A 576716-nucleotide genomic window follows, 5' to 3' on the forward strand; every position below is an offset into this window, starting at 1 on the left:
GTTGATGGTACCACTGTTTGTTTGCTGGTTTTTGTTAACGGTGGTCTGTTCTGCGCAATATCTGTATCGGATACTACGCTTTCTTGTGAGGATGTAGTTGCTGATTGTTTTTGTTGGGGTTGTGGTTGCCATTTCCTTTTGTTGTATATTTCAGCCCAAGAGTAAACTTCTTCCAATTTCTAGTCTAACGTATTGCGGCGATACTTTCGGATTTTCCTTTCGTTCACCTCTTTCGCGTATCTATCAAGTTTCGAGTTGACCTCCTCCAATAGTTTGTCTAAATCAGGAATTTTGTTCAATTCCTCTTTCAAAGTTTTGATCTCTTCTTCTATTTCTACCAACACTTTTGACAGTTCCTCCACTATCAGCAGTATCAGGTCAAGGGAACACTTATTCAGAATTTGATACCACTTTTTTCAAAATTTTTTATTGTTGGAGCAAAGCATTGGCTTGAGCGCTATCCTGAGTCCCCTAGGGATCCTTTGGTTTCTGTGGTAGTGTATTAAAGTGGTTGCGTGCAACCGTTGATTTATTTCTTTTTTACTTATGTATTCAAATTGCCTGAGAATTTGCGCAGTAGTGGTTTTTTGAGGGGTGATGCGTTTGGTCTCCTGGATGAGTCCATATATTTCCTCGGCGGCTTCTGTTGTATAGACTAACGTTTCAGCTCTGTTAGTAGTAGAGAGTGCTATATTATCCAATTGCATTTTTCAAAATTGGTGCTCAAGGATATGAGAGGCTGTAGTTCTGTGACAACAAATAATGTTATCCTGAGCACTCTGTGAACTTTTTAAACAAATTTTGCTTTAAATTTACTGGTGGGTGCCCTCGTCGTCGCACGTAGCCTGAACGTGCCTTTGAAAATCAAGCAAGTATTGAGGTTAGGGACGGTAGCCTCTAGACTGGACTCTCCAATAATAACGAAAAACTAAGTTTTCTCATTAAAGATCATTCAAGTTTATTCCATTTCGAACATTTCAAATCCATTAGGTTGTTGAACGTAGTGTTTATTACTCTTGCCAACATAATTGAATTCTTATGTTGTGCTATCAATCATTACATTAATCCATGTTTTGAAAATACCCAATGCATTTCGGGTCAAACAACAGCCATGACCCTTCGTCAGGGGTCTATAGGAAGGAAATCAAACAGGACCAAATTAGTCACCCAACAAAATGACCAACAATCCTAAATTATGCAAAGTGACATCGCTCTAAATCTCGCTAAATGAGGAAGAAAAAAGAAGGAAAGACGGAAAAGTCGTGATCAACCATGAACCCAAATGCACCAGATCAAGGGTACATTACGCCTAACATAAATCTGAATTGCTGAGCAGAAGAGTGCTCCACCTTAATACTGTGAGAAAATCATAGCGCTGGCTACTGCCCCAAAATCAAAAACGCAAGCATTACAGGACAAAAGTGTAAAAACTTACGAGCTTACACACGCGATCGCGCTTCCATGGACTTCAGCAAGTTGCAACTAACCAACTACAATCGTTCTCATAGGATTAAAGGTGTATCACGTGATCGCGGTTGCAACCAATCGCGTTGCGGAGCCGTGGTCACATGAGTGGAGTACACTGGCTTCAAAATAAAGATGCGATCGTCAAATCGTATCGGAACTTACATACGGATTGAGTCTGCAACTCCGAAGTTAGCGCTAAGACTAAATTGTGACATGTTGTAAAACAAAATAGGAACTAAATTGAACGTAAAAAATCAAACATAAAAAATCAAAACTTTGCTACATGCGAAATTCATTCCATTGCATATTTTTGTGCTCTAAACAATAACACATGTTAAGGGAAACAGGACCTTGGAACAAGTCAATGTCAGTGTTAAGTGAGTCATAAGACCCACGCATGCTCAATGCGATCGTTCAAACCCATGGGATGGGAAGAGTTCAGTTTTTTAATCCAATGGAACTCCGCTTTGAGTCTTTGTTTCATGGGATCCATGTCGGGGCGCTGATGGATAACCTCGATCACCATGAATTTTAACTGATATTTGGTGATTCATCTCTTTCCAATGGCACGCTATTGCTGACTTGAGATTACTGAGTCTGATGTTGCTTTTATGTTCCGTGATACGGATTTTTAGTTTGCGTTCAGTTTGCCCGACGTATACCTTGCCACATGGGCACTTTATCAGATATATACAATTTGCGGTGTCACAATTACCAGAATGCTCCAATTCAATGGGGAAGCCTTTAGTTGGATGCATCATAATGTTTCCACAGATGGCGTTATTGCAGTGGATGCAATTAAAACATTTGAACATTCCTTTCCATGTTTTTTTCTCTTTACTTGGAGTGTTCAGCACTTCTTTCAGATTTTTCGATCTTTGATATGCAAAGGTAATATGATCATTATATATATCTTTCAAATCAGGTTCAGATTGTACCAGATGCCAATGTTTATTAATGATTCTTTTGATTTTCTCTGAGTCTGATGAGTATTTGAGTACACATACAGTTTTTTGGGTGGTTAGTTTGATTTTGGGTGTCAATAAATCAATCCTCTGCATTTTGTCGACTTTAGCTATTGCTTGTACTAGGATGTCATCCGGATACCCTCTTCGTTATTATTGGAGAGCCCAGTCTAGAGGCTAGTGTCCCTAACCTCAATACTTGCTTGATTTTCAAAGGCACGTTCAGGCTACGTGCGACGACGAGGGCACCCACCAGTAAATTTAAAGCAAAATTTGTTTAAAAAGTTCACAGAGTGCTCAGGATAACATTATTTGTTGTCACAGAACTACTCTCATATTCACTCATAAAGATAATGGCTAAATTTGGAGCAAAACTTGCCCCCATAGCCACCCCCTTAGTTTGAATATAATATTTACCCTGAAACATAAAGAAATTCTTCGACATGGCAATTGAGAGTAGATCAACAATAAACTCGGTCGGGACTCTATGTGGGCCAACTCTCCTGTTCAGAACACATTCAATACATTTTAGTGCGGCTTGTTGGGGGATGTTCATGTACAATGCCGTAATATCCATTGTAGATAGCAAACACTTATTGTCATCATATGGGCGGCCCTCAACCAACTGGATGGTATGCGTTGTATCCCTTATGTATGTGGGTGTGCCGATGGCAATGGGTTTTAAAAACACATCCACAAATTTACATAATGGTTCCAACAATGAACCGCAACCAGAAATTATCGGTCTTCCAGGGGGTGCCTCCAGATTTTTATGCACCTTTGGGAGGGTGTAAATTGTTGGCATTTGTGGATGCTTGTTATTAAGAAACTGATGTTCGAGTTTCGAGATTATCCCATCATCCAAGGCTTTTTTTGTCAATTTCACAATGGATTCAGTTATCTCTTTTGTGGGATCTTTTTTGAGTAAAGTATAATTCCCTTCAACTGCTAGTTGGGCGAGTATTTCTGTTTTATATTTATCGAAACTCTGAACCACTATATCCCTGCCCTTATCGGCGGGCTTTATAACAATAGTAGTGTTAATTTTCAGGGATTGAAGGGCAGCTTTCTCCTGTCGACTTATATTGTAAGCGACGTACTGGCGTTGGGATAGTGCATTTTCCACGTCCCGAGAGACCACCTGTTCGTAGGCCAGAATCTTATGATCAATCAGATGAGAAGGAGGATTGAACTTAGATGGGGGTCTTAGGCCACTGCCTGAAAAGGTAGCGTTGTAAGGAACTTTCAGAAAATTAATGTTTTAGTCGAATCTTTCGGAAAAACTGTTGAAGTTCAATTTTTAAATTGAAGTTATTAGGTACAGATGTCGGCACCAAGGATAGCCCTTTTGCAAGAACCTCCTGTTCAGTGGGCAACAACTGGTAATCCGAAATATTGATTACAGGGTTCTTCAGCGTATACACTACCACCTGTAGTGCTGACGCCTCGTCTGGATTTTGTCATGGGAGTCCTGTTGAAAACGAGTTTGCTTCTTCCCTCTCGCCGACCCTCTGTTTCATTGTCCAGACCGGCCCCCCCTGGGTCTTCCCCAGGGGCGTCCTCTCCCGGGCGGATACCACCATTGGTCCTCGCCTAAAAAAGGTTGCTGTTCTGGGTAGTTTTGGGCCGAAATATTGGAACTGGTGCCGGCACTTGTGCTGGGACGTTCAGTATCACTGTCTGAACCACTAACCAACGAAGAACCACAGAAGGTATTATACCTTTTATAGCCCCCTCTCCCTCTACTTGATATTCCTCCACGTTGGTCTCTAACAAAGTAACCCTCCTGAAGGTAGGGGCACGATGTTTTTTCACCATATGTTTATATGTCTTTAGCCACTTTTTCTAATTTAGTACTCTGTGTATATATGTCAAACTCCTTGATGGTCTTTTCAAGTCTCTCAAGGGCCTCCTTGGCATTCACCAAGGCCTTATCATCAATAATCTCTTTCCTTAATTCAACTATCTTTCGTGTCAATCTTTCCACCTCCTCTACTGCAGTCTCGATGCCCAGCACCATCCAATGCCTTGAACACGTGTTGGACACGAAACTACATTTTTCCTTAAATTTAGGATTCTCCAAAAAGATCGCCGGCTCGTTACGTACCTGCAACCCAAACGGAAGTATTTCGCTAGGGTGTGACCATGTAGCCGTGTTCGAATTAGCTTCTTCTCTAGTCTCTCTAGCTTAGATATGTTCCCATTTAGAGATAGATCACTGGTAATAGTATTACTCGTAGTAAATGTACCACCTCCTTCCTCAGATAATAGTTTGTCTATATAGTCGTCGCTATATGACAAAGTCTCTTTTTCGGACATAATCCAAAGAATCCAATAATTGAACACTCAAGACACAATAACTAAACAGTTTACACAATTATTCAACAGTGGTTACAATAACAATAGACATTACACAAACATTTTTACACAGTAAGAAAAAACAATGGTCCGCTCCAAATCAGTTATTTCACATAGTCAAACAATTGACTCTGTGAAATAATTGATTTGGAGCTGATCCATTTGGAACGCCAAGGAACATTCGCATTGTATGAATTTACACTGATTGAATCAGGCAGAATAGAATTAGGTCTTGGACCATTGTTTTTTCTTACTGTACTATACCCAGGTCCATACCGTTTTGGGTTGTCCCATTTTTATTAATGGATACCTTGGTGCAGCATGTCTGCGAGGGTTGTATTGTGTAAAAATGTTTGTGTAATGTCTATTGTTATTGTAACCACTGTAGAATAATTGTGTAAACTGTTTAGTTATTTTGTCTTGAGTGTTCAATTGTTGCATTTTTCGGATTAATTCGAACACGGCTACATGGTCACACCCTAGCGAAATACCTCCGTTCTAATGTGATCCTGATTGGGTTGCAGGTACGTAACGAGCCGGCGATCTTTTTGGAGAATCCTAAATTTAAGGAAAATTTTAGTTTTGTGTCCAACACGTGTTCAAGGCATTGGATGGTGCTGGGCATCGAGACTGCAGTAGAGGAGGTGGAAAGATTGACAAGAGAAATAGCTGAATTTAGGAAAGAGATTATTGATGATAAGGCCTTGGTGAATGCCAAGGAGACCCTTGAGAGACTTGAAAAGACCATCAAGGAGTTTGACATATATACACAGAGTACTAAATTAGAAAAAGTGGCTAAAGACATAAAAACATATGATAAAAAAACAACGTACTCCTACCTTCAGGAGGGTTACTTTGTTAGAGACCAACGTGGAGGAATATCAAGTAGAGGGAGAGGGGGCTATAAAAGGTTTAATACCTTCTCTGGTTCTTCGTTGGGTAGTGGTTCAGACAGTGATACCGAACGTCCCAGCACAAGTGCCGGCACCAGTTTCAATATTTCGGCCCAAAACTACCCAGAACAGCAACCTTTTTTAGGCGAGGACCAATGGTGGGATCCGCCCGGGAGAGGACGCCCCTGGGGGAGACCCAGGGGAGGCCGGTCTGGACAATGGAACAGAGGGTCAGCGAGAGGGTAGAAGGAAACTCGTTTTCAACAGGACTCCCATGGCAAAATCCAGACGAGGCGTCAGCACTACAGGTGGTAGTGCAGACGCCGGAGAACCCTGTAATCAATATTTCGGATTACCAGTTGTTGCCCACTGAACAGGAGGTACTTGCAAAAGGGCTATCCTTTGTGCCGACATCTGTACCTAATAACTTCAATTTAAAAATGTAACTTCAACAGATTTTCCGAAAGATTCGATTAATACATTATTTTCAGAAAGTTCCTTACAACGCTACCTTTTCAGGCAGTGGCCTAAGACCCCCATCTAAGTTCAATCCTCCTACTCATCTGATTGATCATAAGATTCTGGCCTACGAACAGGTGGTCTCTCGGGACGTGGAAAATGCACTATCCCAACGCCAGTACGTCCCGTACAATATAAGTCGACAGGAGAAAGCTGCCATTCAATCCCTGAAAAGTAATACTACTATTGTTATGAAGCCTGCCGATAGGGGCGGGGCTATAGTGGTTCAGAGTTTCGATAAATATAAAACAGAAATACTCGCCCAACTAGCAGTTGAAGGGAATTATACTTTACTCAAAAAAGATCCCACAAAAGAGATAACTGAGTCCATTGTGAAATTGACAAAAAAAGCCTTGGATGATGGGATAATCTCGCAACTCGAACATCAGTTTCTTAATAACAAGCATCCACGAATGCCAACAATTTACACCCTCCCAAAGGTGCATAAAAATCTGGAGGCACCCCCTGGCAGACCGATAATTTCTGGCTGCGGTTCATTGTTGGAACCATTATGTAAATTTGTGGATGTGTTTTTAAAACCCATTGCCATCGGCACACCCACATACATAAGGGATACAACGCATACCATCCAGTTGGTTGAGGGCCGCCCATATGATGACAATAAGTGTTTGCTATCTACAATGGATATTACGGCATTGTACACGAACATCCCCCAACAAGCCGCACTAAAATGTATTGAATGTGTTCTGAACAGGAGAATTGGCCCACATAGAGTCCCAACCGAGTTTATTGTTGATCTACTCTCAATTGCCATGTCAAAGAATTTCTTTATGTTTCAGGGTAAATATTATATTCAAACTGAGGGGGCGGCTATGGGGGCAAGTTTTGCTCCAAATTTTGCCATTATCTTTATGAGTGAATATGAGAGTACACATATCCTAAATCAGCTCAACCCAATCCAGAACAACATCCTATTATGGGCTAGATATATTGATGACGTCCTTCTCATCTGGGAGGGAGATGGGATTGGACTAAAGGAATTCCATATATGGCTTAATGGTTGCTCAAACGACATCAAATTTACCACAGACTTAGATACCTCCTCTATCCATTTTTTGGATCTACAGATAAAAAGCCAGGCAGGACTACTGTATAATAGCCTCTATAGAAAGAGTAGTGAGAGAAACACACAGTTGAGGTACACGAGCCACCTTCCCCGCAATCTCAGGGATAACTTGCCCTTTGGGCAATTTCTCAGGTTGCGAAGGAATTGTTACAGAAAGGAGGACTATTTTGACGAGTCCGCCCTCTTGATAGCAAGACTATTTGAACGAGGTTACCCACTGAGGCTTTTGAAAAAGGCACGAAAGCGTGCCTGGCATAACCATCGCGAACATCTGCTGGAAGTGAAACCAAAAACCACTGAGAATAGATTGGTATGTGTTACAACATTTAACACTCGTAGCAATGCATAAAAAAGTGCATAAATAGACACTGGCACTTAATCGTTAAAGAACTAGGGGGAATTGCACCCCCATTACATGCTTTCCGGAAGGGAAGGAATATCAAGGAGCATGTGGTTAAATTCCTGTTAACTGTAAGGCAGCCAGTAAATCAAACTGCCCTGTGGGGCCTGCCACCTATAGTGGGTCACACAAAATGTAGCAATTGTGAGGCTTGCCCTTTGAGAATTGAAGGGACTACGTTTACCCACAATGACCATACTTGCAATCTGAAAGACCATAGCAACTGTAACACCTCAGGGGCAATATATGCCATCCATTGTCCCTGTGGGTACCTGTACATAGGACAGACCATTCAGAAGGTAAGGTGCCGGGTACTGCAGCATATGAGTTGCATTCGCTGTGGTACCACTGGTGCCCCCCTGGTGGAGCATTTCACCAGGTTCGAACACTCTGAAAATAGCCTGAAATGGTGGATTGTGGAGAAAGTTTTGGCAAACCCACAGGGTGGAGATTTCCACAATACCCTCAACAGAAGGGAATATAAATGGATATATGCCTTGGACACTGTGAATACGGGCCTGAATGAATCGGAGGAAATTAACAGACAAGTATCACTCTTGGGGATCTAATCATCTGACCATACTGCCATTATAATTATGGAGTATTCCATAATTTGGTTGATAATTATGTGTATCTCACGGTCGTAGTGATACCATTTCCATATCTGTTATGATGCTACTGTGTTAAGTTTCAATGAAGAATATGAAAAGTGTCTATTACAGCCCACATGAATATATACTTAATGTTTTGGAGGATGTATGAGGGATAACTGTTATATGTTGTTGCTCCAAAACAGATGAATCCACCAGTCTGAATCGGCTGCATTGAACACTGGTGGGCAGCCCAAAAATCATGTATTACTAATGGTTTATTGTATATTGTATTCATGTTAATGTTTTTAGCGCAGGGTAATTGAATGTTATCACATGATACAGTAAAAACTGACCATACTGGACCGACCTATTACTCCTTGAGAATGACACGTTAGAGTCCATGAAATGTCAGGACCTACTGTACGTTTGAGACAGACCCCTCCACTCCAATATGGCGCTGCAGCCCCTAGCGGTGTGATCGCTATTTTTTCTAAAATTTCGTGGGCCCCCCGATTCTCGGTGGTGTGCTCACAAGTTGAAATTAGGAGGTTTCGGCTCCGGTCCGGATAATTTAAATTTAAAGTAATGTACCTAACTTTATTTGATAAAATGTAACCTCTGGATGCATAGTCTGTCATCCGTTTTCATCACACTAATGCATCTATAGCCTCCCTATCCAAAATGGCGCGCACGTTCCTAGCGATGTTTTCGCAATTTTATCATAAGGTTGTGCCCCCCCGTTTCTCGGCGGTGTGCTCACACGTTGGAATTAGTAAGATTTGGAAATCTGCCCGTATAATCAAAAACTCAATTTTACTCGCTAAATACATATCATCTGGACGCATAGTCTGTCGTCCATTTTCACTACATAACCACAGAGAGACTGAGGCACCGCTTGATGCGGAAGCGTTTGGGAACCTCAAGATCATTATTAGAAGATGGGAACCACGCAAATAGGGTAAGGAATCCCCCTTCTCTCCCTATGTGTGTTGATGCTAGGGGGTGAAACGCTCAGTCAATTTGAAAATAAAAAACCCCTTTTGTAACCACTCCCCCCCCCCCTTTTTTGTCATACAGCTCCCTGATCGGTGCACGACAGGAGCCCCTCTCGATTGAAGTGTTGAGTTTAAGGTAACTTAACCTATGTTTTGAAACTAATAAATGTCGGAATAGTGCGATTAATAAATGCCAAAACATTGTTTCTGGCTGATTTTATTACACATATTCCCCCCCACCCTGTTTTTAAACAGCTCTACGGCCATTGGGGACAGGCACTGTATCGAATTGGAATTTATTTCTGCGACAATAGATTGAACTACAAGTTGATGGATGTTTGAATCTCCCTACTCAAATAAGGTAAACTTATGGACAGACCCACGCGATTAATTGGTGCATATGGGTCTCTAACATGAGTAGTCCTTAGTTTACATTTTTATATATTGCAGGAATTTCTCCTACTTGGCTGATCCGAAGATACACTGGGTTCGGCTTCTTGCTCCCTTGGGTAAGCATACTGCCTGCAGGGGAGGTTCCATTTAGTTTTAGTTTATAGCACTACAACAGGGTAATCCTCCCCCCTTTTTATTCTTTATAGGGTCATCCTTAACCCTTGGTTACCCAACCAGTTGTCCTGAGGAAGACTCGCACGGTCCAGGTCTAACTTACCGGCTGACCATAAGTCGAGTCGAAACGTCGACGATACTTTCTTAACCTAGGATCCACACTCGCCAAAAATTGCACAAATAATTGACTTGGTTGTCTGAATTTAATTTATACTGACATCATTTGGCATTAACATTATTTTGTGGACCAGGTTTCGACACGGAAAGTTGTGAGACCGTGAATATAGAATTAAAATGTGAACAGTTTTATCCTATTACTTTGAATTCTTTTCTTTTTCTTTTTCACTGTACACTCTTTTGATCACTTCTTTGTGCACGCCTTTTTGGGCAACCTTCATATTTCAAAAAGTAAAAAATATTTTTGTATATTACCATCCACTTGTGTAGAGACAATAAATTAATATTGAACTCTGAATTGCTGGTGTAGTGTTTGACTATGTGAAATAATTGATTTGGAGCGGATCCATTTGGAACGCCAAGGAACATTCGCATTATATGAATTTACACTGATTGAATCAGGCCGAAAAGAATTAGGTCTTGGACCATTGTTTTTTCTTACTGTTTTTTCTTACTTGTCTGCCAACAGGCCTGCTTTCATCCAGTAGGCTCAGAGCAGGTAGTCACAGCTTTATTAATCAAGTGTTTCTGTGTGGTCTGTTGAATTTAGACATCATTTAGGGCATGGAAGGCTTTGGATTGAGTTGGCAAGTGCTTTTTTAAGGTGGGCTTTCTGATGTTGGGCGTCTTAAAGACATGCCTTTCTTGTGTGTGTCTGGTGTGTGTTGTTGTGCAATGCATGCACCCTGCAGACCTCTTTGGGTCCTGTGAATTTTCGTATTTGCATTTTGTTGCATTAAAAAGGCAGAGCAGGGTGCTTTAACATATATCCTTTGCCTGGCTTTTCCCAGGCCCACTGCTTGTTTCTTGTGATTTGTGAGTGTTCATGTGGCTGGTGGCCATTTTTTGTGTTGGGAGTTATTAGTGTCCTGCGTTTGCCATGTAGGCCTGCGTGGTTTTCCTATTGGCTTACTGCTTCCATCCATCCACCCCCTTTGCCAGCAGCAGCTCCATGATTGATGTGAAGCTCAAATAATTTAAAGGCAAACAGGGTCCACCCCACTTCCATTACATTTTTATTTTGGTGGTTCTTATTCTCTTTCCTATCCTTCCTGTGAGTGTAGTGTGTGTACACAGTAGTATAGCATTGCTCTTGTTGACAAAGTCTCAGAAATGGCTAGACTATGTCTTTTGTTTGCACTAGTACAGTAAGTAACTGAATCACAGCAAAAAAATGCAACATTTCACTGATGTTCTTCTCCTGGTTTATTTGCTTTTAGGTGCACAAAAAGACAGAGGAGGAGGTGTCATCGACATCACCCTTTGTACTGCCAGACAGAAGTCCTGCTGCTCACCACATCACGTCTTTGCAACTTGTACACCTGCGTCCTGCCTGACATCTGAAGAATATGGCCCCAAAGAAAGGTACCAGGTCCAGTACCAAGAAAGTTGCTGGTGAGAAGAAGGAAAAGAAAAAGAAAGCGCCATTAACCACGACTGGTGTGCCGGCTAATGTTTTGTTTGGGTCCCAAAAAGTTACGCCTGCAGCAGCATTGTCCGGGAACCGAGCTGGGAGCAGCACCTCCGCACCAGCGGTCCAACCCCACCAACCTAGGCCCAATCCCTTGAGTGTCACAGAGGTAGCCAGTGTGCTAATGAGCAGCAATGTTGAAATGTCATTATCGCAAAGTAGTATACAATCAATGCAGGCGGATACTCAGCAGATAAGTGTGCAGCCGCAACAAGAGCAGCAGCTGCAAAAACAGCAGCAGCAGCCACAACAACAGCAGCAGCAGCCACAAGAACGGTAGCAGCATTCGCAAGAACAGCAGCAGCAGCCGCAAAACAGCCCACAATAGTAGTTCTTGCTCCTGAAGTTTTCAATCAATTCACACACCCCTTTAAGTCCAGATAAAGAATGCTTAGACTAGAAGAGAGAGACTGACAGTACTAGTAGCACAACTCAATCAGTGAGGGGTGTTGCATCTATCTGTTTGTGTCTTACACAGTCAGACAATTATTTAAATCAAACACTGGCTATGGGCGGACCTGCACCAGCAAGGAAACAGTGTGATGTAAAACTGTAACCCCAGCTACAAAACATTAACAGCATTGTATGTAAAGTAAAAATATAGATTTAATATACCCTAACATAAATAATACTATGTAAAAAACATACAAAAGCTGAGACCCTAACCAATGTCTGTAACCGTAATGAGAAAGTCCAAATGCTATCCAAAACCTCAACGCCCAATTCTAACCCACCAAAACAAGAATTAAAAAAGGAGCAATAGACAGGGTCTATGTGTGGCGGGATTGTCTCTGGAGGACATGTCGCATTTACTCTTCGAGTTTGGCGACACAGCGCTTTAGAGCGCGGCAGTTGCAGCCACAGTGGGGGGGCACCAGAGATCGTAAGGCGGCAGCGGGAGGCCGCCAGACGATGGCGCCATACCACTGGAGGCCGGTGGCTAGGGCCCAGGGCACTGGAGGAGGCTTCAACGGCTGCCATCTCCTCCTCCTCCTCTTCCAAGACCACCAGCCACCGATATTCCCGCTGGATTGCCTCCAGCTTGCGGTACCGTGCCTTGGCAACGAAATCCTTCCGATCTGGTTTGGAAGGAGTTGCTGTATATTAAAAAGAAAAAACAAGACAATTGTAAAATATACTCTTAGAAAAACAGTAAGTCAAGTTAATTATACACTCAAAGGCACATGCATCAATATTGCATTTTGCGATTCCTTAATTGCGAAAAATAAGGAATCGCACTTAAGGAATTGCAAACTGCAATGCATCAAGAAATCGCTATAAAAATAGCGATTTCTTAAAATTCCTTAATTGCGATTCTCTAATTGAGAATCGCAATTAAGGAATACTTCCCCATCCATTCCTATGGGCTTAGGGGCCCATAGGAAGAATGGAAAGACATTCTTAATTTGCAATTCACCATTAAAATTTGCAAATTAAGAATGCAATTTCAAGGGTGCAGGGGTGTCCAAAGGACACCCTGTTGCACCCCTGAAATCTTCTTAGGAGTACATATTTCACACTCACATGCCCCAAGGGCATGTGTGTGTGTAAAATGGAACTTAGTGCATTTTTCAAAGTTTTCGCAAATTACCATGAAGATCAACTTCATGGTAATTTGCTCCCCTTATTTGAGAATTCGCAAATTTTTAATGTTTGATGCATTGCATTTAAGGAATCTCAATTTGAGATTCCTTAAATGCAGTTGTACTTTAAGAAATTCAAGCCAGCGAAGGGGATTAAGGCTATTATGCCCGCACCGGTGACCAAGTTCCTGATGTATACATATGTGTGGGTGCAGATGGTCTGGGATACAATCCCCTAGATCCCAAAATTAGAAAACAAAAAATCCTTTTTGTTTTACACATCAAATTGCACAAGATGACCCTGCACATCCCAACAATTAGTTAATACAGTATAAATGCTTAATATGCATGTGTTCACAAAAAATCCAATTGTTCTCCCAAGAATATCCAAAGTCAGTTTTCTTCTTTAAGCAATCCTTTTATTCACAATTGAAGATTAAAACCAATAGCCAACGCGTTTCGTCCGTGACCGGACTTCTTCAGGGCTACATTTAAAAAAATACAAAAAATATATATAAACATATGTACATGATATAGGAAATTTGTCCACAGAAAAATAATTCATACTGTTTAACAGAGAGTAAAAGTTACAGAGAACCAGACATTTTATGGTAGACACTATTCAGAAATAGACTTTGATTTTATCTCTTTTTCTTCCAGGGAGAACACACACAAAAAACTAAATTTCAGTCATGTCTCTTTAAAATATTCATGTAACAAGAAGACAAAGCCAAGTTTACACTGGTTTAACACCTAGGTTTTTACAGGCAAACAGAATGCCCATTGGAAATTTAGGATAAGTCAGGAGAATCTAAGCAGATTTAATTTAAAGCTAAGTACACAGATTATACAACATATTTCATAATTTGAAAATTCAGAATACCTTAATTTAAATATATCTGTATGGCACAGCTTCAGATTGGTCTTCACACTTGTGTTTCAAAAATAGTTCTGTAAACAGATATATGCGAGTTTTAATATTTCATACATTGATCATATCATATCCTTGTTCAGTGTAATAAACCTCCATTATTCCTAAAGTTATCACATATCATTTAATTTTCTTGAAATCATTTTCTAATTCGGTATTGTGATCTACTTTGTCCATAGAGATAATTCATGTTTAATTTTGACAGAGACAAGAAAGCCCTTCTATTTTGGACACTTGCTAAAAGACAGAATTATGGTAAACTCAATAGTCAAAAGGAACACCTATGTTAAACACTTACTTCAATAAAAAAGGAGATCATATGTTAGAGATGTGCCAAAGGTCCGAATTTTCAATGAGAGTAAAGAAATGAAGTAAGTGCCTGCAAGAAAGATTTTGAGGATGTTTACACAGGGATAAACAACTGTCTATTACAGACATAGGTGCATATATTATTTTTATGAATAGAACAGCAGGATATTTATTTTTTCGGATTCTATCAATCCAGAGCCACTTAGTAAGTGGTTATTCATATGTAGCATGCAACATCGCATTTTCAGTTTGTATATCCCTTAACTGGAATTCTATCTGTTTGAACAAGAAGATGAAAAGAATGTTTCTACTCCAATGTGAATCATAGATCTAAAATGCGCTATTATAAATTTACTTTATCCTTATTGAGACATCTGTACAGAGAAAAGCCGGATAATAGAAGATATGCCCTTCTAATTCATCAGTTTTATGTAAACTACATGTCCATAAAATACATTTACTAAGACACTTTTCTTAAGGTCCTACTTGTAAAAATAATTGGCCCCATCATGCTGAACATGCTATTTGCATTCCTGATTTATAAGCAATCCATAAAGAAGGTAAGAGCCGAAAGTTCGCCATCTATAAGTACGATATTATTTGGCATCCCGCTTAAACTCCAAACAATGCATAGTGTCTCTGATGGAGCATAAATATCACCTTCGTATTCACCAGTCATAAGAAGAATACACAAACAGTAATAACTTTCCCCAAGACATATTTCTTAAGGTCCTGTCTAGAGAATTAGTTAGCCCTATCTGCTGGCATTCCCCCTACCGCTCCATCGGCATCGGCAACTGCCACATCTCTCCCTCCGCGTCGCCTTCAATGCTGGACCCGACAATGATGGTCGATAGTGTGCCTAGAAAACGTTACACATTTTTTAGGTGTCATATACACCTCCCCTTATTGGTCATTAGCAAGATTAAAAAATGAGTTAATAGTATACAACATACATCACTAGTACAAATCAGCTAGTAGTAGTGTAGACACTAGTAGTTATATTTGGTCCCTAGGGTCATTCTAGCCTTTGCTTAGTTAGCCTGAGCCATGCAACCATTTTAACTTTGTGTCTTTTATTTTTGCACATGTGACGTTACCTTACAGCTTGTTGTATAATAGACATTTGAGCCCAGTGGAAGAGGTGTGGTGCAGCAGCCAGGGCGACTGACGCTGGATGATGGGGATCATGGTTCGATTCCTGGCTCCGGCGGCAGGGGTCTGCCCAGCACCATGTGACTCTGGGCAATGGGTCGCTTATTCTTCCTAACGGCCCCCAGCGCCTTGACACCTTCGGGTAATTGTTTGCGCTTTACAAATACTGGACATTTACATTTACACATGACCTCATACTGCTACTGTCTAAGCGCTGCGTACAAGGTGTCAACCAAAACATTAACAAGTCACTTTTTTATGAAGTTCTTGTGTACTGTTAGTCCATATTGCTTATCCATAAATGCTACACTTTTTGGCACGGCTGAGAAATGCTTGCAAGTTGCAATATACTAACGAGCACCATTTCATTTTTTGCATTACAGACTTAAGATTTCCTTCTACGAACCAGAGCTTTGCAGAGCTTATGATGCGACAACTACCAGTACTAGGTTCTTCTAAGGTGAGGGGTCCCCAGAATTCACTCATAGATCTTCATTAATACATTCATAAAAACTACAATCCTACCTAGGGGATTGTGGTGCTTCTACCACTGTTCAGTTATCATGATTTATTTCCCAACTGTAAGTACGTGTAACAATGTTTATTGTTTTAATGTTATTTATGTTCCTGTTGGTGCTGCATTATAGAACAATGTACAAAGCTTGTCAATTCAAAATAAAAACTTTGAACTTACATAGACTCAGTGATATTTGGTGTGGACTTACACAAGTGAGCGAGCAAAAGGAAGGGTGTGCATGTGCATTGCTTCCACGACTGAGAGGTTGGGTGTGTTATGTTCTGGGTTGTCTACTTGTTAGGTATCTGGGGGGGGTTAGGAGAGCTAATATTTATGACAAGACACTACTATAACTAGTCGGGCAGGGGATTGTGGTGGGTTCTGAGCTTCTGATTGAAGTGTGTGAGGAAGGTCCAACCTCCCATCACCAAAATCCTATTTTCTTGTGCAAAGTTCTGTATGTGCAAAATCCCTACAACAGTAGTAGTATGTCCTATCATATCAAAATATAAATACATCTGGTTGGGCATTTGTTGGTGTGAATTGTCAAAGCCTCAAGATTAACAAAGACTCAAGATCAATAAGACTAGAAGTAGTACAAGAGGACGACCCAAAGGACTGGACTCAATGGCTAGAGCTACTGGTGAATCTGAGTTTTATTTAAAACTTTTTAAATAAATAGTGGCCATCTGGGTAAGCTTAGCTACTACAGTACAGGCAGACTAATAGTAGTAGTACAGAGAGTTATCATAGCAGAGGCAGGGATAACAAGATTTTTGAATCAGTACAGATTGAAGGATAATTGTTGGTAGAAAATTGCATTAGGAAACAGAAACTATAGTTCGGAAAGAATATGGTGCAGTAAAAGTTATGGAATAAGAATTATTATCAAAAACAAGAAGACTTACTAGGGCCGGCAGAAGAGCTCGCGTTGGTGTCCTCCTCTTGATGTTGGTAAGGGTATCCCGCCGACTGCGCCCCTGTCTGCCTGTCCCTGGGTGTTTAACAGGAAAGATATAAGAAAGAGACAAATATTGATGGATGGTGTCAAACGAATAAAATATTGTTAAAGAACGGTAAAAAAACACTTATGTAAACAACAATTACAATAACTAAATTGACCGATCTCATCTGGTCAACAAGTAGTATCGGGGGATTAGCGGATCGACTACTTACTATTTATCAACACTAATCCAGTCTTCCATTCTGAATCCAGAATAATAACTAAGCCTGAGTACGATGAACCACCTGACGTAGCCCACCTATTCCAGGCATGCCAATTGTACATTATGTATGCATTTCCACTTCTTTTCGTCCTCAACAATGCATATGGTCAAATGAAGGACACATGACTACATTTTTGTATACACCAAATTTTTGGTTGATTGATTGATGCTGATGTTCTGCTAGTGCTAAGCCTATTACCACTCTTTGAACAAACTAGGTTCTAATAAAGACTAGGGTACTAGCAGCACGTGACGTACCAGGGGGCATCACGCATACCACGAAAAAATTACAAACTCCTACAAAGTAACTAAACCTAAGTATCAATCCATTCCTATCTCTTAGTGACAGGACAAAGTAAGGACTAGAGTCACTATAGCATTACGTAACTTAATTTCTCTAAACAAAAGTAGTAGTCAGCATTTTAGAATGTGCGTATCAAAGTTTACATTAGAGCATCAGTATGTGCATCAGATTGTCACAAGCATGATGTCATGAGGGATGTCATGATTGATTTCATTTGAAATGTCTTCAGTGATGCCATTAGTGATGTCACTGACCATGTCATGAGTGATTGTAATATGTGACATCATCAGCAGTGCATTGCAGGCACGCAAGTTATAGTTAGCTCAACTAACTATAACAGGCAAATTTCTCTGGTTTTATATGAGTCAAATGTTCAACCAACTATAACGTCCCTGAAACCTATGTTTTTTTTAGTGGATGTCTAAGGTTTTTTAAATGCTAATTCCTAATTATAGCGTGCCTAAAACCTATGGTTTTTTCAGTGACTAATTATATTTTCACATGAAACAAAGAATCTAGAAATATATTTGGTAATAAGCCTCTGCACCATATTGGATTAATTTACAAATGGTCTACAACACTGGAGAGCCCTTTCATTATCACTATTAGACAGCGATGCCAATACCATCATCAATCTCTCAAGTATGAATCTAGATATAGCAAAACAACAATTGCTAGTGCTAGGGCTCTCATACTGTCCAGTGAGTGATTTTGACTATCTTCAAACAAGAACTGATATATACAAATTTATCAGAAAATTGAAGCTGCAAACGTATCATCAATTGTAACAAGATAAAGCATTGACAAAAACATCAGCAGATACCGCTCAAAATACAAATACATCATTGGAAGCTTCAGATGTCAGTTTATCCTCTTCAACTCTGCTGGAATTCCCCTGCTGTGCAGGAAAATTTCAAACCTACGAGGAACAGACGGCCCCGGCCGGCCTCAGCACATGTTCACAGTGATATTAGTACGAGACCTCTATGCCCTCCAAAATGATGAATCAGGGCAGGCGAATGAGGAGTCCACACAAATATGTGTGAAACAGCAAGGAATAAACATAATTGCTGCTCCACTCACAGGATTCACACATGAATCAAAATATGTGCCTGTTATGCCAAGGTACTCTATTGATTCTTTTAATGAAATCATCAGAAATACGAAAATAGAATTTCAAAACACAAAAGAATCACACTAAAAATAATGCATGAAATTATAAGTACCAACAACTTATCAGAAAACTATTAGATAATAACTCAATAGTAGTGCGAAACTCGGATAATGGCGGCAATGTTGTCATCTGGCTGAAGAAACAATACTTGGAAGAGGCACTCTTACAGTTGGGTGATCGCAACTGCTATAAGCTGAGTAACAAACTGGCCTTCAAAACAGCACAGATCGAACTGTTTGCCAAACTTTTAGCATGGAAAAGTATGGGCCTAATTAATCAAGAGGAATTAAAATATGTTAAAAATGTTTATCCAACAACACCGGTGATTTATTTTATTCCCAAAATTCATAAAGATAAACAATGACAGCCGGACAGACCATCATTTCTGCTAAACAGAGCTTATTAGAAAACGTATAAATATACATAGACTAATTCCTCCAAGACACTACAGATTTTGTAAAATAAATGTATGATTTCCATTGGAACGAAGATTATTTATTGATATCGATGGATATCTCTAATCAGTATACCTTGATACACCACCATGATGGAATAAGAGCCCTTAAACATTTCCTTGGCACAAGACCCACTGAACTGTATGCACATAATAAGATGTTGATAGATCTTGCAAAATTCTCTTTAGAGAAAAACAATTTTTTCTTTCAGCAACAGGTCTATCATCAAGTAAGGGGGTGGCTATGGGAACAAGCTTTTCACCAAGATATGCTTGCCTCCACATGGGATAGTGGGAGAAGAAAATTCTTAAAACTCAATATGAAAACACAATGGCAAACAACGTGATAAGATGGGTTTGTTTCATAGATGATTTGTTTGTGGTGTGGAGGGGGTACAGACAAAGTGCAGAAGAGTTCATAACCAAAGCGAATTGTAACAATATAAACCTGAACTTTACATTTAACATCTGTGAGAGCACTATCTGTTTCCTAGATGTAGAAATGCATGTGGCAGATGGGAGGTTGGAAACCAAACTACATCAGAAACCTACATCAGGCAACACGATTTCACATTCTAGCAGCATTCACCTGAGACATACTATCTGCAGCATCCCCTATGGAGAAATGCTGAGAATACGCAGAATTTGCAGTAATGAGATAAACCTCACAACAGCACAGGAGGATTGTAAAAATCGTTTCTTGGCCAGAGGATACCCAAAATGCACTATTAAGGAAGCAATAAACCGCACTAAAGAATTCTCCAGAGAAGACCTACTGCTAAAACCAACACGTAGAAAGAACAAAAAGGGAGAAGAAGCAGAAAATGTTGAAATCAGCCCTAGACTGACTTTAACATATAACAAACAAAAAGATGAATTGAGGAAAATCATTCAAAAGAATGAAAATCTAGTGCGTAGAGATCAGATCATTAGAAATAAGCTTCCAAATACTCCAATAATCACATATAGAGAGGCTTCCAGTACAATCGATTTTTTAGTTAGTAGCAGCCCCGAGATTATAACAAGGGGCAACTGGATGACAGACCGTAAAGGTTTTGTCGGGTGTTTAATGTGCAAGGCATGCAAATATGGAGTGAGCAAGACTTCATATTTCACCCTTTTTAGGGATGGACCTGTTGAAATCAACAAGTTTCTAACATGTAAATCTGAATTTGCCTTCTATGTGCTGGAGTGCTCTTGTGGATAGGCTGCACAAAGCTGCAGGTCCACAAGAGAATTCTCCAGCACCTTCGGCCCATCACCAATTCAGATATTACATATCTGGAGGCCACCACTTTAAAGAGGTCCATGCTCACAACCTGGACCGTTTAAAATATTATGTGGGGGATGCTGTCGCACCACTAAGGCAAGGGGGTAATAGGGAAACAACACTTAGAAGGTTGGAAACCAGTTTCATCTTAGAATTGGACCGTAAAAGCCCACATGGGCAGAAACCAACAGAAGATTTGTACACCTGGCCATAGCTCTGCTTTAACAACATAAATTTGCTTAGGCCCAAAGAAAACTTAAATAAACCCAATTTTGGGGTCTTAACAAGGCTGCTCTCCCTTCCCAATAGATGATAACCCCCATCCCCTTTTTCCCCTTTTCTTTATTTTATTGTGACATCTCACAACAAAAACAATAAACATAACAAAAAAACGTGTTTTATGTATCAGCACTTTAGGCACTTTCAGTACTTTATTTGCATGAAAATGGTCGGAGAGTAACCAGAACATGTAAATCAACAGTTTTTTTTGTATCTTTGCACATATTTCTGAATTAGTCAAGTAGTGGGGCATGCACCCATATGGGCAATATAATTATGTGTAGGCTTAAGACATAACAGTTTCTAGCAATCACTTAACAAAAGACATTTATCGGACAATAATCAGAATAATAGAAACAGATTAGGCATGTCCTGACATAGCAAACATATTAGGTGTCAGAGATATGGAGAACACATGCCAAAGAGTCTTTTTGGGATTTTGTTTGACTATGTATAGAGTATATTCTATTTTCAATTTATTAATAATAAATGTATGTTGCGTAATTTGTACAGGGCTTTTAAATGTCATGAAATGTTGCATTAAGGTTTTATGATACTTTTTAAACCATGTATTTATTAAGTGAGCAGGCCTAGGGGGACAGGGTGTTTCCACCCTGCCCCTTTTTGCTTTCTGCACATTTTTTCTTCTGTTTTCTTGTACCTCGGTTCTACCGAGGCACAAGATAGCTGCCAACACTTCCTGCTTTGGAGTGTTGATAGCCAATTAGCATACAGCTCATGCTCGGCAGGGTGCGCTTAGGGTGCACGGATACAACCGCGGCCATAGATATATATGTGATTTTAATTTAGATTTTCTCAGCAACTACTGAACGGATTTACACCATTTAACTAAAAGGCAAGACTCTGAACCAAGGGCTACGTTTTTGCCAAATTTGGTGTAATTCCGTTCAGCAGTTCAGGCTGTAGCTGCGACTATGGAAATTTTCATGGGAAAAACATGTTTTGGGTAGCCCCTTTTTTCTCGGCCCCCGCTTGACGAATCAGGATAGGAGCGGACCAGAGCTGGCCAAAAGTTTTGAAAATTTTGCGAAGATTCGTCAACCGGCATCAAAGGTATTGGGAATAGAATGTTGCGGATTTCCATTTGAGATGTCATCAGTTATGTCATCAGTGATGTCAATGATTATGAGTGATTTAATATGTGTCTCATCAGCAGGGCATTGCAGGGGCCCGAGTTATAGTTAGCAGAACTAACTATAACGGAGGAATTTCTATGGTTTTGTATGAGTGAAATGTCCAGCTAACTATAACACCCCTGAAACCTATGGTTTTTTCAGTGAATTTCAAAGGTTTTTTAAATGCTAATTTCAAACTATACTGTGCCTGAAACCTAGAAATGCTATTTTCTAGCGATGCCTGCAGAGGTAGGAGATGTGAAGAAAGAATATAAAAAGGTACAGAAAGAAGCAAAATAAATGCAGAAAGAAGCAACAGAAGTCCACAAAGACGAAGGAAAGTGCAGGAAGAAGCAAGACGTGCAGAAAGATCCAACAGAGGAGAGAAAGAGGCCTTGTTACAAAATCCTCCTGTGTCCACAACTTTTTCAGAAAGGTACTGGTGGTAACTGACTCTGACTAACCAGGCCTAGAGCCAGTGGTATGCTAAAATACACTTAGAATACAGTGAAAACACCTACATACACTCGGGAACACTATGCATGTGATTAGCATGACCTTCTCTGTAAGGCCCTAGTACATAATAGGGCAGGGGATTAAAACTACCTCTTAAAAAGCGCTACGGGGTGCATTTGCACTGCGGTGAAGGGAGGGGGGGGCCTGAGGTGACATGTGTACAAACACGCCCTGTGGCCGTTTTAAGTTGGGAGATTAAGTCCCCTTAAATCCTGACAGTCCCTGGGGTCCAACTAGCCAACCAGGTACCTCCAGCAAGCTTCACGGAGCACTAACTGGAGGTGCCTGGTTGGCTAGTTGGCCCCCAGGGGCCCTCAGGATTGAAGGGTAATTAATTCCCCTACTTAAAAGGCGCAACAGGGCGTGTTTGCACACATCACCTCAGGCCTGCACTCTCCCTTCCCCACTGTGGAAACACACCCTGTGGCATGTTTTAAGTTGGGGGATTAAGTCCCTTTGAATCTGGAGGGTCCCCGGGGTCCAACTAGCCCACAAGGTACCTCCAGTAAGCGTCACAGAATTGCGTTGAAGAGAGGTATAAAAAGGGACATGTCCTGGACCACCTCTCTGCAACAAAGGCCTCTGGCGCATACAGGAGGTACCTGGTGGAGTAGTTGGCCCCAAGGGGCACTCAGAATTGAAGGGGAATTAATTCCCCAACTTAAAACACGCCACAGGGAATGTTTGCTCACGTCACTTCAGGCCCAGCCCCCTTAATTCACCTCTTGCAAACGCGCCCGTGGCGCATGTTAAGTTGGGGGATTAAGTCCCCTTGAATCTTCAGGGTACCTGGGGTCCAACTAGCCCACCAGGTACCTCCAGTAAGTGTCACAGAGCTGCATTGCAGAGAGGTGGTCTAAGGCCATTCCCCTTTTTACACCTGCCTTACTGTTTAAGTGGCAAACGATCTATCAGAATTCAACTGTGCTACTGCTTAGCATGTTCTAAATAATTTCTACATTTGCACAAAGTGCCTGCAGAAATATCTGTGACAAACCTTTGAAAAAGGACTGAGGTCTGAATGGAGGGCTCAATTATGTGACATAGCTCTAGCGAAATACTTTTCCTCAGTCTAGAGGCATGGAAACAAACTATGCTAAAAGCCAACCCGTGAAACTGCAAACAGACATGTTTGTAAAGGAGGATACTAAATTAGGCACTGTATAAATTCCTCATCCTGTAGGGGGGTCGTACTGGGGTAGTGTTTTAGGGTTTAGGATAGCGTAGAGGTGTTTGGGTAGTGTATGGGGTCATGCTGGGGGTAGTGTTTTAGGGTTTAGGGTAGCGCAGTGGTGTTTGGGTAGTGTAGGGGGTCGAGCCGGGGTAGTGTTTTAGGATTTAGGATAGCGTAGTGGTGTTTGGGTAGTGTAGCGGGTCATGCTGGGGGTAGTGTTTTAGGGTTTAGGGTAGAGCAATTGTGTTTATGTAGTGTAGGGGTCATGCAGGGGTAGTGTTTTAGGATTTAGGGAAGCACAGTGGTATTTGTGTAGTGTAGGGGGTCGTGCCTGGGGTAGTGTGTTAGGGTTTAGGGTAGTGCAGTGTTTTTTGGGTAGTATAGGTGGTCGTGTCGGGGGTAGTGTTTTAGGGTTTAGGTTAGTGCAGTGGGGTTTGTGTAGTGTAGGGGGTCATGTGGGGGTAGTGTTTTAGGGTTTAGGGTAGCGCAGTGGTGTTCGGGTAGTGTAAGGGGTCATGCTGAGGGTAGTTTATTAGGGTTTATGGTAGCGCAGTGGTGTATGGGTAGTATAGGGGGTCATGCAGTGGGTAGTTTGCTGTCTGCTCCTGTTGGTGGCTGTTTAAGCTGTCTTGTTTTCCTGCAATAAATTTACTTATCGGATCCATTGCTGTCTGCCTCTTGACCACATAGATTTGGCGAGGAGCGGGAGAAGGTCAAAAGAAGGCAGCACTCACCAATATTTTGAGCTTCCTTGCATTCTGCTGAAGACTCGTTTTCTTCGTGAAGCTGTTTCTACTCATCCCAGGGTCGTTGGCTCATCGAACTATGTCATCCGACCTCTGGTAGGATTTATATTTTATGATTTTGGGCTGCCGCTTCACTATACTCTGGTTGCTGCAATGCACGTGTGCAAGTAGTGTTAGTATGCGTTTATACTAATTCTGTAGTTATAACGAAAAGAACCAAAAAGGGCCAAGGCAAGCTGCTGCACCTAATATTATAAGTGGCTTTGTAATATAGCGATGGTGCTAAAAAACACAGGATGTACAATCCTTTTTTACTTCCAATTGGGCAAACGCCCAAAACACAAATAGAAAAAGATTGGATTTAGCACCCATCAAGAAATATCATAACCTCATTATACAATTAGTAAGTCCAAAAGGATTTTGTAATAAGTAGGTCCAGGATCCACTTGTGGTCAGGATATATTCTTTATTAATTGATCCCAGAAAATTCTTAAAATCCAGATAATGAAAAAAACTGTTCTCTTTTAGCCAACGAAAGTTGAGACTTCTTCAGGGCTCGAAGAACAGAATTTGAAAATTTTAATATGTCACTCTTTATAATGTAGAGTTCGAAAATAAGCATTGATTGTACTTCTGTGATGATCTGTAGTGATCGCAATAAAGTATGACAACAAGTTCTGGCGTGGTGGCCAGCAGCAGAAAAAACAGCGTCTCTGCTTGTTAGCAATTCTGTAGTTATGCAGTAACCAATGCATCATGGCCCTATGGAGCGCCAACTCCCAGGTGCAGCTCGTACAATGACCCGGGGTGAGCATCCGCAGGACATTTATGTTTGCTATTGCACACCCTGTGATAGCAAATCCTTGTTTGCCTCATTGAAGTGAGAGGAGGATAACCATGTAGCGCTTCAATAAAAAGTGGAGAAGTGTGGCTCACTGGTTAGAGCAGGCAGACCCTGAAGCAGAGGTCAGACCCGGGACCATGGTTCAATTCCCGACGCGGCAGGGTCTTGAGCTCAAATGTCCATGGACTCGATAATTCTCGCTTCGGTGCCTGACCGATTCATGGGTTCACACTCTGCAACTCTGGGCATTAAGCTTGCTTAATCTCCACAACGGCCCCCCGCGGCGGGATGCCTGGCTTTCACCTTGGGGATGCCCTGTAGGGGCTATCTCACAGGGAAAAGCCAGGACGAGTTCCCAAGGCAAGCGCGGAGATACCCCTTCGGGGGTCGATTCAGGCGCTATATAAGAAACATAATAATAATGATAATAACGCGGATCCGATGGTAAAAATGGAGAAAAAAAATGAAGCAGGGTCTCACCCGTTCATTTAAATGAGCCCCCTGGTGGGTAATGTTCCGGGGCCAATCATATTATTATATTGCAGGGTCTCTGCAGCACACGGGACCTTAATCTCACATGTTCATTAGGCGCGAGAGACACAGAAACATTTCGAAGCCTAGGAGATCGTCACATCCCCGGGTATTGTTTACTAATTGTTCACGGGGCTTCGAGGCCAACTCAAGTCCGGGGATCGCCACCCTCTGGGGCTTTATTTAAATATGCAGTGTGGGCCTCGCCAGTCCCTGAAGCCTTGGTGGCCCTAGGCAGTGCCTTATTTGTTCTGTAATCACACGGGCAGTACTCATAATGTTATAAAGGATACACTCATAGAACCCTTGCAGTTGTAGAATTACCCAGGTTTCATTTATGTAATAGTCTGTTGATTTATATTTGGTAGGTGCACCACAAAATTACAAATGTTTTCCCTCATAACCTCCTATCAACCGCCGATTTTCACAATAAACTACAGACAAGTATTGTTAGAAAAAGAAGACCCATACACTCACTCATTTATTGGTAAAAAAATAACCTTTATTAAAAGAACACAAATAAATGGAAATGCAACTTTATTCGAACAAACAACATTATACCATGAAATAAGTGGGTGGGACTCCTCCAGAAGCAGTGTACAAAACCTGCAAGACAAAAAAGAAACATAAGTATGGGTGCCAAGGCCCACAAGAGAAAAAGAAAGGTAGACAGAATGAAAGTAAGAAAGTAAGAATGGGACAGAGAGCGAGTGGGTGGAAGAGAGAAGGGGAGGGAAAGTCAAAAGAACAGAGGGAGAAGGAGACATAGCGTCGGCCTACTGCACCCAGCCCTTAGTGTTCCCCTCCCATCATCCGTGTGTCTGGGACACTGGGGACAGCGAGAAAGAGTGCGGTCCAGCAAGTCCTTAAAAATGAAACAGAGATATAAATGAGGCCAGAGATTATTATCTACGGCAACATCTCTTGCCTGCACCTGTGCACCCAGGCTGTTGCACCCCACCCCCTTCCCCCACACTATGCAAATTTGCAGCTCCTTTGCACCGAGGCTTCACTGCTCACCTGCCACCACTGGTGTGTCCAACGACATGCTTGTGCAAGCTCTGACTCCGGGGTGCCTCTCTTAGGGTGGCACAGCAGGTCTCCGGTCGAGGACGGTGTCTTGATAACATAATGGAAGGCGTCAGAAGGTCCAGGGCATCAACACGGGATGAGCACTGCTTTGCTCATTTTGGCGCAACCAGCTCAGTGTCTAAAAAGGGAGAAATAATATAATGCTGGAAAAGTTTTGAGGTAAATGAAGGTTTATTTCAAGGTTAATAGAGAACACCAGTTGAGTGCATCCTTCCAACTGTTAGTGGTAATTGTGGTTCTAAGAGTAGTTGGAGTGCACGAGAATACACAAGGTTAAATAATAATATGTTATGCCAACGCTCACATACAAAGGAACAGAGCGCATGCTAGAAGCATAATGTGCATGTGTAGTGCAGTGGCGCAAGCCTGTGTGCATGTACACTTAGTAATCAGCTCTCTATAAAGCCTTAAAAGCCAATGCCACACGTCTCTAGGGCAGCGCTGCCCGCTGGCTCAGGCCTACAGTATGGTTCAGCAGGTCCTTAAAATGAGAGAAAGATGTGACTGAATGAGGTCAGAGATCACATCATTACGCACGGCAATGTCGCTTTTTGTACCTGCGCACCCAGGCTGATGCACCCCACCCCTCCGCCAAACCGCTCTCAATTGCAGCCCCTGTGCACCCAGGCCCCACTGCTCACATGCTGTCATTGTTGTGTGTCTAAACACGACAGCCATCAGGGTTCACAATGCAAATCGATTTTTGATTGCCAGGGTGGTGTACCCCCCATGGATCCCTTTATTTTATTGCGCATTGTGATATGGGAGGTGGATGTGGCCATATCACCTGAGGCAGTGTGGAAGAACTGGGGCATGTGGCGTTGTTGTTATCCTATTATATGTATGCAAAGTGGGCTGGAATGGCATAGGCCTGGCCAGCGTAGGGCTGTGAAAAATTTTTTTCTGGGGACCTGGGCATTTTTCAGTTCCTGCCTGGCCAGGAAGTGTACTTATGTGTGTGTCCCTGTTGCATCTTTGACGTTGCACAATCCGCAATTTATGTTAATGTAGCATGTCCTGGCTTGTCCTGGGAGGGCGGCAACTATCACTAATGAGATGCTGTCCGAAAACATTGAATGGCCAACATCACATGTCATTGTGAAGCTTGTGGATATTATGCAGACACGCATGTCAATGGTGTGCTGTATTATTGAAAATGTTGCTATCGTGAAGCGTACACATGTGAATGTGCTCAGATGAAGGGAGGATTCGCAGTGAGCCTACATCATACACAGTGATAATGCTCATTACGGTCAAGCAATGCATGTCAAACGTGAATCTGAAAGTCTCACACATGACACACTACTATACTGGTAAAACCTGACAACAGAGCATACTGCAACACAAATCTACACACTACTCTTTACTGCTTGTCACATATGATCTAGGATGTGCACTCTGCCAGTGGCTGATGATATCCTTTCGAGCCACCAATATCGAGGCCGAAAGGCAGCACAATAATGTGCACACACACACACACCAGGGGCATCGTGTAACACCCATTTGTTTTTTGATGTAACGTTTCAGATGCATGTGAAGGCCAACATTTGTAGATATTTGGAGGCAAGTGACAAGGACAGATCCACCGGGGAGCACCACAGGCAGAACAGCCATAATGAGCCAGTTTGCAGTAACACCAGTGATCAGCGGCTCAAAGCCCAAATTCCACTGTATTGGTTTCATGAACCCTCCATCAAAGGGTGGCCAAGCTGTTATGTGCCTCATTAATACTATAACGCCCAATAGAATGCCGTCCACCTATACGAAGGGCAGCAATATACCATAGTGAAAGGGTAAAATTCCAATGAGTTTATGTGCTTCTTCCATGCTACTGCCATTGCAGCCAGGATCTGATTCAAGGCAATAGTCAGATTGGTAGTTGAGAGATATGGGGGTAATGAAAGTTAAGAAAATTACACTCCAGGCATGTGTCCGGGGTGCTGGTGGGTGACAAATTGAGAGTGGTGGAATGCCAAGCCATTGGAAGACATATGGAAAAACATCAGACCTTCCACCCTCAGAACATAGGTGAGATGCACAGATTCTAGGTATTAATCCAAGCCAGACGTGGGATCTGATCCGTGCTTCAATGTACATCAGAAGCAGCTTGGGAATCCCAAGGAGCAGCATACCAAATATAATTGAAGAGTGGGTCTTTGGTCATCTTTACCATTTGAACCTACCCCCCCAGGAACACGTTATGGTGTGACCACTTCAGAGAAACCTGCTTGGAGCATTCAGTCAGGGGGATGAGAATATCCTCCTCCTCTGGAGAGAGCCCCCTGTTAATCTGTATTCCAGGGTACCAAAGTCCTTCCGACACACATTTCATATTGTGGCCATGTGTGCAAGCTCAAGTGGAGAGTCTAGTCGGGGGAGGGCCATACTCTATGACTAGTTAAACTTATAGCCCACAAGCATGGACAAGTCCTCAATGATGGACATCACTGCTGCCATGGAAGACCACAGGTGGGCCGCGAGAAGCACGATATAGTCCGCATAGAGCAAGAACTTGATCTGTGTCACTTCAGTGGAAATCGCCTTCCACCACCTGTGCTCTGTAGATGGTGGCCAGTAAAGGTTCTATGGCAATGACAAAGAGCATTGGGGACAGTGGATAACTTGGTGAGTGCTAATGCAGGCCCGGAAAGGGACCAAGAAGAAGCCTCCTCAGGACACCCGTGCCGTCAGGGAATCAAATAAGAAACACACCTTTCTGATGAAGTCATTGCCCATTGCCATTATGGACATGACCTGGATAAGGTATGGTGATTCCACAGGGTTGAACACTTTTTATTGGCAGGGAGAGTACCAGCATCTCCGACCGGCCATTCCTCACATGCAAGAGAAAGTGGGCATAGGTCCTGAGATGTTAACAGGATCTTTGGCCTGGAACAGATCAAACCTGGTACTCATGAATAAGTTTGGAGATTTCCTTACCCAAGAAGGTTGGCAAGATTGTTGCCTTGATTTTGAGATCCAAATTGAGGAGGGATATTAGGCAAAGGGTGATTACAGCTTTGTTAGATATGGCCTCCAGGGATTTAGTCTCTGCTGCCTTACAAAAAGCCTGGGTCAGGTGTAGTGAATTCAGATTATTTTCTGTTTTATAAAACTCACTGGAAAATTGTCTTAACCGAGGCATTTGCATGTTGAAGGTGTTGCTATGACCTCAGACACCTCTTTCTCCATGAACTCCCCGTAAAGTATGTTGTAGCCCACCTTGTTAACAGTGGGTATGTGCAAAGGTCCCAAGAATTCCTCTATCTGGGCAGAAGTGGGCCCTGATTGCAAATAAGCCACACAATGTACATGATGTCCCTAAGATGGACCAGGGGAATTCCAAAAGAATCGTAAATTGCAGCAATAACTAATTGGGATTCCCTTGGTTGCAGCTGGGCAGCCAGGAGTCTATCAACAATTTCCCCGCAGTGTCAGCGGAGCTTGACAAAAGGCTTTTCGGCAGCATTCGAAAAAAGGAGTTCACAACTATTTTTGCCAGGTTCAACTGGTTAAACTACATCGGTGTGGGGTGACTGAGTAATGTGCAATTAGGGTTCTACGCACGGGTTCCAAGGTAATAATTCTGCCTGTGTCGTGCGTTTTGCCACAGTGGAGCCCTGCATTAGTCCCCCTCTCAGTACTGCCTTTCATGCTTCCCAAAGTACTTTTGGGAGCCAATCTAACTGCTTTTGTCAGAGAAGTTTGTTTGGATGTCATTGCAGAGCTGTTGTTTGCCCCCCAGGTACTTGTAGGTAAATGGTTTCATGCGCCACAAGATTGAAGCTGGTGGAGCACACCCAGGTCCAGACCCAAGCTATCCAGACTATGGTCACCAAGGCACCCTTCCAGGATATCACAATGCATGAAGTGAGGATGTAGTCTGCCATGTTTGAGATAATAATCAATATGGGACTATATCCCATGGAGACAAGAAAATCAGATGTAATCCCTTTGGAGAGGGTGTGGCAGACAACAGACCTTTACCAAGACATGGTATTTCCGTAAATCCTTCAACAGGGTCCGGTCAGGCTTGGGATTAGTGTCTACATGACCGGTTTGGTGTAGAATTGGGTCTGGGCTAGATTTCAGTCGCCCTCAGGGGGACAGAATATGTCCAAAACGAGCTAAGGAGCCTAGACCCTTGGGTAAGGAAGCAGGATTTATTGGTAGTGGGGACATATATAAACCCCACAACCATTGATTGCCCCAGGAGACCCATATTTTTGTGAAGACCCACTGATCCTCAATGTCTATCCATGTCTTGAGGACTTGCATGACAGCTGCTGCCCAATGATTATGGTCACTCCACATTTCGTGGAGAAATTGTTTGCAGTAGAAGGCTCCCTTTGATCACTTACTGTCCTGCTACTGCTAAGAACTACTGCCACACAGCCTAACTTAAGTTTCAGTGACATATGTAAGTTTACTGGAGTATTGATTTGTCTGCCTGCTTTGAGTAGGTAGGGTAGAATCTTCTTGCACTTAATATTGTTGGCTTCGCCATTAACCTTAAAGGACAGTATTGTTAGTGGCTTGGACATTGTCAGAGGCAGTGTGAATTTAAGCTGCCTCCCCAAGTACAGTGATACCTTGAGAGACAAGTGTGACCTCCAGAGAAGTGTCAGTATCTACCAGATGATGGGTTTCTAAAGGTGAGGGAAAGAGAAGAGATGGAAGTGTTATGCCACTCTCAGAAGGGAAAAGGGAAACTAATCCTCAAACTTTGGGTCACACGCTCAAGCCTGTGCCATGCCATTGCCCTCCCACCAGCCAGGCAATGAAATTAGGGAGATACATTAGGGTCTAAAGAGGAAAAAGGAAGTCCACAAAGCGAGCATACCAGTCGGGCCCCTGAGGCAATTAGGTCAGCCAAGTGGGTATCCAGGGAATCTACAGAAGCCACCTTGGAATGTAAGTACCAGGGTTGGAAACTGTCTTCCTGGTCATCATCCCATTATTGGCTGTATTGTATTGTATTCTAATTGCATTTCTATAGCACTACCATCCCCCTATGAGGTGTCAAACTACTTGATGTCATGCTGGAGGGGTGCAAATAGGGTCATTAATTGCATACGATTAGGAAGAGAGGTTGTGAAAGTGACCAAACCTGCAGGGTGAGGAAGCCATAACAACAATCAGAAAGGTGGAAACCCAACATTCAGCAGAACGCAATAGAAATGTGTACTGAGACAACTGCCCATAATTAACATGTATACCACAGCACATTTCAAAACATAGTAAAAGTATATAGTCAGCCCTCTGCAGCATCACCAGGTCCCTCGCCTGGCTGCTTCAACTAGGATTTTACCTTGTCAATGTCCCTGTCTTTTTGCAATGCCTCTACCACCTGGTGCTGATGAGCATTGTCTGACTCTCTTCCAGGGACAGTCCCAGTTACTGGTGGTGAGGACTGGAGTCAGCACTGTCCATGTGCATCATGTCTATTAAATTAAGGAACAGTTCCAAGTCCCCCGGATCTCAGAAATCTTTGACACAGCCGTCCACTGTGACCACTGTCTCCATATTTTATCTGGCGGTGAAGCCAGATAAAATATTATCTGCGGCCACTCGCGTACTGTCAAAAAAAACCAAATTTGCACCTATTTCAGATACTTTGAAAAACTACCACTGGTTGTCCATCCACAACAGGATAAAATTCAAAGCTTTATGCACAGTCTACAAGACACTACAGGATCAAGGACCTCGGTTCCTAAAAAATCAACTGATTCCCTACAACCCATCGAGAACCCTCCGATCCACCTCACTCAACCAACTAGTGGTTCAACGTAGTCGAACAGCTTCTTGGGGTGATCGCCGCTTTTCAATTGCGGCCCCTAGACTTTGGAACACCCTTCCAAGTCATATAAAAACATGCCCTTCACTTCTTCAGTTTAGAAAAAACTGAAAACGTGGCTATTCAATCAGTAATTCACATCTCCGTACTTCCTGATCATGGTGAGACAACAATGCATTTTAGCGCCGAGACGCCCACGGGTAATTGCACGCGCTCTATAAATATCATTAATAAATAAATAATAAATAAATAAACCTCCTATGTTTAGAGTTGGAAGTTGGTAAGTAGTCTGCCAAGAAGAAGTTCCTGTAGCCTTTGAGGAGGAGGAGTCCCTTCACTTTCTGAGTCAGCACTAAAATGTATCTGGTGAGTTGATGACATAGTGTGAAAGCAATCATTCACACAAAGTGTTGGAGACCGAAGCCTGGAAAGACCGGACTCGCTGTGCTCTCTGACATTCCAAGGCCTCCATGAAGTGCTGAAGAAAGAGCTCAGGGGTTATTGTGGTTAAGAAGGCTATCATATCTGACTTCTCAGCAGCCTCTGGGACTCCTGAAGCCAAATATTGTCCCTCCTTGCTCTGTCTTCCAAGTTTGAGACTTTCCGGTGCAGGAAATCTATGTTGCTTCCCATGTCTGGTATCTCATTTCACTGAGATGAAACCATATCTAGCCATCGGTCAACTTTGTCCAGTCAGGTGTGTACTGTAAACATATCTAGCCAGGTGGATTTTACCTCAGAAGTAACGTCCATCCTTTTTGTATCCATGGTGATGAGCATAGCCCCTATGGATGAAATCTCTTTAAGGAGCGCCATCATGGTGGAATCTGCTTGGGATGGAGGAGGCACATTTAGAATCTGCTGAGAGCAACTCACCACCTGCGAAAGAACTAAATTGATGAGCCAGTTGACATGTGGGGACGGAGACAGTCACTTGGAGCAGGGGGCCATGCATAAATTCTCATGGGCTCTGGTGCATCAAGGGGCACAGGGAGATCTCTCGCAGTCAAAAGTGAGCAGCAATGCACGTTCGGGCCAGCACAAGAAGAGATGGGTGATGGAGCTATTGGGCACTGGGGCTGACTACAGTAGGGTGGAGCTTAGGATGCAGCAGACATGCTCATAAGGGAGAAGTCCACCCACAAATGATTAGCCACACAGAGGAACCCTCATCCACCAGCTTGACACTGAAGTCAAGTTAATTTTTGTCCAGTATGGAGAAGCACTGCTCTACAAGTTGGTCTCATCCAGTTATCAGAGACTGTACAACTTTTCTAGTGTCCTCTTATATAGACGCTGAGTCGTGATGTATAGTTGCAATACTCATTTAATAATCCATTTTGGCAAAAAACACCAGCCAATGCGTTTCGTTCTGAAACCAGAACTTCTTCAGGGCGCAATAGTTGTGTTGAGGCGTATTAATTTCCAATCTCAGTAATTAGCGGAGTCGGCTGAAAAAGGAGTTATTTGTCTTTTGGCTTAGCTTTCTAATCTTTGTATTGTCGCTTCCCAGAAAATGGATTTCCAGCAGGGATTATAGGTATCTCTCCCTAGTCCGCTTTCTTTTTTAAGTAATTCGGAAAACCGAAAGTACTTAATTTTCCAACAAGTTTTTTGTATGTTTAATGAGGCTTTATCTTAAGTGAGGAAGATCTGTCTTGTGTAACTGATATAATATGCCTCTTATTCGTTCCAAAATCAATAAGTATCCTTATGGTAGTTACCTCGTGTGTTGATCCCGATGCATCGACCCTTCGGCGTCCTGCTATTTCAAAACGCCGCCATCTCTGCTGCCTCTGAAAGAACTAAATTGACGAGCCAGTTGACATGTGGGGACAGAGACGGTCACTTGGAGCAGGGGGCCATGGCCAAATTCTCATGGGCTCTGGTGCATCAAGGGGCACAGGGAGACCTCTCGCAGTCAAAAGTGAGCGGCAATGAACGTTTAGGCCAACACAAGAAGAGATGGGTGATGGAGCTATTGGGCACTGGGGCTGACTACAGGAGGGTGGAGCTTAGGATGCAGCAGACATGCCCATAAGGGAGAAGTCCACCCACAAATGATTAGCCACACAGAGGAACCCTCATCCACCAGCTTGACACTTAAGTCAAGTTAGACTATCACCACCTTTTATGTCCTAGCTGACCCCTACACCAGTATAGAGCAAAGCCCAGTGTTGAGGTGGGAACACGGTGAGACCCAGATTCAGGTTATCGAGCAAATCAATCAGGAACAGATCTGGGCCTCACTTTCTGAGGGGGCACATAGGAATTTTCCAAGACCCCAGCGGTGCGAGTCTGTCAGTACCCACTCCGAAAGGGGGTCATTGGGCAATAGCTGTGGCAGCGTGCATCAATGGGTATTGGTTGGAAAGCTCCTGGAGAACTCTGGATGACACTGCCCTCCAACCCCAAGGGAGAGGCCAGGTGCCAACTCCAGCTCTTCTCAGTCATGGAAAGGATAGGCCGTCAACCCCTGGTGTGGCTTGCCACAAAGTAGCTAGAGGGATGGTGTCAGCACAGCTCTTCTCAGTCGGGGAAAGAATAGGACATCAACCCTGAGTGTGGCTTTGACACAAAGAAGCTAGAGGGATGGTTGCAGCATGCCCATAGCACTGGCCAGCTCAAGGGCAGCCACCTTTAACAATAGAACCCTGAAGGCCATAGTGTGGGCAACAGCCTCCCACCGGTGGGAAATAGGGCAAAAGGGTTCCATGGATCGTGAGGTCTCAGGCACGTAGGCCAAGAAGATCTGAGTACCAAGTCAAATCCATATACCTAGCTGGCCAGGCTAGGGGTAGGCAACTGACATAAATGAGACTGTTCAGCTCATTATCTGAGATGAAGAGGAGGTTAGCGATGTGACCAAACTGTGGACCACTACCTCCCTCATTGGAAACCTGTGCATGCCTCGATCAGGTCCAGAGGGATCATGAATCTGCAGCGCACCAGTTCCTGATGAAGAAGATGTGGCCTCTAACGAGCCCTCCATTTAGTCCTTCAGATGGGGGGGTGATGTGGTGGCTTAGATCCGTGGGGCAGGGGACTCAGGTCAAGGGGTCGGTTTGTTTCAGGCTCCATGGCACTTGGCAGCTCCCATGTAATGATTCCTTCATACAGTCTGTATGCTGTGGCAACCTCAAGTTAGTTCCTGGGAGGTTAGGAGTGAGCACAAGCAAGGGTTTAATGGGACCTGTCAATATTAAGAGGAACAATGCTGCAGGGTCTGGTGCTGGTCAGAAGGTAAATGGAAGCTAGCTTCTTGGTGGGGCAGAGTCAGGGAGTGACCATATTGATTGGGTCCAAATTCCACTTACTTAAAATATGCGTTAATTGATAACCCTTGGATGAAGCCATTTCTATATTATAAAGGGCAATATTTTTATAAATCAATCAAAAAAGACGAGTGGACTAGGAGGGAGATAAAGGTCCAGTACCCATGCTCCCTTGAAAGCAATATATGGATAGAAAGTGGGGGGTTATCTGTTTCCATAAGAAGAAATAGTGTCTGATATGAAGTTTAGGTGGAGATTTATCAGTTAAGTGGAGGGTCTTCCTAAATGGAAGATAGAGCCCTAACTCACCCAGATGGGTGCCATGCTTAATTATTGGGCTTTTTCTCCTCATGGAGCTGGCACTGCAATGCCCCAGGGTCCCACTAGAGGTCTCTTTGTCAGAGATCTTCTCTTTAAGCTGTGTGGGTGAGTGGGGGGTCTGTGAATCTAGGGTAGAGTGTATGTGGTTAAAACAGTGATTTAAACTACCTACGGAGTATTAAAACAAGGTTTTAATATATGATACCCTTGACAGAGTGAAAAGGGTAATGCGGAAAAGCTGTCTCTGGTGTATAATGGACGGGGACAGTTTCCACACGTGAAGTGTACTTAAAAGGTCAACATTTTTCATGCCTATTGGTCCAGGAGGAACCCGTGGTGTTTCTTCAGGATCAGAAAAAATTAATTATTGTGGCATCTACCCTGCTCTAATGCGGGTTGTGCTTCTTTAGGATACTTCTTAGGTCGTTTTATTTACTTTTAACACCATGTATGCGCTACCCTAGAGTCAGATTTTTTTTATAGACAGTAAATATATTTAAATGTGCTTTATCATTTCATTCTGTTTAACTTACAATAAACATTATCTTGAAGCGAGTGTACATTCATGCAGGTATAAGCAACTGCAGACAAGAAAAAATTTGAAAAACTAAAAAGAAAACACATTTCCAATCAGCAATTTGTTCAGGGGGGTCTAACTACCAACTTTACTCATCTCTAAGAAAAACTACTAACATAGACTTAAGTGCAAAATTGGAATAAGTCCTTAGGGACATATTTATTATCATAACATGCAGCGCAGCAAAGCACCTTGTGCACTGACTGTTAGGGAAAGGGCAGGAATGCACCGTATTAATTTTATTTATTTATTTTTATTTATAAAGTTTCATATAGCGCAAGCAAGATCCCGAAGGATATCAGAGCGCTTTACATGGAATAGTAGGAAGGACATAAATCCAATATTGAGCATCAAGTAAGAATACAAAGCAGGAATAATCGCATAATTTCCAGACAAATGAAACAGGGAGAGTGATGCAAAAAACAGGTATATAGCAAGCTCCAAAGTGGGCAAATCATGGGGAAAAGAAGAGCATAGATCCAATATCGAAAACAAGTAGGAATACACAACATGAATAGTCGCATGATTCCCAGACAAATGAATGAAGGAGAGAGATACAATAAGCAGGAAAAAAGCAGGCTACAAGAGGGGCCACAATGCAGTACAGAAGAACAGCATCTCATGAAGGTTCAATGGATGTAGGATCAATAATTTCGAGCCGTTGATCCTAGCCCAAATTAAGGTAAAAATGTGTTCATTAGGAATCTTTTGGCTTTGAGTTTGAAAGCAGTCATTGAAGAGATTCAGCGTACTTCCAGTGGGAGAGAGTTCCAGTGACCCCTGACCCTCCTGGTGGGTCGCTCCCCCTCCACACAGCTCCGCCTCTGTGCCCCTGCTGTTGCGTACCTGCTGGTAAGTGTGCTCTATCCCCGTTTCTGTGCCGTTTGTGCCCTCTGTTGCACTGTTTTCCCCCTCTGTGTGCCCCGTTTTTGCTCTCTGTGTCACTCGTTTTCCCCTCTGTTATGCCCCGTTTTTGCCCTCTGTGCCACTATTTTTGCCCCTCTGTGTGCCCCGTTTTTGCTTTTTGTGCCACTGTTTTTCCCCCTCTGTGTGCCCAATTTTTGCTTCTGTGCCACTCGTTTTTCCCCTCTGTGGGGCCTCGTTTTTGTCCTCTGTGCCACTGTTTTCCCCCTCTTTGCACCCCATTCTGCTTTCTGTCCCACTGTTTCCCCGCCCCCCTGCCCACTCGCTGCTCCCGCCTCCTAGCTGCTCCTCCCTCCCACCTCCCCATATATGCCGGACTCTGCGCGGTGAGATGAGTGACCCCTGACCCTCCTGGTAGTTCGCTCACCTTCCACACAGATCCGCCTGTGTGCCCCTGCTGCCGCTGCCGAGTACCCGCTGGTAAGTGTGCTCTACCCCCGTTTCTGTGCCCCGTTTGTGCCCTTTGTGCCACTGTTTTTCCCCCTCTGTGTGCCCCGACTTTGCTCTCTGTGCCACTCGTTTTTCACCTCTGTTGTGCCCCGTTTTTGCCCTCTGTGACACTGTCTTACCCCCTCTGGTTGCCCCGTTTTCACTTTCTGTGCCACAGTTTTCCCCCTCTGTGTGCCCCGTTTTTGCTTCTGTGTCACTCGTTTTTCCCCTCTGTGGTGCCCCGTTTTTGTCCTCTGTGCCACTGTTTTCCCCCTCTTTGCGCCCCATTCTGCTTTCTGTACCACTGTTTCCCCGCCCCCCCGCCCACTCGCTGCTCCCACCTCCTGCCTCCCAGCTGCTCCTCCCTCCCACCTCCCCACATATGCTGGACGCTGTGCTGCCGCGCCTAAGGCAAGCCCATCTGCGCCCAATCGCGCCTGGACCACGCCCAGCGCCAGAACCCCTGGACCCTCGAATGCCACAACACCAGACTCCGCTACGATGCCAGCACCCTCCACGCACTTAACGCCGGCCGAAACCACACCTGCTTCCAGGCTACCCCGAAACGGACCCTTGTACCCTTCTCCTGCCGCACCTGCAGCTTCACCTGCGACAGAGCCACCAAATCTCCAAGGACTGGGCCCAACCACCTCTGCTGCATACTCCTCAACACCCGCTCAGCACGCAAACATGCCTTTGAGCTCTGGGATCTGCTCAAACCTCCACCCCAGACGTGGCCTTCCTAACCGAGACCTGGTGCAACAACTCCTCGGCGCCCAACATCACCATAGCCATCCCGGACGGCTACAACATCACTCGCAGGGATCGCGCCAACGGAATTGGAGGAGGAATAGCCATTGTCCACAAGTCCACCCTCAAGGTCGCCACCCACTCAGACGATACCCTCAACACCGCCGAACACCTGCACTTCTGGATCCACACCGACCCCAACACCACCCTCAGAGGAACACTCGTCTACAGACCCCCCGGACCCCGGGCTCAGTTCAGCGACTCCATCGCGGACCTCGCCAGCAGCCATGCACTTGCCTCCACGGACTACATCCTCCTCATGGACCTGAACTTCCACCTCGAGAACAAGGTCACCGTCAACTCAGCCACGCTGATCGACAACCTCGCCAACGTCCGCCTCAGACAACTCATCACCGCACCCACCCATGCCGCCGGCCACCCGCTGGACTCCATCTTCTCCACAAGCACCCACGTCGCCTTCAACCACACCATTGAACTTCACTGGACCGACCACCGCTGCATCTATTTCACCTTCAAGAAACCAACCACGCACCACTGCACCCAACAGCTGCCTTGCCGCTGCTGGAGCAAAGTCACCGAAGACCAGCTGATCACCACCCTCGCCCAGAAAGCGCCCACTGACCCCACCAACCCAGACGCCGCAGCCCACAACCTTAGACAGTTGATCGACGACTGCGCCAACACCCGCGCCGAAATCAACGCCCTCCTCAAGAAGCCCAAGGCGGACCCCAAGGACCTCAAGAACTTCCGGCCCATCTCCCTGATCTCGTTCCCGGCGAAGGTCATCGAGAAAATCGTCAACATGCAATTGGCCCGCCACCTCTTGGACCCGTTCCGGTCCGGATTCAGACAAAACCACAGCACCAAGATAGCCCTCATCGATGCCACAGTCGACATCAGGCGCCAACTAGACAATGGCGAAACATCAGCCGTCATCCTCCTGGACCTGTCAGCCGTCTTCAACACGGTCTGCCATCGAACTCTAAAGACACGCCTCCAAGAAGCTGGAATCCAATAGAAGGCCCTTAACTGGACCACGTCCTTCCTCTCCGGCAGAACGCAGAACGTCCGCCTTCCACCCTTCCGATCCGAAGCCACCGACATCCACTGCGGCAATCCCCAGGGCTCATCCCTCAGCCCGACGCTGTTCAATGTCTACATGGCCCCCCTCGCACAGGTGGCCTGCCATCATGACCTCAACATCATCTCCTACGCCGACAACACCCAGCTCATCCTCTCCCTCACCAAGGACCCACACACCGCCAAAATAAACCTCCACGAGGGAATGAAGGCCAGCGCCGACTGGATGAGGAGAAGCTGTCTGAAACTGAACTCAGACAAGACGGAGGTCCTCATCCTTGGACCCACCCCCCTCAGCCTGGGACAACTCCTGGTGGCCGACCACACTGAGAACAGCACTGACACCCAAAGACCATGCACGCCACCTAGGATTCATCCTCGACTCCTTCCTCTCCATGTCTAAGCAGGTCAATGACGTCTCCTCCTCCTGCTATAACATCCTCTGCACGCTCAGCAGGATCTACAAGTGGATCCCGACCGAAACAAGTAGAACGGTGACACAGGCCCTCGTCAGCTGTAGACTGGACTACGGCAATGCACTCTATGCAGGAATCCCAGCCAAACACCTACGACGACTACAACGCATCCAAAACGCCTCTGCCCGACTGATTGTCAACGTCCCCCGCCGCAGCCACTTCACCCCCCACCTGACAGTCCTACACTGGCTCCCCGTCGACAAGAGGATCACCTTCAAGTTCCTCACCCACGCACACAAAGCACTCCACAATGCCGGACCAGCCTACCTGACCAGCAGACTCAGCTTCTACACCCCCACCCGCCAGCTCCGCTCTGCCAGCCGCGCCCTCGCCGCTGTCCCCTGCATCCAACAAACGACCTCCGGCGGCAGATCCTTCTCCTACCTTGCCGCCAAGACCTGGAACGCACACCCTACCCACCTACGGCAGACCCAAGACCTACTCGCCTTCAGAAGACTCCTCAAGACCTGGCTCTTTGAGCAGTAGCGGCACCCCCCCACCCCCCTCAGCGCCTTGAGACCCTCACGGGTAAGTAGCGCGCTTTACAAGTACTTTGATTGATTGATTGATTCCATATCCTTGGGGCAGTGCCAGAGAAGGCTCGGAGGCAGGTTCTCTTTTTCCTAAGGATGGGTGGTTTCAGGAGGAGAGGGATGGCGCTTCTTGAGTGCCAGCACACAATATGCTGCCTACGGCCAATGCAGGTACTCTTGCACCATGATGCAAGGGTGCCTGCTTTGTTAGCAGAATTGTCTTTGTGCACAAAAATAAACTCCTGAGGCATTTTCCTCTTTTTTACAGAGAAAGAAGAAAAAACAAGGAGGAATAAAAATATTTCTCCTCATTATGCCTCTCCTGGGGAGGCATGTCAGTTATGGGGCATTCCTAGGTCTACTACTTATGGTAAATTTAGGAATGCGTCAAAATCCTTGGGTATTGTGTGGGAACACCTCTGAACCACCCTTGCGTGGCTTGAAAAATCGCATGTCAAGGGTTGCATCACTTTTACACCCCATTGTCAGGTGCAAAAGCAACACGACCCTTTATAAAAATGGTCCTTAGTAACTATTTAAAAGTTACTTTTTAAAAATGTATGAGGTAGTATGCGACGGACAGGGTGGGTAACTTGGGTAAACAGATGTGGGAAATGGATGCTGGACATAGAGAGGGATCTCTCTCATTAATTATTTGTAGCCTTTAAGAAATATATTTTGCCATAAATAACTCAAATCCGACACTTCTTTTGCACAGATAGTTCTTTTTCTGCATTAACACCTCAATACTCATTTATTGCGGCCTGCTCCATACAAAACATTTTAAATTCAACAGCTCCTGTTCCAGTACAATGACGTTCAGGAAAACTTCACTTTAGTCTTGAATACAGAATGCTCTCAATCTAGTAGTTCATTAGAGATTCATGATGAAGCCAGAATAGAACAACCGGAAGTCAACTGACATTGCTGCCGGAAGCACATCTGCTAAGCATGCCAGACTTTTTTCTGACATAGATGAGGACAATATTTGAGAATCTATGCCCTTAGGTTCACTTTCTATGGCAGTAAACATAGGGGCAGATTTATGTTGGGAATGCGCCACGTTTGCGTCACGCAACTGCGGCGTAAACGTGGCACATCCCTACGACCCATTTACAACGTGACGCATCTAGGTAGATGCATCACGTTGTAAAGCCCTGCGCCACTTGTGGGCGTTCCGGCGCAGGGTTGGCGTTCCGGGGCAGGTGCGCCTCGCAAAAGTGGCTGAGTGAAATCTATAAGATTGCACTCAGTCACTTTCAGGCCAATGCTGCATCAAAACCCTGCGTCTGCTTGACGCAGCACTGTAAAGATGGGGCACCCCTGAGCCTTGCTGGAGCTGCGTCACGCTTGCGGCGCAACTCCAGCAATGCGCCACCTTTACCGCACAGATGCGTTTTTGCCCCATTTACAATGCGGCGCACCATGGGTGGCGGAGCAGCAGCGCAAAATAACTGGTGCCTCCCTGGGGATGCGCCAGTTATCATAAATCTGCCCTCAAAGTGTCTTTGCAAAATTAAGCCCCTCATTTTATTTATTCACTGTAGACATCCAACAGGAATTGATTTTACTGCTTTGATTCTAACAACTTGACATTCAAAAATGCCTCACTTTGTCATGACTTTAGATTTTTAGGGCTTTAGTTGTTCATTAGAACACTAGTAAAACTGCAGTTGAACACTCAGGAAACAGCTTCTGTTTGAAGTGCATGTTTTAGCCAGCATGTTAGACATCTGAATTATTTAAAAGCTGCCTGCATTTTAGCTTCTGAAGCACCTTCCATGGGTTCCCTGAAAAAATATAGATGTTTTTCTCTCAAACATAGTTCATCATAATCCAACATAGGATCAGTATTTTTCACAGGCTAAAACCACCTTGGAAATCACCACAATTCCTAAAATCACAATAACACCGCCATCAGCAAATGATATTTATTGTAACTAAAATCACCTATCACCCTTTTTATATCATCTCACCCCAGATCTAGGCATTTAGTATGATGCACTTGAGTTAACAAAAAATGCAGTCTTTTCACCAAGAAATGCATATTTCTTGTACCCTTCCACTTACATAGTCCCATGAAAAGCACATCATCAAACAAACCATTTCGTGAATTTCGTGAATTTCACCCCCAATTTTAAGGGTCTGATTTCCAATAGCAATATTATCTAATGGTGAGAACACTCCCAGGTACATATTGACTGTGGTGGAGTGGGACCTTCAGCTTCACCTTGGGCCCTTGAACGTCACTAAGGTCACCAACTACCTTGGAGTGCCATGCCCTATGAACAATAGCTCTCAAATATTATAAGAGATGAACTTGTATGTGCTCCTGAATCGAGGTCTAAAGGATACTCTTAAAAAGTTACAGCTACCTTTTCCATAATGAATGATTTCAGATGCCATCTGAATGAATTACCCCTCTATGATATAATTGCTTGGCACTTTATAAAGAATATTCTGATGCATAGGTTAAGTGATTACAACGGGAGGGCTCCATGTGGTTTTAAAATCTCAAGAAGATAATGAAAGAGACTGCCTACTGTTTGAAATGTTGAGACTGCCAGGATCTGTTGAACACCTAGCATTTCATAACTGCTTTTTAGCATGACTGTTGTTGGAGGGCCATCAGATTCCATCAGGACCTTTGCAGTACTTATTCAGGAGCTAGTAAAACAACTAGGGCCAGGTAATGATTAATTGGCATTATGAGTTTGTTACCTGATCTGTTCCCATGTATTCGATTTTAATCACTGTCTTCATTGTATGACCTTATGTCACAAGCAGCTCCTAACATAATGGCTAATAATAATAATATTAATAATAATAACAATAATAAAGAAATGTATATAGCTCACTTCAACCTCCAACGGAGGTTTCCCAGCGCTAAAAGCGGATTCAGCAGTGAGAGAAAGGGAGAGCTATGGGAGGCTGAAAAGCCAGGTTTTCAGTGCTTTCCGAAATGCCAGTTCTGACTGTAATTTACGAAGATGGACAGGCATAGAATTAAGTATGGAAGAAATTTGCGAATTTGAGGTCCGCGAAATCCACGAATTTGTGCGAATTTGTGGATTTTTTAAATTTTGCGTGTTCACGGGGCGCTTTGCGTGTTTGCTGGGTTTTTTCAGCGCAACGACCACGAAGTTTCCCATGCGGTCATACATGGGCGCGGCCGTCTTGTTTTCAGTGTTCGTGTTGCGTATTTCCGTTTCCGGGCACCAGTTGCATGAGTCTATGTAAGTTTTAAAGCTTTATTAAAAGTAAAACAAGTAGCTCTGTGTGTACTCTGTAAAAACTTAAATTGTGCATTATATAAAAACATTTATTGAAATCAATGTCATATAACAAACTTAGAACAACTGAAAAGTGGCTGATTTGACACATTAATTGTGGGAGAGCCCTCACCTGGTTGGAACTTAAAGTCTTGGTGGGGATGATTCGTTGATAACTCCGACTAAGAAATGATGATATTCTTGCTCTTATTTGCAGAAGGGAAGCTTCTGTCTGTTATGAAAAAAATGGTGTGGGTTAAAAAGCAAGAATTCATCAGCTGTGTCAAAAAGTGTAGCATCACATGTTATGGCAAAGCATAAATAAAAACACCCTTCCCTGAAGAAAGGGAAATTTTTAGTTTAGACTAGAGAGTCACAAATTATTACATTTGTTTATGTAGTACTAGTAACTTTTTTTCATACCTAGACAAAATAGGGAGTATTGTATATGGCATCTAAAAATATTAAATGTTTTTTCTAGGCGTAACACCATCGGCACAGCCAACCATCAGTGCCAGGGCCAGCGCGGAGGTGGGCACTCCTAGGTCAGATGCGGTGCCACAGCCAGCAGGAACTGCTGTGGGGGATGCCACGGTAGTGGCGGGCATTGGTAAGCTATTATATTCCTTACTTTTTGAGATTGCAGAGTGGGCTCTCTGCAGGGGTGTATATGTTGTACACTACAACTACTCTTTACTGTTAAGAAGACTTACACATTTAGACCTAAGTTTTTGTCAACCAGGTAGAAGACAGTCACCCTTGACTTCTCATTAGCAATAGCGGTGGGCGTTGACTAGTAACCAACGGCCTCCTCTAAATTTGACTTCAACTCAGCTGTGAAAAATTTATTGAAAAGCAAAGTCAAAGAAGGGTGTAAGGAAGGACGAGCGAGTGAAAATTAATGACTGGCAAAGAATGATACTTGTTTTTGAATGCTGCCCGAGGTGGCTGGGAATCTGATGCATGATCTGATGCATGGCCGTTTGATGGCTGAAGCAAGGATGGGTGGGAGGGGAAAGAAAAGAGGACTGCCGGGGTAGGTGAAACAGAAACCTGTATGTGTGCGCAGTATAGTCTTTGGTTCAAATTCAAATGCAAGTCAAGCACGGATGCATGGCTGGCGTTTTACAAAAAGAAAAGCAAAAGGTTGTTTTTCGGTGAGAAAAAGTAAGGTTTGTCCAGTTGAGAGTCAGACATTAAGAATAATGATTGGCCTGCCTGCCTGGATGGTATCTTCCTCATAGTTAGCATAGGTGTATGTAGACTGAGTAGACGGTCACTGGATGAAGAAGAGTGTTACTTTGAAGAGCACGTAACACCGCACGTCCATGCCAGAGTAGCAAAGCCGAGGAAAGTAGAAGTTGTAATTTTTCAGAATACTACCATGACTAGTAACAGTAGTTTGCAAGCACAGCATATATAAGGCGATTACGGTGACCACTCACTCACTACCTCTGTTAGTAATGTTTTTTAGAACTCTGTCATTCATGTGTGGCCTATCAATCAAAAAAAAGCACCTAAATGTCATCCCATATGTACGAAAATATCCTGTGAAGGGATAGATGATCATATTATTTATCTTCTTCATTTTCCTTTTTATAGTAGTCAGGGGCAGGGCAGGGTGAAAGTTAAATTAATTAAGCAGTAGCCCTTGTAACAGAGTATGGCCAATGCCACCCATAATAGAAAAGTACGAGCTTCACTACCTGTATGTACTGGACTGGTAACAGTAACGCAAGTCTTTGTCATCATGGCTTGCATCTGTTTTTTTCGGGTGCAAGTTGACAGCGCTGGCATTATGCCGGCTTCCACAAATATAGGTACCAATTTCGCTAAACAAGAGAGAAGAAGAAAGCTGGTGTACTGTCTGAGTCTAATGTAGTGAGTCCATATAGTACTAGTAGAATTCCTGAAACTCCCACTAAGTTAGAGCAGAGGGCGACGAAGTGGGAGGTTAGATAGATACGTGCCACAAATGCTATGTACTGTGCTTGCAAGTTGCTAGTGCTACTGTGACACAACTTTCTGCTGAATTATTTTGTGTTAATCATAAAGAGCATTGGTTACAGTATGTTTTTCTTTCTTCATATAGATGCTCCTTCCAAACTAACAAGGTGGAGTTGGCTAGACGGGCACGGCTACGGAAGCTGGAGGCAATTGACACAGAATATCGGCAGCTGGTGGCCCAGGATGAGGAGGAGGACACGCAGTCGCAGTCAACTTCAACATCCACGACAGCTGCATCCTCCTCCACCCACCCTGGGTCATCCAGTCAGTGCAAGCCTTCAGCGGTACAGAGCCGTGGTCCCACAGCCACCTGCCACCGCCAAGCAACAAAAAAATCATCTGCCCCCCACAGCAGGTGCAAGGCTCGTCTGTACCGCTTGACCCTCAGAGTGTCCAACCTTGAGCAGGAGTTGGCGAGGCTGAAAACCCTGCTCAAGGATCTCCGCAGAGAGCATCGTGACCACCTGGCCAAAGGACACCGCCGGCGGAAGTAGAGGAGAGACTGTCCCTTGCCCCTTTTTTAAAGACTTTTGGGGAGGTGGGATTTTGGCGTTGGGGTTTTTAGACTTTTGGGGATTGATTTGATTCAATCAATCAATCAATCAATCCATTTCTAAAGCACACTACATACCCGTGAGGGTCTCAAGGCACGGGGGGGGTGCTACTGATCAGAAAGCCAGGTCTTGAGAAGTATTCTGAAGGCCAGCAGGTCCTGGGTCTGTCGTAGGCTGGTGGGAAGAGTGTTCCAGGTCTTGACGGTGAACTAGGAGAAGGATCTGCTGCCGGTGGTGGCTTTCCGGATACGAGGTGGCAAGGGCGAGGTTGGCTGAGCGGAGGCTTCGGGGGGTGTGGAAGCTGAGTCGGTTGTTGAGGTATGTAGGTCCGGTGTTGTGTAGGGCTTTGTGTTCATGGATGAGGAGTTTGAAGGTGATCCTCTTGCTGACGGGGAGCCAGTGCAGGCCTCTCAGGTTGGGTGTGATGTTGCTGCATCGGGGGACGTCGAGGATCAGTCGTGCCGAGGCGTTCTGGATTCCTTGTAGTCGTCTTAGGAGCTTGGTTGTTGTTTCTGAGTAGAGGGCGTTCCCGTAGTCGAGTCTGCTGGTGACGAGGGCCTGGGTGACGGTTTTTCTCGTGTCGGAGGGATCCATTTGAAGATCCTGCGGAGCATTCGTAGGGTGTTGAAGCAGGACGCGAAGATGGCGTTGACTTGCCTGGTCATAGAGAGGGTGGAGTCGAGGATGACTCCCAGGTTGCGTGCATGGTGTGTGGGTTCCAGGGCTGTGCCTAGTGATGTGGGCCACCAAGAGTTGACCCAGGTCAATGGGGTGGGTCCGAGAATGAGTACCTCCATCTTGTCTGAATTCAGCTTCAGTCTGCTGTCCTTCATCCAGTCGGCTACGGCCTTCATTCCTTTTTGGAGGTTGGCTTTGGCAGTGTGGGGGTCTTCGGTGAGGGATATGATCAGCTGGGTGTCGTCTGCGTAGGAGATGATGTTGAGGTTGTGTTGTCGTGTGACGTGGGCGAGCAGTGCCATGTATATATTGAACAGCGTCGGGCTGAGGGAGGATCCTTGTGGGACGCCGCAGATGATCTCGGTGGTTTTTGAGCGGACGTGTGGGAGGCGGACATTGGTTGGGTTTAGGGAGGGGGGTGGCTTAGGTCTTCTTGTGGGATAGTTTATTTTTGTTAGGGCTCCAATAATTATTTATTTCTCTACTTAAACATAGCACACAAGTTTTTTTTACTGTTTTGTGGGGAAGGCGGGGGGGTTAACTGTACGTTTGTTTTCCTGAAACTTAACTGGCTGGTTGATTCAAATTAGCTAATCGCCCAAATTTGTACAAAAGTGCCACTGACAGAGTTAGTGAATTCAATTGTCCTACTACTTTACTAGTACTACCATCAGTCTCTCCTCTCCTCCTACTCCATTATTCTTCCTCTCCCAAATTGCTTATCTTACCTGTGATTCGTGTTTGAGGATAGGGCTAGGCACAGGGCTGGCTGCATGGCAAATGGCGATTAAGGTTGGCTATGGGATCCTGGACAGATGAAATGTCATTGCTGTGGTGGTGGTAGTAGTAGTGGTACACACTGGCAGTAGCAGCATATGAAAAAAAAGGAAATTAAACATTGAGTGGCCTGAGCGTAGCATTAGAACAGTATGATAGATATTACAGTACACAGTAAGAATACATCCTAAGATTCCTTCACCAGCCTTGAACTTGAGTTTCTGTTGCTTTGACCTTATCCTGCGCAACAAGTGTGTGGAATTATTGTTGTCATTTAGTCACACCTCAATGAAAACCACACAGCCTGGGGGAAGAGGGTTAGTGTTTGAAAATTGGATGGGATTGGGGTTTTTTGGGAAAGTTTTGTGGAGAGAGGAAAAAAAACACAGCATGGAAAAACAACAAATGAAGGAAAAAAAATCTTTGGATACGAAGATATCCATAAATCCTTAAGGGACATAAAGGAAGTGCACTACTACATGCATGAAGTTGTTTGCTAAATGGATGGTTAGGCTACTGAAAAGTAGTACTTACTAAAACTTACTAACTATGAAGAAACATTATTTGACAGTAGAGGGCTGCAGTAATCATGCAATTTCACTTGCCAATCTGCCCTCAGAGAGAATAAACACTTATTTGCACATTAAATTAGTTTTAAAAATAGCAAAGAAACTTAACAAATAGATGGTGGGATGAATTTGAAGCAGAGGGCAAACAAACGCACAGAGTCACACTCATAGAAGTTCACAAAAACAACATTATTTAAAAGATAAGGAGAAGTGAAGAGGATACTGTAACTGTATGTTGTAGTTGTCCTGTTCAATTTGGGAAGTTGCATGCATCCAGCCATTCCTCTTATTCGCGGTACTACTCCATTCCATCTGACGCTCCGTCGATCAATCTTGGTGACCAGACAGACACACTGTCCACTGCCTGCCTGGCGAATGCGGAATTGCGGATTGCTAATGGTAAGTCTGAGTTAATCGTTTTTCCCATTGCACAGGGTAAAAGCCGTCCTGTAATTGTTTTTTTTCCTTTTTTTGTTGTCCTGATTGTGCAATAGTGCTAGTAAGGTGTTGTCGGCCCCCTTCCTTCTTTATCCTCTTCCTTCACTGCCTTGGTTCTGGGTCTGGGCAGTTCCCCTATGAAGTTTAGAGAGGATGGGATCCCCTTATTACCATTACTTCACAGAAGGTTTTACTGAGGGGGTTGAGCTAGCCATCCTGGCTACTCTGGTAGGCCTTCACCTGATTTAGTATTGCTATCGTATAATCATTGGACAGTGGAATATTGAACCAGCCTAGACCATTATAATTTCAAACATTAAGTGGGTTGACTAACTTGATAGTTTTCCCATATCTCCCAAAATGTATATTTTTTACTAGGTGGTCTTCTTCTCTCCATTTTATATATTCCTAATACAGAGGCCAGTCATTCTCCATGGAGAGGTGGGACTGGGCTTACCCACTTCACGCAAATCTCTCTTCTGGCCAATAAAATCAATAGGAATAATAGATTTTCTTGTTTTCGTGATAACCTTTCTGAGATATTAGAACCCATTACCCCAAAAATAATTAAATCAATACTTACAGACAGATGTCTTCCTAGCACCTCATCTAGTGTCTTACCTACATAATTCCAGAAACCATTGAGCTGGGGGCACTGCCGAAACATGTGTAGATTGTTCTCTTTTTCCAGTCTGCACTTTGGGCAGTTCTTCACTGTGGCCCCATTGAACTTGGAAAGCCTCTTCGGGGTCCAGTAAGCTCTATGGGCAGTGAATAAATGATTCCTCTTTAAGGCAGCAGAAGTTACAATAGACCAACATTTATTCATAGATACTTGCCAAGAGTTATTTATTTTTATTTATTATATCCAGAGTCGGCAGTTCATTCCCCAATGTTCTCTCTGGAATCTGGAAATTCTCCTCCCCGCTGAAATGAGGGCCCAGTACCAATGGGAAATTTCTTTATGGAAGGGTTCCTTTTTCCTCATCTCGGTCTTCTGATTTCTTTCAGTGATTTTGCCCAACTTGAGAGTTGGTAAAATTAAAATGTTACTAAAGAAACGTTTGTTGTTACTGATAACGTCTCCCAGTCAATTATTTTGTTTTGTGACATTAGTTGGCCCCACTCTTCTATTCCAGCTGTTTTTAAGGGGAGAGCGAGTCTATCTTTAAGGCGGACCGGTGTGCCTGGAGACTCCCATATTGGGGCCAGGTCGCTGAAATATGGTATGTCCCAAAGTGCACCTTATGTGATGCCATAATTTTGCAGCAGATTTTAATGTCTTTAGCTTCACTTTTTTAAAATATTTCGGGTGACCGAATTTGTACAAAAAATTAGTAGTTCCTTTAGTCATTACTTGGAGATATGGTGGGTAATTATTGGACATGTTTAAAAGTGCTCTACTAGATTTAAATTGGAAAGCTCTACAATACTCCAGGGTATCAGGGCTGGCAATTCACCCCTGTTCTTTTCTTCTTATTATTTTACTCCATGCGATTCTGGATCCTTTCGAAGACCATATGAAACTTGTCAGTTCTCCCTGAATTTTCTTTATTGTATCTCTCTTAAATTCCAACGGGATGGCACTGAAGGCAAAGGTGAATTTTGGAATAATTGTCATTTTTACTATATTAGACTTGCCCAGCAGTGTCAATGTTAAGCCCCCCATACTTTTAACAACTTTCTTACCTCCTCTTCAATCCTGTGGATGTTAATTTGTGCCACTTTATTTAGATCTTTGACAATATCAATGCCTAGGTACCTCATTTTATCCTTATTATAAGGACTGGTTGTAGGCTCATTCCAGCTCATGGTTTCAGTTTTGGATTGATTGATTTGATAACCGTATATTTTCCCAAAGTTGTGCAGACTGTCTTCTATTGCACTAAAGGACCCATTCAGGTCCCTAGTGAAGATCATTAAGTCATCTGCATAAAGGGCAACCTTTTTGTGCCAACCTTGGTAGAAAAAAGGGGATATTGAGAGGTGGTTTCTAAGACTTTCTGCCACCGGTTCAATATATAAATTGAAAAGTAGGGGGGAAAGGGGGCATCCCTCCCTTGTTCCTCTTTTTATATTTATATTCTCCGTGAAGTTGCCATTGATTAAAATTTTGGCCCTGGGTGAGCTATAAATCTTTTTAACCATGCCCTGGAAATTTTCCCCCCGATTGAATTTTTCTAACACTTCGTTTAGATAGGCCCAATTAACCCTATCAAACGCTTTGGCTGCGTCTATAGTTATTACGGATAGGGGAAGATTTTCGTTAATAGCTAGGTCAATTGCCCCGATCAGTTTGTGCATGAGGGGCCATATGTATCAAGCCTTTTGCGATTCGTTAAGGCTGAAATTCGCAGAATTTCGGCCTTAGCGAATCGCAAACAGCCTTTTTACCAATTTTGAAATGTATGAAAAATTAGCAAAATAAGGAATAGCAAAAAATTGCGATTCCTTATTTTCCTTAAGCATTTAAGGAATCGCAATTTTGCGATTCCTTAAATGCTATGTATGAAGCTTTTCAAAATTGCGAATTCAGGTTTAGAAATCGCAAATTACCACCAACTTGTAGTTGGTGGTAATTTGCGATTTCTTGTAAATATGCACAAATGTGCATTTGTGCGGGTGGCATATGACGCACATACATGCCCATTGGGCATGTATGTGCGCCATATGCACACACATGTAATTTTCAGGGGTGCAGCAGGGTGTCCTTGAGACACCCCTGCACCCTTGAAATAATTCTCAAATTGCGATTAGCAAATTGCGAATTCGCAAATTGAGAATTATTTCACAGTCATTTCTATGGGCCTCCTGGCGAATTCGCAAATAAGGAATAATTGGAAATCACTAAGGGCCAGATGCATCAAGCATCCATTTTGCGATTCCTTATTAGCGAAAAATAAGGAATCGCTAATAAGGAATGGCAAAATGGAATGCATCAAGCAATCACTACAAAAGTAGAGATTCCTTAGAATTCCTTAATTGCGACTCGCAAATTGCGAGTCGCAATTAATGAATACCTCCCCATTCATTCCTATGGGCCTAGAGGCCCATAGGAATGAATGGGAAGACAATCGCAATTTGCGAATCGCAATTAGCGATTCGTAAATTGAGATTGCGGGTTCAAGGGTGCAGGGGTGTCCAAAGGACACCCTGTTACACCCCTGAATGTGATCTGTGCACATATGTTGCGCACACACATGCCCTTAGGGCATGTGTGTGCGCAACATGAAACTTTGAAAAATGCACCAAAGTGCTTTTTTCTAAGTTTTTGCAAATTACCATGAAGTTGTACTTCGTGGTAATTTGCGTGCCCTTTTAGCGAATTCGCTATTTTTGATACTTTCATGCATTGCATTTAAGGAATCTCAATTTGAGATTCCTTAAATGCAAACAATCGCAATTTAGCGAATTCTCTATTTGCGATTTTTGCATTTGGGATGATGCATCCCAAATGCAAAAATTGCACTTGCAAAGGGCCAGATTCTCAGAATCTGGCCCTTTTGCGAGCGCATTTCGCTTGATGCATCTGGCCCTTTAAAATAGCGATTTTCTACATACATACCATTTTGCGATTTCTAAATAGCGATTCCTTAAAAATCGCTATTTAGAAATCGCAAATGGTGATGATGATACATATGGCCCTAAATCTTGTAGGTGTCTTCCTACCACAAAGCCCTTTTGATTGATGTTAATCAAGGAACCCGCTATTTTCCCCAATCTTTTTGCCATAATTTGCGGATAAATCTTATAATCGCAATTCAAGATATAGCTTGGGTGGTAGGATTCACATTTTCTGGGGTTTTGCCTGATTTTAGGAGAATTGATATTGTGGCGTTGTTCCACGAATCCGGAAGTTCCCCTTTTTTCTAAGAAAATTGTATTGAAAAGAGCTGTTAATGACAGAACCAGCGAGTCACTCAGCTTTATAAAGAACTCATTCGGGAGAGAGTCTGGGCCTGCTGCTTTACCTCTCTTGAGATTTTTTATAGCTTCCTCAACTTCTAGATTTGATATTTCTGCATTGAGATCTTTTCTCCCCTCATGATTTAGGATTGGGAGGTTCTGAGATTCTAAAAATAGCTTTATCTCTTCTTTTGAAGGGTTGCCATCTTCCTTATAGAGATGTGTAAAAAAAATCTGAGAATTCTTGTTTTATTACAGCCTCCTCTGAGCTGGAACTTGAGACGTTACGTGAGTTGATGCTAGCTATTTTGTTTCTGGACTGATCCGTCTTGGTGTTCCATGCTAGCATCTTTCCACATCCTTCCCAGTATTCATAGTCGGCCAGCTTGCTAGCTTCCCATTTTCCTCTGACTCTATCGTCCAGATTTTCTGTTAGAGATTCTCTTTATTTTAATCTGTCTGCCTCCAGAGGCCCTTTTCTAGAGGGAGTAGTTTCTGCTGTTATCTGTAGGTCGAGGGCTTTAATACTACTTTCTAATTTATAGATCTTCTGTTTAATCCTCTTAGATTTAAATGCTGCCAGGCTAAGGATTTTTACCCTGCTCACTGCTTTATACGCATCCCATGCGGTTTGCACTGAGACGCCCATTTTGTTGTTTTCAAAGTAGAAATCCGTCTCCTGCTTGAGCTGCTCGATGATCTGGGGTTCTGAGAGGATAGTGCTATCCATTGTCCACCTTGACCTGAGGTGTTATCTTTAAGCTGTATTGTGATCTGAGCAGCTGAATGATCAGAAAGGTGTGCAGCAATATGTTCTACCTTCTGTGTGTTCTTTCTACTAGACCCTGATCTACCAGGAAGTAGTCAATTCTTGATTGCACACCCAATTTGTTATTGTGAAATGTGAAATTATATTTCTTGTCGCCTTTTTCCTTCCAGATATCTGCAAGACTTAAATCTCTTATACATAGCCCCAGCCATTCCCTCATTTTTGGCAGGCTTGTTTGTTTCTTTCAAGGAAGTCGGTCTACTTTAGGGTCGAGAATAATATTAAAATCACCTCCTACGATTATTGGGGAAGAAACTGAGAGCAATTGTGTGTATAAGGTTTGAAGGGGAGATGGATCGTCTGTATTTGGACCGTAATAGCCCGCCACAGTAATAACATCATTTTGTATTCTTACTTTGGCCACTGCTCATCTGCCTTTTGGATCTGTTTCTGATGATTCCACTCTTACTTTGAGAGATTTTTTAAGTAAGTTGACAACCCCCTTAATAACATCGTTTTGGTCTGTGCACACATATGCATCTACCCAATGTAGTTTTTTTATTATTTCCTCCCATTTTCCTTTTAGAAGGTGAGTTTCCTGGAGGATTATGATTTCACTGTCTATTGTTTTTCAGATACTCCTTCTCCTACTCTTGGTTCATAATCCATTGACGTTCCATGAAGTTATATTCACGAGCTTCGGATCATTCTTCATTTCTTTTTACCTTTTGCTTACCTTACCCACTCGATCTGTCAGCCACCTCCCCCCCTCCCCCCTTTTCTTGTATCATATAGAGGACATTTAAAAAAAAAAATCCCCAACTTGCCACCATCTCCCGTGCATATTTTTGTTTTACTTTTTATTCTGTGCAAGTTAAAAACTTTCCCTCCCTGGAGAAGCCTCCCTTTCTCTTCCTTGGGCTTTGTTGATAGCCCACTTCGAACTCCATGTTTGCATAGTTAAACTTCACTCTGTTTACTATATTCTTGCGATTGGTCACTCATTTGATCACGCATTTGTTCCAGGAACAGCTCAACTTCCATTGGGTCTCTGATGTTGTGCATCTTATTCCTCCACATAATCCTGAGGGAGGCTGGGAATTTCATCTGTACAGAGACCCCAAGTGATTTTAACTCTGGCATCATTCAGAGCGAATTCTAAAGTACCAATCATCTTTGTTATAAGACCCTGTTTTTAAGGCTTCACTAAGAAACCTCTCCTTGAGCGTGTATGTTCTGAAGTTAATTAATAATTTCCTTTGGGTTTTTTATTTCTTTGTTTCTCCCAAACGGGTCTCGATGAACCCTCTGAATGTTTTCTTCTAATGCAAGAGTCTTACACCAAGGGAAGTATTCTTTTAGAAGTGCGACAATAAGCTTCTTTATGTCCGTACCTTCTCGGCCCTCTGGTATATTCAAGATTTTAAGATTGTTCCTTCTAAATTGATTTTCCAATGCTTCAATTTTTTTGTTGATACCTTTGTCTTTTGCCCTCAAAATTCTAATTTCTTTTGGATTTGAGCTGCAGCTTATACTGCTGTCACTCTGTCTCCTAGGGCATTACGTTTAGTATCCAGTAGCTCACAAGCGTCTTGTATCTTGTTTTGGTTCCCTTCTGATATTGCAAATTTTAACCTCATTTCTTCCAGGATTGTTTCTAAAAAGACGTCAGTTGAGATTTGTCTTGGATTTTCTACAGGCATAATTACAGGATCTCCTGGTGGGTTTGTTGCTATTGTATTGACTGAGAGAATGGGAACTAGTGAATTATCAATCTTTGTCTGTGCCAATCCTGGATCTTTTTCCTGTTGCTTCTGCACTTGCCTTTGCCCTTGCCCTTGTTCTTACCGCTGACTCTGGGCCGTTTGCTGTACTTGCTGTATTTTAAAGAATGACCTTAAAGAAGGGGTTACCTTGATTTTAGAAATTTCTGTTCACCCAGCTGTGTCTTCTTTCTCACCTGCCTGCTTTTTTCTGCTTTGTTTCTATTTTTGCCGCTTTTCTAGGCTTTCTCTTAGTGCTGCATGGAGTAAGATATAGGCTGATTTAACTTAAAACATTGTCTATTTCTCAAGCAGTAGGAGGACCTCCTTTCCTGTTCAATATTTCCAATTTCCCCCTCCTCTGTAAATTTAGTCAATCCTGTGGGGCTAGCAAGCTCTATGGTCTCTAGAAGCCCTTCTCCTCCTTCTTTTAAATCTGTGGCTGAAGCTGTTTCTGCCAAGCCTGCACCATTAGCTGCAGTTTCTTTCTGCTGTCTCTCACTGATGCCTTGAACCCCTGTAGCTTTTTCCTTCCCCCCTCCACCCTTTTGCCACCGAAGACCTACTTACCCTACCCATGTGCTGGTTGGGAGGTTTCTCCAACTCGTTTGTGCACCAAACAAGGTTTTCTTCTCTTTTTGCTGGCTCAGAGGATGCCCTGCAGCTTTCCAACTCCGATTTGTCCCCGCTTGTGCTGGCTCTGACTCCCCTACCCCGGAAGAGGAAAGAGATCCTTCCGACTGCTCTCCGGAAGTTCCTCCTAGCACTGGACGCCGCCTCCCACCTACCAGCGTGAGCTCGGACGGCGCCACCTCTAGAATTCTCCCCGGGTGCGGCCGCTTCCAGCAACGGGTAAGTTCTGGGCATTCTGGGCGTTTTTAGCATTGCCAGCCTGCTATGTGTATACTTTCAGGGCGTTGCCGGCAAAGAAAGCAGAAAAGGCCCCGGTTTAATGTCTTTTGGTAGTGCACAGCGACCGGCTAGGCTTTTCCGCTCCCAAGAGGGCCCCGTATCCTTAGAGCCACATTTTTTAAACGTCAGGTGGTAAACTCTGGTTTTTTAAGTTTTTTAATCCGCAGTCTTTTCGGAGAGTCTGGGAGAGTCTGGGATGAATGCCCCTCCGAGAACTGCTTCTAAACCTCTTCTGAACCGCCTACACTGGCTTCCAATACGACAGAGGGTCAAATTTAAAATATGTTGTTTGATCCACAAATGTCTAAACTCAGAGGGACCTATCTATCTGGAACGGAAATTTATTCCTTATGCTCCAGTACGGTCTCTTAGATCTAGTAGTAATCTCCTTCTGGTGGTCCCCCACATAAAAAAAGTAAGACATGGAGGCAGAGCCTTGTCTGTTACTGGCCTTAAGTTGTGGAACAAGTTACCTTTGGCATTAAGGCAATGTAAAGAACATCTGACTTTCCGCAAACTTTTAAAAACAGCTCTTTTTAAAAATGAAGTCTAACTCATCCCCTCACTGTTAATATGCTGCTGATCCCTGGTCAAAAGCGCAGAGATACTCCTGTAGGAGTGATTCTAGCGCTATACAAACTTATAAATAAATAAATAAATAAATTAGCCTCCTGCTTCCCTTACGAAAACCTCTCCTGGAACTTTTCACAGCATTTCCATTTCGTTTAAGCATATTTCAGACACATTTTTTTGAGAGCAAACACAGAGCTCCCGACCGAACTCACTGACCGGCCGCCATCTTCTCCCACATCTGTCCCGGCCTGTAATTGTTGATGGAAAAACAGGAAGTGATATTGAAAAACACCACGGAGAAAAAAATATAAGGTATGGTGTATAGTGCAAAAATAACACTTTCAGTTTCAGAGGCAACAGTAGTATTAAATACAGGCATCATTTCTGGAGTGCGTACTCTGAGTCTCCTTTTCAAGGATAGTAATTAGCACACAGCACAGCAGGCCAGGGTCATGCAGACGGTCAAGGCAGGCACCACTGAGTGAAGCAGCCTGATGTAGCATACCTCTTTGACACAGACAGACAAAGCATATCTAATTGTATGCAGCAAGCCACATAGCCATAGCCGCAATTTTACATGAAGTGCTGTCTGGACTCTGGCATCACAACACTACACTGGCTCGACCACTCCATACCATGACAAGACAGACATGTAGTTTTGCTGTAGTTGTTGTTGACTGGTTTACCTGTTTGCCACTCACGAAATGGCCATAGTTCTTCTGTAAACCGACGATGATGATCCATCCATCCCAGTGAGTGACTGTAAAGAAAAAAGATATTATGTAACTTTGATCATCAAGACTCATTATCCTCATGGTATATTGGCAAACTCAATGTTGTTCATGCAGTTGCAGTCTACAGACACAAAGAGTCCAAGGATATTTAGCATAATAAAAAATGCAATGTAGTGGCCCCAGCAGCAGAAGTACAATTTTAATTAAACAAGGTAAAAAAACAGAGTAGACTTGAGTTACATTTAGTGTGTAAAAGATTAAATAATAACAGAAGACAAATGATGATTCATTTCATGCACAATAAACAAACAACAATTGCTTTCATCAGAGCCAGACAGCCAGTGCTGCCCACTACATGCGATCTCATTATTCATTACCTGTTCCACTTTTTGTCCGCATTTTGTTCTTAAAGTGAAGGCCCACAGGGCAGCCTCTTGTGTCAATTTCAGAAGTAACTGTCAGCAATCAGCATATAGTCAGTAATTCCAGTCCCACTTCTTTTGAGGGGACTCGTCTATGAAGCAACAGTTTCTGCATTCTGTGTAATCCAGCCATCTGCCTTGATGGAAATAGATAGGGGGAGTCTGGAGGAGAAGGATAGAGGAGCATGACTGAGTTGGGAACTTGTGAACTTCAGGTTTGCAGACAGCGGCACCTTCAATAAGGAAATAAGATGAAGAGAGTGCTGCTGATGGATTTGTTGTGATTAGAGTTTTTTGTGGTAAAAGTTGGAAAACAAAGAAAGACACACAGGAGTAAAAGTGACTAAGGAGTCAGGATGAAAAAAAGGTAGTCAGTTTCAGGCCTAGGTGTCAGGGAAGTAAAGCTCATCCTCAAACTCTGTGAATTGAGACGGGAGTAAGTCAGGTAACAGAGAACAACTTCCGTCACCTAAGTAGGCGTGCTCTTCTTCCTGCGTGGATTCACGTATTTTGTAATCTGTTGGTATAAAGTGCTGATTCATCTTGCTCATTGTTAACCTCTCCACATTTTTGGGCAAGAGGTGGGTCCTTTTTGAAGGTACAATGGCACCAGCAGCACTGAAAACACATTCAGAAGACATGCTTACGAGTGGGCAAGACAAATAATTTAGAGCCAGCTTGGTGATCAGTGGCCATTGACCCCTTTTCCCAAACCAATACAGCAATGGGTTGTGATCAATGTAGACCACTGTTGGGTCATCAACATAGGCCTGCACCATCCACTCAAGGTCATCCAGGACTGCTCCACTTTGCGTACCATCTGTGGCCCTTGCATCAGCAATGGAATGAGCAAACCCTTGATGAGTTATCCTATCCACTTCAAACAATATTATGGCTGGGCCTGGTGCAGGTGAGGATGATGATACGGTTGCTGGTGTAGGTAACGGCTGTGAGGGAAAGTGACTGCCTTCGGCCACAGAAGTGGAACTTGATGCCGGCTGGCCTGCTGATTCAGTAGTACTTATGCTGGTTCCTTCAATTTCCTACCGCTCTTTTTCAAACAGAGTAGCTGACAGAGCTAGCCAATTTCTGTACTTTGTAACATCTGCTTCAGTTAAAGGAATGAATGCTTTGCTGGCCAGTGCCTTTTTGTACCGTGGATCCAGAATAGTGGCTCAAATGTAATGTTGTTCTGTATGTATTTTTTAAGCCTTTCATTGTCAACTAGGCAGGTTAATAAGCTCCTCGCCAACGGATATGCGTCTTGCTTGTCAGTATCACCTTTGAACCTTGAAGACATCGCCTTAAGTTGGTGCTCTAGCATGCGCAACAATGGGATAACTTTGCCCAAAGTACAGTCCTCCCTGCTGACTTCTCGCATGTAGACCTCAAAAGGACGAAGCATGTCTGTCCTGTCAGGCTTTTAACTAGGTCCCATACCTCCAACTCTAGCCTCATGTCTTTCATAGAAGAACCCAGTGAAAAGACATACTCATTGATTACCAGGCACTGCTCAGACAGACGCTTAAGCATGCAGAAGGTTGAGTTCCAACGTGTTACCACCTCCTGGATGAGTCCTCTGACTGGCACTCTACAGTTATGTTGAAGTTTCCTCAGCTGCTTCCGGGCCTTAAAAGAATGGCTGAAATGTGTGCAGATTCATTTGGCAGGTGGTCAGTAACTTTTTGACTGTGTTTTTTTTATTCAAGAAATCTTGAACACCAATGTGAATACTGTGCACCAAACACAGCACTCTGAAACAGCCACCCTCATTCATGGCCCTAACTATATTGCTGACATTATCCGTGGAAACATAACCAATAATGCGCTTTCTTGGATGCAGCCATTTAAAGACCTTACTGTTAAACTCCTCCAAAATGTTTACTGCAGTATGAGATTTCTCCATGGCAAACATGCCTATTGTTGCATGTTTCCGACTAGCTTGAAAACTTGTGGCAGTGTCAACACCTGCAGACATCTTTTCTCTAACCACTGCGAGAAAAAAAAACAGTGTGCAGTGATGCACATGTAATCAAGGGCTTGGCAACTGGTCCACATATCTGTTGTCAGTTGGATAGTGTGAACAGCACTCTTCTGCAAAGCTGGCCCAATCACCTCCAGCACATCTTGATGTAGTGCTGGAACCGCAACTCTGGCAAAATAGGACCGGCTAGGAACCTTCCGTTTAGGGCAGACTGTTGCCACAAATTGTCGAAAACCCACCCCTTCCATGAAAGAAAAAGGGAGAAGGTCCAGCGCTAACATTTTAGCCAGCATTGCATTATAAAGATATGACGTTTGGTGATTGCGTTCCAATGGTGCCTCCGACCAAAGCATGCTTTAAATGGTGGTCTGGGCCGTTTTCATATGTGATGAGGATGTAGACCTCTTCAACCCAGTTAGGCTTATTGATGTACGTTTTCGCATTGGTTTCTCTACCAGACTGCTGTGCCTCCTTGATGTTGCTGGGGTATAGGAGGGTGTGGGCACTACCACTGCAGTGCTGCTGCCAGGGGTTCTGTGTGTACCAGTGTAGTGACCGTGTTTTTGGCTCTATTTTTGAGTGATGGTGACTTTAAGCTTGCTACCATCCTGAATCTCTATTCTTGGCTTGTGTTGGTCCTTTTCAGGCCTTTTTCCAGACCTAGAAGCATAAACTAGAGGATAGCTGCTTTATATGATGATAGATCACTTATTCTTGACTCTAATCCATCTATTGCCTATTGGCAGTGACATAATTATGTGTCCTTTCATCATCCTACCTATAGTAGAGGGTGGATCCTGTAGTCCTGACTTTATATTACATATTGGTATGGTTTGTGTATGTACTCTGATAGAGCTAAGTGTTATTTCATCCTTTTCGGGCCTACAAGGCCCAAACTAGAGAGACTCCATTTTGCTTTCTGTTCCTGCAGACTGAGATGCTTGTGGTGTAAAGGTGATTTTTTAGTTATGAGGTGTTGTTCGCTAGGGGAAAACCAGCCGAGACTGGTTCTTATCGGAAGAATGTGTTTGTCTCTTGGGCCTAGAAATAACATGCAGATGGTCACTGCAGGCTGCGCAGGAGGCCTCGGAACTGGCACAGGAATTTGGTGGGAGGCAGCCCTCTGTTGGAAATTTCCATGAGGGGAGAGCATTCCATATTAGCGAAGTGCAGAAAAGGAGGAGTGTCAGTCAGTTAGTTGAAGCCGGGGAGAGAAGAAGTCAGTTGATGCTTGGAACAGAGAGAAGTCAGTCAGTTAATGCTTGGAGGGAGAGAAGTCAGTTGAAGCTGGAGAGAGAAGTGAGTCGGTGTTTGGAACAGAGAGAAGGCAGATGATGTTTGGAGCTGAAGAAAGCAGTCAGAAGCAGTTACTTATCAGAAGGAGTTGTGATCAGCTGGAGTCTGAAGTGATGCCTTTTGGAAGAGACTGAAGTTATATCGTGGATTAGTCTGTGGGAGCAGCTGGAGTGAATTGGACATTGGAGCTGGGATAATCTGACAGATTGAAGAAGCTACTGGAGCAAACGGTTATCAGAGCGACAGAAACTTTATCATTAGACTGAAGCTGGAAAGTGAAGACAGTTCGTGGGGGAGAGGAATCCAGTGCAGAGTGATCAGCGCAGATGCGTGTCCAAGAGTGCAGGGGAGAATCTGAGACGAGCTAAGGCACAGACGAGAGAGGAACCCAGATGACAGCTAGAGCAAGACTTCATACTAATCAGGTGATATCTGTCCTGTTATATTAGTGCTTTTATTTCCTATGCTAGATTCCCCTACTGTATTGCTAATCCTTTTTCTTTCAGCGGTGTGCAGTATAATCCATTCCCTCTTTAGCTTTCTACAGTCCCCGTCAATTACATGTGGATGTGTTATAGTAATCTGTGTATGTGTTTATTCCCCTTTTACTTTTTAGGCTATGTGTTATAGTGCAGTATTATATTGTTAATATTGTTATATTAAAGGAACCCCAGTTCTTAGTGAACCAGTGTGTATGTGTTATTGTTTTATGATAGGGTTAACCTTTCTTCTAGTCAGGTGCTATTATGTAGACGGATGCGACTCCCGACCAGGTAAATCGTAACTGAATAATGAGGGGGAGAGGAGAACTTGTATTAGATAATAAGCTATACACCGTGTAATTCCGCCATTCTTGTGTGATCCATAATATTGTAGTATTGTACCTCTAGTGGATAATGAGAGATTCCCCAACATGAAGAGTTAAAGGTATTTATAGGAAAGTGATCGTCGTTGTAAGGCGGCGTTAATGAGAGCATCGGGAGGGAAACCGGTGTGTAATGAGATCGCCTCTAGAGAAAGAGGCGTTAATGAGAGCATCGGGAGGGAAACCGGTGTGTAATGAGATCGTTTCCAGAGAAAGAGGCGTTAATGAGAGCCTCGATTGAGGTCGATGTGTATACCTACAGGATTATGGCTCGAGAGCGCACTGGTTGCAGCCAGTGTGTAATGGTAAGTAATCAGAACTGCCCCAAGGTAGATTAGTCTGGGCCCATGTGGTCGCGAGACTACAAGGTATGAGTGTGGTGTAGGGCATGGACGTCCTCAGTAATAAGTGAGTATTCCTAGTAATCCCTATAGATTTAGTGGTGTTTTTGATGATATGAGCTTGTATATTGCTAATTCCCCATCCTCAGGTAGGTACCCAGGTGCCTGGATAGATGGGTCCTGCGGAGGGAGGTGGTTACGTTTCGGCTGGGTTGGTGGTGTCTTGGTGAGCTGATCCTATCTGGTCCGAAAATCCGGTTGTTACATTTGGCGTAGTCGGGCAGCTTCGCACAAGATGCTTGGGAGTGGCCCTTGGCATGTATTTGGACTTGGAACCCTTTAAAATTTGACATCTGGGAACAGTCTGTGAATTGCATGGTGAGGTGTAGTCCCTGACCTATGGGCTTGAACAGTTGGAGTGTAAGGAGATTGCAGTACATCATGGCATCTGACTTATGCAGTGTGGAAGAAATGCTTTTCATCTTGGTGTTTGAACTGACAGGCTTGAAGGGTGACAGTACGTGAGGGAGCCAATTACATCTTGGTGTTGATGCAGTTGTACATATGTGTATGAAAAATGCTTGTAAATTGCCCATTAAATGGCTTGCTGCATTTGCTTATGCTGTGAAATGTGAAATGTATTCAGTGTAATATGACTTGTTGAGCTTCTTGTAAATAGTGCCTTGTAAATATGGCTTGTGAATAGCATGTCATTATTATGAATTGCTGAGTTCCTTGTGAATAGCTGTTTGTAAATATGGTTTGTGAACTGCATGTCATTATTATGATTTGTTGAGTTCCTTGTGAATAGCTCCTTTTGAATATGGCTTGTGAATAGCGCCTTGTGAATATGGCTTGTACATAGCATGTTATCATTACGTTAGGCAGAAGAGAGCTGGATATCTTTCAATTGCTTGTAGAACATATTTTGCAGATGTGCGCACGTGTTATATGAAAACGTGGAGAGATAATTTCCTGAATTTCCCATGTATCTGCAGACATTGGGGAATGATTGTGTTTGAGCTGCCAAAGGGTTAATATCTTGAATTGAGACAGCAGTTTTTATTTCAACATGCTGTTTAACATGCATTGTTACGTGAGCTGACACTAAAAGTCAGTGACTGTTTGGATTAATGATGGTTTGATTTGAATTTTTAATTAGTTACAGGGTTCGCCTATGTACTTTGACAGCTAGCTGACGGAAGGGTAACATCTTGGACGAAGAAGAAAGCAGTGTTCATTTAACATACTGTTTGAAATGCGTCCACGAGTTTGTGTGGGTTTGCCTTAGAACACATGATTTAATGTGACTGACTCGGAGGTCGGAGTGTTATAATTCAACCAGTCGGACTGTGAGGAAGTGTTTTAAAATGAGTCCGCTGAGCGTGGCACGGATGGTGCAGACAGATACATCTCAGTGTTTTAGAATTAGTGTTTACCGGTTGTGGAAATAAAACAGACCCATCATAGAATGTGCTTTAATCAGTGAAATGCAACTGTGTGCTTTTAAAAAATGTTCTGTAGTGTATTTTGCACATCTAGAAAATATAAGTGATTATTTCCCTAAAGCAAGCTGCCCCTTTTGTTTAAAGTTCAAATGCACATTATTCTGTATTTTGCGCTGATATGAAGCAGACCAGCGTGAGAGTGAACCCACTCAGTTAGGAAAAAAGGATATCTGCAAAAAATAAATCTGACCCTCTTAATAATTAGAACAGAAAAGCTTGTGCACCAAATTATGAATTCCTGGTTATGCAGTGCAAAATTACATGTATAACTTTTTTTTCCCCTTGTTTAAATTGATGGTGTTTCACATGTTATTTTAAGAAATGTGTCGTGATTTCCTATGTTGCTGCTTAATATTTTCCTTTTCAGCAAGTAACAGTCCATTATGATATATAGTTTGTCTTATATTCTACAGAATTATTTTGCTTCTTATTTAAGAATGCTAGCATGTGTCTAGGTTACAAAAAAAATGTTTTTATTAATTCCTGTTTTTAGGATGCTTTTACCATGTCTAAATTTGATTAAATTAGTTAGAAATAATGGTGCAGTGTTTGAAGCCTGGGAACGAGTATGTTTTAAGATAGAAGGAATTTGTCTTGACCTTGGCTGATATGATAGCTCATCCAGGCTCTCAGACTTGCCCTTGCCTTGTTTTTTTTTTTTTTGGGGCAAATATTCAGCAGTTCTCGGCTCAGAGTTTTGAAAGGGTGGAGGCGCCCTGTGGGTGACATCACAATGAGGTGAAGGCAGTGTAGAGAAAAAACTTGGCAGGAGCTTCGCTCCTGCAATGAGATCAGTATTTGGCAGTGATTCAATTTTAGATCGCAGTGTAGCCCGGCTCCTGCTTATTATGGTTGGAGCTGATTCAAAACTCTGAGCGCGGACATCTTTCAGGAGGGATGGGCTGTTTCTCATAGGAGTGAGAGGTAGTTAGCCTCCCCAGCCCTTCTGGCAGTGTATGACAAAATTAGATTTTGCCCAAACAAATTTAAAGAATATGGTATAGGTAGAATGTTTAAATCATTCCTTGGATTTAGAAAAGTTCTTTTCAGGAATTAGGAGGTTTCTTACAGAAATGAAAAGCACTTGGGGTGCTTTTTGAATGGAAAATGTGTTTTTGCAAGATTGATGATGCGTGTTTCTCGTTTCAGATGGCTGTTTTCTGTGGGGGCCCTGTATGAGTGTGGATTTTCTTATTTTGGAGTGATGTGTTTTGTTATTTTCGGATGAGTGCCCCCCCCCCAAAAACCCCCGAGCCTGGACCCAGACCGGAAGCTGACGTACCTGGACCTGATGACTGATGACCAGATTGGAGGGCGTGCTTCCTTGGCAAAGGATACAGATGAACATGGAGTTTCATGGCCTATACGAATGAACTGTTTTCCTAGGAAGAAACCAACTATGGATTCCTATAGAAGAGAACTTTTTATAGTGACTGAACTTTGAAACTTGGCATGACAATCTGCAGTTGGCTGCCTCAGCAGTCAGGTTAAAACTATTCGTGGATGATTCTAAAAAAAAATGTCTTGACAAAGCCAATAGTTCTATTTTTGAAAAAAAAAATATTAATTGACTTTTGCAAGTGATGATCTAAAAGAACCCATTTTTATTTGGTTATAATGATGTTCCTTTACGAAAGGAGTTTGAAATGTAATTCCTTGGCCTGCATTCTTGAGTCTTGCATTTTTTCCCATGTTTCTATTTCAGATGGACATTATGCCACTTTTGCAATTACCACATACAGGCCCCAATTTAAAATTTCTCAATCCTGTTCATGATCTTGATTTTCCAGTTTAAAAGATGCAGTGCCACATTTATGATTTAGCCTTTGGTTCAATGATGCAAATAATGTTATTTGAATGTCATAGGGTGTAGTATGATTAGTGAGCTGCTTTAATAATCTGATGCCCTGTGATACATGATATTTTGATTTTAGTATGCTATGCTATTTCATTATTGATATAGATTGACTTTACACTTGTTTATCTTTCATCTATTTCATAGTTTTCCTGTTTTCTCTAAAACAGTCTTGCCAACAAAGGGAAAGCAGTGTTTTAAATGATGGTGCACACATGTGTTCCACAGATTGATACAGAGGGATTAGGTGCAAACTGTTTCCTGAGTTAGATGACTTCTGATCTTTGCCTATTGACTTTGGCATGGTCTACTATTACTCAGTTTCCCAAGTTTAAGTCTACGATTTAGCTATTTTAGCTATAGGGATTTCTGTACAGACTATTTATGTCTGAATTATCTTGTAGAAGAATATATACACCACACTTAGATAACTTTCTTTGATTTATTGCTTGATATGCATAGTGCTACACCAGCTATTTTGTAGAGATGGGGTTATCCTTGTTTTCCTATTATTACACTTTCACTTTGATCCATCAACTCTCAATTAGAACAGTGGGATTAGTTCCAAGGGTGGTCACCTTATATTTTAAGTTGTCCTGGGAGGTGTGTCTTTTAGTCAGGTTATGTCCTACATCTATTAGCAATAGTTGCCCAGACTTTGAGGACCCTTTGTCATCTTTATTTGTCAGATTTTACCAAATCCTTTCTTAAGTTGACCGAAGTAGGTAGGCCTCATTTAGGCCCTTTGTTGTTTTCATTTCACAAACATGTCCCTACATCAATAGATTTCATGAGTTATCACTAGAAGTTGAGGCACATTTAGTTCAAGGGTGCTTTGGTTAGTTTCTGTTATCAGATCAATCTTAGTTACATTTCATTATTCAGGTCAAGGGTGCTTTGATTTGTTTTCAATTGGTTGTCAGATTTACATTCCCTACATCAAGTTTTCGGTGGTATTCTCCTTAGTTGTCATTCATTTTATGGAGTTTTTTTGTTTTTGATTTTGTTGATAGATTATGTTGATGTTCGTTTATTTGTTTGTTTGTTGTTTACGGATGTTAGCAAATTAAAGTCAAGGGTGCAGTGTAGTGACCGTGTTTTTGGCTCTATTTTTGAGTGATGGTGACTTTAAGCTTGCTACCATCCTGAATCTCTATTCTTGGCTTGTGTTGGTCCTTTTCAGGTCTTTTTCCAGACCTAGAAGCATAAACTAGAGGATAGCTGCTTTATATGATCATAGATCCCTTATTCTTGACTCTAATCCATCTATTGCCTATTGGCTTTGACATAATTATGTGTCCTTTCATCATCCTACCTATAGTAGAGGGTGGATCCTGTAGTCCTGACTTTATATTACATATTGGTATGGTTTGTGTATGTACTCTGATAGAGCTAAGTGTTATTTCATCCTTTTCGGGCCTACAAGGCCCAGAACTAGAGAGACTCCATTTTGCTTTCTGTCCCTGCAGACTGAGATGCTTGCAGGGTAAAGGTGATGTTTTAGTTATGAGGTGTTGTTCGCTAGGGGAAAACCAGCCGAGACTGGTTCTTATCGGAAGAATGTGTTTGTCTCTTGGGCCTAGACGTAACATGCAGATGGTCACTGCAGGCTGCGCAGGAGGCCTCGAAGCTGGCACAGGAATTCGGTGGGAGGCAGCCCTCTGTTGGAAATTTCCATGAGGGGAGAGCATTCCATATTAGCGAAGTGCAGAAGAGGAGGAGTGTCAGTCAGTTAGTTGGAGCCGGGGAGAGAAGAAGTCAGTTGATGCTTGGAACAGAGAGAAGTCAGTCAGTTAATGCTTGGAGGGAGAGAAGTCAGTTGAAGCTAGAGAGAGAAGTGAGTCGGTGTTTGGAACAGAGAGAAGGCAGATGATGTTTGGAGCTGAAGAAAGCAGTCAGAAGCAGTTACTTATCAGAAGGAGTTGTGATCAGCTGGAGTCTGAAGTGATGCCTTTTGGAATAGACTGACGTTATATCGTGGATTAGTCTGTGGGAGCAGCTGGAGTGAATTGGACATTGGAGCAGGGATAATCAGACAGAGTGAAGAAGCTAGTGGAGCGAACGGTTATGAGAGCGGCAGAAACTTTATCATTAGACTGAAGCTGGAAAGTGAAGACAGTTCGTGGGGGACAGGAATCCAGTGCAGAGTGATCAGCGCAGATGCGTGTCCAAGATTGCAGGGGAGAATCTGAGACGAGCTAAGGCACAGACGAGAGAGGAACCCAGATGACAGCTAGAGCAAGACTTCATACTAATCAGGTGATATGTGTCCTGTTATATTAGTGCTTTTATTTCGTATGCTAGATTCCCCTACTGTATTGCTAATCCTTTTTCTTTCAGCGGTGTGCAGTATAATCCATTCCCTCTTTAGCTTTCTACAGTCCCTGTCAATTACATGTGGATGTGTTATAGTAATCTGTGTATGTGTTTATTCCCCTTTTACTTTTTAGGCTATGTGTTGTAGTTCAGTATTATATTGTTAATATTCTTATAATAAAGGAACCCCAGTTCTTAGTGAACCAGTGTGTATGTGTTATTGTTTTATGATAGGGTTAACCTTTCTTCTAGTCAGGTGCTATTATGTGGACGGATGCGACTCCCGACCAGGTAAATGGTAACTGAATAATGAGGGGGAGAGGAGAACTTGTATTAGATAATAAGCTATACACCGTGTAATTCGGCCATTCTTGTGTGATCCATAATATTGTAGTATTGTACCTCTAGTGGATAGTGAGAGATTCCCCAACATGAAGAGTTAAAGGTATTCATAGGAAAGTGATGGTCGTTGTAAGGTGGCGTTAATGAGAGCATCGGGAGGGAAACCGGTGTGTAATGAGATCGCCTCTAGAGAAAGATGCGTTAATGAGAGCATCAGTAGGGAAACCGGTGTGTAATGAGATCGTCTCCAGCGAAAGAGGCGTTAATGAGAGCATCGACTGAGGTTGATGTGTATACCCACAGGATTGTGGCTCGAGAGAGCACTGGTTGCAGCCAGTGTGTAATGGTAAGTAATCAGATCTGCCCCAGGGTAGATTCGTCTGGGCCCATGTGGTCGCGAGACTACAAGGTATGAGTGTGGTGTAGGGCATGGACATACTTAGTAATCAGTGAGTATTCCTAGTAATCCCTATAGATTTAGTGGTGTTTTTGATGATATGAGCGTGTATATTGCTAATTCCCCATCCACAGGTAGGTACCCAGGTGCCTGGATAGATGGGTCCTGAGGAGGGAGGTGGTTACGTTTCGGCTGGGTTGGTGGTGTCTTGGTGAGCTGATCCTATCTGGTCCGAAAATCCTGTTGTTACAACCAGAAAAAATGTCTCTCAGTTGTTCACCTCCACCCTCACGATCAGCTCCTCTTCGTCATCAGATGCAATATCAATGTCTACAATTGGATTTTACTTTTGGCTTTCCGGATGTTACTTAGGTGCGCCTTCCACTAGATAATGTGGTGTTTTATTAGATTACCTCTCTGGCCTCCGGTACCATAGTTGGTACCAAGCTTACCCCGACTAACTACTTGTTTACAAATCGAACAAATTACTAGGTTTTCCACCTTTTTGCTAATACTAAAGAAATCCCAAACTGGGGACTGGAGATTTCTGGTGCTTGTGGTGGCGGAGGTGCTACTTTCAATACCAGATGAAGTGGAGGATGGGCGTGGCTGAATTTGACTTTGTTGTGCACTTACAGTTACAGCACCACTACTTGAGGTAACGTAGGTCAAGCTGGATGGAGGTCCCTGCCGGCCCTTCTGAAGAAAAAATATGGCAGCTGTAGTTTGTGTTGGTGTAGTAGTTACCTGTGTTAGTGGTGGTACCAGTGCCACGCCGCCCACTTCCCGCAAAGCAGCAATTCAGGATAGGGTAAAAATGTCTGTCTGCTGCATGCCCGCTGGGGCTGGAGTGACGACTGTAATAACTGGGTCGTCATCGTCAGACTGTTCATCAGCAGCAGAATCCACCACTTCTACTTCTTGTTCTTCATCATCACCCATAAGTGAAAGCCTTGCGGGAACCTTCCTTTTAGGCTTAGCTACCTTTGTCCGCTCATGGTGTGCCTCCCTCTCAGACTGCATTGGTGAGTTCCAATCAAGATCAAGATCATCAGAAGGAAGGGGGCTTGAAGAATAACTTGTAATAGCCCTCCTTGACCTTTTTCTTGCTGGGGATCTGGAAGACAATGGATTGTCAGGAGGAGTGGCTTGCTCGGATGATACCTCCGCTTGAATCTCGATTTCCTGATGTGCCCCTACTTCTGGAGGAAAAAGCATTGTGGGCAGTTGTGCCTTTCCATGCGCCTCTCCATGTGCCTCTACATGCACCTCTACTTGCACCTCTACTTGACCCACTCCTTGCACCTCTACTTGCGCCTCTACTTGCGCCACTACTTGCGCCTCTCATTGTGCCTCTACTTGCGCCACTCCTTGCAACACTCCTTGTGCCTCTACCTGCGCCTCTCCTTGTTGGACCTGTGGTTGTCGTTGCGGCTGTGGTTGAACATTCATCAGGTGAGTTACACCCTGCGTTGATTGGATGCTACTTTCTTGCGATGAGGCAGCACCAACATCACTGGTCGATGGTGATTGAGCAATTAAAGTGGCTGCCTCCGCGGCACTCCTGGCCTTGGGCCTAACTTTGCGTGGTGGCACTGAGACCAATGAAGCTGAGTTGCTGCTCCCAGCTTGGTCCTCGGTGGACACCGCTGCTGCAGGCGTAGTTTATTTTCCCCCAAAAATGTGTCTGTGCGCACACCAGTCTCCTTAGTAAGTGGCGCCACTTGCTTCTTCTGCTCCTTCTTACTGGCAGTGGCACTTGCAACTTTCTTTGTAGAGGAGCTACGGCCACCTTTCTTTGGCCCCATCTTCTTAAGATGTCAGAACAGCAGGCCGCAGTTGCACGAGTTGCAGAGTTGTCTGTGGCCACATGTGACGTCACGTGACGTTGTGCTGCACACACCGCAGCAGAACTTCTTTCCTGGCACTGATGGTGAACGATAAGGATGGTTTGTGGTTCTCTTTGTGCACCTAAAAGTAAAGGAAGCCAGAGGAACATCAGTTAAATAAATGTTGCATATGTTGTGCTTCAATTAATCAACACACCCAAAAACGGAAAGACAGAAAATAAAAATTGCAATTATTTCTAATCAAAAATGGAGGATTACATTTATAGAAGAGAGACAACACAGGGAGAGTTGTTTCATTCACAACTGAGTACCCCTGGGCATAATGGATGAAAGCAGGGCAGACTTGCCTTGAGACCCTTCCGGGTGAGTAGCGCGCTATACAAGTGTTTTGATTGATGGATTGATTGATTGATTGACTTGGTGCAGGCCTATGGCACAAAGCACACTGCCTGGCTTCCAAATGGCCCCCTGAAGCCCACCCACATGGCCCTGCCTGGACCAGGCCTCAAAATGGCCCCCATCCACAAGGCAAGGCCCCAACACCACCCCAAAAAATCGAAAAACACACAAAAAACACCACAATCCAATGCCATCCATGCCCTAAATGATGTTTAAATTCAAAAGACCCCACAGAAAGACTTGGTCCATGCACCACTGAGTACCCCTGGGCATAATGTATGAAATCAGGGCAGACTGGGTGCAGGCCTATGGCACAAAGCACACTGCCTGGCTTCAAAATGGCCCCTTGACCCCCAGCCACATGACCAGGCCCTGCCTGGACAAGGTCTCAAAATGTCCCCACCCACATGGCCAGGCCCCAACACCACCCCAGAAAATCGAAAAACACACAAAAAACACCACAATCCAATGCCATCCATGCCCTAAATGATGTTTAAATTCAAGAGACCCCACAGCAAGACTTGGTTCATGGACCACTGAGTACCGCTGGGCATAATGGATGAAAGCAGGGCAGACTGGGTGCAGGGCTATGGCACAAAGCACACTGCATGGCTTCAAAAAGGCCCCTTGACCCCCACTCTAAGGGCAAGGCCCTGCCTGGACCAGGCCTCAAAATGGCCCCTACCCACATGGCCAGGCCCCAAAACCACCCCCGAAAAATAAAAATAAATAAAAAAAAACACCACAATCCAATGCCATCCATGCCCTAAATGATGTTTAAATTCAAGAGACCCCACATAAAGCCTTGGCCCATGCACCACTGAGTACCCCTGGGCCTACTGGCTAGTGTGGCTTTACACACACCCCAAAATTAAAAAGAAAATCCACATATAACAGTGAGCTATTCAATTCCATGACATAAATGATATTTAAGTTCAACAAAACTCACAGAAACAGTTGTATCATGCACCCATGACTAACCCTGGCCCTACTGGATACTGTGCCTACCCACAATATATTTTATAAAAAGTTGTGAAAAAGTTTAAAAATTGTAGTTGCAGCAACTGCAATGCCCCAAACAAACAACACCAACTTACTTGTAAAATCTCAAATCTAAAAGTTATCCAAACAGAAAGTCCTCAAATACAAATATCCAGCAGCAGCCACAAAAAAGTAATCCTTCCAGCTACAGATCCAAATGAAAAGTGACAAGGGCATGGACAAAGCACTGGGAGGAGCCTGCTGGACAGGAACAGGAAGTTGGAGACTCTGGGGCACTTCCTTCCTCCAACCCCCCCCCCCCCCCCAAAAATGGACTTCTTGCACAAAAAAGTGCATCCAAATGTCAATCTGAGGAGTTATTCTGATCCAAATCATCATTTTCAGAAGGTTTATGCTTCCTGCGGTAGATTTCTTGTGCAGAATTGCAATTTTTGCAAGTTCGGGAAAGTGAGCTGTTCAAATCTCCCGTCGGAAGTCAGCTGCGCGTCGCATCTACGTATTTGCAATTGTTTACTCTCGCGATGCGTGATCGCGGGCCCTTAGGACGTATTCGCATTCTCAAACTCTCGCAGTGCAAGATGGTGGGCCGCTATGACGTACTCGCGGTCGAAAAGTCCAGCGTGATCACGCAGCCAGATCCAAAATGGCACAGCGAATGCAAACCAGGAGGAAAAACAACTCAGCGAAATCAGAATCACTGTAAGTCAACTGCGCACGCGCAAGATTGTATTTTTGAAGCGCAACCATGCAAAAAATTCCGCCAGCTTGCGAATTGCGGATTATGGGGCAAATTTGCGCGATTCGTGGACTGCGAAATTGCTAAAAATCCGCAAATTCCACGCGCGAAATGGATTTTCAGCCCACACTTACATAGAATTTCAAAGTGAGGCAGTTCTCACTGAACCATCATAATGGCAACTGGTTCAAAACTTTCTCTGCTTTCATGCCTTTGTTCGTAACTACTTTTATGTCCTATCTGGTCCTTTTAATCATCTTTTTATTAATCTCATTTGATCAAATTCTCCCTTATTTATCTTCTCATCAACCACATTCATCACGCAAACTTGTCATCTTTAAACTTCTCTTTCAGACCCTCAATAATTATTTTATGCATTTTCTGATTACTCTTTTGACTTCCCTCCAACTCTGCGAGGTCTGGCCTCCCAGATTTCATTGGCAGATTATCATCCTGGACTAGGTGATCTCCTGCTCGGCTAGTTCCGTTCCTCCTGTTCATATTGTCTTTCCACTTTTATTCTGCTTTTGACTGCTACTGAGTCCATATCTCCACAATCCATTGAGCATTAAAAAGGTTCCCAAATTTATAGAAAAAAGAATGACAATGAATTAATATGCTTAAAAACCGACACATCTATTTCCAGTTCCCACAATGTGGCCTATAACATCATCAGTTTTCGTATATGAGCAGCTACAGAAGTCAATTGCATGACATGACATCTACAATGGGGTGGGTCATTGTAGTGCTCCAGGAGATATACTGTCTGAGTCACACTTGCATTTTAAAATTAGTTTTTTTCCCATTTTATTAACCGAATGTAGAAGTTAGTAATTATGCCACTCCCACTTCATCTCTACTGTTTTGTTGACTTCTTCAACTTCCTTAATTCTAAGGCCTATTTTCTGCTTCTCCTAAGCTTCAAGGACTAACATTTCCTTTTTGCTAAACTCTATAAAGTATAAGGGTATAATTTTAGAATTCGGGGTTTCATTTTTTTAAAAAAATACATCTTAGTTAGAAATCTTACATATCATTTCTTAAATTAGGAAAAATTTAAAAAGTCTAAAAAAGAAAGCAATTTCAGGGGTCATTTAGAATTTGCTGGTAGAAATTGTCAGAGTGATCATCCTACAAAAACTTGTATTTCCCATGCCTCCTTTAGTGGTGGGAGAATGGGTAGGTTTCAGACAGTGGATCCTCAACTTCATCCGTCATTGGACCTCCTTGACCCACCCAGTGGTCTATCAACCAAAGTGCGACAGGTCTCAGTGCAGTCGTCCAGACTATTTAGGGCCCAGTGACAGTCACTGATTTTTTCTGCCCTGGTCCGCAGTACAAGCCATAGTGGACTTGGGCACGGAAAAGCAACAGTAATAAATACCATTGTGCATGGTGGAAATTACTTGTGCATCAGGGCTATTATTATTTTTCTTTTTAGCAAATAGCACATTTCCTTCTGGGATTTTCAGCAAAATATCAACGCCTTGTTTTTTTTTAGCTTTTCAGCAAAAAAAACAAATATAGGCATGTTTAGAGGGTTGTTTCTGAAAAGCAAAAGAGAATGTGCAGCAATCTGAAAATATGTGGTGGTCCCACTGGTCTTCAGCAGAGAAGAACTAGCATCCACTGCAGCGGCAGATGCACTTTCATCACAGAGATCTTTGATCAGCAGGCAAAGCTCTCTAGATATGATGACCAGTCATCTGCCAGGGGTTTTAGGCAATGGCCTTTGCCAACTCAACAGGATAGGGGTGCACCTGCAGATTTATAAACAAACTTTCAGTTTAGAAGAAAAAATAAGACAAACAGTCTATCATAATAAATTAAATGAGTTTTGTTATCCTTAATACAAGAAAATGTTCATTACTAGGCTCTACAGAAGGGTGCAAACTGGATGAATATGGAAACATATTTAAATAGAAAGAAATGTCTTCACTTAGTAATGACAGCAAATGAATTGATATATTGTCCATCTGGAATGTATCCTTGGTGAAACGATTGTAGTTTCATGCAATTGCTTTTCAGATATCAACACTCATAAGTCAAACAAAAATCCTTTACATTTGAGGACAATGCATTTCTTTCAAATCCTTGAATGACCCTGGAATGTGAGAAACAACCTGTAAGGCAAATATAAGATGCACGTTGCATTTGACTGTGATCTACTTGTAATGAAACTCAATTCATGTATTTTAAGTCCTTTAAAGTTTAGGGAAATGAACTCTATTAAGAGACCTTTTTATTTTAGGTTTAACCTTTTTTCTAAAGTTCTTGACTGCTGATATCTAAAGTTTGTGCTTGCTGAGATTGGTATTGTATGTGATTATTTCCTTCTTCAAGGGCATTTGTCTTTCCAAAGAAATACGTGTTTATCTGCTTCCAATCCCAGCGGTGTGATACTCAGTTTTAAATGTAATGTTTTTCTCGACATTGATATACAAACACCTAACGCACCTTGACACCTATTTCTTTGAAGCCGCCTGACATTTTCAGGACATATGTTTACCCTAGAATCAGTTTGACAGTTTGAAGTCCACTTCTCATCCTATTGATGGTTCTATCAATAGTACACTGTTGAGTAGTTCTGAGAGAGTTTGTGAGAAAAACATTTAGCAGTCAGCATGAAGCTAGCTCAATGTTAATGGAAGGGCAACGGTTGAACAATGGCTCCCAATCTGATGAAATCAACAGACTATAATGATAAATGTTTTATTGATTGATTATTTAAAATCTTTACCAAAAGAGAATGCACAATATAACATTTCATTTATAGCATACAGTAAAAGGGCGATAATTTTAAAAATAAGCGATAATTTCATAATGTTAAAAATTCTGAAATATAAACAGTATAATAGTTAATGGCTGTCCGTATAATTTTCAAAAACAGCTGTACCACATACAAAGCCATTGCTACCACCACCCAATGTATTCTTTCCGATGGGTCATTTGCATTGAGGTCCAAGAGCTTGATGTCCTTGACTAAAAAACAAAATAGGTGTTATGAGAGGTGCTATAATTCTAATATTTTTTCTTTAGCTTTTTTAATCGATTTCTTAAACTTTCTTCCTTCATACTAATACTTTATGTATTTTGATTTTCTCACTCATTGTATCTTATGTAGTCTATCTAGTCGCTGCCATTGTTCTTCGCCTCTATATCTCTGTTTTTACTTTTCTTTTTTTCACTTCTAGCACTTCCTTTCAATAGGCCTCCTGACTCAGACCTTCCCTTAATACAAATACCTATATAGCAAGATTTGATTCTTTCAAGTTTCACCTATGATTTTTTTCCTATGCTGTACAAATCACTCTCCCGCATAGGACTACCATACAACTTAGCAGGTGACAGCCCATGCTTGGACTACGAAAGGGGCTAGATGGTGTCCTCCTCCTCTTGAGTAGCTGTAGGAATCAGCAATCAACAACCCTTGCTCCATCCTCATCAGTGATTTCTGTATCCTCTGATCCTCTGGTAACCAGCCACTGAATGTTCTGCCATTTGCTGCCAACACCAACAGTGTTCTCAGAATTCGATTTCATTTGTTTCCTGTTGTCTACACCACCCTCTTTTTGGGGTCTTTCTATTTTGCCGTTTCACTGGCATTTACTTCTCACATGGACAGGCTGCCTCTTCTTTCTGTGTTCTTCCTCTGTGTCCTGCTTCCTCCCCTGGTCTCCATCCTGAAATACCTGGCTCTGCTGTCTCTTCACTTGTATTACCCTATATAGATGGAAGAAGCAAACTGCAATTAGGTACTTCATCAGGTCCTATGTTCTATGGTATTCTAGAAGAACATATGTCAACAAAGTAAACAAGCATTAAAAACCCAATCGTTCTGGCTTTTTCACCAAACATTTGGCAAATTTAACTTTGTTTTGTCAATGTTTTTGCAAAATGTTATTGTTTGGAAAGCTGCTGGGTGTTTGTCAATTTAAAAAAGAAAATTGACAAGAGGCAAAAATGTCTTTTGGACCCAAAAAAGCCTACATTACCATAGTGCTCCCTGGCACTGAAGGAAAAAACTTTGCATGTGGATGTGCTCCATCTGAAAGGGCTAGGCTAACAAATGATGGATGGAATGCTGGATAAATCATATATTCACCCCCAGTCAAGATCTCGGTTAAATCCATTGTACTTTTGCTCACCATGCCACCCTAGTTTAGACCCAGCCATATGTGTCAGGTGCTGAGCTGATGCGCCTACAGAAACTCACTGCCTGCCAAAGACTACATCTCCCAGAGTTCTTGCCGGTTCAGTGGGAGGAGCATTTTAAACATTACCCAGCATGAGCGTACAGGATGTGTGCTTAATTCTGTTCCTGAAGTCGGTCGGGTGGATACTCGACTTCTGGTTTCTTCCTGTTGTGCCCCTGGGATTGTTTATTCCTGCTCTTGGTACTCAAGGCTTCTCCTCGAGGTGCCAGCTTGTTTCTAATCCAATGCGCTGAAGCAAGTGCTGTATTTTCGGTAAACCGCGGTGTAGGAAGCGCAGACCATCGGACACCGGTTCTTATCTGCCCATGCTGAAGGAAGCGCTGTGGTTTGGTAGTCGCGCTGACGTAAGCGCCGATTACCAGACAGCTGGTCTTTTTCGTCCACGCTGAAGGAAGCGCCATCTGTGCTGGCGATACTTTGCAAAATGAGATCCACACTGAGTTAAGCGCTAAAGTTTTACTGAAGCTTTTGACACTGATTCTTTCCCGTAAATTCTAAAGAAAGCTTGCTGACGTAAGCGTGTTCTAGTATTTTGGCCTCAGGAGGGGTTGTTCTTCCTTTTGGGATTCTAGCTCATGCTTTGACCTTTGCTTTCCCTCACGGAGAGGACACGTTTCCCAATGACTCTGAGTTTGTTATTTTTTCCTTCTTCTTATTCATACCTGGAACAAAGAGGCGTATTGTGAATTTACTTGTTTACATTCATTATTACTGACTCTATTATTCGTATTCTATGGAAGGGTAAGCATCCTGGGACTGCTGATGTTATGTTGCCTTTAAAGTATGACAGTTAGTACCTTAGGTATGTATGGACATGTGTCTAATGTTTTTTGACTGGTAGTATGTATGGTTGGGTATCTAAACTTCTTGTTTTCCTCATGTACGATTTAGAAAAGGGGGTGGTGATGAACAGAGTGTCTGAGTTAAACAGACCACTCTTACCCAGTCCAAAGATCAGGGCTTGATCCATCACCGTTATTTATCTCACTGCCCCATCCCAGCTCAGAACCTGGCTATATGCAAATCAGTCTGTCCCTGGCCCAGTGCATCATGGGAACAGGGCAGACTAAACTACCAAGCCAATTCTTCACCAGAAAGGAGACAAGCTACCGGGGACCGGTTTCTGGCATTTCAGCCTTCTTCGGCCCGGCTTGCTTGAATCCTGATGGAGCAGTGAGAAAGGGACTCATGTCTGAGTATACCCTGCCACACCTATAGTGGCCAAAAACGATTTACAAAAAGGGGGTGGTGATGAACAGAGTGTCTGAGTTAAACAGACCACTCTTACCCAGTCCAAAGATCAGGGCTTGATCCATCACCGTTATTTATCTCACTGCCCCATCCCAGCTCAGAACCTGGCTATATGCAAATCAGTCTGTCCCTGGCCCAGTGCATCATGGGAACAGGGCAGACTAAACTACCAAGCCAATTCTTCACCAGAAAGGAGACAAGCTACCGGGGACCGGTTTCTGGCATTTCAGCCTTCTTCGGCCCGGCTTGCTTGAATCCTGATGGAGCAGTGAGAAAGGGACTCATGTCTGAGTATACCCTGCCACACCTATAGTGGCCAAAAACGATTTAGAAAAGGGGGTGGTGATGAACAGAGTGTCTGAGTTAAACAGACCACTCTTACCCAGTCCAAAGATCAGGGCTTGATCCATCACCGTTATTTATCTCACTGCCCCATCCCAGCTCAGAACCTGGCTATATGCAAATCAGTCTGTCCCTGGCCCAGTGCATCATGGGAACAGGGCAGACTAAACTACCAAGCCAATTCTTCACCAGAAAGGAGACAAGCTACCGGGGACCGGTTTCTGGCTTTTCAGCCTTCTTCGGCCCGGCTTGCTTGAATCCTGATGGAGCAGTGAGAAAGGGACTCATGTCTGAGTATACCCTGCCACACCTATAGTGGCCAAAAACGATTTAGAAAAGGGGGTGGTGATGAACAGAGTGTCTGAGTTAAACAGACCACTCTTACCCAGTCCAAAGATCAGGGCTTGATCCATCACCGTTATTTATCTCACTGCCCCATCCCAGCTCAGAACCTGGCTATATGCAAATCAGTCTGTCCCTGGCCCAGTGCATCATGGGAACAGGGCAGACTAAACTACCAAGCCAATTCTTCACCAGAAAGGAGACAAGCTACCGGGGACCGGTTTCTGGCATTTCAGCCTTCTTCGGCCTGGCTTGCTTGAATCCTGATGGAGCAGTGAGAAAGGGACTCATGTCTGAGTATACCCTGCCACACCTATAGTGGCCAAAAACGATTTAGAAAAGGGGGTGGTGATGAACAGAGTGTCTGAGTTAAACAGACCACTCTTACCCAGTCCAAAGATCAGGGCTTGATCCATCACCGTTATTTATCTCACTGCCCCATCCCAGCTCAGAACCTGGCTATATGCAAATCAGTCTGTCCCTGGCCCAGTGCATCATGGGAACAGGGCAGACTAAACTACCAAGCCAATTCTTCACCAGAAAGGAGACAAGCTACCGGGGACCGGTTTCTGGCATTTCAGCCTTCTTCGGCCCGGCTTGCTTGAATCCTGATGGAGCAGTGAGAAAGGGACTCATGTCTGAGTATACCCTGCCACACCTATAGTGGCCAAAAACGATTTAGAAAAGGGGGTGGTGATGAACAGAGTGTCTGAGTTAAACAGACCACTCTTACCCAGTCCAAAGATCAGGGCTTGATCCATCACCGTTATTTATCTCACTGCCCGATCCCAGCTCAGAACCTGGCTATATGCAAATCAGTCTGTCCCTGGCCCAGTGCATCATGGGAACAGGGCAGACTAAACTACCAAGCCAATTCTTCACCAGAAAGGAGACAAGCTACCGGGGACCGGTTTCTGGCATTTCAGCCTTCTTCGGCCCGGCTTGCTTGAATCCTGATGGAGCAGTGAGAAAGGGACTCATGTCTGAGTATACCCTGCCACACCTATAGTGGCCAAAAACGATTTAGAAAAGGGGGTGGTGATGAACAGAGTGTCTGAGTTAAACAGACCACTCTTACCCAGTCCAAAGATCAGGGCCTGATCCATCACCGTTATTTATCTCACTGCCCCATCCCAGCTCAGAACCTGGCTATATGCAAATCAGTCTGTCCCTGGCCCAGTGCAGGTATGGGAACATTGCAGACTAAACTACCAAGCCAATTCTTCACCAGAAAGGAGACAAGCTACCGAGGACCGGTTTCTGGCATTTCAGCCTTCTTCGGCCCGGCTTGCTTGAATCCTGATGGAGCAGTGAGAAAGGGACTCATGTCTGAGTATACCCTGCCACACCTATAGTGGCCAAAAACGATTTAGAAAAGGGGGTGGTGATGAACAGAGTGTCTGAGTTAAACAGACCACTCTTACCCAGTCCAAAGATCAGGGCTTGATCCATCACCGTTATTTATCTCACTGCCCCATCCCAGCTCAGAACCTGGCTATATGCAAATCAGTCTGTCCCTGGCCCAGTGCATCATGGGAACAGGGCAGACTAAACTACTAAGCCAATTCTTCACCAGAAAGGAGACAAGCTACCGGGGACCGGTTTCTGGCATTTCAGCCATCTTCGGCCCGGCTTGCTTGAATCCTGATGGAGCAGTGAGAAAGGGACTCATGTCTGAGTATACCCTGCCACACCTATAGTGGCCAAAAACGATTTAGAAAAGGGGGTGGTGATGAACAGAGTGTCTGAGTTAAACAGACCACTCTTACCCAGTCCAAAGATCAGGGCTTGATCCATCACCGTTATTTATCTCACTGCCCCATCCCAGCTCAGAACCTGGCTATATGCAAATCAGTCTGTCCCTGGCCCAGTGCATCATGGGAACAGGGCAGACTAAACTACCAAGCCAATTCTTCACCAGAAAGGAGACAAGCTACCGGGGACCGGTTTCTGGCATTTCAGCCTTCTTCGGACCGGCTTGCTTGAATCCTGATGGAGCAGTGAGAAAGGGACTCATGTCTGAGTATACCCTGCCACACCTATAGTGGCCAAAAACGATTTAGAAAAGGGGGTGGTGATGAACAGAGTGTCTGAGTTAAACAGACCACTCTTACCCAGTCCAAAGATCAGGGCTTGATCCATCACCGTTATTTATCTCACTGCCCCATCCCAGCTCAGAACCTGGCTATATGCAAATCAGTCTGTCCCTGGCCCAGTGCATCATGGGAACAGGGCAGACTAAACTACCAAGCCAATTCTTCACCAGAAAGGAGACAAGCTACCGGGGACCGGTCTCTGGCATTTCAGCCTTCTTCGGCCCGGCTTGCTTGAATCCTGATGGAGCAGTGAGAAAGGGACTCATGTCTGAGTATACCCTGCCACACCTATAGTGGCCAAAAACGATTTAGAAAAGGGGGTGGTGATGAACAGAGTGTCTGAGTTAAACAGACCACTCTTACCCAGTCCAAAGATCAGGGCTTGATCCATCACCGTTATTTATCTCACTGCCCCATCCCAGCTCAGAACCTGGCTATATGCAAATCAGTCTGTCCCTGGCCCAGTGCATCATGGGAACAGGGCAGACTAAACTACCAAGCCAATTCTTCACCAGAAAGGAGACAAGCTACCGGGGACCGGTTTCTGGCATTTCAGCCTTCTTCGGCCCGGCTTGCTTGAATCCTGATGGAGCAGTGAGAAAGGGACTCATGTCTGAGTATACCCTGCCACACCTATAGTGGCCAAAAACGATTTAGAAAAGGGGGTGGTGATGAACAGAGTGTCTGAGTTAAACAGACCACTCTTACCCAGTCCAAAGATCAGGGCTTGATCCATCACCGTTATTTATCTCACTGCCCCATCCCAGCTTAGAACCTGGCTATATGCAAATCAGTCTGTCCCTGGCCCAGTGCATCATGGGAACAGGGCAGACTAAACTACCAAGCCAATTCTTCACCAGAAAGGAGACAAGCTACCGGGGACCGGTTTCTGGCATTTCAGCCTTCTTCGGCCCGGCTTGCTTGAATCCTGATGGAGCAGTGAAAAAGGGACTCATGTCTGAGTATACCCTGCCACACCTATAGTGGCCAAAAACGATTTAGAAAAGGGGGTGGTGATGAACAGAGTGTCTGAGTTAAACAGACCACTCTTACCCAGTCCAAAGATCAGGGCTTGATCCATCACCGTTATTTATCTCACTGCCCCATCCCAGCTCAGAACCTGGCTATATGCAAATCAGTCTGTCCCTGGCCCAGTGCATCATGGGAACAGGGCAGACTAAACTACCAAGCCAATTCTTCACCAGAAAGGAGACAAGCTACCGGGGACCGGTTTCTGGCATTTCAGCCTTCTTCGGCCCGGCTTGCTTGAATCCTGATGGAGCAGTGAGAAAGGGACTCATGTCTGAGTATACCCTGCCACACCTATAGTGGCCAAAAACGATTTAGAAAAGGGAGTGGTGATGAACAGAGTGTCTGAGTTAAACAGACCACTCTTACCCAGTCCAAAGATCAGGGTTTGATCCATCACCGTTATTTATCTCACTGCCCCATCCCAGCTCAGAACCTGGCTATATGCAAATCAGTCTGTCCCTGACCCAGTGCATCATGGGAACAGGGCAGACTAAACTACCAAGCCAATTCTTCACCAGAAAGGAGACAAGCTACCGGGGACCGGTTTCTGGCATTTCAGCCTTCTTCGGCCCGGCTTGCTTGAATCCTGGTGGAGCAGTGAGAAAGGGACTCATGTCTGAGTATACCCTGCCACACCTATAGTGGCCAAAAACGATTTAGAAAAGGGGGTGGTGATGAACAGAGTGTCTGAGTTAAACAGACCACTCTTACCCAGTCCAAAGATCAGGGCTTGATCCATCACCGTTATTTATCTCACTGCCCCATCCCAGCTCAGAACCTGGCTATATGCAAATCAGTCTGTCCCTGGCCCAGTGCATCATGGGAACAGGGCAGACTAAACTACCAAGCCAATTCTTCACCAGAAAGGAGACAAGCTACCGGGGACCGGTTTCTGGCATTTCAGCCATCTTCGGCCCGGCTTGCTTGAATCCTGATGGAGCAGTGAGAAAGGGACTCATGTCTGAGTATACCCTGCCACACCTCTAGTGGCCAAATACGATTTAGAAAAGGGGGTGGTGATGAACAGAGTGTCTGAGTTAAACATACCACTCTTACCCAGTCCAAAGATCAGGGCTTGATCCATCACCGTTATTTATCTCACTGCCCCATCCCAGCTCAGAACCTGGCTATATGCAAATCAGTCTGTCCCTGGCCCAGTGCATCATGGGAACAGGGCAGACTAAACTACCAAGCCAATTCTTCACCAGAAAGGAGACAAGCTACCGGGGACCGGTTTCTGGCATTTCAGCCTTCTTCGGCCCGGCTTGCTTGAATCCTGATGGAGCAGTGAGAAAGGGACTCATGTCTGAGTATACCCTGCCACACCTATAGTGGCCAAAAACGATTTAGAAAAGGGGGTGGTGATGAACAGAGTGTCTGAGTTAAACAGACCACTCTTACCCAGTCCAAAGATCAGGGCTTGATCCATCACCGTTATTTATCTCACTGCCCCATCCCAGCTCAGAACCTGGCTATATGCAAATCAGTCTGTACCTGGCCCAGTGCATCATGGGAACAGGGCAGACTAAACTACCAAGCCAATTCTTCACCAGAAAGGAGACAAGCTACCGGGGACCGGTTTCTGGCATTTCAGCCTTCTTCGGCCCGGCTTGCTTGAATCCTGATGGAGCAGTGAGAAAGGGACTCATGTCTGAGTATACCCTGCCACACCTATAGTGGCCAAAAACGATTCAGAAAAGGGGGTGGTGATGAACAGAGTGTCTGAGTTAAACAGACCACTCTTACCCAGTCCAAAGATCAGGGCTTGATCCATCACCGTTATTTATCTCACTGCCCCATCCCAGCTCAGAACCTGGCTATATGCAAATCAGTCTGTCCCTGGCCCAGTGCATCATGGGAACAGGGCAGACTAAACTACCAAGCCAATTCTTCACCAGAAAGGAGACAAGCTACCGGGGACCGGTTTCTGGCATATCAGCCTTCTTCGGCCCGGCTTGCTTGAATCCTGATGGAGCAGTGAGAAAGGGACTCATGTCTGAGTATACCCTGCCACACCTATAGTGGCCAAAAACGATTTAGAAAAGGGGGTGGTGATGAACAGAGTGTCTGAGTTAAACAGACCACTCTTACCCAGTCCAAAGATCAGGGCTTGATCCATCACCGTTATTTATCTCACTGCCCCATCCCAGCTCAGAACCTGGCTATATGCAAATCAGTCTGTCCCTGGCCCAGTGCATCATGGGAACAGGGCAGACTAAACTACCAAGCCAATTCTTCACCAGAAAGGAGACAAGCTACCGGGGACCGGTTTCTGGCATTTCAGCCTTCTTCGGCCCGGCTTGCTTGAATCCTGATGGAGCAGTGAGAAAGGGACTCATGTCTGAGTATACCCTGCCACACCTATAGTGGCCAAAAACGATTTAGAAAAGGGGGTGGTGATGAACAGAGTGTCTGAGTTAAACAGACCACTCTTACCCAGTCCAAAGATCAGGGCTTGATCCATCACCGTTATTTATCTCACTGCCCCATCCCAGCTCAGAACCTGGCTATATGCAAATCAGTCTGTCCCTGGCCCAGTGCATCATGGGAACAGGGCAGACTAAACTACCAAGCCAATTCTTCACCAGAAAGGAGACAAGCTACCGGGGACCGGTTTCTGGCATTTCAGCCTTCTTCGGCACGGCTTGCTTGAATCCTGATGGAGCAGTGAGAAAGGGACTCATGTCTGAGTATACCCTGCCACATCTATAGTGGCCAAAAACGATTTAGAAAAAGGGGTGGTGATGAACAGAGTGTCTGAGTTAAACAGACCACTCTTACCCAGTCCAAAGATCAGGGCTTGATCCATCACCATTATTTATCTCACTGCCCCATCCCAGCTCAGAACCTGGCTATATGCAAATCAGTCTGTCCGTGGCCCAGTGCATCATGGGAACAGGGCAGACTAAACTACCAAGCCAATTCTTCACCAGAAAGGAGACAAGCTACCGGGGACCGGTTTCTGGCATTTCAGCCTTCTTTGGCCCGGCTTGCTTGAATCCTGATGGAGCAGTGAGAAAGGGACTCATGTCTGAGTATACACTGCCACACCTATAGTGGCCAAAAACGATTTAGAAAAGGGGGTGGTGATGAACAGAGTGTCTGAGTTAAACAGACCACTCTTACCCAGTCCAAAGATCAGGGCTTGATCCATCACCGTTATTTATCTCACTGCCCCATCCCAGCTCAGAACCTGGCTATATGCAAATCAGTCTGTCCCTGGCCCAGTGCATCATGGGAACAGGGCAGACTAAACTACCAAGCCAATTCTTCACCAGAAAGGAGACAAGCTACCGGGGACCGGTTTCTGGCATTTCAGCCTTCTTTGGCCCGGCTTGCTTGAATCCTGATGGAGCAGTGAGAAAGGGACTCATGTCTGAGTATACCCTGCCACACCTATAGTGGCCAAAAACGATTTAGAAAAGGGGGTGGTGATGAACAGAGTGTCTGAGTTAAACAGACCACTCTTACCCAGTCCAAAGATCAGGGCTTGATCCATCACCGTTATTTATCTCACTGCCCCATCCCAGCTCAGAACCTGGCTATATGCAAATCAGTCTGTCCCTGGCCCAGTGCATCATGGGAACAGGGCAGACTAAACTACCAAGCCAATTCTTCACCAGAAAGGAGACAAGCTACCGGGGACCGGTTTCTGGCATTTCAGCCTTCTTCGGCCCGGCTTGCTTGAATCCTGATGGAGCAGTGAGAAAGGGACTCATGTCTGAGTATACCCTGCCACACCTATAGTGGCCAAAAACGATTTAGAAAAGGGGGTGGTGATGAACAGAGTGTCTGAGTTAAACAGACCACTCTTACCCAGTCCAAAGATCAGGGCTTGATCCATCACCGTTATTTATCTCACTGCCCCATCCCAGCTCAGAACCTGGCTATATGCAAATCAGTCTGTCCCTGGCCCAGTGCATCATGGGAACAGGGCAGACTAAACTACCAAGCCAATTCTTCACCAGAAAGGAGACAAGCTACCGGGGACCGGTTTCTGGCATTTCAGCCTTCTTCGGCACGGCTTGCTTGAATCCTGATGGAGCAGTGAGAAAGGGACTCATGTCTGAGTATACCCTGCCACATCTATAGTGGCCAAAAACGATTTAGAAAAAGGGGTGGTGATGAACAGAGTGTCTGAGTTAAACAGACCACTCTTACCCAGTCCAAAGATCAGGGCTTGATCCATCACCATTATTTATCTCACTGCCCCATCCCAGCTCAGAACCTGGCTATATGCAAATCAGTCTGTCCGTGGCCCAGTGCATCATGGGAACAGGGCAGACTAAACTACCAAGCCAATTCTTCACCAGAAAGGAGACAAGCTACCGGGGACCGGTTTCTGGCATTTCAGCCTTCTTTGGCCCGGCTTGCTTGAATCCTGATGGAGCAGTGAGAAAGGGACTCATGTCTGAGTATACACTGCCACACCTATAGTGGCCAAAAACGATTTAGAAAAGGGGGTGGTGATGAACAGAGTGTCTGAGTTAAACAGACCACTCTTACCCAGTCCAAAGATCAGGGCTTGATCCATCACCGTTATTTATCTCACTGCCCCATCCCAGCTCAGAACCTGGCTATATGCAAATCAGTCTGTCCCTGGCCCAGTGCATCATGGGAACAGGGCAGACTAAACTACCAAGCCAATTCTTCACCAGAAAGGAGACAAGCTACCGGGGACCGGTTTCTGGCATTTCAGCCTTCTTCGGCCCGGCTTGCTTGAATCCTGATGGAGCAGTGAGAAAGGGACTCATGTCTGAGTATACCCTGCCACACCTATAGTGGCCAAAAACGATTTAGAAAAGGGGGTGGTGATGAACAGAGTGTCTGAGTTAAACAGACCACTCTTACCCAGTCCAAAGATCAGGGCTTGATCCATCACCGTTATTTATCTCACTGCCCCATCCCAGCTCAGAACCTGGCTATATGCAAATCAGTCTGTCCCTGGCCCAGTGCATCATGGGAACAGGGCAGACTAAACTACCAAGCCAATTCTTCACCAGAAAGGAGACAAGCTACCGGGGACCGGTTTCTGGCATTTCAGCCTTCTTCGGCCCGGCTTGCTTGAATCCTGATGGAGCAGTGAGAAAGGGACTCATGTCTGAGTATACCCTGCCACACCTATAGTGGCCAAAAACGATTTAGAACAGGGGGTGGTGATGAACAGAGTGTCTGAGTTAAACAGACCACTCTTACCCAGTCCAAAGATCAGGGCTTGATCCATCACCGTTATTTATCTCACTGCCCCATCCCAGCTCAGAACCTGGCTATATGCAAATCAGTCTGTCCCTGGCCCAGTGCATCATGGGAACAGGGCAGACTAAACTACCAAGCCAATTCTTCACCAGAAAGGAGACAAGCTACCGGGGACCGGTTTCTGGCATTTCAGCCTTCTTCGGCCCGGCTTGCTTGAATCCTGATGGAGCAGTGAGAAAGGGACTCATGTCTGAGTATACCCTGCCACACCTATAGTGGCCAAAAACGATTTAGAAAAGGGGGTGGTGATGAACAGAGTGTCTGAGTTAAACAGACCACTCTTACCCAGTCCAAAGATCAGGGCTTGATCCATCACCGTTATTTATCTCACTGCCCCATCCCAGCTCAGAACCTGGCTATATGCAAATCAGTCTGTCCCTGGCCCAGTGCATCATGGGAACAGGGCAGACTAAACTACCAAGCCAATTCTTCACCAGAAAAGAGACAAGCTACCGGGGACCGGTTTCTGGCATTTCAGCCTTCTTCGGCCCGGTTTGCTTGAATCCTGATGGAGCAGTGAGAAAGGGACTCATGTCTGAGTATACCCTGCCACACCTATAGTGGCCAAAAACGATTTAGAAAAGGGGGTGGTGATGAACAGAGTGTCTGAGTTAAACAGACCACTCTTACCCAGTCCAAAGATCAGGGCTTGATCCATCACCGTTATTTATCTCACTGCCCCATCCCAGCTCAGAACCTGGCTATATGCAAATCAGTCTGTCCCTGGCCCAGTGCATCATGGGAACAGGGCAGACTAAACTACCAAGCCAATTCTTCACCAGAAAGGAGACAAGCTACCGGGGACCGGTTTCTGGCATTTCAGCCTTCTTCGGCCCGGCTTGCTTGAATCCTGATGGAGCAGTGAGAAAGGGACTCATGTCTGAGTATACCCTGCCACACCTATAGTGGCCAAAAACGATTTAGAAAAGGGGGTGGTGATGAACAGAGTGTCTGAGTTAAACAGACCACTCTTACCCAGTCCAAAGATCAGGGCTTGATCCATCACCGTTATTTATCTCACTGCCCCATCCCAGCTCAGAACCTGGCTATATGCAAATCAGTCTGTCCCTGGCCCAGTGCATCATGGGAACAGGGCAGACTAAACTACCAAGCCAATTCTTCACCAGAAAGGAGACAAGCTACCGGGGACCGGTTTCTGGCATTTCAGCCTTCTTCGGCCCGGCTTGCTTGAATCCTGATGGAGCAGTGAGAAAGGGACTCATGTCTGAGTATACCCTGCCACACCTATAGTGGCCAAAAACGATTTAGAAAAGGGGGTGGTGATGAACAGAGTGTCTGAGTTAAACAGACCACTCTTACCCAGTCCAAAGATCAGGGCTTGATCCATCACCGTTATTTATCTCACTGCCCCATCCCAGCTCAGAACCTGGCTATATGCAAATCAGTCTGTCCCTGGCCCAGTGCATCATGGGAACAGGGCAGACTAAACTACCAAGCCAATTCTTCACCAGAAAGGAGACAAGCTACTGGGGACCGGTTTCTGGCATTTCAGCCTTCTTCGGCCTGGCTTGCTTGAATCCTGATGGAGCAGTGAGAAAGGGACTCATGTCTGAGTATACCCTGCCACACCTATAGTGGCCAAAAACGATTTAGAAAAGGGGGTGGTGATGAACAGAGTGTCTGAGTTAAACAGACCACTCTTACCCAGTCCAAAGATCAGGGCTTGATCCATCACCGTTATTTATCTCACTGCCCCATCCCAGCTCAGAACCTGGCTATATGCAAATCAGTCTGTCCCTGGCCCAGTGCATCATGGGAACAGGGCAGACTAAACTACCAAGCCAATTCTTCACCAGAAAGGAGACAAGCTACCGGGGACCGGTTTCTGGCATTTCAGCCATCTTCGGCCCGGCTTGCTTGAATCCTGATGGAGCAGTGAGAAAGGGACTCATGTCTGAGTATACCCTGCCACACCTATAGTGGCCAAAAACGATTTAGAAAAGGGGGTGGTGATGAACAGAGTGTCTGAGTTAAACAGACCACTCTTACCCAGTCCAAAGATCAGGGCTTGATCCATCACCGTTATTTATCTCACTGCCCCATCCCAGCTCAGAACCTGGCTATATGCAAATCAGTCTGTCCCTGGCCCAGTGCATCATGGGAACAGGGCAGACTAAACTACCAAGCCAATTCTTCACCAGAAAGGAGACAAGCTACCGGGGACCGGTTTCTGGCATTTCAGCCTTCTTCGGCCCGGCTTGCTTGAATCCTGATGGAGCAGTGAGAAAGGGACTCATGTCTGAGTATACCCTGCCACACCTATAGTGGCCAAAAACGATTTAGAAAAGGGAGTGGTGATGAACAGAGTGTCTGCGTTAAACAGACTACTCTTACCCAGTCCAAAGATCAGGGCTTGATCCATCACCGTTATTTATCTCACTGCCCTATCCCAGCTCAGAACCTGGCTATATGCAAATCAGTCTGTCCCTGGCCCAGTGCATCATGGGAACAGGGCAGACTAAACTACCAAGCCAATTCTTCACCAGAAAGGAGACAAGCTACCGGGGACCGGTTTCTGGCATTTCAGCCTTCTTCGGCCCGGCTTGCTTGAATCCTGATGGAGCAGTGAGAAAGGGACTCATGTCTGAGTATACCCTGCCACACCTATAGTGGCCAAAAACGATTTAGAAAAGGGGGTGGTGATGAACAGAGTGTCTGAGTTAAACAGACCACTCTTACCCAGTCCAAAGATCAGGGCTTGATCCATCACCGTTATTTATCTCACTGCCCCATCCCAGCTCAGAACCTGGCTATATGCAAATCAGTCTGTCCCTGGCCCAGTGCATCATGGGAACAGGGCAGACTAAACTACCAAGCCAATTCTTCACCAGAAAGGAGACAAGCTACCGGGGACCGGTTTCTGGCATTTCAGCCTTCTTCGGCCCAGCTTGCTTGAATCCTGATGCAGCAGTGAGAAATGGACTCATGTCGGAGTATACCCTGCCACACCTATAGTGTCCAAAAACGATTTAGAAAAGGGGGTGGTGATGAACAGAGTGTCTGAGTTAAACAGACCACTCTTACCCAGTCCAAAGATCAGGGCTTGATCCATCACCGTTATTTATCTCACTGCCCCATCCCAGCTCAGAACCTGGCTATATGCAAATCAGTCTGTCCCTGGCCCAGTGCATCATGGGAACAGGGCAGACTAAACTACCAGGCCAATTCTTCACCAGAAAGGAGACAAGCTACCGGGGACCGGTTTCTGGCATTTCAGCCTTCTTCGGCCCGGCTTGCTTGAATCCTGATGGAGCAGTGAGAAAGGGACTCATGTCTGAGTATACCCTGCCACACCTATAGTGGCCAAAAACGATTTAGAAAAGGGGGTGGTGATGAACAGAGTGTCTGAGTTAATCAGACCACTCTTACCCAGTCCAAAGATCAGGGCTTGATCCATCACCGTTATTTATCTCACTGCCCCATCCCAGCTTAGAACCTGGCTATATGCAAATCAGTCTGTCCCTGGCCCAGTGCATCATGGGAACAGGGCAGACTAAACTACCAAGCCAATTCTTCACCAGAAAGGAGACAAGCTACCGGGGACCGGTTTCTGGAATTTCAGCCTTCTTCGGCCCGGCTTGCTTGAATCCTGATGGAGCAGTGAGAAAGGGACTCATGTCTGAGTATACCCTGCCACACCTATAGTGGCCAAAAACGATTTAGAAAAGGGGGTGGTGATGAACAGAGTGTCTGAGTTAAACAGACCACTCTTACCCAGTCCAAAGATCAGGGCTTGATCCATCACCGTTATTTATCTCACTGCCCCATCCCAGCTCAGAACCTGGCTATATGCAAATCAGTCTGTCCCTGGCCCAGTGCATCATGGGAACAGGGCAGACTAAACTACCAAGCCAATTCTTCACCAGAAAGGAGACAAGCTACCGGGGACCGGTTTCTGGCATTTCAGCCTTCTTCGGCCCGGCTTGCTTGAATCCTGATGGAGCAGTGAGAAAGGGACTCATGTCTGAGTATACCCTGCCACACCTATAGTGGCCAAAAACGATTTAGAAAAGGGGGTGGTGATGAACAGAGTGTCTGAGTTAAACAGACCACTCTTACCCAGTCCAAAGATCAGGGCTTGATCCATCACCGTTATTTATCTCACTGCCCCATCCCAGCTCAGAATCTGGCTATATGCAAATCAGTTTGTCCCTGGCCCAGTGCATCATGGGAACAGGGCAGACTAAACTACCAAGCCAATTCTTCACCAGAAAGGAGACAAGCTACCGGGGACCGGTTTCTGGCATTTCAGCCTTCTTCGGCCCGGCTTGCTTGAATCCTGGTGGAGCAGTGAGAAAGGGACTCATGTCTGAGTATACCCTGCCACACCTATAGTGGCCAAAAACGATTTAGAAAAGGGGGTGGTGATGAACAGAGTGTCTGAGTTAAACAGACCACTCTTACCCAGTCCAAAGATCAGTGCTTGATCCATCACCATTATTTATCTCACTGCCCCATCCCAGCTCAGAACCTGGCTATATGCAAATCAGTCTGTCCCTGGCCCAGTGCATCATGGGAACAGGGCAGACTAAACTACCAAGCCAATTCTTCACCAGAAAGGAGACAAGCTACCGGGGACCGGTTTCTGGCATTTCAGCCATCTTCGGCCCGGCTTGCTTGAATCCTGATGGAGCAGTGAGAAAGGGACTCATGTCTGAGTATACCCTGCCACACCTCTAGGGGCCAAAAACGATTTAGAAAAGGGGGTGGTAATGAACAGAGTGTCTGAGTTAAACAGACCACTCTTACCCAGTCCAAAGATCAGGGCTTGATCCATCACCGTTATTTATCTCACTGCCCCATCCCAGCTCAGAACCTGGCTATATGCAAATCAGTCTGTCCCTGGCCCAGTGCATCATGGGAACAGGGCAGACTAAACTACCAAGCCAATTCTTCACCAGAAAGGAGACAAGCTACCGGGGACCGGTTTCTGGCATTTCAGCCTTCTTCGGCCCGGCTTGCTTGAATCCTGATGGAGCAGTGAGAAAGGGACTCATATCTGAGTATACCCTGCCACACCTATAGTGGCCAAAAACGATTTAGAAAAGGGGGTGGTGATGAACAGAGTGTCTGAGTTAAACAGACCACTCTTACCCAGTCCAAAGATCAGGGCTTGATCCATCACCGTTATTTATCTCACTGCCCCATCCCAGCTCAGAACCTGGCTATATGCAAATCAGTCTGTCCCTGGCCCAGTGCATCATGGGAACAGGGCAGACTAAACTACCAAGCCAATTCTTCACCAGAAAGGAGACAAGCTACCGGGGACCGGTTTCTGGCATTTCAGCCTTCTTCGGCCCGGCTTGCTTGAATCCTGATGGAGCAGTGAGAAAGGGACTCATGTCTGAGTATACCCTGCCACACCTATAGTGGCCAAAAACGATTTAGAAAAGGGGGTGGTGATGAACAGAGTGTCTGAGTTAAACAGACCACTCTTACCCAGTCCAAAGATCAGGGCTTGATCCATCACCGTTATTTATCTCACTGCCCAATCCCAGCTCAGAACCTGGCTATATGTAAATCAGTCTGTCCCTGGCCCAGTGCATCATGGGAACAGGGCAGACTAAACTACCAAGCCAATTCTTCACCAGAAAGGAGACAAGCTACCGGGGACCGGTTTCTGGCATTTCAGCCTTCTTCGGCCCGGCTTGCTTGAATCCTGGTGGAGCAGTGAGAAAGGGACTCATGTCTGAGTATACCCTGCCACACCTATAGTGGCCAAAAACGATTTAGAAAAGGGGGTGGTGATGAACAGAGTGTCTGAGTTAAACAGACCACTCTTACCCAGTCCAAAGATCAGGGCTTGATCCATCACCGTTATTTATCTCACTGCCCCATCCCAGCTCAGAACCTGGCTATATGCAAATCAGTCTGTCCCTGGCCCAGTGCATCATGGGAACAGGGCAGACTAAACTACCAAGCCAATTCTTCACCAGAAAGGAGACAAGCTACCGGGGACCGGTTTCTGGCATTTCAGTCTTCTTCGGCCCAGCTTGCTTGAATCCTGATGGAGCAGTGAGAAAGGGACTCATGTCTGAGTATACCCTGCCACACCTATAGTGGCCAAAAACGATTTAGAAAAGGGGGTGGTGATGAACAGAGTGTCTGAGTTAAACAGACCACTCTTACCCAGTCCAAAGATCAGGGCTTGATCCATCACCGTTATTTATCTCACTGCCCCATCCCAGCTCAGAACCTGGCTATATGCAAATCAGTCTGTCCCTGGCCCAGTGCATCATGGGAACAGGGCAGACTAAACTACCAGGCCAATTCTTCACCAGAAAGGAGACAAGCTACCAGGGTACCGGTTTCTGGCATTTCAGCCTTCTTCGGCCCGGCTTGCTTGAATCCTGATGGAGCAGTGAGAAAGGGACTCATGTCTGAGTATACCCTGCCACACCTATAGTGGCCAAAAACGATTTAGAAAAGGGGGTGGTGATGAACAGAGTGTCTGAGTTAAACAGACCACTCTTACCCAGTCCAAAGATCAGGGCTTGATCCATCACCGTTATTTATCTCACTGCCCCATCCCAGCTCAGAACCTGGCTATATGCAAATCAGTCTGTCCCTGGCCCAGTGCATCATGGGAACAGGGCAGACTAAACTACCAGGCCAATTCTTCACCAGAAAGGAGACAAGCTACCGGGGACCGGTTTCTGGCATTTCAGCCTTCTTCGGCCCGGCTTGCTTGAATCCTGATGGAGCAGTGAGAAAGGGACTCATGTCTGAGTATACCCTGCCACACCTATAGTGGCCAAAAACGATTTAGAAAAGGGGGTGGTGATGAACAGAGTGTCTGAGTTAAACAGACCACTCTTACCCAGTCCAAAGATCAGGGCTTGATCCATCACCGTTATTTATCTCACTGCCCCATCCCAGCTTAGAACCTGGCTATATGCAAATCAGTCTGTCCCTGGCCCAGTGCATCATGGGAACAGGGCAGACTAAACTACCAAGCTAATTCTTCACCAGAAAGGAGACAAGCTACCGGGGACCGGTTTCTGGCATTTCAGCCTTCTTTGGCCCGGCTTGCTTGAATCCTGATGGAGCAGTGAGAAAGGGACTCATGTCTGAATATACCCTGCCACACCTATAGTGGCCAAAAACGATTTAGAAAAGGGGGTGGTGATGAACAGAGTGTCTGAGTTAAACAGACCACTCTTACCCAGTCCAAAGATCAGGGCTTGATCCATCACCGTTATTTATCTCACTGCCCCATCCCAGCTCAGAACCTGGCTATATGCAAATCAGTCTGTCCCTGGCCCAGTGCATCATGGGAACAGGGCAGACTAAACTACCAAGCCAATTCTTCACCAGAAAGGAGACAAGCTACCGGGGACCGGTTTCTGGCATTTCAGCCTTCTTCGGCCCGGCTTGCTTGAATCCTGATGGAGCAGTGAGAAAGGGACTCATGTCTGAGTATACCCTGCCACACCTATAGTGGCCAAAAACGATTTAGAAAAGGGGGTGGTGATGAACAGAGTGTCTGAGTTAAACAGACCACTCTTACCCAGTCCAAAGATCAGGGCTTGATCCATCACCGTTATTTATCTCACTGCCCCATCCCAGCTCAGAACCTGGCTATATGCAAATCAGTCTGTCCCTGGCCCAGTGCATCATGGGAACAGGGCAGACTAAACTACCAAGCCAATTCTTCACCAGAAAGGAGACAAGCTACCGGGGACCGGTTTCTGGCATTTCAGCCTTCTTCGGCCCGGCTTGCTTGAATCCTGATGGAGCAGTGAGAAAGGGACTCATGTCTGAGTATACCCTGCCACACCTATAGTGGCCAAAAACGATTTAGAAAAGGGGGTGGTGATGAACAGAGTGTCTGAGTTAAACAGACCACTCTTACCCAGTCCAAAGATCAGGGCTTGATCCATCACCGTTATTTATCTCACTGCCCTATCCCAGCTCAGAACCTGGCTATATGCAAATCAGTCTGTCCCTGGCCCAGTGCATCATGGGAACAGGGCAGACTAAACTACCAAGCCAATTCTTCACCAGAAAGGAGACAAGCTACCGGGGACCGGTTTCTGGCATTTCAGCCTTCTTCGGCCTGGCTTGCTTGAATCCTGATGGAGTAGTGAGAAAGGGACTCATGTCTGAGTATACCCTGCCACACCTATAGTGGCCAAAAACGATTTAGAAAAGGGGGTGGTGATGAACAGAGTGTCTGAGTTAAACAGACCACTCTTACCCAGTCCAAAGATCAGGGCTTGATCCATCACCGTTATTTATCTCACTGCCCCATCCCAGCTCAGAACCTGGCTATATGCAAATCAGTCTGTCCCTGGCCCAGTGCATCATGGGAACAGGGCAGACTAAACTACCAGGCCAATTCTTCACCAGAAAGGAGACAAGCTACCGGGGACCGGTTTCTGGCATTTCAGCCTTCTTCGGCCCGGCTTGCTTGAATCCTGATGGAGCAGTGAGAAAGGGACTCATGTCTGAGTATACCCTGCCACACCTATAGTGGCCAAAAACGATTTAGAAAAGGGGGTGGTGATGAACAGAGTGTCTGAGTTAAACAGACCACTCTTACCCAGTCCAAAGATCATGGCTTGATCCATCACCGTTATTTATCTCACTGCCCCATCCCAGCTTAGAACCTGGCTATATGCAAATCAGTCTGTCCCTGGCCCAGTGCATCATGGGAACAGGGCAGACTAAACTACCAAGCCAATTCTTCACCAGAAAGGAGACAAGCTACCGGGGACCGGTTTCTGGCATTTCAGCCTTCTTCGGCCCGGCTTGCTTGAATCCTGATGGAGCAGTGAGAAAGGGACTCATGTCTGAGTATACCCTGCCACACCTATAGTGGCAAAAAACGATTTAGAAAAGGGGGTGGTGATGAACAGAGTGTCTGAGTTAAACAGACCACTCTTACCCAGTCCAAAGATCAGGGCTTGATCCATCACCGTTATTTATCTCACTGCCCCATCCCAGCTCAGAACCTGGCTATATGCAAATCAGTCTGTCCCTGGCCCAGTGCATCATGGGAACAGGGCAGACTAAACTACCAAGCCAATTCTTCACCAGAAAGGAGACAAGCTACCGGGGACCGGTTTCTGGCATTTCAGCCTTCTTCGGCCCGGCTTGCTTGAATCCTGATGGAGCAGTGAGAAAGGGACTCATGTCTGAGTATACCCTGCCACACCTATAGTGGCCAAAAACGATTTAGAAAAGGGGGTGGTGATGAACAGAGTGTCTGAGTTAAACAGACCACTCTTACCCAGTCCAAAGATCAGGGCTTGATCCATCACCGTTATTTATCTCACTGCCCCATCCCAGCTCAGAACCTGGCTATATGCAAATCAGTCTGTCCCTGGCCCAGTGCATCATGGGAACAGGGCAGACTAAACTACCAAGCCAATTCTTCACCAGAAAGGAGACAAGCTACCGGGGACCGGTTTCTGGCATTTCAGCCTTCTTCGGCCCAGCTTGCTTGAATCCTGGTGGAGCAGTGAGAAAGGGACTCATGTCTGAGTATACCCTGCCACACCTATAGTGGCCAAAAACGATTTAGAAAAGGGGGTGGTGATGAACAGAGTGTCTGAGTTAAACAGACCACTCTTACCCAGTCCAAAGATCAGGGCTTGATCCATCACCGTTATTTATCTCACTGCCCCATCCCAGCTCAGAACCTGGCTATATGCAAATCAGTCTGTCCCTGGCCCAGTGCATCATGGGAACAGGGCAGACTAAACTACCAAGCCAATTCTTCACCAGAAAGGAGACAAGCTACCGGGGACCGGTTTCTGGCATTTCAGCCTTCTTCGGCCCGGCTTGCTTGAATCCTGATGGAGCAGTGAGAAAGGGACTCATGTCTGAGTATACCCTGCCACACCTATAGTGGCCAAAAACGATTCAGAAAAGGGGGTGGTGATGAACAGAGTGTCTGAGTTAAACAGACCACTCTTACCAAGTCCAAAGATCAGGGCTTGATCCATCACCGTTATTTATCTCACTGCCCCATCCCAGCTCAGAACCTGGCTATATGCAAATCAGTCTGTCCCTGGCCCAGTGCATCATGGGAACAGGGCAGACTAAACTACCAAGCCAATTCTTCACCAGAAAGGAGACAAGCTACCGGGGACCGGTTTCTGGCATTTCAGCCTTCTTCGGCCCGGCTTGCTTGAATCCTGATGGAGCAGTGAGAAAGGGACTCATGTCTGAGTATACCCTGCCACACCTATAGTGGCCAAAAACGATTTAGAAAAGGGGGTGGTGATGAACAGAGTGTCTGAGTTAAACAGACCACTCTTACCCAGTCCAAAGATCAGGGCTTGATCCATCACCGTTATTTATCTCACTGCCCCATCCCAGCTCAGAACCTGGCTATATGCAAATCAGTCTGTCCCTGGCCCAGTGCATCATGGGAACAGGGCAGACTAAACTACCAAGCCAATTCTTCACCAGAAAGGAGACAAGCTACCGGGGACCGGTTTCTGGCATTTCAGCCTTCTTCGGCCCGGCTTGCTTGAATCCTGATGGAGCAGTGAGAAAGGGACTCATGTCTGAGTATACCCTGCCACACCTATAGTGGCCAAAAACGATTTAGAAAAGGGGGTGGTGATGAACAGAGTGTCTGAGTTAAACAGACCACTCTTACCCAGTCCAAAGATCAGGGCTTAATCCATCACCGTTATTTATCTCACTGCCCCATCCCAGCTCAGAACCTGGCTATATGCAAATCAGTCTGTCCCTGGCCCAGTGCATCATGGGAACAGGGCAGACTAAACTACCAAGCCAATTCTTCACCAGAAAGGAGACAAGCTACCGGGGACCGGTTTCTGGCATTTCAGCCTTCTTCGGCCCGGCTTGCTTGAATCCTGATGGAGCAGTGAGAAAGGGACTCATGTCTGAGTATACCCTGCCACACCTATAGTGGCCAAAAACGATTTAGAAAAGGGGGTGGTGATGAACAGAGTGTCTGAGTTAAACAGACCACTCTTACCCAGTCCAAAGATCAGGGCTTGATCCATCACCATTATTTATCTCACTGCCCCATCCCAGCTCAGAACCTGGCTATATGCAAATCAGTCTGTCCCTGGCCCAGTGCATCATGGGAACAGGGCAGACTAAACTACCAAGCCAATTCTTCACCAGAAAGGAGACAAGCTACCGGGGACCGGTTTCTGGCATTTCAGCCTTCTTCGGCCCGGCTTGCTTGAATCCTGGTGGAGCAGTGAGAAAGGGACTCATGTCTGAGTATACCCTGCCACACCTATAGTGGCCAAAAACGATTTAGAAAAGGGGGTGGTGATGAACAGAGTGTCTGAGTTAAACAGACCACTCTTACCCAGTCCAAAGATCAGGGCTTGATCCATCACCGTTATTTATCTCACTGCCCCATCCCAGCTCAGAACCTGGCTATATGCAAATCAGTCTGTCCCTGGCCCAGTGCATCATGGGAACAGGGCAGACTAAACTACCAAGCCAATTCTTCACCAGAAAGGAGACAAGCTACCGGGGACCGGTTTCTGGCATTTCAGCCTTCTTCGGCCCGGCTTGCTTGAATCCTGATGGAGCAGTGAGAAAGGGACTCATGTCTGAGTATACCCTGCCACACCTATAGTGGCCAAAAACGATTCAGAAAAGGGGGTGGTGATGAACAGAGTGTCTGAGTTAAACAGACCACTCTTACCAAGTCCAAAGATCAGGGCTTGATCCATCACCGTTATTTATCTCACTGCCCCATCCCAGCTCAGAACCTGGCTATATGCAAATCAGTCTGTCCCTGGCCCAGTGCATCATGGGAACAGGGCAGACTAAACTACCAAGCCAATTCTTCACCAGAAAGGAGACAAGCTACCGGGGACCGGTTTCTGGCATTTCAGCCTTCTTCGGCCCGGCTTGCTTGAATCCTGATGGAGCAGTGAGAAAGGGACTCATGTCTGAGTATACCCTGCCACACCTATAGTGGCCAAAAACGATTTAGAAAAGGGGGTGGTGATGAACAGAGTGTCTGAGTTAAACAGACCACTCTTACCCAGTCCAAAGATCAGGGCTTGATCCATCACCGTTATTTATCTCACTGCCCCATCCCAGCTCAGAACCTGGCTATATGCAAATCAGTCTGTCCCTGGCCCAGTGCATCATGGGAACAGGGCAGACTAAACTACCAAGCCAATTCTTCACCAGAAAGGAGACAAGCTACCGGGGACCGGTTTCTGGCATTTCAGCCTTCTTCGGCCCGGCTTGCTTGAATCCTGATGGAGCAGTGAGAAAGGGACTCATGTCTGAGTATACCCTGCCACACCTATAGTGGCCAAAAACGATTTAGAAAAGGGGGTGGTGATGAACAGAGTGTCTGAGTTAAACAGACCACTCTTACCCAGTCCAAAGATCAGGGCTTAATCCATCACCGTTATTTATCTCACTGCCCCATCCCAGCTCAGAACCTGGCTATATGCAAATCAGTCTGTCCCTGGCCCAGTGCATCATGGGAACAGGGCAGACTAAACTACCAAGCCAATTCTTCACCAGAAAGGAGACAAGCTACCGGGGACCGGTTTCTGGCATTTCAGCCTTCTTCGGCCCGGCTTGCTTGAATCCTGATGGAGCAGTGAGAAAGGGACTCATGTCTGAGTATACCCTGCCACACCTATAGTGGCCAAAAACGATTTAGAAAAGGGGGTGGTGATGAACAGAGTGTCTGAGTTAAACAGACCACTCTTACCCAGTCCAAAGATCAGGGCTTGATCCATCACCATTATTTATCTCACTGCCCCATCCCAGCTCAGAACCTGGCTATATGCAAATCAGTCTGTCCCTGGCCCAGTGCATCATGGGAACAGGGCAGACTAAACTACCAAGCCAATTCTTCACCAGAAAGGAGACAAGCTACCGGGGACCGGTTTCTGGCATTTCAGCCTTCTTTGGCCTGGCTTGCTTGAATCCTGATGGAGCAGTGAGAAAGGGACTCATGTCTGAGTATACCCTGCCACACCTATAGTGGCCAAAAACGATTTAGAAAAGGGGGTGGTGATGAACAGAGTGTCTGAGTTAAACAGACCACTCTTACCCAGTCCAAAGATCAGGGCTTGATCCATCACCGTTATTTATCTCACTGCCCCATCCCAGCTCAGAACCTGGCTATATGCAAATCAGTCTGTCCCTGGCCCAGTGCATCATGGGAACAGGGCAGACTAAACTACCAAGCCAATTCTTCACCAGAAAGGAGACAAGCTACCGGGGACCGGTTTCTGGCATTTCAGCCTTCTTCGGCCCGGCTTGCTTGAATACTGATGGAGCAGTGAGAAAGGGACTCATGTCTGAGTATACCCTGCCACACCTATAGTGGCCAAAAACGATTTAGAAAAGGGGGTGGTGATGAACAGAGTGTCTGAGTTAAACAGACCACTCTTACCCAGTCCAAAGATCAGGGCTTGATCCATCACCGTTATTTATCTCACTGCCCCATCCCAGCTCAGAACCTGGCTATATGCAAATCAGTCTGTCCCTGGCCCAGTGCATCATGGGAACAGGGCAGACTAAACTACCAAGCCAATTCTTCACCAGAAAGGAGACAAGCTACCGGGGACCGGTTTCTGGCATTTCAGCCTTCTTCGGCCCGGCTTGCTTGAATCCTGATGGAGCAGTGAGAAAGGGACTCATGTCTGAGTATACCCTGCCACACCTATAGTGGCCAAAAACGATTCAGAAAAGGGGGTGGTGATGAACAGAGTGTCTGAGTTAAACAGACCACTCTTACCAAGTCCAAAGATCAGGGCTTGATCCATCACCGTTATTTATCTCACTGCCCCATCCCAGCTCAGAACCTGGCTATATGCAAATCAGTCTGTCCCTGGCCCAGTGCATCATGGGAACAGGGCAGACTAAACTACCAAGCCAATTCTTCACCAGAAAGGAGACAAGCTACTGGGGACCGGTTTCTGGCATTTCAGCCTTCTTCGGCCCGGCTTGCTTGAATCCTGATGGAGCAGTGAGAAAGGGACTCATGTCTGAGTATATCCTGCCACACCTATAGTGGCCAAAAACGATTTAGAAAAGGGGGTGGTGATGAACAGAGTGTCTGAGTTAAACAGACCACTCTTACCCAGTCCAAAGATCAGGGCTTGATCCATCACCGTTATTTATCTCACTGCCCCATCCCAGCTCAGAACCTGGCTATATGCAAATCAGTCTGTCCCTGGCCCAGTGCATCATGGGAACAGGGCAGACTAAACTACCAAGCCAATTCTTCACCAGAAAGGAGACAAGCTACCGGGGACCGGTTTCTGGCATTTCAGCCTTCTTCGGCCCGGCTTGCTTGAATCCTGATGGAGCAGTGAGAAAGGGACTCATGTCTGAGTATACCCTGCCACACCTATAGTGGCCAAAAACGATTTAGAAAAGGGGGTGGTGATGAACAGAGTGTCTGAGTTAAACAGACCACTCTTACCCAGTCCAAAGATCAGGGCTTAATCCATCACCGTTATTTATCTCACTGCCCCATCCCAGCTCAGAACCTGGCTATATGCAAATCAGTCTGTCCCTGGCCCAGTGCATCATGGGAACAGGGCAGACTAAACTACCAAGCCAATTCTTCACCAGAAAGGAGACAAGCTACCGGGGACCGGTTTCTAGCATTTCAGCCTTCTTCGGCCCGGCTTGCTTGAATCCTGATGGAGCAGTGAGAAAGGGACTCATGTCTGAGTATACCCTGCCACACCTATAGTGGCCAAAAACGATTTAGAAAAGGGGGTGGTGATGAACAGAGTGTCTGAGTTAAACAGACCACTCTTACCCAGTCCAAAGATCAGGGCTTGATCCATCACCATTATTTATCTCACTGCCCCATCCCAGCTCAGAACCTGGCTATATGCAAATCAGTCTGTCCCTGGCCCAGTGCATCATGGGAACAGGGCAGACTAAACTACCAAGCCAATTCTTCACCAGAAAGGAGACAAGCTACCGGGGACCGGTTTCTGGCATTTCAGCCTTCTTTGGCCTGGCTTGCTTGAATCCTGATGGAGCAGTGAGAAAGGGACTCATGTCTGAGTATACCCTGCCACACCTATAGTGGCCAAAAACGATTTAGAAAAGGGGGTGGTGATGAACAGAGTGTCTGAGTTAAACAGACCACTCTTACCCAGTCCAAAGATCAGGGCTTGATCCATCACCGTTATTTATCTCACTGCCCCATCCCAGCTCAGAACCTGGCTATATGCAAATCAGTCTGTCCCTGGCCCAGTGCATCATGGGAACAGGGCAGACTAAACTACCAAGCCAATTCTTCACCAGAAAGGAGACAAGCTACCGGGGACCGGTTTCTGGCATTTCAGCCTTATTCGGCCCGGCTTGCTTGAATCCTGATGGGGCAGTGAGAAAGGGACTCATGTCTGAGTATACCCTGCCACACCTATAGTGGCCAAAAACGATTTAGAAAAGGGGGTGGTGATGAACAGAGTGTCTGAGTTAAACAGACCACTCTTACCCAGTCCAAAGATCAGGGCTTGATCCATCACCGTTATTTATCTCACTGCCCCATCCCAGCTCAGAACCTGGCTATATGCAAATCAGTCTGTCCCTGGCCCAGTGCATCATGGGAACAGGGCAGACTAAACTACCAAGCCAATTCTTCACCAGAAAGGAGACAAGCTACCGGGGACCGGTTTCTGGCATTTCAGCCTTCTTCGGCCCGGCTTGCTTGAATCCTGATGGAGCAGTGAGAAAGGGACTCATGTCTGAGTATACCCTGCCACACCTATAGTGGCCAAAAACGATTTAGAAAAGGGGGTGGTGATGAACAGAGTGTCTGAGTTAAACAGACCACTCTTACCCAGTCCAAAGATCAGGGCTTGATCCATCACCGTTATTTATCTCACTGCCCCATCCCAGCTCAGAACCTGGCTATATGCAAATCAGTCTGTCCCTGGCCCAGTGCATCATGGGAACAGGGCAGACTAAACTACCAAGCCAATTCTTCACCAGAAAGGAGACAAGCTACCGGGGACCGGTTTCTGGCATTTCAGCCTTCTTTGGCCCGGCTTGCTTGAATCCTGATGGAGCAGTGAGAAAGGGACTCATGTCTGAGTATACCCTGCCACACCTATAGTGGCCAAAAACGATTTAGAAAAGGGGGTGGTGATGAACAGAGTGTCTGAGTTAAACAGACCACTCTTACCCAGTCCAAAGATCAGGGCTTGATCCATCACCGTTATTTATCTCACTGCCCCATCCCAGCTCAGAACCTGGCTATATGCAAATCAGTCTGTCCCTGGCCCAGTGCATCATGGGAACAGGGCAGACTAAACTACCAAGCCAATTCTTCACCAGGAAGGAGACAAGCTACCGGGGACCGGTTTCTGGCATTTCAGCCTTCTTCGGCCCGGCTTGCTTGAATCCTGATGGAGCAGTGAGAAAGGGACTCATGTCTGAGTATACCCTGCCACACCTATAGTGGCCAAAAACGATTTAGAAAAGGGGGTGGTGATGAACAGAGTGGCTGAGTTAAACAGACCACTCTTACCCAGTCCAAAGATCAGGGCTTGATCCATCACCGTTATTTATCTCACTGCCCCATCCCAGCTCAGAACCTGGCTATATGCAAATCAGTCTGTCCCTGGCCCAGTGCATCATGGGAACAGGGCAGACTAAACTACCAAGCCAATTCTTCACCAGAAAGGAGACAAGCTACCGGGGACCGGTTTCTGGCATTTCAGCCTTCTTCGGCCCGGCTTGCTTGAATCCTGATGGAGCAGTGAGAAAGGGACTCATGTCTGAGTATACCCTGCCACACCTATAGTGGCCAAAAACGATTTAGAAAAGGGGGTGGTGATGAACAGAGTGTCTGAGTTAAACAGACCACTCTTACCCAGTCCAAAGATCAGGGCTTGATCCATCACCGTTATTTATCTCACTGCCCCATCCCAGCTCAGAACCTGGCTATATGCAAATCAGTCTGTCCCTGGCCCAGTGCAGCATGGGAACAGGGCAGACTAAACTACCAAGCCAATTCTTCACCAGAAAGGAGACAAGCTACCGGAGACCGGTTTCTGGCATTTCAGCCTTCTTCGGCCCGGCTTGCTTGAATCCTGATGGAGCAGTGAGAAAGGGACTCATTTCTGAGTATACCCTGCCACACCTATAGTGGCCAAAAACGATTTAGAAAAGGGGGTGGTGATGAACAGAGTGTCTGAGTTAAACAGACCACTCTTACCCAGTCCAAAGATCAGGGCTTGATCCATCACCGTTATTTATCTCACTGCCCCATCCCAGCTCAGAACCTGGCTATATGCAAATCAGTCTGTCCCTGGCCCAGTGCGTCATGGGAACAGGGCAGACTAAACTACCAAGCCAATTCTTCACCAGAAAGGAGACAAGCTACCGGGGACCGGTTTCTGGCATTTCAGCCTTCTTCGGCCCGGCTTGCTTGAATCCTGATGGAGCAGTGAGAAAGGGACTCATGTCTGAGTATACCCTGCCACACCTATAGTGGCCAAAAACGATTTAGAAAAGGGGGTGGTGATGAACAGAGTGTCTGAGTTAAACAGACCACTCTTACCCAGTCCAAAGATCAGGGCTTGATCCATCACCGTTATTTATCTCACTGCCCCATCCCAGCTCAGAACCTGGCTATATGCAAATCAGTCTGTCCCTGGCCCAGTGCATCATGGGAACAGGGCAGACTAAACTACCAAGCCAATTCTTCACCAGAAAGGAGACAAGCTACCGGGGACCGGTTTCTGGCATTTCAGCCTTCTTCGGCCCGGCTTGCTTGAATCCTGATGGAGCAGTGAGAAAGGGACTCATGTCTGAGAATACCCTGCCACACCTATAGTGGCCAAAAACGATTTAGAAAAGGGGGTGGTGATGAACAGAGTGTCTGAGTTAAACAGACCACTCTTACCCAGTCCAAAGATCAGGGCTTGATCCATCACCGTTATTTATCTCACTGCCCCATCCCAGCTCAGAACCTGGCTATATGCAAATCAGTCTGTCCCTGGCCCAGTGCATCATGGGAACAGGGCAGACTAAACTACCAAGCCAATTCTTCACCAGGAAGGAGACAAGCTACCAGGGACCTTTTTCTGGCATTTCAGCCTTCTTCGGGCCGGCTTGCTTGAATCCTGATGGAGCAGTGAGAAAGGGACTCATGTCTGAGTATACCCTGCCACACCTATAGTGGCCAAAAACGATTTAGAAAAGGGGGTGGTGATGAACAGAGTGTCTGAGTTAAACAGACCACTCTTACCCAGTCCAAAGATCAGGGCTTGATCCATCACCGTTATTTATCTCACTGCCCCATCCCAGCTCAGAACCTGGCTATATGCAAATCAGTCTGTCCCTGGCCCAGTGCATCATGGGAACAGGGCAGACTAAACTACCAAGCCAATTCTTCACCAGAAAGGAGACAAGCTACCGGGGACCGGTTTCTGGCATTTCAGCCTTCTTCGGCCCGGCTTGCTTGAATCCTGATGGAGCAGTGAGAAAGGGACTCATGTCTGAGTATACCCTGCCACACCTATAGTGGCCAAAAACGATTCAGAAAAGGGGGTGGTGATGAACAGAGTGTCTGAGTTAAACAGACCACTCTTACCCAGTCCAAAGATCAGGGCTTGATCCATCACCGTTATTTATCTCACTGCCCCATCCCAGCTCAGAACCTGGCTATATGCAAATCAGTCTGTCCCTGGCCCAGTGCATCATGGGAACAGGGCAGACTAAACTACCAAGCCAATTCTTCACCAGAAAGGAGACAAGCTACCGGGGACCTGTTTCTGGCATTTCAGCCTTCTTCGGCACGGCTTGCTTGAATCCTGATGGAGCAGTGAGAAAGGGACTCATGTCTGAGTATACCCTGCCACACCTATAGTGGCCAAAAACGATTTAGAAAAGGGGGTGGTGATGAACAGAGTGTCTGAGTTAAACAGACCACTCTTACCCAGTCCAAAGATCAGGGCTTGATCCATCACCGTTATTTATCTCACTGCCCCATCCCAGCTCAGAACCTGGCTATATGCAAATCAGTCTGTCCCTGGCCCAGTGCATCATGGGAACAGGGCAGACTAAACTACCAAGCCAATTCTTCACCAGAAAGGAGACAAGCTACCGGGGACGGGTTTCTGGCATTTTAGCCTTCTTCGGCCCGGCTTGCTTGAATCCTGATGGAGCAGTGAGAAAGGGACTCATGTCTGAGTATACCCTGCCACACCTATAGTTGCCAAAAACGATTTAGAAAAGGGGGTGGTGATGAACAGAGTGTCTGAGTTAAACAGACCACTCTTACCCAGTCCAAAGATCAGGGCTTGATCCATCACCGTTATTTATCTCACTGCCCCATCCCAGCTCAGAACCTGGCTATATGCAAATCAGTCTGTCCCTGGCCCAGTGCATCATGGGAACAGGGCAGACTAAACTACCAAGCCAATTCTTCACCAGAAAGGAGACAAGCTACCGGGGACCGGTTTCTGGCATTTCAGCCTTCTTCGGCCCGGCTTGCTTGAATCCTGATGGAGCAGTGAGAAAGGGACTCATGTCTGAGTATACCCTGCCACACCTATAGTGGCCAAAAATGATTTAGAAAAGGGGGTGGTGATGAACAGAGTGTCTGAGTTAAACAGACCACTCTTACCCAGTCCAAAGATCAGGGCTTGATCCATCACCGTTATTTATCTCACTGCCCCATCCCAGCTCAGAACCTGGCTATATGCAAATCAGTCTGTCCCTGGCCCAGTGCATCATGGGAACAGGGCAGACTAAACTACCAAGCCAATTCTTCACCAGAAAGGAGACAAGCTACCGGGGACCGGTTTCTGGCATTTCAGCCTTCTTCGGCCCGGCTTGCTTGAATCCTGATGGAGCAGTGAGAAAGGGACTCATGTCTGAGTATACCCTGCCACACCTATAGTGGCCAAAAACGATTTAGAAAAGGGGGTGGTGATGAACAGAGTGTCTGAGTTAAACAGACCACTCTTACCCAGTCCAAAGATCAGGGCTTGATCCATCACCGATATTTATCTCACTGCCCCATCCCAGCTCAGAACCTGGCTATATGCAAATCAGTCTGTCCCTGGCCCAGTGCATCATGGGAACAGGGCAGTCTAAACTACCAAGCCAATTCTTCACCAGAAAGGAGACAAGCTACCGGGGACCGGTTTCTGGCATTTCAGCCTTCTTCGGCCCGGCTTGCTTGAATCCTGATGGAGCAGTGAGAAAGGGACTCATGTCTGAGTATACCCTGCCACACCTATAGTGGCCAAAAACGATTTAGAAAAGGGGGTGGTGATGAACAGAGTGTCTGAGTTAAACAGACCACTCTTACCCAGTCCAAAGATCAGGGCTTGATCCATCACCGTTATTTATCTCACTGCCCCATCCCAGCTCAGAACCTGGCTATATGCAAATCAGTCTGTCCCTGGCCCAGTGCATCATGGGAACAGGGCAGACTAAACTACCAAGCCAATTCTTCACCAGAAAGGAGACAAGCTACCGGGGACCGGTTTCTGGCATTTCAGCCTTCTTCGGCCCGGCTTGCTTGAATCCTGATGGAGCAGTGAGAAAGTGACTCATGTCTGAGTATACCCTGCCACACCTATAGTGGCCAAAAACGATTTAGAAAAGGGGGTGGTGATGAACAGAGTGTCTGAGTTAAACAGACCACTCTTACCCAGTCCAAAGATCAGGGCTTGATCCATCACCGTTATTTATCTCACTGCCCCATCCCAGCTCAGAACCTGGCTATATGCAAATCAGTCTGTCCCTGGCCCAGTGCAGCATGGGAACAGGGCAGACTAAACTACCAAGCCAATCTTCACCAGAAAGGAGACAAGCTACCGGAGACCGGTTTCTGGCATTTCAGCCTTCTTCGGCCCGGCTTGCTTGAATCCTGATGGAGCAGTGAGAAAGGGACTCATGTCTGAGTATACCCTGCCACACCTATAGTGGCCAAAAACGATTTAGAAAAGGGGGTGGTGATGAACAGAGTGTCTGAGTTAAACAGACCACTCTTACCCAGTCTAAAGATCAGGGCTTGATCCATCACCGTTATTTATCTCACTGCCCCATCCCAGCTCAGAACCTGGCTATATGCAAATCAGTCTGTCCCTGGCCCAGTGCATCATGGGAACAGGGCAGACTAAACTACCAAGCCAATTCTTCACCAGAAAGGAGACAAGCTACCGGGGACTGGTTTCTGGCATTTCAGCCTTCTTCGGCCCGGCTTGCTTGAATCCTGATGGAGCAGTGAGAAAGGCACTCATGTCTGAGTATACCCTGCCACACCTATAGTGGCTAAAAACGATTTAGAAAAGGGGGTGGTGATGAACAGAGTGTCTGAGTTAAACAGACCACTCTTACCCAGTCCAAAGATCAGGGCTTGATCCATCACCGTTATTTATCTCACTGCCCCATCCCAGCTCAGAACCTGGCTATATGCAAATCAGTCTGTCCCTGGCCCAGTGCATCATGGGAACAGGGCAGACTAAACTACCAAGCCAATTCTTCACCAGAAAGGAGACAAGCTACCGGGGACCGGTTTCTGGCATTTCAGCCTTCTTCGGCCCGGCTTGCTTGAATCCTGATGGAGCAGTGAGAAAGGGACTCATGTCTGAGTATACCCTGCCACACCTATAGTGGCCAAAAACGATTTAGAAAAGGGGGTGGTGATGAACAGAGTGTCTGAGTTAAACAGACCACTCTTACCCAGTCCAAAGATCAGGGCTTGATCCATCACCGTTATTTATCTCACTGCCCCATCCCAGCTCAGAACCTGGCTATATGCAAATCAGTCTGTCCCTGGCCCAGTGCATCATGGGAACAGGGCAGACTAAACTACCAAGCCAATTCTTCACCAGAAAGGAGACAAGCTACCGGGGACCGGTTTCTGGCATTTCAGCCTTCTTCGGCCCGGCTTGCTTGAATCCTGATGGAGCAGTGAGAAAGGGACTCATGTCTGAGTATACCCTGCCACACCTATAGTGGCCAAAAACGATTTAGAAAAGGGGGTGGTGATGAACAGAGTGTCTGAGTTAAACAGACCACTCTTACCCAGTCCAAAGATCAGGGCTTGATCCATCACCGTTATTTATCTCACTGCCCCATCCCAGCTCAGAACCTGGCTATATGCAAATCAGTCTGTCCCTGGCCCAGTGCGTCATGGGAACAGGGCAGACTAAACTACCAAGCCAATTCTTCACCAGAAAGGAGACAAGCTACCGGGGACCGGTTTCTGGCATTTCAGCCTTCTTCGGCCCGGCTTGCTTGAATCCTGATGGAGCAGTGAGAAAGGGACTCATGTCTGAGTATACCCTGCCACACCTATAGTGGCCAAAAACGATTTAGAAAAGGGGGTGGTGATGAACAGAGTGTCTGAGTTAAACAGACCACTCTTACCCAGTCCAAAGATCAGGGCTTGATCCATCACCGTTATTTATCTCACTGCCCCATCCCAGCTCAGAACCTGGCTATATGCAAATCAGTCTGTCCCTGGCCCAGTGCATCATGGGAACAGGGCAGACTAAACTACCAAGCCAATTCTTCACCAGAAAGGAGACAAGCTACCGGGGACCGGTTTCTGGCATTTCAGCCTTCTTCGGCCCGGCTTGCTTGAATCCTGATGGAGCAGTGAGAAAGGGACTCATGTCTGAGAATACCCTGCCACACCTATAGTGGCCAAAAACGATTTAGAAAAGGGGGTGGTGATGAACAGAGTGTCTGAGTTAAACAGACCACTCTTACCCAGTCCAAAGATCAGGGCTTGATCCATCACCGTTATTTATCTCACTGCCCCATCCCAGCTCAGAACCTGGCTATATGCAAATCAGTCTGTCCCTGGCCCAGTGCATCATGGGAACAGGGCAGACTAAACTACCAAGCCAATTCTTCACCAGGAAGGAGACAAGCTACCAGGGACCTTTTTCTGGCATTTCAGCCTTCTTCGGGCCGGCTTGCTTGAATCCTGATGGAGCAGAGAGAAAGGGACTCATGTCTGAGTATACCCTGCCACACCTATAGTGGCCAAAAACGATTTAGAAAAGGGGGTGGTGATGAACAGAGTGTCTGAGTTAAACAGACCACTCTTACCCAGTCCAAAGATCAGGGCTTGATCCATCACCGTTATTTATCTCACTGCCCCATCCCAGCTCAGAACCTGGCTATATGCAAATCAGTCTGTCCCTGGCCCAGTGCATCATGGGAACAGGGCAGACTAAACTACCAAGCCAATTCTTCACCAGAAAGGAGACAAGCTACCGGGGACCGGTTTCTGGCATTTCAGCCTTCTTCGGCCCGGCTTGCTTGAATCCTGATGGAGCAGTGAGAAAGGGACTCATGTCTGAGTATACCCTGCCACACCTATAGTGGCCAAAAACGATTCAGAAAAGGGGGTGGTGATGAACAGAGTGTCTGAGTTAAACAGACCACTCTTACCCAGTCCAAAGATCAGGGCTTGATCCATCACCGTTATTTATCTCACTGCCCCATCCCAGCTCAGAACCTGGCTATATGCAAATCAGTCTGTCCCTGGCCCAGTGCATCATGGGAACAGGGCAGACTAAACTACCAAGCCAATTCTTCACCAGAAAGGAGACAAGCTACCGGGGACCGGTTTCTGGCATTTCAGCCTTCTTCGGCCCGGCTTGCTTGAATCCTGATGGAGCAGTGAGAAAGGGACTCATGTCTGAGTATACCCTGCCACACCTATAGTGGCCAAAAACGATTTAGAAAAGGGGGTGGTGATGAACAGAGTGTCTGAGTTAAACAGACCACTCTTACCCAGTCCAAAGATCAGGGCTTGATCCATCACCGTTATTTATCTCACTGCCCCATCCCAGCTCAGAACCTGGCTATATGCAAATCAGTCTGTCCCTGGCCCAGTGCATCATGGGAACAGGGCAGACTAAACTACCAAGCCAATTCTTCACCAGAAAGGAGACAAGCTACCGGGGACCGGTTTCTGGCATTTCAGCCTTCTTCGGCCCGGCTTGCTTGAATCCTGATGGAGCAGTGAGAAAGGGACTCATGTCTGAGTATACCCTGCCACACCTATAGTGGCCAAAAACGATTTAGAAAAGGGGGTGGTGATGAACAGAGTGTCTGAGTTAAACAGACCACTCTTACCCAGTCCAAAGATCAGGGCTTGATCCATCACCGTTATTTATCTCACTGCCCCATCCCAGCTCAGAACCTGGCTATATGCAAATCAGTCTGTCCCTGGCCCAGTGCATCATGGGAACAGGGCAGACTAAACTACCAAGCCAATTCTTCACCAGAAAGGAGACAAGCTACCGGGGACCGGTTTCTGGCATTTCAGCCTTCTTCGGCCCGGCTTGCTTGAATCCTGATGGAGCAGTGAGAAAGGGACTCATGTCTGAGTATACCCTGCCACACCTATAGTGGCCAAAAACGATTTAGAAAAGGGGGTGGTGATGAACAGAGTGTCTGAGTTAAACAGACCACTCTTACCCAGTCCAAAGATCAGGGCTTGATCCATCACCGTTATTTATCTCACTGCCCCATCCCAGCTCAGAACCTGGCTATATGCAAATCAGTCTGTCCCTGGCCCAGTGCATCATGGGAACAGGGCAGACTAAACTACCAAGCCAATTCTTCACCAGAAAGGAGACAAGCTACCGGGGACCGGTTTCTGGCATTTCAGCCTTCTTCGGCCCGGCTTGCTTGAATCCTGATGGAGCAGTGAGAAAGGGACTCATGTCTGAGTATACCCTGCCACACCTATAGTGGCCAAAAACGATTTAGAAAAGGGGTTGGTGATGAACAGAGTGTCTGAGTTAAACAGACCACTCTTACCCAGTCCAAAGATCAGGGCTTGATCCATCACCGTTATTTATCTCACTGCCCCATCCCACTTCAGAACCTGGCTATATGCAAATCAGTCTGTCCCTGGCCCAGTGCATCATGGGAACAGGGCAGACTAAACTACCAAGCCAATTCTTCACCAGAAAGGAGACAAGCTACCGGGGACCGGTTTCTGGCATTTCAGCCTTCTTCGGCCCGGCTTGCTTGAATCCTGATGGAGCAGTGAGAAAGGGACTCATGTCTGAGTATACCCTGCCACACCTATAGTGGCCAAAAACAATTTAGAAAAGGGGGTGGTGATGAACAGAGTGTCTGAGTTAAACAGACCACTCTTACCCAGTCCAAAGATCAGGGCTTGATCCATCACCGTTATTTATCTCACTGCCCCATCCCAGCTCAGAACCTGGCTATATGCAAATCAGTCTGTCCCTGGCCCAGTGCATCATGGGAACAGGGCAGACTAAACTACCAAGCCAATTCTTCACCAGAAAGGAGACAAGCTACCGGGGACCGGTTTCTGGCATTTCAGCCTTCTTCGGCCCCGCTTGCTTGAATCCTGATGGAGCAGTGAGAAAGGGACTCATGTCTGAGTATACCCTGCCACACCTATAGTGGCCAAAAACGATATAGAAAAGGGGGTGGTGATGAACAGAGTGTCTGAGTTAAACAGACCACTCTTACCCAGTCCAAAGATCAGGGCTTGATCCATCACCGTTATTTATCTCACTGCCCCATCCCAGCTCAGAACCTGGCTATATGCAAATCAGTCTGTCCCTGGCCCAGTGCATCATGGGAACAGGGCAGACTAAACTACCAAGCCAATTCTTCACCAGAAAGGAGACAAGCTACCGGGGACCGGTTTCTGGCATTTCAGCCTTCTTCGGGCCGGCTTGCTTGAATCCTGATGGAGCAGTGAGAAAGGGACTCATGTCTGAGTATACCCTGCCACACCTATAGTGGCCAAAAACGATTTAGAAAAGGGGGTGGTGATGAACAGAGTGTCTGAGTTAAACAGACCACTCTTACCCAGTCCAAAGATCAGGGCTTGATCCATCACCGTTATTTATCTCACTGCCCCATCCCAGCTCAGAACCTGGCTATATGCAAATCAGTCTGTCCCTGGCCCAGTGCATCATGGGAACAGGGCAGACTAAACTACCAAGCCAATTCTTCACCAGAAAGGAGACAAGCTACCGGGGACCGGTTTCTGGCATTTCAGCCTTCTTCTGCCCGGCTTGCTTGAATCCTGATGGAGCAGTGAGAAAGGGACTCATGTCTGAGTATACCCTGCCACACCTATAGTGGCCAAAAACGATTCAGAAAAGGGGGTGGTGATGAACAGAGTGTCTGAGTTAAACAGACCACTCTTACCCAGTCCAAAGATCAGGGCTTGATCCATCACCGTTATTTATCTCACTGCCCCATCCCAGCTCAGAACCTGGCTATATGCAAATCAGTCTGTCCCTGGCCCAGTGCATCATGGGAACAGGGCAGACTAAACTACCAAGCCAATTCTTCACCAGAAAGGAGACAAGCTACCGGGGACCGGTTTCTGGCATTTCAGCCTTCTTCGGCCCGGCTTGCTTGAATCCTGATGGAGCAGTGAGAGAGGGACTCATGTCTGAGTATACCCTGCCACACCTATAGTGGCCAAAAACGATTTAGAAAAGGGGGTGGTGATGAACAGAGTGTCTGAGTTAAACAGACCACTCTTACCCAGTCCAAAGATCAGGGCTTGATCCATCACCGTTATTTATCTCACTGCCCCATCCCAGCTCAGAACCTGGCTATATGCAAATCAGTCTGTCCCTGGCCCAGTGCATCATGGGAACAGGGCAGACTAAACTACCAAGCCAATTCTTCACCAGAAAGGAGACAAGCTACCGGGGACCGGTTTCTGGCATTTCAGCCTTCTTCGGCCCGGCTTGCTTGAATCCTGATGGAGCAGTGAGAAAGGGACTCATGTCTGAGTATACCCTGCCACACCTATAGTGGCCAAAAACGATTCAGAAAAGGGGGTGGTGATGAACAGAGTGTCTGAGTTAAACAGACCACTCTTACCCAGTCCAAAGATCAGGGCTTGATCCATCACCGTTATTTATCTCACTGCCCCATCCCAGCTCAGAACCTGGCTATATGCAAATCAGTCTGTCCCTGGCCCAGTGCATCATGGGAACAGGGCAGACTAAACTACCAAGCCAATTCTTCACCAGAAAGGAGACAAGCTACCGGGGACCGGTTTCTGGCATTTCAGCCTTCTTCGGCCCGGCTTGCTTGAATCCTGATGGAGCAGTGAGAAAGGGACTCATGTCTGAGTATACCCTGCCACACCTATAGTGGCCAAAAACGATTTAGAAAAGGGGGTGGTGATGAACAGAGTGTCTGAGTTAAACAGACCACTCTTACCCAGTCCAAAGATCAGGGCTTGATCCATCACCGTTATTTATCTCACTGCCCCATCCCAGCTCAGAACCTGGCTATATGCAAATCAGTCTGTCCCTGGCCCAGTGCATCATGGGAACAGGGCAGACTAAACTACCAAGCCAATTCTTCACCAGAAAGGAGACAAGCTACCGGGGACCGGTTTCTGGCATTTCAGCCTTCTTCGGCCCGGCTTGCTTGAATCCTGATGGAGCAGTGAGAAAGGGACTCATGTCTGAGTATACCCTGCCACACCTATAGTGGCCAAAAACGATTTAGAAAAGGGGGTGGTGATGAACAGAGTGTCTGAGTTAAACAGACCACTCTTACCCAGTCCAAAGATCAGGGCTTGATCCATCACCGTTATTTATCTCACTGCCCCATCCCAGCTCAGAACCTGGCTATATGCAAATCAGTCTGTCCCTGGCCCAGTGCATCATGGGAACAGGGCAGACTAAACTACCAAGCCAATTCTTCACCAGAAAGGAGACAAGCTACCGGGGGCCGGTTTCTGGCATTTCAGCCTTCTTCGGCCCGGCTTGCTTGAATCCTGATGGAGCAGTGAGAAAGGGACTCATGTCTGAGTATACCCTGCCACACCTATAGTGGCCAAAAACGATTTAGAAAAGGGGGTGGTGATGAACAGAGTGTCTGAGTTAAACAGACCACTCTTACCCAGTCCAAAGATCAGGGCTTGATCCATCACCGTTATTTATCTCACTGCCCCATCCCAGCTCAGAACCTGGCTATATGCAAATCAGTCTGTCCCTGGCCCAGTGCATCATGGGAACAGGGCAGACTAAACTACCAAGCCAATTCTTCACCAGAAAGGAGACAAGCTACCGGGGGCCGGTTTCTGGCATTTCAGCCTTCTTCGGCCCGGCTTGCTTGAATCCTTGATGTAGGCATACAACTGTAGAATTGGAGAGAAGTATCTCTGATTGGATCTATATTGGTATACAGGCGCACAGCTATCTTTCACATTATGTCCACAGGTGCTGGTCAGTCATAGTGAGAATATATGAGCGTAGTAGAAGATATCACATTTTGTTAATCCTTGTATTCTTTTGTTGCAGGTCTCCCTCTCCCCACTGTTCCTTCCCTAATACATTTCCCTCTCCTGATTGTTACAATATCCAGAGTTGGGGACATCGGGAGGTGGACCCGTTTGTGCATCATCCGGAATCTAAGGAGTACACGTGGATCTTACAATGTGCAAATCAGTCTTTACCCTGTGCTTCATGGGAACAGTCCAGACCAAACTACCAAGCCAGGTCCTCTCTGGATCGGAAACAAGCATCCTGGGACCGGTTTCTGGGGTACACAGACAAAATATTGAGTTTTAAATTTCGATATACAATTATATCGAAGTTTAAATATCGATGGGACATAATATAGAAGGTAAGTAATATCGACAGTCTTAATATCGATATTAGTAATATCGAAGTTTTAAATATCGATTTCAATAATATCGAAATAAATAATTTCGATGTTACTAATATCGATTTTTAAATACATTTTGTGTATATTATATTGTATTTATTATGTTTTATTATTTATTTTTAATGTCATTTAATTAAATATTGTCTTTTAGTACTGTACCGGGTTGTTGGTTTATAGGGGAATAGGGCGGGAAGTAATTTAATTTTGTTAAATTAATTATTAATTAGTAGGAATTATTAATTACTTAATTGAGAATTAATTTTTAATTAATTTTAATTCATTGATTAATTGATAAATATGTTCTGTAGTGGGTTATGGGTTTATAGGGGAATAGGGTGGGAAGTAATTTAATTATGTTAAATTAATTATTAATTAGTAGGAATTATTAATTAATTAATTGAGGATTATTTGTAAATAATTTTAATTAATTGATTAATTGATAAATATGTTCTGTAGCGGGTTATGGGTTTATAGGGGAATAGGGTGGGCAATAATGTAATAATGTTTAAATAATTATTAATTAGTAGGAATTATACATTAATTAAAAATAATTGGTAATTATATTTAATTATTTTGGTAATTATTTATAATTACTTGATAAATATGTTCTGTAGCGGGTTATGGGTTTATAGGGGAATAGGGTGGGAAGTAATTTCATTATGTACAATTAATTATTAATTAGTAGGAAGCATACATTTATTTCTATTAATTGGTAAATAAATGTAATTAATTGGTAATTAATTTTTAAATAATTAATTAATTGATAGATGTAATTTATAAGTATGTAATTTAAACCCCTACGCTATCCAACACTTTCCCTACTGTTGCACTCTCTGGAGTTGGAATAGTAATTGTTACCCCTATGCTATCCAACACTTTCCCTACTGTTGCACTCTCTGGAGTGGGAATAGTAATTTTTACCCCTACGCTATCCAACACTTTCCCTACTGTTGCACTCTCTGGAGTTGGAATAGTAATTGTTACCCCTACGCTATCCAACACTTTCCCTACTGTTGCACTCTCTGGAATGGGAATAGTAATTTTTACCCCTACGCTATCCAACACTTTCCCTACTGTTGCACTCACTGGAGTTGGAATAGTAATTATTACCCCTACCCTATCCATCACTTTCCCTACTGTTGCACTCTCTGGAGTTGGAATAGTAATTTTTAATCCGACGCTATCCAACACTTTCCCTACTGTTGCACTCTCTGGAGTTGGAATAGTAATTGTTACCCCTACGCTATCCAACACTTTCCCTACGGTTGCACTCTCTGGAGTGGAAATAGTAATTTTTACCCCTACGCTATCCAACACTTTCCCTACTGTTGCACTCTCTGGAGTTGGAATAGTAATTGTTACCCCTACGCTATCCAACACTTTCCCTACTGTTGCACTCTCTGGAGTTGGAATAGTAATTGTTACCCCTACGCTATCCAACACTTTCCCTACTGTTGCACTCTCTGGAGTGGGAATAGTAATTTTTACCTCTACGCTATCCAACACTTTCCCTACTGTTGCACTCTCTGGAGTTGGAATAGTAATTGTTACCCCTATCCGTCACTTTCCCTACTGTTGCACTCTCTGGAGTTGGAATAGTAATTTTTAATCCAACGCTATCCAACACTTTCCCTACGGTTGCACTCTCTGGAGTGGAAATAGTAATTTTTACCCCTACGCTATCCAACACTTCCCTACTGTTGCACTCTCTGGAGTTGGAATAGTAATTGTTACCCCTACCCTATCCGTCACTTTCCCTACTGTTGCACTCTCTGGAGTTGGAATAGTAATTGTTACCCCTACGCTATCCAACACTTTCCCTACGGTTGCACTCTCTGGAGTGGAAATAGTAATTTTTACCCCTACGCTATCCAACACTTCCCTACTGTTGCACTCTCTGGAGTTGGAATACTAATTTTTAACCCTACGCTATCCAAAACTTTCCCTACTGTTGCACTCTCTGGAGTTGGAATAGTATTAGTTACCCCTATGCTATCCAACACTTTCCCTACTGTTGCACTCTCTGGAGTGGGAATAGTAATTTTTACCCCTACGCTATCCAACACTTTCCCTACTGTTGCACTCTCTGGAGTTGGAATAGTAATTGTTACCCCTACCCTATCCATCACTTTCCCTACTGTTGCACTCTCTGGAGTTGGAATAGTAATTTTTAATCCTACGCTATCCAACACTTTCCCTACTGTTGCACTCTCTGGAGTTGGAATAGTAATTGTTTCCCCTACGCTATCCAACACTTTCCCTACGGTTGCACTCTCTGGAGTGGAAATAGTAATTTTTACCCCTACGCTATCCAACACTTTCCCTACTGTTGCACTCTCTGGAGTTGGAATAGTAATTGTTACCCCTGCGCTATCCAACACTTTCCCTACTGTTGCACTCTCTGGAGTTGGAATAGCAATTGTTACCCCTACGCTATCCAATACTTTCCCTACTGTTGCACTCTCTGGAGTTGGAATACTAATTTTTAACCCTACGCTATCCAAAACTTTCTCTACTGTTGCACTCTCTGGAGTTGGAATAGTATTAGTTACCCCTATGCTATCCAACACTTTCCCTACTGTTGCACTGTCTGGAGTTGGAATAGTAATTTTTAACCCTACGCTATCCAACACTTTCCATACTGTCGCACTCTCTGGAGTGGGAATAGTAGTTTTTACTCATACGCTATCTAAAATGTATTTCGCTTTTTTATTAGTATTATGTTATTAATAATTGTTATTTATGTGAATATATTATGTAAATAAATATATTAGTAATTTATTAAATTTTTATTTGTTTTTAAGTTATGACAATAATTAATTTAATTATTATTAATGAAAAATATATTATGTATTATATATGTATTAATATTAATTTGTATTACATTATGTATTAATTTTAAATATTATAGTACATTTTTAAATATCTTTATTATATTTATAAGTATTATTTTGTTAATATTACATTTTTATTATATTAAAAAACCGATATTTTAAAAAAAACGATATTTTTGTCATTCTATATTTTATTTTCCATATATTTGTACTTACCTTGTTAGGGATAGGATTCCTATATTTTTGACTTCAATATTTTTGTTCCGATATTTTTGTATATCAATATTTGTGTTATTGATATTTTGTCAGACATTCGGTTTCTGGATATTACCCTTCATCAGCCAGGCTAGCTTGAATCCAGTGACACAGTGAGCAAGGGACCCAAGTGTGGGCATACCCATCCTATTTAGGGTGAAAAGTGCTACGCAAACAAATGATGGACGGAATGTTGAATAAATCATACATTCACCCCCAGTCAAGAGATCTGGGTTAAATCTGAAGGAAAAAACTTTGCATGTGGATGTGCTCCTGGTGAAAGGGCAGCATGATGTAACTCATGGTGAACTCAACCAATGGCTGAAGTGAGGTGACACATTGATAGTTGATGCATGCTTGAGTGGGTTGGAGAAAAATGTGAATGTCCCAACCAAAGACAAATGGATGAAGCGTGACTTAAACCCCTATATTCACCTAAGTCATACACAGAGGTTTAGTAAAATCAAAAAAGCCTGGCTATTACAGTCCTAAGAAAGCCAATTTATGTGCTACTGGCTACCATGCTCTTGCCTTTGAGAAAGAAGAAAAGAAGGAAAGAAAGAAAAGAAAGGAAAACAGAAAGAAAAGAAGGAAAGAAAGAAGGAATGCAAGAAAGAAGGAAGACAAGAAGGAAAGGCAGGAAGACAAGAAAGTAGGAACGATAAAGGTAAAGAAAGAAAGAAAGATGGCAAGAAGGAAGGACAGAAAAAAGGATGGGAAGAAAGAAGTAATTAAGAAGGAGGACTAGAACAAAGTAAAGGAATTAAGCAAGTAAGAAAGAATGAAGGATAGAAGGAAATTAAAGACAGAAAGCAAGAACAAAGGAAAGAAGCAATGAAACCAAGAAAGAGGAAAGAAAGAAAGCAAGAAAGAAAGAAAGAAAGAAAGAAAGAAAGAAAGAAAGAAAGAAAGAAAGAAAGAGAGAAAGGAAATCAGAAAGAGAGAAAGAGAGTAAAAGAAAGAGAGGGAAAGAAAAATAGCATAAAGCAACAGAAAGATATGAAAGAGAGAATGAGAGCAAAGAATCATGTAGGGCTCTTGCCTCCCATAAGGAGCACTTGACTCCAAAGCTGATACATTGCTGCCATTGCATTTCCATTTGTTACTGCTCTAATTGTATCATCTTGCAGAGGTCTACTGCACTGGAGTTGCCAGGCTCCATACTTTCTGGAAGCCATCTTAAGTTAGGCAACCCACACTGTTTTTAATAATTTTATTTTTTCTTTCGCAAATGTTGTTTGCTTTTAATGTTCTTTTGCCATTACTCTTCCATGGTGGGAAAGCCTTCCAGGAGGGAGTGGAGCTGCTTGTCTACGGTTCATCTTGTTTTGCTTCCCACCACCTGGCTTCTGCGTTCGTCACACCATAGCCACGCCCCCTTCAGAGGTGGCCTGTTTTTTTTTTTTTGATTTAAGGATTTTTATTGAAAAAATAAAGTGGCATATACATTGGCAGTTTTACAACAGTGCTGAAGAGAGAGAGGAAGAAAAAAGAGAGAGGGGGGGGAGGGGGGGGGGGGGGGGGTTAGTGTGGCTTCTTTAAATGTTCGTCGAGTTGTTTCCACATGTGCTCTTGGGGCGTGTGTTCTTTCGAGAGGTTGCCCGTGATGTTGTCTGCTCCTCTTAGGAAGGTGACCCAGTTGATCCATGTTTTGAAGTTTGCTTTCGCCGTGTTCTTCCAGTTCGTTAAGATTATCTTCAGGGCTGCTGTCAGGAGCAGGTCTAGGAGGTCTCTTTCTTCCCTGCCGTTCAGGTTTGCTGTTACATGCCCTGTCGCTAGTGTCACATAGTTTAGTACTAAGTCTGTTTGGAGCATGTCATTTATGAATGCGTTTATTTGGGCCCAGAACCTCTTGACTTTGACGCACCCAAAGATAAGGTGTTCAAGTGTGCCCTCCTCTTTCTGACAGTTCCAGCACTCGCCTGAATCTGCTATTCCGCTTTTGTGGAGTCTTGATGGGGTCCAGTAGGCTCTGTGGAGAAGCCAGTATTTTGTTTGTGCCAGTTGCGGGGTGATCTTGCTTTTTGTGGCTGAGGCCCACATTTGCGCCTGTTCCTTTTCGTTTAGCTGTCTGCCCAGGAGTGTAGCCCATGAGTTTGTTGTCTTCTTGTTTAGAGACAGGGTCGTCGGGGCGAGCAGTTTGTAGATCTTGGCGGTCTGGTGTCCCGCCGAGTTTAGCATTAGCACGTACTTGACGATATCCGGTTCTTCTCGGGTTAGGTTTGCTCTTGTTATGGCAGACCTTATTTTCAGAAATGTGTATAGCTCTCTGTTGGGGAGGTTGTGTAGTTGTTGTAGGTTTGAGAAGGTTAGCTGCTTCCCCTTTGTTTCTATTTGTTTGGGAAGGCTTATCCCTTTTTTGATCCATGCATCATAGTCTATTACTGCCCCTTGGTATGATATTTTTGTGTTGTACCAGATGGATTCCCATGTTGTACCTCTCAGTTTCTGTGCCATTCGCTTGTCCACCTTCATCAGCGCTTCTCTGGTGTGCTTCAATATGGTGTTGGACCATAGGGGGTGTTTGTTTGCAGTTAAGATCGCTATCGGGTGTAGGCCTCCTAGGAGCTCGCTTTCTAGTTCCAGCCAGACTGGTTTGTAATGTTGTGTTCCGTCGATCCATGCGAATCCTTGTTTGGCTAGGCAGGCTGTCTGGTAGGTTTTGAAGTTTGCCAGGTTGAGACCACCCAGTTCCTTCGCTAGCCTCAGTTTGGGTAGGCTAATTCGTGGTTTTTTGTTTCTCCATAGGAAGGTGTTGATCAAGCCATCTAGTTTTTTGTGGAAGCCTTCCGTCATTTGGATCGGTAGCATGTTTAGCGTGTAGTTTATTGCGGGTGTGATCATCATTTTTATCGTCTCTATCCTTCCCCACCAGCTGATGTATTTTGGCGACCACAGTTCTAGTCTGTCTTTGACTTTTTTTAGCAGGGAGTCTTCGTTGTGCTGTATCGTTGATGTTAGGTCCCTTCCGAACTGTAGGCCAAGGTATTTGAGTGGTTTCGTTTGCCAGGCTAGGCCGGAGTCTCCTAGTACAAGTTTGGTGGTGTGTATGTTCATTGGTTTGCATTCCGATTTGTCCTTGTTGAGTTTGTATCCGGACGCTGCTGCATATTCCCCTATTGCCTCCATTAGTACTACGATCGACGTTGCTGGCTTGGTGGTGGTGATGAGGATATCGTCCGCGTACGCTGCCAGTTTAACTGTCTTCTCTCCGATCTTGACACCCGTTATTCCCTCATTGTCTCTTATTTTTGCAAGCAGTGGTTCAAGTGCCAGTAGGAAGAGACCAGGTGACAGTGGGCATCCTTGCCTGGTTCCTCTTTCCAGTAGGAGCGGGTCGGATGTGCTCCCGTTGACCACTATTTTTGCTCTCGGTTTGTTGTACAGGGCCATTGTCATTGCTATGTACTTCTCCCCTAGTCCAAACTTTGTCATGCAGTTCCTGAGGAATGGCCACGAGACTCTGTCAAAAGCCTTCTCCGCATCCAGTGCTATCATGACCGCCTGTTCATTGCTCTGTGTTGTGTGGTTGATCAGATGGCATAGTAGCCTTGTGTTGTCTTGCGACAGCCTGTGTTTGATGTAGCCCACTTGTGAGTTGTGTATGATGTCAGGTAGAATTCTATTAAGTCTGTTAGCAAGCACCTTTGCATAAATTTTGCAGTCCACATTTATGAGTGATATGGGTCTGTAGTTTTGCGGGTATTGGTGGTCTTTGCCTTCTTTGGGTATTATTGTGATGTTTGCCTCTCGCATGGTGTTCGTCATCTCCCCTTTCCTTATGCAGGCGGCGTACGTTTCCGATAGTATTTTCTTGATGTTGGGGCAGAAGGTCTTGTAGAACACGGCGGAGTACCCGTCTGGTCCTGGGGCTCTGTTCCGTTTTAGCTGATTGATTGCGGCTTCGATTTCGTCTTCCGTTATATCCGCCTCTAGGGGTGCCTTCTCCTCCTCCCTGAGTTTCGGTAGGTCGATGTCTATTAGGAGGGAGTGGCCCCCGTCTTTGCTCAAGTTCTTGTCCTCGGAGTATAGCTCCTGATAGTACTGTCTGAAAACCTCCAGTATGCCTTTGTTTGTTGTTTGCGATACGTTGTTTTTGTCTGTTATTGCTGCTATTGTGTGCTTCCTTTGCTTCCCTTTGAGGTAAGATGCCAGTTGTTTCCCTGCTTTGTTCGCTCTGCATAGATTCACCGACTTGAACTTTGTTAGCCATGAACCTGCTCGTTCGCTTAGGATTCTGTTTAGTTCGTATTTTTTCTTTGTGAGCGTGGTGAGTGTGTTTTTGTCCGTTATGTTTGCGCAGTGACCTCTTTCCAGCTCTTCTATTTCCCTCTCTAGCTCTGAGATCTGCTTATTCCTGCTTCTGTTCATTCTTGATTTGATGTTTATCAGTTTGCCTCTTAAAGTCGCTTTGAGCGCTTCCCAGATGGTGTCCTTCTCCACCTCACCATTGTCATTGTCTTCCAGATAGTTATTTAGTGCTTCCTCTATTTCTTTTACATTGTCTCTTTTCTGTAGGATGTCATCGTTGAGTCTCCACCTCCTCGCTATGCTTTCATTGTGTTTGCCGTTGAGGGCGAGGGATATATGTGCATGGTCAGAGATGGTTATTGGGGCTATCTCTGTGTTCTCGATCAGGTGCGTGCGGTCGCTGGACATCAATATATAGTCGATTCTGCTATATGAGTTATGCGGGTGTGAATAAAAGGTGTATTCACGCGCTGTGGGGTGTTGAAGCCTCCATGGGTCTTCTAGGTGGTGTTTGGCACAGAGATCTTTAAGGGTGTTGCTTCCTGGAGCGGTGTGGCTTGGCCTGCTTGGGTGTCTGTCCGTGGCCTGGTCCATTGTCTTGTTCAGGTCGCCGGCTACAATCAGGAGGTCGTCCTGTGGTAGCTTGCTGAGTTCGCCGTCTACCATTTGCCAGAAGTCTCTGTCTTCGGTGTTTGGTCCGTAGATGTTTGCTACGTGTAGCTTGTCGGTTCCTCTTTGGACACTTGCTATCAGCAGACGTCCGTCTTCATCCGTGTTTGTCTTGTGTATGGTGAGGTTGGCTTTCTTGCTTAGGATGGTTACCACGCCCCGCTTCTTCCCCTTTGCAGGTGAGCATAGGATTTCACCTATCCATCTTGCCTTCAGTAGTTTAGCCTCTTCCTCTGAGAGTTTAGTCTCCTGTAGCGTGTAGATGTCCCCCTTGAGTTTCCCCAGGTGTTCCAGTATTTTCCTGCGTTTAATTGGGTGGTTTAGGCCTTTGACGTTCATGGAGATTACCTTTAGGTTCACTGAGAGGTTCGCCGGTGGTCTGTCTGTCATGGGACTTTGTAATTGTCGCTGGCTGCTATGTCGTCTTCATTGCTGGGTCTTGAGGTGCCTGCTTTTGTACCTCCTGAATACTTGGGTCTTCCCCCCCAGGGATTAAGCGGGTAGGGTGGGAGGTGGGAAAGAGGGTGGGTGTAGAGATCAGTATAGAAAGAAGAGAAAGAGAAAGAGTAGTTATACATTGCACCACTGTCCGTTGTCACGCTGGCCTTCATGCCCGCCTGCCCCCCCCGCCTCCTCTGGCCGCCCTCCTCCCCCCCCTCCCCCCTCCCTCCGCCTGTAGAAAATCGGGTGTGTGACAGCAAGGTTCCTCACACTCCCCTCCCCCCCAAGTATGGCAGTGTCTCTGTGGACAGAAGGCAAAGGATATGTGCTTCATCGGTCTTCATAGTCTCTATGATCGACATTGGTGATTGAGGTAGCAGCGATGATCATTGGCGGTATTGAGGTAGCTATGTTGATTAGTCTGTGCGTTATCGAGGTAGGTTTGTTGTCTAGAGTTCAAGGTTGGTCATCTTGTTGTGTGCTCGAGCTTGTCATACGCCCTCTCCTTCGTTCTCGTCCGTTGAGGCTCTTCTCTTGGCCCCTGGGCTTTGGTGTTCCATTTCTTCTGGGGGTGGCCCTCGTAGGTACCTGTGTAGGTCGTTGGGGTCTTCGAAGATTTTGCTACCGTATCTGTCTGTGATTCTCAGTTTGGAAGGGCCTGCGAAAGAGAAGGTGATGTTGTTTTTCCGCAGGGTTTCTCGTTGAGCTAGGAAGCCCTTCCTCACTTCCACCGTTAGCTTCGATAGGTCCTGTGTGATCGTCACTTTTTTCCCGTTAATTGTCATTGGCTTGCCTTTTCTGGCAACTGCGAATATCGCCTCCGTGTGGTCCTCTCGCAGCGGTTTGCATATGATTGGTCTCGGTGCGCTGCTGTTTTGTTGCTTCTTTGCTGGGATGCGGTAAGCTTTGACCAGCTCAAGTGGTCTTTCAAAGGTGAGCCCTGTTATTTTGGGGATAATGTCCTCCAGCATACGGGCGCATGCTCCCGGGGCGTCCTTCTCCTCCTCGGGTATTCCTAGTAGTCTTATGTTCCCCTTGCGGCTCCTGTCATCCTGCTCGGCCATTGATCTTTGTAGGGCTGATGTTCTTTTTATGACTAGGCCTAGATCATTGTGTGTTGTGTTGGCCCGGTCTTCCAGGTTGCTGATTCTTTTTTCCGCTTCGTCTATTCTGCCGTTGGCTCTGCTCTGCTCCGCTCTTATGGCTATTAGCTCCATTTGTATGTTGTCCACTATCTTCTTTGTCGCCTTTGCGAGGTCGTTACCCTCCCTTATCTCTTTCAGTAGTGTGTCCAGACTGGTTGTTTCTCCGCCCGTGTCTCCGCGATCTTTCGCGGGCGACGCGGTCAGATCGTTTTTGTTCTTCTTCTGGGCGTTTGTCACTAAGTTGCCTTCTTTATCCGCCATTGTGTCGAAACCTCTCCTGACCTGGTGCGTTCTGGGTTTGACTTCTGTTGGCTGCTGCTTTGTGGGTGTCTTTTGTTGTTTTCCGTCGTCCTTTTTCCTTTGGGCCGGCCCCGTTATTAGGTTGCAGTCTCTGAAACGGGGTGGCCACTTGACCACTCTAGTCTTGGTCCTGGCCTCCGCCAGCCTTCTGCAATTCTGCGGGGTGGTGTTAGCCCTGGTTGTGTTGGCCCCTGCGAATTAGTGTTCTCTTGCTGGCGCCTGTTTGTCACTGGTGACTGTTTGTCTACGTGCTCTTTCTGCACGACCTGTGGTGAGCGGCTGCTTGTGCCTGTGTGTTCAGCGGGTAGGTGTGCTTCCTGTGCACTGCCCTAATTCTCGTTGTTCCCCCGCCTCGCCTTCCTCGCGGTCCTTCAACACCGCCGTTTCTGCTGCCAGAGGTCCCGCTGTTCTGTCGCGCCGGTATCACACTTCGCACTGCACGTTTCTGTGCGGCTATTTTGACCGCCGGCGATTTGGCCTTATTTAACCTCACTTCTGGTTGTGGGCTTGTTGTGCACCGGAGCGGCGCTTCACCCGCTGCTGCTGCCCCTCCTAAGATGGCCGCCACCTACTTCGCCTCAGGAGTGGCCTCAGGAGTGACCCATGGGCTCCGTGGCTTCAGTGATCTCGAGCGTTTCCGCACGCTTGGCCCTGTGCTGTTTGGCCTTATTTGACCTCGTGTCTAATTGTGGGCTTGTTGGTGCACTCCGCTCTGTTTCGTTTCGCTGCTGCTGCCCCTCCTAAGATGGCCGCACCCGTTTAGTTTCCTTCGGTCACCGTCGATTACACCCTCCCTTCTTTCCCGAGGATCTGCGCTCCTGTCTTCACCGCCTGTGTTAGAGTGTGGCACTGCCTCTTTGTCTGGCGCCTGCTTGGACCTGGGGGTATGACTGCGGACTTTACTGATATGGCCGCCTCGGTTCCCAAAGGGCGGGGTCCTCTTTTCTCTACGCCTTGCTCCTAGCACTCGCTCTGCTCTCGGCCTCTCTCTGCTCGTCGGCCTGCCCGGTTTCGGTGAGCTCACTGTCGGATGGGTGAGATACTCGCCTGGCGCCCTCTTCACTTGGCCGCGTCCCCCTCTCGTGCTTGTACTACACCAAGATGGCCGCCCTTACGCCTCCGTCCCGGCTCTGCTCCCCTCCGCCCTGGCTCCGATGATCGTTAGCTTTAGGAGCTCCTTCCTGGGGATCGGGGGCTTCCCCGGGGGACTGGGAGGTGGTACGCTGCTCAGGGGCGGTGCACTCGGTAGTTCTTACTTGAGGCTCCGGAGTTCTCAGCAGCCCGCCGCCATCTTGTGCTTCTGTTCTTCCGTTTCCTTCGGTGGGTCTTTTTTGTCTCTGGCGGCTTCCCTGCGTCGTTTCAGGGCTTGTAAAGGGTCGCGGTTTGTGCTCCTTCAGTTCATGCACCTCTCCGTGTGTTCGCTTCGTTGCCTATTGCGTTCTGTCCTTTCGCATCGCCGTTATTTGACTTGGGGGATCGGGAGCTCCGGACTCAGGACTGCTGCCTCCTTGCCATCCAAACCACGCCCCGAGGTGGCCTGTTTAAACATGCAAGGAGCACGTCTGTATTACGGATGTGCACAGTGGGCTCGTCGGTTGGGCACTGGAGGTGTGCCAAAGACAAGCCTGTCCAAGCCCATCCACATCAGGATGACACCAAGGGCTAAGACCCCTGGTTGTTCTGGGTTAGGCTGTATTTCTCTACTGAGCTAATGAATCTGGTGACAACCCTACCTAACGCTTGTCACCATGCGCTGGACCTCAGCCAAATGGCAATTCGCTGTGGTAAGTGTGGGTTTGCCCCCATGACTGCGTTGGCCTTAAAAGTGAAGGGAAGCACTACATCTCAGCCTCTGCATGCTACTCAGTTCATTTTTCTTAATTATCCATCATTGACCAAGCACAAACTTGAGATCCACAACTTCTTGGTAGACCACTTGCCTGATGCGATCTTTTTGTTAGAAACCAGGCTTACTGAGAACTCCATGCAGGACATTCTTTCAGGCTTTCGTCAAGGCTTTGCTATTGCAAGAATGCATAGGCAATCTCAAAGTGGGGGTGGGATGGCCATTATTTATAAGAAGATTGTAATCTGCTCTTTCTCCAAATTGTCCATTGTGGGGTGTGAAGCGGCATTCTTTTCTTTAACCTTTTCCATTAATGTCAACCTATCAGAAATTCTTATCTACTTCCCTCCAGGCCTGGCCTCTAGTTTTAAAACATTGCTAGCCAATGTACTATCACCACTCGTTTTGTGTTGTTCCAACTTTGTTGTCATCGAAGACTTCAATCTCTACTTTGATAACACTATGGGCCCAATTTCGATGTTGGACAGTCCTGAGTCTGTCCGGCTTCGGTCAGGAACCGTGACTGACCGACCTACTAGCGTAGGTTAGGGCCCTGCAAGTCCGATGTAACCGAACCCTGTTTGGTCGCAATGGTATGTCACACAATGGGAGCATGCATTCCGCCCAGAATGCATGCCCGCATTGTGAAATGGAGGGGTGCAGTTCATCCCTGCACCCTATGGTCGGCACCCCAAGGTGCCTGCCACCGGGTGCAGGGATCAACAGAGTGGCATTTTAGGTGCACCCAGGCTGGCATTCGGCGGTCTTGCTCCCATGGGTGCCCTACTGTGGGCCTCCAAAGATAGTTTCCGACTGCATTTTCATGCCACAAAAAGGCAGTAGACCCCCAGCCGCCCCTTGGTCATAAAGGAGCGGCTGGGGGAGTACTGAAGGATTTACGGATGGCGGACGGGAGCCCGTCGTAAGCCATCCGGAAACCCTAGTCGTATTTCTTTCCGACTGAGTCCATCAGAATGGCTCAGTCGGAAAGGAATCCGGCTAGCACATTTTGATGCGGGGGAAGGGCTACGGATATCGTTTGGAGCCCTTCCGTCTGGAATCAGAATCGGCCCCTTAGTGTCCATTGACAGCAGCTTTGGTTGCAGATTTGAAGTGCCTGCAGCTCTCGAACACTGTCTCTTTCCCCACTCATAGACTTGGACATACCCTTAATCCTATTGTTTTCCAAAGTGTCCAATTTATCTAATATTTAACATCTTCCACTTCTGTGGTCCGACCACTTTGCTATTTCTTTCTTGGTCCCCCTTGATAAACCTTCACCTGACCTCTCCTCTGGGCAGAGAGTCAGGACATTTAAGTGGGCGTGAGTGATCCCTGCCTGCCTCAACCAGGTGTTGGGCTTGAGACAACCCTCCCTCGACAGTTGTGTCAACACAGCTAAACTTCAACTGGACAGTTGGATCTCAAGTGCACTGAATCAAATGGCCCCTTTGAAAAAAATTGGACTATACAAAGAAAAAAATCTTCGGCTGATTGGTTTAGAGACAAATTTCTCTCACTTAAAAAGAGCTGCAAGTCATAGAGCATTTGTGGTGTAAAGATTATGACCTTGTCAGCAAAGCCAATTATCAGATGGTCCTCAAGTGATACCACAGCCACATTAGGCACATACGTTGCGATTTTATACCAATGAAATCACTGCTGCCCAGATCTCATTTCAATAATTTCTTTCTATTGTCAAGTCTCTATCCTCATTGGCCCAGGTTTCAGCATTCACACTGCCTTCAGAGGAGGCCTGTAATACTCTAGCCCAGTTCTTCTTTGACAAGGTGGCATCTATCTATGTTTTCTTTCCGGAGATTTCCAGGGACAGTCCATGTCTCAATTCATGTTTTGAAGCTTCAGTTGACAGCACCAGGCTGTTACATTTCAAGCCTATTGAATTCACCAAATTGTCTCCTTTGATCACACAGGCCACGTTTGGTTCTCCACTTGATCCAGCATCTCCCTCCATTTTGGAGTGAGGGATGGAAGCTGTGCAGACTGTGCTCTGTGAGCTACCTAATAACTCCTTCACACCAGGCCGGGTTCCACAGTGTTGGAAGCACACTATGGTAGTTTCGCTCCTCAAAAAATCTCTGCTAGAACTGACTAAGCCTGAAAATTATCGGCCTATCTTTCTGCTCCCTTTTTCTTCAAAGGTTGCAACTCTCAATCTTTACTGAGGCTAAGGGCTTACTTCACTGGGCATAGTTAGACTGCTGACCCTCCTATAGTACAGAGTCTGCCCTGTTGCTTGCCGTAGACCCCATCCACAAATCCTTGACAGGGCGATACCACAGCACTGCTTATGTTGGATAACAGTGTGACTTTCAACACCGCGTCCGACTACCTCTTAAATGAGCATTTGTGAAGTGGCTGAATCAGCTACAAAGCCCTGTCATGGGTTGCCTCATTGCTGTAGGAACACACCTTTCAAGTGTTTTAAACACATTTCTAATCTCAGGTTTTTTCACAGGAGCTGGGAGTGCCTCAGGGATACTCTCTTAGCCTAACCCTATTCAACTTATGTATGCTCTTCTTGGCTGAGACCATTGTGCGTAATTGCTTTAAGTCATTACGTATGCTGATTATACTCTCCTGGTGGTCATCCTGTCTCAGAACTCAGTTAGCATGGCTATCTCATTGAGTACATGCCTAACGACATGTCACTCAGTGTTTGGACCTCAACTGTCTTAATCTGAATGCAGGTAAAACAGAGGGCCTCATTCTAGGCAAAAAACAATATATTTAAACCTCCTCATGGTGGCCAGACTCTTCTGACCTCTACCTCCTCCTAAGCCTAGGATTAAGAACCTATCTTTTTCGTTTAACGGGAAGCCCACCTTTGACAGCTAAATCACTTCCCTGGCAGGAAAATGCTTTGGGATTTTAACAACCATCAAAAAAAACCTTTCCTTTCTGCCGGAATCTTCCCAAAAAAATAGTAGTCCAGCCACTGGTTAAATCCAGGCTGGACTACTGTAATGTCCTGGCTGATGAGACTTCAGGTTGTGCAGAATTCGGAAGCCCACCTTCTGTTGAGCCTTCATGGGGACTGAGCTTTCTAAGCTGCATCAGTTGCCTCTGAAGATGGGAATTTCTATCAAAGCCCTGTGCTATTGTTACAGGGCTTTTACAAACTGGGGTCCTTGCTACCTGCATCCCTTTATCAAGCCGGAGATTCCCATCGGGAGTCTCAAATCATTGGGGCTATGCTGGCTTGCATCCCCATTATAAAGATAGTATGCGCTCAAGGCAGCTCTTTCAGCTATTGAGCATCGAAGCTTTGGCACTCTCTACCCTTTCAAATACAACAGGCCTAGATGTAATCACTTTTTCGTAAAAAATTACAATGCCAGTTATTCAGTGTGGGCTGATTTTCTGTACATGACCTCGGGGAGCTGGACTTTTTGAACTGGGACACTTCGTCTGAAGTAGCTACACACTATACAAACTACGCGATTATTGCTAGAGAAAGAAAGAAAGAAAGAAAGAAAGAAAGAAAGAAAGAAAGAAAGAAAGAAAGAAAGAAAGAAAGCAAAAATAAAGGAAAATGGAATGAAAATAAGAAAGAAGAGAAGAGGGAAAGAAAGACTACAAAAGAGAAAGAAAGCAACAAAGAAGGAAATAAGGAGTGAAAAGTAGAAAGAAGGAATGAATTAAAGACAAAAGAAAGCAAGAACGAAGAAAAGGATGAATGAAAGAAAAATTAATCAAACAAGAAGGAAAAAATAATAGAAAGAAAGAAAGAAAGAAAGAAAGAAAGAAAGAAAGAAAAGAAAGAAAGAAAGAAAGAAAGAAAGAAAGAAAGAAAGAAAGAAAGAAAGAAAGAAAGAACGAACAAGTGTTATAAGTGCTACAAATTAAACACTATAAACACTTGTTTTCTTCCTGGGCAAAGTTTATTGAAGAACAATTGTTGAAAATAAGCCCAAAAACAGTATCTGAAGAAGTGTCTACTTACAAATTCACATATATACTATTGAAGCTTTTGAGAACTTAAGACTGAACAGTTTCAGCTGGATGCAATCTGTTATGTTGAGAAATGCCAGCAGTCATTTAAACGATACTCCAAAAGGAATTTACAGCAGCACTGGCCAGAGACAGGACTCACACATTGTGGAATGTGTGACCTATGCCATCACTTTGCTCAATAGTATAAAGCATCCTGCTGTCACATCAGATACTAAACACAAAGGGAGCGTCACAAGTAATAAATCAGAAAAAAAAAACATTGAAACATTGCCACACAAGGTAACTAGCTTTTTTTGTGGGTGTGCTCTTTCTGAAAGAGCAAAATGCAGTCACTCAAAGTGAAGTTAATCAGTGGGTAAAGTGGGCTGACCCACTTGCCTGTGCTTTAGTGAGAAGGATCAAAATGTGAATGACACAAAAACAGACTAATGAATGAAGAAAGCTGACTGAAAGCCACCTTGAACAAGTATATTGTACATATATTTTTTTTTAAATCTAAATGTCTTTGCTAATGGCAGACCTAAAAAAGAAACAGTTAACAACATTGAATGTTGTGTAGCTGTTTCATACTGTGGTAATTAGCAAAGCCTACTAACTTTTTAAGTACATTGTACTGCCTATTAGATTGATTTAGTTTGTTGGAAACAACTCAAAGCACGCCGCCCTGTCTTTTATAGCACACATCGGAAGTTTATATTCCCATTAAAATAAAACATTAGAACTTTATATTTAGAACATGTTACAGGACCTGAGACGGATGCTCTGTTATTGTACTCACCATTTCATTTTTCCTGATTATGCTCGAGACTCTTCTACCAGGCATATTTGGCACTTTAACATTTGTCATTTTATGCTGTGCTTTCATGTCTGCGGTTCATTTTGCAGAGAGAGCGCTTTAGGGCAGACATTTCTACTCTTATGAGCCATCAGAAAGCACCATTTGGAGGGTTGTGCACTCTAGTTATCTGGAAATCTAAGCACAATTTAAAGCAGGCCATGATGTAGATGAACTGCCTAGATGAAAGTACCCTAATTTTATATTTTTAATGCTGTTCAATGAGGCAAGTCCATCTGCGCCCATCCACATCTTTCGCACACCAACCAGGCAGCTGCCCTTTTTAAACCAGATCGAACAAGTAAAAACTGCTACAGGTCGGATGAATATTTACAACTCAAATATTGTATTTAAAATTCTGCTAAACAATCTGTGGGTGAATGTCAAGGCAATTACACATCTCGTAAAGGCCGTTGGACTTTGAGATAGACATTAAGGGGCAGATTTATGTTAATTGGCGCATCCCGAGGGATGCGCCAGTTAACGTGCGCCACAGTGCGCCACAGCTACGCCACCCATGGTGCGCCGCATTTATAATGCGGCGCACCATGGTGCAAACACGGCACAGATGCGTGATGCATCTGTGCCGGAAATGTGGCGCATTGCTGGAGTTGCGTCTCAAGCACGCCGCAGCTCCAGCAAGGCTCGGGGGTGCCCCATCTGCCCAATGCTGCATCAAGACCTACGCCTGCTTCAAGCAGGCGCAGGGTTTTGACGCAGCATTGGCCTGAAAGTGACTGAGTGAAATCTCATAGATTTCACTCAGCCACTTTCAGGAGGCGTTCCTGCGCAGGAACGCCCCTCCCTGCGCAGGAACGCCTCCTTATGGCGCAGGGCTTTACAACGTGATGCATCTCCTAGATGCGTCACGTTGTAAATAGGGCGCATTGTTTGCGCCGCAGTTGCGTCAAATAAAGTGACGCAATTGCGGCGCAAGGGCATCATAAATCTGCCCCAAAGAATCTAAGAGAAACTTGGTTAAAAAGCTCCTCTAAGCCAGACATTGCACTGTCAGGGCCTCATTTACAAGAAAGTGCTGCAGCACGGCACGGAACGGCAAGCCCTTTGACTGTGCCACGCTGCAGCACTTTTCAAAGCACAGAGATGCAACATATTTACATTAATATGTCGCATTCCCTTGTTCTCCCCTGGGCTGGCATGCAATGATCTGCCATGCGCTGATGCAGGCACTCTTGCACCATGGTGCAAGGATGCATGCATCAAGGGGATAAATATTTATGTGCAGGAAGGGTTCCCTTCCTGCACGAAGGGTTCCCTTCCTGCACTTAAACAATCTGAAATGGCGTTTTTCAATTTCTATGTGTGCTGCATTAACACACATAGAACTTGCATTACATCGTTTTTTAATGATTGTTTATGTGCAGGAAGAGATACCCTCCTGTACATAAACAATCACCAAATGTGATTTTCTCGTTTTATGTGTGCTGCAGAATGCAGTACACATAGAAAGAGGAAAAAAACAAGGAAACAATAATACCTTTATCCTATTTTCACCTCCCTACGCTACCCCCGGGGAGGTGTAGCATTCAGACGCATTTCCAGGTTTACGATTATTCCTAAAACTGAGAATTTGTCAGGTTACATGGGTGTTGATGGGAAAGCCCACTGCAACACCCATGGAACGCCCCTTTCACCAAAGTGTGAGTGTAATTGGGACATATTTATAAGGACCGGAAAAGCCACACAGGGTGGCTTTTTGAAAAGCCACACAGGGTGGCTTTTTGAAAAGCCACACAGGGTGGCTTTTCCTGTCCTTCTTAATATGGGGCAGTAAAATGTGCCACCTATGCATCACAAACAATAATGCACCCATGGCTCAAGGGGCTTGTAAATAAGCCCCTCAGTGCCAGCTGGATATGTGTAGGCAACCGAAAGAGGAAGAGATAGGTATTACTATTATTTTGAGAAGAAGTCTCCAATGCTCCGCTTTCAGTTGGACAGACTTAACCCGTTGCGTGCTCGTGACGGAACCGCTCCGCCATGAGCCTCGGGTGGGCTGTGCTGGTGACGGAACGGTTAAGCCACCAAAGATAAACGAAATTATAAATAAGTGCGTAAAAATTACCATAAGTCCATTAAAGCTGCACAATCCTTTTATTTTACAGAAAGTTTTTGAATCAGCCAAAAAAATGCTCCTTGATAAATATTTAAGAATGCATGTAATCCAGACTTCCCTGCTTTAGCTGAGCTCTTTGATAAGCTCTCCTCATTCTTGCAGGAGAAGCTACAAAACACTCAAGCCAGCTTCATTCATCCAGGGTTTTACCTGAGTTACGGATTGCGTGACACTTGTCCATTCCGTGCAATTGCTCTCCACCAGAATTCGGTCCTGTTTCAAGGGGGCAAACTAGACTGGCCCTACAGTCTTGCACGTCCATTTCGCTAAGTGACCTGTGTCCTCTGGCAATTCTATCTAGCTTAGCAGAGGCCATCATGCCTCTTTTTAATTGACTTTTCAATAACTGTATGGAGTTGTTGGTGGTGTTACAACTCTGGTAGAAGGCTAAGGTGGTTCTTCTGCTATAAAAACCAACACTTCCTCAATTCTGTTCAATTTCAGAATGACTTTTATTCACTCCTGGCAGCAGCTCATATGTTCGACTGATAAACATTCAGCGGTCAGCCAATCCTGAAGATAATAAACTGTTACTTCCTCTCCAGCCTGAATTCTGCCACTGCAACAATACAGAAAAAGCTTACTGGAAGTTTCAGAGGCACATGTCAGAAAACTGACGGTCTTCAGGTGTACAGATGGATTAAAAATATCTCTAGCTAGGAGCCCATTTGTTGGGCCTGTTGGACACTTCAGTGCCAGCCAATAAGGAGCACGACCCAAAGATGAACTATGCCAACCCATTAGGTGAGAGCTTGTGCATCCTAAGAGGGATTCTCTATGACTTATGACAAGTCCTGGAGCTTGACTTGAGTCTACTAGGTACTTCTATTTCAAGAACTCCTTACGTTTTTTAAATGATTTTTTTTATGTGTCTCTTTAATATGCCTGAGGTCTGCCACCATTTCTTTGGTGGTCTTTCATGAGATCAACCCCTCTAGCAATGATAGAGGACCAGTCACTATAAACTGGTCAGTTGTTCTACCACCACATCGATTAGATTTAACCCCTGAAATCAGTAGGGCTGTGGATGAACCCCACTGGGGAGATGGCTTTCAAGAAGGGTACAACAAATACTGCAGTAATACCACTTGAGGGACAAATGGGGAATCCGCTGTATCATAGGGTTATTAATTTTGAATGTTTAAGGATCAAGATATTAATAACTACCAGTATACAGTTCCCCGAACTCGAACAAAGTGGTGTTTAGGTCAAATGTAATGGAGCATGGGCCTGATACATGACCAGGTTTTCCCTGCAGGATATGCACCTTCTGAGTTCGATTCGATGACTTTGTAGTGCAACTCTGTGGGCCCTACGTTGCCCTGCATCACTTTGCCCTGGACTCAGTGAGGCTTTCAGCCAGGAACTGCATGCCTCTGAGTGGCTCTGTGTCGTTCAGCACTGGCTCCAGTGAAGCATTTGATGAAGAGTTGTGCAGCTTGTCTCTGCTGGGCCGTGTGTTACTCAGCATCACACTTCAATGGATTTGGTGAGGCTTTCAGTTGGGAGCTACATGGCTCTGTGGGCCTCAGCATCGCTCTGTGTGACTTTGCGTCACCCCGGGTAAACTTTTAATTGAGCAGGCAAAAGTGTTCTCTGCATCCAGTCAAGGGTTCAGGACCTTGAGGATAACACTTGGGTCAATACTGACTTCCACAAGGGCAGAATAGGTGACCGGGTCATGTCCTGTTGGGTCTGGTCAGCTAGAAGCTTGTTGTGTCACTGTAGCTCAAAGAAGAGATCAGTCAACTGACCCTTTGAGTCACCTATGGGGTTCTGGGTTAAAACATGGATTTCCAGTCTTCCTTCGGGATCCTCACAAAGCAGGACAGTTCTTCTTCTGATCTTCACAGGCCCAGGAGAATTCTGATGAGGTTACTGGGGATGCCACATTTATACCCAGTGTCATCCTGTGGTTGGGAGAAATTCCTTACCACTCTCTAACCAATGGGGTTAAAGTGCGAGGGGGGTCCAACCTACTTTTGCAGCACTCTGTATTTACAGTGCCATTCTCTACCTAAATCCAACAAGGCAGAACATATCTTACCCTGATCAGAACTCCTATCCTCACCCAGAGGTGTTACTATAATAGTTAACAAATCCCTGCCTTGTGGTTGCTCAAAACTGGTTCTGAGGGCAGAACCTCTTTCAATGGGATTGTTACCTTACTGGCAAGCAAGAAAATAATGGGGAAAGATGTAGGGGTTATTTACATCTCCTTGTGACACTATAGGCAACATTTGAAGTGTAATTAAGTTGTTCAGCATAGCACAGGTGGCCATCCTTTTGGGTTAATAGTATCTCCCCACACCCAAGCCCCTTGTCCACTGTTTGAAAGCAATACACACCTCACTACATAAAATCCATTAACTGTCAGCTCACACTGAACACTGGCAGAAGGGCACATTAGGCTTTGTAGGAAAATATCAACTTTCTAAATGTGGCATTTTCAAAATAATAGTTTGAAATCTGACACTAACATTAGATTGGATTCTACATTATTATTAGTTTGTGTCCTTGACTCATGGTTCTAGTTATTCTCAAACCGAGGTTACGTATTATAAATTGCTATATTTCTAAATAAGTGCTTTTCTGTGGGAGAGCCAGCCCTGCCTTTGTAAAAATCAACTTTGAAGGTTTTTCACTGCCAGGACATGTTAAAATTTAAATACACTTGTCCTACTATTTGAATACCCTGCCCCCGCCCCTATTGGCATTGCGGTATATCCTGGGTGGACATAAGTATAACAAAATAAGGTTTAGGCCTTACAAAAGGTTTATTTTGTCAGGTTGAAATGGTAGTTTAAAACTGCACACACAGGCCTGTAGACTTCTATTCCAGGGCTACTTTTGTGGTCAGCACAATGGGTGCTGCAGCCCACTTGTAGCCTTTAATTTACAGGTCAAGGGTATATAAATTACCATTTACTAGGGACTTATATGGAAACTAAATGTGTCAGGTAGGAGTATTCCATGTTTAGCATGTTTAAAAAGGAAAGCACAATCACTCTACTACTGTTTAGCAAGAGTAAACTTCCCATAGTTCTATGCCCAACAAAAATGGGTTCAGGCAAAGAAGGCAAAACATCTGGGGCAATACCATGCAAAAGAGGGTACTTTGCATCACGTCTATTATGTACAAAGTAAGTATGGGTACATTTTATAGGTAAATATAATAGGTAATAGGGTTAATGAGACAATATGGAGACATAAAATAGGAATAATGTCATTGCCTTAACAGAATAGTAGTACTGTGATGTACCGGATGCACCATTATTGTAGGCTACTATTTTCATCCTCAAACATTTCATATAAATAGTTTGAAAAGTACACATTCCCCTGCATGACTGACCACTGCTTTTAGACTCTCCTCCCAAACTCCTGCTCTGTTAACTTTACCACTGCAAATTGACATAATACAGAGTGACGTTGCTTCAGTGATACCATGATGTTGTGATGCTCATTACGATGCTATAACAGTTTAGCGCTCATTAAGAGAGTATCTTGAATCTGATGGGGTTGTAATAGCAGTTATTAGCCCCCCTGAAGTAATGAGATCCAGGGGGTCACTGCACATTTCCTTACATTCACCAGTAGTTTTTGGTTCTGAATAGAAGTGAAATTTCAGTGTAAAAATAAGAGGAAAAAGAGGGATTACTGGGAGAGTTGCACTCAGGATAAGTGATTCATCTAGTAATTTCTCATTTCTTAGAGGAATGTCAGGATGTGATTAAGAATGGGAATGCGGTACCCACCCCTAAAGTTCCAGTACCACAGGTATCAGTGTCTCCTGAGTGGGGAAACAGGCTACGTATACCTGATGAGTTTGGCAAACTGATTATATGTAACAATATAAAGGGTGCAATTTTAAGTTGACTTTGTCAAAAAGTCACCTGTAACTATATTCAAATGTATATTTCATGAATTCACACATTGCAAAGGTAAATAAAGGTGACTGCCATAAAATATTTTGAATAAAAAATATTTTTTAATTCTTAATATGCCTTTCAGTTTTTCTTTTAAACTTTCAAGGCACACAATGCACCCATAGAACCAACCACTTGAGGTCTCTGCATTCCAGCTGAAGAACACAGAGCTCCACCTCAGAGCGCTTTTATAAAATATGGTAAGCATCCACAGCCCCATCACTGAGTCAAAACTAGCCCTGGGGATCCCTTCTCCGGACCCAAATTCCATTTAAGTGGAGCTAGTGTGTGGCCCCCCTCCTGAGCCAACACTGACCCCAGGACACCCGTCCCCCTAGGTCAAAATACTTTTCAAGGTAAGGGGGGCATGTGCTCCCCCTCAAAGGGCCAACATTTGTGCCAGGGACACCATCCCTGGGAGCCTAAAGTGGGTGCCCAGGTCCCACCTTGAGCACCCTCAATATATACATTGGGGGCTGTGGAGGGAGAGTCATGATCACTGTGGCCCAAATGGCTCCCTGCAAACCCCCTTTCTGGTGCAGCGGGAGGCGTCCCAACTCCCACCAAATAGGGCATGTTTTTTCTCTGCTCCTGCCGGGCAGGAGCAAACTCTGTTTCCCGGCCCGTAAGAGTGCAGATAGGGAGAAAATGTGTGCCCCCACCCAGTAGGAGCATTTTTGCTGCTCACGCCAGGTGAGAGCACACATTTTGTCCCCAGCCTGCAAACTTGTGGGCAGAGAAGCAGTGTCCATGGGGTGGGCTCCCCTGGACACAAGGGCAATGGATATGAGGGTTTGGAGTCCCAGGACCTTTCGAGGAACAGGGAGGGGAGGCTGCATGCCCCCTACCCCTTGGAAAATAGAACCTCAAGGGTAAGGTGGCCGGACGCCCTTCCTGTTAATTTTATGTGTTGCCTCTTGAGATGGGGCCCCTGGGGCCTGTTTGAGGCTCATGAAAGGGGGGGGGGCACAGGCTACTTGGTAATATTTATACATCTGCTTATGGGGAGTTAAGAATAGTAAAGCTACACCTCCCTCTGTGCATTTGTCTCCTCTAAATTCACTTATGCCAAATTCTGGTCACAATATTATGGTCACTAAATATTCCTTCCGCAATAATCCTGATTACTAGGCTACAACCTATATTTAACGTTTAAATATGATAAAAAGTGTGAGGTAAGTGTATTCTTATTTTAAATTGTTCATGCTCATAATCTGCTGTACTCTACTTTAGAATTAAGGTTTAGCAAACAATTTTTAAAATGAAACACTTAGGGCCTGATTACCAGTTTGGTGTTTATAGTACCGCTGTTGAAACCGCATGGGATTCACTGCCTCCCAGTTGGCGGTCCGCCCCGAAAAACACAATGTTGGCTGGTTGCTGGAGGGAAGACTGCCAGAGTACTGCCCATGCCATCAGCCTTTCGCAGAACCCAGCGAAGGCAGCCGGGGGAAAGCAGCTGTCAGAGGGCAGCACAGACAAGAATACCGCCTTCCAGATTACGAGTTGCCTTTCTGTCGAGCCAACTGTGTTGTGAGACTGCCTGCATCAGGGTTGACGGAATTAAAGGAAATGAGGTGTAAACTCACCTATTTCCTTTTTCCCGTTCAGGCTTTCAGTGTGGATCACTTCCTTTAGCGCCCCCCACACAGCAGAAACTTCACCCTGAAAAAAACAACCCTGTTGGCGCTGAAATCCAGGTAAGTCTGTTTCACACTTGTCACCCATTGACTTGACTTGGCACATTTGGTCAGGACCCGAGCAATGGCAAAGTACTTGTATTAGGTATTTTTACATAATGGTCATGAATATGTGTACATTTAACACTTATGAAGTCAAAATGTAAACACCTGCTTTGACATATATGTAGGAATATTGGGGCATATTATCAAGGGGGTTTATCTCCGCTTTTTTGGCTTTAAAAGCCAAGAAAGCGGAGATAAAATTATCTCCCTATTACCAAGCTGTCGCTAACACCAGTTAGCGACAGCTAGTAGGAGATAGCGACCATCTTGGGCCCCACTTTGCATGTCAGTGATATTTATCACTAATGAGATGCAAAGTGGGCGTGCCAAGATGTTAGAGACTGAAAACAGTCGCTAACATCGCTATCTCCTATTACCAACTTTTGGAGATATTCGCGCTAAGCGGGAATATCTCCAAAAGCTAACACCTGCCCTGAGCAGTTCTTAGCCATGTTATCCAATGGGAGGTGGATAACATGGCTAAGAGCATTTGCTCGATAATGCATGAATATCGCTGACTTTTCAGCGATATTCATGCATTTCGGCCGTTTTTTATCGCATTTGCGATAAACCTTGTTAATAGCAAGGTTTATCTGCGATAAAAATCGCTGATGTGCGGCGATAATTTTTGTCTCTAAACAAGTTAGAGACAAAAAGTATCGCTAGTTGTTGGTAATATGCCCCATTACTCGCTGTCAGAAACGGCGCCGCTGGGCCAGCAGGAACATCATAATACGGAAGGTGAGAGACCGCCGACTCAACTGTGCACTTTGGATGGCCTCCACGGCAGTATGGTAGTAAGACCACCAAACTTGTAATCCGGTTCTTAATATTGCATACCTACTGTTTTCTAAGTATTTTAAACTAGCTTTGTTATAATTGCTCATTCTAATTTTACATACACTTACTATCTTTAGAAAGATAGAACATTCAGTTAGCCTTTCCCTTTTCAAACTTTTAATCTCATGATCGCAGCGAATGTTTGCAGCTACCAGCAGTTCAATGAGCCAGTGCTTTTAGGTAAAGCATGTGTTTCAGATCTCTGACATGTGGGCACTTTAGCCATGATGGATAGAATGCCTCCAGGATTTTAAAGAGAATTTACCTTGTATTAGAGTAAATGAAACATAAAAGAACATCATCAAAAGATATATCAAATCCATATTTTAGGGCTCAGAGTAGGGTGAATATTTTGTAGAAATATTGTGTAAAAAAATAACTTCCAATTGAAAAAAATACTATCTATATCGAAAGCACTCTGACACAAAAGTTAAAGAGCATTACAAATACGTTTTCCCATGGTTTTTGGAAAATGGTGGCCTCTCTGGAATGTTTTTTTTCATATGATTATTATTATAATTATTATTACAATTATAATTATTATTAATATTAAGTGTAGTATGAGTAGTAGCAGTAGCAGCAATAGTAGCAGTAAAAGTATTAGTAGCATTATTACTGTGAGACATTACACTAGTAAAGTGCTCAACTTACATACTTTTAAATTTATAAAATAAAACAAAAAATGTACTATGCTGAGGCTGATTTAAAAGCTTAATTAAAAAAGTAAAATAGATGATTGTCATGGGTTTCTTTATTCCTATCAGTTGATCACATTTTTCACTGGTGAGAGTCAGAAAAATTTGGAATGAGAGTACATTTTATTATGAACTTGGAATCTTGCGAAAACCATGATCATTGGGTAACCTATATTTCAGGTAATTTCGGTTTTGGTGCCTGCATAACTTTATCTCCAGAACACAGGCTTTGAGCAGTAAATATTTTGTTGTTACTGTCTGCTACAGCAGTATATGTTAAGAACTCTTACTGCATAACTTACAAAACTGAATGGGGTTTGATATTTTGCATAACAAAGTGCATTTTTGTTTAATATAAAAAAATTAAAGAGAGAGTCAGAAATGTGGCAATCAAACTCCAGTTTTAGATTTAGGTCTCTTTAATGTAGACAATGCTAATTTATGACTTTCTTGTTCCATAGACACTCAGGGTTCGATTTAGATCTTGGCAGAATTGGTCCAGCTATCGCCTTTCCGTCATGTCAGATTCTACGTGCACCTTGTTGCCAGTCTGCCTGCTTTATTTAGATGTTGACAGATCGATGGACGAACGACCGTCGGAGTGTCACTGTCTGTGCCAAATATTTTCACCCAAATGTAAATGTAAATGTATTGTATTGGCATTTATATAGTGCACTACTTACCCGTAGGGTCCCAAGGCGCTTCGACCGCTGCGAAACCCTTCCTGGCTTCCCTGAGAGATGGTCCCTTAATGGGTATCTCCAGGGTGAGACCAGGCATCCCCGGCGGTCTGGTGGGGCCGTTAGTGAAGATGAGGCAAGCTAATGCCCAGAGTTGCCGAGTGTGATCGCTGATCAGAGTGGGCACCGAGGCGAGAGAATTATCGAGTCCGCTGACCCTGGTACAGAAACCTGCCGCGCCCGGAATCGAACCCTGGTCCCGGGCCGTCCTCTGCTCTTGGGTCTGCCGCCTCTAACCAGTGAGCCACACTACTTCACTACTACCCATGTCAATGGCTCCACATGAAAAGCGGCTGTCAGATGGAGTCCAGCCAGTTTGTCTGCCGGGCCAATCACGATGTGCCTTCCAGTCTATGTAACTGTGGCAGGGTGACCACCACAGTTGGTAATTTGGAAGGGATATAAGGTAAAAACTCACCATTTTCACTCTTCTCACTTCCATTTTCAACATGAACCTGATCGTCCTAGTCCTCCCTTTACTGTTGCTACTTGACCACAAAGCAAATCAACCCTCTTGTCACTGGAAAAAAAGGTAGGCCTCTTTTTTTACTTCTTAGCTTTTGAATTGTCTGTCCATAATAGCATGGAATCATGCATTTTTTACCCTCACGTACAAGCAATGTTTTAGTAATGTGCAATGCATATGTGTGTCATGTTGTCATTTAAAAATTGTAAAAAAAAAAATAGCCGTGTTTTTTCCTTTTAATGTTAAATTTGGTGAAAGTTGCCTTCTTGATACAGTACATGTAATCAAAAATAGGCATTAAAAAAGCTAAATGTATCCACTCAATCAATCAATCAATAAATAGATCTTTATTAGAGTTGTAAAAATGAACATCCATTAAAGTGCAAAATAGATTGGTACATTTCATTTCGCTATCCAGTAATAAATAACACTTCTTACAGTATAAAATATGAGGTCCTCTTATAAAAACTCTCCTGCAGTTTATTTTATTTTATGTAAATAAATGAATATCATATAACTGTAAAGATAACCCCGTCTTGTTAAGAAAATTAGAGTTGTGATTGCCTTCTACTGCAGATTCTTCCTTTTTTATACTTGTTCTTTTGAATATAAACTAGGGGGTAGGGACTAGGCTGTTTTCTTTCCTAGCATAAAAAACAGCCCATAGGAATGATGACATTCTAAAGAACACCTCTAATGCTGGCAACGTTTGTAAAAACAAGTATGCAGGGCGACATTGTAGATGGGACATGTGTCTAATAAGCGGGAAAACATACCTCATTCTGTACACAGTATAACATTTACAGAAAAGTACCACATGCGTAGTATCCTGCGGCATCCTGTCATCACAAGGGCAATTTGGGAGATTTGGAGACCAGTCATTCATAATGGGAAAGGTAATTCGCCTGTATATCTGTCTAATCCTAAACAGTTATTTAAAACACATTTAAGATATGGTTGTATATTGTAAGTAGTTAAATCAGTAGATTTCTTAAAACGCTAGGTTTACAAAGTTCGGTGGTCAGTTTTAATGCATCCAGATATACCATGGGTTCTGTTTTTAGTGTTTTTCTACTAATCGTTCCCCTTGATTCCGGTTTCCCAAAGTACTCTGGGTGGGCCATGTCACAAAAGAACCTCTGGACATACGCCAACCATGCACTACGTGAGTACGAGGCTGATTTTAAACAATCACCAATTAGTGCACAATTAACATTTGTGTGGCTGATGTTCAGATTTTGTGCCACAATAGAATTGGTTCTATCTTGATCATGTCTGTGACAAAGGGAACATCAAGTTCGGTGTGAGATGCATATACTGAGGTGCTTTTTGGGGCTGCCAAAATGTATCTAAAAAAGTCAATTTCTACTACCTGCACACCTTCGCACTTCTATGTCCCCATATACCCACCCCATACATTGCTATTCTGCAGCACTTTGCTTTGTAGATCTTCAACTCGGGGGTTAGAGCCCAACTTTATTGCAAAGGTTCTAAGAGCTCAGCATGCCTCAGTGAATAGTTTATGTCTGTTGTTGATTGCATTATTCCAAGAACTGGCGTTAACGAATAAGATCCCGAGGTAAGAGAAGGTGTCAGTGAACTCAATCTTAGAACCAGATATTAATATGTCCTTATATTTAATGGATTTCTTCCCGCATTTCATAATGTATTTTTTTGTTTAAAAATCCCCCGGTTAATGGGCGTGGTCGGGGGCAGAGTCACATTGCTGACATCTCGACTAAGGAGAGCATGTGCTCCCATCCAACATCTACCCTGCAATGGGCATGGACAGGAGTGGAGTCACGTTACAAGCGCACTAGGGGAGCACATGCTCTTCCTAGTCGAGACTTCAGCAATGCGACTCTGCCCCTGACCATGCCTATTGACCGGGGGATTTTTACTAAGGGCACACACAATTTAGGAAGGAAGCAGCGACTTCACAATCTCGGCCGATACACCCATAACCAGGCAGTCAGGCACCTCTTCACGGGGATACCGAAACCCGCTCAGGTGCTACTAGTACACTGCTAATTGGCACCAATTACAAACACGAGAGTACTACATCAGACCCCAACATACCTGCTTCCAGTCAACGGTGGGGAGGCGAAGTGGACACCACTAGGCTACACGACGGAAGGCGCACCCAAAGACAGTAAGAGTGTGATGTAAGAGCATGCACAATGCCCTGATTTAGGTAAATGCCTTTACTTTTTCTTTAAAAACCTGGGGGCATATTATCAAGGGGGTTTATCTCCGCTTTTTTGGCTTTAAAAGCCAAGAAAGCGGAGATACAATTATCTCCCTGTTACCTAGCTGTCGCTAACACTAGTTAGCGACAGCTAGTAGGAGATAGCGACCATCTTGGACCCCACTTTGCATGTCAGTGATATTTATCACTAATGACATGCAAAGTGGGCGTGCCAAGATGTTAGCGACTGGAAACAGTCGCTAACATCGCTATCTCCTATTACCAACTTTTGGATATATTCACGCTAAGCGCGAATATCTCCAAAAGCTAACACCTGCCCTGAGCAGTTCTTAGCCATGTTATCCAATGGGAGGTGGATAACATGGCTAAGAGCATTAGCTCGGTAATGAATGAATATCGCGGACTTTTCAGCGATATTCATGCATTGCGGCCGATTTTTATCGCATTTGCGATAAACCTTGGTAATACCAAGGTTTATTTGTGATAAAAATCGCCGCAGCTTTGCAGTAAATTTTTGTCTCTAACCAAGCAATAGCGATAATTATCGCTATTGCTTGGTAATATGCCCCCTGCTTTTTACCATGTTTTCTATTGAATACCTGCATTTTTAGATTTTATGTCATGAACATGACCTAACACCTTCAGGCTCTCATGCTGTGTTTTCTCCCACTTTTTCCCAGAATGTCATTGTAGGGGCCTTCCCCACTCAACCTCCCATGGAGAAAGTAGGATATTTACCTAGGGTAAGTCATGCAAGACAGTCTCTCATTATTCATGAAGAGTTGTAAACACGTATGAATGACACGTGTTCTGCACCTAGGCACCACCATGCACGATTAACAGTGTGATGATGTACGGTAACTTGTGTTACAACCAGCAGAAACCCACATATCATGTCTGTCTTTGTTTTCTGTTTCTCTACACGTGAAATTTGGAGTACTACACCAGTGGGGATAGTGACAATACACACCCCATACAATGGTTGATCTTTATTTACATTTCTATTTAAATATAAAGATGGAGCCCCATAGATACATGGTCCTTATGAATGCTACAACCCTGTTTTGAACATTGAGCAGAAACATGTTGACCACAGCCATCACCGTGAAGGGATAATTAGTTCCTCAGTCACCGCTCACTTCTTTTACCACCATACAGTTGCCCCATTAATTAAAAACTAGTCTTTCTGACAACTGTAATGATTTTTAGATGACTTTCACTACTCACGGCCCCCCACTTAGTTTAGAAGAGCATCCCTGTCACCAGGTGTATGCCAGCCCTCTATCAAACCGAGTTTTTAGAGGAAGAGAACGGCCTATGATGAATCATGACACCAGGTGGTGTGTGAGGCCAGTCCTACACTTTTTATGAGATGCTCCCACTTTACATGCATCTAGAGACCTGTAGCAATCCTGGCCAGGGGCAGCCCATTTGTGTTTACATTCCGTGTTGGAGGCTGGCTAGCTCCTAGGGCCCTGTGCCTCTAGTTCCCATCTCTGATTATACACCATAGCTAGTGTATTCGATAAGTTGTATACAGCCATTTGCTTTTTTTGCACCCTCCCCTTTATTCTTCCTACTAGGGTTCTATGCTTCTGCCTTAACTCCAAGGTCCCCAGGGTCATTAGCCAGGACCTGCGCTGTAGGATTATACTGTTGGGCCGCTTCACCTAGGGATTCCTATACTGTTAAAATCTGCTTTTCAATGGTCCCCATAGCCCCTGTGATGCATTTCAATAGGGAAATTTGTGCTTTATCTGGAGTGCATGCTTCTCCTACGATAGCAGTGTGCTTTCTTTTACCCATAGTAAATCTACTTTAGGTGGTGTATACTATTTATTACTGATATTTTTAATTTTCCAACTGTTTGTACACTTTGAAGACGAGTTCAAGCAAAAGATACAAAACAGTTGCTCTAGTCTCATTGTTCCTGCCCCTGATAAGCTCTGAGTCTTTGAGGGCCTGCTGAAGAGAAAACAAAAAGTACCTTTGGGTGTTCAGGTCCCACTGTCAGGACTAGCTGGTGGCTCGCAGAGGAAGTTCCTAGGAAATTAAATTAAAGGGGGTAGCCCCCCTCCTCCTGTCGCCGACGGGTGCAGTACGGGTCCACCCTTGGCTCGGGAACTGCCCGCGCATGTCCCGTGCTGCAGAGTCCTGCAGTTGACTTTATGCACCTCCTGGTGCTCCCGATTACGTCAGCAGTATCTCCTCGTCCTGCTTTGGTTGCTGGGGGCTGTAGTTCTGTACTCCTGTGCCCCTCGCCTTCAGGGTCTGCAGCTTGGCTGTGGCCGTGGCAGTAGCTGCAAAAAAAAAATTTTGGGGCTATCCACTCTGGTGTGTTTAATTTCATTTCGTAATATATCAAATCATGTTAAACATACTTGGAATATTTTCATTTCTTTAAAATGTAGAAATAACACTAGACAAGGTAACAAATTGTTTTTCAATAAATGTAAAATCAATGTTACTTCTAAACTCAAACCCAAACGAAACGTATTTCCCCATATCTAGTGCATATTCTGTATATAAATACATATTAATTTACTATAAACATTTTTAAGGTGAAATGCATATGTGTTTATTGTGATCACTTATCAAGTTAAAATAAACACACCTGTGTTAACACAATCAAAAATAGTTTTGAAAGTGTTATGTAGTGTTCTAAGTGTCCATTATTGTGAAGAATGCTTGTACCAAACTCCCTACGTTCATAAAAGAATTTCACAAAAATAATTGCAATGTACAAATATATCATTCAAAATAGTTTATGTCTTTATTGTCTGGAAACTTAAGTAAGAATAGGTATCACACATTTTCATCATTAACATTGTTAATAATCAATGACTTGTAAATTAATGATAATGCCAGGACAAACTTAGTACAATTTAAACATGTATTAATAATTGAGATAGTTCCTCAAACATGTTCTTTTGAAAAAATATCATAAAGGGAGGAGAACCATGATACACAGCAACAGCCTGAGGGATTGTTGCCCAGAACATGCCTCCTAAAACAGACTGTCAAAGGGTAACCTCCTCAGGAAAGGGCATAGCTTGGGAACCGAGTGGGCACTTCAAGGATCTTTCTTGAGAGATGTGAGTTTAGGTTTGATAGGGCAAGATGTCTATTCTTGGGAGGCGTATGGGTAGTAGGGCTGGGAGAGTATTGGATTTGAGAGGTACAGGGAGTGGAAGTTGGTGATGAGTGTGTATCTGTATGTTTTGCAGGTGTATGTGGGTCTGGTAGATGTTGTGTATGTTTGGATGTGTGTTTTTGGCAAGTGTGTGGTGTTTGGGGTTGTGTTAGCATTTTGGTTTGGTGTGTGCTGTTTTTTGGTGTAGTGTGCTGTTTTGGATGAGTGTGCTGATGAAGTGATTGGAGTGGTTGTGGTGTGTGTGTCTGTATGTTTTGCAGTTGCATGTGTATATGGTGTATGTTGTGTATGTATGGATGTGTGTGATTTAACTGGTGTTTGGTATTCTAGTGAGTATGTGCATTTGGGTTAGTTGGGTGTTGTTTTGCATGTAGGCATTTTTCTGTGTGAGTGTGTTGTTATGGATGAGTGTGCTACTGAGGTAGTTGGTGTTGTTGTGGTGTTTGTGGGTGTGGTGATGGTTGTGGGTGTGGTGGCGGTTGTGGATGTGATGGTGGGTGTGGTGGTGGTTGTGGTTGCATGTGTTGTGGTAGTTGTGGGTGTGATATTCATTTGGACATAGGAAGAAGAGATACATAAAGGCTGAGGTGTTGTAAAAGATGGGGTAGGAGGTGTAGGTGTAGGTATGGTCTGACTCTGACACATTATAGCTGTCTGCCCAGACAAACTAGATGGACCAGGTTACTCTTCCTCAACTGGACTAGCAGGAGAATAGTCCTCACTGAAAGCTTGATCCTGGTCTAGAGTGGAGGCATCCTCAGTGGTAAATGATTGTCCGCGTACTCTGGCTGTTGGACCCATCATGAATTATTAAATATAAACATTTTAAAAATCTGGAATATACATCTAATTATTTTGAAGCAAAAATATGTAGCAATCTAAAACTAAAACGTAAAAGATTATAATGATTGCACCTTTCTATGGTATTATAGTAGGTTACACAAACAGTTTAAATGATACAGAAAACTACTTCAAAAAAACATGTGAAAAGATGTCCTGAAATTTGCAATAATTATTGAAAAGTATACTTAAAATATACCAACATTTTCATGCAACACAGTAGAGAGGTGAAATGTAAATTAAACCATTGCAAGTCTTAAGGGCTAATATTTTGACATTAACACAACTTAGGGCCTGATTCTGATGCGGTTAGGAAGGCCTCCTAATGGCATTAGCTCCTTCCAAATCAGATCGGGAACATGTCTTCCCGACCCAGGGCCCAATTATGATGCGGTTAGGAACATATGCTCCCATTGAAGTCAATGGGAGTTCAAACAAATCATATCTGGAAGCATCCGGATGCATCGTACTCCGCCGGTCGAACTCTCCCGATCCAAGTGGGTCGGAAACCATTTCCAAACCGATTTGGTCGAGAAGCTTTCCAACCCGCATCAGAGTCAGGCCCTTAGAAGGATATAAAGCATTAGTAATCATATGGACAATGACAGAGACTATTTTCACAAAAATAACCACTGATATTCAGCATACAAAGTTACATACCTTAAAATCTTTTTGGAAATAAACTTTTATTTGTGAAATAAATAACATCAGTTTCATCAAGTAACAGGAATAGGACAACATTCAAAATCATCAGTTGACGGCGGGTGAGTGTTTGATTTGTTCAAACGCTCCATCCATCATCCCCTTTTGTATCGCTTTGTTCGCTTTAAGTTGGCAGGGTATGTTCAGACGTGAGTCCCTTGCTCACTTTGCCACTGGATTCAAGCTAGCCTGGCTTATGACAGCTGAAAAGCCAGAAACTGGTCCCAGGATGCTTGTTTCCAGTCGAGGGAAGACATGGCTTTGGCAGTTCGGGCTGGACTGTTCCCATGAGGCACAGGGTCAGACAGATTTGCATATGGCCATGTCTGAACTGGGGTGGTGGAGTGAGCTAAAGAATGGTGATGAATTAAACCCAGATCAGTTGGCTGGGGGTGAGTGTTTGATTTGTTCAAACGCTCCGTCCATCATCCCCTTTTGTATCGCATCATTCAAAATGAAGCACAAAACATGTCAAAACATAGCATGATATAAAGATTGAACCAATACATAACAATTTCATATATATGAAAATGTGATAGGAAAGCGATAATGCAAAAGATAACATTGGAATATTATCTTCACTAAACAAAGCACAAGGCATCATAGTAGTAGTAGTCATTTCAATTAAACATTGACAATACTTGCAAACATGTTAAGTTAAACATACCTAGTGAAATGATGCTGTTAAAAAGAACAGATATTTACAATATAAAAAGATATATGCTATATGTTATTTGGTGTAAACACATTACCAACGCATTACATCATGTGAAATATTATGCAGATTGAATCCTTCAAATCTAATATACAACACATTACATTCAAACAAACAAATAAGATAACAAAAGAATGCTGGTGCCAGCATTAGGGTTTAGACCGCATCCTTCATGATTTTGCATGCCAGAAAAGATCAACTCTGCACTACTGGAAGCTGTTTATGATAACTTCATTTAATTGCTAATTCTGATTGTCTCAGACACCACAACGAGGTTAGACAACCGTTTTCTTCATAGTGGTTACATCTTTTAACACTAATTGTCAAAAATCATCTTTACTGATATACAGTTTACAGGCATGCTTGAAAATGTAGTCCAAGCATAGTTCCACCTGAGAGTCAATTCTTTTATCAATGTATATGGCTTGCATTTTCCAAAAGGATAACGAGCTCCAATGGATAAGTTGCATATTTATTATTTCTCAGCACAGTGGTGGACAGCAAACAGTCTAATTTTCAAGCATAATCCATATGAAACACTTTTTAAAACATGATGCTATTAATCTTTGCCGGGCAATGCTCCCGGTACTTTTTGGTTCCATGTAATGTATTTTCTCAATGGCTTTGAAGTTAATCACTTGCTTTAGGGCCCCTTTTACAGTCAGGGGCCAAATCAACCTATCAGTAAGCTGAACAAAAACTCTCTTCTCCCCCCCTCCCTCCAATCCACAGGGCAGACTCTTTTTTCAATTACAGCCCGACCTCGTAGATGTCCCTGAACAGCCTCAGACTAAGACTCTCCACATTCGCACCTGCTCTACTTCCGGCTGGTGGTAATCTGAGACCAGCGATTCTCCAAGGTTTTGTTAGTGAGTAGCAGATACCTTAAACTCTTTCGCCCGTGTCACTATGATAGTTACTCTAGCCTCTAATTCACTTTATGCTTCCTTAGATGGACACAGCCGACCCACTGAAGAGGCCTCTCATGAACCACTGAAGAGACCATGTGCACTCCCCTAACCAAATGAGAGTAAGTCCACCACCATGAGTCCTTGTGCATGACTCCCACCTTCGCTTCCAAAATGCGACCCAACCACCCCCCACCCCCTCTTTTGAATACCTGGCGCTCTGCGCTCACCACCCTTCAGTGGGCCTCCACATTGACCACATTAATTGTCTACTTTGTACCTCATGCAACCTAGGAGGTTAAAAGTTACGGCTATAACCACTGGGAGCTTGTGAACATTTTCATAAGTTCCTGTAAAGAAAGCATTGCATGGTTGTCACCAACCGCCAACCACTACTCACCATTTTTGCCAATCCTAAAGCCATGACGACTCCTTGCATTGAGAGGTGAGGATTGTGACTGTAGCAGTATGATTATACGACAGTGCATTATGCAGGAAAAGAAAAAAAACCCTGCTGACTCCTGCTCACATGTACCAATAGCGTGTCATGGCACCACTTCTAAATGGGCTAATGTTTATGTTAACTTTATCATAATCTCAAATACCCCTGCTGCCATATCTGTGGAACAAATCATTGCTACCACAAGTACTGACAGAGATTTGCTAATCCTCAAAGACATTAATGCACATCAGTCTTGGAGAAAATATACTCAACCTCTTCATGTTGACCTTGAATACCAGAAATTCAAATCAGAAATTTGCAGGAAGAATTTTCGGCTACACCAGAAGGGCCTTATAGTACAACAATTGAGAACTGTCATTTGAGAGCCTAAGACAGACATTCATTGAACTGGCCCATGAGGGACATCATGGAATTGTTGCTACTAAACAAGCTCTATGGGACCAAGTGACCATCTTGATGAAACAATTGAAAAGGAATAAGGACATGTCTTTTGTGCAACTGCTTGTCATCCAAAACATCCCCGCATTTGTTAAACATGGCTGTTCTTCCAAAGCATGCATGGGAGAAGATTGCAATTGATGTAATTCCACCCCTCAACAAAGGTCATCATTTACTAGTGGTTGTTGATTGATTTCACCTTGTGGAAAATCTGTCGTCAACCGCTCATGACAGAGTCATTGAGAGGCTAAAACATATTTTTGCAATCTGGGGTGTTCCTTCCTGTCAATGGCCCTCCTTTCAATAGTAGAGAATTTATAGATTTTCGCACTCACCTAAATGTCAAGCATAAGAAAAGCACACCTCTCTGGCCTCAGGAGAACATTGTTGTCGAGTGATATAGGAGCATCCTGAAGAAGAATGTTCAGCAGACTGTACTTTAAAGAAATGAATTCAAATCAGTTCTTTACTCTACTTTTTGTGAATATAGGTCAGCTCTCCATTCTACACAGGTGAAAGCCCTGCCACCTTAATCTTAGGGAGAGTCATGGGAACCAAATTGCCGCAATGGACCACATAAAGACCTATTGACAATGATAAACTTTGCACTACTGATTAATTTCACAAAAACAAAATGAAGACCTATACGGATAGATGCTGCTGTGCTCAGAATACTGTGTTCAAATGAAGACAAGTTCTTGTCAACAAGAAACGGAAACACAAGTCTGATGCTCCTTTTGATGCTGATCCACTGAGGGTGTGACTAGCAAAGGACACATGGTGACTGCTTATCATTCTGGAAAGTCCATTACAAGAGAATCTTCTTATTTCAAATACCTGCCTTGAGATTTATTGATCCTTCCATCTGGGAGTCAAGAGAGCCCAAAGACTGCACCTGTGCCTGTGTACCTGTGTAATGCCTCTCCTATGTTTTCTCAACCTTAATCAACAAGATCTCAAAGATTGATTTGAGCACCTTGAAGACTTATTGAGGATGTTTATATGTACCTTTTAGCACTTTCTATTTTACAAGATCAAATTGTAGTGTTGTGTATATTAGAGTTAGAGGAACCCATCTGGTCTCTGATGGACCCTGTAGAATACTGACATAAGCGATTGGTTGTGGTTAAGAAAATTCATGACGTGTTATGGGCAGTTAACGGTTAAACTTTGAAGACTGAAGACATGTAATACCAAGGTCGATGTGTGGCATCATCATTTAAATGTACCCGAGCTGTCGAGGATGCACCAGTCAGTATATCATTTTTCAATGCATTGGGTGGGAAGTCCATGGAGACTCAGGGAAATAGTTTGTGTTGCATTGTTTTCTGTTCTCTTTATATATCATCTACCTGGATGGGAGGTGATTGGAGAAGGAAGGAACCATTTGCATCAGGGGTGTAGATAGTATTGGGTGTATTGGCATGGTGTAGATCCCACTATCTATGAGAACGGAGGGGATATATTTTATGGAGATGGAGAGCAAGAGCAGTTTTTGTGAGAGGTAGAGGAGTCAGAATTAGGTAGTGCCATAGGGCTGATTCTGCTATCTGAGACAGAAATTATCATTGCAAATATTGTGTCCAACTATGTCTCGTGGGAATTTGAGGCTTACATCGAGTTTTTTTTACCTTAAAAAAAACAAATACCTTTTTGATTAGGTTTTTTATTTCAAACAACAGCAACATCTGACATTTTACAGCATAATGCAATAAAGGTAAAGATTCAGTACATACAGGCATAAACACCGTACATAAAACCATGTCTGCCATGTTTAATGTGCCTAGTGCTCATGGCCTGCCAATGGGCTTGGACCATGATATTTCCATTATTATAAATGGAGAACATCACATGCTGTGGAGGAGGATGATGATAATTTGTGACTCCAAGTGCAGACTAGGTGGAGTGTATTGTTGAAGATCTCTAACAAGCATGTGGTATTATTCTTGAAAAATATAAGAATAGTTTTACCAGCCTCTTCTCCTGCAGAAATTCTGACATTTGTAAGACTTTCAGAGAATTCCTTGAGGTACCCTCATTTATGTCTCATAGAACCATATGTATCAAGCCAATTTTCATTTGCAAAAGCAGCGAATCGCAAAAAACAGAGTTTGCAAATGAAAATTCGCTATTCGGAATGTATGAAGCAAAAGTGCCTCGCAAAACGAGAAATCGCAAAAATGCGATTCCTTAATTTGCGAGCATGGAAAATCTGCGAATTATTTGCGATTTCTTTATTTACGATTTCTCAGTGTGCGAAATTCGCAAACGGGAAATCGCAAATCAAGAAATCGCAATGGAATGTATGAAAAAATTGCAAATTGTGAATTTCGGAAATTCACAATTTACAGAATCGCAATTACCACCAAGTAGGAGCAGGTGGTAACCAGGTGCAAACTTTTTAAGGAGTACCAGAAGGCAACAGAGTTTTTTCCACAATGGCAGGGCTTTACGTGATAGCCAGTAGGATGCGACTCAGAGCTGCTGCACAGAGGAGGAGACGCAGGAGAGGATATTCTGTGCACGCATTACCATCTACCAGCACACTGTGGAGGACATCTACACCCACTACAGACTGTATGAAGACAATATCCATGATATAATTGAGGAACTCAGACCCTTCCTTGAACACCCCACGCGCAGGACACATTCCATCCCCACACACATCCAGGTCCTGTGCTCACTACACCTCTTGGCATCAGGTAGTTTTCAGGGGGTGATAGCCACAGCAGGAGGGGTGTCACAAAGTGCACCTTCGTGCTTTTCCATGCGTTGCTTGATGCCATGGTACAGAGGATGCAACACCACATTTACTTCTCAAGCACTCCACAGGCACTAGACCATACCAAGCAGGACTTTTACCAAATCGCCCAATTCCCCCACGTGATAGGTGCATATATGGGACACATGTTGCAATATACCCTCCCTCCCACAATGAGTACGTGTTCAGGAACCGCAAATGCTACCATTCACTGAACATACAGGTGGTGTGTTATGCCAAACACATCATCACGGATATAGTTGCAAAATATCCTGGCAGCACTCATGACACTTTCATCTTCCTTCACAGTGGGATATACCGTATACTCATTAGTGGGGAGTTTGGCGAGGGATATCTACTAGGTAAATGCATTGAAACATAGGCCACATTTGTTCTGACTACCATGTGCAGTACAGTGACTAACTATATCCATCCCACCCCACAGGTCACAGTGCATATGCTGTCCTGGATTTCATTCTGACGCCCTACCTGAATCCTGCTAATGCTGGGGAGCGGCGATACAAGAGAGCACACATAGCAATCAGAGGCACCATTGAACGCTCATTCGGGATACTGAAGAGCAGATTCCGATGCCTCCACAAGGGTGGACTTACACTGCAATACAGCCCCCAGACCTGTTGCAAGATAGTGATAGCATGTGCCATGCTGCACAACATCACCACCAGGAAAGGCACACCAGTGGAGGTCAGTGAATAGGAATACTCAGACGTGGAGGGGCCTGGCCCAGAATGTATGGCAGCTGGACTAGCTGGTGCAGCAGCTGGGCGCCAGAGGCGAGATGAGATTACACGCAACAATTTCTAAGTAAGAAAAAATGACACAATGCCATGTCTCATGCGTGCAACTGTTTTAATTCCTTAACTGCAGGAAAGATTATGTCACACAGCCTGAATGCCAACTAGTCACACTCCATTTTTCCTGCACATGTTACTCTCACAGTGCAAGACTGTAAACAGGAGTTAGTGTACAAGTGAAGTCTGTAGCTGCCCTCTTCCAGTGGTCACAAACTCTGCACCTCACATACGGCGCTGGCGAGCTGAAGCCCCTGTTGGTGGTTGCACAGTGTTCTCCTCATTAGGCATGGTAAGCCGACTGTTCCGGCTTCTACAGCGCCTCTCCATGATGGGTGGTGGGGTGGTGCTGCTCCCACCTGACAGTGCGTACTCTTCAGTGGGAGTTAGGACTCCTGGTCCAGTAGTACGAACTGCCCGCAGCTCGTCTACAGCAGATGTAACCTGCACCAGTGCCCTAGCTACATAACGGCTACCGTGTGCCATCTCGCGCTGCACATGTATGCTGCGCCTGGAGAGGATATTGGTGGCAGAGGCCAGGTGGTTCACGGCCCGTGTATAGAGGTCCAGGCGCTGTAGCTCTCGGCACCTAGCAGCAGGGTCTGCTCTTAGTTCTTCACAGAGTGCCTGCATTGCATCCTTCAGTTCAGCCCTCATGGCCCTGAAGCCTGCCCTCACTTCTCCTTGTAAAGATTTTATGTTTTTTGCTTGCAGGCGCTGCACCTGCAACATATGCATTTCCAGGCTGGCAAAGACTGTTCCCTCACCTGGATCTGCAGCACTGCTGGTTGTGCGAGGTCTGCGCCTGGTTGTGCCTTGTGTGAGTTGGTGAGCTGTGCACGGACTTCTTGCTGTGGCTGTGTGGGCTCAGAGTGCACATTGATATCGCTGTCCTCTGCCTCACCCTCCAATGGGGGTAGTTGTCTGACTACGTGTCTTCTGCCTTGCTTTGGAGAGATGACGGGGCTGTCCTCCCCATCTGTGTTCTCCTCATGCCCTGCGTCTCCTAAGTTTTGACTTTCGACCAGTGTCCCACTGCCTGTAGGCTGTGTTGGATATGGTGCTGTGGACGTAAATGCACACATTTATTAACTGTACTCACTTGCCAATTATTAAATTTCAAAGTTTGGGATTACATGTGTCATGTACTTTCCTTTCCTGACCTGCACATGCTATTGGGGACTGGCTGCCTAAAAATGCACCACTTTACTGTACATGTGACTACATCTCCCATAATGGATTGCTGTGTGTGCCTGTGTACCTGCTCTGGACTACAAATCTTTTTTCTTGCCCCTAGGTCGCTGATGGGGTGTTTTTTGGCTGGTGTCAGGGGTGTGAGAACATGCTTCTTACCTGGTCCTGGTTGCTAGGAGCTGCTGTCGAGATCAGCCACGTCCATAACACTTTCTAGTTGCAGGGTCCCCTCCACCAGTTCCTCCAGAGGTGTTGAGTCTGAAACTGTTGAGGTCCCTCCACCGGTGGCCCTGGACTGCTCCAGCCTGGCAGCCAACTTCTCCTTCAAGCGCTGGCACAGATCATGCCATCGCTTTCTAAGTTCATCCACACTCCTGTGTGTCACCCCCACTGCATTTACTTTCTGCTGAATTTCAGCCCAAATGTGCCTTTTGCGGGTCTCAGGCACCCTCAAAGATTTTTTTACCAAACAGTAGCTCATGATTGAGCACCATTTCCTGGATTTTTCACCTCCATTCAGCCTCTGGGAATTTCAGGTTTCTCTTCCTTGAACCTTCACCCTGCTGCTGCTGTGTTTTCCTGGCTGGTCATGTCTCCAGTTTCAGCCATAATGTAATAAACTTCCATCTCCACCACTCCTTCACTCTGACTTTGACTCAGCAACTCAGGTGCCGCATGGGTAGTCACACTTCCTGGTTGTGATATCATCAAGCTGCACCTGAATTTCCGATTAGCAGATTCGCTTAGTCAGGCAAAACATGGCCGCTTACTCAAGCAAAATTTTCTCTCAAATTAGATATAAGGGGTAAAATAAGTTTCCGCTCAGTGCTAGGCAGGTTTAGAGGGGTGGAAGGCAGGAGAGAAAGGATGAAATGTGTTGCCTGTGGTGAACATTAAATGCTCGCACCTTGCAGGAGAAGAAGGTCAGGCCAAGACAGTGGCAGAAGCCTGGCTGCTGGTTCAGCAAATCTAAAGCAATGTTACCAGTTGGAATTTCCTCTGTTACTCTTTTTTCCAATGTTTGTGCACCTGTGAAGAATTGGTGCAGGAACACCAGACCATTCATAATCGAGCAGAGCCTAATTTGGCATGAGGATTCTGCTCCACCAGGTTCGTATTCAGGGACTAAGGGAGTCATTAGGATGATGGGCGGATTTAGTCCGCCCGCCATCCTATTGGTCAGTGGGACCGCCCGGCTTAAGGGTGGGGGTCCCGTGGGGGGTATTAGGATGCGCATGCCACTGTTGCCGTGCATCCTGCATTTTTAGCATTGTGGTGGGAGGTGCTCTCAGCACCGTCCACCACAATGCTTAAAATACATTTGCATCAACAAAGCGGCAGGCACTGCCTGGTGCCTGTCGCTTTGTTAATGCAAATGCCACCCCACCTCTCCTTCACTCCGGGGCCCCGCAGGGTGCCCCAGAAGTCAAGACTGCATGCCGCCACGGAAAGGCATCTGTTTTGGCCCATCATAATATAGCCGGCGGTGTCTAATAGACACCACCACCATATTAAACCTTTTCTGCCCCGGCCGAAAGGTGACCGGGGGCGGAAAAGCCTCAGACGGTCTTTCCGTCTGCCGCGGAACCCCCGGCCATCCTAATCCTAAGTTCGGATGGTGGGCGGATTGCCCCCGCCAGGCCGGCGGTGGCTACCGCCAGCCTGGCAGGGGCAATCCGCCCGCCATCCTAATGGGACCCCAAGTGTTCACCATGACCACCACGATTTGCAAGTCTGATGAGAATCTTGTGGTTCTATGTCACATGTAGTCTTCTTTGGCTCAGACATTTAGCACATCCTTCAGAGGCCAAAGCCACTTTCCATGTGGTATCCACACTCTCAACACTATGCCAACCTCTCATAGTTTTGAAGTGTTTTTGGAGTATCACACTTCCATGCAGAACCAGCCCAAAGAGGTAAGCACAGGCCCTGGAGCATGACAACTTCTGTGCAACTTCAGCAATGACTACAAATTTAAACTCTGGAAGTATCCGAAGTTCCAGCTGCAAGAACAGAACCCCAGCACGAGCTACATATGATGTCCAAGCACCAAATAATCTTCCTAAACATAAGCTGCAGCTGGCACAATAGGCAATAATTACCACCAGAGAACCTTTTGGTTGTATTGAATGGAATGCAAAACAAAAGAGCAGGATCACACGGCTGGGAACAAAATAAGTGGCCACCATTATAGAAAATTACGCAAATAAAAATGTTCAGGTTTATAAGAGTCCAGTTCCCCCCATAGTTGCACCAAATTATGGTTAAAACCTCAAAAAGCCCTCAAAATTGCCCCCTCAAATAAAAAATCCCAAAAACCTAAAAAGGCTCTTTATAGAACGATCCAAACACTCACTGAAATGCACCACTAGAATTTTTCCGCTCAAGGCCTGACTTATGGAGAGGTCCTGCTTCTAAACCTTGCTGGGCAAAGCAAAATGTGATTTCTGTGGCTGGCCGCCAATGGTGAGATAGGAGTTGTGCTTGGCCTTCACCAGGCACTGCGACCAATCCCCGATACACATGCCAATCCGGAGATTCAAAATGTCTTCTAGTTTTATATCTTTCTAAAATTCCTGTCACAAGAAAAGAACGTGATCCACTTCCTTTTTAAAAATAATCCATTTTATTTTCTATTGTAATAAACATTTCACATTGACCTCTTCTAATTATGTATTCTTACAGGTAAACCAGGCAATTGAAAACCATCTGTCCATATCAGATCCATTGTTGTTGTGCTGCTGAATATGGAATGCCGCATAAATATTCATGAATTTTGCTCTCATTTGTACCTGTTCAATACTTTTCACTTTATAATTCGAAAAGAGTTCCATGAATACACTTGAAATGCATGTGAATATTTTTAAAAAGTGGTACTGTGATTTATTGCTTGTTTTCTTTAAGTAAGATATAATGTTGGTTTATATCCAACAACTGTCGACGAGTCTAAATCTAGCTTGCATTAATGGACTACAGAAGAATTTAATAGAATGCCCTACAGAATGGATTTTTTAATTGTATTACCAGTAACAGCTACCAACAGTAAGTCAGACTATCTATTAAAGTGTCATTTACCATTAGTTTAATAACACTGGCTTTGAAGCATCGCTCCGACATTACCATAATAGTCAAAGGATTAAGAACAATGCAAGTGGGATGCTTTTTGGGAGGGGCGCAGGGATTTCTTTACAAGAAAATTACCACTTGAAAAACTGCTTTGTTCATATCTTGGTGGTAGTCGTGCAGCTTACTCGGAGCGAAAAATGTGTATATATTTGGAGTTGTGTTTAGAGTTCAAAACCATTTGTACTTACACAATATTGCTGGTTTCTGCAAATGGCCATAGTGCTAAAATGATGCGTTGTCAAAACTAGTAGGTGGTATTTGTTTCTGAAGGTGATGTGCAAAAACATTTGAAACTCTGCTAAAACATAATTAACAGGAGAAAATAGGCAACCACTCTTTTTACTGTCAATTTGTGAAATAGAAATCTCTGACAGTAGTTTAAAGCAGATTTTTCCTGCAATAAAAAGATCAATTTAACTCTTAATTTCAGCCTGTCATGGTGCTCCGTTGAGCATATAATGTGGCCTATTCCATTTATATAGTGTTCATCCTTGTTTGCATTAGTGATGCGATTAAGGCACCATTTTTCTTCGTGTCAAATAATTAGTTGATAGTCACCTATTTATTTCTGACTGTGAGCCTTAGCAGGTAGTATTAGTTAGGGGCATGTTTAGGGCATCCCTTCTTAATACCAAATCACAATTTTATGAGTGACTGTTTTGCAACTGAAATGTTGTTACAAAACATTTGCATTTTACCATCTACTTCAAGTAGGTGGTAACCCATTCGCAAATTGGAAGAGGTCTCTAAGGGGCCCCTTCCCCTTTGTGAATGTTTGTATAAACATTTTTAAAGACCAGGCAGTGGTCCGACAAACCACTGCCTGCTCTTCAAAAATGAAAAGAATTTTGATTGTCATGCACGATATGTGGTAACAATTTTTATAAAGAATATTAGAATGTGGCTCAGCTTCTGTATGAATGTATTAGTGAGACTGTAGAAAAAAGCTACAATGACAATGAAATACATAGATATGCAAGTGAGACGTGCATCCAGAGTCCGTGGGCTCAGTATATCAGACAGAGAGTCTAGATTGACAAATGAAAATGAAGGGCCCGAATTAAGAGTTTGGCCGAGGGGATCCTCCATCCCAAAGGTGACGAATATACTGTTCACCTTATTATAAGTCTTTTAGGCTACAAATGACTTGCAATGAGGAAAAAGGGATATCTGGTGTATGACACAGATATGGAATCAACTATATTGTGTTGCCTTAATACTGTGATAAAAACATAGGCCCTTATTGCGATGTTGGTTGGTCGTTCCACCGATCAGCATTGTTTCGGGCAGGTGACCTTCGCCAATGTGTCGGTGGTCCCACCTGACTGATTAGGATAGGACCACTGTGCATGCTTTTTCCTACTGCAGCTTGTGCTGCGGCCCAGGAACCGGAATGCAGGACAAGCCACAGTGGAAAAAGGCCCTTTGTACACATCCATGCACCGTGTGCCAGGCACCATGTGGTGCCTGTGCCTGGCACATGGTGCAGGGATGTGTGGTGGGGCACTGCATGTCCCTCTCAGACCACTTAGCAGTGGCCAGAGGGGGCAGGGCCCTGCTTTTTGTAGTATAGCTTGTAATCTTTAATATGTATTTCTTTTTAATGTGATTAATAATTTATGATGTAGTAGCAGAGTATTGGGTTTATAGAAAAATAGAGTGGGAAGTTATACAAATTATAAATTATTTTTCATTTCACAATTTATTATAAAAAAAAATCATAGATCAATTGTTATTTTATTTATTTTATTGTATTTTGTGATTGTTGATGTGCAAAGTCCAACACTTTCCCTAATGTTGCATAGGGTTTTATTATGAGTCTGGCAGTCAACGGGCATAACATGTGCCTCACTGTGGGCATGCACACCAGTAACTGCATGGGATGGATAGCAGCAGTCCATGCCGTACAGGTACTGCCTTTGATGTTCCCATTGTGGTGCCTATTTCATAGGCACCGCCCAGGGAATGACAAAGAACCGCCTGCTCGGCAGGGAAAAACTCCTGATCTGGCAGGCGGTTTGTACATGGGTTTGGCGGCGCGAGAGTATGCCAGTCCCACTCCTGCATCACCAAAATCTTAATAAGTCCCCTAACCTGGAATGGGAGTCTATCCCTACCAAAGTCCCATACTTTCCCTGATTTTGCATACTTTAGAGTAGCAATAGTAAATGTAACCCCTTCAAAGTACAACATTTTCTTCACTGTTGCCTAGATTGGGCTGGGATTGGTAAATATAACTACAAAGTCCACCAGTTTCTGTACTAATGCTTATATTGGACTGATATTAGTAAATGTAGCCTGTCCAAAGCCTAACACTCTCCCTACTGTTGTCTAGTTTTAGTGAGAATGGTAAATCTGATCCCTTTCAAGTCCAACACTTTCCATGATTTTGCTTATATTGCAGTTACACTAGCAAATGTAACACTTTAAAAATCCAACACTTTACATTCAATGGAATGAGAATAATACATCTAACCCTCAATAGTCCAATACATTCTTACTGTTGAATACAATGGTGTGTGGGATCTAACCCCCTCCAAAGTATAACACTTTCCCTACTCTTGCATAGATTTGAATGAGAATGATACATCTATCCTCTCCAAAGTCAAGCACTTTCCCTACTGCAACTTAAATTGGAGTAATAATAGTATATTAAGCCCCTCCAAAATACAAAACCTTCCCTGATTATGCTTTAATGTATTAGAAATAGAAAAAGGAATCTCTCCAAAGTCCAGCGGTATCTCTGTTGTTCTTAAATTGAAGCGGAAATAGTAAAACTAGCCCTACTGAAGTCTTTCAATTTGCTTAGATTGGAGTGGTAATAGTAAATGTAACCCTTTTAAATCAAACACTTTTCCTACTTTTGCTTACATTGGAGTGGGAATTGTAAAACTAACCATTAAAAAGTTCAACACTCTTCCTGACTTTGCTTATGTAGGAGTGGGAATAATAAATTTAAGCCCTTCAACATACAATACTTTTCCAACTTTTGCTTGAATTGTAGTTAATTTTGTCAGTTTTGCAAATGTTGGCTATTTAGCATTATTCTCTTTTTTAAGTTTACATTTTTTGTTTAGTTTTTACATTATTTTTTAAAAGTAATGTGTTTGATTTGAATTTAGATTTTTTTTAATATTCATTGTAATATTTATTTGTGTTATGCTTTTTTATATGTGTTAATTGTAATAGTTTAGTTATTAATTATAAATTTAAAAAGTGTGTACATATTGTTTGCATATGTTTAAAACATGTAAATATGTATATATATATATATATATATTATGTGTATATGTATTTCATAGTATTATATAAAACAGTTTTTCTATAAAATGTATTTATCTGAATTAGTGTGAAAATATATATATATATACATATATTCACTAAAAGAACCAAAGGTTGTAGGGGTGTTATAGTTAGCTGGACATTTCACTCGTACAAAACCATTGAAATTTCTCCGTTATAGTTAGTTCTGCTAAGTATAACTCGCGCGCCCGCAATCCACTGCTGATGATGTCACATATTACATCATTCATGACATGGTCAGTGACATCACTGATGACATCTCAAATGACATCACTAATGACATCACTGAAGATATCATCCAGTGAATGTGGTTTGGTTCGTTATTTACATATGTATATATATATATATATATATATATATATATATATATATATATATATATATATATATATATATATATATATATATATATATATATATATATGAACAAGAGATTCCTCCCCACCTTGCTCTGCGCTCGCAGACACCGCCTCCACGCCAGCAAGGAAGAGGACCGGACCAGCAAATTCAGCAAAAATGGTAATTTATTGATCGATTAAAACAGAACCAGCGACGCGTTTCGGGCCAGAAGCCCTTGATCACGCTGCAACATGTTAATCATCATTATGCTCTTTTTATACGTATATGCAGTGATTTAGACGCCACCCCCTGGTGACGCCCACCATGATCATGTGATAAGTGATAAACAGTAAAAACGCACTGTCGCTGATACATTGTTGTCATTGCAATCTAGTTTACAAAGAATCATAACTGGTTAAATCCAGGAATTTATCAGAATAGATCATATAATAAATAATTATATTAATACAGCAACACATTTCATCCAAGTAAAAAATACGGATCAGATAATATATCTATTCTGTGCAAAAAGGCAATCTCGTATATGTAGCAGCATAAATATAAAGTGCGTATCGAGAAAAGTGCATAAGTGAAGAAAAAAGTGATAAAGTGCAAGGGTTAGCGGAGACATATGGAACCACCACTGGAATAGTTATCAGTAATTTAAGCATTACATCTCGATGTTTGTACAAGTGAATTCGTTCAAATCATCCTATTCCTTAATGGATTCTATTAAAAAATTCAAAATAGAAGAAGAACCATTTTTACTAGAAGCTAAAAATGACAATATGTAAAAATAAGACCATATTTCATATATATACACACACATGCACACACTCTCTCATCCACCACCCCACATAGCCAGCCCTTTGCGACGTGCAGTTAATCCAAATGCAATGTAAAGCATAATAAGTTTTGTCTAGAACAAAAAGGAATGACCGTAGCCATATACACAACCATATGTGTATGTGTGTGAATACATATACACACACACATACACACACACCCACACACATACACCCCCATGCACCCCAACAACCCTATACAACCCTCACATAAATATTTACAAGTATTGATATCTGCGTAATACCCTATCTATATACACATATAAGCACCCACATCCACGCTTTTCTTTGTACAGTCCTGAGTCAAAAAGTCAAAAACAATGTTATCGTAATTCCATACAAAAAATCCACAGGATAAAATCCCTGTACAATTAAAAAATTACCACAAGATTGTCATCATCACGAAATTGTACATGAAATGCAATAGGAATGTATGAAAACATCTATATATTGATGCGATATGCATGATAACTGTCAAATAAAGTGCGGAATTGTGTCACCATGGGTGAAAACTAAGATAAGATTCACCAGTTGTTACTACAGATTATGGGACAGGTGCAAGGAACTTCTAATAGGGAACCTAACTAGAAGAACCAGAAACTAGGGCACAGATAAAAGTAATACCAGAAGCTAACAAAACCAGAATGTATTTACAGAAAATTATGCATTTCCTCAATATTGTTGAGCCCGTTAGGCCAACGGCTATCGAGCTCCAATATAAATCTAGACTCCATTTTTCTGAGTTGGGTCTCACGGTCACCTCCTCGTCTTAGTTGGGGAACTGCCCCAATCACAAAATAGCTCAGACAACTAAGGTCTTTGTTGTGTACTCGCTTGAAGTGACGGGCAACTGGGTAAGTGGGGTCACTATGTAGAATAGCCCTCAGATGCTGTAGAATCCGGGCGTGCACCTGGAGCTTAGTGCTGCCAACATATCTAAGCCCACAGGTGCACGTCAGAACGTACACAGCATGGTCAGTCTTACAGTTGTAGTTGCCATTAATGGTTTTATATATATATAGCAATCTGCATTGAAGAATGAGTGGATATATAAATATAGATATATGGATGGAGGATTTAGTAGCAGTGTGATTAACTGTTTACTTGACTAATTTATAGTGTCTCACTAAATATATTGGATAGTGACTAAACTGTGTGAATATCTATATCACTTGTCAGTTGTTGTGTAAACTGCTGCACCAGTTGGTTACCAGGTATCGCAAAGTCTATCTTAGTTATTGATTAGTTAACTGAGTATTTGTATGGGAGAATGAATGTGTGGGTGGTTCGGTGGGGTGTGTGTGTCACTGCCCAAAGATGTGGGAATAGTTGATTCAGTAGGTATATGAGGTTAGGACTACATGTTATAACAGTTCTTTGGGTGAGTGAATATCTTTATGGGTGAGGTGATGAGCAAATATATCTCTCATGGTACATGTCCAACAAACTAGAAAAATGAAAAATGAAAGGCAGTGCATATGACTCAGTGATTGTAGCAGTGACTGCATGGATAACTGTCTACTTGTAATAGTGATTTTATAACACACTAAATATGAATTACTATCCATTTGAATACATGAAGTGGTGTTTGTATAAGTGTGTAGCTGAGTAAATGTAAGTATGATCCATTGTTTGCATAAGTGAATAGGACGTGTGCTGGTGTGTAATGTCGATAAAGGTGTATAAGTATATTTGATAGTGTTCTATTGATCATTGACAGCATGTATGAGTGAATCTATAGGTAAGTGATTACATGTGTGTGTAGATCTAGGAATCACTGAGTGGGTTTTTAGAAACTTGTATTGGTGTGTCCATGGATTGAAATATGGTACTCTTTATTTTACAGTGAGTGATGAAAGGTTATACTAGTGTATGATGAGGTGTATCTGATTGTCACTTGGATGATGTCATCAGTGATGTTATTTGAGATGTTATCAGTAATGTCATTAGTGATGTCAGTGACCATGTCATGAATGATGTAATATGTGACATCATCAGCAGTGGATTGCGGGTGTGAGTTATAGTTAAAGGAACTGATTATAATGGAGGAATTTCAATTGTTTTGTATGAGTGAAATGTCCAGCTAACTATAACACCCCTAAACCCTATGGTTTTTTCAGTGAATTTCAAAGGTTTTTTAATGCTAATTCCTAACTATAACATGTTTGAAGCCTATAGTTTTTCAGTGAATTTCAAAGGTTTTGTAAATGACAATTTTTAATTGTATTAATTGTTATATTTATTTTTTATACTGATTTACTACACTTTTTTAAACTATTGATTTTTAGATATTTATTTTCTTTAATTACATTATAAAATACAGTATACATTACATTACAAAATGTACTTTCTCAGAATAAGTTACTTTAGTTTAAATACTTTGTAAATAGGCAATAGACTTTTAAGTACAGTATTTACAGTTGTTGCAATGGGCAACACAATTTCAAACACAATGCAACATTGAGCTCAATGGGAATTTCTAGTTAAAGGCCATTAGTTACTTTATGGATTACTTTTCTAACCACAGGACTGGATCCTAGATTCAGTCCTGGGACATCTCCTGTAAACAGTTGAGTAAAATCGTTTTGGTTACAGTAGTGACGCCAGCACTACAACACGAACATAAGAACAAGTGGATTTTTCACAGCCTCGCGCAGCACTGGCATACGTTAGTCCAGCCCACTCCCCTTACTCTTCCAGGAAACCACAACAAATTTAACAACCCCTTCTTAACGCTAAAACAATGATAATTTTAATGCTGTCCTTGTAAATATGCCCCCTATATCACGAGAAATACAGCGAAAATGCATATTTGCAAGTGAAAACCTTGTTAATATAAGACTATGCACTTAACATATCAATCCACCTCGCATATTAAATATGCTTAAGTCTACTTTAGAACAGATGTTAGGATCCAACGTAAACTGCAATTAGCCGGAGTTTTCCTATTGGTCCTCAAATTCAGGGCCGCCTTGTAAATACAACGCTATTGTCATACCTCCCTCTTCCTTTTTATAATCTCATAGAAACACCTACCTTGCCACTGAGAACACCTACATTGTAACTCATTGGATACACGAGGCGAGCCCTTAGCAAACCGCCTGCTAACATGCATTAATGCATCTTAGTGTCACCTAAAACATGGGGCGATATCATTTTCAATGTATTTTTGGCTTTTTTTTAAAAAATTGCGGAGAAATGCCACTTGTTAATATGCCCTCAAGCTTGCTATATTAGAGAAGGAACCTCGACTTCCACCCTGCCATAGCAATCGGTACAAAAGGGGGTGGTGATGGACGGAGCATCTGAATCAATCAAACACTCACACCCAGTCAAAGGATCTGGGTTTAATCCATTACCGTTCTTTAGCCCACTCTGCCACCGCAGTTCAGACATGACTATATGCACATCAGTCTGACCCTGTGCCTCATGGGAACAGTCCAGCCCGAACTGCCAAGCCATGTCTTCCCTGGACCGGAAACAAGCTTCCGAGGACCGGTTTCTGGCATTCCAGCCATCTTCAGCCCGGCTTGCTTGAATCCAGTGGCAAAGTGAGCAAGGAACTCACGTCTGAGCATACCCTGCCACACTTATGGCGGCCAAAAGCGGTACAAAAGGGGGTGGTGATGGACGGAGCATCTGAATCAATCAAACACTCACACCCTGTCAAAGGATGTGGGTTTAATCCATCACCGTTCTTTAGCCCACTCTGCCACCCCAGTTCAGACATGGCTATATGTGGTTTTTGCAATTGTCACCCCGAGTGGGATGGGTATGCTCAGACGTGAGTCCCATGCACTCCACACCACTGGATTCAAGCAAGCCGGGCTGAAGACGGCTGGAATGACAGAAACCGGTCCTCAGAAGTTTGTTTCCGGTCCAGGGAAGGCATGGCCTGGCAGTTCGGGCTGGACTGTTTCCATGAGGCACAGGGTCAGACTGATTTGCATATGGCCATGTCTTAACTGGGGTGGTGTGGAGTGCAAAAAAACAATGGATTTAGGCCCAGATCTCTGTACTGGGGTGAATGCATGACACTGTTGACACTGTTCTGCATTCTGTCCAACAACTGTGGTTTTTGCAAGTGACAATGACTGCAGCATGTTTCTGTGTGGTGTGGCATGCATGCACAATATATGCCCTCCGCATGCACCTCAAAGCGCAGGAGTGGCAGGGGGCCCTTAGTTGCATTACTGCCACCCTTCTCATGACAGGGTCACTGCCATGAAAGGGGCGGTGCACAGGTAAATTGTAATATGCACGGCAGTGCCAAAGCAGCACTGACAGCATATTGCTTCCCCCTTAAGCCATGCGACCGCCATTCATTGAATCTTGGGGTGGAGTTGTTGTGTTGGTATGTGTTTCGACGTGGCAAGTGGACTTTGTTATGTTATTTGAATTTGTAACGCGCACAGATACTCGTGAGAGGATGATAAATCGTTTAATCTTAGCAACTTTGTCAGTGAAGAAGTTGGCAATTTCTTTGCAGCGTTCCTTGGTGGCTGTTGTTTTGTGTTGGGGTTAGCTTGTTATTTAATTATGTTGAAGAGCTCTCTCCGTCTGTTCTTCCTAAGGTCCAGTTGATTGCGAAAGAAAGTGGCTTTTTCCCTGAAGATGTGTTTGTTGTAGGAGAGATGTTCTGATCTGAGGATTGAGAGGGGTTTGGTGAGGGTTTCTGTCCCCATCGCCTTTCATTAAGTCTTAGTTGTTCTTTCTCATTTGTCAAGGTCTGCATTGAACTAGGATCTAGAATATGTTGTTCAAGATCTCTTTAGTTTGAGTGGGACCACTTTGTCAAGGACTTCTGTCATCACTGAATTATAGTGGGAGGTGAAGGCAACTATCGTGTGGAGATAGGTTGGGAAAGTAGTTGAGCACTGATCCTGGGTTCCAGCCCTGTTTTTGAGATTTGTTTGATGTTCCTAGCCCACTGCGTGGAATTGTTGTATTGGGCTGTGTCCAATCTGCGATAAGCCTTGAGATTGAACAGCATTAGGTGGTGGTCCAACAAGTCGAGGGGCACGATGGAAGCGAGGGCAATTATTTTACTTCCAGTAATTATCACATCAAGAGTGGAGAATTTGTTTGGGGTCTCTTCGTTACAGAGTTGTTTGAAGCTATTGATTTCACAAAGGTTTGCTCATTTACAGACTGAGGCATCTTCAGTGTTGTCCCAGTGCAGGTGAAAGTTGCCTAAGAATAAGTCAATGGAGTAAGTTTGAGAAAACGGTGTTATTAGGTTGATGAGTTATTCAGTGAAGAGTTAGCAATCTTTAGGTGGATAATAGATGGCTTTTAGAATTAATAAAAGGGATGCCTTTTGTCACAAGCTCAACTCCAAGATATTCTAAGGTCAAGTAGGTTGTGGACTTTAATGTGTAAAGCTGAGATTCTTTTTTCTGTATGATCGCTTCCCGTCCAGGTCTGTCCCTTCATATTAGGAATAGCCAGTTAGTGTGGGCTGGTTCCGAATAGGGCTTGAGTGACCGTTAAGCCAGGTTTCTTTTAGGAACACAATGTCGATTCCATCAGCTAGTATAGATTCTGCTATTTCTGTGGTGTTCTAAACCGCTGCGCTACAGTTAAGAAGCTTGCAGGTTAAGAAGATTGGCATTTTTTTTGTAGGGTATAGTGTCTGGATAGAGGCATATTGAAATCGAGTTCTAAGAGATATGTTAGCTTGAGAGATCTTGTTTTTTGCTCATGATTACTGGGATTCTGGATGGATTATTTGCTTCTAATTCAGCTGAGAATAGTGGGTTGACAGCTCAGTAGGGTCTGTGGGACAGGCGGCGCATGGGAATGGATGTCGGGCCAAATCCCATTAGGGAACCTTTATGGGGTGTCCATTGCTCCATTTTCGGGAAGGATTTGGGAGTTAACTTGGCCTGGATCATGAGTTTGTTTTTTATGTGACAAATGTCTTTGGCGAGAAAGTCACGTTTCTGTTCAATTCAACTTAGAAACTGGGCAAGTATGTCAAGAAGGGTTCCTGCTCTGTGTGTGGGTAAACATGGAGTATGTCTCATGTCAACAAAACACATATGATTTTCTTTGAGTGGGGTTGGTGTCCTTGAGGTTGGAGAAGGTGAGGGTTAATTTGGGCTGGGTGTGTTGACATTGAGAGTCAGGGATGTGTTTGAGGGGGCTCAGAGGTAGATGAACTTGGTTTAGGACTAGTGCTGTTGTGATCAATGTGTACATCAAGGAGGGGTGTTTCATGTGTGTCTGTTATCTAGTGTGGTTAGACTGGTAATTTCCTTACTAAGGTGTGTGTTGTGGGAGGTGCTAGTGCACTGTGTGGTAGTGGAGTCGACAGGCGGATTGGTTTTCAGTTCATGGTCTGGTTAAGAAGGGAGGTGATTGCCTGGGGAACAGGACCATCTTTTGACAATAAGGCAAAAAGACACGATTAGTGTTTGTCAAAGATGGTGAGGTAATGGTCTGTCACTTGAATTCGGATATTCCTCATTCTGAAGAAGATAGATATGTATATCTCCTCTCTAAAGCTTTGGGAGGGAGCTGTTGTGAGTTTAGTACTCTAAGGAATTGTGATTGTTGAACATGTAGATAGAGAAGGAAGAGGTTCCTTCATTTTGCAGGGCATTTTGAGTAGAAAATAAAGTCAGTTATCTTGCTGCAGTCGCTCATTTCGCAATAGGTTTCAGCTATTAGCTTCTCTGGTTGTTTTCTTGAGGCGCTTGTGTTTGAACTTTTTCATTGCATTGTTTGAGAGTTATTTGAGAAATCTTTTTCTCCAGGAGTTGGGGCTGTATCATTCAAAAGTGGTTTCATTGGGTTTAGGGTAGGGAATTATGACTGTTCAGTTGTGGTTGAGCCACCACAGGGATGGGGGCAAGTTATTTGTTCTAAATCAATGTTGGTATCTAATGTTATTTAGCTACTAGTGTCCTTAGGTCTTTCCTGATGTTAAAGATTGTTGGGAGTGAGGGTGGTAGGTTCCCTGAGGGGTGGTGTGAAAGTTATTTCTATTTCAGAACCATTACTAGTCATTTTTCACTACTTACTTTCCAATGTTCTAAGTGACTAGAGATTCCTATCCCACTTCATACGCTCCTAAGGCTGATCACTAGACAGTAGTCCTTTGCCACTTTTCATGATTGATAAAAACAAACGAAATGGTGGTCAGGTACCTGACACAGATCCTACTAAGATGGATGCCATGGGGTAGGATCTCTGCAATATCAGTAAGACTGTCCAGAAAATGTTGAATTCCTTCCTTACTTATAGTAATAGATTCATTTCTTACTTCCAGAGGCTCCTTTAGTAGCGTCCTTCCTTCCTTTCTGTGGCTCCTTATTAAGTGTTCAGATCAAATTTTGAGCAAAAGGTCTGTCTAAAATGAAAAACTTATCCTGGGAACGAGTTCTCTTCTATTTTTGTTGGCTCCTTCATGCAGGAGACCATAGCATATGAGTCGCAAAATATCCAACAGTCAAGTTTCTGGGAGAATATGACCTGTGAAGAGCAGAATCATTTTAAATTACAGCTTTGGTCCGAGGGAAGCAGGGGGCATTGGGTCACAAAGGCTCAGCTCCTTTCTATTCTATTGGGCATTAGCACTAGGCATCATTAGACCACCGACCTCTACCTGTGGATTCCCAGGGTTCGGTCAGTTCTCTGGAAAGTGGATGGGTGGAGGGAGCCAGCTGATGAATAGAAGTTTCAATGGTGGTTACCAAACAGGACTCTGAGACTCTCTGAGGTATCTCACTAGATGTTGTGGTGAGATCTTTAAAGATCAGGTAATGTTCCAGATTAAAATGATATTTGATGGAAAGTTGCTGAGGAAGTAATAATTTGATTGTACAAGTGGCAGGTCGAGGATGGTTGGCTAAACGGAGAATAAAATTCCAAAAATGTATCCCAAGCCTGGCAGCCTTTTATGGGCGCGAACTTGTGTTGACCATCTAGCTTGCTTGTTGTGTGCCCAACTCTGCATAATATTGCTCTCAAAGATTCCATAGATTGGGATGAAGACATTTTGGCTCCACCAGAAGATGTATAAGATGCTGTTGAATCATAAGTAGTAATGGGTTCTCAGGAAAGAAGTGGTAGGAGGAATTATTAAAATGAAAATCTTTTCACATCAATGGGTCATAATTCTGAATAGTGTCCTTGAAAATATGTTAACATACTCAGTGTTGATTCCATATCTTCACATTTTCATTGTTTACCTAAAGTAATCATACATTTTTTGTTGTTGTGTTATGTGTCATTTTATTACTCATGTATGTTAAAGTTTATATATATGTGATTCATCTTTAGTTTTGAAACAGCTTTTGGTACTTGTAGATGCACATTTGTACATTGTGTCTGTTTTAAACTGTGCATCTTCACCCTTCTAATCAATGTTATAGTGCCTATGCTACCTCTTTCACCATTATGCAAATGTACTAATCTTATTTTAAAATGTTCTATGTTTTAATGCATATCATATGTAATTTATTATACACTTTTAATTTGTGTTAAGGCTCATTATTCTCATTCTGCATATATTGTGCCATACACTACAGTTACACTGTAAAACATGGTTTGAATTAGGGCTAGACAATGAATTCTGCTTCCCAGGCAGAGTTTATCGTGTAATGGCAAAACTCTGCCAATCCCCAGGTGGTGGAGTATTTTCTTTGGAGCAGCTCGCCAACATTAAGTTGACGAGCGAGAATTTGTGTCAGCTAGCAAGATCTTCAGGCACTAGGATGGCACTCAGGAAGACTTTCTCAATGTGGGTGGCCGTGGCCACTTGCAACTGTTCACATTGAGAAACCTGCTTGAGCAACAGCAAAGAAGGAGCCCCCTATGGCGCACTGCGTGGTGCAATTTGTACTAATTTAGCAACTTGGAACAACCTCCCTGTGCTCAAAATCTGCACAATGAGTCAATTCCACCCGCTCACTGAACTCTAAGGAATCTTGCAGGGTTTACATGCATCACATTATTTCTTCCCAGCCCTGGTATGAAGCCTATTTGGTGGGCTCACATTGCCACTTTCAATTCTGCACTTAGATCTGCCAATAAAATACTTTTTGATAAATGGCAACCATGACATTCTGTCTGTGATTTTTGAACAGGGCAGAACAGGTGTATATTTTTTTTGATATACCTCATACTAATAATTGACTCCAAGGGTAATTGGCCCTACCTACTCTTCAAGCTATAGAGACAGAACCATGTACAAGGGATATTTTTATTAAACACACAGCTGACACATGCTAAATTAATCAACCATTATTCCCTTTAATGCTATGAAAAGTGACCATGTTACACCCACTACAACTCCATGCTACCAGTTGGAAGCATGGCTATCAAAATCACACAATATGTGTCACACAATAGTTGTGCCTTACCTCAACATATCAGTTGTTCCTGTTTTCAGGAAAGACCATTCTAGTTAAATAATTTAACACAATCTCAATCCGTGGTTATCTGACATTATGAGGGCATACTCACTCAAAAGCTGATGCTTAGTCCACAGCAGAAATATGTGATAATATTTTTAAATTACACATCATCTGACCTGTTTACTGATTGGTGATGTCTTACAGTTGCAATACATTCTGTTAGTGAGGTAATACTGATAATCCACAATACTTTTACCTTTATTTTCACTTGACCCTTTTACAGTTGCCTGACTGTTTGGAGATTTGCTTTTCTACTTACTGCTAAAAAGTATTTTTTTGTGTTTTCTTTTCTTTTGACTGAAAATGTTATTATATTGTTTATCAGATCAATGTTGTTCAATTGTGGCAATATTATCCTAATTTCAGAATCTATAACCCCTTTTCAGCTTCCGTTGTAGCTCAATGTTAATACAGCCTGTTTTGTCCCATACCTACCACAGGGTGTTGGTTAGATAAAGTTATGAAATTTATTATGTCAAATTAACAATGATAATGACACTTACTTGAAGTGCCCCCGCTCACGTAACAAATATATTCCAACCATATGGATGACATAATCTACATGATAATGAATATTATATAATAACATCTAACATGTAATGCACATGTTAAAATTAAATGCATTATGCAGAACCTTTCTTTTTAAGCAACTGTAAATGTTTAGTGACAGTTTGTAATGATAAAGAATTTGGAAATTAAAATAATATTTTTTTTTAGAAATTCACAAATATGAAGACAAAAACAGACACATTTATACCATATCTCAGTGTAAAACTGACAGCTATTCTACAAACCTACAATATAAGAAGTAAAACTGCAATATAAAATTTAGAACAATTAGAAAGACTACATAATATATAACAATCCCATCTTTCCCTTCTAAAAATATTCTGAAAAACCTACTACACACTAAAAATTACCTAAAACACTCACTAATGTATATAATATTCAACACACATTAAATATTTATTCCCTACCCCTGAAAACACATCTTACATTTTTAAATTAACTATTTCCACAACCTCCAACTATACTACGTATAAAACTAATCAACATTATATATGTAGATAATCAAAAAGTATTAAAGTAACAAATGTATCAATAGACAGTAAATACAAAGGGCAAGATTCACAAAAGCAGTCTGAGACAAAAGTCTAACTTATCAACTTTTGGTATTCACAGAGGTCATTTATGAGTCGTACCTTTACATCCGCAGCCATGCCGGAATCTCCGGCTCAAACCCTACTCCCTGGCTGGGGTCTGAGTCTCCCGCTCAGGCCATGTGAAGTGTAATGAATGGGTTGGATTGCAATTTTTACAAAAAGGAACATTTCGAACAAGGGATAAATGTAGAGGAGGTCATGAAAATCCGTTTGTGCAGGGAAAAGGGCATGGTCAGACACTCCAGAAAAGTTTGCTCTTTTGCATCATGGTACATGCATCCACAATTTGGGCTCCCCTCAGTGTTGGCTGTAGTGTTACACCACACTCAGTGGTGATTGTAGTGTTTCACCAAACTCGGATGTGTGAATCGTCTACTGGTTGGAAAGAAAATCTGAAATATACATCATACCAACTACTATTTATAAATGTATGGCATAATAGCCATCTATGTGTATATAAGTGGAGCTGGGAGCATATTTAAGAGAGCTTTATGTGATGCTTGCACCATGCATCGAGGGACATGTGTGACAATAACCTCAAAGTCTTAGTTTTGAAGCTACGCATAGTCACTTTGTGTGGCTTTTAATAGCTTCACAAATCGTAAGTATTACATTGCAGTGCAAATAGCTGTGTTACATTCTTAGTGCAATTGAAGTGTTCCATGGGTGTGGCAAGTTATATCCATGCAACACCCATGGTTTATGATTCCCAGATTTTCTACACCTGGTAAACCTGGGTATGTGCAAAAAAAGATATGCCTCCCCAGGTGAGGTGTAACAAAAAGAGAAATATCTTATTTTTGCCTCATGACTTCATCTTTATGTGGGTGCTCCATTCTGCAGCACACATAGATGGAGGCATTTGCATCTATGGATTGTTTTTTGCAGGAAGGTGCCCCTTCCTGCTCAAAAACAACCCTGAATGCAACACCGACACCCATGCACGATGGTGCAAGGGTGTCAGTGTTGGTGCTCGGCAGCCCGTTGTGAGCCAGCAGAGGGCAACAGAACAGGAATGAGACATATGCCTCAACTACTGTCCCTTTCTGTCCTTCCCAAGTAATGCACTGCAGCACAGCAAGGTGACTTGCTGCTCTGCACTGCTCCAGGTTGCCTTAAATGTGACCCCTAGTGTCATTTGCACATAGTCTGGACTACTTCCAGCAATATGTACACAATGATGTTCCATTGTGTCATTCCGTCACTAAACCAGTAATGTCAGTAGCAACATAACATCTGTGGGTAGTATTGTTTCAACTCACACTCTGTGAATGGACAGAACCACATCATGTGCACGGGTCAACTAGTCAATAGGAAAATCATGTGGTACACAATTCAAGTTAATATGAGTACAAAGGGTACATATAAGGTAAGTGTGAGATGAGTGTTTGTTCAAAAATGGACATAGTTTGCTATCAGTTAAAGTTCTTCCAAAATAATAGTATGTGAACTACTCAAGTGTTCACAAGTAAATGTGTCACACATGGCAGTAAAATTGTATGTTGACCAAAGATACAAGAGCAACAATGGGAGAAGTAGTTGTAAATAACATTTGTTCATGCAATGTAAGTGTTGGCCAAATTCATGGGTAAATGTCTACAAATATGTCTCAGCCATAGTAACAGTTTAGGTACAAACATCCATATCAGTATCGAGCCAGGTTGACAAAATTAACAAATGTGGTAGATCACCTCTTTTGTGGTGCAAGTTGCTGACATTTCCTGTGTCTGAGTCCATCAGTGTAAAACTCACAAACTCACATAATACGCTGTCAAACATGTCATACTCCAGTAACTAACATACAATAAAATACAACCAGGGCAAGGTCCCAATCTAAACATTCTATTGGCACATAAATTATGACAGATCCAAGACATACAAGTACAGAATAAACTACAAGTCAAAATTACATACATATATGTGAAAACATAACGTTTTGTGCCCAGGTATGTAGTTGAAATTTACTTGTATCTACATCAGTTTGTCCTACAGAAAAATGTCCCACATTGTCATATCGATGTGTCAATCTAAGTTCAACATGATACCTTATTCAACAAAAAGCATTAGCTGTACGCTGACCACAAAAAAATAACTACCCATATCACATTTTGGAAAAGCTCCATATGTACTAAGCAAATACCTTTCAAAAGTAAATGAACAAATCAAAGCCTTTGCCAATGTCAGATAGGCCAGCAATAACATCAGAGGTTTCCAAAGACATTTGCATTTGTGTGTGTCAATCATGTTGGCACTGTCACAACCTACCTAGGGCTGAATATAGGCCTAGGAACAGATCATAAGTTTGTCACGTTGCTCATATAGTGAGTGCACATAACATTTCAAAATACCTACCATAGTAAACTACTCCCTGAAGAGCAAACTCTGCTTGTCGAAGTGTCCAAAGTATCAAGACATGGTCAACATTTGTAATGACACATAGAACTGGAAGTGACAAGTGTAAACCAATGGTCAACAGTATCTAACCCATATTGTACCATACAGCATGAAATGTTTATACATTTTCCAGTATACATAACACACATGGGCAGTTATATTTCATGAAAATGGTGCTAAATCTTTATAGATGTATTTTAGTACTTTCAGCTGACCACGGTTATGGATTGCAGTCGTGGGTCCTGACCTTAACCATCCATCTGTAGATGGAGCTAGAAAAACGCTGCAATATGGCACTGATCAAGATGAGGAATGTAGTGGAGATGACCTTTGCAATACTTATATACCAGGTTCAGATGCTCAAACATGTCAGGGGAAAGACTCTTGGACTCCCCCGATGGTCTGAATAAGTATCCTTGTCTGTGCTATTTTACGCAATATCTGTGTTAAAACAAACGTTCAGAGCGATTCCAAGCCAGAACATGCAGAGCAAATTTGTTTCCGTAAACCATAACACATGATGGAGGTAATGCCAGAAATTATGACACCATTTCAAAACAAGAAAAAAGTTTTTGAACTCCTTCATTGTGTTCTCTTCATGTCAAAATCATTGTAAAAATCAAATCTCTCACAGCTTATCAAATAGATGCAGGCCTCCATGTGTGGCAATATTGTTGTCTGAGCTGTTGAGCAACACAGGGCCATACCTCAAATTATTAAAACAACTAACGCAGCAATGAAATGTGATGCAGTGTTTTGCATAAAAGTGATAGGCCTGGTTTGCCACATATCTGCATATAAATTTTCAATTTCTAGCCTCACGCACTTAAGCAGTTCACTGCAGCACAGCTAGCAGTATTTCAGTGTTCGGCGGCAGCAGAGTGTGTTTCATAGTACACTCATAGATCGATGGAACACAAACAGGACAAATTTGCTCTACTTGAGGTAAACTCCTCATTGTAGGGCGTCTCAACATTGGACACGCATGCAAATTGTGATCAAGTTGCAAGGGCAGATATTGTTGCAGATACCATCACAGACCATGAGTGACATTGCTCAAGGTTGAAGGCCTAGTCACAGGTGTTGATGTCAAAATCTCATATGGTAAGAAGGCATACATTTATGTGTGAAGACCCACTAAACACATGTGACACCTTTTGGGCCCTGTTTGTTGTCAAACCCATATCTTGGCACAATTGACAAATTACTTTCATTTGCACAGCAATGCAAGCAGGCCCCAATGTCTCTAAAGGAACACAACAACACTTATGAAGTAGCAATGTGTGGCATTTGTAGGAGAGTAGGGTCTGCTATCCCATGGTCACCCCAAATTTTTGCTTTTTGCTTCACTGGTTTATGACTTAATGTGGCTGTGGGCCTGCTAATCAGACCCACAGCCTGCTGTTCTCTCTCTAAATTACTGCCAATGCACTCTAGGTGCATTACGAATTGGATACTAGGTGCATCCAAGGCCTACCAGGGGCTGCAGCTTGTATTGTGCCACCCCTGGCCTGGCCTCCATATTTGACACAACTGGCTGATCACTCAGCTGGGGTAAGTTGGTGTAATCACCTCTTACTTAGGTATAGTATCCCTATACCTGACCTTAAACTGGACACATATGTTCCTATCAGCCACTCCTATGGAAGGCCTCAACAATCCTGGAGGCAGAGTGCTTGGAAATATGTGAAATGGTGCTCTAGCATGAGCTGGGTCCCAGTAGCATAGGAACAATAAACACAAAGATGAAAATAAGTCAACCAAACAATAATTTAGTCCACATTGTTTTAATCACAATGGGAGTGTATATTGGATATACAGTTTGTCAGAACAATAAGTTAGTGGTTTTCACAGTGCCCCAAAACAGGAAAAAGGGGAGGGTGGTGAGTGATAGTGTGAGGATGTAGTGAAAGAAAGAAGGAAGATTCTTAAGTGACAGTATAATCAACAAATATAACTCATTTGTCAATGTTACAAATTATGTACAAAGAACAGGACCGTCAGGTTCATACACTCATCTCGAACAAAAATCATACTCCACAAAGTTCAATAAATGAAAACAATGGGGCGTGGAGTTGATATTCAAAGGCAGATGGTTGTCGACGTTTCGACCCTCATATGTGCAGATAGTAGTACTAATCTTGCTGCGGGGTCTTCATCAGGACTGGAAGGTTGGGACACATAACCTATTAGGTATATAAATATATATTTTAGACACGGGAAAAAGTATCCCTAGATATATCAAAGACAAAAGGCACATCGGCCCATGGTGTGATCGGTAGGGGTTATAGGTTAACAGGGTCCCGACAAAGTTACTGGGACAATGTCAATGAGGCATTTATGCAATGGCTTAAGTTGCGCTGAAACGTCACAACAATATAATACACATTGGAAAGCATGAAGTCACGAGCAGTTGAGGATGAGCAGACCCGACATGGGTGGACAAGGCCATGGATTACTGAAGACGACTGCTAATTGGGACATGGTAATACACCTGGAACCCGAAGGATCAGGACCAAAGTGCAATCACTGAGTCGCGTGTTTATCGTGTCAGAGCAGTTTAATACAAGTCATAAGGTCATAGGCTATTGAACTTACCACTGATGTGGTATATACAGGACCCGGGTGCGGCTCTATTCTTGAGCCCCTTGGAAAATATATTGATTTCTTTTTAAAACCGATGGCAGAGGCCACTCCTGCTTATTTGTGCGACACCATGCACACCATAAACATCGTTGAAAATTCAACCTTTGATCCACATCAGCAACGCTTGGCCACCTGCGTTGTATCTCTGTAAACGTGCATTCCCCAACACGAAGCATTAATGGTTGTCACACGTTGCCTGCATCAGCGACCAGCACCTGTCCAAGTACCGACTGAATTCATTGTGGCCCTACTCCGTATAGCCATGACCAAGAATTTCTTTATATTCAAAGATAAATTCTACATCCAAACATCAGGAGTAGCAATGGGGGCACCCTTTGCTCCGGATGTTGGCATCCTATACATGGCAGCCTTTGAGCAGGACACTGTGCTCAACCAGGTCAATCCATTCAGAGACCACTTGGGCCTCTGGATGAGATATATAGACGATATTTTACTGATTTGGAACAGCGGTCTGGAAGAACTAATGTCGTTTTTCAGTTGGCTGAATGAGCAGTCTCAATATTTAAAGTTTACCATCCAATCTGACAACCATCAAATAAACTTTTTGGACCTCACCATCTATGAAAACTGAAGACACCTATTAACCACGCTGTACCGCAAACCTGCTGAAAGGAATTCGTTGCTGCACTACAACAGCCACCACCCTAGAGCCCTACGAGACAATTTGCCCTTCGGGCAATTCCTACGAATCCGTAGGAATTGTTCGAACAAATATCACTATTTCATGGAATCGGAAGAACTGAAACACAGACTTTTGAGTAGAGGATATCCCAAACAATTGATCAAGCGAGCAAGGAAGAGGGCCTGGTTCTACCCCCGAGATGAATTACTTACCCCAAAGACTGATAAAGATCAACCGGAACAATGAATAGTATGCGTTACTACTTTTAACACGAAAAGTAACAAAATAAAACGCATAATCAATCACCACTGGGAACTTATATCGGATGACATCAAGCAAACTGACCCACCTCTACATGCTTTTAAAAAAGCAAGGAGTGTCAAAGACCATGTGGTCCGCTCCTTCCTAAAGACACCAGAGGATCTCACCGTCACCACCCTTTGGAACCTACCTCCGGTAGTTGGTCACTTCAGATGTGGCAGCTGCAAAGCATGTGACAGCACAATTCAGACCAAGAAATTTGTATATCGTCATCAAAAAATTCCCCTCAAGACACACACCAATTGTAATTCCACAAACATCATTTATGCCATCCTATGTCCATGTCTAATGATATACATTGGCCAGACACAGCAAAAAGCCAAAGTGAGGATACTTCAACACATGTGTAGAATCAGATGTCAAGCAGGGCGCACCAATGGTTGATCACTTTTCTACAGCTGGGCATTTACCAGAAAGTCTCAAATGGGTAATTATTGAAAAAGCCACACTGGGACCCCGGGGTGGGAACATTGCCAACATCCTCAATACCCGTGAGTTAAAATGGATGTTCACATTTGATTCGATTGAGACCGGGCTCAATGAACAAGATAGCTCCTTCTCTCAATTAGCTACCCTGTCTTGAATACTATCTCATTTACACTCTATGTGGCCTTTACCCTCATGCGAGTGGAACACCATAACTCTAATGATGTCACATGACTTTCCCTTTCTTTGAAAAGTGCTTAACAGGTATTACATCATGTTCCCAAATGTATGAACTCTTTGGTAATTACATGCTTAGTACAAGAATCATCTGTTGGCATTGTGATGTGGCCTTTACCCTCCTGTGAGAGGTACGCCACTCCCGGTGTGAATGTGCTATCCATAGGGAAGTTTGCGCATTGAAAGTTTTACTCACCTAATCACGTGAAGGTTTTTCAACATTTATTGTTAATGTGTCACGTCCTTTTCGCTATCTGAATTTAACCAACCGCTTACAACAATGCAGGTCCATGCCACGCTGTCTTTAGGATTAGATCATGCGTTCAACTCATATGCTGTCCATGGAATTATGAGTCTCGGGCTCTGTCCATTGTTGAATCACTAGGTCCATTGTAACCTGGCAACGCAAATAGTCTTTCCACCATGTCCATACGGGTGCTTCGCACCACGTGACCACGTTCCCATGGTGATATTACCAAACCCGGAACCCAACCTCGCCATTGCGATTTGGAGCGGTGATCAGGACGTGATTCACTCCGTGCTTGGTAAGCATTATCCCAACTCCGAGGGCGCCTACCTACTAGCCAATGCCGATTAACCTCTCGTGCTGGCTCAGTCTCTAACTCCACCTTGCCCTCTTTTTCAGATACTTCGTGAATAGTTTCCCAACCAGATTACAATTGTACACGATTCCCGTCGAATGTGTTTTCTACACGGCAATTGGGTGAGTGCTCTCCCCTCCAGTGCATCAATATGTCCGATGCCTTGAGGTTTTTTAAGGTTCCCTAAATGTCTACTCCAATTATATTTGATAGATTTCACACTATCGTTGATATACCGGACCACGACTGGCTTCTGAGCAACTATAATCAACGTATGTTCTAAATTACGGTGAGTCATCCACCACTTGCCTTCAATCTAGTCCCGCGACGCCCCCCTTTTACTGAAAATTGTACCTTCTAATTGTCCGTTAACATTCTAACCCTATAGATCCTCCCTCACTATCGGTCTGCTGGACCTTGAATGTAATCAACATCGGGTCCTGTATATACCACATCAGTGGTAAGTTCAATAGCCTATGACCTTATGACTTGTATTAACCTGCTCTGACACGATAAACACGCGACTCGGTGATTGCACTTTAGTCCTGATCCTTCGGGTTCCAGGTGTATTACCATGTCCCAATTAGCAGTCGTCTTCAGTAATCCATGGCCTTGTCCACCCATGTTGGGTCGGCTCATCCTCAACTGCTCGTGACGTCATGCTTTGCAATGTGTATTATATTGTTGTGACGTTTCAGCGCAACTTAAGCCATTGCATAAATGCCTCATTGACATTGTCCCAGTAACTTTGTCGGGACCCTGTTAACCTACAACCCCTACCGATCCCACCATGGGCCGATGTGCCTTTTGTATTTGATATATCTAGGGATACTTTTTCCTGTGTCTAAAATATATATTTATATACCTCATAGGTTATGTGTCCCAACCTTCCAGTCCTGATGAAAACCCCGCAGCAAGATTAGTACTACTATCTGCACATATGAGGGTCGAAACGTCGACAACCATCTGCCTTTGAATTTCAACTCCACGCCCCATTGTTTTCATTTATTGAACTTTGTGGAGTATGATTTTTGTTCGAGATGAGTGTATGAACCTGACGGTCCTGTTCTTTGTACATAATTTGTAACATTGACAAATGAGTTATATTTGTTGATTATACTGTCACTTAAGAATCTTCCTTCTTTCTTTCACTACATCCTCACACTATCACTCACCACCCTCCCCTTTTTCCCGTTTTGGGGCACTGTGAAAACCACTAACTTATTGTTCTGACATACTGTATATCCAATATACACTCCCATTGTGATTAAAACAATGTGGACTAAATTATTGTTTGTTTGACTTATTTTCATCTTTGTGTTTATTGTTCCTATGCTACTGGGACCCTTTCCTTCCACTACTTAGATAGCCCAGGTCCCAGTGACTCTAACTGGGTATACCCCCCTATTAATATCCTAGCATGAGCTGAGCCTGTCTGCAGCTGTCGGGAACCACTCCCTAAGCTGTTCCGGGATATTGCCATACCATATACTCTTAAGTGCATTATAATCCTCGCGGTTATATGCTATCTTTGGTTTGGCTTTATCAAAACATGTTGAGTAAGGTGTCATACGAATTGGAATACTATCCCCTCGACAATTCTGTCGGCAGGGATAGCATTCCACCCTTCTAGAGGGACACGACATGTGTGTAGCCTTAACCCCGGTTAAAGTTAACCAGAGCCTCAGCATCACAAAATGGATGCTGCCACCACAGACACAAGTCTGACCTCCTGCTGCTGGGAGTCCTTCCAGTGAGGGAGGCTTGGGCAAAGGGTTTCCTGCCTTGGGAGGTGCGAGCACCACCCCAGACAGGGTTTTGTGTATTGGGTAGGACAGGGCTGAATAGATTGAGACATGCCCGGGGCACACAAGGTGTCCCCGTGCATAAGCCAGTCCAAACCGGTCCTGGGACTTTCCAGACCCAGGCCTGGCGAGGAGCTGGACAAAGGAAAGGGGGTGTAACCGCCCCCCTTCCTGGTTCCACCCAGAGGAGGGACCTAGTAGGTGATCCACCCCTCAGATTGGGAATAAGAGTGGGAGCAGTGCCATTGCACAGCAGATCATCCTGAATCAACTTTACACGAAGAAGACGACTGGACTTCGACATTCTGCTGCACAGAAGACTGAAGAGAATCTCCCTTGTGGCCTAGGAGTGGCCACCCTGTGAACACAGGTACCAACCAGCGAATTGACGCCTGCTTTGCCGCCGCCTCCCGCCGGAGCCCGAGCCCAGAGCCTGACAAGACCCAAACTCCCAGACTTCTCACAGCCCGATCCACAGTCCCTGCAAAGAAGGGACCCATGGAGGCACCGAGAGACGTGGGACCAGACTTCTTGGAAGACACCCGAAGAGCTGACAGCGCAGCACCAGAGGCATCCTCGACATTGTGCTTTGGGGACTGAGAACCCCCACCACCGAGCAGCCCTTGCACCGAAGATCAGCCCCCCAGCATCTCCACGATCTGCGTGGGGCCCTTTTGCATTGTGCCACTTGACGCGCCATCCCGGCCACCAGCCACGTGGTCAGCGGCCATCTTGGCGACAAAACCGAAAAACTACACTGCGGATCTGGTTGCTCCAGACTTGCCCTAGCTCCTGTAAAAAGGAGCACCCGCTCTGACCTTGCTGGTCCGAGTGTTAAGCCTTTTTTGACTCCTGCGTGGCTTGCATTAGCCAAGGCCTGTTTGCTCTGATCAAGTTGCCGATACCGCCATCAGCGAGAAGCCTGTGTGGGACAGTTCATGACCAACTCCTGAATATCCTCGACCCCCGGTGTCCACGTGGCTGCAGAGAGAAGCTACACTTCAATGCCTGTTTGCACCCGACATCGCCTGGTTCCAATCTGGTTCCACGGCAGTCACTGGCTAGTGACTTTGAACATTGTCCCCTCTGCTTTCAGGTCTTCACAACTTCAGATCCACCCTTGGGTCCACCGGAACTCTTCACCTCGAGCCGCCTGCAGCATCTTCAGCTCCAAGCACCATCGACCAGCGTGACAAAACCCGACACTACTTCGACCCTATGCACCCGCTTCCTGTGGGTGAGGTAACTCAGCTCTGCCGGTGTTCCCACACTGGTACACATCTCTAGGGCCTGTGTCTCAAGTTTCAGCTTTCTAGGTCACTCGGAAGGTTCCGAACTTAATAACTTTGTACTTTTTACGCACCATAGACTTTGCATTGGTGAGTGCGTGCACTTTAAACACTGCACCCGAGTCCCGCTGGCCTTCCCCGACTTAGTCACTGCTAGTCCCGAACAGCTCCAGTGATTCCCAAGTCCCTAGGCCTGTTTCCTTTCAGATTGGTATCTCTTATACCACTTTCTTAGTATATGGTTTAGGTGGCCCCTAGAGCTCATCCCTATTGTGCAACTTTTGTGTATTTTAAACTGTCTTGTGTTTAACGCTTGTGCTTCTGTGCTCATAAAGAGTCCAGGGGATACTTTTAGTTAATAAATCAATATATATTTTCAATATATATCTGTGTGGTGTCCTTTCATTTGGTATTCAAGGGGGTTGTGTATGGTAATACAGCTGGCTTCACATGTCTTTCAGAGTTTAGCCTAAGACTGCTTTGTCCACGTTACCACTAGGATAACTGGTCTATAAGGTTGACTTACAACCAATCATCATAAGGGTTGCTTGGCATGGTACAAAGTGATCACTAGAATTAGTGAGCATTATATACCAGGCCAACTTCTCACATTGGTGAGCAGCGGATTGGGATCTGAGCTTGCTGTTGTTTTACCATTACAGTCTTTGATATTATCATTTGAAAGATAATACAGGTACCTGCTAGGTACATATAAAACAAGACTAGTATACTTAAGTTTTACTGAACTTAGTTGTTGTAGAGGAGAGGGAGTAGCACACCCTGACTACAACTACTAGATAGGTTTAGTAGGTAAACACCAGTGTAGGTAGATTGCAACATATCCACCCACACTAGAGCAATGTCTGGAGCAGAGGGTTCCACTGGGAATGTCCCTGTTGAGAGTGACCCTCCAAGGGCATCATCCACATTTGCTATTTTTTCCTTTAAGGAATTAAGACAGCTTTGTGTCTTAAGGGGTCTGAAGACAGGGCCTTCTCCTACTACAGACCACCTTAGAGAGCTCCTAGACCAGTCTGAGACTCTAAAGACCTCTAAGTCAGACCCCACAGGGAATGCTGAAGGAGGCCATCATTCTGAGGATGACACTGCAGAAGCCCCTGTCCCTATCATCCTGGTAGATGAGGAAGCCCCCATCACTGGAGCTCCTCAGACAGATGAGGAGGAGGAAGAGGAAGAAGAGACAGAAGGGGGGAGCAGTGAGGCAGATGATGACAGAAATAGTCAGGTACTGGTCAGTAGACTGAACCAGACTAAATTAAGCCTATTTGGGACTGATTCTGGAAACAATCCATTCAGACCCCCAGGTGGACTTAACCAGAAGCCTAGGAGGAGAAGGACTCACTCAGGTGACTCTAACAACACCCATACTCCTAGAGGTTCTCATGGTCACTCCAGAAGGGAGATGACTAGCCCTCAGAGAAGGGAACATGAGTCCAACATGAGAGAGGCTGAATAGTGATCCAGAGACAAGAGTTAGAGGTTGCCCTGGCCCAAGAGAAACTTGCTAGAGCAAGACAGCCTAGAGAGAGTGGGTTAATAGAACCCACTGGTGGCAGCAATATCCACAAGGATAAAGACAGGTCTTTTGATAACAGAAACCTGAGTAAGATTGTGCCCCCCTACAAAGCTGGGGATGATATCCACAAATGGATAACTGCAATGGAGAGAGCCTGCAGAGTACAGCAGATTCCTCAGGAGCAGTGGGCAGCAATCTTGTGGCTCTCCTTTGAAGGTAGAGGCTGAGACAGACTCCTCACAGTTAGTGATGGGGATTCTAGAAACTATCTGGTCCTGAAGAGTGCTCTAATTGATGGGTTAGGCGTAACCACTGAACTCTACAGGTTAATGTTCAGAGATACCCAGAAGACACAGACTCAGGACTGGTCTGAATTTGTTGAGTGTGCCACTAAGGCTTTGGAGGGATGGTTGCTGGGAAGCAAGGTTACAGACTATGAAGGATTGTATAATTTGCTGATGAGAGAACACATTTTAAATAATTGTCAGAACCAGCAGTTGCATCAACATTTGGTTGACTCAGATTTGACCTCTCCCCAAGAATTGGGAAAGAGGGCAGATACATGGGTTAGAACCAGAGTTAAGCAAAAGAACCAGAACCAGGGTGGTGACCAGAAGAAAACAGACCAGAAGGGTGGGGAGCAGAAAGCTAAAGACCAGAAGTCTTCAAAAGGGCCCCAAACTGATACAGAGGGTGGGTCCCAAACTTCCAAGAAAAAGAAGAAAGAAGGTCAGGAGAAACCCTGGTGTAAAACTTGTAAAAACACCTCTCACTGGACAAGTGAGTGTAAAAAGGGTGGAGCCCCCAGCACTGCAGCCCCTAAGGCAACTGCACCCACTAGTACAGCTAGCAGTGCTGGTCCACAAACCAAGGGGGTAGTGGGTATCACCTTGGGAACTGAAGGAGATTCCGACCTAGTCAGAACCCTTACACAGGCTGTTCTGATTTGTGAAGGGGACATAGATTTGACCCCTGACATAAGTCCCAGTAACCTGGGCAAATACAGACAGACACCTTTGATTAATAACAAAGTGGCTCAAGCTTACAGGGACACATGTGCCAGTGTCACCATGGTGACACCTAACTTTGTGGACCCTGGACAGTACATGCCAGGTGATAATTACCTGGTGACCAATGCCAGCAATGTCACTACTACACATAGTGTGGCACTTGTTAACTTTTCCTGGGGAGGGGTAACTGGCCTAAAAAGAGTTGTGGTTAGTGCTGATCTCCCAGTTGAATGTTTGTTGGGCAATGACCTGGAGAACTCTCTATGGTCAGAAGTTGAGTACAGGACTCATGCAGAGATGTTAGGGATATCATCACATGTCCTTGCTGTGACCAGGTCACAGGCCAAAAAGTGCCTCTCTGAACCTCAGGTCTTGGATCCTGGAACAATGGACCAAGTACCTTCCAAGAAGAAGAACAGGAGGGTTAAGGCTGTGCCTTCCCAACTGCCTACAAGTGAGGATCAAGCTTCACAGGAAGCTGGTCTTGAGACCCCTGAAGGAACTGTCTCTGAAGAACTTGCACCTGATCAGGTTGAGTTTCTGGGGACAGGGGGACCTTCTAGGGCAGACTTGGGGCAGGCTCAGTTAACCTGTCCTTCTCTTGAACCCCTCAGACAGCAGGCTGCTGCTGAGGCTGCTGGGAATGCTCAAGGTGCCCATAAGGTTTATTGGGATGAAGGACTCCTTTACACAGAGGGTAGAGTCCCCAAGCCTGGTGCAACCAGGAGGTTGGTTATACCTCTGCAATTTAGGGGTTTCCTTCTTACCTTGGCCCATGATATTCCTTTAGCAGGACACTTAGGCCAGAATAAGACCTGGGACAGGCTTGTCCCTCACTTTCACTGGCCTCACATGTCTGAAGACACCAAGGAGTTTTGTCGCTCCTGTGAAACCTACCAAGCCAGTGGTAAAGCAGGTGGCACCACAAAGGCCCCCCTGATACCACTACCTGTGGTGGGGGTTCCCTTTGAAAGAGTGGGGATTGATATTGTAGGTCCAATGCATCCCCCTACAGCATCTGGGCACAGATTCATACTGGTGGTGGTGGACTATGCCACCAGGTACCCAGAAGCAATCCCACTTAGGACCACAACAGCTCCTGTTGTGGCCAGGGCCTTACTTGGAGTTTCTCCAGAGTGGGGTTTCCTAAGGAAGTAATATCTGACAGAGGTGCCAACTTCGTGTCAGGATATTTGACAGCTATGTGGAAGGAATGTGGTGTCAACTACAAGTTCACCACTCCTTACCATCCACAATGTAATGGGCTTGTTGAAAGATTTAACAAGACCCTAAAGGGTATGATCAAAGGATTACCTGAAAAGCTTAGGCGGAGATGGGACATCCTTCTACCCTCCCTTTTGTTTGCTTACAGAGAGGTCCCTCAAAAGGGGGTTGGCTTCAGCCCCTTTGAATTGTTGTTTGGGGACCCTGTAAGAGGACCCCTGTGTCTGGTGAAAGAAGGATGGGAGTTACCTCTCAAAAAGCCTAAGCAAGACATAGTGGACTATGTTTCCGCTCCAGGATGGCTAAGTACATGGAAAAGGCATCCAAAAACCTTGAGGCTAGCCAAGAATTACAAAAAGCTTGGCATGACCAAAAGGCTGTCCTGGTTGAGTTTCAGCCTGGACAGAAGGTATGGGTGTTGGAGCCAGTGGCCCCAGCAGCACTCCAGGACAAATGGTCTGGACCCCATACAATTCTGGAGAAAAAGGGAGAGGTTATCTACTTGGTGGACCTAGGAACTCCCAGGAGCCCCCACAGGGTGCTCCATGTCAACAGACTGAAGGCATATGTCAGCAGGGCAGACATGGGCTTGCTCATGGCTACAGATGAGGGACAGGAGGAAGAGAGTGACCCTCTCCCAGATCTGCTCACTCAGAACCCTGAGGATGGCTCAGTTGATGGTGTGGCCTTAGATGGCAGCCTCACTGAACATCAGCAAAATGACTGTAGACAAGTTCTGCAGGCATACAGGCATATGTTCTCATTGACCCCCAGTCAGACTAACTGGTGTACCCATGTGGTGGACACTGGTGACAGTCTTCCTGTAAAGAGCAAGATTTACAGGCAACCTGATCATGTCAGGAACTGTATAAAGACTGCGGTGCAAAAGATGCTGGAATTAGGTGTCATTGAGCCTTCAGAGAGCCCCTGGGCTAGCCCAGTGGTTCTGGTCCCCAAACCTCACACCAAAGATGGCAAGAGAGAGATGAGGTTCTGTGTGGATTACAGAGGACTCAATGCTGTCACCAGGACAGATGCACAGCCTATTCCAAGGGCAGATGAGCTCATTGACAAGTTGGCTTCTGCCAAATATTTGAGCACATTTGACTTGACAGCTGGCTACTGGCAAATCAGGTTAGCTGAGGAGTCTAAAGCCAAGACAGCATTTTCTACCCCCAGTGGGCATTATCAATTTGTGGTGATGCCCTTTGGTTTAAAAAATGCACCTGCCACCTTCCAACGGTTGGTGAATCAAGTCCTTACTGGGTTGGATAAATTTTGCGCAGCATATCTGGATGATATTGCTGTCTTTAGCTCCACCTGGGAGGATCACCTGGTCCACCTGAAGGAAATGCTTGAGGCTCTGCAGAAGGCAGGCCTCACTATCAAGGCAACAAAGTGCCAGATAGGGCAGAGCAAGGTTGTATACCTGGGCCACCTTGTAGGTGGAGGCCAAGTTCAACCACTGGAGAGTAAGATCCAGACCATAAAGGACTGGTCCCCTCCAACCACCCAGACTCAGGTCAGAGCTTTCTTGGGCCTGACTGGGTACTACAGGAAGTTTGTTAAGAACTATGGGTCCATTGTGACTCCTCTTAATGATCTGACATCTAAGAAGATGCCCAAAAAGGTTCAGTGGACAGAAATCTGTCAAAAGGCATTTGGAGACCTGAAGAAGGCCATGTGCTCTGCACCTATCCTGAAGATTCCTGACTACTCAAGAGAGTTCATTGTCCAAACAGATGCTTCTGAATAGGGAGTGGGAGCAGTGCTTTCACAGCTTAATGTAGATGGCCAGGACCAGCCCATTGCTTTCATTAGCAGGAGGCTGACCCCAAGAGAGAAACGTTGGTCAACAATTGAGAGGGAGGCCTTTGCTGTGGTGTGGGCCCTGAAGAAGTTGAGACCATACATATTTGGCACTCACTTCAAGATTCAGAACGACCATAAGCCCCTCTTATGGCTTAATCAGATGAAGGGTGAAAACCCCAAACTACTCAGGTGGTCCATTTCCCTACAGGGGATGGACTTTACAGTGGAGCACCGCCCAGGGACTGACCATGGCAACGCAGATGGTCTCTCCAGGTACTTCCACTTAGAACATGAAGACACAACTGGTCAAGGTTAGTCTAATGTCCCTGCGTTTGGGAGGGGGGGGTTGTGTTGGAGAGTAGGGTCTGCTATCCTATGGTCACCCCAAATTTTTGCTTTTTGCTTCACTGGTTTATGACTTAATGTGGCTGTTGGCCTGCTAATCAGACCCACAGCCTGCTTTTCTCTCTCTAAATTACTGCCAATGCACTCTAGGTGCATTACGAATTGGATACTGGTTCACCTTATAGGCCCCTGTAACAGTGTACCATAGGTACCCAGGGCATAGGTGCATCCAAGGCCTACCAGGGGCTGCAGCATGTATTGTGCCACCCCTGGCCTGGCCTCCATATTTGACACAACTGGCTGATCACTCAGCTGGGGTAAGTTGGTGTAATCACCTCTTACTTAGGTATAGTATCCCTATACCTGACCTTAAACTGGACACATATGTTCCTATCAGCCACTCCTATGGAAGGCCTCAACAATACTGGAGGCAGAGTGCTTGGAAATATGTGAGATGGTGCTCTAGCATGAGCTGAGCTTGTCTGCAGCTGTCGGGAACCACTCCCTAAGCTGCTACGGGATATTGCCATACCATATACTCTTAAGTGCATTATAATCCTCGCGGTATGCTAAGGTGTCATACGAATTGGAATACTATCCCCTCGACAATTCTGTCGGCGGGGATAGCATTCCACCCTTCTAGAGGGAAACGACATGTGTGTAGCCTTAACCCCGGTTAAAGTTAACCAGAGCCTCAGCATCACAAAATGGATGCTGCCACCACAGACACAAGTCTGACCTCCTGCTGCTGGGAGTCCTTCCAGCGAGGGAGGCTTGGACAAAGGGTTTCCTGCCATGGGAGGTGCGAGCACCACCCCAGACAGGGTTTTGTGTATTGGGTAGGACAGGGCTGAATAGATTGAGACATGCCCGGGGCACACCAGGTGTCCCCGTGCATAAGCCAGTCCAATCCGGTCCTGGGACTTTCCAGACCCAGGCCTGGCGAGGAGCTGGACAAAGGAAAGGGGGTGTAACCGCCCCCCTTCCTGGTTCCACCCAGAGGAGGGACCTAGTAGGTGATCCACCCCTCAGATTGGGAATAAGAGTGGGAGCAGTGCCATTGAACAGCAGATCATCCTGAATCAACTTTACACGAAGAAGACGACTGGACTTCCACATTCTGCTGCACAGAAGACTAAAGAGAATCTCCCTTGTGGCCTAGGAGTGGCCACCCTGTGAACACAGGTACCAACCAGCGAATTGACGTCTGCTTTGCCGCCACCTCCCGCCGGAGCCCGAGCCCAGAGCCTGACAAGACCCAGACTCCCAGACTTCTCACAGCCCGATCCACAGTCCCTGCAAAGAAGGGACCCGTGGAGGCACCGAAAAACGTGGGACCGGACTTCTTGGAAGACACCCAAAGAGCTGACAGCGCAGCACCAGAGGCATCCTCGACATTGTGCTTTGGGGACTGAGAACCCCCACCAACGAGCAGCCCTTGCACCGAAGATCAGCCCCCCAGCATCTCCACGATCTGCCTGGGGCCCTTTTGCATTGGGCCACTTGACGGGCCATCCCGGCCACAAGCCACGTGGTCAGCGGCCATCTTGGCGACAAAACCGAAGAACTACAATGCGGGTCTGGTTGCTCCAGACTTGCCCTAGCTCCTGTAAAAAGGAGCACCCGCTCTAACCTTGCTGGTCCGAGTGTTAAGCCTTTTTTGACTCCTGCGTGGCTTGCATTAGCCAAGGCATGTTTGCTCTGATCAAGTTGCCGACACTGCCAACAGCGAGAAGCCTGTGTGAGACAGATCATGACCGACTTCTGGACATCCTCGACCCCCGGTGTTCACGTGGCTGCAGAGAGAAGCTACACCGCAATGCCTGTTTGCACCCGACATCGCCTGGTTCCAATCTGGTTCCACGGTAGTCACAGGCAAATGACTTTGAACATTGTCCCCTCTGCTTTCAGGTCTTCACAACTTCAGATCCACCCTTGGGTCCACCGGAACTCTTCACCTCGAGCCGCCTGCAGCATCTTCAGCTCCAAGCACCATCGACCAGCGTGACGAAACCCGACACTACTTCGACCCTATGCACCCGCTTCCTGTGGGTGAGGTAACTCAGCTCCGCCGGTGTTCCCACACTGGCACACATCTCTAGGGCCTGTGTCTCAAGTTTCAGCTTTCTAGGTCACTCGGAAGGTTCCGAACTAACTAACTTTGTACTTTTTGCGCACCATAGACTTTGCATTGGTGAGTGCGTTCACTTTAAACACTGCACCCGAGTCCCGCGGGCCTTTCCCAACTTAGTCACTGCTAGTCCCGAACAGCTCCAGCAATTCCCAAGGCCCTAGGCCTGTTTCCTTTCAGATTGGTATCTCTTATACCACTTTCTTAGTATATGGTTTAGGTGGCCCCTAGAGCTCATCCATATTGTGCTACTTTTGTGTATTTTAAATTGTCTTGTGTTTAACGCTTGTGCTTCTGTGCTCATAAAGAGTCCAGGGGATACTTTTAGTTAATAAATCAATATATATTTTCAATATATATCTGTGTGGTGTCCTTTCATTTGGTATTTGAGGGGGTTGTGTATGGTAATACAGCTGGCTTCACATGCCTTTCAGAGTTTGGCCTAAGACTGCTTTGTCCACGTTACCACTAGGATAACTGGTCTATAAGGTTGACTTACAACCAATCATCATAAGGGTTGCTTGGCATGGTACAAAGTGATCACTAGAATTATTGAGCATTATAACCGGGCCAACTTCTCACAGCATTAACCAGCAAATCAAGAAAAATTTGATATTTGCCTAACATCACATCACCTCATGAATACAGAGATGGTAAATGTGTGAAGCATTCATATCAAATGTCAAGCACAAACGTACATACACAATCTAAAAGAATGTGGTGCAATGGAAATATATCATATGAAATTAACTTTGCCTGTGTAGATCACTGTACCCCTGTCCTCAAGGGATGTGCCAGAAAATTAAATACACTCCACTCTGAAACAAAGCTCTCAAGGCACCAAGCAAATGAATGTAAGTCATCACAACCCTCCCCAAATGACCTTGCAAGCTTGTCTCTTCCAGAAATCTATCCATTCACCCTTTCCCTCGTCCAAATCTCAATCTACCCCTTCACTCACCCATCCATTCATCCTTTCAGTCACTTATTCACCCACCCTTTCATGTTATTTTTGAGTCTTTGATTGACCCCCCTGCTGTAGCTGCTAAAGTAGGGGTTTGACCAATGCCCTTGCTGCCCTGAGTTTAGAACTACATAGTTGTGTGTCTCACCAACTCTGGTATATACCCAACGGGGAACTAGACATAAAGATGTGTGTTATTACATAGGCCTGTTTCAAAGATTGCAGTCAGCTTGGCCCAGGATGGTCACAAACAGACCTGCCCTCATTAGACGCTACTGCTTTAGACAGGATTACAGCAGAGCTAATGTGGGGATGACCACATGTTGTGTAGTGGACAGAACTAATGCAACTTAGCATTCATCCCAGGGTCACTGCACTGAGGCCAACTGGAGCACACACATACTCAAAAGGGCTGGCTTGTGTGTTACAGCCCCCTGCACAACAGCTGGTTGTTCAGGAATTTTAAGCAAGACAAAAACATTAAACACATGTGGGATCCCACTCCTTCACCTCCCAGCGGGTTCGCCCCAAAGCATTATGCTGGATGCACTTCATCAACCATGTGTACTTGCACAAAAGTTCTTTTGAGTGTTTCACCAGGTTGGTGCAGATTAATGCTGGCCATCTCTAAACACGTGTTTCTGGATTATTATCCATCACCAGTAAAGATTATGCATGAAAATATTTGGGGTTGCTGAGCAGGCTGCCAAAGTCTTATCGGGTCACAGTACCTCTCCAGGCGCGCAGGTGCCTCTCCACAAGCTCGTCAGCTCAAAGAGGCTCGAGAGCCTTTTAAACAGGAAACAAATGCATGTGCCTTTGCAAGGCATACACAACATTCTACATAAGATATACAGCAGTCTAGAACAGAACAACAGATGCCCCGGGACACAGGCCCTCCTCACCAGGCAACTGGACTATGGCAACACACTTTATGTAGGAATTGCTATACATCCCCTACAGAGACTTCAGACAAAACTGAATACTGCATCCAGACTCATCCTCTACTTTCCCCGACAAAACAACATTGCACCCCACCTCAAGCAAATCCACTTCTCCCCATACAGAAGAGATGCCAAATCAAGCTACTGACCCACGCACACAAGGCTCTACACAAGCAAGGACCCGCCGGAATGAAACACCTCCTGAACTACCACCAATTGTCTGAACCTTTGCTTCACCCCACTCAACTCTGGACCATCACCTCACCTCCAGAATTCCAAAGGGGCCTAAGACCTTTCCATTCAATAGATCCTACAGGACCTGCAAGCACCTGCATACCCTATTAGGTGAATAGCTGCACTTTACAAATCCTGATTGATTGCTTGATTGTTGAGTTGCATCTAAATATGCCCCTAAGTGTCAAGGACCTGAAGTGGAAAAAACAACCCGTCTTTAGCACCCGGATACTGTCACCTGTCACACTGACCTGCCAAGTGTGTCCACCCCAGTGCAGGAACCGAGATGTACGATCCAGCAGAATGTATTCTACTGTAGATGTCGCTCATTCTCACTGTTGCGCAAGTCCGGACTCACGCATTTTCCGTGTTGGGCTGCACACAACCCATGCATTGCACATGTTGTTTGGGTCTGATTACTGAGTAACTGTAACGCAATGCATCCGAAAAATTAACGCATTTCTCTGAAACAGGCGAGACACACACAGAATATAACTAAGTGGGTTTGGCATGCTGCATACTTGGAAGGCTTCACTTTATATTACTCTGTAAGTTTGTGCTGAGTCCTAGGGGTTTTTTGGAGAGTGTCTGTGCTGTTTGTGGATATTTGGTTTGGTCAGTGTCTGTTTTGTCTCTGCCCTGTGTGTTTATATACCTTTTGTGCTTTTTAATATAGTTTTGTATAAGTATTTGTCTTTGTATTGCTGGGTTTTTATCTTCTATGTTGGCTATATCTGAAATACTGGGATAACATGATAACATAGGTGTACACTTTGAATGTAAACCACGTGTAACTGCAATATGTACAATTAAATGTGTATTGGGGGTATGGGAGATGTCTTCTAGGTGGACATCTTGCATACACCCAGGGTGAGCTGGACTGCTTCTGGGACCCCACTGTTACCAGTAAGTGTAATAAGTACATGTATGTAGCTTGCTGATGTGGGTGTGTAATTTATGTGAATTGTAACATGATGCTGTGTTTTGGGAGGTTTCAATCATTTACTATCCAATTTACAGTCATTGTGCCAACACAATAAAACTAGGCCACCACTCATTCATAAGGAAAAAGGAGGAACATCATTGTGGGTGTAGAGTATAAGTCAACAGGATAAAAGCATCTTTACATCTGTGGTGATGTTGGCATACCTATAGTATTTATGCTTTTGGCACAGTACCATCATCTGGTGCACAATCTGCAAGTGGCCTGCACAAACACTTTAGGTAGTGCCACAAACCATATAAATCATGCATCTACATATGTAGCTGCAAAGTCAATTGAACATAGCTGAGTTAGTCTGTGCAGGTTTCTATTAAACATGTGCAATAATGTGTATGGCACAGTTACTGATGATGTGCAATAAGATTACACTGACACTCTTACCAAGAATGAACAGGAAAGTATAATGAAATCAGAGGTAATATATAATGTGTGCCACTATGCAACATATTTTCCACATACATGCAGCATCCTATGCTCATATATGCTGCATACATTCGACCTCCCTTGCAGCTTCATTTCCGTGTGACTGACAATAGGTGTGGCTAAACATACCTGCGGTGTAACACTTACAATGTTTGTAGACTCATATCTGTCCCTGTAACTGTGTGTCAAATCAAAATGTAAATTGGAAATTCATGTAGGACATTGTCAGCAGGGTAGACATCCCAAACTACTAATTTTGACTTTGATTGATGCTGTGAATGATGTTGTGATAAGGCAACCTTTGCTTACATCGTGTATTTCAATCATGTTGAAAAGAAAAGACATAGCGACATGTGTTTCAGCAAGGGTTTTAGTACATCACACCAAGGTCCACAAAAACAGCTATTTCTTACCCTATCCCGAGGTGTGGCTGTTGTAATCCTGCCTCAAGTGTACCTGAGCCTCCCTCATAGTGGATCATGTAATCAATATGTTAAATGGTGTGACAGAAGTATTGACACTGATGCCCTGGAAGCTGTAGGGCTGTTGGCCTGCTAATCTGGGTAACAATGCTGCTGTCTAAATCATTACCAGAATGACTGACTGTTGCACATTGTGAGTATGGATGTACACATTGCAGGGTTTTGGGCATATTGTTTGCAGATCTTAACTGGATGTCCGCCTTAAGATCTCTGTGCAATGTTCAATTTATTAAGGACATTGGACTGTTGCAGTTGCTGTAAAACCTATGAAGTGCCAGTAGGCCCCAATGCATGGAATAGTTTTAGTTGGCACGTTGTGGTCAGCTGGTCAAACGCACCAGTCTGCACATGTATTGGCATTAAAATGCCAGTCTCATGCCCTGTATATCCCTTAGATTACATTTCTGGGAGGCATTCATACAATGTAAGGTATATAGTATTGTTGCTTCACTGTGTAAGAGTTAACATGCATGAATACACAAACTGGCTGGTCAAGTTTGACTGGCTTGCACCAATGTAGTCAACCTGCATCATGGTTCAAGGATCCCTATATGATATGCCAAATTATTTGTGTACAGATGAGAACCCCATCATACATATACACCTTACTGAGATGTACTGTCTCATTTGAAATTTGCACAGATGAGTGGAGCCCTGGAAGAATACATGTACTGAAATATGTTAAAGTTAAGCTCAACATGATTTTGCTACAAGTATATACCAGAAGCTATATGTCAATTACCAGTGCATTTGGCTGAGGTTAAATTGTTGAAATGTACTCCACTAATATTTTGCAGGAGATAAATAATACCCTGTATCCCAAAATTGGCTACCTGACACTGAGTAAGTAAAGTCAGCAATGTATACTGCCTTTTGTGACTCCAAATGAGTAAAGCAATGCAGAGGCACATTACCTGGATTATCTTGCTTTATCAGCTTTGACTTACGTGGATGAGCAATTTTCAGCCCACTTATATGATGCAATACCAATACTCAACGCTTCAAATTCTGGAAAATGTGTCCAATTTCAAACACATACATCATCATGAGTGTGACTCATTGTTCTGAATGATATGCTTGTCATTATAATGTGAATACATTACCATATTTGTGCACCTACACTAACCGCACTTGGCTCTGTTTGCCTTGTTCAAGTAGGAGATGTCTTTGTACTGAAGGAAAAGTGTCCATGTCTACATTTCAAAATTAATGTTGGTCTGAACAGGCACACATGATTGTGTAACAATGTCAGCCTATTATCACACATATCGTGTACATTTGCAACTTGTGCTAATCTTTATTAAATTTAATTCCCTAGATAACATGACAGCTGAGCATATGAAGACATTTGAGGTGCAAATGGATTGCTACCGTCCGACCAGGTGCATCTCTAAGGTGTATAGAAAGATGGCAAAGCTATGTAAGAGGGCCATGGTTCTGGGTTCTAGAAGCACCAAATTCATTCCAAGACACCAGCTTCTGGTGGTTCTACGAAAACCACAGAGGTCCTACAGCGGCAGCATCCAGCCTAACGATAGGCCACGGCCAGTACACCAGCTGCCTAATAGCCACCAACGGCAGGGACCAGGAGGCTCAGCAGAAACAGTAATTCAGGGATTAAGTACTTTATACTCACGGAATTGAGGAAACTGAATCAGAGGATTGATGGCTTCCAGCAGGAGCAAGTCAGCCGGCATGAACTTGTGTTGATCTTGCAGGCGGTCATGGTGCAAGTATCAGCACTTGTATAGACTCCCTCAGCAATTATCCTTCCCTTTTTTAATTCTGTTGTTTTTTTCATTTTTTTTATAATATAAGTTTTAGTGTAGTTTTTAGGTATCTAATTATGTAGTTGTTTTTAAAATTTCCAGGTTTTAAAGTGGGTATGCTGTTGATACATTCATAAAAAAATACCCCAAAAATATATATTTGTTTAACTTTACATGTATAGTTAGTAAATGTTTAGGTATAGTTGCGGATCAATCTATGTGTTTTAACTCCTAGCATGCGTCAGGCATCTCCACGTCGTCCTCACTCCACTATAATATTTCAATCTGTTTTATTGCCTTTGATTTCAGGTTCCCCACGGAAATCATTCCGATACAATTAGTTTGGAGAATTTACTGAGAAAGGTACCTACCCTCTACCCCTGAATCAAGGAGGTAGGGCTTGAACCCAAGGGATCTTTATATGTTACTCCTGATGAAAGCTGTTTTTTTTTACTTTACTGGCTGAAACATGTCGACATTTTTGCAGAATGGAGGGGCATAAGACTCATAATAGCCTTCCATACCACCATCCACTGGTCACCTATTTGACCTGTTTTACTCTGGGCAGGGAATACATGATTAAAATTGGATTGAGGATATCCCATGTCCAGTTTTAACTACTATTTCTGCACCTGTATTCACATGTGATCTCTTGTTGGGTTTATGTTTCAGTGTTGTACTGTCTTCCCCTCCTTATTACTCCACCTCCGGTGTTGGCTTGCACAGAGGAGTGTAAGCAGCCCTATGATGAAGCATGACACAGTGTACTGTGTGTGAGGGCAGTTTTAAAACTTTTGATGGTTTTCCTGACCCCGAAACGTGGACACGTAGTCCCTCTTCTTTGTGCGTGTATCACATACACTCTGGCCCACACTAGCTCTCCTCAAGGCCGAGAGCCGCCTATGTCCTTATTGCAAGCACAATGTGATTGATTTAACACTAATATGCTCTTTTGGAATGTTTAGAAAATTTTATTGTAACTCATGAACCTAATAAATTGACGTCTGAAACTTTGTGCATCGAGAGATTTTTAGCAGATGCATTCTGTCCAGGCTTTCCTAGACACAACTTTAATTAAATCAATTTGTTCTTCCTCTTGTAATTTCATTTATTTAAGGTAAATTCATATCCTAGCAACAATAGTGGCCAAAATCTAGAGCTACCCATTTTGGGCAGAAAAAGATTTGTTTTCGGTAGAAAAATGCGCTGCTTCCATGTTGCATTTTGGCCCATTTCCTGTCATGGGGTCTAGGTCTACTCATACAAGTGAGGTCCCATTGTTATCAGGAGACTTAGGCAAATGGTGCGGGGGGGAGACGTTTGTGGATCTCCACTGATTCCAGAACTTTCCATCATAGAAATGTGAGGAATATTTTTTTTATCAAAGTCTGACATTTTCTAGGGATTCTGGGTAATTCAACTTAGTGAGAGCCATACAAGTTAGCCCACCATGGATATTCATAGATGTCTAGTTTTCAAAAAGGTGCAGGATTACTAGGTTTCCCTAGGTGCCGGCTGAGCAGGGGTTCAAAACCTACAGCTACCCATATTGTTAAAAAAGGACCTGTTTTCTGTGGAAAAATGCGTTACATCTTGCGTTTTGGGCTGTTTCCTGTTGCGAGCACTAGATCTACCCACACAAGTCAGGTACCATTTTTATTGGGAGAGTTAGGGGAATGCTACATAGATGGAAGTTTATAGCTCCTCTTAGAGTCCAGAACTTTCCATCACAGAAATATAAGGAAAATGTGTTTTTTTAGTCAAAGTTTGAGATTTATAAGGGATTCCGAGTGATAAAACATGGTGAGAGTGATGCAAGTAAGCCCACTCTGTATACCCGAGATGTCTCGATTTAAAAAAATGTACATGTTGGCTAGGTTTCCCTAGTTACATGCTGAGCTAGGGTCCAAAGACTAGAGCTACACATTGGAAAACAAAGGGTCAGTTTTCAGTGGAAAATCGTGCTGCAGCCATGTTGCATTGTACAATGTTTCATGTCACTAGCACAGTGGAGGCTGGTGACATTTGGAAGTGGTGAGGCATAAAATGTTAGGATGAGGGTCCTATGACAAGCAAGCATAGCAAGCAAGCCAGACTATTATAAGAGAGGTTCATCACCCAAGAGAATTTTGGAAAAAGAGTGAGAAAATGTGCATTTTCAAGCAAAGCTGAGAAAGCAAGAAGGTTAATAAGGCAATTGCAAAGGTGTAGTTATGACATCAATAAAGAGAGTTCTTAGTTTTCTGTTGTCAATGGATACTGAAACAGACTGAGTAAGTTTCATGTCCTAGTGTGAAATTGGAATGGATAAGCTCCAAGCATGAGTGGCTATGAAAATATGTGGTCTAGTACATGGCAAATATATATGATGAAAGTATATGTTTAGTCCTGAGTTGCAAGGTGTGGGAAACACTTGCAAATAAAAATAAGGCTATGCAATTTGTGTGTTCTTGTGCACTATGCTTTATAACTTTTTACATGTAGCGTTGGTGTCAAAAAGCAAGAAAGTATTTATTCACGTTGGTAGAAAAGCAACCCTTTAATGCACGCAGAGCAAGTGAATATATACCTTAAGAACAATGATTTTACTCCGCAATACTATCACAACACAGTCGTTACAACGACCGTGTTGTTACCACGCAACGCCATTACTGACTTGCAGCAGATGGCGCTGTAACATTAGAAATTTATAATTTACTATTCCAACCCCAGCCTACCTAACAGTAAGGAAGGTGTTGGAATAATAAACTATACTATTCTTTATGTTAGAGCGCCATCTACTGCAAGTCGATGTAATGACTGGCGTAGTAATGGTACTGAGTGGTTACAACGAGGTCGTTGTAACAACCTCGTTGTGATTGTATTGCAGAGTAAAATCTGTGATGTGAAGGTTGTTTCCCAGAGCGAGTAGTTTACAAATATAGGCTGTTTTGGAGGGGGCAGCCATTAAGGGGGGAAAAGGCAGAAAATATGATTCTTTAGAGGAATAAAGGGCAGTTGCTGAATGATTTGTGAGGGCTTACGAATTTATTGATTTAGGTTGTCAACCTTCATCGCTCATAAGTCGGTCCTGCTCATTTTTCCCAAATGAGAGATTGCATGGTTTCATGTGAAGCATCAGCATCAAACCCGTCATCTTTCAGATAACACTGCTACACCTCAGAATGAAATTTTCCAATAAATGTTTATTGTCAATTTAATAATTACATCTGACTCAGCAATGCAGATGCCCGCACTCCGAAATGCCCAGGCACACACTAGGATGTCACTGAGCTGACTGGGTGCACATCCCACATTTACAAGCCAATGACAAGCTCTTACCAGGTTTTTTTCTGAAACAGCATGCAAGATGAGATGGTCATAACTTCCCCTATCCACCTATTGTGCCCAACGTTGTCAAAGCAACAATGGTAGATCAAGGGAAGAGGGGAAAGGAATATAAGAGGAAAAACAGGTCCAACATTGTTTTCCTAATTGAATGGTGATTCAGTTAGGCAGGAGTACTCCTAAAGAATACAGCAGGGTCAGGGTAAGATATATGCAAAACAGGTCTCAGTGAGTTCAATAGATGGTAAAGTGACAGCAATGTAAATACCTTGGTAATTCCCCTCTTCCATAGGGCAACCTAATTTTTGGAGCGTCATATGGTGACACTAATATACAGAGAGAAACATATATTAATAACTTGCTCTCCAATCCACTCCAAATGTGATAAAAACCAAAATACATTAGTTACACCTACCTGATTAGTGTAAGAGCTGTCTTTAAAAAAAATGAAATAACTGAAGAGAAATGCTAGCTAGCTGCTAGCATAGGCCTGTTACATGCCTTTGGTATTCTTTACTTCAGGAATTTTAACCAACACAACTTCCTAGTTTTCTGAGAACTCAGTAAATTAACTGGATTAGGCAGATCTCCAGAAGCGGAGGAAGTAGTTCATGTAGGTACATAGATATAACATTATTGCCCATAACTGAACACATGTAACGACATCAGCAAACCAAGAGACCTTATCTCTTTTACAGGACTGCCGAATAGTAAAAACCATGACCTAAGCACAGCTAAAGCCTGTGAATACTTAAGCAACTGTAACTTACCTGCTCTCTCGGAGCAGGACAAGGAAGTAATTACTGGACAATAAACGCAAAAGAAATTGAAGATACTATAAAATCCCTCAAATTAGGGAAAGTGCCTGGCCCTGACAGGTTCAATGCAAAATTCAACAAGACATTTGCTACTGTTCTGATTCCTCTTCTTATAAACATGTTCAGTCAATTTAGTGAATCGGGCCGGATAAATGGGACGCCCGCCGTAGCTATCATAGAGGTGTTACCAAAAGAAAGGAAGAACCCATCATTACCTAAAAATTATAGGCCTAAATCCCTGATAAACATTGATTGCAAAATGTATGCCATGATACTTGCTAAGATTCTCCAAAATTACATATCCAAGCTTATCCACCCTTCAAAAGTGGGATTACTGAAAAATAGACTTTCTAGTGACAACACATAAATTGTATGTCATGCCCTGGAGAAAGCCAAACTAACAGACCTCCCCCACAGTGGCAATCACTTTAGACGCCGAAAAGGTTTTTGACAAAAGAGATTGGTCCTATCGCAAAGCAACACTCGAAAAATTCAATCTGGGGGATAATTTTGCTTAAATGGTAATGGCACTGTATTTTAACCCGAATGCCAGAGTAAGAGCAGGTAGCAGACTCTCCAAATCTTTTAAACTAGAGCAAGGAACCAGACAGGGATGCCCACTCTCACCTTCCCTGTTCCTCTTAGCTATGGAACTGTTGCTTAATCACCGACAGAACAACAAAGAGATCACAGGTATACATTTCAACAACAATACAGTTGAAATAACGACTTATACAGATGATGTATTAGTTAACTCCGAAAACGCTGTCTGCTATAATAGCTCAAATGTCCTCAATTGCTGACTATTCAGCAGTATCAGGATACTAGCTCAATAAGGTTAAGACTGAGGTAAAGTTGCTCAACAATCTCAGCGGCAAAGAAATGATTGGCAGCTCGAACCTTACATGGCAACCAAATAGTATCAAATAACTAGGCTTGGACTTCACCAAAGACTTAATCACCACCCTACAGGTCAATGAGAATGCCCTCCTCAAGAGAATCTCCACGATACTAGATGGTTGGTCGCCAGAATGTGTATCCTGGTGGGGAAGAGCAGAGACATTAAAAATGATTATCACCCCATTAGTCAACTACATGGCCAGTATGTTACCTATGACACTCTCTGATGAGTTCTTGTCCGAGATGGACAAGATCTTGCCGCCTGAAAGTCCTTGCAGAAGGAAAGAGACTGCCCTTCTCTGAAATTCTTAGATTTACTGAAACCCGAGCTTTCGTGTACATTAAATTTATCTAAACTGAATTCAAATCTGAATTCTAGATTTATTATTTGTAAATTAGTTTCCATTAAGTTTAATAAACCAAAATTAACTAGCCTAAACGACTCTGCTGTTCTGACTTATTGTCCTTTTGAATGTGCATTTATATTAGGTTGCTCTATGACTAAATACAAATGCAAAGGGAAAGTTACTGATCACCAGATCTTACTGCTATTATTCCTTACAGCTGTAATAAAACTCTTGGTCTGTGCTATTGCTTCCCACCAAAGTTTCTTTCGGAGATTTGGGTTTGTAATGATCATATTTTATATTTATGGTATTTTCCTAAGATTTATCTATATGAATTTAATTTCAAGTTTGAAACAGCAATTCCATGCCGCTCACTATTGTAGCAATAGACGCGGCTAAAGCATTCGATCAAGTGAACTGGCTCTTTCTATAGAAGTCAATGATAAAATTTGGCTTCCCGGAGATTTTTGTTAAGGGAATTGAAACCCTGTATAGGGGCCCGAGAGTTAAGATCTTAGTAAATGGTAGTCTGTCTGACTGGTTGAACATTTTTAGAGGGACAAGGCAGGGCTGTCCCCTATCTCCTCTTTTGTTTGACATTTATATTGAACCTTTTATTTGTTCCCTAAGACAGGATCCAGTAATCAAACCATTTAAAATTGGAGATTTAATACTTAAGACAGCCCTATATGCAGACGACCTCCTCCTCTATACATCGAACCCAGTGGAAGCAATACCAAGATTGTTTGAACTGGCAGATGATTTTGGTACAGTATCAGGCTATGGTATTAACAGAGATAAAACTGATATAATGTGCTGGAATAATCCTGTCCCTATCCCAGGAGCAAAATCTAAAATCAGATACCTTGGGATCCAACTCACTCAAAATCTGTAGGATACCCCTAAGACCAGCTGGGCAATTGTAATAAAAGAGGTGAAAAAACTCCTGACTAGGTGGAACACCCTGCCCTTAAACATCTACGGCAGGGTGAATTTAATTAAAATGATAATCCTGCCAAAAGTAACGGTTCTCTTCAACTCCATTCCCTTAATCTTTAACAAAAAAGATATTCTCAACCTGCAAGGAAGGATAGGCTCTTTTATTTGGGCTACAAAATCTCCCAGAATAGCTTGGAAGAAGTTGAGGAGAGGATTAAAACTTGGTGGTTTGGCACATCTAGACTTACTTCTTTATTGCTAAGCCTTCCAATTTAAAAATTGTAGACTTCTAGCTAATAAACAGGACGTTACCTCACATGGCAAACTTTTCCAGGCTATGTTATTAGACCTTCCACATAGTGCAGATTTCTTTTTGTTTAAGTTTGGTGATCCACATTTTTTTTTAAATTCGCCTGAAACTTTTAAGGACCGCCCTAGATAATTGGCAACAGATCTGTAAAATATTAGGTATTCCTTATTACCACTTTCAAGCCCCAATTTGGGACTCCCCCGGCACCCCGGAATGCTTAATGGATCAATTAGCTCTTCCATTGAGGAGAGCCGGTCTTGCGAAATGGGGGGACCTCTGTGATGCCTCAACACTATTAAGCTCGGAATCCCTAGTGAGTTTAACCGGGGGTACCCTCACGAGATTCAAGTTTTACCAACTGTCTGCCTGGTGGGGGAGTCAAAAGTGGAGTACAGAAGAAGAGAGCCCTCTGTTGGAACTAATAAGCAGTAATACGGGAAGGAAGGGTGAGACTGCGGGATGGTATAAAATTTTAGTGGGAAGTAAGGATAACCTTGAAACAGAAATTATCAAATTATGGGACACTACTATAGTTCAGATCTCAGAAAATTTAGTGAAAGTTTGGATAGATTCCTTTACAATGTCTCAAAATATCATAAAACCTTCAAACTTGAGAAGAAATCACCTATTTACAATGTACAGGGCTTATTGGATTCCGGCGAAACTTTCCAAAATGTCAACGGTACAATATACTTGTCCTAGATGTAAGCTTCCTGAAGCTAATGACACTCATATGTTTCTTGAATGTCCTGAAATAGTTAGCTACTGGAGACAAGTGTGTTGTTTCTTGGAAGAGGTACTGTTATTTCCATTCATATGTACCCCCAGATTAGTCTTCTATGGTCTTCAATCTGATTATGACATTAACAGTTATATATCACAGTTTATTTTTTTATGTGGTTGTCATCGCCAGAAGAGAGATCTGTAAAGAGTGGAAGTCGGAACTTCCCCCAAAATTTTCAGAATGTCTTAAAAACATCATGGCGGTGAGTAAATTTGATACACTTTGTGGAGGGGTGATGTCTGTTAAATTGTGGTCTGCTTTAAAAGTCTGTAGCGATAAATAATAACTAATAGTCCAATGATTATGCCAGAGGTTAAGTGGTCCGGTCCTCCCAATGTATCAAGAAACATCGCAAGTGGGAGTTGGATGGGAAATAACCTACCTCTGGGCAATCTTCACTGGCTATCCACAAACACCAGGGCTGGAAAGGAAGGTTTGTGTCAGTGGCTTGAAGAACGCCTATTTAGAGCTAACATCTACTGGTGGCATATATGAGGACAAAAAAAAAACAATTCCATTCCTGGTGCTCATTGGGTAACTGCCAATTCCCCATAATATCCAGTCCCTCCCAGCACAGAACAATATCCATTGGAGGACCAATTGGTTTTTGTAAAGTAAAGTAGAAAGAGCCCAGTAAACGCAACAGCATTTGCAATGGATTCTGGGTAATAAAACATGGTGATAGCAACACAAGGGAGCCCACCCTGGATGTACCTAGGTGTCTAGTTTTTTTTAAAAAAAATGTGCAGGTTGGCTAGGTTTCCCTTGGTGCCAGCTGAGCTAGGGTTAAAAAACTAGAGCTACTTTCATTTGAGAAAGGGTTTGGTTTTGGTGGAAAAATACAGTGCATCTATCTTGCGTTTTGGGTCATTTTCTGTCACGAGCATTAGATCTACCCACACAAGTGAGATGCCATTTTTAGCAGGAGACTTGAGGGAATTGGGAGTTGAATGAAGCTTATGGCTCCCCACAGACTCCAGAACTTTCTATCACAGAAATGAGAGGAAAATGTGTTTTTGTCAAAGTTTGAGCTTTGAAAGGGATTTAGGGTGATAACACGTGGGGGTAGCCACACAAGTCAGCCAACCCTGGATAGCAACAGATGTCTAGTTTTAAAAATGTACAGTTTAGCTAGTTTTCCCTAGGTCCCAGCTGAGCAAGGGTCCAAAATCTAGAGCCTCCCCCATTGGAAAAAGAGGCACAGTGTTTGAAAACAAAAAGGTGATGCGTCCATGTTTCATTTTGGGCTGTTTCCTGTTACGGGCACCAGGTCTATACACTCAAGTGAGGTACCACACTTGTAGGTGCACATAATTGTAGACCATTTGTGATTATCAATTAGATTTTGTTGCATTTGTGCCTTTCAAATTCAAGCCAGTCTTTAGGAAAGATTTTTGAAAAATGCACTCCAAATCCTGGCTGCCCTGGGGCACACAGTGGTGGCTGCCACTAATGCACACACCCTTGCGCCATTGTGAATGTGGGTCATAGTTTTTGGCTAATTACAAATCTTGAATGGGTACACGCCTGCCTGAAGAACCTCCAATCATTATTTACATTGACTACTTGCTAAGCATGGCACTTTATGCATGTAGCTTTGGTTTACTACTTTTAATGTTTCATGCACATAAGTCTCACATGTTCACTTTACCTGGGGAGGTGTTGCTTTGTTCCTGGTTCTATGCTGTGGCTTCTATGCAAATATATGGTGTACAATGTACAAAAGATGTAATGTGTGGTTACATTCACCCTCAAAACATATGAGGCCTCTCTGTGGCAGAGGAACACATTGCACCTACTTATCCCAGTGTATCACTGTTCACAATTTAGCAGTTGTCACAGGGCCCCCACTATTAGCCCAACATTTTATTTTAATACTGCTTGCTAGAAGATACATTTGTATTAAATGGATAATACCTAGCCCCCAACACAATAAGAATGGTTGACATCAGTCCAGAGGGTAAACAGTCTGGATAGAAGTGGGAGGCAAAGTAAGAGGAATATATTCTGGGACATCTGGGAACAGCACAAACAAGTCATATGAAGAATACTTCTGGCTCAAGAGATACAGCTTGCCAATAGGGAAGGAAGGCTTCTTCAAAAATCCACAAGTAGCTAATAAACACAGGAACACTAGGGAACTGGCCAAGAGACACAGACAAATGTTACCTGGTGTTTCGCCACTGGGAAATGGGGAGCTCCACATCTTCCTCCCTAATGGGTGTTATGCCTCCCCTGCAGTTGGTGGGGTTTGTGTGGGAGACATATGAAGCACACATGCACATCAGGGACAGAATATGTGGCTCCCATGCACCCACCAGCATGTGTCTGTGCTAGTATTGAAGATAGCACATTGCAGAGAATGGTCTTATGGCTTTTGAGCAAGGTAACAATGTCACCATATAGGACACTCATTGCTGTTATGTAGGTGTCCAAAGTGCGCTCCCTAGAGTCCAAGATGGTACAGATATCCCTGTAGCTGGGTTGCAACCTCACTGCTGTAAGATGTGGAGGGCTGTTGTTCTTACCCCTCTCTCTCATGACACCAGCAATGTCTGCCAGGGACTAATCCATACTATGGAGCCAAGGGTAGGTATCTCAAATTGCCTTAGTCATATTCCTATTAGAACTGAGACACCTTTGGACTCTTTCTTGGGTGCCCACTAGGGTCTCCATCCTGCCCGCATATCATAAGCCATTTGCTAGTAGACTCCTACCACTCATCATTGGAAGTCAACTTGGGAGTCCTTAGAATCTACAGCTAGCCTTGAACTGGCAGATTCGGAATGCCCCATGGGTGGCTGTTCCTCTGGAGACCAAGTGACGCTGTCACCCCTCGCCATGAACAGAGGAGAAGATTCAAAGGAGTCCAGGAGTTGTTGGAAGGTGTCATTGTCCATGGGGGGCAGGATGGCAATACCAACAGGTTGGTCATCAAGGACAGGGTGCTGCACAGGAGGGGTTGTACTTGTTTGTCACTCTGCAATGAAATAGAAACATGTAATTGATGTTTTATGATAGATGTTGACACAATCATTGTAGGGTACAATCAAACTTTTGATTGGTTCCCTTAATATTACACATAGATATGTATACTATATCTTCTGACAAGCAAATGAGGCCATGTTGCACTGGTGTAGCCTTTCACATGTCATTATCTTTACGTTGTTCATACAATAACATTGTGACTAAGGGGCCTATTTGTGTGATACCACTTAATGCAAAACAGAGAGAAATCTTGCTGGCCTGCCCTGCCTGAAAGAGTGAGTCCAGGTAAATCCTCCCTTCAAGATATCAATGAGCTTTTCAATTTTATCAATCCATTAATGTAACATTCACTTATTGACACCCCAGCCGAGAACATTGCCCCATATTATGAGAGTGCCTATTTTCACTCTTGCAATCAGTCAGGCCACAGCACTGACAAAGTAATATAAAACAAAAACTACTTTCTTTGGTTTATCACAACCATTAAGCACACAGTAAAATTTATAACAGTCAAGGTTTAAAAGCGTCGTATTTTCAATAAAACGTTTGAATATTTACAATTTCTATAAAATTCCCAGACTTGTTCCAACCCCAAGCATTTGTTCTTTGTCCGCTTTCAGTAGAAGGTTGTCCACTAGTGTCATGAATTTTACACTAAAACAATTAAAAATGTTTGATGAACCCCCAATCAAGCTTGTTAACGCCTGCCTGCAAGTGTGACTCTTTAAGTCATTTAAAGCTTTTAGCAACTTCCTACTTTCGACTTTTAAGATGTCACATATGGATTCTATACGATATCGACTCAGACGACAATTTTTCACTTGCTGTTTGCTTTTCCAGGTGGGGAGCAAATCCTTTGAGCTGTGGCCACCTAATCTGTACGACATAAACCTCTTTTTTAATGATAGTCGAAAGTGAGCCGCTAAGTAGGGTTGCGGTTTTAGCTTTGTTTATGACATTATTAACGCCCAGGCATGGCGAGGTTTGGTCAGTCTTCTTTTATCATCCATAAGGGATAATTTCTTGGCCATGGCGTTACACGATCTGTTAAATGCTGTTCTTTCCAACTTACTATTCCAGGCTTCGTCAATCAGTAGTACTTCCAGCGCTGTACACAAGTAATTGCCCCATGTGTTTTTTTTTGTCAAACTGAGACTTTATTTTGGTTCAGCATAAGTTGTTTAGATATCCAAGTTCCAATGCTCTGAATTTCCAGCACAATTTTGCAAAGGTTGCTTTTCTTTGATATTCCTGGTTCTGGAGACCAAATTCCAAGCGTATCTGTGCTTGGGATGCTCCTTTAGAGGGGTTAAAAACGGCTTTATATACTTTTGTCTGCAGTTAATTTAAAATGGCAATTTCTTGACCATGCCATATTTCCAGGCCATAGGACAGAGTTGGGAGCAATTGTGCTGCCATTATTTTCAAAAGGTGACCATGGGAAGGACATTACAATTTCTGATACAGCTGTTTGTAAGCAAAAATTAATGATTGGGCTTTTGCTTTTATATCCGTTTGTTGACAAAGTAATGTACTTATTTTCTCCTCTAACCCATCCAATCCTGCATTCTGTCTTTCGCACAGTACACCAGACCAATCTGCCTTGCCGTGCGTTCTTGCATTCAATTTGTGCAATCATGTGGTCAAGGGTGAGATATTTGACTCACATCCACAAAACTTCACACAGAAAGCTAGCTTACTATACTGCAGAAATGGGAAAGGGCATGTATTTACAATTCTTTAATTATTTGTGTGGATTCCAGACATCTCCAGAGTCAAGACCAGTAGACACTGAAACCCATCTCTGATGGGACTAGGCACTTTCACACTTGCAAATGTGAACTGCTCATACTCACTCCATTCCAGTACCTGTATATGAGCGCTATAGCAAATGCTGAACGTCACAAGATAGTAGTGAAGAAATTGAGCACCTTATACCTACTCTGGGTGCCCATACAAATACACCCAAACACCTCACCCTCAATCCATCCCAAAAACCAGGTTTTCATCACGGACTGCTACCACCCCCTGTCACTTTGTTGTTCTGTTTCCCCTCCACCTTCTTTCACATGAATTGCATAGTCAGACATTTCTTCTTACAGCTCCCTTCTGAGAACGGGGGCATCATCACCAGTAGGCACCTGGACACTTGGCTTTTCACTGGCTTGTGGACAGTGACACGACAGTAGCTTGGCTTTTACCGCTGGGGTTCTCCCCACCGGGTTTACCCCTCATCATTTTTCCTTCTAACAGACGCCCCGCCCTCCCCAGGACCTACCAACTTGCATGCACCTATCTCAACACATGCTCACTATGCAAGCATTCCACTGAATTATGGGATCTCTTCACCACTCTTGTACCTGACATCATCTTCCTCACTGAGACCTGGCTCAAACCCACATCACCCCAGATATTGCCACAGTGTTCCCTGACTGATATAAAATCACTCACCAGGACCGCACCAACAAGCCGGGAGGAGTATCAGACATCATCCACAAAGAGACCATACAGGGTACCACCACCACTGATAACACCACCACCCCTATGGAACATCTGAACCTCAAGCTCCAGACAGACAAGACAACCATCAGACGCTCCCTCACATACCAACCTCCATATCTGTACTCCAGTTTTTGCAACACCATTGCAAACTTCATTGCGCACCTAGACTGAGAACTCAAAGACTACATCTTCCTCAGCTACTTAATTTTCCACCAGCTGTGTGAATACCCTCAACACCTCAAACCCTGTTACCACCATCAACCGGGAACAGGGAGTGAAAAACTTCAACGCCTGGATCACCAATTGTGCTGATAGCATTGCCCTCATCAAGAGCAACGTCCAGAAGAAATACTCCAAAAAGGCAAGCTAATACACCCAAGAACTCAGAACAGCAAAACAAGACATCAAACTGTTGGAAAGGAGATGGTGCAGCAGCAAGGACACCTCCAACAGAGCAGTCTTCAAGAACTCTCTTAAACACGAACCACACGCTGACCACCTGGAATATTTTCTCCACTCAGAACACCACCTTCACCATGCACTCGGAATCTCTGACAGACCCATGCTCACACCCCATCTTCAACCTCAGAAACTAAAGGATTGACCAGGAGCTCACTGCCCTACTCAGCACCTCTATCACCACAGCAACATTTCCTGATGAATTGAAAGCAAGCCAACATCCGAACACTACTTAAAAAACCCTCCTCTAACACCAGCAAACTAAAAACTACCGGACAATTTTCCTGCCCCATTCCAGCAAATGTACTGGAAAAGATCATCAACAATCAATTCATGACATAACTGGAGCGGAACCAGCTACTCAGCGTCTCCCAATCCGGCTTCCACAGCAATCACTGTACTGAATACAACCTGATCACAGGCACTGACAACATATAAAACCTTCTCAACTGAGGAGAAACAGCAGCTTTGATCCTCCTCAACCTCTCCGCAGCCTTCCACACCATATCCAATCACATACTGATGGAAAGGCTTCGCCACATTGGCATCCAAGGTGTTGCGCTCAGATGGATCACCTCCTCCCTTACTGAAAAAACTTAGAGGATCCACCTTTCATCTCGAAACCTAGGGAGATCACCTGCGGTGTCTCCCAGGGCTCCTCCCTCAGCCTCATGCTCTTCAATGCATATATGACCATGTGGCCAACATCGTCAGATCCCATGATCTCAACGTAATTTCCAACGCGAACAATACCCAACTCATACTCTCACTTACCGATGACCCCACCATCACCAGAACTACCTTCTTCAGACAAACATCGCTGATTGGATAAAGAACAGCTGCCTGCCGTCTAAACCTAGGGAGATCACCTGCGGTGTCTCCCAGGCTCATCCCTCAGCCTCATGATCTTCAATGCATATATGACCATGTGGCCAACATCGTCAGATCCCATGATCTCAATGTAATTTCCTACGCGAACAATACCCAACTCATACTCTCACTTACCAATGACCCCACCAACACCAGAACCACCTTCTACAGACAAACATCTCTGATTTGATAAAGAACAACTGCCTGCTGCTGAACACAGAGCAGACAGAAGTACTGATCTCTGGCAGCAGCAACAACACTTGGAACAACTCGTGGTGGCTTTCAGACCTAGGACCAGCATCCCCTTCCTCCATCTATGCCAGAAATTTTGGAATCATCACTGACAACAAGCTCACCTTCAAATTGCGGATCAGTGCCATCTCCTCTTCCCGCTTCCTCACTATGCATATGCTGCATAACAACTTGCAGGGGCTACCACTACACATGAAAAGTCCTGTGACACAAGCCCTCATCACCAGTGAAGTGAACTACTGCAATGCCCTCTCTGTAGGAATCACCACACACCTCTTACAGAAACTTGAGACCATACAGAACGCCCCAGCCAGGCTCATCTTCTGCCTTCCCAGGTTAACCCACATCATGTGCCACCACAGGAAACTACAATGGCTTCCAGAATAGAAAATATGCCAATTAAAGCTACTGACCCACTGTCAGAACCCCTACACAGGGTCTAACAATTTGTGGTACCAAATCGTTTACGGCATGCCAATATTCTCCTAGTTGATTCAGAAAATGGGGGTGGTGATGAACAGAGTGTCTGAATTAAGCAGACCACTCTTACCCAGTCCAAAGATCAGGGCTTGATCCATCACCGTTTTTCAGCTCACTGCACCATCCCAGCTCAGAACTTGGCTATATGCAAATTAGTCTGACCCTGGCCCAGTGCATCATGGGAACAGGGCAGACCAAACTACCAAGCCAATTCTTATACTGGGAAGGAAACAAGCTACCGGGGACCGGTTTCTGGCATTTCAGCAGTCTTCGGCCCGGCTTGCTTGAATCCTGATGGTGCAATGAGCTAGGGACTCACATCTGAGTATACCCTTCCACGCTTATGGTGGACAAAAATGATTCAGAAAATGGGGGTGCATGCATATAGCCAGGTTCTGAGCTGGGATGGGGCAGTGAGATAAATAACGGTGATGGATCAAGCCCTGATCTTTGGACTGTGTAAGAGTGGTCTGTTTAATTCAGACACTCTGTTCATCACCACCCCCTTTTCTGAATCGTTTTTGGCCACTATAGGTGTGGCAGGGTAAACTCAGACATGAGTCCCTTTCTCACTGCTCCATCAGGATTCAAGCAAGCCGGGCCGAAGACGGCTGAAATGCCAGAAACCGGTCCCCGGTAGCTTGTCTCCTTTCTAGTAAAGAATTGGCTTGGTAGTTTAGTCTGCCCTGTTCCCATGATGCACTGGGCCAGGGACAGACTGATTTGCATATAGCCAGGTTCTGAGCTGGGATGGGGCAGTGAGATAAATAACCGTGATGGATCAAGCCCTGATCTTTGGACTGGGTAAGAGTGGTCTGTTTAATTCAGACACTCTGTTCATCACCACCTCCTTTTCTGAATCGTTTTTGGCCACTATAGGTGTGGCAGGGTATACTCAGACATGAGTCCCTTTCTCACTGCTCCATCAGGATTCAAGCAAGCCGGGCCGAAGACGGCTGAAATGCCAGAAACCGGTCCCCGGTAGCTTGTCCCCTTTCTAGTAAAGAATTGGCTTGGTAGTTTAGTCCGCCCTGTTCCCATGATGCACTGGGCCAGGGACAGACTGATTAGCATATAGCCAGGTTCTGAGCTGGGATGGGGCAGTGAGATAAATAACGGTGATGGATCAAGCCCTGATCTTTGGACTGGGTAAGAGTGGTCTGTTTAATTCAGACACTCTGTTCATCACCACCCCCTTTTCTGAATCGTTTTTGGCCACTATAGGTGTGGCAGGGTATACTCAGACATGAGTCCCTTTCTCACTGCTCCATCAGGATTCAAGCAAGCCGGACCGAAGACGGCTGAAATGCCAGAAACCGGTCCCCGGTAGCTTGTCTCCTTTCTAGTAAAGAATTGGCTCGGTAGTTTAGTCTGCCCTGTTCCCATGATGCACTGGGCCAGGGACAGACTGATTTGCATATAGCCAGGTTCTGAGCTGGGATGGGGCAGTGAGATAAATAACGGTGATGGATCAAGCCCTGATCTTTGGACTGGGTAAGAGTGGTCTGTTTAATTCAGACACTCTGTTCATCACCACCCCCTTTTCTGAATCAATATTCTCCTAGTTGTCACACTTGGACTGAATGTAATCGGTGAAGAAGGACTAAGATGGCCGCCACAGTCGAAGAGCAGGTTGGTGGTCTAGTCTCTGAGCCACAGCTGCAGAGAAATTAAGGTGAAGCGCGAGCGCGTCAGGAATTGCTCACTTCACCGTAGTTCTCAGCCGGTTAAGGAGTACAGAAGAGCGCCCTTGTCAAAAGTTTCCCAGCCCCTTAAAAAAAGACTAGATCCCTATCCTTCAGTGTAACAGTAAGCAGTTTAGTATTTTTCGAGGAGGAACTCGATGCTCCGAACCATGCGCGAGTTTTGAGGAGCAGAGCTTGTCACCAGAGCGGTGTCGAGTTCACCAGAGACAACAGTCGACGTTGAGCAGTGGAGCAAAGCCAAGAATACAGTAGCTAAGTGAAAGTTCTTACGAAAACATAAAAATTATTTAAGAACGTACTTACCTGACTATAGTAAAACCGTGGTTCACAGAAAGTCTAGAAAGCAAAACGAGATAGAGAAAGAATTAGCGTCTTTTACAAGTGAATACAACAGAATGCAAAAAGTCGCTTATTCAATGTAAATATGTAAATACTTACCAGAGACTGTAAAAGTTGTGATGCAATTCTGAAAACAGGAAGAAGGAAGAGTATTAGAGACAATATAAGGTGAACTCGTCTAGTTAGTGAAGTAAGTGCACTTACTTATTACCAATAAGTAGTAAGTAGCTGAGACGGACTGACAAGAGAAACTAATATATGTTTTCTCTTCCTATAGTAACAACTAAAAGAGCGAGACTGGTTGAACTACAACAAGATTAGACAGAAGAGGAGCTTAATTCCAGAAGACCAAAGGTGGGTGAGATAAGCAGTAGAGCAAGGCTAAACTAAGAGTAGAAAAGGATAGGCTTGTAATTGTGTATTACCTTCTAGGTTCCATTTTGGAAAAGGGGGTGGTGATGGACAGAGTTTCTGAATGATGCAAAATATTCTTACCCAGTCAAGAGATCAGGGCTTGATCCATCACCGTTTTTTAGCTCACTGCACCATCCCAGCTCAGAACCTGGCTACAAGCAAATTAGTCTGTTCCTGTCCCAGTGCATGATGGGAACAGGGCAAACCAAACTACCAAGCCAATTCTTATACTGGGAAGGAAACAAGCTTCCGGGGACCGGTTTCTGGCATTTCAGCCGTCGTCGGCCCAGCTTGCTTGAATCCTGATGGTGCAATGAGCAAGGGACTCACGTCTGAGTATACCCTCCCACACATAGTGTGGACAAAATCGATTTTGGAAAAGGGAGTGGTGATGGACAGAGTTTCTGAATGATGCTTCTAGGTTCCACAGAAGACAGAAGACGTCAGCACGTAGTCGACTGAGGGAGCCAACTCTGGACCAGTCTCTTCTTTGTTTATTATTTTATCCAATTCCCCCATCCCCCGAAGTAATGATTTGGAGGTTCTGTTAAAAGACCTACGACTATTGCTTAGAGGGATTTGGGATCTAGCATCACTGTTCCCGTGCAAGAACTGGTAAGCCTTAGTTTGATAGTATTGAGTTCTGACACCCACACATACCAGGATCTACAGAACCAAGGACCTGCCTATATTAACTACTACCTGAACTTCCACCTGCCATTAAGAAGATTAAGCTCTGCCTCCTTTCCACTTGCCCATACTACCTGTATCTACCGAAGCAGACGTTGAGGATTCCCCTTCTTCCACATTGTAGCAAAGACCTGCAAAAGCCTCCCCACGCACTTGCAGTTTATCAGCTTACTTCCAGAATTCCGACCGGCCCACAAGACCTGACTGTTCAAATTAGTCTCTGGAACCTGCAAGTGCCTGGATAGCCTATCGGGAGATTAGCCACACTATATAAATCCTGATTGATTGATTGATCACCCATGCCCACATCACATATGTAATGCAGTCACCATTGGTCTCTTCATCTGCAATTCTGTACAGCTGCTACACATGTGTGAAACTAACAAACACAGCAGTACGTGACAAACTCTCAGACCATCTTGCAGCACACACATCACACCTCACCTTCTTTAGATTCAATGGCTCCCCCTTTAGACACACTGCCAGTTCAATCTGCTCAGCCACTTATTCAAGGTACTGTACTACCAGGGCCCTACCTACCTAGCTCAGACACCATCTATGCTGCCGAATTATACTCCTGGAGCTATGATGAGCATCACTTGCATTCACTCCCACCCTCATTTTTCAATTGAGTCAGATAGAATGTAGAGTGGTCTCTTACATGGCAGATAACACCTGTTAAAACCTTGCACAGCTCATGAGGCAAACTTCATGCAATATTGTTTAGTGATAGTGACTGAACACATGGGTCTTCACATTATCCTACCTGGAGAGACTTCAGATGCTCAGCACCTGGATCTCCTCTTGGGTGTGAATTTAATTCTTTGGCACACCCATTTCATTCCATTACTATACATTCTACTTTTGGCTGCCTAGCCCTAAGACACCCCAACCCATGGAATGCCGCATTGTGAAGCACCAGACGTCCCCGGATGGTGCGCCGATCGCCCGCGCTGTGCCTTCTTCTTTATTCAGATGGCGTCCATCCAGCCAGAAGCCCGCGTTTAATGAACTACCGAGTTGTCAGCTTCCAAGTTTATTCACCCAGCACCCTCTAAACAACACAACCCTGTCCTGAAGATGATCCCAATTGACGAGGATTGAAACGTCGTCGACAACACAGCGCAAGACATGGCTCAGTCTTTATGATGGCTCATTTCGAATCAATAACTGCCTAATCCTTCACTAACTGTAAATTGCCCTTGAGCCACTTTTTTCACTGTATATATTGACACAATCACTCACCTTGTGCTGCTCACGCTGTCCGTTTTTGTTACTTGCGTCGCCACCTATGTCACCTGCACATACCTGAGCACCTAGTACACTCGGGTTGTTTCTGATTTGTTCACACAGTGCTGCCATAACTCTACAATTGTTTATTATTTGTCCTGTTTTTCCCTTTATTCTCTTGTTAAATATATGATGAATAACAAATCAAGACTCTAAATTGTTTCTAGTCTCCTTATTTCAGTACTAGTAATGCTTTCAGCATACACGTAATTGTCTCCTGAATATTATCTGTTGGAATGTTGTTTGTTTTCTCTAGCCCTAAGACAAGCATACTTACTTCATGGTGCAAGGTGCCTGCATTGTCACTGTCTTATCTTCAAAGTTTCCAAGGCCAACGCATGGTGTGCTGCTACAATCCTGAATTTTCACTTGGTATAGTGATATTTATAGTCCTGGTCAATCATTTTGTCCCAGTATCAAAAAGACAACCTGGACTGGACCAGCACATCACACATGGCCCTCAGAAACTTGCAGAGCTTGACTGAGCAGACTGAATAGTCACTGAGGAAGGTATTTACATTTATGGGATGAATGAGTTAACATGTGAGACATTCCTGCACTTTCCCTTGCAAAAAAAGCCCAGTGCAGCACACAAATGTGTGTAGCTATGGTGCACTGCATGACAGTTTTGGATAATTTGACATTTGTTTTGATTTACCTTGTAGTTCTTCCTGGTCCTCGATGACAGTTCTTTCCTGTCCTTCTACTCCTGCCACCAAATCTGTTGGTATGGCGGACACCATCTGCTCCTCAAATGGGTCCACCTCCTCATGAATATCTAGTCCTCCTCCAGTCTTCATTGCTGCCCTCAGGTTCTAGGCCTCTGGCGTGTCCAAAGAAGACATGCCTTAGGCAGCCCTGCTACTGAACAGAGGGTTTGCGTTTGCACCATCAAAGACGTGGTTGCTGGCAAGAGGGACTCACTTAGCCCCCAAACATTGGTTTTACTATACCACGTTGTCATTCTTCATGATGGATTTAAGACTTATACACACAAAATCCACAGTAAAGAATTCTGGAATACACTAAATCTTGGACAAGTAATCACTGTTGCTCTATACTGTGCAAATATCACTGGAATATTAGAACCTCAAGTCAAGTCAAGTCAAGATAGCTTCATTCGTTATTAAAAAAGACCATAAAAGCACAATAAAAAAATTCATACCATAAAACAATCAAATCTATCTATATTACAGTAGTAAAAAAAAGAATATAAAAAATATTAAAAATATTTATAAATCCCTTATAAAAAGGCAATCAGAGGAACTCAGATATTTAAGTATGCTATTAACTACATATATATAGATTTCCATTATAGCATTAATTCATGGAGGCTCTTGTTCTAACCACATATTTCAAATAATTGGCAGCTGTATTCACAGTAAGTTCATCTGGTAGTATATACAGTGTAATTAGAGCAGGTCTGCATTGAAGTAGACCCCACAGTCTTAAGAGTGGTAACAAAAATCTCTTTCTCCCCCACTCATAATATTTACAGAAAAGAATGCTTTGAAGATTTGACTGAGTCGAAATGTCATCACATGGGCATTTTGTCAGTAGCGCCGACCAGTCATTTGGAGTAGGGAATGTTACCATCATAAAAAAGCAGTCTGTTCTCATCCTAGTTAGAAGCATTCTTGTATAACTAGGAATTTCCGGAGCCAAATACGGATGTAATCCTGGGCCATGTAAGATGCGGCGATGAGAGACAATTGTTGACTTATTACAATCCAGGTACCACCTTCTCTCTTCCAACAGTTCGAGACAGGAGTCTTTTAAGTGTTTTTTCGAGATTGAGGTACATGTACTCGGAGTTGTAAAGAATTCAGGATGCCCAATGGAATTCAAAATGTTTTTAATATATTGCAGCCAAATGATCCTCTTTTTTTAAGTTCAAAATAAGTTTATTAAAGAAAATACAAGATAATAGTTCAAAAGAGGAACATAATAATGCGGGGAAAAACAAAAGAAGGAAAAGGGAAGCAGATGATGATTAATTGAGAAGAAGGAAGGAAACAATGCAATACAGTATTAACAATATAGAACATAATGGATTAATCATGGGTATCAATAGGAAAAAAGTAAATATTATAATATATGAATAATGGAAACAAATGCAATTAGAGTTGTGCAGTAAAACAGTTTAGCTGAACATGAGGGAATGGAAAGGGAATCAAGGAGGTTTAGAAACCTCCTGCTGATCAGGTCGTGGACGGAAGGAACGGGTTTTACAATTATCCAAATATAACGTAATAGGAAGCCATAACTCAGTACGTTTAGCTGCCAACTGTGCAGGAAAAACAAAAGCATTATCAAGTCTGTGGTTGTGGCAAACATTATACCACCAAGCTGTGAACGTGATGCTGGACGTAGACTTCCAGTTAACAGTAATTTGTTGAAAAGCAACTGCTAATAATAAGTCAACAATATGAACATTTAGGTCTATCTGATCCCAAAAACGGGCGAGGCTTCCCAAAAAGATTTGTGCATGTGAAAATGGAATGCTAGTGGAGAAGATAACATTAATTTGAGCCCAAACTTGCAACCAGAAGGCATGTACCTTTTTGCAAAGAAACAGCATGTGAAACAAAGTAGCATTAGGGGAAGAGCATGACCAACATGTGTCTGGTGTAATAGGGAAACGTTTGTGAAGGGTGGAAGGAGTATGCAGTAAACGATTATAAATAAAGAATATAGTTTGCGTCAGAGAAGCAGATCTGGAGGTTTTACGAACCTTCGTCCAGATCTTATCCCATAATGAGGTTGGCCAAGATAAGGAAAGATCATTTTCCCAGTGTTCCTCCACTGTACTTTTAAGTCTAGGGTGAGTGAGTGTGTGGAGGCGTTTGTATAGGACAGAAGCTTTAGGTAGAGTGAGTAAAGTAGAATGGAGTTGAGTAGTAGGGTCAGGGGAAGATGGAGAGGGGTGTGATTTGGGGAGTTTATTATAGATCTCCATAACCGATTCTTTGAGGAGGAGATATTGGGGAGCAGAAAAGAGGGATAAGCCAAAAGTGGAGCGGAGGGCATGAAAAGGTAAGAAAGTGGATTGTGCAAACAATTGTGAAATCCAAAGCAAACCCTTGGCTCTCCAGGATTTCCAGAAAATAGGTTTGCCTCGGATTAAGAGGTATTTATTATGCCAGATGGTGGAGGAAAAGAAATCAGTAGCGCAGACAGGAGGAGGAGGGTGAGAGGATAAGAGAAGTTTGAGAGTAAATTTATGTATAGGAGTAAAAAGTGAGGAGGGTTTACGTGAAAAGGAGATACACTCAGCAAAAGAGAAAGGTGATAGAAAAAGGCGCTCCACCTTAGTCCACAATGGGCAAGAGGAATCAGGATCTTGTAACCAAAAGGAGGATTGACGCAGCAAAAAGGCTCTGTGATATGCTAGGAAATTCGGAAAATTAACACCACCTTCAGAAGCCGGACGGGTAAGTCTAGCAAGAGACATTCTGGGTTTACTCTTATGCCACAAAAAGGAAGATAAAACTGAGTTTATTTTTTTGATGAACTTAGCCGGAATGGCGATGGGGATATTGGAGAGGGTATAGAGAACAACAGGGGATAGCATCATTTTGATAGTGTCTAAGCGACCCCACCAGGACAGATAAAGAGGGTGCCACTTAGCCGTGAGGTCAGATAATTTCTGAATACACTTGGTTAGGCATAAGGAAACAGTGTCATGGATGGAGGGGGTAATGTGCAATCCCAAATATTTGATATGGGAAGAACTCCAGGTGGAATTGGAGGCACTAAAGTCATTCTTAAAAGTGAACTTTGTTAATGGCAAAATCTCACACTTATCATGGTTCAGTTTATAACCAGATATGGAGGAATAATGCTGTACTTCTGCTAAAAAAGCGGGAATAGAAACAGTGGGGTTGGAGATAAAAAGTAAAATGTCATTTGCATACGCAGCAAGCCTGATGGAAAGATCCTTGGTCTGAAATCCGTGAATATTAGGGTTTTGGCGAAGTTTGGACAAAAAGGGTTCTAGGGCTAAGTTAAATAAAAAAGGTGAAAGAGGGCATCCTTGATGGACACCTCTGCCAAGATTAAAATAAGGAGATGTTTGGCCATTGGCAAAAACTGCAGCTCGCGGACGGGAGTACAATAAGGAAATTAAGGAGACAAATTTAGGGCCGAACCCGAACCAATTAAGAGTATGGAAGAGGTAAGGCCATTCGACCCTATCAAACGCCTTCTCAGCGTCTAAGGCAATTGCTGCGAGGGGGTGTTGGAGACGTGAGGATTTTGTTAAAATATTAAATAAGAGTCTTGTATTATCAGTAATGTAACGCCCCTTAACAAAGCCTGATTGTTCATCTCCTAATAGGTCAGGAAGCATGTGATCTAATCTAATCGCCAGTGATTTAGCAAAAATGTTGTAGTCTATATTGACGAGGGAAATAGGTCTGTAGTTTTTACAATACTGGGCGTCTTTCCCAGGCTTAGGAATTAAACAAATATGTGCATCTGAGAAAGTACCAGAGGAAGAGCCAAATTCAGCAAAGGAGTGGAGGAGGGAGTGGAGTTTTGGAATGAGTAACTTGGAAAAATGAAGGTAAAACTCAACAGTAAAACCATCTGGGCCGGGAGCCTTATTGAGTTTTAAGCGTTGGAGAGCAGCAAGCACTTCTTTTTGTGAAACATCGGATTCTAAGGAAGAGAGGTCAAGAGGGAAAGAGGGGGGGGTTGAATGGTAGAGAAAAAGTGAGCAAGAGTATGAGGAGAGGAGGAGGTGTCTGAGGTGTATAGGGTCTCATAGAAATGGGAAAAAGTGTTAAGAATGTCAGCATCCTTGTGTTGTAGATGTGCATCATCATCATAAATCGACTCAATGTTCACTTTGTTATGTTTGACCTTCAAGTAATTAGCAAGAATCTTTCCGGCTTTATTCCTACCACCATAGAATTTAGCACTGGATTTAAGCAAATATAAAGAAGCATCTTCAGTAGACTTTTCATTAAATTTGATTTTGGCAACAACCAGAGATGTCAAACTATCTGAGGAATGTGAGGTAAAGTAGGCGTGTTCCAATCTTTTAATGTCATGAAGGAGGTTCTTGGTGAAAAGGCGAGCAGCTTTACGTTTGTTAGCAACATAACTGATGATGAAATCACGTGCAGCCGCTTTAAAGGTGTCCCAGAGGGTATGTCGCGAAATGGGTGGGATATCATTGAAAAGAAAAAATTCATCAAATAAGTTAGAAAAAGAAACAGAAAATTTGGGGTCTAGAAGGAGGGCATTGTTAAAACGCCACCTTTTAGGACCATCAATTTTGGGTAAAACCTCTAAACTGACCACCACAGGGGCATGATCGGAAAGCAAAATCGGACCAATTTCTGCCGCCTGAAGCGTTTGAGAGAGTGCATGGGAAACAAAAATATAATCAAGATGTGATTGGGAGCGATGATGGGGTGAATAAAAAGTAAACTCTCGTAGGGTCGGGTTACATAAGCGCCATGAGTCAACAAGCTTATGTTGCGAAATGGCTTGAGTAAATAGTTTGTGTGGTTTTGTGGGAATATAGGAGGCATCAGACTTTCTGTCCAGAAAGGGATCGAGAGGGTGATTACAGTCTCCTGCAAGAATAAAGTTATCATCCATGAATTGGGTAATACGGGGAGAAAATTCAGCCCAAAAAAGGGGTTCACCATTTGTGGGACCATAGACATTAAGAAGGGAGATTGGAACACCTCTAAGTGATAATTTGACATGATTCCATCTGCCGTTAGTATCTGAGGCTTGAGAAATGAGTGTGAGAGGGAGTGACTTGCGACATAAAATAGCAACACCATTACGTTTACCATCACCCTGTGAGTAAAAGACATCACCCACCCAGCCTTTCTTAAGTTTCTCAGACTCCGTGTCTGTGAGGTGAGTTTCTTAAAGAAATGCGATGTCAATATTTAATTTGGCTAGGTGAGATAAAATGCGCTGTCTTTTAACCGGGGAGTTAATACCCTTAACATTCCAGGAAACGATATTTAAAGACATAATTTACATGATAAAGCAATAACTTGTTGCATTAAGAAATCCAAAATATAAAACGTAAAAAAGAAGAAAGCAAAGAAAGAGAAGGGAAGAATCCAAAGTGTAAGGAGAGGAAGAAGAACGAATTGAACAAGAAAGAAGCAATATGTAAGGAAAAGAAATACAAGAACAAGGAGGAAACCCAAAATTAAAGCGTAAGAAGTGAAGAAAGGAAAAGCAATGTAGAGAGATGGAAAGAGGAGTGAAGAGTATTTATGCTCGGTTCTGAGGAAAGAAGAAATACAACCTGAGAAAAGAAAATCATCATCATCGTGCATGAATAGAAAATGGTTAGTCGGGGAAGGGGAAGGGGACAAGATCAAAAAACAAAGGAGGAACAAAAAACATGGGAAGAACATACCTACAGAAGAGAAATACGAGAAGGAGTTGAGGGGAGGAAGGGGCCAGGTAGGCAAGGCAACACAACTGAGGTCTGCTGGGCAGGGAACCGGGAGGACGTCATCAAACAACGAAGGGTTCCTGTAGAAACATAGGCGGGGGAAAAGAATAAAGTGTTACAGAGGACCACAACCATACAAGGACCATGAAACACATCTTGTGGGAAAACATCACACGAATAAAACATTCAAAAACATGCAGGAAAATTCAAAGAGGAAGTAACGATTATAATAGAACATAAAACTAGCATCGAGGCTGGATAACGGAAACAGTTATCAGCCAGAGGCGTGGAGCATACAGCAAAAGAACAATGCGAAACAGTAGAACATTCAAACAAGCGAGAGAAGCATCAAAATAGTATTAAAAGTCAGCCAGGGGAAGAGGACGAAGGACCAGAGGCATCCATGGCAGAGGTGTAGTGCGCATTAATGAAGCTCTGCAGTCTCACTGGATCTTCATAAGTGGTAGTTTTGTTGTTATAAGTAACTTTGAACAAACAAGGATGATATAAGCCATATCGAGCGCCCATAGAGCGAAGAACGTCTCTCATGCCTAAAAAGGCTTTCCTACGGTTGGCAGTTGCCTTAGCATAGTCCTGAGCGAAGAACAACGGAGAATCGGACCAAGTCAATTTAGGAAGAGCCTTGGCAGCTGCTAGAACTTTCAGAAGATCAGTGTATTCCAAGAAATAAAGAATTACTCCTCTTGGCCTTTGTGACATGGAGAGTGACGTAGGTAAGCGGCCTAGGCGATGTGCACGTTGGATGTTGAGGGATGTGTCCTCTGGCAGGTGAAGTAGTTTGGAGAGGAAGGATTTAAAGAAAGCAGGCGGATCAGACCCTTCAAGACCTTCCGCCAGGCCATAAATGTGAAGATTATTGCACCTTCCTCTATTTTCCAACTCCTCCACCTGCTTCTGAAGAGCACCCACCTGCGAAGACAGATGTGTGACTGTGGTTTGAGATTCTTGAAAGGATGCGACGGATTGCTCCACCGAAGAAACTCTTGTTTCAATTTGGGTCCAATTGTCTGTTAGAACCTGAAGCTTGGCATTGGTCTCCTCCATGAAAGGGCGCAGTGACCCAATCTCCTCGAGAAAAGGACGGAATGATCGGATTTCCTCCAGTTAGAGCTCCATAGAAACTGGAGATGATGACTTGGGCGGCGAAGGTGGATGTTTCTTTAGCCGTTTAGCAGTTGTTTTCCCTGAGGAGGGCTGAGAGGACGACTCCATGGCTGTCTCGGAACCTGAAGATGCAAGGGAATCCTCTAATTGGGAAAGAGCTGAAAACACTTTAGAGTTCTTTACAAAAGCCACCTTTGTAGTCGATTTGGAGGAGAAGCGAGACATGTGTTTTTGTCGTCCCATACAAAGAAGTTGAGAAACGCACCAGAAATGCAATGTAACAGCAGAAATAAAAAGAAACTTTGTATAGCAAATATAGGTGCTCGTAGTTCAGTTCATTTATGATGCGTCAAGCACATGTAATATGAAGGAGGAGTTGAAACTGGAAATACCAATATGAACATTAGGAGGGTAATTCAGTGAAGACAATGTTACCATTATAGAAAGTGCATATTTGTGAGGTAAAGTTGCATATTCAATTCTGCTATAGAAGAAGAACAACCAGCTGAAACAGGGAGAGCATCCAAAAAGAAAACGAAACCTGCAATGAGTTATGATAAAATTACCAGTGAAAGGAGAGTAGCCAGGAAGGAAGTCTCACCAACATTGAAATATGTCGCATGAAAAATTTTCTACTGGTTGAGGCAATAAGTAATCTACCACCTCCAATCTTCAATAAAGTCGGTGGTGTAGAGTAATGGGAACTCTCCAACAAGTGGCTAAGAAGTACTGCATGTTGCCAAGAACACTTATGGTGCGCAAAGAAAGCGGAGTCAGTACATCAGTCTAGAGCCAGAAGTACTCCGAGACGCTCAAAATGGCGGTCGTGCTGTGAGAAGGATAAACAGTCAGAAGTGCGCAACACCGCTGAAATGGTGAAGCAAGCTGCGCCTTCGTGGGGATCACAGAAGTGAATCCAGGGTTGCCGCGGACCTCAGGTGAAGAAAGAAAATAAATGCGCACTCGCCTGTATGAGAAGGACGCTCCGTGTCGGGAACCACGAGATGGCGGCCGCGGTCACCAGAGCGCCCTCAAAGATTCAATAGCGGAAAACTCCGTCTTTCGTTCAGACAGGAACGTGTCGGCGGTCACAGAACATGGCGTAGGCTATCAGACGGCAGGACCGGACCTCCGAAGCAGGAACAGAAGGTGTTAGGAGGTGAGTCCCCCGGTGCCACGTCGGAGCCTCACTCAGGTGCCACCATCACCCACGGCGCCAAGCCACGCCCCCGCCAAATGATCCTCTTAGCCGCTGATTGTTTCATGCAGTCTTGGATCACATCCCTGCTGAAGGTCGACTCCTCTGTGGTCCAGATCTTATGCCACAGCATGACTGGTGTGACCTTTATCAGATCTGTGATATGCACGCGATTTAATTCTGTATGACAGATGGTGGTGGAAACAGATCTTGGAACCGCTAACAAGTGTCTAAGGAAAGCATTTTCTGTTGTTTGAATTTGTGAACAATCAGCCATCCCCCATATGCCAGCTCCATATGTTGCCGTCGATACGCACTTGGCTGCATAGATTTTAATCAAAGTGTCAATCGGTTTCCCTCCCAGGCGTTTGGCGAATTGTTTTATCGCTCCAATAGTACGGGAGAAGGCCAAGTTACGTGTAGTTATCGCTGTTGTCCAGGTTCCTCTGTTGTCAAATGTGATTCCTAAATATGTAAAAGTTTTAGTTAAGCTTATCTTAGACTGATTAACGAAGGTCCTGCAGTCTATCTTCGTTTTTTTTTTTAGAGGTACAGCACATGGTAAAAGTTTTACCTACGTTGATCTTCAATCCTCTAGACCCCATAAAAGTTGAAAAACCAGTTAAGGCCTTTTGAAGGCCAATCTGGGTCCGCGATATTATTGCGGCATCCTCGGCATATAACAGAATTGGAACCGACGTGCCATTGATTTTAGGGTAATCAACTTCTAAATTAGTTAAAAAGTCTGCCACTTCGTTGATATAAAGATTAAAAAGAAAGGGGGCAAGGATGCATCCTTGCCTAACCCCCTTTTCTATGGGGAATTTCCTGGTGCATTCACCATTTCTGCCATAACGAACCCTTGCTCCAGCACCTCTATATAATTCCTTTATAAAATTCAGAATAGGGGGATCTAAACCTAACTTCATTAGAGTTGACCATAACAGTTTGTGATCTAGGCAATCGAACACCGAACTTAAATCGACAAATGTCATAAACAGATTGCCTTTTTTTGCCATCGTGTATTTGCTAATTATTAGGGCCAAATTCAGTCCCTGCTCGACTGTGCCCAAACCTCTCCTGAAACCATAATTAAATTTCGAAAGAACCCTCTCTTCATCGGCCCAGGCTTGTAATCCAGTCAATAAAACTCTCCCTGCCACTTTCATCAGAGAGTCAAAAAGGGAGATAGGCCTGTAGCATTTGGGATCCTGTCTATAACCTTTTTTAAATATTGGGATTACAATTGCTTCTTGCCACGTGACAGGAAAACCTATTTGGCTATAGGCATTCAGAACATTTGTGAGAAGCGGAGCCCAGAGGTCCAGCCTGTCTTTAAATATATCAACAGGAATACCATCTGGGCCCGCGGCTTTTGAATTTGCGCTTTCACAAATTGCCTGCTCAACTTCTGCAGACATGAAAATTATGTTCAAGGGAAATTTGTCTAGATGGTGAGTTGCCTCTGGGTAAGGGTCACTAGGATTATTTTTATTATTTGCAGGGATTTCACGGTAAGTAATCTCCAATAACTCATCTTTTTTATATAGACCCGTGAAATTATTGACCCAATCGTCCTCGGGTATCACGATTTCGAGAGAGTCAATCCTGCTTTTAACAAAGAATGGGGCATTAACTTCTCTCCAGAAGGAAATGTTATCGCGAAGGGCACTAGCTCTAATCAGTGCTTCCCAGGCCTGCTGTTTGAGTTCGTTTTTCCTATTAGATAGGGCCTGTTTGTACACTGTCCTCGCTTCCCTAACTAGTTTAACATCCCTCGAAAGTGTCTTTATCGCCTGCAATAAAGAGGTATGACCTTTCGTGCAAGCGGAGTTGAACCAACGGTTCAGTTTGGTCGTTTCCCTCTCTTTATGTTTTCTAATCAGTTTATCCTTTATGATAACCGCTATCTTACTATATGCTAATTTAACCTTCTCAGGGGGAGGATCTTGTTCCAAGCATATCATAAAGTGCTCCTGATCTTTTGTAATTACTTCTTTTAGAAAGTTACTGGGGTCAACTTTCGCCCATTTCAAAGCGTAACCATTTCTTTTGGAAAGTGAGATAGAGTGACCATATAATTTATCAGGAAGGCTTAGGGCATGACCATCCTGCCAGGGTTTATGCAGACTGAGACTGATTGGGAAATGATTACTAATTGCTAGGTGTTTTAGTATCAAAGCCCTGAACATATCCCTGTCTATTGTTTGATATTAACATAAAATCAATGATGGTCCCAGACCCATGCCCATGAAAAGTTGTCTGAAATTCAACCGCGGGCTCGCAGAGTTCATTTGCAAATCCTAGGTCCCATTCGTGCATGAGGTGGTTTAGCATGGTACCAAAAATGGAATGGGCAAAGTGGGTGGTCGGTTCGCCCTTGAGGTTGGTTATGCCACAAATGTCCACACCATTATGGGAACACAGATGGCAATTGAAGTCACCCATAATGGGGATGCAATCCGCCTTTCCTGATCCCAGATTTAAGATATTAGTAAGGTCCTCTATGATAGCTTTTGGTTCTTCTTTCCCGATGTTATTATAAAAGTTAATGAGGAGAAGATTCATTCCCTCACCAACAACGGAAAGGCCTTGCAGAGATCTGGATACTCTATCATTTACCCCTTCCCCTACTATTTTTTTCACTGTCACTTTTACCAGGTTAGAGACGTAGGTACAAAGCCCACCAGAACCTCTACCTCGATTACCCTGTATGGACAGTATAAAAAATGTAGAATAGCCCTCTATGTGCGATTCCTCCTGATCCCAGCACTCTTGAAGACAGACGATGTCATATTTCCTTACAAAGGATAGAAATAGCTGATCGTTCAATTTCTTGTGGAGACCCACGACGTTCCATGAGGTTAAACCCAAATTAGCTTTCCTCAGTGTTGGTGAAGATACTATTTCACAGTATTGTGGGCTCACACTAGTATTTTCATTATGTCCTGTTATGTCTGTCGCACCTATATTTATTTCTTCCTGTATTACAGTATCCAATGGTTCAGAGAGTGATATGCTGACGGGATCAGAGTTTATGATTGTGAAGATTGGGCTTTTGCAGGGCTGTTTTAAATTACATAGCTCAGGTTTATTGCCTAAAGATGAGGTAGTGGTTAAGGTACTACGCTCCTTGTTCATCCTTAATGAATACCCTGATGGTCAATCAACCATATCCAGGCAATCATACCTGTTTCTCATGGGGATACCCCTCCATCCATCCAAATTATACTGGTTTCTCCTTGGTAGCCAGGGCCTTGGTTCCCAGTCTCTTGATCTGTGTCTATTTCCCTTCCAGTGACCTACTTGATTCCAAGTCCAATCCAAACCCTCATCCCAGTATTGGAAATCTGCGTTGTTGTATGAATTTGTAGGAGGATAGAAGAAGGAGAGACGATAAGCGTTAACCCCCCCCTTTTTTTCCAAGTCAGGCCAGGAGCAAATATAATCAGCCATGGCAGAATCGCTACAACTGACTATGATGCAGTCTCCCTGTATGGTTTTCCTAGAATCCCCAATCCAGACTACTCTTCGCACTGATGTAATTCTGCTGGTATAGGGAGATTGGAGAGGCCTATTAGTAGCCAACCACTGAAGGACCTTATTCCGAAGGGACCACAGAGGCTCATCCGCATTATCCATCAGCTCAGGTACCCCCGTAAGAATAACTGTGTAGGGCGTCGCCTCGGGGGGAAGATGAACAGGGCGCCTAGGCCTAGCTCCTTTCTTATTCTCCTCTCCCTTGGATTGTGTAGCCGGCACTTTAGTAGAAAGATGTGACGTAAGGTTTTGCTTTACTGTCCCCGCCGGAGCCTTAGTTATGCCTGGTGTAGACTTGGAGGTGTCTTGGATAGTATTGGAACTTTCCTTGGCTGGGTCAGGAGTAGACGCCGCAATAACTTGTACAGTTTTTTGCCCTGTTTCTCAGACTGTAGATTTTATAGGTTCTGTAACTGGGATTTTAGGAGCAGTTTGGACTGGTTTAGGAGGAATACCCGGGGCTTTGGATTGGGAGACCCCTAAGAGCGCAGGAGCCAAGGTTTTCTAGTTAAAAGGCAGTGTATTCAATTTCGCTAACTGTTTTTCAATCTGCATTAAGCTTTTTTCAACTGGTTGCAGGTAGCCTTTAAATAGCTCCCCCATACTGTTTAATAGATGGACATTAGAAGCGCATGTATCACAGGTACTCCTAGATATTCGCAAACTGTCCGGAAGTTCCTGGATATTTATCCGGGGGTGTTGGTGTCATTTTGTAAATGCTGTGCAAAGTGATTTGCATCCGGGGCCTGAGAATTTGCTGAATATGTTGGTTGAATAGGGTTGGATTTGTTCCCTTTTTTTTTCTTCATGTTCTTTTTCTGTTTAGCTATGGCGCCTTCCCTCTTCCCTTTATCCTTTGTTTCCGATGATATGACGTGGTTTTGACATTGTGATAGGTCTGGTGTTTTTTCTAAGTCATCGGATATGAGTGAATCAAGTGACAGCTGCGTGGCAGATAAATCAGCCGTGACAGGAACAGAAAAAATCTCTGCCACCGTTTCATTTTGACTTGCAAGAGAGTTATTTGGCCCTGACTTTGTTGGAGTTTGGGCGGAAGCTAGAGGCCCTAAAGAGGACCTCCTTGCTATTTCCAACTCTTGTGATACCCTCCGCTCCAGCAGAGATATGCTTTGATTAATCACCTCATTAGTTCTGGTAATAAATAAGTCTATAGGGCCAGTTATTTGAACTAGATTCTGTGCAGTTTTACTTCTTGAACCTCTTGTGGAAGACATTTCAAAGCGGACGAAGTAGGGAAGGAGAAACTCACGCAGTGAGAGTTTGTTGGTTTTTTTTTTGCAGTATTCAAGACAGGTCAAGTCAAGTCAGAAAATTTGTATAGCGCACTACATACCCAGAGGGTCTCAAGGCGCTTAGATAGGGGAGGAGGTTTACTAGTCAAATATCCACGTTTTAAGTTGCTTTCTGAATGCTAGGTGGTTCTGGGTAAGGCGAAGGTAAGCGGGGAGTGAGTTCCATGTTTTAGCAGCCAGGTATGAGAAGGATCTGCCTCCCATGGTGGTCTTGTTGATGCGAGGTACAGTGGCGAGGGCTTGGCTGGAAGAACGTAGTTGGCGGGAGGGGGTGTAGAAGGACAGTCGTGAGTTGAGGCATTCTGGTCCGATGTCGTAGAGTGATTTGTGAGCGTGGGTTAGAAGCCGGAAAGTGATCCTCTTATTGACGGGTAGCCAGTGGAGGTCTTTAAGGTGACCAGAGATGTGTTCGTTGCGTGGGATATCTAATATGATCCTGGCTGAGGCATTTTGGATTCGTTGGAGTTTCTTCTGGAGTTTAGCGGTAGTGCCTCCGTAGTCCAGTTGGCTCGTGACCAGAGCATGGGTGATTGTTTTCCTTGTTTCGGTGGGGATCCAGCGAAATGTTTTTCTGAGCATGCGAAGAATGTTGAAGCAGGAAGAGGATACGGCGCTGACTTGTCTGTTCATTGAGAGTGAAGAATCCAGGATGACGCCCAGGTTCCGTGCGTGGTCTGTCGGGATGGGTGCTTTTCCGAGGGCTTCCGGCCACCAGGAGTCGTCCCATGCAGAGGGGGATGTCCCTAAGATGAGGACTTCTGTTTTGTCTGAGTTAAGTTTCAGACGGCTTTGTTTCATCCATTCGGCAACTTCTTTCATTCCTTCGTGTAGGTTAGTTTTGGCGGTGCTGGGGTCATTGGTGAGAGAGAGGATTAGTTGAGTGTCATCCGCGTAAGAGATGATGTTGAGGTTGTGTTGGCGGGCGATGGCCGCGAGGGGGCTCATGTATACGTTGAAGAGGGTGGGGCTGAGTGAGGATCCTTGTGGTACGCCACAGATGACTTCAGTGGCCTCGGACTTGAATGGTGGGAGGCGGACTCTCTGGGTTCTTCCGGTGAGGAACGAGGTGATCCATTCAAGTGTTTTTCCTTGGATTCCAATGTTTCTGAGTCGTTGTAGAAGGGTGCTATGGCAGACTGTGTCAAAGGCTGCGGAGAGGTCGAGGAGGATGAGGGCGACTGTGTCCCCATTGTCCAGTAGAGTTCAAATGTCGTCTGTTGCTGCGATGAGGGCGGTCTCAGTGCTGTGTTTTGCTCGGAAGCCAGATTGTGAGGAGTCGAGGGATTTGTTGGCTTCGAGGAAGGCGGCGAGCTGGTTGTTGACAGCTTTCTCGATGACTTTGGCCGGGAATGGAAGGAGCGAGATGGGGCGGTAATTTTTGAGTTCGGTGGGGTCCGCTGAGGGTTTTTTCAGAAGGGCGGTGAGTTCGGCGTGTTTCCAGTCTTCCGGGAAGGTGGCGGAGTTGAAGGAGCAGTTGATGACGTCTCGGAGGTGCGGTGCTATTATGGAGTCTGCTTTGTTGAAGATGTGGTGAGGACATGGGTCTGTGGGGGATCCTGAGTGGATGGAATTCATCAGGCGGATTGTGTCCTCAGTGGAGATTGGGTTCCAGTCGTTAAGGGTGTTCACGGGGGGAGAATGTTCAGCAAATGGTCAGGTGGGTTGGTCTCCGGGTTGGTTGTCGAAGCTGTTGTGGATGTCTGCAATCTTGTTGTGGAAGAATGAGGCTAGGGAGTCGCAGAGGGCTTGAGAGGGGGTGATGTCGTTGGAGTTGGCTGAGGGGTTGGTAAATTCCTTGACGATGTTGAAAAGTTCCTTGCTGTTGTGGGCGTTGTTGTCAAGTCGATCCTTGAATGCTGTTTTCTTGGCCTTTCGGATTAGTTGGTGGTGATTGCGGGTGGCGTTTTTGAAGGCGTCCTTGGTGCTAGTGGTTGGGTCTTTTTTCCAGGCCTTTTCAAGGGAGCGGCAGAGTTTCTTGGACTTCTTAAGATCATCGTTGAACAATGAAGCCTTTTTGCTGCCAGGTTTGCTTTGACGTTTTTTCAGTGGTGCTAAGGTGTCGGCGGTGTTGGATAACCATAGGGTGAGGTTGGCGGCGGCTTTGTTTGCGTTAGAAGAGAGGGCTGGGGTGTTTAGAAGGAGTGATGCGGAAATCTGGTCCGAGGTGATTTTGTTCCAGTTTCTTTGCAGAGTTGGTTGGAGGTGGTTGATGGGTTTCGGCTTGTTGTAGGTGAAGTGAACGCAGCTGTGGTCAGTCCAGAGGAGATCCGTAGTGTGGCTGAAGGAGACATGATTGCTGGAGGTGAAGATGGGGTCGAGTGTGTGACCTGCGATGTGGGTGGGGGAAGTGACTAGTTGTTTAAGTCCGAGGTTGGCGAGGTTGTCTAAGAGGGTGGCGGTGTTGCGGTCGTTGATCTTTTCAAGGTGAAAGTTGAGGTCTCCCAGAAGGATGTAGTCTTTGGAGGGGAGCGCGTGTGGGGTGATGAAGTCCGTGATGTCTTCACTGAATTTTGCGCGGGGTCCTGGTGGTCTGTAGAGGAGGGTGCCTCTGAGAGTGGTCTTGGGGTCGATGTGGATCTGGAAGTGAAGGTGTTCGGAGTTGGCGAGGTTGGCGTCAGAGCTGGTTGAGATGCGGATGGATTTCTTATGGACGATAGCGATTCCTCCTCCTGTATGGTTGGTGCGGTCCTTGCGTGTGATCTTATAGTCTTCAGGGATGGCAATGGAGATGTCTGGGGCGGAGGAAGCGTTCATCCAAGTTTCTGTTAGGAAGGCGACGTCTGGAGAGATGGTGTCTAGTAGATTCCATAGGTCAATGGCGTGTCTGTGGATCGAGCGGGTGTTGAGGAGGATGCACTGTAGGTGGTTGGGGTCAGGAATCTGTGTTGTGGTCGTGGCGGAGATGTTGTCGGTGCCGATGTATTTGTAGGAGTAGCAGGAGAAAGGTCCATGGGTGTGACCAGGAGCGGCTTGGACGCAGTTAGGGGCGCGACCGGGGTTAAGGGCTAGGAGGGTGGCGGCATCGTAGGTAAAGCGGGAGGGCTGGGCAGCGCGAGGGGCAGGGGGTCTGGCGCTGGGCGCGGTCCAGGCGCGGACGGGCGTAGACGGGCTTACCTTTGGCGCACCTTCGGCGCGGGTTGGGCGCGGTCGCTGCGCGTGGACGCTGCGCGCGGGAAGAACTGTCATATATGGATAGTGGAGGGGGAGGGGCGAGGGCGTCTCAGCTGGGAGGCTGGGCGGGCTCCAGAGGGTGAGCACAACAACCAAAATGGCAGCGGAGGGGTCAGCGGAGCGGAGCGCTTGGGGCGAAATGCGCAGATACAGATACAATAACTATAGCGCTTTTGAAATGCAGTTAAGAAAAGCGGCAAGCAGGGCAGACTGCAGAACAACAATAGGAGGCAGTTCAATGAGAAAAAGCGGAGCAACGAAATGCGCAGATACAGATACAATAACTATAGCGCTTTTGAAATGCAGTTAAGAAAGGCGGCAAGCAGGGCAGACTGCAGAACAACAATAGGAGGCAGTTCAATGAGAAAAAGCGGAGCAATGATACCACTGTTCGCCAATGAGAAAAAGCGGAGCAACGATACCACTGTTCGCCAGGGAGGCAGGGGAGCGACCACTCAGCTTGGGAGCAAAGCTGGATCTGATTACACAGTGATAATAAGGAATACAAATCAGATAATAATTGCACATAACATGGCCCAGTCCAGTCTTACCCGGTCTTGAACGGGCTTAAACGGGCCTGCCCTTTGCCCGGGCTTCGCTCGGCGTCCCGCGAGACGGGTCTGATGCGCTTTTTATGCGCCGCCTGGCGCTCGCTGGTGACACGGACCCCAGCAAGGGCTTCTGGTTGTTTTAGTTCGCCCCTCGCCGGTCTCCTCTCGGCTGCCCCGCTCTAGCTGGATTCAGAGCTAGCCGGCCGCTGGAGACAGGTGGGCGGGTCCGTGCACTGAGTCAGGGGTCTGTGCAGAGCAAATACAGTCGATGAAAAGCTCACAGCAATTCAGAGCAGCGGCAGCAAGGGTAAAAGGATTCCCCCACTCGATGGGGCTGATGCGCTTTTTATGCGCTGCCTGGCGCTTGCTGGTGACACGGACGCCAGCAAGGGCTTCTGGGTGTTGTAGTTCGCCCCTCGCCGGTCTCCTCTCGGCTGCCCCGCTCTAGCTGGATTCAGAGCTGGCGGGCCGCTGGAGACAGGCGGGCGGTCCGTGCACTGAGTCAGGGGTCTGTGCAGAGCAAATAGAGTCGGTGAAACGCTCACGGCAATTCAGAGCAGCGGCAGCAAGGGTAAAAGAATATTTGAACCTATTCAAACACGAACTTAGGATCCATGGAAAGAGATTAAAGCCCTGATGAAGTCGCTGCACACAACAATTAAGCGTGACGTGTTTGCTAAGGAACTCAAGATTAAACTAAAGTGACTGTTTCAATGGAGGAACAAAAGTGTTTTTTGTTATTGTCAATGATACATAATATATGCTGCTGGCGTGTGCAAGGGACTGTTGTTTTGGCATACACAGAGTCCTCCGTTACATAGCATAGCCTTCAATTGAGTTTGGCTAAACAAGAGCCACCAAATGCATTGTTTTCTGAGATCCTGTCCTACACATGCATGAATTTAGTTGTGGTATTAATGTTAGGGACTTACTTATCAAGGGGGGCATCACTTTGGCACCATGCAATGTGGTGCAGGTTGGACGCAAGTAACAAATGTGATTTATCGAGCCCTGCAAGGCCACTTTGCATAGCCCTGAATGGCTTGATAAATCAGGAGTAACACAACACAGTGTAAATCACTTTGTTGCATTGCTCTCTACCAGGGAGGCTTTCCATGGGTGTTGTGTGGGTGTTCTCACGCAACTTCCATGTATTTTGATGTATTCCCAAACTTATTAATACTAGTAGACCTGGGAATTTGCAAAAATGCTACACCTTCACAGTAGAGGCATACCAAAGAGAAATATCTTTATTTCTCCTTGTTACTTCCACGTTGTATGTGTGCTGCATTTTGCAGCAGACATAGATAGGGGAAAATGCCTCTGGGGCTAGTCTTGCATGCAACAGAGGCACCCTTGCACCATGGTGAAATGGTGCTGCATTGGCGCTAGGCTGTCCATTGTGTGCCAACGCTGTCCAAATGCTGGAATGAGACATATTGTGATAAATACTGAGCATTCTTGCCCTATCGCTGTAATGCAGCGCAGAACCGTGACATGCTGTGCTGCGTTATGTCTAGAAAATGTGACCCTTAGTTTCTCAACAATTGCCCCATAGTGTAAACTTCCATTTAATGCTCCTTGTATGTATGCTACATTAAAACATTCACATAATAAGGTCTAAAGCTTAATGCTTCACAGACCTTTCTCAAAATCAATACACTTTTGACTCAGTTAACTTCCTATTTACACCATTACTCTTAAAACTCTCTCTGATCAGAAATACATTTTTAAGTACTCTTTGTCCAATTATACTGGCCCCAAAAAGTGGTTATTGAGACCCACTAGGAATCAAAGGGAGAGGCCCTAAGTGGTTGCAAGGGCATTTACAACTAGTAATCAATTTGCCAACCAACTTAAGCACTTATAGGACAGTTTATAAAATTAGTGATTCGGTATCAGACACTGTCTGAACTACCGTTTTAACATTCCACAGGTAATTTGCAAATTGTAGATCACTCCAATTGGATACATTCACCAGTATGTTGGCCTGCATTGGTGAGCAGACAACCAAATTTGTGACTGATTTAAACATAAGATGTTTTAAAGACACCTATTTTCCAGAATGGAAACAGGGCTGCATTAAAACATCTTTTTAAAAGAGCTGGAAGATGTCACTAGGACACTGCCTAATCTTCCTAAAACTTTTACAAAAATTCACAAAGAGGAAGTGGACCTGTTCCCTTTGCAAATCAGTTACTACCTTAACTTGGGAGTCGGTAGCATTTTAATAACTTGCCACATTATTATTATTGTCACAAACACTGATAGATGAATAACGATTCAGTATTTGGAAGGGATGTCCACTACATGCCCATTCCAAATATTGAATCGATATCCAGCCACAATCCCATTTTACGAGGTGGTAAAACTTATCTGACTCCTAAAATGGGAATGGCACATAAGAAAAACCTAAATTGAGGTCTGAATCATTGGTTCTGAGTGTTTGCAACCACAAAAAATGTTTATTCATCTGCCCATAAGCTTTCATATTAAATCATAATCTGTATTCATAGCATTCTAGTGCAATTTAACCACTTGTAAAGGTCCAGGTCTGTTAAAGTTAGACCATGCATTACTCCCTAGTGGAGCCCTCACTCTATATAGAGGCTCATATCTAAATTTTTATTTGAAAATTCACTCAAAGCAGAGGAAAACATGAATGTCCTGTGCATAAAGAAAACTGACCCATGGGAGCAGAAAAAATTCGGTGGGGCGAAAAAGATAGAATTAATTCTGGAGAAAGAGGCTTCCAGTACACTCTAGTGAGAGATGTTCCTAGTGTATGAGGGTTATAGGGGCTTCCAGTACATTATGGTGAGCTGGACTCCATTACCTTTTGTCAAGAGGTGCTTCCAGGTGATTTTGGTGAGAGAAACTCACAGAAACTTGTAGGGAGTGGGGTTTCAGTACTCTGAGGTGGAAAGGGCTGCTTCTATACTGCCATTAATTGTGCTCCCAGTACACTGAGGTGGCAAGGGCACCTAATATAGTTTTATTATATTGAGTAGGGTTCCTAATACACAAGGCAGTGAAAAGGGCTACCACAGCTGGTGGTGACGGAGGCTCCCAGTAGGAGGTGAGGGAGGATCCCAGGACTTAGTTTGTGGACCCTCCACTTTAACCAGATTCCCAGCTACCATTGTTACCTCAGATGTTACCCTTGCTTATTCATCTCACTTTCACACCATCTCCATGCAACACTCTCCTTGTTCTATGACATCCAATATGGACACACTATGGAGTAGGGCTTTCTCTCTTTCAAAAGGTAAAACATGTTTTGCTTTAGTGGCATATGGTCAAAAGATTATAGTCCAGCATGTAATTTTGCAAGTCATCTTTTTACTTCAAATCATTAAAACATGCAAACTTAACTTTCTCCTTTATTGTTCTGTTAAATCGTTACAGCAAATTTAACATGTCCATTTCCCTTTTAAAATAACTAACATTTTGCTTGACGTTAACTGAGCCGCAATATCTTTGAAAATAGAGGTAAGACAACCGTCCATCCTAAACACATGATCCAGAAATTTAACAACCACCTAGGTCTATCAGAGACACTTTTTCAGTCCATTATATGGTTCTTGCAGCTGTACAATGGTGTTTACTAAAGGATGGATCCAAAGAGACACTTTCCTACTCCTTTAAGTGACTTCTGCTCACCAATTTGTCAGACTCTATATAAAGTTCCCCCACTAAGGAAGGGAAACACAATTGCAGTGATACAGTGATACCAGGGGAGCAGAAATGAGAAAACAGCAATAAGCAGTGTGATGTATTCATGATACATTGTAATACTATGTTGTTCATAATTCAACCCATCCCACTGCCAGACTTCCATGGTGAATTACCTGATCCAGAATCTACCACTGCTGATAATCAAAACACCCAGAAGAAATTTCAGAGAAATGGTGATACAAACCCCTTTGAGTACAACTGAATGCTTATATGGGTACAAGTGAGAGAAGTTAGTTACAGGTCCCCAAGGATAGCTTCACTGGATCCGAGGTAGAATCAATAAAAATGAGAAAGTCAGGAAAGATTACAAAGTAGTGAAGAGCAAGAACCAATGGAACTATCTTAATGAAGGAAGGAAAGTGATGTAAGAACTGGAGCAAAGTCAATGCAAAATGTAAACATCTATGCAGTGGGTGCAAAAGCAGGAGCTGGTTTGTTCAAAAGATGCAATCATAGCAAGTTAAATTGCATTCTGAACAAGTCACTACGACAGTACTCTTCAATTGCTGTGCCTCTTTATAGCTCTTGCTCTGATTAGTAATTGGTTGGCTAGGTATGTGAGAGAGGACATGGGACTTTCTGTCAATAACCGTCTGAAAGGCGTGTACACGGCAGAAGGAAGACAGAATCAAGATAGGGAAATGTGTTGCTTGCTTTGCTAGAGATCTCAATGTAAAGTATGCCAACTGGACCCTCAGTAGATGGGGCACACTGGTAGGGTGGAACTAGGAACTCACAAAGTTCACAGGAGTCCTTCCAGGTCAAGGTAATCAAAATCAGAAGGAAGTCATATTGCCTAACAATGTAATCTTGCAAGGTTTGTAGTTTTTATTGTTGGCACTGGACCTTCATGGACCTTCACATTTTTTTTGTTTTTAACTTCTCACCTCCCCTCATGTTAGGGTTCAAACTTCTCCACAGTGGGGGTTCTTGCCTAACCCGTGGTTTCTCCGCAACAGGCTATAATCCCTTCTCCTGTGTTTTGCGGCATTTCCAGGCTGCTGTGGTGCCCATCAATGCTGTTTTACTGGAGAAGCTCTTAAGCTCTTAAAGATGCATGGTGCTGTATTTACCTTATCTTTGTGATTTGTGAGAAAGTGGATAATTAGCTGTGATGGATGGCACTGCACCAGGAGTAAGAATGTATTATTCTTGTTAGGTCCTATAAAGGTTTGCATAATTTAAACTTGAGCTTAAATCCTAGTAGACAGGCTTAATTTAAGAAAATGTGTAAAGCATTAAGAAGTACCAAAAAAGATAAATCCCACTACAATTTATACAAATAGAGAATTATTTAATGAACAAAGTGAGCCCAAAACAACAACATTTCAATAAAGGGAACCAGAGAAATATATTTTTTAAATTTAAATAAACAAATTGCACCCAAAAGCCCAAATCACCAACCGCTAGCAACTGGTCATGCTAGATCTGGACATTAGTAAGGTTAGAGGCCGATTGTAATGGAGCACACACAGTACATAGGTTGGATTGGCCCCATATAAAAAGTTACCTTTAGACTTCTAGAATTTCATAGAAGAGAGAGGCTTCAATAGGCAAGTCTTCAGGCTGGATCTGAAGATGGGATCCTCAACAAAAGGTTGATGATGGACGAGGTCTTGGTTAGGCTATTGATGTAGCTGGGAAGCCCATGCAACACTTACACCTGAATAGACAGTGTCTTGTTTCCCACACATGATAGTCTGAAGCCAGGGCTGAAAAGAAAGGCCTGTGTGTCCTTCAAAGACCCTTCTTTGCAGTCACCTCAAATTCAAAGGCACAACTGGGTATAAGTACTGGTGTCGTGTAGCTTCTACCAATCCTTAGGAGCTGCACATTGTTTGGACAACTTAAGGGCTTGGTGTCAAGACTGAATCCGAAAACGCCCGCAGGATATGTTGGTCTTTTAACCAGCAAGCTCACTGTGCAACCGTAAGCCCCCATAACCTATCAGGGATCGAATGGTTTTCTCACAACCACTGAACATGACAACCCCGGCCCCTCAGGGAACATGGAAACAGTACAGAACCTTTCTCTAAGTCACTTGTGCTTACTTATTTTTAGAGAAACATACAGAGAATACATTGTGGGGCGTTTTCAATAATATTCATTGAACCAACGCAGTTCTTCCATAAAATAAGTGTGCTGCAGTGATTAGTAGACAGAAAACAGATGAATGTGATTACAAGCACCGAATGAGTAAATAGGAGATATAGTTCTACCATAGTGCTAAACAATGCATATATGCAGGCATATAAACAAGTCAGTAATCTAGCATACTCCTACTATGCAAACCCTGCTCTAAGTGTACTTTTAGTGTGTGTAGGTGTGAAGGCAAAAATCCCCCAAGGGACGATTCAACCTCATTATCTGGTGGGATAGAGTGAAAGACTCCATCTTGGTCACAAACTGGACACCCCTCACAAGATGTCTGACAGCTGTGTGCTGATTTCTCAGCATGCAAGGACCCTCGATGTCAACTGAGGTGCCTCCTCTACTAATCTATCTGGATGATCATCTTTTATAATAAAAAGCAGCCTTGCAATATGCGCATAGATTAGTGATGTAATGGATATTTCAAAAGCCCTGTCGCCCCATGGGTCGCCGCATGGGTGAAGATATTGATGACATGTGTATGTAGTACGAGACGAGACCTTATACATGATGTTCAGAGCATTGTGATAATTTTGTGTGAAGCTAGATGTCAAAACAAGTTTAGTTTCAGAGAAACTAATCCAACATTGTTGTGCATGCAAATATGTACATAAAGTCACTGCTAAAAATGTTCTTTGTATGGACAATGAAAGAAATAAGCTGCTTCAGTACATGGGCCCAACTCTGGAATATAAACTGTGGCTCTGACCCTACTAAGACAGTACACTACTGGACCTGTGAATAACTTTGCCAGGAACAAAGACTGCTGTGCCACTAGGATTGCCACTCTGGTCGACTGCTACTCTGTTAGAACTGCTTTTCTGGATTGCTGTGCTGCCCTCCAGCCTGTTGATCTATGCCCTGCTGGGGAGAAGAACTGGGCCCTTCTCACTTGAACCCAGAGTGACTCTGAGGGCGTTGCAGGCTTACCCCCTATTCTCAAGTCTCAGGGCCACCAAATACTTGATTCAACCCTTCAACAACACTTTGACTCTGCCCTCTGTGAGTCCTGTCCTGGCAAGCAGTGCCAATCCAGTCCTAGGCCCTATGAAGGGGATTTCTGTTGTGCTGGGTTATCAAAACTGATGCATCGACTAATTTGGGCTGATCGGAACCGACACATTGCCTTTTGATGCTGACACAGCTTATACTCAATGACATCACTTTGATGATCTTCACGGCTTGATGATGACAGGCAGTATGGTTCAGTGACGATGCACCACATGCATTGTCAAGGGGCTTCATCGACTGCACGGATTGGAACCGACCAATTGCCTGCATCCATGGGATTTAAGCATTGCTTCTTCTACTCATCGAGTCCTCCACATTGACGCTTCCTCCATCAAAGGTACTTTTTGCAGCAGAACCTTAGTGAGTTTAGTACCCGGCCTGCCCTCCAAGGCTATTCTGAACTGGGGTGGCTTGGTGAGCAAAATAATAATGGATTAAACCCAGATCTGTGACTAGGGGTGAATGTTTTGCCATTGTGCAACATTCCGTTGATCATCTTGTGTGTTTTGCTGTTCACCCTATGTGGGAAAGGTATTCCTAGACGTGGGTCCGGTGCTCACTAAGCCACTGGAATCAAGCTATCCTGGCTGAAGATGGCTGATAGCCAGAAACCGGTCCTAGGATACTTGATTCCAGTCCAAGGAAGACATGGCTTGGCAGTTTGGGCTGGACTGTTCCCATGAGGCACAGGGTCAAGACTGATTTGCATATGGCTATGTGTGAACTGGGGTGGCTTGGTGAGCAAAATAACAATGAATTAAACCCAGATCTGTGACTGGGGGTGAATGTGTTGCCATTGTGCAACATTCCGTCCATCATCTTGTGTGTTTTGCTGTTTAACCTATGTGGGAAGGGTATGCCCTGACGTGGGTCCGGTGCTCACTAAGCCACTGGAGTCAAGCTATCCTGGCTGAAGACGGCTGATAGCCAGAAACCGGTCCTAGGATCCTTGATTCTGGTCCAGAGAAGACATGGCTTGGCAGTTCGGGCTGGACAGTTCCCATGAGGCACAGGGTCAAGACTGATTTGCATTTGGCCATGTCTGAACTGGGGAGGCTTGGTGAGCAAAATAACGATGGATTAAACCCAGATCTGTGACTTGGGTTGAATGTTTTGCCATTGTGTAACATCCTGTCCATCATCTTGTGTGTTTTGCTCCAACGCTGTTGGCCAGAACTTTGGCTTTACCTTGGTCTATTGCGACGAGATGTCCACTTTGGCACTTTATGATTCTAAGCACTATAATTTGACTTCATTTTTCAATTTCATAACTCCACTTCTACTCATTAGATTATTATCATTTTCGTCTTGTTTTACTCACAAAAATATATTCTATTTTTCTAACCATGGGTGAAGTAATTTTGAGTTTTTTTTATTTTGTTTCTGTGTGTTGCACAAATACATTGCCTCTTAAGATGAGCCTGACTTCTCTGCCAAGAAAAAGTGGCTTCTTGCAGCTTTTGTGTCCCCGTAGCTTAACAAGAATGCGGACAACCGACCCTTGGAGTCCATTTCCTTGATCTGGGTACAAGAGGGAGCAAGTCAAGCTCTTACGGTTCTACTCACTGGTCTAAGCAGCAGGTGCAGTAAGTAAAGTAAGTAAATTAAAAACATTATTAAAAAACAGCCCTTATATGCTAAATTTGAACTTAAACCCTCACCCCCCCCAAATTTAATCAAACCTGAACTTTTAACATAGAATAAAAACAAACATTTTCTCACTGTAAGAAACTGGGTTAGTAGTTGAGGAGGGGGTTAAACCCTGATTCAGGCAACAACTGCAATCCTTGGTAGGGTGGGCCATAACAGTCTCTTACCTCTCTTGTAGCTTGGCACAAAAGTAATCAGGCTTAAATTAGCAGAAATGTGTAAAGTATTTTTGAAGCATTCAAACAGTAATAAAGTGAAAACAAAACACAGGAAAATCCCCAAAACAACTTAGAAACATAGGGCCTGATTCACAGAATTAACTTAAGACTAAATCCTAAACTTACTACTATTTGGTATTCACAGAATGCACCTACTACTTTTGGCATTCACAGAATACACTTACTACTTTTGGTATTCACAGAATGAACTTACTACTTTTGGTATTCACAGAAGTTAGGATTTTGTCTTAAAACTATCTCAAGTCTGTCTTACGTTTGTCTTAAGTCTGTCTTAAGTCTGTCTTAAGTTTGTCTTAAGACAAACTTAAGACAAAATCCTAACTTCTGTGAATACCAAAAGTAGTAAGTTCATTCTGTGAATGCCAAAAGTAGTAAGTGCATTCTGTGAATACCAAAAGTAGTAAGTGCATTCTGTGAATACCAAAATAGTAGTAAGTTTAGGATTGAGTCTTAAGTTCATTCTGTGAATCGGGCCCGGCGAGTAGATTTTAATGAATACAATGACACCATAACAAACTAAATCCAGGAACTTGAACTGGAGTTATACATTTTTAAAGTCTTTAGTGCAAAATTTCACCTAGAAGAGGTAAGCGCCAACCATGGTTATCTTGATTGAGCAAGACCAGGGCAAATTCATAAGTCAAGGCATACCGTGATGGAGCATGGGTTGGATACACAAGGTAGATTGGGCCTGGTCTCTGCTTCCCTTCAGACATAGATGACATTTTGAAGAAAGGTTCATGAGAAAGTAGACATCAGCAGTGTAAGGCAGCAGAAGATGTCCTCATAGGAGGCATCATCGTTGGGAAGCTGCTGGACAGAGTAGGTGCAGATTTTTACCTTGGACTGTGTCACTTTTTTGGAAGTCAAAAATCTCCAGCAGGACAAAGCTGCAGGGTGCAGCGGACGAGGGCTCAATGAGGTCTGATACCTTCACCAGGAAGTCCTGGTGAGCAGGATTTGTTGCTGAACATAGTGGGAGCTACCACAAAGTTGGACTGACCGGTGATGCACCTTGTGTGGATCGCCTGGCAGTTAGTCCTGGTCTTCTTCTGGTTCACAAGGCACTTTTTAGTGGACATATTTTTAAATCTTGAGTTCAGGATTAGGCAAGAGCAGCCTCTCTAACACCACTTCCAGTGGTCCAGAACCAGATGGGCATCACTTGGGTGGGGTTCCGACTCACTCACTCACTCACTCACTCCAGCAGAGGTGCAGGGATGAAGAACATTTTATATCCCTGTAGCTCACACAGTAGGCCAGTCACCTAGCCCTTAGAGTCACTACTGGTGGTCCTGGGTTCAAGGAAATGGTCCAACTCTCCTGCAGGCAACTAGGCAGGCCTTCATGCAACAGGGTATTTCTCTGTTAGCAGCTAAACAGACCGCTGGGGGTCCAGACAGCCCTTCTGAATTCATCCAGAAGTGTATTGCAGTGGTGTTTTGAGGGTTCAATAGTAATACCCGGTGACATCATTTGAAGCGCAGGTGTTCTGGGCTACCCCCACATCTGGTTCTAGAAAGTTCTCACCTTACCCTGCCAAGGCTCCAAGCAGTCTTGAGTGACAAAAGTATGGGGTCAGGCTCCATTATACGTGCCGAAGGCAAGCTCTTGGGAATGCCAGTGGGGCTGTGTACAGCTCAGCCCCCAGCCATCCAGGCAGGATGGCCCACCCTGTCTACCTGTAGTCCCCTTTTATCTCAATGTCTGGCAGGAATATACAAACCATTACAGCAGAGACATTCACAGTCATGTGACTCAAGACACTGGCAGCGGTACACAAATAGTTATCGCAGTAAAATACTAACTTTCTATAAGTAACAACTACAGAGAACCCCCATCAACCATAGACATGGCAAGAATTTTCTCAGGCCACAACATCACTACGGGCCAATGAGACATAAACCAATCTTTCTTATTCAATATATACTTAGTGGTTTTCTGTTCACATGTCCACCATCTTCCAGCCATACAGTAATTAAGCTGTTGAGACTGTAGATACCTTTTCATGAATTCATATTTCATAGCTTTATTTCAAATGACAATAGAATTATAAAATACTCATGAATCATAAATAACTGACATTGCTATAACATTTCCCAAAATACAAATATATTAACTACAAACAGATTAATAAATAAAGTCCCAATAAAAAACACATGTAGATACAATCACTTTTTTCATATAATTATACTTTCAACATGAAACATCCACTGGCCTGAGGGAGGCTGGAGCGTTAATTACACCATCTACATTAGAGTCCAACTTTTGATTTATAAAATAATTGTTATGTCAGTAGGTATGATATAGGTCCACATTCAACCTCAAATGACTAAACCAATGTGTTTGACCTTCTGATGAGCTGATCACTTAGATTAAGGTCTTCCTAATGGCTAAAAGTTTTCTTGAAGAAGACTGTAAAAGAATTAGAAAAGTCCATGTAAGTGAACAGAGTATTTTTTATTTTTTTCCAAAGATTTTTGTCATGAAGTTAGTCGGAAAAATGAAAAAAGAAAAAAATAGACAGTACATACCGATCAACCTCTATTAAGAAATGCAGAGCCCAACCTGCAAAATGAAGGGAACCCAATATGGGTTAGTCTTAGCAATAAGTCGATCAATTTCATACCTCACACCATAGCATTAAAGACCACCTTCTATGTTGTAGCATGAATTGTATGTAAACACCGTAGTTCAGGGTGCCTGAGGAATAGCTAAATGATCGTCATGTCGGGGAAGGCCGCTACACCAGTAGGCTGGGAAGTAAACATAACTTCTGGAAATAGGGGACATAACTGTTGCCCATTCACATGAATTTGACGAGCACTTATAGGACAGTGTGGCTCTACTTCATCACAGAATTTTAAATGTGATCAAGTATTTCAAACAATTTACAGTGCAGCCATCCACCTAAACATATCAAATACGTGTACTTAGTAAGAATAATTATTAATTAGACGACTCGCAAGAGACAAGGACTTATGAAGCAGGGGGAAATATGCTGCAACTGCGTGCATCGTGCTAAACGACAGGTTGCATGTTATGAGGATGGATGGGAAACTCAAAATCCTTATCCACATTTTTTTATTAAACATATATTTATACCTAACAATTGTACAATACATATATTTTAATATAAGTACAATAAAAACTACAATCACTTTTCAAATAAATGGGACAGCAAACTATTTTAAAATGAAATACATATAAATACATTTTAGAATGAACACACTAGTTAACCGCTTCGCTGCGGACGGAATTCCCCCACCATCCGGTAGATACCACGCATGGGTGGTTCGGTCGGCCCCCGGCTGCCCTCCGCACACGCCCATCGTGACGTCAGACGGCCTGGGGCCGTCTGACGCACCGAAGCGGTTAACATAAATATCATTAAAAAACAACATGATATACAGTGATATTATAGTAAACAATATATTTTACAACAATATTAAAACCAATGCTAAATTTTATGGGGCTTTTTATGACGCTCTGGCGGCATAAAGAGTAGACCCATATCTATGACGCCTTGCAAACCCACTTTGTGTTGCTTTTTAATGCCTCGTAGACATGGTGTAAAGCAATGCAGCGCAAGTCTCTGGGTTGTGTTACACTGCGTCAGGAAGTTGTCCATGGGTGTTGTGGTGGGTGTTCCCATGCAACCCCATGGGGTTTGATGCATTCCCAAGGATGTGTCAACCTGGAAATGCTTCAAAACTGTATCCTTGCCCATGGCAGTGCTAACAAGAAGAAATATGTTTATTACTATACATTATTTCCTCCTCATATGTGTGCTGCATTCTGCAGCACACATTGAAAGAGGAAAACACCTCCATGGATTGTTTTTGTCCAGGAAGATGTCCCTTCTGCACTAAAACAATCCTGGCAACAACGCAGACACCATTTCATCATAGTGCAAGGAAGCCTGCGTTGCCGCTAGGCACCATATAGTGCACTGACACAGGCTGAAAGGGCAGGAATGCACTGTATATTTTTAATATGGTGCATTTATACCCTTTGGATTTGGCATACAGCAGCGCAACAAAATGACTTGCGGCTAAGTATAGGCGTAAAATCCGATCCGCTCGCGAAATTTGCACATTTTCAGCAAAATTGCGATCCGTGAATCTCGCGAAATTGCCGAAAAATTAGCAAATTCGCGAGCGGGCGGATTTCTTTTTTTTTGGCCCACAGAAAGCACAGTTAAGGCAGGTGCTTGAGTTGAAGTTAACTTTGTAACCATTTGAGAATGGTGCCGGCAAGCTGCCATAGTGCTTGCTGGTGCTATTCTAAAATGGTTACAAAGTTAGCTTCAACTCAGGCACCTGCCTTAACTCTGTAAGTGCTTCCTGTGGGCCAAAAATTAAACCTCAACAGGAAGCACTTACAGATATAAATAAAGCAGGTGCCCGAGTTGAAGCCCAAATTCAGTAACGTTTTAATCAGCCCAAAACATTAGTGAGCACGGTCGAGGCTGGGCAAGTGTGCTTTAACCCCATATCTGCCGTCGAAAATTATCTGTAATACCCAAGGGAGGTCTTTGCATCCCTGAGTTTCTCAAGCGCAATCCCCGTTCCTGTGACCGGGAGGCTGCTTTCTCCTCACCTGCTGCCCTGTTCGCTCTCTGACCCTTTATACATGAGGCATGTTGACACGCAGAGAAGCCCCGCACCACACACTAGCGGTATCAAACGTCTTCCCGCCCTTTCCCAACTATGATGGACAGCTCACTCAAGGGACCTCATCGCCTTTTGGCGCGGTGGCAAAGTTACAGGCACACATAGTCAGTGGAGACAAATCTTCTGGCCCTACGCAGTTGCAGTATAGGAAATGCACTATCATTTACCCAACGAGGTAGCACTTACTGGATTAGCCAGTAGAAAGCACTCCAGTTAAGTAGCGGTATTGCGCAAAATGGTGGCATCTTCGTGGATAACTATGCAGGGCAGGATTCGTTCTGGCACGAGGCTCCTGTCACAAAAATTAAACCTCAATAGGAAGCACTCACAGATATAAATAAAGCAGGTGCCTGAGTTGAAGCTCAAATTCAGTAATATTTTAATCAGCCCAACACATTAGTGAGCACGATCGAGGCTGTACAAGTGTGCTTTAACCCCATATCTGCTGTCAAAAATGATCTGTAATACCCAAAGGGAGGTCTTTGCATCTCTGAGTTTCTCGATCACAATCCCCGTTCCTGTGACCAGGAGGCTGCTTTCTCCTCACCTGCTGCCCTGCTCGCTCTCTGACCCTTTGTACACGAGGCATGTTGACATGCATAGAAGCCCGCACCACACACTAGCGGTATCAAACGTCTTCCCGCCCTTTTCCAACTATGATGGACAGCTCACTCAAGGGACCTCGGCGCCTTTTGGCGTGGTGGCAAAGTTACAGGCACACATGGTCATTGAAGACAAATCTTCTGGCCCTACGCAGCTGCAGTGTAGGAAACGCACTATCATTTACCCAATGAGGTAGCAGTTACAGGATTAGCCAGTAGAAAGTAATCCAGTTGAATAGAGATATTGCACAAAACTGTGGCATCTTTGTGGATAACTATGCAGGGCAAGATTCATTCTGGCACGAGGCACCTGTCACAAAAATTAAACCTCAACAGGAAGCACTAACAGACACAAATAAAGAAGGTGCCCGAGTTGAAGCTCGATTTCAGTAACATTTTAATCGGCCCAAAACATTAGTGAGCAGGGTGGAGGCTGGGCAAGTGTGCTTTAACCCCATATCTGCCATCGAAAATTAGCTGTAATGCCCGAGGGAGGTCTTTGCATCTCTGAGTTTCTCAAGAGCAATTCCCGTTCCTGTGACCAGGAGGCTGCTTTCTCCTCACCTGCAGCCCTGCTCGCTCTCTGACCCTTTATACACAAGAGGCATGTGAACACGCATAGAAGGCCCGCACCACACACTAGCAGTATCAAACGTCTTCCCGCCCTTTCCCAACTATGATGGACAGCTCACTCAAGGGACCTCGGCGCCTTTTGGTGCGGTGGCAAAGTTACAGGCACACATGGTCAGTGGAGACAAATCTTCTGGCCCTTTACACAGCTGTAGTGTAGGAAAAGCACTATACATTTACCCAACAAGGTAGTACTTACTGATTAGCCAGTAGAAAGTACTCCAGTTGAATAGATGGAAACCGCAAAAAAATACACGATTTCGCAGAAATATCCTCAAATTCGTGGACTTTTTTGCAATTTCGTGCGAATTCGCGGACCGCAGATCTGCAAAATTTGCCCATGCTTACTTGCGGCTCTGCCCTACACCAAATCATTCTAAATGAGGTCCTGCATACTTAATTTTTATATTGATGCCCATGATATTTTTGACATCACCATACTCCTGCAAAGATATTTTTGTACCACCATATTTTTTAGCAATATTCTGTCCCCTTGGTTTGCCTCTTTACTTAACACTGACCTAACAAGTGCTACTGGAACATCAAAACTTCCTCAGTTTCTCAGACATCTAGGGCCAGTGAAATAGATTGACCAGATCAAGAGCAGTGACCTGTATTGCTGGAAAACCACCAATCTCCTTTTTGCTCCAGGTTCTTGGTACCTGGTCTCCCTGTATAAGACACCCTCATCGAAGAAGAGCCTGTGGGTTCCATGGGTATGCCCCTGATCCTGGACTTCAGTCTGGCACTGAAAGCTTTGTAGGGTCAGACACTTCCCCAGGGCTTGGAGAAAGTTCTCCCTGAGGGGTCACTCAGCCATATTCAGCTCAGAAAGTACTGGCCGGGTCTCTCATGGTAGGCTCTTCTTCCCAATTAAGCTCCAGATCCTCACCAGGGGTCTGCTCAAGTTTAAGTTCAAGTTCTTTATTCAAGTGTTTAATCATTAAAAAACATTACAATAAAATATTCATTAAGTATTTTGAAAAAAACTGTTCTTTACATTACTTTAAATATACAAATAAAAATCTGGGCAGTTGTGCCAGCTAGTTCTATTTTAAATACTTTGTGTAGCAGGCTTGTTTCTCCTGGCGGAGCATTATCAATCAATGTCTTTACTAGATTTTGTTAGAGTTGCATGGCCATCACGATTAACTATAAAAAAAATATGAATGACAGCAACCTGCTAGTAAAACCATAAATAAATCATTTATTAAAGTGTGAAAACCTTTGATTCTTGCAGTTCGCTTTTGTGCAATAATTCTGTATTAAACAGGGACAACATTTCCTGTTAAGTGGTAGTGGTCCCCCGTCTAGGTAAGGCCTAGATAGTTGTTATTTAATGTAATAGTTTTTGGAATTTCATTAATACTGCTACACTATAATGACAGATTTTCCTTTGTACCTGGTGTTATCCCAGAATTTCATCTTTGTCAAACTGCAGGTGCCTTGTACAAGTTGGAATTTTGAGGTAGACTGCTGTAATGACTCATTCATTAATGAGATGCGGGTGATCTTGAATGTTCGCGGGTGATCTGATCCCCATTATAATGGTTTTATATTATTAACCCTTAGTTTGTTCTATTGCTTTAAGGTTCACTTTTAAAACGTTCCCCCCCTGTAAATAAGGGAGATAGAAGAGCTACCTAACCAAGTGATTACGACTTGCCTGCATGATCTAGTTTTCAATTTTATGAAAATTGCTTTCATGCACAAAAAATGTGAGTTAAAGTTTCTTGCTTACATTTACACAGTCAACATTCTTGGTTTTACGACCAATCCTTCCAAGTGGGGATACGTTCTTTGGTTTCCCACATGTCAAAACAGAATTACATTCATTGGTGTTTTGCGGACAATGAGGCATGTGCTGAGAGGTATTCCTGGCGGAGCAATTGTTTATATGATTTGATCACTGTCCTGGCATGCCATTTCTGTGTAAGGGTATTCATGTCTGTTTAATAAGACAGATATTAGGTTGTGGCATTGATTGCTTGATTAAAAAAAATCTGATGCTCACACTCCAGGCTTTTTGTGCACCTAGTTCCTCGATGGCCTGGTTTAGGTGGAATCCCCAGGATCCTTTTTTATTATGTTATGTTATGTTAGCATTTGGTAGAGCGCGACAGCTGCCCCAGCAAAGAGGCATCCCGGCGCTAAGAAGACCACATCGGCTGCAGTAGGAAGAGAGAGAGAGGGCTAGGGGAACTAGGGAGAGGGGAACAAATGGGTTTTGACGGCTTTACGGAAAGCAGTCAAGTTTTCCAGTGAGCGAATGTGCAGAGGAAGGGTGTTCCATAGTTTGGCTCCCAACACCCTTAAGGAGCGTCCGCCAGTGCGGGCAAGCTTCGTTCGGGGAACAGTCAGTAGGTGTTGACCTAATGAACGAAGGTTGCGTTGTGGCACATAAGGTTCTGCTCCTCAATTTCCTGCCAGCACAAGTTATTGATGGATCCTCTTTCAGATGTTCGCAATCTCTAGCATAGTTTGATAAAGTCACTTTTGCATTCAAATGTTTGGTTCAACAATCCAAACACTAGGTGCACTTGGACTGGCGAGGCTGATTTCGGAATGCTAAACACAGATGTATATGCTCTCGTTTGTATCTTGTGTAGGGTGTCTGATTCGTGATCATACAACCTTTCCGTGTCATATGTCACTGTTGGCAATAATTGGGCATGCATTACGGTTAGCAGTGGTTAAGTGACAGGCAGCTCAGTTTTCTTTTTTTTTGTAATTTAAATCCATAGGTTAACGATTGAACAGTTGTCTTCATAGCTTCTAAATGCTGTTTACCATTCATTTGATGGTCCACATTAAATCCCAGGTCTTTATATGTATCAGATACCTTTACTTTTTTCCCTTCCAAGAACCAAGAGTGTAACTTGTGTTTAGAGTCTACCAACCATACCATACAACTTTATTTTTTCTCAGATTTAGTTCTAGCTCTTGTTTATCCATGTAACTTGTTTAGGCTGTCATCCTGCATTGTATTCCTAATGGTTTTTGGTATAATAGAGCAAAATTGTTTGCATATTGAAGACATACTATTTTTTTTGAGCCAAGGTTGACGGGTGGCAATTATTCTTCGGGAGTACTTCTACAAGGTCTTCCAGATATAAATTAAACAAGCATGGTGCAAAAAAGCACCCCTGATTTAGTCTGTGTTTTGTGTTGATTTTGTTTGTAGCATGAATGCCATTTCCAAATTTAATCTGGGCCCAAGTTCCTGTATATAGCTCTATGATTGCCCTCCATAAGCTATTTGGTATGCCCCATTTGGCCATTTTGTGCCATAAGCACCCTGAGGCACTAAATCAAATGAGTTAAGGTCTACAAAGCAGGCAAAAAGCGGAGTTTTCCTGTTTTTGGCCTTTTCTGCTAGAAGTGCTAATGCTGTTAGAATCGTTAGCATCCCCATGCCGGTGCTAAAACCGGTTTGCATTCGAGGTAAAAGCGTGTTGTCTTCTATCCATGATTTGAGATGCTCAAGTAAACAAGATGTGTAGAGCTTTGCCTCTAAGACTATTAGTGCTATGAGCCTATAGTTTGTTGGTATTGTTGGATTTCCGCTTTTAAAAATTGTTTGAAAATGCTGACTTTTGAGGACTCTGGGATGTGATTCATGGGATATAGCTAATTAAAAAAAATTGTGAAATAATGGGACCAGTAGATTATGTGTGCTTCAAACAGAGCATTGGGGATTCCATTTGGGACTGCTGCGCTGTTAATAACACATCCTTCGAAGGAATAGGAAAAGCCAAGTGTTATTTTGTGACAGCCTCCGTCAGTCAGCACAGCTGTACCACTGATCACCAGTAACTGTCAAGATCCTTTCATTACAACCGTCATTGAATCTTAGAGCACACCAAGAGGGAAGGGGAAACTGGAGAAAACAGTGGAAAGGAATGAACGGGATATGCCAATATTTTTATATCATAACAGTATAGTAACAGAATCAGAAACTACCTGCTAAAATACAACACATCTCCCTCCTGCACAAGAAAAACTTGTCCCGTATTACTGAACATCACACAGATGAAGAGGTTTACCATTGTATAGTCCCATAGTATATATTCTAGGAACTATGAGGAATGCACAATAAATGGAACCACTACCACATCACATCCCTCTATAATAATACATTATCAATGCATAACATATTATTTGTCCCACACAGGGATTTTAGGGAATCTTTCATCTCTCTGCTCCAACCCTTCACAGGAACCTCCTCCTGATTCCTCATTGTGTTCTTGGTTGAACAACAAAGGGTGGTATGAAGTGACTCTGTCCATGCTCCATGTTCTACCATCACCCAAAGTGACCAAATATTTCCCTACATAGATTACTTTCATTGGTCGAACAATGCTAAACACTTTGGGCCATATTATCAAGAACGGCGATAACATCATCGCCGCTTTAGCGGCAGGAAACTGCTGTTAAGCGGCAATAAGGGGCTTGATAATATGCCCTAGAGAATTCCAATTGAAGCCCAGGTTTAATGTCCTTCACACCAGAACCTGAGCTTCTATTGGAATTCTCTAGGCTTATTATCAAGCCCCTATCCCCGCTTTAATGGCAGTTTCCCGCCGCTAAAGTGGCGATAGTGCTATCGCTGTTCTTTATAATATGGCTCTTTATGTTACAAAAACTGGAAGAATAATGAGAACACAATGTCCCATCTTCTATTTACCCTCCTTCACAACATGATCACTATCATAACTTTGCTGATGGAGTTTCTTCAACATTTGCATTTTCATTTTCTCATGACACACGCACAGGGCTCTTCACCCCCAACCAATTGGTTAACATTTTAGTCCCTGACAAGAGGCCTTTCATTGCCAGGAATGGAGAAACACTAGTTATTAGATTTGCAGCTGTGTGGTAGGACCAAACATATTTTGAAGAGCTACATCCGCTAGATGCCCTTAGACCTGAGCCAGTTGTAAACATTCTTATATCATCTGATTAACTCTTTCCACCATACTATTAGGTCTTGGGCAATACAGTGCAGTTTTGAGGGAATAAATGGACCATTTCTTTAAGAATTGATACATTTAACCAGAGGCAAACTGCTACTCTGTTCCTAACACCCGGAACAAATACAATTTTATGTTGAAATTAATTCCCTTCAGGGCTAGCAACCATTTGGCTATTCGGGTGTAGTGGAGTCTCTTATTTTGTTTGAAAATAAATTTATCAGGGGCTTTTGATCCTTGCGTACAACAAAGGGCAAACCCCACAAATAGAGCTTAAAATTACTTATGGCTCGCGAACAAGCAAAGGCCTCGCTTTCTACTGTACAGTAATTCTGTTCTGAATTTTTTAAGGTGCTTGATGAAAAAGCCACAATTCTTTCCTCACCATCCACTACTTGCGACAAGAACCCGCTAATACCAATTCCACTTGTATCCGTGGTCAAAATAGTTTTCGGACAGGTGTCAAAATTTCCCAGGGACCGTGCATTAATGATTGCTTCTTTAGTATGATCACAAGGCTTTTGACGTGCCCCATCCCAAATAAACATAATTCCTTTTTATAACAACTTCCTTAATGGTGCTGTTATATCTGCAACATTTAAAAAAAAATGTTGTCATGTATTCCACTAACCCTAGGAAATATCTCAACGCATCTTTATTCCTAGGTGGGGGAGTCCATTTTACTGCACCAACCAAGTCTAAATTAAGTTTCATACTATATTTGGATATTGTGTGTCCCCAGTACGCTAGCAAATCTACTCTAATCTGACATTTGTCCTTACTCACTTTAAAACCTGCTTCTTTCAAAGCTTCCAACATTTTCTTTTCAGTACCATAATGGTGTGTATCAGAATCACTAAAATCTGTGAAGTCATCCTGGAAATAGAACATTTTAATTGTCCCTAACATAATTTTGCATTACTCTCTGAAACACCACTGAGGCTAGGCAAATGGCATGCATCAAAAATGGTAAGCACCAAAAGGGGTACTGAACAACGTAAGTGCTTTGGAGTCCTGATGTAGCTCAATTTGGTGGTAGGCAGATGATAAATTGATGATACTAAAAGCCTCTGCTTTGCACATTACACTAGTCATGTTGTTTATCCTGGGAAGTGGAAATCTATCCATCCAAATATTGGTGTTTAGATCTCTCAAGTCCACACAGAGGCGCCATCCTCTACCCCCTGCCTTCTGCATTACCACAGTTGGCACCAACCATAATGTACTTTCAATAGGTTTTATAATACCTTGAGCAACCAGTTTGTTTAACTGTTCTTTGAGGGGCTCCTGCTTGAGATGAGGTATTGGTCTGGCCTTATGCACCACTGGGACAGTATTGTCCTGCACTTTAATTTTGTGTTGAATTTATTTTAGATGTCCTAAATTTTCAGAAAATACCTCAGTGAATTCCTCGTATCACACTTTGGGACCTCTACCTCTGGATTAATCCACTGACAAAATGGGTTCAACATTTTTAGGGTCAAATATAATTCCTAGGTCTTTTAGATGAGCCAAAGCCAATAAATTGGCACTTGTTTATGTTAAATAAACTTTTCCAATGGTTGACCTGTCTTTAAATGTGATTTTTATGGTTATCATCCTCACCAAAGAAATAGGGTATTTATTATAAGCCCCAGGTTTAATATCTGTACGGATCATCTCAATCTCCTTTCCCTTAAACCTATCCTTAAACATTTTGGAATCTATCAGTGTGTAAGGGGAACAAGAATCTACAAACACCTTAAACTCTACCCCATTCAAATTAATCATACAAGTAGGATGAGCAGTTTCCTTACTTACATTACATTCGTTCATGTGGAATAAAACAGATTTTTCTTCATCACTGGTGTTATCAACACAATGCACACTTCTCCTCTCTGTACCCAGATTGTTAAATAATCTGGCATAATGTCTCTTCTTGTTGCATTTCCTGCACACTATAGACCATGCAGGGCAACAAGGATTGTTGGATAAATGGTTAAAATTCACACAATGGAAACATTTAAGTTTCTCTTTCTTGGCATCTTCAACCCGTCATCTGCTTTGTAAATCATTTCTTTCTTACACTCTTTCCTTTCCCCTACTAGAGCGTCCATGGGAGACTTATTCTTTACCACCTGACCGTATCAAAGAGATATTACTATGTTTCATTTCCTTTATACATTCAGCACTATGCTCCACTCTCTTGGCAATCTCAACCGCCATTATTTTTAAAAAATATTTTTATATAGTGCAAACTAGACCCGAGAGATCGGGTATGAGAGCGCTTTACATAGCATCAGTTTTGTTACAGAAGGACACTTTCATTTTTGTTAGGCACAGGGAGATTAAGTGATTTGGCCAGAATCACAGGATGTTGAGCGTCGTTGCCGAGACTCAGACTCAGTTCCCCAGCTTCGAGGTCGACTGCTCTAGCCGTAAGGCTACATCCTCTCCACCTTTAAATCCAGATTCCCTTTTAATAACTTTTCCTGAATTTGAGGATTATTGGAACATCGGACCCACTTGTCCCTAATTACGGAGTCACCTAAAGTACTAAATTCACACAAATTAGCTAGCCCCCTCAATACAGCAACACAACGTGTGACTTTTTCATTTTTTCCAGTATTCTACAAATGAATTTGTGATGTTCTAAAACAGCATTAATTTTCTGACCAAAGTGGTTTCCTAACTTGAGTAGAGATAAAAAATACACATTCTCCTGACCCTCCTCTCCTTCTGAATAAATCCAAAGTCAGTAAGATTTTCATATACCTTTCGCCCTTCAATCCCTAGATTATGTAACAATTATGTTGTTTCCTTAATGGTGAAACTTTTTAACCACCAATTGCAATAGGATCAAAGATGAAAACCTTTTCACATTCTTTCCGCGATACTATGTGTTCTCCCACCTCATTAAAAAAGAAGGAGGCTGGTTCATACTAGTTGATTTCATCATGAAACCAATACAATTCCTGAGATATAACAATGTTTAAAATATCTACATCAAAGTACCACTCACTACAGTTAATGTTAAGACATTAGAATCATGAAATTCTCACAAGAACCAAGAATAGTGCTGATTCTGTGTTCATCACCTGCACCAGAAATATCAGCTTCAGTCTCCTTTTATTTTTTTGACCGGAAGTCTATCTCAAAGTACAGGAAACTTCTCCTAGGACTAGAACTTCCCAAACTCAAAATGGTGGAATTGTGTGAAGACTGAAGAAACAGAACTACCCTAAAATATAAGGTAAAAACAAAGTAATCTACTTCTTTCCTTCTTTTTGTTGTTTAATTAATGAAAACTATCATGAGAAATCTGTGCTGATCCGTGAACAGTGCTGGAACCGGCAACTATGCTATGCCAGTCATGAGAATACATAGTGGAAAGCTGTGCCTGTCAGCGAAACAGGCCAAAATACTAAAAGTACTGAAAGAAATGCCCTCCTTGCATGGAGAATATATTATTCTTGGAACCAACAGTCACTTTCCATTTGATCCGTCCATACGCAAAGTAGCTCTGCTGACATCACCTCATAGAAACTGGCAAAGAAATACCTTGCTCAGACCAGCGCACTCAGTCAGCTGTGCACTAGAGGATACACATAGTCCTCGGCAGCTGATACGTACAAAGACACAACTGGCACTGAGGACAAACTCTGCATCAAGGAAGCTGAGAACACAACGTGAAGTCAGTGGTACTCTGCCACCTGCCGAAATCAACTGCTTCAATTGTGAAGCTGTTCAGTCACACGATCAAACAATCAGAGGTGTGATTGTATAGCCCACACTTTAGACAGCAGTACAGATGTTTAAGAAGTAGACACCAGCAACCCTCCTTCGACTCCTCACCTCTGTTTCATATTCCATGAAAAAATAGAATACAAGAACATGTACCAGAAAATCGGCACAAAGGACTCCGAAGAATCTTCAGAGGAAGAGACCATCATACTTGCTGCCCCCCACCAGAAAACTGTCATCAATGCTAAGAAGAGCATATAATTCAAGGTAATAGGGAAATTCAAGTGTTTATTCTGTAACAGCATCCATCAAGCAACACAGCTGGATCACTGATCATCAGTAACTGGCAAGATCCCTTCATTCCTGTCCCTTTGACAGTGCGTGAAGATGCCCCAAGACAGACGTGGCGTCACCATGGTCAATCATTGGTGACTCGGCCCTTCTGGCTGGCCCCTGACCCACTGGTTCTTCCACTGAGGACTCTTTCCCCTCTCACCCCACAATCTGGACTTCTGTACCCTCCACTTAGGAGTGGCACTGCTAGACACTAGAACTTATGGAGGCCTGATTACAAATACTCCCAGCTCACCAAACACAGGGAGATTCCCCTCAAAGAATGGTCCGACAGGACAGACTAGGCTCCCTACCGTGTGTTCCCTCTACGAACCATCCACTACTTGAGACTGAGGTGCGGGCACTTCGGGACAAAGCCCAATCTCACTCCTCCTGCATGACAGGATGTGAGTCTCTACAATCTCCTCACTATAAGGGTACCTAGCTGGGCTACACTGAACCACTTCCACCACCCTGGCTTGTAAGATACCTGCACCATTCTTCTAGTATCACTCCCCAATGCAAGCTCCCTAGAATCAAAGAACTTACACACTCCAACAGGTGTTGGCATGACCCCAGAAAACAATTACGGGCAGGTTCTCTTTGACAGAACAGATTGAAGAGCCCTTTAACACCATTTACCTGGTAACCAATTTCCCAAACGTCCAGTGCACCACAACATTCATCCAAACTACCCCCACAAGACTGGTGAGGCTGCATCTTACTGCCCCTAAGTCTCAACCTGTCCCCTTCTTAACGGGGAACCAGGTACCATACTCTGGGAATTGGGAATGGGACTTCCTGCACTGGACTACATATTGCTGCCACCACTGGATCCCACGCTTACTGGGGATACCACAACCAAAGCTGCACTTAGGGGATAATCTACCCTCCCAAGCTAGTTACTCCATGCCAATCAAGTTACCACTGTAGGCCAACCCTAGAAATAGCAGACAGTCCAGGGGCAGTACAAAACTCCTTTAGCTTGCGCTGCAGGCCAACCCCATAAGTAGCAGTCTGCACAAGGGCAGTACAACTCCTCCAGATTCTTTGGTTTCTGTCCTTGGCAGGACCCCCAACTCGTAGTGCAACAAGAAAACATATTCCAAAGAAATGACACCTAAAACAAACTCAGAAACAGTAATCCCCATCCATGTGACTATCTAAATGCAGAGCTTGTAGTGCAACCTGTTCTCACTGTGTTACTGCGCAAACGCAAGTCCTAACCTCACCGCTGAAAACTAACGTTAGAAATGGGATTTCTGGTTGGCAGGGCATGCCCCTAAGCCAGGCAGAAACCACCACTCTAGTCAGGGCAAGGGAGTTACACGCTGAAGATAACCCCTGCTCACCCCCTTGGCAGCTTGGCACGAGCACTCAGGCTTATCCCAAAGGATATGTGTAAAGCGTTTGCGCACGCACACAGCAACAACATAGCAGGCAGACCACAAAAGGAACTCCACACAAGGTTATATCAAAATAGCCCTTGTATTCCCATAGCACATTAGAATAGTAATCACATAATATACATTGTGCCACCTGGCACTAGGTCAAATCTACAAGGGATTATGTACACTTGACAGGGCCAACTGGACCCATGTCAGAACCATCACAAAGTGAACTTAGTAAACATAGGACATATTATAAATGTAATCACTGGCCAACACTGTACTCAGCATCCTTCTGTAACATAAACCATATTATGCACAGTATCACATTTATTTAACAACAAGGGGTGGTGATAGACAGAGTTTCTGAATTAAGCAGAATACTCTCACCCAGTCAAGAGATCAGGGCTAGATCCAACGCCGTTTTTTAGCTCACTGCACCATCCCAGTTCAGAACCTGGCTATATGCAAATTAGTCTGTTCCTGTCCCAGTGCATGATGGGAACAGGGCAAACCAAACTACCAAGCCAATTCTTACACTGGGAAGGAAACAAGCTTCCGGGGACCGGTTTCTGGCATTTCAGCCATCGTCGGCCCGGCTTGCTTGAATCCTGATGGTGCAATGAGCAAGGGACTCACATCTGAGTATACCCTTTCACGTTTAGGGTGGACAAAATATTTAACAACAAGGGGTGGTGATGGACAGAGTTTCTGAATTAAGCAGAATACTCTCACCCAGTCAAGAGATCAGGGCTAGATCCAACACCGTTTTTTAGCTCACTGCACCATCCCAGTTCAGAACCTGGCTATATGCAAATTAGTCTGTTCCTATCCCAGTGCATGATGGGAACCGGGCAAACCAAACTACCAAGCCAATTCTTACACTGGGAAGGAAACAAGCTTCCGGGGACCGGTTTCTGGCATTTCAGCCGTCGTCGGCCCGGCTTGCTTGAATCCTGATGGTGCAATGAGCAAGGGACTCACATCTGAGTATACCCTTCCATGCTTAGGGTGGACAAAATATTTAACAACAAGGGGTGGTGATGGACAGAGTTTCTGAATTAAGCAGAATACTCTCACCCAGTCAAGAGATCAGGGCTAGATCCAACACCGTTTTTTAGCTCACTGCACCATCCCAGTTCAGAACCTGGCTATATGCAAATTAGTCTGTTCCTGTCCCAGTGCATGATGGGAACAGGGCAAACCAAACTACCAAGCCAATTCTTACACTGGGAAGGAAACAAGCTTCCGGGGACCAATTTCTGGCATTTCAGCCGTCGTTGGCCCGGCTTGCTTGAATCCTGATGGTGCAATGAGCAAGGGACTCACATCTGAGTATACCCTTCCACGCTTAGGGTGGACAAAATATTTAACAACAAGGGGTGGTGATGGACAGAGCTTCTGAATTAAGCAGAATACTCTCACCCAGTCAAGAGATCAGGGCTAGATCCAACACCGTTTTTTAGCTCACTGCACCATCCCAGTTCAGAACCTGGCTATATGCAAATTAGTCTGTTCCTGTCCCAGTGCATGATGGGAACAGGGCAAACCAAACTACCAAGCCAATTCTTACACTGGGATGGAAACAAGCTTCTGGGGACCGGTTTCTGGCAGTATCATATTTAGGCGTGAAATACCTTCTGCGCCAACCTCACCAGCATTACACATTATGCAATCACCTCATAAATCTAAACACATTTAGACAATACCCTCACCAGCATAACTACATTATGCAGTAGCACATAAACAGAACTCCTAGATTAGGGAACAACCTCCTAAACATAAATCATAAAATGCAAATTACCTCATAAACATAAACCACAGTTAGAGGCATTAAACAGGGTGCGTAAATCATAGTACATGAATCACATTTCCTAGCACCACATAAATAACATGAGGGCCTGGCGCCCTACACAACCCAACAGTCCCCCTGGCCAACTGCCCTTCTCAAAGGGGCTCAAATGTCAAATGTCCAAAATGTTGGGGCTGCTGCCAGGGCTGAGGTTCCATGACGGTTCCGTGACGACTTGAACCCGTGTTTTCAAGTTTGTCGGAAATACCTAATATTGATATCAGTGAACCGCAAATAATCCATTTAGTATATCCTAGTGTTTTCGCTACGCTACGAGCAAGAGCACTCCTTCCATTGACATATTTCTGATATACCCATGGCATCCATCTTAGATCATGGCCGCCATTTTGTGTTTCCTTGCCCTCACATATGCAATAGCCTCTGATCACTTCATTCACTCCACTTTGATTAAGGACACGTAGCCTTAGCCGGAGATTCACCTCTTACATGACACGTGCACCTTAAACCAGATCACGCTGTAGCTGCATGACTCGACAAAGGCTGCCTCCTCTGCCCGAGGCCAGTCCTGCCAAACTGGTCTTCGTGTCCATTGTACCTGATCATGATTAGGCGGCCGAAGCCGGTAGCCTTGCCCATTTACAACTCACAAACATCCCTTATCCCACTTTTCTATCTTCCACACCTGGCTCTGTTTCTTTCTTTCTGAATCGTTATTAGGGGGAGGTAACGAACTTTACGATGAGGCGGTCCGGGTCCTGAATGCAATATTGACAGAGAATTGTGACAAACTAGTGGGAACCCCTCTCTTCGCAATGTTTGGCCTCAGATATTATCGACGGTTCCTGTGTAACGTCAAATATTTATTGTTTTAGACACAAAGGTTTTGGGAATGTATTACATGTAAAGAATTTGCCCCTAGCATAAAAAACCGTATATAAGGAGCAACCCACTTTGTACAAATCGAACAGGCTCCTAGTCTCTGCCCGTGTGTAGATTCTGTGACTTCTGTGTCCCTGCAGTAATAAACCTTTGGTCTTTGACGCCACCATCGAGAAGCCCGTGTTTCTGTTCATTTGTGCACCAAGGCAGGTGGAACTCCGGGGTCTTTGGGTGTTGTACCCTGACACCTCTGGACGGAACCAAAAAGTCCAGAACTCCAATTGGCGCCCAACGTGGGGCGACGTCATTCGGTACCGGTCCAAAAGCCTGAAGAGTTCGAGAAGCTTCGTGTGAAGATTCCTGAGGGAGGCGCCCCACTTCATCGATCCCGGCATATCGCAAAAGTGGCCCGAAGTTCTCTTCCACGAGGGTTTCCCGTTCAGGACGGCTGCAGTGGGCCGTTGCCTTGACCGTCGCCCTGTCTTGGACCCGAAGTGGTGCAGTCCTTAGTACGGCGAAACGTGACAGGTTTCTCCTTGGTGACGTCTTCAGTGACTCAGTTAAGTATTTAGTGATAGCTAGCTGGTTACTTTGTGAGGATTGTTAAAAATCCTTGATCGGTTCTTGGTTTGGTTTGGTTTTGTTAGATTATCACTGGTTGTTCTAGTTACGATAATCTATTTGGTTTAGTTTTGGGTATCGATACATCAGTTCGTTTTTGGTAGGCCTAAGTTCTTGGTTCGAGTGCACATATTTGTTCCGTGTTTGTTTGTTTTTGTGTTCCGGACTGAAAATGGTAAGTCGGAAAATGTTGTCTTGTTTTAGTTGCAACAGTGACTCGCGATTGGAGGACTCTTGTCTGGTTCCTCCGATTGGGACTCCCCTATATGATTTATATTGCAAATATGGCGTGGGTCCTATAACTTATAATGAGATATGGGTCCGCTATTGTAAAAAGGATGGTGTCCTTAGTTGGCCACTGCATGGTAGTTTTGAACAAGAGATTCTCGACAATTTAGAAGCGAAATTGTTCAAGAAGAAAGCCCGGCCGGCAATGTTTGATTCCTTCCGTTATTGGCGGAAAGAATCCAAACAGAGAGAAATGAGAAGGTTGAAGAAAGAGCAGAAAGAACTAGAAGAGTTAACTCTAGAGCAAGCGACTAAACAGTTGCAGGCTAACGAGTGTGAGAAGGCCATAGATGTAGCCATTAGAGAGCATAACCTAGCGATTGACAAGTGCTATCCTGCCTTGCCATCGAAAATGGCTAAGATACTGGAGGACTCCGAAAACGATCCTCTGCTATCTTATCTGTTACGGTCACCTCCACCGTATGCACAAGGTGCTACGGCTCCGCCTGTCCCGAATGTTCAATTACCGGTTGCTGGACAACCTGGTGCTCCTGCTCTTATCCCTCAGAATCAAGTTCCTGTACTTCCTGTGATGAATGTAAATGTTCCTACAGCTCCTCCTCTTCCTACACTGCCAACCCCTATACCTACCTCTGTACCTACTGCTCCAGAAACTATTTTCCTCGATACTCCTACTGCTTCCTCATCTATTCCCACCTCCACTGCATTCTCTATGTCTGCGAGTGTACTAACTCCACTTTCTGTTCGTCGAAGAATCACTGATTCGGTTACTAATATGCTGTCTCCTATATATAAAACTTTGATTAAGACTCCTACTCCTGACTCTGTACAGAGACGGAGTCAGCTTCCGAGTACTGAGGAACGGGGAGTTTTAGATTCCACGGCTCTCAGATGGATTTCGAAGGGTAGAAGATATAGTACGAGAGATGTGTTAGACACATTTATGCAGTGGGGAGAACCAACGCAACGATACGTCTTTGATGAGATGTGCTCGTTGTTACGTGAGGAGATAGAAGAAGACGATGTCGAATCAGATTTGGAAGATTTAATTAGGGTTCAAAAGGAATTTGCTGCTGGAATGATAGTGGGTGAGAATATAAAGCAAGCGATGGAACTCATTTTAAGTTTAAGGAATGATCCATCTCTTCGTTCACCGAGAGATTTAGAGAAAGGTAAAATGAAGCTAAGTCGCCAATATCCTATGAGGGAGGTTCCTCCAATTTGGCGCGAAGCAATACAACGTGATGATAATGCAGGAATTGCAGCTGCTCCAGCACAGTTCCAACGAGTGTGGATACACATTCCATGGAAGCGAGCAGAAGTGTTAGCAGTGAAACAGGCCTTGCCAGATCCGCGTAAGAATCCAGCCGGATATTACAAGGAATTAACACAGACAGTTGAGGCTTGTATAATGAACTTAGCCGACATTGATATGTTGTTTGGTAATGTAGTTCCGCAACCAGTGTGGGCTAAAATTCGTAGAGAGGATCATCAGGCTGCTTTAGGTGGTGATTGGGCAGCTATCACTGCAGCAGATAATCAACAAATAGGTGGTGCGAAACCCGAACCTTTGATTGCTAATCTGCCAGGTAGAATAATTGATCTAATGAAGACTCTGATGCCAGCATTGCGTGTTAATTGGGACAAGTTGTCAGCATGTAGGCAAAAGAAAGACGAAAGTGTCTCGGACTTCTTCACGAGGTTCGAAGAGACTTTTGTAGATCATAGTGGTCAGGACATGAGTACAGAAGGAGGACAGAGATTGTTTGTCGATAAATTTGTGCATAATTTGTTACCTGAATTATGCAATAAATTAAAAGACTCAGAAAGTGCGTGGGCTGTATCTACGACAGCGCAAATACTTGCTACTGCGCAGTACTACGAAAATAGAGATAAAGAGGAAAAGGAAAAATCAGAAAAGAAAACGAAAGATTTAAAAACTAAAGTTCTTTTGCAGCAGGCGTATCCGCCTCGCACGAATCAGGCTAATACGCAGCAAAACTCATACCAAAGGACAGATTATAGTACATCAAGACCTCAATATCAATGGAATCAGTGCGCGTACTGCAAGAAAGAGGGTCACTATAAAAATGAATGTCCGATCTTAGCGCAAAATAATGCAGCAGCAGCTCAGAGAGGTCGTGGTGGTTTTGTGCAGAATTCTAGAGGACGAGGACGAAGTGCTATGCCTCCACAAACGAATGATCGTCCCTCCAATCACTTTGATCAGAGAAATGGACAATCTGTTCAGCAAAATAGATCACAGCAATATCTTGTTGAAGATTATTGTGAAGTAGATGAGGGTTTTCAACAAAATGTGTACTAGGACAGCCATGGACAGAGAGAGGGAGTAGTATCAGTTCCAGTGGATCAGAGTGGGCCTTATGTCGCAGTAGCAACATCGGGTGTAGTCGAACCGTTTCTGTTGGATACTGGTGCCGCAAAAAGTTCTATCATGCATGCGAAACTCCCTGGCGCACCTTTGTCTGGCTCAACAAATGTTTCCGTAGGTTTTTCAGGCGCCCCTGTGTACAACCCGATATCTGGTCCTTTGTCTATTTCTGTTGGACCGTGCCAATTGAAAGCACCCCTGATTTTGACGACAGGTTGTAATGAAAATCTGCTTGGTTTAGATTTGTTAAAACGACTATATGCGACATTGTACTGTTCTCCGGAAGGAGTACAGCTTACCCTGGGTAAAAATATCACCTCTCCGATGTACTTGTCAATGGACGCACTCCCGCCGGAGCTACGTTCACTCCCTGATTCTCTTTGGGCGACTGGTCCTAATGATGTAGGTCTCCTAGAAATTCCACCGTATGTAGTAACTTTGAAAGCAAATGTGAAATTTCCAAGAATTCCCCAGTATAAAATATCGAGTGAAGGTGAGCATGCACTTTTATTGATTGTGCAAGACTTGATCACGAAGGGTGTGGTTGAGGAAACTAGAGGAAATGTCTGTAACAGTCCTGTATTACCGATTCTGAAACGAACTGATCCTACAAAACCTCCAGTTTATAGGTTTGTCATAGACCTTAGAGAAGTTAATAAGATTGTAATTCCGCAGTTTCCTGTAGTACCAGACATTACTGCCTTGTTAACATTGATTCCTGCTACAGCTACATGGTTCTCAGTTATTGACCTAAAGAATGCTTTTTTTAGCATTCCGATAGCCGAAGAAAGTAGGGATATTTTCGGCTTCTGTTTAGGAGGTCGCAGTTTCAGATTTAAACGCGCTCCACAAGGCTATTGTGAAAGTCCATCCATTTACAGTCAAGCTTTAAAAAGTCAGCTAGATTCTTTTGTCCTTCCTCCAGGTTCTGCCCTAGTACAGTACGTAGACGATCTTTTAGTGGCTGCCGATGACAAGGAAACTTGCAAAGCAGCTACAATTTCCCTATTGCATCATTTGTCTAATTTGAATCATAAGGTGTCTCCTTCCAAGATGCAATACTGCTGCCAAGAAGTGACCTACCTAGGTCATCTCTTGTCAAAGGAGGGAAGGAAGTTGACCCCAGAAAGAATAAAAGCAATTACGCAGATGAGTGTTCCACGCACACAGAGAGAGGTACGTGCCTTCCTAGGTATTACCTCTTACTGTAGGCAGTGGATCCCAAATTTTTCTCTTTTAGCGAAACCATTGGTAGCTTTGACTGGGAAAAATGTTCCGAGTCCGGTGCCATGGTCTGATGAATGTCAAGAGAGTTTTACTGAATTACGAAAAGCATTGTGTTCAGCTCCTGTATTGGGTACACCTGATTACAGCAAGCCATTCACGCTCTACGTTCACGAAAGAGAAGGTTGCGCGTTGAGTGTTCTGACACAGAAATTTGGTGATAAGCAACGCCCTTGTGCGTATTTTTCATCAACATTAGATCCGGTAGCCAGAGCGTTACCTAGTTGTTTGAGGGCTACAGCGGCAGCTGCGGCTTCCATTCGACAATCTGCTGGTTTGGTGATGAATAATATGCTAGTGGTCATGGTTCCTCATGCAGTGGATACACTCATGAACCGAACGAAGACACAACACCTTACTAGTGCGAGATTATCTGGTTACGAGCTGACATTATTAGCGAGTCATATTCAGATCAAAAGATGCAATGTATTGAATCCAGCAACATTGTTGCCGACTGATCAAGAGTCGAGTGATTCTGAGCCACATGACTGCTATTTCAAAACGGAAAAAGAGACAAAAGGACGTATCGATTTGAAAGATACTCCCCTATCCGATCCAGATGGTACGCTGTATGTGGACGGGTCATGTTTTAAATTGGAGAATGGTGATGTGACTGCTGCTTACGCGGTAACGACTTTGAAGACGATTGTGGAGACTGCAAGAGTGAGTCAGAATTCTGCCCAAGCTGCAGAATTAATCGCTCTAACGAGAGCGTGTGTTTTAGCTGAGGGAAAGAGAGTGAATGTGTTTACAGATAGTCAGTACGCATTTGGCGTGGCCCATAGTTTTGGCCGGTTGTGGAGAGAAAGAGGTTTCATTACGTCCCATGGGACTAAGATCCAACATGGTCAGCTAGTTAACGACTTGTTGGAATCTCTAACCTTGCCGACTGAAGTTGCGATTGTGAAGTGCAGTGCTCATAAAGCAATCACGGATGATGTTGGTCGTGGGAATGCCTTTGCTGATGAAACTGCTAAACAGACAGCTAGAGACACGATGAGTAGAATGTATGTTGCTACGTCTGCAAGATGGATTGCTGAGTCTGGAATGTGTGAGGACACTATGGAAAGTGTGAAAGAGATTCAGAAAGAAGCGACTGAGGAAGAGAAACGTGTATGGAGAGAAAGTACGGGCAAGTTGGACTCGAATGGATGTTGGATTGATTTGACAGAACAACAGCGTTGGATGTTGCCTGATGCGTATGTGCTTGCAGTAGTGACGATGGCGCATGGAGTGGCGCATATAAGTTCTAAAGGGATATGTAAGATGTTGGCTCCGGTCTGGAAGAATGAGGGAATCAATAAGTGTGCAGAGAGAGTGGTGAAAAATTGCATGGTGTGCTTGATGCATAATCCTGGCAAGGGAACTCCAACTCCAGCTGGTCATTTCGCTCCTCCTTCCTGCCCCTTTGAAGTGATTCAGTTAGACTTCATTCACATGGAACGCTGCAACAATTAAAGCACGTCCTGGTGGTAGTTTGTGCTTTTTCCAGGTGGATAGAAGCATACCCACTGAAGGACAACACTGCCCTATCGACTGCCAAAATTCTTCTCAAGGAATTTTTCCCTAGGTATGGAATGCCACGGATTGTATGGTCAGATAACGGAAGTGAGTTTATAGGGAAAGTTATGCAGAGTGTGTGTGCCGGTCTAGGATTAAAACAAAAATTCCATAGTGCAAACCATCCCCAATCTGCTGGTTTAGTCGAGGGTTACAATGGCACTCTGAAGCTTAAGATAGCCAAAATACAAGCATCCACAGGTTTAGCTTGGCCAGACGCACTTCCTTTGGCCTTGTTATCAACGAGAGCAACAGTGCATTCTAGAATAGGGCTTTCTCCATACGAGATTGTGTTTGGCCGCCCGGCAAATATCTGGGGTGTGCCAAGGCCTAAACAATTTTGCTCCATTGAATATCCTATGTTGATAGACTACCTTTACGACTTGACTGCTAAATTGAGTCTTATTCATCAACAGGTCTTCGATGCTTTGCCAAAACCTCCGGAGAGTCCAGGGCATCAGCTGAAACCCGGCGACCACGTGGTGGTCAGAAACTTCGCGAGGACAAAGAATCTTCAGCCTCGCTACATCGGCCCCTTCCAGGTCCTGCTGGCAACGAGGACAGCCGTACGTGTCGCTGGCCGTAAGCACTGGATTCACGCTTCTCACGTAAAGCGTGTTCCTTTGCCACTGCCTTACGACGACTGGGTGAAGAAGGGAATTGGTGCCTCCGAATCTGAAATCACTCCGAAGTTTATCCCTTTCAGCGATGCCGATTTGATTACTGACACTTTGAAACTTGACTCTCCTCCTGAAAAGACTCCTTTGAACACAGAACATTTGTCTCCAGCATCAGAAGAAACTTTGCTATCTGCGAACTTAAACTCTGCAACAGCTGCTAGTAATACACTATTTTCCGATCAGACAGTATCAGCGAAGCAGAAATACAACCTTAGAAGCCATAAAAAGGACAAATAAAGCAGGCAACTGCATATTGTGATTTTGATATATTGAACTTTTGCCTTCAGCCAGGAAGTTTGCTATTGTTTATTGTTTTTAAAATTGCCTTGCCGTCTGGGTAGCCGTAGGGTCGTGGCTGTGTGCCTAGTTTGAATTTGCAGGGGTCTGACACAAGGTCGATCTTTCTGTTAGTTCTGGGAACTCCCAGGGCTGATAGAGGCATTTTCATCTACGTACACATCATCAGTGGTCGCGAGCGGATTGTAGAAGATGGAGCTTCCTGCGCTGCAACGAGAAAATGTGATTTATGTTCGCAGAAACAGACTTAATAGAATTCTTCACAGCAAATGTTTTCTGATGCAATGTGCCGTTACATTTTTGATTGTTTTAGCAACATTGGTGGGTGGAATCGTCTTTAGCATAAATTTGATTTTTGTGCCAGTTTCTACAGTACCTCCCCTTGATCCTGCTATTTCTACTGTTTCTTCTATACACTCTTTTCACTCGTTTCCAGAACATGAGCAAGCCCGACGCTCAGAGTTCACCAACAACACTTTTGTACAACTCTTGCACCAACACCAACTGGTAGTTAACACTACAGACTGCTGGGTGTGTGGTTTGATACCCCACACTATGGATAAAGGTATTCCCTATCTGGTTTTGCCTTACAGCTATAATGGATCATTTCAGGCCTTCCAAACCATCTTTGCTTATGCCCTTGAAACTTATCCTCCACGTCCGCCACGTTCCACTAAATATAACTCTGCTAACAAAGCTTTAGTCCAGGGAATTATTGACATGGTCAAGGACGTCAATAATACTCCATCATACCCTAGAGACGAATTGCGAGTATATTTAAGTTGGAATACTTCAGAGTATCGCCTTAGTTTAGGAGAAAGCAAGCGTAAAAGCTCAACTCCAATCTGGGTCGTACCTCACCGAGGTCAGGTCTGTTTGCAAGGTAATGGGAGAAATCCGAGAGCTCAGCTAGGGAGGAGTGAGTGCGTAGAGACTTATGTGTTTCCGGCTAACTCTTCCCCTGCCTTTCTTACTGCTAGGGGTACTTATTTCATTTGTCGAGACAGAGCTTATACATGGTTGCCTGCCGACTTCTCAGGATCATGTTATATTGCTCGATTATTGCCTCCGACATACACTGCTTCACCTGATTACCACCGAACAAGAGTAGCAAGAGGTGTCTTCAGCAAGGAAGATACCGCTGGTCAGGAAGCCGGAGACTTCTTCAAAGGCTTCCTTCCGTTCTGGGGACCTATGGCCAATAGTAGAAACATACGTCAGCTAACACGGGTAGTTGAATCTACTATTACTGAAACTGCTGGTGCCCTTAGCAATCTGACAGCTGAGCTTCAGGCGGATAGGCTCATGACGTTGCAGAACCGTATGGTTCTAGACGTTATACTTGCAGATCGAGGTGGGGTATGCAGAATAATCCAATCGAGCTGCTGTGTCTTTATTCCTAATAATGCTCCAACAGTCTATGAGGCGATCTCTAAGTTGCACAAGATTTCAGACTCCATACATGTAGACAAAGGAAACTGGTCCTTCATGGAGTGGTTTTGGACTCTGATCTCAGCGTGGGGATGGAAGGTTCTAATGGTCATTGGTGTCATCCTAGTATTCCTATTCTCATGTTGTCTAATTATCCAGTGTGGTCCTGCTCTGTGTAGTCTTTGTGCTGCGACTTGTCTCAGAAAACCACCTGCGTTTGGAGAAAAGACACGAGAAAGGATGATGATACAACAACATGTCACTGACCTGATGAGCATAGAACTAGATTCTGACATAGACTGAGTAATTGCCTATGTAAGGGCAAAAGGAGGGTCTGAGGTTCCATGACGGTTCCGTGACGACTTGAACCCGTGTTTTCAAGTTTGTCGGAAATACCTAATATTGATATCAGTGAACCGCAAATAATCCATTTAGTATATCCTAGTGTTTTCGCTACGCTACGAGCAAGAGCACTCCTTCCATTGACATATTTCTGATATACCCATGGCATCCATCTTAGATCATGGCCGCCATTTTGTGTTTCCTTGCCCTCACATATGCAATAGCCTCTGATCACTTCATTCACTCCACTTTGATTAAGGACACGTAGCCTTAGCCGGAGATTCACCTCTTACATGACACGTGCACCTTAAACCAGATCACGCTGTAGCTGCATGACTCGACAAAGGCTGCCTCCTCTGCCCGAGGCCAGTCCTGCCAAACTGGTCTTCGTGTCCATTGTACCTGATCATGATTAGGCGGCCGAAGCCGGTAGCCTTGCCCATTTACAACTCACAAACATCCCTTATCCCACTTTTCTATCTTCCACACCTGGCTCTGTTTCTTTCTTTCTGAATCGTTATTAGGGGGAGGTAACGAACTTTACGATGAGGCGGTCCGGGTCCTGAATGCAATATTGACAGAGAATTGTGACAAACTAGTGGGAACCCCTCTCTTCGCAATGTTTGGCCTCAGATATTATCGACGGTTCCTGTGTAACGTCAAATATTTATTGTTTTAGACACAAAGGTTTTGGGAATGTATTACATGTAAAGAATTTGCCCCTAGCATAAAAAACCGTATATAAGGAGCAACCCACTTTGTACAAATCGAACAGGCTCCTAGTCTCTGCCCGTGTGTAGATTCTGTGACTTCTGTGTCCCTGCAGTAATAAACCTTTGGTCTTTGACGCCACCATCGAGAAGCCCGTGTTTCTGTTCATTTGTGCACCAAGGCAGGTGGAACTCCGGGGTCTTTGGGTGTTGTACCCTGACACCTCTGGACGGAACCAAAAAGTCCAGAACTCCAGGGCAGAGGAATCCATGACTGACTGACTGAAATATTTATTAAGCGCGCTTATCCCGAGGCGTCTTGGCGCTGCGAGGAGGGTTTTGCTGCTTCTGGGTGACTAGGCCGAGATGAAAAGCCAGGCCTTTAGTGCCTTTCTGAAGCAACTCTTATTTGTTCCTAGGCGAAGCTTGATGGGCGTGGTGTTCCATGGCTTAGCTGCCTGGTATGAGAAAGACTTGCCCCCCCAGTGTGCTCTCTTTATTCGCGCGATGCTGATCAGGCCCAAGTCGCCAGATCTTAGTGTTCAGTTTGGGACGTAGCAAGGAAAGAGAACTTTCATGTCCTTGGCTCCTCCTCCAATTATGGTTTTGTGAACTAGACAGAGGGCCTTGAACTGTACTCTTTGACGGACTGGGAGCCAGTGAAGTTGGTGTATGCCCTTTGATGTTAGGTGGCGCTTTGGAAGATGCAACACTACTCTTGCTGGGGCATTTTGCAGAGACTGGAGTTTGGAAAGCTGCCTTTCCCCCATTCCTTGGTACATAGCGTTACAGTAGTCGATGAAGGAAAGAACTAGAGCACCAACCACTGTTTTCCTTAGCGTGGGTGGGATAAAGGGCAGTATTTTTCTAAGGATTTTGATAGTGAAGAAGGAAGCCAATGTCACTTGATTGACTTGTGAGGTGAGAGTGAGATCTTTATCAATCCAGAAACCTAAGTTTCTGACTTTTTGTGCCGGCACAGGGTAGGTGCCAGCTTCTGGAAGCCACCAGAGTTGGCTCCAGATGGAGGTTTTATGTCCGAACTCAATCACCTCAGTTTTTTCATTGTTTAATTTTAAGAAGTTCTTGTTCATACAACTCTTTATGCTTAGGAGGCAGTTTCTCAACTGTTCCGACGTGATTTCAACAGTTTGCGTGAGTGATACCATCAATTGTTTGTCGTCAGCATAAGACACCATTTGCAGGCCGTGTGCTTTTATTAGTTTGGCTAACGGGGTCACGTAAAAGTTAAAAAGGGTAGGGGATAGTGCCGAGCCCTGTGGGACCCCACACGGAAGAGAGAATTCTTCTGACTGCAAACCATCCCAGTAGATTTGTTGGATTCTGGTATCTAAGAAGGATTTGAGTAGGGTCAGGGCAGTTTCTCTGACGCCTATTGATTTTAGCCTGTCTAGTAGGACCTCATGGTTGACGGTATCAAACGCTGCCGTAAGATCCAGTAGTACTAGAACAGCTCTGCCTTCCTTATCCATGGTCCTGCAGGCTCCTCTGAGGCTATTATTAGGGCTGTCTCGTGGAGTGACATGACCTAAAACCATGTAGGGTGTTGCCAAGGATATTATTGAGGTTGACAAACTCCATTAGTTCCCGGTTTAGGGCTTTTTCTAGTATTTTGGTTGGTAAAGGAAGACAGGATATTGGACAATAGTTTTTAGTCTCCAGTGGATCAAGGGAATCCTTCTTCAGGATAGGTCTAATGCTATTCTTTTTCCACCTTTGAGGGAAGATACGGGATTTGATTATCTCATTGAGGAGCGGGATTAGGAACATCCTAATTGCTTCAGGGGCTAGATGAAATATGTAAGAGGGGCAGGGATCTAGAGGTGAACCTGATTTGGCTTGCGTTATCAGCTTAGTGATCTGGTTTCCCTTGAAATATGAAAATTGGGATAGACAGTTTTGGGGGGATTCTGTTGGTTCCCTCTTTTCGTTTCCCCCCGATTCAGATAGCTCATGAAGTTCATTGTAGACAGCATGGACTTTTTGTTGAAAAAACAAGGCCAGCTTGGCTACAAAATTTTGATCTGGTGCAAATGTTATGTCCCATGTGCGCCATTGCGCTGGGGCAGACAAGTGCATCTCACTCCTATCGTCTTTAAAATGCCCCCAAAGAATGTTGCAGAGGATGCTAAGTACTGTACAGCTGTGAAACACTAGGACTGACTGTGCCTTCTGAACATATGCCCAAAAGGTTGCAGCTGCCCGCGCTAGTGCAACGCAGCTGGGAATAAGCAAATAGGCCCTGGCACAAAGGTGCCCTTGGGGCCTCACTGGGGTTCTCTAAATTCACTTGCCCCCATCATTGCAGCTGCTTTCTAGCAAGCGGAGCAGCTGGAGAACATGGCCAAAACTGGAGGGCACGGGCACTACTGGCCCTCTTGACTCTCAGAGGGGGTTCTAGAACAAGCAAACATGCCCCCTTGTTGGAGCGGCCCACAACAGCGGGATCGCTCGGGCACCAACCCTGTACCCAACTGTGGCGAAAAAGATGTGGTCTGGAGCCTTGCTCTGGGGCTCTTGTAATCAATTTGCTTCCCACCCTGACGTCAGAGTGGCCCCATCTCCTGCGGGTCTGCTCAGCAAACAAGGCACCAACAAAATGGAAGCCCTCATTCACCGGACTCCCGGGTGCCGATCTTCTGGGATAATCAATAGTGCGGGGTGGGCTCCTGCCTGGGGTCTTCTTCACGTGGGGCTCCCATCAGCTCACGGTAGCCCTGCTTAGGCCTGCCCTCATTACTTCTCCTCCTTTTAGGCTTACCAGTGATAGGTGGGCTCCTGCCTGGCTTCTGCTACATGCAGGGCTCTCCCTTCATCATGGGAGCCCCGCTGGACGGCCTCAGCATATATCCTTTCCGGCGGCACGCAACAGGCCCACCCACAACCAGGCAGCTTCCCTGGCTACCCGGTCGCTGCGCGCCATCGCGGCAGCTCTGGTGAGGATTTTTGAATGCAGGGCACCCGAAAATAAAATAAGGCAAAAGCAGGGTTGGCACCCCTGTGGCAAGGCATAAGCGGGGTGGGCACCCACAATCCAAATAGCAGCATTAGCGAGGTGGGCACCCATATTTGAGATAGCACGAGAGCGGGGTAGGCACCTGCTCTCCAAACAAAATAGGCAATTAAAAGCTCAATGCTGGGTAGGCACCCGGGTCAGCCACATCACGGGGGAATCCCTATGATGGGGATTCCCATTAAAAGGGAGGCAGCTCAGCCTTCCACAGCCCAAGCTCCCTTGTCTTCTGGGAGAAAGAAAAATAAAAGCGCTCCCAGGCGCTAGATGCAGCAAACAGTCTGTAGGTCCATGGGGCATATCTGGGCCCAGGGAGGCCGGCACACAGGGCTCTCCAGCAGGGAGGTAAGCCCCCATGGCAGTTCCTCCTGGGCCCCAGCAGCAGCAAGCTCCCCAGGAACAGCACAACAGATCAAGAACTGAACATTTTCATGGGGTCACAGCCCCTATACTTATACCACCATTTCCTTTCACTGTAGTGCAGGGCATGGGGAAACCCGATGTGACTGGTTTAGGGGGGATTTGGATTGCTTTATTTTTGCCAGCTCCTCTTTCCTTTTGTCAGGTGGTGCCAAGGTGATCAGACACACCCCAGGGGATGGAGCCAGCATTGAACAGGGCAAGCACACTCCTATTCAGTCAGGGGATTACTCCTCCCACTACTCCCAACGCAGATGTCCTATTAAACCCAGCTCTGATTCACCGTGCTCCTCCTGGAGCCACACACACCTCCCAGCACCTGTCACTCACAAGCCAGACATGCAATTCACATTAGGCAGGCAGACACATAGCACTCAGAAATGACAACTTCTAAAAGTGGCATTTCTCCTATAGTCATAATAAATCTGCGCACACCATTGTGCAGCATTTATTCTCACAATTTCATACATACTAAATTCGACCACGCTGCTCCTCCCATACCATGAATTTCCACTGACACACACTGATCAGGGAATCCCAATGCATTCCTATGGGAGGGCAGGCCATTCTCATCAATGTCACACTGAAAGCACATTCACTTTACACTGGAACACAGTACTAATGTGCCCAGAGGCCTAAAACCACCAACACCAGGTCACAGAAAAGGCAAAAAGTTTAGGGGTGAACTTGCCAAAAGGGCCAAGTCCAACAATAGGATATACCACTAGGAAACACCTCAACTCATCTTTATTCACAGCCGGGGAAACCACTTTAAGTGCTTGAGTGACTGATGTTTTGTTGGGATTTTCCCAATAATGTTTTGTTTGACATGTCCCAGGCCCTTTGTCACTCTCCTTCTTCTATTTGCTAATTTTCCTGATATTTTTTGTTAATTTTGTATTGCTTAAATGGTTCTGGCACATAGATAAATCTCATACATCAGCTTCTCAAGCCCCTTGACCCACCATTTCAAGCGTTTTAAGTTAAATGTTATAGGGGCCAAAATTAGCTCTTTGGTTAATCAAATCAAATTGAGCTTATGTTTTATTCGAATAAGTTGTGGGAAGTGATCGCCTTCCATACAGGGAATTATTTGAAATTGACATACATATAACATTGCAAATTTGATTACTAGCATGTGATCTATCATTGAACATTTACTTCTGCTTAAACAAGTGATTGATGGCAGTGAACCCTCTTTTGTATTCCCATTCAACTGCCTTAATCCTAGTTTTTCCAGCTGGTTTCTGTATACGTTCCCACTGCGATGCTGGTTCTTCTTCTTTTTACACAAAACTGTGTTAAAATCCACTGTGGCAATAAACAGAGCCTGTTTGTGCTGTCTCTGAATTGTTTAATTATTTCAAGCAGGATTTTCATGTACTCCCCTTTTGTCTCTTTTCTGGGGTGAATAATAGGATTACTTTTAGCGCCATGCTTGCCTTATGTCTTTCGATTATAGTAGCTTGAATTCAGTTTATCCCAGTTTCCAATTTTTCTATTTGTCAGTTGAATTTTGTTGAACAGAAAAGGGTGAGGCCCACCTTGGGATTACCGAGTTTTGATGACTTCATCACCAGTTCATGATAATCTGTGTAGCCTATAATGCGTGTTGGTTCTAGATACCACATTTCCTGCAACAGCATTATGTTATAATTCTTAAGGAAGGCCATGACTTTGCTGTTTTTTAGCTAGTTTTCTAGCCCATGAGTATTTCAGGAACAGGTAGTGATCATATCCTGATCCATGTCTGATCTTTTAATCTTCTTGTCAGGGCTGAGTTATTGCTTGGTTATTGTGAAGCCATGATCTACACTGATTTTTTAAAGTGATTATGTCGTAGTGCACCTGCTGATCCATGCCCAGAGGGGCCTTGCTTGAGTCCTTGATAATCATTAGATTTACAAAGGATCTCTGATTCAATCCTGCACCTGCTGCTCCCCATAAGACTGAAAACCCTCTCTCTTTTGAGGGCAGCAGTGTCTCAGGTAGCGGGGGGATTGACCTTTTGTAACTCTAGCCTCCATGCCCTGAAAATTCAATGATTAGTCAGTATTTCCATTGTGGCCAAGTTTTTCACTGTTGCCTCACTGTTGTTTCTGTGAGGATCAGGTTTGAATTCCACCAATATCAAGTTTTAGGATTAATATTGGCAAGGACCCTTATTTCCTTTGTTAACATTAAGATAGTACCTGTATTTAATGTGCCAAATGGCCCTGTAGATGTATAGTTTGAAATTAGCTGGCGAATGTTTGCTTGGAGGTCCCATTTTGTTTGTTGCGTCTCTTGGTGACTATTCCACGATGAGTTGAGATCTTGCTGTTGGGTGCCCTCCTCCGGCCGCAAGCCTTTTCCCACATTCTTGAGATGTCAGTGAACTTTCTTCATATTGTACTCAAATAATTCTCTGGTTCAGACCTGCCCTTGGACTTTTCTTGTTCTTTAGACACTTTTGATTATCCTTGGGTTCAGAAGCCTATATATATATATATATATATGTTTCTTCCTAATTTTGCTGTGGTATTTCTATCTGCTTATTCTCTTTTTTGGCTGCATTTCGATGTCGCCCTCCTGTTTGTCTATTATTGTCATCTTGAGAGCCAAAACCGATTTTTCCTGCTAAACTGGGTTTTGATTGTTCAATGTTTGCTGTGGTTTTGTTCCTCCATGTGATTTTCTGTGGTGTTTCTTTGGATTCTCGTTCCACCTTTTTTAATTTCTCAGCCTCCAATGTCACTTTGTTTGTATGTCGAGAAAATAGTTGCCATGTATTTTTTTGGGTTAACTAACTGTTCCTTTCTTATGTGTTTTTCTTTGCTTTTTCTTCCCTTTGTTATGCCTCTGTTCTACTTCCCGCCGTGTCTCTGCATTACATTAAATTTTTTTTCTTTCCATATTAAATATGGCTTGTCGATGGGCATTCTGTCTCTTGCTTTCACTCTTTGATCTTTTCCCCCAGCAGGGGTTTGGATGGTGGAAATACAGTCCTCTCCCCGCTAGGCAAAATTCCTCTCTGAAGGGTAGATCTGCCCCATGCAGCTCAGAAAGTACTGGCCTGGTCTCTCATGGTAGGCTCTTCTTCCCAATTAGGCTCCAGATCATCACCAGGATGTCAGATTCCTCTTGGCCTGAAAGATGTTCTGAGGCTGATTTCCATGCATCTTGCCCTTCCTCTTGGTTATGAGAACTTAGGCCATTGTACCAAATGTCAGGCTCTGGGTCTTTGTGACCACACACACTGATTTAGAATGATCCAACATTTCTGCATAAGCCTTCCTTTTCACTTCAGTACAAGCAGCGGCTTCAAGGTACTTTCTCAACAGACACTCCACTGGAATGACAGGGATCACAGCTACCTTTCACCTAGCTGACCACCTTATGGTGGACTTTTGTATAATCTGCTCTGGGGAAACCAGTGAGGTCATGCTGGCTCCTGTATCCCGCAAAGCCTCTACCCTGGTCCCATTGATGATTGTTCATTGCCTGTATTTCACCATACTGGGTGGGAAGGAGGCCAAGGCCTCTACATCTACCCCACCCACAAAGACTAAGGTGGTTTCACTAAACTCCTAGTTTCCCTAGGGCAAACTTCCACCCCAATTCCTACACATGCAATCAATTTTGACTGCCTCCTCTTGAATTTGGCCGTTATTGCTCTTGTAAGATCCCCTTCTTTTTGTTCTTATTTTTGGGATCACTCTCTGGACCCTTTTAGACACTTTCTTGAACACAACACATGTCAACTGCCTAATCAAGCTGCCCGAGGTCAGGCAACTCAGAATCTACTAGATGCTGGTGTAACTTTTAATGACTTTGAACGTGCTCCTTCATGATCAGAAGGCCTCATAATTGCTGTATGTCTTTGTGTGTGTCCAGAAACTTGTTCCAGTACTCTTCAGGTGTGAGACCAAATTTCTGCACAAGGGCATCCTTCATGTGAGTGTAGGAGTCAGCTACCACGTCTTCTAAAGTTAGGAGTTTATCCCTCCCCAGTATTGGCACTAACTATCAAAGTAAGGCTTCTCAGTGCTGTTGACCCTCCTTGTGCATTCCCAAAGCTCATTTGCAGGAGGCAAACCATTTGCCACTGTTCCCCACATCACAAAGCTAGGCACAATACCTTAAAAGAAGTGAGCTGTGTGTGCTCCCCATGTAGACATTTCACTATTGCTAGCACCATCCTCTTTGGACCTCAGGACTCCCAAGCTGAACTTGTCCTACGAGACCAGACTCTTTTTTCCAGTGGAGTTTTCTTCTCCTCCAATGCTAGGATCGCCAGTTTGGTCTTTCATTCCCTTGCCGATTTCCTGTAACTAGAACTCCAGTGGCAGGTGGCCAAGTCAGATGGATTTGTGCAGGCAGAGCCCAATTCGCTCTCAGCCCTGGATGGTACAACAGAAAATCTATATAAGAACACATGGTCCACTGTCTCTGTGATGCATCAACTGCTTTCCCAGAGGGAAACTGTGTCCAAGGTGATTCCTCCCAGGCCTTAAGGGCCCTTCCTGGCATAGAGGCCCAACTTCAATTTAATTTCTTTGCATTGGGCCTTTATCTCCACCACTGTGAGAGTTATTGGGGACCCAGATTTAACTACATGCCTCATTAGAATTTAGAAAGGTACAACCATTGGGAAAAAATATTTTCGATAATTTGGAAAATCAAAAAAGACCTCATGAAAACTTCATGCAATTAACACTCTAAAATCTATTTTTGCTTTCATTCTAATTTAGTAATTTTTCATTTCCAAATTATTAATAGAGTGGTATTGCTAAACATAAAATCTGGATCCCATTGTTCACCACCAATGTGAGAAAGTGGATCAATAGTTGGGGAGAATGGTAGTCAACCACAAGTAATAATGTCACTTTTCTTGTTAGTTCCAGTAAATATTTACGTAATTTAAACCTGAGCTCAACCCTGCTAGCTATGGCACAAAGAAAACCGCATTAACTTAAGAAAATGTGTGAAGTATTTAGAAGTCCTAAACAGTAAAAAAAAGAAAAGGCAAAATAAATCTCACTTCAAGTTATAAAAATAGAGAATAATTTAATGAAAAAATAACACCCACATGACACAAATGCAATAAGGGAAACTATAGATTTTTCTTAACATTTTAAAATAAAAATAGAACCAAAAAGCACAACTGTGGCAACTGGTTGTGCTAAACTGGTACATGGCTAAGGTTTTAGACTTACTCAATGGAGCACTGGTTAAATACAGATGTCATATTTGCCCCACCGGGAAACTTACCTTCACACTGAGAACATTTTAGGGCCTGTTTGTCGGGTAGATCAAATGATTGGATTATTGACAGTGGATTGACAAATTATGAGGTCTTGGGGAGGCTGTCAATGAAGGACCATTGAGGATTTGGCCCTTTAGACTTAGGCCTATTTTCCTAAAAGAATCACAGAACACAGTGGAGCAGCCAAAATGTTGCATTGTGTGACTGGGAGGGAGCAGGAGAGCACCATATCTACAGAGATATGGCTCTCCCCTCCCTCACCCTAGCATCGGCATTGATTTCAGCGGCTGTGCGCCAGCCACACACCTAACACAAGTTATGCACAGGAAGGGTGGCTTTCCAGTACAACATACTATGGCTAGGCAAGTTTATTACCTTTTCCTACTTTGTATTTGTGCTGTACAGTGAAGCACACATGCAAAGTTGGAAAAGAAAAGAGAAATAAATATTTCTCCTTTTAACTCCTGCCTTTCAGCACGTTAATTTATGGCACTTTACCCTGTCTCCTAATGTTAATAGATAGGGTTTAGCATCAAAAAGCATGGTTAGCTGCATGGGAGCACCAATATACTGCTCACTTGACACAAAGTGATGCAAAGCAGTATTTCGCACTGATTTACGATACTTTTCCATACAAACCAACAAAAAATCCAATTTGCATTGGTTAGTTAATCTCCAAAATTAATTAGTGGCAGTTTAGAGTTAGAAAAGTAACATCAACCCAACACTAAACCTTTGTGAATCTTGGCCTTAGTCTATTTTCTGGAAGTCGTGTTCTTAGTGCGTCAAGAGTGCAGGTTGTAACCAAGGAGGGTTCAACACCTTTGGATACCAGTCAGCCTCATGCCCAGGGAAGCAGGTTATGCTGCTGTGGAGAAGAAAGTAGTGGGAGATATGGTGAGGTTAGGGTCACTAGCGATTCACCCTCGAAATATTGACTGGTAGTTTGGTCCTAGTCCCTTGAAAAAATTTTCACAAATAGCTTCTAAGTCCAATGTTTGTACACCTTCACTGGACAGTGGACCAAAAAGAACCAACAACAGCAAAGAAATATGTTCATCACATAAGGATCAAACCTGGAGCTTTACCCAAATTAGCAAAGGTCACGGCTTTACTAGTGAAAGATAGCATGAACAATGAATTAGGTAAGCTTATCAAAAATTGAATCATTCAAGAGGTAGAGGCGACTCAGTGGATTTCTCCTGTCATTATGGCTCGCAAGGCCAATGGGGAGGCTAGAATATGCATAGATTTGAGGGAGTTGAATAAAGAAGTCATCGTGGAACATTATCCTCTTCCCAATATCACTGAAATGTTCTCCTCTTTGGCTGGAGCCAAACACTTTTCCACATTGGATCTTTCATCAACGTACCAACAGGTAAAGTTTCATCAAACTTCACAAGATCTTACCACCTTCATCACGCCTTTTGGTACCTTAAAGTGTCTTAGGATACCTTTTGGACTTATCTCAGCGGCCTCTGTTTTTCAGAGGGTGATGGAGAGAGTTCTCACTGGTATTGCTGGGAGCAAAGTATATCAAGATAACATCCTTATCCATGGTGTTAACCTTGAAGAACATGACAAAAAGTTAAGTCTGGTTTTGGAAACTGTCTTTTCGGCTTGTCTCTCTCTGAAGTCTAACAAATGCTAATTTAATATTGGGGAAATTGAGTACCAGGGTAATTCCTTCTCTGGTTCTGGTATTAAACCCAAACCCTCTTTGGTATAAGCAATTTAGAACTTGAAATATAGTAAGGACAAAGAGGAATTAGTAATGTTCCTAGGGTATTTGGAATTTAATAATACGTTTGTTCCCAATTTATCCCAAAAAAACTGAAGTTTTGCATAGGTTGCTAAACAAAAGGGTTGTGAGTTTATGTGGAGCCATGCCTGTAATGAAGAATTTGATGTCATAAAACAGTGTTTGAATAATTCCTCTTCCTTATCAAACTTTGATCCCTTGTTAGAGTCATATCTCATGACGGATGCTAGTTCAAAAGATGTGGGTGCTATTTTAGTTAAAAAAGCTGGTGGTTCTGAAAAGACCATTCTTTTCATTTCCAGATCCTTGAAAGGTGCCTAGTGTAATTATTCTGTTGTGGAGAAAGAAGCTCTGGGAATCTACAGGGCAATTTTTTTGTGGGAAAATCGTTTCATGTTGTTTCTAATCACAAACCTCTTAGAGGTGTTTTCTGCAAGACAGGGTTTGAATTTCTCTCGCACAGGATTAGGACGTGCTTTGTTGCCTTGCAAGAGTTTCAATTTGATGTTTCTTATCTTCCTGGCTCTAAAAACATTTTGGCAGTCTGTCTCTCCAGGCTTTGCAATCAAAATGATATTGCTGTTGTGCCAGAGGAGTCTGAGTTCTTTTCTGGTGTGGCATTTAAAGAAGAGGTTATCATTGAGAGTTTTTTTTTAGAGGAAGTGTGGAGAGAACATTTGGATCAGGATGTCTTGAAACTTGTTTTGGCGAAAGTTTGTGATGGCTGGGGCAACAAGAATGACTATGATGAAAATCTTAAAGGCTTTTGGAATGTCAAAGAGGAGTTAATCATGGTGAGTGGTATCCTGATGTGAGGTAGTAAATTTGTAGTTCCTGGCGCTTTGAAAAATAAGCTGGTGGGCAATGCTAATGTGAGTCACATGGGAATAGCAAAAACCAAAGAAAGGGTTAGAGAGACTTACTGGTGGCCAGCGATGGATGTTTTCATAGAAAGGGTTGTTCGCAATTGCCCCCAGTGTGCTGGGAGATACAAGGTGCTGAAGTGCAGGATGCAACCAATGATCGTCAGGGAACAGTCTTCTGGCCTTGGGTTTATCTTGCAATTGATAATTTGGAACATGTGAAAGGTTTCAGGATCGATTTGTTTTGGTTTGTATGGACTTATATTCTAGGTGGCCTGAAATTAAAATTGTCAATTCTGTTGAATCTCAGGTAGTTGTGGCATTTTCAGAAGTGCTCTTTGAGCATGAAGGGTTTCCAAGGTCTTTATTGTCTGACAACGAAGTTCAGTTTACTTTGCAGTTCTTTGAGGGATTTTTGGAGGAGAGGGATATAAAACATAAAAAGCCTGCCTCATATCACCCAGAGTGTAATGGTGCCGTGGAAAGGTTTGTCAAAGTGTTAAAAGATGCCATGCAGCTAATAGTTGTTTCTGATGATAATTGGGATTTGGCCATCAAAAGAAAGGTTTGTGAATATAGGTTTACACCTCATTCATCAATGGGAGTGGCTCCCTTTAGAATATTTAAGGGTAGGTAAGCCATTACAAATATAATTCCATCTTGTGTAGCATCCTGCAAGAAAATGTCTAACTGTGGGTCTGAAGAAACTGATGGTTGGAGGGAAAAGGAGTTGGGTTGTATGCAGAGGAGGAAGGATTTGTTTGATGTGAGGAAGGCTGCTAAGAAAACGTCTGTAGTTGTTGGTGATTGGGTCAGAGTGAAATTGCCAAGAAAAGGTACAGCTGCCTCAAAGTTTGCTAATCCCTTGCAAATCATTAAATTATTTAACAATGCTGTCATGACCAGTGACCATAGGATCTGGAATCTGGTTAGCGTTGCCAAGAGTCCTCCTTGTATTTCTTTGGTACTTGGGCTTCTGCTGCCTGCTCTACTTCTCAAGCACCCAGGGGGTGTTCCTCTAATTTGAGGACCAATCCGCATCACTTACAAGATTGTGTTAGCTAAATATGTCATTATGTTTTTGTTAGTTTGTTTTTCTTTTTGTATTGCATCATGTTTATGCTATAATGGGGGAGGTATGTTGTATTCTGCTTTATATCTCTCCTTTATGTGCCTTGTATTGCACAATCTCCTTTTCTGAGGTTGCTAGGTTGTGTTCTATTGTGGAACTCTCTCCCTTGAGAGATAATGTCATTATTGGAAAGCTTTAGTCAGTTGGCTTGGACTGTTGGTGTCAGGATAATGCCATAATGATTCCATGCACATCCCCAGGATATGTTGGATGTCTCCCTGCTAGGCCACAGTGCTAGGTCACAGTGCACCATCTGGACCCCTAACATTAAAGGGCAACAAATGTATGTGCAACCTCAGAACTTGACAACTCAGATCGTGGTAACAGATCTAGAACTCTTTCACTTGGCCTCTCATTCATACCAAAAGAAATACAATAGAAATGCTAAATAGGATGTTTTTAATAATTATTGAAGCATTGTAGTACTTGTATAAAAATGGTGTGATGTGATAAACAATGGAATTAAACAGATTAGAGTAATTAGTATTACAAGAATAGTAAAAAAATTATCATTTCCACCATTTTGCCAAGACAGTGAATACATGCAGGCATATAAGTACTGTGTATAGTGTACTCCTACTTAGCGCTCCCTAACCTAGTCTTTCCTAGGATGGGTGATCTGCCAAATCCCTGCCCGGGTGTTTTAACTTACCATTACCTGCAGGTATGTGTCATCAGGCTGATTGTCTAAGTGTAGCGCTGGACATGCCAATCCAGAGAATGTTATCCAGCACGTTCACACACGCAAATGTATGTCAAAAGTCACCATGTTTAAAAGAGAAGGAAACTTAAAAAACGTGAGCGTGTAAATAGTGGCCTTTTTTAAATGGGTCTATCCTGACCACGTGACAGTATAAAGGTATTAATATTAAAATCTCCAAGCCAAGTTATATAAATCCCGCTCTCCATTACCTCCAAAAATCCAATCAAATCTTTTTCAAGCTCCATACCAGTACAAGCACCAGACGTAGTAAAAATATTGTTATAGTAGTTAATTATAACGAGAACCCTCCCCACCATGATAACCATATTTAATTAACTGATAATATGGAGACTCTAGAGCATTCTTACCAACTTTCCCCAGAAGTGTGGCGGAAATTAAAATAGCCAAGCCCTGCTGGCTTTACCATAAGTTGAGCTAATGGCAGGGGAACACAAAGAAGAATAACCATCTGTTAGATCTGGGATTCTCTAGTTGGCAATGGTATACACCTTTGTCCAAATAGGGACCATTGCTTCTAAGTCAGGATAAGTGAATTACACTACTGGATATCCCCTGCTCACCCCTTGGTAGCTTTGCACGAGCAGACAGGTCTATCTTAGAGACAGTGTGTTAAGCATTTGTGAATATACACAGTGAAAACACTACAGATGGTAACTACACAGGTTTTATTAAAATAAGTATTCTTTATATAGACTTAACACAAGACCACAAATGACAAAAATCCACAATACTGTACTTAAAATTGACTTAAAGATGGCAAAAGTTGCTTAGTTCACGTTGGTGTTAAATGCGACACAGTTCTCACAAAAGTACCTGGATGCTTAACGCAAAATAAACAAAAGGCTCGCAGAGGGAGATGCGTCGGTTCCGTGCTCCGGGGGAGATGATGCGTTGCGCCTCAATGCTTGCACAGAGTTGGGGATGCATCGTGATCCTTACCGGTGCAGGGATTATGCGTAGGTTCTCGGCCTGCGGCCCGGTTGTAATGCGCAAGATGGTGCCTCGTTGCGATGTGACAATCCTGGTGCGATGCGAAAAGATGGCGCCCTTGATGCAATGATGCGACGATGATGCGTTCACGACCTGGCAGCCTTGCGACGACTCTGTACTTTGGAGCCGCGACAGGCCCTGTCACACGCTTTTCCGGGGATACAATGGCGACCCTCTCGATGGCGTCACGCTTCTCCAGTTATGCAACAGCAGAGAGCTTCGATTAAGACACGCTTCCTAGGAGATGCGGTGGTGGCACGCTTCTCCGGCGGTGCGACGACTACAGCTGCGGCGGCGTCACGCTTCTTCTCGTTGTTTCACGCTTCCAGCTCCCAGCGACACGGAGGCTTCTGCAGTTAGAATTCCGAGCAAGGAAATTCAGAGGGGAGCTGGAGGCGAAGTCTTTTGTCCCTGAGACTTTAGCAGGAGGCAAGCACAAGTTCAAGCCCTTGGAGTAATATTCTGCAAGATGATGAAAGTTCTTAAAAAGTTCCTTTTCCTTGGCAATAAAGAAACCACTGCAGGCCAACCCAGCAAACAGAACACTGGTAGAGGGGCAGTTCAGAGTCCTGCAGCTTCCATGGTTCTTCTACTTGGCAAAAGGTTCATCTTCTTCCCAGAAGTGATCTAAAGTTCTTGGGTCTGAGTCCCAATATTTATACTACTTTTTTCTTTGTTCTCTGAAGGCAGTTGGGCCTTTGACCAGTCCAAACCAGTTCTGGAGCACTCTGTTTACATGACTCCTTCTTTCCTTTCACAGTGCAGGGCAGAAACATCAGACGCCCCACTGGAGGTGGAGCCACTATTGTGGAGGGAAAGCAGAGCCCTGGAGCACTTTGTTGACATGATTCCTTCTCTTCTTTCACAGTGCCGGGCTGAGGCCTCAGCTGCACGCCAGGGGGTGGAGCCAGCATTGTGGAGGGAAAGCCCAGTCCTATTCAGGTCCCAGGCGCAACTCCTCCCTCCCATCTAGATTCAGATTTCCCTATTCACCACTGGGCTGACTAATTCTGTCTCCTGGAATCCCCCAGCCCTGTCAGACAAGGAATACACAACCTAGCAGAGGCAGGCCTGGATATTTAGACAAGAAAATACCAACTTTCTAAAAGTGGTATTTTCAAACACAGAATGTTAAAACCAACTTTACTAAAATCTGTAATTTATCATTCTGAGTTCAGGCATACTAAATTCGAATTTCTACCATGTTCCCTGAGTCAGTTAGGATTATAAGATGTGATAATCTAACTGCCCATTCTGGCCTATGGAGAACAGGTAGCCTTGCAATAGTGTAAAACAAAAATGGCTGTAGTTTCACTATTTAGGACATGCAACACACACCAGACAAGCCTGAGACACACTTTACAAGCTGCTTCTCTGGGTGGAACAACCAGTGCTGCAAGCCCACCAGCAGCATTTGATTTACAAGCCACAGGCACACATGGGGCACTGCACTAAGGTCTGACAAGTAAATCAAATAGCCCAATCATGGAGTCACCAATAAGCATGGGTGGAAAATCTGTTACGCTCGCGGATTTTGCGGATTTTTGGTAAATTCGCAATCCGCGAACTCTCGCAAATTTACCGAAAATCCGCAAATTTGCACGCAGCGGATTTTTTTTTTCTTGGTGATACAATTTTGCGGCGCGCGGCGTTTACTTACCGTCATTCAGCGTTTGCCGAGTTGTTTTTCTTGATATTTTGCGAGTGCTGCGCCATTTTGGATCTTGCTGCGGGATCCCGCGAGAATTTGGCGAGCGCGATTACATAATCGCGGCTTGCCAACTTGCACAGGGAGAGTTTGTCAACGCAAGTACGCCGTGATCACGTATCGCGGTACTTCGCAATTGCGAGCTTGGAGATGCGGCGAGCAGCAACAATCTCGCACTCGCGAAAATACAAAATTTGCAATTCTGCACAAGAAATCCACCAGCAAGCAGCATAAACCTTCTGGAAATGATGATTTTTATCTGAATAACTCCTCAGGTTGACATTTGCCTGCACTTTTTTTGCGAGGAGTCCATTTTGGGGAGGGGGGTGGTGGGAGGAAGGAAGTGCCCCACAGTCTTCAACTTCCTGTTCCTGTCCAGCTGGCTCCTCCCAGTGCTTTGTCCATCTCCTGGTCACTTTTCATTTGGATCTGGAGCTGGAAGGATTACTTTTTGTGGATGCTGCTGGATATTTGGATTTGAGGCCTTTTTGACTTTCTTTGGATCACTTTTGGATTAGAAATTTCACAAGTAAGTTTGTTTGTGGCATTACAGTTGCTGCAACTACAATTTTGGAATTTTCGATTTTTGGGCTGTTATGGGGCCTTTTGCCCAGGGTTACTCAGTGGTGGGTGCACTGAGTCTTTCTGTGGGGTGTTTTGAATTTAAACATCATGGAGGGGCTGGATGGCTTGAGATTGTGCTGATTTTTCTGTGATTTTCGTTTTTTTGGCCTGTTGTGGCCTTTTCACCAGGGGTAGTGAGTGTTGCATGGGCCTAGTCTTTCTGTGGGTTGTCTTGAATTTAAACATCATGGAGGGGCTGGATGGCTTGGGATTGTGCTGTTTTTTATGTGATTTTCGTTTTTTTGGCCTGTGTGGCCTTTTCACCAGGAGTAGTGAGTGGTGCATGTGCCTAGTCTTTCTGTGGGTTGTCTTGAATTTAAACATCATGGAGGGGCTGGATGGCTTGGGATTGTGCTCATTTTTCTGTGATTTTCGTTTTTTGGCCTGTTGTGAACAGGCCATGTGGTTGGGGGCCATTTTGAGTGCTGCTACAGGCCCTGGCCATGTGCTGGGAGGGAGGGGCCATTTTGAATGCAGGCAGTGTTCTCAGGCCTGCACCCATTTTGCCTAGCTTTCATCCAATATGCCCAGGGGTAGTGAGTAGTGCATGTGCCTAGTCTTTCTGTGGGTTGTCTTGAATTTAAACATCATGGAGGGGCTGGATGGCTTGGGATTGTGCTGATTTTTTTGTGATTTTCGATTTTTTGGGGTGTTCATGGGGACAGGCCATGTGGGTGGGGGCCATTTTGAATGCTGCTACAGGCCCTGGCCATGTGCTGGGAGGGAGGGGCCATTTTGAATGCAGGCAGTGTTCTCAGGCCTGCACCCATTTTGCCTAGCTTTCATCCATTATGCCCAGGGGTAGTGAGTAGTGCATGTGCCTAGTCTTTCTGTGGGTTGTCTTGAATTTAAACATCATGGAGGGGCTGGATAGCTTGGGATTGTGCTGATTTTTCTGTGATTTTCGTTTTTTTGGCCTGTTGTGGCCTTTTCACCAGGGGTAGTGAGTGGTGCATGTGCCTAGTCTTTCTGTGGGTTGCCTTGAATTTAAACATCATGGAGGGGCTGGATGGCTTGGGATTGTGCTCATTTTTCTGTGATTTTCGTTTTTTTGGCCTATTGTGGACAGGCCATGTGGTTGGGGGCCATTTTGAGTGCTGCTACAGGCCCTGGCCATGTGCTGGGAGGGAGGGGGCCATTTTGAATGCAGGCAGTGTTCTCAGGCCTGCACCCATTTTGCCCAGCTTTCATCCATTATGCCCAGGGGTAGTGAGTGGTGCATGGGCCTAGTCTTTCTGTGGGTTGTCTTGAATTTAAACATCATGGAGGGGCTGGATGGCTTGGGATTGTGCTGATTTTTCTGTGATTTTCGTTTTTTTGGCCTGTTGTGGCCTTTCCACCAGGGGGAGTGAGTGGTGCATGGGCCTAGTCTTTCTGTGGGTTGTCTTGAATTTAAACATCATGGAGGGGCTGGATGGCTTGGGATTGTGCTGATTTGTCTGTGATTTTCGTTTTTTTGGCCTGTTGTGGACAGGCCATGTGGTTGGGGGCCATTTTGAGTGCTGCTACAGGCCCTGGCCATGTGCTGGGAGGGAGGGGGCCATTTTGAATGCAGGCAGTGTTCTCAGGCCTGCACCCATTTTGCCTAGCTTTCATCCATTATGCCCAGGGGTAGTGAGTGGTGCATGTGCCTAGTCTTTCTGTGGGTTGTCTTGAATTTAAACATCATGGAGGGGCTGGATGGCTTGGGATTGTGCTGATTTTTCTGTGATTTTCATTTTTTTGGCCTGTTGTGGCCTTTTCACCAGGGGTAGTGAGTGGTGCATGTGCCTAGTCTTTCTGTGGGGTGTCTTGAATTTAAACATCATGGAGGGCATGGGATTGTGCTGATTTTTCTGGGTTTTTTTCGATTTTTTTGGGGTGTATAACTGAACTGATGTTCCTCCGTCTTCCATTGCTTTTAGGTGCACAAGACTCAAGAGAACCACCAGTGCCAGGAAGAACTCCTGCAGCGGTGTGTGTGTGTGCAGCATAACATCACGCGACGTCACGTCTGGCAACTGACAACTCTGCAACTCGTGCAACTGCGGCCTGCTGTTCTGACCTGCTCTGAAGAAGATGGCCCCAAAAAAAATTCTCCGTAGCTCCTCTAGCAAGAAAGTTGCCAGTAAGGAGCAGAAGAAGCAAGTTACCAAGGAGGCTGGTGTGCCGGCCGCCGCGTTTTTTGGGAGTAAAAAAAAAGTACGCCTGCAGCAGAAGCAGGATCTGCTGGGGACCAAGCTGGGAGCAGCACCCCCGCTCCATTGGGCTCAGTGCCTCCACCACCACCACCACCACGCCAACTTAAGTCAAAGCCCTTGAGTGCTGCAGAGGCAGTCAGTGTACTTCTTCAATCACCATCGACCAGTGATGTTGGCTCATCGCAAGAAAGTAGCAGCAATGTCCCTGAATCAACACAGGTTGTTGTAACTCCTCTGACAAGTGTTGAACAACCACAGCCGCAACAACAACCACATGTGCAAGTACAAGCCCAAGTATATGTGGAAGGAGAGGCAGCGCAAGGAGATGCGCAAGCAGAGGTGCATGGAGGGTCACAAGTGCCCACAATAGTTGTTCCTCCCGAAGTAGGGGCACATCAGGAAATCGACAATCAAATCGAGGTATCATTTGAGGAAGCCACTCCTCCTGATGATCATTCATTGTCTTCCACATCCCTAGCAAGGAAAAGATCAAGGGGGGTGTCTACATCTTCTTCAAGCCCACCTCCTTCTGATGAAATGGATCAAACTTGGGAACCACCACTGCGGTCTGAGAGTGAGGCACACCATGATCTGACAAAGGTACCTAAGCGTAAAAGGAAGGTCGTCGAAAAACTCATAGCTATGGAGTGTGATGTGGCTCACCAAGAAGTGACGGATACTGCTGCTGATGAAGCCTCTCACGACGACGAGCCAGTCATCATAAAGGTCACTGCAGCCCCAGCGGGCATGCAGCAAAAAGACATATTGACCCTAGCCCGAGAAGCTGCTGCGCGTGATGATGTTGTCGACGAGGAGGCAATGGAAGAAACACCACAATCATCGGAGTTAACTAGTACACCAACACCTACCGCTTCCATATTTCTTAGTCGCCAGAAGGGACCTCCATCCACCTCGACCTCAATTAGTGGTGGTGAAAGTGCAAAACGTACTGAAGTTCGGGAATCCACATCCTCCACTTCATCTGGCATTAGCAGCAGGACCACCACCACCAGTATCGCCGCCTCCTCCGGCCCCCAAAGACATTTCAAGTCCGCAGTTTGGGACTTCTTTAGTGTTTCCACAAAAAAGGAAAACCTCGCCATTTGTAGCATTTGTAAGTTCGCAGTTAGTCGTGGTAAGTTTGGTTCCAACTATGGTACCGGAGGCCAGAGAGGTCATCTTGAAAGAAAGCACGCTGTCCAATGATTTGCGCACCAACAGGCGATCAAGGAAGCCCAAATTGCACGTAATGCTGTTTCATCTGATGATGAGGAGGAGGAAGAAGACGTGTCAAACACTTCACTTACACCCAGTACCCCTGTCAGCAGCACACCCCATGTGAGCCACACTAAGAGTGTGGGAGAGAGTGAGACACCAATGCGCAAAAGTTCATCAGTGAGCGTAACTGGGTCGAAGATATCATCATCATCCCGTAAATGCTTGGTCCAGGGCAACATTAAAAAGATGTTGTTTACAGATGCGCAATATGAACGCAACCACCCACTGACGCGTCTGTAGAACACTAAGCTGGCTAAAATGCTAGCTCTGGACCTTCTCCCTTTTTCCTTTGTAGAAGGGGTTGGTTTTCAAGAATTAGTGGCAGCGCTCTGCCCTAAATGGAAGGTTCCTACTACATGAAGATGTGCTGGAGGTGATTGGGGCAGCTTTGCAGAAGAGTGCTGTTCACACTATACATATGACAACAGACATGTGGACCAGTGGCGCAGGCACTGATTACATGTGCATCACTGCACACTGGGTCTCTTTTTCAGGGGTTAAAGCAAAGCTAAACGCAGGTGTTGACCCGGACCAAGTTTTCAAAGCTGCTCGGAAACATGCAACACTAGCCATGTTTGGTTTGGAGAAACTTCACACTGCACAAAACATTTTGGATGAGTTTAACACAAAGGTCCTTGACTGGCTGTCCCCAAAAAAACGCCAGATTGGTTATGTTTCCACGGATAATGGCGCCAATGTAGTTAAGGCCATGGAGCTGGGTCACTATTTCAGAGTGCCGTGTTTGGCACACTGTATAAACCTGGTTGTCAAAAAATTCTTGAGTGATAAAGAGAGTTCAGCGTACGAGGTAGTGGAGACCTGCCGAAAAATGTGCAACCATTTCAGCCATTCTTTTAAGGCCCGGAAGCATCTGAGGAGCCTGCTACATGACCGTCGAATGCCAGTGAAAGCACTCATCCAGGAGGTGGTAACACGTTGGAACTCAACCTTCTACATGCTTGAGCATCTGTATGAGCAGTATACGGTACTCAATCAATATTTCTTAACACAGGGTACAGATCAGAAGGACCTGAGGATGGGTGTAGAGCAATGGCACATAGTTAAAAGCCTGACACGCATGCTTCGTCCTTTTGAGGTCTTCACGCGTGCAGTCAGCAAGGAGGACTGTAATTTGGAAAAAGCTATCCCATTGTTGTACATGCTGGAGCACCAACTGAAGGAGGTGTGTTCTGTGTTTCAAAAAGATGAAAAAAACAAAGACCCTTTTGTTTTAGCGGAGAAATTATTAGAGCGCCTATGTGGTGATGAATGTCTTAAAATGATCCACTCAGAACGGCATTACATTTGTGCTACTATTCTGGATCCACGCTACAAAAAGGCGCTGGCAGGCCAAGCATTCTTTCCTTTTGATGATGAACATGTTCCAAAGTACAAACGTTGGCTAGCCTTGTCAGCCAAGAGGTTTGAAAGAGAACGGCAGAAAATTGAAGGAAAAGGCAGTACATCAGCATCAGCAGGCCATCCACAGTCAAAACAATCCACTTCTGCACCTGTGGCTGTGGCACAAGTGACCTCTCAGCCGTTAAAGACACCGGCAACCGGATCATCTGCACCAGACACAACAGAAACATTGGAGGCTGAAGAGGATTGGCTGGCTCGGCTTGGGTTTGGTTCTCAAAAGGTCACAGGCACAGCAACAGCTAAGCAAAGTGGAGGAACCTTGGATGAGTACCTTGAGTCGATGGTGAAGGACTATCTGAATGACTCAACAGAGGTCTATGTTAATGCTGACCCATTGGCGTATTGTCATGGGAAAAAAGAATTGTGGCCACAGCTCTCCAACCTGGCTTTAAACTACTTGTCTTGCCCACTCGCAAGCGTGTCTTCTGAACGTGTTTTCAGTGCTGCTGGTGCCATTGTAACTCCCAAACTGAGCCACCTCTCGCCCAAAAATGTGGAGAGGTTAACAATGATCAAGATGAATCAGCACCTCATACCACCAGATTACAGAGTGCGAGAAAGCACGCCGGATGAAGACGAGGTGGAAGGCAACGTAGATGATACCGGATAGAAGTGGTTGGGACAAAATCCACGCTTATTTTTTTTGTTGCTATTTCTGACATTTTGCTCAATGTTGTATTTTCGGGGGCCTGTTTTGGGGGCTTCCTGGTGTTTGTGGGTGGGTTTCGGGGTCTGGGAGCACTGCTGGCTATGGATACTTTACTTTGCAAGAGGTTTGAAGCAAATCCATGGTGGCAGAGGGGAGTTAGGGCCTAGCGGCAGAGTGCGCACGGAGTGATTTGGGGAATTGGCCAAAAAATGACTAAGTCCCCATTTTTGTACTTTTGCTCTTTGGCTGTTTGGGGGTCTTCTGCTCGTTTTCTCCTGGGTTGACGGCTCTGGGGCCATTGCTGGGAAGCTCTAATACCGGATAAAAGTGGTTTGGACCAAATCGGAGGCAGAATATTTTTTGTGTTTTTGCTGACTTGCTTGCCTTTGAGGAGCTCTTTGGGGGGGTTACGGCTGTTTGTGGGTGAGTTTCAGGGTTGGAGCACTGCTGGGACACTCTAATCTTGATTGCATTTGCTTTTCAGGAAATCCGTGGTGGTAAACCGGAGTTATGGCCTAGCTACACAGCGCGTTTGGACCGAAGGCCGAGAAATATTGTAAGTATGAGATTTTGCTTTTGGGCTGTTTGGGGGTGTTGTGCTTTTTGGCGGGTGGGTTGGCGGGGGTTGGGGCATTCCTGGGAAGGTCTAATACCGTATAGAAGTGGTTGGGACAAAATCCATAAGGAAAAGCCTTTTGGCACTTTTTGTAACTTAGGGTTCGTTAGGGTTAGCCCTAGCAGCAGGATTGCATGTGTTTTGGGGTGTTCTAGATTTTTGCAACTGAGTTCTGGGTCTTAGAGCACTCGTGAGAATGTGTAATTTTGGTTGCAAGTCATTTGAAGAAAATCCATGGTAGGAAAAGGGGGATTTGGCATAGTTAAAGAAAGCCTCTGCCACTATTCTTAACTTAGGGCTTGTTAGGGTTAGCAGTATTTCTATTGCATGTGTTTGGGTGGGGGGGGTTTCGAGTCTTGGAGCGATGCTGGCTATGGATACTTTTGCTTGCTTGCAAGTGGTTTGAATACAATCCACGGTGGGTAAGGGGGTATTTGGGCCTACTTTTACTTTCGAAGTACGTTTTGTCACCAGTTTTCTGCTAGGCCTCGTTTTTTGAGATCTGATTGGGGGTCTTCTACATTTTTGCAACTGGCTTTAGTAAGGGTCTGGGTGGAAGCACTGCTGGTAAGGTCTAATTTTGCTCTAAAACACAGTTTACAGTACACCTAGCTTGAGGGGAAAGATCCGCTAAATTATTTCGCCCATACTTATTTATCCTTGAAAAGGTGACTCAGACAGAGTACGCACTTTCAAAAATGTTGTACCTTCTATTAGGAAAATCAAAGTGTGACTTTTTGCACTACACAGCGTACATACCTTAATTTTATTTATCAGTGCTGTTTTTCATTCAATAATTACTGGCCGGGTTTCAGTCTGCAATGGGGAAAAAAGGATGGAGTCAGGCTTCACATTAGCGAGCTGCAATTCAGCATCCGCCAGGCAGGCAGTGTACAGGGTGTCTTCTGGTCACCAACATTGATGGACGAAGCGTCAGCTGGAATGGAGGAGTGCCGCTAATAAAAGGAATTGTTTGCTGCATGCAACTTACTTACCAAATTCAACAGGACAACTACAACAATACAGATACAGTATCTATTATTTTATTCAATGAGTGTGTGTGCCTGCATTTCTTGGATCTCTCTCTGCTTCTAAATTGATCCCTACAGCCATTCTATATGTTTTACTTCGGCTATTTTTTTAACCTAATTTAATGTAGCCCTGTACTGTCGCATTCTGGCATTCACAGTTGTCGAAAGTACTACTTACTTTTCTATAACAATGCATTCAGTAGTGCATGCACTTCCTTTATGTCACGTAAAAGATTTATGGTTAGCTTTGTAACAAAAAATTTCTTTATGTTTAATTATAGTTTGTCCATGTTGTGCTTTTTTTTTCTCTCAACAAAACCTACCCAAAAAGAAACCCCATTCCTATCCATTTTACAAACCCTAACCCTCTTCCCCCGGGTAGTGTGGTTTTGCTTGATGTGTGACTAACTGACATCAATAATTCCACACACTTGCTGGGGAGGATAAGGTCATAGCAACAGGCTGGTGAAGGGATCCGAGGATATATTCTAGACTTACTCAGCATCAGTACTATTTCTTGTAGTATTAGCCAATGTCAAAGAAATCCTACGTAAGTACAAGTTATACTGTAAATACTTTACCATTTGTTAGGCTACATTGTGGCACTGTTGTAGTCTAGTGTACTGTCACCTGCTATATTCTCTATCATACCGTTGTAATGCTACAGTAAGGACAAACTAGGTTTCATTTTCTTTTTTTCCATAGGCATGCAACTGCCACTGTGTCACACCACTAGTAAGACCGCAATGAGGAGGAAATTTCATCCGCCCAGGATTGGCAACCTTATTCGCTGTTTCCCGTGGAGCCAGCCCTGGGCCTAGCCCTACTTTCAAACACAAATTACAGGTAAGATAAGCGTTTGGTTGGAGGTAGTATAATGGAGTATTAGGAGAGACGAGAGATTGACGGTAGTACTACTAAAGTCCTAGGACTATTCAGGAAAACAAACTTACTGTTAAACCCCCACCCACCAGACTCAAAAGCAGTAAAAAACAGGTATGGTCAGATAAAGTTTCAAAAAGTATATTTTTATAGCCCTAACAAAATAATCTCCCGCAAGACCCTCCCTAACCCCAACGGTTGTCCTTTAAAAGTCCCAAACCCAACTCCCGATTCCCACCCCCCATAAGTCTCTAAAAAAGGGGCAAGGGACACTATGGGTGGATGCTGTTGACTTTTTGGGCCAGGGCATCATACTCCTCGCGGAGCAAGGCGTGCTCTAAGCGGAGCCCCTCCAACACGTTGGTAAAGTGGTGGAGCTCCTGCTGAAGGCGGGACACCCTCAGGGTACTGCGGCGCAGGCGTGCCTTGCAGTTGCAATGGCTGTGAGAGGCAGCTGTTGTCCTTGCTGCTCGGCGTCGGCATTTGGCTTTGGCAGCCCGGCTCGGTCTGGCTGGAGCACTGTGCTGGGTGGCAGCCCGTGGGGACACGGAGGCCGATGCAGCCGACGTTGTTGTCGTGGTCGAATGCGCACTTTCGTCGTCCTCCAGGGCCACCAGCCGCTGATATTCAGCAACAGTGGCATCGATCCTCCGTTGCCGGGCCGCTCTAGCCAGCTCCTTCCTCCTTGTTGGTTTGGAAGGAGCATCTATATGAAGAAAGAAAGACATAGTCAGTAACCAATGCTCTTTAAGATTAACTCAATCATTCAGCAGAAATTTGTGTTACAGTACAACTAGCAACTTGCAAGCGCATTACATAACTATTGAGGCCAGTATCTATCTAACCTCCCACTTCTTCATCCTTGCTCTAACATTAGTGGGAGTTTAAGGAACAAATTCTACGAGCACTATGGACTTCCATTGGAGTCGACTATGAAAGTACACCAGTCTCATTCTTCTTCTTGTCTCTTGTTTAGGAAAATTGGTACGTTATCTTCTGCAAGCCGGCATAATGCCAGCGCAGTGAACTTGCACCCGAGAAAAAGACGCACGCCATGATGAGTGACCTAGACTTGCGTTACTGTACCGGTCCAGTACATGCAGGTGGTGAAGATCTTACTTTTCTATTATGGGTGGCACTGAGAATACTCTGTTACAAGGGCTACTGCTTAATTAATTTAACTTTCACCCTACAGTGCAAATGAGTACTAGAAATGGAAAATGAAGAAGATAAATAATCTGATTATCTATCACTTCACATGGGATGTTTTTGCTTACATATGGGATGACTTTAGGTGCTTTGCTTTTTATTGAGTGACCAGTGATACATCCACACATGAATGACTGAGTACTACTAAACTTATTAAGAGAGGTAGGGAGTGGTCACCGTAATAACCGGATCTATGCTGTGCTTGCAATACAAACTACTGCTACTATTGATGGTAGTATTTGGACAAAATTACAACTTCTTTTCCTTGCCTTTCCTACACTGGAACGGACGTGCGGGTGCAGTGTTACATGCTCTTCAAAGTTACACTTAGTTCATCCACTGACCGTCTACTCTCTCTAGATCATGGGTACTCACAAACTTTCTCTCGGGGGCTAAATCTACAGTGTAGTTTGTGGCCGAGGGCCGCACTGGTGGGGGCGGAGTCAGAGGGGGCGGGGCTAAAGCAAAACGAAAACTTGTGACCATGAGGTTGCACACAGGTCCCTGCAGCAGATGCCTTCATCCACTGAGCCACCAGACCCAGCATTTACATACATCTCTCTCCCTCCTGCTCTCCCTCCTGCCCTCCCTCTCCATCTCTCTCTCCCTCCTGCCCTCCCTCTCCCTCCCCCTCTGTCATCTCACTATGTGTGTCTGTCTGTGTCAGCCTTCAGCCCGGGCTGAGACAGCTTCCTCAACGCGCACACACAGACAGCCACACCAAAGTACTTAACAGGTCTTTAATAGACCATTAACATATTATTGAGGCTTTGTTTGTTGTAGCGCCCCTGCATCTCCACCCTGACAATCACTGCTCGCCCGGCCCCACAGAGCAGAGGCTTTGTTCTATTTCACCTCTTTGTGGGCCTGCATCTCCACTCTGCTCCGTGGGGGCAGGGGGAGCAGTGATTGTCAGAGTGGAGATGCAGGGGCATAACAGGTGAAATACAACAAAGCCTCTGCTCTGTGGGGGCCGGGGAGCAGTGATTGTCTGCAAGGTCTGCGCACCGCCAAGGAAGGCTTGCCGGGCCGCCACCGGCCCGCTGGCCGTACTATGAGTACCCCTGCTCTAGATACACATATGCTATCTAAGAGTCAGATAGTAGCATGATCCAGGCATCCATCTATTCAAAGTATATGGACACATACAGTTTCTGTGTCACCCACCCAGGCTGTTGTCCTTCCACCCATCATTGCTTCATCATTCACCCAGCCATGCATCTCAGATTCTTTCCTTCCCAGCCACGTCTTCAATCTCAATAAGTAAGGAATATATAAGAGCTTAACTCTGCCTGCCACCACCACTGTCTCAACTCTCACAGCCGGCACTACAGCCGCCGCCACCTCCCCTGAAGAAGTGCCCTCCGCCTCCATGTCGAGCACCACCACCTTCGCGCTGGCCCCGCCACCAGATGTTCCACCTACAAAGTACATTTAAGAATGTTAGAATAAACCACTCACTAGTATTTGGTCTAGGAATGAAGACATGTGAAAACAATGTAATTTGTGACTGTCTACTCTAAAGTAAAAAAAAATGTCCCTTTTTCCAGGGAAGGGGGTTGTCTTGCTGCACTTTTTGGCACAACTGATGATTGCTGGCTTTTTAACACGCACCATTTTTCTCCACACAGACAGAAAATGGACTTCTAACAACAAGATCAAGTTGAAACCAAGTGAGAGCTCGGCTCGACCACAAGAAATGTCTTCAATTAATCGTCAGCACTAACCACTTTTCCATTATCAGTTAAACGTTTAGTTTTATTATGACTTCATTTTAATAAATGTGTTTACTTTTAATAAAGCTTTTAAACTTAAATAAACTCTGTGTTTTTTGGTCCAGACTAGAGTGACTGGGCGAAAGGTTTTGCAATTTTTGCAAGCATGAGTCCGTGCCTCTGACACTTCTTGACTCTGACTCCGTACTCTTGAGCTGCATTGGATAATCATGATTGGGGATCAATCATCGATGAATTCGGGAGGTAAATGACTGTGCCACACTATGTAGTCAGTCAGTAAGGACATTGGAGGTTCAAAGTCTGTTATCACAGAGGTATGTGGAAACTCTAACAGCGCCTATTATAATTGATAAGCAATGCACTATTTATTGTCCATAGTTCTGTTTCTGCAGAAGAATTGTCCCTGCAACAGTAGTGGTATGGATTATCCTCCTATCCAAACCAAAAGGTAGTATCTTATTCTTTCTTGGTGGTCATTCACATTTTATAGTTGGGAATTTTCAAAGCAGATAGAACACTTCAAAAGACATTATGGACAATCCCAGAGGACTGCACTAAGTTGATAGAGCTATTGCTGACTAGAATGGGAGTTTCGCCAACCGTGCAATCTTAGTTAGCTACACAGACATACTAATAAGAATAATCTAGTAATACCACAGGGAGTCATAGTAGAGGCAGGATAAGAATTTAGATACAGTCTACAAGAAGATCAAAGACGATTTTGAAAAAGATCAAATGAGGAACGCTAGGAAAAATAGGTACTAGTCTAAAATGAAAACTTACTGGGGCCAGCAAAGGAGCCCTCGCCTGCCCGATCCTGGCCCTGTTCAACAGCATCCGCCGCCTGCTGCTCCTGTGTCCCCTCGCCCCTGGGGGGAGCTGACGTACAACATGAAAGAAAGAACAGAAAACATGGATGATTGTTGCTTGTCAATGTCAACCAAATCAAACATTTCAAAACAACAATAACAAAATATTTCCACGAAATTATATTGATTAGGGTTAGTTTTCATTGATTTGCGGACCTGCGACTTCGAAAGTCACGTAACTCACTAAACAAAGTACTGAAAGGTTCACCTAGGACTGGCAGGCAGCAGTCCGCAGGCAAGACGCAAAGTGACAGACAAACTCCATTGTGATTTCAGTCAGATCAGTGACAACACTAACAGTTGCCTGCTACATAACCAGTCATTTAAATAGTCAAACTATCAATCCACCGCCACTATTTTTCTTATTGTCAGGGGTACAAAGGAAGGGGCAGATTTAAGCCCCTTGCGGCTCTTTTTCTCAGTTCTTGCGTGACTTTTGTGACGCAGCAGCTTAACAAAAGAGGCGCCATGGTGCGGAGTATAATATTATAACAACGTGACGCATTTGGGAGATGCATCCCGTTATAAATCCCTGCGCCATCAGGGGGCGTTCCGGCGCAAGGGAGGGCATTCCTGCGCTGGAACACATCCTAAAAGTGGCTGAGGGAAATCTACAAAATTTCAATCAGTCACCTTTAGGACAATGATGCGTCACACAAACCCTGCACCTGCTTGAAGCAGACGTACGGCTTGACCCAGCATTGGGGAGATAGGGTACCCCAGAGCATTGCTGGAGCTGCGCCATCGTTGCGACACAACTCCAGCAGTAAAGCTTTGGTGATGTTTTGGGCCCATGGTGCACCGCATTGCAAATACGGCACACCATGTTTGGTGGTGGTAGCGGGCCACACAATTACTGGCGCATCCCTGCTACTTTGCAGGGATGCAACGGTAATTGCAATTCTGCCCCTTAGGGGCATACTTAGTTACGCGTTCTGGCGCATCTCCAGAGATGCGCCAGATCAAATGTGTCACGCAAAACTACCCTTGCGACACGGCAGATGCGCCTCATTTACAATGCGGCGCGCCCTGGCGCAAGGGTAGGCACTTGTGTGATGCATCTCATCATGTAAGAGCGGCGCATCGCTGGAGTCACGTCGCCAATGCAATGCAACTCCAGTAATGCTCAGGGCCACCCAATACTTAACATGCTGTGTCAGTCCTTACGCCTGCTTCAAGCAGGCATAAGGAATTGAATTGACGTAGCAGCGTCGCAGAAGTGCCTGCGTTAAATCTTGTAGATTTCACGCAGGCACTTTTGCGAGGCGCACAGCCGCCGGACCGCCCACCCTGCGTACTAGGAACGCACCCATTGTGGCGCAGGCCCATGGCTTTATAACGTGATGCATCTCCCTAGATGCGTCACGCTGTAAATGACTCGCAGGGATGCGCCACGTTTACGCCGCTGTTGCGTCACGCAAGGCAACGTAAACGTGGCGCAAGGGGCTTGTAAATGTAATCTGCCCCCTAGTGTCTAGCATTACGCAGTTCTGTAAAGTAGACTCATACATAATAGTTACTCAGGCCAATGAGACCACAAAATAGAAAACAAATAAGCATAGTAGCAACGCCACTGAGAAGGAGAGCAGTGCACCTGAAATGCACAGAAGATTTTGAAATATAATTTAACTACAATGTAATCGTCAGCAGCATTATTGGCTTGCTCCATGTAAAAAACAAATATTTGCAATACAACAACACAGAGCAGGAGAAAACATAGTAGTGAGTGATGAAATAGCTACTACTACTCACCAAGCCCGGGGATCTCCAAGCCGAGCTGGTCCAGCAGGTCGCGCTCCCGGTCCAGGAGGTCTGTCCAGCGGTGGGTGGTCTGGCTGTAGGAGCGTTGGACCCCGGAGAGTTGGGACATGGCCCAGCACACCTTCTGCCACCGCTTCCGGCGCTCCCGGATCTTGTAGCCGCCCGCGATCTTGCCGCCTGCCGCGATGGTCCTGGGCAGGCGGCGCTGGACGAAGAAGACCAGCGCGCCCACTTCCTCCGGGCTGAAGATCTCCCGTCTGTCACCTGCTCCCCCCTCAATCGCCCGCATGCTGTCCTGGCACGGGGTCCAGGACTCCTCCTCCCCACCGCCGCTGCGGCCCTCAAGTGCCTGGGCAGCTTCACGGCGCCTGGCTTCACCATGGTCTGGGCAGGTAAGGTAGGAAGTAGAAACTTAAGAAGGAATAGGATAGGGAAGAAGAAAAGAAAAGAGTTAAAAAAAGTAGTTTAAAAGTAAACAAAAATAGCAGAAAAGACGAAAATATACAGCTAGGAAAAGAGAGGGATAGATAAGAAGCAAAATCGTTCCAAAAAAACTGAAAACAAGCAAAGGATGGCAAAGATAGCAAGAGGATAAACACCATGCCCAGACACAGGAAATGAATGAAAAACAAGATGGCAGCCCGTTCACTAGCGCGAAAGTAAGTTCGCACATGATTTTCCTCGCGATCTTGCGCGAACTTGTACTTGCAACGCGCTTACTTCGCGAGATTATACATAGCGGGCGGAAACGGAAATACGTCACGCAAACAAAACGGCCGCGTCCGTACTTGAACTTGGGGTAAATTCGCGTGTTGCGCTGCAAGCGGCTCGCGAATACTGCAAAAAACATCGCGAAATAACATGCCGCAAAAAAATATAAAGATCATTCGCACGAATTGGCGGCTTCCGCGGTCGGTTTTGCACGACGCCGAGCCTCGCGAATAGCGCAAAATTACCGAAAAACGATTTTTGCAAAAGCAAAACTAATGAGCAGGTGCAAATCTCATGATTTGTAATGATTCCCTGTAGTGCTTCCTGAGGGGGCCCTCCAGAATTCGGTTGCCTACTTGCAACTATTGTGTGACCCTGCTCTAACCCTTACTGTATGCCACAAAGGTCCTGATTTACAGCTAAGGGAGCAGACAAGCAGGTGCCAGGCTGGAACTTCAAATTCAGTGACACATTAATTAGCCCCTAATTCATTATTGTCAGTTGGGGCAGGGCAGGTGTTGTTAATAAACTAACCCCAAATTAATTCATGTCAGTTGAAGCAGGGCAGGTGTGCTTGCTTTTCCCCCCCATCTTCTACAGTGATGATGAACCAGAGGGTGGCATTGATGTAACAGAGGGTGGCATGGGTGAAAGAGAGGGTGGCAGTGGTGAAACAGAGGGTGCTGGGAGGCTGTGATGATGAACCAGACGTAGAAACAACATAGTCGCGACCGTTGCGAGCCGACAAGTAAGTTCGCAACTGCGAACTAGTACCAAATCCTCGCGAACTGGCAGAAATCCTTGCGAACACAAAAAAAATCCTCAAATTCGCGAGAATTCGCGGATTTTGCGGACTGCGAGTTCGCAAATTCGCAAAATTCGCAAACGCCAGATTCGCAAAATTCGCCCATGCTTAGTCACCAATTAGTACATCAATTTAACATGGGGAGCACTCGCACTGTGGCACTGAATAGCAGTGGTACTGTGCCCAAAGCATGTAACCCGCAAAACATATCAAATCAGAGGAGGCAATCAGTAAAAATGGAAGGGAAACTCCCGCCAATGATACCAGATCTAACACCATCTAAGTAAAAAGGCTCACTTGCCCAGGTTTCTTGTGGACAAACCAAAGAATGATTTTTAATAAAATTGCCCTGTTCCACATTATTTAATTTATTCCTTATTCAAGCAAAATATTGTTAGATTGTTGTCCTCCCCAAAGGGCTCCTGGTAACACGGAGTTGTACTGACCACGCTCTGTACTATTTGCATCCTCAGAAGCATTCACTATTAAATGAGCTACTTCCTGAGCCAAATTAGTTGTCTTTGTCCTTCAATCCTTATCGTGAAGAGCAGTGGGTGGACGCTGGGGGAAAAGAATCTGTTGCTTGAACATGAAATACCTTGGAAAAAACAAGAGAAAAGAGGTGTTTGGCAAAACAGGAACAGTTCATTTAATGAAACATTGTGGCTGCGAGATCAGTAACAAACATAGGGTCTGACGACTGTTTCAATTTACAGTCAGTTTGTGGCCTCTTTTTATACAGTTCATTGTATGAAACAAAGTATGTCCGCAGGTCCATGTAAGGTAAGGAATGTAGTTGTTGCCTTTGAAGTCATACATTATTTGACTATTGGAAAGTACAGGTAGGCTTCAACCTTGTGTGAACACAACATAGACAGTGGGTAACATGTCCAAATGTCCGGCATGGGGAGCGTGTGATCATTGCATGTGCTGTGTCCTATTTGGCTATATGTTTCTAACTCATGCAGCACCTGAATTTATAGTGTTTTTGGAAGCGCATATATCCTTCTGCAATGTGCTTTATTGGGGAAAATCTTCCGGGATCATTGTGGTGTCGCTGTGCCTATCTGTGGAATTGATCTGGGATTGCCTGTTTTTACATTTGTCTACCGGCTTACTTGCCACCCCACCTGTGACCCATCAATCAGTGACCACTGGCCTAGGTCTCAGTGCCTGTCTGACTATGTGTTTGCGGGATTGATGTGCAGTTTACAACAGGCACATGTGTAAAACAGATTTATTTCATTCTTATACATGAATATATGGTTTTTCATACTAGCATCAACTTTTTCAATATTAACATTTCCCCCTCTAGTTGATTTGTTATCCACACAATCTGACTCATAACTTATGACAAGTACTTTTTTGGGATATGTTATTTACTTGGATGGAAAGTGTCAATGTCCCACTGTCTGTGTCATTTCCTGGAATGAAGGTGCAGTAGGCGGCACCGATTGGGCACACACCCCTCCCTCCATCGCTGTCATCAAGTCCGAAACATATTGATGCTGCATTATCATGAGGCGGATTGCTTGCAGTTCTTCCTTGATTGAATTAAAGCCAAGTTCAGTGTTATTTATCATTTTAAGCATTTCCAACCTAGTTATTTGCAGCTAGCGGGTGTTGGCTTTTGTCTTCAGAGTGAAGAAAGGTATTGACCCTCCTGCTGAGACTCGTGTCAGTGAACAGTCTTAATTCTTTAGGAATGTCCTTGTAATGATCCCAATTCTTTTCTCGTGAACCTGATGCTTCAAGGCTGTCTTCTTCTTTAACAGGTGTTCGTAAAGGTCTGGTAGTTCTTCTCCAGGAATGACCTGGGTTAGGTATGTGGTGATTAGGGAACAGAGTCAGTGCCATCCAGGGATGAGCTGGGTTTAGGCAAAATCACAGCCCTGCCCATAGAAATCCATCAGTGTGGAGGTGCTCTATTGCATATCCTGAATGTGCATGATCGTGCCGCAGTTTTCATTCATGTGCATAGGAAGCATTCCTTGACCTCAGAAACACAAGGAATACAGTATAAGTTTCCATACAATTAGGGGTTGCCTATCCCCTTCTAGCCGAGCTTATCCACCCACCTGAGTGTCCCAGATTTTCTGTAAGGGGGGTGGTCATGCTTTCATTCAGCCCTCCCCCTGCAAATGATTCCCCTTCCTTTTCTCAAGCTGGGTAGCCCTACACAGGAACTCCATGTCAGGGGTCAACTTGCTGTTAAAGAAGACTGCCTCAGATATGCTAAAGACCACCCTTGAACCACAAATGGAATCGGGGATGGACGTGTTTGTGCATTCAGTTGGGATTTAGCTACTTCCAAGCATCTCTTCTCTTGGAAGTCCTGGGCCAAACTGTATCTAACCGTATAATGACCTTTCTGCGCATCCTGCCCTGCTTGGTTTGGTTATCACTAGGCTCGATGAAAAAGTATAAAGCCATTGGTTTTGAATCAAGTCGGGTACACTTCTACCCTGTGGAGTTCTACCTTGTTGGGACGGATTTTGGCCCTTGTTCTGCATGTATGTAAGTGAAGAAGGCATTTTGCTTTTTTCAGGGGCTACCTCTTGGGATAAGCAAAGTCTGTTTGCACCTCCTGGTTGCGGGATCAATTAGAATATGCAAAAGGACACTGTGTAGTGTGCAGTGCATGTGGGATGCTAGTGCTTGGATTAGTGTAATTAGGTGACATAAAATGATCCCTTCCCAAGCACTGTGAATTTTTGAGCAGACTCCATTTGACAAGGCAGTTCCTTAACAGTGAATAGATGCGGTAGCACTAATATTAGGCAGAGAGTACATAACAATGCAATAATACATAACTCATTTTTGGACATTGCCGGTCTGGTTAAGGATCCATTGGGAGGTGTCTGTGGTCCTCTGTCGTCTGTTGTTTCCCATTTAGGTTAAAAAAAAAAATTGCGGTTTTCCTTCAAAAGTCTTGATTTGTACACTTCTTACCAATGCTGGGGTGTTGATGTGGCAGCTGAATGGTGGTGCATATAGAGATTCTGTTGTTCACCTGTTGTTAAGAACTTGGTTCATTTGTCAATTCAGAAACATTACATGTGTGCCATAATCAATGGCTTTTCAGGTGTTCCTATATTTTCCTAAAGGGTGTGTTCTCCACACTCCACTAGTCACAGTTTTAGTGATGCACCTACCGGAAGTTGGCCCTGGTCGGGTATCTTTTGATTTAATTTTTTCAGGCGGGGGGAATCTGAGGTCGATTAGAGGTTACTCGGCAGATTCATCTCTTGTAACAGCCATTGAGCCCCCCTTCCTTCATATCCAATTGCTTAGAATAGTACAACATTTTTATGGGGTGGTCTTCTGAGTACAGGGATGGATCACATCATATTTTAGCAGGGGCTCCAAAGGCCCACTAGCTACCTAAGAGCGTGTATTGCCTAGTGTGCACATGGAGGGACCATTGGTGTGAGTTACATTTTTCAACCTACATGTGTGCAGGAATATGCAATGGGGGGGCAAGTCACAATTGAGTGTTGTCTGTGGTTGCGAGGTGCCCTGAGATAACATGTATGTGTATCTTATCGTTCCCGGAATGTGGTGTGCAACATGATCCTCCTTTATAGCACCATGTATTTCGACTTCTCCCTTACCCTGGAAAGCTTCCTTTTGAACAAACAGTGGACTGTTTTAATTTATTTTGGGCATTTCCCCCCCACGTTTAGCATGACCTGCTGCTTCATTTGTCATGATGTGGAGGGGATAGGAGGTAACACTGTTGCCCACATTAACTCCTACCTATGCGGTCTTGTGCTGGCCGAGGTGGGGAACAATTGCTTTTTCTGGATGGTGCATGCAAAGCATAAAGCCTCTATCAGTCGCTAGGCCTATTATGAGACCAAGTCCATCCGGGTTCTTACCTTCACCTGGATCTGCAGTGGACATTGGGGGACTCTCCCACCCTCTTCCAGGTACCCTCCTCTCCCTCGGACCATATCCTGCTACCTTTCAATTCATTTGGTCCTGCTGTACCTGGCTCGTGTCTGAGATCTTATAAAGAACTGGTATGCTTTTGTTGATATTTTGGAAGGGTGGAGCATGGCGGTCAGACATTGAAAATGAAAATATATTACAAAACAGGGCTGGGAACAAAAGACGTGAAAAACCCGGGCTTTGATGAGAAACTTTTGACAAAGTCTGCCAAGTGATAATGACGAACGGGGGCTGCCTAAGCAATTCTGGAAAGCCTTTTGAACACTCCAACTGACTCAATGCAATTCAGATGCCTTGCCGCTTATTGGCTGTTGAGTGTGGGTTGGAGTCTGGGGGGTTTCCACCATTCCAGGCGCACAAGGATCCGGGTTCCCTCTACTGAGGACAGCTTATTTCAGAACTGAAAGTGGGCCTCCTTCGGGTGGAGGCTTCTAGCTCTTAGGTGATGCTGTTGGAACTCCTTGCCATGAAGGAAACATGAATCCTTGGCTGGATGCCCAAGAATGGGGACCTTTCGACTTGGTGATTATAACCCATCCCCACTGACTGAGGACGAAGGGATCTGGGTGTCTGATTTTTAAATGCTTTCTCTGGGAACCTCATGAGATTGCCCTACCCCAAGGGTGTGGCCAGCCAACCCCACACCAGGGGACCAACAGCAGAGTGGGGCCTTGGCTCCCAGAGGTGCCTTTGTGTTAAATCTTTAGTGAGGATGCCTGGTCAACAAAACACATTGGTTGTTCTGAATTCCTGAACACAAATAAAAGTTTGACTTTCCAACATTTTCTCATTGGTCCTTTTTTGGTTTGGTACAGTCTTTTGGGGGAAGAGGGTGAATTGGTGCTTACTTATGCTGGGGGTTCTCTTACTGCACATTATTGCTCTGTGATTGCATGAAGACGCAGCCTCCCTAGACAGTTACCCCTCCCCGTCAAGGTTGTGGCCCCAGTCACTATCGGGCTGAGTTCCCTGTCTGCCGTTGTTGCTGCCGCATTTTTGTGTTTGTCCAGACACTTGATTCCTGCTGCAGGGGTACATTCTGATTCCTCTGGGTTTGGTTTGGTGATCGATTTCTGCTCATGGTAAGCCTTTAACTGGCATCTGTCTGCCAAGTGACCCAGCCTGTGGAAATAGTAACACTCCCTAGGGTCTGGTTGTTGCCAACATCCTTGGTCTCCACTTTCAAAGCTGGGTTGAAACCCTCTAGGGTTCGTTCTCCTGTGGAGTCCCACTAGTAACTGGTGCCATTTACATGGTTGTGAATTCCGTGCCCTCAAGGGTAGTCCTTTTTAATGTGTGTTGGACCAATTTAGAAGCATCTCTCTGTGCTTGCTCCTGTCTGGGGATCATCCCTGTGGATTACAGAGTGGGGACACTTTCTTGCGATGGGTTTCTGGCCCCCCTATGCGCGGCACACTTTAATACAGCAATGCATTCAGGTACCGTAATAATGGACAGCTGAAAGTGTTCTTTAGGCATGGTGAGTGCCCCGCATAACAGCAGGTAGCCAAGTCTTCTCCTCCTCAGGTGTGTGGTGGCATTGTCGTGGTGGCATAGACTGAGCTTAGCATTTTTAAAGGCGAGTGGGTTTTAGCTGTTACGGGCAATGTCCCTGTGTCCCATACTACAGTTTCCTGATTTGTCACAGGGCACAGCAGGCATGTATGTAGTGCAATCACTGCCCTTTTTCTCCTCCGATACTTTATTGGCTATAAATGCTTTTTCCCTTCAAGTAGCCTTATATAGGAGACAGTGGGTGTGACGTACCCAATACCTAACAAGAAGCTCAAAAAAATAGAAGACTTTTTTCTTGTTCTCCAAGACTGCCTCAGTGGAGGCAGTCTGGTTGGCAGCTGATGTCTCTGCATGTGATGCTGGAGTGTTTTAATGACATCGGTCCCAGGGAAGGGGGTCTAGGGGAGGAACCGGCCATAGGCCCATTGTCTGAGAACTGGATGGTCCTTCTTAGTTTGGAAATCAAGTCTCTTCCCAATAGATTGGTCGGGGTGAGGGAAAATATAACAGCTGTCCTCCTACACAACTTCCTCCTATATCCAGTTTGAGGGGATTCGTGAAGGGAACCCTTATGATCACACCCGAAAATCCCTTCCTGACTGTAGTTTTTCTGATAAGAGGACTCTCCTTTTCCTTAGACTTGACCTGGTCCCACCATGTCTATTAGGAAGATGCATGGTGTATTGTACATGAGAAACATGAAAACAGGTTTTTCTTTGGTTCAGCCTGTGGTTAAGAGTACGAGGCATGTTTGGTTGTGTGTCTTTTTCTCTTCAAGCATCAGTTCCCGTTCTTCCCCCTTGGTAAACTGGGGAATCCTGTAGCCTCACCAGCATGTTTGTATGTGATTTCATAGAAAAACGATTTCATGGAATACCATTACTGAGAAATCATTTCATCTAAACTGTTTAGTGTACATTTTCAGAATGATTGACATTTACAATGTTGTAGCAACCAATTAATAGAAAGTCTTTTTTTCAAAATTAGCTTTGAATGCTTATTTTTTATGTGTAAATGCAATGCTTGCAGGTCTTAATTTCAGAAACGTTTCTTTCGGAGATATTTATTTCAATGCTTTACTTCGTGGGACATTATTTCTAATTTTTATTGTTTACATTGTCAATTATTTCCGATGCTTTTAATTCGCTGACCCATCCCCACCCATAAACAACATCTATCGCTGACCCATCAAAATCCCTAAACACCATCAATCCTTGCCCCCTAAAACCCTTCACCACACCTAAACAACACTTATCCCAGAAGCCTAAGAGCCCTTTCTTCTCGAAAAATGCACCATCACTGAACCATAAAATCACTCACTACCCTGAACTACATCCATTCCTGAACCCTAAAACCCCTTTCTACACCTAAACCCCACCCATCCCATAACCCTTAAAATACCTCAGTACACCTAATCTCCACCCATCCCTAAACCCTAAAAACCCCTCACTGCCCTTAAACTTCAGCCATCTATGACCAGTAAGAATTCATCACCTTAAACTACTCATTCCTGTACCCTAAAACCCCTTTCTACAACTAAACTGCACCCATCCCTGATCATTAAAAACCCTCACCACCCTAAACCCGAATACGTCTTCAGCACCCCAACCACTACCAATAATTGAACCTTAAAAATCCTCACCAGTCCTAAACTCTGCCCATCCACGAACTGTAAACCCTCTTGGCATCCATGCACCCCACCTGTCCTGCAACCTAAAAACACTTCACACACATAAACACCACTCATCTGTGAACCCAAAAAAGCCCTCACCACCCCTGCCCTCCACCCATCTTTGAACCCTAAAACCCCAGGACTTTGTCCTAACACCAATTATTTCTGACCACTAAGATCCCCATCATCACCTTAAACATGATCCAACCCTGAACCAAAAAAGCACACATTAGTCCTAGACTCTACCCAAGTTTAATGTCATTTTGGATTTTCCTTAAAATTATCCTTCCTTTCAAATGCTTCCTTCAATTTTCCATTTTTTTGTGTTTCCTTAAAATGGTCTTTCCTTAAAGTCGGTTTTACATGATTTGATATCCTCCAATGTGGCTTCAATGTTTTAGTTTTTAAATGAATACACTACTATCCACCCTCATCATCAGTTCCAGGTAGACTGGGGTTCCCTTCCTCACACCTGCTTGCTGTATCCCTGTCTAGAACTGCCTCAAATCTCCCCGTATATACGCCTGAATCAGTGGGAGGGATTGTTCTCCACGCTACTGAGGTTTTCTGTGTTGGACGTGGTAGACGGGGGTAGAGCTCCTAGGGACTTTTCCTGTCAGCACAGCCAACGTGTTTCCTCCTCGATGGACTTCTTCAGGGTTGTGCATTGCAAACTTGTGTGACTTTTAAGTAGCAAGAAGTATGGTCACCTGTTTCAGTGTCTTCGTGTGTCAGGGCTCAAGTGTCACGGAAAAATGAGAGGTACTTGCCACATTTGAGTATTACAGACTGTGGCTTGAGAGCTCACTGTGAGAAGATGGTCTGGCATATGATGTCCACTATTCTAGTGGAAACCTTGCACCAGTTCAAAAGACCCTTATTGATAGTGGGTTTAAAGACAACCTTTATAGAAAGTTATTCTAGTGGTAGCTGTGGAGAGCAGCCTTCAGGCTAAGTCTTGAAGGAATGTAAAGCATCTTGTTTTACCAGTCTATAATCTCATGAATGACCAAATGAAAGGATAACCACACCAGGTATATATATAAAATATATGTATTTATTCTAAACACATCCCTCTAGTCTATTTATGATGCTAGGGGCAAAAGTACATTCAGTAAACTTATATAGTACACAGTAAATTAGCACAATATACGTTGAGCCCAAGGGGCGTACCAAACAATTTATTAAGAAAGTGGTATAAGAACCACGACTGACATAGATACACGGCCTAGAACCTTTAAAACCGCTTGGGCCACCAGGAACCACCAAAGGTAGTGACACAGGGGACACACAGGGGACGCGTGCAGTGTCTAAACACAGCAGCGAATCACCATTAACTTGTATGGGGAAAGTCGCGGTTGGAAAATTACAGATTAAGGACACTTAGAAGATGACTTGTAGAAAACCCCTTTAGAACTAGGAGGTTCTAGTGTCAACACCCACAGGAGCACAGGAGTACTTGAGTTACCTCACCCAGGGAATCTGGGTGCATAGGTGTCTTTTAGTGTCGGGTTTCGTCATCGTTTTCTATGGCGAGCTGCTGAAAAATGCTGCAGGCGACCAAGTGCGGTGTGTCCAGGTGGATCCAAGGGTGGATCGAAGATGTGAAGAACCTGAAAGCAGAGGGGACAGAGTCTGGGTCACTTGTCAGTGACCCTGAAAGCGATGATAAGGTGCCCACCGATGTCGGGGGATTTCAGGTGAAGAAGGTGAAGCTTGACTCTTCAGCCACGAGGACCAGAAGGTGTCAAAGGCAACCAGGAGTTGGATTCGAGCTGTCTTAGAAAGGAGGTTGAGTGCTGCGGTGTCAGTTTCCAGATTGAACCCAACAAGCCTTGGCAACAGGAATCCATGCAGAAAGCAAATAAAGCAAAGATTGGCTTAGGTGCAGATCAGCAAGGTCTGATGGACTCACCCTTTGAAGGGGAGTCAGGGCACGTCTGGAGCAACCAGCGAAGCCCAAAGGTAAGAAGAGTTACCTTCGTGGGGACCCACCAGTTGACGGACCAGGGATTGTGAAGGGGCCTCAAGCAGAAATGGTAGAATTGAGCTCACTGAACACTCGTGGAGTGTAGGCCCACAATCTTCAGTGCAGATGATGCTCGGGGCTTGGACTACAAGTAGCACAATGCACAACTATGGGAAAGCTCGGGAAACTGATGCACTTGCAAATGTGCACCGTGTCCAAGAGTTCCGGTCCCACGTCACTTGTGAGGGCTGCGGGTCTCAGCTTTGCTTGGATCTCGTGTCAGCGTCTGAGAAGTCTGGAAGTCCATGTCCTGAGTCACAAATACTTCGGGGTCCGGCGGGACCCTTAGAAATGCACACTTGCAAGATGCTTCTTGGTGCCTGCTTGAGCATGGGTAGTCACTCCTTGACCCCGAGGGAGAGTCTTCCATCTTCTAGTCATGTAGAATGCCAACATTCCAGGATATAGGTTGCAGAGTTTCATCCAGGTGTAATATGAAGTCCTAAGAACGGAGTTCTAATGCTTATACTAAGTTAGGGAGTTTGGACATACTCTGGGCACCCACCTATGGGAGGATTTAGAGAGGGGGCTGGCTACACCCCTTTCCGTTTGTACAGTGTCGCGCCAGAGCAGATGCTGAGCACCCCCTGCAACCGGTTTGAACTGGGGTATGCACAGGGACACCAAGTGTGCCCCCAGCACAGTCTGAAAAGCATACTCTGAATGCACCCACCCAGCCCCAATACACTAAAGCCTGTCTGGGAAGTCGTTACACCTCCCTGTGACAGGAAACCTAGGGCCTTATTTATGAAAAGTGACGCATCGCTGCGTGAAAACAGCGATGCGTCACTTTTCCCTGCGCACTCCTTGCGACATTCCTGATGAGTCATATTTAATGTATGATGCATCTTGTCGCAAGGAGTTACAGATACGTCAGTATTTCTGACGTATCTGTAAGCGCAAAAGTGACGCATTGCTGGAGTGTGTCACAAAAGTGGCGCAACTCCAGCAATGCGTCATTTCACATGGGGAAAGCCCCATGTGAAAGGGCTTGCGTCAGTCTTATGCCTGCTGTGAGGCAGGCGCAAGATTTTGACGCAACAGCGTTCTAAAAGTGACGCAGTGAAATCTCATAGATTTCACTGCGTCACTATTACGAGGCTTTTTGCGGGGGAACGGCCCCTCTGCATACATTATACCTGGCGCAGGTATAATGTGGCGCAGGGGTTTAAAAAGTGACGCATCTACCTAGATTCGTCACTTTTTAAATATGGCGCAACAGGGCGCATTTTTTACACCGATGGTGCGTCACAAAAAGTGACGCACCGGCGGCGCAAAACTGACGCAAGGCCTTCATAAATAAGGCCCCTATTGTCCAGTCCTCCCCTGCTGGAGTTTTGTCCAGCAGCAGGAGGTCAGACCCATTTCTGTGGCTTTCGCATCCATTTTGTGCTGCCAGGGCTCTTTAAACTTGGTACCGGGTATACCGGTGTGTATCCATCTAGAAGTGTGGAATTCTACCCCTGCTGCCAGGACTGGCAGGGGGGGGGGGGGAGGGTTAGGATTCCAAAGTGTTTGACACCAAATATGTTTTCATGCAACCATTCTAAAGTTAGCATTTACCATGAGGTTATAATGCACTTAAGAGTATATGGTCTGGCTGCATCACAGAACAGCCTCAGAGAATAGATTCCGAAAGCTGCAGAGGGGTGCTGCTCAGGCCACCCTCTCACACAAAACAAAGCACTCTGCCTTCCGGATTTATTTATAGGTCTATATGTGTTAGTGATTAAAGGTAGATATAGGTTACCTATATCTTAGTAAGGGGTGCATGCACCACCTTACCCAGACTGCAGTAGCAGACCTGTGGTGCCATTTTGGAAGGCTTTTCAGGGGTGGCATAATACATGCTTCAGTCCCTGGTAGGCTTCTGGGATACCTATGCCCTTGGTAACTAAGGTGCCATATACTAGGGACTCACAAGGGTAACCCAGTAACCAATCTGGAGTGTACCTAAAGTACATGCAATCAATTCAGAGAGTAAGCAGCTAGGCTGGGGTCCTGGATAGCAGGGCCCCAGCCAGACTAAAATAAGTAGAAAAACAGCGAAACACCAGCAAAAAATGGGGGTAACCAGAGTATGGAGATCCCACTCTCCTACACCGACCTCTGGGGAGAGCTTATATCCAGCAATTCTGTACCTGACAAAGCATCACCCTTAGGACTTAGCCTTACACAAGGTACTATCTTCTGAATACATGCATTGAAAGAACTCTGGGGCAGTCCCTCCTCTCCCAAGTGTTTACTCTGCATACTCTTGGCTTACGATTATTAAGAAGATTTTGGCAAACATTCATAGAAACTTCCAAAATGTCAATCCTTCCGAGAACTTCATATAATAATTAGTTATTAACATGTTCCATCACTCTAAACATGCTTTCTATTGGCTCTTGTATATGTTTCTTGAAAACTGTAACCTCAACCCTTTTTGGTTCAGACTGTTCAAATCAAGACTCTGTTCAACCTTCCACATCTCTCTCCCCTGTTGGACAGATCCTAGTATGTCTTTCCCTCCAGTGTTCCATGCCACCCCTTCTAGTTCCTTAGCCGTGGGTGAACCGGCGGTATCCAAAACCAAAAGGGGAACCTAATTCAATACATAGTGCAGTATTAGTTGCACAGGGGTTGATCGCCTCTTCTATCAACTCGGGAGATGTAATTTTCACAAGGCTACCCTGATCATGTTTCTTTAGAAATAGCAACCTCCCTCACTTCCTGTTAAGTGCTAACCTTTCCTCAACATTACAACTTTCCTCGCTAATCACTGACATTGCATTGTTTAAAAAGGTGACAATACTTGTTGCTGCGGATTTCTCCTTACTCTGCAATATCGTAGATGATTTTCCATTTCCCCATGTCCTTAACTTCTTCACCAAGGGATGATAAAAGGAATTTGGAAAAGGTAGTACGACTAAAGGGCATGGGTCCAACCTCTTCCAGGCTCTGACTGGCACAGATGGGGGCACTCTTGGCCTGGTCTTCATCTGGCATTGAACCTGTCTCGTCTCATCCAATGGGTTGGAAAAGCACCTTCAGGTGATCTGGGAGAGGTCCTGTGGCATCCAGGAGACAAGTGCAGTCTGATCAATGAAGACCCCTCCTGCCATTGCTATCACTGCCACCAACATAGAATGCCTTCCACTCAGCGGGTCGGAAGAGCACCCTAAGAAGTGCTCGGAGAGGTCCTGGCTCCTCCTTGAGGCTAAATGCAATCTGGTCAATGGCATCCCCTTCCTGTCGCTTCTATCGTTGCCACCAATAAAGAGCACATCCCCATATATTATGTCGCCATTGTTATTATTATTATTATTATTATTATTATTATTATTATTATCAATATCATTCTTAATATTATATACGGTTATTAATTATTGTTTGCATAATAACAATCCTAATAATAATAATAATAATAATAATAATAATAATAATAATAATAATAATAATAATAATAATAATAATTTGTTTGCTGTTTCAAGCGCTTTTTTCCAGGAATATCGAGGCAGAGGTGCACGAGACACAGCTGGAAAGTGATTTCCCCAACATCAGCACTCTGAAAAATAGGGCACTTGGAAATGGTTTACTGTCCATCAACAGTCGCACATCATTTATTGAATTGCAAAAGATACATGAGTCGCTTTCACAGTTAAACCGACTTCTCTTTAAAAGCACTGAGTTCAGCATCTCTGGACCCCTGACCTCCATCTTTTGAAACCATTCATTTCCTCGGCACTCAAGGGACACATTTCTGTAAACCTTCCACGCTGAGTGAGAACACCAGCGGCCGAGAGAAACAATTGACAGGCATGAAGTATTGGCGGTATTGATTTCTATGGGTTTCTGAAGGCCGTTAAAGCACGCGCCTTCAGGCATATTTTCGTTATTTACGTCTGGCGCGCGCCTTCTCATGTACTGTCAGATCAAACCAGCAGTCGATGTCAGGTATTACTCTGTTTCTGCATTTTTCAAATGATGTAGACGACCCTTCATTTCGACTACTCTCGACTGTTCTTCAAACCTCATCTGGCTTCCTATCTTGTCCTAAAAGCATTTATCCAGGAGTCGGCATTTTATTGTAAATTGATTTTGCTACTGCAAAGGTTCATTTGATTTACCCTCGGTAAAGAAAAAGGGCAGCATCAATAAATCTGTGTTTTATTCCTCTCTTATTATTTGTTCGGCAGAAAAAGTAGAATAAAAGGAGAAATATAACAACCATTTCGACCCAGCGAAACCTGAACCTTGGAAAATGATAGAAGAAAGGAAAAAATGTCGTGTATGGAGAGATATTTATGGATACCATAGGCTACAACTGCTGCCACTGGCTCCCCACAAAGGCACCTGGAGCTGCCCTTATAATCTGTCATTCAAGGACCTTTAGGGTCCTGCCAGGGACAGAAAGCGAACATGCCCAGTTTATGTAGCTCCTCCTGCCCCCTGCACATCTTGAGCCCCTCCAGAAGCCTATGGCCCTTAACACAGAACCCACCATACCCACAAAGGCGGACATCACCGTGTCAAATATAGAATAATATATAATACAGGTCAGGAAGACATGACATTGTAACATTGCGATGTGGGGAAGTAATGGAAAAATATACGGTCACCAGAGTGGATGGAGACAACACCTTGCTCTACGGTTTCCCTGATACCGCATTGTTTCTTCGTAAACATGACACTGCAGGATGCCCCATTAAAGCCCTAAAGCAGTTTCACAAAATAACATAGGGGCATATTAGACCCTTCGGAAAGTAGAGCCCCCTTCTCCACCCCTAATCATCTTCAAGGCTAATTGCATCAAATGCACGCCTGCTAAAAAGCGGCATCCCGGCGCTGCTAAATTTGAGCCTTTGGTTGAAGTTTGACCTCAATCATGCTTATTTTGGGGAGATTGTGAGTTATTTTTCATCATCAGACTTTGACCCAGAGCAAGTAGAAAAAGGCAGATCAGGGTGAAAGAACAGTGAAGAGATAGGCAGGAAAAAATAGACAAAGGGAAAAAGCAGACATAAAAAGTATCAACATGAGTGAGAAACAGACTGTGAGTGTAGGATGGTGATATGACGAGGTATGACGATAAATCAAGAATATATCGCACCAGTATTTGGCAACTCAGCTATTCGGCAGCTTTGAAAGCAAGCTTGTAAAACCAACTTTGAGACCTAACACGTAGGGCCTAAATTAAAGTATGGTCAGGGATTGGAGGTCATTTCCGGATTGGTCTCCCACCGGTCACATTAAGAGATCAATGCTGGCCCGGAGGTAATATCTTTTCTGTGGCGGTGACTCCTGTAGAAAGCACAATACGTTTTGTACATACCCACCGTGTTTCTGATGGCTGTATTCTGTGTAGTGTCCTGTGGGACACGTTTTTAGTGTCTCAGCAGGCACCAGTTTTACCAGCCAGTCCCTCCAGGGCTGGAAACACACACACCCCACTCCCATCCACCACAAGTGTCACGAGTGAGGTGGACCTGCCAATAAAAGGACTTGAGTGCATGTGCTCGGGGCAGTTCGCTGAGTATTACCATAGTTCCTGCCTCAAATATTTTTACAGAGTGTGGACCTACAGCCCACAAATTTACAATGGAGACGAGGGTTCTAGACTCCACACCCTGTGCTGCCAGTGGCCACCTCCAATGAGGAGGAGGGCATACCTCCAGAAGCACTGATACACCTGCCTGTCTGTGCCATGTGGTTATGTTACCCCTGGCACAGGGTGACCCAGACCCCATGTGAGAAGGACAGAAAACACCCTCCAGCACCTCACCACACCTGCTGCCGTCCACCTGCAGAGGGATTGAGTGAATCGGCAGCACAGAGAATTGAAAGCAGCGAGTAGCAGTGCCAGTTGTAAGAAGAACGCACCTTGCACCTCATGTATGATCAGGCCAATGTCATAAAATGTATAATCTAGAGAGGGATCCATAACCTGCCAGATCCAGCCGCCAGCCGCCAGCCGCCACCTGCCCGTGCAAGAGGTGGCAGGTGAAGTGCACTCCCAACAGAGCTGGTACCCCAAGATGTCATAAATCAGCGAAGGCAGTATACAAGCCCCTTCACAGAGCGGCTGCCATCAGGGGCGGATTGGCACTGCGGGCACTCTGGCATGGACCGAAGGGCCGGTGTCTCAGTGCACTCTGTGGGTCTGGTTTTCCCCCTTTCCCAGTCCACAGAGAGCACTGACAGGGAGAGGAAATCAGCTTCCTTGGGCGGCCTTTCAGCGATGTTCAGCTGTGGCCTCTCCTTGACCCCCTGCCCTGCCAGGCAATCATGCTGATGGTTGGCTGGGGAGGGGTGATGATTGTGTGCCAGAATTATTCTCCCTGGGGGCCAGGTGCTGCTCAGGCCTTTGAGACATTTTCACCTCACCCCCCTGGGGCCCACACATCCCAGAAACAGTGTTTACATTAACACCTCACCCACAGCCCATCTCATTTAGGACATAGTGGGTGAGGAAGAATGGGTCTTGCTGTGGGGGCCAGGTGATGTTGGGAACTCGCACCATCTTCACCTTAGCCTTTCCCCACTCCCATGGATGGCTCAGCAGCTGTGTTTGTTGCTTTATCTCCTCTCCTGCCACGCCATTGCCCTGAGGCACTGAAGGGCTGGGGAGGGATGAGTAATTTACAAATTGCTGGAGCCTCTCTGTTTTTCAGGTGCTCCTGCACTGAATTGATGGGGAATCATTTTGTAATAGAAAGGGGTCTTGCTGCTTTTCAGATGCTCCTGCGCTGGAGGGTTGAGGAATAGTTTTGTAATAAGTAGGAGCTTTCCTATTTTTTAGTTGCTCCTGGGCTGGAGGGCTGGAGAATAATTTTGAAATAGAAAGGGGCCTCGCTGCTTTTCAGGTGCCTCTGCGCTGGAGGGCTGGTGAATGATATTTTAAGAGAAAGGATCCTCACTGTTTATCAGGTGATCCTGGGCTGGAGGGCTGGGAAATAACTTTGTAATAGAAAGGGGCCTCGCTGTTATTCAATTGCTCAGCTTGTAGGACATTGTCACCTTGGCCCTGTGTCCTCCCCAAGAACAATATCCTCCCAATCAAATTCCTTGTGTTTTTCAGGAAAGGACAGGCCCACGAATGTGGGCCACTCCGGTGAATGTGGCCCATACCTGCGAATGTGGGCCACATCCCGTGAATGTGGGCCACACCCCGTGAATGTGGGCCACTTTTTCTTCAGTTCCCGGGCCAAATTGTGATCCCAATCCGACCCTGGCTACCACCCCACCAGCAGGCGGCAGAGCTCCCAGATCCTCCACCTCACTTGACTGTTGTGCACAGCAGGGTGCAAGGAGGAGATACATCAGCCTGGTAAGTGACACTCTGCCCTTGATGCAGTCTGCTGGTTGTTTGCGGGCGGCTCACAGCGGCTGCACAAACATTAAAGGAAATCCTGCGACAGCATTGCATGACTCTGGAATCTGCCAAACTACATTACAACCGGCAAAGCAAGTGTCTCAAAAAATGGAGCGACCTGCCCCCAAGTAAAATTAAAAACTCTGCTTGCCCCCATTTACCTTCTCTGGATGCCCGCAGCTGCAGGGATGGCCTCCCCTTCTTGGCAGGTGAGATCCACGTGACCCACAGCATCAGGCTAGCTGCCTCGTGAAGCACCTGCAGTGCAGGCCAACTGCAGTACTGCACCAGAGCACAGCACCATCTGCAAATGAACAGCCTCCTTTGAACATTTGTGATCTTTACAACACTGTCCTGCTGCTCTGATCATTAAAGAGACTGTTGGGTACTGTGACCTCACCTCAGTCAGCCAAAACTGCTACTGGTAGGAATGAGGAGGGATAAGGCACACATCAGGACAGCCAGGGCAATTGCCTTCCATTTGGGGCAGTGAAATTCAGAGCACATGAGAAATACATGCCAGGTGTCCTCTCCTGGCAGGTGTTCATCTCAAGCTGATGAAATGAAATGAAATGAAATTATATTTATAAAGCGCATGGCTGCCCGAAAGCGTCCCAGCGCTAACAGAAAATAGAACAAAAAGCAGACTGAGGAAGAAACCAGTAATTAAGGGTCCTTGGGAAAAAGAAAAGTTTTAAGTGCCTTTCGAAACTTCAGATGACAAGGTTCTGCACGGATCCAGTTGGGGAGAGAATTCCAATTTTTTGCTGCATTTAAAGAAAACCGGCGACCCCCTGTACGTGCCTTCCTCACTCTGGGGACCCTTGCAAGATTGCCACGCTCCGACCGGAGAGCCCGGGATGGTTTATAAGGGCATATCAAACTCCTGAGAATCGGGGGTCCTTTGCCCTGCAGAGCCCTGTGGGTGACGCATAGCGCTTTAAAGATGACTCTTTCGCGTATTGGCAGCCAATGGAGTGCTCTCAGGGCTGGTCTGGCTGAAGATCTTCTCGATGTACCTGCAAGCATCCTGGCTGCTGCATTCTGCACCCGTTGAAGAATGTTGATCTATCCTCCTTCAAGGTACATCTCATTCTTCTCAGAATTCTTCCCTTGAGCAGGGGTTTAAAAGTGGAGAAGAAGATGGGTGTCCCTTCCCAATCCAGAAATGCCACATCATTCGTCTACCTCTGGCCTGTCTGCCTGTACACCATCATGGAATTCACCAAGAAAGCCAAATCAAGCTTTGGTCAATTACAGCTCTTCCATGGCCTGTAAATCCACTGTTTGCTGCCACAGAAAACGTTTCCATTGCCTCAAAAACTTTAAAGGACTCGTCTTGTGCTACTTAACCCAGAGGTGTGTTATTGAACCTGTTGGAAGGGCATACTCACACTTGTCAGTCGGTGTGAATTAATTATCGTATGCAGATGCTGCAGAATCTCCCTCCTCTGCCAGAAGGCCGATCCCTTCCAATTTTTTTCTTTTGTTTTTGGAGCGGGAGGAATGTGTATTAACCGCTGTCCAGCAAAGTAATTACCTTGGCCCAGCACAGTATTTCAAAGCCGAAATCACAAAATAATGTCTAAACCAAGCAAACATTACAATACCCAAAGCATATGAAGGACAACTGCTGTCAGAGTAGGGCTTCTCGGTACTTTTGTAATGCTTTAATGTATTCATTCTCTAGGTGAAAGCCATACTAAAATCTTAACTTCACATTGTATCAACATAGAGGAAATAATATGTCTCTTTTCATATGCTTCAAAAGGTCCTCAGTGCAAATATAACATTAATTTTGACATATTTGTAATCAGGAATTTATTAAACATTTGGAAAGAGTCATTAAACTGTTCTCTAAGTTGACCCAACATGAAGTTAATATTTTGGTGCACCTTTCAACTACAGTGTGAATGCAGTAAAACACTACAAACGTCCATAGGAGCACTACAGACTCACACTACAGTCAAAACGAAAAAGGGAATGTATATTTTTGCATGCCCAATTAAACTATAATAGTAATTGTCCAAACAGTGGCTCTTGAACAATACTCACACATCTAGATTATATACTCATAAATGTACATCATACATACAAGAGAAATTAAAGAAAAGAAAAAGATAAAGAGAGGCCTGAAAAGAACATGATATCAAAGAAAGACATGTACAATGTATAAATAGTTTTAATCATACACAGAACTTATTAAAACGATTACACTCCTACACAATGTAAAGCACAAGACATGTGAAAAAAATCAAAAAACACACAATGGCAGAGGAAAATACTTCTACAACAATCAACACAGAATATAATCAAAGCATTAATGTCCTCAATGATTTAGGCCATGTTGGAAGTGTCGACAGCGTTTCAACCCCAGGTGGTTTTCAGGGTCATCATCAGGACTAGAAGCTCCAGGAGTGGGAAGCGACCACTTAGAGCAAATTTCTAAACAAATAAAGACATATACATGGTATTGATAAAAGATCATGTAAATCAGACATAGTCAGACCTCAAGAAACACCAAAGATATGTGCTATTAGTGAACAGATCAAAGAAAATAAGGATAGATTAAGAAAAGACCAGCATCCAAACAATGGAAACCGAATGTGACTAGTTAAATGAAAAGTGAATTATCAAAGACATGTTAGAACAACCTTTAAAAAGCTGTTCAGCATGAGACTCCTCCTTGTCTCCAATGTGAGAAAAAATTATTATAAGTTAACAATGGGGTCCAAGAGCTAGGAAGAAATAGAAAAATATATGGATTGAAATAAACTTATCAATCAATCCAACAATTAGTAAAAGTACACGCTAGAGAAACTCTAAACTCTATCTCTCCATCTTATGCCTATGAGAAGATGTGCTGGAAACTTCTTCCACAGCATTCCACATTCCGTCCTATGGGCAAGATTGACTTGTAACAGTGAAAAACAAATTTTGCAGTATTTCACTGTCAGGACATGGTGTCCTAACTTTCACATACACAGCACCCTACCCAGCGGGGTACCTTGGGCCTATTATAGGGGTGTCTGATGTGCATAAAAAGGGAAGGGTAAGGCCTGGCAAGTGGGTGCACTTGTCAGAACAACAAGGCAGTTATCAAACTGCATGCAGGCACTGCAGTGGCAGGCCTGGGATCTCTTTTTAGGGATGCTTGTGTGGGTGGCATAATTAGTGCTGCAGGCCCACTAGTAGCATTTGCATTACCAGCCCTGGCACACATAGTGCACTTTACTACGGACTTTACTAGTAAGACAAACATAACAATTATGGACAGCCAATTACCATAACACTTTAGACAGGGAGCACTTGCACTTTGACACTGATCAGCAGTAGCAAAGTGCCCAAAGCATCTAAGCCAGCAAAACAAAATCCATCACAGCATCAAAAATAGAGGAGTTATAGGCAAAAGCCAGGGGGAACCAAGAAATGGCAGGTTTACCAGTGGTGCAAATCACTTCAAGGATCAAACGTCTGCCTGTTAGACGGAATATGTCAATCCCTCGATCTAACCGTGAAGTCAGAATTGAACTATTAGGGGCCGATTCTGATCGGGGTCAGAAAGCACTCTGACAAAGCCGGATCCGGGGTGTTTTCCGACTGATCCAGACTCCTGCAGTTCGACCGAGTGAGTACGATGCGGCCGTATGCTGTCGGACTCGGTTCGGTTGGACTCCTATAGGACTCCTATAGAAGTCAATTGGAGCCGGTCGTACAACGCGTACATGGGTTCCCAGTGACTAAATGGGTACGTAGCAGACAAGTGCACCCCCTACAGTGGGTACGCGTCGGTGCCATCTGCACCCTACATGTCTGTTTTGGGGAGACCCATGGGTCTCCCCCTGTGCCCGACTCGTAAGGCTGAGGGTAACAGGGGGTCCGACGCAGACCCCCGAAGTCCAACTCCGAGAGCTACTGTGAGCCAGATGCTCCGACTCAATCCGGCTGTCCGAATCGAGCATCGTATTTAGCTCGGTCAATAAATGTCTCCATTGTGTGCCACAGTTTACTTGTGACTGAGTCGTACGGAGCGGTTCGGACCCAGAAACGATTTGGACGGAGATTTCGTGCTTATTTGCATCTTTCTTCGACGTCCAGACCCGTGTACGACTCGGAGAAAAATTCTGCCTCTGAATCAGATGAAAGAGCTACTTCATTTGTGTATTTCCACTTTGTAAAAGTGGCGACGAGGGAGAACCCATCTGAATTGACCCCCAGGGTAATTTAAAAAAAAAAAGAAATGCTGAAGCTTTAAAAAAAATATATATAATTGACAGACTGGAAAACGCATCAACGAAAACATCCTAAAACGCTTCAAGGAAAGCATCGCACTGAAAGAAAAGGAATTTATCAATCCCGTGAACTTTTGAACCTTTTTCTTCAATTTGAGCGAATATCTGTCAACAACGTGTGCCTCATTTCTTCAAAAGACTGTGAGTAACTGCATTATCCTGCTATTTAAATGTCATGTGAATTTAAATGCTGTGTACTTTAAAAGCCAATATTCTTGGAAGAATATAACGAGCATTTTCTGCAAGTAATCAGACAGAAAAGGAAAGAATTCTTTAAAAGTTTTAAAATATTGACAGTGAAGCGCGAGGCTGTGTAAGCCTTTGTTTTTTAGATCTAAACACTGCATGAGCTATGAAGCGCAAGGCAATGTGAGCTGTCCATTTGAAGCGTAAACAAAGCACGAGCAGTAGAGCGCGAGGAGGTGGAAGCGTCTTCATATGAAACGTGATCACAGTACGGACATAACCCGAACATTCCAATATAAACACTGCAGGTTGAACAGACAGAAAAGGCATCAACTTTGTTTACTTAAACAATGAGCAATTGTAATAGTAATCATACCATAATTATACACGGTGAACAGTGAACAGTGTGTCATCTTCGAAGGAAGCAGCCTGAGCGCCGCAGTGCATTCTGGAACCTATCATCATCGCATGGCATTCTGGCGCGGATTTCCATGACAACCAGGCACTAACAACTAACCAAAAGCATCGTGTTTCATTCTGGATTACATCGTTTTCCATTTATACCTCGTGTTTGACTATTTTTAATCACAAGACAGCGGTGACTACTTTTATTATTTTATTATTGCCTTACAGATGTACTTTAACAAAGCATATTAATCTAATTCATATATTGACTACTAATTGTTACATTATTCACAGGCTAATAATTTTATTTTATTTTATTTTTTTTACATTTTTTTATTGAGAATTCTTCCCCCATTTTCTTTATGACATGAGCAGGGCACATTAGATACAGTACATTGAAACATAGGATTATACACACAAATTCAAACAATCAAACAAAATCTAATAATTTTATTTTCATTGTGAGTTATGGAAACAAACACCATTTTAGCTCCTCCAAGATTTTTACAAGATCCTGGTATTCCACCTATGATATGGGAGGATTGGCAAGAGTCTTTTGAAGCATATTTAGAAGCCATTGGTGGGGAAGTTTTTCTTCCATCACGCAAATTAGCTATATTGAAACATGGTCTGGGTGTTGAAGGGAGGAAAGTATTGAATACTTTACCTATACGTACTTCTAATGCTAGTGCTACCACATTAAAAGTCAGTGAGGGTGGAGATGAGGATGCTAGTGATGAGGAAGTTGTGTTTGATAGTTCAAAAATTGAGCTGTTTTCGTCTGATGAATATCTTGATGCATTAAAGGCTTTAGAAGAGAATTTTGGTAGAAAAATAAGTAAAGTAGTAGAAAGACATACATTCTTTTCAAGGGCAGAATTAGCTGGTGAAACAGTTGAGCTGTATTAAGAAGATTAGCTGCCACTTGCAAATTTAAAGATTTGCATGAAGAAATTATTAGAGATCAATTTATCAACAGAACTAACAATGCTAAGATTCAGGAAAAATTATTAGATTTAAAATATCCATCTCTTCAAAAGACCATTAGTATAGCAAGAAGAATTGAGAATAATTCTCGTTACGTCAAGGAGTTAAGTAGTGATCATAGCAAAGATCGCAAACCTTTTGATGGGAAAGATTTAAGTGATGTATGTGCTGTAGTTAATAACAAACCAAAATTCTTTGATAACAAATATAAAACAAAATATGATAATGTCAAGGTTAAACCTCGGACATTTTCTGGAAACAACAAAAGTGCTATGCCGCCAAACAAATCGTATCCCGACAAAACACAAAGTTTTAACAAACGTTTTTTTTCAGGTGTGGTAATAGCACGCATGTTGCTGAAAATTCTTGGTGTCCTGCGTCAAATGTCACATGTTTCAAGTGCAACAAAACTGGGCATTTTGCCAAAATGTGCAGGTCTAATAATCCTAGTGCATGGAAAAATTCTGTTAACTTGGTTGATCAATCTTATTTAAGTAGTGATAGTGACGTAGAAGTTATGGCAATCTGGAATAACAAAGTGAATGAAATATCTGAAGAAACTCAACCACCTAAATGTGAGGTTTTTATCAACAAGTGCAGTTTTTATTTATGGGCTGACTCCTGTTCGCCATATACCATAATTGACAAAAACATGTGGGAGTCATGCGGCAAGTATGATCTTACAGGTTCTAAAAAAACTCCTGTGGGTTACATGGGCATCAGATTACCTGTGATTGGATGTTTTCTCAGTAATATTGTATTTAAAGGCAGGAACACACAAGGAACTATTTATGTTGTAGAAAAGGGCAGAGCTTTGTTAGAATGGAAGGAACAAAAGAATTTGGGAATAATTCTGAACCCAAATCATCCTGATCAAGTTCTTTTATCTCATAATGATAAAGAATTCAAATGTGACAAGAACATTTCAGACCAAGTTTTATCAACTCAAAGTGATGCAAGTTTTAAGTGGCATAAAAAATTTCCAGAATTATTCTGTTCCAAATTGGGATGTCTTAAAAAATGTGAACATCGCATAATTCTCAAACCTGATTGCATACCTGTTGTTCACAAAGTGCGCAATGTTCCTTTGTTATTAAGATCACAACTGAAGATTGAACTGGACAGGTTGTGTCAACAAAACATCATTGAGCCTATTGAGGCATCAGATTGGCTTAGTCCAGTAGTTTTAGCGCGCAAACCCAATGGCAAATTACGCATGTTTATCGATTTAAGGGATTTAAACAAGAACATTTGGGTGGATCGTTACCCTTTACCTAGAATTATTGAGATGATAGCATCAGTTAAGGACGCTGTGTATTTGTCATTTATTGATTAATCTAATTCATACCATCAGATAAAGCTGCACTCAGAATCCCGCCATTTAACATCATTTATAACTCCTGAGGGAGCTTTCCAATTTTTGAGGATGCCTTTTGGGTTATCCTCTGCGTCTGCTGTTTTTCAGAGAGTTATGTGCAGAGTCCTTGAAGGTGTGTCTAATATGTTGGTGTTTCAAGATGATGTACTGGTGTGGGGAAAAAGTATGGTTGACCACGACATGGTTTTAAATGAAGTATTGTCCAAACTTCAGAGTGCTGGTTTGACTGTTGCTGCCGAGAAATGCAAGTTTGTCATGAATGAAATTGAGTATCTCGGGCATACTTTGTCTGCTGAAGGTGTTAGACCTAAAAAAAACGTGTTAGATGCAATTAAGAATCCTTCGTCTCCATCAGAACAATTGCGTTCTTTTTTAGGTCTAGCGGAGTATTACTCCAAATTTGTGTCCAATTTTGCTTCAAAAGTTTTTTGTTTAAGGTTGTTGATGAAAAAAGGAGCTACATTTGTGTGGGATACTCTGTAGGACTTAAACCTTTTGATCCCAACAAGAAATTAATCATTGTTGTGGACGCGAGAGCATATGGTCTAGGGGCTGTCCTAATGCAAGGGAAGGACAAGTATGAATGGACAATAGCATTTGCATCACGTACTTTAAAAGGTGCTGAGCCTTCGTATTTGGTCATTGAAAAAGAGGCTCTTGCTTGTTTTTGCGGTGTGAATTATTTTAGGAATTATATTTGGGGAACTAATTTTGAACTAAGAACTGATCATAAACCTCTTGTGGATATATTCTCAACTAAAGGTCCTGGCAGGACTACCCCTAGAATTGCAAAGTGGATTTACAAGTTGCAAGAGTATGATTTTCAAATGAAATATGTACCTGGCATTAAGAATGTCAACGCAGATTGTTTATCTCGTCTTCCAGTGTGTGAAGGTGACATTGAAATGGATCAGGATGAAGATTGGTCAGTAGCTACTGTGAATGAAGCTTGCGATGGTGTTATTGATTTGGAGGAATGGAAGCAAGCTGTTCAGGAGGATCTTGTATTGAAGCAAGTGATTGCACGGTTAACGTCAGTGTGCAATCGTTTTTCATGCAGTGGTTGTGAGTTATCTGAATATAAGACGGTATGGTCAGAACTTTCTTATGATCCTATTGTTGGTATTATTAGGAGGGCAGACAAACTTGTTGTACCTTCAGGTTTGTGTGATAGGTTGTTAGATCTTATTCACAAGGGGCATTCAGGTATGTCTGGTATGAAGAGAAGGTGTAGGTGCGATTTCTGGTGGCCTGGTATGGATAAAGATGTTGAAAGGTGTGTCAGGAACTGTACAGCGTGTACTTGTAGTGACAAGTCTCATGTTTCTCAAGAATCACTCATCAGTCCTGTTCCATTTCCAGATAAACCGTGGCAAAAATTAGCTATGGATATTTGTGGTTCATTTAGTGTTGGAAACATTGCAGGGAAATTTGCCATTGTTTTAATGGATTATCACAGTAAATGGCCGGAAGTAGCATTTGTTAGAGAGATCAAAGCCTCTAATATGATTAGTTTTTGTGAAGAGTTGTTCCATAGGGAGGGATTTCCAGAAACAGTTACTACTGATAACGGTCCACAATTTGTGGCTGAGGAGTTTCAAAACTATTTACGGTCGTGTGGCGTAAAACATATTACCACTGCGGTGTATTGTCCAAGGGAAAACGGTATGGTAGAAAGATTCAACCGTGTTTTAAAAGAATGTATCCAGTTGGCTGTGGCAGAGGGTGCAGATTGTAAAATTGCTGTCAAGAAGATGATTTGGAGCTATCGCAATAGCCCCATTCTGCCACATTAGTGTCTCCGTTTAATCTTCTTAAGGGTTGTTCTGCATGTAACAAAGTGACTCCAGCGTGGATGCTTAAAACTTCTTCTAGCAGTGTTTCTAAAGAAAGTCTTACTAAGAGAATGATTGCGTATCAGGGGAAGTATATCAACAGACACAACTTTAAAATTAAGAAAAGTGTGCCAAAATTTTGTGTTGGTGACTGGGTGAGGTCTTCCAGATTTAGTTTGTCTAAGGATAGTTCTTCCAGGTGGTCTCAACCTAAGAGAATTTTGGAGGTAAAAGGGAATTGTGTGTTGTTGGATGATGGTCGCAAATGGAATTTTAATAGTGTTACTTTGTGCAGTGATTTAGAACGTAACTGCTGGTTGAACAAGAAAAGTGATGTATCTGTTCAATCAAATTCTGGTAATACTGGAAAGGTCCAACCTGGCAAAATTCAATCTAATCCTGACATCTTTCATTCCGAATCGCTACAGAAGACTGTTCCTAATATTAGAAGGTTAGCTGGGCGTATTGTGGAGAAACCAGTTAAGCTGAAGGATTATATTTTATATTCATGAGTGTATATATTGCATTTATGATGTTACCAACCTTAGATTATTTCAAACCTTATGTTTCATTTTTTTGTTTTTTTTTGTTTTTGTTTATCTGAAAAGGGAGATGTGTTACATCCTTATTTATTCTTATGTTATGTTCCTTTAATTTTATTTAGAATGTTAGCAATGCTGACATGTTAGAATGTACAGTTAAGCTGGCTGTCTTGGAAGAACTGTTACTGGAGCAGGACCTTGTTTTTTTTACTGCAAATAAACTTATGAAAGAATTACTTCATTTGTGTATTTCCACTTTGTAAAAGAGACTAGCTGTGGAAATAGAGGAGAGCAGGGGGGTTAATGATATTGTTTTTTTGGGCACGTGTTTATTTGTTGGTGTTGAGAAGTGTTTCGATAAGGTGAATTAGATCTATTCATCACATGAAAACAGTATGCATTTAAAATTAACGCAGTGGTTTTAAATACATATTCTTTGCCTTTTTGATGTAGCTTTTAAAGCGCCATGTTCAGCCTAGCTGGCTATTTTGTGCATTGCAGGACAATAAAACCATTTTATGTGTCTGTTAAATCTTAAAAATAACAAGATGTATTAGTGTAAACAATAATAGTAAGTGTTTCCCAATATTGACAGAATATTAAAATAAATGCACCCGCCACCCTCCCTTCCCACAGGGTGTTATATGAAATGCATCTGTCACCCTTTCTTCCCCTTCCCCTCTCCCCAAAGTACTTTTTAAACAGGACTTACCTGGATTTATTAAAGAATTCTTACCTTTAGAATGTATTTCAAATGGCATTATGTGATACAGTGTGGTGTATTTTTGCATGGTGTGGCATGATGTGCTTAAACATTTTAATAATGTGGTGCAATATGCTAGGGTTAGTTGGAAAGCAGTTTGTTGAGGAGTGTTTTACCATGAGATGAGGTGACAGAGAGTGGTACAATTCGATGCTATGTGCAATAGATAATATGTGTAATTCGGAGCTACACTGTGTAGAACAGTTTGATGAGATGGGATGTAGCGTGGTGCTATTTATCATGGTGTAAACTGGTGAATATACAGAGAATAATGCAATATTTGTGCTATAGCGTAGTCTGGCATTATCAATCAATTTAATCTTTATTCGATTATTCATCATAATAATGAAAGATAAAAACTTAAAAGCCACAAAAAATCTTCAAAAACCATGCTATATGCAATCAAGTAAATTTTGTTCAAGTTACACAATCTATGCACTTTCAATTACAAAAAAAAAAAATAATGAACAGACCTATCATTCCCAACATTATATCCTAGGCACACATTATTGTATTCCAATGTAAGGCTCCTTTTAAGTATCCGGTAACTGCCAACATCACCATCTGATCGGTAAGAGTTGTAAATGTAAAAAGGCAGGTCGAATTTGCATAAAGCCCCTTTCTTTTAAAAATGGTAATAATTTCCTTTTCCGTAAGAATTCATAACATTTACAGAATAAAAACAGGTGTACTAAGGTTTGGGGAGACCAATCATCAAATGAACAAATGAAAAGGTTGCTGGGATCAAACTGACCTGGAAGGAAACAGATCATTGTCCGGATAGAACCTGAATGCAATGCTGTGAGCATTGATCTGTCCCTGGGATGATGAACCACTGTAAGAGAAGGTTGAGTGGCTACATTGGATTTCAGGAGCAGGTAGGATCTTTAGGAGTGTTTCTACAGTGCCCTATTTTCCCTCTAATCTTTAAATTTGTTCAAAACCCACTTCTTAAAAAGGCCCCGGTCGCCCTTATTAAGAATATGTGGCCTGTCGAAGATATCTATACAATCTAGAGAACCGGCAGTGGTTTTAATATACTTTATCCACAGTATCTTCTGACCATATGTACACTCAAAACAGTCCTCGATCACACTCCTGTTGAACCGCAGTCTCTTATTAACCCAAATTAAAATCCAAAGTAACAGTGGAGCCAGTTTAGCCTGATCATCCACATAATCTAAGCTCAGACTAAGAGACACTATTTGGACCCAGCCCCAATAGTTTTCTGCAGAATTGGTCTTCTTCTTGCTGGATCACCCTACCCTTAAGTTACCCCCAAAGGGCCGCTCCGTATGTCAAGACTGGGAGACATTTCATTCTGTACATTTGCAAGAGGGGCAAAATTGGTTTGTTACCCACCGAGAGAGAGAATCTAAATGGACACAACACACTTGGGGGAATTTTGAACAGCGATTGGAAATACAGGAAAGCCAGTTGTTCTGCTGCCGCTTGATATCAATGGGTCTTGCTTTTGCAGCCTTCCTCCCACAGACCATATATTGGCTCTTTAAGAAATTTGTATTTAGATCCAGATCATCCATGAAATTGACATACCCATCAACCAAAAGGTTTACCCCATTTGCCATTCTGGCCATCAATTCGGCGTCCTCGGCATAAAGCAGGGAATGCGCTCTGACTGACTTTACCATAGGCAGATCAGCTCTGTTTTCAATGAGGCAGGTGTTCAGGCTATTTATATATAACAAAAACAATTTTGGTGCCGTCACACAACCCTGCCTAACCCTAAATGATTCAGTTGTCTCCCCCTCCATACCGTATCTGCCACAAGCCTGTATGAAGGTCTTTTAGAAAATCAATCAGCTGAGCTGGCAGTCCCAACGCCCCAAGGATAACCCAGAGCTTATACTTGTTTACGCATTCAAAGGCACTACTGAGGCCTATTAATGCTATATAAATTGACCCCCTTTTCACCACTACATATTTACCTATGATAAGGTTCAAGCACTGTTTCAGCATGCCCACCCCCCCTGAATCCATATTGGACTGGGCAAATAATATTTTTAGCCTGGGCCCAAGCTTCCACTCGCTGTATAACAACACAGCTTACCACTTTTACAACTGAATTTAACAGGGGAAAGGGTCTATAACAGGTAGGGTCTTGCCAATTCCCCTTTCTAAACACGGGGACTAAGGAAGCAGATTTCCAAGACTGGGGTAGACCTAACTGGGACACAGCATTGAGAATGTTGGTCTGGACTGAGGCCCAGAGGTGTGGTTCTGCCTTTTATAAATCCATAGTTATCCCATCTGGGCCAGGAGCTTCATTCAATGGACTCCCCATAATTGCTTCATAAACCTCCTGGTAATCAAACCGAATCTCAAGTGAGTACAGTTTGTCACCATTACTCTTGTTTTATGGGCAAGTCTTTGTCCAATGCATAGACCTTATGATAGTGGGCGACGCAGAGGGCTGGATAGATGGAGGAACATATGTCATCTTGGGAGGCCACATTAGGTTGTTGCCTATTAACCACAGCCCAAAATCCCCTAGAATATCTAGAGGAACAGGTGGACATCAACCGATCCCAAGATACTTCTTTGAGCTTGGCTTTCCGCTTCCCTAAATCTATTCTGTACACCCTTCTTACATCCTTAATAATAAAATAATTATTGGGTTTAGATTTAAGGGTCTCATGCAGGTGACTGTCTGCCAACCTGCATACTGTATTGAACCAATCTGGTTTTGTCCCCCTAGGTTTACGGCCCATGTCCCTAATAATGGCAATAGTAGGGTTATTTGGCTGGTCAAATGCTTCACGGTTGATACAGATGACGTTTCAAATGCTAATAGGGGCACAATAATGATACCAACATTTAGTCTGGCTAGAAGTTTAGTCAGTTTAGGAATTGCGAGGGTACACCACTTTACACTAAGGTCCCCAACTTTTATCGTTAAGCCGATCAGGCCGGGATCAGGATTTATGCCCAGATTAGCTTTTACCCGTAACCAAATTTCTATTGGGTTATGGTCACTAAAGTTGCTTTCATGCACCACCCCTGGGCTTACAAAACCATCAAGTGACCTAGAAACCAAAATGTAGGCAATGATGGTCCCTTCCCCCATCCCACAAAGGTAGGTAATTCCCTTGACAACATAGAGCTCACAGACGTAACATTACTAAAAACTGCCTGCCTAAGTGCCTCCAGTAGCTTGTGGCCCCTCTGGTCACTCTCAGTGTCACTTCACAAAGAATCTTCAACCACAAAAGGAATACCATCATTAGAGTTATGCCCTAGCTTAGTATTAAAATTACCACCTACTATTATGTTCAAAAATGTAAAATAAGCATATGATCTGGCTTCTAAGAGTGACACTATTTCAAAAAAGCACCTCAATCTGTCAGCCATGGTCACTGATAGAGTTATAGAAATTCACTAGGAAAAAATGGAAATCTCTAAAAATAATCACCCATAAAAATTGGTTCGACTATGCTTCAGGAGAATTGGGAATACCCTCAGATTATTTGAGAATTTGACCAGGGTGGTTAACTCCCCTCGCGACCTAAAACCAGGGGAAGGAGTTGCTGCCACATTAAAACTTTCATATCCATCCCAAACAACTTGTTCTAGGGCCCAGGTATCCTGCAGAAAAATAACATCAAAATCAGAAATAAAGTTAAGCCATTCAGGGTCTACCAACTTATCCCTGATACCAGCTATATTCCAGCTTAAAATTCTGAGCAAACAATTTGAGGTAAAAGGGGATGTAGACTCTATAGGTGCCATACTTGGATAACCATTGGTCTTGCTGTGGGAGCTATGACTGGGTGGGTGGGAAAAAACGTCCGAAGGTCTTTCATTGTGATCCAAAGTAGACAAGGCATTAAATCTATTTCTCAACAAAAAGAGAGAAGACCCCACGTGTTCCAGGGAACAGGGTACTGCAGACAATGAGAATGGAACTGACAGAATACGAGACCGGACGTGCCCGTGGCTGTTTCAGTATCAAGACGAGAGAGATCCATTAGAGTACCCACTATCCACAATCCATTATCAAGAGAACCCACGAGGACGGGAACACCCTATAAAACTGAAGGGGTTCCATCAATATAATAGAGCGAGGATACACCCAGAAGCTTCATAATCGGCGTTTAATTAACGACATAAAGGGCGGACGAATAACCAAAGAAATAACTTCTATAAGCCAGAAACAACGATCTAACAGAGCAAGTATCTAACCGACTAAGTCCAGTGTCTGGTTATGTGAGGAAACAGTCCAAAACGAATACGGGAAATTCAGAACCCTGTATAAAGAAAGAATACCTGTTATAACCCCAAACGAATTTGATCTGCCCTGATGAAGGTGTGACCACATCCGTGGGCCAATACACTGAAACGCGTTGACGCTTTTTTTAATAGAATTCAAGCCTAGGAGATTCCTGATATTTTGCAAATTGTAATACTGGAAATCCAAATGAATTAATGCATAGGCTGTTGAATCTGACAATCTGTAACAACAAGAGGTGTTTGATTTAGATTAGGGGTTTCTTTGTAGAAAAGTTTGTTTTCTTTCTTAATTCATTTTCCTTTTGAACAATGGTAGGACTATGCTGATAATTTAGAAACTGTATTCTCTTTTTCTCCTTCAAACACTGTATAAATGTGATTATGTTTTAAACTTCTTTTAAATTTATTGTACAATATGAAATGTTTTTTATTTCACATGTTTTCAGTATAATCTTATTGACTTCATACTGAAATTTTAACCTATATGTTTTTTAATAAAAAGACTGTGAATGGTATAAACTAGTTTGTGACCAGTGATTGGAATAGTAATTGAAGTACATATTATGAGTGAGTGAGATAGTTTTCCATCATACTACCTCTTCCAGGGATAGCCCTTTGACTTCTCATCAAATCTATTTCTGACAGGGTTTGCTATTTGTTCAATGGGGATACCTGGATGCCTAGAGGTACGATGATTTCTACAGCCCTTTGTTGGAGGATATGACTGTAAACAGCGATAAAAAATATAAGTGGGAGTGTGTTAATACATGCTTCCTTGATGGATATTGGGGCAAAACTTAGAAGTAGTCGCTTGGCCAGAGCAGGAGACCTGCAATTGATCACGACACAATCCCCCTCTAGGGATTTTAGCATGAGACCAACCCTTCTAACAAACAAAACATCATCTTAGTGCTGACAATTAAAGCAGATGTTTTTTGCTAACCAATGGCAGACTTTGTTTTTGAGTTGCCCTGTAGTTTCTGTGATATTTGCATTGATACTTGGTACCCCTGACAGAATTACTACATCTGGCCAACAATCCGGGGATACATTTAAACATGGGAGCACCGCATCCCGCCTGACCCTCCTACCCACCCTGCCCCTCTCTCAGATTGTTCAGTCTGGTTATTTAAGTTTCTCTCTTTTTCTGATAAGATCCTAGCTGCAGGCAATGCAGGAGGTTCTAAGGGCTGGGAACGCAGCTAGAGTGGGTTAGAAACACAAGTAACCGATTCTTCCTCAGCTTGAACTCAGGACTGAGTTTCAAACCCTTGTATATTTTTCGGATCCAGTCCCAGGGGCCTTGTACTTGTGGGACAGAATGAGTTATTGGAATGTTTTATTGGTTTGATCCCTTCAATCAGTTTTATTATAGCTAAATTCAAGGCGGATAGTCTATCATTCAAAGGGGCGATACTTTTCCCAATCACGTCCTTAAGTTTACTGAGCACATCGGACCAATCCATGCTTGTGGGGCTCACTGGATCAGAACAGTTCGAACTGGGCCGGGATCTTGATGTGTTAGAGGAATCTTTGGAGTCCTTCGCTTTTGCTGCTTGTTTAGTTTGCCGCTTCCTTTTGGACAATGGTGAGCAAATACTATTGTTTGAGGTTTCCAAATCAGGATTATCAAGGGTTTGAACCACTGGGGAGACACAGGAAATGTTTTGTTGAGACAGTCAAGTCTGGGCCACTGGACAACTTTGGGGGGCTGACTGGTGGTCCTGTGAAGCTATGTCCCCTAATATAAAGCCACGCCCCCCCCACCTCCAACAATAATCCATGTTCAGCCAAGTCAATTTCAGTGGTGATAATCCCTACAGTTCGAGCCAAAAAAGCTTACAAAGTGGTGTTAATTGTAAATTTAATAGTGGGCTCTTGAGGGCCCGAAACTATGCGCTTCCACATTTTATATCAGTGGCCACCTTAGCCTTGTAGCCAGAAAACCAACCCTGGTCACTGAAGCCAACTTGCCCAAAGAAGAAAATATACGGTATAAAGGGTATAGCGTTTGGAAAATATTTTAACATTTTATGAGACTTACTCGTGGGCTTAATCTTCAGGCACTCTCAGCTGAACGAGGTGGGGCCCATACAAGCCTCATCCAGGCGATGACGGGCAAAGACGGGCCTGCCCTTGGACCGGTCTTCGCCCGGGCACGTCCCGAGCAGCAGTGGCCCAAGCAGGTGAAATAAGCACCTCAGAGCACGAAAGTGTGTTGTTTGGGTGGCGGCTCGGCCACAGGTGATGCTGGGACTTTGAGTCCTGCGCCTCTCCTCTTCTGAAAATGGGCGTTATATTTTAAGGCTTACTCTTCTGCAGTGTAACGTGAATCAGGTGTGGTGTGGGAGGGTTTTTGTTTGTTTTGAGAGCATGTGAAATAGTGTTTAGTAGTGTAATGTGGTGTAGTATGATTTGGCATATTATTGTGTGATCTGATGTTGGCTAATGTGATGTGATTGTTGTTTAGCATGCTGTTGGAAGGTATGCCATGTCTATGGTGTGATATAGTGTAATATGGTGGAATACTGTGGAATGTGCCATAGTGCGGTGGGATATGGTGCAGTGTTGCACATTGTGACTTTGGACTGTTAGTATTTGTTGTGGTCTAGTAACAGGTGGTGTTGTATGGTCTGTTATTGTGTGTTCTAATGAGTAATGTTGCTTCACAGGATGGGATGCTTCTGTGGTGTTTTGTGTCATTGTACTCTACACCATAGGAAATCATCAGCCAGGAACCATAATCTTCCTGATGTCTTGATGGGTCTGGCTTCAATATTCTGTCAGTTCCCTGTAACTTAAAAGTAGAACCGTTCTACAAGGACCATTGATAATTTTCCCACGCGCTTGACCTTTGTGTGGCTTTCTTTTGTATTTGCAGCTGCTGGTTCTGACTGATCATAGGAGTAAACTAGCTTGAAGTAACAGAAATCATGCCTCAAAAGTGGATGCCTTTGTTTAGCCCTCAGTGGAGATTTATGGGAAGATTTGTTATTATTTTCAAAATGGTAAAAAGTTCATAAGCAATGCACATCTCATCTTACCAGTGATATTTGTTTGACAGATTATCCATTTATATCACTTGTGTTTCAGTAGCACTTTCCTGTCAAACGTCACTGATATATGTTTAAATGTATTTTCCACATTGAAAAACTATCCTGTAGCCAGGCTGAAGAGGACATATGCTTCTAAAAGAAAAAAAACATGCAATGTTTTATGCATAGCTGAGAGAGTATTTCATTTTCGCCAAACTCATTTTCTGTGATCTGCACAACGGGTTTATATCGCAGAAACTCAGCCAAATGGTTTGCAAGTGTGAGAGCTATAGGTATGTGGACGAGAAATGATTGAATAGAGCATCAGAACTCCAGAGCGACAAAGGGAAGTGGAGAGGACAGCAGCCTCTGCAAATTTGTTAAATAACACAGTAAAAATGTATGCTCTTGTTGGTGCTTACATAAAGAAATATTGAGATGTCCCCGCTTTTAAAAGGCTGTGACTCTTTGTAATATATAAGATGCAACCCATCTAAGGTCAGAGATATATTACCTCTTTGAATAATCTCTCATTCTTCCCAGCAGGACTGCACAGCATACATCTATGAGAAGCCAGACCAGTGCTTCGCCACGCTCTCTTTAGAAGAACAGGACCGTTGAGGTTTCATATAATCCATATTTGTCAGGGACATCATATGCCCTGTGCACCTTCCTAATTTAGGCACCATCCTGTCGTCACAGGTATTTAATGTGTGATGGTACAAGGTTTAACTCACTTGCTGTATAGGACTTGATGGATGACCATTGTCTATGGTTATTTTACTTTCAACAAAAACATCAATAGCGAATTATTTATCGTAATCATATCTACTTTTAGAGCTCACCCACAAACTTAATTTTCAAGTCACTTTTATTGTAGATGGCATAGCTCAACCCAACCGTTTTCAAGTTTTCAACCTAGGAATGATGAAATATTAAGTTGGCACCTCAGGACTGAAACCTCTGTCCTGCTTGTAGCGGAGTGAATGCTCCATCCATTGTATGTTCTCCATGGCTTTTTAGTCTTTAGTGTTATCTAAAACAAAAAGCCATGCATAGCTCATTCCTTGACTTGTGGACATGCATGTCCAATATTCATCTTAGTCAAGCAACAGCTATCTCAATTAATAAATCAGTCCAGTCTGAAGCTCAGTTCCTCCCGGTCAGCATCCTGTAACGAATATACCATGTTAGAACGCTTGCGAATGTATCGCATGCTATTACAACACGGTCGTTACAATGACAGCGTTGTTATTTTGCAATACCTTTACATCACAAGTAATTTGAACGACTTGCTGTCGAGGGCTCGCTGGACTTAGGAATAGAATAATTTACTATTCCCACTCCAGTTTACGCAACAGCAGGAAAGGTGGAGGATTTCATATCTAATACCGTTGCACCCCCTACAGTAAGTCGTTGTAATGACTTGTTATGTAAAAGTATCGCATACTAACAATGCAGTAGTTGTAACAACCTCGATGTAATAGCACTGCATTGTGGAAACAGCATTGTAAATAATGTTTCACACAATAAACAAACAAAGAGACCAGTTTACCCCAACTCAGCCCAATTTACATACCAGTACAGAATGCAGCCCAGCCAAGAATCACCACTATCATGGCCAGAGCCCAGCCCAGTGCAACCTAGTAGGCATCTCACAATCCAGTACAGCCTGAATGATGCCAGGCCATTACCAAGACAGACCTCCAATAAGTAGCAACCCAGTGAATTTATGTCCCTGTACCTCAGTTTCTGCATCCATAAATGCTTGTTGTCCTTAGAAAAGGCTTAATATTGTTATAGAGTTCCATGAAACTAACGGAACACTTCTTTATAATTACCTAAACATTTGTATTTTCATTGTTGTTGAAGGGTCCAACGATGGCAATAAGTAATAAGGCTGGGGTGGATATTGGAATTATGTTTCACCTCACAGTGATTGAGAAGAATTGTTTGAATGCATCCAAGTGTTTCATTGGTACTAAAAACTGGGAAGAAGGAGCCTGGTGAAAAGTTGCTTTCTTGGCTGCTATTCCTCTCTCTTTCTCTCTTTATTGCCTCTCTATTATCTATCAGGCACATGCATCAAAGGATTTTGCGATCGCAACCAGTGCGAATCGCAAAAATCGGCCGTTTGCGATCGCAAAGTCTGGTTTTGGAATGCATGAAGGGTGAAGGCTCTCGCAATTTGAGAATTTGCAAATATTTGCGAATTCTCAAATTGCGATTGCATTTAAGGAATCGCATTTTGCGATTCCTTAAATGCAATGCATGAAACTTTTAAAAATTAAGATTTTGCAATTAGCGGGAGCAAATTACCTTGAGGTTGAACCTCATGGTAATTTGCGAAAACTTTGAAAAATGCACTTTTGTGCATTTTCAAAGTTTCATGTTGTGCACACACATGCCCTTAGGGCATGTGTGTGCACAACATATGTGCACAGATTGATTTCAGGGGTGCAACAGGGTGTCCTTTGTACACCCCTGCTCCCTTGAAATCGCATTCTGAATTTGCGATTCGCTAATTGCTAATCGCAAATTGAGAATGTTGTCCTATTCATTCCTATGGGCCTCTAGGCCCATATGAATGAATGGGGAGGTATTCCTTAATTGCGAGTCGCAATTTGCGAGTCGCAATTAAGGAATATTAAGAAATCGCAATTTTTTCAGCGATTTCTTGATGTATTGCATTTTGCGATTCCTTATTTTTCTCAATTAAGGAATCGCAAAAAGCAATATTGATGCATGTGCCTGTATGTCTTTCTTCCAGTGTCTGTTTGTGCCCTACATCTACTCTCTGTCATTGAATGTGCCAGAGTAGAGTGTGTGTGAGCTTGTTGACAATATGTATTCATGCCTGCTTCTACCTAGGCCAACTTCCAAATTCAACTTGCATTAAATTTCATTTTTAACCTCTCTAAATTGTGTTGCATATTAGAAGTTTTCATCTGATAAATTTACTTATTGGTTATATAGATATTTTTGCATAAAGAGCAACTTCTTTCAAAGCGTGTCCTATTGGTCAATGGGGAGAAATAATAAATCAACCCACTTTTGGCCTCGTTTGAGAAGACTTTAAGCCTGACCCATTTTAGGGCATGGCAAAGTGGGCAATTGTCCAGGATTGCCAACTTTGAGGGGTATAGTGATAACCATGTGTAAAAAATATATTTTTTTATTTAACAGCTGGACGTACCTGAGATACCCAACTTCTTTACCCCTCACGCTGTCGCTAGCTATCTATACCTCTCTCTGCACCTGCCACCTCTCTCCATGTCAGCTATATCTACCTCATCTACCTCACTTCTCTCACTGTACCATGCCTCTCAATCCCACCTCCTCCGTCTGTAAATCGCTGTGTCTTCCTCTATATCTCTTCCTCGAATCTCTAGTGTACATCTCTTTCTGCACCCACTGCTCCGATTCCATTTGATCTCTTAATCTCTCTTGATCACTTAATTTCTCTATCAAACTCATCAATCTTAAACTCTATCTCAGCCTTCTTTCAACGTCACCACTCTATTTCAACTCTCTCTCTACCTCATTTTGTTCTGTGGCTCACAGTCCTCTAACTACCTCATCTCCCTCTACTCTTCCCCCTTTATTTCACTTCTCTTCCTTTCTACCTCTGTTTGCGCTACCCCAACTCTCCCAACACTCGTATTGCTGTCTCTCTGTTTCTACCTCTAACTCTTTTTCTTTGCCTATAATTTCATACTCTCTTTCTTCTCTTTCTGCATTTCTATCTCTGTTTCAACTCACCCTCGCTGCCCCACAACCTCCACATCTCTCTGAAATTTACCTTTCTTTATCTCCCTCTCAGCCCTTTCTCTATGTCATCACACCAATTCACCCCGCACTACCTCATTTCTCTCTGTAAACCTCTACTCTCTATCCATTTGACCTCTTTGCCATTTTGCCACTCTCTTTACCTCATCGCTGTCTCACACTAAGCACCTCTCTACCTGTCTCCCCACCTCTGTTAGACTCTACCTTTCTCTAAAACCTTATCTTCTCTCTAATTCACCTCTCTTTATACCCTACCCCTCTCTCTCTCTCTCTCTCTCTCTCTCTCTCTCTCTCTCACACACTCTTCCTCCCTTCCTCTCTCTCTCTTTCTTCTCTTTCCCTACTTTACCTTCTCTACATTCCCTGCTCTCAAATTCTCCCTTCTTCATAGAAATCTTGTTGCAATCTTGCAAGATTCCTCAGAAATGTGCGGCTGTGTTTGAACACAGATATAAAAAGTTATATCCCCTAGGGACCAAGTTACGGGGGAAATGATGGGAAATAATTTGGAAACCAAACGGTTGGTAGAGGACATTATCTCTAGCAGCATTTTGATGAGAAGGTTTTCAGGGGTATGATGGATGACATAACTTTGGGGATTACTACAGTCTGTGTGGTGGTATGAGAGTTTGCCTCTGGGGAGCATTTCGGGCAAGACACTGAAATACTGCCTCCCAAAGATAGAACCACAGGTCTGATTAGTGCATTTCTTAAGGTGAAAGGCTTTTGAACTATTTTTGGGTGTGAGCGTGTCCAGCTGGTTCCCAAAGATTGGTCCTTAGGTCTGTAGCCTTTCCATACTATTACCTGGTACAGTGTTCCATTCAATCATTTGGCAATAAAACTTTCTTGACCTCAAATTCCACATGTTCTCCAATCACAAGTGTTGCAAATTGTTTTACAGAAGAAACAAGAAAAATAGGGCGAATCCTTGAGTTATCTGCACGTTGAAGTTTAATCATTACAGGATTAAATATTAGAATATTTTGAATGGGCCCAAATATCTAAGTTGCAGTTTCCCAGGACTCTGTTGTCTGAGATTTTGAGTCATAACAGGATGGAATGTCCCACTTGATAAAGGGGTTCTTTAATTTGATGTTGGTCTTTCTTTGTCTTGCTTTTTTCCTTTGGTTAAATGACATATTCTTATTGCCTTTTGTTGTATCTTAGCAAGAATTCATAATGCCCTTTGACTGTTGGCACTGAGGTGGATTTTTATTTCCAGTCTACAGGGGTAGTCTTGGCATGTACCCTAGTTAAACAGAAGAACAAGAAGGAACCTGTGTGTGAGTGAACATTGTTATTATACACAAATTCATCAATAATCACATTTTCCAACAACTGGAACTGCATGTGGATAACTCACATCTTAGATATTGTTCCAAAGATTGGTTTGTACACTCAGATTACCCATTGGTTAAAAAAGTGGGGCGGGGCCAGCTTTTCCACCCTGGCTCCAACCTTCTGGAACTCACTCCCTGACCACCTCCGCTCTGCCACTCAGTACCTCCCCTTTCGTAGAGATCTGAAAACGTTCCTCTTCAGCCAGGCCTTCCCCTCTTAAACTCTCTTAATATCTCCTCTTATCCTTTCTTCTGGTCTCTCTCCCTCAGTTGCCAATCCCCCCAGCGCCAAGAAACCGCAAGGTGTACGCTGCGCTCTAGAAATATTTTAAATTAGAAATTAAATTAGAAAATTGGTTTAGGGATCGTAAGCTGAAGATAAACAAGTGTCTATTTTCAAAGCTTCACACAAGATTTACCAATATTAGGAAAACAAATTGGGTTCCCCTATCCGAAATGATCACTGATGGAGTCAACCAAGCCTTAATCAAATATCCACTAATTCCAGAGTTGTCAGCATCTTTCTAAAGCCTCAAAAAGCTCATTTTGTTTAAGGAGTCTACTATTAAGTAGATTGTGTTATATGATTCTATAGGGGGCATGTCTGTGATGAAATCTGGGCAAACATATGAAGGTGTGGTTGAAATGGGCATGACCTGTAATTGTAGTACCGGGCATGAGCGAGAGTCTTTGTTGTTAGTACAAACCCCTTACAGGGTTGGATGCATTAGTTTGAACCTCTGAACAACTTTCCCACTAGAAGTAACACTGACAATTTTGAGAGGTCTTGGCTATTTGTGCATTACATACAAAGCTAGATGAATGACACTACTCCACATTTTCCTGCAGCACAGCGGCTTATACATAGAGGGATGTATGACGGTACAACGCGTACCGTTACAACGCGTCCCTTTACGATGCTGTTTTAACAACGCAAGTCGTTACAACGACTTGCTTTGGGGGGGGCACTGATAGTGAATAGTTTCATTTACTATTCCAACACCAGTCCCCGTGGATAGTAGGGAAGGTGTTGGATAGTAAATTAAACTATCCCCTATCCTAGAGCTCCCTCCAGCGAAAGTCGTTGTAACGACTTTCGTTGTTAAAGCTGCGTCGTAACGGTACCGCGTTGTACCAGTTACGCTGTAAAGGATGTTTCCTGCAGCTAATTTTCTTTCCGTTTTAACAGGACAATATAGTTAAGCTTGTTCTCTTAATAGTGTAATTGAGAATATAATTTTTCTCAATCAAACAGGTCAAATATTTTGTCTTCTGATATTATCTTTAATGAGTTACCATAGTGTCTATGACATCAGGAATCCCCGTTTGTGAAAGTGTGTCAGCTTTAGCATTCCTATTTCCTGGTTGGAAAGTGATGAAAAAGCCAAATTTGCTAAATAATAGAATCTATTTCATTTGGCTTGGGGTTTGAGCTCTAGTAGAACATCATCTTTTTTAGATTCATGTGATTGAAGGACATAGGACTTAGTTACAGTAAGACGAGTGCCCAATAAATAATGGCACCATTCCTGGAATGTCTTCTTGATTGCTAATAAGTTGTGCTCTGCAATGGTGTAATTTGCTCAGAAGTGAAATGTTACTTAGAAAAGAATGCTATAGGATGAATCTACCATCAATTAGGATTCATGTGTGACAAAACCCCACCTACTGTATTAAGAGAGGCATCCGCTTCGACCCGAAAGGATAAAGCTGGTTCCAGATGTCTTAAGTTAGGGCTGATGTAAACCTTTTTTTCAAGAAACATAGGCATCACATGCCTACATCCTTAATCTAATTAAAAGCCACCCCTTCCTCAACAAACAGATGGCAGAGATGACAATTTCAGAGAGAAATGGGAAATCATCTACCAGCAGAAGTTAGCAAAATCCAGAGAACTCTGGGTTTCTCCAACACACATTGGTGTAGGCCAATTCAACATGGCTTCTTCCATGCTGTTATCCATTTTGAATCCTTCAAGTGTCAAATGGAAATCAAGAAACTCTACTGAAGTAAAGTGGATAGAGCATTTCTGTAATTTGAAAAAAGAATGCAGTTCTCATAGACATTGCAGAAGAGCCTGGCTCTGTTTTACAGGTTCTTCCTCATTACAGTATTAGATCTAAACATAATCAATGTATACAACTATGCACACATTGAGGAACTCCTTCAAAACTAAATTTATTAAAAAGGGGAATGCTGCTGGGCCATTGCGGTATCGAAAGGCACGACACAGTAATCCTGGTAATTCTAACCCTTTCCATCATGGCGGCCATTTCTAGCAGTCTAGCTACGAAGCATAAGTTATGCCTGCGCCCTCTGACATACTTCCTGAATGGATGGCTGGGGTGAGTGCTGGAAATGTTTTTTTTTTTGCTTGTCCGAGTTAAATGTGTATTTCCTGACACGTAGATATCTTTCACTCATGAGAACCGCATACAATCTATGGTCTCCAGTTAGATGTTCCCTCACCTCTCCTCCTCCTGCTTTCATCTCTTTCTTGGATGTTTTGGTAGATCTTGACCCATTTCCTTCCGGCTCATTATGACCCCAAACACACTATTTAAAGACGGCAATGCACAAACCACATTGATACATCGCTGGATCGCAACACTACGGGATTACCTTGGGACTTTTCTGTGATTTGAACCTTAATGTAAGTGTCTCTATGCTCTGTGTTCCCGATCTATGCTCCTCCAGCCTCACTCACTTGTGTAGATTTAGTTAATTACTCAATTTTTAGTTACACCTTTGTTCAGGCTTTGTAAAATAAACACTGCGCCTTGACATCGCCTGCCCTTAGTTCGCATCTCATTCTTGCTTAATCAACACGCCGCCTGAACAAATATGACAAAATCTCAGTGCCATTTAGCTATATCCTGCAGATGCCATACCATTCATAAGACATCTTGTTATGTATTTCTTGTAATATATAATCATGAGATGGAGATTACCTCCTTTCCAATTGTTTTTCTCAGCTCAAATTCCACAAACGATGCTAGCTCTGATGTGAGGTATAAGTATTTACTCACTTTATCTTTCTTTTCATACATAGCAAGTCTGCGCGCAAAGGCTTTTATATGACAGTATGACCTTGTTATTAGTACTCTCTACTGAATTAATACTTCTTTTCTGACCAATCTTTCTATCCACTTTATTTCTCTTCTGCAGATTTGTTGATGTTAATGTGTACATGATTGCACTGACCGTTTGATTACAGAATACGATAATTAGGTACAATGTTTGGTTATTTCTTAGGACAACCCTTGGCGCCATGTTTTATGTCATTACGCTACATGTACTCACTTTTATTGTGTATCACATCTGAAGATAACTATTTCCTTATGAGACTAATAGCATGACTATGGGCCCTCTATATTAGTTTTACTGAATTAATAACTGTTTTGATCAATTTCTTTATCTGCTCTACCACAATTTTTTGAAGCTCTGGCCTCTATTTAATTTCTTTCCTCTACTGCTTACAGAACTTTCTCTGGTTGTTTGAACTATTCTGCTCATCACTTATAACAGTTGCATCACTGCTGTCTTTAACTTTTGTAAATAATAATAAAAAAAAAAATGTTTTTAATCACACTTTTTCACTGGGATCACGGTTTTGGTCGCATCTTTCTTTGTCTATCCGCCGAGCTGCTACATCAGGAACTTATTGTAATTCCTCTTTTGCAGCCTTGAGAAAAAGCTGGCTAAAATCGCCACGAAGTGCGAAACATGTGTCAGCTGTTCCATTTCTCCAACAAAAATTGATTATTTTGCACAAATGAAATGATAAAGTGGCTGTTGCCAATAAAAAACTCTTTCTTCAGTTCAAATCATCAAGGATCATTCTTTGCGTTACAAAATAGGAATTAACCTTTTTGACTGAACTTGACCGCGAGGGAAAGAGAAACACACGCTCACACTCCCATTTTCACGACACAGTAATCCTAGTGACCCAATTGCATGCAAAATGCAGTCTTCCAATCATCTCCCTCTAGAACTCGAATAAGGTGATATGCCCTGTGGAAATCCAGTCTAGTATAAATGGTTGAGTTTCTTACCTGATCCAAAGGTACAGAAAATTAAGGAGGGGGTGATGATGTTTTATTGTTACCAGATTTAAGGCATGATAAGCGATGTATGACCTGATTACTCCACTCTGCTTGGAAAGGAAGAGGAGTAGCGAATCAACAGTAGAAGTTGAGTGTTGAATAAATCCATTTGCCCAAAATTTCTTTCAAATAATATTTTTTCAACTGTAAATGTTCCTGCTCAATGAGGGTGCATATTCTACTGCAGGGCAAATTTGCTCCAGGCCAAAGATATTATTCAACAATTATAGCTTCAATAAAGAGGAAGAGCCAAAGTTCATACCTATCAAAAAAGCCACTTAAAGCTAAATAACAATCTGAAAGTTAGCGTCAGCAAAATAGTAATCAACTTTATCCCAAGAGAAGGGTAACACAATCTCAGATGACCCATTATAGCAGGAATGGACACACTATCTGAAATTTATGATTACCTTTCTTTTTTGCCAATCTATTCCAGAATTACATAATTGAAATCAAAGGACTCGCAAGGCAGACTTGAAAATAAACAAGCATTAGTGTGATCAAAGCGAATAACTTCAGTGCGACCTTTGTAACAAGCATGATTATCTCCTTAGGTTGGAAGGTGAATAGGCCAGAGGAAAGTTCAGAGCAATCTCCGCTCTCATCGGTACATTAATCTCCTTTTTCCTTACTGAGACTCCAATATCGTTTGATAAAGAAATATCAAGGAAAATTCCCATAGCTCCAGAGTAAAGCAAAGTATTTAAAGATATCCTATTCTGAGAAGATGGGATTTGAGTAACAGGAATTGTCAGGCATTTGGGAACTGAAGTTAGAGAAATAGCCAAACTGTCGAAGACCAAGAACGATTGAAGAAGCAGCCTCTGCTTTCTTTGGGGTTGCTAGTTTTCTGTCCCTCTTGGTTTTGTTTCTAGCGCAGTTTGCACTAACTTGGAACCCTTAGATTTGGCAGTGAAATCCTGAGCAAAGTGCCTCAGTTTCAACCAGTACAAGCATAAATGCAATATATGTCTTTTTTTCTTTTTCCCTTTGAAAGAGGACCATGTATTCCTCCTATCTGCGTTAGGTCAGGCTCATCAAAACTCTTGTTTATGTGGATTTTTGCTCTATTCTGACACACACCTCGTTAGGAATATAAGGAGACTTTTCTCATTTTCTCTTGTTAATTCTATTGTCCGATTTAACAATTAATCTACAACCTCCTCCAAATTCTCATGCTGATCAGCTATCTAGGACAGGCATCTTTCAAGTAATCATTAAGACCCCTGTCTCGCCTGGAGGAGTCATTAGTATATATATTGGTATAGTAGATTATTAGATTACTATCTATTAAAGTATATGTGCCTAATTACAGCACTTAATAAGGACAAACTGAATTATTCACTGGTTATTATATGTCAAGAAACATACTTGATAAAGTTGCTTGGTAATCATATGAAGTACTCCTTTAAGAACAGTCTCAGAATCTATCTTGCCAAGTTCTTTTCCGATTTGCATCAGCAACACGAACGGTGTCTGGTAAAAGGGATTCAATTCTTCTTAGTCTCTAGTTCAGTTTCGGATGTTGCTCGGTATCATTTAACTCTTGAAGTTTAGTGGAAGCTCAACAACCTAATGCTATTTTCCTCACTGTACTGAAATCCTGAGTTTAATGTTCCCCACAGATTAACAAGTGTCCAAATATTATCACTGCTTTCACTCACACCTATATTTTCCTTGTCCCTAAAAAATCTCATAACTGATCTTGTCTTTCCAATGTAGTTGATTCTCTTGCAGGTAGTACTGAAGATTGTCTGTCAATTAAGACAAGGAACTGGGACCAAAGACGGAAAAGACTCAGCTCTGTTGCTACAATTAAATTGTCTAAGTCTGAATCTCTTCCCAAGAAACTGCTATCAGATCCCGAGAAAGACCAAGCAATTGACATATGCATCGGCTGGGGTTCATGAATTTAACTGTCGCCCAAGAGGGCCACCACACTGCGGGACCTCAGGAAGTCTCATTGTAAACTCACAAGATTTGTCAGAGTCATGAGGCTGTGTTTTAACACAATTTGAGAAGGCTACTGCTCCTGGGGAACCAAGGGGCATATTATCAAGACAGGAGATAAAATTATCACAGTTTTAGCGGTAGAAAACTGCTGCTAAAATGGCGATAATGGGCTTGATAATATGCTCTATGGAATGCCAATTGAAGCCCATGTTAAATGTGAAGGACATCTAACATGGGCTTCAATTAGAATTCCATAGAGCATATTATCAAGCCCATTATCTCTGTTTTAGCAGCAGTTTTCTGCCGCTAAAACAGCGATAATTTTATCGCTTATCTTGATAATATGCCCCCAAGTTATGGGGGAAATGGTGTTAAATTATTTGGAAACAAAATTGGGGGCGGAGTACATTATTTATGGGAGCACTTGGATGATAGGATTCTCGGTGCACGGCATTAAGATGTGTATTTCAGTATCAGCATTAACTATTTGCCAATATGCCTATTCATCTGTCTGCTGAAGAGTGCTTCACATTGCAGTGCACGGATGGTAATGTGACATGCCCATTCAAAGCAAGAGGTACTGTTGTGCTCCTACAAGGGCATACGCATTTCTCTTGAACCTACACCATTGATTTTGCACATAACTGTGAAATTGCTTCAAAATTGACGGTATATTTTACAAACTGCTGGGCATATTATCAAGGACCGGTGTTAAAATTATCGCCGTTTTATCAGCAGGAAACTGCCGATAAAACGGCGATAATGGGCTTGATAATACACCCTTGTTAATTCCCATAGAAGCCCATGTTAACACCAGAACATGGACTTCTACGGGAATTAACAAGGGTGTATTATCAAGCCCATTATCGCCGTTTTATCAGCAGTTTCCTGCCGATAAAATGGCGATAATTTTAACACCGGTCCTTGATAATATGCCCCTGCATGTTAAATGACCTCTTGCTGCTGCTATTATGAATGGGGCGTTTTTGCTGCTAGTTTTTACTTTATAAATCGTGCAATAGTGTATACGTTTTAATTGCGATTAGCATTTTTTTGTAATCTGTATGATACTCTTTTTAATTTCGGGTGCTCTATTTATTGTAATCTTTGCTATGTTTTAATTATTTGTACACACTGGAATGAACTTAAGCTTAAACTCAAGCTCACACTTTAAAATTGGATGCCATAATGAGTCGAAATTTACTCCTAGAGTGCTTTCTGACATTAAACGCAATTTTCAACATAAGTTTCCCACAAGCATTCTGGTGTTGTTGCATGGGCAATTTTTTAGCTCTGTGTACATTCTGCTATGTGTCATGTAATACTGATGCACACATTTTAGATCTGATGTACAATCTTATTGCCATTTTTCCCTGTCCTGAGTGATTTTGCTGTTTTAAATGTGATGTTGTTCTTTAAGTTTCATTTGTGGTTTCTTAATGTGATTTTATCTACATATAATATCATGTGGATACATACCTTTTACACCTGATGTGATCTATTACTACCACATTTTCTCTCTGTCCTGAGTGATATTTTAATATAAATGTGAAGTTGCACCTCTACACTGTGTTCACCTAAATGTTTTTGCTCCTAAAATATTTTCCACACTTCTGCTGAAGAAGCACTAATTAGTATTTTGCACTCATATTTTATTTTGCTCTGGTAGGTATTTTCACAACAGTGGTTATGAGCTATTTTGCATCTAAGTGTGGTTTTGTGGCTACATAATATATGAGCCCCTAAAAGTGCCCCCTCGCTCTAGTTGATATTGCACCAAATTTGATATTGCAAACTAACGTGTTTGTGCACGTAAGTATGATGTTGCTTCAAAATGTGATACCAAAATGCTGCTTACTTCGAACCAACGGTTGTTCCATACTCTTAGATGTATTTTTTACTCTAAATGTAATTTATGTTCTTTTTATGTTCTTACAAGTTCTGGTGTTAATGTGTGGGACATTTTGCACATGAATGGGGTCTCAATCTAATCTCATATCACACAGATGTAGACACTTTAAACCCACTGTGATATCTTACCACCAAATGTCGTCTGAAACCACTGTGATTTCACAATAAAATATGTTAACACTGTACTACTGACTTGGCATTAAGGACATTTTTTATTTCTCTGAGCCCGGAAAAAAATCAGGTCTTCAAATTCTGGACCCAATAAGTTAGGGTCCTGAAACACTGATCTGGAACCTTCTCGGGAGCTGCTGGAGCTGTGGGTGGCTGCTGAGCCCAGACCCCACTCACCCTCATGCTTCAGGATAGAGGGAGCAGGAAATCCTCCCTCCAGCTGAAGTTGAAGAAAATAGTGCCCCCACCCACGCCAATCCTGCTAGTCCCAACTCCTGTCCTTCCAATCTCTGCAGGGCAAAACACATACCACAAAAATTACCACCTGCTGCAAGCAATGGGACATGTACCCACATTTGGGGCCATTGTTTCCACCAGAAGGTGGGAAAACATGTGCGACTTGATCTAGTATAACCAGCTGCGGGTCTGTATCATGATGACTCTGTGTAGAGCCGAACACCTATTTTTTTGTTTGTGAAGTGTCTACACTTCAATTATATAACTCGAAATGTCTGCTAGCTAATGCATGAACTTTTAACAGAAAAAAGTCATAAACAGTAAGCTGAGTTTGCAACTCTGTTTCCGACTGGTTCAGTCAAACGTTCATGAATTCACTATGAAAAATATGGACTTATTCGTTTAAACTTTAGACACCTCAATCATAAACAAATAAGCGTGGCACACAAAGCCTTCATGATACAGATCTTACATGTTATTCCCCATAATGAGTGGGTAACATTTTAGCCTCCATCATCCCAGGAGAGAAAATGGCCATTATCATACATTCTGGCCCAGGTATTTCCCTACGGAATTAACAGGGATCTTGGAATAAATGCCTAAATCGGAGTTTTGTTCATGAATGTATTTTTGTAACTAAAAGTACTCTAATACTCCTGATTAGGTGATTTTACATCTAAGTATATTTTTGAACCTAAATGTGATTGACCAATTACAATTACTTTGCACTAAAGACGATATTGTGACTAAAAGTGTTTTTTGAACCTAGATGCATAGCACATAAATAAGATTTGGGCTCCTCAAGTCTTCCAATGCTCCTGCTGATGCTGCATCAATGGTGAGGTTAGACTCCAGGAAGCAAGAAACAATACCTCAGGCATTCATGTGGTGTGCACAATTCTACCATCAAATATCACAAATACCAAGACCTCCTAACCAATCCAGAAAAGATATTTAGGGAATAAATACCATAGTCTCAAAGTGGGTTCCATTATGTGAGAAATTTGGTTTTTCATTGAAGGGTGAAACCTTTCTCAAGCAACAACCGTAATGCTTTTCATGGTGAACCACAAAAGTAACTAAATTAATCTGTGCTCAACCCTCTGGTAGCTAGGCACAAAGGCTGTCTGGGTTAATTAGAAGCACTGTATTAAGTATTATGCAGCAAACAAACAGTAATACATTGAAAACACAACACAAGAGCTATTTCATACCAACTCAGAAAAATAGAGAAAAGTTTAATAAATAAAATGAGACCAAAAAGACAAACTTTCAATTAGTAGAACTAAAGATATGCAATTGCTAAGGTTTAAGTAAAAAATAATAGCAAGAAGCAGAAAGCATAAACTATGGGCATCTGGTTGCACTAGACTGGGACAAGGTCACAAGTTCAGTTTGACCACGATTGAGCTCCGTTCCACTCCATGGTTTCCTGCTCACCACCACAACTGCAAGGCCAGTGATTCCTGAAGCAGCGTGGGGGATGCTGTCTCTCAGTTGGCATTTCCCTGGCAGGTCCTGGCTTGTAGTCAGTGTGAAGCCTGTGCTGTGGCTTCTCTTGGACTTTTCTCTCCCCCTGCAATGGCTGCAGCTTTGTGGGCGCCAAGCATATTGCCAAGTATTCTTAGCAGTATGTTCCCGGCTGTGCCTGCGCAGAGCTATCTTCCAGGATTCAGTGATGGCCCCACAGAAGGCTAATGTCTCTTGAGGAGCCCGCGGTACATGAGTGAATGAATGAATGAATGAAATAGGTCTTATAAGGCGCTACTTAGCCCAAGGGCATCAAGGCACCAGACATAGAAAGTGGACAGACAAACGGACACAGAAGTCTTTTAGCACCAAGTCCAAGATCTACGAGAAGGCCTCCTGTAAAAGCCAGGTTTTCAGTTGTTTACGGAAGGGCCCCGGCAAAGATTGGGAGGCCACTTCTGGGGGGAGGGAATTCCAGAGTCTGGGCGCCAAAGTGGAAAAGGCTCTATCTCCCCATCTAGCCTTAGCAAATCTTGGAACAGCAAGAAGATTTTTAGAGGAGGAGCGCAGCACCCTACAGAAGCGGTAAGGCTGAAGAAGGGAGTTGACACCATCAGAACCATAGCAATAGAAGGCCCCGTGGGCGAGACAAAGACATTTGAAAGATATCCTGGCCTGAACAGGAAGCCAGTGAAATCCCTTCCGGGCCTGGGATATAGAGGCAAGCCGGGGGAGGTCCAAGACCATCCTGGCCGCGGCGTTCTGTACCATTTGGAGGCGATGAACCGCCGATTTGTACATACCTCCATATAAAGCATTACAATAGTCTAGTCTTGATGAGACAAGAGCCACTGTAGCTTGCTTCCTGGCACCCGGAGATAGGTAGGAGGCAATCTTTCTGAGGACCCTGATGATACCACAACAGGTGGACACAGTCCTACTGACTTGAAGGTAAAAGGAAAGGGTGGTATTAATCAGGACCCCCAGGTTTCTGGCAGAGCGAGAGGGGACAGGACAGTCCCCGAGGGAGGGCGGCCACCATTCACTGGACCAGATGTCCTGACTCCCCCCAAAGATCAGAACCTCCATTTTATCTCTGTTAAGTTTCGGGAAATTTCGGATCATCCACTGGGAGACCGCTTCCATACAAGATCTAAATTTGGAGGCAGACTCGGCCACTGACTGGGTAAGAGAGACAAGGATTTGGGTGTCGTCAGCGTATGACAACACCTCTAAGCCAAACGATCTCACAACCGAAGCAAGGGGAGTCACATAAATGTTGAATAAAAGGGGACTTAGAGCAGACCCCTGAGGGACCCCACACTGCGATGGAATGGAAGGTGACAAAAATTTGCCCAGCTTGACTCGTTACTCCCTTTGATGGAAGAAGGAAGTCAGGAGGCTAAGTGCCGAGCCACCAACCCCTATCTCCCCCAGCCTGGAGACCAAGACCGAAGGAGACAGGGTGTCAAAGGCATGAGGATCTGCCATAAATCGGAGTGGAGATCTTGCTACTCAGCAGGAGGAGGACCTAAGATCTAACCTGGCAGTCACATCCCTAGTTACTACACTCTCCCAAGTGAGGCGCCCTATTCTGAAGCTGATAAAAACAGGGGCAGCACAAGATTTGATTGAGGGCGCATTAGAGGAGCTGGTACCTAGAGAAGCATCCCATTTGGTAGAAACTTTAATGGTGGCAGCTGCAATGATTGCTCCGGTGAGTGCACCACCTCCTCCACTCCAGGTACAAGGCTAGGATCATGGTGTGGACCAGGACCTGGATCATGGGCAGGATCACAGTGGTGCAAAGGCAACGGTAAATAGAATAGACCGTAGATGGAAGCTACAACAGTTTATTGACCTATTGAAGGCCGTGGGGCAGAAGCTTTTCTACAGGAACCTGCTCGCCTCAAAAGTGTTCTCCGAGGAAGACATGGCACATGCACTTGCTCGGCTACAGGGGACAAATAAGCATGCTCAACATTTGAATTATATATAGAATGGAGTGTAACCTAGTTTGTTTTCCCCATTTCTACCAATTTTTATTATTTAAGCTAACCGATTCTAAAAGGATTGAATGACAAGCTGTGAGACTAAGCTTCCTCCCCTTTTTTATCTTTTTTCGTATTTTTGTCTGGTCTTTGTTTCATTTCTTTTTCTATCCTGCTTTCACTTGGTTGCTGGGGGATTTGTGGTAGGCAAACAGGGGGTTCTCCTTGGGTCTTTTTTCATCAACGACCCCAGATTGGGGTGATTCCTTCCTTAGGACATGAAGGGTTGGGTTGTTCTTAGTGGGTTGTTGGATGTGGTGGGGGATGAGCTCAAGTTGGGTACTACAGAGTGCCTTTTGATGTCAGTTTGGCTCATCTGCAGAGCTTTGGGGGAGGGGGGAAAAGGTCATAGTCAAGGGACCTCATACAGAATGTATGCTAAGTTTATCAATGGATGGGCAAAGCTTGTATTGGCATATCAAGATATGGGAATCCAGATATTTATATACTGTATAGATGGCTAAGATGGCACAGATTCAATGTATCTGCTGGAATGTAACAGGGATTAATGCATGGGTTAAGGGACAATTAGTCTGAGAGGAGACTAAATATTATAAATGTGTAGTATCAATAATGGACTGACTCAGTTGTGTTTAGGGAGACTCAGTGTGAACGTCTGTCGGCAAACCTATTGCTTTGGTTGTTAAGCCCTCACCCACCAACCTAGTTGTGGCATGCTTCATCATCGGGCCCACCACAGTGACACCGAATGTGTCCCGGGTGTGCTTCGACTGGCTGAAACATGTAGACCACATAGGACGTGGGAGCCCATAACTAACTCCACTGCGTCAGACTGCCTTTTTATCTGCTAGCAGGGGCCCAGATATTAAAGTTATCCATATACCCTCGGGAACTGGGACCCACTGCATAGCTTTTAAAATCACTTTCACATGCCCCACACAGCACACTCAGCAAGTATACCAGCTCCTCAGTAATCTGGAGTCGAAGCACACCCGGGACACATTCGGTGTCACTGTGGTGGGCCCGATGATGAAGCATGCCACCAACTAGGTTGGTGGGTGAGGGCTTAACAACCAAACCAATAGGTTTGCCGACAGACGTACACACTGAGTCTCCCTAAACACAACTGAGTCAGTCCATTATTGATACTACATATAAACCAGGGGATCCGGACTGGCTTATCCAGTCCTCTCTCTCATTCTTGATTTGCTAAATATTATAAATCACATTTGGTGTCACTAACTGAGGGGCATTTAGCATATAAGGATATGACCCTACTTAGGCAGCTGGATTATAACATAGTTACCTCTACATCTCAGACTACATCAATTCGGGGGTAGCTGAACTCTCTTCTATAAAATATCAGGGCAAGGTATTAAAAACTGACCCCAGGGGAAGATGGGTATTGGTACAACTTATTTTACATTTGTTTAAATGTGTGCTTTGTGTTGTCTACCGACCAAATATTGATGACCCTGAAATATTTGACAATTTCATTTAAATTATTGGATTGGGCGGGAGAATTGATTTTAAGGGGGGACTTCAACTATGTAATGAACTTCAGCATTGATTCCACCAACCGCGGGGTTACCTTCACAATCTCAGAACTAGGGGTTCCCTTAATGATCTGAGTAAGTTATATGGTATTTGTGATGCGTGACAAATCTCTATCCCTCAGACCCTGGCTATACATACTATTCTGACCCACACAAGCCTTATTCAAGGAGGGCATGGTTTTTTCTAAGTGCTTTTTGTTAGACAACATGAAGATGACCCTAAGCCCAAGGGTAGTCTCATATCACAACCTGATTTATTTTCACTTTTCACCTGATCTGACGTGGGATAAGCCCAATAGTCCTAGGTTTCCCTACCTCAGCATTTACTAATTAATACCGAATATATCTAGCTCAGTCTTACTTACTGGTTTTTCTCTAGTAATAGAGGATTGCCCCCCGCCCCACAATAGTATGGGATACAATGAAAGCATATTTCTGTAGCATAACGTTACAATACATGATTAAGAAAAGTAGAGCTAATACAGAACAAGCAAATACTCTTCGGCAAACTGTTCTTCAGCTCGAGATACAACATGCCTTTAAAATTACTCAAGGCATTATATACAAATTACAAATATTTCACCAACTGTTAGAAACGATCTCATGCTGCATGTAGACAGGTAGTGGCTAGATTTTTAAAATATAGACATCTTCACTATGAATATGGGTGTTTCTCCAGAGTTTCACGGGCCCGCAAAAGATCTACTTTTCTTTGGTATTTTGCTGGCCAGGAGGGAAATATGTAGGAAATGGAAGGATCCGCTACCTCCTACCTTACTTGATTGGCGCACCTCAGTGCTACAAACATCGAAGCTAGACCTTTTAAGATCTGGAAATTCTCGCAAGACAAACTTCTGGAGATTATTAAACTGGTAATGGTTTTTTAATTGATCCTGGATTTTTTTTTTCCCCAAGGTCCAATGATTACGCTGCTTGGCACCTTTTTCTCACGTTTGACTATACCCACTAAAGTCGATATCGGTATAAGAATGGGTATATGAACGCAGCATGTGTCCCTGATGGTCGTTCCAAAGTAGCTTAGTTGGAGTTTGACATCACTTACTGGGGGCAATTTGGGCGGCCCTTCTGAGAGCCCCTACCAGTCTATCTGTGACAGTAAGTTTAGCTCCACATGATACTAGTTGCCCACCAAGGGTGAAATATGAGGACAAAAAAAAAATGAATATGGGAAAAGGGTTGGTCGAGTTTTAGCATACCAAATTGCAGAAAAACAAACCAAGGGTAAACTTAAGACCATCAAGGGATTGGATGGTAAGCGCTATACAAAATCTAAAATTATTCTGGAACAATTTTCTAGGTGTATAGTAAGTTGTACAGCAAGTCACAGAAGTTCAATCAGGTGAAGTGCTGGGAATATATTCAACAGTATCACTTACCCTCTCTCGCAGAGGAACAGGCACATGATCTCCAGACAGAAATTTCAAGTCTAGAAATTGAGGGTGCACTAATGGCCCTATCATAGGAAAGGCTGCAGGGGTAAAGCCAGCAGTGGGTACACCCGCCTCTGGATTTTGGTTTAGTTCTTATCTCCATCTATCGGAGGATTCGATGTGGGAATCTAGGATAGTTATTGGTTAATCCTTGAACTCTGTCATCTGGTTCCCTTCCCTTTTCTCCCCTTACCCCCTGATGCCTCCTCCATGACACCCACACAACCTGCTTGTGGTGAGTATCATCACACAGTTTTGGTGTTGGGACTTATTTTCGTCACCGGACTTTGACCAAGAGAAAGGTAGAAAAGTGAGAATGACGGAGCATAAGAAAGAAAAAAGGAACACTTAGAGAAAAAAACAGGGTTGAAAAACTAAGCCGAGAGTGAAATAAACAGCCAGAAAGTGTAGGATGGTGGTATGACCTCAATTCAAGACTAGGCAGCCATGTTATTTGGCACACCTCTATTTGGACAGTGGAGTAGCAATGGTGCGAAGAGCCCTAATGCAAGTATGGCATATAGACCTTAGCCCTTTGTTGGGAAATAAACAACATCCATAATTGTGATGCAAACAAAGGACCCCTCACAACCCTGAGCACCAGTGACAATGCACCTGCTGCACAACAGATGGCTACGCATCTATATTCGGCTCCAGCCTTCAATGGAATCCTACGGCAAATGTTGAGCCTGTGCACTTTTTGAACAAACTAAGCACAGGGGCAACGAATGTCCTCAAGCCAGTTGTTATACTGGGTTTAGTTTGAGAATGCATGAGACCCTGTGAATGTCTGCAGACCTTCCTCAAAGTTTGGAGCGCTCCTGCACACACGATGGAAGACACACATTATCCAAAAGCTGCTTATACGTTTCTTAACCAACTCGTAAAGGCTCATGCAGAACCCGGGGATATCCGTGCTTTACTTTCATAATCCATCCCATGGAGTGTACATTGTTTTGTCAACAACATTTTCTCTGGACGTTGATATTTTTATGGTGTAATAAACCATAGTGTCAAAAATGCGCAATGGTGTGAAATTGGATTAACTTCCGATTTCGTGAAATGCAGACTTTCAAATGAACTGAGAATGACAAATAAACATATCTCCTTTTAACTTCTCATCTACACAAATGGAAGGAATAATATGGGCATTTCACCATAAAATCGGATATATCCATACATTATCAAGAGCTCCAATTCCCCAACAGTTATTGCCAGGACTAGAAAACAAGAGCCAAAAGAGCGCGGAGGCGTCGTGAATATTTGCTTTATAAATCTTTGATAGACTCATACACATGCCGACAGCTTTTAAATTTAACTGGCCAGACAGTGTTTGCCAGAACTATTTAAAGCGGGTTTTGATTTCTTTTTCAGAGTACTGTTTATTGAAATTGAGAAACTGCAGACCTTTTCCAGTAGAAAAGGACATTTCCAAGTCGTTTATGCCTCTATAGAAAGAATGGACCTCCGCTGAATGATGTTCTCAAACCGGAGATTGATTCGTGCAGTATGCAATCTTAAGTGGATAAAGGGAAACTGCAGAGTGAAAAGGAAAATGTATTATGGCTGAGTCTGTAAAGGAACAAGGAGATGCCAAGGGAGTAAATGAAATATAATAAGAAAATGCGATTTTCTTCCGAATTGCTTCGGCTGCACCAAACCATGTTTTTCTACTTGGCACCAGTCCTGTCTTCTTGAAATTTGTTCCTGTGAGCTTCCAGCATTGGATATTCGATAGATCTTGTCATGGTAACCGATTGTTAGGTTCGAAATAATAATGCTGGAGGGGCAGGTGCAGTGGGAGTAGAGCAATTTAATTAATGGCAAGGCCTACAGGGGACCACTACTTCTTAAAACATTTGCAAATGATACAGTGAGTCGATCCCTAAGTGGTAAATACGGCAAAAACGAAAGAAAATGATGAACGCATCCAATCAGACACAGTAACACCGTGGCACCTTATTAGATCTGGCTAGAGACAGTTTGGGCAGGTTGCAGCACTATTATGATCTACATGCATAGAGAAGCAAAGGTTCAGTCCCTTTCAGCAATTAGTTGTTTTAAGGGGCCTCAATAAAAGTCAAGTACTTTCACACAAGCTTAGATTACCAACAATTACCTAATGGTTTATCATTTGATGATGTCTGGTTGAACTGTATAACCATTTGTGACATCATTAAAAGATGACCAATTTAAGTGTAATTCCTCGTCCATTGGCTATTTATTTTACTGCAATTGTCATTCATGGTGTATGGTATTCCCTCATTTCATTCACATATTGTAGTTGCACTGTGGCAACTGTCATCTAAACTTACATAGTAGAGGGCAAGCCCAAGCTTTTCATTTTCAGAAGACACACAGCTGGTAGAAGAAGTTCATTAAAAAAAAAAATGTTGTGGTCTGCACTTTCACTATCCCAGGCTCAGTGAAGTCTGTCACAGCCAGTTCCCACTTTTTGTCAAATAGTCATGGGTATTTGCCTATCCTTCTACGACAACTGAAATTATGAGCAACTCCCTGGCCCCATATTGTTAGAACTAAAAATGGGCACCCACACATGCACAGGCTATGGGCTCTGAGGCATTGACAGCCGGTTTAACATGAAAAAAAGGTTAAAGAAATGCACAACAGAATCACCAAGAACCTCAATTTCCTTGGCTTCTTTGACAGAGGTAGGTTTACTGTCCACTACTATGTTTATGGTGTTGCTTTATTCTATTCCTGCAGTGCTGTTTGGACTTACCTGCACAGCCCCCATAACCACATGAAATCATTCATCAAACGCTTCATGGAATCATTCATTATTCCTCAAATGGGAACACAGATTAGGGCATGACTTTTCTCTCTACCAAGCAAAATTCAGAGCGATTGTGTGCATAGAGAAATACTGTTTGCCATCGTTGGGTCCACCAAAGTCTTCCACTGTTCTCTCATTTCTTCTCCCTCATAAATGTGTCGCAACTATAGTTGGATGACTGCCTGGCTCTATCTCTATTCCTGGCAGCTGCATTGTCCAAATAGGAAAGTATGTTCCCATAGTGTGTGAGGAAATACTAGAATCAATGAGAATGAGTTGCATCCTACCTAGAGCAATTCAAGCTTAGGATACCAGATGGGACCAAGTCAGGTGCAGCTGGTGTCTGGTCAGCTGTAAAGCAGTGAAGACCTCAGGAAGCATGTTGTGTTCAAGTTCCTCACCCACGCACACAAAGCCCTCCACAACGCCGGACCAGCCTACCTGAACAGCAGACTCAGCTTCCACTCCCCCACCCGCCAGCTCCGCTCCTCCAGCCTCGCCCTCGCCGCTGTCCCCCGCATCCAACGAACGACCTCTGGAGGCAGATCCTTCTCGTACCTCGCCACCAAGACCTGGAACACCCTCCCTACCCACATACGGCAAACCAAAGACCTACTCGCCTTCAGAAGACTCCTCAGGATCTGGCTCTTCGAGCAGAAGCAGCACTTCCCCCTGCCCTCACCGCCTTGGGACCCTCACGGGTAAGTAGCGCACTTTACAAGTACTCTGATTGATTGATTGATTTATTGATTGATTGTTCTTCTATGTTCAACCAGCCTCTATGTTCAACCAGCCACATTATGTACAAGTACAGTACAGTTACGGTAAACCATAAGCAAAGGTGGATTTATTGGAACTCAACAACACTTAATAAGATAACTACCCTAATAGACACTAACCAGCTTCTTCAAACAATGCATTCTACAAACCCAATAATACATTTTGAAATGATAATCAATAAACTAACGCAAAAATTGCAGGAAAACTTCAAGCAACCGAGATCTACAAAGTCCCAAAACAAAAATCCAAAGCTAATTACCAGTACAAAGCTTCTAAATAAACTGATAAGAGCACAGTTCCTAGAAGGCTCACCGTCTAGACAGGTAGAAATTAACAAATTAAAGAACCAACGCAGGAGGGAAAAACAAAAACACAAGAGAGTAGCCCAAGATAAAAACTGGGTGGATCTGCAGATAGCAGCAAAGCAGCATAACCAACGTGCCTATTGGTCCATAATCACCAAAGAAACAGGAACAAAAAAAGCACTACAAGCTATCCCGGTTCCCCCAAAAGAATGGGAAATCGATCTCGCTAATCTATACAAATCAAATACCACCTCAGAAATGGCATACACGATCTGTAGTAATCCAGAAAGTAAATCTTTAAATAGCGGGACATCTACCCCCTTTTCTATCGAGATGCACATAAGAAAGGCCAGATCAACAGGAGCTACTGGCTCCAACCAAATTCCAATCAAGGTCCTCCAGTCCGACCCCAAAGGATGGAGTAGGATGCTTTCCCCCCTTTTTAACTTCCTCCTTAGCACTGGGGAAATCCCGAAGTCTTGGAAGGGGAGCATCATTATACCTATACACAAAAAGGGATCTAGACTCCAACCTGGTAACTATAGACAAATAGCTCTCCTGGATGCCACAGGAAAGATCTTTACGGCAGAGGTCCTGGACCGACTTAAAAACTGGGCCTTTTCATCTAGACTGATTCCTCTATACCAGGCAGGCTTTAGGCCAAAGCACTGAGTCACGGACAATATCGCGGTGCTGCAAACCATCCTAGACAAATATGTGTCAATTAAATCTCAGATTGTCTAAGCAGCTTTTATCGATTTTTCGACCTCATTTGATAGAGTGGACAGAGGAATACTTTGGAAAAAACTTAGCAAAATGGGTATCCCTGATCAGCTATTACGAATATTAATCTCTCTGCACACAAACACCTGGGGAGGAAAAAGAGCTTAACTAACCCTAACCCGACCCCTAATGGCCTCAAACAAGGATGCCTTCTCGCCCCCCTATTGTTTTCACTTTATCTTAGTGACATGCCTCAATGTTTCCAGCAAGTACGTAATTTTCCACCAAAGGTAGCCTCCCATAATATACATACACTGTTATATGTAGACGATATTATCATATTAGATCTAACTCCATTTGGTCTACAAAACAATCTCCAGGCACTGCATAAAAACACGGAGGAAAACTATTTAATCCCTAACTTCACTAAAACAAAAATAGTCTCTTTCTCGGGGAGGAAAAAGAGCCCAAAGTATTGCTGGACCCACGGGGGAGAAAAGGTGGAAGAGGTAAAGGAATATACCTATTTAGGTAGAATTTTTTCTAATACTCTACAAAATTGGCCACAGATTGTGAATTTGACCAGGAAATCCGATGTACATGCGGGAGCTCTCTCACGGTTATATGCTGCCTCGGGACACAGGCACTTCTCTTCCCTTCTTAATGTGCACAGCGTCAAAATACCACCAGTACTATCATATTACCTGGAATATATTCCTATAAATCAATGGAGCTACCTAGACCTAAAAGAAGGGAAAATACTACGGAGATTAATGAAGGTGTCTCAGGCTGTTCCAGTACAAGCTCTCCGCCTTGAGTTTTCACTAGCCAGATCTTATGCTCGAGGATTCGCTAATATTATCAGGGGAGCGTACAATCTCCTACACGCGGAGGAAGGAACTCTCCGATCCCTGCTCAAAACAGAGACCTTTGATCGAGACTCGTCTAAACACGTATTTTTTAAGAACATGTCAATAGCTCTAAAGCTTGCAGAGACTAACATCAATTTGCGGATGTACCATGTTACAACGCATACCATTACAACTACCTACTATTACAACGCGACCATTACAACGCATACCATTACAACGCATAGCGCTTTGAGGTGCTGGATAGTGGTAAGTATAATTTACTATTCCAACTCCAGTCCCCGTGGACACTAGGGAAGGTGTTGGATAGTAAATTATACTTATTCCCTATCCTAGAGCGCCCCCCAGCGCAATGCGTTGTAATGGTATGCGTTGTAAAAGTTGCGTTGTAATAGTAGGTAGTTGTAAAAGTTGCGTTGTAACAGGTGTATACCTCAATTTGCTGCTAGCTTGGACATCAGCCCAGTTGAAGCTCTTTTTAAAACATTACACTCCAAGATTTAGTTTCGAACTTGACTCTTTGCACTGCTCTAAACTAACTGTATATAAGAATATTATTGAATCAATAACATTTAAAACTCAGCAGTATATTGCTTAATCCTAAATCATAGTGTAAGGAGAGCGATTGTTCAGCTCCGGTTCGGCATATTACCTGTCAAAGCTGTAACATCTAGATGGCATCTAATGGAAAGCTCGATATGTAACTTGTGTAATGGCGGAAAGCAGGACTTAGAGCATTTAATGTTTGTATGCCCAAATTCAAAAGTGGTAATGGCAAGGAAAAAGTTTTTGCAATCTATATATGTCAAATGTAGAATTAACTCAGTAAAGGAACTGATCATTTTATGCAAATTTCCCCCAAATTAATTTGTTTGTCATAAATTTTACAAATTTTTAAAACCATTCTTAACTTTGTATTACGTTAAGAAATTTAAATGGTCTAAAAACTGAATTTATGCTTAAAATATTTGTGGTCCTCAGTTGAGTACCAAAGCAAATAAAAATAAACGTGAAACTTGATTGATTGTTCTTGTAGCTCAAACAGGAGGAATCACTTCTGGAGTCGTGGGTTTAAGGGAAGCAGTTCCAGTCTTTCTTCAGGATTCTCAGACTGCGGTGCTGTCCCTCTTCTTATTTTCACAGGTCCAGAACGTTTTTAATTCAGGTTCTGGGGATGAGAATGTTATGCCCCGAACCAGCCTGTGGGTGCGGGACACACTTTATAAAACTTTAAAACTGGTTCTGGGAAATCACTCTCTCTCGCCTGTGTTTGGCTCAAGCCTTGCAAGGAAAATAAAGGGCAGACAGGCCTGGTTGTGAGCTACATCTGCCAGTGATATAGTAGGAAGTCCGCTAGGGGCTGTGTACAGGTTTCTCCACAGCCATCCTGCCAGGAATACCTACACTTTCCAATGGCCAGATAATGTGTCCACTGTTTCAAAGCAATACACATCACAACATAGGAAAGCCATTATCCATCAGATGAACATTGACAGTGGTAGAAAGGCACTTTGGCAGAAAAAAACTACTCATCTGTCAGGACATTAAACGTAAGTACACATCTTTCTTTATTTTAAATACAATGCACCCTGCCCTATGGGTATTTAGGGTCTACTTTAGGGGTGACTTATAAGTATTCCAAATGTTGGTTTAGGCCTGACAAAAGGTTTATTTTGATAGGTCAAAAGGGCAGTTCCAAACTGCACACACAGGCTGCAGGGGCAGTCCTGTAGACATGTTGTACAGTGCTACTTTAGTGGGTGGTGCAATGGGTGCTGCAGCCCATTTGTAGTATTTAATTTACAGGTCCTGGGTACCTATTGTACCACATACTATGGATTTAAAAGTAAACTAAAATCTCCGGTTGGGTGAAGTGGGATTTTAGCGGTGCATGTCTCAGACGTGCAACATAGCTGCCAAATTGGAGATGAGCTCTCAGATCCATTACGTTTATCTGACAAAACCCTTTGACTCTAGGTGGCAAGGGCCCAAGAAATCTGTGGGGATTGTCAGAGATAATAGCGCACAACCCCACAGGGAGCACAGAAGTGGAGGTGTCTCGTCCGCCCCAGGAGACAACAGCCAACACTGCAGACCCCGAGGTGATAAGTGTCATATGAGCCGGTCCTCACAACATTGGGAATGTGGGTGGTGTGCAGATGGCGGGGACACAGCTGGAGCAGATAAGAGTCATGGAGAATTTGTGTGCAACATTCAGAACGCTTTGGGAGGCACAGCCCAGGCGTTGCTGGCCAGAGGGTCTAGGAAACTCCCTCAAAACTTGCCTCGGCTCATTCAAGGTCAAGATTAGATCACCGGCCTTGGGAATGTCTCACACATGCCTGGTCCCCACATGGAAGGGGGGATAATAAAGATAACCTCTTAGGCCCTTTGGGAGTGCTGGGACTACCCATCTGGAAAACGCAACACTATCAGGGGCCCCACAATAGTCGGAGGCCTGAGGGGACTGTCTGATCTTCCATTCCGGAGACACAGTTAAGTGGGTCCCTTGGGGTCATTCCCCTATCACTACCCTGGGAGGCCAGACAACGCTCTGTCTGGGGTAACACCAGAGGTGGCATATCACTCGCTTTCCCCCTTTTATTTGAAAATATACAGGAGGTGTTTGTGTTGGTCCTCCCCATACTGGAGTGCCATTAGCAGGGAAAGCGGGCCCTTCTTCATGGAGAATCCACCGCTTTAGAACTTGGTTCACTATAAACCACTTGGCTGCACCTGCTCCCGGCAGGAAAAGGGGGCAAGATGGCCCGAGTGATGCATCACCACATCCCTAAACACAGAACTAGGGTGCACGAAACCAACCAAAACATCCTTGCTACCAGCATGGACTCCGGACTAGGACCTGGGAAAACTCAGTGCCCCCCTATACTGAGACCAGCTAGATTGTTGTGAATCGATTCAGATTCCAAATGAATTTTCCAGATTCATGCCCTTATATAGGTACAATTCACATTGCCCTTCTTAAGGCATAGAAATCCAGTCCTTATATCGGCATAGCCCATGCTACCCAAATACAGGCATGGCTACTTCCATCTGTTTATCTACGTCACAACGACTTCTTGGAAAACCAGACTCTTAAGCAGAAGGGACTTCCCCTAGCCTGGATATTGATTTCTCCAAGAAACTCATTATTATGCATGAATAACTATTCCTTAGCGGTTCATCCATGACTTTCATATGCCTGACTTTACATCAAAGCTGGCATTCCTAAACACCTTCAGGGTATAAATATACCTTCACTTGCTATAGCAAAGCACAGTGCGGTTCGGTGCAGTTCGACTACCTACTTGCACGACGCAGCTCGCTACAGCAAGTGCCGAAGGAATCCAACTCTCCAGCTGATGCACTGACCAGAAGCTGTCATCCTCTGCTGAGAATCTAGCTCCAGTATTTCTGACTCCCCTTGTGAGGTGTTGGGAAATTGAGTCTGTGAAAGAGATACCAACCTCTCCCATTCTTGGCAAAACTAAACCTATGCTAAAAGACAGCACTTATTTCTTTCCTGGTACTAGGCCTAGGTTAGGTACGTTGGGGTAGGCGTATTTTAGAAGCACCAGTTGAGTATTTTAGCCTGTGTTATTTATGTATATATTTTTACATGTCATAGCAACATACAATGCTATTACGGTATTATTTTATATTACTGTTTAGGCTGTACGCATTATACTTTAAATTCTGTCTAACGATTGTAGCAGTTCACCTCTTTTGCATGAGAAAGAAGACTGTTCAATAAACCCCTTTTATTGAAACACCCGTTTCTCTATTTCTATACAACTCTTTAGAAACGAAGCATGCACGATTGACTGAGTGAACTAGTTATCTATTGTTTCCACAACTCTGAAGATATGTATCGATTCTTGGGGAAACAAAGTTGTCATGTTTATGCGATTGTCAAAAACAAATCCCTTCTTGTTTATTCAAGAAAGTTTCTAGTGACCTCTGAGCTGGCTGGCACTCACAATTAAGTTTAGTATACTCGATAGAGACATACTGACCTCAGTCCTAGAGTATTAGGTTTGGGTGACGGGTGCGTCACACATCTAATAAGTGTCCAACGTAGTCTTAACAACTTGCCAAGAAGATCTCTAGGGGGTATCACTCCAGATGAGGTCCTTTTGGGACTAGAATGCTGCTTGCGGACCTCGATTGTCATACATCAGTGGTGGACCAAAAAGTTTTTGATATCAGAGATCGATTGGCTGTTTTACAGGACTTAAAAGAAATAAGAATGAAACAAAGCAACGTGTTCCTGAAGCCAACCACCTCTGAGGAAAACCGACCGTCCCAGCAATGCCTGCCTGGATCCCAAAGCTTGGCGATGTAGTCAGAGAAAAGATCATGGACAAGAAGGAATTTGGTCCTTCTTACAGACAACCAGTACCTGTCCTAGCAATCCACGGATCAAGAACAGTATTACTGTCGCCCCTTGCTGAGAGAACAGGTTTGTGTCCATCGACCTGGTCAAACCACATCATGTGGCTGATAATAAGCAGTAGGCCAAGTGGACTCCGCAAATGTAGCGGATGCCCAGCTCTAGCTTCTATCCAAGAGGTTCAAACTGAGAGACTCATCACCTTTGAAGAATCTGTAGTACGAAAAGAAGGACCAAACAACAAAGCAACAAAGCTATGGATTTTGTACCTCATGAAACCAAAATAACAGTTCGTCAAGAAACACCGGTCTTCAATGAAGTAGCATCTGACTACACAAATGTAACAAGTCACCATGAGGGTCCAGCGATTTCAACTAATCCTGAAGCAATCCCAACAATTGACAGAACTGCCTCTGGCTATTTTATTAACTTTGATACGTTTTCCGAGGATCCCAACAAACCTTTTTGCCAGCAAAAAGAACTTTCAAACAACAAGCAAATTACTCTTTTCATCACATGGAAAAGACATATCTGGTTTCACCATGGATTGAACTTTTTATTGTGTTGGGTATATTTTTTCTTCTACTTTGGTTGACTCTGGTAATAACTCTGGGAAGGCTGATAAATGGAAGATATGTCAAAATGGACACAGCAAGTAAGAACATCAACTTACTTCTCAAGCTAACCAAATCATCCCATCGTGAGCAAAGAGAATTGTCATCAGTGAACATTACAGCTGTTCCTGTACCTGATGGTATAGCTTGGTACAGAACAGAATATTACATTTTTGGTCGTCTGAGCTGTTGAAGATTCCTCACCAGTTCAGATCTCATTAAGTGACTTTGTTTCGTCTAGTACCTTTTCTGATGATTGGGACTTCTAGGCTGTTAATCATATGATGTCAGACTTAGAAATGTCTGCAGAGTTCACTAATAATGAATATCTAGAAGGTTCTTCAGACTATGAACAAATATATTGTTATATTCACTATGGTCATCATTTATTGCACAAATCTGCAAATCCTAGAAATGTATTAATGTATAATCAATGGAAACATTTTCCTATACCACCAAAAGGTAACTAAAAAACATTTGCTATGAAATTGCCATACTTTTCAGGGTTCAATGGATCAAATTCTGAATCATTTTACTTTATAAATGTTAACAAAACAGAACTGAAAAGTATGTTGAGCAATACAAAACAGATTTATTCTGCAGCCTTTTATGCTCAACTGTCTAAACTAGGTTTCTACATTTGGAAAGACAACATTTAGACAAAAACTGTCTGGGGCACAAAAGATTGGTAGGTGGAGGGGATAGAAGCTATGTTTAGAGACTGTGTCATCGCTGAGAAAATTATGTTTTTGAATGACACTGTCCAACAGACGTCTTTCCTTGGGTTAGCCAAGATTAAAGACATGAACAATCTGTCCATACCTACACGTACATCTGATAGTAGTAACACTTCAGAGGGGGAAGTCGACATACATACTATTTTGCATCACAACAGAACAGATACAGATTGGAATAAATTGTTAATCTGGCCCACAAACACAAACAACTGTCAAGATAGATTCCTTAACAAAAACACAGGGTTTCACATTCACTAGGCCAGACCCAAGATATGTTCAAAGACAGCATCCTGGAATAGTAATAACATACAGTGTAGGGAAGCTCTGCCTTGATTGGCTACAAAGATCTACTATTAAGGATGTAAAGCAACACTTATCTTTACTTAAAGATGGCATTGATCTTAGGGAATTCTTGCTAAGGCCAAGAAAAATGTGTCATAAACGTGTTATATATGCCGGTATCTATGCTACTTATAATGAAGCATAGGAGTTTACGCACGCAGAGACTGCAGAAAGAATACGAGAAATTAATCGTATTAATTTAGAGAAAACTCTCTCTGTGGTTGACAACGGGTTAATGACTATGTCTTCCAGGATATATTCATTGGACAGCATAGTGTCTTCTGCCATAGACATGATGGAACAGGACTTGGTCATGCTGCAACATGGTCAGTCGCAACTACGTTCTATCATGCTATTAGGCTGGACGTTGCAAAACCTTCATTTAGGCTATGTGCCTTGGCGTTTAATCAATACTATGTCATTATTTTCACAATTCAATCTCACTGATAAACAGATCAAACTGGCACAAAGGGGAGCAGACTATACGGTGCTGAGCATTGAAAAACTGGAAAGATTGCCATTTACTGTAGCAGAAAATCCAGCTACTGAATGGATTACACATGGAACAATCACTCTGCCTGTTTCAATTTTCCATTTTCAGTATTGCCTAAAACATATAACAGCAGGAACATATGAAAGGTTGAGTAAAGACTATATCAAGACATCCTGGGAATTATCGTAGACACATAGATGTTGGAGTGGGGGACGTGAAGTGTATCTTAGCTGGAAAAACTGTGAAAACGCACTAAGCGGTTCTCTCCTTTGTCAGGGTATAAACTTACATGGGGCGTGCAATGGTTCCTCTAACAATTTATCCTGCCACCTGCAAGGTTCACCAGCTGCAGTGATTATTCCAATTTTTGGACAACTCTCAAATGGGAGTTACCTCTTGTTCAATGATCACGGCTGCTGTGACGTGTTGTCAGGCATACCTAAACTAGTAACTGTGTCAGCCAGGGTCACTTGCTGTATGCAAGTATTGTTTCCTAAAACCAAGACAGACAGGGAGTCACCTTTATGGCCTTCACTGAACATCTCTTCTATACAAATTGATACGTTAAGCAGAATGAAAGACATTCTCTTGCAAAAAGTTGTGCCACTGACCTCGGCCAAAGACACCTATGATCTGCAAGTGGCAAGGATTTCTGCCAAGATTTATGCCCTCTTAACTACAAACTATTCTATAAATTTCTAGGAAATGTTAAGTTGTATCTTAAACATGTCTGATACGAGTGGTATTGTACATTTATTTAAGACCGTATTTTCCAGACTGTTAGCACCTTTTCTAGCAGTCCTAGGAATAGTTCCAAGCTTCGTGCACTATGTGTTTGGCAGACTGCCCCTCCTTTTGGGACTCGTTGCAGGGATACTATTTTTACTCCTATTGGTACAATATGGCATGCCAAATCACCAGTGCCACTCCAAGCACCATAGAGAGAGCTCTAATGGAGATGAAGTGTTGTGAGCGCATTGTACAACTTTTGGGATTAACTCGTCTACAAGAATTAAACACCAGATGGTTTCTGTCGTTCAGACCAATCTGGCAAGATTGCATAATAACTGTTCTACGGTGCCTGCTATGCGGAGAAGAATGCGTGCTAGACATCTGTCTAACACTCCCATCAGTCACTCCAACGGATGTTGATACTTTGCTGGACCTGGCAACGCCCCAAGCGCAGTGTTGTCCCCAGCGGCTAACAATTCTGATGACGGCATTCATTGAGATCTCACAGATGCAAAAGGCTTCTGCTGAGGTACGGGAGGAAACTTCAGGCACACAGGTACAATCCAATTTGAACATTGCTAATGCAACCAGTGCTGAAGGGGATGCTTCACATCTATGTGCGGTTAATCTTCTAAACGAGGTAATCCAACTGTCATTACAATGATAGACAACTTTTTTACAGACTTAGAAGATTTCATATTTTATCCAAGGGCTAACACTGACTTTTAAATTCGGCACACAGTGTTCTAAGAGACTTTGAATTTGGCCTTCATTTTTTGATAACAAAGAACATTTCCTATGATTAATTTTTTTTCTCCAAATTTGTATTTTTTATTTTTTGGCACAAAATAATCTGCTTACAATAGAACTATTCATAGAGAACAAGAATTCTTTGAATACTTCCAGAGGCAATATTTGACGTTGTCCACATGCAAAGAGTTTTATGGAATCTGACATGAAATGGTTTCTGCCTTTTTATTCAGTATTTACGAGACATTTCATAAATGTTTATTTTTATGATTCATTCAATTAGCATTCAAATGTTATTATATGCTTAGAATGAAACATTGCTTTAATGCGTACAGCGCCAATGCATCTTTTATGTGTACAATCAGTTCAAATGCATTTTTATGTATTTCGGGTGGGTTTTTCACGCTTCATGTGTAGCTATGCTTTAGATGTGTGTAACATGTTTATAATTTAGTAACGTCATACATAAGAAAGTGGAGTGGGTGTTGTGTATCGATTTAAATTCTGAATGAATTTTTCTGATTCATGCCCTTACATAGGTACAATTCGCATTGCCCTTATATAGGCATAGAAATCCAGTCCTTATGTAGTCATAGCCCATGCTTCCCAAATACAGGAATGGCTACTTCCATCCGTTCACCTACGACACAACGATTTCTTGGAAAACCATTCTCTTAAGCAGAAGGGACTTCCTCTAGCCTGGAGATTGATTCCTCCAATAAACTCATTAATATGCATGAACAACTATTCCATAGGGGTTCATCCATGACGTTCATATGCCTGACTTTATGTCAAAGCTGGCATTCCTAAACACCTTCAAGGTATAAATATACCTTCACTTGCTATAGCAAAGGAGGGTGTTGTTCGGTGCAGTTCGACTACCTACTTACACGTCTCAGCTCACTACAGCATGTGCCGAAGGAAGCCAACTCTCCAGCTGACGCATAGACCAGAAGCTGTCATCCTCTGCCGAGAATCCAGCTCCAGTGTTTCTGACTCCTCTTGCGGGGTGTTGGGAAATCGAGTCAGTGAAAGAGATACCAACCTCTCTCATTCTAAGGTATGGAGCTCATTAGAACCTAGAGAAACCTTTTGCAATTCTTGGCAAAATGAAACCTATGCTAAAAGACAGCACCTATTTCTTCCCTGGTACTAGACTTAGGTTAGGTACATTGGGGCAGGCATATTTTAGAAGCACCAGTTAGGTATTTTAGCCTGTGTTATTTATGTATGTATTTTTACATGCCATAGCAACATACAATGCTATTAAAGTATTATTATATATTACTGTTTACGCTGTAAGCATTATACTTTGCATTCTCTCTAACGATTGTAGCAGTTCACCTCTCTTGCATGAGAAAGAAGACTGTTCAATAAACCCCTTTTATTGAAACGCCTGTCTCCCTATTTCTATGCAACTCTTTAGAAACGAAGCATGCACAATTGACTGGGTGAACTAGTTCTCTATTGTTTCCACGACTCTGAAGATATGTTTCGATCATTGGGGAAACAAAGTTATCATGTTTATGCGGTTGTCAGAAACTAATCTCTTCTTGTTTATTCGAGAAAGTTTCTAGTGACCTCTGAGCTAGCTGGCACTCACAATTAAGTTTAGTATTCTCGATAGAGACATACTGACCTCAGTCCTATGTCAAATGTATAATGTATATTATTCCAATGCGCAGAGCCTATTGGGAATATAGGAACTACACTACAAGACGTCATTCTGACAATGATCGTAAACCTTGCAGTTCCATCCAGAAGTGAAAGTGGATGCAGTCACTGAAGACATCAACCTCCTCTGGTAAGACCCTAGAAAGTTGGCTGAATAGATCACCCTCACAGAGAGCTCCTTCGCTGACATCCAACCCCAGTTGTCAGTCCTTCAAAAAAAGGTGTGGGACCTGAAGCAGCAATTAAAGTGTTTGAAGACGAGAGCGGATGATTTGTAGGGGCAAGCTAGACAGGTTAACATATACTTATCAGCTTACCGGAGGGCAGCGAGGACCCAACCATCACAGCCTCACTGGAACAGAGGTTCAGGGAGTTGGTGCCCCCTGAGGACCTAACCTAATTTTTCCCCCTCAAACTGGATCACATAGTCCCTGCAAGGAACCCTCCTCAGGGGGCTCCTCCATGACTGATTGTCTCCTAGCTTGTAGTGCAATTCCTATAATCCCAATAGGATCTGCGCATTGGAATAATGTATCCTATAGATTTGACGTAGGACTTAGGTCGACTAGGTCTCTATTGAATATATTAGACTTAATTGTGAGTGCCAGCTAGCTCAGCGGTCACTAGAAACTTTCTTGAATAAACAAGAAGGAATGAGTTTCAGACAACCGCATAAACATGACAACTTTGTTTCCCCAAGAATAAAACTGATCTTCGGAGTCGTGGAAACAATAGATAGATATTTTACTCAGTCAATCGTGCATGCTTTGTTTCATCAGAAGTGCAGAGAAATAGAAAGACGGGCGTTTTCAAAAAAAGGGTTTATTGAACAGTCTTCTTTCTCAAGCAAGTAAAGTGAACTGCTTCTATCGTAATACTGGTTGCAAAGTATAATGCATACAGAAGGAAGAGTATTATAAAATAATACTGTAAAAGCATTGATGGTTCCTAGACTATAGATAAATACATACATAAATAACAAAGGCTAAAAAGTACTCAACTGGTGCTTCTAAAATAGGCCTACCCCAATGTACCTAACCTAAGTCTAGTCCGAGGGAAGAAGTAAGTGAGGTGTAGCATAAGTTTAGTTTGTCTTTGCCAAGAATCTAACCAAGATTTCTCTTAGGGTCTAATCAGCTCCGTATCCTTGGTTTTAGAATGAAGGAGGTCTGGTATCTCTGTCTCAGTACTCCATTTCCCAACACCCCGCGAGGGGAGCTTGGAAACACTGGAGCTGGATTCTCAGCGAGAGAAAGGCAGCCTCTCTGTCAGTGTGTCAGCCGGAGGGTTGGCTTCCTTCAGCACTTGCTGTAGCGAGCTGCATCGGGCAAGTAGATAGTCGAGCTGCTCCGAACCACCGTGTGTTTGCTAGGGCAAGTGTAGGCATATTTATACCTTGAAGGTGCCTAGTTTGACATAATAACGTCATCAAAGAACCCCAAGGGAATGGTAGTTCTTTGAAAACTCCATGATTTCTAGGACAAATCAATATTCAAGCAAGGGGATGTCCCTGACTGCTGAAGCCGAGTTTTCCAAGAAAACAAAAGTGTGGCTTTTTGGAACTAGTGGAAGTAGCCATGCCCCTATTTGGACTGGATGGGTTATGTCTAAACATGGGCATGATCTCTATGCCTCTATAAGGGCAATATGAATTATACCCATATAAGGGCATGAATCGGTAAATTACGCTTGGATTCTGAAATGCTACACAACAAGCTCCTATATTTCAAAGATCAAGAGTCAATCCTTCATGTGAATCAGCAGCCACCACCTGGTCCTCAAGGACACCCATTGTATTCTTTTATTTACAGATTTTACATTGGTGGTCCAACACCAATGGGCCTTTTTTCTGGGAGTCAAAGCGAACAGGGAGACTTAGGCCTGAAATATGCTCTTCCCTTCCAAACTGAAGTTGATCAGAGACACCAAATCCTTTTTATTTCTGGAACCATCCGAGGCGTGAGGCTGGGTGAAAGGCACAATGCCTACTTTAGCTGATCCAGTGGATCGAAGGGAGCCACCTATGTGACAGACCAAACATTGCCCTTGCCTTTGGCATGGTTGGCCTGGTCACTCCTAGGCCCCACGTACACCTTCCCTTGAGCAAGTACAGGACAGTCGCTTATCTGCTCTAGAGGCAGCAGCAACCTTTTGAGACCTTCTAGTCGATTATGAAGACAGGTTGTCGGCCATTTCACACACAGGAAGCTCCCATCCTCCATCCATGTTGCACAGTGGCTCATCAACACGGGTGACCCCTATAACAGCTAATTACATCATATAACCCAGCAGAACCCCCAAACATACATTATTCCTTCTCTTGAGCTTCCGCTCAAGCATACTGAATCAGCATGCTAGGGGGCCTGGATGTTCTCCTGCACAAAGCTGGGACCACCCTTTCAATTGGTTCATCTTTTCAAGAACCTGGCCTTCGGATGGGTTTGGACATCCATACCCTCAAACCGCCTCTCATACAGGATGGTCTGGTTATTTTGTTTAAGCAGCAGGCCAGTTAAACTTTGTTGAGGATTGTTCAGTTGAAGAATCTTGATTGCATGGTTACACAACCCTTCTACTAACGGGATCCCTAAAACTCCCCCACCTCTATCTTTCACATGTTCTATGGCTTCACATGGGAAATAGAGAGAGCAGACCACATTCTGGGCCCATGATACCTTAATCATATAACATACTATTCTAGAATATCCACAGAATGCATACCCCTGCCAAACAGTATCAGATTCACACTTTTCTCAAACAGAAGGGAATACTGATTGCACTATTGCAATAGTTACATATAACATGGGCTGAAGAGGTTAAACTCCAGAAAATATGGAGTGGCCAGGTCTTCATCTCTAATATTTCAGCATATGTGAATGTCACTCTTGTTTAGGTGTGGCCAAGATCCCCTATAAAAATCCTGAATCAGGAGGTGGACACAGACTGCAGATATGTCCTTCTTAAAGCATGCTTAAATGGAAACTATATCCTGATAGGTTGATGGGCCAACATACCCTCTTTGATACCCACTTGATGGCTTTCATCTGCCACTTTTGAGGACCTTCTATTCCAAGACATTTTGATGAAATTAGTGCACAGCTTCTTCTCCAGCTATCTAGAGGGAGGCATTGAGGACTATGGTTTGTGGTGAGAGTATACAAAGATAATAGGCATCAGACCAACTATCCTTCTTGATTTAGAGGTGGCCAAGTGAGAGTACATAGAAAGAAAGTGGCGAGTGAGCTCGGATCCTTTAATCCTACCCTCCCTGGTTACCCTCTGTGAGGCAGTGGCACAGCTCCTAGTGCACCTCTGATGCATAGGCTTTGCCATATACTTTGCCAGACCATATTCAAAGGGAGACAAGTCGGGCAGGCTACTGGCTTAGCTGACTAGCACGGACATAGGACAACCTCCTTTGACTAAAACCAGAGCCACAGACATTGGACTTCTCCACTCCCAGCAAGCAATATATTTTCCCTTCACAGCTTATTATGCATCTCTCTACCACTATTCTACCAACCTCATAGCATTCCTGAAATTTGTGAACCTCCTCAAACTCAAACCAGAGGAGTGGGATTGACTTTTATGCTTCACTCACTGTCCGGGAGGTGAAGGCAGCAATAGCAGCCCTGGTGTCTGGTAAATCAACCAATACTGACGGTTTCTTGGATGAATTTTACAAAAATCTTTAGTTCACAGTAGCCTCCAAGCTACTTTGGGTATAAGAGATGGTGCTGTCGGGAGCCTTCAAACCACACTCTGGGAGGCATCTGTAATGTTGTTACTGAAATGAAGGAAGGACCCTTTAGACATTGCATCATGTCACCCTATTGTAATATTGAACATAGACTACAAAATACTAAGTATAATATTTGCAAAAAGAGCACAACAGACATTACCATGTTTGATCCATAAAGACCAAAACAGATTCATGTCTGGGAGAAATGCCTTCATGTGTGTCCGGCGTCTTCACCATATCACGGAAGCAATTTAATTTAATTTAATTGTGGGTTTCTAACGCGCTAGAATCGACTCCCAAAGGAGTATCTCTGCGCAATAGACCGCTGGGGAACCCGTCCTGGCTTTCCCTGTGAGATGGTCCCTACTGGGTATCTCCAAGGTGAAACCAGGCATCCCCAGCGTATGTGGGGGGCCGTTGTGGAGATGAGGCAAGCTAATGCCCAGAGTTGCCGAGTGTGATCCCTGGTTATATTAGGCACCAAGGTGAGAATTATCGAGTCCGCTGACCCTGGTCCACGACCCTGCCATGTCGGGAATTGAACCCTGGTCCCCAGCCGTCCTCTGCTCCCGGGTCTGCCGCCTCTAACCAGTGAGCCACACCACACCACAATGCAGGGTGGATGGCCTAGGGCCAGGGTACTAGTGGTTTTATCCATAAAGCATCAATTCTCTCAGCCAGGATTATCTATTCCCAGTCCTAGGGAAGTTGAATCTTGGCCCTTACTTCACCAAACAGGTCCAGCTCCTAAGGGCCGCTCCTACAGCTAGAACTCGCTGTGGAGGTTCCATCTCTGAGACCATTATGGTCAAGCACGATACTTGGCAGAGCTGTCCCTTCATGCCACTCCTGTTTGCCATGGCAATGGAGCCCTTGGCACCTAGGGTATAGGTAGAAGGTGGGAGTGGGGAGTGGGGAAACCCCTGCCTGATGGCTCCCATGCATTCTTCCTGAATGTGAACAATGTCCTGCTCTACCTACGGTTTAATAATTATGACCTTGCCTTGCTCCAGGTAGGTTTCGGCCAAGTGTGAGGATTGACAGTCAGCTGGAATAAATCTTGCCTATTTCTCCTAGTGCACTTGGCAACACCTAGGGCTGTAGCCCTGGAGGTGGAACCCCATTTGGTGGGAACCCCCCTCAGCCTTTACTTGGGAGTTCTGTTCTATATCTTGATCTCAGACCTGCTTGAGGGCAACCTATCGACTGCGATCACCTCCATCAGGTCACAAACCCCCTTTTGGATGTCCCTCCAACTGTCAGTAGCAGCCCAAGTGGCAATTTCCAAAATGATGATTCTAACCAGTCTCCTACAATAGTTCATGAATATTCCTATCTTACTCCTTAGATTATTCTTTGGCAAATTCATGCCCCTCTTACAATCCAACGCTTCTGCTACTCGGCTTCCCAACCCGAAGTGGTGACCTTACCAGCAGTCAGCTACAGGTATGGGAGGAGGTTTGCCTCACATGCATGGGCAACTTTTATATGGATGGGCACCTAAAGGCATTTGAAACATCCGCTGAACAGCACATTCCCCCCTAGGGCCAGTTCCTTCATTATACCTCCCTGAGCAGTACGATCAAGGATGTCTGGGCTACCGAGGTCTCTAAACCAGAAACAAATCAACTCATCCAAACACTGCACACAATGGACTCTGCTTGCAGATTAGTCACATGGCTCACTAAATCTGTGATTGCGCATATGGAGATATCTCTACAACCCTTGCAAAACATTTGGGAGACAGAATTTGCCAGACCACTTCAGGGCAGGGAATGAGTGAGTACCTTAGCTCACACACAAAGACTGTCCAGCAAAGTATGCCTAAAATGAATCCAATTTTATATACTTCACAGGGAATACCTGTCCCCTAAGCTATTAGCCTGCATTTTTCCCGGTGCCCTGGACACATGCCCCAGGTGTAACACTCCTGATGATGACCTGAAGCAAATTCTGTGGGACTTTTTGCAGCTACAAACATACTGGACTACCATCCATTCTCAGATAGAACAACTCATGGAAATCTCAGACAACTCTTTATGGAAGGCGGGAGCCTTGGGCATATCTGCCAGGCCACGCAAACAAAGAAATGCAATACTCATTTTTGACCTGGGACTTATACTGGCCAAGAAATGAATTACTGCCAGCTGGAAATTACCCACCACCCTGAGCCTAAACAATGGCTGACCCTGTTTATCTGCTGTGCAAAGGCCTAGGCGGTGGTGTTGCGTTGCGAGAATAGAATACCATGGGGCCACATCATCATCAAATGGCTCTATGTTAGGAGGTATTTGTGGTCTGTCACTGGACCGATGAAGGGTATGTACACCTCTACTTGTATTCAAATTCAAGGTCTTTTCTTCGTGTTGCCAAACTTTTATTAGTTTTCTATCGTTCTTTTTGTCTTTTTTTTCTTATATAAAGTTCATAGAGTTTTATAGAGGGGTTCTCGTAGAGCTCTCATACAAGTCCTTTCAGCAAACTTAAAACCATAACACTTTCTAGAGGTGTCAATTTGGAGTTCACTACATTGTGGCACTTTCTTAACATTTTGTGTGCCTGGCATTAGGCCCTATACGGTGGTGATTTTGCTTGCTGCACAGACAGTGCATTTTCAACTGCTTTGCCCGGTTCTTCGGAATTGTAGTTGATTTTCTCCGGGGAAGGCACATTTCTAAATATTTAGCTGCAGAGAGACCCTTTACATTTCCTAACATGATTTGATGCCGATTGCAAGGCAGCCCCATCGCCCAGTGCTTTGAGGCAACACTCAAATCTGCCTGAAGTGCTTTAATTACTTGCTAGCACGTTAGGCTGCCGTTTCTAAGCACGAGTGTTACTGACTCCCTATTTTAATGGTGACCACTTCTCTGATCCCTGAAGGATAAAAGGTTGAGTTAGACTTGAAAAGATTAGAACTAGAGACCTTTAGATCACTGGTCATGTTCAAGACACTGAGCTTGTGCATTCTGCAGGCACCACAAAAAGCTTATTGTGTCACACGTGTGTGCATGTCCTAGGGCTTATTGTGTCACTGTTGTTTTAGAGCCGCACCCAGAGACCGGCGGTTGCAGCTTTGTAGGCACTGGGGCGAGGAGGAGAGCCATCCATTCTTATAGGCTTGCATGCACGTTGAGGCTCTGTTTCTGCCTGCCATATGCAACTATCGCCCCTATTCCAGTTGCCCCAGACAGAGGCAGGCGCCATATTTCACCCCTTGAAACAGTAATATGATTGGGTGCGACAAATAGCATCAAATACTATTGTTATTCAAAAATGAGGCATACATGCACATTTCACACACCAAAAACCACAGAGCTTGTAGTGTTGGCTTTCTAGTTTATTGACTGCTGTCATTATTTAGAATGCTACTATTCATTATGACAGATTAGAATGTTGAGTTCTCAGCTATAGACAGTTGGGAGCTTGGGACTGAACTGACTGGTGACAGCTCCTGGTGGGGTTATACTTGATCCTAATCTTATTCCTATTTATATATCTTAATATATATGAATTACCACCTTGTAACACCTTACTAAATAAATACCTACATCTACAAGAACCTCCGTGACCTGATATTCTTTTAGCTACACTACAGAGCTTAAATTTGCTGGTTATGTTTTTCCTTGCTACGTTTCCAGAGGCCTGACATGCTGAAGTTTACTGAGGCAACTGCAGTTCTCACTGCACAAATTGTTATTCGAAATGTACCGTAAATGGAGTTATTACGCATGTACTAGAAATAATACAGCCTCCCGTAACCGGGGCCTATACATCTTCAACTTCTATAAATGAATCAACCTCAGTCCAGCATTCATTTGTTCTCCAATAACAATGACTTTTTGCACCTCTGTCTTGATCACAAATGTGACAGAAGCAGAAATTAAGCACTACGATGTTCTCCCCTTATCATTTCAGATTAATTAATTTATTTTGAGTTTTTGGCAATGAATCACAGGTTTCTGTATCAAAAATGCCTTTTGACCAAAGAGGGGAGGGTCCGAACAAACCAGTATGATTCCATTTTGTATTTCATAACCACTATAACACTGCTTAGGCTGTGCTCACATTAGGCCTTACTTCCCTAACACACTTGCCTCAGCAGAAAACCGTCCTTCATTATTGTTTTCTTTTGTCCAAGGCCGTAAATTGACTTGCTGATGAACTGTTATTTTGTTTCAACATTCCAATCTCTTCATGTAGTTCTGCTCTCACGTTAGGAGATGCTGAGGCTCGGCACAGTGGCCTTGAAATATTGATAGTACACCCCTCTAGCAGGTGCTAGCCCATCTCTGTGTACCTCCTTTGTTCAAGCGAGGCTCAATCCAGTAGTTTTCTACCGGAGACGTGGCCAAAGTTTCCAGAAAGGTTTATTATGTATTAGCATGTCCTGGGGAGTCAGTCCCCTCGACAGACATCTGAGGGTGAAGGTCCAACTAGTCTCCTCTATAGAGTACATACCTGAATAAATGTAAGCGTTCATTCTTTATTGTCTGACCAACTCTTCATTTTGGGGAGGCATAGCAGGTGGTCGTAAGAACCTGCGTGGCCATAGAAGGCCCCGCCCTTCAGTTGGTACCCAAACAGAGACCCCACGAAGTGTGGCCCCTCACCTGTAATCGGGTCGCAAGGGCCGGGTTAGTGTCTGGTTGGTCGAACAGATCGGGACCCACATCCATAACACCCAGCTAGGTTCTCGCAGCTGCCTCGCCCTTCTGATTGGGTGGATCCTCTGCTAGTGGTCACCGGCTGGGGTCCTGAGACGGCGAAACCTTGGAGCTGACCGTTTGGTCTGAAGAGTCGGCAGTGGAGAATAATTTGACTCGACCTTTGTCCACCAGGTGAGTGACTTGGTTCTTGGGAAAATGGTGCCATTATTGGTTAGGACAAGCCTTTGGGCTGTGTCCTGATGCAGTCTTTGGACTGTCTTGTCTGCAGTTTCTGAACTGCCTTGTTTGAGCAACACAAGTCGACAGACTTTGTCTTGGTGCGGTTTGACACCGTCTTGGTTTGTATCTGAGGGGTTTTCGGACCCCTTGTGTTTGCGAGCAGTCTGACGGGCCAACCGGTAATTCGGCTTGCGTATTGAAAAGGTCTGGGGCTGTTCGCGGACAATCTGGAAGGATAACTGGTAATTGATGTATGTTCACAAAGGTTTGGGGCTAAACCTATCCCTTCAAACTTGATATGGTTTCTTGGGTTGCTGTCTTGAACGTGATGCAGCCTTCGGGCTGACTGGTGATATGCCTGTGTGCCTGGTTGTTGCGTGGTTTGTAGACAAATGTTGGTGACAATGTTGGTAGAATGTGTGTTTGAGTGAGGAGCGATTGTGCTTTTCAGACAGTTGGTTTGGCTCCTGAGCGACTTTGTTACCTTATCTTTTGTATTACCGTTGTGGGTGTTATTTCTCCATTAGGGACAGGGCATGTTTCTTAAATTAAGATTCTTTCCCTAAGTAAGATAGGATGTTTTGGATGTCGATGTTGTTCTACTGATTCTCGGTTAGAAGAGAGCCAGCCCACACCTCCGGAGGGTACTCCAAATTTTGACATATATGTCAAGCATGGTATTGGCCCTATTATGTTTAGCACATTGTGGAATAAATACACGAGGGACAATGCTGAGCTGCAATGGCTACTTACTGGCTCGTTTGATGAGCAAAAAATACATTTCCTGCAGGACAAATTGTTTGCTAAGAGGAGTAGGCAGTCCATGTTTGATTCTTTGAGAGTATGGCAGAAAGAAGCTAAGCAGCGACATATGCGAGCAGAGAAAGAGGTTCAAAGAAAGCAGGCACAGACTATTACACAGAAGGCAGTAGCTTACGAAACGGAAAAGACAGAGGAAGGCATAGCGTGTGTAGCGTCTCGAACGCTGAGGGGCAAGTGGGGCCTTGCTAATACAGTAATTGATGACACACATATGCTGACTAGTGCTAGGGCTGAAGACCTCGAGCGGTCACACGCCCGTTTATTTATACCCAGGGGCTAACCCACCCCTGAGGTGTATGTGTGTGTGCGTACATGTGAGGACGGGCCGGGTGGCTCCGTCATTACATCCCTCCAAACTCACGGATCAATAGTCCACGTCATGAGAGCTTCTTGAAGGAACCCAGCCAACATGCATAGTCTTTCAGTCTATGGCTGGGAGTGGGGTTCGGCTTGAGATGGTATCTTTGGCTTCGTTGGCTCTCCTTCGCTCCCACACTTTCCGTTCTGAGTGATCCCGGTTTTCTCTTGGGGTACTCTCGGTGGTATCACTTCTCTCCGGTTCAGGTGTCTGCGAGGCTGTTCCGCCCTCGAACTGGCTGGTCGGTGTTTCGTTGTCTGCCCTATCACTCTCTTCTTGCTCGGTATCCTCAGGTGTTTGACCAGCATCTTCCCGCCCTCCGGGGACACGTTTGAACCATTACACGTTCCTTGTCACGGCTCTCGCACCTCGGGTTGCGGACACCATGGTGCCTTGGATGTTGACAATCTCCCACACCTCGGGCTCATAGGTGGTGTCATACTTCCAATTGGGATGCCTGTTTTTGAGGACAACTTTGTCCCTGACCACCAGGGACCTTGTTTGGGCTCTTCGAGCTTGACTAGCTTTTTCGTTGGTTCGTCTCCTCCTTTTTTGAGTTGCATTTTGGTCTGGCTGTGGTGGGCGCCAGGCCGGTATGGCCGGTACAAGTCTCTGGGTGCTTTCTTAAACAGTAGATGTGCCGGGGCACACCTGGTAGTGGAATGAGGTGTTTGCCGATACGCGCTTAAGAATTGGGATAGACATTCTTCGGCGTCCACACCTTTCTCCACCCCGATTTGGAGAGCGCGGTTCAAGGATCGCATAAACCTCTTGACCTTCCCGTTTGCCCCAGGCCATTGTGGGGTGATGTTTCGGTGGTGGATGCCTCTTGCAGTCAGGTAATTTTGGAAGTCCTTTCCTTGAAAAGGTGGACCGTTGTCCGACCTTATCTCTTCAGGCAGGCCCATCATGGGGAAAGTCCTTTCTAGTGGTTTTTTCACATGCATGAACGCAGTGGAGGGTACCTCCTCCACAACCGGAAATCGTGAGTAGGAGTCTATCACCACAAGCGTGTCAACGCTTAGTTTCGACCACGGCTCCTGACAGGGGTCCTCGATGATCACCGGGTGGGGAGCCGGGTCTTGATTTGTGATTGTACACGAGTGGCAGTTGCTGACTTCTTCCTCCACCGCAGATCCTTTCTGCAAAGCCACACCTTACTCCGCTGTCGTGCCTTTGTTTTTGACACCCCTTGATGGCCTTGGTGAGCTAGGCGTACCACCTCTTTCTGTAGACTGTATGGGACCACAATCGCCGTGCCCTGACGGACTATGACATGGGGGCCCACGCTGAGCTCACTCTGGGCCCTCCATATTTGTTGTCTTGACTGCTGTTCTACGGACGTAAGGGCACTGACCCCGTCTAAGAAATGTTTCCAGCTGCGGTTCATCAGCGTGGCCTTCACTCGGCAGAGGCACTCATTTTCATCTGTGGCTTTTCTGATGCTTTCCAGCATGAGGGCCGCGGGACACGCTTCTTGCGACAGCATCTTCACGTATTCTTTGACCTCTTCAGTGTCTCTTGCTCCGTGACCCGGGGCAGTCGTGCCGCGATGTCGCGATAAGAAGTCCGCCGGGTTGTCTGCTCCTGGGCGGTAGATGACTTCAAAGCGTTAGGTCTGCAGTTGAACAGCCCACCATTCGATGCGAGGGGGAGGCGAGTCTGGCTGTCCCGGCGAACAGTGGCACCAGTGGCTTATGGTCGGTGACAACTTTGAACTCATGGCCATACAGATATAGGTGGAAGTGCTGGCACGCCCACTAAACCGCCAGGGCTTCCCGTTCGATCTGCGCGTATCTCATCTCGGTTGCTGTCAACGCTCGGCTGGCGTATGCGGTGGGAACCCATTCATGTTCCTCCGTCTCTTGCATGAGGACGGCCCCCAAGCCGACCGGGATCGCGTCCACGACCACTTCTGTACGCCTGTGCGTCCTGAAGTATGCCATAACTTTGTTGTTAATCAGTGGGTTTTTGACAGCCAAAAACGCTTCATCTTCCTTCGCCGACCATGTCCACGGTTGTCCATCCTTGCACAGCATGCGTAGGGGTTCAGAGAGGGACGCCAAACTCGGGATGAAGTGGCCACAGTACGTGGCCATCCATAAAAAGCTTCTGACCTCAGTTGCAGACGTTGGTTTTGGCACCGACCTGATCGCTTCTGCTTTCTTGGGGTCCACCTGAAGTCCATCTCTCGAAAATATATATCCGAAGAATTCTGTTGACTCTTTGTAGAAAGAGTACTTGGCCCGATGGAGGGTGAGGCCGTGATCGGCCAGGCGTTGCAGGGTGGCGCAGAGGTGTGCGTGATGTTCTTCGAGCATCTTTGAGAAGACGAGGATGTCGTCACTGAGATTTATAACTCCAGACAACCCCGACAGTGTCTCTCTGATCGCGTTTTGGAAAACTTCCGCGGCCGATGACACACCAAAACTCATCAGCTTGTATCTCCGCAGGCCGACGTGTGTGGAGAAGGTAGTTATGTTGCGGCTGTCCGGGTGTAACTCGAGCTGGTGGTACCCTGCGTTCAGATCCAGTTTCGAAAACCACCTAGCTCTGTTCAGGTCCGCCACAATGTCGTCCATCGTGGGTGTCAGGTGCCTCTCTCTCTTCACCGCCTTATTGGGTAGACGCATGTCTACACAGAGACGTATGGCGCCTGGCTGTTTGGGCTTCGGGGCGACCACAAGGGGGGACACCCAGGGTGTCAGGCCTGACACTTTCTCTATGACTGCCAGTTCTTCGAGCTTCCGCAGCTCCTCCTCCACCTGCGGTCGCAGATGGAATGGCACTCTTCTGTGCCACAGTGCCGTTGGCCGCACAGTGTGGTCTATCACAACAATCGATATCTGGGGGTCAGAAAGAGAAAAGAAAGTTTTGACAGTAGGATCCACTATACCAGACAGTAACAGTGAGAAATGATAAAAGAGTGGTCGAGTCAAGACTCAAGGGTACCAGGAGGGAAATATTGTTCCCATCAGAAGCCACACTGTACCGCCCTTATTATCATCATATGGGATCTCCTTACCCAGGAGGCAAGACGGCCGGTAAATATTACCGTGACCGAGATGTAATATGAGGTATGAGAGCAGAACAGAGAAGTGTGGTAGTGGCTGCTGAAAAAAGCAGTGTATAGTGATGAAAAAAGTGAAGGGTACTAAAATTAGGTGAATGGGTGGTAAAAAGAATTTTAATAATAACCCCCAAACCCTAAGGTTAAAAGGCAGGTGTAGGTGCAGGCTTTAAATAATAACCGCACTTAGTGGTCGACATGTTTCAGCATATTGTAAGATGTTCTTAATGCATTCCTCAGGACCTGTATATAATACACTACTGCTTTCAAAAGATAAATTAAAGGTGTCACCTGAAAGTCCAGGCGTGCTCAACCGTAAACCTTATGTGTAGGCTGAGGAGCTTCACCCCACCTGGCTGCAGCGCAGGTAAAAGGAGCACCGCTCTGGCCGTCGGCGTCTCCAGGCAGTCTTCAGTACTAGGCCCCCCCGAGCAGTACTGAAGACTGCCTGGAGACGCCGACGGCCAGAGCGGTGCTCCTTTTACCTGCGCTGCAGCCAGGTGGGGTGAAGCTCCTGGACTTTCAGGTGACACCTTTAATTTATCTTTTGAAAGCAGTAGTGTATTATATACAGGTCCTGAGGAATGCATTAAGAACATCTTACAATATGCTGAAACATGTCGACCACTAAGTGCGGTTATTATTTAAAGCCTGCACCTACACCTGCCTTTTAACCTTAGGGTTTGGGGGTTATTATTAAAATTCTTTTTACCACCCATTCACCTAATTTTAGTACCCTTCACTTTTTTCATCACTATACACTGCTTTTTTCAGCAGCCACTACCACACTTCTCTGTTCTGCTCTCATACCTCATATTACATCTCGGTCACGGTAATATTTACCGGCCGTCTTGCCTCCTGGGTAAGGAGATCCCATATGATGATAATAAGGGCGGTACAGTGTGGCTTCTGATGGGAACAATATTTCCCTCCTGGTACCCTTGAGTCTTGACTCGACCACTCTTTTATCATTTCTCACTGTTACTGTCTGGTATAGTGGATCCTACTGTCAAAACTTTCTTTTCTCTTTCTGACCCCCAGATATCGATTGTTGTGATAGATTGTGTTAGGGGCGTATATCTGGTTGGTCGGTAAACTTGCCCTTAGACCCTCCTCACTTGTTGTTGTTGTGCGCACAGTGTGGTCTACATGCAGTTTGAATGTTTTCCCCTTTAGGTGGCCTAGTCCTTGAAAAAAGGGAGGGAAGTCCTGCAACATCGCATCTGTGTGTAGCTCATGCACCTGCCATGCAAAGAACACGAGTTGGGATCTTTGGCTGTATGGCAGCTGAGCAGCGTGCCACGTTTCGCCCCGGTGACATGGAACCTCGTCTTCACCTCTTGGTCATTGAATGCAGATACTACTTCTGTCACTCCTCGCAGGGGCAGTGGATCGTCGCTGTTGTAGGTGTAGATCTTGGCCTTTGATGGCGACAGCGGTGGGCGCGGAGACAGTTTTTCGTATTGCGCGCTGTCCATCACATTGACGAACGCACCCCTGGCGATCAACGCGTGCATGGGGGATCCAGCTATGCTGATCTCGCACATGGGGGGCGACCTTCTTCTCGACCCTTCTCTTCCCACAAACGACACAAAGAAGATGCGTCATCGTCATCTTCCAGGTGGAATGCTGACCGTGCTGTATCGCTGCAGGGTAATGGGTCGTCCAATCACAACTGTCGCACGGCATGAGCGGAGCTTCTCGCACTTGGTCCAGGGCGGCGACTGCCGCTACTGTGGCACACTTTTGCGAAGTGGTTCAGCTTCCCACAATTCGAGCATATCTTGCCATTCGCGAAGCATCTCCCCCCTGCCCGGTGGTCCATGCCACGGTTTCCGCATGTTGCACGTGGTGTTGTCGGGGCGCACCCTCTCTGGGTCGGTGGTCGACGGCAGATCATGTTCACCTGTTCTTCTTTGATGGTAGGGGACTTTTTGCGATTCCGGGATGGTTCAGAGGGGCCTGCATCTCGTCGGCTCTGGCATTGGAGAGTTTGTGCGATCTGGCAAGAATGAGAATTTCATCCAACGATATCCGCGGTTGTCTAAGGATGAGGTGCCTGAGTTGCACTGACCTGCAGCCATGGATTAGATGTGTGCGTATTTCCAATCTTTGATCCGGCAGCTCGCATGCTAACTCAAGTTTCCTCAGCTTTGCATAGAAGGAATCGATGGATTCCGATTCACCTTGTCGCACTTGGCGCAGCTTAAACCATTCGTAGTCAGGGTTCACTCTCGGGTCAAAGTATCGGTTCAGCGCAATGAAAGCAGCATCGTAGTCGTCGGCTTTGCCTCTGTCCGGTAACGTTTCGAACAGTTCGTAGAGTTCATCTCCCCCATAGCACATCATAGCGAGCGTTTCACCTTTCCGTCGGTTTCTCTGACTCCTATGAAGTAGTGTTCGAGTCTTCCTATCCACAAACGCCAGCGCGCTGCTGCCGTAAACGGGTCTGAGTGCTCACTGAATGGTGGAAGGAGAGCTGCTAGTCAATGGCCGGGAGGGGCCGGTGCGGCGGCTGCCGCTGGTCCCGCGAAATTCTTGGGGCTGCACTACAACCTGAGACCCGGCTTGCTGTGGGGCCTGTTGTACCGCTGGCACTGCGGTCGCTCCTCCGGCGCCCGCTTGTTGTACACTCATCTTGTGCTGCGAGTTGGCACGTGGCAGACGCCTATGGAGCCGGGATGCACCTCAGTGCGAGGCAGGTGGGCGGGGCTTCCTCGCTGTGCAACCCTGTGCATGTGCCGGTGCTGTGAGGTGTGTCCTCTTTCCCCAGTGGGCCTGGGGTCTTGACGATTATTAAGCCCTAGGGGCCTCGTGGTGAGATGGGCCCTGGCCGGTGGGCACTGTGCACGTGAGGCCACCCTTTTCCATGGGCTTATGTTCACAATGTCTTGGTCTCTGAGGCCACGAGGCACAGTGTGCTTCCAGGCAGTGTGCAGTGAGTGAGGATGCACTTTCTCCTCTCCTGGTGGGGTGTGAACTGTGCACAGCCGCTGGTTCAGGGCCGGGTGTTTGCCTGTGTATGTCCTTCCTCACCCTGCAGGCGCTGCAACGTAGCGGGAGGGTGCTAGGCTGAGCTGTCCCTCTTCCGGCCTACACGCAGCCTAAACGTGTGACATCACTGCCAAGGGAAAAGCGCGAGGGCCGAACCAGCCCCCCCGATGCGCTTGCGCTGCATGCTCATACAGGGGCCGGCACTGGGTGACAAGGCTACCCGCATGGGGTGCGGCCGCGGACGGAGGAACCACTGAAGCCGCAAGGTGAGGCGGGGCTGCACAAGCAGGGGCTGCGCTCCTCCCCAGGGTGAAGTACGGGGCTCACCTTAGCGCAACGGCCTAGCGCGAGATATTCGCCAGTGCACTTGGCAGTTAGTAGGCCACATACACGATGAAGTAACCAAAAATGAGCAACCCAATATACCCTTGAGGGTTTGGGCAAAGGATATGGTAGGGTATAAGTACTTTCAAGGGATTTTGTTATTATGTATTTCAGACAAAATTTCTAACAGTACTTGACGGCCTTGTACACATAAGGCCAATAGTGCAAAGCAACAACTACAAATATGCAGTCAATTTACGTAAGTCACTTCAAGTGATCAAAATGGAAGAGAGGAAGAGGGTGTGTATGAAAAATTGTATTTAATACTCAAAAGTCAATTGGAGACAAGGGTACAGAAGAAATAACAATGTTATAAGAAGAATATTTCAGAAATAGCAATCAAAAGAAAACTCTCTATAACAATTGTATGCGCTTATCCGCCTGTTCACAGTTGATCTATTAATTAAGCAGACAAAGCGTATATGTGGACGTTTAGGTCTCTAATATTGAGTTGATGAGACCATCCTCAGGACATCTGAATCATATCTTGAAAACCCTAAAAGACAGAGTTATAATTAAAAAACAATCTCAATCACCTATATTGGGACACAAATAGTAATATATACATATCACACCAAACCTCTCTATATCAAAGACAGTAATTCCCAGTCTGACTCAATTCAGATATGCATTACAGCTTCAATTTGGACACTCAGTTCAAATTTACATTGAAGCTTTGATTGAGAACTATGACATACAACTTAATTTCAGAAATCTATACATATATCATATATTTACATCACATACCTAGTATGTACATCTTAGCAATCATTTGTGAAACAGCCCTCTTTAAATATTCATTTATCTGGACATTCTATTTAAAGGGTGTATCTTCTCATTTTGTAAACACTAGTAACTTTATGTGTTGCAACATAATCAGTTTTGCTAAATCAGTTTTAAAGCCACACTTATTCATCTTACATTTAATACGGTCTAGATCACACACTATATGTGTATATCTAACCACCATTTTGACAATTTTGCAAAAGGCTAGATGACACAAATATACTTATATCATGTCCTAGCCTGTATGCGAGAGTGTGGTTATAATGACTCTCATCTTTCTCAGAGACTTCCTAATTAACTTATGCTACAGGGAATAGCGATATTCCAAATTATTGGATGTTCTTATTATTAGACTAGCGCTGGAATAGAACCTATGCGTTGTCATCAAACATTTTAGATGAATATACCTGGTAGAATGAAGTCTTGTTGTCTTCAAAAAATAATGATGTTTAAAAAGGCGATCAATGATGCCCTGTGTGAAGATCGAAACAACTCAGTAAGCGCTATTAGGGATTCAGAGATACTTGGATTAAAAATAAACGTAATTGGACTCATACCTACTGCATAATAAATATCACAGGAAATCTTCCGCTTAAATTAATTCCGGTAGATTCGACTCTTGGTGCTCTCCAAGTTTAATATAAATAATTGGTAATTGTTGGCCTGTATAGAGAAAACAACTAGGTCAACACTATTTGTGATAGAGAGACAATGAAGTTTGTAAGCTACTTAATAAATCAATACCTACTGCGCAAAAAGATGTTGCAGAACGTCTTCTGCTTTAATTTAATTCTTTAACACCTTGGCTGCTAGGCGTTTTCCCCCTCCTGTGCTGAAAATTGCCATTTTGCTGGTGTCATGACGAGCTCAGCTCGTCATCAGCACAGCTCAACTGTGCATCATGACGAGCTGAGCTCGTCATGAGCATGAAAAGGGTTAAGGGAGACGAAAGATCTGTAAATTAAATTGAAAAACTTAAATTAAAAAACAACAGGGATCCAAAAGAAGTCTGTTACAGCGTGCATGGAGTCTGATTTAGCTAAGTCTCATTTTAAGCTCTCACCTGCATGGAATAGTCTTAGCACCGTCAGCGTAACCGCATGCACCCGAAAAGCAGCAAGGATTCAGTGCAGCTAGCTGCCATGGTTATAAAGCCCGTCGTTTGGAGATCAAAACAGGACTAACGATCACACACCTATCTCTCAGATAGGGAGAATTGGACCCCCATCTTGGAGTTAGCAAATTATTATAACTTACGATGGATTTTCACTCACTGAAAGCCTCAAGTGTAGTTAAAAAGGGGGGGGAATTACTAGTTTAAATCAATTAACGCGCATAGATTTTATTTAGCGTCTTAGTAAAAAAAAATTGATCAAAGTCATATCATATTGTTATGTTATTTACGCACCTATCACTCGGATTGGGAGAATTGGACCGCCATCTTGGAGTTAGCAAAGTATTATGACTTACGACGGATTTTCACTCACTGGGAGCCTCAAGTGTAGTTAAAAAGAGGTGACCTAGTAACAATGTAGCAGAGTAAAATTGCTAGTTTAAATCAGTTAACGCACATAGATTGTGTTTAGCGTCTTAGTCGAATGAAATAAATCAAAATCATATTGTGATTTTGAAGAAAGGGGAGAGTCACTACTAAGTTGCAATATAACTCAAAATATACCTTTCTTATTATTCAAGCTTCCGAACACCTCAAACTTATGAACAGATGTAAATGAGCAGGTATAATACCAGTGTCTAATACCTATTTTTGAACGTAAAGTTTGCTGCGGTATTGCAATATACCTAAGCCATTTCAAATTGTAACTACATTGATCTCGTACTTATGAGAACCTTATGTGTGAAGACAAACATGGATAAACAAGTTTGATGTATTTTTCTTAACATACAGCCCCTTGTTGGTTATACAATTTAATCCAGTAGAAATGGCAATATAGAGACTACTTTTGTGGCGAATCCAAAAGACACAGTTTAGCAATCATCTGAACCTTAACCTTCCAAGTTATAAATGTAGGCATAATTTTTAGTTTATTCATGTCGACACACCACACAGGTTTACATAGTCACACATAACAGATACATGAAATATTCTTCACTTCCAAATGGACTGTACTCCCAATTTCATTGTTGTAATCAAGGGATCTATACATTGTCAATAGATTACATCAATAGTATAAGCCAGTTTGCAAAATATAATTCAGCAACTTACACTGTGACCACACCAATTTCTTATTACAGACAAGCTAAGGTGTGCAATTCAGTTGCACTATTTAAGCCCTTTTCAATCGTGTTGGCGTTACAGATGTATTTACCTACCCTAAGGGTAAGGATCCGGTCGACATTTTGTTGACGTTTGGTTGGTTTAATTACATCGATAACCCACCAGGTCATTTGATTAAAAGTATGTCCTAGTCTGATAAAATGTTCTACAAGAGGTGCATTTTCAGTATTACATCTGATGCGAGACTGATGTTGTAGTATCCTCTTTTTTATAGGCTGGATGGTTTTGCCGATATAGTGCAAGTCGCACGGACATTTTATACAATAAATAACATTGGTGGTATTACAATTTGAAAATGACCTGAGTGTTATATTTACATCATTAATGGTACATATTTTAACTGTTTCTGTAGTTTGGCATGCTTGGCAATTGCTGCATTTAAAGTGTCCAATATTGGGGACAAGTTGTCTCATATTATCCACTACATTATGGTCTTTCTTATTGTCATATGCATGAACAAACGGTCCTGCAAATTTGTGCCTCTTTTAAATGCAAAAAGTGGCTTCTGGGTAAATTCTGGAATCGATGACAAAAGATTCCATTGTTTCAGTATAATCCATTTGACAGCATTAGAATGTGTTCCAAAGGTTGTCACACAAACCAAGTTCTCTTTTTTAGGGCGTTCTTTAACTGTCAACAAATGCTCTCTCTGATTGTACCAGGCCCTTTTCATTGATGTTTTTAAGAGTTTGGATGGATAGCCTCTTGCTTTAAGTTTTTCTTTAAGTTTTTTGGCTTCACAGAAATAATCTGTTTTCAAAGTACAATTTCTGCGCAAGCGCAGAAATTGGCCAAAAGGCAACCCATTCTTTAGGGCCTGAGGATGATGACTTTGGTATTTCAAGAGAGTATTTCGAGAGGTAGGCTTGGTGTATAGGCTTGTATATAGATGATTTGAAATATCATTCTTGATAGAAATGTCTAAAAAATTCATTTCTTGATTGTTATACTCAAGAGTGAATTTCAAATATTGGCTCCTAGTATTGAGCCAAACATGAAAATCCGGTAACTCAGATTCAGTGCCATGCCAAACCATAAACACATCATCGATGTATCTCAACCACTTCTGGATGTTAATATGGAAGGGGTTTGTTACATCGTGAATGTGCTGCGTCTCAAAGTGAGATACATAAATATTGGCTATATCCGGAGCGTAGACTGCTCCCATAGCTACTCCGTTAAGTTGTTGGAAAAATGTGTTATCGTATAGAATTTTTTTTTCACATAATGAAATGCGCACGCATTCAATTATAAAATCTGTGGGAACCTCATGTGGTCTAGGGCGATCATCCAACAGGGATTTTAGAATAGTCAATACTTCTTGCTGAGGTATGTTGGTATAGAGACTTTCTATATCCATAGTGACACGTATGTCATTCAAGGGGTCAAAATCAAATTTTCCACTGCATTGTTAACTGCCATTGTGTCACGAATATATGATGGTTGTTCAGTGGCAAATGGTCTAATAAAGTAATCTGCGTACTGAGCCAAAGGTTTCAGGATAGAATTACAGCCCGAAACAATCGGTCTGCCAGGGGGATTTATGAGGTCCTTATGTACCTTAGGCAATAGGTAAATCGCTGGCACTGTGGGTGTTTTGTTATTAAGAGAAGATGCCTCTTTTTCATTAAGCCATCCTCCAGCCAGACCCTGTTTACTTAGTATGCTTATCTCTTTTGACAGTCGTGGCGTGGGGTTAGTTGGTAACTCCCTATAGTTGATCTTATTTGTTAGCTGTTTCATCATTTCCGTATTATATTTGTCACGTTCCCATAAGACAATTCCACCCCCTTTATCAGCGGGTTTTATTACAGTACCTTCCAAAGATTGAAGGTCACGTAGAGCCTTTTGAGGCTCTTGGGGAAATCCAATTTTCAGATATGCATTACAGCTTCAATTTGGACACTCAGTTCAAATTTACATTGAAGCTTTGATTGAGAACCATGACATACAACTTAATTTAAAAAATCTATACATATATCACATATTTACATCACATACTGAGTATGTACATCTTAGCAATCATTTGTGAAACAGCCTTCTTAAAATATTCATTTATCTGAACATTGTATTCAAAGGGTGTATGTTCTCATTTTGTAAACACTAGTAACTTTATGTGTTGCAACATAATCAGTTTTGCTAAATCAGTTTTAAAGCCACACTTATCATCTTACATTTAATACGGTCTAGATCACACTTATAGTCATTTTTTAAAATTGAGTTGTATGTTCTCAATCAAAGCTTCAATGTAAATTTGAACTGAGTGTCCAAATTGAAGTTGTAATGCATATCTGAATTGAGTCAGACTGGGAATTACTGTCTTTGATATAGAGGGTTTTGGTGTGATATGTATATATTACTATTTGTGTCCCAATATAGGTGATTGAGATTGTTTTTTAATTATAACTCTGTCTTTTAGGGTTTTCAAGATATGATTCATATGTCCTGAGGATGGTCTCATCAACTCAAGATTAGAGGCCGAAACGTCGACATATACGCTTTGTCTGCTTAATTAATAGATCAACTGTGAAAAGGCGGATAAGCGCATACAATTGTTATAGAGAGTTTTCTTTTGATTGCTATTTCTGAAATATTCTTCCTATAACATTGTTATTTCTTCTGTACCCTTGTCTCCAATCCACTTTTGAGAATTAAATACAATTTTTCATACACACCCTCTTCCTCTCTTCCATTTTGATCACTTGAAGTGACTTACATAAATTGATAATATTTGTGGTTGTTGCTTTGCACTATTGGCCTTATGTGTAGAAGGCCGTCAAGTACTGTTTGAAATTTGCCTGAAATGCATAATAACAAAATCCCTTGAAGGTACTTATACCCTACCGCATACACGATGAGGCAGCGGGGTGGGCACCCGCGACAGCACGGCCTCACGCCGAGGGCTCGAGCGTGATATGTATACGCGAGCCCTCCAGGCAGGACGCGGTCACGACAGTGTGCTTCTGCGTGGGTGAGGCGTGGGACTGGACCCGCCTCGTCGCCATTGTAGCGTCTCAACCGCTGAGGGGCAATGCCAACCTAGGCCGCAGAGTGGGGCCTTGCTAATACAGTAATTGATGACACACACACTCTGACTACTGCTAGGGCCGAAGACCTCGACCGGTCACGCGGCTGTTTATTTATACCCAGGGGCTAACCCGCCCCTGAGGTGTATGCGTGCGTCCGTGCGTGTGTGTGCGTGAGGACGGGCCAGGTGGCTCCGTCATTACAGCGTGCACAGGCAGGAAGTTTAAGCTACAGGCTGACAAAAGATATGTTGGTAGGGAAGAAGGAGATGAGATTGTTGAGAAGCTCTTGGACTCTCGCCCCGGCCACCCTATGCCCCATAGCGGATATATCCTGCAGTTTCGATATCCCTGTCTCCATCCTTGACCTCTGGACCTGTTCCCTCTGATGTTCCTGGTACTGCTGCCTCAGGCCCAGCCCCCTTTGTTTCTGCGTCCTCAACTCCAGCGCCCCTTGTCTCCCTCGTATCTCCGCCGGCCCAGGGGCGGACACTACATTTCCCCCTGTTCTATCCCTTCCCTCTCCTGCCCCATCCCTAGTCTCTGCTTGTTCCACTACTCTCCCTTTTACACCTACAACCTATTCCCCCTATGTGATGGTGTTGGTCTCTGCATCTTCCCCTTCCTTTGTGAGTGTGACACCACCTAACACTGTTAAACGCTGAAACGCCTGCGCACGGTTTTCCCAGAGCCATATGGGCAGCAGAGCGAGACCGCATGGAAAAAGTGTTGGTGCGCTCTGATATGGGTACTGAGGAGAAACTGATGGTGGCGAATCAGGCAGCCCAATGGGCCCGGCACTTGATCTATAGCGTCGAGGATGTGTGTAGTGTGATGAAAGATTATGAGCCTTTATACAGCAGCATGCCCTTAAACACATGTCGGCCACTCTGATAGAATTGTGGGAACAGTGTTTCCAGGGTACCGCACTGCAGATTATCTATAATATACCAGACAGAGTAAATGTTACAGACATGGCCCTGAATGAGGTTTTCAGTAATGTGTCTACCTTGGTGGGTTACCGAGGCAGATTACTTCAGAAGGTTCCGTCGCTAGGGATGCAACACCCCATGAGGCGAACTCCATCCTATTTATCATCCTGAAATACCAGAATTGCTTGATTCCACAAATACTGTAATAAGACCATGAGTCAAAGCCCTGTTTCAAGAACAATGGATCTACACTCCTTGGAGGTCCTTTTCATGAAGAGCCAGTTGCTCGACCCACGAAAAAACCCCACAGCATATTATAAAGAACTGACAGAGGCAGCCTCCTCCACAGTGATGGTGTTAGCTGACATAGAGGTAATTTTAGTCTTGTAAGTACCAGTAGATATATGAAGACAGGTGCACATGCAGGACCATACTTTGGAGTTGGCCGGTATATGGAACGAGATTAGAGCATGGGATAAGGAATGCAAGCCAGGGAAGAAGCCACGGGCAGAGGTATTGGTTTTATCCGGGCGTATTATTGCTACATGCACTCCCTTATCCCACATAAGAAAGTGGATTGGGATAAGTTGACTGGGTGTTGCCAGAAGAAGGATGAGAGTGTGTTGGATTTCTTCACCAGATTTGAAGGGGTGTTTCTCGAATGTACATGTTGTGTTGAACAAATGTTATGTTGTACATGTTTCAGTCTGTCGTTTAGATTATGCGGGTCATAATTGATTATGTAATAGTTATATTTTATTTGTGATTTTTATAGTTTGTATCCGTGATTTGATTTTAAGACATACATTACTTGTATTTTTAATCTCATATGTATGAATTTGTATTTGTAATAAATAACACAAAGATATAAGTTCTTTATATAGTTCTCTTTTGTATTGTTTTTATATTTCTGAACTGTGAATAGGCATGAAGGGTTTTTTTGCTTATATAAATACAACGATCCTGACAATGATTCTCCCAACAGCTAAATTCTACTCAGTGACTGATTTGAACAATGCTTTCTTTATCATCCCAATACACCCGACAGCTGTCATCCGTTTGGATTTGCGATAGCGGGTCAGAGCTTTAGATTCTGTTGTGCTCCACAAGGCTACACAGACAAGCCCAGTATTTATAGTCATGCTTTGAAGATGCAATTAGATGCTTTGGAACTCCCCTCTGATAATATGTTGCTGCAATATGTTGATGATCTCCTAGTGGCCTCAGACTCCGAAACAGGCTGTAAAGAGACCACAGTTAAATTGTTGTTACATTTGGCACATCATGGACACAAGGTGTCACTTTCGAAATGTCAGTATTGTCGACAGGAGGTCACCTACCAAGATCACCTACTGTCGAAGTAGGGTCACAAGCTAACACCTGAACGCATTGCTGCAATCACTAACATGCCTGTTCCTAAAACCCAGTACGAGGTACGCGCATTCCTGGGGACAACTACGTATTGTTGCCATTGGATCCCAAACTTTTCCTTACTGACAAAACCCCTTCTTTTCCTCATCATCAAAGATGTGCATGAGCCTTTGCCTTGGACACCTGCATACCAGCGAGCTTTTGAACAATTAAAGACTGTGCTTGCTCTGCTCCTGTGCTTGTCACTCTTGACCACCAGAAGCCGTCTGTGCTATATGTACATGAGGAGGGCGGTTGTGCCCTCTCTGTACTAACACAGGGTTTTGGTGGTAAGCAAAGAGCCTGTGCTTACTTCTATGCCATTCTGGATAATGTCGCCAGAGTGCACCCGAGATGTCTTACAGCTGCAGCGGCAGCGAAAGTATCTATCAGGAAATTGGCAGGGCTAGTTCTTGATACTGACCTCACAGTTATGGTACCTCATGCTGTGGACATGCTTTTGAACAAGACAAAGATGCAGCACCTCACCTGTGTGCGTCTCACTGGATATGAGCTAACATTATTTGCTCCGCACATTACCAGCAAAAGATGCGCTACTTTGAACCCAGCCACGTTACTACCCCTCCCTTCATAAGAAAAGGACTATGATGTCCATGATTGCCCATTCCGGACTGAAGAGGAAAGAAAGGGATGGGAACACCTGACTGATGTTCCCTTATCTTTTCCCCAAGGGGAACTATATGTTGATGGCTCTTGTTTCAAATTGCCAGATGGCACTACCACTGCAGCCTATGCGATCACCTTGCTGCGCACTGTAGTTGAGATATCTTGCATTCCATACCAGTCGGCCTAAGCAGCTGAGTTAGTCACCCTTCTGAGAGCATGTGAGTTGAGTGAGGGGCTGGCTGTTATTGTCAACACAACCGCCAGTATGCCCTCGGGGTGGGCCATAATTTTGGACGCCTCTGGGCAGAGAGAAAGTTCCTAACTTCACACAGGCAGAGGGTCCAGCATGATCCACTAATACTTGGATTGTTATCAGCACTGACACTAAAATGCAGCACCCATAGAGCTATTACAGAAAATGTTGGGAAGGGTAATGCCTTTGCTGACAAAACAGCTAAGGAGACAGCTAGATTAAAAATGAATAAAATGTTTGTGGCAGGTCCTGCTAGAAGGGTTCCAGACAGTGGGATGTTTGAGGATACAGTGGAAATTATAAAAGAAATGCAAAGAGATGGGACTGTAGATAAACTGGAGATGTGGGAGGAGAGGACAGGACGTTTGCATGAGGACGGGTGCTGGACTGATTTGTCAGGGAAGCAGAGATGGTTGTTGTCAAATGCTCTCGTCCTCCCCGTAGTCAACATGGCTCATGGCCCGGCGCACATTAGTGAATAACATCTAAAGTTTATTGATTGAAGTGGATGAAAATTCAAAAGCGACAATCACGTCGCCAAGAGTGCTCATTGAGTCCGCTTTCTCACTGCCCGAGGGCGTTATGTTTGCAATTGTATCCCATACCTTATGGATCAGGAGGTGATACTCACGAGCACCTAAGAGAAGTAAACAGAATTACTTTTCGACAGAAAATCTCACCATCATAGGGTGTGCAACTATCATCTAACCACTGGCGCACATTAGTTCCAATGAGATACGTAGACTATTAGACCCAGTATGGCAGAATGAGAATATCCCTAAGGTTGCCACACATTTGGTAAATCACTGTATTATTTACTTAAAGCACAATCCTGGGAAGGGCACCCCTACACCTGCTAGTAATTTTGCACCTACTTCCTTTTTGAGTTTCTCCAAATGGATTTAAACGAAATGGAATGAGTAAATAACCTGAAATATGTACTAGTGGTAGTCTGTGCACTCAGTAAGTGGATCGAGGCCTACCCAGCCAAAGAGAATATGGCATGGCAACGACAAAGGCAATTTTAAAAGAGTACTTCCCATGCTACAGATTCCCACACATGATCTGGAGTGAAAATGAGAGCCACTTCAATGCAAAAGTCATTGATCTGTGTGTAAGGGCTTACAAATTACACAGAAATGTCATACAGCAAATCACACCCAGTCAGCAGGTCTTAATAAGAAGTACAATGGTACTCTCAAACTGAAGCTAGCGAAAATCCATGACAGCACAGGATTGCAATGGCCAGATGCTCTGCCCTTAGCAATATTGTCCACGAGAGTGAGGGCACACTCTAGAACAGGGCTAGCAGCCTTTGAGGTCGCCTTTGGATGGCCTGCCAATGTCTGGGGCGTCCCAAGACCCAAGTGTTTTTCAGAGATAGAGTACCCTCTTTTGATTGACTATTTGTATGCCTTGCCTAAAGATCTCAGTTTTCTCCACCAACAGATACATGCCAATCTTCAACCAGTACCAGAGGGCCCGGGCACCAGATCCTGCCCATGGATTTTGTGATGGATCAGCAGTTTCAGGGCAGAACCTGTTTGGAGCCAAGGTGGTAGGGGCCTGCCCAGGTGCTTTTGGCCACCTCAATGCAGTGAAATTCGATGGCCGAAAGCACTGGGTCCATGCCTCCCAAGCAAAAATGGTGCCCGTGCTGCTTCCATATGATGCCTGAGTGCGAGACGGGATCGGTGATCAGGAAAGGGAGCTGGTTCCCAGTTTTGTCTCTTTCTGTGATGCCCAGTTGAGAGGGGCACGAACAGATAAGGAGAGTGATGAGGCCTTATTCGAGGTAATACCCCCTGAGATGAGGGCCGCCCCGGATACTCCAGCTCTTGGCGTGCACATTTCTGAGTCCCGATCGCCAACTGAATCTGAGTTTTTGCCCCTATTTGTTAATGAGGAAGAGATTGGGCACACCAGGTAACATCGCGGCACCGACGGAAGGACAGTTCATCAACAGGACAATATAGGAGTTAGGAAAGGACTTGAGCTTAGGTTGTAGGCGCTGTGCCTCTGGTGTCTGCTTTAGATTAGAGTAAAGAACACTGGTGCACTGCCCTGGACACTGGACAGGATCGCTGAGGGTTTTTGCCCTGGAGGGAGGCTGCCCTATCCTGAAAGAAGAAGGATTTGTTTCTCATTAAGGGCCGCAATTGTTTCCAGCAAGGGCTGCAATTGTGCAGCTCCACTGTGGGAGTGTTTGAAGAAGGATAGGAGCCTGCCTGTGAGGCTCATAATGGACACTGGAAAGAAGAATACCGCTCTGGCCAGTCGTATTGCGGCTCCAATTCCTAATAGTAAATTCTGAAATGTATCCCTTTGGTCGTACCATACCTGACGAGGAGCAACCCTTTGCAGCTCCGTGTCCCACTCTTCATGGTCCTGTTTGGTCTTCCTGGTCCCCCAAGACTATAATAGTGTTTGTGATAATAATTTAGCTTTCTCTGATATTTGTCATTGGGATGCTATTCTTTTTTGAAAAGAAATATCCTGTGCATGCTTGGATAAGTACCACACTGATACCTCCTGAACATATTATGGCACTTTAGCACCTCACAAAGAAGAGCACCGAAAGTCCAATAAAGATATTTTTTTTTTACTCAGATGCTGCATAAAACACATGCTGTTTATATCACAACGGAATGTAGGGTGCGTGGATTGTTACCTTCGGTTACACATCAAAGTAAGAATTTGCTGCCTATGCCTCTGTCCTATGTTGATAGCTGTGCGGGATGGTTCACCTTGCTTAGTTTGATCCGCTCATTCTCCAGCCTGACTCTTTGGAACATTGAAGTACCAGTTCCCGTTCTCTGAAAATGAATGTGTATCCTCAGTATAGATCCCCAGATGGTGTTTCCGCTGGAGATAGACGACTTGATCGAGTATTTTTGAGTTCTTGCCTCAGAGCGGCAAATGGGGGTGGGAAGGCAAACAGAACAGGGGTCGACAAAGACAGGTTCTCGCAGTTAAATATATCTGAATATTACCAATCTTTCAAAGCCCTGAATGTCACTGAAGGTAAGCCCATACCCCTGGCAGTGATGGATGTACCGGTACCCTTTTGTGTTCAAGGGATGGGAGACATAGAGGTTAGGTAACAGTAGATGCAACGCCGCTTCCATATTGCAAATGCCTAAGAGCCTGTCATTGATCCCACCACCCAATGTTTATTTCATTTGTGGTGATCATGGTTAAGTGTGGCTGCCTGAGGGATGGTCCGGGAGATGCTACCTTCTTACCTCCTTACTCCAGTTTATATAGCTCCTTCCAACTATCACAGAACTCATCGCCTGCAGCGTAGGGATGCCTCTGTTTTTCATGTTAAAAAGGTTATAGATCCAGACAATATTGACCAAACAGATACTTCCTTGCAGCAGTGTACTGATATAATGAAGGGACTCATACTGTTCAGTGGTCCCATGTTCAATTCTCACAATATTCTACGTCTGGCCAAAGTAGTCAAATGAGTCATTAATACCACTGCCGGTATACTGACGAATATTACAGTCAAGATCCAGGCTATGAGACTAATCTCGCTTCAAAACCGAATGGTTTTAGATATAATCTTAGCTGACCAGGGGTGATGGAGCAAGGATTCACACGTAACACGACTTGCTTGAATTCAGTCCTCTCAACATAACGTTAGTGAGCTAACCAACATGTTTGTTTTATTAATATTGCATTTCAAAAAAACATTGGGTATCTAGAAGAAGCTTGCATATGTGTTTCTACTAACGATAATCTGTTTGCACTAAAATTGGCCGCTGCTACGGGGGATTTCTTACTGCGCATGCGTCTGTCACGGTACACAGACAAAATATCGATTTTTAAATATCGATATACAAAAATATCGAAGTTTAAATATCGATGGGACAAAATATCGAAGGTAAGTAATATCGACAGTCTTCATATCGATATTGGTATGATATCAGTAATATTGAAGTTGTAAATATCGATGTCAATAATATCGAAATTAATAACTTTGATGTTACTAATATCAATTTTTAAATAAATTTAGTGTATATTATATTGTATTTATGATGTTTTATTATTTATTTTCAATGTAATTTAATTAAATATTGTCTTTTACTACTGTAGTGGGTTGTGGGTTTATAGGGGAATAGGGTGGGAAGTAATTTAATTATGTTAAATTAATTATTAATTAGTAGGAATTATTAATTAATTAATTGAGAAATAATTTTTAATTATTTTTAATTAATTGATTAATTGATAAATATGTTCTGTAGCGGGTTATGGGTTTATAGGGGAATAGGGTGGGAAGTAATTTAATAATAATTAATTGATTGATATATGTTTGTACTTATTTTAATTAATAATTAATTGCTAATTAATTTCTATTAATTAGTTAATTAATTAATATAATTGTTTACATATTTATAATTATTAATTAGTTGGTAATTAATTAATATTAATTATTTAATTACATTATTATAGTAATTTTTTTATATATAATTTATTGTTATTCTTAATTAATTAATTGGGAAAAATAATATTAATTATTAAATTAAAGTGATTACAGCAAATGTGCTAATATATTTACTTTATTGTTATTGTTAATTAATAATTAATTGGTAATTAAATAATATTAATTAATTTTGGGTAAAGGAGTATTTTTAGGGTTCAGGGTCAGTTTTCAGTTTTTGGGTAAAGGGGTATTTTTAGGGTTCTGGGTCAGTTTTCAGTTTTTGGGTAAAGGGGTATTTTTAGGGTTCAGGGCCAGTTTTCAGTTTATGGGTAAAGGGGTATTTTTAGGGTTCAGGGTCAGTTTTCAGTTTTTGGGTAAAGGGGTATTTTTAGGGTTCATGGTCAGTTTTCATTTTTTGGGTAAAGGGGTATTTTTAGGGTTCAGGGCCAGTTTTCAGTTTATGGGTAAAGGGGTATTTTTAGGGTTCAGGGTCAGTTTTCAGTTTTTGGGTAAAGGGGTATTTTTAGGGTTCAGGGTCAGTTTTCAGTTTTTGGGTAAAGGGGTATTTTTAGGGTTCAGGGTCAGTTTTCAGTTTTTGGGTAAAGGGGTATTTTTAGGGATAAGGGTCAGTTTTCAGTTTTTGGGTAAAGGGGTATTTTTAGGTTTCAGGGTCAGTTTTGGGTTTTTGGGGTACAGGGAAATTTTTAGGGTTCAGGGTCAGTTTTGGGTTTTTGGGGTACAGGCGTACAGGGTAAAAACAAAAAAAGTTACATTAAATCAAATAAATTACATGAAAAAAATAAAAATTACTTTAAATTATTAAGTGTTTTATTTATTTTAAATGTAAATGTATTAGTTTTAATTTTGTTTTAATAATTTTATTTAATAGTTGTAAAATTATATGTATTTTATAATTATTTTTACGTTATTATTAATACATTTAAAAAAACGATATTTTTGATTCCGATATTTTTGTACTACGATATTATTTTTTCGATATTTTTGTACTTACCTTAATGAAGATAGGATTCCGATATTTTTGCTGTCGATATTTTTGCTCCGATATTTTTGCATATCGATAGTCTGTCTGTCGATATTATGTCAGACATTCGCCTGTCACACTCACGTGACATGACGTACTCTTTGCTTTGGAGGGAATCTTTTGCTTCGGCGCATTACAACTAAGATGGCTGCTCTATATTACAGCATGCATGAAGCTTGCACTGCTGCTTCTTGCTAAACTGTTTTTCTGCCTAATTTCTAACGCAATAGTTAAAATAAAGTAATGGGAATAGAATAGAGGTTAGTGGTACACAGTCCATTCATTTATTCTGTGTTCTCAAGCTGTTTCTTTTCTATTCTTACATCTAAATCATTTTGGGCCTGACGCCTATCGCTGAACTCCATATTGAAAGAAACTACGTCTGCGCAGATGAAACACAAATCCTGAAGCACTGGCATTGAAACCCGGACAACTTGCTAGAAGATGTTCATGGGAACGTCAACTTCTGACCCCTGTGAAGGAAGCTGAACTAAAATATGGACTATATTGTAATCATTATTGATACATTGACTGCTGGGTGGAATAAAACATATGTGGGAAAATAAATTGATGGGCGGGAACGCAAGTATTAATATTCATTGAAAAAGTCTCAATTTGGTATGGTGTGATGACCTCTCCTCATTCTTTTGTCCAATCAAAATTGGAGATCCTTACACTTGCAACATTGGGGGGGTGGTACACTGACCTGGAAAATAGTAAAACTAGGGTATTTTTAGTTAGATAATTTGTCCGATTTGTCTGAATAGCTGACCTGTCACTGACCCAACGCACTCAATAGGTGATCGGGAGCAGAGGTGCTGGTGGAGCCCTCTGTCAGAAGGTTCAAAACCCAGATCGGGGTTTGAGAGCTGAAGTGCTTGCGAAGCACTTTGTAGGAGAAATCGATAACACTCACCGGGTTCTGACTGTTAGCTGCAGAGAGGGAGTAATGCAGGCGTTGCAACTTAACTGCAGATGCTGGTCTTAGCCCTTGGTGGTCCTGTCCTGATCCAATTTGGCTTTACCTGTCCTGATTCTGATCTGAACCTGCTTGCCTTTGAAGTGCCTGGACTTTCGAGGTTCTGTCCTTTTAACTGACACGTGGCCAGGGTTAGTTCTTCACACCATTCTATGTAAATATTCAATGTGGGTATGTCATTGTATTGTTTCCTTCTCTCTTCCCACCCTCTTGTCAAATGCGTAAAGACTGCTTTATAAAAACTCTGCATATTTTCATTCTAATCATTATTTTTCTAATTGAGAATTTTCTATTGTTCAATGCCTGGATTATGACATTTTAAAGATTTTAGATAAAGAGTTTAAACCTTTCCCGAGTTGTGGTTATTTTATGAGTGCAAATGTTATTATTCTACCTATTATTCTAACTCTTTTGATCCCTTAGAACTTTAGGTACCGATGTCGAGGATTGGTAAGTCAATAGTATAGGTCCTAATGAAATTTATAAATCACTGATTAGAGTAAGTGCACAGGTTACCTGATTAAATCTCATCATATGTTGTTTATGGGCCCAGGTGAGTATGGTAATCTGAGTGGGGTGACCTGCGCGCTCTATCAGTATTTCTTTTGGTAGCAGCAGTATGGTTAGGGTTTAGTTAAGATAGGTAGTTAGTTGTAGTTAGTTGGTTAATGAAAAATATTTTTGCATATTTAAAATCGTATTATTGATGTATGTATTAACCAAAACATTTTTGTACCTGTTATATGTTTTGTCTGGAATCCCCAGGGCAGAATAGCGGGTGGTAAATGGAAGCCACACTGCAGTGAGGTCACTTACAAGTAGGAAATAAGTGCATGGTTAGGTAAAACCGGAAGCACTATTTAGGGACTTTCTGTATGAATGAGTGAATAAATGATAGCAAAGAGTTCGCTAGCAAAAATTTTGTGTGATATCACCTAGAAAGGGTCACAGGAAGGAGTAGCAAGTTCGTCTGAGCTTGATTGATAGCAAAGGGGTTTGCTGGTGAAACTTTGGCCATAGTATATCCCAAAAGGGATAAGTCTAAAGGAGTAGTAGGTTCGCTAATGCTTGCGTAAAGGGTAGACGGAAGGGATCTACTCGTAGTATATGAAGAGTAAGCGGAAGGGATTTACTCGTAGTCAGTGAAATGTATCTTTCCTTTAAATTAGTCACTCAGGTACAGTGGCAAATGTTTTTACGTTGTTGAATAATAAAAATCTGCATTAAAAATGAAAGAAATTACATTTTTGTATTACCTTGCAAAGGAGGGAGTCAGTTGCGGAGCTGCGCTGACGTCACTTAGAGCCGCGCTGGTATTGGTTGAGACAGCGGGTGTGTAGCTGAGGTAATAATTGTAAAGGAGGGGTGAGTACAGGAGCGTGAGAACTAGTCCCACAAGAAATGCCGCGCTACTATTGGTCATATTTATTTAAATTCTAAATTTTGATTGGTCATTGAAAAATAAAAGATGAGCTGGTATTGGAAGTATTTTGTAAACAAATTGATAATATCCAGAAGATTTGTGTTCAAAATATATGCGTGATATAGGTCCACTTGTAGGAAATAGACCCGATAGGAGATATTTAGGGTTTTCACAAGAACAGCATAAAAGAGGAAGACCTTTTATCATGTACGGAGGAAAGAGGAAAATGTCATTCATTAAAAGAATTAAGAATTATTTCAAGAAAGATAAAGCAATTAAAACCAGAGAAGGAATTATTATTCCACCACCAAATACGCCCGCATCATACATGATGGTAGAAAGGGGCTATCACACTTGTGTGTGGTTAGAAAATTGGATGGAATACACAAAAGATGATGGTGTGTTAGCATTTCCAGAAAATGGTACGTTTAATGGCAGAGTTTTGTACAATTTGAGAACTTGTATGAATGAATTAGATTCCAGACCTAGATTAACACAGTATGAGGCATTAGAGGAATGGGAAACTGAGGCTTTTGAGCGAGATCGACCCAGAAGTAATGGTAATTGGAGTAAGTTTTATCACCGATTTCCAAAAGAGACAAGAGATAAATTCATGAAACAATGGAGACAGTCTATGCTAGTGGAAGGATTGTATCCTGTATTAACTTTAGAAGAACCTACTGGAAGTAAAAAGAATGAGAAAACAAAACATTTAATGACTAGTGGTGAATCGGATGATGATTACTTGGAGGATTTGTTATTGAAAAATTCACCACCTTATAATGAGGAACCAAGCACAGCTAATCCAAATGCTCCGTTTCTGAAACCACCTTTAATTCCGCAAGTGGTACATGAAACTTTGTTAGAAAAAGTATTGCAAGACAGGGAAAAAGAAAGCATTAAATAAACTGAGAAATGAGTTAATTCAGAAAATGTGCCAATTAAATACAAGTTCTGTAGCCCTAACAATTCCGTTAACTATTGGCCCAGTTCTTTTGTACGGAGATAACCAGGCCAGTTCTAAAACTCCCATTCTGACTACACCTGTAGCTCAGCCAAGGAAAGAACCCTTAATAGTTGATGATCACGCGAGTGAATGTGAATCAGTGAATTCCCTGATGAACTTGCCCATAAGAGAACCAGTGGGTGACTCGGTCAGAAAAACCACTCCTATAAATTCGAGGGAAGTACAAATGGAGACATCCTCAGGCACAAGAAATGCCACAGTAGTAACCCCATAAGAAATAGAGAGATGGACACGAGCAATAGAGAAGCCAAAGACACAGCCAAAAGTATTGGATATATTTAAATTAAGAGTCAAATTAGAAGAAATGATGGCTGGAAATGTGGAAATGGACAGATTAAATACATTCAGTGAAGATGAATTATTGTTTATTTGCAAAAGTATTATATATGTATAGATATGACAACTAACATGGGAATTGACACTGGCAAATCTAAAGTGTGATAGAAACCATATTGAGCTGAATTTTCTGACAAAGATTTGGAAAATATGAATGTGTCAGGTAGAAAGGTACAGATCAGGGAGCTTCTGACATTATTGCAAAAATGGTGCGACATAGAAAAATGGAAAACTAGGTGGGCAAAGAAAAAAGAAGAGGCCCGATCCAAACAATCTGCATCCGAATATGTGTTAAAAGAAGCAGACAAGGTGGAAAGGTTATGTCCCATGAGAGAAGTACCAGGTGGAGGTTATGTACATGTCCCATGGTCCAGACAGGATATTTTGTCATTTACAAATGATTTTCCCAAACTTAGCGAGAAACCTGTAGAGTGGTACAGACAAGTTGAGAGATCTGTGAAGGTTTCAAAATGTCTTTTGAAAGACTTAGATGGATTATTTGACATTGTTGTTCCTGAAGATTTATGGACAGAATGTAAAATTGCTATTGATTGGTCTAATGATGAGTATCCTAGAGATCCGAAGACAGGGGCACCTTCCGATGAGGTGATGAAGAAGTACAACCAGGTAATACTCTACCTCAAAGGAATGGTGCCTGCAAAAGACACAGATGGACTAGGATAGATAGAACCACTCAGAATAAAGATGAATCTGTGCATGCATATTATGAACATCTGTTACAAGTATTCAAACAGTATAATGGTTTAAATAATATTGATATGAAAGACATGACACATTTCATCTATCGGTTTGTGTCAGGATTAAGGCCAGAAATTTCACAATGGATCAAGGACCATAAAATTTGCTGGCAGGCCAAGCCGATTGATGAAATCCTTAAATATGCAAAATATTGTGAAGATGAACTCGACAATAAACAAAAATAATTAAAAGAAAAGGTAATTTGGGCACAAGTGGAATTAGCAGAGCAACAGGAACTCCAGTTAAGCCAAATGAACAATAACCAGACTCAGGGTGAGGGTAATGGGGGTAAGCCAAGGGGAAAATTAAATAGAGAAGAAGCCAAAAAGAAGTTTCCCTGTCACGGGTGTGGCAAGTTGGGGCACTGGAAGAACGAGTGTAAGGCTGTGCAAAATGGTAACATGCAAAATAGTGATTTAAATCCACAGACGCAGAATGAGGTGCCACGGAAACAACAGCAGCAGGTAATACAAAACCAATTACCCCTTGCACCTATGCCAAATTTTAGGAGCAAAGCACATCAGAGTGTGGATACCACAAATTGGGAGGAAAGTGAGATGAGAGACACAGCGACATCACAATTTCGTTTTTCAGTGAGGACACAAAATGACGGTGCCTGAGAGGGGAGGACGAGGAGTGCGTACATGGCACCTCCTTGCCGGTAGATCAGTCAGGTCCATACATTGAAGGAAAGGTTGAAGGAAATGATGTCACCTTTCTATTGGACACTGGTGCTACCCGTTCTACTGTAAGAACAGCAGACGTTCCAAACCTACCCCGCTCGGGAGAAGTGTTTCCAAGTAGTGGGCATTTCAAATAAACAAATTAGTAGCCCAGTCACAGAACCAATGGAAGTTAGAATCGACAATTTTAAATAAATGCATAGATTTGTTGTTTCTGATTCAAGTCGAGTAAACCTATTGGGTAGAGACTTGTTGTGCAAAATGAATTGCACCATTTTTTGCTCCCCAAGTGGTGTTGAAATTCAAACCCCAGATGAAGACGGAGTTTATAAAAGAATGTTAGCAAAACAAGAAACAGAGATCACAAAGTTAACTATTGAAGACTTACCAGAAGAATTACAACCGACTGTATATCCTAATGTTGGGATTTTACCGGAAAAGATGTAGGATTAATGGCAAATGTCGATCCAATATAAGTGACAGTAAAATAAGGTGCAGTTTACCCAAATACTTGACAGTACAAAATGACTCCCAGAAATAAAAGCAGGTGTTGCAGCAGAAATAAAGCGTTTGGTTGAAGCAGGTATTTTACAAGAAATAATGAGCAGTCCATGTAATTCGTCCATAATTGGCATAAAGAGGCCAAGTGGCAAGTATAGGGTCGTACAAGACGTTCGAAAAATCAATGAAATTGTTGTCCTGTGCTGTCCAGTTGTGCCAAATCCTGCAGTGATTCTGTATCAGATACCGTGGGAAGCTAGATGGTTCACCGTAATCGATCTGTGTCACGCATTTATCTTGATTCCATTGAATCCAGATAGCACTTTTTTTTCTCTTTTGAATTTGACAATCTTATACGCAGGAAACAAGAGCTAAGGGAACAAGCTTGGGATGCCCTTAATCAAGCATCCATATTGCATGATAGTAGGCTCTTTTGGTCCACGGTTAATAGTCCCTTTCTTGTAAAAGAAGACTTCCCCATATTGTCAGCCCAGGTTAGCGAAGCGAACTGGGTTGCACACTTTTCTGGAATTTTTAACCCGACTAGGGAGGATTGCGCTAGTTTTTCAACCCCAATGCTTGAAACGAAGTTACCCTTGGACATCACACTACAAGAGGTTGTTACTGCTATTAGTCGGAGTAAAGGTGGAAAGGCACCGGGACCCGACGGGGTCCCGGTTGACCTGTATAAATCCAACCCGACACTTTGGAGCCCACTCCTAACACAGGTGTTTAACGCCACAGTCCTGGAGAGTACACCACCTACCTGGAGTGAATCCATAATTCTACCCATCTACAAGAAGGGAGATAGAGGAGAGGCCAAGAACTACCGCCCTATCTCCCTTCTGGATTCCTCCCTTAAGATTATGAGTAGGGTTCTCCTGATGCGGTTGGAGGAATGGGCGGAGGAAAACAAAATTCTGGCCGAGTCCCAATACGGTTTCCACAAAGGCCTGGGGACAACAGAGCAGTGCATTAATCTTGACCTCCTCATTGGAAAGTATACAGAAGCGAAACAGGGCTCTCTATTTCTCTGTTTTGCTGATCTTTCTAGTGCCTTTGACTTAGTGGACCATAATTTGTTATGGTCCACTTTATTGGGTATGGGAGCTCCCCCAGCAATTATATACTTTCTGGCCAGACTCTACAATAAGTTATCGGCTCAGATCCGTTATGGCCGGGCAGGTGAATGCACTGGGAAAATTAAGGTTAAGTCAGGCATAAGACAAGGCTGTGTGCTGGCCCCCCTGCTTTTTTCCCTTGTTATAAATTCTATCGAGTCTGAACTGAAGAGGGTACAGGCTGACTCTCCGCAGGTTGGTGGCCAACCTGTCCCAGTCCTGCTATATGCCGACGATACGGTTTTACTCTCGCGTACTCCGAATGGGCTCCAAAAATGAATGAACTATTTTTATGATTTCATTAAGGAGAGAAAACTGAAAATTAACAACTCCAAGACTTACATTATGGCCTGTGGTAAACGGATGAAACTTTTAAAGCGGTTCCATTTTAATAATCATAAAATCGAGGTGGTGGACATATTTTGTTACCTTGGAGTAACTTTTAATAACAAAGGGACTTGGGCACCTGAGATTCTAAACGTGAATGCTAGGATGGCCAAAAGCTCCTCCGGAGTTTTTCGCTTTGCATCTAAGCTAGGTAGTCGCCGCATACCAGACATATTAAATATCTATAGGCACAGATGTGTATCTATTGCTCTATATGGTTCTGTTATATGGGGCTACTGTCAGCACAGGGAACTACAAGTCACCGAGAATCAGTTCCTTAAAAGACTCCTTTGTTTACCCTCCTCGGCATCCAATGAATTGTGCCATAGCGAGGTGGGCATGAACCATCTAACAGACCTAATGGGAATGAGATCTCTAATGGTCTGGAGGTCAATATGGGTCAAAGATGAGACTGATTTCACCAGGCAGATTATTATAGATTGCCTTAATTCGGACAATGCCTGCAAGATCCCCTGGCTAAACTACGTTTCATCTTCCTATCGTGATATTTTTAACCTAGACATTGTCAATGACCCCAATAGTGCTGTTGCTGTACCAAAAAAGGAACTCAAAGATGTCTTTATTGGGACCAAATCTAACTTACGCAGGGCGAAATGCAGCTCTATGTCAACTCATGTATTTTATTATTCTAATATGTTGGAAGACAGGGGCATGCCTATGTACCTTAAATCTATTACCAAGCAATCGCATCAGTTTGTTCTCACGAGGTTGAGACTTGGTATTGTACATAATCTAGTGGCCTTTCCAGTGATGAAAACACATAGCCAATCCCCCTGCCCCTGTGATGGCCTATCCAGGCAAAGCACTTTGCACTTTATGCTTATTTGCCCTCTTTATATGCACCTCCGTCGTTATTATCTCAGACCTGTTTTTAGAAAATACTCAGTGTATACTACAGCCCAAGCATTGAAACTGTTATTTGCACTTGATTCCATAGATATCTGTTTTTTTACTGCTACCTTTTTACTCAAAGCTGTTTCACATAGGAAAAGTCTGGTGTTTTAATATCTTTTAAATCCCAATATTGATGAGTTGTTGTCTCCACTGAAATGTCTGTACCCTGTGTTTTATATATTGTATGCTTTTGTGATTATTTTTAATAATCGAATAAAGCTTTGAAATTTAAAATTGAATTGACAGTCATGTGTACGTCTGAAACCGCGTTCCTCAGGGGTATACAGAGAGTCCATCAATTTTTAATCATATTTTGAAAAAGTGCTGCCCGGACAGGTCCAGTATATAGACGACCTATTGGTTTGGTGGTGTCTAAAACTCGAAATGACTGTGTTGTAGATACCATTGCCTTACTGAAATATTTTGGTGAAGGAGGGCATAAAATATCACCTGAGAAATTAGTTTTGTACCGCATCAGTGAGATATCTGGGGCACCAGATAGAAAGAGGTGTCAGAAGGGTTACCTCAGAAAGGATCAGAATAATCAAAAACATGAATCTACCTCAAACTCAAAAGGAGATCAGAATGTTCCTCGGAGTTGCAGGATACTGCAGGCAATGGATTGTGGGATTTGCAGTCCTAGCAAAACCATTGATACAAATGACAAAGAAAAGAGCAAAAGACCCGATGGATGAGAATGTCTCTGTACAGCTCCAGCATTAGGGATGCCTGACTATTCAAAAGATTTTGCACTATTCTGTGACATACAAGATGATTGTGCACTTTCAGTCTTGACCAAAACTCACGGTCTGATGAGACGTCCTGTGGCATATTTTTCTTCCACACTAGACCCAGTGGCATCTGCATTGGCCGGATACCTAAAAGCAGTAGCTGCAACCTGCATGAGCCTTGAGCAAAGTGAGTCCATTATTATGGGACATCCAGTGACAATGTATGTTCCACACGCAGTTGTGATTTTGTTAATAAGGACCAAGACTCAGTACCTAACGCCTAGTTGGCTGAGCAAATCCTTAAAGGCGTAGGAAATGTAACCATTGCTAGGTGTAATATTCTGAACCCAGCAATACTGCTACCTAATTCACACTTTGCAGAAGTAAAGGGAGAAGTCGGACATGATTGTATCGACTTAACTGAATACAGTACAAAACTACGTCCTGACATAAGAGAAGAGCCATTAATTGATTCTGAATATGAGCTATTTGTAGATGGCTCATGTATGAGAGACGAGGAAGGAGGTTGAGTGCTGCCTATGCAGTATGCAAGTTGGGGGGTCCAATTGAAGCATCCTATTTACCTTGAGTCAAGTCTGCACAAGTAGCCGTGAAGGAACCAAAATTTACAAACCCGGACTATACTTACCAATAGCCCATATATCATAAAGGAATAATAAGGCAGTCGGCAATGGAGAAGGTCGAATCGTTTATTCAATCAAATAGAGGCCCTGACAGGGGAGCCTCAGTCTACACGACCCATGGAGGTGTGCAGAGGAGACTGACAAAACACAAATGATACAAAGCATATATACGTTTTCACTCATTCAGGTTAACACCCTACAAGGAAGAATACAAGTTGTCAGTTAGCCAGCAGGAAGACCCATATAAGGCACTTACTAATTGTCAGTGGCTAAGCTAAAAGCTATTCCGGGGCAGGTCAGTGAGGCTCCCTCTCGTCTATCTTAAACCCGGGGAGTACAGGAACGGGCCCTGCTAGAATGTGCGCATCCCACTAGAAAGGCAGGTGCGACCTTGGGTTTCCCTGAGCTTCACACAAAAGACAAGAGAAGCAGACTGAGCAATTTAGCATGATTTCGTACCACAAACTGAACCACGTGACTTCTGGGAAATCGTACATGAATGAAAGGAAACGAAACAGAGTGGCCCTGACTATATCAATAGGTCTGAACGGGCCTACATGAATCTATAATTAAATCTGTATATATTGTCTAATACTTTGCAGTTATTTATACTTATATACGGTTATATGGTACATAGTGGGCCAATCATGAATAGATATAATTTTATATCTCAACAGACGGCCCTTTTGGCCTACTATGGCCAATATAACAACTCTACTCGACAAATACCCCTTCATCGATCTGCATGAGGTCCGTTACTTCCTTTTGAATCATTTGTTTTTCTACCTTTTCTCGTCTAGAAAGGGTCAGGGCAGACTTGATCTTAGTAGCACAAAAGGAACAGCATGCCGGACCACAGTGGAGGCATAAGCAGCAGGCAAAGATTATTCCGAATGCTCCTGCCAAGATCATGAATATCTTCCAACCCCATGTAGCTAAGAGGCCCCAGAGCCACCCACTAAGGGACCAAGCACCGTTCTCTTCATGCAACTCGCTAGCTAGCCTATGTAATTTTTCAATAGCGAGATGTATGGTAGGGGCCGAATCAGGAATGAAAACGCAACAAGAGCTGCCGATCACGCGACAAGCTCCGCCCCTATCTGTCAGGATGACGTCTAACTCCATCCGATTCTGAAGAGAAACAAGTCTCGTAGCCTGAAGCTCTACAGTGAGATTGGTCAAAATTTCAGTAGTGGTTTGGACCATGTTTTCCACTATTCTGGACAAACGCCTTATATTCCGACTATTAAAAATCGGACTCCAGAATGGGACCAGGCCCTTGGAGATGTCTTCAAATTGCTGTAGTGAGGTATCAGTCTGGTCAGTGCTATCAGTGTCATAGTTCCTAATAGTCCGTTTAAATTCTATCTCTCTCTTCATTAGCTGATGAGTTTTATGGTAACCTAAAGGGGCAATATAGACAGGGGAATAAAGAAAGGACAGATAACACCGCCCTGCCCATCCTCGTGGAAGCCAAGTATAAGCATTTTCTCCGCACACAAAATATACATTAGGGGGAGTGATCATCGGGGGAGTACTGTCAGTCTGCAACATATAAGTATAATTACATGTACTACTCCCTACCTTAATGTGACCTCGCCCCCTAATACAAAACAAAGAGGTGGAATTTATGATGGGGATTGGCAGGGCTCTATCATTGGTAACATTGCGTTCTTTAAAATGTTGAAAATACAACGTGGAATTGAAAAGTTCAAAATCCTGCATTTCTTCTTGCAACCAGGTATCATTTTTTGTATCAGTATATACATTCATACAGGCATTTGGATCTACTGAACCCTGTCCTTCGTCTCCCTCAGCATGAAATCCTTGGTTTCGCTCTATATATTTTAAAATGACTTCATAATCCCGTTCAGAATAGATTTTAGGATTTACAACATAGTGGGAATACATCAACGATAGCAGTGTCCACCAGGCTTCACAACTAGCTAAATACGATAAAGGAAGAGAGATAAACAACTCATGCTGATGCATAACTGATGGTAGAAAACCACAAACCCAGCAGTTTGTTTTGTTCTTGGTACTGTGGGTGTGGTGCAGCATTTCTATGAAAACATTTTTCGAATACGTTTCCCTATGCCTAGCCTTATGCGGGGGCAGAGAATAAAAGAGGTGTTCTTCTGGGGCAGGAGTGGTCTTCATCAATTTTTGCACTGGGTGTTGAAATTTCAAATATACAAACACACACATCATTATTACAGTGATTAGAATAAAAGCAACAAATGCCACCTTCACTCTGGTGGGCCATCCAGAAAATAATTGCATATCATAAACATGACGTCGAGGAGCGAGTGGTCGTTCATCTTCCATCATAAGTCGAAAGGGAAACATGCTCTCTAAAAGTCCAAATCTATCTCGGTCCCTTACTAAAAGTCCACAACTAATCTTTGTATCCCCAAAGAACGCACACCACCAGAGGGTTTCTTCTTTTCACTAAGGGATCTTCTTCCCTGTGTCCGTTTTTCAGAGCCTCACTGGCAGACCCTTATCTCTCTCATCCAAGGAAAAGCAAACTTTCAGATTCCAAAAGCACGATCGCGGCCCTTAACTCAGTCTTTTCTTTCTAAACAGAGCCTATTACACAATGTTCCAAGCTCTCTGCGAGTCCAGTCCCGTGTCTCGCTCAATACCCCAATCACTCTACTCGATGTTTTGTATCACAACGTCTAATTCCTTCCATTGGAGAGTGGGGTACTGCGCTGTTTTCGGGGCCGCAGATCGTATCGACAATGGCGAGGTTGCTCCTGGTCAGAAAACAATTCAGTGGCATGGGTAACAGACTCGGTCACCTCTTGTGGTGCCTCGGGACTGGCAGCTGCTTCTGATTGAGATATCTCACCTTCCCCTTCAGGCAACACTCCACTTGATTCCCCTTTTTCTTGAGCATCCGAAAAGGGCACAAAGCTCTGGATTAATTCTCCTTCCTGACTCGGCACTCCGTCTTTGTTCTGCCGGTCAGTGGGCAGGGGCAGCGGGAGGCGCTTGATGTGGCTCGCATGGATCCAGTGCTTGCGGCCATGCACCTTCACTGCTGTCCTCGCTGCCAAGAGGATTTGGTAGGGCTCGGACCACCTGGGCTCCAAACTCGATGTCCGTTGATAATTCTTCACCAGTACCCACTGGCCAGGCTCCAAACGATGTCCAGGACCCTCCAGTAGGGGCTGCAATGTGTCCGATACCTGTTGATGAATAGAACGCAGATCTTTAGTCAAAGCATAAAGGTTATCTGTCATCAACGGATAATCAATATCCCTAAAAGATCTGGGCCTAGGGACTGCCCATACATTCGCAGTACGGCCAAATATGATTTCATATGGAGACAGACCAGTCCTAGAATGAGGAGTCTTTCTAAGGGATAGTAAAGCTAATGGGAGGGCACCAGGCCACTTCAATCCAGCGTCTGCACAGATTTGGGCCATTTTGAGCTTCAAAATGCCATTATATTTCTCGACCAGGCCTGCTGATTGTGGGTGTCTAGCAGCGTGAAAGTTTTATCTTACTTTTAATCCGTCACAGACGCTTTGTACAAGTAGGGCATTAAAGTGGGGCCCGTTGGCGGACCAGATAATTCGGGGCAAACAAAATCTAGGGAAAAACTCCTTAATTAGGACTTTGGCAGTGGTAACTGCAGTGGCATCTTTGGTGGGGTAGGCCTCGACCCATTTGCTGAAGGCACATACCACCACCAATACATACTTCAAATTATTTACACGTTCCATTTGTATTTAATCTATTTGTAGGACTTCAAAGGGCAAGGATGGCGGGGAAAAATTGCCACTCAAAACAGATTCCCTACCTCCAGGGTTATGTCGTAAACACACCGGGCAATATTTGACAACGTGGGCTGCTATTTTAGAAATGTTGGGGTTATTCCATACTGGGTCTAATACTGCACTAATTCCTTTAGCACTAATATGGGCCGGGCCATGCGCCATAGTAACTACTGCATATACCAATGCATTAGGGAGCAACCATCGCTGCTTCTCAGATCGGTCTATCCAACATCCATTCTCATCCAGTTTCCCAACCCCCCGTTCCCTCCTCTGCATCTTTTCAACAGTCGCTTCTCTCTGCAACTTTATTACACTTTCGAGAGTATTATCAAAAAGGGATGTTTTGGTGGGCCATCTGGCAGATGTATTAAGAAACATGGGACTTCCTTTAGCCAGAGCCGTTTCTTTTGCTACTGAATCGGCAAAGGCGTTCCCCTTTCCAGTAGTATCTACAACTTTCTTGTGTGCACTGCATTTCATAATGGCTAACTTTTTTGGTAAAGTTAAGACAAATAACAATCGATCAATCAAGGGACCATGTTGAATTTTCTGGCCATGTGTAGTAAAGAAACCCCTCTCCCTCCACAGCCTCCCAAAACTATGGGCAACGCCAAAGGCGTACTGGCTGTCTGTAAAAATGTTCACCCTCAGACCTTCACTCATTTCACAGGCTCTTAGCAAAGCTATTAGTTCAGCTGCTTGAGCTGAGTGGTGTGAAATCCTTGCGGTTTCCACCACGGTCTTCAAAGTGGTAATGGCATATGCAGCTGTTGCAGTGCCATCTGGTAACTTAAAGAAAGAGCCGTCCACATATAATTCACCATCTGGTTCGAGTAAAGGGGTATCAGTTAAATCTACACACCCTTTTGTTTCTTCTTCTGTTCTGAACATACAATCATGGACATCAACTCTGTCATCTTTCTCAGGGAGAGGCAATAATGTGGCGGGATTCAAAGTAGTGCATCTTTTAATAGTAATATGAGGGGCAAACAATGTCAATTCATATCCTGTCAATCTAGCACTCGTAGGGTGCTGGGTCTTGGTTCTATTCAAAAGGATATCCACAGCATGCGGTACCATAACTGTGAGATCAGTGTTCAGGACTATTCCTTCTGATTGTCGGATGGCCAGTGCTACTGCAGCAGTGGCCCTCAGACAACTTGGGAGAGCTCGTGCAACAGTGTCTAAAACTGAAGAGAAAAATGCACAGGGTCTCTGTTTTCCACCAAAAGTCTGTGTTAACACTGATAATAAACATCCGTCCAACTCGTGCACATAAAGTGAAAAAGGCTTTCGGTAATCTGGAGTACCCAACACAGGTGCAGAACAAAGAGCAGACTTTAAAGATTCAAAGACTTCTTGACATTCATCCGTCGAGGGTAGGGGTTCATGCACATCTTTGGTTGTCAATTGCAACAAGGGTTTAGAGAGGAGTGAATAGTTAGGAATCCACTGGCGACAGTAAGAGGTTATGCCAGGAAAAGCATGAACATCACGTTGAGTACGAGGTACAGACATGTTAGTTATAACAGATATTCGTTCAGGAGTTAATCGCCTCCCCGCTTTCGACAGAAAATGGCCTAAGTAGGTCACTTCCTGTCGACAATATTGAAATTTAGAGAGGGAGACTTTATTCCCTTTCGTAGCCAAATGGTGTAACAATTTCACTGTAGCCTCTTTGCATCCCTCTCCAGTATCAGAGGCCACTAGTATATCATCTACATATTGAGTGATGTTATTTCCGGCTGGCAGAATTAGTTCGTCAAGAACTGCTTTTAGAGCTTGGCTATAAATACTGGGACTTTCAGTATAGCCTTTGGGAGCGTGTGTAAATCTAAAGCTTCGGCCAGCCAATGAGAATCCGAAGATATGCCTGCTATCTGGATGAATTGGGATGCTAAAGAAGGCATTCTTCAGATCTATTACAGAGAAATACTGGGCTGTGGGGGGAATCATTGTCAAAATGGCAGTTATATCGGGTACCACAGGATACTGTGGGACTACTATTTTATTAACTGCTCGCAGATCAATCACAAAACGATATGTGTTCTTATAATCTGGAGCACCAGGAGCACCATCAACTGGGGTTTTCTTCAAGATCGGTAAAATCGGACTATTACAAGTATTCGCTGCCGTTTCTTCCACTACCACTTTTTGAATAAGGTCACGAATAATGTTCAACATGGTACACAGACAAAATATCAATTTTTAAATATCGATATACAAAAATATCAAAGTTTAAATATCGATGGGACAAAATATCGAAGGTAAGTAATATCGACAGTCTTCATATCGATATTGGTATGATATCAGTAATATCGAAGTTGTAAATATCGATGTCAATAATATCGAAATTAATAACTTTGATGTTACTAATATCAATTTTTAAATAAATTTAGTGTATATTATATTGTATTTATTATGTTTTATTATTTATTTTTAATGTAATTTAATTAAATATTGTCTTTTACTACTGTAGCGGGTTGTGGGTTTATAGGGGAATAGGGTGGGAAGTAATTTAATTATGCTAAATTAATTATTAATTAGTAGGAATTATTAATTAATTAATTGAGAAATAATTTTTAATTATTTTTAATTAATTGATTAATTGATAAATATGTTCTGTAGCGGGTTATGGGTTTATAGGGGAATAGGGTGGGAAGTAATTTAATAATAATTAATTAATTGATATATGTTTGTACTTATTTTAATTAATAATTAATTGGTAATTAATTTCTAATAATTAGTTAATTAATTAATATAATTGTTTACATATTTATAATTATTAATTAGTTTGGTAATTAATTAATATTAATTATTTAATTACATTAATTATAGTAATTTTTTTATATATAATTTATTGTTATTCTTAATTAATTAATTGGGAAAAATAATATTAATTATTAAATTAAATTGATTACAGCAAATGTGCTAATATATTTACTTTATTGTTATTGTTAATTAATAATTAATTGGTAATTAAATAATATTAATTAATTTTGGGTAAAGGAGTATTTTTAGGGTTCAGGGTCAGTTTTCAGTTTTTGGGTAAAGGGGTATTTTTAGGGTTCTGGGTCAGTTTTCAGTTTTTGGGTAAAGGGGTATTTTTAGGGTTCAGGGCCAGTTTTCAGTTTATGGGTAAAGGGGTATTTTTAGGGTTCAGGGTCAGTTTTCAGTTTTTGGGTAAAGGGGTATTTTTAGGGTTCAGGGTCAGTTTTCAGTTTTTAGGTAAAGGGGTATTTTTAGGGTTCAGGGTCAGTTTTCAGTTTCTGGGTAAAGGGGTATTTTTAGGGTTCTGGGTCAGTTTTCAGTTTTTGGGTAAAGGGGTATTTTTAGGGTTCTGGGTCAGTTTTCAGTTCATGGGTAAAGGGGTATTTTTAGGGTTCAGGGTAAGTTTTCAGTTTTTGGGTAAAGGGGTATTTTTAGGGTTTAGGGTCAGTTTTCAGTTTTTGGGTAAAGGGGTATTTTTAGGGTTCAGGGTCAGTTTTCAGTTTTTGGGTAAAGGGGTATTTTTAGGGCTAAGGGTCAGTTTTCAGTTTTTGGGTAAAGGGGTATTTTTAGGTTTCAGGGTCAGTTTTGGGTTTTTGGGGTACAGGGATATTTTTAGGGTTCAGGGTCAGTTTTGGGTTTTTGGGGTACAGGCGTACAGGGTAAAAACAAAAAAAAATTACATTAAATCAAATAAATTACATGAAAAAAATTAAAATTACTTTAAATTATTAAGTGTTTTATTTATTTTAAATGTATATGTATTAGTTTTAATTTTGTTTTAATAATTGTATTTAATATTTGTAAAATTATATGTATTTTATAATTATTTTTACATTATTATTAATACATTTAAAAAAACGATATTTTTGATTCCGATATTTTTGTACTACGATATTATTTTTTCGATATTTTTGTACTTACCTTAATGAAGATAGGATTCCGATATTTTTGCTGTCGATATTTTTGCTCCGATATTTTTGCATATCGATAATCTGTCTGTCGATATTATGTCAGACATTCGTTCAACATAGCCCGTTCACCTTCAGGTGAAATTTTATACTGTGGAATGCGAGGCAGCTGCGCATTAGGTTTCAGAGTAATGGACACGGGAGCTATCTTTAACAGACCTATATCGGTGTCTCCCGTTGCCCACAAAGTCTGAGGAATTGTAGAGAATTCAGGGGGAAGACGCAAATTTTTCGTAAAATACTGAGCGTCCGTCAAAGAAGGCTTCTGCATTGTCAAATATACACCATCGGGTGAGCAATAAATCCGAGCATTACAATTTCTTTAAAATATCTAAACCCAATAGGTTCTCACCACAATTGGATGTCAACAGAAAAGGTGACTGTATGGAAATAGGACCTACACTGAAAGGCAAGGGATTAGAAACGGGGCTTACCACAGGTATTCCAGAGAATCCTACCAATACATTATTTTGGCCAGACAGAGCAGCCCCTGGGACCATTGTATGAGCAACTGAACTATTCATTGCTCCAGTATCCAATAGGAATTTTCCCGATGCACCCAACAGTTCCCCTTGTACATAAGGTCCCTCTTGGTCAAGTGGTACTGTAATGTGGCCCCCTCTCTGTCCTTGGCTGTCTCATGCATAGTCTTGTCCATCGTACCCATCGTCCCTGTAATTCTTGTTATAGTACTGCCAATTCTGCGGACTATCAAAATAGTTCTTCCGAGAATCCTCATCATTCCTCCGCATGTTATTTCGATCAACATTTCCTCGGCTCCGTCCTCTTCCTCTACTGGGGCCGCTTCTTTCCATTAACAGAGGACAGTCCGCCCTCCAATGCCCCTCCTGATTACAGTACGAACATTGATTCAAACCAATATTCGGAGGACCTCCTCTTCCTCTGCCTGTTATTCCCCTTCGGAAGGAACCGCACCCACCCCGTCCCGCATTCTGCCCTCTACTAACTTGCTGCAACAAGACTCTAGTCTTTAAGTCTTTTGTTTTCTTCTCAATCCTTTCCTTGCTTTCATTCTCTCAATGCTCATAATACTGAGCCATACTGAGGATGACGGACGGGGTGGTCGTAGTCCACGTACTCTCAGATGCCTGGAGGCGAGACATAATCTCCGGTAACAGATTCGTGACAAACCTATTTAGAAACAGACATATTCCCCCATCTGTGGATAAATCCTGCCCACTAAAATCTATAAATGTTTTTTTAAACTTGATGAAGAAATCCGAGACACTCTCATCCTTCTTCTGTCTACATGCAGCTAACTTATCCCAATCTATTTTCCTAGGAGCAAGGAGGGTCTTCATGTATGTAATGATTTTATCTGGTACCGCTAAAACTTCATCTCGCAGCTTTTCTCCAGGTTTTCGTTCCTTATCCCAATTCTTCAATTGATCCCATGTTCCCCCTAACTCAGGAGCGTGATCCGTATCATGTATCTGCCTCCAAATATCAACCGGGATCAAAAGGCCGAAAAATAACTCAATGTCAGGTATAGTCATGAATGCGGAATTGGCAGCCTCAGCCAATTCCTTGTAATAAGCAGTTGGATTTTTACGAGGGTCTGGGAGCTGGGCTTTTAATGTAAGGACCTCGCTTCGCTTCCAAGGGGTATAAACCCATTGTTACTGAAGCCTTGCGTCCACCCTCGCTCTAGTTACATTGCCCCTTTTATCCGTAATTTCAGGTAATTCTGGAAAGAAAAGAGGATGTACCTCTCTCATAGGATTCTGTGTTCCCCAATCAGGACACTTCCGATGCATTCGTTCTCAATACTGCAAAAGAATGGCTATGTTTTGATATACTTCATCGGACTGTAATTGGAATTTATGGGCTCGATCTCTTATATCTCTCAATATTTGAGGAGCGAACCCCTCCTCAAAACACTGTTCCCATAACGAAATCAATCGGATCGCCATATTTTCTAAAGCCAGTTGCTGGGCAACGGGTTCAAAATCTCTCATAGTACTCCAAATATCCTCCATTGTATATATGGCATTCCGCATCCATTGGGATGCCTGGTTTACTATAGCCTTCCTTTCTTCCATTCCTAACGAGGATCTAGTGAAGATCCGTAAGTCGCTTGAATCAGACCCAAATGCTATCTAAGGTAGCCAAGGCTCGAGGATCTATAGCACTCCGAGCCGGAGGGGAGAGAAATACTGGGTGCAGTATAGAAGGGACAACTGAGTCTGGCTGTAACAAAATCAAAGGTGAGGTAGATGGTCGGAGTAAGGGAGGGGGAAGCAGTGCACTCCGTACAGACCCGTCGAGCAGGGCTGTAGTCGCTGCTCCCGCACGGTCCTTAAGGACCGATGCAGCTCCCGGGCGATCTATTCGGGCCACGGGCACTGCTGGGTATAAACCCTGTGGAGCATAAGGAGGAGGCGAACGAGTTTCCAATAAATCCTCTATCTCATCTCCTGTATCGAGTCGGGCCACATAACTCTTATCTGTTTCCAAACTGAACTGTCTGTCCATTTGAACAATATTTTCCTCCACTTTCTTTTTATCGTAAGCTATGGCTTTTTGGGTTACAGCCTGTCCAGATTTAATCTTTCCCAACCCCTCTTACCTTATTCGCCGTCGTTTAGCCTCCTTCAGCCATAGGTTCAAGGAGTCAAACATTGACTGGCGACTTTTCTTCATAAACATTTTATTTTGTAAATAATTAATCTTTTTCTCATCAAACGACCCGGTTAAAGGCCATTGCAATTCAGTATTATCCTTTGTGTATTTGTGCCACAAAGTATTAAACAAAATTGGTGTAAGACCATGTTTAACATACATATCAAAACTGGGGCTTCCCTCGGGAGGGGCGGGCTGTCTTTCTTCCAGTCGAGCACCTCTCCGACAGCAGCACCCAAAACATGTTTTGCTGAAACACGACATAATGACAATAAGTTCACAATTCTCATCTATACGTACTCATTCATATCTTTCACGCGGGCGCGCCCTCTCACCATTCACTCTCTCAGACTTTTTTATTCTTTGAACATATAAAGTGCTACAAAGTGCATCAGGGTTTCAAAATGAGCTCATAACAAATTCAAATGCAAATGTCTTCCCCTCGGAGTGGAAGAAAGCAGTAGTGAAACCCCTGCTAAAGAAGGCCTCCCTCGACCCGGAGGTCCTAAAAAACTTCCGTCCAATCTCGTTGCTTCCCGCCCCGGCGAAGATGCTTGAGGCACATCTGAATAAACATCTCGCTGCGTTTGTGGAATGCTCGGGCTGCTTGGACTCCTCCCAGCACGGATTCAGGAGGGAACATAGCACCGAGTCGGCCCTCACCATCTTGCTCGACAACATCCGTACGACAGTGGATGGGGGCCAGACCACCCTCCTGGTCCTGTTAGATTTAACTGCGGCCTTCGATACCCTCTCCCCCTCAGTACTTACATCTGGCCTGAGGGATGTGGGGGTGAGGGGCGCAGCTCTAGATCTATTGACCTCTTTTCTTGTTGGGAGGGAACAAAGAGTCAAGTTGGGCGAGTACCTATCTCCATCTTGATCTGTGCTTTGTGGGACCCCTCAAGGGTCGGCTCATAGTCCGACCCTATTCAACATCTATGTGACCCCACTGGCCAGATTAATAAGAACTTTCGGGATGGAGGTAGTTTCCTATGCTGACGACACTCAAATACTCGTCTTGTATGGAGGCGGTTGGTCACTGGATGATTCAGAACTCACTTAAACTGAATGGGGAGAAGACTGAGGTGATGGTGTTTGGTGGGAACGTAAACATCTGGTCAGCCAGCTGGTGGCCTGATTCGCTTGGAATGTGCCCTTCCCTCACAACATCTGCTAAAAATCTTAGGGTGATGATAGATCCTGCCCTGGATATGGGCAGACAGGTGAGTAGAACCATCTCCACCTGTTGGGGCTTAATCCATACCCTGCGAAGGATCAGGAAATACCTCTCTCTGCAGTCCAGAAAGCAAATAGCTGTCGCACTCATTGGTTCACGCCTGGACTACTGTAATGCCCTGTATGCGGGGCTAAATAGGAGCCTCCTGCAGCGCATACAGGTAGTTCAGAATGCCACAGCCAGATTCGTTCTCGATGTTCCCAGACGGCCAGGAAAATGTTACACTGGCTTCCGGTAGAACACCGAGTGTGGTTCAAGGTTTTGTGCATGACATACAGAGCCATTGCAAAAAAACAGTGACTCGGGAGTGGGTTCCATCATCTCCCACTATACTCCTGGAAGGAACCTGCGTTCCTCTGGGAAATTGCTTCTGTCAGTTCCTCGTATACGAAGAGCCAAATGGGGTGGCAGGGCCTTCTCCACCCTAGCTCCCAAATGGTGGAATGATCTCCCTTTGGATCTTAGGTCCCTACCCTCGCTACAGACATTTCGTAGTGCCCTAAAAACTCGCCTCTTCTTGCAAGCCTATGTGTAAGGATGAATGGTTCAACTTTCTGATTTTATTGTTAGGCGCCTTGATACCTGCGGGTTATTGTTTTTGCGCGTTATAAATTTTTATCAATCAATGACATGTCTTCAAATACGAACAGAGCCAGTCAACTCCTGTTGGGGGAATCAATTCAAAAAGAATTCCAGACCAATCCGAAATTCAACCAAAAATAAACCACTCAGTAGGAAAAACCACAAACTCACTCCCTAGGTCTCCACTGGTCGCATTCTGGTTGGGCCGGTGTTTCGGAGCAAAGGCTCTCGAACCCTAGCTTACCCAGCTGTTCCCAGGGCTTCCCCGGAGTGAATCTGGCCGAGCGAGCACTCCAGGCTTCGCAGGGCACCAAGTATTATTCTCAAAACAAAATCCAAAAAGGCGTCCGCCCGAGCAGCCCCTGCACCGCAACATCAGACCCTTTGATTCCCTTGTGGACCGGCTTCCCTGACCACCTTCAAAAAGCAGACTGCTATTTCCAAATGGACACTTCTTCCAAGCATCCGTTTCCAAGTTTCTATTTCCAAGTGGACACTTCTTCCAAGTGTCCGTTTCCAAGTTTAATCAAAAGGATCACTCACCTGGTGCACTCAGGCCGATCCCGACTTCTCCACTGCCAATTTCTAGACAAATCGACACAGTCTGTATTTCTCTCGGGTTAAGCCCGTAGGACTCCGGCGTAGGGTCTTCAGCAGCTGGGAGGGATACTGGGCTCGAGGGCGGACTCTGTTATGTTATGTTATGTTATGTTAAATTCATTTATTACGCGCACAGATGCTCCAGCAAAGGAGCGTCCTGGTGCCCGACAAGGTAGCAACACAACACAACTGGACAGAGCGAAGCAGAAAAAAGGAACTTAAGGAAACTAGAAAGTTTTTACAGCTCGACGAAGAGAGAGCAAATCCCTAAGGGCACGAATTGCAAGGGGGAGGGAATTCCACAACACTGCGGCGCAAACTTGAAAAGAGCGGCCGCCATCCCTGCAACGCTTAAAACGGGGGACAACCGCAAGTTCTAGGTCCGAAGATCTTAAAGCGCGGACCGGAACATGGCGGGACAGAAGGTTGGAAAGAATCAAAGCAGGGGATCCCTTGAGAATCTTGTAAGCTACACAAAGAACCTTGAACTGAATCCTTTGCGCAATCGGTAACCAATGCAGCGTGTGCAAGGTGTTAGCAGTGGAACAAAATCTAGGTAGGCCCACAACAGCTCTCGCCGCAGCATTCTGTACACGCTGCAGGTGGGTAATTTCCGACTGATTTAATCCCACTAAGAGGGAGCTGGCGTAATCAAGCCGAGAAATAACTGTTGCCTGAATCACAAGTTGCCTGGTGGTGGCATCAAAGAATTTTAATACAGGCCGTAATCCACGCAAAATGCCAAAGCAGCAGGCCGCCGTGCGCTTAGTATGGCAGACAAAGGTGAGAGTTGGATCGAGCCAGACCCCAAGGTTTTTTAACTCAGCGACCGGGGTTGGCGTGGGACCCAGATCCGACGGCCACCACCAGTCTCCCCAGAGTTCTTTATGCTTGCCAAAGATCATAATCTCCGTCTTGCTTGCGTTCAGCTGGAGACAGTTGGAAGTCATCCAGCTGGGGGCATCCGCATCTCCAATTGTCTAACCGCTAGCGGGTGTTTCGGATCAAAATACTTCTTGTCCACCCACTCGACCAGAACTCCTCCCTGTCCCTTCTGCTCCTGTTTACAGGAGGGGACGACCCTATCGCGGAGTCCCGGCGGAGTCGCCAACTGAAGGAACCAAAATTTACAAACCCGGACTATACTTACCGATAGCCCATATATCATAAAGGAATAATAAGGCAGTCGGCAATGGAGAAGGTCGAATCATTTATTCAATCAAATACAGGCCCTGACAGGGGAGCCTCAGTCTACACGACCCATGGAGGTGCGCAGAGGAGACTGACGAAACACAAATGATACAAAGCATATATACATTTTCACACATTCAGGTTAACACCCTACAAGGAAGAATACAAGTTGTCAGTTAGCCAGCAGGAAGACCCATATAAGGCACTTACTAATTGTCAGTGGCTAAGCAAAAAGCTATTCCGGGGGCAGGTCAGTGAGGCGCCCTCTCGTCTATCTTAAACCCGGGGAGTACAGGAACGGTCCCTGCTAGAATGTGCGCATCCCACTAGAAAGGCAGGTGCGACCTTGGGTTTCCCTGAGCTTCACACAAAAGACAAGAGAAGCAGACTGAGCAATTTAGCATGGCTTCGTACCACGAACTGAACCACGTGGCTTCTGGGAAATCGTACATGAATGAAAGGAAACGAAACAGAGTGGCATGAATCTATCATTAAATCTGCATATATTGTCTAATACTTTGCGGTTATTTATACTTATATACGGTTATATGGTACATTGTGGGCCAATCATGAATAGATATAATGTTATATCTCAACAGCCAAATTATTTGCATTGACAAAAGCCTGCAAATTTGGGAAGAATTGGAAAGTAACCATATACACTGATAGCCAGTATGGTTACAGGGTTGTGCACGACTATGGCCAATTATGGATGCTAAGGGAGTTTCTGACTTCTTCAGGTACTCCAATTAAAAATGTTAATTATGTAAAAGATGTGCTTGAAGCAATCCAATTACCAAAAGAAGTGGCTGTGGTCAAGTGTGCTGCTCACAAATGTGGTAATGACAAAGCGACAGCTGGTAACCGATATGCTGACCACTTAGCTCAACATTGCGCCAAATTTAGAATGGCTGTAAACAAGAAAATTGGAGTAGGCGAAACAGCTGCCAACTTACGTTGCTTGAAGGTGTGAGAACGTGGGAAGAAGTAAGAGACTTGCAAAATGAAGCAGAAATAAAAGAAAAGGAAGAGCGGAAAAAGTTAGGTTGTCAGAGAAGGGTTGAAGATGGTGTTATTGTCTACCTTGATGGTAGGCCTGTGTTACCAGGCTGTTTGCTTGCTCCTATGGCTAGGATGTTCCACAGAGATTCTCATTTGGGGACAGATGCCATGATACGTCCGTTCAGACAGTCATGGTTTAATACGAAATTCAGGAACATAGCAGAAGCACTTTGCCATAGATGTTTAATTTGTCAACAAATGAATCCTGGAAAGAAAACTGTAGTGTTATCAGGAACAATTGGGAAGGCATAGGGTCCTTTCATACGATTACAGATTGATTTCATTCAGTTACCCCCTTGTCGAGGACTAAAATACATTCTTGTCATTGTCTGCCTATTTTCAAAATGGGTGGAAGCGTACCCCACACGTAGGAATGATAGCACCACTGTAGCCAAGCTCAGAGACCTCATACCACGTTTCGGTTTTCCAGTATCATTTGAATCAGACCGAGGCTGTCATTTTAATAATGTTAAACAAAAGCTACATTGTGCATACCATCCCGAGGCTTCTGGAGTGGTAGAAAAACTGAATGGCACAATCAAGTCAAAATTGGGAAAGATGTATGGATCTACCCGATTAGAGTGGCCAGATGCTTTACCTCTTATTCTGATGGGACTCAGACGTATTCCAGACCAGAACACAGGCTTGAATCCTCATGAAATACTAATGGGAAGAGCAATGAGGTAAGGATGGGTGCCAGGACACAAGCTGACAAATATATCTGATGATTTAGTACTGGAGTACAAAGAACTGGCTGACCAAGTGTGTTCTATCTCTCACCTGGTTGGGGGAGATGCTGTTGCCAGACAAGCAAATCCAGCACATGACCTGAATCCAGATGACTGGGTAGTGCTAAAGAAACATACTTGAAAACTTGCCTTGCACCGAGGTGGAGAAAATCACGACAAGTAATTCTGGTTACCACCACAGCTATAAAGTGTGAAGGAGTTCCACACTGGATCCATGCCAGTCATACAAAAAGAGTGACTGAACCTGATGAAACTGAAGCTGAAGGTTGTGCAACTGAAGGGTCGCAAGATATGGATCCTGAAGTAGCTGAAGAGGAACAAGCAAGCACCAGTCAAGATGATTAGATTCCAGTAGTTGAAATACCTGCAGAATACTTGAGAACCAGAAGTCAGACTTATCTAGATAGTCAGAGTGATAGCGAGGATGAGATAGGTCTAGAAGAACGTACTCAGATTACATAAATCCAAGCCAGTAGTAATTCTGAGGAGGAACAGATAAGGAAAGATCAGAATACTCAGACAAATGACACTCCACCAAGAACTCTTGAGTCTGAGGAGGGACCGATAGGTAATAGGGCGAGAGCTCAGCAGAAGAAAATCAAGGGTTCGAAGAGCTTGAGCAGGACCAGATAGGAGTAGAAACATGTGCTCCGGAAGAAGAAGGTGAATCAAATCAAAGTCAAATTCAGCAGATACCTGAACAAGGCCAGATTAGTAACCAGGCAGAAGAAACATAAATAAGACCTGGACCTATCAGATAGAAAGGGATACAGAAGATAATATTGAAATAGATGTGCCACAACAGAATGAAAATAAGAGAGCACTGGAAGAAGGTCAAAGCACAGTGCCAGCTAAAAGACTCAGAAAAGGAGACAAGTGGCCTAGGTTTGTCAAAAGACTGAGACTGTGTCTAAAGACAATAAATGAAGAACCAGAACAAGTAAATGAAATAACAAGTCAAACTGAACAATCTACAGTACAGCCGAGAAGGAGAAGTCCACATTTAAATAGACTAAATAATAAATTAAGAGGCCCTGAATGGACTTGCATCGTTCTTGAAGATTTAGAAAACTTAGAAATAAGTGACAAAAGTGATGACAAATTGATTGCTGATCAGACTGATGGAGAAGTGAGGGCCACTTGAAAATTTCACAGGTTAAAAGACTGTGTAAAAGCTACAAAGAGGGGTTAAGTCTTCTTGGTCAGAAATGGCTGATCGTACTGTTAATGGAAGACCGAAAAGAAACTGTTCAAAAACATGTTGTAGAATATGCACATGTAGTATAGCAATAGTACTCATAGTATGGTTAGGACTGACAATTCCTTACATAATGAGTAGAGACATGAAGAATGCTACTAATGAGCTACAAATCATAGATACACCTAAAAGAATAGATACACAAGAGAAAGCACTTAGCACTAAACAACAGAAGGTAGACTTAGAAGCATCAGATGAGGAAGGACTACATTATACTGGAATTAAAAATAGAACTCACTTAAATGTATTTGCAAACCTATTAGTACACTATGTAGAAGCTATGAAAATAGAAGATTGCTATGTTTGTATGAAGTTACCTACTTCGGTATCCGAAGGTGTGACTTACCATCATTTACCACTAACATATGGTGTTTCATGTAGTATTTTAGCTAGTTTATTCTATAAGAAAGGACCTTTACAGTATTACTATTCTAATTCAGATGTGATATTTTCTGAACTTCCTATATGTAGTAACCTGAATCTTGTACATACTAAAAGTGATGTAACACGTTATATGGGTGAATACTTTCTAACAATAGGTACAATAGATATAGCTGAAGCACACAATAATAATTTAACATGTTTATTACGAGAAAAAGAAAAAATATTTTTGAATATGGTTGAGAAAAGGAGAGAACATTTCCAAAGAAAGACAAATGATAAGAATCATAAAATTCCTAAATGGGCTGAAAATATAGGGTTCACGCCAAATGGCAAGACTCATGCTGCTATGCTGCTGGATTTCGAAAAGAAGGGGAAACTGTATCCACAGGGAAAGAACTAGTTATTATAACAATATATTCATTGGTTCCAGTGAATGTGAACACAATTATAAGTTAACTGGGGGTTAGGGTTTTAAAGATGGAAGTGAACCTGTGTTTGCTGGAATTTATTTTATATGCGGAAACAAAGCTTATTACAAATTGCCAGATCATTGGTATGGGAGCTGTTATTTTGTAATAGTATTCCCAAAGATAAATCATGTAAACAAAATAACTTGAAACAATGAAGAAACTAATGGATTAATATGTAGCAAAAGAGCTAGTTTTGGAGAAATAGTAGGTGATATATTTAGTGCATTGATACCTACAGTGGGAGTGGCTCTGAATACACAAAAATATTGCAAACTGTCAACAGTAGTGGATCAGTTTTCAACTGATACTGCTGGAAAGTTCTTAATGGTCAATACCGAATTGGTTGCGATCAGATCAATGGTTTTACAAAATCAACTTGCTCTTGATACATTATTAGCAAAAGAGGGTGGAGTTTGTAGAATTTTGAAAGAGCAACATTGTTGCACTTACATACCTGACAAAAGTGTTGAAATTAAAGGGTATGTAAGAAATATTACACAATTGGAAAAAGAGCTCAAACCACTGGAGGTTAATAGTGCATGGAAGAGACTTACTGATGGTCTCTCCTCTATAGGTAGTTGGCTTTCTAATGTAGGAAAAAGTTTGTAGGTAGAATACTTATGCCAATGGCGGGAATAGGCCTACTGATTTTAGGGATAATAATTTGTTGCAAATGTCGGAAGCACAAAAAGACATTTACAGTAAAAAAGAGGGAACAAGAGAAATATTCATGAGCTTGAATTAGAAGAGTTGAATGGAAATATATACAAGAAAGTGAAAAACTTTCACACAAATAGTGAAAAGAAACAAAATAGAAAGTTTGAAGAAATTGAGCTGGGTGAGATGCGAAAGTTGGCATCTGTTTCATTTATTGGTGATGATATAAAATATTATCAAAGAGGGGATTGATGGAGCAAGGTTTTGCATGTACCGTGACTTGCTTGAATTCAGTATTCTCGACATAACGTTAATGCGCTAACCAACATGTTTGTTTTATTAATATTGCATTTTACAAAAGCATTGGGTATCTAGAAGAAGCTTGCATATGTGTTTCTACTAACGATAATCTGTTTGCACTAAAATTGTCCGCTGCTACGCAGGATTTCTTACTGTGCATGCGTCTGTCACACTCACGTGACATGACGCACTCTTTGCTTTGGAGGGAATCTTTTGCTTCTGCACATTAAAACTAAGATGCCTGCTCTTTGTTACAGCATGCATGAAGCTTGCACTGCTGCTTTTTGCTAAGCTGTTTGTTCTGCCTAATTTCTAACGCAATAGTTAAAATAAAGTAATGGGAATAGAATAGAGATAAGTGGTATTTATTCTGTGTTCTCAAACTGTTTCTTTTCTATTCTTACATATAAATCATTTTGGGCCTGACGCCTATCGCTGAACTCCATATTGAAAGAAACTGCGTCTGTGCAGATGAAATACAAACCCTGAAGCACTGGCATTGAAACCCGGCCAACTCCTGACTCCTGTGAAGGAAGCTGAGCTAAAATATGGACTACATTGTAATCATTATTGATACATTGACTGCCGGGCGGAATAAAACATACGTGGGAAAATAAATTGATGGGCAGGAACGCAAATATTATTATTCAGTCAAAAAGTCTCAATTTGGTATGGTGTGATGACCTCTCCTCATTCTTTTGTCCAATCAAAAATGGGGATATTTACACTTGCAACATTGAGGGGTGGTACGCTGACCTTGAAAATAGTATAATTAGGGTAGGCTTAGTTAGTTAATTTGTCTGACTTGTCCGAATAGCTGACCTGTCACTGACCCAACGCACTCAATAGGTGATCGGGAGCAGAGGTGCTGGCGGAGCCCTCTGTCAGAAGGTTCGAAACCCAGATCCGGGTTTGAGAGCTGAAGTGCTGGCGAACCACTTTGTCTGAGAAATCGATAACTCTTACCGGGTTCTGGCTGTTAGCTGCAGAGATGGAGTAACACAGGCATTGCAACTTAACTGTGGGTGCTGGTCCTAGCCCTTGGTAGTCCTGTCCTGATCCAATTTGGCTTTACCTGTCCTGATTCTGATGTGCACCTGCTTGCCTTCATGGTGCCTGCACTTTCGAGGTTCTGTCCTTTAAACCGACCCATGGCCAGGGTTAGTTCTTCACATCATTCAAAGTAAATGTTCAATGGGGGTATGTCATTCTATTGTCTCCTTCTCTCTTCCCACCCTCTTGTCAAATGCGTAAAGACTTCTTTATAAAAACTCTGCATATTTTCATTCTAATCGTTATTTTTCTAATTGAGAATTTTCTATTGTTCAATGCCTGGATTAAGACATTTTAATGATTTTAGATTAAGAGTTTAAACCTTTCCAGAGTTGTGGTTAAGAGTTTCAACCTTTCCCGAGTTGTGGTTATTTTATCAGTGCAAATGTTATTATTCTACCTATTATTCTAACTCCTTTGATCCCTTAGGACTTTAGGTACCGATGACGAGGATTGGTAAGTCAATGGTATAGGTCCTAATTAAATTTATAAAACACTGATTAGAGTAAGTGCACAGGTTACCTGATTAAATCTCATCATATGTTGTTTGTGGGCCCAGGTGAGTATGGAAACCTGAGTGGGGTAACCTGTGTGCTCTATCAAGGTGGAGCCTGCCGCTTTATCGGCAGCAGTTGCTGTGTGTACATACCTGACAGTGCACCCGACTGTATACTCTGCAATACAGAAATTGCACAGACTAGCTTCCTAAATTCATAAAGACAATGGCAAATATGGTCCGTCTCGGGATGGCTCTGGGGTCTATTGACGTCATGGGGTTGGAAGATACTTCTTGTTCTGATAGCCAATGCAGGGGTCGTATTCACATGTCTATGCATAAATTGTCTTCCAGCCTGCTGAACCTATTTCATAAGTAAACTCACTCCTGGTGTTCCGTTCCCCAAACGTGACAATAAGTGCTCTCCCATGATGATGCAAGAAATACAGTCAATAATGTTAATAGATGAGGGAATATTTGAGTACTAAGTAACATTTCTTTGATGCTCGCACTTGTTTTGTTTTCACCTTGACTAATGGATGGCTAGGTAATATTTCTCTCCCCACTTAGAATTGTAAAGACCCTGCCGAATAGCAATAAAGCACTTAGCCACATATGCTAAAAGGAGGGCCCATTAGGCTTGAAATTCCCCTTTCCCGTAAGGTACTTGCTATGCTATATTAGGTTAGCAATATGTGGCTAAATAGACGCCATTTGTAATAACGTTATGCAACCCACTGAGTCATCCTAGCAGCATATAAGCTTTAGTTAGCCCGTGTGACTCCATTTTGTATTTCGTAACCACTAGAAGACTGCTTAGGCTGTGCTCACATTAGACTTTACTTTCCTAACACAATTGCCTCAGCAGAAAACTGCACTTCGTCATTATTTTCTTATGCCCAAGGCTGTAACTCGACTTGCTAATTAACTGTTATTCTGTTTGCACATTCCAATCTCTTCATGTAGTTCTGCACTCACTTTAGAAGATGCTGAGACTAGGCACAGTGGCCTTGAAATACTGACAGTTCACCCCTCTGGCAGGTGCTAGCCCATCTCTGTATACCCCCTTTGTTCAAGCCCAGCTCAATCCGGTAATTTTCCACCAAAGATGTGGCCAAAGTCTTCAGAAAGGTTTATTATGTATTAACGTATCCCGGGGAGTCAGTCCCCTCGAAAAAAATCTTATGGTGAAGGTCTGACTGGGCTCCTCTGCAGAGTACATACCTGAATAAATATAAGTTTTCATTCTCTACTGTCTGACCGATTCTTCATTTTGGGAAGGCATAGCAGGTGGTCGTAAGAACCGAGTGACCCTAGAGGGCCCGTACTGCATTGGAAGCCTGGGCTCACAGATTGGCTCTGTTGTCTGGCAACACTCAGTGGTGAAAACAAAACAGACAGTTCAGACTAACTGGCATATTGCTATAAAGATGTCTATTTCACATGCAAATTGTATTTTTATTTTGAAATGGAATCATATAACTATAGGTAAAACAATCGAGCCATGACCCCTAACAAAAATCTTTAGTAGAATTTGCATTAATTGTGTGTAATATAGCTGCGACTGGGACTTTTTCGAACGTCACAGCTTGAACAAGTACCAAGTGTTTTCTCTTGCAGGGTTGGCACATCCACATACAGCACACACACTTGGCGACTGCTTGACTAAAACACAGCACTTACTCCATGATGTGCCGTCTTTTAAGACTTGAACACTTGTCTTGCGTGCTGCCACCATTTTCTTTCTATTTTTTTACTTTGGTTGCAATTGCAGCACCTCCGCTTTAGCTTTAAACATCTTAAGCTAAAGCATGGGTGCTGCGATTGCTTCAAAATCAAAGAAATAGCCACGTTTTTTGTCCATTTCTTTACTTTTGTAACAATCTCGGGACCCATGCTTTAGGTTAAGATGTTTAAAGCTAAAGTGCAGGTGCCGCAAGTGCTTTGCAATGTAATAGCTCTTGCAGTACTGAAAGTTTGAGCTGTTGGTGTTGCACTATTATAAGCAATGCCAATGGCTCAAAATGTCAGTAATGCGAGACCTATTGCATTGCAAATGTTTGTTTAATTAAGCTTTGGTGTGTGTAACTTCTTACCAACTCACTGTCATTTATTGGTAACATTAAAGTTGGAATTTGCCTGAAGCTAGTAGGCCTAGTAGGGACCTCTCAGCTCAATCTTCATCCTATTCTTCCCCTTTGGCTACAACCTCTGTCATCAGTCGAAAATCTCTCCTTTCCTCTGCAATCTCCATTTTCTATTCCTGTTCTTCACGTGCTCTCTCATGGTCAGCCGTCAGCCACTTCTTTTGGGCAGAATCTGACATCCCGAATATGTCCATTTTTGTGTCTAGTACGCCACCTTCCATTTCATGGGGTAGTTTTATGGGCGATACCTTGGTATTCCCGGCCATCTGGGATGCTGCATCATACTACTACTCTCTAAATTGCTCGACTACCCGTAGAGTCCTCCTCAGAATCTACGGTCACAAACATTTGAATCTTATCACATATCATAAGTGACCACCCTCTCCTCACTCAGCCCCAATACCTGACTCTTACACTCCCTGCTTTTGCCTGACAAAATTCAATAATACAAGCTTTTTTACATTTGCCAGTTGGGTGTATGCTAATTTTATTATGTTTACAAGCAAAACCACAAGCACTTTAACACTGGTTAGCAGGATTAAAGTGTGCAGAGTCTTATGGCCAACAAAATGCGTTCAGTCAAAGAAGGCAACAATACGGTGAGAATTCCACACAAAAGCTAGTCATCATCATCATCATCATCAACCGACATTATTTCGCAAATCAAACATGCATAAAAGTACACATAATAATAAAAACACATTTCATTACATTTAGGAACCCAATCAAAGAATAAATACAATACAGAAACCAGGGAGATTTTACCCTTCAGGTTAAAAATAGAATCAAATAGTAGCGATCATAATTATCAAAAGCAAATGCATCGATTGAAGCGATGGTCTTAAAATGCGATATATGTTATACTAATAAACGTAGAGGTTCTCAAGGCAGCCAGTAGAAAATAAGCAAGTACATAGCAAACAAAAGATAGTAATTTCCAACAGTGTGGGTAGAATTCTAATGAGGAGATCCACTTCTGTTATCAAATCTGCTTGTTCCTTAATGGCCGATCTGATGGAGCCAGAATTACTGGAAAGCCCCAGCCTAACTACCTTTCTAGGTTCAACCGCCTTCTCCTCCCCCTCCACCAAGGAATATAGGGTATCAGAAGAATTCCCAACCTTTCCAGAAGCATTGCCAAACATACCTTAAGGACATACCCTGCTGTCTGCCACAGATAATTGATCCCCCTTTTTTGCCTTTATGTTTTGCAAATTTCTTCTTTTGTCTGGTTTTAACACCTGTTTGAAATTTACTTCGTCAAGGGTATATTTTATTCATGTTTTAATGTTGAAATCTATTTTTGAAATTAATTAACAGTTTCTTATTCATTTGAAATTCCCATGGAAATTATTATTTCAACAAACAAAAATGTTTTGCTTAGGGACTCTGTTCCTTAAATTACACATTGCCCTTGGTCCCTAATGATCATAGGGTTCCCTTGTTTGACCACATGTAGACTAATGAATTATGATGTAAATGTTCAGATTGGGCTGCTCCCATGACTCTCCAGTTGAGTATTAAACAGAATGTCTTGCTTGTTGTTGGTTAATTCACCCATCCTCTATCATGATCTAGTAGACGTTACACAAGGCACTGAGGACCTGATTACCAGCATCAGATGTTTAGAAATCTAGTCAGCTAATAAACTTACCAGGCACCATTCACCAATGGCATGCTGGGAGAGAAACAAGGGACTAATGTAAAACGGTGGTTTCCACCATTTGCTGCATTTCTATTTATTCCAGTTTGCAGAGTAAAAGGCCATTTACAAACTGAAGACATAGAGCGTTGGTTAAGAAACAACTAATATTTTAGTTGAGGGCAAGGGGGCTCATTCAGCTCATGAATGGTCCGAACACCGCACACACAATAGGATGGAAAACAAACTGGATCATGGTCAGTCAGGCACAACAGCCAATAATTACAATCGCCATTATAAATGTGCTTAACAATATGCATCGTCCTTTAATGTATAACTCCACCGGAATTACTCTTCCAGCAGAAATACCACATAGTAAGACAATACCTTATTTACTGTGGGGAAATTAAACATTTCATTATCTGTTGTTAGAAAGGCAAATCTGGTTTAGAACTAATTGAGAAGGAAAGAAGCAACGCCAACCAATCCAAGCATGGGTCAGCTCTCAACCAAGAACCCATTACTGGTCAGTTAGTTTGCTATCAGATCCTTTTCTGTGAATAACGTTGCCCACCGCTATTTGTATGGCATTTGATGTCATCATTATTCCGTTGTGAATGTAGACCTCTAATCCTGACTACACTAATGTCGAGCCATGCAAAAAACAGTGCTGGAATTGTATGAGACTGGCTTATCAACCTCTACTGCAACCCCTCAACCACAAGTTTAAAGTCATGAAGATATCCATTACAAACCCATAATTTCCAAATATATCATCATGCTTCCGAATGTACTCACCATAAAGGTATTGACCAGGGTTTGACCAGGGTATGTAATGATCATTATTTATGTCTACAGTACAGGAAAAACTACAAATGTTGTATTCGGAGTATGTCACCATGATTCTGTCCCCTATTACTATGCGCTGCGTACTTTTTCATTTGTACCTGTAAAAAGAAAACAATTCCACTCATGTTCACACAAGTCCCATAAATATCACTTTCAGTTATTCTTGTCAGGCTAATCCTGCTAGCGCATACAAATTGTAATCAAGCATTAATTATTACTATGAAGTGTTGTGTTTAAAATGTTTTAACTGTCAAAATGGTGGTGCCCAACGTTTAGGTGCCCTCTCGAACTCATAAAACAACTGGTGGCAAATGTGATTGCTCACATATGGCACTACTGTATTTTGTAGTGTTATGGATCCCTTATCTTGTTGAAATTATAAAACAAAACATGTGTGTGTTTAAAATGTACATTTTGAGAGATTGGAAATCTCTTTTGGTGTATTTCATTTCATTGTATAAGGCTTTATTCGGAACAGAAAAACAATGGCCATAAAAGCACATAAAATTTCATAACAGTATTACAATAACCAATAAAAGATCATAGCAGAAATTTACAAGAACAGAATAAATAATTAAAAAATCATACTTTTCCTTGCCTTAATTGCTTTGAGAAGGAATGTGGCAATAAAAAAACAAACATCAGGGTGGTGCATGTTAAAAAGCAGCTTCATAGAATCATGTACAGTACTAACATCAAACTTGAAAAATATGGGTTTTAAAAAAGCTATGCGAAAATTTCCATAAAGTTTGCATAGCAATAAAAAGTGCAGGGTACTTTGTGCAGTAGTGTTGTCGCAAGGGCACGGACCAGCCGGGTGCTTATTGTTTGAAGGGAAGGCCAGCAAGTGGTGCACAATCCCAAACCTCAACCTAGTTAAGACAAACCGATGAGATGCTCTTGTTACTTGGCTCAGGTATGATTGGTAACCCACACTCTCGTTGAATCTACCATGGAACACACAGGTGGAGAGATTGCCATTATTGCTTATCCGCCTCTCTGACTTGTAAATCAGGAATGCATTCTTCATTTCAGTTTTGGACAAACCTGAGGCAGCATATCTATCCACTTTTATATTAAAGCCATAGATCTCTTGATAACTGTTAATTATAAATTTAATCCATGAAATCTTTAGATGGTTGTCAACAGAGAGACAATCGCCGATAATGGCTCTATTTAGGGATGTCTCCTCTTTCATCCAGATCGCGCGCCATAACATTAACGGTCTTAAGGCAATCAGGTCAGACAGATATTGAATTCCAAGCTCTCTGTGGGCTAAGTCGTTAGAAGCTGATTTGGGCAGGCACAAGAGTCTCTTTAAAAAGTGATTTTCCTCTACTTGTAAGCTCCCAGCCGTGGCAAATCTCCAGGCCCCGGCACCATAGAGGGCAATGGAGAGACATCTCGATTGATAGATCTTTAACATGTCTTTAATCCGTTTGTCCCCTAATTTGGTGGCAAATTTAAACACCCCGTGGGCACTTTTCGCCATCTTGGCCCGAACGTTATTAAGCTCACTGGCCCAGCTACAGTTCTTAGAGAATGTAGTGCCAAGATAGCAGAAGTTGTCCACTTGTTGGACCTTATGTCCATCAATAAAGTATGAATGGGGTTTCCCACGCCCTGTCCCATATTCCATGGTATAGGTTTTGGACTTGTTAATCAACAGTTTTCTGTCCCTGATAAAAAGCGAGAACCTATCCATCAGACGTTGAAGGCCTATGTGGGTCCTGGACAATAACACGGCGTCGTCCACGTAAAGTAATACCGGGACGTCGAGGTCATTACCTTTTGGGGCATCTGCCACTATCGTTTTAAAAACAATATCAACTTCATTAATGAAAAGAGTAAAAAGCAAGCGGGCGAGGACACACCCTTGCCTTATACCTCGCCCAATCTTGAACTTAGTGGTACACTCCCCACTGGGACCATATCATACACTGGTGCGCAGATTGACATAAAGTCGGGCCAGAAAATAGACGATACCCTCGGATGCCCCCACTTCTATCAATTTGGCCCAGTGGATGTGGTGTATTTAAAATCTATCATCCATATTTAGAACCAGGGCGCCTAGATCACAGACATGGTCAACACTTGATCGTGCACACTGATATTGCTCTGACAACATTGGAAACATCTTCCTGCAGATAGTTTCGTCAATCGAAACACATCTACATTTTCCTGTAGACCAGGGGCTGTTATCGCATCTATGGCACATTTTCCTTTTTTTGCCGGACTCACCTTTACAAGGAAGATGTGCATTATTAGGATTAATGCACTCCCCCCAGTGCTGCCGCAAACTCGCACTGCCCCAGGGGTAGCCATTCATGTGAAAAATGGAGCGGCTGCTTTGAAGCAGGTCCGTGTTTCACAGTGCAGGAGGCAACCCACCTGCACTTTTAAGGGGGATAATAGATCCACTTGCATGTGGGTGCAGTGAGTACCTGCACCCACATGCAAGAGGCTGTTTGGGGGTCCATGGGACCCTCCTTCCCTCCCCAAAGGTCTGCTATCAAGAGGCTAACTGCCAGTGTGCCTCCTGACAGCTTCTTTGCCCGCATCTGTAATATGGCACAGCTGCAGAGTCAAAGATATTCCCTCATTGGCAAGGGGCCATGCCCCCATGCAAATGAGGGAACACTCTCTGGTTATAGTACTGGTGCTTTATTTGGGAAGTCCTTCCTAATGAAAAGTTCCAAAAGTTGTGTGATCTATGGGTTACAAACATTCATGTATAGCTTCCAAATCATCTTCCTGCTTGAGGATCTTTTAAAGTGTTGTACAAGCATCTTTCAGGAACCAATGAATAGATGTACAGTCAACTGGGCTATCAAGCCAGAGATGTGAAGATGGTGTAAAATGGCCTTGGCTAAAGTAAGCAACTCATTAAGAATATTCATGCTTTAGAAGGACAATACCATGCCCCAAAACTCCAACAACTAAAATAAGTATCTCATATATGATTATAAACTTCAAAATAAAAAGAAAATTCAAATAGCATTTAGGTATATTGGTACCCATATTAAAAATAGGGGAACCACATGGGGTCCCGTGGAAATATCTCTGAGAGCTCTGTGCAACAAAGAAGTAGCTAAAATGGAAAACCATGGACGTTGCCTTTTCTGAATGCCAATTTTGATAATTAGCATGTACTCAATGCAGATGTACGGGCTACTATACACAACTACCATTTACTTATTTGCAATGAATTATTGACAACTTGCACATCTCAGAAATAGCATCAAGGTAGTTCTGCTCCGAGAAGGTAACAGGATATTATGGGACCTATTCACAAATGTAAGTATACATGTGAATTTTTACTCACATGAATGTTTACTACTATACCTAGGTGGAACATACATTTGTTTTGCTGTCATCATTTCTGAGTGCACAGGTATATATATAGGGACATATATAGGGGAAACCTTACATGTCTATACCCCTTATATCAGGGGGTGCAGCCACCTAACACAAAATTTATGAATGGAACGATACTATTAGTAACTTTGTGTACATAGGTGGAGAACAACCTCCCCCATAGAGATGATCTACCCATGGAAATTTATAGGGAAATTATAAAAGTTTATTATTCTTTAAAAAATTATGAAACTATTTTAACAAAAGAAATACATTTAAGTTACATTTAAATATTTATTTGTAACCTAGAACTAATAAAATAAAATGTTACAGTGTGCCAATTTATCAAAGTAAATGTGTATTAAGTAATTAATCAATCTACATTGAAGAGGCTACAAGGATGGGGATACAATATCCTGTAAACAAAGCATCACTGTTTATACACAGCTATTACTCGTCACCAAAAAGACTTTATTCATGGAGCAAATTACAAAGGCTAAATCATCCTTGGAGGAACTCTTTATAACGGTAGTCAACCTGACTGCCCCACCTACTTAAAAATCCCAAAGCAGCCCAGAATTCGGTGAGAAAATAACCACTTTCTTTCAACAGAAGGTGAAAGCTTTCTCTACCTCGTTCATGCCTCCGTCAGTCATACAGACCCTGGAGCGAGCAATGTCGTTGATAAACCTAATGGAGCCTCTACCAACCCTTCACAAGATCCTGTCATTGTCTACACAGGATATGACTAAACTTCTTGCCGCCATTAAATCAGGTTCACTAAATGAACCATGCCCAGTTCCAGTGATCAAACTTGTCCCGGAGCTCATCAGCAAGGCAGTGACTCCTCTTTTTAATGCTATGTTTGAATAGGGAGGTACAAAAGGGGGTGGTGATGGACGGAGCATCTGAATCAATCAAACACTCGCACCCAGTCAAAAGATCTGGGTTTAATCCATCACCGTTCTTTAGCCCACTCTGCCACCCCAGTTCAGACATGGCTATATGCAAATCAGTCTGACCCTGTGCCTCATGGGAACAGTCAAGCCTGAACTGCCAAGCCATGTCTTCCCTGGACCGGAAACAAGCTTCAGAGGACCAGTTTCTGGCATTCCAGCCGTCTTCAGCCCGGCTTGCTTGAATCCAGTGGCAAAGTGAGCAAGGGACTCACGTCTGAGCATACCCTGCCACACTTATGGCGGTCAAAAGCGGTACAAAAGGGGGTGGTAATGCACGGAGCACAAGAATCAATCAAACACTCACACCCAGTCAAAAGATCTGGGTTTAATCCATCACCGTTCTTTAGCCCACTATGCCACCCCAGTTCAGACATGGCTATATGCAAATCAGTCTGACCCTGTGCCTCATGGGAACAGTCCAGCCCGAACTGCCAAGCCATGTCTTCCCTGGACCGGAAACAAGCTTCCGAGGACCGGTTTCTGGCATTCCAGCTGTATTCAGCCCGGCTTGCTTGAATCCAGTGGCAAAGTGAGCAAGGGACTCACGTATGAGCATACCCTGCCACACTTATGGCGGCAAAAAGCGGTACAAAAGGGGGTGGTGATTGACGGAGCATCTCAATCAATCAAACACTCACACCCAGTCAAAAGATCTGGGTTTAATCCATCACCGTTCTTTAGCCCACTCTGCCACCCCAGTTCGGACATGGCTATATGCAAATCAGTCTGACCCTCTGCCTCATGGGAACAGTCCAGCCAGAACTGCCAAGCCATGTCTTCCCTGGACCGGAAACAAGCTTCCGAGGACCGGATTCAGGCATTCCAGCCGTCTTCAGCCCGGCTTGCTTGAATCCAGTGGCAAAGTGAGCAAGGGACTCACGTCTGAGCATACCCTGACACACTTATGGCGGCCAAAAGCGGTACAAAAGGGGGTGGTGATGGACGGAGCATCTGAATCAATCAAACACTCACACCCAGTCAAAAGATCTGGGTTTAATCCATCACCGTTCTTTAGCCCACTCTGCCACCCCAGTTCAGACATGGCTGTATGCAAATCAGTCTGACCCTGTGCCTCATGGGAACAGTCCAGCCCGAACTGCCAAGACATGTCTTCCCTGGACCAGAAACAAGCTTCTGAGGACCGGTTTCTGGCATTCCAGCCGTCTTCAGCCCGGCTTGCTTGAATCCAGTGGCAAAGTGAGCAAGAGATTCACGTCTGAGCATACCCTGCCACACTTATGGCGGCCAAAAGCGGTACAAAAGGGGGTGGTGATGGATGGAGCATCTGAATCAATCAAACACTCACACCCAGTCAAAAGATCTGGGTTTAATCCATCACCGTTCTTTAGCCCACTCTGTCACCCTAGTTCAGACATGGCTATATGCAAATCAGTGTGACCCTGTGCCTCATCGGAGCAGTCCAGCCCAAACTGGAAACAAGCGACCGGGAGATTGTTTCCGGTCCAGGGAAGGCTTGGCTTGGCAGTTCGGGCTGGACTGTTCCCATGAGGCACAGGGTCAGACTGATTTGCATATAGCCATGTCCGAATTGGGGTGGCAGAGTGGGCTAGAGAACGGTGATGGATTAAACCCAGATCTTTTGACTGGGTGTGAGTGTTTGATTGATTCAGATGCTCCATCCATCACCACCCCCTTTTGTACCGCTTTTGGCCACCATAAGTGTGGCAGGGTATGCTCAGACGTGAGTCCCTTGCTCACTTTGCCACTGGATTCAAGCAAGCCGGGCTGAAGACGGCTGGAATGCCAGGATCCGGTCCTCGGAAGCTTGTTTCCGGTTCACGGAAGACATGGCTTGGCAGTTCGGGCTAGACTGTTCCCATGAGGCACAGGGTCAGACTGATTTGCATATAGCCATGTCCGAACTGGGGTGGTAGAGTGGGCTAAAGAACGGTGATGGATTAAACCCAGATCTTTTGACTGGGTGTGAGTGGTTGATTGATTCAGATGCTCAGTCCATCACCACCCCCTTTTGTACCGCTTTTGGCCGCCATAAGTGTGGCAGGGTATGCTCAGACTTGAGTCCCTTTCTCACTTTGCCACTGGATTCAAGCAAGCCGGGCTAAAGACGGCTGGAATGCCAGCATCCGGTCCTCGGAAGCTTGTTTCCAGTTCACGGAAGACATGGCTTGGCAGGTCGGGCTGGACTGTTCCCATGAGGCACAGGGTCAGACTGATTTGCATATAGCCATGTCCGAACTTGGGTGGCAGAGTGGGCTAAAGAACGGTGATGGATTAAACCCAGATTTTTTGACTGGGTGTGTATGTTTGATTGATTCAGATGCTCCGTCCATCACCACCCCCTTTTGTACCATGTTTGAATAGGGGCATTTTCCGAACAATTCCATTCTCCCTTTGCTAAAACACACAACCTTGACCACAAGGCTCCCATTAATTATAGACCAATCTTCTGCTTACCTCTGCCAGCAAAAGTGGCTGAAAGAGCTATGAATACCCAACTCACCACCCATCCCATGTAAGGAATTCACTAGACTCCACTCAATATGGATTCAGGCCAGAGCATAGCACAAAATCAGCCCTGATACAATCTACAGAGGAAGTAGGAGAAGCCTTGGACAAGTGAGACAATGCAGCGCTTATCATGTTGGATCTCTCCGTGGCATTTGATATGGTCCATCACAGAATTTTGATGGATCATTTATCAGACTGCAGGGTAACAGGCAAGGCTTGGAACCTCCTGAAATCCTTTCTTACAGAAAGGACTCAAACTGTGGATCTTGACAAAGTCGATTCATTGCCTTTTTCCCTACCATGTGGATTACCTCAGGAGTCCTCTCTGATCCTCACACTCTTTAATGTCTATGTCACACCTCTAGACACACTAATTAGATCTTTTCGATTTCAAGAAAGGTACCATAAACACACAGCAGCAGACCAAGGTCAAGCACATTAGTTTCATCTGTTACAATTATCAGTTGGTGCAACCTCTTCCGACATCCGCTGCCCGGGGATGTATCAACTACAAAATGTAAAAGGAAAATGGAAGGTGCACTAATGAAGTTGATAGCACAGAACAATATTTCGTAAATGTCTTATCTTTATTTCTATTCTTTAACTCATAATTAGGGTGAAACAAGTTCCCAGCACCTGTGATATGGCTCAAGAGACCCGGGAATCAGGTGCTGGGAACTTGTTTCACCCTCATTACGAGTTAAATCCCAACGGGAGAAACTCCAAAATATATTGTGGGGAAGTATATTTTCGGTCCCCATATATTCTCTCTGGGATTGCAACTTGAATTTAGATAAAATGTATATTGAGGCAAACTATCCAATAATTCAACTGTCCAGAATTCAATATGGAACAGATATAAAGCTTGAACACGTACTTGGATCATTACTTGAGGGCTTGAAAACTGGTGGTTAATGCCAGCCCTGATGAAGTTCCCGTGGCACTAGGGGAACGAAACGCATTGGCTGTGCCCTTGTTTTAAGAAAATGAAAGAATATAAATAAAGAGAAGACATTTACAAAATGGTGTTCTGTGCCATCGACTTCATTGGAGGGCACCTTCCATTTTCCTTGTATATCTTTTGGATTTCAGTTGACATCCTACACAGATGACACACAAATAGTTATATCACTACGTCCGGGGCAAGAGGCAGAGAAGGGGAAAACTTCCATGACTGCATGAAAGCAGTCAGACTGTGGATGTGAATGAATTGCTTAAAGTTGAATTCTAGTAAGACAGTGGCCCTCATATTTGGTAGCAGTGCCACTTTCTGGACACCAAGCTGGTGGCTGGAAGAACTTGGGCCGCTCCCGGAGCCAACATGAAAGGCCAAAAATCTAAGAGTCCAATTTGATAATATACTGATCTTTGCAGATCAAGTGAATGCAGTTACCTCAGCTAGCTTCCATCTTCTTAGGATGATATGGAAAATCATGCCGTCCCTGCCGGCAGATAGCTACAAGGTAATAATAAAATCCCTAATATTATCATGCGTGGAGTACTGCAATAGTTTATATCTAAACATACAAAAGAAATATCTTAATAGGCTCCAACTGGTGCAGAATGCAGCAGCAAGACTCCTTACCGGAACACCCAAATTTGTCTCAATAAGAAAAAAAGGTCTGAAGCAGCTGCATTTGCTCCCTGTTAAACAGCGGATTCAATTTAGATCTTTATGCACAGTTTTAAGGCCCTCCATGGAAAAGGCCCGAAACACATGAAACAATGCTTTAAATGGTATGCACCTAAAAGAGCACTGAGATCGGCAGGAGCAAGATGAGTGATAGTACCCTCCTTCAGGAAAGAAAAACTCGGGGGAAGAGGCTTCACCGCCTGCGCCGCTAGGTCCTGGAATGAGCTTCCATTCCACCTCAGGAACAACACAGAACTACTAACCTTTAGGAAAGGACTCAAAACCTGGCTTTCACCTCCTAGGTATTTCACACTCTGACAACCGGAAGGCAGTATGCGGTGCCAGGACACCTTCGGGTAACAATTGTGCTTAAGAAATGTAAATAACATAAAATAAATATATTTAAGTAACAAATTATAACTTTTAAATATTAATGAAATAATCCACTGCACTAACATTATTATTTTTATTTAGTGTGTAGTAACATTTGTTAAAAACTATTAGTTTAATGAATTTTAATTATTTTCCGTATTTTACTAAAGGTTCAAATGTTTACTTTGAGTGTGTTAAATAAAGTTTATTAACTTCAAAAATAAAATATTTAGGGGAAGATTTACAAGCCCCTTGTGCCACTTTTGCTTCACTTTTCCCATTTTAAAAGTGACGCAACAGTGACGCAAGGGGCTTGTAAAATCTGCCCCTTAATTTGTACATACGGGCATTTAACTGAGTGGTGCTGTGATTAGGCTGTTGAATTAAACATGTTTTAAGGTTATAGACAATAATAGCAAACTGGTTAATATTTACAATTTTGGATGAATATGTAATAAACAATGCAGTTTCCATGAAATAATAGAAAGATTGTTATAATAAGACATTAATGTTGACTATAGGCAGATATTACACGTTTGAAAGTAAACAAGGTGCACTATTTGATTATAAAAATGCAAACTGCCTCCAATTATCAATAGTTTTTCTGTGCTTATTTTCTCTCAAGTATCTTTTCTATGTTGTTTATTGGTTACATGAGGTGGTAGTACAAATTGAGAAAATAGGATGGCATTCGCTTCTTTGAACAAGGCTATTGCGTGGTCAGAATGCCCTGTACTAGCGGCAGTTAGTCCAAAAAAAGGATTGATGGCAGCTACAGTGGTTGCTGTTGCCTTTAAAAAATGTTTGGAAGATTCGATTTAAAGTGCCGAGGGAGTGACAGCTCATGCCTCAGTCATAGCTCCCATGAGGAAAGGTGTAACACTTTTCAACAACAGTGCGTTTTCCAATGCACAAGTTGCATATCCCATATTGTCACTTTCTTAAATTAGAAAATATTCCAGCGGGTTATCAACCTGCGAAAATCTATCACCATATAATAACCTGGGCACATAAACACTCTCACTCATAAAGGCTGGTTAACACCACTGGGGGTCAATTTTTTATAAAAGCTTTAATTGGAATCAGTTACTTATATCATCACACTAATCCTCTCACAGATCTTTAAGCCTTTCCTTTTAGCCAATTGACCTATTTAGTTGAAATTAGTTGATGGTGATATGACATAGGTGCATTTACCTCTTATTTATTAAATAATCACAGACTCCGGAAGAGTTTAAATGTTTTATCTAGTTTAAATCGTATGAGCCAAAGCAAAACTTACAGTACGAGTTTCATTTCTCCAAGGAAGTAAGACCAGAGTACTCAATTTTAATATTCTATTTCAATGAGATTATCACAACAACAGTACCTCAGGAAAAAGGATAGAGAGAATAGCACATTGACCCAATTACAAAGAGTTATATTTACCTAGGATGGTGTAAAAATCATACCTCTCTGTCCAAAAGATTAATGGGTCCCCTGGAAAAAACAGGTGACAGGGACTTTAAGACAGGATTCAGGACAAGATAGATGACCTCCTCTGGGTTTGACGCCTGCATCTCACCCCTCTCTGACAGTAATACCTCCTCGATTCAGCCTCGATCTTCTTCTAATCGGTTTACCTCCTCGATTCTTCCGCCATCTTCTTCTAATTATTTGGCATTAAAATTCTAAGTTTGCTTCTTCAAATATTTGATCAGCATTCGGACAGCATCCCAGTCTCTCAGCACTTGTCTTGCTGCGACTGCCCTCTGTTCTAACTAAGTACCTCAATGATACTTTTCTAATGACATGTACCTCCCCTAAATTTTTCAACTTTATTAAGCTCCTATTTCTGATTGGACAGGCTGAAGGGATGATCATCACACCATGCTAAGTTTTAATACATTTCTTTTCTTCTTTGTTCTATGTTCCCGTCCATTAATTTGTTCTCCCAAGCTTTATTTCCCACCCGTATTCTCAATTTTTATCAACAACAATGTATACATTTTACAGTTGTCCATTGAGTATTCAGGATATCCAGTTGGTTCCCAGGATGTGTACTGAGAATGGCCTCGGACAATTTTCAAGATTTGACATCACTGCTTCTGACTCGTCATTGCGCCTGAGTGAGGAATCACATGTATTGTAGACTTTAGCATCATTCAGAGGCCCAAATATGAACTATAGAGAGGTCAAAAGAAAAAGTATTAATTTTAAAGTAAAATGGTTTCACTGTATACCACTGTATGCTTATAAAGACTCTCTCCGCATTAGCATTTAATATATACTTCAATTTAATTTCAGCAAAGCAAATGCTTAGCATGTGAGTTTTCAAGCGCCCATTTTAGATGCAGTTTCACAGAAGCAGAAATTTCTCTCCAAACGTAAAGACGTCATTCTGAGTAGATGCAGCTGATTCATGCGCATTACAGTTTCCTGAGTTAGCAGCCATTTTAAGTTCCACTGAGGTTACTCGTTAGTAGAACAAATAGGCAAGCTTCATCTAGCTAAAAATATATGAAATGTTGTGCATATTAGTATCACAATACATTATTAATACTACTTTACGGGTTTATATGAGAGGATTGCGTCTGAGCAAGTTTCTTTTTATACGAGTCCTTGCTCCATCAAAATTGAAGACATAATTAGGACACAGTATAGTAAACATTATACCGAATATGCTTTCTTGTATACATACATCATCCTATTCATAAGGTACATTAATTCCTTATTCCTTAAGTATGGCAGTTCCGTTTCTAATTCATCACATCTTAAATCAATGCAAGAATAAATGGCAAATGACTCAGTCAGAAGTCTTTTTTAAAGCAAAAAAGGCAAATAAGTACAAAGCAATCAAACCCTAGTGGGTATAAGTACATATAGATGGTCCATAAATGTACATAATTACAATCAATCAAACATTTTGAAAATTAAAACCTAAGCAAAAGCAGGCAATTCAAGGCCTTGTAATCAATCCTAATAACTGTACTTCTGTAGCTACACTTTCATCTTCTGTTTCCAAGATGCCCTCATCATACCTAACGTGAAGGAAAGGAAGAATTAATGGAACCAGAGCAAATAACCGTGTATCCCAACAAGCAACTGAAAACATTAAAAAAAAAGTCATAAACAGTTGTAGAGAGCAATGATAATACTAACTATGCATTTAAAAAGCACAACCAATTCATTATCAGTATGCAGACCATGTCACCACAAGTTCTAAAACTCAAAACGTATCTCGAATCAAGTTGCAAAGCAATAGATCTCTGTTTTCACTTCTTAGATTACTGACTATCCTATCAATGTCAAAATATTTTGTTGATTACAGTATGATCTATGCATTTTTTCGATAAGAACAAACATTGTTAGTAATTACTGTTCGGTCTTCCAGAATGCATCCTTTAGATGGAAATCCCTTTTCCAACATACTATTTTCCACATGGAGATTCCACCACACAGACTACTAAATGTATTGTACATTCAATTAACTTGTTTACACTCTTTGTTTATTCAGTACCTGACACCTGTATGTTGCTTTATCCTGTCCATGTTTATAAACCTAACACTTCTGGTATCTCTGAAAACCAGAAATTTCATCAAGCAATGTCATTGTCCTACCAGCAGATAAGTGGGTGTGTACCAAATAACTATTCAGTGGCAAAGGTTTTAAACATCAAGGTTAGGAAACTTCCTTTTTTATGCAACAGTTTGGTATCTTCCTGCAATAAGCCCTCAATGTCTCTTCACTATATTTCTGACCTGTGGGGCATGTATATTTTGCGAGTTGCAATATGCCAGGACAGGTGATGCACTCAAACTCTGCTTTCATTTTAGGGGCCAATAAATTATCCTTTTTTTAATTTCTTTAAGTAATCTTGCCCTAATTTCTCCAAGGCTATCAACCCCTAAGATCGTATACTGCTTGCCCCCCTATATATAAGTAGCTGCCACACCAGAGAGGTAATTTGTTTGTTGGTCAGAGTACCTCAGCTTTCCACTTGATGCTAAAGTGCAAAAGCAGTGTTAGGTGTAATCATGGGACACATTTTACCTTCCATCGACCATGCACTTCATACTAATTTTCCCTGCTATTGCACTCCAACCATCTCACTAGTGGCTGCCAGAACATGTAATTTCTAAACTCCAAGTGTATAACATCCATTTTTAAATTATATGTGGACGAGCTAAGCCAGTCAGCCTATGTCGGTGGGAGACCGCTTAAGCACTTCCTACAAATTTCCTTTCGAGCCAGAAGGATTGAGCAGAATAAGACTTTCGCTCAACCTTTACTCAGCTTTTCCTGGCTCTTCAAGTTCCCAAAAATAATTAGGGAAAGGCTTACCTAGATATTTGTGCTGAGAATACTAATCAAAGCCTTAACCATGTCTTCCCAGATGTTATGAATCCTGGACATTCCATAAACACATGAATATCAATTGCCTTCTCTAATCCACATTTTGTGCAATTTACTAATCCACCTTTTCTTGTCTTCGATATTCGATGAGGCGTCCTATATGCTATGTGGAGGTAAAAGAGATGGTTCCTCCTTAAACAAGCAGGCATGACACTACTATATAGCAAGTACAATCTCAAGACTTCCTGCCTCTTTAGATTTCCTTGTATTAGAGTTTCGTCCAATGCTTAAGTGTCCACTGTCTCCACAGCCGACATCTGAGACCAATGTTTTAGCTACAGAAATTCCAACTTTGATATTTTCCCATCCACCATTTCAGAAAGCTCATCCCATGGTAATATCTTAAATCTTACCATCCTGAAACAGTTGGCCCCAACTTTGAATACCCGTTCTTTAAATAAGAGGTGCATTTGTCCTTGAATCATTGTGGGAAACCCGGAGAGTCCCAGATGTGTGCAAATTAGCTAAAGTAAGTAAGCCTGGTAGCCTTCCTAATACAGTGCCAACGTTCAGCCATTGCTTGTCGTACCATAAACCCCACCTTCTTGTAGTACTTAAGGTCTCTAAATCAAATCAAATCAGCTTTATTCGATTTTGATACAGTAAAAAATCATAAAAGCACAAGTGTTTAAAACAGATAAAAAAACGTATTACAGTAATGTTACATGATTCAGGGACATGAACAATTCTTATTTTTATGATTATGTTAAATACTACAAAGACCAAAGAGACAATCCATATATATACACAGAGAGATACAAAAAGCTGGTTTTAGCAGAAGCTTCACAGTGTGTTCTGGTACCTTATAACAACCTTTACAAAGGAGGAAATATTCATAATAATGTGTTCACTTTTTAAACAATTGTAACCTTAAAAAGGTTGTTCTACATTGTCTTAGGCCCCAGCTTCTGAGGTTAGGCATTAAAAACGTTTTCTTTGGTATAACATAATATTTACCAAACAAAGTGTAGTTCAGGGATGTTTGTATTGATATATCGTCGCATGGGCATATGGGCACGTTTTTTGTCCTCAGTTTCAGGGGATGTGATCAATCTGAAAAAAGTTTTTTTTTTTTTTTTTTTTTTTATATCAAAGTGTAGGGAAGAGGATTAAAGGTCCATTCAGTTCCCCTGGACAGATACGTAATAATCAAAAATAGATTGGACACTGGTATCTACAAAACCTTTGGTTTGTATTTGAAAACCCTCTTAGACATCCTAGTTTAATTGTTGCGGTGTATCTTTTTTCCGCCCCCTCAGGAGTCATGGCATATTCATAGGGTAGTCGATTAAAGTGCTGGATGCCGGCCTCACCCGAGGCTACCTCCGGTACAGGTAGAAGTGTCCAGGAATAATGGAAAAGGATAAAAATGGGATAAAAATAGTGTCTCACCTAAGAGTTTATTTATTGAAAAAAGGGGTGTAGGCACTATTAATAAAAGGAATTGCGATATGATGGTAATCATGTAACTGGATTACTGCATGTCTTGAAGAATGTGTCAACATGTTTCAGCTCTCTCAGCCCAGCCGGGTCTACGGAGCTTTCGTCAGGACAAAAACACATACAAAAAAGGAGAATATCTCACACAACTTGTGTAGTATTGGGTGATAAGTATGGTCAACTTATACTTAGATTTCCTGTGCTGTGGAAACAAAAGCCAACAGTATCCATTATATATGTGGCTAAAGACGTGAGGTGAGCAAGCAGACATGTGTAAATTACATGTGAAGCACAAAAATACTCCTCGTAAGGAGCGTACGCCATGCTAGTGGCATTAATACCGTATCGAGAAAGGAGAGGATTAAAAACAAGGTCTAAGAAAGGAAGTGCAATCAAGATTAAAACGTGTGCATTGTTGCTTTTATAAAGGACCTGCTATCGTGAGAGGTTCGCGTTCTAATAGGTATTGAAGCGCTCATAGTGAACGAAATTATAAACCCTTTGTCTAGTGGTAGGTTGGATAGTAACCTGTATACATGACACTTCAATAGGTGCAATATAATAACATGTATTTAGCTCAATAATAGCTTCAACAGGGGTCGGAGAGTCGCTTGTGGTCTTTGCTGTTATGGTAACAATGAGCCCGATGTATTAGTAAAACAGTTGTGTATCTTATCAGTTAATAAATCAGGTCCTGCTGCCATTCTTACCCACGAGGTTCGGCGCTGTGTCCCCTGTGCTGACTCTGCCCCTGGCTATGGGCGTGTCTTCTTCTTACCCGTCTTTTAAACGGGGCTTGGACATCAAAAATGGACTACTTACGGGCAAAGGACTCCATGTAAGATGGTTGCCTCCCGATACATTGACGAGTGTTATCCAATGAATGGAGAGTAAATACAAGATAAGCTTGTAATTGACATGTATGCTGCCCGTAGCATTATGGAACTTAAAATAAGAATTAGAACTGTAATTTTGTTGGTATTAACAGCATATGTAATTGGATGTCAGTGAATAAATGTCCACACCGTTAGAAGTGTATGTACAGAGGGCAATTCCGTCAAAAATAAGGTGAGTGTAGTTATACAGATCCCCCTCTAAGCATGACTGGTTATGCACACGTTTTAATCTTGATTGTACTTCCTTTCTTAGACCTTGTTTTTAATCCTCTCCTTTCTCGATACGGTATTAATGCCACTAGCATGGCGTGCGCTCCTTACGAGGAGTATTTTTGTGCTTCACATGTAATTTACACATGTCTGCATGCTCACCTCATGTCTGTAGCCACATATATAATGGATACTGTTCTCTTTTGTTTCCACAGCACAGGAAATCTAAGTATAAGTTGACCATACTTATCACCCAATACTACACAAGTTGTGTGAGATATTCTCCTTTTTTGTATGTGTTTTTGTCCTGACGAAAGCTCCGTAGACCCAGCTGGGCTGAGAGAGCTGAAACATGTTGACACATTCTTCAAGACATGCGGTAATCCAGTAACACGATTACCATCATATCGCAATTCCTTTTATTAATAGTGCCTACACCCCTTTTTTTCAATAAATAAACTCTTAGGTGAGACACTATTTTCATCCCATTTTTATCCTTTTCCATTATTCCTGGACACTTCTACCTGTACCGGAGGTAGCCTCGGGTGAGGCAGGCATCCAGCACGTTAATCGACTACCCTATGAATATGCCATGACTCCTGAGGGGGCGGAAAAAAGATACACCGCAACGATTAAACCGGGATGTCTATGAGGGTTTTCGAATACAAACCAAAGGTTTTGTAGATACCAGTGTCCAATCTGAAAAAAGACCCACAGCAGAAACGTGCCAGAAGCATACAACAAAAACTACTCTGTACCAATGCAGATAAGATTGTTAGCCTTTGCATGTGGTCATCAGATGGTTCTCCATGACTGATTTTTTCCCTCTCTCCAATAACCAGCGCTTATTCTCTAGATGGTTCAGGCAGTTCAATATATACTTTATCCGTTTTTTGGAGATAGAAAACCATAAAAGCAAAATATTACCACAGTCAATATAATACATAGTTAAAACATGAAATATAAACAAAAAAGGAAGAAGAGAAGCTGTACATTTAAAAATATTCTATATAAAAAAGTTTAAAATGTTTTGAGAAGAAATAGCCATTAAGAAACAAATATGAGAATAGCAGCAATTTGACATATAATTAAGTCACCCTACTCTTTCTAGATTTTAAGGCTGATTTTAAAAAAACAATTAATAATAAAGTGCTTTCAGGCTTCAACAGTTGTAGATAACAGAGGGCTGGGCACACCTGGGTAAAATTCTGTACTTTGAAAAGGGGCTATAGGAAAAACCTCTGTGGTACCTCGTAAAGGGGGCAAACAAATAAAAAGTCGACCAGGTCCTGCGGAGATTCGTTGTCGCAGCCGCAGGACGGTAACACTTGGCCTCTGTGACAGCCCCTCGGGGCAGCTAAAAAAGATGGTAATAGTCCAGCCGAAACCTTATCAACAAAATCGCTCACATACCGATATGGGCCATGTAAGGTAAGGATCCAGTGAGGGTGTAGTTTTCAACATGATATGTTTACGGACACTGGGTTTAATCAATTCCACCTCATCACGATTCAATTGCTTTAGAGAGGTAAAAGTATTCTTCACAAATTCCACATCGGTAAGAGCAATCAAATCTGGATTCAAAAAAAGGTCCGGCGCCCCAATGCAAAAAAAACAATCTTTTAAATATTTTAACCATGGAATTTTGAGCATGTAATCCATGGTCAGGACATCTTTTAAGAGCATGTGATTTAGGACCAGGTCTTTATTAAACCAGCACTTTAGCCAAAAAACTAATGGCCGGAGTGCTATGTTATCATTAATGAACGGAGTACCGGTTTCCTCATCGACTATTTGACTGGGGGTTCCTTTTGGTACCCCCAAAAGCTGTTTTAAAAAGTTATTCTCAACCACCCCTATACCGTCAGCCGCCACATACCCCCAGAGTTCACTACCGTAGCTGCCTATTGCGACACCTTTTGCCTGGTAGATTTTTAGTAAAGCAGCAATCAGGCGCTTGCCCATTTTCTTGGCAAAATTAAAGATAGCAGTGTTCGCCCGTATCATTTCTCCCCTTTTCCTCTGAAGCAATGGTCCCATTTTAACTGGTTGTCAAATAAGACTCCCAGGTAAGAAAATGTCTTGGTCATAGGTACCTTCTCTGTATTAACCATAAAAGGGTACTGTTTCTTAGTATGCTGCCCCACCTGCATGATGTAAGATTTGCTGTTAATAATGGATAAATCACATTCAGCCATGAAGCTGTGGAAGGCACTTAATAGGGACTGGAGACCTCTGGCAGTTCTTGCTAGGAGGACGTCGTCGTCCCCGTATAGCAGAACTGGTAGACCCCTTTCACCGACATAGGGGTAATCAACTTCAGTGCTAACCAGGCACTCTTCTAAATCGTTAATATACAAATTAAAAAGAAAGGGGGCCAGGATGCACCCCTGCCTTACACCTCTATCAACACCAAAACCCCTAGATACCTTAAGGTCCTGTGAATATCTTATGTTGGCCTTTGTGTCCCAGTGCAGGTCCTCAGGAAATTAACCAGTGCCAGCTCGACCCCCATGGCGCCCATGGACTCCCACAATTTCCCCCGGTTGACACAGTCAAACGCGGAGGAGAGATCCATGAATGCCATGTAAACAGTGCCCCGCCTTGCTAAAGTGTACTTCCCCAGGACTGTATACAAATTGAGACATTGTGCCAATGTGGAGTGTCCTAGCCGGAACCCATACTGTATTCTAGAGATGACCCTGTTTGCATCGGCCCACCTCCCACGACCTTGACCACAGAATGGATCAGAGATATCGGCCTGTAGCAGGTTGTACTGTTATGGTCTCCTATCTTAAATATTGGCACAATTGTAGAAATACCCCAGGACCTTGGGCAGCCGTGTTCAGCGGCTGCGTTAAGCACAGCGGTCAGACCAGGTGCCCATAACGATACTTTGGATTTAAAAAGATCCGGGGCGCGCCATCAGGGCCAGGAGCTTTATTACTTGTCAGCCCTATAATGCCTTTCTCAACCTCATTCGGTGTCAAATGGGGGAACATTTGAGCCTGGCCACCACTGTTAGATTCTGACTGTGGGGTATTACTACTAAAAATGGAAGTAAAATGGGACACCCAGTCATCTTCAGTGATGTTAGTGTCTACTGCGTGCTCCCCTTCCCTGTTGAACAGGGGTCTATTAATGATTCCCCAGAAACTCTCGCTGTTGCCCAGAGTATTTGGGTCTAGAAGTTCTTGCCAGACTTTGTCCTTCATATCTGATTTTTGCTTTGCCAGGACCTTTTTATAGGTCTGGCGTAGTGTCCGGATCAACAGTAGATCTCTAGGGCTAATCTTCAGGGCTGCCTTTAACGCTTGGGCAGCTTTTGAACAGGTATGATCAAACCATTTCGGGTCTCTGTGCAAATGCCTCGATATGGGGATAGTTAACATTGGACCTACTTTAGTGGTAATCCTCTCAAAATCTAGCAAAATGTCAGGTGGGAGGGATGTGAAGACACACACAATGTTAACTCTGGGTCACAAGTTTTATGGATCCTATCATATAGTTGGTCAGAGTTCACATTCAACCATTTAAGTCGACGCCTTCCATCTGTGCTTTTCAGTACTCCCCGGGTTAACAGCTTTTCCCATAGGTTTAAAAGATTACCATCAAAGAAGATACAGACTGGGTTGTGGTCATAATATATGCTTTCTTCAATTTTGAAACCCAATATGGTGGAGTGAAGGCCATTAGAGAACAGGATGTGGTCAATAAAGGACCCCCTGAAGCGGCCTTTAAATGTTGGGACAAACTGTTGACTACAAATGTCCACCACTGACATGGCTGAAACCAAGTCAAATTCATTAAGTAGGTGGTTCAGCATGTCACCCCTGCCTGAATGCTGAAATGAAGTCCGTCCATCCTGTGGCATCCCAGTACTCCCATAGCGGTATGCATTGGATTCCCGCATGGGTGCACGTTGAAGTCCCCCATAATCAAAAGCCGGGGGAGATCCCTAGTGCAATTTAATCTGATGAAGTTACCCAATTCAGCAATCCTGCATTCACCTCTGGCATTTACAGCATTGTAAAAGTTAACCAGGAGCACCATTGCATTCCCTCTTTTTAGGGTAACTGCTTGGATTTTAGTGTTGTCAGAAGTTATTAATTTGGCAACACAATCCAAGGCCATATCAATATAAATTACCATGCCCCCTTTAGCTCTACCACTACATGACGGTTCTACCGGCACAAAAAAGGTTTTATAACCATCTAAGAAAGTGTCACTTTCCACCATCCAGGTCTCTTGCAGACAAATCACCGGAAAGGTCCTTATAAACTCTACCCATTTTGGATCTTCAACCTTCCCTGCCAACCTGGCTATGTTCCAAGATATTATGTCATAAGACGTTAGACTAGATGGGACCACAGGCAGGGTGTCTTTTGGGCCCTCGTTACATACAGTCACAATCCCCCTGATTGAGATCTGACCTGGTGGTCCTCCCCATAGGTTGATTTTGGGTGGGTGATGACATATCATTAAGGTCTGTAGTTCCCTTTAGTCAGTTGCAGTCTTCTAATGTGGACAAAGCTGAAAATCTATTTATCGCTAGCGGAATTGGTAAACCATAGTGGCCCCCCAGATGTTATCCGATGTCATGTGGGTGGGCTGGTGGTTAAGTCTATTTAGTCTATTATCAAGTTTGGGACCATACATGCGCTTATGGGTGTGTGGGTCAAAATTGAAGTTGGTCGGGGGATTAGATTGGTAAAAGAAGCCCAGGGGGAGCATTTGTATCCCAGATCTGGTGTTAAACTTTCTTGCGTGTGTCTCTCGGAATAAATTCTCAACGATCAAACGGTCGTTGAAATTCATGATTATACAGTCATCACCTCCTAGCTTTCTTGAATTTCTCACCCAGCCCACACATCGCACCATGATAATGTTGCGACCTACTTCAGATCCCACTGAGGTGTTACTGGATAACCAGTGGGTCACCTTGTTCCTAAGCTGATAGAAGGCCTCTGTAGAGCCTTGTTGGAGAGGTAGCACATTACCCAGGATAACTACCAGTGGTGTAGATTGAGGAGGCAAATCGATTACCTCGGGGTTTCGCCCACTGATATTTATCTCGCCATGGTTTTCACCGCTATCACACGTGGACCCTGAGATGGGTTATTTTCCCTTGTCCTTATGGTCTGCCTGTTTGTTGTCATGCCCTCAGTAGTACCCCTTTGCTCACGCTCCTGTTGACCAATACCCTGGCAGCTCCCGAGTTGGTTATTATTGCTTGTTGCTAGAGCAATTTCGGGGTTATGTGGTACTTGTGTGGAGCCTACTACGGGATTAGATTGAGGATGCAGGGTTGAAGGATTACTAACGGCAACAGGGTGACATAATGGGAACTGTTTCATAGCTTCAAGCCTGAGCTCTATCTCAGACAGCTTCGACATAATTGGGGCTAACCTTTCCTCCAGTGCGGTGCTCAGAACTAATTTGAGGGTGTCCAGCAAATACTTCTCACTTCCAGATACCCCCCTACTGTGATAGGTGCCTGCTTTTCATTGGGTTTTGTTTTTTTTGCTTGACCCGTAGTTGCCTTACATTTCCTCTTGAGGCCGCCAGCGCGGCAACTGGTCCCATTAGGTAGTGGGGATGGGGGCAAGCTGTGGACATTTAGATCCTCAGGTCGCACTACGGGTGTCTTCCCACCTTTCCCTAGATTGTCAACAATTAATGGACCTTTTTTGCTAGCGATGGTTATTGCTGGGTACAGGGACTGTGGTACCACCTCCCCCATATCTGTAGATACAACTTCAGACAAGTCAGGACCCATTAATTACCCGGTTGCACCCCCGCAATATGGGGCGTTTATTGAGGCATTAGATAGCTCATCTACGTTAGAATTTTCCCAAAGGTGTTGGAGGCGACCCGCCGGAGATCTAGAGAAGCGCCTATTCACCAACTCAATCTCCTTATCGATAACGGATGCTGCCCTAGTTAAAAAAGCATCCATAGTCGTGACTGTTGACTTTGTGGCTGCTAATACCCCAGATGGGGCAATCTGTGTCTTCTTTCGAACCATTGTGGAATAGCTAAGGCAAGGCTAGGGAGACACGCTTAATATCAGACAACAGCCTAGCTTCAGTAAGTAAGCAATTAATACAAAACTTTTAGCAACTCTGTAACAACTAGAATGATCCAAACAAACCACAATAATTAACTAACCAGAGTTGATAACAAGGCAAAAACAAAAATAACATGGCCCTGCTCGGCCACCTCTGGCCTCTCGGGGGGGGCTCTTGTCACTTTTAAGCGCCTCCGGGCGCAGAATTGGCGGCAGCGGCTTCCGCAAAGATTCCCGGGAGATGTAGTCTCCCTCCGCATAGCGTCCGCAAAGATGGTGTGCTGCGGCGGTGGGAGGGAGAACAGGCAACCAGCGGGCAGTCAAGAGTTCTGAGAGGCAAAAAGGTAAAGCTTCTTTCCCAAAACCGCGTCCAGAGAGCACCCACTCCACCGGGGCTCTTGTCACTTTTAAGCGCCTCCGGAGTAGAATTGGCGGCAGTGGCATCCGCAGCAAAGGATCCCGGGAGATGTAGTCTCCCTCCGCACAGCGGCCGCAAAGATAGTGTGCTGCGGCGGCGGGAGTGAGAACAGGCAGCCACGGGCAGTCAAGAGTTCTGAGAGGCCAAAGGTAAGGCCAAAGGTAAAGCTTCTTTCCCAAAACTGCGTTCAGAGAGCAGTCAATTAAGAGTCAATTAAGGCCAGAGTCTGAGTCACCGCCGGCCACAGCAGAGCAAACCCAGGATCACAAATGTTTACATCTGGGTTTGTGCCTCAATACATGGAAGGCACTAGGAGCACTAAGATTTATAGCTCCAGTTCTTAACACGGAGTGAAGCTTGGTCTTTCAAGTACTTAGAATGCATTGAGTGCTGCTACCTCGGGAACCTGGTACAATCAGTGCAGTTGCGCTAGAGGCTAATTATTTCACGGGCCCCTCCACAGTCAGATATTGAACATGCTGCCTCAATATTTAATTTAAAACCAGCTCCCACGGCGTCTCCCTGTTTTCGGTGCCCAGTCCTTTTCTCACAGCTTGCCTTGCGCAGCCTCTCCTCTGCGATTCCGTCCCTCGGTATTCACAGATCCTCTCCTTACCTGCGTGGATGCCATCTGAGCCTGCAGCGGGAGCCTCCACCGCAGCTGCCTGGTGAGCCTTGCTGTCTTCCCGATAGAAAAACTGCAGTCACTCGGTTCAGGCTGTTGTCTTTTAATGTTTTTCTAGATATCGTTTCAATGATGCTCAGGGAATCAAAATATTCTGGATGGCCAATTTCATGTGTAAATCTTTTTATGTAGTTAATCCATTACATATTGGCCATCTAATTTGAGACAATCTGAGATTACATCTCTATTGAAACCAGTCTCCACCGATACCCACACCTTATGCCATAATAGTAGGGGGTTGATTTTAATAGTATCAGAGATGTAAGAAAGGCCGAGTTCCCTATGGCAACTAAATGTGGCGGTAGAGCTAGGGACAGCCAACAAGTGGAGGATAAAAGTATTTGAACTGGGTAAGAGTGGTCTGCTTAATTCAGACACTCTGTTCATCACCACCCCCTTTTCTTTATCATTTTTGTCCACCATAAGCGTGGAAGGGTATACTCAGATGTGAGTCCCTAGCTCATTGCACCATCAGGATTCAAGCAAGCCGGGCCGAAGACGGCTGAAATGCCAGAAACCGGTCCCCGGTAGCTTGTTTCCTTCCCAGTATAAGAATTGGCTTGGTAGTTTGGTCTGCCCTGTTCCCATGATGCACTGGGCCAGGGTCAGACTAATTTGCATATAGCCAAGTTCTGAGCTGGGATGGTGCAGTGAGCTAAAAAACTGTGATGGATCAAGCCCTGATCTTTGGACTGGGTAAGAGTGGTCTGCTTAATTCAGACACTCTGTTCATCACCACTCCCTTTTCTGTATCATTTTTGTCCACCATAAGCGTGGAAGGGTATACTCAGATGTGAGTCCCTAGCTCATTGCACCATCAGGATTCAAGCAAGCCGGGCCGAAGACGGCTGAAATGCCAGAAACCGGTCCCCGGTAGCTTGTTTCCTTCCCAGTATAAGAATTGGCTTGGTAGTTTGGTCTGCCCTGTTCCCATGATGCACTGGGCCAGGGTCAGACTAATTTGCATATAGCCAAGTTCTGAGCTGGGATGGTGCAGTGAGCTAAAAAACGTGGATGGATCAAGCCCTGATCTTTGGACTGGGTAAGAGTGGTCTGCTTAATTCAGACACTCTGTTCATCACCACCCCCTTTTCTGTATCATTTTTGTCCACCATAAGCGTGGAAGGGTATACTCAGATGTGAGTCCCTAGCTCATTGCACCATCAGGATTCAAGCAAGCCGGGCCGAAGACGGCTGAAATGCCAGAAACCGGTCCCCGGTAGCTTGTTTCCTTCCCAGTATAAGAATTGGCTTGGTAGTTTGGTCTGCCCTGTTCCCATGATGCACTGGGCCAGGGTCAGACTAATTTGCATATAGCCAAGTTCTGAGCTGGGATGGTGCAGTGAGCTAAAAAACGGTGATGGATCAAGCCCTGATCTTTGGACTGGGTAAGAGTGGTCTGCTTAATTCAGACACTCTGTTCATCACCACCCCCTTTTCTGTATCATTTTTGTCCACCATAAGCGTGGAAGGGTATACTCAGATGTGAGTCCCTAGCTCATTGCACCATCAGGATTCAAGCAAGCCGGGCCGAAGACGGCTGAAATGCCAGAAACCGGTCCCCGGTAGCTTGTTTCCTTCCCAGTATAAGAATTGGCTTGGTAGTTTGGTCTGCCCTGTTCCCATGATGCACTGGGCCAGGGTCAGACTAATTTGCATATAGCCAAGTTCTGAGCTGGGATGGTGCAGTGAGCTAAAAAACGGTGATGGATCAAGCCCTGATCTTTGGACTGGGTAAGAGTGGTCTGCTTAATTCAGACACTCTGTTCATCACCACTCCCTTTTCTGTATCATTTTTGTCCACCATAATCGTGGAAGGGTATACTCAGATGTGAGTCCCTAGCTCATTGCACCATCAGGATTCAAGCAAGCCGGGCCGAAGACGGCTGAAATGCCAGAAACCGGTCCCCGGTAGCTTGTTTCCTTCCCAGTATAAGAATTGGCTTGGTAGTTTGGTCTGCCCTGTTCCCATGATGCACTGGGCCAGGGTCAGACTAATTTGCATATAGCCAAGTTCTGAGCTGGGATGGTGCAGTGAGCTAAAAAACGGTGATGGATCAAGCCCTGATCTTTGGACTGGGTAAGAGTGGTCTGCTTAATTCAGACACTCTGTTCATCACCACCCCCTTTTCTGTATCATTTTTGTCCACCATAAGCGTGGAAGGGTATACTCAGATGTGAGTCCCTAGCTCATTGCACCATCAGGATTCAAGCAAGCCGGGCCGAAGACGGCTGAAATGCCAGAAACCGGTCCCCGGTAGCTTGTTTCCTTCCCAGTATAAGAATTGGCTTGGTAGTTTGGTCTGCCCTGTTCCCATGATGCACTGGGCCAGTGTCAGACTAATTTGCATATAGCCAAGTTCTGAGCTGGGATGGTGCAGTGAGCTAAAAAACGGTGATGGATCAAGCCCTGATCTTTGGACTGGGTAAGAGTGGTCTGCCTAATTCAGACACTCTGTTCATCACCACCCCCTTTTCTGTATCATTTTTGTCCACCATAAGCGTGGAAGGATATACTCAGATGTGAGTCCCTAGCTCATTGCACCATCAGGATTCAAGCATGCCGGGCCGAAGACGGCTGAAATGCCAGAAACCGGTCCCCGGTAGCTTGTTTCCTTCCCAGTATAAGAATTGGCTTGGTAGTTTGGTCTGCCCTGTTCCCATGATGCACTGGGCCAGGGTCAGACTAATTTGCATATAGCCAAGTTCTGATCTTTGGACTGGGTAAGAGTGGTCTGCTTAATTCAGACACTCTGTTCATCACCACCCCCTTTTCTGTATCAAAAGTATTTTCGCAGCATTGAATTTGTTCTACTTCTTCAATGCCCCCGATGCCAGCTCCATATGCCCCTGTTGAATGCATTTGGATTTATAGATGGCCCGCAGCTCTGGGACAGTTCTACCACCTAGTGACTGCTCCTATAGCTCTTGAAAAGTTCAGTTTTCTTGCCTTCATGGCCGCTTTCCAGGATCCCTTCTATCAAAGATTATACCTAGGTATGAAAATGTGTCCGTACTTTCAATTTTTTTTCCGTCAATAAAAATGTCACAGCTTTTTCCTGTTTGTTCCACAACTCATTGTGTATGTCTTGGTAATATTTACCTTTAGGCCCCTATCTTTCATATAGACAACAAAGTTGGTGACAGACCTTTGTAATCCTAGTTGCGTCCGCGCTATTATCACTGCGTCATCCGCGTACAGTAGGATAGGGACGGGGGTGTCCTTTATGGTTGGGTAGTCGTATTGGTATTTACTCAGGTGCTTTCCTATGCTATTAATATAAAGTGAGAAAAGCAGAGGGACAAGAATGCACCCTTGCCTCACCCCTTTTTTTATAGGAAACTTAGCTGAGAACTCCCCCTGACTCCCATAGTGGACCCTTGCCCCAGCCCCTCTGTTCAATTCCTTAAAAAACATTAGCAGTGGTGGGTCAACCTTTAGAACTTCAAGAATGCTCCACAGCTTGTCATGTTTGACGCAGTCAAATGCGGAGCTTAGGTCCACAAACGTAAAGAAAAGTTTACACTTCTTTGCTTTTGTATATTTGTCTAGGATTAATGACACATTAAGTCCCTGCTCATTTGTGCTTAGGCCTGAGCAAAATCCATATTGAAAATTCGATTGGACTCCTGTGTCTTCAGCCCATGTCTGTAACTTATTTAAAATAACCCTCCCTGCAACTTTCATAAAAGCGTCCAATAAGGAGATGGGGCAGTAACAGCTTGGTTAATTTCTGTCCCCGTTTTTAAATATAGGGATCACAATGGCATCAGTCCAAGTGGGAATGAACCTATAGTGATTACAGCTGTTTAAAACATTTGTTAAAAGTGGGGCCCACATCCCCATATTATTCTTAGAGACATCCACCAGGACGCCGTCCGGCTCCGGTGCTTTCTCTGAGGCACTTATCTTTATGGCTCTAATGACCTCCTCAAGGGAGATATCGATGTTGAGGGGAAAGGGTCCATGTTTGCTGTTATCTTCAGTTCCCGGTACTACTATTGCTGGAATGTATGACGTTACAACAAATTCCGTTGCAACGCATGCCTTTACCACGCATGCGTTACAACGGAATTCGTTTACCACGCATAACCTTTTCCTCGACTATTTGCGTGGTGACGTCATACGTCGTTAAGAGGAAACGGATTTTTTTTTCCGATTTCTCTTAAACGACGCTGATTATGTGCAGATTCCGACGTGACTTCTGGTGAGTTTTTTTATTTGGGGGGAGACCCCCCCAAACCCCCCTTTTTTTACTCTTTACCTTTACCACATATGCCTTTACTACAAACATCGTAGTGAAGGTATGCGTGGTAAAGGCTTTAGTGGTAACCACGCATGCGTTGTACTGCATGCGTGGTTAAAGATTTCGTGGTAACGGCTTCGTTGTAAAGGCCGTTTCCCCTATTGCTGTGATGGTGTCAATAGCAGTCTCGTCATTGTAGAGCCCCATAAAAAAATCTACCAATGTATCTCCTGCGATGGCCATATCTATAATATTGGTCTCTTTAATAATGAAAAAGGGAGTATTAACCATTCTCCAAAATCCAGTATTATCTTTCCTTAAGCAGGCCTGGTGTAAGGCCTCCCATGCTTCCCTTTTTAATTGTGCTTTCCGTTTATTTAAGGCTAATCAATACAATATTTTGGCCTGCCTTACTTTTTCCTTACATCTAGGCTCACTGTGCAGGGTGTTTTTCAGATGGGTGTGCGCCTTCGTACATTCTTTGTCGAACCAACCCTGTTCGCTGCACGCTCCATCTCGCTTTTCCCTCGTTAGTAATTTCCGAGACACATCTGTAATCTTAAGGAAGGCATACAATATTTCTTCATCGTCCCTGCCCTGTGAAAGACATGGGTATTTCCTCTGGTGTTTGTTTAATTAATCGTTGAAGGAATTCCCCAGGATCCACTTTTGTCCAATTTAAGGTGTACCCGTTGGTGCTAGCAAGATGAATATCTAAGTTATATAGTGTGTTCCTATTAGTTCTTCTCACCAGTTCTCTCAAGGAAAGATTTAAACAGATTGGGTAGTGGTCGCTTATTAAAATATCAAGGGTATCACAAGTAAGTACATTACAGGAATATCTCTTAGACATTAAAACAAAATCAATGATTGAGTTACTTCCCGTCATTAAAAGTCAGTTGAAAGGGTATAGAGAGTGAGCACAGGTCAAATCCTAAATCAAATTGAAAAAACATTTCCTTTAACAAATCCCCTATGTTTTTATGAGTAAATTGTGGAGGTGTATCTTCCTTATTCTTGCCCAAACCACAGATGCCCTGTTCGCTATGCTTGCACAGGCAACAGTTGAAATCACCAACCCATATGATAAACATGTCCCTTGACATTTTTCCTTCAATATGATTTAAAAGTCGACATAGGTTGGTGAGAACATTGATTGTCAATGTTTTAGGGATATTTTTATAAAAGTTTACCAGCACAATGTCCTTTTCTCCACCCAGGTTCATTGTCAATATCTGGTAGAACTCACTGGCATTTACACTTTTCACATTAGAATCCCCTGCCGCATTAGAAATGTAAATGCGAAAGCCCCCTTTATTTGGCCCCTGTTTAGTTATAGTCGCTGGGATATTAAAAGTTTGGAAGCCATTTATGTGTATATCCCTGGCTTCCCACGTTTCTTGGAGGCAGAATATAGCATATTCATCTATGAAAGTTAACCACTGGGGGTCTCTTACTTTAGCTGATAATCCTGCAATATTCCAGGTTAGTATTTAACATCCACACCCTGATTAATACAGGACCCACAAACGTACAGTCTAGGACCTTCATTGGTCGTGACTGGAAGGGCCTGTTGTAAAGGAAAGAGGAAGGAAAGTTTGACTTCCGTCAAGTTGGGATCTCGTTTAACTCGGAGAGTGATGTCACTACAAATTATCTCTCATTATGTAAAGAGATAACCAAGAAACTTGATGATACTATACCTCTGAAAACAATCAGGAAAAGAGGAAAACCCTCCGCGCCCTGGTATAAGGATAAACTGAAAGAACTGAAAAGCGCCTGTAAAAAGGCGGAGAAGCTTTGGAGGAAAAATTACTCGGAACAGGAGAAAGTGATATGGAGGCTTACAATTGTACAATATAGGAAAGAAATCACTATAGCCAAAGCAAGCCACTTCGCAGACCTAATACTTAATAGTTCCAATAAATCTTGTGACACCTTCAGGATAATCAGAGAGCTATCCCATCCTGCTTGTGCTAACAGCCAAATCAAGCCCTCACAAGAACTATGTGACGGTTTAGCATTATTCTTTCAGGAGAAAATCATTAAAATTGTTGAAGAAATGAAAGGTGTGTCTATTCCCCCGGTGCAGGACAATAGGAATCCAGAGAACAGAGAGAAGAAGGTGGAAATATCAGATGTCCCTCTCCAAAAGCCATCTTGGAATATTTTGAGACACCTACAGAGCAAGAATTCTTAAGAATAGCCCTTAACACGTCATCAGGATCCGCTTTGGACCCTCTACCTCACAGAATAGTAAAGGAGTTCGGGGATGAAATCCTGCCAGTGTTGCATCAGTTGTGCAACCAATCTCTCCACACAGGCACCGTACCAAAAGACTGTAAATTGGCGGTTGTCACCCCATTATTAAAGAAACCAAATCTGGACTCTAATTGCCAAAAAACTACTGACCTATATCACTCCTGCCTTACCCTATAAAGATCATAGAGCGATGGGTCAGCAGATCTTTAGCCCTCTTCCTAGAAACCAACAACATCCTGGAAGAGGAGCAATTTGGTTTCAGACCAGTTCACGGAACTGAGTCAGCTTTGCTGACAGTTCTGGATGACTTACGAATGAGGGCGGACAGGGGAGAATCAGCAATCTTAATCTTGCTGGGCCTGTCCGCCGCATTCGATACGGTGAGTCACGACATCCTGATGACAAGACTGAGGAACACTGGAGGGGGAGTTGCGCTTGACTGGTTTCGCTCCTACCTGATGGATAGATGGCAGGCAGTAGCTATCCCTCCATATCAGTCAGAATTTGTTAAAGTTCCACATGGGGTCCCGCAGGGGTCTGCAATTAGTCCTATACTTTTCAACATATATATGCAACCCCTGATGAGCATCATCAAGACTCACGGCATTAGCGTGATTAACTACGCGGACAACACGCATCTGATGATTTCTCTTGATGGTGCTCATGCAGACTCACTTGAGACCTTCCACACCTGCATGTTGGAGATGACACTCTGGTTAAACCAGAATTCACTACAATTTAACAGTGACAAGACTGAAATAATGCACTGTACGGTAGGAAGAATCCCCAAAAGTCTACCCACAGATTTCTGGCCTCCGGTGCTAGGGGACTCACTAACCCCAGTGTAATCAATAAGGAATCTTGGAGTCACTTTTAATAACAGTCTGTGCTTAGAGACTAATGTCAACAAGCAGGTTAGCAGCTGCTTTGCTCCAATGCGAGGACTGCGAAAGCTGGTACCTCTTTTACCTTCACAGGTCAGACCCACTATAGTTAGGAGCACCATCCTCAGCCGCCTGGACTACTGTAATGCCCTATTACTGGAATCCCCTGCCTACCTGATTTCCAGACTTCAGAGTATCCAGGCGGCTGCAGCAAAACTGGCACTTTCTCGAGAACGAAGATCTTCTACCACCCTCGCCCTGGCAGACCTTCACTGGCTGCCTATACACCAGAGGATCTGCTTTAAATCCCTATGCATTGTCTTTAGGGCAGTACATGGGCTAGGCCCGACCAATTCAAAACAAATTTAACTGGTATGAGCCTACCCGGTCTCTTCAATCCTCTTATTTAAATCTCATAAGTATACCCAGGATCAAGAAAGCCACCTTTGGTGGCAGAGCCTTTAGCATAGCTGCAGCTCATCTGTGGAACAATCTTCCTACTGACATCAGAAAAACAAATGAACTGATGGCCTTTCGAAAAAAGGTGAAAACATGGCTCTTCCCAAAAATCTAACCTACCAGAGCTTTATGCTATTATCCCTTCTCAGATACACAGGTTTTGTCAGCCATATGTACACAGAGCCAGGATGCCCGTAGGGTTGCAGAGCGCTTTACAAATACTATAAATAAATAAATAAATAAATACATATTTTACATATTCTACTAGTGTTTAGCTTAGTCAACTCTCCTTCCGTAATCCTTTGCAAACTAGATGTGGTATGTTTGTTAGATCCCTTGTCAGTACTACTTTGTGTTTTAACTGGGTCTACACATCTATCCCCCTCCTCCTTGTTGTTAACTTTGTCGGGTGACTTACCTCTTGCTTTCTCATCCTGAGTGCAGGTGTCATATCCCCTAGTGTACACAGAGTCGCCCCTTTATAGTGACGTGTAACCTTTCCTTTGAGCCGCCTCCCACCTTTGGTTTTGTGTTGGTCAATCTAGGTCCTCCAATGAAGTTAGCGGCTCAAAGTGATTACAAAGTGGGAAATTTCCTCGTGTTAAGAATTCTACATGGAGGTCCCCTGCAAATTTTCTGACGTAGGAGCCCCCTGTAGATATTCTGGCATCAGGCCTGGTGGGAGCAAATAAAGTGGATAAAAAGCTCCTAGCGGCAGTACATTAATGTCAGCGTTATTATAGAAAGCGTTCCCTGACCTAGTTAGAATGGTTTGGACTAGCATATGATCACTAAACTTCAGTACTATACAATCTTCCTGGAGCTCTTTTTGTTCTTTGCCCGGCCATGCAACTCGTCTTGCCATTTTAAAGTTTTTAAATAGCGCATCGCGGGAACCAAAATGCTTTTCCAACCAATGGAGTGACTTATTACGAAGTTCACTCCATGATTCATGTTCCGGTGTCTGCAGGGTGGGGACGTTGGACAGGATTACAACATACGGGTCTCTAAATTTGTATGTGATGGGGTATCCCTACCACTGATATCAGTTAGCACAGCCTTGAGCATAATTCCTTTCTCAGCACTGACTGGGCTGTTTAAAAGCAAACTCCAGTTTTTTAGTACAAAAGCCCATGCATATTATTGCACATCTGGAAGGGTCAATGCCCTTTTCTCTTTTTCTTCAGAGTTGCTTCCAGGCTATTAGTGTTCCCTTTGAGGCTCAGATAAAACTATTAACCTTGCCTTGTAGTCTTTCCAACCACTACTTCTTAAAAAATCAAAGGGATTGTGTTAAATTAAAATGGGACCTTGGACAATATGCTCATCTTAACCAAATTAGTTCTTCCAAAGGTGGGAAGAGGTAGATGGGCCCAACACTCATCAGTGTATACTACTATGTCACAACCTTTAAGAAATGTGCTTTCAGGAGTTTCCTAATATCTTCTTTAATTTTTAAGCCTAAATACTTAATTTCCTCCTTAAGTAGGCCATTATAAACAACATGTTCCACTCCCATGATTTGCGTCTCTGTGTTATTGACAGAATATTCCGCTACCTGTACAAATTCTAGGGTCAACTTCTCCATAATCAGTACAGCAGCCTGGAGATCTGAACTGTAACTTATATTTAATCTGCATATATAAGGCAATGTTTTCTTCCCAACTGTCCACCTGAAAGGGGATAGTTTTCCTTTCCAATTCTGCATGCTAGTGGTTCATTATATAAATTGAACAGTAAGGGAGATAGCGGTCATCCCTGCCTCATTCTCCTAGTTTTTCTAAAAATCGGAGTGAGATTTCCATTTACCAAAACTCTAGCAGGGGGTTTCTGAAATATCAGCTACAGTGTCCTACAGAACATTCCCCCAAGTTATAGTGCTTGAGCGTAGCTTGCAAATAAGTCCAGTTACATTTGTTGAATGCTTTTGTAGCATCCAAAGTCACTACTGGAAAAGGGGCTTTATATACAGTGACCAAATCTATTGAACCTACAAGGCCATAGGTCAACTTGTGTAATGCTCTAACCCTTGAAAAGCTCTTTTGATACTTATCTAGGAGGCCCCCAATCACTCCACTCAGCCTCTCAGGCAGAACTTTAGCAAATATTTGGTAATTGCAGATTAGGATCAATATGCATCTATGTGACTCACAATTATTGGGGCACTTCCCGGGTTTAAGGATTAAAGTGACTATAGCCCCCTTCTACAAGGAGGGTAAAGGTAAACCTTTTTCAAATATCTACCCAAATAGCTACATCATTACCAGCAGTATTGTGTCACCTAAAGCCTTATATAGTTTAAGTGGCAAACCATCAGGACCTGCTGTCTTTCCTGATGTACCAGAACTGATTGCCTGCTTGACTTCTGAGAATTTAATATTACTCTTAAGATCGTTTCTGTTGTCTCCATTAAGTATACCTATGTTCTCTTCCTTAACCCAGTTCCTCACCCTCCCCTCTGTGGTCACTTGGGGCCTAATTTTGATCTTGTCGGACAGGTTACTCGATAACAACGGAGACGGATGTGAAATATTATCCCATATGATAAAATGGGAATTATATTTCGGCGGACAGAATATCCGTCACCACTGTAATGGAGTAACCCGTTCACCAAGATCTAAACCAGGCCCTAAGTCTTCTGTGTATAAATCTTCAAAACATTTTCGAAAAGTGTTTTCAATCTCATACTATTTCTTAAAGTCTCCCCCATGTTGCTTCACTATTTAGTTGATTAGATTCCTTGCTGATTTAGTTTTCCAAGCTAGCACCTTCCCTCAGTTTTTCCTGCACTCAAAATGGCCAAACTTACTACCTTCTAATCCTTTCCTAACTTTCCCCTCCACAATTGCATCCAGGTTTTTTTTTTTGGTTTGCAATGACTCTTGCAACATTTCAGTTTCACTATGATCTAACTTCTTAGGACTTTTCTCTTTGCCTCCGTAATGTAGACTTCAAAATGCTAATATCTTTATTTAAGGATTTCCTCTTGAAGGAGACTGGTGATCCAAACCCCCTCAAGAAAGATTTGGAGGAGTCTCATACCATACCCAACCAAGTTGAACATAAATTGTATGTTGGAATTTTCTGATCTCCCAAAGGACAGTCTTAGGAAGAGGAGAGAACTCCCTGGGATTTTGATGGTGAGTGGTGAAATGAATAGCACTTGTCTGCAGAAAAATGCCTTTTCCCCTCTTGAAACAAAGGCTGATACACCTCCCTTGAATTCTAAATAGCTGTTTTCTCTTTCAATAATGCAGTTAGTCAGAGATCGCTTCAGCGCTATGTAAATCACATTTTATATGTAATTGGGTTCCCTCTCCCAGTTTTCTCTGGGCACTCCAAATTTAGGGGTCGATTAGGATTGCGGTGAATCCGCATCCTCCGGGCCGGCGGAAGCCACCGCCGGCCCGGAGGATGCGGATTCACCGCTGCGGTACATGAAAAGACCCCCTGCCACATTAGGATGGCTGGGGGGTCATCGGCAGACGAGAAGACCGTCCGCCGCTTTTCCACCGCGGTCGCCTTCCGACCATGGCGAAAAAGCTCTAATATGGTGGCGGTGTCTATTAGACACCGTAAGCCATATTCGGATGAGCTTTAGGACATGCCTTTCCGTGGCCACAATGCCGCCACAGAAAGGCATACGGTCCTTTCTTTGGGGGCCCGTTCCGGGCCCCCAGGGTGAAGGGGGGGTGGGGGGTGCACATGGGGGTACCTATGGTACCCCCCTGCTTTTGCATGCACAATGTGGCAGGCACCGCGCAGTGCCAACCGATTTGTGCATGCAAAAGCACAGCATGCATATTTAACTTTGCGGCGGGTGCTGCTTAACGCAGCACCCCCGCAATATTAAGTATACGGGATGTAACCGCCAGGGTGGCGGTCCCATCCTAATTCCACCAGAGGGACCGCCGCTGCCCCTGCGGACGGTCTCTCCACCTCTGGGGTGGCGGACGGACGCAGGTCCCTCCGCCATCCTAATAGGCGCCTAAGTTTGTGCTGCACCACAAACACATGCAAAAACAACAGTTGATGGACAAAAGGCAGAACAATGTCATACATTCACCCCAGTACAGAGATCAGGGCCTAAATCCATCGTTTTTTTACTCACCACACCACCCCAGTTCAGACATGGCCATATGCAAATCAGCCTTGACCCTGCGCCTCATGGGAACAGTCCAGTCCAAACTGCCAAGCCATGTCTTCCCTGGACCGGAATCAAGCATCCTAGGACCGGTTTCTGGCTATCAGCTGTCTTCAGCCAGGATAGCTTGACTCCAGTGGCGTGGAGAGCACGGGACTCACGTCTGAGCATATCCGTCCAACTCGAGGTGACAAATGCAAATGCACCACAAACACAGGCAGCTCACCGGAAATTATATCAGGCCGAGGAATGAAGTTGCCTCATGACATATTGTCATGGGAGCTGGCCCTCATTTAAACAAGAGCATCATGAAAGTGATATACATTTACAAACAGCATTTGAAGAAATATTCTGAATGGTCTCATGAGTCAATGTCATGTAGAAAACAGAAAGTGTTACTTGTCCCATTGCGGCTAATGAATAAAATAATAACATTGAAAAAGTTTAGCATAAATCTACTATTTTCTTGATAATGAGAATAGGAGCAGAACGGAGACCGAGAAATCCGACACAAGAATGGGAGAAAAACAACATGAAAGGCATAATACAGTTTTTACTATTCCAGGGTACTAAGCATTCCTAATCCAAGAAATGATAGTCAAAGAAATCACAAAACCATGTAATCCTCCTGTATCATAGTGATTTGAAAAATCATGAAATTAAATACTTTTTAAAAGGTTTAACTCACTTTCAAAACTGGCAATATATTGTAGTCAGACTCTGGTTTTAAGTAGGCCTAGGAATGAGCACGAATTAGCCAACATGATGAAATACATGAAATGAGGTCACACAACCTTTGAAAGTAATGTCAGCACAGAAAGATAAATCTGTGGAATTAAATATAAAATGCACAATAAATAAAATACCATCAACGCCTATACAGATTACTGGTTTAAACTTGCAATGAATAGATACTGTAGGCAGATATTCAGAATAAATGTTGCCATATATCATTACTGAGTAGGCGACCTCCTTACTTGAGGGGAAGTACTAGTTGGTGACATGCCCAGATGTCCAGAGTTCTTCTTGTAGCCAGTTCAGCTCCTAAAATCAATGTTGCTAACATCAGAGCTCTATGCATTGTCATATAAGGTTCTAGGCTTTCTCACAAGACTGACATTCAGCCTGTTGTGAGTGAAAAATCCCCACGATTTGCAATATGTGAGTGTCACGGATAGTGAGTAAGATCTGAGGCCTCTGTTATGGTTATGTTTTAACTATAAATTTAATAGTACTGCTTCATGGCTGACCGCACCCCCCCCCCAGTTCTGATAACGTTTTTATATAGATGGAGGCAGTTTGCACTTAAGCCTTTATGACATGATTTCCAAAAATGACATCCTGCCAAAATGTGCATCTTTTCCCTGATAAAGTGGATATCTTATGGTAAAAACTCTTTGAAAATTGTTAGAAATGTGGCACCATTACCTTTAATTGCCAACACCCTTGTTTCTGCTCAAGGTGACATATCTTTGTCACTGTATTTTGACCAAAAGAACTCCTTCATAAACATGGGCAAAAAAGCAAATGTTAATAAACTTTTAGCCAATAATGAGAGCTGTGAGAAATGTCAAAACAATTATTTTTTAATTAATATTTAAGTTTCTCTGACTCTTTATTTATTAGTCAGGTATCAATCAGGTTACATAACTGACCAAAGAAAAATAAAGTTAGTACAGAGCATATTATGATTTCAATACACTGGATTCCATAAAGGAAAGAATCTCTATTGTGGGGTACACATTATGTCAGTCAGAACTCATGAAGAGTTCAGGAATAGAAGCAAGAGTGAGATTAGCTTGAAGCTAAATCAATAATTAATAATTGCAGAATCTCTATTAAAGAGAAATAAAGTATAAGACAAATTGGCCTTGCGAAAACCTGTTAGTCACAACAAAAAAACTTGGGGATTTTATTAAAAGTCAGAATGAAACAAAACCTGCATGCCTTCGTCTGCCTCAATTCTCCTTCTTTGCATCTGTAAATCACACCTGTTCTGCTCCCTTCAGTTGTGCATAGAAATCTGGAAGTTCTCTGCAGCCTCCCATCTCTAAATTTGTCTGATTCTACTTTGCAAAGGTCTCCGCAAAATGGTTCTGAAACCCCTAAACTAGGCATGCGTTCATTTAAAAAATATTGTTACAAAGCAGATGGCATGAACTCTGTCTTCATCCAATTGCATTGTCCACAGGATACCTCGACCCCTCTGCTCTCTGCGCACATCATTAATCAGACAAGCAAAACTTCTTCCCACAACAACTCTTACTTTATCTAACCTTCTTTTAAAAAAACATTTTATTTTAACCAAACACATAACATTAACTGCAAAAGAACTATATTATTTAGGCAATAAACATTCAACAGTACATGGTAATTCTCTTTAAAAATATGTGTGTTTTCTATTCTCTCTAAAGCAAGGAATTAAACGAGGCTTTATTTAAACATTTCCAGCACCTGAATAGATAAGGCTCCAAAGTTACATTTAAATCACATTCTATAGTGAGAATAAAATCTAAACTAGCCATATTCAAATCATGCTATAAATAAATTGTGCAATATTTTACATCGGTTGCTAAGTGGAAAGCATCTGACTAAAGCTTGTGAATACTTTCTTAAATGTAGTTTTATGTCTGAAGCTCAAGACAGGTTTGCCATTAGTGATGTTAAATTCTATGGGAAATGTTTACGCTCTTTCATCCCCAATAAATTGGGGACTTTTAAAGTACCCAAGAATTGGCTTTACCATGAGGAATTACCTAAAATAAGTTGAAAATTATTCATTATAAAAATTGTAAAATGTTGCGTGCAAGGAAGAGCATGTTTGTTTGTCTTTTAAACGGCATCAACAAAAGATTTCTAGTGCTAAAATCTCCCTTTTTCCAGCATTCAAAAAGAGACATTGATTTATTGATTGAAAACCATTTTTACACTGTTATTTTGAGCTTTTCTAGGTGTATTTCTCTATAGATTCTTTTCTTGTTTTATACATGCTTGTCATTTGTGGGGAAAGTAGGCGTGAAAGTCCAAAATCATTGGGCCTCATTTATGACTTTTTGCCGTAGGGAAGCGCAGCAGGCCTTCCTGCTGCGCTTCCCTACGGCAAACGAAAAGGGCAGAAATGCGCCGTATCTATAAGATACGGCGCATTCCTGTCCTTTTCCCCTGCGCTGGCGCACAATGGGCTGCCTGCGCCAGCGCAGGCACCCTTGCACAATGGTGCAAGGGTGCCTGCGTTGCGGGGAAGATTATTTTTGTACAGGAAGGGAAACCTTTCTGTACAAAAATAATCACGAGAGGCTTTTCCTCTTTCTATGTGTGCTGTAGAATGCAGCACACATAGAAAAAGGAAATACGAGGAGAAATAAAGACATTTCTCCCTGTTGCGCCTCCCTTACGCCTCCCCTGGGGAGGCGTAAGCTTTTGGCACTGCTTCAGAGTTACGATTTCTCGTAAATCTGTGGCAGTGTCAAAAGGCCATGGATGTTGCTGGGAACGCCCCCAGCAACACCCATTGCACTCCCCTTTAACGCAGAACACTGCGTTAAAGGGACTGATATTTATCAGGCAGCAGTACGCCACAAAAACTGGCGTACTGCTGCCTGATAAATACCACGAAGGCTTCTGCGCCACGGAACTTCATAAAAAGTGAAGTTCCGATGGCGCAAGGGGCCTCATAAATGAGGCCCATTGTATTTTATAAAACAAACCAAATTTCTGAATTTAGCAAAGAGCTATTTATGTACATATATTTTCATACAGAATTTAAAAATCGAAGAGAAAAATAGGGAATGAACATCGATAAAAAAACCTGGAACAAACATTTCATTTGTTTCCTTTTTGCAGTGTTATAACAGTACATCTGCCATATTCTGCTGTGGCCAGAAAAAAATAATGTTTGTAGTTAGTACAGCAGCCTAAGTTCTAAGAGCTGAAAACCAAGCCATGAATAGCAAGATTTTGCATTGTGTACGCACCATCCATTACTAATACTTAAATTAACCGATATTCCTCACAAATAAAAGCTGTTCATTATTGTAATGTACCCAAAGAATCTATTATGAATGATATGGCCAACTTTTTCCACTCACAAATGGGAGACAAAAATATAGGTAAAGTAAATAAAAAATAGCAAATGTTCTAGCTTGCAACATGTGGATGGGCTTTTCACAGGCAGGAAAGGTACAACAGTGCAACCTTGTGAAGGGATAAAAGATGTTTGAGCAACAAAGACATTTTGGATAGTGGATGCCTTAAGATTTTTGTTATCCACAGAAATCCAAGGTATTATGACATGGTTCCATGATATTTTTCTCTCTATAATCCCCTGCAACCATTAGACAGACAAAAATACAAATTCTTCACATTTATGTGATTGACGTCTCCAGAATTTGTGAGAATTGGAAAGAGACCAAGCACCCAGTAGTCAGACAATTCTCACACAAACCCTTATTTGTGTCAGTGGGCTCATTGCATGGGTAGAAAATATGCAACTACGGAAAGGAGGAATAGATGCAGGAAAAGAGTCATCTTTAGGGATAGTGGAGAGAGGCATAGCTTTGCCCAGAATATGTATGCACACTTGGAAATCTACCAACCCCAATAGTGTTGAAAATGGGAGAACCAGGAGAATCCAGGGTTGCATGAACTATTTGCATACCAACAGGTTTTGTTATACGGAAACCGTTGAAAACCCTTGAAAAAGATAATTTCCTCAAATGTATGTGATAAATAGATCTGCAATATGTGGGGAGAAGCAAATGTTCTACCATTCGGCATTTTCACCTTTCTCCCCAAACAATAGCAACCCAGAATGTGTGAGTAGTCATATCACACAGGACAAAGAAGAATTGAAAATGGTATAATTTAAAGAGAGAAAAATATGCTTGTATAGATAGATTTTAGGAATCAATCGAAAGCATTCCACCGTGGACATTTATGAAAGCTATAGACCCCAGGAAATCATGGTTTGCTTGTTTTGATCGCAACACATTTTTGTACCCAGTATGTCCTGCATATGTAACCACTTGGGTAAGAAAATCACTGTTACCCCAAATTTACCTGGTGATGCGCCTCAGAATTTGTGGGGAATTGAAAATGTCATACCAGTAACCATTCCCACATGTCTCTTGATACAAACAGTAGAATATCTGTGTTAGACTTGAAAGACTCCTCTTTCCTGAAATACATTTTTGTGCACTTTACCACTGTTAACCAGTGCTAAATTGTTTGTGCTCACACCTTTGAACATGGTAAAATTGTCTTACACTTCATTGGCACATTTGATTTACTTATAAGTCCCTAGTTACTTAGTACTATGTGTCCCTAGTTCAAGTAAATTAAATGTTTTGAGTGGGCCTGCAGCTCTTGTTTGGCAACCACTTAAGTATTTTGTTTAAACTTGACTCAGGCCTGCCATTGCTGCCTTTCTACACTGCTGAACAGACCTGGCAAAACAAACATTTTGCCAAGCCTAAGCCTCCCTGTTTAATACATATAATTCACCTCAAAGGTAGATCCTAAAGAGCTGACAGGGCAGGGTGCATTGTATTTATATGGTAGGACATGTGGTTTTAAGTGGTTTTAAGTCTTACATGTCCTGTTAATGAAAAACCCCAAATTCGTTTTTGACTAAAGTGAGCCATTCTTTCCCATAGGATAACATTAGGGTTACTGTATCACTTTCATTAATTGCTACAGTTTGATCGGGAACAGGTAACAGGTATAAATGTCATCTATAGTCCCAAATTAATTGTAGTTTAAAATCCTCCATAATGGTAAAGTCAAATTTTGAGTCACCATTCTGAAAATTCCACTTTTAGAAAGTTACTAACAACAATAGGGGTTAAGCCCAAATGACCGGGGCAAGGTAGGGCTATTCAAAATTCAAAACACAACACAAACACCTGGCTTCGTATTAACCATCACTCCTACTATTTATGGAGTAACGGGCAGACTATACATTTATCTGTCCGAATAGAATTTTTTATAAATAGTTTTTAAATTGATCCAAATAAATTGGTTTGGATCCAATATTATAAAATTAGATTTCTTTTTCGTCTGACTGAATACCTGTCACCATTGTGAAGGAGTAACCCTCCAGCCACAATCTAAATCAGGCCCTTAGCATTTTTTATTCCAATGTTGAGGGGCATGGGTCAGACTAAATGTAAACCAGCGTTGTTGTATCCGCAGATATTGACTGCACCAGTGATTTGTGTTAGTATTAGCTCTTTCCTAAAAAATGCCCTTCATGTCGGGAATTGAATGATTTTTTTGACTTAAGGAAGTTGTGGATTTCTGGATTTGAAAGAAATGTTTTATTGTCATTTTTAGTCATGCTTTTATAGAGCTAATAATGTAATGCGTAATTGTTTAATATACTTGCTTTTATGATCATCATTTAATGTTTGAATAAAGCTACCTTCAAACTATTAGCACATAGATTGATTTGCAAAAATATAATTGATTTGGTAAAAGTCAGAGTCAGATCACAAATTGTGACCCCTTTTAATGATTTGATCCATAGTATATCTGGCCCTTACTAATGTCAAAGACTAGAGAAAATACTTCTGGAATGGCGAGGGGAATATGCCCAGACTTCAGGTCTTGAATATAAAGTGCTTTCTACTGTATTCTCAATCACCTTTGTGATCAATCTAATAATGCACAACACATCCATATGAAATAACTTTTTTAAACAATTCATTATTAATGTGGTCTTGTAATGACATTTTGAGCTATTGAACTTTTCAGAAAATGTGGAAATGGCATACATTATTTGATGTTCTATGGTTCTATATATACAGGCACTTATATTGAAAAAGGTCATGCTAATGGCAAAATAATGCCCCCTATTTTCTACCTAATAAATATTTGTGTTATTTTGTGTGTGGCAATGGTTGACAAGACCTAGAGTGAAAATGTTCCACTGCCTGTTGATTATAAGAGAGGGCGATCACAAGCAGTATTGAGAGTGAATATGCCAAAGGCATCATTCTTTGAGTTCAACATCCTGGAGGACGTGTTTCTCTAGGGGGAGTCAAGGTTCCTGGGGGAAATATCAGCAGAACAAACATAGCTTTTCCGTTAGGATCACCATATTATTGGAGCATATAACAGGCAATGTGTCCAGATTTATAGGGATGGCAACACAGGTGTGCAAACACAGAAAGGAAATTGACAGAAGATTAGTTAGGTCTGACAAAGTTGCTGCATATGTTTAGACGCATCATGGACATGAAATGCATCAAGAGGATTGATGATACCAAGCACCAAAGAGGACTCCACTGTCCCTTTTGTGTAAAGTATAGTATTTTGTTAAAGCACACTCATGCAGAAGCCATCACGTGTCATCTGGTTGTGCCACTTATTATCATTTAATGCATATAGCAACTAACATAAAATGAATTTCATGTAGCCTATTATGGATTATCACCTAGGTCATATCCCCTGAAGACGAGTGTGCTAAAATATTATGAATTTGGGGTATTATCTTGTTATGAAAACGTGCTTATTAATTTTCCTAGCTTATATGTTATGAAACATACATAGGTTGCTGTTCTGTTACTAATGCTTGATCATTGTTCGCACTTCTCCCCATCCCTCCACACTCATTGCTAGCATTCTGAACTATGGGGCATATTTCCAAGCCTCTATTGCCACAGGAATGTCACGTTTAGTAACATTTCTTTGGCGATATGTGCTTCTCCTCATTTACAAAGCTGCGCTAAGCCACTTAACGTGGCTTATCGCTACCTTGTAAATAAGGTACCCTTTCACGCTGTACTTAATGTAAAAAGGGAAGGCAATGGGTGTTGTGGTGGGGAAAACATGGTCTCAAACAGGCGAAAGGAGGAGAAATGCTTTCGTTCTCCTATTTTTTGCTGTTTCCATGTGTGCTGCACTGTGCAGCACACATAGAAACAGCAGAAGCCCACTGATTGTTTATGTGCAGGAAGATGATCCTTGGTTCCATTGTTTCCGTGCACCCATAAGTGACATTAGAGAGACACTTTGTCACAACTCAAGCCAATCAAGGAAGATCTTGGAACGAGATAAATGTCATAAAATACACCTTTTTGATTAATGATGTGCTCTAATATATCTTGAGGGTATTTCACTTGATTTAGAATGAAAACTAAATGTCTATACATTTTACAGGAGCCTATCTTATATTGTGTGTAATACAACTTTACAACAATGTGCATACTCAACAATGTTTTCAGTCGCAGGCTGCGACCCCTACCATTATAATGCCTAAGTTACTGTTTCCCAGGGCTTGAACGGAATTGTTATTCATAATGCGAACTGTGAAAGTGAAAACACAGGTTCACAGGGGAGATGGAAACTGTCTTTCGGTGCATGATGATTAAAGGAGAAATGTTTGTGCAACTAGAAGCTTGTCCATGTGATAAAATTGTGGAGGCCGCCACACTGAGAAGGGCCTGTTCACTGAAGCATGATGACAGAGGAGGTTGATTGTTATCAACATACAGGCACTTCCACTAGTAGAATGGGAAGCCAACAACAGCATCCTGTAGCGTCCACCCTAGCTGTGGAATCCACCAAGGACTACGCCACACACATAGCGTAGTACCTCATGTCTTTATTCACCTGCATGTAAATGAGAACTCAGCATTCAAAACCGGCATTCACTTCACTGTGCTCTAACACCTTGGTCACAGTTCTACGGGGTCCTTCAAGAGACAAAAGGGTTCTGTCATTGCAAACTTACACTATATGTCCCCCTAAGTGAAATGAAACTTTGCTTTATTTTTACAAGCATATATACAAACATGAGTTTTCATGGTTGTCTGATCACACGCCTGATTGTGTTGCCAGAATCTGAGGACAGGCAGTAGAATAGTCAATGATCTGTGTTGGTGATGTAAGAACAACAGCAGTCAAAGGGTTTGCAATTGTTTTGTTTTCCAATCTTTATTTCGACCATTTGGTCATAAAAGATACACATACAATAAAATCACATGAACTCTGTCAAATTTGATAAAACATCAATACATGATTTTAAGATCAACACAGACATAAAAACAGTTAATAAGAGTTGAAGCAAATCTAAGGTCTACCCAGCGTTTTTAAAAGGCGATTGCGCGTATACCAAACATTCGTAAAGAATTTGGAGAGTGCAAAAACAGTTGGGCCGGAAACATCGGATTTTAAAATCCTGTACATAGGTGTGTATTCCCTGCCACCCAAATTCTTAATCAAGGGAAGCAGCCAATGCTTTCTGGCTGCCTTGTAGGCTGGGCAGAAAAAGACCACGTGCAAGTCATTTTCCTCTTTATCATCACAAAGAGGACAGTGCTTGGTGGAGGGGACTTGTGACCAGGAGCTTGTAAAGGACCGAAAAGGCAATGTACCGTATCTCCACTGAAGAAATAACTTTCTGGTAAGTATAGGATATATAGGATCGAAAGCCTTCTCAAATCTGTAGAGGTCCTTGGTTTGCAGGAATATGGAAGAAAGGGACCCCTCTGTCTGGGTAGCTAAGGCCCTTGCCCTTTTGTGTTCATGATACAGATTCGCCAGGGATCTCTTGGAGATTCTTGATGCTGCGTTTGCCGGTTCAGTCCACAATTCAGGGAGCCCCAGATCGGTGCAAATTGATTGGATGTTTTGGACCCAGGGAATACTAAGCGCCTTGGGGTGATTTAATAGTTCGCCCAGTTCCGCCCTATAATCGGCGAGATCATCGCCGCTCCATAGCCTGCGCCAAAAAGCAATGGGTCTTAAACTTATCTCGTCAGCCAGTGGCCGTAGCCCTAGGTCAAGCCTCAGAGGAAGGAGTGGAGTGCTAGGGGGAAGTGCGGCTATCTGTCTTATAAACCTATTTTCTGTAGAAGACAGGTTCCGGCATGGGGTGTGGCCCCACAATTCAGCCCCATACAAAATCGCCCCCCTGGCCTGGGCCTTGTATATCTGAATTAAGGCCCCCAATGGGCGGTAGGACGAGCCGGTCATCATCCGGGATATACCCCCGGTAGTTTGTATTAATTTAAGGTTGGCCCTGCTCTGATGGGGCCCCCAGGTCATAGTTTCGTTGAGCGTCACGCCGAGATATTCAAACGTGGCTACTCTTTCCAGCCGCACTGCTCCCAGTTGGGGATTCGGGCGCTGTTTGGGGCTCGGATTCAATACCATATATTTAGTTTTTGTGGCATTGATTTCCAGCCCTCTATCCTGACAGAAAGCCACAAAGGCATCAAGTATCCTTTGGATGCCCATGGGTGTTTTAGATAGCAACAGTGTGTCGTCCGCGAACATTATTGCGGGCACCCTGTTGCCATTTACTTTGGGAGCGTCTGTGTAGTCGGTGGCGTTAAGATGGGCGATTACCCCGTTGACGAAGAGGCAAAACAGGGTCGGCGCCAGCACACAACCCTGTCTTACCCCTCTGCCAACGGGGAATCTATCAGTCAATTTCCCCGACCTCCCACACCTCACCTGGGCATAATTATTATGGTGCAGCCTCTGCAAGGTCAATAAAATATCTGGGGGTACACCCATCCCTGCCAAGATGCTCCAAAGTTTCCCCCTGGGCACTAGGTCGAAGGCGGCCCGTAGGTCTACAAAAATCGTGTACAAACTGCCGCCCTCGAGCCTCGCTGTCCTCCAATAGACCAGATTCAGTCTAAAGACCTGGTCCAGAGTCGATACCCCTTTCCTAAATCCTGCCTGATAGGGACTGAGGGCGCCCACCTCCTCTATCCATTCCTGAAGCCTGTTCAGGAGAACCCTGCCGAACAGCTTCTGTGCTACATCTATCAGGCTAATCGGTCTGTAGTTGGCTGGGAGGAGGGGGGATCCCTTTTTGAAGATTGGGACCACCTCAGCGCCCAGCCAAGTACTAGGGATTTCCATCCCACCGAGGATACTGTTAAAAAGAGCAGCGAGGTAAGGCGCCCAGACGGTGGGCTCCTGCTTGAACAGGTCTCCCGGTAGCCCATCCAGTCCAGGCGCCTTCCCCGAAGCCAGACCTGAAATAGCAGCAGTGACCTCACTCAATGTTATTGGATCCGCCTGGGGGCCCAGCCTCTCCGGGTCAATAGGCGCAGGAAGTTCTCCGGACTCAGCACTGTATAGGGACTGGAAATGTGCCTGCCACACTCCCGGAGCTATATTAGGCTCCACTGCCGAATGGAGACTCCCTGATCCCCCATTCACAATCCTCCAGAACAGGCGTTGATCTTGTGTTGCTAGGGCCTTTGTGAGTTCTTCCCACTGGTTTTCCTCCCATTCTATTTTAGCCTGAGCGAGAAGCTTCTTGTAGGCTTGCCTGCATTGCTTAAGGCGTTCCCCTCCTATGCCCTCCTTAATTACTCCAAGGAGTTCTGTTTTGGCCCGTCTACAGGCTGCATTGTACCAGTGTGTTTTACCTTGGCACCTCTCCCTTGGCTTTCGTGAGCTACGAGTGAAGTGGGGTGCCGCAACTTTTATGAGTTCCTCGTGGGCATCAAACAATTTGCTCCTTATGTCTTTTTTATTTGCCACAATGTCAAGGGTCCCAACAATTTCCAGGATGGGAGTAATCTCTGCATAAAGCAGTGGGAGTTTATCCTTGTTTGTGACCATGTGCTCCCACCTAATTCTTCTCCTACTGTTATCTAGGAGGAGCGTGGGGTGATTCCCTTCCTCGTGGGTCACTGGGGCCTGGGGGCCTGGGTGGACAAGGTCTAACTCAAGGGCATTGTGATCACTGTCCATCCTGTCTATCACCCTGAAATCCTGTATTGTTGACCACCTCGCTAATTGGACCAAGACATAGTCCAAATGGGACTCTCTCCCCCGTCGATTGTAAGTATTTTTGCTGGGTATGTCGGATTTCATTCGCCCATTACACGCTCTGAGTCCGAACCTTAGAGTAAGGGCAGTAATTTGCAGTGCCAATGGGTCCAAGCTTTCGGAGGTGGAGCATCAACCCATGGTACTGCCCACCTAGCTTCTTCTTCCGATGAGAACCCTTCAAGGAGGCCGGGGAGTGGCTCAAAATGAGAGTTAAAATCCCCACCCACCACATAGTAGGAATCAGTCGACAGTTCAGATAAAAAGTCCGAAAGTTCATCAAAGGTCGGTGATTCCTTTGCCATTCCCATCGGCCTGGAATAGATGTTGACCAGCAGAAGATTAGCTTTGTTTGGCCATGTTAGTGAGACCGCAAGGATGTCATCAGAGTTGAATGGGAGCCGTGTGGCCACACAGCCCAAATGAGCAGCAACCCACGTCGTGAGCTCCCCTGATGGGCGGCCTTTGCCTTCCCACCTTGCTGGGATGAAAAATGATGAGTAACCTTGATGTCCATAATCCTCTCTGGCCCAGGTTTCCTAGAACATGCATATGTCGCCAGTCTCTATGTACTTTGCCCATGCTGGCTCTTCCAATTTGTTAGCCAATCCCGCGATGTTCCAGGAGATTATCTTCAAATGTTCGGAGGTGGCAGTTGCCATACCGTGAGGGTTGGAGGAGGTGATTCCAGGCTCCACTTCAGTTGCGGGGCCTGTGGCAGGGGCAGCTGAAGATGTATGTGGCACCGGGGGTCTCGGCGCACCATTGTCCGCAAGGAAAGGGACCATAATTGTCCTCTCATCAACGACTACTCCATCAGTGACTAGGTGAAAAGATTCGATTCTACTGTGGTCAGAAGCAGCTGGATCGTTCAGTGGGCCAGAAATTGAGCCGGGGGACACAATGGGCAGTTCCAGGAGGCCACAGGAGCCAGAGACCCCTGGCGCTGGCTTACAGACGGTAAGTCAGTCGACCCCCTCCATACCGTTCAGACAATTGAAGCGATTAAAATCGCAAAAGGGTGTGTCCGGCGGTTGGAAGTGCGGGCGATGTACAAAGCCTTTATGTCTACGTCTGTATTCCACCCTTGTCCAGTCATCATGCAGTGGGACCTGGTGCCTGGGAATGGGGGGGAAGAAGAAAGATACTGGGAGGGTCTGTATGGTGGAATCGAGGGATCTGTTCACTCCTCCACAAATGTGTCGAACCGTGCCCGGATCCTTAAAGGTTACCATAATACAGTCCCCCACTATGGTTTTCCTGGTCTTCCCTAGCCATGGGACCCTTCTCACCATGATGATTTCGTTATTGAAATGGGATGGCAAGGGTCGGTTCCAGTTAAGCCATTTGATTACCTTTTTCTTAAGGGATTGGTAATCCTCGTTTTCCCCTGATCTTAAGTGGGGGGCACCTGCTAAGACCACCATTAGTCTATTGGCTTCAGGCGGGAGGTCTGGCCTCCGCGGTCTGAGGGTTGGCCAAACGGGCGAGTGTGGGGGGGCGTTAACCTGTTCTTGATCTGTTCCAGAGGACTCTGTTTGAGAGCTATGGGGGGCTTGATCCAGTGGGTGAGTAGGTCTATTGCTTTGGTTATTGTGCCGTGCCTGGAGTTGAATGGCCATAAGGGGTTGCAAAGGAGGGGCAGGTGGCGGGTTTCTGGGGGGGGCTTTATTGGCATTTGTTACTGCTTCGACTTTGGAAGGATCCCCAGCAGAGGAATGGGTTCCCACTAGCTTTGTCTGCTTACTTACTAGAGTGTTCAGAGTGGTAAGGGAAGTTTCTAGTAAGGTGAGCCTAATCTCGACTTTTTTTAGACTATCGCTAATGGGCTGCAAGAGGGAGCGGAGTAGGAATTCGATGCTCCCCGTGGCAGAGAGTGGAAGGTTTAGGTTCGAAGAAATAACCTCTGGTTCTTTGGTGGTGACAGTTATACTGGGGTTTGGGGGCTTAGGGGGTGGAATGGTAGGCACTATCTCCATAGGCTTCCCCGGTAGAACGGTGTTAGTGTGTTTCTTGCCAAAGTCAAGATGTGATATTTTGGATTTCCCCCAACCCCCGACTGTTTTCCGAGCACGTTTGCTGGGTGGGGGCCTATGTAGCTCTACCACTACGTTTAATTTGGACTTGCTCTTATTAGCTATTTGCATAGGTGGGGTTTGGGTTACCAGGTTAACAGGGGTATGAGAAGACTCTTGGGGGGCTGGCTCTGTGTTTTTTACAGGCGCTTTCCCTGGGGTAGAGGGAATTTCCCTTAGTAAAACGGGAAAGTCCTCGAGTGTAGAATTAATTAGACTGCTGGGTGGCGTGCCTTCCTCTTGAGTGGTGGGGTAAGGGATGATATTGGTCAAAGGTCTGGTTTTCATAGATTCAATGGAGCGCCTGCGCTCCACCCTACGTTTCTCAAGCGAGCTTTCCTTGTCCGCGTCTCCTTTAGTGGATTTAAAATAATTATCCAGAGTCCCAGAGCTGGAGGCGCCATCCCTTGAGGGGGTTTCCCGTGGTGGAGGCGAGGGCATTGCCTTACTTGTAATGGAGAGTGGGATCAAGAGAATGGGCCCAGCCCAGCCTCCTTCGGCCACTGACGGCCACAGACGGTCCCGCCCTTGTCCCGGGCTTCTCCCGGGACGCTCCCGCGCTGCGGTGTCCTTGCTTCAACTTATATCCTCAATGACAATTGGATGATTGTTAGGGGCGGGGCGATGAGGGAGAGCGGCCCAGGTGTTACGGGCGCGAGGTAGGCTGAGACTCTTGGGAGACTGAGTCCAGCCCCTCCTGCTCGCAGCCCTCGCAGCCCTCAGCCCTGGATGGCACACAGAACAACTGCTCCCAGGTCCGACAGCGCCCCTCGACGATGCGGGACCTGCGCAGCGGGTTCCGCGAGGCGTGGAGTCAGAGACAGTCCAAAGGGAGTCCGCAGGTCCTTCAGGTCAGCAAGGTAGGCTTCAAGTGGTATCCCACGCAGAGGAGGGAGTCCGGTGGTTTTCAGCGGTCTGTTGGGGTGGGGCGATGAGGGAGAGCGGCCCAGGTGTTACGGGCGCGAGGTAGGCTGAGACTCTTGGGAGACTGAGTCCAGCCCCTCCTGCTCGCAGCCCTCGCAGCCCTCAGCACTGGATGGCACACAGAACAACTGCTCCCAGGTCCGACAGCGCCCCTCGACGATGCGGGACCCGCGCAGCGGGTTCCGCGAGGCGTGGAGTCAGAGACAGTCCAAAGGGAGTCCGCAGGTCCTTCAGGTCAGCAAGGTAGGCTTCAAGTGGTATCCCCATTGTACTTTCAGACTCAGTCTCTACTTTGACATCAATGACTGTTGAGTCACATGTCGGAAAAGCAAGGAATCTCACGTAACGGACTTTCCAGGATGTAGGGCAGATACCATTTGTCTTTTGCTGGCCACAAAATCAAAGCGCTCAAAATTGAAGAGAGCATCAGATTTTTGACTTCTAGACTGACGAAGAAGCACTCAATCTCCTTGAGGGAAAGTAGCACCCTTTGCTTGTTGGTGTTTGTCTGAATAGTCCTTCATTTTCCTTTACAATTCTTTTATATAGGTGTCTTTCTTAGTACATGATCTACTGTTAATCCATTGAGGAAACTAAGGCCTCATAATTCTCCCAAACATTAACGCTGCAGGGCTTTCACCTGTGGTCGAGTGAGAGGTTGAGCGGTAAGCTAAGTGCACAATTCAAGACAGTTTTACGGTCAAGCTTTTTCAATAGAGCATGCTGAACAGCTTTCTTAAGCGTATGCATGAAATATTCGACAAGGCTATTGGCATGTGACCAAAGAGGTGTGCTCTTCTGATACTTCACATTACGATGGCTGCAAAAGTCTCTGTAGTCTCGTCTGTTGAAAGGTGGACTGTTGTCAGATTTTAAAATTGCAGAAGTACTCCATGTTACAAAAATGCTTTCTAATTTTTTAATGACTCTTTCTTGAGTGACAGATGAAAGATCTAATCTCAATGAAAAATGAGAGTATTCATCAACAATCACCATGTCCATTATCAAGAGGACTGAAGAAGTCAGTGGCAATTCTTCCCCACACATGCTTTGGCATCTTTGGCATATTTAAGGTGTGTTGGGTGGTTTTTGGTGAAAGGCAGTTGCATAGATGACAGGCCTTCATTGTCTTTCAACTCTCTCATTGAGATGAGGAAACCAGACTCGGTTTCGAAGAGCTATTTTTATGGCAACGATTCCACAATGTATCTCATGAGCCACTCCAATTATCTGTTGTTGCAGACTCTCTGAAAGTAGTGGACAGTTAATCTTCATCATTTTTAAACTTCTGGTGTTCACTGTCACTGGTAAGAGGACAACTGTGCTAGTTCCAAGACTAATGTGTAATAATATCTTTATTCTTAACATGTCACTATCTCGACTCATAGCGGTGACAATTTGCTCCAACAAAATGGAAGCTGGTTAGCTTGATTTCACAGCGAAACTTAGGTAAGCTTCGCTATCTTCGAAGGGGACCAGGGACCTGCAGAAGCACTCTTGAGAAGTAGTCAACAAAGTTTTGATCTTTCCCTGGACGGTGCACAATTGTGTATTTGTATTCTTGTAATGTTAGACCACAAAGTTCAATGAAATGAGGAATCTTTGCCTTTCGATGGCCAAAGATGGTCAACAATGCTTGATGATCTGTCATAAGCATGAAAAGCTTTCCACATAAGAAATACGTGGAAATGTTCACAAGCCCACACCATTGCTAAACTTTCTTTGGCAGGTAGTGAAGTTGCATATTCAGTTTGGGACAAACTTCTACTTGAATACGCCACAGTATGTCTTCAAGCATTTGGATGTCCACTGTGCTATGCAAAGATTACACCTAAGCCAATAGAGCTAGCCTCAACAAAACTTCAGTATGAAGCTTTGGATAAAAGTATGCCTTTGAGTTGTGTCCTAAATAGCAGGTTTCGTTTTCTTGAAGCTTTGCTCGCATTCATGTGGCCAATGATTTAAACACTTTTTTTTCACCAAGCCACTTAATGGCAAAGTGTTGCATATATCTAAAAAAGTAGCTGGCCACGCCAAATAATGAACGTAACATGGAAACATCATGTGCGGAACAGGGAGTTGACAAAACTGGCATTTTAGCTGGTTTGGGTGCCATACTGCTATGCAAAAAGATATAGCAAAATAATTTTAGCTTTGTTTAACAGAACTCATATTTCTCAGCATTCAAAGTTAAATTTGCATTAGTGAGCAAACAACACACTTGTATGATACCTTAATTATTTTCCTTCTGCGTAGCTCTGAAAACCAATATGTCTTGGACAGTTTGTGGAACCTTGACCTCCCTCTTAGTCCCTATTGAAGTTCTAAACATTTATGAGACCTTTGTAGTTGTTTTGAGCCATCACCTGGAAACTTTGGCAGTGTGCCACTTCATGTATGGACAGCACCATGAGCACAACCCAGAGCACTTCCTCTGGGGCCACTCCACCCAGTGCTGTGATATGATGATTCTCTTTACTCAGCTCTGGTAAGCAGATGACCATTTCTTGTAAGTGAATAACTTTGTTTTTAGGCATCTCTTTGCACTGTTTGACACCCGGTTGAACTCTGCCTTGAAGGACTTCTGATTGTAGCGTTATCTTGCAATGTACTGTCTCTTTCAAAACCTGGTTTTATCCACCTTTCAGGTTATCACTCCTTACGATGTATAGCTTTAGTTTATGTAGTAGCACAGTACCTCTTTTTACGACCTTACCAGCAGGTTCTTGGCCAACAATGTGGTGATTTCTCAGTGAAGCTTTCATTATCCTAAAATGCTTCATACAGGCTGGAGTTGCACTTTAAATCTACATATAGCAAACGTATCCTCTATCTTGTCACCGTTTGTAGAATCCTCCACAGCATGGGTGCCGACAATGACTAAGCCTCACACAGAGCTTATTATAACACGTCTATATTCGACTGTGCGCAACTGCATACTGAACATTCTAAACCTGCAGTTACTTCACTAGCCTCTAACACCTACGTCACAGTTCCATGGAGTACATCAGGATCCAAAAGGGTTCAGTCATTGCTAACACACACAGCACCACGATGCCCTGACTGAGGGAGCGACCGCATTCTGCTTATAAACACAAAAGCATGGATTCTAATAAACGCTTTACCAACAGGTCTTGCACCCAGATGCCAAACAATGCCATTAAAATCCACTCAACACAGGTTTCCTAAATAGTGAAATCTTTTTATGTCTCCAGAGTAATTAAAGATTAAAATTAAATGAGGGCCTCAAACAAACACAGGACACAGTCACAGGAAACAGTCCAAGACAGCGAGTGCATCATTAAGCATGCAGCACAAAAGATTCTGATTCCCTTAAAGATCAAAAGTAAAAGAATCATCATAAAAGCATGTCTCACACTATGGAATTGCTCTATATCATTCCCTAATGTGGTAAGACACATGATGCAGAGTCTAGAGATCAAATGAATATAGGGTAGAGTTTGCAACTCACTGACTGCTGCACAAGTAAGTAAGGGCCTGGGTGAGAGACGTATTGAGGCTTTTGTCAAGCTGGGAAGGGGGACAATGTGCTGCAGCAGCAGGTACCATTTCCATACTGTGTTCATGGGGATGGAGAGTCACACGTAGCTCTGCTCTCTTCACTCAGGAGTGTCTCACTCTGGCTGGCCGCTCGCAGTCAGTGGTAATACATATTTGAGTAGTAAAATTCTAGTCATCTCTCAAAATTGCCTCCCTCACAATGCTTCTATGCTCAAAGGACTGGCTGCATGTTAGCTTGTCCTTTCAAAGCTGAGTGCGTGCTTGGCTCAAGAAGAGCTGTCCCTCATGGACTCACAACCTACCCGTCCATGGAGCACCTCTTGGTAATCCACTTGTGTCTCAGAGAGCCCAGGCTGAGCCACCATAGGGTGCTCAATTTGTTTTTGACTGAAACAATGTATCCAACTCTGCCAGTCACCATAACAACTGTTTTCCCGGCCCACTGGCAGGCAACATTTCTTTACAGGCCATGGCAGCAGTGCTCATATTAAGCTCTGTGCGAATGTCTGCTTTCTAGGAGCACCTCACGATCCCTAAAGCTGTTAGGGAGCTCTGTATGCAGGACTAATATATTTATGTGCAGAGATGCAGACACCAATAATAAAATGCATTAGTCTAACACCTGACGCGTGGTACTAGTCAGTGCTGGGCCTGGCAGGCCGTGGCCCACTTACAGCACTTCAAACCTTTGTTAATATGCATTGTTATAGGTACAACTATTTTTGAGAATGTGGAGAGGCTGGAAGTGTGTGATATTAACAACATGTAGTGTTTGTAGTCAGGAAAGAAGGAGGAAGGAGAGCCAGTGCTACTGTCTCTAGCACCTATTTAAGCCTGGCTTGTGCCTTCGCACTTGCTTAACTTTATACCACAAAAGCTTGAAGTAGCAAAAAATTGACTGAAGTTCACCAGTTAGTTATGGACTTTGTATGATAATTCCAATTCACAAGATGGATAAACTTCTTTCAGGGAACATTTCTTTACCTATGACACAAGAGAAATTTGTAGTAAAGGTTTTTACCATTTATTTAATAGGATGCTGGGCTGAGGTATTTCTGTATAATGAAGAATATAATTCAGTTGAAGCAATTTCCTTGAACTCTTCTTTAAGATCTTGATTTTTATTTTGAACCAACATTTGCATAATCTTTATTCTCAGTCTTTCACTTTTCTCTCACCCCGAAATCCATCATACTACTTGTCACTACTTTAAGTTCAAGAAAAGGTTTTATTGGAAAGAATAAAGGTGTCTGCATACAATACAGAATATTAAACTCACGTCTTCACATTACAAGTCGTCTACAATAAAATTCCATGAATCGGACGTATTAATAAAAATAGAAAAAGCAAAGCGATATAACTGGAGGTAAACAGCCAAAATATCGAGTAAAAAATATCGAATGGACATAATATCGAGTTTAAAATATAGAATGGACAAAATATCGAATGGACAGAATATAGACATCAAAAATATCGTTCTTAAGGTAAGAAATGTAATATCGATTGTTAAAAATATAGAAAGTTAAAATATCGAAGTATATAATATAGGTTATTAAAATTATCGAATTTTTAATAATATCGAATTATTTATAGTGTTTTTATGTTATTATATGTGTGAAAAGTGTGAATTTATGTTATAATTCATTTTAATTAATTAATTTAGTTTTTTTAATTTTTGCGTAATTTAATTCTGTAGCGGGTTGTGGGTCTATAGGGGAATAGGGTGGGACGTAATTTAATTATAATTAATTAAATATATACATTTATTTATTGGTATTCATTTTTAATTAGTAGTTAATTAATTTATATTTGGGAATTAATTAAATTTTAATTGGCAATTAATTTAAATTAACTGATTATTTGCTAATTAGGTAAATTTTACTAATTTATTTTCTGTAGCGGGTTGTGGGTTTATAGGGAAATAGGGTGGGAAGTAATTTAATTATAATTAATGAAATATGTAAATGTATTTATTGGTATTCATTTTTAATTAATAGTTAATTAATTTATATTTGGTAATTAATTAAATTTTAATTGGCAATTAATTTTAATTAATTGATTATTTGCTAATTATGTTAATTTTACTAATTTATTTTCTTTAGCGGGTTGTGGGTTTATAGGGGAATAGAATGGGAAGTAATTTATTTATAATTAATTAAATAAATCAATTTATTTAATTGTATTTAATTTGAATTAATTGTTAATTAATTTTTAGTTGTTAATTAATTAATTGTTAATTTGTAATTAATTTGTATTAATAGGTAACTAATTGTAATAACTAATTGTAATTGGTAATTTTAATTGATTATTATTATATTATATTAAATTGGTAATTACTTTTAATTAATTTTTTATAGATATTAATTTATATGTTTTTTAAATAATATATGAAGTATTTACTTTCCCTACTGTTGCACTCTTTGGAGTGGGAATAGTAATTTTAACTCCTACGCTATCCAACGCTTTCACTACTGTTGCACTCTTTGGAGTGGGAATAGTAATTTTTACCCCTACTCTATCCAACGCTTTCCCTACAGTTGCACTCTTTGGAGTTGGTATATTAATTTTTACCCCTACGCTATCCAACGCTTTCTCTACTGTTGCACTCACTGGAGTGGGAATAGTAATTTTTACCCCTACGCTATCCAGCACTTTCCCTACTGTTGCACTCTTTGGAGTGGGAATAGTAATTTTTACCCCTACGCTATCCAACGCTTTCCCTACTGTTCCACTCACTGGAGTGGGAATAGTAATTTTTACCCCTAGGCTATCCAACGCTTTCCCTACTGTTGCACTCACTGGAGTGGGAATAGTAATTTTTACCACTACACTATCCAACGCTTTCTAAACTGTTGAACTCTTTGGAGTGGGAATAGTAATTTTTACCCCTACGCTATCCAACGCTTTCCCTACTGTTAAACTTTTTGGAGTTGGAATAGTAATTTTTACCGCTACGCTATCCAACGCTTCCCTACTGTTGCACTCATTGGAGTGGGAATAGTAATTTTAACACTCTTGCTATGCTACGGTAATAATATTGTTTATTTATTAATAATATTATGTTAATATATATATATATTTTTTAACAAATAAAATTGGATTATTTTTTTATAACTTACATTAATTATTTAACAATTTTAAGGTTAGTTAAGTATTTTTAAGTATATTTTAGTTATTATTTTTAATATTATTTTAATTTTACATTAATTTTAATAAATTCGATATTTTTACAAAGTACATATTTTTAAACGATATTTTTAATTAGATATTTTTGTACTTACCTGTTTGTAGATAGGACTTCGGTATTGTGGTAGTCGATATTTTGGTGTCGATATTTTAAATGCCTATATTTTTGTAGTCGATATTATGTCAGTGCCCCATAAGTGGAACATGAATCACATTAGAATATAGATAACTTTTAGGAACAATTGGGGGAGTCAAGGTGGTTTAGGGACTTCCTGCTGAGATGATTGTAATAGGTAACACCGTTTGGAGCTTGCGTCAATGTATATTGTGACAGGTGACCATAAGTTTAAATGTTTCGTTGCCATGTGTATAGGATAAACAAAAGAAGTGTCTAATCTATGATTATGGCAAACAGCATACCACCAAGCTTTATAAGAATTTTTTGTAAAATGTTTCCAGTTTGTGGTAATTTGCTGAAAAGCAATCAATAATTTTGACATTCAGCGTAACATTTTCCCAAATATGTGATAGACTTCTTAAAATAATATGGATCAAGGAAAAAGTGAACTTAGTACCAAAAATTAGGTTAATTTGGGTCCATACTTGTTTCCAGAAAGTATATACACGGACAATAGAATAACATATGAAATAAATCAGCATTTGGAGATGAACATGTCCAACAAGTATCCGATACAGTCGAAAAACATTTACTTAAAGTAGTTGGTGTTAGTCGGAGCCTATTATATACAAAAAACAATGTTTGCGTTCTGTTGGCTGCTCTGGAAGATCTTTGTATCTTGGTCCATATGTTCTTCCAGAGTGGCAACGGCCAGGATGTCATAAAATCACGTTCCCATGTCTCTTCTATTTTGGACTTCTGTCTGACCATGTCTGTGCCTTGTAAGTAGTTATAGATAATGGAACCTTTGGGCATTGTTTGTAACAGATTGTGAAGTCGTGAGGGTGTCTGGAACACTAGAGGTATCAGACACAGTAGAAAGTAGAATATATGTATCTATTGCAGCTTTTTAAAGTAAGTTATGTTTATGATTAAATGAGGCAATCAAATTGAATGATTTGCTAAGTGAGGTAAAGGGTAAAATATCTGATCTTGAGAAGAGTTGATTGACCCATAATAGTCCTCTTTGTCTCCAGGTCTTCAAGTATAAGGGTTTATTCTGAATAAGCAGGTTTTTGTTGTGCCAAATTGGTGATACTTGTCACTACTTTAGTTCACAGGTTTCATACAGGTTTCACCAACAGAAGTTATCTATCACTTTCTTTTGTTCACTCCACTTTTTGTGAGTCCTGGGTGTTAACAGTGCACTGCATTCTGCGAAGTGCCTACTCGCTGGGAACCAAGAGGAAATTATTTTATTGAGCAGTATTGTGATGATTGTCATGCATTCAGGTAAGCAAACAGTAGTGAAATCCACACAAGCCATACCTAGCTAGATTTCCTAAGGATTTTAGTTTTTACAATTGACTGAGTTGGTAGGATTCCTTTTGTATTGGTGGAAGACAGTGCCCCATTACTGGAGTCATTCCATTGACAAATGTAAGTAAATTGATTTATGTAGTCATAGTTTGATGTTTGCCTATCATTCTATTTAACAGACCCTATTAATAGCCTTAGATATTATCCTTGAAGGAGAACCCCAGACACAACACCTGCAGTAAACCTCCTCATGGAGTCCACACTGCCTACACTTGTTCACTACTTCGGCTTGTTACTGTCTTCTGTGATAGGCATTCTCTCATACTGTAGGAAAATGGGTTTTAGATTGGGAGGTGAAGACCATCCTTAAGCAAAAACCACAATCCTTATTAGAGTAAACCACAAAAGTCACTAAATTAGCCTGTGCTTAACCCTTGGGAAGCTTAGAACCTAGAGTCACTGTGTTAAATATTTCTGGAGCATACAAAAAAGAATAAAATGAAAACAGTATACCAAGAGGTCGAGGTGGCTATGTGCCACGCCGCGTTGCCATAGGTGAACCGAGCCCCGCCCCCCAGTAATGGTGGATTCTGTTGGAGTCCGTGTGGAAGGTTGAGGCTGAGGATCCCGTGGTCCTGACCAACGGCTTTTCCAGGTCCGAGCGGCATGCAATCTCGAGTGCTTCTACCCGCCGCTAAGGTGTTGTCTCTGGGTTAAGACACGGCAGTGCCCGATTTTTTGATCATAACACGCTGGAGACGGAGGTGAGGTCGAGGGGTTAGCGGCCACAGCGGCTACGGTGGTGATGTACGAACACTGCCCTCTATTTCCTCATTATGGATAATTTGGTGATGGCCTGAAATAAAAAAATTAAAAAACTGGTAGCTCCCTGATTCAGATGGCGGTGGCCCTGCCGAGGATAACTGGGGGCTTTTTTGTCACAGCGGAGGTGCCCACTTGATATATAACACCCACCGAGGTGGACATTTTGAAACACGGGGGAAAGGCGGTGAGGGAGGTGCTGGACCTAATGAAAAAGGAAAAGAGGGCCTTGAGAAAAGGTACGGGACTGTGAGAGGCTCATCTCAAATTAAATTAATGATTCACTGCGACTGCACACTGGATGGTATATAGAGGGCTTCTGAATAGGCTATCTGTCTTCACCCTGATTGTACCATCTTGCACTGCCTGCGCGAAAATCTCCGACAGGGGTCGTCTGCTAAGTTGAAGTACCTAGAAATGGGGAGAACATTCTTTTGAAATGTAATACTCCATCTGGCATTGAGATCCGCTCTACCGCTGGGATAAGAAAAGGAGCTGTTACCTGGTCGTAGAGAAATAGCACGATTGTGCAGCACTTATTCTTTGGCTTTCGGCAGCAATTTACACAGCGTGCGCAGGGGGTAGTCTGTGTGTGCCCTATGAGCAAAGACGACATAAGATGAAATAAACCCTTACACAGCGATGAGCAAGATTGACTCTATTGGTGTTATCTGCCAACTTACATCTTTGTGTGGGAGAACTGTGGAAAAGAACTTTGCCTCAGTAGAAACACTCTTGGAGGAGTCTGGGACAGTCCGACTGAACGAGGTTGATTAGAGGTGTTTGCTTGCAGCATAAAGTGGGGAAAACTGGGCAAATTGTTAAAGGCTCATATTAAAGCTAATTCAGAAAAGGGGGTGGTGATGAACAGAGTGTCTGAATTAAGCAGACCACTCTTACCCACTCCAAAGATCAGGGCTTGATCCATCACCGTTATTTATCTCACTGCCCCATCCCAGCTCAGAACCTGGCTATATGCAAATCAGTCTGTCCCTGGCCCAGTGCATCATGGGAACAGGGCAGACTAAACTACCAAGCCAATTCTTCACCAGATTTGCATACAGCCAGGTTCTGAAACTGGGATGGTGCAGTGAGCTAAAAAACGGTGTTGGATCTAGCCCTGATCTCTTGACTGGGTGAGAGCTTTCTGCTTAATTCAGAGACTCTGTCCCTCACCACCCCTTGTTGTAAATATTTTTGTCCACCCTAAGCGTGGAAGGGTATTCTCAGATGTGAGACCCTTGCTCATTGCACCATCAGGATTCAAGCAAACCGGGCCGAAGACGGCTGTAATGCCAGAAACCGGTCCCCGGGAGCTTGTTTCCTTCCCAGTGTAAGAATTGGCTTTTGTAGTTTGGTTTGCCCTGTTCCCATCATGCACTGGGACAGGAACAGACTAATTTGCATACAGCCAGGTTCTGAAACTGGGATGGTGCAGTGAGCTAAAAAACTGTGTTGGATCTAGCCCTGATCTCTTGACTGGGTGAGAGCTTTCTGCTTAATTCAGAGACTCTGTCCCTCACCATCCCTTGTTGTAAATATTTTTGTCCACCCTAAGCGTGGAAGGGTATTCTCAGATGTGAGACCCTTGCTCATTGCACCATCAGGATTCAAGCAAACCGGGCCGAAGATGGCTGTAATGCCAGAAACCGGTCCCCGGGAGCTTGTTTCCTTCCCAGTGTAAGAATTGGCTTTTGTAGTTTGGTTTGCCCTGTTCCCATCATGCACTGGGACAGGAACAGACTAATTTGCATACAGCCAGGTTCTGAAACTGGGATGGTGCAGTGAGCTAAAAAACGGTGTTGGATCTAGCCCTGATCTCTTGACTGGGTGAGAGCTTTCTGCTTAATTCAGAGACTCTGTCCCTCACCACCCCTTGTTGTAAATATTTTTGTCCACCCTAAGCGTGGAAGGGTATTCTCAGATGTGAGACCCTTGCTCATTGCACCATCAGGATTCAAGCAAACCGGGCCGAAGACGGCTGTAATGCCAGAAACCGGTCCCCGGGAGCTTGTTTCCTTCCCAGTGTAAGAATTGGCTTTTGTAGTTTGGTTTGCCCTGTTCCCATCATGCACTGGGACAGGAACAGACTAATTTGCATACAGCCAGGTTCTGAAACTGGGATGGTGCAGTGAGCTAAAAAACGGTGTTGGATCTAGCCCTGATCTCTTGACTGGGTGAGAGCTTTCTGCTTAATTCAGAGACTCTGTCCCTCACCACCCCTTGTTGTAAATATTTTTGTCCACCCTAAGCGTGGAAGGGTATTCTCAGATGTGAGACCCTTGCTCATTGCACCATCAGGATTCAAGCAAACCGGGACGAAGACGGCTGTAATGCCAGAAACCGGTCCCCGGGAGCTTGTTTCCTTCCCAGTGTAAGAATTGGCTTTTGTAGGTTGGTTTGCCCTGTTCCCATCATGCACTGGGACAGGAACAGACTAATTTGCATACAGCCAGGTTCTGAAACTGGGATGGTGCAGTGAGCTAAAAAACGGTGTTGGATCTAGCCCTGATCTCTTGACTGGGTGAGAGCTTTCTGCTTAATTCAGAGACTCTGTCCCTCACCACCCCTTGTTGTAAATATTTTTGTCCACCCTAAGCGTGGAAGGGTATTCTCAGATGTGAGACCCTTGCTCATTGCACCATCAGGATTCAAGCAAACCGGGCCGAAGACGGCTGTAATGCCAGAAACCGGTCCCCGGGAGCTTGTCTCCTTCCCAGTGTAAGAATTGGCTTTTGTAGTTTGGTTTGCCCTGTTCCCATCATGCACTGGGACAGGAACAGACTAATTTGCATACAGCCAGGTTCTAAAACTGGGATGGTGCAGTGAGCTAAAAAACGGTGTTGGATCTAGCCCTGATCTCTTGACTGGGTGAGAGCGTTCTGCTTAATTCAGAGACTCTGTCCCTCACCACCCCTTGTTGTAAATATTTTTGTCCACCCTAAGCGTGTAAGGGTATTCTCAGATGTGAGACCCTTGCTCATTGCACCATCAGGATTCAAGCAAACCGGGCCGAAGACGGCTGTAATGCCAGAAACCGGTCCCCGGGAGCTTGTTTCCTTCCCAGTGTAAGAATTGGCTTTTGTAGTTTGGTTTGCCCTGTTCCCATCATGCACTGGGACAGGAACAGACTAATTTGCATACAGCCAGGTTCTGAAACTGGGATGGTGCAGTGAGCTAAAAAACGGTGTTGGATCTAGCCCTGATCTCTTGACTGGGTGAGAGCTTTCTGCTTAATTCAGAGACTCTGTCCCTCACCACCCCTTGTTGTAAATGTTTTTGTCCACCCTAAGCGTGGAAGGGTATTCTCAGATGTGAGACCCTTGCTCATTGCACCATCAGGATTCAAGCAAACCGGGCCGAAGACGGCTGTAATGCCAGAAACCGGTCCCCGGGAGCTTGTTTCCTTCCCAGTGTAAGAATTGGCTTTTGTAGTTTGGTTTGCCCTGTTCCCATCATGCACTGGGACAGGAACAGACTAATTTGCATACAGCCAAGTTCTGAAACTGGGATGGTGCAGTGAGCTAAAAAATGGTGTTGAATCTAGCCCTGATCTCTTGACTGGGTGAGAGCTTTCTGCTTAATTCAGAGACTCTGTCCCTCACCACCCCTTGTTGTAAATATTTTTGTCCACCCTAAGCGTGGAAGGGTATTCTCAGATGTGAGACCCTTGCTCATTGCACCATCAGGATTCAAGCAAACCGGGCCGAAGACGGCTGTAATGCCAGAAACCGGTCCCCGATAGCTTGTTTCCTTCCCAGTGTAAGAATTGGCTTTTGTAGTTTGGTTTGCCCTGTTCCCATCATGCACTGGGACAGGAACAGACTAATTTGCATACAGCCAGGTTCTGAAACTGGGATGGTGCAGTGAGCTAAAAAACGGTGTTGGATCTAGCCCTGATCTCTTGACTGGGTGCGAGCTTTCTGCTTAATTCAGAGACTCTGTCCCTCACCACCCCTTGTTGTAAATATTTTTGTCCACCCTAAGCGTGGAAGGGTATTCTCAGATGTGAGACCCTTGCTCATTGCACCATCAGGATTCAAGCAAACCGGGCCGAAGACGGCTGTAATGCCAGAAACCGGTCCCCGGGAGCTTGTTTCCTTCCCAGTGTAAGAATTGGCTTTTGTAGTTTGGTTTGCCCTGTTCCCATCATGCACTGGGACAGGAACAGACTAATTTGCATACAGCCAGGTTCTGAAACTGGGATGGTGCAGTGAGCTAAAAAACGGTGTTGGATCTAGCCCTGATCTCTTGACTGGGTGAGAGCTTTCTGCTTAATTCAGAGACTCTGTCCCTCACCACCCCTTGTTGTAAATATTTTTGTCCACCCTAAGCGTGGAAGGGTATCCTCAGATGTGAGACCCTTGCTCATTGCACCATCAGGATTCAAGCAAACCGGGCCGAAGACGGCTGTAATTCCAGAAACCGGTCCCCGGGAGCTTGTTTCCTTCCCAGTGTAAGAATTGGCTTTTGTAGTTTGGTTTGCCCTGTTCCCATCATGCACTGGGACAGGAACTGCCTAATTTGCATACAGCCAGGTTCTGAAACTGGGATGGTGCAGTGAGCTAAAAAACGGTGTTGGGTCTAGCCCTGATCTCTTGACTGGGTGAGAGCTTTCTGCTTAATTCAGAGACTCTGTCCCTCACCACCCCTTGTTGTAAATATTTTTGTCCACCCTAAGCGTGGAAGGGTATTCTCAGATGTGAGACCCTTGCTCATTGCACCATCAGGATTCAAGCAAACCGGGCCGAAGACGGCTGTAATGCCAGAAACCGGTCCCCGGGAGCTTGTTTCCTTCCCAGTGTAAGAATTGGCTTTTGTAGTTTGGTTTGCCCTGTTCCCATCATGCACTGGGACAGGAACAGACTAATTTGCATACAGCCAGGTTCTGAAACTGGGATGGTGCAGTGAGCTAAAAAACGGTGTTGGATCTAGCCCTGATCTCTTGACTGGGTGAGAGCTTTCTGCTTAATTCAGAGACTCTGTCCCTCACCACCCCTTGTTGTAAATATTTTTGTTCACCCTAAGCGTGGAAGGGTATTCTCAGATGTGAGACCCTTGCTCATTGCACCATCAGGATTCAAGCAAACCGGGCCGAAGACGGCTGTAATGCCAGAAACCGGTCCCCGGGAGCTTGTTTCCTTCCCAGTGTAAGAATTGGCTTTTGTAGTTTGGTTTGCCCTGTTCCCATCATGCACTGGGACAGGAACAGACTAATTTGCATACAGCCAGGTTCTGAAACTGGGATGGTGCAGTGAGCTAAAAAATGGTTTTGGATCTAGCCCTCATCTCTTGACTGGGTGAGAGTTTTCTGCTTAATTCAGAGACTCTGTCCCTCACCACCCCTTGTTGTAAATATTTTTGTCCACCCTAAGCGTGGAAGGGTATTCTCAGATGTGAGACCCTTGCTCATTGCACCATCAGGATTCAAGCAAACCGGGCCGAAGACGGCTGTAATGCCAGAAACCAGTCCCCGGGAGCTTGTTTCCTTCCCAGTGTAAGAATTGGCTTTTGTAGTTTGGTTTGCCCTGTTCCCATCATGCACTGGGACAGGAACAGACTAATTTGCATACAGCCAGGTTCTGAAACTGGGATGGTGCAGTGAGCTAAAAAACGGTGTTGGATCTAGCCCTGATCTCTTGACTGGGTGAGAGCTTTCTGCTTAATTCAGAGACTCAGTCCCTCACCACCCCTTGTTGTAAATATTTTTGTCCACCCTAAGCGTGGAAGGGTATTCTCAGATGTGAGACCCTTGCTCATTGCACCATCAGGATTCAAGCAAACCGGGCCGAAGACGGCTGTAATGCCAGAAACCGGTCCCCGGGAGCTTGTTTCCTTCCCAGTGTAAGAATTGGCTTTTGTAGTTTGGTTTGCCCTGTTCCCATCATGCACTGGGACAGGAACAGACTAATTTGCATACAGCCAGGTTCTGAAACTGGGATGGTGCAGTGAGCTAAAAAACGGTGTTGGATCTAGCCCTGATCTCTTGACTGGGTGAGAGCTTTCTGCTTAATTCAGAGACTCTGTCCCTCACCACCCCTTGTTGTAAATATTTTTGTCCACCCTAAGCGTGGAAGGGTATCCTCAGATGTGAGACCCTTGCTCATTGCACCATCAGGATTCAAGCAAACCGGGCCGAAGACGGCTGTAATTCCAGAAACCGGTCCCCGGGAGCTTGTTTCCTTCCCAGTGTAAGAATTGGCTTTTGTAGTTTGGTTTGCCCTGTTCCCATCATGCACTGGGACAGGAACTGCCTAATTTGCATACAGCCAGGTTCTGAAACTGGGATGGTGCAGTGAGCTAAAAAACGGTGTTGGGTCTAGCCCTGATCTCTTGACTGGGTGAGAGCTTTCTGCTTAATTCAGAGACTCTGTCCCTCACCACCCCTTGTTGTAAATATGTTTGTCCACCCTAAGCGTGGAAGGGTATTCTCAGATGTGAGACCCTTGCTCATTGCACCATCAGGATTCAAGCAAACCGGGCCGAAGACGGCTGTAATGCCAGAAACCGGTCCCCGGGAGCTTGTTTCCTTCCCAGTGTAAGAATTGGCTTTTGTAGTTTGGTTTGCCCTGTTCCCATCATGCACTGGGACAGGAACAGACTAATTTGCATACAGCCAGGTTCTGAAACTGGGATGGTGCAGTGAGCTAAAAAACGGTGTTGGATCTAGCCCTGATCTCTTGACTGGGTGAGAGCTTTCTGCTTAATTCAGAGACTCTGTCCCTCACCACCCCTTGTTGTAAATATTTTTGTTCACCCTAAGCGTGGAAGGGTATTCTCAGATGTGAGACCCTTGCTCATTGCACCATCAGGATTCAAGCAAACCGGGCCGAAGACGGCTGTAATGCCAGAAACCGGTCCCCGGGAGCTTGTTTCCTTCCCAGTGTAAGAATTGGCTTTTGTAGTTTGGTTTGCCCTGTTCCCATCATGCACTGGGACAGGAACAGACTAATTTGCATACAGCCAGGTTCTGAAACTGGGATGGTGCAGTGAGCTAAAAAATGGTGTTGGATCTAGCCCTCATCTCTTGACTGGGTGAGAGCTTTCTGCTTAATTCAGAGACTCTGTCCCTCACCACCCCTTGTTGTAAATATTTTTGTCCACCCTAAGCGTGGAAGGGTATTCTCAGATGTGAGACCCTTGCTCATTGCACCATCAGGATTCAAGCAAACCGGGCCGAAGACGGCTGTAATGCCAGAAACCGGTCCCCGGGAGCTTGTTTCCTTCCCAGTGTAAGAATTGGCTTTTGTAGTTTGGTTTGCCCTGTTCCCATCATGCACTGGGACAGGAACAGACTAATTTGCATACAGCCAGGTTCTGAAACTGGGATGGTGCAGTGAGCTAAAAAACGGTGTTGGATCTAGCCCTGATCTCTTGACTGGGTGAGAGCTTTCTGCTTAATTCAGAGACTCTGTCCCTCACCACCCCTTGTTGTAAATATTTTTGTCCACCCTAAGCGTGGAAGGGTATTCTCAGATGTGAGACCCTTGCTCATTGCACCATCAGGATTCAAGCAAACCAGGCCGAAGACGGCTGTAATGCCAGAAACCGGTCCCCGGGAGCTTGTTTCCTTCCCAGTGTAAGAATTGGCTTTTGTAGTTTGGTTTGCCCTGTTCCCATCATGCACTGGGACAGGAACAGACTAATTTGCATACAGCCAGGTTCTGAAACTGGGATGGTGCAGTGAGCTAAAAAACGGTGTTGGATCTAGCTCTGATATCTTGACTGGGTGAGAGCTTTCTGCTTAATTCAGAGACTCTGTCCCTCACCACCCCTTGTTGTAAATACATATTAAAGCTAAAGCTCGCCTGCTCCAGCTCAAGGACGCAAAAGAAGCAGCACAGATGGCGGGCAAGGAATCCTCTGAAACATTTTCAAAAACTCAACTCTACATTTGAGAGTTCAGATGAAAGGGACTCACCCTCCGCTGAACCATTAAGTCAAACTAGCATTCCAGTAAATGCGACGATGGCCAATATTAATTTAATCACCGCCAGTCAGGATTTGTCCCAACCAGATAACATTGGATCTGATAGCCCTAAGAAAGCAAAAGCAGCTCCTAAAGAGGAAAGGCAATTTCCCTTTTTTTAAAGAAAAAAACAACAACTCCACAACCCACTGCGAACCCTGCCCTAAATCTGCAGCCCTATGTGGAGACCTCGGGTACTTGTCAACCTTTATCAGCTTCACCACGAGCAAAGTCTGCCATAGCTAATCATGGAATTCCTGAAGTTGTTACACAAGGGAATATGTGTTCAAACACTGTACCTCTGCTGGGGCTGATATTCCACCAAGATGAGGAATCATCGCTGCTTACTGTTCAAAAGGAGCTTTGTTCAGGAAACATCGTACCAGCACAAGTTTTTGGCCAGATGGAAGGCATTTCTACTCCCCCTGGTCCCTCCGTATGTCCGCCGGCTAAATTACAGACACAGTCTCAATTGGTTTTACAGAAGGCAACCTTATCAGAAGATACACTGTCGATGGCGGAGCATATGGCTACTCCGCTACCTTATACCACGGACCCTTTTAGTCCCGTCCTCAGTCTGAATACTGAGTCAGCAAATGAGGTCCAGATGATGGTTAAAGATATGTTAAATCTCATTTTAGAGGAGGTTCAGGAGATGAAAAGAACTCAGAGAGCTGAGCTCTCCTCTATACATCTGCGACTGGAGAAAATTGAGGATGTAGTTTCAAGTTTGCCTCTTAGACTTCGAGAGGCTGAGGCTTGGATTTCTTCCCTTGAGGATCAGATGATGGTGGTAAAAGAAGAGGTTAAAGTGGCAATCAAAAGCAAGCTGGCACTCGAAAATGATTTGGATGAGCTAGAAAATTCCACACGGAGATCCAATCTTCGAATAGTCAGAGTCCCGGAGGGGCTAGAGGGTGCCAATACAGTACAATAGGTCACCTCATTCATTAGGCAAAAAGTAATTCCAGAATTTGAAGGGGACCTGACTATTACTCGGGCGCATCGGGTACCTGCTCACCCCTTTCCTAACTCTACGCCTCCAGGCACAATAATATTAAACTTTTCCAACTTTCGTATTAAAGAAACAATACTATCTAAAGCTATACAGCAAAGACAGTTTTCAGTAAACAAAACAAAAAAGTGCTGTATTTTCTCAGACAAGTCTGCAGCGGCGGCATGTAGAAGGATGGAATTTGTGAACATTCTACATCTGTTTAAAGCTAATGGAGCTCAGTTCTCTATTGCCCAACAGTCCAAATTGAAAGTTCAGGTGAAAGGCAAATTTTTCATGTGCTCAGATTTAGATGAAGCTCAGGAGTTATTGAAGGAAATTTCACAGGGTTATAAGGGGTAAATGAAAGGAAGTAGAACCGAGCGAGAATCCTCTGTCTTAATTAAATGGCTGTGTTAAGTATAAAAACTATGCTTTATTTTACTTTACCCTGGTTATGATAGCCGGCCTGAATGTTATATGCTAATAAGAGTAGATGGTGGATTATCGTACCCATCTCTAGATTTCACCGGAGGTTAAGCATGTCAAATTGCTTTCATTTCTGAGGGGCGGCGGAGGGTTCACCGGGGTGTGACAACAAGACACCCAAGTTGTTAGGGGGAAGGAAAGTGTGGTTGGCTCAACAATCTATGGCTAGATTATTTTCTAAGGAGGAACTAGAGAGAGTTATAAAAGATCTCCCTAATGGTAAAGCCTGTGGCCCAGATGGATAATTTTTAAGGTCTTTTTTTTGTGCATTTGTTGATTTTTTTCTCACATTAATAAATGTTATGTTAGAGGGAGGCGCAATACCAGATTCCTTCAGACAAGGCAACGTAGGGAGTTTCTTGAAAAAGGGGAAGGACAGCAAAGACCCAAATTCTTCTTGCCCAATAACATTACTAAATTCAGATTACAAAATAGAAACAAAACTTCTATCATTGCGCTTTAATAATATCACAGCAGAATTGATTCATCCGGATCAGAATGGTTTTATTGCTGACAGACAGTTAGCAACTAACACACATTATCTAATTAAGGTTTTGCATTATTTTGAGATGCAAGGGATTTCTGCTTTAGTTTTACTATTAGATGCTGAAAAGGCTTTTGACCCAGTGGTTTGGGAGACACTGTTTATTATTTTAGGACACTTTGGGGTTTCGGCTAAAATTATTTCTTTGATTTGCAATTTATATTCCAATGCTGAAGCTAATGTAAATATTAACACCACAGTGGCAGGGTCAGTCCTAGTTAAACGAGGTACAAGACAAGGATGTCCCTTATCGCCAGTCCTTTTTGCCTTTTTCATCGAGCCCCTGCCCATAGCATTGAGGAAATGTGCAGGAACCCCCCCCCCATTCCATCAATGGCAAAACTGAAATTATATGCAAATGATATCATGCGTATTATAAAACCTGAACTGCGAGTTCAAGCCAAAGTATTTCAGCTTTTCGAAGATTTTGAAATTCTAGGGGGATATCGTATAAACAAAAAGAAACCGAAATTCTACAATGTGGGGGTGAAGCTTTGGAGCAACATCCTGGCATTCTTTTTTGTACCAACACTAGACCAAAGAGATATCTGGGTGTCTTTTTTTCAGCATCAGTTAGGGATTTATATTATCTGAATTTTAATTGCCCTTCTTCGAAGAGTTGAAATGTTGTTTTCACGTTGGAACTCTCTACCATTATCCTTTTCAGTTCGGGTGGCCTTGATGAAAATGTCTGTTCTTTTCCTCTTTAATTTTTTGTTTTCAACTATTTCATGTTTTTTGTCAGGCTCTTTTTTTACTCGAGTAGAATCAATGTTCACCGCCTTTTTTTGGGCAAAGAAAACACTTCGCATTGCACTCAGCACTTTATATGAAGATCTTGATCAAGGAGTGCTTGCTCTGCCAAATCTTAGAGATTATTATAATGCTTATTTTGCCCAGTACCTAATCAGATTCAAATCTCAACTTCATACAAAACAATTATTCATAAATACACTTATTGATCTAATCTGCAAAGAAAATCAGATAATGCTCCTCTCCACGTGTTTAAATCTCCCAAATTTGTTCACTATAAGTCCCTTCAGTGTTTTTTAAAAAAACGTCAGGCTCTGTTTAAAAGACATTCTATTCCCATTATCAACTTAACATCCTTATCATCCAGTATTCTCCCACTGACGGGTGTTACACAATGTTCAGATCTTGCTGTTAATTGGGCTGCGGCAGGGTTTTCGAAAGTCTCAGACTTTTTGAGAAATGGGAAATGGATCACCCTGACTGAAATGTCTCAATTAGTTACCTGAAATTTCATCTTATTAGGGTCATATAAATCTGTTTATAAATTCCTGGTTCAATTGAATATTACTCTGTTAGATCAGCAAAGTCAGTTAATAAAGGAAGGTTAAACTGTGACCCTGAGATGCAATTCTTCTTGGGCTAAACTATATGCCTATTATTGATGAAACATATGCTGAAATGGGATTTCAGACAGTTGGGCTAACTTGGTGGAAGGTTGGCTAAACAACTGCATATGGGGTACATATAATAGCGTTTATTTTACCACATGTAAACAAAACACGGACTTATGCTTATAAAACTGAGACACATGCTTAGATAAATTTTGACTTATTGGTATATGTAATCAGGTAATGCGGCCTATGTGCCCATGAAGAAATACATTTCTTCACACATGATCATATGTAATTTCACAATGTACATGATTATAACAGTGTTTTCCAAGATTTTATTCTAAGGTTTTGTATGTGACTGTTCATAAGTAACACTTACTGTCAATTTTATATCAACATTACTTGCACCATGATAACTGTTTTCTTTCAAAGTCTTTGTAATAATTGGGTGACGTTAAGAATATATACCAAGCAGTATTCTGATACTTGCTCTTATCCTATCTGCACTGTTTTTTCTACAGATTGCTTAGATTCTCCCATTCCGATTTTTGTGAATTACCTATTTTTCACTCTTCTATACTATCCATCTGATTCATCTATTTTATTATCAACTATTATGGCCTAACTAGATAGTTTCTCATTACCAAACTTGCACAAGATTCACCTTGAGGTGTATAAGAAAACTTTTTTATTTTCATTTCTATTTTGCGTCTTTTCACGCTCTCTAATATATATTCACTTCTGGCCCTTTGGGAACTTTACTAATTTGATTTGATATTCTTTGCACGCTTTAGAAAATACTCATTTCCAGCTTTTCATTGAAATTTGTGCCGGAAATGTTCAGGTCGGTCTAGTGCTTGAAACGCCATTTGTGCGTATTCGATCACATTAGCATCGGAGTTACACTACCGGACGTGATCCTGAGCCGGAGAGAACGTTTCACACTAGTATAAGCGAGACGATACTCACTTCCGGCCCCCCATTGAAATTTGTGCCGGAAGTGTTTAAGTCGGTCTAGTGCTCGAGACCCCTTCTGGCGCGTTTTCGATTTTATAAGCGGCTTAGTGACACTTCCGGACGTGATCTCGACCCAGAAAGAACGAACCACACTAGTGCAAGCGAGACGATACGACCTCCAAGGTACGTCATCATATCGTATTACGGTGATAAACTTTCGATCAAGCACTATTAGCCAAATTTTTTTGGGACGGTGTTTAAACTTGCCTACGGCTCCTTCATTATGGTTCTTGCTTTACTTGTCAGGGCGGTGCCGGCTACTTTTGCCCATCGAGGCTTCCCGGATGATTATTGCTCACCTAATAGCCACGTAAGTGCCCTCCATATTTTTGAGATTAACGCTATTCCTGGTTTTCGGGTTCGTGATCCTTTGTGTCTATTTTACATTGTATTCATTCTTTAAGCAATATCTTTTGAATTCTGAAGTCCTTAATAACTAAAAATTATAATGAGTAATCGATTTCATGTATTCAAGTACCCCCGAGTGATGTGTTTTGGAGGTATAGGTGTTTCACACACTTCAGTTAAGCTTTGCAAACATCTCAGCAATTATACTTCTAAAAACGATTTTGTAATTTTTCCATCATTTCTCTGCAGTGACCACAGTACTACCTTGGCAGTTTTTGACACCAAATGCTCAACTTTCTCTGCACGAACCAATAGAAAAGGTGTGTGTATTCTTGAAGATTTTGCAAAAAGAAAACAATCGTCCGGGTTCGTTGGACAGTCAGGATGTTGTCTTATTTTAGTATAGGACTAATGGGTATCACCTTTAACAACCTGGGGTAATTATCAATGCTAGAGGGGCATATTTTCCATGAAGAAGGCAAAGATTACACACTTGATGTGAGGCAAAGGACATACATTCATATTATTACATATGGTAGGGGAGTTGCGTCTATGTTATTTCTTAAGACAGTCACGGGGAAATGACAGGATCCAAAAAGGTTGATTCAGTTATCTGAAGCCAAACTTGTGTATTTACTTGCAACAATGTAGACAAATTATTAAACAAATTAATTGATTAAAAACGTTTTTTGATTAAAAACATATCACCACATTTGTTTGGTAACAATATACAGGTTTTATTACACAATGCAAAATATAAAAATACATTAAAACCATTAGACAATGAACATGATCATCACAATGTTATTAAATAAAAAGGTCACAGAATCAAAGGGTCGACGCGGCGTTTCGGCTTTTTCTAGTACACCTTCATCAGGACTGATTCTAGACAATTAAAATCATAAAACACAAAGTTACCAAACAGGTAAAGAACGTCTAATGCATTATTTGTCTGTCCATTGTTGCTTCTAACCACCCCGATCTTGGATACGATGTTTTTCGCCTAGTCTAAACACATATTACTAATGAATTACACTGTACATTGTCGCTTTCATACAATTCACATGGTTTTCTTTTTGACAGATATTTATATAATCCTCTCACTGTTTGCCTTCCCCTTGGATCTGTATACTATTTCTATAAGAGACACCCATTTTCTCCCTTACTAAAAGAAAAGTACCTCCTATGATTAGGTGCGTACCTTGTTAATCCAAATGAATTTATTATCCACCTGGATGGAACTTCTTGGTTCTATGCGGAGTCCTTTTTGGGAAATTTGGACTTTTGGTGCTTTGCTTATTGAGTATTCGCAAAGTTGCTCTGTCTCTTAAATAAAGACATACAAATACTAAATGATCACTTTATATGAACATGTTTATTTTCATGTTTGGGCTGCATATAATCAAAAAAACTTTTGTTGCATACCAAAGTCGTGGGTTAATTGAATTTCCACTACTTCCAGATCAGTTTATAAAAATCTATCATGGGAGAATTTAATGCTCTCCTTTTGTGCCTGTGGATATAAAAATATAGATATGGAGGGTCCTTTTTAATTATAAATGTTGCTACCCTATTTTTGGTAATATCTACACACCTACCTTAATAAGGATCTATGTTTGCCGTGTCTTTAGCTGCCAGGAGGACCCACCGTTCTATGTAATAAATCGTCTGGCACTGTTCTCCCTATAGAGTTAATATTAATATTATAAAGTATCTCTCTTTTTATTCATGTCACACACTCATTTTCTACCAGAGCATAGCTGTATTCAGACTAGAGAAGCTTAATAACTATTTGAACAACCGTATCCTTGCTGGCCCTTTGATTAATTTTGTAATAGACCGAGATATAAGAAACTCCAGAAAAGGTCTGATTTTAAAAGAGCAGTATGCCCCAACTATATATTTAGATTTAAATATAAACAATATGTCTCATTTGTAGAATTTAGATCGAACACATAAATAAGAGCGCACGTGTTTTTTTAAAAATAGGATTATAATGCTTGGCAAATAACCCCCACAGATATCAACCATTCAGAAGAAGATAATCACGCAACATTTATCGTGTGTGATACATACCTTTACCCAATTGAAAGAGGTTTTTGGTCTGCAACCAACACTCCGACTCCCACGGTGAGTGTTACCATAAGTATAATAAAGAAAATGAGTGTGTGACATGAATAAAAAGAGAGATACTTTATAATATTAATATTAACTCTATAGGGAGAACAGTGCCAGACGATTTATTACATAGAACTGTGGCTCCTCCTGGCAGCTAAAGACACGGCAAACATAGAGCCTTATTAAGGTGGGTGTGTAGATATTAGCAAAAATAGTGTAGCAACAATTATAATTAAAAAGGACCCTCCATATCTATATTTTTATATCCACAGGCACAAAAGGAGAGCATTAAATTCTCCCACGATAGATTTTTATAAACTGATCTGGAAGTAGTGGAAATTCAATTAACCCGCGACTTTGGTATGTAACAAAAGTTTTTTTGATTATATGCAGCCCAAACATGAAAATAAACATGTTCATATAAAGTGATCATTTAGTATTTGTATGTCTTTATTTAAGAGACAGAGCAACTTTGCGGATACTCAATAAGCAAAGCACCAAAAGTCCAAATTTCCCAAAAAGGACTCTGCATAGAACCAAGAAGTTCCATCCAGGTGGATAATAAATTCATTTGGATTAACAAGGTACGCACCTAATCATAGGAGGTACTTTTCTTTTAGTAAGGGAGTAAATGGGTGTCTCTTATAGAAATAGTATACAGATCCAAGGGGAAGGCAAACAGTGAGAGGATTATATAAATATCTGTCAAAAAGAAAACCATGTGAATTGTATGAAAGCGACAATGTACAGTGTAATTCATTAGTAATATGTGTTTAGACTAGGCGAAAAACATCGTATCCAAGATCGGGGTGGTTAGAAGCAACAATGGACAGACAAATAATGCATTAGACGTTCTTTACCTGTTTGGTAACTTTGTGTTTTATGATTTTAATTGTCTAGAATCAGTCCTGATGAAGGTGTACTAGAAAAAGCCGAAACGCCGCGTCGACCCTTTGATTCTGTGACCTTTTTATTTAATAACATTGTGATGATCATGTTCATTGTCTAATGGTTTTAATGTATTTTTATATTTTGCATTGTGTAATAAAACCTGTATATTGTTACCAAACAAATGTGGTGATATGTTTTTAATCAAAAAACGTTTTTAATCAATTAATTTGTTTAATAATTTGTCTACATTGTTGCAAGTAAATACACAAGTTTGGCTTCAGATAACTGAATCAACCTTTTTGGATCCTGTCATTTCCCTGTGACTGTCTTAAGAAATAACATAGACGCAACTCCCCTACCATATGTAATAATATGAATGTATGTCCTTTGCCTCACATCAAGTGTGTAATCTTTGCCTTCTTCATGGAAAATATGCCCCTCTAGCATTGATAATTACCCCAGGTTGTTAAAGGTGATACCCATTAGTCCTATACTAAAATAAGACAACATCCTGACTGTCCAACGAACCCGGACGATTGTTTTCTTTTTGCAATTACTTTCCCCACCGTCCTCTACAAGTTAGAGTGGGGTCCTCCTACTTGTTTATACATTTTCACTCAGCTTGTTAGCTGAGGAGGTTTCATCTGTTACTGCAAATTAGCAGTTGGGCAAATTAAAAATAGCCCAATAATTCTATAAATTAAAATCAACATAGAGAATGGAGGGAATTAAGACATATACCTTCTCGGAAGATCAGTTTAATAAATTAATTCACAACAACAAATCTAGAAATACAACAACCCCGGTTAGATTAGATAAATCTGATGAGGAACAATGGGAAAAATTGTGGAATCGGAAAAAAAAAGTCGTTAGAGCAGAGCTCCACGCAGAATTCTTAGTAGATTACTGCAAGAATGGAGTGATACCGAAGGGTCTCCAAGTAACAAATGAACCAGGGATCTTCATTACAGATAGAACATTTATAGAAAGATGGACACTAGTAGCGAACCGTTGTAGTAGGGACTGGATCCTTTTAATAATAGAGACGGCAAATGAATTCCTAGTGGTCGAACGTAGGGAGATTGAAGAACTAGAGAGTCAATTAAAAGACAGCACAGCGGTAGAGGACGCAAAAGCTAAGTTAGAGGAGATACAAAATGACATAACAGATTATAGTGAATATCTGGTCCAAAAAAAGAGCAATAAACTTAAGAAAGACATAGAGAACTACAATCCTGAATTCGTGTACCCCTATTTACAAAAGGATTTCTACGAACGCCCTAGAGAACAATACCAACCCCGCAGACAATGGCACAACCAGCCTAGAAACTTTCCTAAAAGGAAAGTGAGGTTTTTCGACACGTCTTATACAAGCAGTGACTCAGAGGGGGAACAGATGACTGACAAAGCTAAAAATGGTGAACAAAACAAACAACCACAGGCAATGGAAGGCCTTTCTTTTTTAGGCAATCGCAATCAACAATTTGGCCAACAAAGAGGGAGGGGAAGGGGCCGCAACAATTACAACCAACAACCACAATACCAACAGGCCCAACACCCTCAACGTCCACGCACCAGAAGCCAGAAGCAATGGGATTAAATAACATACATAAAGCGGCAGTAATCAATTTGTCTAATCATCATCCCACCTCAATAAAAATAAAATTACTGGAGAAAGGTTTGGGTTACGCAATTTGCTCTCCCGTAGACAAGTATGCACTAGAAAGGGACTTACAAAATTTCTTCAGAAAAGTCAGACTTCGTGTATTCTTCGAAGGAAAGGATATTCATCCTAGACAGAACAAGTCAGGCCTTAAAAATAAGTCCACTTGGACTCCCTCCCTTAGTCTAGTACACAAAGACATAGAGGCTTTTGAAAGATCTATAGACAAAAGTGTAGAAATCCTCCTCAAACAAAAAATCTGGACACCTTTCAACCTAAGTAGAGAAGAGAAAAGAGCATTAGAACTCCTAGAAAAAAACGAAACCCTGACAATTAAACCAGCGGACAAAGGGGGAAGCATTGTATTGATGGACAGCATAGACTATAACAATAGAATGTATAAACTCCTAAATAATAGGGACCACTACAGCAAATCAAATAGGGAGGAATGGCAGGCCTTAAAAGAAGAAATAGGAAGAATGCTCAGACACGCCGAAGAGGATAACATAATATGCGAGGAAGAATATGCATTTATGATGAATTCAGATCCCCTAATCCCAGCTCTTTATGGCCTCCCCAAGGTCCATAAAGACCTTGACGATCCTCCCATGAGACCGATAGTCTCATGCATAGGGTCACTCACAGAACCTTTAAGCAAGTATGTTGAAGTATTCCTACAACCCTTAGTCCAAAAACAAAAAGCATACATCAAAGACACCACCCATATGATCCAAAAAATTGAGGGTCTTACGTTTAATCCAGACACACAGGTATTAGTGACTTTAGATATAGAAGCGCTATATACCAACATTCCTCAGGATAGCACTATTGACATCATGGAAGAAATTTTAGACACCCAACATGATCTAACTGAACATCATCAAACTTTCATTCTGGAGTGTATCACATTAATCTTAAAGAACAACATATTCCTGTTTCAAGACAACCTATTTAGGCAAATCAAGGGGACCAGCATGGGGGCTACATGTGCCCCTAGTCTGGCCTGTCTGTACGTTTCTAGATTTGAAGATAATGACATCTATAATCCTGTTGCCCCTTTCTATGAGAACATCTCGGAATGGGGTAGGTATATAGACGATATCTTCTTTATATGGACAGGAGATACAGTGACGTTGGGTGAATTTCTTCTTTGGTTAAACCTGGGAGATCCCAACCTTAAGTTCACCTCACATATTAACAAACAATATGTAGAATTTTTGGACATTATGATAAAACATACTGAGGGCCACCTTACTGTGGAACTTTACACAAAACCCACAGATAGGAACACGATGTTGCACTTCCAGAGTAACCATCCAGCCTCACAGAAGAACAATATCCCTTTTGGCCAATTTTTGAGGCTCAAAAGGAATTGCACTTCAATGCGAGACTATGAAAAACATGCGACAAACCTAAGAACTAAATTCTTAGAGAGAGGCTACCCTAAAAGAATGATCAGACATGCATACAAGAGGGCCAAATATTTCAATAGGGACAATCTGTTCATACCCAAAGAAAAAACCCAGGATCTCCAAAATCCCATTATGTTCGTCACCAATTTCTCACAAGTGAGCCACAGAGTAAAAAACATTATAAATAGGAACTGGCACCTAATAAAAGACAAAACCCAGATTCCGATCCCCAAACCCATCTTCTCATATAGAAGAAATAAAACCATCAGGAACTGCTTGGTGCATACAGACAGAGAAAAGGGCACAAATAGCCAGCGCACTATCGATGAGACCCCCATGCCAACGGGAACATACCCATGTTCAGGTTGCAGTAATTGCTCAAGTATCATCAAAGGAAACACTATAATAGTGAATGATAGATCTGTGAACGTGAAAAGTTTCATGAACTGTAGAACCAAAAACATTATATATTTAATCCAATGTCCTTGCCAGAAATCCTATATAGGTGAGACGTCCAGAGAAATTAGAGTACTCTTGAATGAGCATAGATCAGCTATAAGGACAAACAAATTAGGGGCACCTTTAACTGAGCACTGGAGAAATGCAGGTCATCAAATTGATGATCTCAAATGGTGCGGTCTAGAGAAAATCACAGGAAGCAAGAGAGGAGGTAACCTAGACAACAAAAGGAAAAGGAGGGAACAATTCTACATGTCCTCCTTTAATAGCGTAAGATGCGGTTTGAACTCAAGTGAGGATTGGGAAAAAATAATTCTGAATTGATGATACAACTCAAATAACTAATAAACCGCCTAGCCCTGCAATATACCAAACAAATAAGAGTAAAAGCTTTCACAAGTAACCTAGGATATAAAGGATTAAGCTCAATAAGTTCTTACTATATAAATTAATTCGAGGAGGGCGCTTTTATTTCTACTAAATGAATTGACATAAGGAGGTATACATAAATAGAAATTAGAAAATAACATATTGAAACCAGACATGTAAATCAGAACAATAGGCCAGCAAATTAAACCACTGTCAAATTTGCCTAGTGTGACTCGAGGAACGGGTGTATATCCTGTAGATATATCAGAGGGCAGTGGGGTAATAGCAACACGTCCCACAGCCAATATTCTAAGGTTATAAACCCACGAGGCATGACCCTATTTAGCAAATGATTATAAGATTTACAACATTCTATAATAAGGGGAGCGCGGTCATATGACCGCGTTCATCAATGTGGAAACAGCAGGACGTGAACCTGCAAAAAGTAGCGATTGATATATCATGCGGTTAAACTGTATATACTTCCAAGCGTGTGCCAAAAGAAAAATATTTCACAGCCACTGGTCCAAAATAGTAACAAGAAACCCCCAGAGTAATCTCAGCAGCCTTAATACAGTGAAATTGAACAAAATGTAACAACCATTGGCAGCAGAGCCATAGGAACACATTCACTCGCAACTCAACCAATAGGATGTAGCCTAACGAAAAGTTGAGCCAATGGCAACAAGCTACCCAAAATGATAGCCCTCAGGCGCGACTGTAACAAAATAAGGAATTCAGAGACTATTTAAACAGCTTACGTATAGGCGCCAAAGCGATAACGTTCAATTAACAATAACCATGTTGCACTATAATTCCAACAAATTTATGGTATGTGTCAACAATATACGTGACAAAAACACATAGAAGAGAGCAACAATGTTACCATAGTAACGCGTGTTCTTTCCCTAATCTAACAGGCTTCATATAACTAGAGAATAAGCCAACCAGTACGCGCCTGCAAGGTTAGCAGTCACCATAGCGACTTTGTTTGTTTATTTAGAAAAAAAATTCAACCAATTGAAAGCATCCAATGAAAATGAGGAGATTTAGGCGCCCAATGAATCGGCAACCACTATTTAAGTTACCGCACGGCATGTTCCATTCATTTCTAAAAAAACGCCGTGCGGTGATCACAAGGACGGGCTGCCAGGAAGGAAGGAGCAGGGAGGCCGACTGCAATCGTATCGATAAGCGAAAGTACCAGAGCATAGCTGTATTCAGACTAGAGAAGCTTAATAACTATTTGAACAACCGTATCCTTGCTGGCCCTTTGATTAATTTTGTAATAGACCGAGATATAAGAAACTCCAGAAAAGGTCTGATTTTAAAAAAGCAGTATGCCCCAACTATATATTTAAATTTAAATATAAACAATATGTCTCATTTGTAGAATTTAGATCGAACACATAAATAAGAGCGCACGTGTTTTTTTAAAAATAGGACTATAATGCTTGGTAAATAACCCCCACAGATATCAACCATTCAGAAGAAGATAATCACGCAACATTTATCGTGTGTGATACATACCTTTACCCAATTGAAAGAGGTTTTTGGTCTGCAACCAACACTCCGACTCCCACGGTGAGTGTTACCATAAGTATAATAAAGAAAATGAGTGTGTGACATGAATAAAAAGAGAGATACTTTATAATATTAATATTAACTCTATAGGGAGAACAGTGCCAGACGATTTATTACATAGAACGGTGGCTCCTCCTGGCAGCTAAAGACACGGCAAACATAGAGCCTTATTAAGGTAGGTGTGTAGATATTAGCAAAAATAGGGTAGCAACAATTATAATTAAAAAGGACCCTCCATATCTATATTTTTATATCCACAGGCACAAAAGGAGAGCATTAAATTCTCCCACAATAGATTTTTATAAACTGATCTGGAAGTAGTGGAAATTCAATTAACCCACGACTTTGGTATGTAACAAAAGTTTTTTTGATTATATGCAGCCCAAACATGAAAATAAACATGTTCATATAAAGTGATCATTTAGTATTTGTATGTCTTTATTTAAGAGACAGAGCAACTTTGCGAATACTCAATAAGCAAAGCACCAAAAGTCCAAATTTCCCAAAAAGGACTCCGCATAGAACCAAGAAGTTCCATCCAGGTGGATAATAAATTCATTTGGATTAACAAGGTACGCACCTAATCATAGGAGGTACTTTTCTTTTAGTGAGGGAGTAAATGGGTGTCTCTTATAGAAATAGTATACAGATCCAAGGGGAAGGCAAACAGTGAGAGGATCATATAAATATCTGTCAAAAAGAAAACCATGTGAATTGTATGAAAGCGACAATGTACAGTGTAATTCATTAGTAATATGTGTTTAGACTAGGCGAAAAACATCGTATCCAAGATCGGGGTGGTTAGAAGCAACAATGGACAGACAAATAATGCATTAGACGTTCTTTACCTGTTTGGTAACTTTGTGTTTTATGATTTTAATTGTCTAGAATCAGTCCTGATGAAGGTGTACTAGAAAAAGCCGAAACGCCACGTCGACCCTTTGATTCTGTGACCTTTTTATTTAATAACATTGTGATGATCATGTTCATTGTCTAATGGTTTTAATGTATTTTTATATTTTGCATTGTGTAATAAAACCTGTATAGTGTTACCAAACAAATGTGGTGATATGTTTTTAATCAAAAAACGTTTTTAATCAATTAATTTGTTTAATAATTTGTCTACATTGTTGCAAGTAAATACACAAGTTTGGCTTCAGATAACTGAATGAACCTTTTTGGATCCTGTCATTTCCCGTGACTGTCTTAAGAAATAACATAGACGCCACTCCCCTACCATATGTAATAATATGAATGTATGTCCTTTGCCTCACATCAAGTGTGTAATCTTTGCCTTCTTCATGGAAAATATGCCCCTCTAGCATTGATAATTACCCCAGGTTGTTAAAGGTGATACCCATTAGTCCTATACTAAAATAAGACAACATCCTGACTGTCCAACGAACCCGGACGATTGTTTTCTTTTTGCAATTACTTTCCCCACCGTCCTCTACAAGTTAGAGGGGGGTCCTCCTACTTGTTTATACATTCTTGAAGATTTTGCCTTTAGACACATGAGGCTAGTCGAATGAGCCATTAATGGAGAGGTATCATGGTTCACCAGCACCATAATCCCTGGATATCTAGTGACCTTTTTCAGCCATTCCTCGTAGTGTTATTCTTGACATTTTCCTGTATGTGTTCTATAAGTGTGGAGGTATAGGCAGCTAATTAGGACTAAAAGGCAACATATTCTTTGATTCTCCTTCATGCCTCTTATTGTCTTTTAATTGATAAAGGCTATTGATATTTGGACTATCAGTATACACCTACGACTTTGGTTCGTTTGGCACAGTCATTCAGTCCAATGAGTCATACCACTATAGCAGTTTTAGAGACTAAAAAAAGATGAGATAGTTAATTTTGGCATTGTTCTTAATTAGTGTATTTGACTTTCAACTGGCGCGCCTGATCGGAAGATCCTTTATACCCAGACTGGGTTGGAATTATCACCAGTCGTGGGGTAAGCCATGTTTTTTATCTACCCTTTTGGGAGTTCACTACTTCCTTACGATGAACATCTGTGCGGTTTTCTGATCCCTTTTTTCTATCTTTTGATCTCTCATCATTTACAGGGATTATTCTTCCTTTGCCATTTGGATTTGGGTATGTTTTTGCATGCCCCTTGCTCAATCTATATTTTGTACCGCTACCATATTCGTTTTTCAATCACTATTGGTCATCACACTTTCACACACTTTTATATCATTTGTCACGGGGTGAACACTGGGTGACCGTGATGTGAACTTTTAAATTGTTGTTTTTAAACTGATGTTTTGAATGTGGTTTAAACTCTTTTTACTTCATGGACTTTGATAACAGAAAAAAGAAGAAAAAAATGATACTTTGTCTAAACATGTTTAGCCTTACTGCACGGTTTCTACTACACTTTCTATGGCTTTCCTTTCGACTTTTGCTCAATTGCACGGAGACACTAGGTCTATTCTTGTCAATGAAGCTGATTGCTGTGTAAAGTAATGTGAATAATGCTCAAATGTCAGATTAGCTACTCAATGCTACTTTGCACTTTTTTCCGTTCATTTCTCACTTAGACTCATTCGTTTTCTGTCGTATCACTGGTTGGAGATACATGATTTGTTTGAGCCTTCTTTTTATTATCAATTCAAGTTCTGTTGGAGTGTTAATTTTGAATCAGCAGTGGTGTTCTATACCACTAGGAATTGTACTGTATTTTGTTGTTTTTTCCAGCCCTGTAGATTTGGAGTGTATTTCACTCCAATGAAACACGTGTCGGCTGGCACAATAAAACATTATTGCTACACTTACCAACTGTCCTTTGTTGCTGCTGTAAAATCAAGACCAAAGAATTTATTATAGTTCTGTATTAATTTGTGGTTGCACAGGTTTTTTGCTCACTAAATTATATGTAAGTGTTCTCACATTACATTGTCAAGGGGTTGTACAGTTCACCCCTTTCCTAGCAGCACCACTTTAGTACAATCTTTGCTTAGACCATACCAAATACCCGGTGGTGCGCAAAGTTTCCCTTCAGCTAAGTACCAGGCTCTTTGTCTGGAATAATTCTGTTTAAAAGACATTCTATTCCCATTATCAACTTAACATCCTTATCATCCAGTATTCTCCCACTGACGGGTGTTACACAATGTTCAGATCTTGCTGTTAATTGGGCTGCGGCAGGGTTTTTGAAAGTCTCAGACTTTTTGAGAAATGGGAAATGGATCACCCTGACTGAAATGTCTCAATTAGTTACCCAAAATTTCATCTTATTAGGGTCATATAAATCTGTTTATAAATTCCTGGTTCAATTGAATATTACTCAGTTAGATCAGCAAAGTCAGTTAATAAAGGAATTATTAGTTGATGTGCCCGATAGAAAACTGGGGGTATGGAAGCGCCATCTTGCTCAAAATAGGAAGCTGGATCTTAGTCACAGGGCGATTAAAAAATGACTGGAGCAGGAAAATCAGGCAATGCCTTTGAATGTTTGGTCTGCCATCAATAGATTTAATTTTACCACATCACGGGGGCGAATTGGCGGAGAATGTTATTTTTTAATAAGTGGTTACTTTATTGCACACCTTCTTCTATTGCCAAAATGTATCCTAATTACTCTCCACATTGTTTTAGATGTATCCATCATTCTCCAGCTAATTGGTCACATGTTATGGTTTATTGGGTTAAGATTGTAAAATTCTCGGAAGAGATTTTCAGCCATTTCCAGATCGAATATGGTATCGAAATTGTGGTGAACGAGAAATTAATTTTGTACGGTTTTGATCCTGATCTTTCTTTTCCCGACCAGGTGGCTAAATTGCTATATATTGCTAATGCAGTGGCTAGATCTCTTTTATTACAACAATGTTGTACAGTGCAGATTCCATCCATTTATGAATGCTACAGAAGATGAAACGGGTTCAAACTAGTGAGAGGACCTTCGCGCAACGAGTGGGGGTTATTAGAAGATTTGATAAGAGCTGGGGGACATTCTTTGATAAAAGTTTGAGAGTAGGGTTTGATATTACGGGAAATAGCAGTTTTTATTAGCTCTATAGCAAATTATATGCAGACATTGTGACTCTAATAACATTTGCTATAATGCATGGTGTATGGTATTTGTTTTTTCTTTCAGGCTTATGTACATTTTTTATGCCAAATGAGATGAAGAACTGTTGAAGAACTGCATATTATATGGCCGGGATGCCTGTCACCCCCTCCCAACACAATCCCCAAGGATGGGAAGACGGACGCAGTTCTGAACTTTTGGAAGGCGGGAGGGAGTCACCCTCCCGGCCGTATTTATTAAAATATGAAAAAAAAATTAAAACATTAAATAAAAGTTTCATATCATGTACAATTTTCATTTATTACATTTCGATGAAGACATGTTCATTGGCTAACCTTAACAAATCTCTAATACAAAGGTTTCCTAGCCGAGTCTAACATCCTGCAAATGCATACATTCTAAATTAAAATTGTACATCCTAGCATTAAGGGCCAACGGCAAGGTCACAACCGGTGTCAGATCCCTTCTACCAAAACTCTCGCCCTCACGGTGTGAGTGGCGGCCGCGCAGAGGACTGTACCCTCCGTGCCAACTCCAATTTCCCTTGTCTTGTTGGGGGCCCCCATTTCAGCTCGACGCCATCTTAAAGGTCGTCCGAGCACCCGTGTGAGGTATCTGTAGGAAGGACAGCGTGAACTCCCCCCCACCCCACACTCTCTCTCACATCCGCCGTCGCGGATATCCGGGCCCCGGGAAATTCGTAGGAGGGGCATATAGCCGCCTCCTCCCCTGGAAGGGGCCAATGGCTGTCTCCCCTTAGGCGACCCATCCTTAGTGGGTGCCGCCTCCCAGTGGGAGGGGCCAATGGCCGCCTCCCCCCGGGCGCTCCCATCCATAGTGGGTGGCACCCCCTTCTAGGGACCTTGAAATTACTGCTCACCGATCATGACCTTACCGCCCGACCAAAATAAATACGACATTTGTTTACCTACTAAGGGAGAAAATATCATCCTGTCTACTTGTATCAATTGTTTACTCCTAAGGAAAACAGTACCTACAAACAGAACTTACATCTTTAAACTAGACATTTATTTTCTGCTATACGGAGGGAAAGAAGATGTTATCAGAGCCAAAACTTTATTGCAAAACTAACATTGCTATAAGGGGCTGGTGGGTGGGTCAAAATTGCTCCCTGTTCCGTCGAGGGCTCACGTGCAACGAGTGGGTGCAGCTTCCAAGCACAGGAACAAGAGGACGCTTCTTTGGATTCCCGCTCTCTTTATTCTTCTTCGGGAGGGCGTGTACCCTCCGCCGGTACGCCTACTGGGCGTGGCCATCGGTGTAGGTGTCTAGGACAACCCCTCTTGGGCGGGAAAAGGCGCGCCCCGGCTACGCCGCTTCGGGCATACCAGCCGAGACACGCCCCCCGCCCAAAATGGTTTCCCAGGAGGATCGGGGCACTCAACCATACGTTCGGGGGGACCGAGTGGTTGCCCCTTTCCATATGGCCGGGATGCCTGTCACCCCCTCCCAACACAATCCCCAAGGATGGGAAGACGGACGCAGTTCTGAACTTTTGGAAGGCGGGAGGGAGTCACCCTCCCGTCCGTATTTATTAAAATATGAAACAAAATTAAAACATTAAATAAAAGTTTCATATCATGTACAATTTTCATTTATTACATTTCGATGAAGACATGTTCATTGGCTAACCTTAACAAATCTCTAATACAAAGGTTTCCTAGCCGAGTCTAACATCCTGCAAATGCATACATTCTAAATTAAAATTGTACATCCTAGCATTAAGGGCCAACGGCAAGGTCACAACCGGTGTCAGATCCCTACTACCAAAACTCTCGCCCTCACGGTGTGAGTGGCAGCCACGCAGAAGACTGTACCCTCCGTGCCAACTCCAATTTCCCTTGTCTTGTTGGGGCCCCCATTTCAGCTCGACGCCATCTTAAAGGTTGTCCGAGCACCCGTGTGAGGTATCTGTAGGAAGGACAGCGTGAACTCCCCCCCACCCCACACTCTCTCTCACATCCGCCGTCGCGGATATCCGGGCCCCGGGAAATTAGTAGGAGGGGCATATAGCCGCCTCCTCCCCTGGAAGGGGCCAATGGCCGTCTCCCCTTAGGCGACCCATCCTTAGTGGGTGCCGCCTCCCAGTGGGAGGGGCGAATGGCCGCCTCCCCCCGGGCGCTCCCATCCATAGTGGGTGGCACCCCCTTCTAGGGACCTTGAAATTACTGCTCACCGATCATGACCTTACCGCCACAGGCCGGATAGTTGACCGGCTATCCGCCCCCCCCCAAACTCCTCCTAAAGGTCATGCTTCCTCAAACCCCTTAACCATGCTATGAAGTCTCCTATGAGTAAGACATTCCCCTCCCGGGACAGGTGAACCCCATCATTGAGATACATGTGATCACCCCGAATACACCCATGTGGAATGCTGTGCAGCTGCGCAGAGCGAAACAATCTACCAATTTTGTTGTTAACCTTCTTCGCTGAATGGTTCAGAGCTGATACTGAAAGGCCCCCCCGCCAAACCCTTCTGGGAATCATGTGGGACCAGGCAATCGTGCACCCCGGGATTCTTTTTGCCAACCAGCTAACGGCAGACAAAACTCGCTCGAGTAATACTCGCCTACCGAGTGTCACCAAGTCATTGCCCCCCAGGTGTACTATGATTACAGATGGCGGTGACCTCTGCCGCCCTAAGAGACACTCAACAAAAGATTCGAACTGGTCAATACAGAGCCCGCCCCTTCCGTGGAAGGCCACTCTGTACCCGTATTCCCCAGCTGCGTGAGTCGCGTCACCTGCTTTGAATACGTCCCCGGCCCTCCTCACGTAAGAGTGGCCCACGACCCACACCACTTTCTCCTCAGCCGGTGATCCGTGAACGCTGGTCCCTTGGTGCTGGGCCGACTGCAAATTCCGCCCCACATGATATGCTCGCGAAACTGTAAATCAAACAGAAGACAAGAAGCGTGAGTGAATGTAACGACTTCACAACATGTGCAACCGCACATACCTTTTAAAACAATTCCAGGACCATCGTCCTAACTGTTTCACCTCTACCGCACTCTGACCCCTGGCTGCAGCCTCGGTGCAGCCCCTATCCTAAAGGAGTGGGTCCCAAAATCGCACGGATCCGTGCCCGCCGCCGCGATTGTCAGTGCTAGCACCCTCTGGAACTGAAACCTCATCAGTGGGGTGGCATGGATGTGCCTCAGCAAACTCCCCCCCATGTATCAGCCCTCAGTACCAAGTATTCCTCAATGCACTTAATCGGGCACGTGGGGGACCCTCGTATGCGCTGGACAACAACACTGTTTCCCATAGCTCCCTGGTCAGTCTTGGACCTAGCTATCGTGACTACCATCGAATCACCCCTAATCAGGATGTGATCTCTGCACAAGCCTCCACCCACATCTTTCTTATTCTTTGCGACCAGTTCGCTCACCCGCATAGCCCCATGGAATGCTAATGCGAAAGTTGCCCGGAACAGAACTGCTTCGAACTGGGAGGAGCATGTCGTGACTAATTTCGCCATGAGTAGGGACAACCTTTCTAGGCCAATCGGGCGCCTCTCGTCTTGCTCACGACCCTCGAGGCGCTGCCAGCCACGAAGGGCTTTTTTCACCAAAAAGGAACCTGTTGGGTTTCTGATGCCGTGCACCTGAGCCATGAATGAGATGGCTGCCCGGTGTCTATTGGCCGTTGCCGCTGATCGGCCTTCCCTGTGCAGTGCTACCAGGAACCCTAAGAAGGAATCCTCCTGACCCCAGTTCTGATTCCCTGACGGACCCAAAAATGCACAATAGGAACGAAACGCTCCTTCGTATGCCTTCCTCGTCCTGGGGGCTAAGCTTGCTGCCACGAGGTCTTGTAATCCGGGGCACCGATTAGCCAGAGTGCTTCGGGGAATGGTGCCGCCGCTAGGTCCGCTGTAGGTAGATAACCCCTGAACGCCTGCATATGTGAACGAGAGAGTGCATCAGCCGCATGATTCAGTACACCCGGCACATGTTTCGCCCTGAACTGTACATTCAATCTCATGCAAAGCAGCACAATTTCCTTCAACAATCTCAAGATCCATTTGCAGCGTGCTGCCTGATTGTTAATGCATTCGACAACAGTCATATTATCAGACCAAAATACCACAGAGCGGTCTCTGAACTCGTCCGGCCATGCCATCAGAGCGACAAAAATAGGGAATAGCTCGAGGAACCCTATGTTACCTGTGAGACCGCTGGTGTGCCACCATGCCGGCCATGTTTGCGCCGACCATCGATTACCAAAGATGGCGCCGAATCCCACGCTCCCCGCCGAGTCAGTCCACAAACCCAGCTCGTTCGAAGACGCTGGCGGCTTGTTCCACACTACTCGACCGTTGAAGTCCGCCAGAAATGCCAACCAGATGAGCATATCCTGGCGAACCTCTGCAGACAGTCTCGTGCAGTGGTGTCCTTCCTTGAGACCAACCATAACTTGTGCAATAGAGCGTGAAAAAGGGCGGGCCATTGGTATCACTCTCAAGGCAAAGTTAAGCTGACCCACTGCTTGCTGTAACTGATGCAGGGTCACTTTCTCCTTACTAAGGCACAGTTCCAGGGAAGCCCTAAAATTAGCTACCTTTCCCACTGGCAAACGAAAACATCCTTCCACAGAATCGAGCTCAATCCCCAGAAACTCCAGTGAAGTAGATGGCCCAACCGTCTTACCTGGTGCCAATGGCACTTCAAACTCCCTCATGAGGATGCAAAAATCCTGTAGCGCCTGCGCACATTTCGTGTCGCCGGCTGCTCCCAAGAACAGAAAGCCATCTAGGTAATGCATAACATGCTTATGCCCTGTGGTCTCGGTGAATGCCCACTCTAAAAAACAGCTGAATTTTTCAAAATAAGCACAAGAGATGGAGCAACCCATTGGCATGCATTTATCCATGTAGTAACGTCCTTGGAACGCAAAGCCTAGCAGACGCTGATCCTGTGGGTGTACCGGGAGCAACCGGAACGCCGACTCGATATCAGATTTCGCCATCAGCGCTCCGGGGCCCAGGCGATTCAACATGGTGACAGCATCATCGAAGGATGCGTACCGCACCGAACAGACTCCTGGGTCAATCTCATCGTTCACTGAGAAACCCCTTGGAGCCGACAGATTATGGATCAGCCTAAATTCCCCCGGGTCTTTTTTGGGGACCACCCCTAATGGGGAACAGATGAAACTCGCTACTGGCGGGTGCTGAAATGGGCCAGCGACTCGGCCTAGGCTCACCTCTTTAGCGATTTTTCTCTCCACCACACCTGGATTATGCTGTGCCAAGAGCTGGTTTCTACACAAGGGTTCTCCCGAAAATCCCCCGCCGGGATGTGGAAGCCACATAAAAATCCCTTCCTCAACACCCCAGCGGAGACATAATCAGGGTATTTGTTTAGCCAGGGAGTCATAGCCATGATATCAACGGGGGTAGGCAATTGTACACAACGATCCCCCTCAGTCTTGTTTGGACCCTCCTCTAACTCCCGACCCGCTATTTTTTGACCTGCATGAACTCTCCGGGTGCGAGGAATTCCCACAACCCGCACACGCATGTTTAAACTTGCATGCCCCCTGCGGTCTGGTACAGTTGCCTCTATTGAAGCCCCAACAGACCCCCGCCCTTCCCACCGATCCCGCCGATTCTCGGCTGTTGATCGCCACTGGCGCCTAATCGAAAGGGCACAGCGGGCTGCTGGCGGGAAAACCCTGACCCATTCCCACCTGGCGAGGATGTCCTCGCCGCGCCAGGCAGGAGCTTCTTCTGCCAAGAAATCGAGTCGAGGCAATCCCATGTCAGAGATGAATCATACTCTTTCGCTTTACGGAACTTCATGTCGTAACCCATCCATTCATTCCCCTCATATGTTTCATAAAAATCCATTATACGTGCCTGATAACAAGACAATTCGGGCAATACCTCGGGCTTACACTCACCAATAATCGCAGTAAACATTGCAAAAAGGCCTTGGCCCAATTTGTTATCGTCTCATCCACCTGAATCCCGCCATTTTTGCTCGCCAGACACTCGGGTGCCACAAATCTTTCTGTGTCTTAGCATACTCCATCTCGCGATGGTCAGTCAACAACGAAAACATATTAACATACTTGTCTGCCCATATCAATTCTTTCGTGGCCAACGGGATATGCTGAACCACTCTCTCCCGTCTTGATGGCAATGAGCCCTCCCCCGCCACTGGCAAAGCGAGCTTACCCGGTTCGGTCGTTGTTCCCGCCGTTTTCTCGATGCCAGTTGCCGGTCCTTCTGGGATCACCTGTGGGGAGACAAGAGAGATATTCGCCTTCGCGGCATCTCGCGACTGCCGCAACTGCTGGATTAGTAACTTGGCCTCTTCGCCCATGTCTCCGGGTGCCGTGGCACCCCCTGCCTTTTTGTTGAGCCATGCGGCCAACTGGGTGGCCAACTCGGGAGGCATGTCCTCGTCGTCGGCGGGCGTAATCAAAACCGGAATCGGTTGACCCGCGTCTGGGGTTGGTACTGGGGCATCAGCTGGTATGGCAGGGCTGACCGGGGGCACCTCAGGGACCGGAACCTCCCCTGACGCTGCCCTCCTCTTGACCCGTTTCCCTCTACCCTCGGGGATGACTCCCGGCAATGCCGGGCCTATTACCTTCTTCGGGTTACCTGGCTTGTTCATTGCGGCCAGTTGCTTCTTAATGCCCGCCATATCACGACCAAGTGCAGGAACCTGACCGATGCTTCGTTCTATCCTCGTCATTCTGTTCACCAACATGCGAAGCACCTGGTCTGTCTCGGAACCCTTTCCTGCCTTCTTGCCAGACATGGTTTTGATTATCCACTCCGGGTCGATCAAGACGGTCCGGGACTCTCCTCTGTAAAATCACTGAAAGAGAAACACAAGAATTACAAGTTCTCAAAATTGCTCCTTGTTCCGTCGAGGGCTCACGTGCAACGAGTGGGTGCAGCTTCCAAGCACAGGAACAAGAGGACGCTTCTTCGGATTCCCGCTCTCTTTATTCTTCTTCGGGAGGGCGTGTACCCTCCGCCGGTACGCCTACGGGCGTGGCCATCGGTGTAGGTGTCTAGGACAACCCCTCTTGGGCGGGAAAAGGCGCGCCCCGGCTACGCTGCTTCGGGCATACCAGCCGAGACACGCCCCCCGCCCAAAATGGTTTCCCAGGAGGATCGGGGCACCCAACCATACGTTCGGGGGGACCGAGTGGTCGCCCCTTTCCATTTATAAATTTGTATGGTATTTAAGGACTTCAATAAAAATGTAATAAAAAAAAAGAAATCAGTATACCAAGATATAGGCAAACCAATTTAAAAAAACATAGAACAGGTTATGAGTAAACTGACACTAAAACAAATTAAATCCAATCAGTAGAACTAAAGTTATGAGTATTTAAAACGTTTTAAGTGAAAAATAGTATCTAAAAGATCAAAGCAACCAACTATAAGTATCTTGCGCAAAATCAAAAATTAAGGCAGACTGCAATGGAGCACATTTCAGCTACATGAGGTGGATTGGACATGGTCTTGACTTACCTTCAAACTTCAATTTGCTGCTGCAGAGAACTTGGTGGGAGCTACCACGAAGCCAGGCCGACTGGCGAACCTCAGATGGATGGGCAAGTTGGTAGCTCCCAGTCTCCTGTCGGTTCTCAGGCAACTTTTTGATGGAAAGTTTGACAAGTTACAAGTTTTAGCTGAAGGAGTACCTTCAGTACCCCATTGAAAGGTCCAGAACTGGTTGAGCACAATTTGGAGGGTCAAGACTCACTCCAGGCAGATGCCAGGTGCAGGGTTCAAGGCCTTCAGAGATTGTCATGTCCTTGTAGCCCATTCTAGAGTCCAGTCAACAAGCCCTTGGAGTCACTAGGGTAGTCCTTGTGATGGAGCAGATTTCATCTAGAGCCAGGCATTGCTTTATGTTTGTGCTTCAGACAGACTGCATTTAAATGGACACGCACATTTGGTGCAAGTGAAAACAAATGGCACAAAGGACATGAAATGAGGCCTAGTCAGTCTGAAATGCTTTTGCTGATTTAACATGTGTTTTTGCAGTGTAGAGAAAAACTTGTGATTTAAGTGGACTTTTTAGCTTTCAAGTATAACCATAGAATATGTTCTTTTTTCCCAGGCTCTTTTCTTTGTAATCTACAAAATCACTGTCTTAAAAGACTTTAGTTTTATTGCATATTTGGATGAACATGTTCAGTTTATAACACCTCTTTTTATAATGTCTGTTAATTAAAAAATGCACCAAACACTACACATGGGGCAAAACGTTTTGTGCATGAAAAGCTAGCTAAAACATTAAAACATGTTGCTATGAGTATGTATTAACTGTGTGCGCTTTGAACATTTAAACTAATGCATGTTTATGCTATGTTGCACATTTTTATTTTTGCAAGTTGAGCACAAATATTAAGAAAAGCTGCTTAACACCTTGGCTGCTAGTGGTTTTCCCCTCCTGTGCTGATTTTAGCAGAACCCCATTGTTCATGACGAGCTCAGCTCGTCATAAGCACAGCTCAACCGTGCCTCATGACGAGCTGAGCTCGTCATGAGCAGCGAAGGGGGTTAAAACTAATAGCTTTGCTCGAAAATATTTTATAAAGGGTATTAGTATGTGGTTGGGAAAACACAATGGGCTTATTTACATAAATATAATACTCTTTTGTGTTTGTTTTGTTTTTAAGCCTAAGATAACATGGCTGCCTTTGAATCCAGCAAGGCTGTGACTTGCATTAAAAGAAGAGAGCATGCGCAGATGATACCAGCTTGCCTCAAGTACAGAAGGAGTCAAGGCCACTGTGAACTGTACATTCTTGTGATTGTGCCAATCTAGCAGTGTTAGTTAAAGTATCCTTCCTGCCTGCTCTGTAACAGGAAAGAGGAAATTAGAATAACATATTTTTTCCTAGTAAATGTTGCTAAAACATATAAATGTATTAATCATTAACGCTTCTTTTGATAAAACTGGTATGGTTTAGAATTTTCAATGAGTCAGGATAGTGAGAGAACATGCCATCATGACTAACCAATCAGGTACAAGCTTTTCTGAAAATAAAACACTTTTCTGTAGTCTGCCAAGAATTAGAGTAGAAATAATGATCTCTTAGGGGGTGTGGGCGCTCTTCTCTTTAAGTCAGGGGACTCTGGCGAGGGAGGAGAGAGGAGAAGGAACAGATGAGATCAGACATTCATATGGGTTAGGAATTTGATAGTCGCGGGTGCAGCCTGGGAGGAGATTTGCGTCCGAGGAGAGTCAGGTGGGGAGTTCCTTTGCTCATATTCTTTTCAGAGAAGTCCTTGCACATTATATTTTTGGTAAGGCAGACCGTATTCCTCTGTAGACTGGTGAAGAGCGAGCTGTTTGCTCCTAAACACAGACAGGCAAAAGATAGAATTGGATGCTAAAATTCTAAGTTTATGTTTGACTAATTAATTAGTTTTGAAAAGATTTATTTGTCTTATGTATTTTTTTCTCTTAATAAAAGATTTTTGCAAATTTTAAAATTATTGATTAGCCTTGCAAGACTTATTTTTCTTAGAAACTCTTTAAGAGTTTTGACTGACATTTTGCGCCACATTTTCTTTTCTAAGTGAGATGCTTATATGCAGACTGTAATATTCATCACCGAGACATGGTTAAATAATTTGTGTGCCCAGGTGGTGGAGTTTGCCATTTCTAGAGCCTTTAAATTAATTCGGGCTGATTGCTTAACTGGGAGAGGTGGGGATCAGCAGTGGTGTTCAGGGACATCTGGTCCTTCTCCAGTGAGGCATCAGAAGAACTGGGCGAGGAGGAGGTTCTACACTTCTCTCTCGTTCTTACCCCGCACTTTAAGCTGGGAGGCACAATGGTATATCGTCCCCCAGGTCCACAGGGGTCTTTCATCAATGCCTTGGAGGATGTTATTGTGCCACGTGGCTTGTGGTTTCCTAAGTTCTTACTTTTGGGGGACTTTAATTTCCATCTGGACGCTTTGATATCCCTGACTCAAGAAGTCTGCTTGACTCCTTAAATCTAGCTCAGCTATCACAGTGGGTTAAGATGCCAATGCACTCGGGGGGCCACCTAGTCTTCTCCAACTTTAACTTATCATTATCGGACCCAGAATATGTTACCTGGTCCGATCACCACTTGATTAGGTTCTCCTGGTCTTTAGAGAAGCCATCTTGTGCCTCTGCCCCTTCCCTTGGCATACGTCCCCAGAAGATCAGCCTCCCTGCTCTGTCTGACTCTCTACTTCAGGGCCGCCCAACATTGGGTTTGGAGTTAACTGAGGCTGTGCAGCGTTTTAATTCCTGGATTGGCTGTGGGGGTGGTTCTTCTGTGAAGCCAGATGCCAGTACCAAAAATCGCCCCTCTCCCTCAAAGCCCTGGATTTCGCAAGCTTTGAGAGAAATGAAGCTGGGTTGTTAAAAATGGAGCGCTGCTGGAGACGTGCCTACTGCCCACTGGCCAAGATGGCACTCCGTGCTGCCCAGAGGTAATACTATGCTGCCATCAGGTTGGCTAAAAGCAGCAACTATGCAGGTAGGATAACTAAGGCCAATAACAACAGCAAGGAACGTTTTGCTATTGTTAAGAGCTTTCTTTCCCCCTGTGCTGAACACTCAACGTTGCCATCCTCTGAGCAGTGGTGCGAGGACCTGTCTTCCTTCTTTGTTGATAAAATAGCTGGGATTCAGGATAGCCTGCGCACTGCTTTTCCCAATCAGAGGAACGCTTTCTTGGGTTCTCCTCCACCCCTTAGGCCCCCTGCCAACTTGTTTAGGGAGTTTTTACCACCAGCTGAAGCTGACATCCTGGCGGCTCTGAAATCTATGAAGTCCAGGTCTCCCACAGATCCCTGTCCGGCTAGGGTACTAGGAGGGGTGGCGGAGGTGGTCTGCTCAGAGGTACAGAGATCATCAATCTCTCCTTCCAGACAACTACAGTCCCTACCAGCTGAAAGCAGGCCAAACTCCTGCCACTTCTCAAAAAAATCGGGATTGGATCCTTTGGTTCCATATAACTACCGACCCATTTCTCTTTAGCCAGCATTGGCTAAAGTCTGTGAGAAGGTGGCATTTTGCCGGTTGGATGCCTTTGTGGAGGCTTCTTATGCTTTGCACCCTGCTCAATCTGGGTTTCGTGCTGCTTACAGCACCGAAGCAGCTCTGGTTGAAATGTCCGAGGCCATAAGAGAGTGCCTGGATGGAGGCGGCAGAGCGGCCCTGATCTTGTTGGACCTCTCTGCCGCCTTCGACACGGAACCCCATCAGCTCCTTCTCACCCTGTTGTTATCGTTCAGCATCAATGGCCCTGCTTTGGAGTAGTTAACATCATTCCTGGACAATCGGACTCAGCAGGTGTGGATGCCCCCCTATTCGTCCTCGGCCAGGCTACTCTCTACTGGGGTGCCACAGGGTCCACTTTTAGTCCCCTGTTGTTTAACGTTTACCTGATCACCCTGATCTTCTTGGCTGAAGAATTGGGTGCAAAAATTATAGCCTACGTGGATGACACCCAGCTACTATTTACTTGGCCGGGCCCGGATCTGTATACTTCATCTGTCCAGACCTGCCTTTCATCGGTCTTCCGCTGGCTTGCACTTGCCCAACTGAAGTGCAATGAGGAAAAATTGGAAAATCTCCTCTATGGAAAGTTCCCTGCCAACTTCCGAGAATCATTGTGGCCTTCCAATGTGCCCCGCCCTAACTCTGTGGGAAATCCAGCAAAAATCTCTGGGGGTGTGGTTCGGGGAAAACCTAAAATTTGACAAACACATTCAATTCAATTCAAAGAATCTTTATTCCGATATACATATCATAAAAGACTATACATGTTAAAAAAAACAGAAACATTCCATTCACGTATGAGTGGCAAAGCATCACTACCAAAAGATTAGATTGTCAAGTTAATCCATCCAATACACAATAATTTATCTAAAACAGAGTAGAAAAAAACTGTAAAAAATATAATAAAAAGTCCAGGGCCAAAATACAGTAGGCATCACAGGGTTTATTATACACTAAATATATATACATGTTTTAAAACAGTTTTAGTTCTGGCATAACTTTCGCACCTGTAAAACCCACATCCAATGTAAAGATTTAGCGACAGCAATTACAGTAGGTTCAGAACAATCTGTTTTGAGAATCCTTAGTGCCTCTACACCAGTGGTAATGCCTTTCAGCAGGCAAATAGGCTTCAACCACGCATGCCTAGGATGTTTATGCTCTGGGCAGATAAAAAAGATGTGTGCTATGCTTTCCGGCTGAGATGGGCTGTCATAAAGTGAAGGTTTCACTAACCTTGATAGCCGGATACAACAGGAGTGATGCTAAGATACCAATCCCCCTACTCTGGCAACACCTGCGAGTCTGTGGTAGTGACTCTACAGATCATACTATAGCCGGGGAAAGGGTAAAAAGGGACAAAGGAAACAATAAAGTTGTTGCAGTAATCAATGAACAACTGTATTAGAAGTTTGTAGTCCTCACTTCTCTACGTGCCCCTGGGTTCCTGCATATAACACAAACAAACAAATAGTGAGTGCAACCCCACCCTACCCTTACACTGGATAAACTAAAGACACAAAGAATCTTTACCTATGCACTTACAATGATATACTGCCCCATTCGCTCCAAGAAAAAACAGCACAAAAAAAGAGAAAAGAAAGAAAAGAAATCAATGATATCTGTAGAGTTTCCAAATGTCTGAGAAAATTCTAATGTTCAGTTAAATCATCTTTCTTGTAGTAGCAAAAAGAGAATAGAATTCAAAATGTACTTAGCTGCCCAGCTGATTGTTGAAGCAGGAGTCGGAAGAACATACGATCCTCGTGCACCAAAATGAAAGACCAACACTGCTTCTTGCTTCAGAAAGCTGTGATCAAAAATAACTCAGTGGAAAACAACCAGACTTTCCGCCAAACTGCCAAATACAAGCCCATTCAGGACTAGCCTTGGTAAATGCAGGAAAAGGCAATCCTCTCGTAATTCCACCACTGATCCCGAAGAGGAAAAGAGAAAACCTCAAAGAACGGCGGCTGCCGCGATTGCGCTCCGGCGCTGACAACAATGATTGAAGGTATTCACTTGAGAAAACAAACGCGCTGAAGCTTCAGCGCTAATGCGGTCAAAATATAGTCTCGTTCAGAAAAACACAGCGATACCTGGGCAGGATAAACGGATATAACTCGTCTCAGGAATGTCCAGGAAGTACTCAGGTGACAAGCACTGAGAAGGGGGAGGAGCGGGTTTACATAGAAAGAAACAAGACAAGAAAAGAGAAGTAGGACCACACTACAGGCATTCTGGGAGATGTAGTTTGAGCAGTGTTCTACCTTCCCTATGGCTTGACCGTGACAGAACGCCCTCTCAACGTCCGACGTCTCGGCAGACCACCAGGCTTAGGAGAGAACAAGGTGTGAAAGCGTCGGAGGAGACTCGGACAATGCAAATTGTGTTTGAGTTCCCATGTGCGCTCCTCAGGGCCATATCCTTTCCACTTCACAAGATAGTGCACCCCACCCCTCACTCTCCTAGAATCCATTATAGCCTCAACCTCGTATTCATCTTCTCCGTCTACATCCAAAGGCGTCGGCCTCACAGGCACTCTAGACCCAGGGAGGCAAGGTTTCAGAAGGGAAACTGCAACTTCATAGCTACTGGGTTGATAATCTGAACAATTGGATAGGGACCTATGAATTTAGGCTGAAGTTGTGTGTTTCCCTTTATTCTCAAATGTTTAGCACATAACTAAACCTTGTCTCCCACCTTATAACGAGGTTCTGGAGCCCTCTTTTTATCTGCATTAGCTTTGTTCCTAGAAAAGAGAAGTAGGACCACACTACAGGCATTCTGGGAGATGTAGTTTGAGCAGTGTTTTACCTTCCCTATGGCTTGACCGTGACATGGGCAAAATGGGCAACTTGTGTTGGTTTTAGCATTCCATTTGCCGGTAAAAGAGTTGACGGGAAGCGCTCCCACCCTGACTAGGTGGTACCGTTTACTATCACCTGGAAGGGTGATAAAATCCCAGTGCTCTTCATAAGCAGTTTCTTGGTTTAGCTCCAGGGAGTTTCTTGTGAGCGATGGACTGATCCAAGTTCTAAAGCTTTTCATAGAGACCATCAACCAATATAACTCCCTAAAAGCCTTTCTAGGTGGAAAGGGATTCACAATAGGATTCTCCCACAGTGAAGTCAAGCCCATGGCAGTATAAACTGCCCTAGCCTCTCTCAACCATGGAATTCTGTGGGCACTATCAGCATCTCTGACTTCGAGGAAAGCCTGAGCGTACTGGGAGAGCTCGGGTGTAACCCACAGTCTCCTCCAGTAAGCCACAGGTCTAAAACGTGCTACATCCTCTAGTCGCTGGCATCCTAGATCGTAAAAAGGGGCAATAGTGGCGTAGATGGTGGAAGGCCAACTATTCCCCTCACAAACTTGTTTTGGGAGCTCGTTAGTGGTGCTAAGTTGCTAAACCCCCATAGTTCTGCCTCATAAATGACTGACGTGCTGATTTTAGTACTATAGATTTTAAGTGCTGCGGCAATAGGTTTTGTACCTGAGAGGCGAAGTTCCTTTGTTAGGGCACCAGCTAGTTGTGCATGTTTAATAGCCAGCTGGTTGATGTGAGGTTTCCAGTCTAAATTGGAACCCAGGGTTATGCCAAGATAGGAAAAGATTTGGGTCTGTTCTAGCATTACACCATTCATAGCCATTCTCCCTCTTACAAGCTTGTGCTTATGCAGCACCATAAACTTAGTCTTACTCGCGGTAATGGTTAGACCATAGTCCTTGCAGAACACTTCAAAACATACTATAGCCTTCTGAAGGCCTTGCTGCGTTTTAGAAATTAGCAAAGTGTCATCTGCAAACATTAGCAGAGGGATCAGCTTGCCATTCCGTTTAGGAGCGTCAGTAGGGTGATTCTAAAAAAGTACTGAATCACCCTATTGATATACAGCGAGAAGAGTGTTGGTGCTAGTACACACCCTTGTTGTACCCTCCTGGAAATAGGAAACCTATCCGTAATTTTCCTTGCTGTTCCAAGTGGACTTGGGCAAAGTTTGCATTGTGAAGTTTGATTAAAAAGGTCAGTACATCCAGTGGCATACGGCACTAAATCAAAAGCCGACTTAAGGTCGACAAATGCAGCAAAAAGCGTGCCTCCTTTAAGGATTACCACCCGCCAATAAATTTAAACAAATCTAAAAACCTGATCTATAGTGCTCGTATGTGAGCGGAACCCAGCCTGAAGAGGAGACAGAATGTCCTCCTCTTCAATCCAGCCTTCGATTCTAGTCAGTACGAGACTTACTATCACCTTCTGGATGCAATCAATTAAGCTTATAGGCCTGTAATTACCTGGGTCCGAGCGATCTCCCTTCTTGTAAATCGGGATGATCTCGGCACCCTTCCATGTGTCTGGTATTGGGGAGCCTTTTGCGATAGCATTGGCAAGGGACTGAATATAGGGCGAACTCATCAAGAAATTAATCAGTGTATGCTTTAGCACCCTCAAAGCCCTCCGAAGATTTTTCGCCCAGTTTCCGATGGAGACCAAAGAAATGGTGGTGCGGGTCCTCATTCTCTCCTGCCTCAATTACGCCAATGCCCTGTTTATTTGTATTCCAGCCTACTTGACCAATCGCCTCAAGATTATACAGAAATCTGTGGCTAGACTTCTTTTTAGCATCTCGAGGAGGTCTAGTGTCCGGCAGCATCTGCGTAGTCTGCATTGGCTGCCAGTGGCTAAACGGGTATTGTTTAAGACTCTTATTTTTTCTTGCAGAGCATTCCACGGGCAAGGGCCTCTGTACTTGAGGAGACGCTTCATTTTGTATGCGCCTAACTGCCCCCTCTGGTTGGCTACTCAATGCCGGTTGGCTATTCCACGATTTAGACGGGCGCGCTTAGGCGGGCAATCTATCTCTGTAAAAGCAGCCACACCATGGAATGCCCTCCCCTTGAAGCTTTGGGCCACTCAGGACTTCAAGCTTTTAAAAAAATACTCAAAACTCACCTTTTTAAAATGACGGAGTAACTCTCCCCTTTTTCTGTTTACTGTCCTTCTGCATGTGCACGCGCCAGGACACTCTTGAGTATTTGAGCACGCTATAAAACCACCTAGAACAAATATAACATAATACGTTCTGTATTATTGCTATTTTTCCTGTTTTCCAAATTCTGTAACCTGATTGATATTTTACTAATGAATAAAGGGTTAGAGAAAACCTTAACATTTGACTAGAAAGTAAAACCCTTTAAAATACTCAACAACTCTCTTTATTGGCTTAAATAATAATTGCAATTTTGACTGGGCATGTTTATGTAAAGTCTCCGGGAGGTAATATATGGTGTCAAGGGCCCAATACCTTTTCAGCATTAAAATCGAGGTAAAAGAGGTTTTGTACTGAGAAATTACCATGAAATTACTGCTGCATCAGTTTATGGTAAGCAGAGGATGGTCATTATTGATTAGTTTGGTGTTTAAGGATTATTGATATCACCATCAACTATTCAACAAATGGAACATTAACCTTAGGAGGGAAGTAAAATAATTGCCCAAGTTAGATAAATGTCCAAGTCCTGATTCTTGACTCCAATGCTCAGAACCTGAAGACTGGCAAAGCAGTACTGGAAGGTGATGCAAGAAGGTGATTACTGGAGTTGTGTGGGTATCAATAGTGTTGTGAAATGTTGTTAATGTGCTAGGATGTATTTTTTTATGTGTTGAAAATAGTAAGGGTTTTGACTGTTAGTGAAATTTTGCTCATTTTGAATTGATGGTTTTATTGATTATATTGGTAATGTCATAGGACAGATTTTTTGATTATTGATTATATGTTCTTAACATGAAAAGTTAGTGTCTTGTTTTATGTTGTCTGGGAACACATGTACAGTGATACCTGGGAATCCAGGGAAAGAATAGCAGGTGGTAAATGGAAGCCACACTGCTCTGAGGTTACTCATCTGTTGGAATAGCACTGAGAAGCTAGGTAGGACTAGCAGTGTTAAATTAGGGACTGTTTTCTCTGTGTCAGGAACACCATCAGCTGCAGGAATTTTACCTAAATAAAAGGATTTTTGATGGAATTGATTGGAAGTTTATGTAACTTTCTGATCACAGGTTCACAGAAAATAAATGAAAAGAACAGAATAGTGCAGGAGATTAAAAGCATAATTTTTCCATGTTGTCCTCTGGTACCGAATCTAGCCAATATATTTTTTCATATTAGAATAGCTAACTTTTATTGATTTTTTTCCAAGTTCATGTCACAGTGCCATTGCATGAGAATAGTCAGGAGTACTGTCAAAAATAAGATGAATACCTGAGACACAAAATTAGAAAGGGAGGTAGAAAGGTGTCACCGGAGAGATTGGAAATAATTCCCAAGGTAAATCCACCTCAAATTCAGAAAGCAGTCAGGAATTTTTTTGGGAATGGTTAGCTGCTGTAGCGGGGGGGTTACCAAACTTTTCCCTAGTTGCTAAGCCTTTACTGAAGCTGACACACAAGGATGTGTCTGATCCACTTGTATTGGGCAACAATTGCACCAAAACATTCCTAGAGTTGAAAGAAAAAAAGTGATGTGCCCCAGCACTAGGAATGAAAGTTTATTTTGAAAGAAAATATACCAATTTGCAGTGAGAGGGAGGACTGCGCTCTCTCATTGCTTATTCAAAAACATGAATGTTTTCAACGTTCTGTGATGTATTTCCCAATGACCTTTGACCCTAACTTCACAGAAATGTCAGCAAATGAATTGATTTGTGATGAAACTGGATATGAGTGTCTAAATGTCATGAAAATATGCATAACGCTAAAATCAGACTTTAAGGATGAACGTCTGAGTCGGCCCAACAATGTCCATTTTGTAGAGGGCCCATGTTTGAAAGGTAACAACACACTAAAAGCAGCACATGCTGTGCTCCTTATACATTATGTTGTCAAAGCTTCATGGCTTTCAGTAGTTACCTCAGCCCAAACTTCGAATTTGGTTGCTCTTACCATAACATGCAGTATATATGCTCAATTGGGAGTCACTGTTGTCATGGGAGAGAGAAATGCTAATTCAGTTGCAAAAAATTGTGTTCTGTTAGCATCTACATCCTATGGAATCTTCAAAGGGGAATTAAAAGAGTCTCAAGAAAATGTTTCAGAAGCAGAACAACAGGGTTGTATCAGAACTGTTTTTGAGGAAAATGACAACTGCATAGTTGCAAATGTGTTATTGCAAAAACTGATGCCCAGGTATAGATTGCCAGTTTCTCTGAAATCAGATCATAATGAGGGGTCAAAGATAATGAGTTCAGACCAACAGATTGGACAAGGAATGGATTGTAGCTATCTGCCCGAATTGTTAAGCAAAATAAAGCAACACAAAGGCAGCACAGAGTTACACTTTGCAAAAGACTGTGTTTCAGCATCACTAAAGTGGATTGAAAATGCAAATGCACTTGTAGAAAACACTGATGAGAACACTACCAATTGCTGTGTAGGTCTGGTTGATTTAAAGCGTGCAGTCTCTCACCAGATTGCAGCTGCTACACAAGATCTGCATAATGGATTGGGCAACAACTTTGATCTGAGAGATGCTGTGCTGAAACATCTGAATCTGATCAAAGTAAAAATACGAGTGAAAGGGCTTGGTTGAAAAAGTGCAAAGGATTGATGAGCCCTGTCAGAGTTTCTCAGCACCTACATGGTTACAGTTTCATGGAAAAGGTACAGAATGCCACACTGTATGAGTCATACTGATGGCAAGGTGATGACAAAGAGCACAAAAATGCTGAAACTGCCCTGTTGAATTCTCCTTTTTATATTTTAGTTACCTAATTTAGAGAAGACTAACAGCTCCAAGAAGCTACTTACAGAACTCTGCACTAAACATTTGAGCTTGGCTATATATGATCTGATTACAGACACGATATGTGTTTGCCTTAGAAATAGAAGTAGCATTGTTATATGCTCAGCTTTTGCAATAAAAGATGGCACCTGTGAAAATAAATAAGACTGATTATTTAATAATAATTTGGAGTATGATGGAGCATATTTCATCTAGAGCCAGGCATTGCTTTATGTGTGTGCTTCAGACAGACTGCAATTAAATTGACACCCACATTTGGTGCAAGTGAAAACAAATGGCACAAGAGACATGAAATGAGGCCTAGTCAGTCTGAAATGCTTTTGCCGAATTAACATGTGTTTTTTTGCAGTGTAGAGAAAAACTTGTGCTTTAAGTGGCCTTTTTAGCATTGAAGGATAACCATTGAATGTGTTCTCATTACCAGCTCTTTTCCTTGTATCTACACCCCTGTCCCTGTCTTAAAAGACTTTGGTTTTATTGCATGTTTGGATGAACATGTTCGGTTTATAATACCTCTTTTTATAATGTGTGTTAATTAACAAATGCACCAAACACTACACATGGGGCAAAACGCTTTTTGCATGAAAAGCTAGCTAAAACATTGAAGCATGTTGCTATGAGTATGTATTAACTGTGTGCGCTTTAAACATTTAAACTACTGCATGTTTATGCTATGTTGCACATTTTCTTTTTTGCAAGTTGAGCCCAAATAATAAGAAAAGCTGCTTTAAACTAATAGCTTAGCTAGGAAATCTTTAATAAAGGGTATTAGTATGGGCATGGGAAAACATAATGGGCTTATTTACATAAATGCAATACTCCTAATTAGTTTAGAAAAGATTTATTTGTCTTATGTATTTATTTCTCTTAATGAGAGATTTTTGCAAATTATATAATTGTTGATTAGCCTTGCAAGACTTATATTTGTTAGAAACTCTTTAAGAGTTTTGACTGAATTTTTTGCACCACATTTTCCTTTCTAAGTGTGATGCTTATATGCAGACTGTAATATGTTCTGTATAAATGCTAATTTTCCTGTTTTCCAAATTCTGAAACCTGATTGATATTTTACTAATGAGTAAAGGGTTAGAGAAACCCTTAACTTTTGACTAGAAAATAAAACCCTTTAAAATACTCAACAACACTCTTTATTGGCCTAAATAATAATTGCAATTTTGACTGGGCATGTTTATGTAAAGTCTCCTGAAGGTAATACATGGTGTCAAGGGCCCAACACCTTTTCAGCGGTAAAATCGAGATATATGAGGTTTTGTATTGAGAAATTACAGTGAAATTACCACTGCGTCACTTGTATAAAGCAGCAAGTCAGGCCTCAAGCAGCAGGTAATTTCTCTAAGGGTACATGGCAAGCTTCAAACAGCAGGGCAGTACGCTGGTAGCAGCAGGGCAGTCCTCCTCGTTACAAAGCGGACCTAAAGCAGCAGTATAATCATCTGAAGTACAAGGAAGTCCTTATAAACTGAAGAATTGGTCAATGTGTATGAGCTAGTGGCAGACTTTGAAGTAAGTGAAACTTCTAGACTACCCTGACATCTGTTCTCATATTTTGGCGACGGGATATCACTCACTGTTGTGATAGAAGAACCAATCCGCTGAGATCTAAATCAGGTCTCTATTAGAGATTGAAAAAAATCTATAAAAAAGACAACATTTAAGCTGGCTCTGTGAGGAGCTTCCATCACATGGGAAGAGATGGATAAAAGATGACTCCCCAAGTGGAAAGCATAGATGCCATCTAGTAAAACTGAGCTTGAGTCTGAATGAAAAGGTCTTTTTTCATGTGCTAACGGTAAAGTCCAGATATGGCTCCAAACTTGCTGTGGTTGTAAGTAATGCAAAAACAACAGTTGATGGACAGAATGCAGAACAGTGTCATACATTCACCTCAGTACAGAGATCTGGGCCTACATCCATCGTTTTTTTGCTCACCATGCCATTCCAGTTTGAACCCAGCCATATGCAAATCAGTCTTGACCCTGTGCCTCATGAGAACAGTCCAGCCTGAACTGCCAAGCTAGGTCCTCCCTGGACTGGAAACAAGCATTCTAGGACTGGTTTCAGGGTTTCACCCCTCTTAAGCCAGGATAGCTTGATTCCAGTGGCTTGGAGGGCATGGGACCCATGTCTACGCCCACCCATCCCACTCTGGGTGACAAATGCAAAAACAACAGTTGATGGAAAGAATGCAGAACAATGTCATACATTCACCCCAGTACGGAGATTTGGGCCTAAATCCATCGTATCTTTGCTTGCCATTCCAGTTTGAACCCAGCCATATGCAAATCAGTCTTGACCCTGTGCCTCATGAGAGCAGTCCAACCTGAACTGCCAAGCCAGGTCCTCCCTGGACTGTAAACAAGCATCCTAGACCAGGTTTCGGGGTTTCACCCCTCTTCAGCCAGGATAGCTTGATTCCAGTGGCATGGAGAGCATGGGACCCACATCTAGGCATACCCGTCCCACTCAGGGTGACAAATGCAAAAACAACAGTTGATGGAAAGAATGCAGAACAATGTTATACATTCATTCCAGTACATAGATCTGGGCCTAAATCCATTGTATCTTTGCTTGCCATTCCAGTTTGAACCCAGCCATATGCAAATCAGTCTTGACCCTGTGCCTCATGAGAGCAGTTCAGCCCGAACTGCCAAGCCAGGTCCTCCCTGGACTGGAAACAAGCATCCTAGGACCGATTTCGGGGTTTCAACCCTTTTCAGCCAGGATAGCTTGAGTCCTGTGACTTGGAGAGCACAGGACCCAAGTGTATGCATACCCGTCCCTCTCGAGGTGACACATGCAAAAACAACAGTTGATGGACATAATGCAGAACAATGTCATACATTCACCCCAGTACAGAGATCTGGGCCTAAATCCATTGTTTTTTTTCTCACCATGCCATTCCAGTTTGAACCTAGCCATATGCAAATCAGTCTTGACCCTCTTCCTCATAGGAACAGTCCAGCCCGAACTACCACCAGGTCCTCCCTGGACTGGAAACAAGCATCCTAGGACCCCTCTTTAGCCAGGATAGCTTGATTCCAGTGGCATCAAGCTGTTCTCATGGGGCACAGGGTCAAGACTGATTTGCATATGGCTGGGTTCAAACTGGGGTGGCATAGTGGGTAAAAGAACAATGGATTCAACCCAGATCTTTTGACTGGGGAGAATGTATTCATTGTCAGGATTACGCCCATCATTTGTTTGCTGTAACACTTTTCGCCCTAAGTGGGATGGGTATGCCCAGAAGTGGGTCCCTTGTTCCCTGTGCCACTGGATTCAAGCTAGCCTGGCTGGAAAAGGGTGTCATACCCTGAAACCGGTCCCAGGATGCTTGTTTCCGGTCCAAGGAGGACCTGGCCTGGCAGTTCAGTCTGGACTTTTCCCATGGGGCACAGGGTCAAAACAGATTTGCATATGGCTGGGTTTAAACTGGGGTGACATAGTAGGCAAAAGAGTGATGGATTTAACCCAGATCTTTTGACTGGGGAGAATGTATTCATTGTCAGCATTCCGTCCATCATTTGTTTGCTGTAACACTTTTCACCCTAAGTGGGATGGGAATGCCCAGATATGGGTCCCTTGCTCACTGTGCCACTGGATTCAAGCTAGCCTGGCTGAAGAAGGGTGACATACCCAGAAATCAGTCCCAGGATGCTTGTTTCCTGTCCAGGGAGGACCTCGCCTGGCAGTTCGGTCTGGACTGTTCCCATGGGGCACAGGGTCAAGACTGATTTGCATATGGCTGGGTTCAAACTGGAGTGGCGTGGTGGGAAAAAGAACAATGGATTTAACTCAGATTTTTTTGAATGAGGGAAAATGTATGCATTGTCAGCAATCCGTCCATCATTTGTTTGCTGTAAGTGGTTTTAATTAAAACATAATCAGTTTTCTGGGTTTTAGTTAGCTCTACGGCCTCCCTTTCCTGCTGCCTCTAATCTAGAAAAGATGTTTTAATGCAAAGCCTATCCTCTTTCAACAAACCCTTTGGCTTGGAGAAAATATTGGGTCTGCCCACTAATATATACATTCGCTTGATGTTGTCCAACCGGGGAACTTGTTAACCAATACTAATAGGCTGATCCACAAAATCACCATTCCTAATAGGTCACTGTCCCATTTAGCTAATTAATATGTCTAAGGTAAGTCGCAATTAGTGACCCACTATGATTGACCATAACCCTAGTGCCACAGTGCCACTGTGCCACTGGCCATCTGGAGTTAGCAGGCCACTATGTCTGTGATTGCCTTTCAGCACAGCAACCTTTTTTTTTTTAATGCTGCCCATTTTCCTGCAAGGAAGGCAGAGTGTATTAAAAGAAAAAAGACTTTTTATGAGTAATCAGTGGTCTCGTGGGCCACTGTCTACTCTTAAAACATGTTTTTTAAACATTCACAAAGGAGAATGAATCTTTTTATTGTTTGTGAACAGTTGACCACTCCCTTTCTGTAATCGCTAAATCAGTAAATTTTTGCATTGGGAGTTGGGTTGCAGAACATTAATACATCCCCCATTGTGAATCACTATTTGAAAGGGATGCCCTAAATGTGCCCCATCCTAATAACAATTCAGAGGGGCAGAGCTAAGATGGGATGAGTATGTCTGCTCCCTAGTGTTGCTCCATATATCATCACCATATCCTGCTTGGTGGGGGGCACTTGGTTTTTGAGACAATGGTCTTTCCTTGCCACCGTCATTTTCTCAGCAACTGAGGGCCCACCATTTTGGATTGTGATCAGTTTCAAGTTCTACATAAAGGGAAGTCAATGCCTGGGATCCAGTAAAGCAATACTGCTCTTGTGACCATTAGGGGCCATCGAGTGGAGCCTTCTGACATTAAAGCCACTATTTTCTTTCGACTCCCATTCGTTTCCTATATTTCTCCTTCTAGCCACATCAGACCCCTTTCCTATTTACTTTATTATCTACTGAAGGTTTTCTCACTCATTGCCAGAGTTGTTCTTTGTGTTGACTGGTACACTTCATAGGCCTCAGGCCGGAAAGAGGATATTGCTCTCTCTGCTCCTCTAATTAATTGCATGGATGACCGTTAATAACCTGTCCATCACCTAACTTCTGCAGGACCAATATGTCATAATCAGCCTTCGGACACAGGAACAAATGTCATGTGTTCTGCAGTGCCACTAGATAAGATCATGGCTGAACACAAACGTATTCAATCCACAACCCCCACAGTGACGCACTCCACTATTGAAACAAACAGAAAACTTAAGATCCTCAAGAGTAAAATGTCTCACTGATGACTCTGGCTAGACTCTAAAGATAAATTACTGGAAGTTCAGGATCTGAAGGTAACAGAAACTATCACCACAGGATTTCCAATGTGCACATCGCACAGAGTCCTTTACCGCCATCATCTGTACCATCCTGTATAAGATAATAGCTAACCTCATTAGGTTTCAATGTGCATGGACTATTCTATCCGAGGCCAGAAAGCACAGACCATATACCTTCAAGAATTGCAGAATATCATTTTGGTTGAAATTTACTATGAAATGCACATTACCCACAAGACATTTCTGGCCATATGCCAATGCTTAAAAAATGTAAACTTACAAATTGGTCTCTAAGATTTTGTGCTCCTGATCATTACTGTGGGTGCAAATTAAGGGAGGCCTGAACCTCACCAGTCTATGAATAATAGTCTCAAAGAGATTGTCTTGTGGACCCTCAAACACATCGTCACTACCAACAGCGTATATTATCTCCTTTGGAGTGGTGTAGTGGATAGTGTCATCATCGGGTCTCTCTCTTGAGTGTTAAGTTCTCCAAGTGAGTCATATCTCCACCAGGAAGGAGATTGTCTGGGTGGAGACCAGGTGGGGTCAAGGTGAAAAAATAAAATTACCTCCTATAGCTGTGAGTGTGATTTATTAAAATAGAGATAGGGGTAAGAATAAGTGATTTTACTTGGACATGGGGTTGGCCCTAAACATCTAGTGATCTGGTTGAAATGTTTAAGCCTATTGTTGCCCTTGTGGTTTCATGGCCTTCATCAGGGCTTTGTGTAGTGGATCCCTTTTTGTCAATATCTTTTGGACGTGTTTAGTAAGTATAATAACCTGTTGTTTTTTTCTTCTTCAAGGTCCTAACTGTTGCCCATGACAGTTCATTGTTATCGTTGTGGCTATAGCTTATAACTGGAAGGAAAACAGAGATATTAGGAGGAAAACATTGAACATATATTAGTATTTCTCAAATGGTTGTTTTCCCAAACACCCAATGTGGTACCAAGACTACATTTGCCACTTTTCCATGTAGGTCGTAATCCTATGCATACTTTTTGACATCCAAATGTATTATCTGGGTGCTGTCTGGCATTCATCATGCTCTATAATTAGTCTGGTCATATTGTATGCCAGATATATGATTATACAAAACAGTTTAAATGCTAACTGTGCTGAAGTCATGGGGTAGTGACTCTAAAATATTAGTGAGTTAAAAATTTGTGATTTCTGGTGTGCACATGTTGATTCTTACATTCCACCATAGTGGGCCAAGTGAGTATGCCCCCGTAGTACATGGTGGGAGTGTGGAGTTAAAGAGCCATCTTGTGTGTCCACTTGCACAATGGGTACCATCTATCTCCTGTTTGGTTGGGTTCCAAGTCACTAAACAGGGGGGTTGTCTGTTCTTTATGCCCAGATCATATTCATGGTACTTTTTCAACGTGTTCTTGTCATCATGTACCTTATCAACTTTGTGCCAATGGCTGGTGTAGTCTATACTCTTTTTGCGGGTCTTTGACTGATGAGGATATTTATTCAAGGTTTTGAGCATACAATATCTAAGAGACACAAATGATACAACATAATCTTCTCAATGTGGAGTAGTATTAGCCCCATATGTTTCGGGTAGAGCTGGGGGGTTCCATCTTTAACCAACTGATACAGTTATAATAATGACAATAATGGGTTACAAGTAAAGTTAACTCAGTAATGTGGCAGCATTTGGTGGGGTTATAATGCAGAGAGTAGCCCATAAATAGGTTGTTTTGTGGCTTAAATCAGTAGTCTATGCTTTAAATTACTGTAACGTCATCTGATAGGTTTCGTGGAGTTTGACATGTTGGTGGCTTCTACGACCCCAGTCAAAGGACCTTAGTTGGTCCTCAACAATGGGGCTGCCCCATTAACCTGATTGCTTTTGGTACAGCTATTCTAGTTTTCAAATAGTTTATCATGATAGTACAGTATGGCCTCATGGATATAGTCATTTGGTCCAGCAACGTCAACAGCATAACCCATTTCATTAAACATAAAAAAGATCTGATATTGCGAACCAAGTCCAATACTAATGACAAATGTCTCCTCTCCCTTGACTCAAAGAAGGTGTTTGATTGTGTTATTTGATCCTACCTCTTCCGTACCATGAACTGCTTTGGAATAGGTTAAGACTCTTAAATATGGCATAATGGTTCTGCATGCCCCAGTCTGGGCAGATGCTTTGTAATGCCATTCTTTCAAACCTGATTCAAATTTGACAGTGCTGCTCCTGTCTCCTCTACTTTTCCTTTTGTCCTTAGAACTATTTGTCATTGTCATCCACTCTTCACAACTATATCAGGTTTGAGTACACCAAAATGTTGAGTTTAAATTACTGCTATATGCAGATGTTATAATTTTCACTTTGAGCAATACCATGACATCTATACCAGCTCTGATGATGCTCATCAAAAAATCTTCTTGTTTTTCAGGATACAGGATAAATTGCACTAAAGCAGAAACAATGCATATAACTCCTCACACAAGTCAATATTTCTGCCAGCAAAATGCTTTTCCAGTGGGCTGAAATTCTTGGGACTACAGGTCAGAGCTGACTTCCCCACAACAATAAAAGACAATGTCCTGTCTCTCCTCCATAACACGGAAATCATATCCAGTGCATGAAGATCCCACCAATTATTGCTTTGGGGAAGAGTCCAGACAGTTAAGAGGATCAAAGCATCCGGGTTTAATTAGATTTTTGGCACGCTGCCCTGTAAGATGCTTGGCAGTTCGGACTGGACTGTTCCCATGGGGAGCAGGGTCCAGACTGATTTGCATATGGCTGAGTTCAAACTGGAATAACTTGGTGAGCAAACAAACAATGCCCAGATCTCTGTACTGAAGGTGAATGTTTGACATTGTTCAGCATTCCGTCCATCATTTGTCTTTTTGCATTTGTCACCCTAGGTGGAATGGGTATACCCACAAATGGGTCCTTTGCTCACCATACCATTAGAATAAAGCTATCCTGGCCGATGAGGGATGCTACCCCGGAACTGGTTGTAGGATGCTTGTTTCTGGTCTGGGGAGGACTGTGCCCATGGGGAGCAGGGTCAAGACTGATTTGTGTATGGCTGGGTCAAATCTGGAATGGTGTGTTGGTCAAAAAAACAATGGTTTGATCCTCAGATCTCTGTACAGGGAATGAGTGTTGGACATTGTTCAGTATTCGGTCCATCATTTATTCTTTTTGCATTTGTTGCCCCAAGTGGGACTGGTATTCCCAGGTGTTGTTTCCGTGCTCTCCATGCCACCTGAGTCAAGCTACCCTGGCTGAAAAGGGGTGCTACCCCAACACCAGTCCTAGGATGCTTGTTTCTGGTCTAGGGAGGACCTGGCCTGGTAGCTCAGGCTGGATTGTTCCTGTGGGATGCGGGTTCAAGACTAAATTGCATATGGCTAGGTCCAATCTGGAATGTCATGGTGAGCAAAAAAACTAAGGATTTAGGCCCAAATCTCTGTACCTGGTGTGAGTGTTCAACATTTTTCAGCATTCTGTCCATCATTAGTTCTTTTACCATTTAAGATACCTGCAGGAATTCTGAAATGGACTGGTGCTGCTGTTTGTGGATACATTTGGGGCATCGCACAACTAGACAGACAGCTGTCAAACTATACCTCCAGTAGACTTTGCCTCCTTCACCTTTGATCATATTGCAGGCGCAGCACCTCTCACTAATGGCTTTCTATGTGAATTCACAAAAGGAAACATCTATGTAAGACAAAATTAAACAATGACTGTTTAAGGGGACCTAAGGCTCTTCAGTATACTATACAGGATCTAAGTCTTTTACAGATCCTCACAACCCAATACTTATGGAAATGCCTAATGTCTGCATCACAACACATAATCTCTTCCAGAAAGATGGTCTAGCACATCGTAAGGCCCCACTGTGGCACAATGCTTATTTTACCAAGGATGCACAACCCTTCATTTGGCCAGACTTGTACCTCAACGGTATTACTAAAGTGAACCACTAAATGACAAATGAATCAATAAACTCCGTTGTGAAACTCTCTGAGGAATACTGATTGCCCAGAACACACTTCTGTAGTTACCTGAAGATGTGTCATTGCTTTCACTTGCTACAAAGGACCTCCAAACAGCACCATATTCCCTTGTCACTTTATATGTACTTGTTACCATGGGGTCACTATACAAAATTGATTACAGGACTCTATGCTCTAATCATTAACAAACTGTTCTTTGATCCTCTGGAACAACTTCCTTGCCACCAGTGGCAGCATCAGCTTCACCTCGCCTATTCCTCATCCGACTGGATGCAACTTATAGTAGAGCATGATAGTGGTCTCTGGGAACCTCAGATGCATTTTTTTATCCTCAAATTCTCCAAGACTGGCATTGGATTTGTGACAAACTTTTCAAGACAAAACCACCAAATACATCCAACCTCTGGAGGTGTGTACAATCGGATTGCGATATTCTACGTGTCCTCTGGTCATGCCTTGCCAGTCTATCTTTCTGTACACAGATATGATGAGCTCTAAAGGATGATTGTGGTTCAGTTTTCTCCCGGTTGGCAGCCCTTGTCAAGTTGCACGATTCTCAGGGCACTCTTACCCTAATCAGACATGTGAAAAGTGGATGGACAATGCCTTGGCATCAGCAAAGATTTGTAATCTTTGGAACTAGTCCAAATTTCCAGACCCCATTGCCAAAGACTGGATGAACTATATGGCAATGACTGCAGCATATGAATGTCTTCTATACAGGCACAGCCTTTTCTGGACATTTAGGGTGTTTTTCTACAACTACACTAGTTGTGGGGACCCACCAACCTGACTGACCTAATTATGGGTGGTTATCTACTTTTATATCTTGGATTGTTTCCAGATATGTTTAGCATTACCTGCAAGTAGCCTTCTTCAAACATTAAGTAGATGTTCCCTTCTCTGGATATTTTGTGATATGGTAGCTCAACGAATTAGGAGATATTGTTCCAAATTGTGTCCTACACTCTCTAGCTGATCGGTATTTGGTGGTATGTAATGCATCATTACATTACATTTATTTATTTTATTTATTTGAAAGGTTTTATGTAGCAGTAGCTACACCCGAGGGTATCAGAGCGCTTTACATCAACAATTAAAATAAACCGGAAAACAACAATAACAATAGATGAAGCAAATTAAACAAATGGTTATACAAAAATAAAAAAATAATTAGGATTACATATTGAGCAGAGTGCATATAGTGCAAACAGAAAAAAAAATTGAGAGGACCAGAATGTAGTTATAAATAGTAATTTTACAGTATGTTAAGGAGGACTTAGTGTACATAGTAGGGGGGAGGGTATGGTGAGTTATGGTGGTTACCCCAAAATTTTGCGAGAAAGTGAATTTTAAGGTTTCTTTTGAAGCTATCATAGGAGGGGTTGCATCGAAGGTCTTTGGGGAGGGCATTCCAGATGGTTGGGGCCTTGCCAGAGAAGGAGCGGGATTACAAGGCGGTTTTCCTCAGAAGAGGGGGTATAAGAAGAAGAGTGTTGGTGCTTCTCAGCATTGAGGCACCACCTGCTTTTATGAGTATAGTTGTGAGGTAGGTTGAAGTGTTCTGATAGAGGGCTTTGTGTGTAATACATGCAATTTTGTAGGAGCATCTGCCTTCAATGGGGAGCCATTTGAGGGTCTTGGGGGCATTTGAGATGCGGTCAAAATGTTTACAGTTAGTTGTTAGTCTATCTGCGAGGTTGAGGATGGATTTGATGGGGGCAGGGTGGATTTTGGGAGCACCAGAGAGAAGGGCATTCCCGTAGTCAATTTTGGATAGGAACAGAGATTGGATAATTAGTTTGAAGTTGTCAGCTGGAATAAAAGGTTTGATTTTTTTGAGATGCTGGAGTGTGAAGTGTGCACTGAGTTCTTTACATGGGAGTTTAGTGTGAGTTTATTGTTGATGGTTATGCCGAGGGGCAATACAGCCGGGTTGGAGAAACCTAAGTGCTCATTTGTGTTTGGCCGGCTGTCTCAGGTGGGCCAAACACACATGCGCACACAGAAGTGCATATAGCACTCCTCCTCCTCCCTCCCAGGCCCTGGCTCCGCCCCTCCCTGTACACGTTGGCTCACAGCCGGCACTTGAAAAATAATACAATGATAGAATATCACTTTATTTTTCACCTGCTGACTCTGAGCCAGTGACGCGATGCTCCTCCACAATTGCGGAGGAGCTGGCCCTGTACGAATGTCTATTGACAAACTTCGAAGGCATTGCTTGAATCAGTCACTCCCCTCCGTGCCTGGGATTTACTCATGCATACAACTTCTCCATCATAGTCTAATATTACATGTCTTTAAACAGGTTTCTATCTCCAAAGTCCTATTTTATGAATTTTTAGAAGATGAAAACTGGGCTATTACAGGTGCACATGTTTTCATGAATTTGGTGGAGTAATTAAAGTATACTAAGGGATTCTTCATGAAATGTTTTTTAACACAAATGTACATATTTAGCTTTAATAGCAGTACTATTGTTCTGGTGGTTTGCGAGCTGGATCTCTGGTGTGTTTTTTCCAAACAGCTCGTCCACAAAATGATGGCCTACCATCCCTCACAAGCATAAAAGGTTAGATAGGAAAAAACATCAATACAATTTTCGTCAATAATACTTGACAGTAAAAAAAAACACACACTTTTTTTTTCTTTTAATTGATACATGCAAACATATTTCCCTTGTTGCGTGGGTGTCCAGAACATGTGTAGCTTATAAAAAGGATGAGACGCATTTCAGTGACTGCGTGTTGCATGACTTGCATAAGCAAAGAGTGCTGGGCACACCGATCAATGCCCGGATAACCCATGATCTCTTTTATTGCTGAAAGCAGCAGCAATGCGCCGCCATACAATCAGCTCATATTGATACTGAATACATTACTTTCAAACCTGGAAGAATCATGGCGGATGGAGACGGGATGGAATTTATGTGAGAAGGTCCGCTTCCTGTTAAATCTGAGGAAAGGTGAAAGCGGTGAAGAAAGCAGCCACACACAACCTACTTAATGCACGGATGTCATTGGAGACGGTCCAAGTGCTGTAGGAGAGAACGCTGACCGCATATCTGCATAGAAATCGATTGCATGAAAACAGAGGCATGAAAGATGCTCTTGAGGCCAATGCGGATATAGAGAAAAGGCTTCGCATTAGCATGTTTTCAATGTGATATTGTAAAAGAAAAAGGTTAGATGTAGGGACTTGTGGTATTTTTTAACTCGTTTAATGAAAATGGATTCATCTCAGTTATCAATTTGAAATGGGATGTAGCTGGATTTTTGGCGCACAACAGTAAACGTTCTTTTTTTTTTTTTTTTTGAAACGCAGATAATTAGCGATTCTAATTAAGGCAAATCGAGCCAGATAACATAAGCAGATTTGTGTCTGCAGTATCCGAATCAATCCCAGGCATCGGCAAGATAATGAAAACAAATTGGTGCTAGTGGTATTGAAATTAGAGGTACAAACTGCTGTTTTATTTGAATTTGTAAGTGGTAAATTGCACAACGATAAATCCGTATCATACCATATAATGTACTTTTATTTTCATTGATATTTGAATAAATAAATTCATGTGAAACATTCAACCGCCACCAATTGCATTTACATCTGCAAAAAGAGCGAAGGATATTTTTTTCAATTTTAAAACTTAGGAGCTAATAAAGAAGTGCTATTAATAATAAGGAGCGCACATTAAGCATTAAGCAGGACCTTGACTAAATATATGTGGCTATATTGTTGATGTACATATTCAATTCCTTTAAATCTATTTGACTTTATTTGAGGCATTCGTGAAATATAAACTTAGGTTTCGAAGTAGGATATCAAAGAAAGGGGTGCACAAAGTATTAAACTCAAATATACAATATCATTTAATGTACGTGTATTACAGAGGTACTGAGACTCAAGATTGCAAGGTCTAAAACTGGGATACCCGAGAGAAAGTCCTATACTAAGTCTTAGTCTAACAAGCATTGGCAATGCCAATTGCTCTCGGCATATTAATGAGTTTAGTGGAGTAGTTGCTATTATAAATATATTAATATACTGTGTTTAGTATCAGATGAATCAGTTAGCAGGTTAGCATGACTTTAGAAGTAGCAGAATATTAATGCAGCAGTTTTACTTGTAAAAGCAGTTACAGCATGAGCAATAGAATAGTGCTAGCATTTAAGTTACCAGGAGAGCAATGATAAAAGAGAGTATTAATAGTAGTGTTAGTAAAACAGTAGTGATAGTAGTGCACACAGCGACGGCCCATGGAGGGAGTTACGGTGGGGCAGGAGGGCGGGGAGGGGGAGGGGCAGGGCGGAGGTTGCTAAAAACCGGCATATGGATAATTGCAGGTAAGTAAACAATTTAATTAATAAAACGAATTTCGTAGCTCGCACTGCATTGCATTTTGCTTGCATGCATGCAGGGTTTCCCAGACCCAAGTAAGTGCTGATCCTCCTCTCCCCTTAACTGTCTCCATGGAGTGGGCAGCAGGGGCAAACTTTGCCATGCCTCAGAGTCAAAGTTTTTGCCAAACTCTGCATTCCCAGCAAAGAGCAGAGTTGGCTAATCGACTCCTTGATGGTTATCCTGGACCCCTCCACTCTTGTGTTCCAAGGAAGGTGTGATCCTGATCACTCCCTATACTCAAAGTAACTCAAATGCTTGGCCTGCTACTTTTCCCTGCACTTCTTATCAAGCTTGATTTTTAAATTTAGCTGCACCTCTTTCAACTTTTTCAGTGCTTGCTCCCTGCCCAGTGGGGAATTTGGTATCTGCAAGGTATTTTCCAATGCCCCTATTTCTCGCTCCAGACAAGTAACCTCCACCCTCTCCAATTTGTTCTTAGAATGTACTTGACTCTGCAAGAACCCTCATACAAAAGCTTGAAAGGTATGCCAAACTATAGCAAGGGAAGCAGATCCTGTATTATCTATAAACAAATCACCACTAGCCTTTATCCGAACCGAACTCTAACAACCAGGTGGAGGGCATGGTTGACAATCCACCTATAATTCTGCCTGCCTCCTGGACAATGAAGGAGCACAGTGACAGCTGAGTGGTTTGAGATATGCCCTGGTAGGTTGCTAACCTCTTTATTCCTATCAGCCGAGGCATTGCCTAATCAAACTGAATCGAGCCTTGAAAAATAACTGTATTTCCTGCTATCGAATGTATACCCCCTCTTCAGGGCAATTTGATAGTGCCGTACATCGGTCAGCCCCTGGCCCTCTAGCATACACCTTAAAGCCTGCCTAGTTGTAGTGGTATGAATCCAATCCAATCACTCCTAGTGGATCTATGTAGAGTGATAAACAACAGAGTGTTAAAATCGCTCACCCCTCAGATCAGTGGTAGAGATGACTCGATCAGGTTCCATTACAGGGTCTATAGATGTGAAGGATCATCAGTATTCAGCCCATACATTCCTGCACACACATTTGTAATCAGCACATCTCATACTTGCCAAGACCCACCTGCCTGAGCTATCAGTTTTTGAGGATGTAACCTCTACTCCTGCTCCTTTCATCAACAGAATTTCTACCCCTTTGTAATGCTCAACTTTGTCCTAGACAACATAGCCCTATTCACCTGAATTTAGAGTAGAGAACTCTGCTTTAAATTGCAGTTAGATAGGTCTCCTGCAAGATCATAACATGGGCTGAGCTCTCTTCAAGAAAACAAAGCAACATCCTCTGCCTCCCCTTTTACCTAAGGCCATTTGCATTCCAAGTTAAAATAAAATATCTCCTTACCTACTCCCATTTAAATTCTAAGCATCTCCACCTCTTCTTCCTACAGTAAAGCTGATGTCTATAATCAAGAGGACCGCAACTTGGTAAAGTTGAAAAATTTATTTTTTGTTTTTACTCCACTGCTTCCCACCCAGTGCCCTTCCCCTAATCCCACCCTAGAGAACCATCCCACTTCCTTTTGGCATTATGAATGCCTATGTGCATCGCCAGGAGGTGAAAAAGTAGCCAGAACATATATACCAAACTGTAGTCTGCTTCCCCCCAAAACCACAGGCCCTACGTGAATCCAGACGTCAGATATTTGTACCCTTTTTAATGGAGTCAATCAGTGCATCTACGTCTTTCCAGGTACAATAATTGTGCATCTGTTTGTTGCACATAATACGGCGCAGGAGCATCAGGCGGGCCATGACAGAACCGCTCCGTCATCAGCACAGCGCCACCGCAGCTGATGACGGAGCGGTTCCGTCATCAGCATACAAGGGGTTAAAAAAGTGATACAAAAGGGGATGATGGATGGAGCGTTTGAGCAAATCAAACACTCACCCCCAGTCAACTGATCTGGGTTTAATCCATCACCATTCTTTAGCTCACTCAGACACCCCAGTTCAGACATGGCCATATGCAAATCAGTCTGACCCTGTGCCTCATGGGAACAGTCCAGTCTGAACTGCCAAGCCATGCCTTCCCTGGACCGGAAACAAACATCCTGGGACCGGTTTCGGATTCATAATCCTCATCAGCCAGGCTATCTTGAATCCAGTGGCCAAGTGAGCAAAGGACTCACGTCTGAGCATACCCTGCCAACATAGGGCGAACAAAGCGATACAAAAGGGGATGATGGACGCAGCGTTTGAGCAAATCCAACCCTCACCCCCAGTTAACTGATCTGGGTTTAATCCATCACCATTCTTTAGCTCACTCAGCCACCCAAGTTCAGACATGGCCATATGCAAATCAGTCTGACACTCTGCCTCATGGGAACAGTCCAGCCTGAACTTCCAAGCCATGTCTTCCCTGGACCGGAAACAAGCATCCTGGTACCAGTTTCGGATTCATAATCCTTATCAGCCAGGCTATCTTGAATCCAGTGGCCAAGTGAGTAAGGGACCTACGTCTGAGCATACCCTGCTAACTTAGGGTGAACAAAGCGATACAAAAGGGGATGATGGACGGAGCGTTTGAGCAAATCAAACACTCACCCCCAGTCAACTGATCTGGGTTTAATCCATCACCATTCTTTAGCTCACTCAGCCACCCCAGTTCAGACATGGCCATATGCAAATCAGTCTGACCCTGTGCCTCATGGGATCAGTCCAGCCTGAACTGCCAAGCCATGTATTCCCCGGACCGGAAACAAGCATCCTGGGACCAGTTTCGGTTTCATAATCCTCATCAGCCAGGCTATCTTGAATCCAGTGCCCAAGTGAGCAAGGGACTCACGTCTGAGCATACCCTGCCAACTTAGGGAGAACAAAGCGATAAAAAAGGGGATGATGGACGGAGCGTTTGAGCAAATCAAACACTCACACCTAGTCAACTGATCTGGGTTTAATCCATCGCCATTCTTTAGCTCACTCAGCCACCCCAGTTCAGACATGGCCATATGCAAAACAGTCTGACCCTGTGCCTCATGGGAACAGTCCTGCCTGAACTGTCAAGCCATGTCTTCCCTGGACCGGAAAAAAGCATCCTGGGACCGGTTTTGGATTCATAATCCTCATCAGCCAGGTTATCTTGAATCCCGTGGCCAAGTGAGCAAGGGACTCACGTCTGAGCATACCCTGCCAATTTAGGGCGAACAAAGCGATACAAAAGGGGATGAAATGCCAGAAACCGGTCCTCGGAAGCTTGTTTATTTATTTATTTATTTATTTATTTTTACTTTAATTCACTTTCTCCAGTGACAAGACCTCTTTATTGCAGACACCCAGCATCGTGGATTCCTACGAATGAGTGAACACTAGCTGGTGATTCACACGCCTTGAAAAACATATCTTATAGTATAAGTATTTAGTATATAATGGAAGGCATTGTTGCACCGTTATCTTTCTTGCCCAATCCAGGTGACCCTGTGTTAGAATGGAGACAGTGCAAAGATGGTTTTGGAGCTTATGTAGAAGCTATTGGTGGGAACGTTTACACTGATAAGCGTAAACTAGCCATTCTCAAACATCGTTTAGGTGCAGAAGGGAGACATGTTTTAAGCCATTTACCACCCATTGTGGTTTATGAAAATGATGAAGATGAACTTGATGTATATGAAATGGCAATTTCACAATTAGACACACTATGTAGCAAAAAAGTTGATGAGGTGGTTGCCAGACATACATTTTTAAGTAGAGCTCAATTGCCCAATAAATCTATTGATTCATTTGTGAATGGTTTAAGAGTACTTGCTGCAAAATGTAAGTATGGAGAATTCCATGACCAGATTTTATGTGATCAAATGGTACACAAAATTGGTGACACAAAATTACAAAAGAAATTATTAGCTCTAAAAGACCTTACATTAGAGAAAGCTATTGACATTAGTAATAGTTTTGAAGATATGAAATTGGGTATGAAAGAGTTAATTGCAAAACTAACTACTGAAGTACAAGTGGTAAAAAAGAATATGAGTGATGATGAATCATCAAAATATATTTTTAAAGAAAAAACTAAAATGAGACCTCAAACATTTGTTTCAAATGAGGATTACCTGGTCATTTAACAAATGAAAAATCATTCCCAGCTGTCAGACAGGTGCGTAGGTATTGTAGAAACAAAGGAAACTACTCTAGAATTTGTAGGAATAAAAACAAACACATGAACAGACCTGCTCATATCATTGAAGTAGGTCCAGAGTCAGAGGACTAGATAGAAAAGAACTTTACAGAACCAGATGTGGGGGTAGCCTAGACGATTCCACCCCTTCAAAGGCTGATACTGGTATAAATATTGGACCCTTAGAGCAACTCTCCAGTAGACTACTGGACCCGTGGGAGACTTCAGAAGGGTTGCCTGGACATCCAGAGGACTGATCTGCAAATGGAGGCCAAGCTACTATTGTACCAAGCAACTAGAGGGTTCAGCATAGGTTACTTAGTTACTTTTGTGGTTCCCCTGGATTTTGGCTGTTGCTTGAGTGGGGTTTCCAGCCGCTCTCAAACAATAGCCCAATGTCTTACAAGCCTACATACTGTCCCTATTTACCATTCATGTCAAGTTTCTGATATGCCCCAACATAATAGACATTCAATGTATCTATTGTGTTGAGCTTTTGGACAGCACCAGTTATTGACGTCAATATATTTGGCATTCTTGGGAGCTCTCGCTTTCATTGGCAGAAAGTTGGAACAACATCACATTTGTCTGCGCCTCTAGAATAAGTATTACCAGTTATTCTTTTGTGAAATCCGACACCCTGCTAGTCTCTGCCTGTTCTAGCATACTTGATAGATGTCGGGCCTCCATCGGGCATTGTCTTTTATGGTACTGGTGTCCTCCACTTATCTCCCCTTAAGCTGTATGATGTGGTCCTTGACCACCACTGTAAAGTGTGCACCTTGAGCAATGTGTGTGTGTTTGTTGGAGTTTTCTTTCAGCTGCTTTTACCTATCAAATTTAAAGCTGGGGCTTTAATGCCTGCTAACGTCAAAATGACCTTCTTTCTTTTTTGGTCGACCTCTCTATTACACTATGCCATTTGGAATGCTTATCAAGCATGTCTTTTTTGGTCGACCTCTCTATTACACAATAGCATTTGGAATGGTTATCAAGCATGTCATTGTCTAACTTGGACATTGAGGTAGAGTTGCAGATGTCCCTACTTGTTTAAGTCAAGTGGGTTTCTAATGTGAGTCTATAAAATGTGTATGTGTTGTGCAAAAAAAAGGACTGAGTGCATCTTCACTGATAAGCATGTCTATCTTGATTAACAATGTTATTACTGATGAAACGGGGCTCTCGCTTGGTGTAGTCCACAAGTAGTTGTAAGGACCTTTGGTAGTCAATTTGAAGCTTTGAGAAATAAAAAATCATTTGCATTTCAATAACCCAATACAATTCCATAATAATGACAGAGAAGATGGTATGCAACTAAGAAGATTTATTTTCAGTTTATCAGTTCATTATAATCATCAAACTTGACAAGGATAAATACCGGACATCATCACAGGCAAGACGTTAGGGTGCTCACGCCCTCACAAATGTTATTAAAAAAGTACAGAATACAAATAGTCAATATGTAGAAAATACAAATGATCCAGATTGAGTGTCACAGAAAGAAACTAACCCTGAAGAAATTCAAGTATAAGTGGGATTTTCTAAAGTGGGAAAGTGGAAGGTGTACGCGTTATGTGGCCCTCAGCAGAAGTTAACAAAGTAGAAGAAATGTCAAGCATGAAGCCTTACACTCGGGGAAAGAAAGCAGCTCTCTTTCCAGTCAGGAATGGGTCTCTAGTCTACCTGATATTGAACAGTAATTAAAAACACAATTGAAAGTACCAGGACATCCATCTCTCACCCCACAGCTCAGAATCAATCCTGTGACAACATTTATCGAGCACTGTCAACCCTCTAATTTCACATCCCAACACAATTAGGTACACATCTGCACGTCCTTGAGTGTTGCAGTTTCCTGGTACACCAGGTACAGGAAACTCCTCTAATCGTCCTTTCTCTGCAGCCCCTGCCAACATTTCATCACCATAACTCACTATCAATCAAATGCTAAATAATGAGCCTTTATCTAACTAACAAGGGACTTGATAAAGCACGTGCATGTAAAGAAACACACAGCATACTAACAGTCTCAAAATGTGTAGCATTTGCCTGAGGCCTAATGTCAAGCTAAGTTAGCTCAGGAATCTAAATGGAAGCACAGTATAACATTATAAACCCTACAAACGTGTGTGCAATTGATGTTAGAGACTGCCTCGAGGGTAAGTCAGTAATCATATAGATGTTTCATTAAGATGCTCATCAAGTGTGTGCTGCCCCGAATCCTCATTTGTCTTTACTCGGTGAACTAGTCTGAATTGTATTGCAGCTATTTTCGTGTCAGTTGCAAGTATGGTTTTGCTCTTGGTCACATAATATGGCGAGTAATGTATATGCATACTGTTGGGTAATGTATTCTGAGGGATGTCCTTGTGGCTGTACCATTGTTTTCTCTTTTGTTTCTCAGGTCTTCATTTTGTCATCAATTTGTTTGGTCTTTCAATGCACTTAGGTTTCGTTAGCTGACAGTGTTCATAACCCCCGCATGTGCCTACTCAGTGGGTCAACCGTCTATACTTACTTGCCGGTCGGCATCTGCATACATCCTCCATATCCTCCAAAACTTCTAGCAAATAATGTCAGCCAACAATCTCAGTTCTTGGTGATGGTCATTGTTGGCCGCAGATTTATTAATATCAATAATGATTATTAATAACAATATTAATAACATACTGGTTGTACAATCTTCATTTGCGAACTTTAACCATAAATCATGCACATCACATTACAGTTTATGACACCTTCCCTGGTACAGGTGTCTGTCTCTCGTGCACCCATCAGTTCGTAAATGGCACTTGTGTACAACCAGTTCTTAATCAGTTTCTTGGTGTTCCGGTAGTTGGTTGGCCACACCCCTTTTTTGGGTGTCATGGAGGGGAGCTTCTTTGCTTGGAGTTAGGTCCCCAGCTCGCTACCATTTGTGCCCTGCCGTCCGGCCGGGTCTGGGCCGCGAGTGCCGTCTCCGTCTTTTCCTCCCCTCCTTTGTGCGGCCACGTCACCCTGCCGTGCAGCATTGAAAAGTGAGTGGCCCTCCTCCTACACACCGCCCACCGGTGTGTTTGGTTAGCCAACGATTGTAGGATTTCCGCCACGCCGCAGGGAGGCTCACGTCTTTCTGCGGCTCCCCCCTTTGCCCCTTGGTTCGTGGCCACCTACCTTCCCCCTTCTCTTGCTCCTTTTTTAACGACAACCTGCGAGCGTCATTGCGCCCCACAAGTTGCCCCAGAACACCTCCATTCCCTTGTCGGACAGATGCACCCCATCTTGTCCATATAGCTCTGGGCGGCCTGGGTGGATGAGGCCGTGCCGGATTGATTCCAGGCCGTTGGTTAAGCAAAACTTGTGCATGGCGATATTTAACTTGCGCCTCGCGTTATCCACCGCTTTGTTGGAGTCGGCACCCCTCCAGTGCCTCCTGCTGATCATCTCCGACCAAACCACTGTCGTGGTCCCCAGCCATGCCGCCGCTTTGGCGATGTCCTTCTGGATGGCTTGGCCCACCGCCTTGCGGCCCAACCGTGTTAGGTCGTTCCCTCCTAGATGTATGATCAGTACGTCCGGCAGCCACGCTGAGTCTGCCATGAGGCCGTCCAGGGTCGGTAGCAACTTCTCCCATCTCATGCCGGGCCGTCCGATCCAGCGGATGTATGTCGCCTTGGGTCTGCTTTCCTGGTGCCCGACTCGCCTCCACCAGGACTCCATTCTGGATACGAATGAGTGTCCTACGACCCATACCAGTTGTGGGCGTCCTCCTGCCGAGAGAAAATGCTCAATTAAGGTGGCTTTCTGCGCACCGGGTGTGGACGAGGGAGGGGCAGGAAACCCTGCCGTACGGCATCCCAAGGCGGCTGCTCCCCCCCCCCCACTACCCCTCTCCCGTTTCTGCTTCGTTTTTTTTTTTTTTTTTTTATATGAGATGCGGGCGTATGTAAGACTTGTAGGCCCTGGACCGCCATCTGCCCACGGCCTGGATCCTGTCCTCTGGCATGCCATACTGCGATGCCGAGGTCGCCGCCCCGATCCTGAAGGAGTGCGGGGCAAATAATGTTGCGTGGAGCCCCGCCTTACTGAGGCCCTGGCGCATTACGGCCGTGAACTGGAACTTGCTCAAGTTCCTTCCATCTTGGTGTACGAAGAGGGGGCCATCCCCCGCCGGGCGAACCGCCATGTATTGAAACAGCCAGCACACTGCGCAGCGCCCCACCTCTGGAATACAATGTAGGCGTATCGTCGCCCCTTTTCGGGCCCTATCCGTTTTGGATTGCCTAAGCGTGAGCTCCACAGCTTTTACCATCGGCTTGATGTCCCTTGCCTGCAAGCAGCACTGCGCCGGGCCTGACCTGTTGGGGGCCACTATTTCGCTTACCCGAAATGCCCCAAAGAAAGCCGTGGTGAACGCGGCCCCGAAGAGTAGCCGCTCATACCTGTCTGCAATGATACTGGTTAGGGCGCTAAGTAACTGACCCAGCTTGTCATAATCAATGGGGCGTCTGGCGTCCCTCTTGGTCCCCTCGATTTTCCGCCAGCCTTTCAGGGCTGCTTTCAGGTAGACAGTTGCCGTGGGGTCCTCGCCTGTGTGGAGCCTGGCAAAGTATGCAATGGCGGCCAGGTGCGCCTGTGCCCAAGACCTTGTTTTCTTAGCGTTGAATGCCCACTGTACGAATTTCTCCACCGCTGTGCGCACCCTTGCTTTGTCTTCCAGCGACTCTATGCCCCCTATTCTCATTACTGTGGCCGCGTATTTCCTGTATCTCCTGTGTGCCTCAGAGGTGAGTGAGTGCCCTATTAATCTGGACAAGTCAACCCCCCCAGGTCCCACAGGTATGGTGGAAAGGGGGTCATCACATCGTCCGCACCGGGTAGAAGTTGTTTGAACCGTGTCATCTGGGACCGGGATAGCGCATCGGCGACCGTGTTCTCTGTCCCCGGCACGTGTCGGGCCTTCAGCTCCAGGTTCCCCTCGAGCTGCAATTTAACCAACTCTCGCATTAGCCTCAACATGCCCGGGCATCTTGCTGCGCCTCTGTTAATGGCCTGCACTACCCCCAAGTTATCCGACCACAAGGTGAGCTTTAGGTTCCTTATCTCTTTTTTCCATACCGTCAGAGCCACTACTATCGGGAATAGTTCGAGGAACGTGATGTTTTTTGTGAGCCCCTGCGCATGCCACCTGTCTGGCCACTGGCTGGCACACCATCTGTTCCCCAGGACCGCCCCAAATCCCAGGCTCCCGGCTGCGTCTGTGTATAGGGATAGCTGATCCGCTGTTACCCAACCCTCTTTCCAGATCAGCACGCCATTGAAATCCTGCAGGAATTCGTCCCATACCTGTAGATCCTGCCTTACACCCGTGCTCAGCCGGATGTGGTGGTGCTTGTGGGTAACGCCAGCCGTTAGCGCGGTGAGGCGCCTTGAAAAGACCCTGGCGGGCGGGATGACCCTCGCCGCAAAGTTCAGCCTGCCTACCACCCCCTGGATATCCCTGAGGGTGGCTTTGCGCCGGCCCCGTAGTTTGGCTATTTCTTCCCTGAACTCCTGCACTTTCTCCGGGGGGAGCCTGGCGGTCCCCGCCGTGGAGTCAAGCTCAATGCCCAAGAACGTCAGTCTAGTCGTTGGGCCTATTGTCTTCTCTTTCGCTAAGGGGACTCCGAGTGTTTCGGTCAGGTCCTCGAACGCCGCCAATGTACTGGCGCACGTCGAGGATCCCGCCGGTCCTGTGAACAGGAAATCGTCCAGGTAGTGCAGCTTCCCGCCCCCCTGATGCCTGTCGTGGAGGGCCCATTCCAGAAAGGTAGCGAATTGTTCAAAATAGGCACAAGATATGGCACATCCCATGGGCATGGCTTTGTCGACGTACATGTCCCCTTCCCATTGGAAGCCCAGCAGGTGGAAGCTGCTTGGATGTACCGGTAGTAAGCGAAAGGCAGATTCGATGTCCGCCTTGGCCATGAGGGCCCCCTTTCCTGCCGCTTTGACTAGTGCGATCGCGTCATCCACTGACGCGTAACCCACAGAGCATGCTTCCTGGTCGATGCCATCATTTACCGACCCCCCCTCAGGGTATGACAAGTGGTGTATCAGCCTGAATTGGCCCTTTTCCTTTTTTGGAACCACTCCTAGTGGGGAGATGACTATTCCTTCGCACAATTCCTGAGGGAGGGGGCCTTCGATTCTACCCAGGCTCTTCTCCTTTTCTATCTTCGCGCTCACCACCCGGGGATGTTGCCTCGCTGATTGTAAGTTATTCGCTCCCGTTAATGGCAGTGGGCCTTGAAACGGGATAATGAAGCCTTTTTCAAAACCCTCAACTAGCGTCCTGGCGTCTGTTTTGTTTGGATACCTGTTTGCTAAACTGCGCAGCTGTTGTGTATTAATGGGGGACCTAGCCAGCTGGCACTGTTGAATGTTTACTAGTGTCCCGCCCCCACTAGCCTTCGGGCTAGTGCTTCTTGTGTTTCTCTTTCTTTTCGCTCTTTGCTTCCCGCTTGGAGCCTTTGCATGTCGCTGCAGCGTGTTTCCCCCCGCAGCTTGAGCATGCATGTTGGAATTTGCACGAGGAGCCCCATGAACAGTCCCCCGCATCGTATCTCCAGCATATGGCCTTGGTCGCGGGGGGGGAGTTGGATCGCCCCGAGGAATGTTTCTGCTAATTTTTGTTCTTCCCCTTGTGGGACGAACTCCGAAAGGACTGGTCGTATTTCCCCGTCCAGGCTCTCACTTCTTTGGCAGCGAGCATTTTATGAATAAAACCTGAAACGTCCTCCTCGTTCCACTCCATCTCTGGGTGCCTCTGCATCTTTAACCTGAAGCCCTTATCATATTCCAACCATGCATCCCCGGGGAATTGCCTCTGCGCAGAATGTATGTTAGCCTCATACAGCCATAGGTCAGCTGCGCAATAGGGGAACCTCTCTACTATGATACACGCCATGATCCTGAAAGCGTCTAGCCAATTCTCGAAGTTCCGCTCCTTTCTAGCCCCTCGCCTCTCCCTTTTTTCATCCTCTCTCCTGTCACATGTGGTCAGGTCGAGGCCCTCTAGTTGTATTTCTAGGAGCGAGAATATATCGATGAACTCCTTGCGCCATATCCTCTCTTTTACTGCGAGAGGAATAAGGCACGCGAGCCCCGTGGCTTTCGTCGTCAAGGAGGCAGGACCGGGGGATGGTCTGGCGTACAGGTCACTGCCTAGCCCCCCCGACCCCGGGCTCCCGGACCCAGTATTGTACCCCCACCCGGGTAATGGGGAAACCTGATCCCCCTGCGGGGATAGGCCCACCCTTGACTGCCGGGCCCACCCCGGATCCATCATATGCCACGTTAAGCCCCCTGTCTCGTCAGTACGTTGTTCCCTGGACCCCGCCGCCCCCTGCCCTGAGCTGTTCAGTAACGTCGGAGCGAGCGATTTCAAGCATTCTTTTACAATGGTACTAATATGCTCACCATTAACCGCTCCGCCGTTCGTCTCACCCTTCTTGCCGTCATCCGACCTCAGCGGCGGGAGCTTCTGGCGCACTTTCTTTGGGGGATTCCTCTTGGACGTCTTCTTCCTCGGCGTGGTCTTAGGCTTCTTGGGTGCTGATGGGCCTGCTTCCTCCTCTGCCTGGCCGTCCGGCCTATTCTCCTTCCCTTTGGCCAAATGGGGCTGGAGCCATTCGTCGCCGTGTACCGCCGATATCTCGCGGATTTTCTTCAGCACTTCCGCCATGTCTCCAGGCTGATCTTCCGCCATGTTGTCCCCAAGGCCTGGGTCTGGTTTCTGCGGGCTGGTCTGCGCCGCTGGGTCGGAAGGAATTCCGGACCCGCCTTTGAACTTCCTTGCACGTGTGTGCTGTTCGTCAGATGAAGCGGCTCAATGCGCGCTCCGAACTGGACAATTGCTTACCGCGCTGGAGCTTGGCAAGGCCGCCGAGCTCGTCGTCTTTCTCCGTCGCTTCGGGTTCCCGGGGAGCTGGGTGGAGAACTTGACCGGCGCGCCGCTCTGTGTGGTCGTTCTTCTGCTTCGGCCGTCCTTCGCCGCCTCCTGCCGTAGTCGGTCCTCTTCAAACGATGTCGTTGTCGCGCCGCTCTCCCAGCTCCTTCGAAGACGTTGTGCTTCTGGTTGGGGAGCGGCGGTGTTTAAATCCCCTTGAGCCCCCTACGGGCTTCAGGTGAACCCCCTTTGATTGGGGGGTTCAAAGGTAGCAAGGTTGGCCATTGGTCGCCCCCCATGGGCGCCAAGGTCACAAGGTCACTTCCTGTCGGGGTGGCTGGTGCGCACCCCGTTTCCGCTGGTCCTGGCCGCTTCGGGGCGCCCAGGACCAGTTCCATCCCCCCCTGTTGGCACCGCGTGGGTTATGGCGCCGGCCCTTGAGCCTCCCCCACCCTGCGGGTGGGTGCGGCGGCCTCTGCAAATTCGACCCTTATTTTCTGAGTCACTAAAATAGTCGAAAATCCGCAAACACAGGCTTTAAACCGTTCACGGTGGCATATTACGGAACTCAAAAAGGTTTATGTCACCCAGGACTAGAGCTGGAAAATATATGTTTTCAGCATTTTTCCTTTGCAGGCACACTCAATTGTCCAGAGAGTGAGAAAAACCGTTTGTGCAAAATCTTTTTTTTCTCCACGGATAATCATTTTCTCTGCATCCGTGATCAATTTAGGGTTTCCCCTTTCCCTTTATTACCATGAATGTGGATTTTCCGCAGCCCTTGGCAGATTTAACACTCTTTCCAGGGTAGGAATCAGTTGCAGAAAAGTTTAAGAATATCCACAAACACTTGCCTTTGTGAGTGTCAGCAAATTTCCAGTGCATTTCTTGCTCTGGAACAACCACTTCTTGTCCCTAGAGGGAGCTCTACTTTAGTGCAATTTTCCTTTATCAAGGGATGACATTGTGCTTAAGTTAGTGTGCGTATGAGTGCACGAACAACCTTTGTGGATAGCGTGTACGAGTAAACTGTGCTGCATGCACAGGTAAGATGAAATAACACATTCAATCGACTTGTAAAACAAGCCACATTACTTAAATGATTGTTAAATATTTCCCTGATGCAGTCAAATTAAGGTGTTTGGAAAACGTACTTTCAAGAACCAACGTTTTTAATTTTAAAAAAAAAAAAATTATGCTCCATAGCCCATTTGTTCGTGCCATCCTAAGCTTGTGTACTTTTTATCTAAATAAACTTTCACTGACACGTTTCACTGGAGTTTTATGAACTTGAAATCTGCTAGATACATTTTCATTGCAAATTGGCGTAGTCTTTCTTTTTGCTCAGACATTTGTTTCATTAAAATTAACAGATTGCATTAAATTAAAAGTGAATAACTTGGGAATTAGAGAAATGACATGCATATGTTACGCTGTGCAGAGGAAGGCAAATGGATCACTAGTTTCAAATCCCTTAAGATAATGCTTATTGTGAGCAGCCAAAGACAGATGTTAGGTAGGAGGGTTTGGATTTATCAAGTCCCAACAACTGTGTTATTCATGAACAAGTGCTCTCGACCTAAGAAGTCACATCGCGGACTTAAAATGTACGTTTTAGCACCGTGTAATTTTAATGCAGACACTACCATGGGTAATTTAGGATTTAGATGAATCAATTCTCTTTATAAAGCTGCATCCCATGTGGAACAAGATTTTAAAATAGCCAACAGAGTTGACTTTTGTGTTGTGCGTTCACACATGCACACAGACACACGATATCCACTCAGACATTGACACAGATGACACATTCATCACAATGCACACACACACAAAGGAATACATCTAGGAACCACCATGCACACAAAAACAAAAACTTTTTCTGACAGTCATGCCAATAGATCAAGAGACCAGCAGGCACCATGCACAGAAATCAAAATGCAGCAATGCACATCGACCATCTGAAAGTCAGTCGCCCATACGCACAATCGAGTCCTTTACCAATTCACCTTTCACAATTGAGGATGAGAAAAGATTGTTGGGAATGCATAAACAATCCTTTACCTCTTCCTAAAGATATCATTTCTATTGAGTGGTGGAATGCTTCATTCTCCATGGCCATTCGGCATAACCCACTTTGAAATGAATGTATGCGATAACAATGCGTGCTCTCTGTACGACCATTCTATCCTTGGCATCTTTGTTATCGTAGCGTGTGTAGTACAGTAATCCTAGACTGGTATTGGCTTTCAGTGAAAACCTATGTAATGAATTAATTTCGCCTTCCACCAATAGCAGATTGGTTGATTGATATTCTAAATGATTTAATACTCACAAAAAATGTCTCAGCTTTGTGCTATATTAATACGTATAAAGTATACTAAATGCTTGTTTGAGTTGGAAGTGAATATAGAATGCTCAAATGTGTTACCTCCTCCTCCTAGCCTTACTTGTAGCCATTACATTTGAGGCCCTCCTGCTTCCCCAAACACCAATACCACGCAGTCTTGTTGAATTAATATCTCCCAACAGTTATCCTGTCATTAAAAGCACCAACTAACCTTATCTGTCAGTTGTACATAGGGAGGGCGGAAAGCGCTATGCCTGCAGGCGAGGGAATTGGACTCAGAATAATACAATTACACGTATGTCATTTAGACATTCCTTTCCATGCTTTGTTCATAACTGCAACATTGTTCTGCTCACAAGCATGACTGTTTCTCAGGTGAATGAGTTTTGCTTTTCACATATACCAGGAAAAGGGCAAACATGCATCCAGAGACTCAAGGGATATTTAGATATGGTTGTTATGGGGAAACAGCGTTTACAACGAAGACAGAACCCCTCATGTTTTTATCACTCAGGCTTTACCACGCATGCAACACTACCACGCATGTCATCTCCACGCAAGTCTTTACAACGAATATGCCTTTACCATCGATTCCATTACAACAAATTTCATTCTAACGGCATGAATTGTAAAGGAATATTAGTTGTTAAAGTTTCAAAGGTAAGTACATGTAAGTATAAAGTGTTTTAAATATTAAGGGCCCTATTTTGATGTTGTTTGGAAAGCCTCCAACCTGTGGTTGGAAGATTTCCGACCGACATCTTCAGTTTCACTTTTGACCGCTGCATTACAATGCCAGCGTTCGAAAGTGAAACTGACCCGATATTCCGGTTGAATTTAAACAGGTTCAAGGAGCCCGTTGTCCAATCGGAGGCCCCTATGTCTTGACTGAGGTCGGCGTTTCTGTCTTCAGGATTTAAATGTCAGTTTCTGACAGGATTTCCATGTCAGACTTTCCGACATGGAAAGCCTGTCAGAAAGCGACTTTGTGGGACCCTTACAGGCCCCCCATTCCTGTACAGACTCCAGTTGGGGGGTAGGGTGCATTTATGGTGTGTTCCTGTTAATTCCTGCACTGTGTGGCAGGCACCTTCAGGTGCCTGTTACGCGTTGCAGGGATTAACAGAATCTCCTATTTCTCCATGGGAGTTTGTGCTAGCGACAGGAAAACAATGGGTGGCAGTGCGCTCAATAAATACTTTTTAACATTAACATTACGGCCGGTTTACGACCACAACACAAGCTCCCACAGAGAAATGGGAGTATGCGACATCATGATGTGTGACCACATTGTAATGGCAGCCATTACAATGTGGTCACACCGGAGGTTGGTCATTCCCGAGACCGCAGCGATGTCGGGCAGACGTCAGTCCGCCTGAGATTGAAATCCGGCCTTAAGTGTGTTATACAAAAGGTTTTTTTAGGGATTAGGGTGGGTAAGGTTATATGGATTTTTTGGTTGTAAGAAATGTTTAGGGTTTAGAGTGGCTTTGGGTGGTAAGGGTATTTTTAGTGTTTATGGTGGGTTTTGAGGATTTGGGTGGTAAAGAAAGTTTCAGGTTTTACGGTGGGTTAGGATTTTTGGGTGGTAAGGGAATTTTTAGGCATATGGGTGGGTAAGGGTTTTTTAATGGAAAGGGAATTTTTAGGGTTTGGGGTTTTGGGTGGTAAAGGAATTTTTAGGGCATAGGGTGGGTTTTGGGTGGCAAGACTGAGATTTAGGTTTTGTGTGTGTATGGGTTTTTGGGGTGGTTTGAATATATATTGATCCCTCCCTCCCTGAAAGCCTCCAAGGATGGGGTGAGATTGGGGTTTTGAGTGGTAAACAGCCCCCAGTCTACTGTAGACATTACTAAAATGATCTTTCCTTTGATAAGTAAGTGAATAAATCTACAAAATGTATTTAAATGTTAAAAGACCAAAAGCCAAAAAATAAATAGCAAATAAACCTTTACAAAAACAACAGTAAGAAAACTTTAACAAATGATTTGAACCCCCCCCCCAAAAAAAATATATACATTTTACAAACAATATATTAGCAGGCGGTGATATGTTTTAAAATGACTATTTTATCACATCCATGTTTTTGCCTCAAGGAAGATGCTCAGGGAAAGTGATGGATAGTGATGGGGCAAATTTACTATTACTACACGACCAGGGCTTGCCTCAGGGAAAGTTTTGGATGGTGGAGGGGCAAAATTACTATTCCTACTCCAACCTGTGCTTGCCTCTGGGAAAGTGCTATATAGTGTTGGGGGCAAATTTACTATTCATACTCTGACCTGTGCTTGCCTTAGGGAAAGTGGTGGATGATGGTGGAGGCAAATGTACTATTCCTACTTTGACCAGGGCTTGCCTTAGGGAAAGTGTTGGATGGTGGTGGGGCAAAGTTACAATTCCTACTCTGACCGTTGCTTGCCTCAGCGAAAGTGTTGGATCGTGAGGAGGGAATTTACTATTCCTACTCCTGCCAGTGCTTGCCTCAGAGAAAGTTTTTGAGGGTGGTGGGGGCAGATTTACTATTCCTACTCCGACTGCTGCTTGTCTCAGGGAAGTGTTGGATAGTGGTGGGTGAAAATGTACTATTTCTAATCCAACAGGTACTAGCCTCAGGAGAAGTGCTGGATGGTGGTGGGGGCAATTTTACTATTCCAACTCCGACCAGTGCTTGCCTTAGCAAAAGTGTTGGATGGTGGGGGGGGGGATTTACTATTCCTACCCCGACCGGAGCTTGCCTCAGCGAAAGTGTTGGATGGTGGGTAGGGGGATTTACTTTTCCTACTCCGACCAGTACGTGCCTCACTGAAAGTGTTGGATGATGGTGGGGCAAATTTACTATTCATACTCTGACCACTGCTTGCTTCAGGAAAAGTGTTGGATAGTGGTGAGTGCAAATGTACTATTCCTATGTTAAGTTAGAGACTAGTGAAATTTGGATGATGGATGGGATGTTTAAATCCACACACCACATTCATCAAATATACACTATTCATGCCTATATTAATCATACAGTAGTGCCCTTAGGGTACAGTTTACTCCCTGATAAACAAACCTCTACATGCACTACATTTTTGTCAGTGATAAAGGCTAAAACCATGATCAAAAGTCCTAGAAAAGTGTTAATTGACTTTGAATTACCCATGATTAACACAATTACAAAAATGTACACGGATACCCAAATTCTAGGATTTTTTTTCACTTTTCTCAGGCTTATTGGAAAGAAATTAATAAAACAACTTTAGTTGAGGATTACATATCAATCAGAAAACTGCAATTTGAATCAAAGAAACTAACAGCACTTTGCTTTGTTCCTCCTGACAGTGTAGATGAATACTACACATTTATTACTGAATCTGACTATTTTACGGCAAACGAGGACAAATTGGCACCCCTTCTAAATTACTTTAAAGACACATGGATTGGCCATCTAAGGTGCTACATAACCTGCTTACTGGGAGGAGCAAAAACAAATAATGCCATAGAGGGATGGCAAAACTCCTTCAACAAATCAATAGGTAAACCCCATCCCAACTTCTATAATTTTTTGGAAATTTTGAACAAGGAGCAAAGTTTCCAAGAAATTAGAATTGTGAAATCTTTGACTCGTAGTCTGAACCCACAAATTTAAAAAGAACAAAAGAAATGTCTGAGAGACTATTGGATGCATTTCAACAATTTTTGTCCATGGAGGCTTACAACAAACTAGACAATATTGCACACATCCTAAATTTCTAATCTACATTAACCCCTTAATCACTGTACTTGCCTGTTTTAAAAAAGTATTTCCATAACTCAAATGGCATTTTTCTAAAAAATATTAAATTATAAATTAAAAGTCGGGTTTCTTACCTTCAGCTGTCTTCTTTCTTCAACTCTTGGACTTGTGTACAATCCCACATTTCACAAAGAGTCTTGTGCAGTCCATTAAGTCATAATAAAAAATCTATAATCTGTGATGCAAACCATGTCCTGAATCAAAGAAACCTAAATGGACACAATTTGGCAAAGCCATTTTTTACAGCAAAAATTTTGCTGAAAACTGTACTGTGCTCACCTACAAATATCACATCCCAAAAAAGAATCCGGAACAGAAAACTTGTTTTGCAAAAATCTCCACAAGAAATCCATTATTGCAATCCTCTCTTGACCAAAATCCAGCAAAAAAACATGAAAAGTAAAAAATGTTGTTAAAAATGTGCTACAAAAAATCACGACCAAAATCCAGCATGAGTTCAAAGACCATAAATACAAAGTAAAAAATTGTCCCAAAAAGTATTTCTTCGATCAGTGAAATCTGTGTCCATGTTCCTTTCATGTATTCAAAAACTGCAACAACGTAAATACCTTAATATCAAAACTGTTGCATCAAAAATATTCAAAACATTTTACTTTCATAACACTATGATTTAATCAAAAATGTAATCAATCTTTTAAAATAATTCTATTAAAGCAAAACTGTTAGGAAAGCAAAAAACTCGACGTGGGCCTACAACTTCTACCTGCGTAGGAAAACTTTTTTGGTTAAAACATGGAATACTATCAAAATACAACTACCCTAGTCTCACTACCTCCCTATCCTTACAATAAACTATGCCACCCTTAATGCATTTTTATGAAATTAAATTTGCATTACCTTTACACAGCTTTTCCTTGCTTCTGTTCCCGACTGCGACGTTCCTGGCACTGACAAACTTTACGTACAAGCGGCAACATATTTTCTTTTTGTAAAAAGGAAAAAAGGACAATTGCTCACATTCATTCCAATAGGAAACTGTGGAAAATCCCACAAAAAATAAAACCTATATGTTACAATACTGTCACAAATCCAAATGTATTAAAAAAAATAATACTTTAATAAACATTTTTAAACATTTTCT

The sequence above is a fragment of the Lissotriton vulgaris genome, chromosome 6 (assembly GCF_964263255.1).
Source record: "Lissotriton vulgaris chromosome 6, aLisVul1.2, whole genome shotgun sequence".
NCBI classification, from domain to species: Eukaryota; Metazoa; Chordata; class Amphibia; order Caudata; family Salamandridae; genus Lissotriton; species Lissotriton vulgaris.